Source organism: Globicephala melas, chromosome 13 (assembly GCF_963455315.2).
Source record: "Globicephala melas chromosome 13, mGloMel1.2, whole genome shotgun sequence".
Lineage (NCBI taxonomy): Eukaryota > Metazoa > Chordata > Mammalia > Artiodactyla > Delphinidae > Globicephala > Globicephala melas.
The window spans coordinates 61,894,562-62,471,277 of NC_083326.1; the positions used below are offsets into that span (position 1 = coordinate 61,894,562).

Genomic DNA, 576,716 nt, shown 5'->3' on the forward strand with positions numbered 1-576,716 from the left:
ATGGAAATCATCTCGCTTCACATAGGGAAACTCATGTGCTTAGGACACCTTATAATCTTCAGGAAGAAATGTGAAGGGTTAGAAAAACGTTAGTGTGCTGTCCAACACTGAAATTTAAATTTTACTTAAAATTAAATGAAATGACAAAGATTCTCTCCTTGACCAAACTCTACTCAGGATCCTCTGAGCTCTTTTTCAGCTAAGTCTCAACTTTTGGGCTGCCCTGTTTCTCTCTGCATTGTCGAATTTTAGCAAGAATCCTGGTAAGTCAGTTAACCAGAATCCCCCATTCTCAGTATCTGGTTACTCTTAATTTTTCTTTTCTTTTTTTCTCTTTTTGGCCACACCTCACGGCATGCAGAACTTCCGTGGATCAGGAATCGAACCTGCACGCCCTGTAGTGAAAGCATGGCGTCTTAACCCCTGGACCACCAGGGAAGTCTGTGATCACTCTTGATATTTAACCAGGTTCTGCATCTTCTGCCGTCCCCCGGGGTGACATCTGATATCCGTGGCCTGCCTTCAGCTAGAATCCTATTAGGCTTACCCAGAACCCCCCGTGCTTCCTCTGTTAAAAACAAGACTATAGGTCTTCCCTGGTGGCGCAGTGGTTGAGAGTCCGCCTGCCGATGCAGGGGACGCGGGTTCGTGCCCTGGTCTGGGAGGATCCCACGTGCCGCAGAGCGCCTGGGCCCATGAGCCGTGGCCGCTGGGCCTGCGCGTCCGGAGCCTGTGCTCCGCGGCGGGAGAGGCCACAGCAGTGAGAGGCCCGCGTACCGCAAATAAAACAAAAACAAAAAAAAAGACTACAGGCCCAAAATGAAGTCGCTTGGGAAGCCCCGTGTCACCAAACCTAAACTTGATGGTAGTTTCAGCTCTCACAGAAATGGAACTTAAAGGAGTAAATCAAGAATCACTAATCACCACTGGTTAGGTGATCTGCCTGATAGACCCCTGCCCTTGACCCTGCAGTAACCAGTTCACTTCTCTGCCTGGGATAACTCCCTTGTTCCAACTCCCTACTGCCTGTAAGTCTTTAGTTTTGTGTAGCTTCTTGGAGCTCCTGTCCATCTGCCCAATACATGAATCGTTTAATAAAGCCAATAAGATCTTTAAATTTTACTCAGTTGAATTTCATTTTTTAACACCTCTTAGTAATTTTCCATCCACTGACACCCCCCCCCCTTCCCCCAGCTTGGCTATAAATTCCCACTTCCCATTCTGAATTTGGAGTTGAGCCCAATCTCTCCCCCACTACAAGACCCATTGCCATTGTCCCTATACCTGTCACAGTAGTCGCCCCACACACACCTGAATAAAGTCTTCCTTACCTCATCATCTTCTATAAGTGTCAGGAATAATTTTTTTCTTTAACAGAAATTGAGAATTCAGTTCCACAGTTGAATTAGCCACATTTCAAATGCTCAATAGCCACATGAGCTAGTGGCTAAAGTATTGCAGAGCATACAAATCATCGAAGTTCTGTGGAACAGAGCTACATGAGGGGTTTAAAATACTTGGGGAAAAAAAAGTGTCCTTACATAAAATAATGAAAACACTGATCAGAAAAAACCAGTAAGCTGTGGGAGCAAGAAGAAACTGTAATAAAGAAAATTAAGCAGCCAATCAGCCTTTCTACTTACAGAGTATAATTGAGGAATATATAAGATCTCCCTCCAGAAGTGCCCCACAATCTAATTGTCCTGGTTTCTGAAGTTCTGTCCTTGAAACTGATTATTTAGATTAAAGGCATGGTATCTCCTGGGATACCCCATGATTCTTAGCATCAATCACCTCATCAAATCTTGATCTCAAAGCAACAGTTCTTGTCACCAGATGCACACCATCCTTCAGGAACTCACTTGTCAACCCCCAGTTGGGGAAGCAGCGCTGGCCCTCTAACAGTTTGTCCTAGTTTGCTGCAAGCAGCTAGGATTCTAAGGCAGTGGTTCTCACCCCAGCAGCATCTGCATTGACTGCGAGCCATGAAATGAACAGAGATGAACTACATTCCCCACGTGGCACCGTCTACCTCATTCCATGGGGGAGATGAGTTGCCCTGGACCCTCCAGTCTCCCTAGAGAGGCTCAGCATGGCCTCCAGCGGTTGGTACTCCTGATGGTATCTTTCAGTTGTGAGACACATGGGAGGGGCAGAGAGCAGAGGAGGAAATGAATGGAGAGAGAAGCACGGTGGTGGGAGAATTACTGCTTCAGAGACAATGAGGAGGTATTTTTATGACCACAGGAAATTTGAGAAGAAGGAGCAATGTCTACAGAGGATTTCTGGGATGTTTCTGGGGTATATCCTGTGAAAACTCCTGAAACAAGACTTGAAGAAAACTGATAAGAAAGATCTAAAGTATTCTTCAAAGCTTGTGTAGTTGGATTTTTGTTTCTTTTGAGTGAAAGTTCATGCAGACAGGAGTCCAGGAGCCTGGCTTGTAGAGTCAAGTGGCATGAGGGTCCACAGACGTTAAATAATGCTGAAGCAATCTAGTAAAGCTCAAACTCAACTTATTCAAATCTGAACTCAAGACCTTATTGTTGAGACCTGCTTCTTTTTCTGCACTCTCTCTCCCATCACCCATTTACCCAAGCTAGAAACCTGGACGATATCCTCACCGTCTCCCCATCCGTTCTCTTCTGTGTCTAACAGGTCACTTGGTTCTGTTAATTCTTCCTTCTAAGGACTCTCTCTCTCTGCTCCACTCTGTCCCCCACTGCTGCTCCCTTAGTTGAGGTTTCATCATCTTCCTGCCTTGTCTCCTGTCCCATCTAACTGTATGATGTTCCATTTGGGAATCCCACGTCCAGCATAGTGCCTGGAATACAGTAGATGAAAAACAAATGTGACTGAATGGATCTCTGTTGGACATTTCGATTGTTTCCAATTTTCCTGCCATATAAAAATGCTGCAGGGCTGCCCTGGTGGCGCAGTGGTTGAGAATCTGCCTGCCAATGCAGGGGACATAGGTTCGAGCCCTGGTCTGGGAAGATCCCACATGCCGCGGAGCAACTGGGCCTGTGAGCCACAATTACTGAGCCTGCGTGTGTGTCTGGAGCCTGTGCTCCGCAGCAAGAGAGGCGGCGGTAGTGAGAGGCCCGCACACGGCGATGAAGAGTGGCCCCCGCTTGCCACAACTAGAGAAGGCCCTCGTACAGAAACGAAGACCCAACACAGCCATAAATAAATTAATTAATTAATTTTTTAAAAAAATGCTGCAATATCCTTTTTGGATATAACTCCTCCCTCCTTTTTAAGGATTATTTCCTTTGGATAAATACCCAGAAGTGGAATTATTGGGCAAAAAGGTATCACTGTTATCTCCATTTAGATTTTCCCAGAAGCAAGCCCTGAGAAGGAGATTTGAGTGCAAGTATGTTATGTGGGAGGTGATGCCAGGAAACCCTGGTGAAAGAGTGTGGAAGGGAGGCAGGGACAGGGAGGAAGGAAGCCGTAAAGGGTTTGTTAACAACCCGTTACCGCTGTAGGCAACTGGACCTGGTTCCCCTGGAGAGCTCCAAGAGGAAGTCCAGAACTACTGCTGAGCTATCCAAACCGAAAGGCAAGGAAGCTGGGGTGTTACCACGAACTCCCCACTTGTTATGGTTTGAAGAAAGCTTCTAGAGGCTCTTGGTGCTCTGGCACTCCAGCTTGCCCTGGTGTAAGCTGAGCGTGTTCCTGCTGTGGATGCGTGTCTACTTCTCCCCCTGATTCACATGTTGAAATGGAGGGGACCTTTGGGAAGCAATTTCGTCACAACGGCGGAGCCTCATTAAAAGAAACCTCAGCGAGTTCTATTGCTCCTTTACTGCTGCACAGGGGGAAAAGGCGAGAAGAAAAAAAGACGGCTATCCATGAGCCAGAAAGCTGGCTCTCATTAGACACTACATCTACTGGCATTTGATCTTGGACTTCCCAGCCTCCAGAACTGTGAGAAATAAATGCTTGAGCCAGCACATCTATGGGATTTTGATTATAGCAGCCCAAATGGACAGTTCCCATGGCCAGAACATCTTTAAGCAGAAAATAACCTCTAAGAGTACAGGTGGCTGTTGAGGGGATATGGGCAGGGCACTTAGAGAATCTACTAAAGATATTTTTGTAGCTTTTGAAATGCAATACTAATTTGCTTTATGAAGGAAGAAAACCAATGTATACTACAGGTAGACATCTAAAACTATATGAGTTTACCCACATCCCTAGTAACATTAGCAATTATCATTATTCTTAAGAAACTTAGCATATTTGAATGCACTGCATTTTTTTCCTTCTGCTTTTTGTTTATCTACAGCTGCTCCCCACTTCCTATTATTTTATGCTTGTGTGTAAATTGGGCTGCAATTTACACTTGAATTACAACTAAGTTAATATAAAAACACAAAGGAATTGTTGTTGCAAAAAGCTTTTTCTGCCAGGTGGAACAGAGGCTCTACACAGTTTTAATTAATATTTTTTTATTAAAAATTGTTTATGAAGTATGTTTTTGCTATGGAAAACACATTCAAATCCCCAGATCTTAATCAGGTGCACTCAGCGTCATAGCAGTATGAATTCTGTCTTTGAGCACCTCTCCCTTCTTGCCCTGGGGTTTCTCTGATGCTGACGCATGGCACACCCTAAAGAACCCACTGTTCCCCCAAACACGCCTAACTCAGAAGGTCAGGGAAGTTAGCACGGGTGGAGTCACCCTTGACCAATAATGATTTCTTCTTTTACCCCCAGGCACATGGTCCTGAGATACATTTCTTAAGGTTTCTTGTGGGGCCCCAGTGGCAATGAGCACCATTTGTCCCTAGTGGTGGCCAACATGATAAGGCATCCTACCGTCAGCATTGTCTCCTTACCTGTTCCACACCCCAATCCTATACCATTGCCCCCTAGAAGCACTTTCCCAGATTCCTGCACATGAGCCTTTGTCTCAGACTCTGCTTTCAGGGATTCCAGCTAAGATATTTAGTCTCAGAAGTGGTCCTAGAAACAGACTTTCCAGATGGGATTTTGGAGCCGTGGCACACAGCAATCCGGAACACATTGCTGGAGGTGAGTGGCTGGTGGTAACATCACAATTGCTAAGCATCTCACCTGCGGTGCTTGGGATGAGGTGCAGCTGGGAGGATGAAACATGGGACTGCATGGTGGCTCTAGCACCTAAATGGATAAAGATACTGGAGGTGGCTGGACTTGTCAAATGCTTTGGAAGACTTGAACAAGGTAAAAGACAGGTTTTGATCGCCATCTATCAACTCGAGTCAAGTCGTGGAGGCAGCGGAGCCCCTATGACCATGTTCAAGGAGACAGCTCCTTAGTTCCAAGAGTGCTGGATGAAAATCAGGCACCAAACCTGTTGTAATGAAAACAGAGATGCAAAGGGGAATAAATGCATGGCCATAAAAGTTCTCATCATCAAAATCAGAGACACAAGAAATATTTGGGTGCATGACCCTGAGAATCTTGCAACTCCAGATCTTTTGGACCCTCCAGGCACACCCCTCATTCTGGCTAGATTTGCCTGAAGAGGTGTCCCAAAATGGTGCTTCTACTTCTCCAGATTTACCCTGCACCATGTGTTGCCTCTTAACTGATAATCAGGGTCCACTCTCAGTGCAGCTTGAGTTGGGAAAAACAGTTCATACTTCAGGAAGAAAGCTTATACAATCAAAAGAATTGAAAGGCCTGGCTCATATGCACCAATAGAAAGGAGAAGAAAATGGGCAATTGTAAATTTTAAGGTGTTGAATGGAGAAGGAGGGAAGTATGAGGATGAGTAGAGGACAATTTATTGATACAGGAACACTTTGGTGATTTGGGAGTCCTTGTGATGACACCTGCATCCACTCCTAAATCACTGCTAGAATAGCTTCTCAAAGCGCAGACAGGATGATGATCCACAGTGAATGAGGTGAAGTTTGAACTTCGTTGGCAGAGTACTAGAAAAGCTCAGGAAGCTTATGTTAGAATGGCTCCACTCTGTGGGAGCAGAGACCCTACCGCCTGGCTGTGTTCCTTGGAGACTTGAGAGGAGTTCCCTTCCTAAAGCACAAGGAGTACACTGGTGAGGGAGGCACGGTCATCTCTGAGAGGCTGGCGGGACACGTCCTTTGTGGGCCAGAGCTGACCAGTGGAACGTGCTGCCGACGGGGTCCTGGAATATGCACCAGATGAATGGCCAGAGTAAAAGTTCCTGGACCTGTGAAGTTGTGCCCTGGTGACCAATAGATCCAGGGGCTCTGCTCTGGGGGTGAGAGACAGCAGCTGGCCAACTAGGGTCCAAGTGTTGGAAAGCTGAAGTTTGAAATTAGCCACAGCAATGGAAAGTCACAATCTCTCATTCACTGTCCAAAGCCAAATCAAATCACAGACCTGAAAGCACAATGATTGAAGGGAAGGCTGCCAAGGCTTCCCCTTGATGAAGGACGCTGCAACACCACTACAATGGTAAAAATGATAAACATGACCCACCCCTTCCCCAGAGGAACCTACAGCCACATGTCAGGATAATGGTGCCCAAGCAAATGGGTAGAGAATCTGGGTTGAACTGAAATACTGTTATGTTCCTGCAGTTAGAGTTGGGCTTATGAAGGCAGGTGAGGATTGGAGTTCCGATCCAAGAACACCCTGGGCGGGTCCACTGGGTCCACTGGGGACCTGCCTGGGGTTATTTCCCAGTTCCACATATATAGTTGGGATGATACATAGTAGTTCGCAGAATCCTTACAAGGATTTCCTGACATGTAGAATAAGAGCCATGGGGAGAAGTCACTGAAACTGCCCCCAACCCATCAAGATAAAAGTTAGGAGCAATCCTAGGAGGAATTGCTGAGAGTAATAACCAGAAGGGACGTCAGGATGGAGGATGGTGGTCTTCATCAAAAGCCAGAAGGATCGTGGAAGGTAAGGGTGAATGCGTGTAAACTGAACTAAGTAGTAACCCAATCATAGGTGCCTGGCCCAACGCAGTGCTAACTGAGCAATCAGTGGTTTCCAGCACTTATTACATGGCTGTTTTCCTCAACATCCATCAATAAAGGGGGTCAGGGCTTCCCTGGTGGCGCAGTGGTTGAGAGTCTGCCTGCCGATGCAGGGGACATGGGTTCGTGCCCTGGTCCGGGAAGATCCCACATGCCACAGAGTGGCTGGGCCCGTGAGCCATGGCCGCTGAGCCTGCGCGTCCGGAGCCTGTGCTCTGCAACAGGAGAGGCCACAACAGTGAGAGGCCCGCGTACCGCAAATAAATAAATAAATAATAAAGGGGGTCAGAAGCAAGCTCTCACTATCTTTCCCAGGACTTTGACTTCCTGTCATAGTGTGGTCCTCTGGGATCGCGATCTTCTTGGCATCTGCACTGGTTCACTATTTGAGCTGCTCATCCCAGGTGAATCTACTTTTGATTCTCTTTGTGGATCCTCCTCATTGGCATAGATGGCTGACTTCGGAAAATACACATATGTATTTTCTTGAGGCCCCACTTGAAATTAAGACTTCTGTATCACTTTTTAAATTGGTAATATTTTATTTTTAAAACTTATATTAAGTAAAATATGACATGATGTTCATATTTGTTCATTCCAGGTGGTAGCTACATGGATATTTGTCTTATTATTGTGTTGTTTTGTTTTGTTTTTGGTATCTTTTTTAATGTGGTAAAATACAACACAAAATTTACCTTTTTAATGTGTATAATTCAGTGATGTAAAGTACATTCACCACGTCTGTCACCACCACCATTTCTAGACTTTTTCATCACCCTGGACGAAATCCCCATACCTTAAATTATTTTTATAAATAAACAAATTATAAAGGTTAATAAATAATTTTTAATTTATTTTTATGTTTTTTTATTGACATAGTTGGATTGCAGTGCTGTGTCAATTACTGCTGTACAGCAAAGTGATTCAGTTATACATTCTTTTTCATTTCTTTTCTGTTATGGTTTATCACAGGATATTGAATATAGTTCCCTGTGCTATACAGTAGGACCTTGTTGTTAAATAATTTTTTAAAATATTTATTTATTTATTTAGGCTGCCGGGTCTTAGTTGCGGCACAGGGGATCTTTGTTTCGACATGCGGCATGAGGGATCTAGCTCCCCCACCAGGGATCAAACTGGCCCCCTGCATTGGGAGCGGGAATCTTACCCACTGGACCACCAGGGAAGTCCCCTTAAATAATTTTTTTTTTTTTCGGTACGCGGGCCTCTCAATGTTGTGTGGCCTCTCCCATTGCGGAGCACAGGCTCCAGATGCGCAGGCTCAGCGGCCATGGCTCACGGACCGAGCCGCTCTGTGGCATGTGGGATCTTTCCGGACCGGGGCACGAACCCGTGTCCCCTGCATCGGCAGGCGGACTCTCAACCACTGTGCCACCAGGGAAGACCCCCTTAAATAATTTTTAAGAACGGAAACCGGAGCAGAGTTTTTCTTGGAGGATGTCAACCGTCGGCTCAGCAGGGAGTGGGGTGGGGCGCATAGGCCACAGTGTGGTACCCAGAGGCCTTCACCATCTGAGTCACACTGAGACCAGAGCCCCGTGAGCTCCGTCGTCCCATCACCTGCTGCTCCCTCCCTTTCAGGTCTCCTCGTTTCTCTGGGAAGTCGGTCCTGTGCTTTCAGAGTGAGCGGTACGTCCCTCCTGTGCTGTGAGCGGCCCCAGCGATGCCACCTGGCACCTGTTACAATTTCCTGCTGGTCTCGCCTCTCAGGTGGCAGCTCCTCGGGGACGCGGCTGCAGGACTCCATCCTCCTGCTGCCACCAGCACCGGCCCAGCTCTGAGAATGCTCCTCCTTCCCTTGTTCCCATGCAATCGCAGGGACGCAGCCCTGAGCTGGCATCTCTGCGGGCAGATGGCAGGGTGGACACCTGCGGACGCCAGAAGGAAACTTTCACACGACTACCTACTGGAAATCATGTTGCCTTATGCTGAGTCTCATGAAAAGAAAGTAAATTCCCTTAATTTAAATTTAGAAATACAACAGCTGACCTTCAGGCTTCAGTTTAATTTTCATAGTTCCATCGAAATGTCTCACTACAATTTGTTGAATCAATCCTCTACTTTTGGGCATTTAGGTTGTTTCCAACTTTTCACTATTATAAATAACAGTAAAATAATGCGTGTTGCCACAGTTCCCTCTAGAGACGCCATCCTAATTCCCTTCCCCTGTGTGACCAAAGCCCGGGAGCCTGGAAATACGAATTGGCTGTGAAAATCCAGGATGTGAGGTGCCCTAGACAAATGGATACAACTTGTCTTAAAACAAATGTATGCACAGCTCGTTTTAAGAATATATTACAGGGGTCTTCCGTGGTGGTCCAGTGGTAAAGAGTCTGCCTTCCAATGCAGGGGACGCAGGTTCCATCCCTGGTCAACGAACTAAGATCCCACATGCTGCGGGGCAACTTAGCCCACGGGCCACAACTACTGAGCTCTTCGCCTCAACTAGAGCCCACATGCTGCAAACTACAGAGACCATGCGCCACAGCTGGAGAGAAGCCAGCCGGTGCATAACGAAAGATCCCGCCTGCAGCAACTAAGAACAATACAGCCATAAATAAATATATAAATGATAAATAAATCTTTTCCAAAAAATGAATGTATTACAAAATTCATACATAGGTCTGTGTGATGTAAATGGATTTATTGATAAAGATTTAAAATAGCGGCCAGAGAAGAGACACGTCCACACCTGTTTGCTGTCCATCAGGGCCTGTGAAGGTTCTCTGTGGTGTCCTGGCTTCCATTTGAGAGAAAGCAGCCACGTGGTGGCTGCTTGCAGTGCGTGGCCCTGGCACCTGTCAGTGCTGCCCAGTGGGGACCGTCCTGCCACTGTGCACCATCGCCTCAGGGGCTGCAGCATGGGGTCTGCACGCGGGGGTCTGTGCCCTGGCTTCCATGGGGCCCCTGCGCTCCACCGCCGTGCCCCCCGCCACGGTTACCCAGAGTGAGCAGGAGCATGCAGGCGAAAGTTCGTTTTCTGGGGGTGAAGGTACTGTTTGGAATCTTATGGCACAAAGTAGAACAACCTCCCAACCACGTCTTTTCTTGTCCTCTTTAAGCTATAATCACCACACTCTTAGAATGTGATCCCCTCCAGGATCGACTCCACCCTGGCTTCCCCACCTACCACCAGCTGGGGGGGCTTGGTGTCGATAAGGAGAGGTTCATCCTGAAGGACTTGAGACTGACCAGGTAAAGCAAGACATCATCACAGTGATCGGAGGCAAGAGGCCATCAGTGGAGGTCCTGCCTGGATTGGAGAGCAGAGGTCATGCAGGCCCCCAGAGGTAGGTGTGTTGTGGCCACTTTGGGTGTCAGCCCTCTGCCCTCAGGGGCTGTGGCCAAAGCAGCATCCAACCCAGATAGGCCACGTGGAGCCGCACACATGGACCAAAGTGATGGAGAGTCGCCCAAACCTGTGTGTTAGCACTGCTGTGGACCCCATCTCTCAAGCCTCTCTGGGAAAGAAACATTGTACCAGCAAGGGGTTGTGGTCCCCTTGCCGCCGCCCCCCCGAATTACCCCACCAACAGAGTCCTGGGTCCCTCCCTCCTCCCCTCTACCCCTGCCAGCTCGTTGGGACTAGAGCAGAGAGTCCATGTGTGCCCTGAAGGACAGGGCTGGGCTGTGAGATTCTGAGTGACCTGGCCTGGGACTAGTGTGCCCACCCAGGTGGCCCCGCCTCAGGGGGAGGCAGAAGATGTTGAGAAATGCAGGACGCAGGGAGCTTCTGGCTCCAGATCCCCCATCTAAAGGCATAGCCCAGGCTACCACCCACAGCAGTAACTGAATGATGGCTTTTGCAGTATATTCACTGAGAGGGAGGATTATTTTTATTGCCACTGTCAATGGTGAGTCTAATACCAGCCAAGCAAATGTGGAAAGTCTCATGCCCTCCAGTCAGGGGCACCCCCGTGCTCTGTTTAGCCAGATTGTTGGAAAATGTACAGGAATAGCTTATAAAGGAAGGGAGGCAAGTATGGGGACACATAGTTCTTATCAACTAAAGATAACTTCTCATGCCGATTTTTTAGTATTCCTCTTCCAGCTACAAGTCTGCTTCATAGGCTATTGGATCCCTTACTCTCTTTAGCTAGGCTTCCAGACTAACTTTTGTTAAAGTGTCATTGCAAGGAAGCCTAATGTTTTCACAGAGCCTGCCAAAATAGATAGGAATGACTTTAAAAAAAAAAAAAAAACAGTTCCAGGAAACAAGTAATAACCTTTTTAAAACAAAGATTCAGAGTCTGGATTTGTGAAAAATGCTGTATCAACTCTCCTTTTAATATTCTGGGGATTATTTTAAAGCAAAAGTAAGGGTTTAATTAACAAAAATATGTGGCTTAAAAGACTGTGGGAGTTTGGGGAATTTTTTTAAACTAATTTTTAATCTTTTATGGGCTGGTAAGAACCTTCCTTGTATTGTGAGAGTGAATAATTTTTTCTTCATTGCATAGATTTTAAACTTGGTGAAACTTTTAGTCTTTAACCATCCTGCATTCTCTAGGATGTCGCATTAGCTTTCAAATGAAAAATTTACATAAGTAGTTCTGCCTTTTTGATTCTCTTCCAGGGAAGAAAGAAAAGAAGAAAGGGAGGGAGGGAGACAGGAAGGAGAGGAAAGAAGTGGGGGGAAAGAGAGGAAGAGAGAGAGAGAGAAAAGGAAGGAAGGAAGGGAGGGAGGGAGGAAGAAAGGGAGGGAGGGAGAAAGAGAGAGAGAGAAGATAGAAACTTCTGGGTTCACAGTTAATGGGCCATCCATCTAATGACATCCATTTGTGTCTATGTTTGAAGGTCATTACCAGCAGACAGTCCCTTCCCCCTGAATTCTCAGTAGTGCCCCCTTGCAAAGCCAACCTGTTGTATTTATCTCTGGTCTACATGACTAGGTTGTTTGGGGGCAGGGGTTGATTAGAATCGTTTTGGAAAACTGACTTCTCTCATTCAGATATAGCTTTTCCGGAGCAGAGTATTTTCAGAACACTTACTGGCAGCATAACATAGATGATATCACAGAAGTAATTCCCGCACTGCTGAGCTGCTCAATTCCCCAGTTAAACACTGCTCTGATGTCACCAGCCTCCCGCCAGGAGGGCTGCCAAAGTCGTGTACACTTAAAACGCCTTCTCACCACCCCAGGAAAGCTGCTATTCACTAATATTAATTGCAAATAGCAATTTTTTCAAAAAATAAATTTATTCATTTATTTTTTTATTTTTGGCTGCATTGGGTCTTCGTTGCTGTGCATGGGCTTTCTCTAGTTGTGGCGAGCGGGGGGCTACTCTTCATTGTACTGTGAGGGCTTCTCATTGCGGTGGCTTCTCTTATTCCAGAGCAGGGGCTCTAGGCACACAGGCTTCAGTAGTTGTGGCACGCGAGCTCAGTAGCTGTGGCTCCCAGGCTCCAGAGCACAGGCTCAGTAGTTGGGGCGCATGGGCTTTGTTGCTCCGCGGCATGTGGGATCTTCCCAGACCAGGGCTCAAACCCATGTCCCCTGCATTGGCAGGCGGATTCTTAACCACTGTGTCACCAGGGAAGTCCATAATTCTTTTACCTAATCGATACTTTGTGTATTTTAAGTATACAGATTTAGACATACTTAATTTGTTGTAGAGATATGCAAATTTTAACCAAAAATTTAAAATTTCAAGTGATTGAGTCTGATCCTCACAGTACACCAGCATCACAGAGTCAGGGATATGAAAAGATATGAAGTTGCAGTTTCTATATATTTGCTACACCTTTGTCCCAGGCAATAGGTGGCATAAAAATACAGAAAAACCAGGAACATTGGCATGGTGCAGGAATGCATAGTCCCTGCTCACAGAAAGACGTCTACAAAAGATGTCTAATCCTCTTGTGTTCCTGGTCCCAAGTTTGGACGCCTGCAGGATGTAAAATGGCGTTTGCATGATGACCTCTCTGCCCTTTGTAGCTCTGTTATTCTAGGAACCCATTGATGCACCAATGCGGAGAATTCCTGCTTCTGCGAAGGAGGGAGGTGAGCAGCCAGGGAAAGCCTCACGCCCTCACAGTCCGGCTCCTGTCCTGCTGTCGCCCCTCAGAGATGTGTGAGGCCGCAGGGGCTCTGTGGTCACCGGGTTGAAGAGGACTGGCACCGGCTCAGTTAACCAACCCCAACAAGCGTTATAGTCATATCCCCACAAATCACAAAGCAGAGGGCACCATGGCTGGGATCCCAAAGAGGTCCCCCAGGGATGCTGAGGGCCCAAGACTCATAATAGCAGGAAGCTAAGTTGCCCGAGCCTGTGTGTGTCGGGCTGGCCCCCGCCCTGGCCCCAGCCCTGGCCCCAGCTCAGATCACACTGCCCACCAGGGGAGCCAGGCCACCAGCTCACCTAAGCCAGCCAGACATTCCTTCTCAAGAAATGGGACTTTGCAGACAGAGACCAAGCCAGTCATACAGAGGGAGACCCTACAGCTCTAAGACCCTGGGGAGCTGCAACCAGTTGAAGGCAGAAGCCCAGCGCATCACGGAGGAATCTGGTCTGGAGAGAGGAGGGTCCATACAGAGCCGTGGAAAGTGAAGACCTCGTGGCCCCAGAAACACAGAGAGAGGCGGCCTCTCGGATGGCTTTGAATCCCCAGTGTGGCCCAGATGCATTCTTTCCAGTCCTTAGTCATCAGGGACTTAGGGCACTTACACCCGCTTAAAGAGACCAAAAGTTTCCTGAGACACCACTAAACATTCAGCTAGTTTGGGAAGCCTGCAACATGTTTCATTTTATGAGTTAAACCAAGCATAGCTTATTTATAAATTCCCCATTGTTTCCAATATTTTGCATTAGAAGCATCCTTGTAGTTGAATCTCTGAATACATCCACATTTTTTTTCTAGAGCTGAATTCCAAGAAGTGTAATTGCTGGACTGTGTGGATATTTTAATGTGTATTGCGTATTGCCTTCAACTAACTTGTATTTGGACGAGCAGTGTATGGCAGCCCCTGTTTAAATCCATCCCCCCAAAACTTACTATTTTTTGTCATTCTTATTTTTTTTGTCCATGCCAATATGTTAGGTTGAAAATAAGTCCTTCATTTAAAATTTTCATTTTATTGATTGAACTTTTTCTCAGATATTGATGGGCACTAATATTTGTGTGTGTGCATGTGTATGTGTGTATGCACGCACCTTGAGTTCATGACCTTTGCTTATTTTCCGTTGCTGTGGTCAACATTTTCTTATTGATCTGTAAGAGATTTTCAAGTTAACCCATTATCTGTCACCATGGCTTAAATTTTTTCTGGTTTATTGTTTGATTTTAAAATTTTGTTTGTGCTTTTTTTTTTGCAGTATGCGGGCCTCTCACTGTTGTGGCCTCTCCCATTGCGGAGCACTGGCTCCGGACGCGCAGGCTCCGCGGCCATGGTTCACGGGCCCAGCCGCTTCACGGCATGTGGGATCTTCCCGGACCGGGGCACGAACCCGTGTCCCTGGCATCAGCAGGCGGACTCTCAACCACTGTGCCACCAGGGAAGCCCTATTCTGTTGTTTTAATATAACTTCTACACATATAATTACTGTTCTCATTTTTTAAAAATTATTAATTATATAAAATTATAATTAGACTGTGATGGTCTAAGATAAAAAGAAGTGAGAGGTGTCAAATATGGCATGAATTTCTGTGGTGCTGCACTCTTAAAACTTTTATCTTGGAGTCAGCATCTTCATCATTATGTGTCATTTTACTACAGTTTGAGACAGGGAGGTGTGATGTTGTCTGAAGGTGGCTTCTGAATCCATGAGTTTATGAATGTTTTATTTGATTCTCGAAAAACGTTAATTAATTTTTCAGTGTAGTGTGAATAATATCTCAAAAGAACATTATATGGACTACTGCCCTGCCCCGAAAGTATTTCCCTTTACCTTTTTTTTTTTTTTTTTGTGGTACGCAAGCCTCTCACCGTTGTGGCCTCTCCCGTTGCAGAGCACAGGCTCTAGACGCGCAGGCCCAGTGGCCATGGCCCACGGGCCCAGCCGCTCTGCGGCATGTGGGACCTTCCTGGACCGTGGCACGAACCCGTATCCCCTGCATCGGCAGGCGGACTCTCAACCACTGCGCCACCAGAGAAGCCCCTCCCTCTACTTTTAAAGTCTATGTTAAGCTGTACGAAGGCTTTATTTCAAGCTGTCTCATAAACTTTACCCTTCTCATTAAAAAAAAAAAAAAAATTTTCCGTGCTCAACTTGAATTAACTCTGTCAGTACCCAGGTAGAAATTAGGTTACTATCCAAAACAGAAAATAACAATGGTTGGTGAGGATGCGGAGAAATTCAAACACTTTTTCACTGTTGGCGGAATGTAAAATGGTGTAGCCACTGTGGAAAACACTATGGAGGTTCCTCAAAAATTTAAAAATAGAATTCCACTTCTGGGTACATAACCAAAAGAATTAAAAGCTGGGTCTTGAATAGACATTTGTACACCCATGTTCATGGCAGCATTTTCACAATACTAAAACATGGATGCAACCCAAGTGTCCATTGACTGATGAACGGATAAACAACATGTGGAATATTCATACAACTGAATATTATTCCATCTTAAAAAGGAAGGAAGTTCTGCAATATGTTACAACATGGACAAATCTTGAGGACTTAAGTGAAATAAGCCAGTCACAAAAAAGACAAACACTATATGATTCCACTTTTATGAAATACTCAAGTAGTCAAAATCAAAGACAGAAGGTATTACAGTGGTTGCCAGGGGCTTAGGGGAGGAGATAATGGGGAATTAATGCTTAATAGGTATAGAGTTTCAGATTTATAAGGTAAAAAGAGTTATGGGAATGGGTGGCAGTGATGGCTGCACAACAATATGAATACCACTGAACTGCACACTTAGAAATGGTTAAGGTGGTAAACTTTGTTATGTGCATTTTAATACAATACAAAAATTAGAATTAAAAAATTTTTAAAGATTTAGAATCTACCAGTCATTTAAGTTATTTTACTTTATATAGATACATAGGAAAGGTTGATCTTACTGAATTAAGGCAGGTCCTTCTGTGTAGATAGAAAGCCTGAATGTAGCCAATGGTATTTCCAATCCACCTCTGTTGAGAATAACTTAATAGCCTTCAGTTTAGTATATGCTTGTAAAGTTTGTTAAATTTAGATAAAGAAATTTAACTCTTTGGTTTTGGAAATTCATACACACACACTACTAATGTAGAGAAAGGGGCAATGATCTATGATAATATAAAATGTTACCGTAAAGAACCATTCTTTTATAAATTTAATGGCTTTTAGTAAAAGCGCCTGAGATCACCCTGACTCCATAATGAAAGAGGTGATGTGTCCCTCATGCCCATTTGTGAGCTTTGTGCCAAACTAAATTTTAACAAGAGCCATAGAGAAAAGTCTTGCTGCCAAACCACAAACTACGCTCAAAAAACACAAAACAGCAAAGAAATAAGAAGTTAAACAAAAACAAACAAGTGTAGGGCTTTGTGAGGCCAGAATAAACCACATGTCATAGAAAAGTCATCATAGACAGGGAATGTCAAGGGATGGGGAGTCTTGGGTCTCAGTCTCAGGGGATGCCATCCCCCTGACATCTCTCACGGCACCCAGAGTCTCCCTGCAGCTGCGGTGGCCTCTGCATCGTCAACGAAGATCATCCAAGTAACCGACTGCTCAAGCAACTTCGCCAAATCATGTTTATGGGGCACTTGATACATAAAGGTTTATTATTTTCCAACTGGATAGCACTGATTAGGAAAGGAGGAAAAGACTCCATTTCAACATCAAGCTGCCTCTTTTAGAAAAGTCTTTTAAACATTTTAACAGCAAATAGCCTGGTATTTACCTAAAAGCTCTTGTAAGCATGTGAAATGTCACATTTTAGCTGCTTAAGAAAAAGATTCTTACCTAAGGGACACTTTGTGAACCATAAATATTTTGTTTTAATGGCTGTTTTTCATCATTCAGGGGAATGAAGTTTAGCATTAAACAGTTCAGGATCAGATTTTTTAAATCCATACTTAAATAAATTCTACTCATGAAAAACATGATGTCAATAAGCTTAGTAAAGAGGGGGACTTTCCTGGTGGTCCAGTGGTTAAGAATCTGCCTTCCAAAGCAGGGGACGCAAGTTAGATCCCTGGTCAGGGAACTAGATCCCGCATGCTGCGGGGCAACAAAGCCGGTATGCTGCAACTACTGAGCCCCCATGCTCTAGAGCCTGCATGCCACGACTAGAGAGCCCTTGTGCAGCAACTAGAGAGCCTGCGTGCGGCAACTACTGAGCCCATGCACCACAACTAGAGAAGCCTGTGTGCCACAATAAAGATCCCGTGTGCCGCAACTAAGACCCGACACAGCCAAATAATAATAATATTAATAATAATAATAAGCTTAGTAAAGAAGTGTGCATTGAAAAAGTACTCAAGAAAGTTGGGCTGTTCTGTGCAAACCCACTGTTCAGGGCAGGGAAGTAACACAGGTAATTCCAGCTGTGCACCAACGGGTCAATACTGTCTTATTTACATGTGAGCGCAGTATTGTCATTGAAAGATCGCTGAATTGCTAGCATTCTACCAAATTGTTCCAGCTTTGGCCCTGGGAGCTCTTCCAATTGGCTCCTGTGTCCTTTGAGGATGATACTAGAAACCAAGATCTGCCTCAGGTCCTGCTCAGCTGACAGAGCAAGGAAACGTGTGCTTACTAATATCTAGAAATATTTCAAAACGTAAAAATCTGTATCTGTATTAAGCAATAGTGGAGTTCATACTGACGTTTCCAACTCTACTTCATTACCATAAAAATCATTCTAACCTTGCCCCTTTTCTTTCTGTCTTTTTTTTTTTTTAATTTATTTATTTGGCTGTGCTGGGTCTTAGTTGTGGCACGCGGGATCTTCGTTGTGGCATACAGGATCTTTAGTTGTGGCATGCAAACTCAGTTGCAGCATGAGGGATCTATTTCCCTGACCAGGGATTGAACCCGTGCCCCCTACATTGCGTGCGCAGAGTCTTAGCCACTGGACCACCAGGGAAGTACCACTCCACGCCTTTTCTTATCTGTGACCTCCTATTTCAACATTGAGGAACGTGGTTCCCACCAAATATCTTCCATTTACTAAATTGTTCAATATATGTGTAGCAGTTTCACAATTGTTGACCTGAATCCCTTAAAAGGAATTTTGAGGCAGGGTAGAGCAACTAGAGAAAAAAGAGGTTGGAGAGGAGCCAGAGGGGCCAACAATCCAATGGGACTGGGGAGTAAAGGGGCCAGGAGAACGTTTCTGGTGACAGAGTTCCAGACTTACAAGAACAAAGAGGTCTCCAGCAAATGTGGAGAGATGTACTTCCTCACTTAGAAGGCGAGAAATGCAGAGTTAAGCAGTAAGGCCACTGTTATTTATCACGCAAGGAAAAATGGAAAAGCACAATGATACCCCAGGACTTCCAGAGGGTATGGGGATGTTGCTGGTGAGGCTATGACCGAGGCGACATTGCAAAGGGTCCATCCAGTCAGAGCTCACAGTGCACCTGCTCTGTGACCCAGTGGCTTCACCAGGATGCTCATTATGCGCTGTGTGTAAAGCAACAAACTGGACCCAAGTGTCCACCAGTGGGAGACTGGTCACAATGCCTGGCACATATAAATGCTCACTAAATGTTTATTGAATGAATGAATGCATATGTACATGCATAAAATGAAACATTTAGAGCATGTTAAATATATATATATACATATATATATATATATGCACATACACCTATACCTAAAAGAGGGCCAAGATATAATGTTGAGTGAAAAAAGCAAATCACAAAGTAATCTTATTTATAATAGGATCCAATTTTTGAAAAAATGTATGTGCGTAATAAATTTCTGGAAGAATACATTTTAAAAAACATAATTCTGGTTATTTCTGGAAAGCAGAAAAGGAAGAAGGGAGAAAGTGCTAAAGGGGTATTTATCTTTCCCTTTGTTTTTTGAATTTTAAAATCATGACCGTTTAATACTTTTATATAATAAAAAGAGTAAACAATCTCATTTCCACATGACTTCCTTTGTGTTTATATAGCTTTTTGTCTGTGTTGCTATTTAGAGTAAATTGTTTATACAAAGGTTAAACAAAATCAAAGGACAAATATGTCTGGTATTCAATTTTAAATGGTATTTATGTGATGTATATGTCCTCCATAACCCCAACCCTTCACTGAACTTTGCCAGTGACTTAGATATTTTGTGTGAATTTATTTTAGGGAACTTAATCAACACAGCAAAGGAACCCGGGTGCGACAGAGGTTGAGGATTCATGGCAGCCGAATTTGGAAACAAGGTGACTGGGAGGAACGTCAAGCCCCAGTGAACAGCGTAGGACTTTTGAGGGGGGGTCCAGGGTAGCTGTGTCAGCCGTCCTATAGGGATCTTAGTTTGAGCCATATTTCATTTACCTTTGAAAGAAAGGCTGACCCACTGAGACTTAGGTTGCAAGTTAAAGACCACAGGCTGTGAACCACGGCTTCTGGGAGCACAGAGGAGAGAGTGGCTGTCATCTGTGTCCATGTAGCTGGGAAACTTCACAAAGGACAGGATGCTTATGCTGCACTATGAAGTGAATAGGAAAGTTTGCTAGGAGGAGGGGTGGCAGAGGAGCACTTCAGGAATAGGACAAACTATCCTCCTGGCAGCCTTGTAGTTAGCCAGTGACCAGTTCTGTCTGTCGAGGAAAAATTCATCAATAGTCAATCTAAGAAAGAAATGGAGAAATTTATTCAGCCAACCTGAGGATTATAATCTGGGAGACAGTCTTTCAGAAAGCTCCGAGGACTGTTCTGCCCATTAGAAGTCAAAGCACAGTTATACACATTTTTGAGGCAAAGGGTTATACATCAAATGACGTATTGACAATTTACCTAGTCCAGTTCTGCACAAACAAAGTGAGTAGTGAGTCATTGTGATACCTTAAAGCATTAGGAAGGAATGTTATCTCCTAAGGAGGTCTGGTTAATGCAGGTGCACAACACACACTAAAGGGGAGGAAGGAGGCACAAACAGGCAGAGAAAATTTTTATGTTTAAATTTTTCTTGTCTTGCCATAAAATATGTATTTTACTTTATCACGTCCAATGGGTCATGAAAGAAAGTGATGCATGTCAGTTGCAGATTGAGGCAATGAGATGTCCTTCCAGCCCTCGAGCTCTCCCTGAACCTCCCTGAGACAGCCTGGGAGCTGCAGGAGGTAAGTGGACTGACGCCCCGAGTCCCTACGTGGACAGGAGCTGTCCCAGGGAGCACTGGCCTGAGGACCATTGAGGAAGCAAGAAACGTATCCTGATCAATTGACACATGCTATCTTCTTGGTAACACGCAGCTGCCTTGTGTGCACCAAACCGTTCCTATGGCCTCAGCTTTGCTACAGTTTCTGCTGCCTCCAAAACTCCAGGTCCCGCCTATTTTCCAGGTTGGATCGTCTAGCCTCCTGTCGGTTCTGTGGACCCCAATATCTCTCCATAAATGCTGCTTATGTTTAAGGTGGCAACCAAGAAACCCAATGGATATACACTAAATGCGGTAAAAAACCAAATTAACTTTATACCAAATGCCATTTACAGTAAACAGTACAATATTTCAGTTCCAGCATAATTATAAAAGTACAGATTTTGAATCAGTTTGCTCATTTTCTGATATACCAAATTCCAATTCAGCCCATAAGTGGTTTAATAAAATGAGATCCTATCACTTGACATGCAACGCAGCACAGGAATTTGGACGGCTTCTGGGAGATCATGAATTTCCCACATGAACAAAGATGCACGATGGTGGCGACAGTTGAGGCGCACAAGTCTGGGCGCAGCAAGTAGGTCAGCCGAGCAGGACACAAAGAAACTGCAGAAACACAGGGGTCAAGACGAATGGACAGGAGCTGTCTACTGCAGGGCTCAGGACATCATGGGGAGGAGGGAGAGCCCCGACTGTACTGAGGGGAGAACAGGTACAGCAGGAACATGATGCATTACAAAATGCTGTTGTCTAAATAACCTGTATTGAATCTTCAAAGAACCCTCTAAGGGGGGGTATTACCCCATTTTGAAAATGGGGAAACCAAGCCTCAATCAAAGGAATCCATTTTTGCCTGGAAGGCCCAGAAGGCAGAGCCTGGGGCAAAGGGTCAAGTGCTCCATTTTTCAGGGGTGCAGCTGCAGGGAGCAGAGGTCAAGGCCGAGGAACCAAGCCAGAAGGAAGAAGAGCTGGCTGGAGACAGCGGTTTGGAGACAGCGGCTTGGAGTCAGCACTGCTGAGTGCAGGCGACCATCCCTGGGACAGTCCTGCAAGCAGCTGAATAACTGGACCTCAGAACAGCCGCCAGCTCCAGCATCCTGGGCAGAAGATCACCTCACACGGAGTTAACGCCCACATAGCACATGGGCACTGAGGGTGAGTCCACTCATCCCATGCCTCCTTGTCAACTGAGAGCCTGGGCAGGAGGCCAGAGGGACAGACGGAAGCCAAGTGCCGTGAGATGGCACCTGCCTGAGGTCAGTGGGAAGCAGAGACAAGCACTTGGAGAAGACCAGAGGTATCTGGCGGCTGTTGGTCTGGACTTGGAATTTGTTCCAGGCCTTCTGTTACAGTGAGTGAGTGAGCGGAGGTAAGTGAAGGTGGGACTTAAGTTACATTCCAAGTTGTAGACAGTCCGAGACCCTAGGGGCTTATTTAGTTTATGAGAATCCCAGGAATATATTTAGTATGATGTAGGACTTTCTGTTAGTCTTATAGGCAGAAACAGCGTAAATTGTTCATGGATATGAGTATGATTTAAAATTTTAGCATGAAAGAATATATGGAGCTGATTTTCATTTGTTTACAATTTGAACAAATACATTTGCGCCTGCCAATGTATTAATCATTCATTCCAGGTGGACAAACTATGATCTAGGTATAGCGAGTAATGAAATACCTTGGCAGTCAGTGCTCCTTGTTTCCCAGAGATGGGAAAATTGTTTCTAGGTGAGAGTTCCTTATTCCAAATCTCTCACCTGGAAGTAAACTTCTATGGATATAAAATTTCCCATCTCACTCCTGTCTTCCAGCCGTAGTATAAATAAGGCTCCCCCATTAAAAAACACTGTGGATGTGATGTGAGAAACGGAATCAATATAATGATGGATGAATCACAAACATTTATGTAGACTGAGGTTTGTTTTTGAATTGGATTTCATTGTTACTTCAGATTATTCAACGGATACTGAGTTATTACTAGCAAGTTCTATTAGTTGCCTGGAAAGCATCCGTCACCAGGTGGTGCAGCCCTGACCAACGGGAATAGATGCAGAAGAACCATGACGTCGTCCTCCAGCATCTGCAGAGGAAATGTCCATCTGCTAATTCACTGAGAAGGTCTGCGCTCAACAAGGACTTTATAAATAGCAATGTCAGCATATCCATTCATCAAATACAGTGGCTAATATGTGTTTTTCATGCAGCTTTCTAAGAATTAGCATTTACTCAGATAGAAAACTGTCGTTTACTCTTGTTGAAGTTCTCATCTATAATCATAAAAATCAATAATTTCATTTGAATTTGCTTGCTTTTCTTACCATCATGTAAATCATTATTAAATGAAACCAAATGATAAGCTTTTACTCTCTAAGTGGAAGTGCACAGGCAGTTTATTTTAAAACATTTTGCAAAGCAACATCACTTTCCGAAGACAGTAATTGCCTGGCAAGTTATTCTCTGATGGCCCAGTGCTATTCTTGTCACATTCAGGAGCTTCTTGATGCAGGAAAGCCTCAGGGGACAGAATAAGCAACGTCCTTGCTGCTCTAAAGATGGGTCAAAGGGAAAGAGGCCCAGACTCCTTACTCTCTCCAAACTGAGGGGTTAAGTGAGCTCAGGTCCTGGCTCTCTGAGCACATGTGTGGCACAGACACAGAAATGAGAGGCTGATGGCAGCAGGAGCCCAGGTACAGGTATGGCTCTGCCTGCAAAGCCTGTGCTGAGCTTGACCCTCCCTGGTCCCCCTTGAGAGCTGCTTGTACTTCTGCATCCCCAGGCCCAGAGGAGGCATGAGAAATGTGGAAGAGCCAGGATGGACGCCCATCCGCAGGCTGAATGGGGGCTTCCCAGTGAACCGTCTGCCCTGCTCGAACTCCCGCCCTCCTCTGGCCCCTTGATGTTTCCAGGTACAAAAGAGTAGGCAGAACATTCCAGGAGATGTGGCCTTGGGAAGGAGATGTGGGAGCTGTGTTCCAAACCAGGGTAGGAATGTTATCGAACCCAAGTCCATGTGCCTGATGCACTGAACGTTGGAGCTTGGAACAGAGAAAGGTTTATTGCAAGGTCAAGCAGGGAGAATGGGCAGCTTGTGCGCAAAAGACCTGAACTCCCTGATGGTTTCTGGGGAAGAGTTTTTTTGTTTTTTTTAAAATAAATTTATTTATTTATTTATTTTCGGCTGCTTTGGGTCTTCGCTGCTACTCGTGGGCTTTCTCTAGTTGTGGCAAGCGGGGGCTACTTTTCATTGTAGAGGGGGCTACCCTTCGTTGCAGTGTGTGGGCTTCTCATTGTAGTGGCTTCCCTTGTTGCAGAGCACAGGTTCTAGGCATGCGGGCTCAGTAGTTGTGGCACGCGGGCTTCAGTAGTTGTGGCTCACGGGCTTCAGTAGTTGTGGCTCGCAGGTTCTAGAGCACAGGCTCAGTAGTTGTGGTGCACAGGCTTAGTTGCTCTGCGGCATGTGGGATCTTCCCGGACCAGGGCTTGAACCCGTGGCGATTCTTAACCACTGTGCCAAGAGGGAAGCCCCTGGGGAAGAGTTTTTATAGGCAAAATCCGGGGGGAGGTCTGCAGGGTGTGTGGCCTTCCTCTGATTGGTTGATGGGGAGGTATTGAGTGATGTTCCAGGAATCTCAATCATCAGCCTTCTGGTTCCAACCAGTCTAGGGTCCACATGCTTGTGCTTGGCTTGAAGTGACCATCCTCCACCTGGGTGTGGGCCTTAGTTGCTATAGAAAGTCTCAGAGATCTATATCAGATGGTTACATGCATCCCTTAAGGGGGAACCAGGACCCTGCCCCATCCTGCTCTATGTCTGTGAGTGCTCCTCCTTTGTTTCTGCCTCCCCTCACTTCCCTAATTGGTAACTGAATCTGCCCCTTGGAACTCAGGGAAGGTCTAGGAGGCTGAAGCTTTTTTCCCACAAGTGAGAAACAGAGGACTTGGAAAGGCTTTTGTACCGGGGAGGCCCCACAGGGTCCTCTCGGTTTCAACCCCCCTTTTGAAACTCCTCAGTCTTGAGGGGAACAGGTGTTGGAATCATAAATTCAGCAGAGGAACTCAGTTTTAGGGAGACTGGGTTTCAGGAGGAGCCTCACGGAAAACAGCAGGAAAAAGGTGAAATGCCAAGAAAGGGGAATAAAAAAGGAACAGGGACACACACAGGCACCTGCTGGTGGGACAGCCATCAGGGACTCCTTGGATCCCGCCTGGGTCCTGCCAGGTAGTGGGACAGTGGCCGGGCAGTAAGGGCGCTGGGCTTCCAGGGACCATCAGGAGCATTCAGAGGGCATAGGCCCCTCAGGACGTCCAAACGGTCTCCCTGTGCCTGACATGCCCTCTTCCATGAGCAAGTTTTAGTGGCAGCTGCATGTCCCAGGAGGATTCAGGAGTTCTGGGACCCGCATGTCCAGCCAGGGGTACAGGGGGCGGAGGCCACGTTATTTCCTCCTCTGTGTCACCTTCTTGGTGTGGAAAAGTCTCTGTGTCCTTTGCTTTTAGAGAAATCTATGCCTTTTTATTTTGTTTGCATCTTTTTATTAATTCCTGCCTGTTTTGACACCAACATACATCCTCACACATTCGCAGGAAGATTCCAGAATGAGAATGGTAACCTGCATGCACTTCTGGCCACACGTCACATCTTCTCTACCATTTCCCACTTCCTCCCAGACAGAGCTCCTGTGAGGAGTGAGGCCCTCTCCTGCCCCCTCTCCAGGCAGAGCTCTTGGCAAAGTTTAGGGTGACACGTTTGTGGCACAAGGAGCTTTTCATCACCTGGATATGTCCTCTTGCTTTATTCCCCTAGTTCATCCCAGAAAAGGAGGAGCACAGCTAAGGGAAAACTACAGTGGTTTGGTGATTAGTGAGGCTCCCCCTTGGATGGTGGTCCTGGCTGGAAGCCAACCTCCATGAGTCTGCTTAGAGGGCAGCAGCATGGGACCATGGCTTCTGGACATGCTGACTCCTTGAACGAAGGGTGGTGTCATGCCTGCCAATCAAATATGGTCCGGGGGTCAGTGTCACCATCACCTGCGAGTTTATCAGAAATAAAGAACCTGGTCCCACCCAGGCCCCCTGAGCCAGAATCTGCAGTTCTCAGACCTCTAGGCGACATACCTTAGAGTTTGGGAAACCCTGGTAAAGGGGGCAAGGCCCTGGGCTTGGAACTGGAAAACCCGAGCTCTGGTGCCAGGTCTGAGTTTTACCAGCTGCGTGACCTCCGAGTCCAGCTCCTTGTGTGCAGCTGCAGACAGCATGCCATTCCTTTCCATCCCTTCCACAAGAGTATCGCAGTCAGTTAACCTAACATAAAAACAAAAGAGCATTCTCTAAAGTGTGCACACTGACTAAAGCTGCTTCGTCTGTGTGTCAAGGCTCACGCAGTGCGGGGTAGACACGAGCCTTGGTCGTGAGATTGACCTGGTTCAGCTCTATGAATCGTTGACATGCACAGTGCCACCTTCAGTCTTGGAATTTTGCATTTAGAAAAAACCTGCAAAGCCAGACTCTGTGTGACTGTCAGCCGCTGCCGCCTCCTTTCCTGTCCACTGTCAATTGGAGAATCTGATGCACAGGTGTTTGGAAACCAAATACGCAGTGGAGACATTATTTTCAAGGATTTCCTTATGTATCTAAAGCGTTATAACCGTCCCCTCCTCCCTCACCAGGCTTTCACGCAGGGTGAATATTGGTGACCTGGAAATTTTGCCTAAGATTCTGCGTAAATATGAGAAATTCTGATCTGAAGCCCTGACACTGTCCCGAGAGCCAGTTAGCACCAAGGGTTCTGCATTCGATTGCCTTTAATTATTGCCACACTCTTCCTAGTGCTATTATTAACTCCATTGTAGTGGTGAGAAGAGGAGGTACAGAGCTATTAATTGACTGGTAAAGTAATTAAACACGGAGGCCGACAGACTGGATGGCTGCAATGCCTTGGCAGCCCACATGAGCAAACCCACACCAAAGCCAGAGTCAGGGCATCGAATCCCAGAGGACGAAGCATCAGAACAACCACAGACAGTTCAACTCTCCCAAATAGAGCCCCGGCGTAAGCTGCAGCCAAGCAAATAATTCCCTCGCTTTGTTTCTGCGTCTTCTCTATAAAAACCTGACCTCGCTCCGGCTGTGGAGGGCTCCTAACCACATTCCAACTCATGCACTCAAATAAACTCTTGAAATGTTTAATGTGCCTCATTTTATCATTTAACAGGATTCGCCGAAGTTGACGAGGCAGGCTGGGGTCGAAGCCACGTCAACACCAGGCCTTCTGACTCCAAGTCCTGCCCCATGGACGCTGATCTCGTCCTCCAGAAAACAAAGGAAACAAGCACCAAGTGAGTGGTCTCAACCTTGGCATCACCTGGGCATCGTAGGGAGATTAAAAAGTAATAATGTCACATAGACCTGGGGGGGAGGGGTGTAAATATCCCCAGGTCATTTGTCTGAAAAAAGCATTGCATCCAGAATATATAAGGACTTCTCACAAAAGAACAAAAAGACAAATAATCCAGTGTTTAAAAATAGACAAAAGACTTGAACAGATGCTTCACAAAAGTAGACTCTTGAATAGCCAATAAGCACATGAAAAGGGGCTCAACACCAACAGCAACAAAAGGACTGAAAACCAAAGGACAATGAGTGTCCTTTCACACCCACTGGGGCGGGGTGGGGGTGGGGGTGGGGGCTAACAGCAGAGTGACAGCACCAAACGTTGAGCAAGGATGTGGAGCAACCTGGTACATCACTGTTGGGTGTGTAAGTAGCCCAGTAACATTGGACAATGTTAGCAGATTCATATAAAGTCACAAACCCATCTAATCTTCAATGTAGCAATTCCACCCCGACATACTTAATGGAGAGAAATGAATGACTAGGTTCCCAAAAGAGACTTTTCCAAGCCTTGTTCCAGTAATCCAGTGTGACTGAAAAACCACCCCCAAAGCCAGCAGCGTATAACCACCATTGCTCATGCTCATGGATTCCATGGTCAGGAGTTGAGAGGGATACAGCTCCCCCACCACCCCCCACCCATGGCCAGGCCTGGCAGAGCCACCCACATGGCTCCTCGCTCTCTCCTGGCCCTGAAGCAGGGCTGGCTGAAGTCTGGGCTCAGCCATTGTCCACGGTAGCCTTTCAGGCAGGGTGGGCACAGCATAGCCAGACTGCTTCCATGGCAGCCTGGGCTCAGAGGCAAGTGTTCCCCGAGAAATGTCCCAGCTTTGCAAAGCTGTGTGGCCTCTCATTTATAGCCTCAGAAGTAACGTAATGTCTGTGATAGTCTGCTCAGACCGCCAGAACAAAATACTGCAGGCTGGATGGCTTAAACAACAGACATTTATTTTCTCACAGTTCTGAAAGCTGGAAAGTCCAAGATCAAAGACTGGTGTTCAGTGAGGGCTCTCTTCCTGGCTTGCAGATGACCACCTTCTCACCATGTCCTCATGAAGCCTTTCTTCTGTACACAGAGAGAGAGAACTCTGGTCTCTCTTCCTCTTTTTATAAGAACACCAGACCTATCAGATCAGGGTCCCTCCTCACAACCTCATTTAACCTTAATTACTCCCTATAGGCCCTATCTCCAAATACAGTCACATGGAGGGGGGGAGGTTAGGGCTTCAACATATGAACTTGGGAACACAACTCAGTCTAGAACAATCTCACTTCCACTGTCTTTATTAGTCGAAGTAGCTCCAGCAGGAGGGGATGTGAGGACCACTTTGTGACCATCCTTTAAAATCACTATGTAATTGTTCATAATAACCCCAAACCGTAAACAATCCAAAAATCCATCAACATCAAAATGGATAAATTGCAAATATTCATATAATCAAATACTATTTAGCAATAAAAATGAATGTACAACCACATAGATGAATCTCAAAAACATTGTTTTGAAAAAAAGAAGCCACACCACCAAAAAATACACACTGTGTGATTCCACTTATATGAAGTCCAAGAACAGGCAAAACTCACTATGGTGATATGGTGATAAACGTCAGAAAGTGGTTGCCTCGGCGTGGGGAGTGGTCAGAATTCACTACAGAGGGGTGATCTCACTTTCTGTTGTGATGGGAATTTTCTGTATCTTGTCTTGGGTGGTGGATACATGGGTGTGTACAATTGTGAAAATGCTTTGAGCTGAACACTTAAGATATGGACATTTTGTTGTCATGCGGACTATTTCTCTATTTAAAGAAAAAAGTGATGCTGCTGCTGCCTGGGTGCTGGTACTGCCAGAGATTGTGGCTCAGTTAATCTGGGGCTTCAAAAGTTCCCCATGTGATTCCAGCATAAAGCAAAGATGGGGGCATCTGCACCAGGCCTGAGTCTGTCCTTGAGGGGAGGGAAAGGCTTGTGTAATTCCCTTCGATAGAACCCAGTGCTTGCGCTGTGTGTGTTTCCTACGGCTGCTGTAGCAAATTACCATAAATTTTGTAGCTTAAAACAACCCAAACTTATCCTCTTACAGTTCTGGAGGCCAGTAGTTCAAAATGAGTCTTAAGGGGCTAAAACCAAGGGCTTGTTCCTTCTGGAGGGTCCAGGAGAGCATCTGCTTCCAGAGGCGCCCACATTCCCTGGCTCTCAGTCACTTCACACTAGACTCTGCCCCTCATCACATAACCTTTTCCTTTGATGTTGACCCTCCTGCATCCCCTTTAGAAGGACTATATTGATTTCATCAGGCCCTCCTGGATAATCCAGGGTAATCTCCCCATCTCAAGACCCTTAACTTAATCACATCTGCCCAGTTCCTTTACCATGTAAGGCAACCTCTTCACAGGCCCTGGGGATTAGGACACAGACCTGAGGGACCTTTAACCGGCTACTCAAAATGCAGTTTTTCAGATGTCGGAGGGAGACCTGACCCCTCATCTGGAATCTTGGAATGCAAAGGGCTTGGGAATTTTCCACAACCATCTCCAACGATTCTGAAAAGTGACCTGCAAAAGACTTCCCCATCTCCCTAGTCTCCTCAGCATTGCGCATCAGCATCCCAAGTAACCAGCTGGGCAGTGATAGCATGAACAGAAAACTCCACTTTCTTTCTCAGGTCCCAGGACAAGCCCCATGATGACATGAGAACTTGAAGACAGGACCTGCCCTGTGTTCCAAGCGGAGAGAAGTTACAACGTTACTCGAAAGAGGGGGAGAGATAGAGAGAGACGGGGGACACAGAAGAAGCTCAGCCCCGCCTCTCCCTCGGCCTGAGGACTGAGTGGAGACCAGCTGCTTCTTAGAGTAGCGTGTGCCAGGACCCGTTGTGAGGTGCCCCCTCCCACTCTCTTTCCTCCTCACTCTCACCCTCTCCCTCTCTCATTTTGTTGCCTAAATTCCTGACAAGGAACATCAGAGAGTATCCTTCCTTCACATCCCAGTTGAGGACTCCGAGGCCGCCGGGTCCCGTCCACACTGGCTCCATCCTCTGGTCACCCCTCCACCTCCCACCCGGCCACGCCCAGCCACACCAACCTCCTTTCGCCCAAACTCCCCAGACCCGTCTGTTCTGCTTGATCCCTGTCAAATGACAAACATCCTAAGGGTCAGATGTGTCTGCTGGCAGAGGGCTGGGCCCCTGGAGCCCAGCCATGGACACCAGTTAGCAAACTACTGGTCTGGGCCCTCTCTGAGGTCCTTTCCACCAGTAGAAGTCCATTATCCTGTAATTTTACTCCTACTGTGTCCTTTTAATATGTAATACAAATTAGAGTGGGAAGAACAGCTCCTGGGGGTGTGCTTTCCTTACACCGAGCAACGCAGCCACCCTGGTCCTGAAGCACAGAGCCTTCTTGGCAGTTCAGTCCAAAGCTGCCCTCTGAACCCTGTGCAGGAAGGAGGCTGCGTCCTTCATCCCAGCCCCAAATGCTGTTGCTTCTACACCAAGAGGGAGGCTCAAATGGCAAGGGTTTCCCTCTGAAACCTGGCCGGTGTTCTGGAAACAGGCTCTGTTCTCACCGTACCTTAGCTGGGCCCTCCAGGCTTATCTCCCTCTGCCCTGCTCAGCACGGCTGTTGCTCTGCTCTCCTTCTGCCCCAACCGAAAGGAAAGCTCGCCCTGGGCTCTCTGCCCCTGGATTAGCTGGGCTCCCCTTTCCCAGGGTCAGGGGCTAGAGAAGCAGAGGACACCCGCCTGCAGGACCGCTTTCTCCCTAAGGTGCTGCAGAGAGATGGAGGGAGGAGGCCACCTCTCAGATGCTCAGGAGGGGACACATAGAAGGCCACACCCAGCCAGCATCTCTCCCCAGATGGCAGCCTTTGGCCCCGAGGACTGAGGATGTCGTGCTTGGAAGCCACCTGTGAGTCCAGAGGTGCCCCTCTTTCTCCTTCACCCAGCCTCCCACGGGTGACGCCATCTCTCGCCCCCACGCCCCTCCTGTCGGAGCTGATTTTCCATGGGTCTTACTTTTCTGTGTGTCTTGCAAGCAAGACACTGGCTTCCCTTTGTTTTGCTTTATTTTTTTGAGAACATTTGTACAGCGAGCAGCCTTTCTTCAGAGAAAAGGCAGTGTGCCCACACCCTTGGAAGGTAGAGAATAAGCAGACTCCCTGCTCGTCAGCAGATATCCAGGGTCCCCGGGCTCAGAGATTCTTCTGAATCGGGACTCCCGGTGCTCCTGTGACCCCTGGCCGGGTGGTGTCAGGGCTCCGGGAGGTGGTGCAGGAGGATGCAGGTGCTCTCGCTGCTGTTATTGTTGTGGGTGATAACAGGTTCCTCCCGGCAGGAGACCCAGGGCCACTGAACCCAAGAGCCTGCAGGACCCTTCCCAGTCGTGGCCCCCTCCCTGGGGCTGGCCTCAGGGCAGCTGTGCCCCGGCCTCTGAATCCTGAGCTCTTCAAGTGTATTCAGTCAACGAGCACTGAATTTAGAAACAGGAAGATTTCATTTCCAGTTTGGTTATATGCTGTCTGCTCTATTATAAACCATGGAACATTTCAGACGTTGCCAACAGCTAGGAATCTGCACCGTTGCCATGCATTTCAAAGTTCTGCATGAGGTGTTTTAGTGCCACCTACAGGTCACTGTCTCAGGAGGCGCTGCAGACGGACAGGTGGTGTACCCCACAGCCCACCCAATGCAGTGGGGGACCATGCAGAGCAGCGGTGAAGCTCACCAATATAATGCAGAGAGAAAGAAGCTAGATGAAAAAAGTACATATTGTACAATTTACAAAACTACAAAACCAGGTGGAACTAATTGTATTAGAGTTTTACAGAGAAATAGAACCAATAGAATATATATTACTTAAATCCCCTTTATATAAAATAATATATAATAATTTATATAAAATAAGTCCCTATATGTAGGCATGGAGAACACCAATATATATTTTTATATAATTTATATTTAAAGGGATTTATTTAAAGGAATCAGCTCACGTGACTGTGGGAGCTGGCAAGTCTGACGTCTATAGGACTGGCTGTCAGGCTGGAGACCCAGGCAGGATTTCTGTGCTACAGTCTTGAGGCAGAATTCCTTCTTCCTTGGGAAACCTCCATCTTTGCTCTTAAGGCTTACAACGGTATGGATGAGGCCCATCTGCGTTCTCTAGCATCTGCCTCGCATGATACAACGAACAACCTGGGAACAGGGATACAACAAACATCCTGGGAACAACCGAAAAACGCACTGACTCTTTCTCCAGGAGAGGATGCAAAGTCCTGGAGTGATGTTTACTCCTCTTGATGTCTCATAATTCTATGATGTAAATTAATATTGTACTCTTATGTCATATAATAAGGGAATAAGAGGGGAAGAAGACAAAGCTATTTACCAGATAGATCTATCTATCTATATCTATATCTATATATCTTTATTTGTAACCAAATAAGGAAGAAATATTCATGTAACCACTACATGTAACCACCACATCCTCAATTCCGCAACTGATCACTGGTGGTTGTAACACACCTTCCCCCACTACCCATCCTGTATTCCCTTTGCCCTTAGTAAGCACCTTAGCCGGTCATGGTTCTTTCCTTGGTGGTGTGACATAAACCTTCATTCCTGCCATTAGTAGTCCTGCCTGGATTGGGTTGTGGTCCTCCCCTGGTTTTAATCACAGGGCATGGTAATTCTAAGAGACAGCTTAAGGGCTCTCCTGTATTCCAGACATACTCTTCCTTAGCTCCACGGAGGAGGAGCAGCCCAATCTCGCCTTGGGAATCAGGCCCAGTCACCCCAGACAGCACAGTAACTCCTTCTTTGCCTGCTGATTCACAAGAATGAGGAACCTGAAGTGGATGAGAAGCAGTCTTAACTTCCAATTCAATGGACTCATTGTTGTGTCTCCTGATGGAATTAGGACCTTCAGGCCAGCAGAGCAGAGGCAGAGCAGGAACAGGAAGCAAAAATGTCGCTGTGGGTCACTAGGGGCAATGGTGAGTGGTGGTCCTCCCATTTCTACCCCTTGATTCCTGACTTTGAGAAAAACAGCACCATATATTGGAGAACCCTGCCCCAGCCCTGCAAGGGACTGCCACCTAGCTGTCACTGTAACAGAGTCTTTCAAAAGGCCATTCCACCATTCTATCACGACTGCTGCTTCAGGACCGTGGGGAACAGAGTAAGACCAGTGAATTCCATGGGCAGGGGCCCACTGCCATACTTCATTTGCTGTGATGAGAGTTCCTTGATCAGAAGCAATGCTGTGTGGACTCCATGATGGCAATCTGTAAGTCCATGGATGGGAGTTTTGGAAGAAGCACTGCATGAGGGAAGGTAAGTCCATACCCAGAGTAAATGTGTCTTCCAGGAAGGACAGAATACTGCCCCTTCCATGATGGAAGTGGTCCAACGTAATCAACCTGCCACCAGGTAGCTGGCTGGTCACCTGGGGAATGATGCCATACTGGGGACTCAGTGCTGGTGTCTGCTGCTTCAGACTGGGCACTCAGTGGTGGCCATAGCCAGGTGAGCCTTGGGTGAGTGGAAATCCATGTGTAACCCCCACCCCTGCCCCTGTAGCCACGTTCATGAGCCCACTGGGTGATGACAGAGGTGGCTGGGCGGTGTCCATACAACGGGTCATCCTATCCACTTGAATATTGAAATCCTCCTCTGCTGAGGTCACTCTTTGGTGAGCATTCACATGGGACACACATATCTTCATGTTTTTTGCCCATTCAGGGAGGTCTATACACATATCTCTCCCCAAATTTCCTTGTCACCAACTTTCCAGTCATGTTCCTTCCAAGTCCTTGACCATCAAGTCACAGCCCAGGGCTCGGTGTACAGTTGTACTTCTGACCATTTCTCTTTTGAGGAACAACCAGGTGTACTGCTGGAAGTTCTGCCCACCAGGAGGGCTTCTGCTCACCGCTGTCCTTTGAGGGTGTCCCAGAGATGGGCGGCAGTGCTGCAGCTGGTGCCTGCAGGCCAGGCAGAACCATCTGTCTATCTGGCCTGAGTTTTCTCTTCCTCAGTCAACTGATTGAGGGCAATGCCCCATGAGGCCACAGGCAGGGACTGAAACAGAGAAGATAGTGTGGTCGGGGGGCAAGGACTCCACTCACAACTAGCAGTTTTCTGGGTCACTTGGTAAATGGGCTGGAGTAGCACTCAAGTGAGGAATATGTTGCCTTCAAAGTCCAAAGAGGCCACCAGGCATTGTGCCTCTTTTTTGGTTGCAGGAGGGGCCTTGGAAGGGCTATCTTGACATGCCCCACACCACTGGAGCCCTAGAAATTCCACTGAGGCAGACGGCCCATGAATTTTTGTCAGATTTATTTCCCACCCTCTGACACACAATGTTTTGCCAGTAAGTTTGGCATAGGTGCTACTTCTCGCTGACTAGATCCAATCAGCATAATGGGCTGATTATGGAATAATGGGCGAGTGTGGTATCTTGTGGAAGAGTAAGGCAATCAGGACCCCTGTGAACTAAATTATGACACAGGGCTGGAGAGCTGATACACCCCTGAGGTAGGTCAGTGAAGGTACAGTGCTGGCCTTGCCAGATGAAAGCAAACTGCTTCTAGTGGTCTTTACTGACAGGTACGGCGAGAAAGGCATTTGTCAGGTCAATAGCTGTATACTAGGTGCCAGGGGATGTGTAAGTTGCTCAAGCAATGAAGCCACATCTGGTACAGCAGCCGCAATTGGAGACACCACCACAGTGGGCGTTAGGGCTTCAACAGATGAATTTGGGGACCCAGCATGACTGTATTTGGAGATAGGGCCTGTAGGGAGGGAGGGAGGTTAAATAAGGTCAAAGGGTGGGACCTAATCTGGTAAGACTGGTGTCCTTGTAAAAAGAGGAAGAGATGTCAGAGATCTCTCTCCTGCACACAGAGGAGAGGCTGTGTGGGGACACAGTGAGAAGGTGGGGATGTCTGCCAGCCAGGAAGAGTGCTCCCACCTGAAATGAAATCTGCCGACACCTCGATCCAGGACTTCCAACCTCCAGGACTGTGAGAGAATACATTTCTGTTGTTTAAGCCACTCAGTCTGCAGTATTTTATTGTGGCAGCCCAAGCTGACCAAGACAACTGTGAAAGTGCATGGCTGGCCAAGGTTGCTGAAAGCAAACTGTTTCTGGTGGAAATGGTAATTAGCAAGTATTGAGGAAAAAGCATTTGTCAGACCAACAGCTGCAAACCAGCTCCCACGGGATGTGTTCATTTGCTTGAGCAATGAAACTGCATCTGTAACAGCAACTGCAATTGCAGTGACTGTCTGGATAAATATACGATAACCCACTGTCAATTCTCCAGGATCCACCTGTTTTCTGCACAGGCCAAGTAGGTGAGCTGAATTGGGATGTGATGGGAATCACCATTCCTGCATCCTTCAAGCGTTTGTTGGTGGCACTAATCTCTGTAGTATTGCTTTTGGTTTACTACTTTCCTCAGTAGAGGCAGTTCTAGTGGCTTCCACTTGGCCTTTCCCAAAAAATAGCCCTCCCTCCACAGGTCAGGGAACCAACGTGAGGATTCTGCCAGCTGCCTACCTCAACCACATCCCAGAACTGGGGAAATAACCACAGCATTGGCTTGGGGACCCGAGACACATGAGCTAAAACTCCTCTGGTCAGCTGACCTCCACAAGGCCTACTCTGACTGGTGGACCACAATGATGCTCTGGGTCATCTTGAATTAGGGTCAGTTCGGAGCTAGTGTTCAGTAATTCTTGAAAAGTCTAATTATTTCCTTTTCCTCAGAGCATAATCACTGTGGTAAAAGGCCCCAGACCCCGAGGGAAGGCTGGGAGGAAGATTCAGTGTCTGTTTTTGCCAGCACAGCAGGGTCTTTCCTCAAGGGGATCTGGCCTCCCCTTTATTCAAGTGTTTTTGGGTCTGTAAACTGGGTCAAGTCTGACGTTGACTGTAAGGCCGTATGACACAAGTTTGTGCACTTGACCTAGAACTCTTCCTGTGACACAGAACAAGTAAGAATTTAGTAGACTGCCCACCTCTTTTCTTCTAGGGACACCATGATCAAACTGGTCAGTGCCATAGGTCTCTGCCAATAAGACTATGCTAATTACTGCTTTGAATCTGCTGTCCATTACGGTACCTGGCTCCACCTTGTTTTTGGCAATTATCCTGCTCTCCTTGGATCCAATTATTCCCATTTAAGAATCCCAGTTTGGTGGCAGTTCCCACTGTAATTCTGTGCCTACAGGAAGGAGTGACCACAGGAGTTCTTCAAGGATGCTCGGGCTCCCTCACAAATGTATTTCTCACAGTCATGGTGCAAGGTGTGTCCTCCGGGCCCTCCTGGAGTGGGTGAGCAGGTCCTACATGATAAATCCACTCTCACACTCCAACCTTCCTAGGCCTTTTGGGTGTATCCTCATGATAGACCAAGGCAGGTCTGGCATGTCTTCATTTAGTGTGGGTTACCTTTTGGTCAGTGTCTCACCTCCCCAAACGAGCCCTTTCTAACCCCGTGAGTTACAACACTATATCCAGAATCTCTGCTTAGTGGGTTCATATCAGTAAATTCAGCCTGATCCTACTTTATTTACTTTCCACCATTATCCCACACTCTTTACTTATTTGACTGTGGCGGGTCTTAGTTGCAGCATGTGGGATCTAGTTCCCTGACCAGGGATTGAACCCTGGCCCCCTGCATTCAGACCGTGGAGTCTTAACTACTGGACCACCAGGGAAGTCCCCTATCCCACACTCTTAATATCCATTCCCACAGATATTCCCCAGAATTATGTCTGCATAAGTTAGAAAAGTAACACTTCTTTTGGAGCATAGTACACCTCCTCATGGGTCAAACTTTGTGCCTCACCCTTTGGGCTTACTGGGACATGTTTTGCTATGGGTCTGGAAGTAAAGAGGGGTGCCCTTGGCCAGTCTTGAGGATGATCAGCAGTATCTTTCAAGGCAACTGCCGCAGAAGAGGTTATTACAGGCTCCTCAGGCAAAGCAGGATCACTGTCCTCAGATGGAATGGAAGGGTTGCTTCTACTGGCACTCACAGAATTTAGGCCTCAGCGTCCCCAACTTCATCAGGACCTGCCCCTATGTCCCCATTCCAACTGTTTCTTTTCCCAATCCATGCCCTTTAATAGCAGAGGTTGCCTGTGAGGCTGGGTTTCAATCTGTGCTGTAATGCAACCACTTGTAGGATGCCATAAGCTGGGATGCCGCTGTTGCAGCAGGGGCTCCAGGAACCTCGGTTGTGCAGAGCTTGTATCCCTTGCTCCTTTGGCTGTGGCTACTGCTGGACACTGGCAGGGTCATCCGGGGTGCTGGCTCCCAGCTTCCTGCCAGTTGGTGGTGAACATTCCAGCACCAGCAGCCCGAGGGTCAGTAATGCCAGGCCCTATTTTCCCTTTCACTCTTCCTGCCCTGGTAGGGGGACTGTTTCCTGCAGTTATTAATCTCTGGGTAACCTCACATGTTCCCTTTATGCTCTTAATTTTTGCTTCCAACATATTTATAATAATAATTATAATTTCCTGTGTTAAATTCCCTGTTTCAAATACTTGTAGTGGATACTGTTTTTGTGATCGAATGCTGACTGATAGAAAATATCTGTAACTCATTATTAGCAGCTCGTATGATTTTTAACCCAAGAGAGTCAATGTAGAAGCTAAGTGAATTGAGTCCATTAAGGGAACAGACATAAAATAAATATAGAAACATAGCTTTCTTACAAACAATATAGAAAAACAGCCCTTCACAATAGTATTAAGAACTATTAAAACTTTTAATAAACCTAATACATGTAAAATTGTATGAAGAAAACCTTTAGAACTATAAAAAAGCACATATAATAAAACCTATATGAATAAAGAAATAAAGCATGCCTATGGTGATCTTTACAGGTTAGTACATTAGCAGGAGAATGGTTAATAAACCACAATTGGTCCGTATTCGGGAATGTATATGTTAAAAAGAGCGAAAGAGGGCTTCCCTGGTGGCACAGTGGTTAAGAATCCGCCTGCCAATGCAGGGGACATGGGTTCGAGCCCTGGTCCGGGAAGATCCCACATGTCACGGAGCAACTAAGCCCGTGCGCCACAACTACTGAGCCTGCGCTCTAGAGCCCGCGAACCACAACTACTGAAGCCCATGCGCCACAACTACTGAAGCCCGCGCGCCTAGAGCCTGTGCTCTGCAACGAGAAGCCACCACAATGAGAAGTCTGAGCCCCACAACAAAGAGTAGCCCCTGCTCACTGCAACTAGAGAAAGCCCACGTGCAGCAGCAAAGATCCAATGCAGCCAAAAATTAAATAAATGAATAAATATTTTTTTTTAAAAAGTGAAAGAATGAACTAGACCCATGTGGAAAGGTGTCTAAGACATACGAGACACTTTTTAAAAAGCAAAAGCTAGTAAATTTACTTTAAAAAATCCAAACAAACTTTCTGATACTAGGTACACATGTATGCTTTGTATTCTATAATCCCACAGAAAATGTGTGGAGGCATACACAGCAACAATCATATTCTTTAGGCAGGGAGATTAGATTGTGGGGTGAATGGGGACTTTAACTTTTTCCTTTGTATGTTCCTGTACTGTAAGACATTTCTTACAGTAAACAGCCTAATAATTATGTAATTTTAAGAAATGGTCAAGAGGAGAAGACACATCACAGACTGGGAGAAAATATTTGCGAAAAACAACAACAAAAAACTTCTGATAAAGGACTGTTATCCAATATATACAAAGAACGCTTAAAACACAACAGTAAGAAAATAAAACCACCTGATTTAAAAATGTGCCAAAGACCTTAACAGATACCAAAGAAGATATACAGATGGCAAATAAGCATATAAAAAGATGTTCTATATCATGACATGAGGGAGATGAAAATTAAAACAAACAACTATGAGATACCACTACATGTCTCTTAGAATGGCCAAAATCTGGAACACTGATAACACCAAATGCTGGTGAGGAACTCTCATTCATTGCTGGTGGGAATGTAAAATGATTCAGCCACTATGGAAGACAGTCTGGAGGGTTTTTACAAAACTAAACATATACTTGCCATATGAGGAGGCTATCATGGTCCTTGGTATCTACCCAAAGGAGTTGAAAATTTATCTCCACACAAAAACCTGCAAATGGATGTTTGTATCAGCTTTATTCTTAATTGCCAAAACTTGGAAGCAAACAATGGGTCCTTCAGACGTTGAATGGATAAACTTTGATACATCCAGTCAATGGAACATTAATCAGGGTGAAAAAGAAATGAGCTATCAAGCCGTGAAAAGACATGGAAGAACTTTAAACGCATATTACTCAGTGAAAGTCACCAATCTGAAAAGGTTACATACTGTTTGATTCCAACTATATAGCACATTCTGGAAAAGGCAAAACTATGGAGACAGTGAAAAGATCAGTGTTTGCCCAAGACTGAGGGATGGGGGTAGGGGAGGATGACTAGGTGGAGCACAGAGGATTTTTAGAGCAGTGAACCCATTCCGTACAATCCTACCACGGTGAATTCATGTCCCTATGCATTTGTCAAAATGCACGGAATGTACAACACTGAGAGCAAACCCCAAGGTAAACTATGGACTTTGGGTGATAGTAATATGCTATGTAACAAATGTACGACTGCGCTGCTAATACTGAGTGGGGAGGGTAGTTGCCTATATGAGACCTCTATGTATTTTCTGATCAGCTTTTGCAATGAACTTAAAATTTCTCTAAAAAAATGAAGTCTCTTAAAAAAAAAAATCCCTCCTATTCAACCTCTCACCCGGATAATCTCTGGCAACAACCGCTGTGTTTACTGTCTCTAAACTTCACTTATACGAAGTTTTTTAAGGTTTGGAGCTTTTATAAATCTATCAAACCTTCACAGATAGTGAGTACTTTCTCTGGAAATGAGTGTCTTTGACCTCAGAGCAGTTACAGTAGTTCTTAGTTATCATACCTGCAGCTCACAGATTTGGGAGTTTGCCTCTGAAAGTACCAATAAAATCTTACTATTTTTAGTGGGGGGCGCGGGGGGGAAGGCAAATGAAGGAACTAACAGCAAGGCTAAGCCATTTCCGCACCTCCCGGGGTTGGTGTGGGGGGCGGGAAACGGCCGGGCCCACCCGCTACGTCTGGGAGCCTGCGCTCCGGCCGCCCGGAACAGCTCCGGACACACGCCCCGTCCGCACTGCCCACTCTCCGCGCCCACTCCCGCCCGGCCCGGCCCGGCCCGTCTCCCGGGGACACACGCCCAAACACGGACGAGACTGACTCAGGGCCGAGGCCCGCAGACGACAGTCTTAACCTTCGCATTCTCCCCAATTTCCACACTTGGTCAGAGAGTCCTCTAACTCTCCCCAGGGTACAGGCAGCGCCGCATCCAAGAGACTGACCGGCGTCCCAAGAAGTCCAGTAGCCACGGCCGCGCGGGGTATGACGGGGCGGGGGCGGGGTCCCGCAGGGTATGATGGGCCGGGGGGCGGGGCGCGGCGCAGCCGGGGCGCGCGAGCGGCCCGCGGGAAGCACAGCGGTGCGCGACCCGGAGCCAGGTCCGGGTGGGCTGTGGTCCGCGCGCCGCCGCGCCGTCCTGTTGGAGGAGGGAGGGGCTGGCGCAGCCATGTTCGTGGCGCGCAGCATCGCGGCGGACCACAAAGATCTCATCCACGATGTGTCTTTCGACTTCCACGGACGGCGGATGGCCACCTGCTCCAGTGACCAGAGCGTCAAGGTGCGCGCGGGGCCGAGCCCGGAAGGAGGCGGGAGCGTGCGCGGCCCGCTGTCCGAGCGGAGGGGCGCGTGGAGAGTGGACTCTTCCCGACTTGAGGCGCGCTGCGGACACGAGGTCCGGAGCCCAGGCCGATTGGCGGGCGCCCTCCTCCTAGTTACTGTGGAGTCAACGCCGCCTGGGCCGCCTCCGCGCCGCTGCGGGGGCGTGCGTGCGTCACGGGGGCGTGCGTGCGTCATGACGGCGTGCGCGCTCCTGTCGCGGGGGAGGCCGAACGCGCGGGGCAGGTCGACTCGCCAGGGCCGCCCGGCTGGGCCCCAGGCGCCATGGCATTGCTCCTCGTTGGTCAGGCTGGGACCCGGGTCGCGGGGGCGCCGGCACAGTGGGTGGGGTGAGCCGGCCCCCGCGCACCGCGGCCCCTCCATCCGGAGCGGGGTCCCGGGACCCCTCCCCGCCGTCCGCCGGCTCCTCACAGAAGTGCCGGGGCGGGGGGAGCCGCACGGCCGGTCTGCTCCGTACGCGACGTCCTCGCGGGCGGGTCGGAATCCACTTCCCGGGCTGCAAGTGTTGCGAGGCCCAGGTTTTCTCACCCACCCCTCCGCCCGCCCCGCCGTGGGAGTGTCGCAATAATTAGCGTCCGTTAACCGAGTGGGTTTCCTTATCCGAGTAGAACTCAGCCTCCAAGTCACTAGGACCTAGTGGGTCGTCCGGTACGGAGCTTTTGTCTGTCGTGGTGTTGCAGTGAAAATCTTCGTTAACCCAGCTTTTTATGTTTTCTGGATGATTTCCTTAGGCTCATTACAGTAGAGAAATTAGTGAATATTTTAAAAGTTTTTGAGAGTAATTGGCAAATTAGCCTTTTGCGGGTTTGTACTATGTTACAATACTGCTGGTGAAGAGTATCAGTGTGATAGTTGTCCGTGTCGGGCATTATCATTGCAGTTTTTTTTCTTTAATTATTTTTTATTGTGGTAAGGTACACGTAACAGAATTTATTACCTTAACCATTTTTAAGCGTACAGCTCAGGGGTATTAAGTATGTTCATATCTTTGCCTCCATCTCCAGAACCTTCTCATTTCTTACTGTCCCCGTTAAACATAACTAGCCGGTCCCTCCGGCCCCCGCCCCTGGCAGCCACCCTTGTACTTTCTGTCTCTGAATGTGGCTATTCTAGCGGCCTCATTTAAGTGGGATCTTACAGGATTTGTCTTTTTTGTGACTGGCTGATTTCACTTAGGATAATGTTTTGAAGTTCATACATGTAGCATATGTCATAATTTCCTTTGTGAAAAAGGGAATGTTTAAACTTAAAAACTTTTTTAAAAGGCTAAAAATATATATTGCATATACCGCATTTTACTTATCACTCATCTGTCAGTGAAGTTGGGTTTCTTCTACATTTTAGTTGTGAATAATGCTGGTATAAATGTGGGTGAACAAATATCTCCTTGAGGCCCTGCTTTCAACTCTTTGGGGTGCAGACCCAGAAGTGGAATTGCTGGATCACATGGCAATTCTATTTTTATTCGAAGTTTTTTGAGGAGCCACCATACTGTTTATCATTACACTTTTTTAACACAGGTTAAAATGTCTTATTGTAATCTGTATTTTTTGTTGGTAGTAATGTTGAATGTTTTGTTTTTGTTTGTTATATATACAATTGATCCTCATTATTTGCAAATATTGTATTTGTGAATTTGCTTATTCTTTAAAATTTATTTGTAACCCCAAAATCAATGCTTATGGTTGTTTGTTGACATGAGCTGGGTGGCAAAAAATATTATAGAGTTGTCGGATGTGCATTCCCAGCTGAGGTTGGACAGGTGACACTCTGCCTTATGATTCAGGCTTTCATAATGTAAACAAGCATCCTTCTCATTGTCTATTTAGTGTCACATTTTTCACATTTTTGTTCTTTTTTTGGTGATTTCCACTGTCTGAAGTGGTCCCCAAGTGTAGTGCTGCATAGAGTTCCCACAAGCAAGAAGGCTGTGATGTGCCCAATGGAGAAAGTGTGTGTTAGGGAAACTTCATTCAGACGTGAGTTATGCTACTGTTGGCAGTGAGTTCAGTGTTACTGAATCAATAATGTATACCAAATACGGTGTTTTTAAACATACACACATAAAACAAGGTTATGTATCGATTGGTTGACAAATATATTGTGACCAGATGCTCCTGTGAATCTCACCTATCAGTATTTTCCTCAGGAGGAGTGGTTTGGTATTCGCCAATTTACTGCTTACAGTGACATTCTAGGACATAACTAGGACATAATGGCTATAAGTAACCAGACTGGACTGTAACTGATATTGTCTCCATTAACTAGTAGAGCAAAGGTTCCTTGACCCCAGTGCTCAGCACAGTGCCTGACGTATCCAAGTTTCTCAATAAATATTTTGTTGAATGAGTGAATGTTTACTTACTGATTGTTTTCTTTTGTGAATTTATGTTCCCCTCCTTTGCCCTCATAGTGACTAATGTTTATGTTTTTCATATTAATTTGTAGGAATTCTTGGTATAAAATATCTTTTTTCTTACAGGTCTGGGATAAAAGTGAAAGTGGGGATTGGCATTGCACTGCTAGCTGGAAGGTTAGTATTTATTTTTACAGTGATTTGAAAGAATTGAAACATTTACTATTTAGTAGCATTAGTGACTTGCTGTTCAGCTTTGAGAGAATTGTAAAATTTATATCTTTTACTTACATTTTTTTCACTATTAAAGTAACAAATACACTTCAGAATATTTAAGAATAAGAAATTTGAAATTCTGTATCATTCTAACCTAATTATTTTTTGCATCTCAGTATTTCTTACCTTTTTCCTTTATATATTTTTTAATAGTTGTGATGTTTTGTACATAGTTTTATTTCTTGTATTTTAGAAGTAATAGCTTTACCCAGGTACATTTTTATGTATCTTGAGAATCATCAATTTTAAATGTACAGTTCAACGAGTATTAGTAAATTTACACGGTTATGCAACCATAACCATAATCTAATTTTAGAACACTTCCATCAACCCTGAAGTTTCCCTTGTGCCTTTTGGGGTCAATCCTCGTTCCCTCGTACTCCCCAAGTAACCACTGAACTATTTGTATAGTTTTACTTTTTCTAGACATTTCATATAAATGGAATTCTACAGTATGTAGTTCTTTGTTTCTGCCTACTTTCCTTAGCATGTTTTTGAGGTTCATTGATGTTGTGGCATGTGTCAGTGGTTCCATCCTTTGTAATGCTGAGTAGTATTCCCTTGTATAGATGAAGCCACATTTTATTTATTCATTCACTATTTGATGGACAATTTGATTGTTTTTAGTTTTTGGCACTTATGAATAATGCTGTTATGAACATGCCATACAAGTCTTTGTGTGGACAAACGTTTTCAATTCTCTTAGATATGTAGGAATAGAATTGCTGGGCTGTGTATGTTTTAACTTTCTTGAAAACTGCCAGACTCTTTTCCAGAGTGCCTGCACCATTTTATATTCCACCATCAATGTATGAGGGTTCCAGTCTGTCTTTTTGATTATAGCCATCTTAGTGGGTGTGAAGTGGTGTCTCACTGGGTTTCAATTTGTATGCCCTTAATGATTAATTATGTTGATAGTGTTTTCATGTGCGTATTTGCCATTCATTTATCTTCTTTGGTGAAGTGTCTATTCAAATCTTTTGTCCTCTCCCCTTTTTTTAAATTGAGGTGAGAGTCACACAACGTAAAATTAGCCATTTCAAGTAAACAAATAAATGTGAATGCATTTATTACATTCACAATGTTGTACAATTACTACCTCTGTCTAGTTCCAAAACTTATTTTTATCACTCCAAAAGGAGACTCGTATTTCTTGCTTTTTAGTTTAACAGCATGTTTCATAAGTACTTTGGTTTGTTTTTAAACATAACTATAGCAACAAAACAAATATAACAACAAATATACCCTATTTTGTTTAGCTGATGGATATTTAAGTTGTTTCCTTTTTATTGTTATGAACACCTTTGTGCAATCCTTATTCTTTAGTTAGATTGTGCTTTACTGGGAATCTAACATTTAGCAGAATCTCAGTGCCCTAGTGCATCTTTTACTTAATAGCCTGTAAAAATAAGAAAGGTGAAATGAAAAAGACTGGACAGAACAAAGGATAAAAAATAAGGGTGCAGGGGCTTCCCTGGTGGTTGGGAGTCTGCCTGCCGATGCAGGGGACGCGGGTTCGTGCCCTGGTCCGGGAGGGTCCCACGTGCCGCGGAGTGTCTGGGCCCATGAGCCGTGGCCGCTGGGCCGGTGCATCTGGAGCCTGTGCTCCGCGGCGGGAGAGGCCACAATGGTGAGAGGCCCACGTACCGCAAAAAAAATAAAATAAGGGTGCAGGGACTTCCCTGGTGGTCCAGTGGTTAAGACTCTGTGCTTCCACTGCAGGGGGCATGGGTTAATCCCTGGTCGGGGAACAAAGATCCTGCATGCCGCATGGCACGGCCAAAAAAAAAAGGGGGGCGGTGCAAAGTTTACCATTGGATGATGACACTGTTACCATGTAGAAATTATTGGATTATGAAAGTGTTCTGAGATTATTGAGTATAAAAGTGTTAGATTGAAACAGATTTTGTAAGCATCATTGGTGGACTGGTGCTTGTTGTCATACATTATTTTTACTGGAAAGCACAAATGAATTCTGTTGATGTGAAATGCTTTAAGACTTTTCTGCCTTTTTTTTTGTCAACAAAAAGTTGGATAATAGAAATTTGAACTAATTTGACATTTTTCATCTATAAAGAAATGCTATTGAACTTTAAATTATTTCCTCAGAATACAAGGATTTGGACTTCTCTATATTTGTTCTCATTGCCTCTTTTCCTAGAATAGTCCATTGTCTAGCCAGACATCAGAATCATTTAAGCATTTTGTTGCTATGGTTTCTTATACTGTCAGGCTTTTGGAGCATATAATTTTTTTATTTTATTTATTTATTTATTTTGCGGTACGCAGGCCTCTCACTGTTGTGGCCTCTCCCGTTGCGGAGCACAGGCTCCGGGACGCACAGGCTCAGCGGCTATGGCGTACGGGCCCAGCCACTCCGCAGCATGTGGGATCTTCCTGGACCGGGGCACAAACCCGTGTCCCCTGCATCAGCAGGCGGACTTTCAACCACTGCACCACCAGGGAAGCCCTGAAGCATATAATTTTGATTACTCTTATTTATCAGGTGGATGTTTCCTATAGAGGAAATTTGCAAGTAAAAAAAAAAAACAGTGGACTGATAGAATCTCTGTTTAAAAGCTTTGTTAGGCTAAACTCTGAACCAAGTCTCCAACTATCATTAGCACGGAAAGAGGTCAACTTTATCCAGCTGGATTTTTCTTTATTAGTAAAACGTTAGAAGAATTTGACTCTAGAAGGGCTGCAATCTTAAGTACAGAGTATCTTCTAAACGTTAAAAGTGCTAGAATTGAACTTTTTTTTGGCTGCGCTGCACAGCATGCAGGCTCTTAGTTCCCCGGCCAGGGATCAAACCCATGCCCCCTGAAGTGGAAGAGTGGAGTCCTAACCACTGGACCACCAGGGAATTCCCTAGAATTTAACTTTTTAAATGTTAAATTGAATAGCTTTCTCCTTTTGTTGAAGTAAAAATACCTGTATTCTGTTTCTTCAAGTGACTAAACTCAGCTTTTTTCATTTTTTGCTTTTTTAATTCCTCAGACACATAGTGGATCTGTGTGGCGTGTGACATGGGCCCATCCTGAATTTGGACAGGTTTTGGCTTCCTGTTCTTTTGACCGAACAGCTGCTGTCTGGGAAGAAATAGTAGGAGAATCAAATGATAAACTGCGTGGACAGAGCCATTGGGTGAGACATTTGTTAGTGGTGGGTTGGTGGGTGGGGAACATGAGCACCCGAGGAGCAGTGGTCTTTCCAAGAACACTTCGGGGTGGTAAGATTTTCAGTCCCACCCACCCTGACCTCCAGGGAGGAGAGAGGCGCTGGGGATTGATGTAGTCACCAATGGCCAATGAGGTAGTCATTCACGCCTGTGTAATGATGTCTCCATAAAACCCCTATAGCAGCTGTCCTCAACCTTTTTGGCACCAGGGACCCGTTTCGTGGAAGATGGTTTTTCCACGGAGAGGGCAAAGGGGGATGGTTTTGGGATGATTCAAGCACGTTACATTTGTTGTGCACTTTATTTCTATTACTATTACATTGTAATAATAAAATAATGAAATAATTATACAACTCAGCGTAATGCTGACAGGAGGCGGAGCTCAGGTGGTAATGTGAGCAACAGAGAGCGGTTGTAAATACAGACGAAACTTCACTCGCTTGCCTGCCGCTCACCTCCTGCTGTGCGCCCCGGTTCCTAACAGGCCACAGACCGGGACTGGTCCATGGCCCAGGGGTTGGGGACCCCTTCCCTAGAGGACAGGGTTCGGAGGCTTCTGGACTGGTGAACACCTGGAGATTTGGGGAGAGTGGTGCCTGGAGGGGGCGTGGAAGCTCCACACCTGTCCCCAGCCTTGGGTACCTGTCCCCAGCCTGTGCGTCTCTTCCATGTGACTGTCCCTGAGTTACACCAGTCAGTCAGAAGCACAGATAACAACCTGGGTTTTCGACTGGCATCTGAAGAAGGGTGGTCTTGTGGGACTGAACTCTGAGCTCGTGGAATCTGACGCTATCTCCGGGTAGTTAGTGTCAAAATTGAGTTGAATTCTCCTTGGACACCCTGCTGGTGTCAGAATTATGTGGGGAACAGCCTCTACTCCCCACCCCCACCGGAATTGGAATTTTTACCAGAAACTTTTACTTCTTTAGGGAAATGTCTCTTCAAGTCCTTTGCACATTTTTTTTTTTGTTGAGTTGTAGGTAGGGGTTCTTTAAGTATTCTGGATATTAATTCCTTAAGAGATATATGATTTCCAAATATTTCCTCCCATTCTGTGATTTGCCTTTTCACTCTCTTGATAGTGTCCGTAGGTGCACAAAATTTTCATGAAGTCCAGTTTATTTTTTTCTTTTGTTTCCTTGTGTTTCTGGTATCATAAATCATAGACAAATTCATTGTAATGGAGACTTTTCCCCAAAGTTTTCTTTTAAGAGTGTTGTAATTTTAGTTCTCATGTTTAGGTCTTTGATTCATATTGAGTTAATGTTTGTACACGGTATAAGGTAAGTATCTAACTTCATTCTTTTACATGTCAATATCCAGTTTTCTAACACCTTTTATTGAAAAGATTGCCTTTTCCCCATTGAATGATTTTGACATCCTTGTTGAAAATCAAGTGACCATATATGGAGAGTTTATTTCTGGACTCTATTCCATTGGTGTCTGTCTATTCTTAGGCCATAACAAATTGTTTTAATTACTGTAGGTTTGTAGCTTGCATACTATTCATATTGTTTGACATTTTTTTTTTCAAATGATGGGAGGGGTTGGCCTCATTGCCTTTGCACCGGGGCCTTCCTCAGGCAAACAGTTGCTTAAGGGCAGGGGAGCAGAGACATTTCTTGAATAGAAAGGATTTTTCTAGCAGTCAGTCTGAGATGGATCAGTTAGCATCCTATAGGTTGGGTTTAGGAGTGGTGGCATAGAAAGGATTTTTCTTCGAACTTAATTATTTGTCTTTAGTTAAATCCACTGTCATTAATACATTTAATATTTCAGCACTCGTGTTATTAATTATTCAGTGGTGTTTTTAGACAAACGTTTGCAAAGATGCTCTGCTATCTTTGAAGTTTGATATTCTTTTGATATTCAGACACCTTAAGATGTATTTTAGTAACCATAGACAGTAAACTCTTGATTTCTAAATTTTATTGACATTTTCAGTCAAAAATCATCTCATCTAGGTGCCAGACAGTAACTGGTACATGCTATGCTGGGATTCTCTAATTACCAGAATGCCAGCTTCGTACCATTCGCTTGGTCTCTACTACATGCCTTCTTTTAAAAGTGGATGGTAGCGGTCTGAGTAGGACTAACACTTACATTTGATGGAAGAAGTTTCACACCTTCCATTCTGCTGTTAAAGAATCTTAATTCTTTTACTTTGCGGCCTGCTTTGTATGACAAAACTGCTCATATGAAAATTCTAACATTTTCTGGTTTACTGACCTATCTGCTTAAGAAGAGAGTACTTAACCTAATTTAATAAAGTTAGACTTCGTAAGGCCTTCTTTCTTCTGCCATAGAGGGAGTAATTGATTATAGGTCACTGGTTTGTTACTGATTGCTAGCTGTGTATGTGGTACTTTGTTAAGTGCTTTGGAGGAAATTGAGGCCCACACAGGTTTTGAATACCTTATTCAAGGTTATATACCTAGTAAGTGGCAGAGGAGCTCTGTGTGATTTCAGAGCCTGTGTTCCTTCCACTCTGCCATCCTTTTTTTTTGTATTTATTTATTTTAAGATGTAATTTATTTTTTTTTAATTTTTGGCTGTGTTGGGTCTTTGTTGCTGCGCGAGGGCTTTCTCTAGTTGTGGCGAGCAGGGCTACTCTTCCTTGTGGTGTGCAGGCTTAGTTGCTCCGCGGCATGTGGGATCTTCCCAGACTAGGGATCGAACCCGTATCCCCTGCATTGGCAGGTGTGTTCTTATCCACTGCGCCACCAGGGAAGTCCCTGTATTTAATTTAAATTGTCAATTTTTTTTCAGGTCAAGAGGACAACACTAGTGGACAGCAGAACATCTGTTACCGATGTGAAATTTGCTCCTAAGCATATGGGTCTTATGTTAGCAACCTGCTCAGCAGATGGTATAGTCAGAATCTACGAGGCACCAGACGTCATGAATCTCAGCCAGTGGTCTCTGCAACATGAGATCTCATGCAAGCTAAGCTGTAGTTGTATTTCTTGGAACCCTTCAAGGTATGCTTACACAGCAATCCTCTGGTGATATAAGCCTAGTAATTATTACACTTAGCATCAGATGGTTTATTTTTTTGAAAATGCTTTTCTTAAGTAGTCTTGTTCATTATTTTTTAAAATGTATATTATGTAGAATAAAAATTCTCCTTTCTCCACCCTGTCATGTGTCTTATACCCCTATTTCTACTCCACAGAAGAAGCCAACCACTGTAAATATTCTGGTGCGCCTTCTGGACTTTTTCCATGTATATAAAATAAATATTTAATAACAAATATTTAATTTGTGTGTTTATAAACAGACAAATATATGCAAATACAGGTATATGCTATCATGTACAAGTGGACACAAAACACACAGACATGTTTAGACATAACATTTTCCTTTCATGCAATTTGCCTTTTTCACTTACAGATACATCATGAGCATTTTCCCATGTGTTAGTATAACTAGTTCTTCCTTACTCCTTTAACTGCTGTATAGAGTATGATTCTAAGACTGTATCATAGTTGATTTTTATTAAACTTTTTAAAATTAAAAGAGTAATGAGTCACCTGATAAAAAAATTCAAATAATCTAGAAGAGTACAAAATGAGAGGTAAAAGTTCCCTTACTCCCTAAAAACAAATGCTGTTAGTAGTTTTGTTTTTAGATTTTAATTCTGGTAGTCACTATTTTATTTTTAAATGATTTATTTATAGCTTTGGTTCTTGCTGTGTTATCTTTAGACAGTATTTATACTCATTTTGTGAAAGATGACTTCAGCACATTTACAAAGCTTTCCACTTGTGAAGGTATGACAAGGTATTTTATTTGTGGAAGTGTTAATAGTTGTTTAGTTGTATTGGTAATTATCTTAATTTTAAATATTTATTTCTCTAGTGATTTATCAATTTTTAGACTATATATTGACTCACCTCTCTTTTAAAAAAGGGGAAATCAGCTTTTTTTTGCTTCTACCACACATTCACCCTCCCATTTCCTAATATTTTGTTATATTGCTTATACAGTGACAAGATTTACAATGTTTGTATTTATGTTTTGTAAACATTTAATAATATTAAGTTATATGTGTTAAGTACACATATAAGTACTTTATCTTTTGACTACAAGTTGATTCTAAATATTAAGTAACAACCAAATTTATAAGACTAGATTATGTAAATATTCATTACAGACATAAATGTAATCTGTTTCATGAAAACTTTCGTTCACACAGAATAATATGGCATTAACTCCTGATGGGTGCTCTTTTCTCTTTACTGATTCCTTTACTTTTGGGTTATACTTGGCTGTCACAATTTTCGTATCACGAGTTGCCTTTGGATTTTTTGTTTTCATTTTGGTCACATACCTCTTAAAGTAACTTTTTTTCCTATATGGGATGGATGGCAAGCTTTCTGAATTCTGGCATACCCAGAAATGTCTTAATTTTTCTCCATGCTTAATTATAGTTTGACTAGTTTTAGAACTTCGGCCAAGTTCCAAATGTAAGAGTTTCGGCCAAGTTTCAAATTACTATTCTTGAATCTTTTAAACTTTAGGTGGTGAGATGTCTGAGGTCAGTCTGATACTGGATCTTTTGTAGGAAGACTAGTCTTTCTGGAAGATTTTAGGATTTTGCATTACTACTTTGAGTTGCAAGTATATTCTCCGAGTTTGTGGTTTGTCATTTTGACACTATCATGACTTTTGATAGTCTGCAGAAAGTTCTGAATTTTAATATAGCCACACTTAACAGTCTTTCTATATTTGTTATAGTGCTTTTTGTTTTTTTATTTGAAAAATTCCCCACCTTGATGTTGTCAAGTGTATTCTGAAAGGTTTTTGGTTTTGCCTTTCACACTTGGGTCATTAAAACTCCTGGAATTGCTTTGTATGGTTTAAGGTAGTAGAATTCTAAAATTTATATACCAGGATGTTTCCAGGTGTTTTTTCTTTTAAAACATTTTTCTGTTAGGGAAGATTTCAAATATACTAAAAGTATATAATAGGCAGAGCCTCAAATATCCATCACCCAGCTACAGTAATTCAAAGCTACTCTTGTTTAATCTGTATATGCCTCCCCACCTTCACAAACAAAACAAAACAAAAAAAACTGGATTATTTTTAAGTAAATCCAGACATACACTATTAGATGTTGGTCTATTTTGAATTCATCCTGCTTGATGCTTAGTGGTCCCTTTTAAGGTGAAGGTCCTTGTCTCAGATTGGGGATATTTTAGGATTCTTTGATAATTTATCCTTCTGTTTTCTCGATTCTGTCCTTCTGGAATTCATCTTTGATTATTCTTGGATTTACTCTCTATTTCTTTAAAATTGTTTGGAGATTTACTACTCTGTCTTCCAGATCTCCAACTTGTTCTTCAGGTGTACATTTTATACCATCCAGTGATGTTGGGGGTTGAGGGGAGTGGCAATCATTTTTAATTGTTAAGTCTTTCTTTTTCTCTGATAACTCCTTTTTTATGCCTGTCAGTTTTTGTTACATGGATACAACATTTCTCTGAGGATCCTAATTAAAATTTTTATGTTTTTTGATTTACAGTCAAGTCTCCTTTTTTGCAGTAGTTATGTTCTATCAAGTTGCTGCAACACTGAATTAGCTAATACTGAGCCACCCCTCCCAGGGGAAATACAGGATTAGGTGCTCCCAGCCTCTGATCACATTTTTGTTAACTGATCAGTACTTAACCTTGTTTTATGTGTCTTTCTGTCTAAAGCCACCTTATTTAGCATATATTCATTAACATTGAACTCAGCCAACAACACTAACTCACACCTGAATGCAGCTTTTATCTAACACAGGTATTTTCTCCATAAGGAACATCATGAACTTCTTGCTAAACTTAGGAACACAAGGCAGCACGTCAGCACTGCGCATGGGGGCCATTTTTTTTTTTGCGGTACACGGGCCTCTCACCGCTGTGGCCTCTCCAGTTGCGGAGCACAGGCTCCAGACGCGCAGGCCCAGCGGCCACGGCCCGTGGGCCCAGCTGTTCCACGGCACGTGGGATCCCCCCAGACCGGGGCATGAACCTGTGCCCCCTGCATCGGCAGGCGGACTCCCAACCACTGCGCCAGCAGGGAAGCTTGGGGGTCATTTTAAACAGTGAAATCATCAACACAAAGAACAAAAATGCAGAAAACATGATGGTAAATAGAGTGCAAAGCAGGCACTGGTTTTTCAGCATAAAGCTGAAACAGGAAGGCCCATGAATGCCCTAAGTATTGGATTTTTGGTTTTGCAAATAAATTTTAGCAAGTAGGTCAGTTTACAAATGTAGAATCTGCATATGATGTGGACTGTAGGCTGTTTTATATTTTCTCAAAGATCTATTTCCTCAAAGAACTGTTTGTATGCCTTGGTCTTTAACTGTCACACTCCTTCTTTTTCTCAAGTGCATGTTAGTCTTTGCTCATGTATTTGTGAACAGGAGACTGTGATGGCTGCTAGAGAGAACTGGTGTTGGTATTTTTCTCCTGTTAGATGCTGTTTTCTTAACAGCTCATTCTCTTACTTAGGGGGTTGGCTGAGTTTTGACTAAGTAGGTGGAGTGGTTTGGCAGGGTTTCCTTGTAGGGCGACCAAGAGGGAGCTGGCAGGTGGGCATTACCCCCAAATTGCCAAAGTCAGGAGGTTTTGACTTGGGGGATAGAGCACTTTAATGTATTTTCTTCTTTCTTGTCCCTCTCCCTGCCGGCTTTGCAGTGCTACTTTATTTCAAGTTCATATCTCTCCTCATAAGTTCTAATCATCTCACTAAGATCCTTCTCAGATTTTATTTAGCCTAGAGCAGAGTCAGCTGCCAGCCATGGGGGTCTTCTGATTGCAGATTATTAAATGAATCAATTCATGATTGCCCCATTACTCATTACTATTGGTTGATTGATTGATTCGTTATTTACTTATTGATTAGAGGTTGGAGCTGCTAGAATTTCCTCCTTAATGATAGTTGTTGAGCTCTTTTTCCCTTAGCATTTTAACTGTCTGATCTCCTTTTGCTTCCTGGAATCCTCCAGATTTCATGATTTCTGATGGCACATTCTGATTTCTGCACTGTTACAGTGTTATTTTTTCATCATTTCCATGGAGGCGTAGGAAGGAGATGCAGGTGATCAGTCTCCTGTATTCAGTCAGAGTTGGATGGTTTTGCTCACTGTTTAATTATGAGTCATATTTGGAAAATGGTTTAAATGTGATCATCTTATTTATGGATATACAAATGAGATAATCCTTAATTCAGGTTGTTATCTGGATGTTTCACAATTTAATTTTTAGAATATTTTAAAAATTTATATTTTCAGTAATTTTAGAATATATTACTATAAATGTACTTGTCCTTGATCAAATAAATACATTTGTGGAACATTGAAAGAAGAAATTTTGTGAGATATAGAAATTACTATAATTTACATCCCTTTGAATAGCCAAGAATTATAATAAGTAACTTGTAATTTTATTTTATTACTATAGGACTTTGTAGTTTACCTGGTATTTTTCTTTTTTTTTTTTAATTAAAAAAAATGTTTGTTTATTTGTGGCCGTGTCGGGTCTTAGTTGCAGCACTTGGGCTTCTCTATAATTGTGGCGTGCAGGCTCCAGAGCACGTGGGCTAGTTGCCCCAAGGCATGTGGGATCTTAGTTCCCCAACCAGGGATCGAACCTGTGTCCCCTGCATTGGAAGGTGGATTCTTAACCACTGGACCGCCAGGGAAGTCCCTACCTGGTTTTTTCCTTATATTAGGTGATGTCGTTATCAGATGCTTTAGTAATAAACACCTAAACGTTTTTTTTTAATTATCGCATTTTGTTTTCAGCTTTATGAAATTGGAAGATCACAATATCTAGATCAAAGGTTAAACAATACCTCTATGTCATGTTCATAGAGGTATTACTTAATCTGGATGGGGGAGGCAAAGGAAATCAATATCTAGGACATTAGACATAGAAATGAAAAAAAAAGATTCAACCTAGAGTCAACGTCAGTGGAGTTCACTCTCTTATTGCTTATCTTTTGCCTTTGTCAAAACGCAGTTGACCACAAATGAGTCTGGAGACTAGAGAATGACAGGCATGCCTTCCTGAGGGTGGTCTTTTTCTACTTTTCCTTCTCCGTCGGGGTGGGGTTCTTTTTGTACGAAGTATGTAAAAATCTTTTTGCCATGAATTTGGTCACCGTAAAATTACTTTTCATTCTATAGTTAATGACCAGATCTTTTAGAAAGAAAAATTCTAACGCCTCTTAAGTGTCTTTAAAAAAAAAATCTATTGACTGCTTGAAGCCTTTTGTTTTGGGAAAAGGACTACTTTCTAAGCCATAAGAAAATGTGGTTAAAAACAAGGTGAAAGCCCAGTGTCCTCAGTCCCCAGGCTGAGAACTCAGGGGTACCCCTCCTGGGTGTGTGGTGCCGGGCGTGGCAGGGGTCTAGTCCGCAGTGACACGCTGACTGGTGGGTTGCATGGCTGCTGAACGCATTTTTAATTCTCTGAACTAAATGTGCATTAACTTTACAATTATGTAAAATATCTTTTACTTTTCCTTTCTAGCTCTCGTGCTCATTCCCCCATGATCGCTGTAGGAAGTGATGACAGCAGCCCAAACGCAATGGCCAAGGTTCAGATTTTCGAATATAATGAAAACACCAGGTCAGTACTGCTTTGGTTAAGTTATTGTTCTGAATTGCATTTAATTTTTTAAAATGTTATTTCTTTATTCATTAACTCAGTTACGCATTATTTGTCACATATTTACTGATTTCCTATGATACGCTAAGTTCTCTGCTCTGGTAATATAAAATTGAGTGGTGTAGAGGAAAAGGTAATTGATCTCCCAGTATGTACCGTCATGAAGGGAAAACAAACAAACAAAAAAAAGGTGAAAAATGGTGATGAATTTTATAAACTGGGAGAATCAGGATGTTCAGAGATTATGCCTAGGGGGAGGGGGCCAGGAAGATTCATTCAAAAGGAGACCCATAGGGCTTCCCTGGTGGCACAGTAGTTGAGAGTCCGCCTGCTGATGCAGGGGACATGGGTTCGTGCCCCGGTCCGGGAGGATCCCACATGCCGTGGAGCGGCTAAGCCCATGAACCATGGCCGCCGAGCCTGCGTGTCTGGAGCCTGTGCTCCGCAACAGGAGAGGCCACAACAGTGAGAGGCCCGCGTATCGCAAAAAAAAAAAAAAAAAAAAAAAATGGAGACCCATAGAATGAGTAGAAATTAGCCAGACAAAGAGGGCAAAACATTCCAGATGGAGAAAACTGCATGTGTTGAGAGAGAGCCAATATATTTTCGCTGTGTTTGGAACATAATAGGTAAAAGGGAGTGTGATGAGAAATCTGGAAGGCTTATACCTGCAAGACCTACTGTTCAACGTTTAATTTTTATCTTAAGGGTAATGTGAAGCCATTGAAAGACTTCTCAGTTGGAGAATAACAGGATCAGATGGTAGTTTAACACTCCCGAGGTGTGGAAATAGACTTTGTTGTAGCTTCCTTTATCATCACTTAAAAAACTCAATTCTTGCTGTTGTCAGCTTAACTTTTTTCTTTACACTCAAATTTTAGGGAATTCAGGTACCCTTTTTCTTAAAAAAGATGTTAATGGCTAACAAATCAAGATCTCATTCTAATTAAGTTTTAGTTACTCTGTTTTAAGCTAAACTTAAAAAAAAAATTAAAGGAAGAAACCTGGGAGGTTATATTACATTCCTAGGGCTGTCAAAGCAAATTACTACAAACTGGTGGCTTAAAAGAGATGTTTCTTTTCAGAGTTCTGGAGGCCAGAAATCTGAAATCAACGTGTTGTCAGGGCTGTGCTGCTTTCAGACTCTTTCCTTGTCTCTTCCAGCTTCTGGAGGCTCCAGGAGTTCCGTGGCTGAGCTGCATCACTCCAATCTCTGCCTGTGTCTTCACATGGCTTCTTCTCTAATGTCTGTTTCTCTCTCATCCTGAGATCCTTAATTGTATCTGCAAAGGCCCTTTCCGATAGGTCACATTCACAGTTTCTGGGGATTGGGGCTGGACATATTATATATTGCAGAGATAAACGCTACTTCATTGTGAGCAAGATGGAGAAAATGGAGATACCTAGACATGTGGATTTTTAAAATTTTCATTTCTGATAATTCTAACGTAAATTGTTTTTTCATTTAGGAAATATGCAAAAGCTGAAACCCTCCTGACAGTCACGGATCCTGTCCACGATATCGCCTTTGCTCCAAACTTGGGACGGTCTTTCCACATTCTTGCCATAGCAACCAAAGACGTGAGAATTTTTACATTAAAGCCTGTGAGGTGAGTTTTTGAAACAATTACTAATTTGAAAGTTCTCTTACCTCTTGCTTATTTTCATTTGTGGAGGAGAGTGTAGAGGCAACAGTGATCTGAAGAATGGATTCTTTTTTTTTGGCGGTTCGCAGGCCTCTCACTGCTGTGGCCTCTCCCGTTGCGGAGCACAGGCTCCAGACGCGCAGGCTCAGCGGCCATGGCTCACGGGCCCAGCCGCTCCGCGGTATGTGGGATCTTCCCGGACCGGGGCACGAACCCATGTTCCCTGCATCGGCAGGCGGACTCTGAACCACTGTGCCACCAGGGAAGCCCAAGAGAGGAGATTTATGTTTTCTTAGTTGTGTTTTATTTAGGCAGATACTAAAATGAATTGGATCCTCTGAATATAATTGCACTCTATAAATGTTTGAAGGAATGAGAGGTGGCAGTCTACTTAGGGAAAATTAAATTAGAACTGAGACATTCTTGTGAATAATCTATTTAGCTTTAACTTTGGAATTGTGAGTTTCTGTTCTTTTTCTTTTCTTTTTTCCTTCTTCTCTCCTCCTATTCTTCCCTTCCTACTACTTTTTCTTTTGAAATTAATCATTGTCATCTCTTTCATTCCTCAACTTTTTGGGGGGAATAAAATCCTCTTTAGTCACTTAATATCTTTTATGTGGTAGGATCATGCCAGGTACTGGGGAATCAAGTGAAAGTGACATGGCCCATCTCTCAGTAAGCTATGGAGGTTGGGGGGCAGGTATGGATATGACATTGATATGGCGTGTATGTGAGACCATTTGTATTTTTTAATTTAGAACGGTGAGTGTGTGTGTGTGTGTGTGTGTGTGTGTGTACACTCAGAATTCCTCAGGAAAATTTTTTCATTAACAGGAAAGAACTTACTTCCTCTGGTGGGCCAACAAAATTTGAAATCCATATAGTGGCTCAGTTTGATAATCATAATTCTCAGGTCTGGCGAGTGAGTTGGAATATAACAGGGACAGTGCTGGCATCTTCAGGAGATGATGGCTGTGTCAGGTTGTGGAAAGGTAAGATTTCATTGGAGGAATTGTTGCTTTATGATGCTATTTTAGAATTTTCACTTAGAAATGTAAACTCTGAAGTATTTTGAAAAAAATTATCTTTCTACAGTTACTTTTAAATTAATGTCTCATATTGTGTTGAATCTTTATTATTCTACCTAGTTCATAGCAGTAATTGACTAATTGAATTGTTTACGTTTCCATGTGGAACGAAGTAAAACTAACTGTAACAGAATATACACTACCTCCAAAGATACCATTTGCTATGTGTGTAACTTGTGGGACTTCTCTACAAACCCAGGATATAGTCATCTCTTATTTGATTAAACAATTGCTTTAGCCAACAAGCCCTTAAGAGAAGAAAAATCCAGTATCTTCCCCACTTCTTCTCTACAGCTCCCAAAAGTTAGAGAATCTTGAGGCCACTGATTCTAAAAGTTTCTTACAAATGCCAAGCAGAGGAAGTGGTCTGGACAGTCGACACAGACTGTGGGTGCTGTGGCGTGGTCTGCACTTCTCCACGGATGTTTATCCACTGGCTCTGTGTACCACTCTAGTCGGTGGCGTCCCATCTTTAGGATTCGAAGTTACAGCTTCGTTCATTTCCCCTGAGGAGTTACTGTTCCCAAACTGCAGTTTGGCTGAGTCTCCTGTGGTCAGCTTTAGGCTGTGGTAGAACCAGCCCAGGTGTCCCTTTCCTCAGGGTCTTTGCTGCCCCGTCCTGCCTAACTTGGATTTCCTGAGCTCAGTGTCTGCAGTGACCAGTTTTGCATCCAAACAATTAGGCCAAGTTGGATAAGCCACTCAAACCCCAGAGGTTCTGTTACCTACATCCATGAGGACTTGACTTGTACTCGCTGAACTGAGAAGGTGACTCCGTTACCCACACATCAGAACTGAAATTCATTATAATGAAGACAGAATTTTATTTTGATATTAACTTAATGTAATAATGTGGTAGCTTAGAGAATTGTCTCTGTTAATATTTATCTAGTAAGGAAAGGAAATGGGTGGTGAGAGCTTTGTTTTTAAATTAGTATTTCTTTAAAAACTTCAAAAAATAATTGTTAAAATTGAGATATATGTGTTTCATTTAAAAAAATGTCTTTACCATTTATCCTGAGAGATATGTAGCCTGTAGGTCTCTTTTATTTCTTTAATTGTAGATTTGTGCCCTGGAACATAGGTATTAGTCATGTTAATGAGTTTGACCATTTTCCTTTCAGCTAATTATATGGACAACTGGAAGTGTACTGGTATTCTGAAAGGTAATGGGAGCCCTGTCAATGGGAGCTCTCAGCAGGGAAACTCAAATCCTTCTCTAGGTTCAAATATACCAAATCTTCAGAATTCATTAAATGGATCTTCTGCTGGCAGGTAGGCTGTTTTGTGAGAAAACTAGAAATTATCTTCTTTTTAAATCATTCTGGTAGCCATACTGAAGGTGTGTTATTTCATGGATTTTAAGATTGAATCAAGAAATTCACACGTAACTGTGGCACTAGAAGAGAAGGAGGCACTTTGGTAGCTCTGTATTTGGCTTATTACTTGGTCATAATATTTACAGGTAGGTTCTGAGGCCGTTAAACAAACTCAATTATATGCTGAAATTTAGTGGTCTTCCAGAAACATATATAACTTTGAAGTAATGAGATGAAGAGGAAGTTTGGGACAGTACTGAGGATCGTAGTCCCAGATGAGCATTAGTGTTGCTAGTGCTGGTAGGGTGGCCTTTGAGTCAGGTTAAGCTGAAATTTTAAATAAAACACACAAACTAAAGCTTTGTAAAAGTGAGTAAATTAAATGTTTTTTGTGTGTGTGTTTAAAATTTTCATGGAGATTGTAAGAGGATATGGTAAATTCTGAGTTCCTGATTTTTAGAATTTTTAGTATATTTTAGATTCTCAAAGAATGTTTAATGTTATCTAAAGAGTTGTCCTTTTGTTTTCATATTCAAATTTCAATTTGTAAGGTAAAATTATTTTAATATGCCTTTGTGAATAATTTGGAATACTATTTAGGAAACTTCAAAGCACAGCCTTAACAAACTGTCACGTGGTTGTCCTGTTGTCAACTTAAATGAAAGAAGAGAATTGTATTTTAAATTTCCTCAACTATTTTTTTTTTTGCGATATGCGGGCCTCTCACTGTGGTGGCCTTTCCCGTTGCGGAGCACAGGCTCCGGACGCACAGGCTCAGCGGCCATGGCTCACGGGCCCAGCTGCTCCGCGGCATGTGGGATCTTCCTGGACCGGGGCATGAACCCGTGTCCCCTGCATCAGCAGGCGGACTCTCAACCACTGCGCCACCAGGGAAGCCCTCCTCAACTATTTTTGTATTGTTATATTTTTATAAAGGAGTCCTGCTTTTTGATTTTTAAGTATTTGCATGAAAACAACTTCAGGTCACCATAGAAGATATCAGATTATAAAGATTATTCCATGAAGCAAAGATACTAGTGTTAATTTTTTTTAAAAAAATCTGGTTTTTGGTTGCTGCCTGTACTGCACATTTTCTTTTGTAAAGAGCTTTGAAGTCTTGATGTATTCTTATTGTGCCAATAACCATGTGTGTTAGATCTGTGATGCATTTTCCCTTCTCCATTTGTATTATGTCCTTTAACAGAAAGCACAGCTGAGTACCAGCTAACTGGAGTAACTTTGCTGTTTTGCTGCTTGTTGCATGCACACAGGAATGGGAAGCAAGCTCCTTTTCCCCTTCCCCAGCGCCGTTTGACCTCTCCCAAGATACACCAACAGCCTGCTTACTACTAAACGCAGTCCAAAAGGCCTTTAAAAATACAGTGTATATCATTTTTTTTTGTGCTAGCCAGTTTATTGACATTATTTGAAACTTTTGAAATATAAATGGAGAGGCTTTTTGTTGAGACATTGTCACCAAAACAATTTTTTGAAATGTTTCTGAAATGAACATGGGTTTTAAAATTAAAGGATTGTTACCATCCTCATTGCTAGTTGGGAGGAGGGAAAATATCACTCTATTCCATCTGGAGACTATATATAGACTTATGTCTTTTATTTTCTAAAACAGTAAGCTAAAATGAATTTTTATAATTTTAATTTGAAGATTGAATATTTTTCATAAAGATTGTTTTGAGTGCTAATTTGTTTACCTTTTGTAGAATTGGTTTATACATGATATTATTCAGTACAACTCTGTTATTTCTTTGTAATGTTTAAAAAGTATTAGTGAAGGAGTGAGAGAAGTAGTAGTGAAAGTAACTTGACTGTACAGTTTGTAGCCGAACAACATTTGGTATTGCTTCATTTATAATTTAGAAGTAAAATGAAAACATCTTTGTAAGTTTTCAGTTCATATTCACTAAAGAGATAAATGTTTCTAATATGTGCTTGTATATTTTTATGGTGTGATTTCATGGCTTAAGTTTCCTTCAAGTCAAAATTTGGAAACATAGTATAAGAAGCAGATAAAACTCTGCTAAAATTGTGCATGCATGTTAACCTCCACATTCCATGTCCCAGGATTTTCTTAATTTTGTTGGCTGCTTCATTTAGTTCATATCCTCTGATAACAAAGCTATAAATCTTTTTTTGAGAAAATGCTAAAGTATTACGGGTAAGTTTTAAAATGGCAGAAGAATAACAATAGGACATATTTTTGAGCCCTTTTACTTATCAAAATTTTGTACTAGTCTTTTCGCAGAAAAACATCTAAGTACATTCAAAGATTGTGTTTCTTCAAAAGTATGTTGCAATAGCTGGCCATACTATGTGAAAGTCTATCTGAATTGGTCCTCAGTATCATGTATGCACTAAAAAATGTGCTGCTGCTACAAGTGAAGTGTTGCTTAAAGAAAAAGCTTATTTGATTTGTAAATTACAGGAGAGCATCAATATGTTTCTGAGAGACTAGAAAATGTTTTAAATTATAAAATTAATGTCTTTTTTGTAACATTCATACTGATAATTTTTTTTAACATTTTAAGTTTAACAGATTGTATTTCTTTTTTCAAGTTTCTATACTTGCTTAAATGAGCCTGATTTGAGTAAGGGTCTTGATTTTGCTATTATGTTCCGTTAGTTTTGGCATGAATATAGTAAAGCTTTTTTTTCTAGCATGTGTTTTTTCCTCTTTGGTTCTCTTTGTATTTACTACTTTTCTCTTTTTCTTCTGTTTTTTCTTTTTTTTTTTCTGTTGTTTTTGTTTTGTTTTGGTGTTTTGTTCCTGTCTTCATTGTTTCAGGTATTTCTTTCCCCCTCTGGATTCCCCACGGGCTGGATCGAGATGGTCCAGTTATGCCCAGCTCCTTCCTCCTCCTCCTCCTCCTCCTCCTCTGATAGAGCACTCTTGCGATGCTGACACTGCCAGCCTCCAGTATCCTCACCCTCGCAGACGATCTCTCTCTCGGCCTCTTAATCCCTTACCTGAGAATGAAGGGGTTTAAAAAACACTGATTTAACACTTAAAGGCCTTATTCAAGTGCTTGTAAATGCTTTCATTCCTGGCTTTTTGTTTTTCTTCATTTTCTTTCAGAAGATTTTTCTAATTTAGGGTCTGTCTTGCATGTATTACAACCAGAACATGGTGTTTGGAACCTAAATGTGTTTGTGCTTCTGCATCAAAGGAATATTTGCTTCATTGGTTGATAACCTTTGATGAAATATGAGATGTGTACACATAACATTAACTGTGAGAGTTACACACAATAGCTGACTTCAAAGTGCCTGTTCTGTACATTTTATTTTGAACTGTTATGGCGTTAAGTTTCTTATGGTTTGTCATACTGGTTAATGTGAAAGCATATCGTTATAGAGTTAACTTTGCCTTTGAGACATGATAAAAAATGTTTTTGATTTTTACAGGCTAATGTTGCAACTGACTAGTTTGTAAAATAAATCATTCCTGTGTATAAAGCAGCAAAACATATTATGGACTGTTTGGTCTTTTTTTTTTTTTCTTTTAAAGGAAACTGCCTTTCACTACTTGGAATTATTGTTTAAAGCTTTTGTAATTATTCTCCAAGTAGATTATTTAATAAAATATATTTTTAAAGATATCAATCTGTTGCCATATAAAAATAGAATGTAGTTTATTTGATGGTTGGTAAAGCTTATTTATATCTCCTTAAAATATCATATTGCTAAAAAAAGATCCAAACAATCAGAGATTAGGGGATGATCATGGCATTTATTTAGAAGGTAGAAAGTTAGTATGCAGACTAACATCTAGAATCAACAAATGTCTAGTTGACATTTGAACTGCTATTTGAACAGCATTTCGTGTGTCTATCAGCTGATCACACAGATGGTATAGTCGTTATAAATATATATTATAACTTATAATCTAATTTTCAAAGACACTCTCCTATCAATAGACACTTTCCTGTCAAACCCCTAGAGCTTCTTAACATGCAAAGGATAAAGAGCTTATAAAGTATATTGTATTTTAATTTAAGGCAAGGTCTTCCTTCTGTTAAAGGACTTGTTTTAGACCGGTAGACTAGTCGAGTTTCAAAGCAAGAGGTCTCACTTTAAGTCTGGATCTAGCTCAGAATTAAGAATTCAGGTCTTTTAGATTTCAATCATTATCAAGGTACGTGGGGTAGGATGGGGTAATGAATTGAGACAGGCCCTCCCATTTAGTGAACATTGGACATCTTCTATATGCAAGATACTGTGCTAAACACTTTGGGATATGTAAAAAAAAAAACAGGTAGTCGGCACACATTCATTCTAGTGGGAGAAGGCATTTACAGAATTTACAAAGGGTAGTGAGGATTCAGCCTCATAAAAAAGGTTGAACGGTACAGGAGGCATTAAAGAAAGTGATTTATATGTCAGCAGGATTTGGAAGGGATGTGGGATTGTGACATGTTGGAGTACTTAAAGTGGAAGAGGGCGGAGTCCAGGGTGATGGCCCAAATGTAGAAGAGAACAGGGCGTGTGCAGGCAGAGGATTAAGTTTTAGTCCAATGAAAGAACAAGGTTCATTTGGGGAGCTAGTGGGAGATTAACCTGGACGCATACCTTGTGGTCACACTGTAGAAGGTGCTGGATATTGGAGGTTGAGGTGTTACCACTCAGAGCAGTTGGTAAAGGGAAGCCATGTGAGACGTCCGCCTTTCCTAACTGGACGGGTGTCTCTTCTAATTCCCCGGAAGGTACCCTTGGCCATGGGGCCACTTCACGCTCTTCCTGGAATTGGAGATTTGGAATTCACTACTTCTTCCTTTTCAGTTGGTCAGATAATAGCTAATGTTGCTGAGTGCCTCCACGTGCCAGTGCTCTTCTAGATGCAAGTTAACTGACTTCATCCTCACAGCAAACTCTGAGGCAAGTGCTCTGATTATCCCCGTTTTACAGATGAGGACACCTGCAGGTTTAAGCTCTTTGTGCGAGGCTGCACAGTTAGGAAGTGAGAGCATTGAGATTTGGGCAGTCTGGCATCTCAGTGAAGGCTCTTTTCCTGCAAATACTTTGGAGTGTAGATCCCTGTCACTGTCAGGTTGCTGGGTGCCATGGGGAGACCTCCAGTCACTTGATCTTTATGAAGGAAGGACAGTGAGTTGGGTTCAAGGGATTCAGGGTGAGTGACAGTCTGGAACAGTGGACACATTCCAGCAGTTCACTGCCAGCGTGTGGCCATGGTGTAGGCGGAGCGTTGCTCATTACACTCAAATAGCATCCTTTCAGCTCTAGAGCTAAGGATTTGATTTGTTTTTCAAGATTCAGAAAATATTGAGATTTTCGCCATTTAATCTGTGTTCATTGAGTTTGGACACAGGTAGAACAGGCGTGGTTAAATGCCAAGGCTGGAAGGTTTCAAGAAGAGATGTCAAGATAACTGCGGAGACATCACTGAGTTTGATGGGAGGCCAGTCCTGATAAACTAAAACAAGTGTGGAAGTAGTACTCAGGGCCAAGCCAGAAACAGAATGAGTGACAATGAGGTGTGAAAGGAGGCAGTTAAGGATAGGAGAGACAGAGTGGTCTTTGTGTGATAAAATGGAATCAAGGAAGGGTGCGTGTCTTATTCATTTTTAAAAAAATTTATTTGTTTTATTTATTTATTTTTGGCTGCATTGGGTCTTTGTTGCTACGCGTGGGCTTTTCTCTAGTTGCAGAGAGCATAGGCTACTCTTCGTTGCGGTGTGCAGGCTTCTCATTGCGGTGGCTTCTCGTTGCAGAGCACGGGCTCTAGGCGCGCGGGCTTCAGTAGTTGTGGCTCGTGGGCTCTAGAGCGCAGGCTCAATAGTTGTGGCGCATGGGCATAGTTGCTCCGCGGCATGTGGGATCTTCCTGGACCAGGGCTCGAACCCTTGTCCGCTGCATTGGCAGGCAGATTCTTAACCACTGAGCCACCAGGGAAGCCAGGGTGTTTTATTTTTTGCAGAGAGATGCAGAGTTTCCAAAGGCAGAAAGGAAGAGAGTGAAGAGGGCATCCAGGAATGATTGTTGAGCAATATTTTGGAGGAGGTAGAAAGTTGTGATAAGCAGATGTCTTTTCCTACCAGGCTAAAATGAGGAGTAGGGACTGCTGAAGTCCCAAGTGTGCATCGTCAACATTCAACAGCTATTCTATGGATGCAGTTAAAGAGTTAACTTTGTTAAAGAGGAACTGTAGGGAAGAAATTCTGAGATCAAGAAAAGTGAAAGGTGTGGTTTCAGTAAAGCAGTAGTTAGGACCTCGTGGTGGGCAGGCGTTGGTGATGGGACTCGTGGCCTAAGGAGAACGGGAAATAGAGGAAGATAATTAGGGACGTACCGTCTCATCTCCTCGCCCCTCTTCACCCGGAACCAACCTTACTGCGCCCCATGGGCGACTTGGTGTAGCGCGGACCCCGGGGATGACTTCCTAACCGCAGCACTGTCAGTGTAAACGTGCGGCAGGTGACCACACGTCAGCATCCGCTCCCGTAGGGACAGTGCCAACACTTCCGAACTCGGGGTGTGTCAGATGCCTGGTCCACCCGAAGTAGTTCTCTGTGCTCTAGGCGAGTGCCGCTGCTCTGCAGCACCAGGTAAGAGAGGCGTGGCGTCCTCCAGTGGGCGAGGCGCCAGGCGCGGCGCCTCCGGGCCGGGCGCGGCTTCCCGCTTCAAATCCGGGATGCCCGCCCTCGTCCAATCAGCGGGCTCGTCCCTTCGCGCCGTCCAATCCAAAGCTGGCTTGGAGTCCCCGCCCCTCGGTCCGTGTAGCGAACCGACGTAAACCCCAGGGACGCACCGTACGGCCGGCCGCCTTTTGGGGACGCGCGCACGCGCACTGGCAGAGGCGCTGGACGCCGGACCTCTCTTTCGCGGACTTTCTGCCGGCTGGGCGCTCGCGGCCGGCGTCGCGGGCTCGGTGAGGGGTCGCCGGGGGGCGGGGCGGGCGAGTCGGGCTGCCGTGAGAGCGGGGCCTCCGGGACTCGGGTCTTTTGTCCGGGTCCTGGTCCCTGTCTCCCCAACGCGGCGCTCCCCGCTCGCGGGCCGGGCCAGGCGGGGGTGACGCGCTGCTGACCGGCGGATGCGGCCGCGTCACCGTGGCTCCCGGCCTCTTGCGGGTCGTTTCACGGAAAAACGGGAAAGGTGACAGTGTTTGAGGTCGCTTTGCTTTTGTTTTTTCCCGAGGGCAGACTTTGTTCGCTGAAGCATGAGGTCCCTTTCGAGGCCGTCGCCTGGAGGACAGCTGTTTTCATGACAGTGTTTTCACTCGCTGTTATCATTTTGAGGTCATTCGACTGGAGTTTTTACTGCTCCAAGGTCAACTTTTTCTCCGGATTCCAGTTTTTAGGGCAGTTTACGGTAAGCTTTGAAAACTGTTATGCTAGATGCCTACCTAATGGTAAAGCGTATCTTAGAACGTTGGGGAAGTTTGACTTTGGCTTTTTCCCACAGCTCATACTTTTAAGTGTGTTCAGTTGTACACGTAGGCTTCCAGTCGACAACTACAGCAGATGATATTTTATGTATCCAGGCATGAAATTAAAGCAATTAAATATCAGTAAACTCGAGCAGGATGTTTTGAAGTTACTGCTTTAAGGACATACCAAGAGGAATCCCAAAGCTGGCTGCTTAGTTCAAGTGCAGTAAAAGGAAAGATAATATTGTATTGTCCTCGTTTTAGATGAGGAGGAGGGCTGGGTAATGCAATAGGGACGGAAGTTAGGGCATCTTCCCTTCTAGGAAAACTTTAGGAATGTGGCATGTCCATAGATGGCTTAGAACAAGTGTAGTCCTTTCTGGAAAAGAGAGACTGGGCGGTAGATTACATCTGGAGGAATCTTCCCCTGGATTGTGTTACTGTTGCACCCACAGCAAAACTCTATTCCTGCACTTAGTACTGTATCATAGTGGGTAGGGATTGTCAGCTTTCTGAGGGGAGCCACCTTATTTATTGTTGCTTCACACAGCCAGGCAGAGTGTCTTTCACCATTTGTTTTTGATAATGATTGTTGCATGAATGATCTTTGCTTGATATCTGGATTTTCTTAGATGTGATTCTTTCTAAGTGGAGATAACCCTTAAAGAGATGGTATACATTTTGATGTGGTATTATATATTTTTAAGTGAATGAGTAACTTAGTAACTACAAGACTAGATGTGGGGAGGCTACTTGGAAGACTTGTGTAGGAATTTATTTTATTTTTTTATTAATTTATTGTTTTTGCTGTGTTGGGTCTTCATTTCTGTGCGTGGGCTTTCACTAGTTGTGGCAAGCAGGGGCCACTCTTCATCACGGTGCACGGGCCTCTCACTATCGCAGCCTCTCTTGTTGCGGAGCACAAGCTCCAGATACGCCGGCTTAGTAGTTGTGGCTTACGGGCCTAGTTGTTCCGCGGCATGTGGGATCTTCCCAGACCAGGGCTCGAACCTGTGTCCCCTGCATTGGCAGGCAGATTCTCAACCACTGCACCACCGGGGAAGCCCTATTTCATTTTTAAAAAATATTTATTTATTTATATATTTAGCTTCACCGGGTCATAGTTGCAGCATGCGGGATCTAGTTCCCTGACCAGGGATCAAACCCGGGCCTCCTGCATTTAGAGTGCAGAGTCTTAGCCACTGGACCACCAGGGAAGTCCCCTGTGCAGGAGTTTAAAGATTGATGGAAAGATAGGCAAAGTTTCTGCTCTTAGGGAGAAATCTTTTTAGTGGAAGAAGACAGACAAATACAAAAACAGACAGTGATCAGTGCTGGCAGAAATAAAAATGACCATAGACTCTAGGGTACATTTGACTTCACGATAAGGGATCAACTCTCTTAGAAGGTGAGCTTTGAATTGAGGTGAATGTCAGGAAGGAGCTAGCTGTACAGACATCTAGAATAGTATTCTAGGCCCCGAGGTGGGGATGGGCTTCAGTATTATAGGAACAGAAAAGCCGTTATGTGGTGAGTGAGGCTGGGGTGTGCAGATGAGGTGGCTCACTGAAGTTTTCAGGAAGAGTATGGTACTTGGCTTATGGTTTACGATCCCTTTGATTGCCATGTGGAGAATTAATTGTAGAGTGGCAAGAATTGGACTGTGAAGACTGGTTAGGAGGTTTTTCAGTAGGGTAGGATGGTAGTAGAGTCAGAAAGATGTAGAATGACTCAGGGATTGTTTTAGACAAGGCCTGTTTTGCCTTTAGGAATAGACTCCACTGATGTGTTTTGATTGGCAACAGTGTTTTTACTGTGTTTAGATGGGTTCAGGTGGAGTCTGTATTTTCCTGTTGTCTGACGGTGCGTGTTCCTGAAGGCATTTGAGTTTGAGATTTGTCTGTATAAGATGTGCACTGCGTGACGGAGCTGAGGTCAGGATCCTGGGTGTCTCTAACATGGAAGGGGAGGCTGTCAGGTGAGATGCTTGGCTGTGAAAAGGAGGTGAGAAGGTGGTGCAGGGGTGCAAAGGAAGGGTGGGGATAGGTTTTCCACCTCCTGTGTCCTGGTGTGAGAGAGTTTGAAAGTGTTTGTAGAAATCGAGAAGAGGAAATGTAGATAGTTAGACATGTCAAAGAGAGGAAAACACTGGGCTGTGGTCTGAGAGGATGGTGCTTACGTGATAGCTGGTGATAAGTTTGCTGGGTTTGACCCAGTTTGAAAATCTTCATTCATTCAGCAAATTTATTGAGGGTCTACTCTGTGCAAGGCACTGCTCTAGATTCACTGGTAAAACAGGTCAAGTCCCTGCCCTCATGGCACTTAAATTCTAACGTGGTGTGGGGAATATAGTTAAACTGGTGAACTATATAGCACTACAGAAAAAAGGAAGCAGGGCAAGGAGATTGGCATGCCGAGCCTGACTGTACACGCTGGTGGGAAAGTGGACATTTACACAAAGACCTGAAAGAATTGAAGGCACAGGAGCCTCCGTGGGTTCCAGGGACGGCAGCAAGGTCAGAGTGGCTGGGGTGGAAGGCGCAAAGGAGAGGAGCAGGAGGTCCCAGGTCAGAGTTACTCAGTCCCCCGTTGCCAGCAAGACTGACTTTCTCAGTGCGATGGGAAGCCAGTGGAGTGTTCTGAGCTAAGCAGTGAGTGTTTGGCGTGTTTGACTGGGTAACCTGAGTGTGTGGAGGGTAGTCTGGGGAGGAAGATAGAGGGTCTTGCAGGGAGGGTCCCGGTCGGAGAGGGTGTGTCTTGACCATGGCGGTAGCAACCAGGAGTCGTGAGAAATGGCAGGTTCTGGTTATATGGTTGTGGTGTAGCCATTGGGATTTGCTGAGGGATTGCACACTGATGGTTTGATCTGAGCAACTAGAGAATGGACTTGTCGTTTTCTCTGTGGGGAAGATTGAAGAGCAGGCTTTTCTTGAGGGGGTTGCAGTGAGTTGGAATCAAGATTGATGTTTTAGGTGCTTGTTAGATACCTAAGTGAAAATGTCAGGTAGGTAGTTGAACATCTGAGGTTCAGGGGAGAGACCCAGGCTGGAATACAAGTTTCATATGGGATTTAAAACTTTCAAACTGAGGGCACTCATCCAGAGAGGCTGGGTAGATGGAGGAGACCCAGGAGCCAGCCCTGGAGCCCTCGCTGTGTGGAGGTCCAGGAGAGAAGGAGGAGGAAGAGCCGACAGCGGTGCTTTGAAAACCAGGTGAAGAAAGTACTTCTGTGAGGGAGGAGTATGAATTCGATTCTGTTAGGTCCAAGACAAGGAGGACTGAAAATTGACCGTGGGGTTATGGGTTTGGCAACAGGGAGATCAGTGGTGATGTTGACAAGCCCTTGGTGGGGCGGTGGGACGGAAGCCAGCTGGGAGTGGGCTTGGATGAGGGGTGGAGCTGGGTGGCCAGTAGTGACTCGTATTGGAGGTCTGGGTGGTAGAGGTAGTGCGGATATAGGTGGCGGTAGCTGTGGGGGGTTTGCAGGGCTGAGGTCAAGGAAGGCTTCTTGTGCTCATGGGGAGGACTGCCCCGAGAGATGCAGCAGTGTCGAGGAGGCGAGGTGGGTGTTGGAACGGGAGGGCTTGGCTTCTACCAGCAGTGTGGATCCTTCATCTGTGATCAGGTAAGTTTAGTAGGTTTCTAGTGGTCTTAAGGCTTTTCCTACTTTGTAGAGTAAATTAGCCCATAATGTCTGAACTCACACGTCAGTGATTTGCCACTGACCCCAGCACAGTCCTGCATTGTTGTCCGTCTCATCAGTAGTGGCAGCTCTTAGAATATCTGTCCAGGCGCTAAGCCCTCTCCCTTCTTCTGCTTTCAGCTGATGGGATCAGGCCAGACTTCCTAATACACCATTTAAGGCTTGTAGGATCTGGCTCTGTGGTTTTACTCACCCGTTGCCCGAATATGGTGGAGCACCTGCTATGGCCACCACACCCTCAGCACTTAGAGCAGAGTTTGGAGTCATACCTGGGCGCGAATCTTACTAATTGCACAAACTTGGGTCAGTTTAGCTAGTTTAGTCTCTGAGTTTGTTTCTTCTTTTGTAAAATGAGGATAAGTGAGTTAAGGTAGTAGGTATGCAATAAATTTTAATTTTCCACCATTGCTTATGTTTATTTGTCACCTTTAAAAGCCCTCTTATCTCATACTTTGCCTGAAATGTCCTGCTCATTCTTCAAGGTATAGGGCCAATATCCTCTCATTTCTTGAGTCTTTCCTGATTTAATTATTTTCTTCACTGAATTCCACACAGCCCTTACATGATAAGCACTCTGAAATATTTTTAAAATTGAGTAATGTGTCCTGAGTTCTGAGATCAGGGTCCATTGAATGAGTGGCCAGCATGCACTGTAGGTTCTCTATTAGTAGTACAGACTGTGCCAGTGTTTTCCAGACTTAGCCTTTGTGCTCCACTTCTACCATTTTTGCCTTGTCCATATGCCAAATATACCTTATTTTTATCTTTATTTATTTATTTTTGGCTGCGTTGGGTCTTCTTTGCTACGTGTGGGCTTTCTCTAGTTGCGCAGGCGGGGGCTACTCTTCATCGTGGTGGCTTGTCTCCTTGTGGAGCACTGGCTCTAGGTGCGTGGGGTTTAGTAGTTGTGGCATGCAGGCTCAGTAGTTGTGGTACATGGGCTTAGTTGCTCCACGGCATGTGGGATCTTCCCAGACCAGGATTGAACCCTTGTCCCCTGTGTTGGCAGGCGGATTCTTAACTACTGTGCCACCAGTGAAGTCCCCAAATATACTTTATGTAACTTAAATTTTTTCTTTGAACAGACTCACTTTTTTTTTGGTGGTGTTGGCTGCACCACACAGCTTGTGAGATCTTAGTTCCCTGGCCAGGGATTGAACCCGGGCCCTTGGCAGTGAAAGCACCGAGTCCTAACCACTGGACCACCAGGGAATGCTGTAGACTCACTTTATTTATTTGTTTGTTGAATTTTTTGGCTGCGTCAGGTTTTCGTTGCTGCGTGCAGGCTTTCTCTAGTTTCGGCGAGCAGGGGCTACTCTTCGTTGTGGTGCAGGGCTTCTCATTGCAGTGGCTTCTCTTGTTGTGTAGCATGGGCTCAGCAGTTGCAGCACTCGGGCTCAGTAGTTGTGGCATGTGGGCTTAGTTGCTTCAAGGCATGTGGGATCTTCCCCGGCCAGAGATTGAACTCATGTCCCATGCATTGACAGCCGGATTCTTAACAACTGCGCCATCAGGGAAGTCCCTAGATTCACTTTTTAAACCATTTACTCATCCTTAATCTTTGAAATCAGGGACTAGATTTTGCTAGTTCTATTTATTCTATTCCCTGTTAGAATGTGTGCCCAGCTTGTATGACGTCCAGAAATTGTCTGTATATGCCATTAGTGTTGTGCCTTCTTCGATTCTTTATTCGATAAATTCAGAATCCGAGAGTAAATTAAGCTGTTGTTTCATTATTATGTTAATTATAAGAAGATAGTTTGATGTTTATATTCTCAGCTATAGTATCCCCTCTTAGAGCTGTTCCAAAAAAAGGATTTTATCAATTTTCTAAGATTTATGGGACTTGTACTCTTAATCGTTTGAAAAAGTTTTATGGTAATATATGATTTATAAGAATACTTTTATTGTTGCAGTGAGATGGAAGATTTTCGAGGTATAACTGATGAGTCATTTCCAAGCTTTTTAACCAATTCATTACTTGGTGGTAATAGTGAGATTTTGGAAAATGTCACTCTTTCTTCCAATCTTGGCTTGCCTGTTGCTGTTTCAACGCTTGCTAGAAATAGATCCAGCACTGATAACAGGTAAGAATTGTTTGAACAGATGATTTTTTTTAGATTCTTAAAGCCTACTATATACTGATACTTCTGTGAAATTTTTCAGCCAAGCTTGAGCTTTAGCTTTATCTGAGGCAGATGACCATTTATATAAAATCAGCATAGAAGATAAAACCGTCTCTTTCCTGTTCAGTCGCTTATCAGTGGTGGGTGGGTAGGTTTGGGATTGAACGCCAGTGACCTTTTGGCTTACCAATGGTCTTTCTGTCCGTGGTATATTGGCTTTTATTAGTTCAGACTCCTGGTGGCTGGTGATTTGAGCTACACCCCCAAATGTGATGTGTATAGTTCACTCATCTTGTGTAACTTGTAAAGTTTACCTATGCCTGAATATCTAACCACTTTCCCGTCCTCCTAACCTAAACATTCTGTATGGAGCACCATCTTTACCTTTGGAATGAAGGGGTTGGATTAACTCTTTAAAAACTTTTGGCTTTAAGATTTCCACAACTCTCTTGTTTAATACACACATTCTGCTGCTGCACAGGTTTTCAGTGCTTTGCACATAAGGTGATGGTTTTGAACATTGGGGATCCTATTTGTTTTTACCCCCTGGTGGTTGGTTTTACAGTCATACAGTCCTATGTCATGGTGAATTTTAAATGTGTATAATTTAGTTATTAACAATTAAAACAAAATTTTTGTGTGTAGGAATTCTGATGTCCAGGCGTCTTATTTAGTGGAAGGGAAGTTTTCAATTCCATCAGAGTCGTCTCCCAGTAGCCAGAGTGAAGCTGAACCAAGAGAGAGGTTACAGCTTGTCTTCCCGGATGATGAGTGAGTTCTTACTTCATCTTGCTTTCACTGTGTTAAGAGCGAGTCTCACGTAGTCTTGTGGAAAATGAACACGTGATTGTGTCTCTGATCGTTTATAAGAATTTTAACAGTTTTCTTTGTATGATATTAATCGCAAACAGTTTTAGTCTTTCAAAATCTTTTTCTGATTCCAAGAGTAATACATGCTCATTGAAAAAATTATAAAATACAAGCAATTATAAGGCAGACAACAAAGCCCTGTCATCCCAGTAAGACATTGATTATCTTTTTATTTAGTCTGCTAGACTATTTTCTATGCACATGTACATATGTATTAATTTTTTAACAATAATAGGATTAAACTGTACATACTGTTTATAACTTTTAAAAATTAATGATTGTGTCATCTTTCCATTACAATTAATGTAGGTATGTATCATAATGTTAACGGCTGCACCATGTTAGGCACTTAGATGATTGGAATTTTACTATTATAAATTTAGTGAACTTCCTTATTTATACATACATTTTGCATCTAGTAGGTTATTTTATTCAGATAAAATCCTAGGATCAAAATAGCTGAGTTAAGAATATTTAATTTTAAACACCACTGCGGATTACCACATTGCTCTTTGGAAGGTTTGTACCAGTTTGCATTCCCGTTAGAAGATGTGCATGAGAATGCCTGCTTCTCTGAGCCCTCCCTGACATTTGGTGGTGTTATTTTGTATCCTCAATTTTTAATTAATTAATTAATTAATTTCTTCCTTTTCTTTCTTTCTTCCTTTCTTCCTCCTTCCCTCCCTCCCTCCCTCCCTCTCTCCCTCCTTCCTTCATTGGGTCCTTGTTGCTGGGCTTTCTTTAGTTTCAGCGAGTGGGGGCTACTCTTCTTTGTGGTGCATGGGCTTCTCATTGTGGTGGCTTCTCTTGTTGCGGAGCATGGGCTCTAGGTGCACGGACTTCAGTAGTTGTGGTTCGCGGGCTCTAAAGCACAGCCTCAGTAGTTGTGGCACACGGACTTAGTTGCTCTGCGGCATGTGGGATCTTCCCCAACCAGGGCTCAAGCCCATGTCTCTTGCATCAACAGGCAGATTCTTAACCACTATGCCACCAGGGAAGCCCCTGATCCTCAATTTTAGAAGTAAAAGAATTTATACACATGCCTAAGTGAATAGAAGAAAGTCTGGAAGGCTTTACACCAAAATGTAAATGGTGGTTATGTCTCGATGGCGGTACTACAGGCAGTCTTAAAGTATTCTGTTTGAATTCATAATCGAGGATTTATGGGATCGAACATAATTTAATGTTTATTCATTCCTTATATTTTTGTTGTGAATTACCTCTTGATGACGTTTAGATATAAGCACTTTCTGTATGTTAAAGTTGTTAACTCTGTGTATTCATTTTCTCAACGTGTGTTTTTTGTTTTCGTTTTATTTATTTTTAACATCTTTATTGGAGTATAATTGCTTTACAGTGTTGTGTTAGTTTCTGCTGTATAACAAAATGAATCAGCTATATGCATATGTATATCCCCATATCCCCTCCCTCTTGCATCTCCCTCCCACCCCTCTAGGTGGTCGTGAAGTACCAAGCTGATCTCCTTGAGCCATGCAGCTGCTTCCTACTAGCTATCTATTTTACATTTGGTAGTGTATATATGTCAGTGCTACTCTCTCACTTCGTCCCAGCTTACCCTTCCCTCTCCCCATGTCCTCAAGTCCAGTCTCTACATCTGTGTCTTTATTCCTGTCCTGCCCCTAGGTTCATTAGAACCATTTTTTTTTTTTAGATTCCGTATATATGTGTTTGCATACGGTATTTGTTTTTCTCTTTCTGACTTACTTCACTCTGTATGACAGACTCTAGGTCCATCCACCTCACTACAAGTAACTCAGTTTTGTTTCTTTTTATGACTGAGTAATATTCCATTGTGTATATGTGCCACATCTTCTTTATCCATTCGTCTGTCGATGGACACTTAGGTTGTTTCCATGTCCTGGCTATTGTAGATAGAGCTGCAGTGAACGTTGTGGTACATGACTCTTTTTGAATTATGGTTTTCTCAGGGTATATGCCCAGTAATGGGATTTCTGGGTCATATGGTAGTTTTATTTTTAGTTTTTTAAGGAACCTCCATACTGTTCTTCATAATGGCTGTATCAATTTACATTCCCACCAACAGTGCAAGAGGGTTCACACCCTCTCCAGCATTTATTGTTTGTAGATTTTTTGATGATGGCCATTTTGACTGGTGTGAGGTAATACCTCATTGTAGTTTCGATTTGCATTTGTCTAATGATTAGTGATGTTGAGCATCCTTTCATGTGTTTGTTGGCAATCTGTATATCTTCATTGGAGAAATGTCTGTTTAGGTCTTCTGTCCATTTTTGGATTGGGTTGTTGGTTTTTTTTGATATTGAGCTGCATGTATATTTTGGAGATTAACCTTTTGTCAGTTGCTTCATTTGCCAATATTTTCTCCCATTCTGAGGGCTGTCTTTTTGTCTTGCTTATGGTCTCCTTTGCTTTAGGTCTTTAATCCATTTGGAGTTTATTTTTGTGTATGGTGTTAGGGAGTGTTCTAATTTCATTCTTTTACATGTAGCTGTCCAGTTTTCCCAGCACCACTTATTGAGGGGGCTGTCTTTTCTCCATTGTCTATTCTTGCCTCCTTTATCAAAGATAAGGTGACCATAGGTGCGTGGGTTTATCTCTGGGCTTTCTGTCCTGTTCCATTGATCTTTATTTCTTTTTTTGTGCCAGTACCATACTGTCTTGATTACTGTAGCTTTGTAGTATAGTCTGAAGTCCGGGAGCCTGATTCCTCCAGTTCTGTTTTTCTTTCTCAAGATTGTTTTGGCTATTCGGGGTCTTTGTGTTTCCATGCAAATTGTGCAATTTTTTGTTCTAGTTCTGTGAAAAATGCCATTGGTGGTTTGATAGGGATTGCATTGAATCTGTAGATTGTTTTGGGTAGTATAGTCATTTTCACAATGTTGATTCTTCCAATCCAAGGGCATAGTATAACTCTCCATCTGTTTTATCATCTTTAATTTCTTTCATCAGTGTCTTTTAGTTTTCTGCATACAGGTCTTTTGTCTCCTTAGGTAGGTTTATTCCTAGGTGTTTTATTCTTTTTGTTGCAATGGTAAATGGGAGTGTTTCCTTAATTTCACTTTCAGATTTTTCATCATTAGTGTGTAAGAATGCAGGAGATTTCTGTGCATTAATTTTGCATCCTGCTACTCTACCAAATTAATTGATCAGTAGTTTTCTGGTAGCATCTGTAGGGTTCTTTGTGTATAGTATTACATCATCTGCAGTGACAGTTTTACTTCTTCTTTTCCAATTTGTATTCCTTGTTTTTCTTTTTCTTCTCTGATTGCTGTGGCTAAAACTTCCAAAACTATGTTGAATTACAGTGGTGAGAGTGGCAACCTTGTCTTGTTCCTGATCTTAGAGGAAATGGTTTTAGTTTTTCACCATTGAGAATGATGTTGGCTATGGGTTTGTCATATATGACCCTTATTATGTTGAGGTAGGTTCCCTCTATGCCTAATTTCTGGAAAGTTTTTATCATAAATGGGTATTGAATTTTGTCAAAAGCTCTTTCCTGATCTGTTGAGATCATCATATGGTTTTTATCCTTCAATTTGTTAATATGGTGTATCACATTGATTGACTTGCATATATTGAAGAATCCTTGCATTCCTGGGATAAACCCCACTTGATCATGGTGTATGATCCTTTTAATGTGCTGTTGGATTCTGTTTGCTAGTATTTTGTTCAGGACTTTTGCATCTATGTTCATCAGCGATATTGGCCTGTAGTTTTCTTTTTTGTGAGATCTTCATCTGGTTTTGGTATCAGGGTGATGGTGGCCTCGTATAATGAGTTTGGGAGTGTTCCTCCCTTTGCTGTATTTTGGAAGAGTTTGGGAAGCATAGGTGTTAGCTTTTCTCTAAAAGTTTGATAGAATTCGCCTGTGGAGCCATCTGGTCCTGGGCTTTTGTTTGTTAGACGATTGTTAATCACAGTTTCAATTTCAGTCAACATGTGTTTTTGACTGAGTGCCTGCTGTGTGCCAGCTACCTCTCCAAGGGCTTGGGAAATAGCAGTGGACAAAACAGACATTACACAAAAAGACACCAAAATACACCAGTTTTACAGTATATTAGAAGAGAAAAAGTGATAGGAAAAAACAGAACATGATAAGGAGGGAAGTTAGGAGGGATGAAAGGTGTTGTCATTGTGAGTCTCCTTGAGGAGGTGTGAGTTCAGAGCAGAGACTTGAAGGAGATAGTCAGCCCAGTTGGCCTCAGGAGGAGGAGGGTGCAGCAGCGGGAGGGCACTGAGTGAGAGCATCCCTGGTGTGTCCATGAGCAGGAAGGAGCATGGGGTGGGCAAAGCTTCTGACTCCGGGTGAGGTGGGAAACCCACCAAGGGTTCCATCTCAACTCTGATATGATTAGCCCCCTCTGGCTACCAGTGAAGAATAGACTGCTGGGAAGCAAGACTGTAAGCATGATGACCACTTGGGAAGGCGGGTTCTCAAGGGGCCGGTAGGTGGAGGAGAGGAGGGGAGAGGAGAGGAGAGGAGAGGAGTGGAGGAACAGAGATCAGAGGTGGGGAGCACACAGCCTGGCGGGCAGGCTGGGGTCTTTGGTAAGTGCCAGGTGTTCAGTGTGGTGTTCTTGGCCACTCCACTCTGCACAGGCGTTTCTTAGGGCTTAATCTGGAGAAGAGCCTTCTTCCTGGGTGCACAGGGTCGTGTTGGCACTGCTGATGTACGTGGGTGGGTTGGGGAGCAGAAGTGGAGGGCTGTCTGGGATGGTTGCCTGAAAGACTTTTGCTTAAGATTTAATTTGAAAAATGTTGATGGGCCAGTAAAAACAATGATAGCTGTAGGTTTGAGGAAGTCGAGTTTTGAGGGGGAGTGATGGTGGTGGTTAATTTAGAGTGCCCTCAACTGTCTCTGTTGTCCTAAAGTTTTAATGGTCACACTACATGTCTTTCGAGGGGTGGGGAGTGGCAGGGGGAGGTTTAAGATATGAAAATTAACTAAATGTCCTGACTTCTTTATTTCATTTTACCATCTTGCTTCCCCTACCACCACCCCTTTTCTTAAAAATATGTTACATAGAGACCTTTATTGTCTTTTTGTTTCCTCATATTCTCATTTTATTTATTTATTTGCGATATAATTGACATGTAACATTATATTAGTTTTAGGTGTACAGCTTAATTTGATGTTGGTATACATTTGGGAAATGTCACCACCATATGTCTCGTTAACATGTCACCTTACGGAGTTACAAAAAAATTTTTTTTCTTGTGAGGAGAGCTTTTAAGATCTACTCTCTTAGCAACTTTCAAATGTACAATACAGTATTAACTACAGTCACCATGCTGTACATTACATCCTTCAGGACTTATTTTATAACTGGAAGTTTATACCTTTTTTCCCCCTTTACCCATTTCTCCCTCCACCCCTGCCTCTGGGAACCACCAGTTTGCTCTCTGTATCTATGAGCTTGGTTTTTTTGTTTGTGTGTTTTTAGATTCTACTTATAAACAAGATCGTACAGTATCTATCTTTCTCTGTCTGACTTACTTCACTAAGCTTAATACCCTCTAGATTCATCTGTTGTGAATGACAAGATTTCATTTTTTTTATGGCCAAGTGCTATTCCATTGTGTGTGTGTACACACACACACACACACACACACACACTACATTTTCCTTGTTCATCTGTTGATGGGCACTTAGGTTGCTTCCATATCTTGGCAATTGTAAATAGTGCTCCAGTGAACATAGAGGTGCATGTATCTTTTCCAGTTAGTGTTTTCATTTTTGGATAAATACCCAGGAGTGGAATTGCTGTATCATATAGTAGTTCTATTTTTAATTTTTTGAGGAACCTTCTTGCTGTTTTCTATAGCGGCTGCACCAATTTACATTCCCACAACAGTGTAGGAGGGTTCTCTTTTCTCCACATCCTCATCAACACTTGCTGTTTGTTGTCTTTTTGATGATAGCCATTCTGACAGGTGTGAGGTGATACTCATTGTGGTTTTATTTATTTATTTATTTTTAATTATTTATCTATTGGCTGCGTCGGGTCTTCTTTGCTGTGCACGAGCTTCTTCTCTAGTTGCGGCGAGCGGGGGCTACTCTTCGTTGTGGCGCGCGGGCTTCTTATTTTGGTGACTTCTCTTGTTGCAGAGCACGGGCTCTAGAGTGCAGGCTCAGTAGTTGTGGCTCACAGGCTTAGTTGCTCCGCAGCATGTGGGATCTTCCCAGACCAGGGCTCGAACTCGTGTCCCCTGCATTGGCAGGCAGATTCTTAACCATTGTGCCACCAGGGTAGTCCGTCATTGTGGTTTTGATTTGCATTTCCCTGGTGATTAGCAGTGTTGAGCATCTTTTCATGTACCTGTTGGCCAGCTCCATGTCTTTGGAAAAATGTCTATTCAGGTCTTTAGCACATTTTTTAATCAGGTTGTTTGTGTTTTTGCTATTGAGTTGTATGAGTTCTTTGTATATTTTGGAAGTTAGTCCCTTATTAGGTATATGACTGACAGATATCTTCTCCCATTCAGTAGGCTGCCTTTTCATCCTGTCGTTTCCTTTGCTGTGTACCACCCCACCACACCTCTTTTTCTGTTTCCTCTACCACGTGACTTTGTATCCATTTATAGCCTTTCCACCCGCCCCTGGCTTTTGTCTTTTGTTTTTTTTAAAAAATTAATTTATTTATTTTATTTTTGGATGCGTTGGGTCTTCAGTTGCTTTGCGCGGGCTTCCTCTAGTTGTGGCGAGCAGGGGCTACTCTTCATTGCGGTGCGCGGGCTTCTCATTGCAGTGGCTTTTCTTATTGCGGAGCATGGGCTGTAGGCGCACGGGCTCAGTAGTTGTGGCTCGCAGGTGCTATAGCACAGGCTCAGTAGTTGTGGCACATGGATTCAGTAGTTGTGGCTCACGCACTCTAGAGCACAGGCTCAGTAGTTGTGGCACACGGGCTTAGTTATTGTGCGGCATGTGGCATCTTCCTGGGCCTGGGCTTGAACCTGTGTCCCCTGCATTGGCAGGCGGATTCTTAACCACTGCGCCACCAGGGAAGTCCCCTCTGCCCTCTGTTTTACTTACTTCTGTTTGATTGGGGTGAAGCTTTCCTATACCTGCCTGCATATGCACCTTTGGATTAAGTGATTGACTCTCTGTGTATTACAGCCGCAATAAAGAGGTGGAGAAACTGGGAGGAAAGTTAGAGTTTGCCTCAGGGGCAGAGGGTTAGGACTTGGAGTCTGTGTAAGAGCCATTTTCATTTAATTCATCCTGGCCAGATTGAAGTCTGGCCCTGGGTTTGTCACATGATGAATTTGTTGCATTTAGCAGCTTTTTCCTGAAGTTCCATCTGCTGGTGAAATGGCTGTGGTGAGCGGGGACAGACTCAAGAGCTTTTGCAGTAGGTTGGGTGGAAAGTTGCCTTTAAGGAAGAACCTTTCCATCCATAGAAACAACAGAGGCAAATGGAAGATGATGATAGAACAGTGGCAGGGGCTAAAGTACAGCTTCAAAGCGTTTGTAGTTCCGAGCAGTAGCTATTTGGCAAATATACAGTAGTATCCTTTAAGTCTGTCTTGTTTTTTGAAAAGCCGAGGTTTTCTCTAGATGTGGTAGATTCACAGATACTTACTTGGGAAAGAAGAAAACTCTGCCTCTTATCACTTGAGAGGCAGAGTAGCAATATATTTGACTTCGGTAGATGTACATCACTGGACCCAAAATGATGGTATTGTTCGCAGGACGCCTGGCTGGTCCCAGAAATGTTTCTTTTCACTCTATCCATTTTTTCTTTTTAAGAAATAACTGATTAAAGGATATTTTATAGATACACCTAAGATAACTAATATTTCATTATTATTCTGTTTCCTAATTTAAAAGTTCTATCTCTAAGAAAAAGAATCAGACAGAAGGTCGACATTTGTCAGGTGCTGTCCTCAAAGAGTCAGCTTTTCAAAGTGATAGAGGAAGAACGGAAGAGGAGCATGTTAGAGCTGCAAAACCTTTTCAGAGCCAAGATCCTTCTGCTGGGATTTCACCACTGGAGCAGGAGCGAGGTACTAAACTATTAGAAATCATTCCTTATTGTATATATTTTAATTTCCTTTTTAAAAATCTTTTTATAATTGAAGTATAGTTGATGTACAAAATTACAGAAGTTACAGGTGTGTAGTATGGTGATTCACAATTTTTAAAGGTTATACTCCATTTATTATAAAATATTATAAATATTGGCTATATTCCCCATGTTGTACAATATATTTTTGTAGCTTATTTTATACCTAATAGTTTGTTCCTCTTAATCCCCTACTCCTGTAATGCCCCTCCCCTTCCTCTCTCCCCACCGGTAACCACTAGTTTTTTTCTCTTTGTCTGTGAGTCTGCTTCTTTTTTGTTATATTCATTAGTTTGTTGTAATTTTTAGATTCCACATATAAGTGATATCGTACAGTTTTAATCTCCTTTCTTATTTTTTGGTCTTTGGACCAGTGTTTATCTTAAACTATGATACTATAAACTGAAAATGCTTTGGTTTGGCACTTACCTATTAATACCATGTTTATAATACTTTTATAGGAAAGGATCTCTTAATCAATCTCTTAATTATCCATACTGATTAAGCTGAAATCTCCTTTCCTGTGGAAACCATGCTGTCTGATGGTCACAGCACACTTCACGTTCAAGACAAGGAGGCTGTTTCTAATACACCTGTCATATTTCCCCTACCAATTACTTTGTATTCTTGTCAGCAGTCATTTTTGTTCCTAAGTTAAAATTTTTACGGGATGTTTGTATTTCTCTTGATGAAAAATGTATATGTATGAAAGTAGACTAGATTAACTCCTCACACAAGAAATGAAAGAAAGTAAGACAAATTGGGCTTATTCAAAATTGAAAACTTCTGTGCTTCAAAAGACACTTTTGAGACAGTGAAAAGACAACCCAAAGATGGGAGAATATGTTTGCAAATCATATGTATATGATCAGGGAGCAGCATCCAGAATATGTACAGAAGTGTTATAGCTCAATAAAAAGACAAATAACCCAGTACTGTAAATGGCAGAGGCTGTTCAGTAGACATTTCTATAAAGAAGTTGTACAGATGGCCAATAGACACATGAGAAGATGCCCAACAGCTGTAATCATCAGGGAAATTCAAAACCAGGAGAGATCAATTCACACCCACTGGAATTACTAGAATCAAGGAGATGGGAAATAGCAAGTATTGGTTGGAAACTGTGACGCTCATCCATTGCTCGTCGGGATGTAAAATGGTGCTGCTGCTGTGGAAGATAGTTTGACGGTTCCTCAAAACATTAAACGTAGCATTACCCTATGACTCAGCAAGTCCTAGGCATACACCTAAGAGAAATGAAAACGTGTGTCAACACTAAAACTTGTGTACATGAATGTTCATAGCAGCATTAGTCAGAGTAGCCAGAAAGTGGAGACAACTCAGATCGCCATCAGCTGATATATGGATAAATAAAATGCAGTATGTCCATACAGTGGAGTGTTGTTCAGCCATAAAAAGGAGTGAAGTACTGATACCTGTTGTAATAGGATGACCCTTGAAAGCATGCTGAGTGAAAGAAGACAGACTCAGAAAGCCACATTTATCTGAAGGTGAATCTGTAGGTACAGAACAGGCAAGTCCACTGAGACAAAGTAGATTAGTGGTGCTAGGGCCTGGGGGGCAGGGAGAATGGGGAGTAACTGTTTATGGGTACAGGATTTCTTTCTGGTATGATGAAAATATTGTGGAATTAGTGATAATGGTTGAACAGCTTTGTAAATATACTAAAACCCACTGAATTGTATACTTTAAAAGGGTGATTTTATGGTATGTAAGTTTTATATCAGTTAAAAAAAAACTTCCCCATATACCTCTCTCACAGTTTCAGTTAGTATAAGATTTGTCACACTTGCTTAATCTCTTCTGTTTTTCTATTACCTTTTTTCCTGATATTAAAAAATTCCAGACATCATTTTATTCCTACATATTTTAGCTTGCAAATATGGGCATTTGCCCGTAAAAATACGGGCATTTTCCTACATAACCATAGTGATGTTAATACTGTTAACCAACAATTCTGTTATTATCATATAGTACTCTGGCCCATATTCAGTTTACTAATTATCTTGGTTGGTTTGCTTGGATTGGGGTCCAAGGAGGGTTCCATTGTATTTTGCTCCATCTGTCGTGGTGTCTCTTAGGTCTGTCATTCTGGAGCTGTCCTGCTGTTTGGCATTGTCTGTTTGATCACTCATGGTGTCATTTTTCTTCTCTCTTCCCCACATCCTCTGTAAAGCAGAAGTTAGCTTTAAAGCCTTGTCAGATTCCTATTCAGGTGTTTTTGGCATATGTATAATTTTTTAAGCTTCCCCACCCTAACAGGTTTTTAATTTAACTGACCAGTGATGGGCTCCTATACCATCATTTAAAAGTGCTCTATTCTATTAAAAGGGAAAAAATGTATAGTTCATTAATTTGCTATTTTTGAGTGTTATTGGGTATTTAGTTGATAAAATATTAATAATTTGGTCTTAGTTTTTGTTTTTGTTTACTTTAACAGACTCGCCTATTGATTTTTGTTCACGATCCTGGATGAATAAGGAGAACAAGGTAATCTTTTATATGTTATCAATTTCTAGTATTAGGAGAGTGAAAGTACCTACTTCACAAATATGAATGAAGTAGTATTAATATTACCTAGAAGTCTTCTATTTGTAAATAGGAGAAATCCACCTTACTGCTATGAGTAACCGGGAAGCTGACAGTAGGGCTGGTCTGGGGCTTCCTGTGTCTCCAGGGCTGTCTGCACCTCTGCTCTGCTTCACTCCACGCCGACTCCTCTGGAATGTTGGTTCCGTGGAGTGAGGGTTTCTCTTTGTTTCGTGTGTTGCATCCTGAGTGTCCAGCACATAGCTGGCACTTGATAATCTGTTGAATGATAGGGAAGCTGAATTCATTTGTAGGCAACCCAAGTGTTGTGATCAAAAAAACAAGAACATGAAAAAAAAAAAAGCACAATTCTAATGCGCACACTTGGGTCCATCCTCCCCTCTGTAAATCACTGTGCCAACGGATGGGTTGGGATAAAACTCTTGATTTATGAGGCTGGACCTTACGTCCACTTCTGTGTGTGTGTGCATGCGTGTGCATCAGTGCATATATGTGCATAGATAGAGGGATGTGACTGAAACCACCCACACCCCACCCCCCGGACCACATGACGTGAAAAGAGAAGGGCTCCTCAGAGGACAGGCACTGAGCAGATAAGCAGTTTGTGTTCAACATAAACCGTCTCGTGAGAGTTGTTTATAAAGTATGAACCAAGTATTGATACTTTTAAACTTAAAAAAAGGAAATGCAATTTTTATTTTATTTTACTTTCGTAAGAATTTTTAACATTATTTTGTAAAATGATTAAAAGAGGTCTAAAGTAAGAGTTGTTTCCGTGTGCCAGGGGTTGGCACACTCTAGCTCATTGCCCACATCCAACCTGCTGCCTGTTTTTGTGAAGTTTTATCGGAAAGTAGCCGTGTCCATTTGTTTCTTTATTGTTTATGGCTGCTTTTGTGCCACAACAGCTGAGTTGAGAAGTTGTGACAGAGACTGCATGGCTAGCAGACCCTGAAATGTTTACTGTCTGGCCCTTTGCAGAGAACGTTTATTGACCCCTGCTCTGTACACTTGCTTCCTCTATGTAACCACTAGTAACTTACATATGTGAGTGATGCTTTTTGGAGGAACTTCAGGTGTAGTCAACTTGAAATTCAGTCAGAAGGCTTGATTTCTTGAACACTGAGAAAAATGGTTTCTAAGAGAGAGATCATAACTTTTTCTGTGATACGTAATTTTATTTCCCTAGGATGGTTGAAGAATTAACTTCCTAAAAGTATTAGAAATCATTGATAACAAAGAGAAGGACCATAAAACTAGAAAGCAGGAAGACAAGTATAGACACATGAGATACTTGATACAAAAGGTGAAGAAGTAAGAGCAGGGGGAAAATAAATACACTAGATAACCTAGACCAGTGGGGCCACCACTGCATTGGCCTTGGGTTTAGCATGAGCTGTCCTGGCAGCCATGGCAGCGATTGTCCAAACTGAGTGCATAACTCAGCACTGTGCTCTACAAGTGTGTAAATGGGTTGAGAGCCCGTGTTTTTTCCCAAAATGTTAGTGCGCATTTTGCAGTCTAATTCTTGAGATGGTATTATTTGATATATATTTAATATGATGGTGAAATAAGATTGACACTTGAGGAACTTCACATTTTATTCTGGGCCTTGAAGTGTTCTAGCAAACTGCCATGTGCCTTGTGGCCCCTAGTTGGAGCAGGGACGTCCACTGCCCAGGGTGGGCTGCAGAGTCCAGCTTTGCTGTTACCTGCACCTCCTGTCTAGGCCTTGAGCTGCCCCAGTTCATTTGTGTGTTAGTACACGAACTATATTACCAGGTCCTTTGAGCGTGTGCACACAGTGTGAAACCTTGAACTTTAAGGATGTCTCATTGGGTGGGTCAAGGGAGGGGGGTGACATGGGGGCAGGAAGAAAGTTATTAATATGTGTAAAACAGCTAGCCCTTCATTGCCTGAACTGTGAACCACAGACCTTGAGCACATTGATGGGCCTTTCTGCAGCCTGTGCTGTGGTCTTCACAGTAGTGAGTGTGCTGCTCTCATTGCAGTTTTATTTCTTATAGGTTGTTGTTCCTGATGCTGGAAAACATTTTGAAGAGAAGAATCCAAACAATGACTTAAGCCATACTAGTTTCCTAGAAAATGAGAAACTGATGTCACTTGCCAGCTTGGAAGATTCTTCTGGTAGCATCACAAAGCTCAACTGGTGTTTTCCTTGTCCTGACCTTGCCACTCCACGTATCTCTGCTGCTTTGTTGCCGTAGTTATTATGCACCTTTTTGTTTCTCTGCCTTCTCCTTTACCTCTTACTTACGAGCACTCAAGTGGCCACTTGTGTTAAGTAATGGGATTTTAGACTTATTTCTCTATAGCAATCCTGATAGGATTATGCTTATCCCTCAGTTGAGTATCATTAAGGTATAAAGTATAAAGCACTGTGTTAATAAATTAGGGGACAGTGAACTATTTAGCCCCTGCTCTCTGAAAGGACTGCATGTGGCAAGAGAGATGCATAGTTGACCTCCGATTGTGAGAAGTGTGTCTCAACGGTACAAGTTGTGTGGGAGTCATAGGAGGGTGACAAGTTAATTCTGACTGAGGAAGGTATCTGTGAGGCTTTATTGAAAGAGGATACAATTCTTCCTTCTTGAAAAGGAGGCCCATGATAGGCCCTAATGTAGATACCAGAAGAGAAGTACATTCAAAAAGCAGGAACAGCTTCAGCAAAGACACTAAGGTGGGGCATATAGACCATGTTTGGAGAATAGCCAGTGCTTTTGTGCGGCAGGTTTATAGCACCTGTAGGACTATGAATTGGGGAATAAACCCAGAAAATAGGCAGAGACCAAATTATACATGGCTTTGAAGGCCAGGCTGGTGAGCCAAGTGGGATAGATAGAAGCTATAAAATCAGGGCAGGTTTTGCTGCTAGTTTTTAGGTATTTTTAGATTATGGAATTGTTGATGAGGAATTGTTGACCTGAATTTATGCAGATCCTTGTTTTAGTAGGCTAGATTCTCAGAGATGATTGGAAAATTATCCTCTTGAAAAGGCTTACAATACCGTTATAAGTGATTGAGTGTTCTAATTTTGTCCTCCCTTGCCCGGCTGGGTGTTAGAACAATGAAAAGCACTGCCATTATTGTTTTATTTGTCTATTTGCAACTTTTTGGTTTTAGTGGAGGTGGAAAAAATTTTTATCATATCTGTGAGTATTCAGCTTTGTTATATCTTTCTTTGTTTCTTCATTTTCAAGATCAGATACTGTTTGAGGTTTCATTTTACAATTAATTATTAATTCACCTGGAATTTGGTTTTACTTCTATGGCAGGCTTATCTTTTCTTTTTTGACTCACTTGCCACAGTACTTTCTGAATAATCTGCCCTTTTCCATTGCCACACTTACTATATTCTAACTTTTGATGTATGCCAGGACTTGCTTCTGTGCTGTCTTCTCAATGAAGGTTAAATATTAGTTTATATTAGAATGCTCATGATGACTTATAGACTGAAATTACAATGGTTTTTTTCATGTCAAATGTTAAGGCAAAATCATGTAGACTATTGACCCATGTGTTTTATCAACCTTTTTGATTATATATTATTTACAGTTCAGTCACTACTTTAAAGCCTGTCCTATTTTCTCCTCCATTTTACCAATTAGATGATGATATCGATGATGAAGAGTTTTATGATGATCATTTGGAGGCTTATTTTGAGCAACTGGCAATTCCCGGAATGATGTATGAAGGCCTAGAAGGACAGGAATCTTCAGAAAATTATTTTAAGTTACCTGCAAGTGATCCTAGTCAGGTATATTCCAAACTTTTTGGTTTTTCAGAAATTTGACATTAGAAAATCATTACTGGACTCAATGGATATTAATAAAACTTAAGCTTTTGGTTTTCTTTGGATTCTGTTTTCCCCAGATACAAACTGATGAGAAATACCTTTCCTGTCCTTTCCTGCTACTGCTTACCTTTCCCTCACCTATAGAAAAATTAAAAGAATGGTGCACTGAACATCTGTATACCCTTGTCCAGATTAGCCAGTTGTGAACATTTTTTTTGCCATCTTTGTGTTTTCTTTGTCCCTCCATAAGTACTTTTTTACTGAGTCATTTAAAAGTAAGTTGCAGGGCTTCCCTAGTGGCACAGTGGTTGGGAGTCCTCCTGCCAATACAGGGGACATGGGTTCGAGCCCTGGTCCGGGAAGATCCCACATGCCGCGGAGCAACTGGGCCTGTGTGCCACAGCTGCTGAGCCTGCGCCCTAGAGCCCGTGTGCCACAACGGCTGAAGCCCGCGCGCCTGGAGCACGTGCTCCACAACGGGAGAGGGCACCACGGTGAGAAGCCTGGGCGCCGCAGCAGGAAGTGGGCCCCGCTTGCCACGGCTGTGGAAAGCCCACGCACAGCAACAAGGACCCAACACAGCCAAAACTAAATAAATAAAATAAATTTATTTTTTAAAGTAAGTTGCAGATATTATGACATTTCACCCTAATACATCTGCATTTACCTCCTGTGAATAAGGACTTTTTCCTACATAATCACAATTCTCTTATCTAACTTTGATATTGTGATTTAAATTAATATACAGTTCATATTCAAATTTATCCACTTGTCTCCAAATGTCCTTTACTTTTGTTGTTTTTGATCCAGGCTTTAATCAGGGATTACACTTGTATTTGGTTGCCATGACTTGGAGTTCTTTCATGTCATTAAACTTTTTGTAAAATCTAGGCCTGTTGTTTTATAAAATGACCCATATGGTAGATATAGCTGACTGCTTTCCTCCTCCTGATTAGATTGAACATTTTCCCCTTGAACAGATTGACTCTAAACATAAGCATTGTTGTATACTCTGTGTCCCATTGGGAGGCCTGTCAGCCCACTTGTCTCCTGTTGGTGATGCTGTTGGACCATCTTGATGAATATGGTGTTGGCCAGATGCCTCCTTGACCCCCTTTGTTATCAGGAAGTAGTCTGTGGGATTTCAGTTACTTTCATTGCCTCCTCCTGAAACCCCACCTCCTAAGAGACCTTTGGATTGCTTTTATTTTTCCCCTTCTCCTCACATTTCCTAACTCTCAAGTTTTGCTGAGTTACACTGTCCAAGTGTAGACAGAGACCTATTTTTATTTTTTTTTATTTATTTATTTGGGTGTGCCGGGTCTTTGTTGTTGTTGCGTGTGGGATCTTCCTTGCAGCATGTGGGATCTCTAGTTGTGGCACTTGGGATCTTTAGTTGCAGCATGGGAACTCTTAGTTGCAGCATGTGGAATGTAGTTCTCTGACCAGGGATCGAACCTGGGCCCTCTGCATTGGGAGCGCGGAGTTCTAGCCACTGGACCACCAGGGAAGTCCCAACAGAGACCTATTTTGTGTTGAGGTTTCAAAACTATCAGAGCAGCTGTATACCCCCGACTCGCCCCCCTCCGCTTTTTTTTGGACAAACCCTTGTGACTTTCAATAGCAGCGAGGGAGCTGCTCTGCTCCGTAGGAAACCCTTACCTGGAATTGGTCACCAACCAGTGGCTTCACTTCAGGTTTCCTCTGCCTCCACCTGGGAGGGTTGTCGCATGGCCATGGTCAGTCACAGTCCCACAGGTGGTAGCTTCGCCCTGTTGGCCTGCAGAGCACATGGATTGTCTGCATTCTTTATTCAGTGTTTTCAGGTGCTTTGCAGAGGAGAGAGCTGGTTTCCTATGTTCTGGTTCTTTTTAGTCTTTGTTAGTATCCTATGTGAAAAATAGTTGTCTAATTTAAATGTCAGTTCTTTGTCTCCTTTGTCTTTTTTTCTATTGGGATATTCATATTTTAACTCTTGTTTTTACAAGCTTTCTGTGTTAAGGAGATATTTTGATCTTTATTTTTTTATTTTGATTTTTGGCTCGGACAGGAGACATATATCTCCTCACAGTTCTGGAGGCTGGGAGTCCGGATCTAGGTGTGGGCAGGGCTGGTTCCTCCTGAGGCTTCTCTCCTTGGCCTGGAGACGGCAGCTTCTCCCTGCGTCCTCACAGGGTCTCCCTTTCCTGGTCCTCATGTATTTCAGGCTTTAGTGTTTTTGTTAGTTTCCTAGGCCTGCCAGAACAAATTACCAGAATTTTGCTAGCTTAAAACAACAGAAATTTATTTTCTCACAATTCTTGAGGCCAGAGTCTGAAAACAAGGTGTTGAAAGGGCTAAGCTCCCACCAGAGGCTCCTTCCTGCCTCTTGCAGCCTCTGGGGCTCTGGTGTTCCTTAGTTCAGGGCAGCGTCACTCCAGTATCCACCTCCATTTTCATGTGGCCTGTCCCTCTCTCTCTGTGTCCCTCTGAGGTCTTCCTCATGGGGTTTAAGGCCTGCCCCAAATCCAAGATGATCTCAAGATCTTTAACTTAATTGCATCTGCAAAGACCCTGTTTCTGAATAAGGTCACAATTTGCAGGTATCACCTGGGGGTAAGACTTGGACACATCTTTTTTGGGAGATTCAGTTTAACCCACAGAAATTTTATACTACGAAGATATTATTCACTGAAGAATATAAAACTATCCAGCTGTATTTCCTCCTAGTACTTTTACATGTAAATCTTTAAGTCATCTGGAGTTTTATTTTGAGATAAGGTAGAGATTGTTTATTTTTTGTATAACGTTGTTGCAAAATCACCCGGTTAATAAATGGTGGCACTGGAATTTAAATGTATGATCTTATTTCAAAGTCTGTGTCTTGTTTTTTATATAGAACTACCTCCTTTTAGTATCCTAACTTTGAAAAACCTTGCCTATGAGGCTGTTTTTGTTGTTAATACATCTTATAGCAGAAAAGACTGCTGTTTTAAGGCTTCATTGGCACTTGAGATAGTGGTGGCTGAGTGTCTGAGAAGAGGGTTGTGGGCATGCAAGTCCCTTTCAGCAGTTGTTATTTTAGGAAAGAGTGAGCAGTGCCCTTTGGGAAGGTATGTTGGAGAGCGTGGTTTTGAGGCACTGGCTTAATCTGCCGTGTTTGAGGCAGTTGTTCTTGAACTCCTCAGGGTTGTTTGTAGTATTTGCTGTTTTACTCCTATTAAAAGTTATTAAGGGACTTACCTGGTGGTCCAGTGGTTACGACTTCATGGTCCCAATGCAGTGGGCCCGGGTGCGATCCCCGGTCAGGGAACTAAGATCCCACATACCACAGCTAAGCCCGCGTGCTGCAACTAGAGAAACCTATGCACCACAACGAAGAGCCTGCGCAGCCAAAAATGAATGAATGAATAAATAAAATAAAAATAACTTAAAGTTATTAATATTTGTGTTTTCAGAGTCTGTTAATAATATTAATTTTATGAGTCTGGCCACACTGATGGGCTTCCCATCATTTTAGAGACTTTCAGTGATAATTACAAAAGTTAAACTGACATTTCTAACATCCTGTGCCGTAGTGAGCATATTGGCCCCACTTTTGGTATCTGAATCTGTTGGTGTGTGTTTGCCATGACCACATTTTGAATTTTGGTTTTGGTAAGTTCCTTACGATTGGTCCACATATAGTCTGGAAGAATATTGTGTAGTCTGTTCCTTTCTAGAATAAATATATTATGTCAACTGTATAACTTTTTTGGTTGTTTTGGAACGAGTTATGAAAAACAAAACTTATTTCTGGTCTGTTATTTAATTTTTAAAGGAAAGCAGAAGAGAAGAAGTTCTGGCGAAGACTCTCAGGGCTGCTAATGCGAAACTTAACCCGGTTTACTTTCACGACACAAATGCCAGTAAAGGTGATTTTGGATTGATAGACCCTTTAAAGCTGGATGCAGGATCTCCTCATCAAAATAAGCATTTGGCGTCAGACTCAGAAACAGTTTTGCCTGTGGATAGATTTTTAGACACTGAGATGCCTCAAGTGTCCATTCAAAAAAATGTGGATGTAGCATCTTTGAAGTCTGTTAGTGACAATGCATTTAATTCCGCTGACGCTCTGTGGTCACCCACTAGTGAAAGGCAAACGTGTGAATGTTATGAATCCGTTGGAAAGAGCAAGGACCGTAAGTGGGCCTTTTTTTTTTCCAAAATAAAAGTAAGAAATATGTAAAAATGCTTATACACATTTTGAATAGGATATATTTCCAAGTGAAACTTCCTAATCTTTCATATTAAAATATTTAAGTGTTCTGTGGATTAAAAAATGGTGTCTTTACTCACAGATCTGGTGGAAATGTGCCTTTCTAACTATTAGTCATCTTTTCCTTCCTCCCTCTCCTCCATGATGGACTTTTACTGTGATTAAGGCTGGATTTTTCACCATCAGAGAGATACTTTTCTTTTGGGGAAATGGATTTTCCTTTAATTAGTTTTGGGCAGATTTCAGTTGATAACTAAGATAAGTCAACTAAATAAAATTAAGAATATTGTATCATTTTATTTGTTGCATGTGTCATTGGATGTCTCTGGAATTTTATTTTCTAGAAACGGATCTATCACAGAGTGTGGTCTATCAGAATGAGGAGGGCAGATGGGTCACTGATCTTGCCTATTACACAGCTTTTGATAAAGAACAAGATGTAAATGTGTCTCTAAGTGATGAGATGAATGAAGACTTCAGATCTGGCTGTAAGTGTATTGATAGCCTCTGCTCTGAACCATTTTCATTTTCTGACGGTGTTCTGAGATTACCATGTACATCTTGGTCGGCCACATCAAATCCCTTCTGGATACGTACTTAGCACTTCACTTGTTCCTCTAGGAACAGAGGCTTGAGTCAGTCATTGCTAATCACTGGACTGAGCCGAGCCTTTCCCTAAGTAAGGACAGTGAGTCACTTTAGAGCATGTGTGTTGCAGTTAGTAGCACCTTAGGCTTTACTTTCTCACTTTATAAATTGTCTTGAACAAAAGAACTATTCTGATAAATGAGCAGTAACAAAAGCCAATCCATTTTAGAGTAAAAGCTCAGTAATGAAGAAATGGGAGAAAAGTGTCGAGAAAGATAAATGAAATCTCAGAGGATGAGAGCATTAGGAACCTCAGTTAGATTTGTTAATTAGCAGAATCTCTGACCGTGAAAGGAAAACGCTGCAGAACGCACAGCATTGTGAGCCTTGGCCTGTGGACATTTGCTGTGCCACTGAGGCCTCTAGGGCCTGAGCGCCTCTAAACCTGGAATGAGGAAAGACAACAAGGAGCCTGTCAAGCCCAGTCGTACTTTTTTTTTTTGCGGTACGTGGGCCTCTCACTGTTGTGGCCTCTCCCGTTGTGGAGCACAGGCTCTGGACGCGCAGGCTCAGCGGCCATGGCTCACGGGCCCAGCCGCTCCGTGGCATGTGGGATCTTCCCAGACCAGAGCACGAACCCGTGTCCCTTGCATCGGCAGGCGGACTCTCAACCACTGCACCACCAGGGAAGCCCCCCTCAGTCTTATTTTTAATAGGCTCAGAAGGTGCCAGAGGAAGAAGTTACTCTAACAGCTGCTTGTACTAAGCTGTTCCTAATGTCCATTGATGTGGAAGTACAGAGATCAGTCGATAAGGCATGTTTCCAGCCCTTAGGAAACTGTCCATCAGCTAAGAGGGATAAGATGAGAATACAGAACAACAGCATCGTTTGGAGTTGAGAGGAGGAATAACTTTTGCATGAGTGGGTAGCAGAGGATTTTATATAGGAAGTGGATTTTGAGGTAGAGTTTCAACAGGTAAATATTTTGGGCATGAGAAGTTCCAAGTGGATAGAAAACCCAAAGAAAGAGGATGAGATGAGGAAGCATGGGCGTGTCTTGAGAATGGTAAATAACCCAGCGTGGCTGGCATTTACGGCAAGACATGGGAAGGGGAGAGTAACGCGACATGGTGAGATGAAGCCAGAGTGGTAAGCCTGGGCCAGGGATCGGGTGGGGCTGGACTGCATGCTGAGCCGTGCCTGGTGGGCACTTGGGAGCCTCTGAAGATGCTTGTCCAGCTTGCTTTGTGAGTCTCCCTCTGGCCTCGATGGTCGGTTAAATGGTAGGTTCCTTAGGGTGTTGTAGAAATCGGGGTGTCACAGTGAGAATGAGAAGAAAATAGCTCATGAGGGACGTGGAGATAAAATTGCTAGGATTTGGTGACTGGATTTCAGCGGATAGTAGAGAGGTAAGTAAAGATGGGGGTTTGGGGTCTAAGTTATTTTGAGAAAATGGCAGTACCATTAACTGAGATGGGAAAAATCAGAAGACATGGTAAAATTTTGGATGATTGTGGTTTGAGGTGGGGATATTCAGTAGTTGGAAATATGAGTCAGAAATTGGAGGTTAAGTTATAGTTGTCAGTGATATCTTGATTTACAAAGGACAGTAGGCACAGGCTGGACACTGGTTAGGGACCCTGTCACTTGAAAAGTCATCAGTTGTGGAATTTTCATGTGTTGCTGGTGAGAGTGTGAATTGATAAAACCATTTGGAACTTGTTTGGCAGTATCTTATGAAGGTGAACTTTACGAACTTCATAGTTTATGACCCAATAATTCTACACCCAAGTATATACCCAGTGTTCAGGGTGTATATATTCACCAAAAGACATACACTAAAATGTTTGTAGCAGCACTATGTGTATTAGTCTCAAACTAGAAACTCCCAAATTCCCATTGACCTTGGAATGGATTGTGTTTATACCTACTTTGGAATGCTGTGTAGCAACGGGAATGAAGGATGTGTAGCTACTTGCGGCAGCGTGATGAATTTCACAAACATGTTGAATGAGATAAGGCTGACTATCAATATATGCCGTGTATGTAGCCAGCTCTGTGGAGTAAGAAGCAAGGATAGTGGCTACCCTCGGGTTGGCATGCCATGACAGGAGGCAAGCTCAGGGGGCGTTTTGGGTGCTGGCATGTTTTCTTTCTTGATCTGGGGTGTTGATCTGGCAACACAGATGTGTTCGGATTGTGAGAATTCATTGAGTTGCACACTTATGTACACTTTTTAATGTATATTATACTTTGGTAAAAAGTTTTTAAAAGTTAGTGATGAAGCTGAGAAAAAAATTTGCAATTCATATTACAGAGTGAGGGCCCATTTCCCAAATATGTAAATTGTGCTAATAAACAAGAAAAAGACCAACTACTCAGTGTAGAACTGGGCAAAGGGTGTAAACAGCTTATAGAAAAGGAAATTAAAAGTCAGTTCCCCTGGGAACTATTCTTCAGCTACACCTGCACAGATATATAGGATGTGTGTGTACATTGTTCATCATCACAGAAGGTTGGAAGCAACGTGGATGTACAAAACAGGGACTAATTAGATAAGGTACATCCATACGAGGGGGTACCCTGTGGCCGTAATAAAAGGAAACGGAGCTCTTTAGGTACTGGTAAGGGAAAGATCACCAAAATAAATTATTTAAAATCTTATTCCAACATTTGCATAAAGAGGTGGAAGAAGGAAAGACATACATATTTGTAAATACATACAGTGGAAAGATTAAAAAAAAGAAACTAATTACAGGGCTCCCTAGCTACTTGTAGAACTCAAAGGTCAGTAGGTTCTCAACTAGTGAGGGGTTTCACGGGGTGCTGCATATGTTGGTTGCTTCTGGAGGTGTGGGAAGTGGGGCCAGTGATGAGGGAGACTTGCAGTATTGTATTCTGTTACGTCTTTTGGTTAATTTCTAAGAACTCTTTTTTTTTGCGGTACGTGGGCCTCTCTTGTGGCCTCTCCCATTGCGGAGCCCAGGCTCTGGACGCGCAGGCTCAGTGGCCATGGCTCATAGGCCCAGCCACTCCATGGCATGTGGGATCTTCCCGGACCGGGGCATGAACCCGCGTCCCCTGCATCGGTAGGCAGACTCTCAACAGCTTTGCCACCAGGGAAGCCCTAAGAACTCTTTATTGAAGCAGAATGTACCTATGCCTTCTGCATTTAGAACTATGTGGGCATGTTACTATTAAAGGAGAAATATGATAAAATAGATAGTGGAGGAATTTCATGAAACCATCTGTGTGGTTAGGGAATGAACAGAAGCTGAGTAGGAAAGGATGACTAGCACTGGTGGTGAGGAAATGGAGAAGATGATTGTTGAAAACTATGGAAAAGTTTGATGGGAGGAACAAAGGATGAAGTAGTCAAGGGGAATTGGGCTGGGGGAGCGTGAATGGAATGGGAGACTTTATACGACGGGAAAAGAAATGTTGAAAATGTAAGAGGAGATACTCAGAAGAGGAAGCTTGGACCAAGGGCATAATTTTATAATAACAAGGCAGTTTTATTTATTTATAAATGAATAATTTAATTTTTTTGGCTGTGCCGTGCAGCTTGTGGGTTTTAGTTCCCTGACCAGGGATCGAGCCCATGCCCCCTGCAGTGGAAGCACGGAGTCCTAACCACTGGACCTCCAGGGAAGTCCTCAAAGTAGTTTTGAATGAAACTTAAAACTTCCCCATTCCCACTTCCCCATTTCTGCCTCCCCCTCTCTGACAGCTCAGCCATGTGAGCTGCCACTTCTGCTTGTGGCCTAGGATTTAAACATCGGGCAGGGGATGGGGAACGGTATTGCTGCTTCAGAATTTAACAACAAAAGCGTTCAGGTGGCACTGGAGAGGACTGTGGTTGCAGATTTGGCAAAAAATTGGGCAGAGATTCTTGTAAGAAATGAAGTTCTGCTTTTTTATAATCTGTGAGTGATTTCTGATGAGCATACATGGTAACAATGTCACTGTAGACTTTTCTTTAATTGAAGAGTCTTAAAGTCCAGAGAAAAAGTACTCAGGAGTATAATAAAATAGCATTTGGAGCTGTTTACTTAATGATTTTAAAAATACAATATTTTAACTCATTGAAGTAAATTAAGTTTTTCTGGGTTACCTTCTTACGATCTGATTTCCTATTTACCCTCTCCTGGCTTTTAGATTTGGTTGGTTGATACTTTTCACACTTTAGAGCAGTGGTTTTTAACACTTTGAGTCATGGACCCCACAGAGAATCTTCATAGAAAAATATTTCCTGTGGAAGAAGGAAATATTGTGACTTCTGGAGCTTCCTGGCTCTTCCGATGCTCGTTCATAGACTTGTAGGCTCAGAACGTGTTTATGTGGGAGGTGGTGGGATCGCAAAGTAAGGAACCAGCACTGCCCTGACAAGTCAGAATCCTGAGCTACTTCTGGTGGGTGTTCTCCTCTCCCTGCTGGAAACAGCCTCCTGTGTCTGTTCTCATTTTGTCTCTCAAGGTGTTAGTGTTGGGCCCTCAGGGCTTCCAGAAGGGTAGTTTGGATTGGGTTAGCCCCTGATGGACTGATGAGAGTAGGGACATCTATCTTGTTTGGGCCACGAGTGGACTGTCCCTTCTGGGTTGCTGTTCACTCCTCCCCTTCCAGCCACTGTCTGGAAGCACCAGGCAGAGGCAGAATGGGTAGCAGATGGGAAGTCCAGAGTCTAACCTGCAGACTTTTCTGATTCAGCCAACATGTTTAAAATCCTTTTAAATTCTAATGCCTTGAGCAGGATCATTTGCTGTTCAGCCTGCCTCTGTCCTCTCTCCCCATTGTGTTACACCTGGCCCTCTGCTCACTTACCACAGCCTTGTGGCCTTGGCCTAGAGATGGAGGGCTGCGTGCCCATTGGTTTCCCTAAGGTGAACTGAGTTGCTCATTCGGAACTTTGAGGGCAGACACTGGGTGAACACTTGTTCCTGTTTGCCTAGGCTATGGGGTTTGCTGGGATGTGGGATATTTCCTTTCAAAAACTAGGACAGGGGCTTCCCTGGTGGCACAGTGGTTGAGAGTCCGCCTGCCGATGCAGGGGACACGGGTTCATGCCCCGGTCCGGGAAGATCCCACATGCCGCGGAGTGGCTGGGCCCGTGAGCCATGGCCGCTGAGCCTGCGCGTCCGGAGCCTGTGCTCCGCAACGGGAGAGGCCACAACAGTGAGAGGCCCGCATACCGCAAAAAACAAAAACAAAAACTAGGACAGTCCTGGGTGTTGGGACAAACAGGTAGTTGGCACCCCAGCAGACATCTTCATGACAAATTTACATAGTGGCTTGTCCATCTGATGTTCCAGATGAAATTCCATGGGTATTCATGGGCAGGTACCTTAACTCATGTGTGCCAAACTGCAAGGCTGAAGTTAATGTGAATCTTTTATAAAAAGCTTACATTATAAAGCCCCATTAGTAAGTTAGGACAAGTTAGTACCTGATGAAATCAATCACAGTAGGGTGTTTATTACCAAAAGTTTCAGAACCACATGCTCTTATTGTGCTTAATACAGATGCATCAGTTCTGTGATGGAAGCTTTCACATACTTCTTTCAGTTTTATTTCTTTAATATTTCATTTTCCTAACTATGTTATATTTATATGCTAGTATTTAATTAGGCATCAGTGCAATATAATTATAAAACTTATTCTTTTTTTAAGCTGATGCATTGGATTTGATTGCACAAGATGAAGAAGAATTTAATAAAGAGCATCAGTTTATGCAGGTTTGTATTTTATTGACATTAACCAAAGTTTAGAGTTTTTCTTGTATTTAAATGTAGGCAAAATGTTCATTTCTTTCTGAAAAGATACATAGTGAGTATAGAATTATATCTTGATTTTTCTCATGTTTAGACAATTTCTGCCTTTTCCTTCAGACTCTAAATTATTAATTGAGAAAAAGCTGGCATACTGAAATAGTGTTTATTAGTTCACTTAAAATTGCCTTAATAGGCTTCAAAGATATTGTTTTTTACCATGTTTTAAAATGAGGGAATTTAGTGCTATTCGTTTTTATTTGAAGATGTACTCCTTTCTAAAGATTTGTATTAATGACAATCAGTCTTTGACTTAAGCAATATGTTAAAACAATGCATATCATAACTCAGGTATTAAAAAATTTCTCTTTTTCTGGACTTTATTACCTTTATTAGCTGCTTAAGCTTGAATTTGTCCACATTTTAAAAAATTTTAAATATTTAAATTTCCTTAGTGAAATTTGTATTTTTATATATTAGAAAAACAGAAGGCTTGCTGGAGAAATGAAATGAAATGATGACTTTCTTCCTAGGAAGAAAATATAGATGCCCAGAACACTTCAGTTGCCCTAGGGGATACATCATGGGGAACTTCAGTCAATTATGGTCTGTTGAGGAGATCACTTAGCACATCAGATTTGGACAAAGACGATGCCACTTATTTACGTCTGTCTTTAGGAGAGTTCTTTGCTCAAAGGTCTGAAGCTCTCGGTTGCCTTGGTGGTGGTTACAATGTGAAAAGAGTAAGTACCATGTGTTCTAGAAGTGGTTAAATTCACTTGCCCTTATGTTTTGAAGGTTATGATGGTGTAGCTAGATCAGAGTATCTTTAAAGCAGAGACAGGATAGGGACTGCATGGTGGAATAGTGGTAAAGAGCTTCAGTTTTTTAGTGGCTGTACCCTGACTGCAGTTCTAGCTCTGTCCTTTAACTAGTTCTGTGGCATGGAACAATGTATTTAACTCCTCTGTGCCTTGATTTTCCAATTTCTAGAATGGAATACTGCCTTATAGAGTTTTGGGGGGGATACTGTGATAGTGCGCGTACAGTGTTTAGCACGGCCTCAAGTGCATTAAGTACTCCATCCCTGTTAGTTGCTGTTTCATTGGTTGCTGATGTTATATCATTGGTTGTGGGAAGAATTCAAAGATTCATTTTTTAAACCTCTGGTCTAAAAACATGTTTTGAAATATAGGAGTGTTTTGGTTTTTTAAAATGTACATGTAAAAAGTTTCAAATGCAAGTGATAGTGGTAGATTGTATGAAGGAGTGAGGAGAAGCTGTGTCGCCTGTGAGGGTCAGAGTGGTGTCTGAGGAGGGGCACTGGGGTGGTGCCCGAATGGTGGGGAGGAGGCAGCGTGTTCCCAGAAAAGTCTTGGAGGTGGGAGCTGGAGGGTATATCGGAGAAGCAGAGAGTAGGCCCACAGCTCGTGTGAGTGGGCTTCGGGTCGGTGGTCTGATGGCAGAAGTAGACAAGGGCCAGGTCATGAGGGGCCCTTGCAGGGCTCGGGTTCATCTCAAGGAAACTTGCTTGGAGGCAGGGTGCCCGGCCCATCTCCAGGTGTGACAGGAGCCGGGTGGAGGAGGTTCCTGAGCCTCAGAGGAGGAGAAGCAGGCAGAGGCTTAGCACGTGGCGGAGATGCCATGAAGGCCGAGGCCTAGGATGGCAGTACGGAAACAAAAGTTCTAGGGTTCAGGATTTCCTCTGGAGGTAGAGTCGAAGGACCTGTTGGTGAATTTCATGGAGGGACATAGTGCTGTCGGAGGGAGTGTGTATTAAAGTAGGATTTCACTAAGAGTATAATTTTAAACAGCTAGGGTGTTAGAAGTTGACTTACAGGAAAATTTGAAACTGAACTGTGGGTCCTGTCTATGCAGTGAATTAAAGAATGAGAGTAAATACTTAGGCAGATTTTTCTGCCTGGATGGATTGGTTTTGACATTATAAGAGAAGTTGAAGCATAACTGAATTCCTTTCTGAACAGCTGGACAAAACACCATACAGTGGAAAGATGGATCTGTCATTTTGTATTAGTTATGAAATGTTACTTGGTTCAAGTTGCTGGATCAAGGGAGGAAATCCTCGAGTGAAGATTGATCAAAAATTGAGTGCATTAGTGAATTTGCTTTTCAGGTCTATCATGAGAGCTCTGGAAGGAAGCCAGGTGGGAATTCCCTGCCCTTGAGCAAGGTCCGTGAATGTGACCTTCTGAACGCTCATCTAGGGCAGTAGGAATGTATCTCATCTTAATACAGATTTTCAAGGACATATTTATTGTGTAAAATAAAATACACTTGTAAGTACTGTAAGTTCCAGGAAGGCAGGAAGTTTTATATCTTTTTTCTCACTGACATGTCACTGATGATTATTACCAGTGCCTGACACATAGCAGGTGCTCAGTAACAATTACTGGAGGAACAAAGTATCATTTCTGGGTTGTTTTAATTTGGATTTCTTAGTAAGGGCAAATTATTTGATAATATTCATTCTGATGATTAAAGATAGCTAGCAGTAAGGAAATAAAAGGTCCTGTCTGGACTTGTAAAGTTCATTTCTAGTAATTTATGTTATTTTGTGTTTTTTTGTTTGTTTGTTTTTGGCTGCGTCGGGTCTTGACTGCAGCGCGCGGGCTTCTCTCTAGTTGCGGCATGTGGGCTCAGTAGTTGTGGTGTGGGGTCTTAGTTGCCCCATGGCATGTGAGATCTTAGTTCCCTGACCAGGGATCGAACCCGTGTCCCCTGCATTGGAAGGTGGATTCTTAACCACTGGACCACCAGAGAAGTCCCAACATACGTTTAAATGGAAAAATCAGAATCATTTTGTTGAAATCAATTTTAGCTAGGTTACCACTATTAGGATAAAATAGTCTAGAATTTCTCAAAGCAGTTGAAAACTAAGGAAATAATTGGCATGTTTATTTTGTAGCCATCATTTGGTTATTTTATTAGATCACCAGAGAAGAGAGAACCTATTGCTCTAATAAGAAAATCAGATGTATCAAGAAGTAATTTGGAGAAAGAAATGGCTCATCTTAACCATGGTCTATTTTCAGGTAATGGATTAAATGAAGTTTTTTTTTAACCTGTAAGTTAGTGGTTGTGTGATCATGTTCTTTATGTGGAAGAAAGTAATGTATATACCACTTTGAATTTTTTGAGTATTAGTTACAGATTTGATTTTTATATAACTTCACATTGCCTTTTCAATCTAAAGTAGAAACAAGTCAGCCAAAATTCACCTAAATCCTTTTGTAAAAACAAAAGTAAATGAAATACAATCTGTTCAAGTGGTTGGGTTAACTTTGGCCTATTAAACTGCTGAGTTAATGAATTTTAGCTATTATATTTATTATTTAGGTGGACTTTTAAAGAGAAGTTCTCAGATTTGGACTGTGATAGTATAAATATGATAAATATTGTGATGAATATTTAAAATCAGACTTTCTTGGTTAACATAACAATTATCAAGCAGCTACTTTTTGCTAGTATAATGCCTCGTGCATTGTATCGTGAAATTGTATAAAATGTGCTTTAGTCCTTAAAGAGCCTATATTCCAGTGGGGGGCGGGGGGGTTGGGATATTTAGTGGTCCTTATCCCACGGATTGTTTCTGTGAGATAGTATATAGATGTAAGTTGAATATTACATATTTTCTACAGGAGATTTAAAGGCACAGCTAAGTGAAGGATCAGTTACACTTCAGGCTGAAGAACTGGAGAGTATTTCACAAGTGGATGAAAATGATGTGACATTAACTGCCAATAAAGGGAAAACAGAGGTATTTTAAGCCTTTCATGAAGGAAAGCTAAAACCTCGCTGTCATAATTCTCATACAAGATCAAGATAAAGTCACATGTAAAAAATGCATAACATTTTTCTTACTCAATTTTATTACAAGTATCCTTTAAATATTATCAGTGTACAATAAATGTACGAAGAGTTTATAAAACAAACTTACAGTCAGTGAGTTATCACAGCTTATACACCCATGTACACCCCAGGTCAGGAAAGAGAGCATTGCCCACAGCCCAGGAGCCATTTTTTTGTTCCTCCTGAACACTACTTCCTCCTGTCTGACCTATGACACTGTATCAGTTTCACCCGTTTGTGAACTTTATATACAAGAAATCATGTAGTAGCATATATATATATTTTTTAAATATAAATTTATTTATTTGTTTATTTTTGGCTGCGTTGGGTCTTTGTTGCTGCGTGCGGGCTTTTCTGTAGTTGCAGCGAGTGGGGGCCACTCTTCGTTGTGGTGAGCGGGGGCTACTCTTTGTTGCGGTGCGTGGGCTCCTTATTGCATTGTGGTGGCTTCTCTTGTTGTGGAGCACAGATTCTAGGCACGTGGGCTTCAGTAGTTGTGGCTTGTGGGCTCTAGAGCGCAGGCTCAGTAGTTGTGGCACACAGGCTTAGTTGCTCCGGGGCATGTGGGATCTTCCCAGACCAGGGATTGAACCTGTGTCCCCTGCATTGGCAGGCAGATTCTTAATCACTGTGCCACCAGGGAAGTCCCAGTAGCATATATTTGTCTTCGTTTTTTTCCACTTAGGTTTGCAAGATGCAACTGTGATAAGTATAATAGTTAATTTTCATTGCTGTATTGTATTCTATTACGAATATTCTGTCATTGATATATTCACCCTACTGTTGATGGATATTTGGGATCTGTCTTATGTCAATATGACACTGTTAAAATAGTGTAGTTTTATAGTAGGTCTTGATATCTAGCAGAATAAGTCTTCCCCTCTTATTTTTCTTTAAAAGTATCTTGGCTGTTCTTGTTCTTTACATTCCCATATATATTTTGAAGTCAGATTGTCACCTTTCACAACCAACTAGCAACCCTGCTGAGCTTTAAGTTGGGATTGTGTTTAATCTGTAGAACGGTGAAACTGACATCTTTGTAATATTGAATCTTCTAATCCAAGAAGATTACAGGTCCCTCCATTTAAGTTCTAATTCCTCTCTGTATTTTTTTTTTTTTTTTTTTTTTTTTGAGGTACGCGGGCCTCTCACTGTTGTGGCCTCTCCCGTTGCGGAGCACAGGCTCCGGACACGCAGGCTCAGCAGCCATGGCTCACTGGCCTAGCCGCTCCGTGGCATGTGAGATCTTCCTGGACCGGGGCACGAACCCGTGTCCCCTGCATCGGCAGGCGGACTCTCAGCCACTGCGCCACCAGGGAAGCCCTCCTCTCAGTATTTTATGGGGCTTTTTTTGTGCAGAGATTTTAACACATCATTTGTTAGATTTCTTTCTGAATTGTTTGAAGTGGTGTTTTAATATTATCTTTCTGAACTTAATTTTCCCTTTGTTGTGGCTAAACAGAAATACATGTTTTTTAATATACTTACCTTATATCCAGCAAGCGTGCTAAATTCATTTTTATTTATGGATTCTTTGGATTTTTCTGTATATGCACTTACATTATCTGAGAATACCAACAGTTTTGTTCCTTTCTAATTTTTATACCTTCATTTCTTTGTCTGGCCTTACTTGACTGCATCTTAGAACAGTGAATAGAAGTGGTGATGTTGGGTTTCCCTGACTCAGAGGGAAAATTTTCAATAGTATTTTGTCTTTAAATTTGATGGATGCTCTAGGTTTTTATTTATCATCAGGTTTTTTAAATTCCCTTCTAATATTTGTTTGCTAGTTTTATTTTAATTGATAAGGAGGTTGAATTTTGTCCAGTGCTGTTTTGCATCTATCTAGGTGAACATGAGTTTTCTTTTGGTGATGTGGTGAGTTACATGACATGGTTTTGAATATTAAAGCTGCTCTTCTCCACTTGGGTCATGATACATTATCATTTTTATAGATGGTTGGATTCAGTTTGATAATAATTTATTTAGAATTTTGCATATGTGTTTACAAGTGGGTTGATGCTCTTTCTTACCATGTCCTTGTTTGGTTTTGGTACCAAGGTTTTGCTGGTCTCATTTTTCTTATTTTCTGGAAGGTTTTTGTAAGACATACTATTTTTTTTTAATTAATTAATTATTTTTGGCTGTGTTGGTTCTTCGTTGCTGCACGCTGGCTTTCTCTGGTTGCGTTGAGCAGGGACTACTCTTTGTTGTGTGCGGGCTTCTCCTTGTGGTGGCTTCTCTTGTTGCAGAGCATGGGCTCTAAGCACGCGGGCTTCAGTAGTTGTGACACGTGGGCTCAGTAGTTGTGGCTCGGGGGCTCTAGAGCATGGGCTCTAGAGTGTAGGCTCAGTACTTGTGGCGCATGGGCTTAGTTGCTCCGCAGCATGTGGGATCTTCCCAGACCAGGGCTCTAACCCGTGTTCCCTGCATTGGCAGATGGATTCTTAACCACTGTGCCACCAGGGAACCCCCTGTCCATTGGATTCTTAATTTTTCATTGTATTTTTTAATTATAGAATTTACATTTAGTTCTTTCTTGATAATTTCTAGTCTTCCGTTGAGTTCTTAATGTTGTTTTTAATTCCTTAAGTATGTTTTAGATTTAGATGTGTTTTAGACTCTGATAATCCACTGTCTGCAAGCCCCACAGTTGTGTTTTTCTGTGATGTGGGCCACATTACCTTGGAACATTGTGTGTCATTCCTTGATAGAGGAGTGGACTTTTACAGGAAAAGTTGCTGAAATATTTGAGGCCATGGGAGATCTTCCAGGCAGGATTTTTGGCTGCTTCTGAGCGAGGAACAGTAGCAGTCTCAGGTTGCTTTAATTCAGTTATTGGGATTGAGCTGATTGGAGCTTGGCCTCCAGTCCCCCTGAGGGCCACCTTTACTCCTAGGGAGTAGCCCTCTGTGGTCTCGTCCTAAAGCATGGATGTTTACCATGGTCACCGCCTTCCCCTCATCACTGGCAAACTCTGAACCTGATTTTTGTACCCTTACTCCCATAGAGCAGCTTTTCTTAGCTTCTTTTTAAAAAATTATCGTTTCAAAAAAGATTTTCTTAGCTTCTTAAGCTTCCTGATGTCTTAGCAGTAGCCTCTTCCTAAAGCAGCTACCCTGGGGTGGAGCATCGCTGGGACTGGGCTCACCTCTATGGGATGCTCTCTTCTCTTGGATTTTGGCCCCATAGTTTTTTATTCCTTTTTTGGCTCTCCAGCGCCTTCTAAGAGATGTTTTAGGATATGCTGTCTAATTGCTGTCAGCAAGAGTTGGTTTGCATCACTTAGTCTGCTATTACTAGAGGCAGAAGTCTTAATTTGCATTTTTTAATATTGCTTTGCTGTTGGTTCCATTTCATTATTTTACCCCTGGTTTCTATTTATGTCTTGCTTATAAATCTAACAATTGAATGAGATTACCAATAATCATAATTGCAGTCACTGTGGCTCAATGGCTTCTCAATTTCAGTATTTCAATTTTTTGGTTTTAAATTATTTTCTGATTCAGTTTTAGCATTTCTTTAACTCCTGAAGGGTTTTTTTTGAACAACTGATGAACCGACTTTGTAAGTGACCGAGTACTCTACAAATCAAGTTGATAGCAGCTGTCTTTTTTCATTAGGAGGTTTAACTGGTATACCATTAATTTCTTGTTGCCGTCAGATCTTATGTAGCACTTACAAATAAAGCTTAAACTAATATGTGCTTGTCCATGGAACTGATGTGAACTTTCTCATTTCTAGGACACTTTCCTCATCAACAGCAAACCCCAGAGACGCACAGGCGAACTGCCTAGCGGTGGTGATTCTGTGCTGAGGATAAGCACCATTGCTTCTGCCATCGCAGATGCATCAGTGAACGCTGACCCCTCCCAGCTCGCTGCCATGATCAAGGCACTTTCAAATAAAACCCGAGAGAAGACTTCTCAGGACGATGGTAAACAAAAGCACTGTTCGGCTGTGTCTCATTTCTTACCTAATGAGCTGGAAAAAAGTAATGGATCCAACGCATTTGATATGGAGAAATACCTTAAAAAAACAGAAATTAGTAGATATGAAAGTGGAATGGACAACTTTTCAAGAGCTGATGTGTCTGATGCTTGGGATTTATCTTTGTCCAAAGAACGGACTACACATGACATCCATGCAGTGGACCTGGGTGCTACTAGCGTAAGTGTAAGGGAGCCAGAAGAAGACACAGCAGCTGGTTTTTATGGTGAAAGTGGAGAGAGCGTGGACCAGGCATCACTGAGAACGATAAACTCTTCAAATTCAGTTCTTACAAATATGGGAGAGAGAGAGGGTGCAGGGGTTGATGTGAAGACACATTCCATTGACCATAAATCACCAGATTCTGGTGATGGTGAAAAAGCTGCCTCCGTATCCATTCCAGCCCTTGATAGCTCATTAGTCAGGAACCCCAGGGTAGTATCCCTCTGGCTGTCAGAAGAGCATGAAGACACACAGAATAGTAGAAAATATCAGAGGCAAAATGAGTATGTTAGTGAGACAAGTAACAGTGAAAAGCATGTGACTTTTGAAAACCATTCCATAATCTCACCTAAAAGTGTTGGTAAGTGTCAGAGTAATTGGTCACATTCAAAAAATTACACAGAGTGTTTTTTTTTTCTGTTCTCATTGGAAAATACACCTTTCTGGTAGATTTGAAAAATCCCTCTCCTGAGTGTGGTGGACGTGGCTCGGAGGATGACCAGGATAGCTTCCGACCTTCCACTTCTCCACTGAGTCATTCTTCTCCTAGTGAGATTTCTGGAAATAGTTTATCAGGGTAGGTGCTTAACCTTTTTTTTTTTTTTTTAAGTAATAAAATACATGCTCAGTGTAGGAAAATTGGAACAAAGTGTAAAGAAAATTAGTTATCTATAGCTTCGTCTCTCAGAAGTAACTGTTATAAATATTTTGTGAACTTCTTTCAAGATATTTTTCTTTGCAAATTTTCATACCCTGCTTTTTTCACTTATTAAAATAATTCCTACATTTAAAAGAAAATTAATGTTATAGACTGCATAATGAATCTGTCACATTTTATTTGGTGCTTCTGGTCGATACTGGTGATACTATATTTTACCTTTTTTGTTTGTTTGCCATTTTAATGATACTGAGATGAACAACTTTGCTTATAAAATTTTTCCTGTGTTTTAACTGATTTCCTCAGAAGTGAAATTACCAAATCAGGGATAAGAATATTTTCAGGCTCTCTGGATTAGCAAACTATTTTCTAAAAGAGTCTTAAAGACTTGCACTCTTACCATCTGTGTTTGTTGAAGGTGTGCATTCTGCTGTTTTCTTATCAGCATTTTAAATAACTTTTAATTTTGGATTTTTTTTTATCTTACAGTATTATTTGTGTTTTTAATACTAATGAGATTGATAAGTGCTTTTTCAAAGGTTAGGATAAGAATCCTAATATTTTACATGTTTTAGCACAACCTGTAGGGTAACTTAAGCTTCAAGTTATAAGATCTTTTTAATTTTTCAAAAATGCCTTAAGTCAACATTGTTTCAAAAGTTTACACATATACAGGTATATGTGTGTGTCCATAGAACTTTGAACAGTGTGAATGTAATGCTTCATCAGATGTGTTTGTGTATTTGTGTATAAATGTGCACGTGTGTGTGTTTCCCTCCATTAAGCTCATTGTCTGCCTCGTTCTCCAGTCCTCTAACCAGGAGCTGCTATTGCTGGTTTCTTAGGTTTCCTTCTGGTCTTTGTGCACATACACAGATATGAGTGTATATTCTTATTTTCATCCCTCTTTATAGTCAATAGAGGGTCCTTTACACACTTCTTATGTTTTGCTACACAAGGTTACTTATCCCAGCCTTATCTGTATTACTTTGCACGCATGCAGATGTATTACAGGATAAATTCTTGGAAATGAGATTGTTGGGTCGAAGAGTATATGCATTCACGTTCCTATTTAAATTAGTACAACCCTCTGTAGAGGTTGTGTTAGTTTAATTTTCCACCAACAGTTTAGGAAAGAGCTTGTTTCCCACAACCTCACCAACAGAATGTTTATCAAACTTTTTGTTGACAGTCTGATAGGTGAAAAAAAACTATTTCAGTATAACTTTAAATCATGAGTGATGATGAGCATCTTTTCCTTTATATTTCCTTTTGTATCATATATCTATTCATGTTTGTTGCCCATTTTTCTCATGAACTGTTAGTCTCTTTTGTCTCCATTTCTCGGAGCCCTTGACGTATTAGGGAAAGTGGGTAGCCCTTTGTTTGTGACATGAGTTATACAGTTCCTAGTCTTTAGAAGGTTTTTTCCTTTCTTGTATGTTTTGCTCTCCCGGATACTTAGCTCTAGCTTACCCACACCATTTCTGATGAATATGCAAAATCCAGGAGCATCTTGGGAAACACATAATAGGTAACTTGGATATCAAATATAATTTCAATTTGTTTCAAACTATTGAACATTTATGATAATTTCACTGCTTAGGTAAAATTTTCTGCTTATTAAAATCTTTCCATAGAGGAACATATAAAAGATCTTTTATAAAGCCATAAAAGAAAAAATCCATAGATTTAATAAAATAAACTTTCTGTATGGCAACAGTTTTTGCCTCAGAATTGACTTGATCTTTTTGTAAGCTTTATGCCAAAGATGCTTTCAAGTCTAATAAGATCTTTCAAGTCTAGTAATCTTGTTAGGCTATGTCTCTATGTTGACCTCATGGCCACCTTGCCCTGTCACACAGCACCCTTTCAGTATGTGGAGTCAAGCATTCTTTTATTTAGGAAAGGTTTTTTTTTTAAATTACTTATTAAGATATTGGTCCTGACCCCAGGAACTCTAGTCTTGCATATGTGGGATCTGCATTTATTTTGTTTGTAATCCTTTCTTTAAGAACTTATTTTAGAATAATTGTAGATCCACGGGAAGTTGCAAAGATAGTATAGAGAGACCCCATGTCCCTCCCCAGCTCCCCCAGATGCTGCACAGAATCACCACTTGTGCAATCACTTGTCCTGGGCAGGGCAAGTGGGTAGAATTGTGTCATTTTATCACAGGTGTGAATGTGTGTAACCACCTCCACAATCAGAGACATAGAACTTTGCCATCACCACAGTGACCTGCCTCTTTCTTACTTTTTCATTTTGTTTGCATTTCACATTTCTGATTTCTAGATTCCTTGTAGTAGTTTCTTTTTTGTTTCTTAACCCCCGTGTACTTTCCAGTTTCATCTTGTTTTCTATGATCTTGACATTTTAAAAAATTGTATATGAAGGCATTTAATAACAACTGTAAGTGCTCTATAAAGACATATTGTTATGATTTTTTTTCCTTCACCTGCCCTTTACTGCATGATCAGAGACAGAATGCTGGGCTGGATGGTCTCAGTTTTGGACCCACCTGTTTTTTCTTTTGCCCCTAAGAAAATACACTTATTCATTAAGTGTAGGAAACATATCTTAGGGGGATACTGAACTTTCTCATGAACTTGGTCAGATATTTTGAATGAGAGCGTCACGTTGACCTTTCTAAAGTGACTGTTGGTGGGCTTCCTTCTTCCTACGGGTCAGCCACCTGCACCCACACCCCCACCTCTCAGCCACGGCCAGACTGCAGCCTTAGGGGGAAAGAAACTGGACACCAGCAGATTCTGAGGTTCGTTCTCCTGTCCCTTCTCCTGCTGCATGATAGGCGTTCCTGCCGAGGCCGAGCATCCAGCTCCATTTTATCTTCCTGCTTTCGCTCATCTCCTTTTTTTCTCATCAGCTTAAATGAACATGCTGGTGTCTTGTGGCTGATTTTCCTGCGCACAGTTCTCTCTTCCACTGAGGAGACTTTGTTTCCTGTTGCCTGTGACTCCCTCCTCCTCCTGCACCCAGCAGCTGGTACTGCCTCTCTGGGCATCCATGCCTGTTTTCTTTTTCCTCATCTTTGTGCTTTTTTTTTTTTTTTTTTGGTCTGTTTGTTTAAATTTTTTTATTATTTTATTTTCTGGCTGAGTTGGGTCTTCGTTGCGGCACGCAGGATCTTTTGTTTTACCGTGCAGGCTCTTTGTTGCGGCGTACGGGCTTCTCTCTAGTTGTGGCGGGCAGCTTTTCTCACTCTAGTTGTCTCGCGCGGGCTCGCATGGGCTCTGTAGTTTGCGGCACATGGGCTGTCTGGTTGAGGCACACAGGCTCAATAGTTGTGGCGCACAGGCTTAGTTGCCCCGAGGCATGTGAAATCTTGGTTCCCCGACCAGGGATCGAACCCACATCCCCTGCATTGGAAGGCGGATTCTTTACCACTGGACCACCAGGGAAGTCCCTCATCTTCGTTTCTTTATGTGTTCTCCCTGTGTTGTGGGGTAGCCGAGCTGTTCAAGTGTTTATCCTTTATATCACTGATTTTCTGTAGCATCAGCTATGCTTTCATGGCTTCCAATGTGGACATTCATTTTGTATTCATTTCTTTTTATTGAAATCCTTCTTGTACTTTTGTATTATGGTAAAATGAGTTTCATGGGTTTTTTTCAGGTTTTTCCAGTTCATTAAGTTTTTTATGTAATTTTTCAAAATATTTATTTATTTATTTGATTCTGCCGGGTCTTAGTTGCGGCAGGTGGGCTCCTTAGTTGTGACATGCGAGCTCTTACTTGCAGCATGTGGGATGTAGTTCCCTGACCAGGGATCGAACCTGGGCCCCCTGCATTGGGAGTGTGGAGTCTTAACGACTGTGCCACCAGGGAAGTCCCATACTCATTAAGTTTCTTAATATTCACGGTGAAATGTTGGTCAGAATGTTGATCTGTTGAGTGGCCACATCTTTCTGGTGAGAGCCCTTTATCTACTGAGTTTGCTGCTCACCAGTTTTCCTGCTGGCTGGTCTTCCAGCGTCCAGCCAGCTTCCAGCAGGTCCGTAGTGCTGATTTAGAGCTTCTAATTCCAGAATTGCCTTGAGGTTCTGTGTGGCTGGCACCTTGGCAGTTTTTGGCTTCATTTGGAGTCTGACATCCGGACTGAAATTTCTCTTCTTTTGTTTGTGTGTTCTTACAGTTCACTTCTCATTGCTTGAAGTAATACAACCTAAATGCATTCGTTCATTTCGACCAAAGGAGCTAGACTCAGCACGTACCCCAGTACCCAGAACTCTTTTCCTGCTGCCCCATGGTGTCTGTGTGAGTATGTGTGTGCATGTGTGTGTGCGCATGTGCATACAGAACCCACGCAGGTGCATGTTATTCAGTGACTAAAGAGGACCTGAAGCAATTTGGTTAATATTTTGTCTCCATTGGTTAGAGATTCACTAACTAGTATTGTGTCAGGGCTGTCTTGATTTGGTCCTTTTAAAAATCCAGAATTCAAAATAGGATTTTCTCTCTGTGTCCGCTGGCCACCTGAGTATTCTGAACTTTGTGCACAAAAATGATGGGTAAAATTCAGTCAGATTAAGGGCTGACTTGAAACTAAATGGCAGAGTATTCAGGGGATGCGGCAGCTGTTTCCAGAGGCGGCTGTGACGGTGTTTCCCACCCAGTGTGATTTTGCACTCTGCCTTGAGGGGCAGCTTGGCCCTCTCCTCTGTTGGGCTGGCCTGGCCCTGTGCTGGGGACTACCTGACAGAATATGGCACATGTATTAAATAGATGCAGGAGCTTATTATTTATTGCTTTATAACTTTTTTTTTACTTAATATATTCTGAACATCTTTCTGAGTCAATGGTTAGTAGTCAACAGCATGATTTAAAACAGCTACATAGTGTTTTATTGTGTGTCTGTGCCATAATTTCAATAGCCTCCTTTCTCCTGCATGACGTTTAAGATTGCCTACGTTTTATTGGTAGTGATATATGATGTATCCTTTCAGCGAATCTTTATAATTAGCACTAATTTTTTTCTTAGGATTAATCTCTAGATGTATAACACCTGAGTCAAGGGGCTTTTGCTATGCATGCTTGATAGCTCAGCCGAGAGTTGCACTGCTACTATTCCTGCCCGTGGTGTGGCTCTTCCCATCTCTTTGATTGTTTTCATCTTTGCTCTTTTTTTTTTTTTTTAACAATCTGTATCAAAGATCTTTATTTATTTTTGCGGTACATGGGCCTCTCACTGTTGTGGCCTCTCCTGTTGTGGAGCACAGGCTCCAGATGCACAGGCTCAGCGGCCATGGCTCACGGGCCTAGCCGCTCTGTGGCATGTGGGATCTTCCCGGACCGGGGCACGAACCCGTGTCCCCTGCATCGGCAGGTGGACCCTCAGCCACTGCGCCACCAGGGAAGCCCCATCTTTGCTCTTTGAGGGCAGGAATTGGCGAGTGCTCTGCTCATTGCTCTATATCAGGTATTCAGTAAACTTTTGCTGAATGAACAGCTAACAATGTTATGTGACTGTATATGAAATTTATTAATGAAACTGCCACAACATTTTTCTTTTTCAGTAGCTTACCAGATACTTCATTCAGTAGGACTATGATTTACAGTTTTAGATAATTAAGGGTGAAAAGAATTGAGTCTAGGGTTGAGTTGTATATGGCAGCTGGGACAGACGGTAGTGCAGGTTGACAGGGTTGTAGGCAAGCAGGAAGGGCTTTCTGCCAGTGTAGACGATGTTAAGTGAAGGGATGGACAAGTCCAGGCACAGGTGTTCTCTCTTCCAGGTGTGCCCTGGAGTCTTTCAGTTCAGCAGCTCACCTGCAAAAGCACCCCTGTGAGAGGGAGTCATCCCAGCTGACGAGTCCACAGGCCAGCATCAGCAGGCTGACTTACATGTCTGAACGAGAGAGCACCTGTCCCGCCACGGCCTCAGATCGTGGCCTTAAGGACCACCAGGTGGGAGCACTTTTGTTATTTCTTTACTCAGGCTTCTGGAGCTGAAGTCTTACTGATGTAGGACTCAGACTTGAGTTCAGGCCTAATTTCTGTTGCTCTTTTAACTTTAAAATAAGTGTGTGTGTGTGTTTTGCTCGTGCTGGGTAGGCACTACAAGTACAAATATTTTAGCATCTGCCATCAAAAAGCTCTCAGTCTGGTGGAGGCCGTGCAAGACATGCCGTGTAGTGAAATGCACTGTGAGAGATTCAGGAGGCGACTGATAATCTGACCAGGTGGCGAGTCCAGTGAAGCTTGGTGGGAGGACTGTCTGGAATCAGGCATGGGGGAGGCAGGGAATTGCAAAACACGCTGCATTTGAGAGCCCCCAAGAAGTTTGGAATGGCTTCGGTGAATCATCTACATGGAGGAGGGGAGGCCAGACCACGACATCGTGGATGTAACATTTGGGAGTTTGAAGGCTCTTAAGTAGGACACAGACCTGCTCTGTGTTGTTTTGAAAGCTCCTTGCAGTGGAGGAGGCACTGAGGGGTGAGGTTAGAACCAGGAGGATTTGACACCAGACGGCCGGAGTTGTCAGGCGAGGGGCAGCACAGGCTCAGGCCAGGGTCATGGCCATGGGGGTGGGAGGGAAGCAGAGAGGTCTGAGAGATTTGTGTGGGAGAAGCTAGAATTTTACTACCTAGGTGTGTTTCGTGAACGTGACAGTGTTCAGTTTGTAATGAGCTGCGTATGACTTGCGGTGTGCAGTGCAGGCCTCCTCCGCTAAGCTGTGCCTAAACCTACCCACTAAGTTACTAAACAAAACCACTCGTTTCTTGTCCTGTAAATTAGGAAGAACAATGAATGCAGATTTTCTAACTTTTAATCCTGCATTTCACAGCCACTGAAGTACTTTGTATAAGCCGTCCTTTTTTCAGAGAGGTAACATCATGTAGATCTCTATTCTTTGAGAGTATATCAGCATGGTTTGCATTTGTAGTACTCACTTTATCTGTGGATAATTTCTAAACATTTTTTGTCACACAGAGTGATGTCCCCAGTACGTTGAGCACCACAATTATTCAGGCCAGTCCAGTTCCATCTCAGGAGCAGGCTCCGGATAAGTTGAGAGAAAAAAGTCCATTTCAAAGTAGAGGAAAAGGAGCGTTACCGTATATTATCCAGAAGAACTTGGACACAGAAAAAGAAACTGAAACTGCTTCTCTGAGTAGTGAACTTGAAGATGTAAAACCGAACTTTAGATCGAGAAGAGAGCTTTCCTCCAAAAGCGAAGATCTGTCAGAAACCACTGTGGCAGGTGTGACCTCAAATCCCAGTGAACTGGACCAGGTCAGCCTGGCTCTGCCAAGGGAGTTGGGCCTTGGCCAGTGGGCCCTGCCAGCCACGCCGCGCCTCCCCGTGTCCCGCCAGGGGCCTGTGCCCGACAGTGGACGTGTGACTCCTGTAGACACGTCTGCTGCCGACAGTGCGTTCGTTGGCCAGGGCCCTCCCCAGACCTTCCCCAGCACCGAGGACTGCGGCCCTGCTCCCTCAAGGCAGCACGTGCTCACCTCGGGCCCCGCGCTCTCAGCACGCCGTCCCCTCCCAATGGCTCCCTGTGCCCAGCTGAGCTCAGGAGCACTGCCTCGGTGCCAGGCCGGCGGCGCCACAGCCTGTGGGCTCCCGGGAAACTGTCATCCTGCTGTCGTCACAGCAGAGCACGTCCAGAACTCTGTGGCCATGGGCTTTTGTCTTGGACAGAACATCAGCTCGGAGTTGTTGGCTGCCTCTTCCCTTTGTAACCCGTATTCTAACGCCTTCAATCAGAGTCTTCTAAGTACAGCCAAACCTTTTACTGTGCAGTCTCTTGGTCCAAACTGTGGAATTGATCCATGGGATTCAGGAGTGATGTCAGGATTTGGTAAGATGCTTTCTTCTCTGCTACTGCTTGTTGATTGCTGCTATTTAAAAACTGAATTTTCTCAATTGGGACCATAAAACTAGTTTGTTTTAAGGAGATACTGATTAGCCTGAATTTCTTGTAAACTTTTCTCTTTATCCTGAATTTGGAACACAGACCATAACGTATTTCTGTGCAAGGGTCCCTGAGTGGCCTTAGAAAAACATAAAAACTTAACGCGGGTAAAACTCCCACTGCCTTTGTCTTTCTGTTTCTCTCTTGTGCTCCAAACTTGGAATTCTATTGTTGGTTCAACTAGGAAACGTCTAGTATAGAATCACCCCCCTGAAGGAGGGAGTCTCCTGCCAGTTTTTAAGTCTTCAGGGGTGACTCGTGTGGGAGTGAGAGGCAGCACCCTTCCGCTCCCGCCTGTAGTGGCTGAGCTGCCTGTGCTCGTGCTGATGGTCACTCTTGGGAGCAGAGCTTGGTGCTGTGCTTTCCTGACACGGTGCTCATGGCCACTGCAGCACGATCAGTTTTGCCTTCTTTTTCTTCTGAAGGAAATTCCACAGTCACCCCATAAGAATGGTGAAAAGCTTGGTCATCATGTTAAAAGTCAGTTAGAGCCTCCATCATTTCTCATTAGGTTAGGCAGTGGCTTATATTTATAGGAGAAAAAGGGAAGAGATTACTGATAGCAATAACATCTAAGAGTTGATTAGCTGTAAATTTTTTAGTTTGATCAATTTTGATTGTTTTTCCTCATGGGCTGGTTGCCTCAGGAGAAAATTAGTGACCAGTCTCTGCTGAGGCGTATGCAGTGTTGGGGACTCCTATTTAGATCTGGGGCACTTTATAAAACCATAGCTCTCGGTGTCAACAGGTCATCTTCTGTAAAAATTTCCATTTAACCAGTTGTGCTTTTGATGGGGTGTTGGGTATGCATTTTGACTCTGCTTTAACTCTACCCAGGGAAAGTAAGAGTGCCTGAGGAATTGAAGTTTCCTCATGCTTGCTGTATTGGCATCGCGTCACAAACCTACCTTAGTGTCCTGAATCCCGCCGACCGCTGGCTGCAGGTCAGCATCGGGGTCCTCAGTGTTAGTGTCAACGGTGAAAAGGTGAGCTTTCTGTGTCTTTCTCCTCTGACTTAGCGATTGCAGTACAATTAATGCTGAAGCTCTCCTTTGCCTAGTATTAGTACTTCCTTTTATACCAGGGAGCATGTCCACCACCATATACTTTGCACAGAATCGTTGGAATCGTATCTTTTTCTTGGTTCCCCTTTTGTTGCAGTACTTCCAGTGAAAGTGAAATCTGAATGTGTTTCTCAGATTTCATCAGGTGTTACTATTTATTTATTAACCGTTATGTTTCATTGTTACTTGTTTATAAAATCATGTAAATGTGCTTTTTGTGCTGTCGGCTTAAACCACTGACTGGAGCTCCAAGTTTCTGGTCTCTATTCGTTGTTTTTGTTAAATGTGATTGAGTATAAGTTATTGTCGTTTATTCCAAAGGAAAAAAAAAAAGAAACAAGTTACTCTTGCAACCTGTGCCTTCATTTAGTAAGTTAATTTATCTGATCATGTTCTTACATGATCTTTTGAAATACCTGGAAACACAGTTTTAACATTAGAGCAGGGGTCTCTCGCATGATCAGTTAAAGCTGCTGAGGTTCTAGACTCTAGACCCTGTGGGCCTTGGTGAGTAGGGAGAGTGGGAAAGAAGGTCAGCAGCTTCTTGCAGACAAACATTGGTGGACGGGTTTACTCTCCCCTCTTACGTCCTAGTGATAACCTTGATTTACTTGATAAAATAAGACTGTCTTCTCTCCCTCTCCCTTTCCCCAGCTTTTCCCCTCTGATCCTGAGGGTAGAGGAAAGGCAGGTGGTTGGAGGAAAGGGTTGAGGGTGAAAGGTGGTGAGATTGGAGGCCTTTTTAGGAGCATGTAGGAAGTAATGATGTCTCTGGAAGTGGGAGTAGAAAAGAAGATCCCTGTTCACAGTGAGGAGGGAGAGATTGGAGTGAGTCAGAATCGTAGACTTGGAGGCCTGACAGTGAACCTTGGAGATCAGTCTAACCCCCTACGTTACACAGCTGCAGAGACCAGGTCCCAGGTGATGTCCAGGGTGGGAGACAGGTCCCAGGGTGATGTCCAAGGCTGGAGGTGCTGCCATTTTCAGCACCCTTTTCAAAAAAAGTGAAGGTAAAAATAACGTATCTTCAAAAGTCCTTATGGGAGTTCCCTCGTGGTCCAGTGGCTAGGACTTGGTGCTTTCACTGCTGTGGTCCAGGTTCAGTCCCTGGTTGGGAACTAAGATCCCACAAGCTGTGTGGCATGGCCCAAAAAAAAAATTCCTTATAATTTTGACTAACTGTATTTTCCAGGTAATGAGTTATGAGGCCTGGGTATTTTTCAAGAGCTAACATATCTAGATTTGGTAGTTTGAGTGACTATGAAAAGGGATCTTAAACTAGTTGGTTCTTCTTCCTGATTTTCATTGTGAAGTTATTTCTTAACGGACCATGTGGCTCTTCTTTTAAGGTGGATCTTTCAGCTTATCCTTGTTTAGTTTTCAAGAATAAAGTCATCATAAGACCTCATGCCACAGAAGAGATAAAAGTGCTCTTCATACCGTCTGATCCTGGGATTTTCCGATGTATATTCAGCATTGCTTCTTGGCCGTTTTCAGCTGATGCAGAGACAGTGGCACAGGCAGAAGCACTGGCAAGCAGGGTTGTCCTCACCGCCATTGCCGAGACCCCCGTGATCGAGGTGACTGTTTGTAAGCAGGTCTTTGTCATACCTGACATTTTAATGAGGCTGTTCAACCTTAGAAGTAAAATTTGGGTAAAATGAATTTGTGGATGAATGTGCCAAAAGTTATAATTGAGCTAAACATTACTCTTAATATTTTCTTATTCCAAAATTTAAAATTATTTCTGGAATTCCCTGGCGGTCCAGTGGTTAGGACTCTGCGCTTATACTGCCGAGGGTGCAGGTTCAGTCCCTGGTCAGGGAACTAAGATCTGGCAAGCCGCACAGCGAGGCCAAAAAAATTAAGATTATTTCTTTTGTTTTATAGAAGCACAGATATGCTCGCTAAGATGTTTGTAAGCAAAGTATAACGTTAAACCCTATTTTCCAGCTGGTTTCCATCATATAGTTTGATGTGTGTGGAGGAAAACACCACATTCAGATTATCCTCTTTTCTGTACCTGAAGACTGCTCACTGAAAAATTTCCTCTTGTACAGTTGCTCGTTTTCTGGAAGTGAAAGAAATTGAGTCTAGCCAGGTTGGGGCAACAAAATGCTTGTGGGATTGCAGGCCTCTTTAGGACACTGGCTGTCAGCCCTGGCTGCACATCGGAATAACTGGGGTTTGTTTTTTAAAAAAATTTTAATTAATTAATTTATTTTTTGGCTGCATTGGGTCTTTGTTGCTGTGCGCAGGCTTTCCCTAGTTGCAGTGAGCGGGGGCTACTCTTCGTTGTGGTGTGTGGGCTTCTCATTGTGATGGGTTCTCTTGTTGCGGAGCACGGGCTCTAGGCGTGCAGGATTCAGAAGTTGTGGCACAACAGGCTCAGTAGTTGTGGCTCTCGGGCTCTAGAGCACAGGCTCAGTAGTTGTGGCACATGGGCTTAGTTGCTCCGAGGCATGTGGCATCTTCCCGGACCAGGGCTCGAACCCGTGTCCCTTGCATTGGCAGGCGGATTCTTAACCGCTGCGCCACCAGCGAAGTCCCTAGATATTATTGTAAACATTTTCAGTGTTGTCAGAGTTTGGACTAAATCCAAAAATGCCCACATATGTTTTGGAGGGAATTGAGAAGTCGGTAGTATAACAGTAGAGCTAGTGGAAGGGAGGCTGTGTGTTTTGTAAAGTTGTCAGTTTGTCTTCTCACAGTAACGCAGCTAAGCTGTTGCTTTGTTCTGTAGTGTATTTGGGTACGTGGACTACCTCAGAAAAATAATTTACTTGTGTTGAAAATAGGAATTGTAAAATAGCCCCAGGAGTCTTAGGTAAGTTTACCTGTAATGTTGACTATTTGTGGCTGGAAGGGGCAGTGATGTGAACATAAGCTGTGATATTTATTAATATATTGTTTTTATAAATCCCTTTTTTCCCATAATTTAGGTAGAAACAGAAAAGAAAGATGTTCTTGATTTTGGTGACTTGACTTATGGAAGCTGGAAAGCTCTGCCTTTAAAGCTGGTAAACAAGACGCACGCCAACATCCCAATTAGACTCATTATTAATGCTGTAAGTACTGTGCTCGGGGAGGAAACCTTTACAGAGCACACTGACTTAGAGTTGTAGATGCAGCTAGTAGAATCCTTGGCTAACTTCTCTTAGGAAAGTAGATATTTTTGTTAAGGATCTTTGAACAAATTTAGCATCACACCAACATGACACCATTGGCTCTACTGAAGCGGCTTCTCCTGTTTCTGACAGAATGCCATAGCCTGGCGCTGCTTCACCTTTTCCAAGGAACCCATCCACACAGCTCTGAAAGCTGTTCCTTATGCCCATGCGATTGCTCAGCTGGCCGCCCCCTCGGTGATCAACCATCTGATGCCTGCCAGCGATGACGGACAGGTGAGCTGGGGGATTGAAGGACTGATTTAGAATTAAGGAGGAAGTTAAGTTTCCAACTACTTTCTTTCACTGTGTATGAAAATATTTTTTTATTTTACAGGATCCAGAATTTCTGATAATTTGGGTTCTTTTCCATAGTCCAAAGAAACAGATGACTTCTTCAGGTATCATGTTTACGTTTTATGGGATTTTCTTTACTCCGTAGCTAAATAAACTACAAAGTTGAGGCTTATTTCTCCTGTCAGTAAATTGTCAAATATTTATTGTAATTTGTCAGATATTTTATGTTGTTTTCAAGCTGGGCAGAGAGCATGCTGTTTTGGGTCAAACCCATCCAATTCTGGATAATCCAAGCAAGTACCACTGAAAACGTTTTGGGGTCTTTTCTGTTAATTGATGTTACCTCCTCTACCAATTAGATGTTTTCTTCCTTTTTCTCCTCCACTCATTTCTGTTCCTCTCTGAGTTCTTTAAACAGTCATTTTAAGATTTTTTTTGTGCCCCCTGATGGCATAGTGTTGGGCCATGTGTGGCATTTAGAATTAAATAACTCTGGTGTCTGAACTAAAAGAATGACCTTTTACAGAGATTCTAGACTCAGCAGAAGAATTCTTGGCAAGAGTTGATATAGAAGTTGATAGTCCAAACCCTACACCAGTCATTAAAAGTATCAATCTTCGAGCAAGAACAGGAATAGCCAGGATACACGCTCCGAGAGACCTACAGGTACCCTAAACTCCTCACTTTGCTGTTACTTTATGTTCAGGTTGATTTCATTCCAAGTGTGACATTTTTAAAACATGCCTGTTTTACCCCATCCTCTAGACTATGCACTTGTTTGCCAGTGTGGCTTCCTCAACAAGGCAGTACTTACCTTTGAAAAATGCTGGGAATATTGATGTCCACTTGGACATCAAGGTAAGAATTTGTGTCTGAGGCTGTAACTTATTTCCTCGGGCTGAGACTGTGAGTGTCTCCTTGGGTTCTGAAGGTTGCTCTGCTGTTGACCTTGTTCAAGGGCTGGGGGCATTGGCAGGGGTGGTCAGACAGAAGAATCTGAGCCCGGGCTTTCAGAGCTGGTGTTACACGAGCATAAAACAGATGGTTAGGAAGTTCAGCTGGGATGTCTAATGTAATAGGTACAAGAACCAAGCTCTAGATTAGTTCCTGAAGACTGAGTCATCCTGTGGCTGGGTGGAGGAGAGGGAGCCACATGTGTAGACATCATTTCTGAGTTGTGTGGCTGAGTGAGGGGGTGTTGGTGGCCAGGAATTAGGGATGGGGCAGGGGATAGTTTGTTATGGAAGAGAAGAAAGATGTATCCTTTCCAAGAAAGTAAGATGGCGGGGCATTGCTGGGCAGGGAGGGAGTAGAATACCCAGTTGTGGTCAGTGAGAGAGACAAGGCACGTGAGTGTGTGAAAGCCATGTCTGCAGGTCAGCGTTGACTTATAATTATGTAAATACTTAGATCCCAGATCAAGGAAGTCACTTTTCAGTGGATCCAGAGAAACTATTCCTTAAACCTGGAGAAGAGCACGAAGTTATAGTTTCATTTTCTCCAAAGGATCCCAAAGCCTGTGAGGAAAGGTAACGTAGGACTGTTGATCATGGCGAATTTGTGTTTATTTAGGTGTGCTCCGGTCCACAGCCTGAGGGACAGAGTACACACTTCACCTCGCCTATACAGCACCGCTTCACCTCTTTCCTTTAGCCTCAGATCTTTCTGCTTACTGAAAATCTCCTTTTAAACCAGCTAGCTGACTAGAAAGTAAGAAATCACTATTTTCAAGTATATTCTGACAAAAGTAAATAATAACACGTCAATCTTGATGTTTCTCACTAACTTCTTCTCTCTCACCAAGGAAATCTTCAGTTGACCTTGTCAGTTGTTAAAGATACAACTGACAGTTGTATCTTTTCCAGGCCAGTGACTTTTTGGCACCCAAATCATAAGTGAATATCACTTTACAGTGGTCGGAGCACCCTTGTCACCAGCTTTTGAACTTGCTTGATAAATGTAGCTTAGCCCGCTGTCCTCAGACGCACGTGGCCCATCCCCTGCCTGATTGCCGAGCCCCCTGCCTGATTGCCGAGCCCCCTGACTGGTTCCTGAGCCCCCGAGTGCCTCACTGTCCTCCGCCTGATTGGCCCTGGGTGCAGAGGTGCTGGCTGCTCGGACGCGAACACTTGTGCCGGGAGGACTCGCCTGCACCTGCCCACCGGGGTAGCACCCCCACCCAGGAGGCTTTCCTCATCCCTTCCCAGATCCCTCCCTGTCTCCCGTGACCCATACACTTCTCTCCCGCTGTGCTCATGGCATGGGCCTGTGGCATGTACCCGTCTCCTTCTCTGTCTGTTTTCTCCTCTGGAATGTAAGCTGTGAGGGTGAGAATGCAGTGTAGCCTCAGCACCGACCAGCTCAGTCTCTTGGACGAAGGAAGCACATAGGACAATAGTTGTCAAAAGAATTGAATTCTGAATATTGAACTTAGATGGTTTTCTTTGTTAGGATCTTGAAAATATTTGTGCAGTCGTTTGGCCCTCAGTATGAAGTGATGTTAAAAGGTGAAGTAGTTTCTTCAGGAAACAAGCCTCTGATGCCTGCATCTTGCTGCTCAGATATTCCTTTGATTTTATCCAACAAGCAGTTTCTGGCGTGGGGAGGTGTCCCCCTGGGCAGGACACAGTGAGTATACACTGTAGCTGTTATCACATAATGCTAGTCTTCCCTGTGTTGATGATGACCATGTTAATGTTTTTAGAATTGAAATAAAACTATCATATTCATTATTCATCCTATCATGAATACAAATTTTTTAGTAAATTTTTAACCTATTTTTAAAATACAAGCCAAAAAAATTAGGTTTCAGTTTTCTTAAGCTCTGGTGAATTCTGTGCTAATGACCAAACTTAGGCAATTAAGTGTGTCTTGGTTCCTTCTCTGGAAAGCCCTGGAGACTGGTGGGAAGAAGAAATAATCAGAGACGTTGCATCTATTTAAGGAGTTAGAGTCTAGTTGATGAAGGGGCACGTGTTCTTTACGCAGCTCTCAGTGAAGACCCCTCTCAGCTAGGCTCCTGAAATGTCCTGCATGGCCGTGAGTTTGAGGAACTGTGCCCTCCTCAGTAGCTCCTATGCCCGTGCAGTCAATCCATCTTTAAACATTGTACTTGGTTTTAATTGGCTTTGTTTTTATGAAAAAAATATTTTTCAGAAAGTCTTTCCCAACCATTGTACTCAGGTGTGCTGATAACCAAAGGTCTTTGATTTTATTCTGAGGTTAAACTCAGCAACCTTTCCCTTTTAACACAAATGCACAAGGCATAGACCACAGCTTAAATAATTTAACTGCCAGTCTTCAAAATTTGAGTAAACTGGAGATTTATTCATGTATTCTGTATTCTCTAATGAAGAGAGGATTCATATATTTTCAAAGACTGAAGGATTTTCATCCTGTGAGCCAGTTGCTATTCATACATCCATTCTACTTGCACTGTAAGTTTTTTTAAAGTAAGGTTAGTTCAGTATGCTGTTTAAAAGACTACTTTGTGCAAATGAGTCTCTTAAAGTAAAAAATCTGAGCAATGTGCTTAGGACCCTTGTTTCCACGAAAGATAGGTTTTGGAGCTGAGGATGGTATTGACTTTAATGACTTAATGAATTTGGTAATCTGAATTTTCATTGATTACTATTTTATAAGACAGATAATTCCTATACATAGAGAATGAATAATAAGGGCAGCTAAGGAGCTATAACAGGAGAGAGACTAAACCCAAAATCTTCTCTGATAAGGTGAGTCTTGAGCATACGTTCTCACAAATGTAGAGTTCTGGGACTGTGGAGGCACTTCCAGGCTGCTCAAGGGGCCTGTGCAGTCAGTCCATCTCCAAACACTGCAGTCAGTTTTAATTGGCTTTGTTTTTATGATTGTAGCAATATCCATGGAGGAAAACCACATTTAAGTTGTGTCATTGTTTCTAGGCTTCAGAAACTAGCTTTAAGAAATAATTCCACATCTTCAGCCCAACATTTACGACTGCTCATTAGAGGACAAGACCAGGACTGCTTTCAGGTTTGTGGAGTGCATGGCTCTGTTCTGTCTCACGTTCTCTCTAGATCCAGGACACTTAACACTTAACATCTAGATACATGACACTTAATGTAGGCCATCTTGTGTTCTTAATCTTCGAGGAGTTCATGTTAATGGTATGTTTTATTTGTGCTGCTGCTCTGTTTAATGCAGAGATTTTTTTTTTAATTGTAGTTTCAGCACACTTTTGGTTCAGAAGAGCGATTGACCAGTAACTGTGAGATCAGGATTCGTCCAAAAGAAGACATTTACATCTCTGTGTTGTTTGCACCTACTCGATTATCTTGTATGTTGGCCAAACTAGAAATTAAACAACTTGGAATTCGATCACAACCAGGCTTTAAGTTCACGGTAAGATAATTTTATAGCTTTTTTTTCCCTCCCATGGAGTTTATGACATGTTGTAACTATTGATTAAATATTGGTAAATTACATATACTCTGCTTTTTATAAGTCAAAATATGTGATTACCTAGATTTACAAACAAGTTAGGGAGTAATTATATACCTTGTAGGATTACCCTATTTTAAAAGCAGCCACCAGAGTATTCCTGTAAGTAATGGTCTTGGCTAATGCTTGTAAGTTTCATTTCGGTTTGAAAATTTTGAAATGTACTCAACTTTTCAGAAATCCATTTTTTGGTAAATCCAGATGGAAATGTTTAAGATGTTGACTTTCCAAGTAAATTTTATTCTTTCAATTCAGCAAAGTATCTATTGACATCATTTGTTAGACTCTGTTCCGTACACCAGGGATACAAAGACAAGAGCTTTTCTATTTTGTTTCTTCCCAGCATAATTTCAAAAGATTTCAAGTCATTTCTTTAGCTAGATTCAGGGCACTAAGAGAGAAAAATGATGAATCCTGGAGGAGAGGAAAGAAGGACAGGGTAGTCGGATGAAGCCTGAGCTCCCTGAAAGTAGCTAACATCCAAGCAATTAGTTGGCAGTGGGGCTGGGACTACGATGTTGGTCGTTTCCTAGTGTCAGAGTGGATGTGTGATAAATTACAAGATTAACAACACCTAGAAGTTTTTTTAAAAAAGGATGGATATTTATGGCAAATTTACCTTTATTTGATGCTGGAGCGGGACACACTCTCTATGGAGCTCTTCACATGGCCCCATGAGCTTTGGTGGGGAGAGGTGTTAAAAGGTGTAAATGGCCATTTTCAGAATGAGGCCTGCAGAGCAGCGGTTCTCAACCAGAGACTGTTTCACCATCCAGGGGATACTTGGTAATTTCTGGAGACATTTGTGGTTGTCACACTGGAAGTGGGAAAAGATACAACTGGCACCTGGTGAGTAGAGGCCAGGGGTGCAGCCAGACACCCACAGTGCACAGGGCTCCCCATGTCTAATGGCGCAGCCCAAGGGCCATTGTGCCGAGGCTGAGAACCCTGCTCTAGATGGATTTTATTTTATTTTATTTATTTTTATTATTTTATTTTATTTATGTTACGTTACGAGGCTTGCGGGATCTTAGTTCCCAGACCAGGGATTGAACCCGGGCCCCCGGCAGTGTAAGTGCAGAGTCCTAACCACTGGACCACCAGGGAAGTCCCTGAGAAGCCTGCTCTAGAGCAGCAGTTTCTCTGGTTGAAACTTTGGGTCAGTGGGCATTAGTCAAATTTCATTTTATTTAATCATTCTTTTTTTTTTTTTTTTTGCGGCACATGGGCCTCTCATTGCTGCGGCCTCTCCCGTTGCGGAGCACAGGCTCCGGACGCGGAGGCTCAGTGGCCATGGCTCACGGGCCCAGCCGCTCCGCGACATGTGGGATCTTCCCGGACCGGGGCACGAACACTTGTCCCCTGCATTGGCAGGCGGACTCTCAACCACTGCGCCACCAGGGAAGCCCTAATCATTCTTTTTCTTAACCTTTTAGTCAGTAATTATTTGTGACTCCCTTAGACTTTTTTTTTTTTAATTTATTTATTTGTTTGTTTTTATTTTTGGCTGTGTTGGGTTGTCGTTGCTGTGCGCGGGGCTTTCTCTAGTTGTGGCAAGGGGGTGCTGCTCTTGTTGTGGAGCACAGGCTCTAGGCGCACAGGTTTCAGTAGTCGTGGCACGTGGGCTCAGTAGTTGTGGCTTGCGGGCTCTTTAGGGCAGGCTCGGTACTTGTGGCACACGGGCTTAGTTGCTTCGCAGCATGTGGGATCTTCCCGGCCTAGGGATCGAACCCATGTCCCCTGCATTGGCAGGCAGATTCTTAACAACTGCGCCAACAGGGAAGCCCCCTCCTTAGACTTTGAAAATATAGGAAGAATACTGATTTTGAGTTTTTTCAAAAGCTGACTTTCCCTGTTACTTTCTATTTTCTTGCCTAAGATTTACTTGCAAATCTCTGTGGGAAAGGAAAAATTAGAAACACTTTTGGCTCTTGGAACTAGCAGAGCTCACCCTGAATGAGGTGGGATTTGCAGGAACTTCACATCTGAAGCCCTTTAAAAATGCTGTTAATTTGTACTAAGGGGCAAGCAATACTGATTTTTGATCAGCCTGAATTTAATTTTTCAAAATGTTACTTAGTACATAACAACTTGAAATAAGCTACTGATGTTTTTAAGTTTGCAAAGGATTCTTTGGAACTTATTTCAATAATTAGGAATGAAAGCTCATTTTTAAGGGAATGCATGTCAAAGGGTATGAAACGTTTGTTTCCTAGCAGGGTACCTATTTCTTACATTCCTATTCATAGAGTTTGTTCTGTGAATCCTTGTTTCCTGGTAGTGCTGAGCCCCCTGGGAGCCTTGTAGCTCAAGGGTGGCCCTGGTCAGCACTGGAGCCTCCACTCTGCCCCTCGCTACCGGGTTGGCTGTGCTCTGAGGCTTGTTTGAGTTCTGGGCTTCTCTTTGGTCCCTTTGGTACAGTCCTCTGACTCTGCTAGACCGGAAGTTAACAGGATTATATGCTCATAGATTTTTCTGCCCCCCAAACTTTTCATATTGAAAATTCACAATTATTGGGTATTTGAAAGAATTACATGGTGAACACTTGCATGCCCTACCACTTAGATTCTACAGTTAACATTGTGCTATATTTCTTTTATCACATATTTAACCGTCTATCAATTTATCTTATTTTATGCATTTCAGAGTAAATTATAAATACCAGTGTCTTTCATGCTGAACACTGCTTAAGCAAACATATCAATATTAATCTTTTTATTGTTCTTTTATCATCTAAGCTTGGCATATTGGAAGGTAAATAATTTTGTAGCTCATTGATTTGAGGACTATGTTTTCCCTTAAAACATAGTCCTTACTATAAGGCTAGAGATTGACTGTGGGGAAGCTACTAGCCAAAGTACACAAAGCTTAATAATTTTAATTGTAGTAAATCTGTTTTTATTGTCTTCTCTGACCGTAATTTAATCTTCTATTTTCTGCTTACATAAAGATAATTTTGGATGTATGTGTTCTGTATTTTTAGATACCTTTGTCTGGATATGGAGGCACAAGTAACCTGATTTTGGAAGATGTTAAAAAGTTATCTGACAGTTACCTGGTAACAGTGAATGATTTAGTGCCTGGCAAAGAAAGTAGAATTGTTTTTTCTGTTCGTAACACTGGCTCTCGAGCAGCTTTTGTTAAAGCTGTAGGTTTTAAGGATTCTCAGAAAAAAGTTTTGCTGAATCCTCGAGTATTAAGGATTTTTCCAGACAAATTTGTGCTCAAGGAAAGAACACAAGAAGTAAGTCTGAAAGTCTCTGCACTAAAAATATGAGCTTATTTTTAGGTTAAAGTAATAATTATGTATTTTATGGTGGAGAGCTAAAATCATATTTGAAAGGAACGTATGAGTGGAAGGACTTATCTGATCTTGGAAATACTCTTCATGTGCATCTTTGTCTATAGTGACTGTTTGTGCTCCTGTGACAGTTTATTCAGAGTGAAATGACTTACTCAGAAATATTTAATATTCACTCCTGATTTTTTTCTTGGCATCAGGATGTTACTATAATATATAATCCATCAGACAGAGAAAACAATTGTAAAAACACCACAGAACTGTCAACTATATACTTTTTTGGTGGAGATGAAATTTCAAGACAGCAGTACCGAAGGTGGGTCACTTACCTTACATGATGGTGGGGACCATTCAGTGGAAATAAAGAGGCTGTGACAGTGGTTTGGGATTTGGAATTTATAGAAGATGTTTCACTACTTTTAGTGAACTGGCAGATGAAAAATCTTGGTAAAATTTGTGTGACCGATAAGCTACCTGTAGGAGAAATACAGGTAGAAATACCTGTAGGAAACTCGTCTGCAGGTTTCCTTGCAGTATCCTTTTCTGGACGTATATAGGGGCCTCTGCTCCTTTGCTCAGAGAGGACCTTGGACTTCATCGTAGGACGGTCTTTGTAATGATGGCAGATCAGTTTCAGAAAAGATTTAAGAACTACTGAAAAGAGTATATTGTGTAAACGCACCTGACTTGGAACATTTCTGGGAGTGTTGAGAATCATTTCAGAGGATTAAGCCATATTTTAGACATGTGTAGGGTGTCTAACTCTAGCTACTTCAGCTTGTACTTGTAAAAAATTTGGTACATCTGATCTAAATGTAGTTTAATATGCTGGAATGTTGTCAACTTTATATTTAGGTCTAGGTGTGATTTAGACATTCTGTGTGTTGAATTCAGAGTTCTTGTGTCACAAAATCTTGTTTCCTAGCCTAAAGCTGAGTATGAGGTAAGTGAAGCTCCTGCCAGTTCATGGTTCGCAGGAAGTCATTGCCTCCCGGGAGGGCGGGCGTGTGCGTGGGCCAGTCTTTCCTTCTTCCAGTCCTTTGTGCTCTGCTGTGTTTTATTCTGATACACAGTTCAGGAAACTGTTTTATTTTTAATCTGTGAAAGACTGTTAGAATGTTTAAGAAGAGTTTAGTGATGAGTTGCTACATGATGATAGCACAGACCTGAAGTGAAGAGCTCAACTTTGAATGTGGTTTTTTCTCTCAGTTGAGTATTTTAGAAATAGAAACTGGCATTTAGAGAAATTAGATCACAAGTTTTTTGGTTTTTTTCCTTTCTCTCTACTGGGATATAGAAATCAGCGTACTCCTTTATAACTCCTCTTTGCCATTAATTTATAGTAATGAGATTTCGTTTGTTTGTGAACATCTGTGTTTTATAGAGAAATTTACTTTTTAGTTCTCTCACCTCAAAATTCTCTAGAAGAGGTCAAAGTAACAGAATTACATGGTAATTTAAATATTCCCTTCTGATGTTTTATTTGTATCATTTTCTTGGCTTATTTTTTCTGAGACAAATTTCTAACTGACCAAATTTTCACAAATAATGAAAATGTATGACCCGAAAAGAATCTAATTTTATCTTTTTTCTACTCTTCTGTTAGGAAGTGGTTGATTTGATGTGTTTAACTGAAACTGATGATTGTACTACCATGTATAACTTTTAAGGGAATTTCCAAAACAAGGGTTTTTTTTTTCAATTACTTATATTGGGATTTAGGACATAATATCTATGAAGTAATGTATCATGTTAGTGGGATTTTCCAGATGCATGAATAAAATCTAATTAAGGTTATTTTGTATATATAAACGACTTCTGAATAAAATCTCTACTGGCAGAGCCATGCTGCACACACCAGGGGTGAGGAAGCAGTTCCTTCCCACCCAGAGCATGCTGCAGAACATCGACTTCGCGGAAGCATTTCAGGACGAGCTGCTCGTAACTGAAGGTAGGAATTTCAGCGTATTTTAAATCTTCTGAGTCCAGTGTGTGAGGAGGAAGAGTGTTAGCTTAGATGTGGTATCAGGCTGAATTTGAGTCACAGCTTTACTCTATGACTTTGGACAGATTACATCACTGAAATTCAGTTTCCTTAGCTGTAAGATGAGAGGAATAATGTCTGTGTTCTCTACACAGAGTTCTTGTGAAGATCAGATGAGAGGGCTTTGCCTTGTAAATGTTAGATGTTATTAATATGTTATTGCACCTAGTCTTTGGGTGGACTTGTGAATAGAGGAGGAGAACGGTTATGATTAAACTCAAGTTATTACGTTTAAGATTTCATGATTGCAAACTTACACTCATTTTGAGATTTCTCTGCTCTTGTGACTGCTGTGCAGTTTATGGAGGATGTGATAGTGGTAGTGTGACTCTAATCTAGATGTTTAGCCCTATTTGAACTGAGCTGAGCAATTCAGATATTTAATGGTATCTATGACTCATACAAAATATAAGAATGGAAACATGCAAATTGTGTAAAAGTATGTGTACAGATTTTCACCACAGTATTGTTTATAATAGGAAGAAATTAGAAGTAACCTAAACGCCCAAGAGTAGGGGATCGTTTAATTATGCAATAGAATATCTTCAAGGCATTCAGACAATATGATTCTATATCAAGTGACATGGAAAGCTCCTCAATTTATTAAGAAAAGAATTATTTTAAAATTTTGCATATAAGATCATGTGTCTCTCCCTTGGCCTGTGAGCCCCTAGAGGCAAGGGCTGCACCTTCTACCCCTGTGACTCATGCCCTGCACTCCCCACCAGCTCATTTGGTAAAACTAATTTAATGTCTTATTTATAGTTACCTAGGTAAAATTGCAGGAGTATACACACCAAAATATTAACAGTGGTTATATTCTGGTGGTAGAATTTCAGGTGGTAGTGTCTTTTCCCCCCATTTTTATTTTCTAGTTTTTTAATGATGAAATACACACTCCTGAAGTGGGAAATGATAAAGGAAAAGGATATTTATGCCTATGTAGAGGTGATATAGAATAGTTTATGATCTTTTCAGCAAATTGGGAGTCTATATCATCTGCTTCAAGGGTGGGTTAGTTAAAAATAATGAAAAGATTTGAAATGGTTGGAAAGAACGTTGGATTTGGAGCTGAACCTCAGTTCATAGCCCATCTCTGCTACCTCAGCTCCTCCGAGCTTCACCTTCCATATCCCTTCCTCAGAGGAAGGATCCACGTGAAAGAGTTAACCTGAACTGTGCCATGGAGATGGACCCAGACACATAGCAGCAGCAGTGAAGTCTAATGAGAACTAGGCAGCATGAGTGTGCAGCCCTCGCAGCTTCACGACTCTATGGCTGAGTGGACTTGGTGGGGAGTGCAGGGCACGAGTCACAGGGGAAGAAGGTGCCGCCCTTGCCTCTAGGGGCTTACAGGCCAAGGGGGAGACAGGTGATCGAAGTATAGCATGAAAGTGCTGTGACAGAACTGTCCTTAGGGACCTGGGGGCCGTGGAGAAGTGGCACTCTGCTGAGAAAGCGGGGAGGGGGTTGACAAGGAGGAGAAGGTGTGGACCAGGGTGGGGGAGGGTATTCAGGCAGAGGGAGCTGCCTGTGCAAACATTCAGGAAGTGGGTGTGTTAAGGGTTATGTTGACAAACCTGACCAAGCACTCAGGTGACCTGCTGAGACCCCCCTGTGATGGGGTTGAGTGGGGGCTTCAGGTGGGTCCTTGGGGCCAGGTTGCACATCAGGGAGTATTGGGCTCCTGGAGGTGGTGTGCATGCTGTCCAGGTGAGGGGAGGAAGCAGCCCCACTTGGTCTTCTGCTGGTTGGTGTAATGGATCCCTATAAGAATGTTGCGGTTGAACTTTTTACATGATTATTTTGAAAAACATTTGAGCGTATTACTATTAAGCATTCATAGCGATCTTACTTTTGTAAAATGTGTAATTACTGTGGCAAATAATTTCACAATTAAACTTTTATAGTCAGATGTATTTAATATAAATTTTAATTTACACTTCCTGTGTTCTTTCTGAGTTTCCATCTTAAAAATACTTAATTCTTAATATCTAATTTATATGTAGAATACAAGCATGTTCTCTAAAATTTCTTGTATATATAAATTCAGGTAGGTTTATCTTTGGATAAACCTCGAGCACTGTCTGATCAATCTAAATACATGTAGTTATACTAATACTGCCTGTTTCTGGATTTACTTAAGTTTTTATGAGACTGCCGCTTATGAAGTGTGTGCTCTCAGCCTCTGTGTTTTGGCCCCTCATTTGGGGTGGAGGTGATGATGCCTCGGAGAGCTGTGGAAACTGACCAGGTTGGTTTATGTTGGGGGTCAGAACAGTGCCCACAGCCCTGAGAGAGGTTGTTACTCGTACTTCCCGTGAGGAGACTGAGGCTCGCACTGGTGAAGGAAGCTGCCAGAGGTCCCAGGCTGAGCGTTGGCGTGGCTGTAATCCAAATCCAGGGCCAGAGCCTGAGCTGCCAGTCATTGATGCTAATCCGTAGTGTTAAAAATCCAAATGTCACCTACCCCCAACTAAGAAGATACAAGAACATATGTAAATATATGAGTGCCTCTGTTACTTGGTGGTGTGATTATGTGAAGATTCATGTATTTCAAACATTATTTTCTATTTCAGTATATGACCTTCCCCAGCGGCCCAATGACGTCCAGCTCTTTTATGGAAACATGCGTAAAATTATACTTTCAGTAATTGGAGAATTTAGAGATTCTGTTTCTAACAGAGAGTTTCTTCCACCTTCTTCCAGACCTAGCTTGGAATCTAAAAGGTAAAACTAACAAAACATCTTTTATCTGAGTTGAAGATTATTTGATTCACACTGGAGCTGATCTTTTACCTTGTGCTTTGTTGGGTTTTTGTCTCAAACTGTTTATTTCATCTTTATTTTTAAGTTGAAAGAATTCCAAATTTACAGAAAAGTTTAAAAACAATACAGAGGGACTTCCCTGGTGGCGCAGTGGTTAAGAATCCTCCTGCCAATGCAGGGGACAAGGGTTCGATCCCTGGTCTGGGAAGTTCCCACGTGTTGCAGAACAACTAAGCCTGTGCCACAACTACTGAGCCTGCACTCTAGAGCCTGCGTGCCACAACTACTGAGCCCATGTGCCACAACTGCTGAAGCTTGCGTGCCTAGAGCCCATGCTACACAGCAAGAGAAGCCACTGCAATGAGAAGCCCGTGCACGGCAATGAAGAGTAGCCCCCACTCGCTGCAACTAGAGAAAAGCCCATGTGCAGCAATGAAGACCCGACGCAGCCAGAAACAAATTAATTAAGTTACTTTTATAGAGAACTCCCATACGCTATCTGCACCGAGATTTCGCAGTTGGTAACGTTTTACCACATCTGCCTTATGGTCTTTCATGTATATACAGGTTTTTCTGAACCATTTAGGAGTGACTTGCAGACATGATGACCAGTAGCCCTGAACTGGCTGTAGATGCTCCCCCTCATAGGCACGGCAAGCCCGTCAAGGTTAGGACACTGATGCGGCGATACAGGACCACCATCTGGTCCACGGAGTCTCCCGGTGGTGTCCTGTATAGTTAAGGCAAACAGCAAACAAGAAACTGCCTCTTTCCACTTCCTCTTTGGTCCAGAATCTAATCTGAGATCACACGTGCGTTTGGTTGGCTTGTCCATTTACTCTCTTTCAATGAAGAGAGTTCCTCAGTCTTTCACAACAGAGAAAACACACAAGGTTTGCTTATCAAGTACGATCCACAGAATCAAAGGTATTTTCCAGAATGAAGCTTCAGTACTAATTTGGGGTGAAACACAGAGAAACCTGGGGTTGCCCATGGTACTTTCTAGATCTACTTTGTAACATCAGCACTCCCCTCTGGCTTAGATTTAACACAAGGTCCATAAGTTGTGGGTGTGTTGTGTCACACAAGAGACTATTTTGATCATGAAAGGTATTTTATGCTTTGATAACTATGTAACTTATGTGATGCTTTTCAAACAGCTGTGCCACATAAATTCGTAAGTTTCAGATTTCTTTACCACAAGCAATGTGAGACAGACCAGGTGCTGCCTGTTTTAAGGACCCCAGTGCATTTGCTGTGGTATCCGGCATTTGCAAGATTACAAGGTGATTTAACCAACCCATCTTTCTTTTTTTTCTCTGGTCGTTTCTGGTAAAAAGGGAAAAGTAGGCTGCAGGCCAGCTGCTAACTCTTTCTTACCAGGTACCTTGATGTTTTTATACAATACAGGCCAGTTACTTTGTAAAATATTCTCGATTTCAGTTCACAGCTTCAGGACCTGCAGAATGATGCTGTTGGTTTCTCAGTGAAGCTTCCTCAGTGGTGAACAGTGCTGATTTGTCCTGTTACTAGCAGTATTTTTATCACTTTGTTTAAGTGGTGTTTGCCAGGTTTCTCTGCTGTAAAGTTAATAAATATCTTGAAGGGATATTATAATACACAACTTGGAGACAATGAATGATCTTGTTTCTCGTGAGACTTTGAGCACCCAGTGAGGATTGCTTCCTGAATCATATTATGTCTGTCTTGGTTACTAAATGGTGATTTTCTTATCCCATCTTTCTGCATTTATTAGTTATCTTTCTACTTTGAGGAAGGAATTTCCTTTTTCTTCTTATTCACATATATTAGGACCGACTCGTGGATTCAAGATTAATCCTTGTTGTCATTATTTAGTCCCCTGACCTGCTCCTTGGTCCGTTGCCTGTGCCCACACCACCTCTGGGCACCTCCTTATTCACAGGTACAGCAGGATGGTCGAGGCTCGTCCTTCACTTGCCTGTCCAGCCTGGAAACGAGGACATGGGCAGCAACGTGCTCATTGCTATTGAGGTGTCCTTGCTTCTAGGCCCGCTCAGTGGACAGAGCTAGGAAATATATGAGTTTATATACAAATCCACGTGCAATTTATATCTACTTCTGTTTATAAATGTGTTAAAATCTTGAGTTTACACTGATACCTCCAATTCTAATCTAACATAACACATGGATTCCTTTCCTCCTTCCCATAATTGTACCTTTTTTCTCCAGTACTGAGAAGCCTGGCCCCATTATTTTCAATATGTTTACGTTTTACTCAGTCTTCCTGTTTTCAGCCAATCTTGTCTTCACATGGTCTGTCTCCCTGGGCCCAGTGTGGCCAACTCACACCAGCAAGTCTTAGTGGCACCACTTGAGGGCTGACTCCCCCCATCCCCATCACCCTAGTGCCTCTGACTCACGCCAACTTGGTTTCTTTAATCCTTATGCTGTTCGTGTTAATTTTTTTTCTAAGATAGTCAAAGATAGTATTAACATGTATTAAAAATTACCTTGAGGGCTTCCCTGGTGGCGCAGTGGTTGAGAGTCCTCCTGCCGATGCAGGGGACACCGGTTTGAGCCCCGGTCCGGGAGGATCCCACATGCCGCGGAGCGTCTGGGCCCGTGAGCCGTGGCCGCTGAGCCTGTGCGTCCGGAGCCTGTGTTCCGCAACGGGAGAGGCCACAACAGTGAGAGGCCTGCGTACCGCAAAAAAAAAAATTACCTTGACAGTTACTTCAGTTGTGAGGAACTTGTTCTTAGGAAGCTAAACAAACAGTAATCAACTTTGTTTTTTAAATTGTTTTCTGATGTTTGGCTGGTGCCCCCTTTGTTTCTCTGGGGCGGTATAGGTCTGATTGGAAAGGGGGGTGGTCAGAGGGCAGTGAATTAGGGGTGAAGAGAGGGATTTCTCTCTGTCCGCCAAGTGTTGACTGGAGTCCAGGTGTAGCCCTGCTGTGTGGTAGGTGAACTTGGTCACCGCACCAGTGAACTTCAGTTGTCATGTGTTCACGTGATTACGAAATTTAGTTGAATTACAATTTTTTAGTAATCTAAGGCTTATTAGAAAACCCAATTTCAACACTTAGTAAAAAAACTTCCTAAACTTTATTAGCATTTCTTAACTGTAGTTTTTTGCCAAGAAGATTTTGTTTTAAAGTTTTTTGGTGTTAGCGTTGTAAAGCCAGTTATCATTATTCAGTTATAGATACTTGAAGAGTTTTGTTGTTTTTCTTAAATTCTTAATATTGGGTAGGTTATTTTTGTTTATTTTTAAGGAAGGAAATTCTTTTTATTTATTTTTTGTCTGTGTTGGGTCTTTGTTGCTGCGCGCGGGCTTTTCTCTAGTTGCGGCGAGCAGGGGCTACTGTTTGTTGCGGTGCGCGGGCTTCTCATTTGCAGTGGCTTCTCTTGTTGCAGAGCACAGGCTCTAGGCGCGCGGGCTTCAGTAGTTGTGGCACGTGGGCTCAGTAGTTGTGGCTCACGGGCTCTAAAGCCCAGGCTCACTAGTTGTGGCGCATGGGCTTAGTTGCTCCGAGGCATGTGGGATCTTCCCGGACCAGGACTCGAACCTGTGTCCCCTGCATTAGCAAGTGGATCCTTAACGACTGTGCCACCAGGGAAGCCCTGGGTAGTTTTCTAGTAAATCTTTTTTAAAAAACATTTATTTATTTGGCTGTGCTGTGTCTTAGTTACGGCACGCAGGATCTTTAGTTGTGGCATGAGGGATCTAGTTCCCTGACCAGGGATCGAACCCGGGCCCCCTGCACTGGGAGCACGGAGTCTTAGCCACTGGACCACCAGGGAAGTCCCTCTAGTAAATCTTTTAAGAGACCTCAGATGGCAGCAGAAGTCAAGGCAGGAAACAAATCATTGCAGATTCTAATTAAAGATTAGTAACATTTAACCTATACTGTACTTTACTTTTTATACACTTCTTTAAGAAAACCCCAATGTGAAGGATTCTTATTCACTGAAAAATATATAATGCACTTTTATTTTTATGTTTTCAGATTTATGAATAATTAATATAAAAATGTGACACAGTCTGCTTTATCATTTTAAATTTCTTTTCTCTCTCTCTCTCTAGTGAATCTGGCAGTTGTGGGACACATGGTGGTAACATTTCTTTGGATGTTTTACCAGTGAAAGGTCCTCAGGGGTCTCCACTTCTTTCACAAGCTGTTCGCCCACCTCAAGATAAATCGGCCTCGGAAGAAGTGTGGGCTGTCCAACCTGAACACTTGATTTTAGTCGCCCCTTCTTGTGAGTATGCCCCCAACGACAGGACAGAAAGTCCCTCTGGGGCCCGGGCTGTACTTGCTCTGTCCTCAGGGCTCTTGTAGGACAGACCTGGGCTCCATGCAGATGTGGCTGGTGGCTTGCCCAGGCCTCCCCTGCCTGCTACAGACCCAGCCAGAGTGTCATCCTGACACGAGGCCTTGGACCCCAGGCCAAGCTCCTGTGTGGCAGAGCTGCCCATCCGGGGGTCTTGATTCCTGCCCCCCACGCCCCCATCCCCCACTGAGAATGCATTTGGCACTTGGCCTCTTTTACCCTTAACGTTGATACCCTTGGTCCAGAGTACGAACAAATCTAGTACCTATGTCTGTGCCCAAGACAGGGAGTAACAATTACCAGATTTCCTTTTTCTTCTTTGTTCACTACTAAACTTTGTTCAGTGTCATTGTAGTTTCCAAGAGTAAATGAAGGTCTTGCTTTACCAGGAATTTGAAATTTCTGTAATTGGGCAGTTGGGAAAACAAAATGAGTTAGTATGGTAGTGTTTTTATTTAGGATTTATTTTTACTGTTTATTACCCTTCGTCTTTTTCACAAATGCTAAATGTAAGTAACATTTTATTTATCTGCTGTCATAGGTGATATGGCAAAAACTGGACGTTTCCAGATTTTAAACAATTCTGTTAGGTTACTGAAATTTGAGCTGTACTGGCCAGCACACTGTCTTACAGTGACACCACAACATGGGTTTATCGCACCAAAGTAAGTATGACCTCCCTTTCCCCTGGGTGTTATTTAGATGCTTTAGCATGGTGACTTTTTAAGGATCAAATAATAGGCCATTTTAATTTATTCAGTAGAATTTTGCAGTGTGCTGACTCTGTAAAGAGCACCATGCATGGTTCTGTGGGACCACAGTGAGTTCAAGACTCATGCTTCTTAGCGGGTGGAGACCATGTCCACAGCCAGTTTACGGTATCAGCCTAACAGGGTGGAGAGACGTGTGAGGCGGGGGAGAGTTGCTGATGTAGCTCTGCCTACAGAATTACAGCACAGGGATGTGGCTGTGCACGTGATGAGGGTAGTCATCTCCAAAGCTCCGGTGGTCTTGCCTTTGTCACCTTGGGTCTAGCAGCTTATTCTGCTGGTTTTCTCTAAGGACATTTTACAGACACAGATTCCTGGCTTCTGATATGTCTGAGCCATAATCTAGTTTGCCGTTTTCTACAAAGGATATTTTAAGGTAAAAAGAAGTCTTTGGGGGCCAGATGGTGATGAGCAACTGCCCTCTCTGTGCAGCTTAATTATTGGGATATAGCCTCAGCTCTGCAGCTTCTCAGGGACTGTGTCTGGGTTGGCACAGAATACGCACATCTGAAAGTTGCTTCACATTTGGGAATAGCAACTTTGCACAAGAGCAACATGAAGTTTATTTGCTTTTGCAAAATGATGGCGTATGCGTTTCAGGAGAGTTGATTTGACCAAGACCGGGTTAAGGTATGGTTGGGGACACTCCAGAGAAAGGTTCCTAGGACCAAAGCAGTCAATTAAATGTTTGTCTGTTAATGGGTGAAAAGCTGGGAGACGACTGGACAGGTTATTCAGAGACTTGTCCATCACCCTGTACGTTGAGCTTTTAGCAGTGGGAGGTCATCTTGGCCATTTTGGACGTGGGTACTGACCTCTCTTTATAACTGGTGGTTTCTCTTAAGTCACAAATCCAGTTACATCGTCCACATTTACGTCTTTGACATCCCATAGCTCTTGAAGAGAACAGTGAGCACAGAAAACCTGACCGACCCCCTTTCCCACCCTCTCTTCCCTTCCAGTTACGCTGTGTGACCGTGATGGCTCGTTCTTTATCATTGGCGGCTCAGAGCCTTTGTGTTACTGGTCTTTTGCTCCAGAAATGTTTAACTTGAATTGCTGTTTAGATGGCATTTCAGTGATGTGGTCCATTTTCACATGAGCTTTGCCCTTAGGTTCTTGGGTTCACACCACTCAGCTTTTTGTCAGCCACTGGGTTGGGGTTGAGGCCAAATCAGATGCGCCTGGTAGCTTACCTCTGTTATCTGCTCTTTCTGAGCAGTGAGGAAATAGTTGGTGACTGACAGGACAGTGTTTGTAACTCTTGTGGTTACTGCTGTTCCAGTACAGGGTATTCTTGGTTCTCAGTGTTCAATTCTTCTTTCAAGGAGCAACCTACAAATTCTTGTGAGTCCTAATTCCTCCTTATCCACAAAACATTCAATGTTCCCATGGAGTGGCTTGATCTATATACACTGTGACAATGGACAGAAGGTAATTTTTTAAACCTTTTTTTGGTCAACATTTCTCTTTTTTTGCAGTTTAAGTTTTGTAATCCTCACTGATAGCACTTAACATTTCAGAAATCGAATTGAGGTGTCCTTTCAGCCCAAATAGACTTAATTAAATAGAGTAGTTAGTGCAGAGTTTTTCCACTAGTGAGCTGAACAAGTGTCCTGGGTGGGCAGCAGTGGAGAGTGGGGCCTGGAAGCCATCATTAACTTGAAGATTTTGCTTTGGAAAAAAGAGGGGAGTTGGGAGAAAGGATAAAGTCGAAGAGCTACTTTGGGATCTGAATGGACTTTAAATTCACCAGTGTTTCATTCGTTTGGCATTACTTTTCTCTACCATAATTTAAAAATAGGAATTTTTTTTAAAAAAAACAACAGCTTCACTTGCATCTTATCCTTTTGTTTGGCTCATTTCAGAAAATTGTGAAGGTTCAAATTCGAGAAGACTTGACCCAAGAAGAACTTTTCACTTGTTTGACCTCCAGCCCATTTAGAATCCTTTCCCCAGAAACAGAGCCTTCAGTTAATCATCTGGTAAAACCAGTGACAAAACCACCTTCCACAAGAGTTGAGATAAGAAATAAGACTGTTACTTTTCCTACAACAGAACCTGGCGAGACTTCAGGTATTGTATCACAAGGTTACGTAATTCAGACTTCTGCTAGTACGTTGGATCTAACGCTCTTAGTTAACTGTAGTTTGTGATAGGTGCAGATCTCCCGCTACTTCAAGAGAAAATCAGTCACTGGAAATCTTTTCAGTTATGAGCTGGATTTGCAGATGCTTAAAAATTGTACCGTGTTGAATTTAGGCCTTTAATAACTCTCTGTTCCAGGAGGCTTAGATTTTCTTATCAGAACCATCCCTCCCCGACTCTTACTAGGTCTTTGACCAGAGTTGCTACTAAGTTAGTGGCTGAAGAGGAGAGGAAGGTGGGTGGAGCCTGGCTCTGTCAGTTACTCTTTGACTACAGGCTCCAAACTTGCCCAGCCTCCCCAGCTGTGATTAACACCCACCACCCAGGGCCTGGGGATGGTGACGTGGTGTGTGAAGCACCTCTGAGCTTCCTTGGGCCGGAGTAGTGCTTTCTGCCCTGTGGGCGCTCTCCCTGCGGCCTCGGGGTCTAGGATTGCACATGGACAACTTAGATAGGGTCTGGGGCCACCTGTTGCCTGGCCCCCCAGCTCCTCAACTCTCGCGGTCTGTCTTCCACTGCAGCTCAGTCTCCTGCCCTCAGGGTCCCTCCTGGATCTCGTCGGCACCAGGATCTGTACCGTGTTTTCACTCAGTTTTAAGCCTGTCACTTCTGCCCATCACCCCCTCTGGCTCTTCCCAGCTCACTTACTCCAGGGGTCAGCAGTTGCCTGACCACATTCAGACCTCCAGGCCTTTCCCCTGCCCATCGCCCCACCCACAACGCACTTCTCCCCTATCCCTCCTCGACTTCTGTGCTCTGTCCCTGTAACCCCTCACAAACACGCGTGACTGCCTTGTGCCCCTCACCCTCTGCATTCCCGTCTGGCAGAATCCCAGCCCTGGTTAAACCTGACTGTCTCCCCGGCCCTGTCTCTGCCCCTGAGTGCTGCGCAACTTGGGCCCCTAGACGCCCTGAGCACAGGCTTCCCCAGCGGCCCTTGCAACCCTCCTCCCCGCTTGCCCCCGCCCCCAGCAGCTGAGGCTTCTCTGCCGCAGCCCCCGCTGCCCCCTCCTCCCTGCTCCTGCTCTTTCCGGCTCTTGCCTTTGCCTCACACATGGTTGAAAATCTAGAGATCATCCCAGGTGACTCTTGCGCTGGGAACCTGGGCCCACCTGCTCTTGCCATCTCAGGCAGGGCTTCCTCGGGCCCTCCTACCCCCTTGTCAGCATTTCTTCCTCTTTGCCAAAGCGTCTCCGTCAGGAGGCAGCATGCCTGCCGTCACTCATGGACAGGGTGCCCTCGGCCCCTCGCCTTGCTGCGGCTGCCCTCCTCCCTGGCCCCTTCCTGCCAGGGTTGTGCTCCCACCCTCGCTTCTGCTGCCACCAACCAGGCCCTGAACTTGCTCCCATCAAGGTCACTAGAAAGCTTGATTTTGCCAAATCCAGGGCATCTTTTGTGTGTCTGTGTCAGTTTGACCTTAGCACTGGCAGCCACTCCTTCCCCCTTGGAGCAGCTCTCGGGGCTCACCTTGCCTCAGGGCCCCTCCTGAGCCTGTGCTGCTCCCTCCTCCTCCTCCGGCTCCTAACGCCTGCATCCCGCTCCTTCTCTCTGCTTGCCCTGAGCCCCAGATGTGCACCCCACACATCCACGAAACCTGCTTCTCCAGCCTTTCCCATGTTAGCAGTGGCACCACTGCTTGTGCACTTGGTTGAGCCAAATCCCTACAGTTGATGTCTCTTCCCTTCTGTTCACCTGTCCCGTCTGTCAGCACGTCCTTTGCAGTCTGTCTTCAGAATAAACCCCACATCTGCCGGCTGACTTTCCTCCCTTGGCCATCAGCAGGCCTGGTGCATGCAGGTCACCCTGTGCGGCATCTCGGCCGAGGGCCACAGTGACATGGGCCAGGCTCTGCCCGCACTCTGACCCCGTGCAGCCTCTTAACCTGTGCAGCACCAGGGGTTCACGCATGGTGAAGACCCTGCTGTAGTTCTTCAGTAGCTTTTTGCATTGCACTTCCATTAAATACAAGATAGGGCATCTGTCTGACAGGACTTCGTTAGAAAATAATGTTATTCCTGTTGGACTCCAAGGGATCTAAGTGTATTTTTTCCCTGTGATGAGGTCAACACAGTATTTTCCACAAATTATCCCACGAATCTGCTTGTTTATTTACCCCTCAAAGAGTTTGAGTTGTTAAATGTGTTCCTTTTAGGAAGTTACCTGGAACTTGAGAATCACGGTGACACAGAAGTGAGGTGGCACCTGTCATCCTTAGCCCCACCTTACGTCAAGGTCAGTAATAATTGCCTCAGATATACTCATTTTAATGTTTAACTTTATGCAGGATGTTTCAAAATCTGAATTATGAGCATATGTTGAGATTACTGGTTTTTGTTCCCCTGCATCATTTACTTCATTATCTTTGTAAGTGGGGCTAACCTGCCCAGTCGTGTTCACAAGGTGGTTTTGAGAGTCAAGTTAGAGAATGTATGTGAAAATACGTGCTTGCTCTGTTTCATGCTCTCTCCTGCAACTCTGCTTTTTATCTGAAATAACTATTTTGAAAAATATATAAAAGTTTTATACCAGGGCATTGTGTGTGTGCTTTTCTATCCTGAGTTCCAAGTGCTGCTGTGTGTTTTCACCTAGTGGGAGCGAGTGCAGAGACGGGATTGAACCTTCCTTGCCAGTGAGTCTTAGCCTGTGTGCCCTGCAAGTGGTGTCCGCCACTGGGCACCACCCGAGCCAAGTGTGTGGTCACGTGTGATGTGGCCGCTCTGCCCTTTTCTTGGTTTGACCATCATGGTTATGAGCCATAATGTTAACAAGACGTGTGTAAAAGATAGTGCTGGGGGCTTCCCTGGTGGTGCGTGGTTGAGAGTCCGCCTGCCGATGCAGGGGACGCAGGTTCGTACCCCGGTCTGGGAGGATCCCACATGCTGCGGAGCGGCTGGACCCGTGAGCCATGGCCGCTGGGCCTGCGCATCTGGAGGCTGTGCTCCGCAACGGGAGATGCCACAGCAGTGAGAGGCCCACGTACCGCAAAAAAAAAAAAAGATAGTGCTGGGCCCACTGACAAAAAATGAAGCACAGCTATCGTATGGAGTGTTGAAACACATGCTCAGCAGGGTCTTCAGGGTCTTTGAGGAAATGGCAGTCCTCCGATGTGGGAGCAGCCTCCTCTCCTACAGAGCACTGCCGCCAGTGGTGGGATGAGGGTCTGCGTCAGGTGAGGCCTGGTGTGAGCCAAGCCCAGGGTGCTCCTGGCCCACCATGAAACAGGCTGGTTTGACCTCAATGACCGTGAAGGCAATGGTGTCACTGGAATAGATCCGCTTACTTTTTTGTTTTTTTATTTGATTGTTTAAACGGTGTCTTTGTAGGGAGTTGATGAAAGTGGAGATGTTTTTAGAGCTACCTATGCAGCATTCAGATGTTCTCCTATTTCTGGTGTACTGGAAAGCCATGGAGTCCAGAAGGTGAGTTCTGACACCTTTTCACAGCCGTCTGGTAAGAACACAGTGTTGGCTGGCCAGGAGTGCCTCATTGTTTCCACCCAGAAGAGTTCACTCCACCTGGACCAGTGCTGCTCACAGCCAGGCTGCTGCAGGAGCAGCTGCAGCACAGGTCAGCGCTCTGCTTCTTCAGCGGGACATCTTGTGTGAAACAAAACACCGTGCTTGGTGGTGCGGTTGGTTTACATTCTGGTGTAAGCACTTCAAGTGGCCTCAGGTTGCCAGTGCTTAGAACACGCTTCTGGTAGCGTTGATCTAGACAGTGGTTTTGTTCACCAGCTGTAGTCAGAAAACTCTACCAGTGTTGCAGACCACTCAGTGTTCATGTGGGGTCAACAGTGTGTCTTCAGGGGCAAGTGTGACAGGTCCCTTTAGTACCACTGCCCTGGTAAGTTCTGGTTTGTTTGTAGCCCTGACCTGGCCCCTTCATGTATCTCGCAGGGATGCTAGTTGTTCACGTGGCCTCAGTAATACACTTTTCCTTTTTCATTCTAATAGCCAAAACTCATTTAAACTATAGCATTTACTTGATATGGGTCCAGTTCCTCAGAGATTCAAACTTGTAATAAGTTTTATTAGAACATAGTTGTGAGCTTGCAACTGACCATGAGAGAATTTTTGAGCAATGACAGAGTCACAAACTCTGTGTGCTTCACTGGATCTGTGTAACAGGTTTCCAGAGGGTTTCTGACTTTCTTGTAAAGACACAGAGTTCTACCAGCGTAGTTTATTTCACTTCCCAGACTACAAGCAGCTGAGCAGGGAGCACACGTTGCTCAGCAGAAGTTCTGCATCTGAAAGGAAGGTGCAGAGAAGCCCCAGCAGGAAAGTCGTGAGCTGTGCGTGGATCAGAAGACCTGATGGTATTAAAACAGCAGTGCTCCCTAAACTCATCTACAGGTCCCAATGAAAATCCCAGCTTGTTTTTAAGAGATTGACAGGCTGGTCCTAAAATTCATGTGGGTGTGCAAGGGACCCAGAATAACCAAAACAGTCTTGGAAAAGGATAAAGTTGGAGGTTTCACACTTCCCATTTTCAAAACCTACAAAGCTACGGTAATCAAAACAGTGTGGTATTGACATAAAGATAGACCTATAAAATATGTGATGTAGATGTGAAAGTCCCAAAATAAATCCTCATATTTATGGTCAGCTGATTTTTCAATAAGGGACAATTCAACAGGGAAAGAATGTTTTTCAACAGTGGTGCTGGGACAGCTGGATATCCATGTGCAAAAGAATTAAATTCAACCCTTATCTCACACTATATATAAAAATTAACTTGAAGTGGACCATAGACCTACGTGTAAGAGCTAAAGCTGTAAAACTGCTAGAAGGTAACTGTTGATCTTCACCACTTTGGGTTAAGCATCGGTTTGTTAGATGTAACACCAATAAAGCTCAAGTAACAAAAGGAAAAATAGATGAATTATCAAAGTGTAAAACTTTATGCATCAAAGGACACGATTAAGAGTGTGAAAAGAAAACCCAGAGTATGGGAGAAAACATTTACAAATCATGTATTTGACAAAGTACTTGTATCCAGAGTGCATCAAGTGTATCCAGAGTGCATCAAAGTACTTGTATCCAGAGTGCAACAACTCAATAATATAAAGACAAATACCCAGTTTAAAAAATGGGCAGAAACTCTGAATAGACATTTTTCCAAAGAAGATATACCAGTGGCCAGTAAAGACATGAAAAGATGCTTAGAATCACTAGTCATTGGGGAAATGCAAATCAAAACCACAGTGAGATCACTTCATACTCACTAGGATGACTGTGATTTTAAAATAATAATAATAGTAATATCAAGTGTTGACAAGGATGTGGGGAAATTGGAACCCTCATACACTGCTGGTGGGAATGGAAAAGGGTGCAGCCACAGTGAAACCAGTTTGACAGTTCCTCAGTAAGTTAAAGGTAGAGTTACCATATGGTCCAACAATCACACTTCTGGATAAATACTCAAAAAAATTCAAAACCAGTGTTCAAACTTGTACACAAATGTTCATAGCAGCCTTGTTTACAATAGCTCAAAAAGGTAGAAATAACCCAAGTGTCTATCGACTGATAAGCAAAATGTGGTGTGTCCATACAATGAAATTTTATTTGGCAATAAAAGGAATGAAGTACTAATAACATGCTATCACGTGGATGAACATGCCAAGTGAAACCACAAAACGCCAGATATTGTAAGGTTCAATTTATGGGAAATATCTAAAATGGTAAATCTGTAGAGGCAGAAAGTAGATTAGTGGTTGCTGGGGCTGGGAGTGAGGGTGGAGAATGGTGGGCAACTGCTCGTGGCATGGGATTTCTTTTGGGATTGTTGTGAGTATTTTAAATTAGATTGTGGGCATGGTTGCACAGTTCTGGAGATACACTAAAAACCACTGACTACACCTAAAATGGGTGAATTATGTGGTATGTGAACAAAGCTGTAAAAAAAAAAAAAAGAAAAATGAGGAATAGATTGTCTCCCAGGAATTTCTCGTCTTATAATAGTTGACATGGAAATGTAACCTCCGTGAGGTCTCTGGTTTTTGTTTTGTGCGTCACTGTGTATCCTGGACTGAAGTCGCTGCTCACCACATTGTCAGATCACATCTCTCAAATGCACTCTAGGTCTGGATACTTAATTTATGTGCACAGCACATCACTCTGGGACCCTTTAGGGAAGTATTACCAAAGAGCACAACTGTGGTTGTATAGAGTGCTGATCCAGAAGGAAAAAACAATTAGTTCGTTATGACTGAGACACCATAATTGTGTGAAACGTTGGTCAGTGTGAGATGAGACTAAATGAGCCTAAGGCATGTTAGGGCTTGTTGTAGAACATGCAGTAGTGGTTTTCCCTCCTCTGTTTTTTATTCATTGGTGTTAGAGGAAGTGTAAGTGGGGTTTGTAGGAGGTGTGGTGCTGTGGTTCCAGTGGCTCCAGATGGTTGTGTGCTTGCACCATTCAGGGCATGGTTGTATCCATCCTTTCTGAATCCTCCCATTGCCCTGTCATCCATGTCCCCCACCCCGGTAGCTCCTGCCTCTGTGCTCCCAGCCTGCAGGCCCAGTTGTTTCTTAGATTCCATGTCCACAGAAATTAGGTCAATGAAGCATTTTAATGTTAAGTCCAGACTCAAAGATACTGATTTATTGTTATCCTAACTAGGAATCAGTATTTTTAACACTAAACATTTAATTAAAAAGCTCTTAACGCTGGTAAAATTTATAAAATACTGTTTTAAAATACTTCAACTTCCTCACTGTTGACCTTTGACATGCTGCACACACAGATTTTGTGTGTTTGACTTGGAGCTGTGTGGTCGGGGTGATGTTCTGAAGTGAGTTAGGGTAAGAGCTGCTCTGGTGGGCACAGCATCCTGGCTCCTCTGCCTCTGCTCCCACACCCACCCCTTCCTTCCTGTGGACCCTCTCGTCCCCTGCAGTCAGTGAGGTGTGAGGCCTTAGTCCTTCACCACTTGGCCAGCAGTGGGTCCCATAAGCATTTCCATGGAAGTCTGCATTGTATTTTGGGGGGTGTCAGACCTTCCTCATTTAGGTCTTGTACTCTAGAATTTTTTAATAACTTTTTTTTAAGAGTTTGCATTATTTTAACATTTTATTTCTATTTTTTGAAATATTGTTGTACAATAGCATATGTTACAGGTGTACAATATAATGATTCACAATTTTTAAAGGTTATACTCCATTTGTTATTGTGCAATATTGGCTATATTCCCCATGTTGTACAATATATCCTTGTAGCTTATTTATACCTAAAGAGTTAGTACCTCTTAATCCACTACCCCTATGTTGCCCCTCCCCGCTTCCTTTTCCCCACTGGTAACCACTAGTTTGTTGCCTACATCTGTGAGTCTGCTTATTTTTTATTTGTTGCATTTTTTAGATTCCATAGATAAGTGATATCATACAGTATTTGTCTTTCTTTCTCTGACTTTTTTCACTTAGTACAATGCCTTCCAAATCCATGCAAATGGCATGCAAATGGCATGATTTTATTCTTTTTCATGGATGAGTAATATTCCATTGTGTGTATATGTATGTGTGTGTATATATATATACATATATATACACACACATACACACACACATATATATTACTACATCTTCTCTATCCATTCGTCTATTCATGGACACTTACGTTCCTTCCATGTCTTGGCAATTGTAAGTAGTGCTTCTGTGAACATTGGGGTGCATGTATCTTTTCAAATTAGTGTTTTTAGTTTTTAATTTTTTGGGTAAATACTCAGGAGTGGAATCACTGCATCATATGACAGTTCTATTTTTAGTTTTTTGAGAAACCTCCATACTTTTCTCCATAGTGGCTGCACTAGTTTACATTTCCACCAACAGTGTACTAGGGTTTCCTTTTCTCTACATTCTCGCCAATATTTGTTATTTGTGTTCTTTTTTTGATGATAGCCATTCTAACAGGTGTGAGGTGATATCTCATTGTGGTTTTGATTTGCATTTCCCTGGTGATTAGTGATGTTGAGCATCTTTTCATGTGCCTGTTGGCCATCTGCATTTCCTCTTTGAATAAATGTCTATTCAGTTCTTCTGCCCATTTTTTAATCAGTTGTTTGATTTTTTTGATGTTGAGTTGTGTGAGGTTTTTATATATGTTGGATATTAACTCCTTACTGGTCATATCATTTGCAAATATTTTCTCCCTTTAGTAGGTTGTCTTTTCATTTTGTTGATGGTTTCCTTTGCTGTGCAAAAGCTTTTAAGTTTAATTAGGTCCTATTTGTTTATTTTTGCTTTTATTTCCTTTACCTTAGGAGACAGATCCAAAAAAAGTACTGCTATGATTAATGTCAAAGAGTGTTCTGCCTTTGTTTTCCTGTAGCAGTTTTATGGTTTCTGGTCTTTAATCCATCTTGAGTTTATTTTTGTATATGGTGTTAAAGAATGTTCCAATTTCATTCTCTTACATGTAGCTGTGCAGTTTTCCCAGAACCACTTACTGAGGAGACTGTCCTTTCTCCATTTTATACTCTTACCTCCTTTGTTGTAGATAATTGACCATAGATGGGTGGTTTTATTTCTGAGCTTTTTGTCCTGTTCCATAGATCTATGTGTCTGTTTTGGAGCCAGTACCATGCTGTTTTTGATTACTGTAGCTTTGTGGTATAGTGAATTCTACCAAACATTTAGAGAAGAGTTAACACCTCTCCTTCTCAAACTATTCCAAAAAATTGCAGAGGAAAGAACACTTTGTAATTCATTCTATGAGGCCATCATCACCCTGTTATCAAAACCAGGCAAAGATATCACACAAAGAAGAAAATTACAGACTAATATCACTGGTGAACATGGATGCAAAAATCCTCAAAAAAGTACTAGCAAACTGAATCCAACAATACATTAAAAGGATCATACACCATGATCAAGTGGGATTTATCCCAGGGATGCAAGGATTTTTCAATATCTGTAAATCAGTCAGTGTGATACACCACATCAACACATTGAAGAATAAAAACCATATGATCAGGGACTTCCCTGGCAGCGCAGTGGTTAAGAATCCGCCTGCCATTGCAGGGGACACGGGTTTGATCCCGGGTCTGGGAAGATCCCACATGCCGTGGAGCAACTAACTAAGCCTGTGCGCCACAACTACTGAAGCCCACGTGCCTAGAGCCTGTGCTCCGCAACAAGAGAAGCAACCGCAATGAGAAGCCCGTGCACCACAACAAAGAGTAGCCCCTGCTCGCCGCAACTAGAGAAAGCCTGCGCACAGCAACGAAGACCCAAAGCAGCCAAAATAATGAATTGATCAATCAATTAATTAAAAACAAAAAATATATATGATCATCTCAATAGATGTAGAAAAAGCTTTTGATAAAATTCAACATCCGTTTATGATTTAAAACTCTTCAGAAAGTGGGAACATACCTCAACATTATAAATGCCGTATTTGACAAACCCACAGGTAACATCATACTCAACGGTGAAAAGTTGAAAGCATTCCCTCTTAGGTCAGAAACAAGACAAGAATGTCCACTCTCGCTACTATTATTCAACATAGTTTTGGAAGTCCTAGCCACGGTAATCAGAGAAGAAGAGAGATAAAATGGATCCAAATTGGAAAAGAAGTAAAACTCACTGTTTCCATATGATACGATACTATGCTTAGAAAATCCTGAAGATTTTCTATACCAGAAAACTAGAACTTATTATGAATTTGCTAAAGTTGCAGGATACAAAATTAACATACAGAAATCTGTTACATCTCTGTACGGTAACAACAAACTATCAGAAAGGGAAAAGGAAACAATCCCATTTACCATTGCATCAAGAAGAATAAAATACTTAGGAATAAACCTACCTAAGGAGGCAAAAGACCTGTACTCAGAAAACTGTAAGACACTGATGAAAGAAATTAAAGATGACAACAGATGTACTGTGTTCTTGGATTGGAAGAATTAATATTATTAAAATGACCATACTACCCAAGGCAATCTATAGATTCAGTGCAATCCCTATCAAAATAACAATGGCATTTTTCACAGAACTAGTACAAAAAATTTTTAAATTTGATTGGAAACACAAAAGACCCCAGATAGCCAAAGCAGTCTTGAGAAAGAAAGATGGAGCTGGAGCAGTCAGGCTTCCTGACTTTAGACTGTACTACAGAGCTACAGTAATTAATAACTTTTTTTAAATTAAAAAATTTACATTTTGAGGAATATGTTACTTAAAGCCTTAAAGAAAAGTATACTTGGATCTGATTAGTGGCAGAATTAGCCAAAGCAAAGACATTTTTCCCTTCAAGTTTTTCATACCACACTTTGAATTGGTAATCTAACTGCATGTGTGTAAGGTTCCGTGTCTGAATTTCTCTCCTGGATGTGTTGTTTGTAGGTCTCCATCACGTTTTTGCCCAGAGATAGAGGAGACTATGCCCAGTTTTGGGACGTTGAGTGTCACCCTCTTAAAGAGCCTCACCTGAAGCACACCTTGAGATTCCAGCTCTCTGGACACGTGAGTGTTACACTGAATTTAAGTAAATTATTGGGTGTGTTTTTTTAAAGACACCAAGGGAAACTGGCATGAAAAACTGGCCTGTTGTTTTTGGTATTATTGTTATCCCATTAATTCTGTTATAGATTCTTACCATCTTAGTTTTCTTACGTGTCTTTATTGATTGGCTCTATGAAATTTGTTTGCCTTAATTAGGTAAGATTGTGTGTTTGTGTGTGTGTGTGAGAAAGAGAGAGAGAAAGAAACAGTGCAAGATAAAGCATTTTGTGATTAAAGGAATTTAGAAATCTTAAATCTCCTTTTTAAAAATTAGGAAGGAAGTAATAGAATTCAAATAGGTAAGTGTCCACATGTTTATTTCTCCTCCTCCACCCTGTGTTTTTTTTATACAGAGTGTCAAAGCAGAACGTGAGCTTGAAAATTCACGCATTTCCACAAATAGCCTCATTAAAATAGATAATTTACTTAAGCCCCGAAGACAACTTGTATCAGAGGCGTCTGCTCTCATACCTGGGTATGTTGTTTCTGTCATTCTCATGAATTTTTCCCAGGGCTTTATTGAGGTATAATTACATTCGGTAAAATGCCCAGTGGCTTACCTGTGATTGACGTACGTCACCCCCACTGCAGCCAGGTAGAGACCGTTTCTCTCTCCTGGAGCGTCCTCACATGCATGCCTCTCTGCAGCCACCCACACCCTCACCCAGGATTTGTTCTGTTCCTGTGTGTTGCCATAGTTTTGGGGAATTTCATGCACATGTGCACTCAAGTTGTGTCTGGCTTTCACTTAACGTAGTGATTTCGGGATCATCCGTGTTGGTGAGTGTACCTATGGTTTGTTCCTTTCGTTGTTGAGTTCTCGTTCCCCATCATAGGAGCACATCACGATTGTTTCATTTTCCTTTTAGCATTTGGTGGCTTCTGACTTGGAGCCCTTGTGAATGAAGGTGCAGTGAATATTATTATATGTGTATTTCTGTGGACATATTTTTTCATTTCTTTTGGGTAAAAATATCTAAGAGTAGAATTGCTGGGTCATACGGTAGAAATTTATTTAACCTTAAACTGCCAAAGAATGTTCCCAAAGTAGCTGTTCCAATTTACATTCCAAAACACAGTGTATGAAAGTAGATTCTTAAAAACTTCGAAAAATGTATGTTATACCAGCAGCTTACAAAGCTTTAATGGTAGTATGTAAATGTTTTACCTAATGAAAAAAAAAATTTTTTTTTCAGGGATATGTTTTTTTTTTAACTTTTTTTAAATTGAAGTATAGTTGATTTACAGTGTTGTATTAATTCCTGCTGCACAGCAAAGCAATTCAGTTATACATATATATACATTCTTTTTTTAATATTCTTCTCCATTATGGTTTATTACAGGATATTGAATATAGTTCCCTGTGCTATACAGTAGGACCTTGTTGTTTATCCATTCTCTGTATAAAAGCTTACATCTGCTAACCCCAACCTCCCACTCCATCTTCCCCCACCCCCCTCCCTCTTGGCAACCTCCAGTCTGTTCTCTATGTCCATGAGTCTGTTTCTGTTTCTTAGATATGATCATGTGTGTCGTATTTTAGATTCCACATATAAGTGATATCATATGGTATTTGTCTTTTTCTTTCTGACTTACATGAAAATGTTTCTTATAATCTTTAGTTAACTAACATTTAGGTCTAACTTAGTTGTGGAGGAAGCTGCTTGTAAGGAAAATATGTTAAGTTCCTCTCAGGGAGGAGGAAGCGCTGCTGCTGTCTCAGCTGCTTCCCCGCACCCCTGGACACTTCCTGCCGCCAGCAGTTTGTCTTAACACACATTAGTCAGTCGCCTTTACAGAGCTACTTTAACTGAGTTGCGGGAGAAAACAAAGCCACACTTCATAATGTAATATATACAAATAGTTTAAGTTACTATGGATTTTAAATAGTTAACCTTCAGACCTATCTCCATAGCAGGCAGCTTGACCTCACCCACCGTGGAGTTTATGCCCCAGAAGATGTGTATCGGTTTCTGCCAACGAGAGTTGGGGAGTCAAGGACGTTGAAAGTCAATTTGCGAAATAATTCTTTTATTACACACTTGGTAAGTTGGAAATCTTGCTGTGGGTTTTGGAAAAGTAAGTGTATTCTACTATTTGATAAACATTTTCCTGATAATTAGAAGCTTGTTTTATAGATTAAGTTATAATAGTTAAGTTTTAAAATGCCTTAATACCGTTATTTGAAAAGAAACTCAAGTGAATTTCATGATCCTTTACCTGCAAATTATTTAGTATTTGTTTTCATATTTTCATTTTTTAATTTTTCCTCTTGTTTTCTTCTGTACTATCACACCAACATATTTCTGGGTAACATTTACTCCAGTTAGAACTAGAATAAACTCATTAAACTTCCCCTAAGTGTTTTCATGAGCATTTATCGTTTCACCTCATTTTGTGGCTATACGGTATGTTGATTTAAGTATGCACAAATATCTAACTTGTATAACTTCATAAAATGTTTCATATTAAATTCCAGCTCAAGTTTTTAAGTCCCAGAGAACCTTTCTACGTCAAACATTCAAAATATTCTTTGAGGTGAGTTTATCATAAATCAAAATGTTCTCACCCTAGTGCAGGTCTTTGTGTTCAGGAGCCTGAGATTGCTCTTGGGGGTTAGGACTGTGAGGTCTGTCTCTGTTGCAACCCCTCATCCTCCTCACCAACACCACAGAGCACCAAGCACGTGGTGAAGGAGACAAGGAACCTGCTAGGGAAACAGTCCGTGACCTGTGGGTACGTGTGGCGAGTAGCAACTCAAACTTGCGCAGTGTTTGGACTTAGTGCGTGACTCCTGTTTCCCAGTATTTTGACAGCCATATACTTACATAGAACCTTAATTATCTTGTGATTAACTTTAGAGTGATTTCTGCGTCACATGTTATTTTCACTACACTGAGAATCAGGGATTTAAATTTTAACTAATTAGGACAAAAACCTTCCCAGATTAATTGGGAAAATTTTATTATCCTATTTTCCAGTTGTCATTCTTCAAATAACCCTGTATTGTTCTTAAATCAGGGCTACATTTTCTTGTCATCCTTGCTTATTTTCTTTTTTTAAAAATGTGTTTGTTTTTATTTATTTTTAAGGTGTATGTATGTATATATATTCTTTCAGTTTTATTGACATAATTGGCATACAGCACTGTGTAAGTTTGAGGTATACAGCATAATGATTTGACTTACATACATGATGAAATGATTATCACAATAAGTTTTGTGAACACCATCATCTCATATAGATACAAAATTAAAGACATAGAAAAAATTTTTTTTCCTGCGATGTGAACTGTTAGGATTTATTCTCTTAACAACTTTCATATATAATGTACAACATGTTCAGTATATTTATCGTGTTGTACATCACATCCCTGGTACGTACTTAACCTTACAACTGGAAGTTTGTACTTTTTGACTGTCTCATCATCCAGTTCTCCCTCCCCCAACCCCCTGCCTCTGGTAACCACAAATCTGATCTTTTCTATGCATTTGTTTTTGAAGTATAATTGACCTACAACACTGTTAATTCCTGTATTTCTATATGTTTTTATTTCTATACGTTTGAAACTGATTACCACACTAAATCTAGGATGATACATTACCACACAAAGATATTACATAGTTATTGACTATATTCCCCACTCTGTACATTTCATACATGTGATTCATTTATTTTGGAACTGTGGACATTTGTATCTCTTAATCTCCCTCACCTATTTCTTTCTTCCTCCTACCCCCATCCCCTCTGGCAACCACCTGTTTTGTCTTTGTATCTATGACTCTATTTCTGTTTTGTTATGTTTGTTCATTTGTTTTGTTTTTTAGATTCCACATGGAAGTGAAATCATACAGTATTTGTCTCTCTCTGACTTATTTCACTTAGCATAATATCCTCCAGGTCCATTCATGTTATTGCAAATGGCAAGATTTCACTCTTCTTTATGGCTGAGTAGTATTCCACTGTGTATCTACACCACATCTTTATCCGTTCATCTGTTGATGGGCACTTGGGTTGCTTCCATATAATACCTTTTTCCATCCTCTCACTGTCAGTCTATGAGTGTCTTTAGATCTTAAGTGACTTTTGTAGCAGCATATATACGGGCCTTGTTTTTGTATCCATTCAGCTGCTCTTTTGACTGGAGCATTGAATCCATTTACATGTAAAGTAATTATTGATAGGTATGTACTTACTGCCATTTTGTTAATTGTTTTAGGGTCTTGCTAATTTTCTTTTTCCATATGATGTACATAAAGGCTGAAATCTCAAACTGGGTTGTCACTGTTATTTAGAATTTTAACAGTAGAGTTCTGTTGCACTTAATACTGAAAAATAATTTTATCTTCATCTTTGAATCTTTAATTAAACAATTTAGTTATTATAAGATCTTTCATTTTAGCATCAAGAGGCTGTCCCAGAAACATGTTATATTTTGTGAAAACTTGGCCCACTTGCAGGCGTTCAAGGGCTGTCTCTGAGTTACTAGCCCAGCAGCACTGACTCAGAAGCTTACACTTACCTCCAGATACTGGAAGATGAGTCGTGGGGACCGTTCTCTCCACCTCTCGTCCTTTCTTCCCCTTCTCGTCCCCCCTCCCCCATCCCATGTGCTATGAAACCTGCCTCTCAGGAGCCCAACCTAAAGGCACGAGTTGTGCAGAGTCAGCAATGAATATACCTAGAAAGCTACCATGGACTTAACTTCTCTGAGCCTCAGTTTCCTAATTTGTGAAATGGAGATGAAAAGCCACTGGCAGCCTGGACTCGTTACAGGAGTATGTGAGAGGTGGTCCTGGGGAGCCCCAGCAGGACCCACAATGTCGATAGAGCATCACGGTTTCTGTCGGTGCTTTCCCAGCCGGTCCCTTCAGTGAGAACATGGATGAGGGGGGCCTGGGTTTACAGCACTCCTAAGGCTGAGCTTTCCCGCTTTTCTGCCCTGAGCTCTTGTCTGTGGGTCCCTCCCATGACGGCCTGAGACTGGCGACATTCCACAGTCAGTAGAGTAGGTTGGCTCTGCTGAACTGAGGCAGAGCTGCAGAAACAATTCACCTATTTAAAAATAGGTTGTTTAAATTCCCAATTGTGACACTTTTTAGTAACAGAGTACAAATTGATACTGAGTAAGTGATCTGTCCTGAACACCGTTATTATCTGAATTTGAACTTTATCATAACGGCCTCATTAACTCTGCTTCCCGTTTACTCTGTGTCTCGTTCACATCCCTGAGCTTGGTCAGCGTTTTGCAGGTGTGTGTCTTTAAACGTGAAGCAGAGGGGGTGGAATACTTATGTGTAAACCAGTGTATACCTGTCACAGCTTACTGGACGGGCTTCAGATTTTTGTTTCAAGGAGCTTTTATCTTTAAAAAAGTCTTTTTAAAAAAAGTTCAAGAAACCTTCAGATTTAAAAAAAATTCCCTTGAAGAGCCTAGCAGCTTTTTAAAAAACACTGTTTGCATTCAGCTCATCTACAGTTTTGGTAAGGACTCATTACTTACAATAACTTGTTAAATTACTTGGCTTTATGTCACTTGCCCATTTTATGGCTGAAGGATGATGCAGTCAACTTACCTGGAGATAAACATTCCTTTTTCAGCTTTCATCATTAAATACACTGTAGTTTCAAATTCTCTTCTGATGTTATGTTCTTTGCTTAATTTGCTTTCACAGATTTTTAAAAATTGAATTATATTTTAGCTGAAATTTGTAAATCAGCTCCTTCTTGATCCTTTGTAGAAAAAGAACCTGTTTGTGTTCGATCCCAATAGCATTACATGCGGCAGCCTCTGGCCTAGCAGGGCTGTAGGGACCAGCCAGCTGAGTGAGGCCCACAGGCAGTTTGTGGTCACCAGTGAGCTGCTAGACCTTCACAGGAGACCACACGACCTAAATTGAAATGTAATTTTGGCAGTTAACATGTCAGAGTATTTTCATAATTGCCACCTTCAGTTTCCTTCTCCTACCCCTGTGACCAGCGGGTAGTGTCCTCCTTCCTCATGCGCCTGGGTGCCCATCTTGTGTCCCAGCAGCACTTCCTCCTCCTCGTCACGCACAGCTCCCTGCAGTGCTGTTGACATGACAGGCGTGATGCTTAAAGCATTCCTAACAAGGAACCTTTATAAATGAGATGGCGTTTTGCTTAGTTTCAACTTGTCTAAAAACCAATTTTAAAATATAAAATGTGTTCATTCTAGTAATCTAAAAGTAGACATTTTTATAGAGTTGAACTTGGTGACTTGCCATTCCAGTGCTAGAACATTTTAAGCTGTCCTGAATTAGACACTCAGTGCTTTTCTCTGCAGCCTAGGTCATGTCACAACATCTAAGAGAACTTAGAAACATGAGAAACTATTTTGTAATTAAGCAAAATTCGGGCAGTTTACATAAGCTAGCATTTAAAATAGCATCACAAGATACATTTTGTTTGCTTATACTCTTCAAACATATTATTTTAAAATGTTTTTAACTTTTTATACTTTGAAAAGAAATTTAAATAAGGTAATTTTATACTTTATTGGTGGCAGGTAAAGTTATTCTGATGCATTTCATTATGGAACTTAGGATAAATATATAATGTTACAGATTCCAGCATCAACTTTAATAATTAGCAACTCAGTGTAAACTTGATGAAATATGAATAAGAAAACCATGCGTGCAAAGCAGTAACTTTGATCTGTTCAACAAGGTGAAGTAAACTCTAAGTCGTAGAAAAGTCTTCTCGCATGACATGTCCGTAGGCTTAAGTCTTAAGTCTTACGTAAAGGAAGGTGGGAAAGCTGGTTTTTTCATATGTAAGAATGACTTCTTTCTATTTCAGAGAAGTAGCGGTTTGTCAGCTCTCTTCAGTGTCCACTCTCCTAAAGTGGAGCTCACCTGAGAATTCTTCCGCAAACTGAGGCAGGGGCTGCTGTCAGTGCAGGCGCGGAGGGCTTTGTACCTGTCCCGAGAACGAGACTGTTGGACCCTGGACGGGCTCATGAGCTGTAGGGGGCCGGTATGGCGAGGCTGGCCTCGGCGGGTAGACAGTCTGTGGCGGGTAGACAGTCTGTGCCGAGGCTCCTGGGGAGCCCCTCCCTGTCCCCTGTGGTCACGTTCTCTTCCTCAGGGGCCGCTTGCCCTGGGACCCGTGAACCCCACTCCCCAAGTAGTAGCGCGGCTTCCGTCACCTCGGGTACGCCCTCCCAGGAGGCCCCTCTCCCGGGCTGTCCTCGTGCGGTGGGGACTGTCAGCTGACTGCAGATCAGTAGGCGGGAGCCCCGCACGTCCTGGGGGTTTTGCCTTAGGCGGAGGTGCTGGGGGAGGGCGTGTGTTGGGCAGGTTTATGTCATCCACGGAAAGCGGTAGATTGTGAAGGAGCTAATGGAAAAGGAGCATTAATGAGCAGTTTTTTGGTAAAGGTTCTGTCTTGGGCTGTAGGTGATCATCTCTTTCTCATGTCTTTTTAAGAAGAATTTGTTGTGTTTCCACTTACCCCCGAAAGCATCCTCTGTTAACTTTGTTCAAGTCTAATCTCTGCTGAGACATTGCAGCTAAGGCCCCGTCTGCTGGGCTCACAGCAGCGCATGCAGGTCCTGGTGAGCCAGCCCCTGCGGCTGAGCGGCCAGGCCCTGCTGTGTCCTTCAGAGGGAAGCCAGGGAGCAGCAAAGTGCTCATTTTAAGTTAAAGAAAAAGAAAAATTACGGTTGCTGTAATTTGTAGGTTCATGGGCATGAGGGGTGAGGGGGTTCCGGGCACCCCGCCGGCCCTGCCTGTGTACCTCCTGCTGCTTGCTCTGGGGCCTCTGCTGCAAAATTCGTCATTGGATGGTAGGAGGTTTTGAACTAGATCTCTGTGTTGTGTCTATGTGCTTTCCTATTACGTGTTCCCGTGTGTGTGTGTGTGTGTGTGTGTGCAGTGTGTTTATATGTGTGTGGTGTGTGTATGTGAGTGTGCGTGTGTATATGTGTGTGTGAGTGTGCATGTGTGTGGGGTGTGAGTGTGTGCTGTGGGGGGGTGGGAGTGTGCATGTGTGTGGAGAGAGCGTAAAGCCCTCTTGGTAACAGCACAGTCACTGCTTCGCCGCACTGCTGGTGCTGGAGTTGTGTGAATCCGTGGTTCTTTTTAAGTTGCACCCCCCATTTATTCAGTGTCTGTAAATCTAAAGCAGGGGATACATGTTTGTCATAATATGTTTTTCAAAACCCTTCCTCAGTTAAATATGGGTTTCTTTATTCCATGTTAATAATGAGATCCTCTAGAGATTTACTTGGGGTATTTTAATGCTTTTAGTAATTCATAAGTTAAAAAAGCCTCTTAGGTTGGCAGATTGTACTACGTCATTCTGAGGATTGAGATGCTAACATGAAAGAGAAAATTGTCCTTTGTCAGTGCTGTCGAAAGGTACCAGTTTTTTTAAAGGCACCTTAACTTTGATGTGGGGAAATGAGGTAAATGCATTGGGGGAAAATGACCCAGACTTTAAATATGTATATTCTGCATTATCAGTTACATGCAGGAAAAGGGCTTTGAAATACTTAGACTGTTTTCTGAATTTCTAGCCCACTGTGCTGGGTTCATCAGGAAACATGCTGGAAACAAAAGCACAGGTCAGATCCAATGGCTGATCCTGAACACGTGTGGTTGAGATCAAGGGCGGGGCCCCTGCCCTCTGAGGAGAGTCTGAAAGCTGTAAAGTTTCACTCAAAAATGATTAAGACAGAAAGTTGGTGACATCACACAGGTGTGGGAAAGTGCCTTTGTCTCATTCCCTGGGAATAAAGGTGTATTTTTGAAGCTTTTGGGACCTCGTTTTATGAGCAAAAACAACCCCCCGCCCATGTACTACTTTTAAGCACAGGGCATTCATTACCTGCCTCGATAGAATCTGAAAATAAATTTTCAAGAAGACTTTTGGAAGGTTTCATATGAAATTTGGAGCAAAACCCACCAGCCCTGTAAATGTTGGTCCTGCTGCCCCGGGGGCGGTTGGTGGCACGTGCTCCCTGACCTTTCGGGGGCCGGTGGCCTCCTGCTTCTACAGATGCAGCACCAGGCCCTGGGCCTCTTGGCTCCTGCTTCCTTGACCGTGTTTGCTCTCCGCCAGGCATCGTGAGGCTGGAGGGGCTCCGTGTGCCGTGGCCTTGGTGTTGACACCCCTTTCTCTCTGCAGAGCCCAGCACTACATCAACATGCCTGTGCAGTTCAAGCCCAGGTCTGTGGGCAAGTTTGAAGCTTTGCTCGTTGTTCAAACCGACGAAGGCAAGAGTGTCGCCGTTCGACTCATTGGTGAAGCTCTTGGGAAAAGTTAACTAGAGTCCACTTTGTGTAAAGTAAATGACATAAGTTATATTTTGGTAACTTCATTTTTTTCTATACTACAGTTACGCCTTTGTATATATTTTGTATGATAAATTGGATGTCTATAACTATAGATTTGTTCTTTTGAGAAGCTAATACTGAAGACCTGACTAAAATAATCATGTAACTATCCTACAGTATTGTATTTAACTTTTACAGAGGAGAAGAGAGTTCTATTTTTGCATTGATTATGATATTCTGAATAAATATGGCGTATATTTTAGTTGGTATATCCAGAAATAAACTTAATTTCCATTGAATTTGGTGGTTTTTTATATGCTGTCATGTAGACATTAGAATATCACTTTATTCTGCTAATTATTTCCAAGCGCCTTGGTCTGTTCTGTGATTTTTCTCCTCCATTACAGTTCTGTTTCCCTTAAGAAATTCCTTCTTGGTTCCTTTGTCTTTTAGCTAATTGCCCAGAGTAGAAAGGAAAGCTTCCTTTCAAAGAAATTGTCTTTCTCCGGAGTGGGGCAGGCTCCACGTTCTGTGCAGACACATTGGAGAGGTTGATGGTATATTTTAAGAGAGCGTTTATTGAAATTAAAGCTGGATGGGACAACTCCAGAATCCGGTGTAGAAGGGCACTGCCATCAGGTACCAGAGGGACCCGGGGCACAGGGAGTGAGGGCAGTGAGCCGCCCGAGGGGACGGAGTGCTCTCCTGCTGTGATGTTCCCTGGTTCTACCAGGAGAGACGTGAGTATTAATTGCTCTGTGGCCATTGCTGGTGAGTGGTTGTGCAGCAGCGTGGGGGTCGCAGCCAGGTATTATCGATGGAGCAGAAGGACCTCGGAGGGTGTGCAGAGCTGCCAGGAGGGCTCTAACCCCCAGCATTTACAACCGCGACAGAGAAACACTCTCTTTCCTGAGCACAGATTTAAGACAGTCTTATACGTCTGCCACATGGGTCAGTAATCACAGGTGAAGGGTAGAGGCAGTCCCACAACTGTTGATCCCTCTGTGATTAAAACTGCTCTCCTTCAGTGTCAGCTCTCTTCAATGTCCACACTCCTAAAGTGGACACTTCCCTGTTTTGTTTCCTCTTTAGATTTTTCATTTCATGCCCAGGGAAAGATCTGGGACAGGGGATCCTGTAAGTCTTTAACTACGCCCTGAGCCCACTGAGCACTGGGCCGTGTTCCCATCTCTGACGCCCGTGGACGCTCGTGCAGACGGGAGGGGTGCGGCGCGGACGCCCCGCAGGGGCAGGCACGACCTCGGAGCAGCATGGGCTGTGACACGAGGTGAGGAGAGGCCGGTGGTGAGAGTGTGGCTGGAAACGCAATCCTCCCAGGGGTGTTATAACCATTACTTCTCCTGCGCCCGGTGCTGACCCCAGAAGATGCACGGACACATGTGGAGGTGATTGTGTGTTTGCTCCATGAGCAAGGCTGACCCAGGCCCAGGGCCACTGTTGTGCTGACCTGCCCTCAGGTCGGTGGGAAGCCCCACGCTGTTCGCTTGAGGAGGTCCTCCCTGCGTTTGGGATGACCCACAAAATGGCTGTTCTGTGGGGTCGGCCTGAGGAAATGCCACGTTGTGGACTTGGCTGCATGTGAGACTTGCTCCCTGAGAGCTGTGAGGCCAGCAGGCACAACGCAGACCCCGCCACGCCAGATGCCAGGGTGCCACCCACAGCCGCCACCATTGCCCTTGTGCTTTCGGGCACAAGGGCAACTCTGCGTCAGCTTCTCTGGAGCCATCTTCCTAAACTCAGGGGAGACCCGTGTGCCACCAGAGCCGGGCCAGCTCGGATCCTCCTCCTTGGCCTGGTCCCCCCTCCCTTGTGCTTCCACAGGCCTGTCCTTCTTGGTAGGGGGAGGGGCACCTCCCAGCACTGCCCCTCCATGGGGCACCTTCCCTACCTGCCTTCCAGGTGCTCGGGGAAGGTGCCCAGCCGACTGATGAGCACCTATGCCGAAGGCGGTTCACCTCTGAAGCCTCAGTGGGTAAAGTATGGGGGTGTGGGGGAGAGGGTTCATGCTTTGAACAAGTGGATGCATCCACTGAGCTTCTGTGTCTAAGTATTTCCATGGAAATATCAAGAGCATATGGATAATATTACTGTCTTACAAATGGATGACAGGTTGCTTCACACAATAATGTTTTTATATCTCAAGTCAAAAGCAGGTTGTGCGAATGGAGAAACGCTGGAAGGGCTGGTCAGGAGCAGGCCGGGACTGCTCAGCCCACTGCTGTATGAGGCATGGCCCTGGGGGCTGCCCAGCGGCCAGTGAGATAGACAGGGAGGAGGCGAAATGCACAGGACAGTGATGTAATTGTCGACCTGGGATTCCAAGAGGGTTTCCTTTAAAGATCATAAAAAGAATTCGGTAATGTGACTGGATTACATGACTGATACACAAAAATCAACAGTTTTTCTATATAAGAAAATAGTAATGGAAAAAATAAAACCCCTATGAATAAACGTATAAAGAAATGTAAAATTTACGTGAAGAAAACTTTAAAATCTCACTGGAGGTTACAGCAGGTTTGGGCAGGGGGTAATGTGTCCACATTGCTGCCGGGTGCTCCTCTGTAGCACGAATACCCCTTGAGATCTTACTAACGACAGGACTGCAAGTAGCTGGGTGAGACTAGCATGTGCAGGATGAATCCGAAAGCCCCAAATACGTACAGAAATTCAGTGCAAGGTAAAAGTGGCACCTCAGTAGGGAAAAGATGGGTTATCCCAGATTAGCTTCCGGGTGAATCATAGGTTAACAATGAAAGTATAAAAGTCCCAGGAGAAAATATGGAAAACAATATCAGTTATTAATTTCTAATTTTGGAATAAAAACTGACAGTCACATAAGAAAGAGATCAACTCAACGACATACAAATTAAAATTTTCTGGGTGGAAAAAGCATAACCAAAATCAAAAGATAAATGACAAACTGGGAGTCTTAATGGACACATTGGCCATTTCAGTCTTTCTGCTGCAAACAGTGACACAGACTCTCCATCTGCAGCTGTCACTTCATGTATTTCCAAGGACACCTGTCGGGTAAAGCACTGAAGCATGGACAGCGGGTGGAAGGCAGGGCAGGGGCAGTATAATTTGAGTGGACATTGCTGACTTGTCTCCTGCCTGTTTTTCTACATCCTTGCCAAAACAATGTTAGCAAACTAACTTTTCCTACTCTAGTAAGTGAGTAATTGCGTCTGGTCTGATGTGCGCTGGCTCTGACTCTGTGGGCAGAGCCCACCTAGGCAGGTGCAACGGGTGGCTGCCAGGAGCCACCCTTCCCCTGCTTCTTTTGGGAGCCTCCAGCAAAGAGGGTGGACCTGCTCAAGGCCACTTTCTTGGGGTCCCCTGCAGCTGAGCCCTGAGGAGACCCCTGTGGAGGGGACCCACCTTCCTGTGGACACCAAATGTGCACGGCAGATGGCTCTGGGAGTGGCAGGCAGAGGGTGACGCCCGGCCCCCCCTGGGCTCTGTCCTCACAACCCTGCCCTGAGGCGGGAGGAGGCCTGCCTTCCACTGGCCTGTCTCCACTTCCCACCAGGTTCAACTATTAACTATTTTTGTAATAAAAAATGTTTTAAAGAGGTAAATGTAACAAAGGAATTGTTTTAATAAGAGATTTAAAAATCCAAACATCACTTTTTCTGCCAATATTCAGTAAACTTAATGGAATATCACTTATTAATTAGGGTATTGACAGTAGTCTTTCTCAGAAGGTTTTGAAATGACACCTCACAGTAAAGTTCTACCTTTCCTTCTGAAGAAGCTCAGGCGTGGAGACCCTCGAGGTCCTTACAGGTGTCGCGGCCTCTCAGCAGATGCTCCCCCTCGGCTTTGCTGTGACGTGTGTTTCAGTTTGGTGTCCAGGAAGCAGGGCCGGTCCCCCAGGGGGCCTTTGTGGAGTAGGTGCCAGCGGGTCTGAGGTCTGAAGGTTTCCTGTCAGCCTCACCTGTAGGGCTGCCGCCCGCACCTGCCCTGCCTCTGGGAGGAGGAGGGTTAACCAATCCTGTGCCTTCTGTTCACTTGGGATCACTCGGTCCCACTACAAGTTTGCTTTCCCCTTTGTTATTTAATGTCGATGTTAAAGCCACTAAGAGGGTTGCCTGTTTCTACGCCGAAGTCACTGGACATGAAGAGAGCCCATTTTTATATTTTATATAAAATATATAACGTAAATTTGTATTTCTGTATTTTATAGGTTTAAGTATATTTTTAAATTTCTATATATACACGTACATATCAGGATAAAGCAAATAGATTGAGGTTGTTAGCAACCAAGGTTTTTAGTAGAAGACAAATGTGATGTTATAATTCAAAGATAAGTCAAGATATTAAGTCCCTTTGAAGTTAAATTTAAATCAGAAATATTAGCTTGCACTCATGATTTTTTAAAAATCCATATTTCCATCCTTCTCCACTGAAAATGCCCAAAGCAGTCTTAGCTCATTGACAGTAGCGCCCCTGGAAAGAGACATGGGACACGTGTGCCGTGGCCACACGCCTACAGTTGTATTATTTTAATTCTAATCTTGTTCTGTTAAACTATGAAATGAAGAAAATTAAAACATGAGGTTAATATTCAAGAGTGATTATGTTGTATATACAATATAAAAATTGATCTGTTGTAAGTTAGTGAAAGTAAATAATCCAAGACTCAACACTCATTTTTTATCATTCATACTGATTAATTGGCAAAATTCAACTTCATTTTGGTTACGTAAGTGCAGACTTTAAGGAAAATACTCTTCATCATCTGTTTAGAAGAGTGCAAGTTAATTATCTAAAGGATAACTTCACTGGGCATGATTTAATTTATGTATGTATGTGTTTGTTTATTTCCCTAAGAAGAGTGATTAGAAGTCCTATCAATTATAGAAATCTCATAGTCTGCTCAGAGAAAATAACTTGTTGACTTTGGTAGAAAAACAGCAATTTCTAGTTATTACATAAAAATAAAGCCAGAAAATAGATGTAGTAATGGAAATAAAGAGAAATATCAAAATGGTATAATTGACAAACAGCTGGAATACCACTACCTCATACCATATGTACAAGTAAATTCCAGATGGATTGAAAATTTTAATGTAAAACCTATAAGATTAAACTGTATTAGATTTTATATGTCTGTAACTTTGGATGGGAGTGAACTTCCTAAGCAGGAAAGGAAACCCAGAAGTTATAAGGGAAAGTCAGATAAATTTCTTTTAATTGTTGTAAAATATGCACAACATAAAATTTACCATCTTACCGTTTTTAAGTGTACAATTCAGTGGCATTAAGCACATTCACATTGTCGTGCAGCCATCACCACCATCCATCTCCAGGGCTTTTCCATCTTCCCAACAGATGTATTTTAACACACAAGTTTAACATATTGAACAGCAAAAAGACACCATAAATAAAGACAAGAGACAAACCATATGTTGGGCAAAGACGTTTAACAACACTTTATTTCTAGCACCCCGAGTGCTAGAAATCCTATAAATTGGTAGGGAAAGGCAATCCAATAGAAATGTGGATAAAAGAACATAAATAGACATTTCACAGAATGATAATTTTAGATGGCTAGTAGACATCTGAAAATTGGTTGAGAAAATGCAAATGAAAGCAAGAATGAAATACTTTTTTTTTTAATCCATGAGATTGAAAATTAAAATGTGTCATGCATCCCTACATTGCTGGTGAGTGAATTGCTGGAAATTGGTATGGGAAATGCTAATTATAGTAATAAATACCATTTTTTTAAACTCATCAAATTGACAAAAATTAAAACGAATAAGAAATATCCTTTGCTGGTAGGAATGCAACTGCTAAAACTTTTGGGGGATGTAATCTACAAATACCTACTAAAAATTAAAATCCTTTCACCCAGCAATCAACCTTTGGGAGTCTATTTTATAAAAATGAAAGCACCATTACATATAGCTATACGTATGTATACATATACATATATGTATGTACGTTAATACCACGTAAGAGATGCAAATACAGTATCCTGAAAACATCCTACTGTGAGAAGCTGTGGAGGTTAAGAGCCCTGTCGGGGGAGAGAGGCCACAGGCCCTGCAGTGCCAACAGGTGAGCAAGAAACTGTCTTGCACCTGGGTCATCCTGGCTGAGTGCTCCCCAGATTCCTGGCCCACGCAAATGTGCACAAAATAATGTTTTAGGGTACTTTGTTATGCAGCAATCTTGGTTTCTATAAGGAAAAAGTCTCTTTCTGCTATTCCCTCACATCATTTAGTTCCTTTTTATAGAACATGTGAAGGTACTTTTTTTTAACCAAAAATCTCTCTCTATTTACTAATGGAGTCAAATAAGCAATTTACATTAGGAAACAAAGGAAAAAGTTATTAAGTTTTATGTAAAAAGTATTATAGTGTTGATATTTGGGGGAAAAAACTCATAACCAGAGGCAACAATCTTCTTTTTGCAAAATAAGCTACATGGCCTATTTGGTAGGCAGTACATTGTAATTGCTTTGTTTTTATTATCCCTTTACATGTTTTAAAACTTTGCCAGTAAAGCTTTTCTAATAGTGCTGAAGAGACGTTTTTCCTGCTTACTTGGCAAAGTTTGCTCTCTGAATAAAATAAAAAGCAAAAGTTGTGTTGATTCTCCTCCTCTCTCCTCTTGCTCCTCACTCTTCCTCTTTCTTTTTCCCTCCTTACCTCTCTGCTTTCCCCAGAATCAATCAACCAGAGTTCTCATTTGCCAGCAACAGGACTCCACGCCGCACTCAACACAGCGGGGATTTGTTGGTGCATGTTCTCGATGGCGGAGCCAGAACTAGGCTTGGACACAGACAGGGGGCCTGGGCACAGGGAACACAGCTGGGGCCCAGCAGACCTGCCCCTTCTGTGATGAACTGGACATCCAGTTGTGTCCACTTCCTTAAACCCGCATGTAAGCCCCATGGGAGCATCTGATTTGCCTCACCTGGGGTAAGTGTCGCCCCCATGGTGAATGGGGTGGGAAGGGAAGATCTCCAGCAGCAGGCATGATGAAAGAATATCCAAAAAGGAGATGGGGCTGCCGGTAGGAAGGCACACAGATGGCCACTAAAAACGTAATTTCATCAAGGTTCTGCTTAGAAAAAAGCAACCAAAAATTGAAGATGAACATAACTTAAGACCCAGAAATCCCATTCTAAATGTCTATATACTGCGTGTCTAAACACTAAGAAGTCTCCCACCTGTGTGCAAAGAGACATTAACAAGGATGTTGATTGTAGTAATGGAGTAAGAGTGGAAAAAAATGGCAACTCTTAAATGTCATCAAGAAGAATGTGATCTATTCACGTAGTGAAATACTATTACCAGTTAAATGAACTAAAACGATGTGTCAACTTGAATTTTTTTTTTTTTTGCGTACATGGGCCTCTCACTGTTGTGGCCTCTCCCAGACGCATAGGCTCAGGGGCCATGGCTCACGGGCCTAGCCGCTCCGCGGCATGTGGGATCTTCCCGGACCAGGGCACGAACCCATGTCCCCTGCATCGGCAGGCGGACTCTCAACCACTGCGCCACCAGGGAAGCCCAACTTGAATAAATTTTGACGCGTAAATGAGTGAAAAGGTCAAATGTACACTATGATAGCATTTATATAAAGTTTAGAAACATACAAAGCCATATAAGCATGTATATAGTTTCAGAATATGTTTATATGCAGCATAGGTATAAAAACCTGGATGGAGAGGAATGGACCGATGTCCAGAGACAGTTCTCTGACTTTCTACATGTCAGCACATCTTGCAGGCGAGGCCCTGCCTGCCTTGTGTTCTGCACTATCTTTAGAAGGATGTTCATGTAGGTAACAGACTTGCCAGACAGAGATGTGTCTCCTTCAGCTCCTCTCCTGTAACACAGCCCACTGTGCTGGCAGGTGCCATCTGGCCCTCTTGGCATGGCCCTGTGAGAATTGGGGCTCAGAATATCGGTGCAAAAATGCTAATACTGCTATTGCTGTGGGCAATGAATGGTCCCTTGTCTCTGACCCTGGAGTCGCATGCCTTCTGCCAGCATCCAAGAAACTGTAACAGGCGATAGTATCAGCTTACAAATGGGGTAAAATTTCAGATTCTTCATAACTGTTGACAATTACCTTCAGGCTAAGAGTTGTCTCTAGGAAGGGAGGAAGGGGCCTGGAATAAGAGGGGTCAAAGGGAGGTTGTACATTTCATTTCTCAAGAAAAAGCTCTGAAACAAACATGGCCATGTGATAGTATATATGCCCTTATTATATTCTCTATATTTTTTGGTATGTCTGAAATATTAAATTAAAAAGTGAACTTACATTTTAAAAATCCCAGAGAAATGAGTTTTTTTAAACAATAATGAGTTTTCTTTCTTAAACCTGTAATCTATAGATTGGATCTCCTTTCTTTTTTCCTTCGTATTACTTTTCATCATGTTCATCTCTGTGTTTTTTCTCTACTTTCTAAAAATTTTGCTTCAATTTTCTTGTTGAGATGAAATTTACATAAGATTAGCCATTTTAAAGGGAACAATTTAGTGGCATTTGGCACATTCACAATGTTGTGCAACCATTACCTCTATCTAGTTCCAAACTATTTTCATCTTTCCAGAAGAAAACACTACTTACTAAGCAGTTACTCTTCTCCCCTTCCCTCAGCTCCTGGAAACTACCAATATGCTTTCTGTTTCCATGAATTTAACTACTTTGGATACGTTTTAAAACAGCATCATGCAATATGTGACCTTTTGTGTCAGGCTTTTTCCATTTAACATAATGTTTTCAAGGTTTAGTCACGTTGTGGGTTTGAATTTCTGTCTGGGGTCATTTGCTTTTAGTCTGAAGAAATTCTTTTATTATTTCTTGTAAGGTGGGTCAGCTGCAACAAATTCTCTCAGTTTTTGTTTATCTGGAAATGTCCTATTTCATCATCAGTTCTGAAGGATAGCTTTGCTGGACATAGAATTCTTGGTTGACAGTTTTCCTTTTGAGCCCTTTGACTATGTTATCTCACTCCCTCTGGCCTCCATTGTTTCTGCTGATAAGTTAGCTGTCGATCTCATTGGGGCTCCCTTGTAAGTGAAGAGTCGCTTTTCTCTGGCTGCTTTCAATATTTTCTCCTTGTTTTTGACTTTCAGCATTCTTGCTATAATGTGTCAGTTTGTGGATCTCTTTGAGCTTATCCTACTTGGAGTTTGTTGAGTTTCCTGGGTGTTCAGTGTTTTTTTTTTAATACATTTGGAAATTTTCAGCTCTTTATTTCTTCACATATTTTCCACTCTTTCTGATACTCCCATTATGCATAAGTGGTTTGCTTAATGCTGTCCCATATTCTTCTTAGGCTCTGTTCATTTTTCCTCATTTTTTTTCCTCTCCATTCTTCAGATTACTAATCTCTATCAACCTACTTTCAAGTTTGCTAATTCTCTGTTTTACCAGCTCAAATCTACTGTTAAGCCCCTCCAGTGAAAGTTTCATCTCAGTTATTGTACTTTTCAACTCTAGAATTTCCATTTGTTTGCTTTTTTTAATATATAATTTCTATCTGTTTATTGGTATTTTCTATTTGATATGACAATGGCATCATACCCTTCTTTACTTCTTTTTTTAATTAATTTATTTACTTTTGGTTGTGTTGGGTCTTCGTTGCTGTACACGGCCTTTCTCTAGTTGCGGCGAGTGGGGCTACTCTTTGTTGCAGTGCATGGGCTTCTCATTGTGGTAGCTTCTCTTGTTGCGGAGCATGGGGTCTAGGCACGCGGGCTTCAGGAGCTGTGGCACGCGGGCTCAGTAGTTGTGGTTCACAGGCTCTAGAGCACAGGCTCAGTAGTTGTGACACATGGGCTTAGTTGCTCCGCAGCATGTGGGATCTTCCCGGACCAGGGCTTGAACCCGTGTCCCCTGCATCGGCAGGCGGACTCTCAACCACTGTGCCACCAGGGAAGCCCCTGCTTTCATTTTTAATCTCTTTCCACATCCAGTGCAACACGTCCTCAGGACCGTGTGAGGGAACATCTTTATGGTCCTACTGTGCTGACTCTTCTAGAAGCCCCCAAATGTCAATGCCCCCATTAGGCTGCCCGGGGGCCTCATCCTCCTTTTGCATCACTCTCCAGATCCCATCCTGCTGCCCTACACGAAGTTGTTGTGGACACATCAAGGCTTTGAATTGGTTTCTGTCAAAAAGGCTTGCCCGCAGAGTTCAGAGAAATGAAATCTTCACTTTGTTAAAGGCCACTGGGTCTCCTGGGCCAGCAGCTCGAGCCCCTCGCCCTCCTCTAAGCTGAGCAGCTTTGGGGCTGCACTCTGGATGCGGGGGGAGCGGCGGTGAGGTCCCAGCATCGCCCTGGGGCTCCTCTCACGCCCTACATCCGATCAGAAGGACCTTGGAGTGGCATAGTGAGTCCTCGGGCATCCGTTGTAGCTCGTGCTTCCCGCCCAGTGTCCACCAGCTGTGTCTGAGCTCCAGCCTCCCTGCCTGGGCCTCTCACAGTGACCTGGCCCGGCTATTTGTCGGCCCCTCTCCTGGTGGCTCTCAAACACTCGGCCGCATTCCCCGGGCCCCGGCCCCGGCCCCGCCCAGCAGCCTTAGCCCGGACGGTGCCGGTTCCTGGGCACCTGGGTCAGCTGACAGCAAACCAACCTCTGTGTTGGGATGAGTGTGTGAAGAGTACAACACAAGGCGGGTGAGGACAGGGGTGAGGGTGCCAGGGGAACAGGAGAGGGGACTGGGCAAGAGCAGCCTGGCTCCGGAGCCAGAGACCAGAGTGCCGGGCTGGGGGCAGGATTTTGGGTTGGGTCCCAGGAGATGGGAGCCCCCGGAGCTCCTGGTATGGCCTGGTCAGGCTGCCCATGGGGACTGAGCACAGAGAGGAGGGGGGAGGTTCGGGGCTGCTGGTGGGAGAGTTGGTGGCTTGGACGAGGGAGATGGGGGTTGCTGCTGAGGAGCACTCGGATTCTGGATGTAGCCACCTGAGTTTCCATCCAAACTAAGTCCACAATCCAGCCAGGGGAAACTTTTAAAACTCAGAAAAATAAAACCTGAATCATTGCACATCACTCCCTCGTTTAAAACTGGGCAGGAGACTGGGGTGTGGGGAACCCCACCCACAGGGCAGCAGCAGTCAGCTCTGGCCCTGCCGCCGCTGGGAATGAAAGGTTGAGGAGCTAGGTCTTCGCATTTCTCCGGAGAAGCAGAAATTTGAAATCTTTAGGTGAAATCTTCCTACTTTTACCCTTTAAAATAATGGAGGTCAAATGACCATGTTTTGAGGATTTGACTTCTGCTCATAGGAGGTAGTCACGAAGTTTGCTGGATGGAAAAACTGATACTCCTACAGCTTAGGTATCTTTATTATTATTGTTGGTCTTCAGACTTTCCCCCTTGACACAGCGGAGGGAAAATATATGGCAGTGGTGGTGGTTATGAGGGGAGGGGTGACGGGGAGGGAGGTGGGGACGACCCCAGGGTGGGGGATGCTTCAGATCCTCTGCCATGGGCTCCTTGCTCCGTCTGCAGTCGCCGGGCCCTGTCCATGCCTGACTCTAGGAGGTGAGGATGGGGAAGGGGTGGTGGTGAGGGCAAATGACTCTGGAGGGACTGGACTTGCAGCCCGGGCTCTAAAATGATGGGCTCAGAAGATGTTCCTGCTCCTGGCCCCGATCTGGAATCAGACACTGCTCGTTGTGAATGACCAATACTGAAGCATCCACAGTGGTTTCAGCAGCAAGTTATTTTATTGGTTTTAACTGCTTTTTCTTCCAATAACATTATGCTACGTGTGTGTGTGAGGGGAAAGTGATACCCCAGCGTTGGAGACGCCAGGATGGGCAGCCACTATGGACGGCTGTCTTCCAGCCGTGGTGTGGCAGAAGGACCGGGGCCCAGCTCCCCGGACATGGTGGTCATGTGATTTGACACATCATTTAATATACGTGAGATCCAAGGTTTGCTTTAAGGATGAAATAAGTATGTAACTTCTGGTCGGGGTGCCTCTGTGCTCAACAGAGGGCATCGGCACAGAATTATTTTAACATAATGGACCTATTTCTTCCTCTTGTACAACAAAGACTCTTACCAGAATTCCCAAATTCTACTTTGATTTCGCACTGATACTTTGATATACTGTAAATAATATGCTGTCAGCCATTGAAATATGAACCTCTCAGCCTACAATTCACCCTGTCCTGAGTATTTATAGGACTAAGATGAATTTTAGGACTGCTTCAGAAGGGCAGCTGCTCATGCCCAGTGATTACGGGAACGTGAGGAAGTTTGCCGAAGAACCTTTCCAATCAGTTTACTGACACCTGAAAGGTCAGAAGGAGAGATTAATTTATTTTTGTTTCCTGTTAATCAGTCTCCTTGGATTAAACTTTGCAGTCATTTAAAACCTTTCATTATGGTTTTAATTTACATTTCCCTAATGAGAGAGTACCTTTTCACGTGTTTACTGGCTATTTCATACCTTCTTTTGTAAAGTACCTTTCAAATAGTTTGACTGTTTTGGGGGGACACCTTTCCTTAAAGAAGCTAGATTGGGGGTTATGTTCTCCACAAACAGTTGATCTCTGGCTGAGACGGGGAGATACCCTGGCCCACGATTCTGTGTCGGTCAGGGTTGGATCACAAAAGCAGAACATTTGTAAGTGACACGGAGTCGGTACTTACTACAGGCAGTAGTGGTAGTGAGCAGCGCACGGAAGGGCACTGAATCAGGGCCTGGCAGGACTGGCGGGTGGGCAGGAAAACTGGCTGTGAAGGGGGGGCAGGGATAGACGGGCACTCACAGCACCACTTGGGCCCACAGAGCAAACAAACCCTGTCTGTCTTTTGTCCCTCCAGCCTAAAGGACACAGGCGACTGGCAGAAGGTGCTGGCGTCCTTCACCACGAGCTGTGAACGCACCCCTGACCCAAGACAAGGGGACGAGGGGACACAGGGAGAGCAGGTCAGGGGTGTGCGGGCTGCTTGGTGCCTGGCGCCCTGCGTTCCTGGCAGGTCCTGGCCACTGCTCGACCCCTCCTTCCGCATCGCCCACAACTTTCTCTATGGCATCCCTAACCTGCCTTAGAAAAAGACTAAAGAGGACAATTCAGGTAATACAAACTTTAATGTTTTATGAAGTGGACCTTTTAAATTGCAAAATGGGGCAGAAGGCAAGAAGCTCTCACAGGATAAAGAATAGAGAACGAAGAAGAGACAAAGAGGAAGCACGCAATCAGTGGGGGCTGCAGAGCCCGCCTTGTTTGGGGTGAGGAGGCCCAGAGCTAGTAGTGCATCTGGGGACGGCTGGCTGGATGCCCTGCATTTCTGGTCAAACGAGTGCTTGTAGGACATGAAAGTCATCTACGTTTCGGTGTGCTGACAGGTCACCCCAGGCATGAGTGTCTCCATCTTCGGCCTAGAAATTTATTTCAACACTTGCAACCCCAAGGAAGGGAATTCCGGGGAGCACGGACCCCTGTGGCTAAGTTGACCCAGTACAAAGTCACCGGAGAGCCTGTCCTTGCTGGCAAGGATGAGAAAGGGTGAAGGAAGCTGATAGTTACTGAGGACATTTTGGGCCAGGTTCTGTGCTGAACACTGAACTCACTGACCATTTGTACCCCGCTGACTGACCGTGTGTCAGAAAGCAGTGTGCTAGGGTGGGGGCTGCAGCAGCCACCTTCTACCCAGCTGCTGGTCACTGCAACGGAGAGCAGGCCCCAAACTCAGCAAGGGACCAGCCAGCCCTGAGGGGCTCTGCTGGACATGGGGGAAGTGGACGGGGGTCACCACGGCACCAGAGGAGGCAGAAGCTGTGAACTGTTGTGGCTTTAACAGACCAAGGAAACTTCACTACACTTTACTATCTGCAGGTGGTTTGAAAATAACGTTCATCGCTCAGGAGTTGTTCCATCATTTTTGATAACTGATGCGTAGCAGCCACACCTAAGTGCATCTGGATGGACAGTCTTTGAGGTGATTGTTTACATCTTTTACTTGCCGTATTCTTCCTTTTCCTATACCCGCTCCCCTTCAAAGAGAGAGAACAGATGTTTTTTGTTTGGCCCAAGGAGAGTATTGCAGCAAGGCTGAAAGCAGAAGTCGCCTGCAAAATATTTTCCTTTCTGTCTTTGGTGATTTAAAATCTACACTCATAGAGGGGGGAGTGAGGTTTGTGGGTCCTGGAGCAGTGGGGGCAGCCAGATCCCAGAGCGGGTATTTGCATGGAGATGCGGACATGGCCAACCTCACAGCAGATCAGGTGAGGAGGGAATTGTTATCTACAGTTTACAGATTGGACACTGAGACAGTTTGATGGTGCAGACAGCACAACAAAATGTGCCCGTGACACGGCTGAGACACACGGGACAGAGGCCTCCCTCCTGGAGCTGAGCTCATCCGTGTCCCGTCCCGTGTATTTATCTGGATGGGGTTTCGCTTCCCCAGCAGAATTATCCTCAATGCAGGCATCTCTCACTCCTTCTCCATTTCTTATTAATTTAAAAGGTACAGCGAGTAGGGTGGATCTTTTTTGGATAGCTTGAGTCCCATCCAAATGTTATACATGAGATCCAAATAACCGAATTATATTCTCCGATTCACATTTATCTTGCGGTTGGTTGGGGCCCTCAGAATCTTTTTTCAACATTTGCTCATGGTTACCCTTGTATTTTTGTCTCCTTGGATGACTGACCTTCTTCTGTAGACTAAGTACAGTCGGGATTTAATGGACACCAGGTAAACTGCAGTGGATTTATACTGAGAAAGAATGTTTCTCACATCCCACTCCTTGAAACCATTTTCAGTTGATTTCCACCCAGTTTAGTGATATTTTACCTCAATATTATTTCTTGTCCATCACAATACGAGGCTCCATTCATTTCCCCGATCTCTCTGGGGCCCTTCCTAAGCAGCAGGTGCAGTTCTGGCCGCCACGGACACATGTGCTCCACTCTTCGGAGCAGAAGCAAGTGCTGCTCTCCTGGTCTCTGCCTGGGCCCTTAGCATGAACACAAGAGGTTACTAACGGTCAGGTGAGCTGGCGGATTTTACAGAGAGCAAACGTGCATCCAGACGCCTCTGGCTCTGCCACTGCTGTGGCGAGTGTGTGTGTGTGTGCAGGGCTGTGGGAGGGGGCAGCTGAAATGCAGAACAAATATGAGGACAGCGTTCCTCCCATAGCTGTTTTCCAGAAATAGAAACAGAGACCTGCACTTTCTAGTTATAAATTAGGGAAGACAGCAAGAAATGGGAATGCAGAATGAATTAAGATTCATCATAAATGGTAAAGCTGAGGCTAAGATGTAAAATTCGGGTCTCAATTTAAGAGGGTTAAATCGTACGCAAGGAAATGATGCCCAAGTGAAATAGAAGAACGAATTGTTTCCTGTTCTTGGAAAAAACATTTTCTCCACTGTCCATGGGCAGTTTCAGGTTTAGAAGGAAAACGCCATTTCTCTGTTGACCTCAAGAGGGCAAGAAAACAGTTTCTCCAACCCCATAGCTGCTGTTAGTTGGCACATTAAATATAGGCTAGCAAGTAGATGCTTGTCAAGATTCAGATTACCTGTATTAAGCACTGATTAGCTCACTTCTCATTTAAAGAAGTTTTCCGTGGAGGCCAGATTCAAAGCTGTCCCACTGCTGTAGACACTCCTCATTTGCCTGGGGCCTGGGACTCCCTGGGAGCTGGGCTGAGCTGAGCAGGAGGGATGTCAGCGCGGCTGTAGGTGGCAGTATGGTTCAGCTCCCGCACTGTGCATAGCCAGTTCGGGATTTTGTGGTCTGGAGACAAGTTAATCTTTCACAGCCTCAACTTTCTCATCTGTGTAATGGGGAAGACTAGCTGCCACAGTTGTCCTGAGGATTGAATTAGATAATCTCCGTAAAATTCCTAGCACAGGGCCTGGCACAATAAATGGTAGTTAATATTGTATCACCTATGAGCACTGATCAAATCCTACACAGCAGTTACCATCATAGCTGAGGACAGCTGAGGACTGTTTAAAGGAAGTTGAATTAAGCTAACATTTCACTAACTAAAATGTTACTGATAAGTTAATGTAGATTTCGAAAGATTCTTTTCTCTGATATTATGGAAGCATGAGCTGGTCAACTTTTGGCGGGGAGGTGGAGACATTGAAAATTAGCTGCTTTAATTAGCTGCCCTTCTGTTATACCAGGCCTGAAACCCCAGACTGGTATATTTTGATATGTCTGCTGGGGGGTTAATTTTGGCAATTAATTTGTCTAATTTTGGTGGCTGTAATAAAGCTGGGTTAAAATGCCCGTATGCTGTGGCAGTAACCAAACCCCTATCAAACACAGTCAGGTTGGCCAGTGTGAATGCTAGTACTTCTGGAAGACAACATGTATACTGTCCGCACTCAAGTGGAGTTTAAGTCCCAAAGGCCTTCCTAGGAGAGATGTAGGTCCTCCAAGGAGAAAGGGTCGCAGTGGTAAGAATCCACCTGAACTCCCCATCTGGGAAGGGGCTGACTAGGTGGGGATAGAAGGATTCATCCGTCCCACTAAAGGCCCTGCAGCCCTACTGTGCATCTCAGCTAGTGCCAGAAGGCCGGCTGCCCGCGGCGCAACCCCCCCGCCCCCGCCGCCGTCGTCTCCCGGCTCCGGGATGGAGTTCCCCGTCCGGCCGGCGGTGGGCGCACGCCCAGCGAGGCCGAGCCGAGCCGCGTGCGCAGCCGGGGGTCCCGCGGCCCGGGCGCCCGCTCGCCCAGCTCGGTGCCCGCGGCCCGCGGAGGTAAGCGCGGCCCGCGCGGGGTCCGGCCAGCCCACTCCGCCCCCGCCCGGCCGCCGCCGGTCCAGCTTGGAGGGGGATGGGGAGAGCGGAGAGGCCGGCGGACAGCGAGGCAGACGGCGCGGAGGCGGAGGCGGCACCCGCGGCACCGTCTCCCGCTTCCCTGCTCGGCGCAGCGGGCCGGCCGGCCGGCCGGGCCGGGAATCTCCTGCGAACCGGGGAGGAGCTGCCGCCGCCAGGCCGGCTGAGCGTCCGGGGAGCGTGGAAGGGGGCGGGGAACGCGGGGAGCCGGGGCCGATCCCGGCCCTTAAAGCAGCCCCCCCGCGCCCCGCGCGCCGGCAGCCTCACTACAGAGCCGCGGCCGCAGGTGAGTGCCGACCCAGAGCTCCGGCGTCCGGCCAAGTTCGGTGCCGCGCGGACCGGGGGCGCGAGCGGCAGGACTGGGCGCCGGAACTGGACGTCCGCGAGCCAAGCCGTCGGCGGGCCGCCCCCCACCCCCGCGAGTCCCGGCGGCGTCGCGGTGGGCACGGCGGCGCCCGGGGCGCTCCCGGGGGCGGGCGCAGGAGGGCGGTCCCCACCGCACAGTCTGCTTCCCGGTGCCCCGCACGGTTGTGCGCCACCGCGGCGGGGGACGGCGTCTGCGGGCAGGTTGTGCGGGCATTGCCAGAGTTTGCGGGGAGGGAGGCGCAGAGCGGCGGGACCCTGGACCCCGCGTCCCGGGCACCCCGCGTCCCGGGCACCCCGCGCGCTGAGCAGGGCGCGGGCCGCAGGGGCTCCAGCGGCGGCTGGGAAGCAGCTTGTCCCGGCGCCGCTGGCCCTCAGGCTGAGCCCCGAGCCCGCAGGAAGCGGGCGTGGGCAGAATTTCTGTGACCCTCACGGCGGAATAAACAGGAAGCGACGAGCACCCAGCCCAGCCGCCCTGCCTTTGTTGTGCGGTCTGCGGGGCGCAGCGCAGAGGACGCCTCCCGGGACCCCCGCCGGCCCCCCGGGGGCTAGGCGCGCCCCGTAAGTGCGTCGCCCGAGACCTGGGCTCGGTGCTGGGCAGCTCGCCGCGCTGGCCCCGAGGGCAAATCCTTGGTTTTAAACTTTTTTTTTTTTTTTAACTGGTAAAGGAGGAGGCTTCCGATTAGGCGGAGGTTTCTGGAGGACGACGGGGACCGCGGCGGGGTGGGTGGCACCTGGAGAAGGCGGGTAGGTCGGGCCGCTTCCCGGGTGAGCGCGGGCGGGTTGGCACAGCGGGAAACTCGTAGCGAGCTGGGACCCAGACGCAGGAGTGATTACTGAGTGCTGGTGGACACATAAACTAGCGTAATTTTTGTTTTCCCCAGAGACTCTTTTAATTAACTAAAATTGGATAATCCTGATTTGCTTCTTTTCTCTTTCTCTGTGTTCCATCTACTCCCTTCTCCTTCTCCTTTCTAATTTTTTTTTGGCAACTTCGCATTCCTGGACCCTTCGCTTGTAGTTCAGTGCTGCTTTCTAAATGTTAGTTATGATGGTGGTAATATTTTTGGATGACCTACTGTGTGTAGGTGTTGTGGGATGAGGTGAGGTAAGCTGCACCGTGTTGATTCCAGAGCTGCTGTTAGTAGGCTTCTTGCAGTGGAGGTGGGTGGCGATGGTGAGCCACCCTGGCTCTTGGAAATATGTGGTCCTGTGGCTGGCATGGAGGTTGGTGCAGCCCTGGGGGCTAGACCAGGAAGATTCCTTTTAAAATGGTCCTTCCGCCTGTTTGGCTAGCTAAGAGGGTGTTCTCCTAGTCTGTCTCCCCTGAAGCTGCAGGACAGTGTGAGTTACAGGACAGGTCCTGGAGGATCTGCATTGAGAAACTGCCATTGCATCCAGTCAGGTCTGCATTTGCATAGGAGTGTTTAGTCTTACCAGGACTTATATTGCTTCTACTGTCACCTGTACATTTGCCCTTGTACTCTGCACTGTTCTCTTGAACATGTTCTTTATGTTCAGTGAAGGGTCATGTCAAATTTGAGTCATTGTACAAAGATCTGATTATTATCCATGTACATGTATTGAATTATAATAGTTGGTTTCCTATCCTGGGATGCTCTTTGATGGCTCTTGCAAAGAAGTGCTTTTTAAAACATGGGGGTATATTCCTCATTATCTTTGAGAGCTTAATTCTTTTAAGAGCTTCACTTTGCTATTGACATTGAGCACACTGTTAGGAATTAGGGCTGAGACTGTAAGTGCCAGTAAGGGATTTGCTGCAATGGACTTGTAGCTGCCTTCCTCCCTTATTTTAAAAGCCCCCTCTAATTTCTTAACATTCTGCTGTTACCCTCGAAAGAGTCTTGGCTGTGGTTCTAGTTTGTGGAGGCTTGTATTTACGATGGAGAAGGCTTTTCCCAGCAGGTATTAGGGCTGTCTCTAGAATCCTCTCTGGGGCCCTTTGCATGACCACAGTCCTGCAGAGGAACCCAGCCAGTGCCAGCTGCTTATTAAGGGATTTTGTGCCCATTTGTTGGCGTATTGTTTGAGTCAAAGTCTCCTGCCCCCACTTGCCAGAGTATATAGACAAATATTTATTCCCCCCCCCCCCCCCCAATGCTGACAGTGCTCTAAGAATAGTTTTCTTGCCTGGCGCTGGGAGCAGGACCCGCCCGCCTGCAGAGGTGTTTACAGTTTGGGCCTGGGCTGCAGTGTGGGTTGACTTAGCAGCCTGGCATAGCGGCCCGCATCTCCTGGGACGTGCTTGGCTTTTCCTCAGGGCTGTTGGAGGGTTGCCTCCCAGCCTGACAGGAGCATAGGGAGGTGACGGTGACTTAGTGCCCTGGGTGCGGTTCCCGGCCTGTGGTCCAGCAGAAACCCCTAAGCTTGTCCAGATCCCTGTGCAGTCACCCCCATGGTCTGGGCAGGAGGTCATGGCTTTTTGTCATCACGTAATACCAACCACTCAGCGCTCAGGGCAGGGACACTGGCAACTGTGACTGTTCAGATCTTCCTGGCGGCCCTTTGCAAGTTTATTCCTATCTTTCTTCTGTGTCTGGGCTTATGGCGTCTCTGTGATGTGTCTGTTCTTTTGGGTGAGAGTTAATAGAGAAGGAAGAAAGAAATGAAAAGATCATTCCATGTTAACCTGGAAAATTTTTAGAAACGTTTGACGTACTTCATATAGATTTGTGGCTATTCAATGTAAACGGTGTGGAATGCTACGGGGTCCCCAGTGCCCTCTCTCCCTGCTTCCACCCCCTCCTTTTTTAGGTCACAGAACACTCTCCTGGAAGCCAGTATTTTCTCATGTCAAAGTGACTTTCTGCCTACATGGGATTTGTTAGCTTAGAGTTACACCGTGACCTATACCATGGGTGTGATGGAAAGTGAATCTTCAGTTTTTAAATAGCAATGTATAGCTTCTGACTCCATCTGAAAATTTAGGCCACAAGACCTGCCATGTATTAGGGAGATTTTTTGGTGGCGTTATTAGCTTTATTTTTAGGCAGCTAGGGGACACAGGTGAGCACCTGTACTATTAATTGCTGTAGAAATATTGGGTTCGTATTTCCCATTAATACTGTTTTTCTCTCTATCATAGGAGGACTTGAAAATAATGTTTGTGTTGTCTCCTATCCATGTGATTTGAGTATGGATTGCTTTTCTTTGAATTTCCACTAAAAATGGTACTTTGGCCTTTTAAGCTGTTTTTGTAAGGACTTTTCTTTCCACCAGGCTTGTTTTCCAGATAGGTCTTGGAAATTACGAAGAACATAGCTATAATTTCTCCCTTGATTGGCAGCAGAGCGCTTTCCCGGACAAAAATAAGGCTGCTCTGTGCCAAATGGTTGACTTTTCTAGAATAAAAACTCTAAAGGGTTTGCAAAGAGTCCTCTGGTTAATATATTGGCATTCCCAGAACCCACTAAAACCCCGGCAGCCTGCCAGACACCACTTAATGAGGACGCAGAGTGTCTGGCTCAAATCCCCACGAGCAGAAGCGGGTGGAGGCTGCTGTCCACACCCTTTATTAATTTTTAATGACCGTACTTTTGTTTTGCAGATTTTGCTCTGCACCCCCTCAAGACCAACAGACACGGGTGCCACCCCTCCCCCACTCATTTACTCATTTCCTTGGCATTGGAAAAGTGTTGAGACTTTCAAGGTTTAGAATCCTGCTGAGGGATCATTTCTGTTTGCATGAGTTCTTTTGTGGTTGGCTTTCTTTTTTTCCCATTCTTTCTCTCCCAGCCCTGCCCCCACCCGCCTTTATTTTGGAAGAGGAAGAGAGAAAAGGAACAGAAAAGGAGATAACTTTTTTTCTTATGATGCTTTATTGTCTGCTGGAAAAAAGAAGCACTTATGAAACTTTAAGTTTGTCAGACAGTTTATATGACAGTGCAAGTTGGTGCTTGCCAAGCTTCAGACAGATTGCTAACGTTACATGACGGGGATAAATAAATTACCGCTGTGAGCGGTGGGCAGGGCCTTGGGCACCCAGGAGCATGCAGGATGTGCAGTACGTGGGTGTGTGGAAGGTCTCTGCGCGCTGCCTGGAATTCTGTGACTTGCTTTGGAAGCGAAAAGGGTGTGTCTCTTGCTTTTATTTTCGCCAGGGCTGCAGGCGGCAGAATCCAGGGAGCAGCTCTGTATTTTTCCCGGCCTGGTGGCCCTGCCTCTCGATGGCCCCTTACCCCCATGTCTCCCCTCCTCTGCATCAGGGGACATGGCACCTCGTCTTCCATCCAGGGTCCAGCTTCCGATGAAACTAAACTTTGGCTGCTGTTCTTTCTGCAGGTGCAGGCATTGAGAACAAATTGTCTGACATAAGTGTGTGAGCTGCCTGGGAGGGGGCTGGGTGACACTCCTTGGGCACAGTGTACTTTCATCCCTGGCGTGTGGATAGTCAGCTGGCAGAGTGACAGGTGTAATGAACTTAATGGTCTTGCTCTAGTTGCTGGCGGACACACTGCTTGTATTACAAAGCCACCTCCTAAGTTGGGCCCTGGCCAAATGACTCGCAGGATCTTCTCTGTGCAGACAGGATTCAGAGCCTGGACTGGCTAGGAATTGGGTGGGTGTGAGCGACATGGTCCCTAAATGGACCTAGAATTTCTCTTTAAAGTAAGCCTGGGGGCTTACCTGCTGGCGCAGTGGTTGAGAAGTCCGCCTGCCGATGCAGGGGACGCGGGCTCGTGCCCCGGTCTGGGAAGATCCCACATGCCGCAGAGCGGCTGGGCCCGTGAGCCATGGCCACTGAGCCTGCGCGTACCGAGCCTGCGCGTCCGGAGCCTGTGCTCCGCGACGGGAGAGGCCACGACAGTGAGAGGCCCGCGTAACGCAAACAAACAAAAAAGAAGTAAGCCTGCTCTGTCCAATTTGCAAAAAGGCCCCATCCCATCCTACCCCCCAACCCTGCTATCCAGCCATATTGTGGGGTGTGGCAAGGTGCCCCCCCATCCCTGGGGTTGTGGATTGCAGGCTCCCAGTGCTGCCTCCTTGGTTCCCCAGAAGTGGACTGGGCCTCTGGTGGCTGGTCCATGGCCCTGGGACCAGCAGCCTCTGCACAGAGTTGGGAGGGAATTTCGAGAGTGAAATCCCACTGTTCGAAAGGCGGAAGGCCAGGCCGTGCTCGGGAGGGCTCCCCCGGGCAGTGGTCAGAGCGACAGCAGCACCGCCCCTGTGCCAGGCTGTCCTTAGCGTTATATTAGCTGATTGAAGCCCCCCAGCAGCCCTGGGACGTGGGCACCGCCACCATGCCATTGGCACACAGGCAGCAAGAAGCCTGAAATGCCGGAGTGAAGAATCGCTGTCTCGTGAGCAAAGGTGGAGGTGGCCACGTCACGCTGGGGCCTGGGCTGTGACCCTGGGGCTGGCCCTTCCTCAGGGACCACTCACGGCGGGCGGAGGGAGACCAAGTCTCTCCTCGTCCCAAGCAGGGCCCAGGGCTCCTCCTTCTTTCCTACCTTTGTCCATGGCTCTGATTTACACCCCACCTCCCGGCCCCACCCCCATTTCTAAACCCTGCTCCTGTGCCTGTCCTGCCTGTGCTCACAGCCTTGGTTTCAAGAATTGGGCCATTGGTGGCTCTGTTTTGTCCATGTTGAACCTCGTCATCCCAGGAGGAATCAGCCAGAGAGTTGATGCCTGTGGTCCTGGGCTCTGTGGAACCACCTCCGCTGGTCTTCTCTGGGTGAGGTTTGTCGGATGTCGGTCCTGTCTTCCGAGGGGTACCCGAGGCCTGCGGGGCTGGACTGAGGTAGCCCAGGCCCTCCCGGCTCAGCAGGATCCAGCAAGTCCCTGAAAGTGGGGTGAAATGAAAAGATGATACATCTCTCAGATTCTCTGTCTCACTCTGAGGGGGCGTGGATTAATCAACCACATGTATCTGCGTGCAGTTCTTGTGTTCATCCCAGACAGACCTAAGTGTCTGAGGTTATGGGGCCTGAAGTGAGGCCCCAGGAGGTGCGGATGTCCAGGGTCCTGCAAGACGGCTCCCCAGCCCTTTGCAAACCTTCCCACGGCAGCAGGTGGGACCTGGCCTCTTCACACCCCTGAGTGGCTGCGTGATGCCGTCCCCTCTGAGGGGATTGTGGTGGCCACACACTGTGGGGCCTGGTGGGCCTCTGTCTAATTTGGTCCCTGGGGTGAGGTTGGACGGGTGCTCTTTTGCGTTGGGGGCTGCACTGGCCTGGGAGAGTTCCTGTCTGGTCCCCCTGTCAGGCATATAGGGGCCCGGGTTGGCCCTAGACCGGGTTCCACCCTCTATTTGAACCTGACTTTATTCCAGAGATTCTTTCAGGCCTGGCTGAAACCAGTGTCATGGATCTAGTCTCTGAAATCCTTTTTTTTCCTGATTATATACTTATTGAAGATAATTAGGAAACTATGAAACGAAGAGGAAAAAAAAAAAGAAACAAGAAGAAAATAAAAATGACTACAATTACCTATAATTCCACTACCTTTAGAGATGACCTCTATTTACAGTTTTGTAGATTCTTTCCAGACTTAATTATAAAATCATGCATCAAACTTGTATACTTTTTATAAACTTAACGTTCCATCCTGAACATATTTTCATGTAATTTAAATATTCTCCAAAAATACCACTGCTGATGACTATTAAATTCTACTCTGTGGTTATATTGTTTTTTTTTTTTCTAAGCCCGTTTTGGGACGCTGAGGCTGTTAGCAGTTTTCCCTATTATAAATAATTCTGCACTGGACATTCTGATTACGTCCTTTGGATAGCTTCCTCAAGGAGGAGGTGGTGGGTATAACTTTTAGAGGCTCCTCCAGAAGTATTACCAGTTGCTTCTCAGAAAGGCTGGGACACTGCACACGGACACGGGGGTGACTGTAGTCTTGCCAGTGCTGAATATTGTTATGAAAAAAATCTTTTCAAGTTTGGCAATGAAATGGTATGTTTAAATTTTTCTTCCCATTCTTCTGTTGTGAAAATCAGGGCGTGGCATCTGGGGATACACAGGTGAAGAGAGTTTTGCTGTTGCTAGAGCTTTGCTGTGGGCAGATGCAGTGATTTTAGTGGATGCTTCCAGCATGGAGATAAGACCTTTGTGCTGTTTTAAATTCGAATTAAATGTACTCAAGAACTTTGTGCTATTTTAAATTGGAATTAAACCTGCTCAGGTAGGTTAAGGGCACGAAACAGTCTAATAATACATTTTAAAATAAAATTACGGGATTTTATGGCCAAAGACTATGCTTGGTCTTTCCCCAACATCCTCACCCTAACCGGCTGGGTAACGTGGGCCCCGGGTGGAGGGATGAGGTGGGGGAGGGGTGGCTCGGCAGCAGCTGCTTGAGGAGCTGTGTGACACTTCCCTCAGTCCTTCCTCTCCCTTCTCAGCGATCGCTTTTTGAGATCAAACTCTTCCCTGGCCTTTTGCCCAAGGATACCAACATAAAATTCATTTTCTTACTGTTTCACTCGATGGCTGACGGGAGACACCTGGCCTGGATGCCCTCTGCTGGGAGCCTCTCCCTTGGTCCCCTCTATGCTTTCGCAGACTTCTGTTTCTAGCCTGAGGGTGTTGGCGCCCACACTGGCTGCTCTGGAAGCTCCAGAGAAGGAAAACCATCTCAGTATCTTCAGTACATTGCAGTTAACTAAAGTTGGTTTTGTTTTCCTCGAAAGGCAGCCTTTTTGGCTGAAAGGTTGGGAACAGCTGGAGGGAGCAAGACATGACACCTGCATCTTGAGGTAATTGAGCCCCAATTAGCTTGTTCTGGTCACACACACCTTCGTGCGTCGGTGCTGGGGCAGGTGTGGGTGCTTACCACGCCCCGGGGTGCATGCTGGGAGCGCCCGGCACTGTCGGGCGTGGCCTGGTGAGCAGAGAGTATGGTCCGAGGGGCCCAGGTGGGCGCTGGTGCTTGGGTGAGTGACCCCGGCCCTCCAGGCACAGCCTGTGGGGAGCACCCTGGCCGTTGTCTTGTCTGCTTGGTCCCCCTGCTGGCCATGTGGGCAGCCACACCACGCTTTCCAGGTGCAAACACCCTGCACGTGGCTAGCAGGGCAGACGGGGCCAAAGCCCTGGAGGTGGAGCGAGCAGAGGAGTTCCCAGGGAGTTGGTCATGGAATAGATGTCATGGAATAGGTTGCTGACACCCCTTGTGTCCCTCCGCGTTGTTTGCTGCTGGCTCGTGTGTGCGCGGCTCACACACTTGGGTTTAATCCAACCTGGTGTGCTCCTTCAGCAGGATGATAGAATGCTGGAATCTTCCAGTTGGAACAGAGGGCCTTTCTGGACATAATGCAGCATGATTTCAAGGTTGGGTAATGTTTACAGCTGGATGGCTTGGTTGAACTATTATATTTCTATTACTTTGTCTATTAAGATAAATATTGCCCCCTTCAGAACTTAGCTTTCATCCTACTGGTATTTAAATATAAGAGTCACAATTTTTTACTTCCAAACTAGAGGTAGGTCCTGGGATTGAACTTTTTTTTTAATCTGAAGAGTAATGTAAAAATAATAAATATATATACACAGTCATAACTATATAACTTATGTAGTAAATTTAGTCCAGAGAAAACATAGTGTTTATTTCTGATAAAAGAAGTTGGCTGTTCCGTGGATTGGAGATTTTGTTATTTGATGGACCTCTGTACTGAGTGCTTCGTGTGAATGTTCACGCTTTTATTGTTATAACGTGGTTCATACAATGGATTTTAGGAATTGGGGCACATTTATGTGCCTGAGGGAACGGCTCCCGTTGTGTCCTTGGCCACCCAAAGAAGCAGCATCAGGGCCGTAGTGTGGGCCTGAGCCGCCCAAGGGGATTTGTTGTTCATAGCGCGCATACGCATCACCTCCTGGTTTTGAGGAAAGTTTTGCTGTAGGGGGTTGCTTTTGTCTGTGGCTCACAGCCCCCCTGCCCAGCCAAGCCCCTGGAAGGCTTGTGACCTTGGGGAGGTCAGTTTGCCCTTCCCTAAAACAGCCATTTTCCTGCCTCTTAGGTTTGCAGGGGATCAAACGAGATAAGGCTCATGTAGACCAGCAGGGAGGGGCCCAGCGCTGCCTCAGTGAGAGCTCGGTAAAGTGTGCCTGCCTCCAGTCAAAGGAGCATTCGGGAAGCACCCACCCAGCCTGTGAGGCGGGGACCCCGCTCCTTCCCCCAGGACTCAAGGAGCAAGTAGTCTGGCACAGGAAGCAGCCAGCAGTGAGGACAGGCACTTGTAGCCAAGCCCTGGGTTTAAGAGCGGGAAATGCCATCTGAGCCGTTCGTTCATCGGGAAAGATTGTGTACCTGGGGGAGGGGGGACAAAGGCCGCTGGGCCTATGAGCTCTGACGGCCTCACGCGCCCTCCCTCCCCTCCTCCTCTGCTCCACGGGGCCCCGCGATGTCCGAGCACACGGTCCGCTCTGGGCAACCTAGGAGACTTCAGGGAGAGGCTGGCTTTGGGCTGAGAGGTGGCCAGAGACCGGTTTGCGGGGCGGACAGCAGGGAGAGGGTTCCCCTGTCCAGGGCTCTCAGAGCTGTGCACGCTGGGGTCTAGAAGGCACAGACAAGGGCGTAAACCTCAGTACAGTGTGTGCGGGGCCCTGCTTCCGTCCTCACGTGTGTAGTTTATAATCAAGTACGCATGACCCGTGTGTGCTGCCCACACTTCTTTGCTCATAGGAGGACGTGTGTGAACAGTTGGGGCCACTGTTGGCAGCGGGACCGCGTGTTCAGGACCTGCCGCGAGGGAGCAGCTGTGGTGGGGAGGGCTGGCACCGCGGGTCCACAGTGACCATGTGGCTCCTGTGTTTAGGGCTCTAACGCACCCCTGCGGGAGGGCGCAGGGAACCCTATGCGGTGGTTCGTGTGTAAGGGCTGGCGACACAAACTCCATGGCCCCTCCCCCAACTTTGCAGCCCTGGCTCCTGTGTGTGGCCCCTTTTCCTGAGTCTCCAGGCGATGGGAGCCGGGCGGATTTTGACGCGATTTGGTAATGTGCAGTGCCGGCAGGACAGATTTGTCGAGAGCTGACCGTCCAGAAGGTGAGATGATTTACTCAGTGGAGCAGGTCAGTGAGTACATTGGGTTGTAAGGCCGAGAAATGCTGGTTCTCGTCCTGCCCAAGCAGAACGTGGGTTGTGGCTGGAGCTTTGCTGGTGAGACCCCATCTGGACAGGCGGCGGGAGTGGGTTTGGGCTGATGTGGCGGTAGAGGGGGCTTTCGGGGGAGGGGCACAGGTGGTGGGAAGAAGTGGCACTTGACCCGTGACCGTGACCTGCGTGGTGGAGGGTGGAGAGGCAGGAAGAGGGCTTGCGGATGAGCATGAGCAGAGATGGGACTCGGAGGCGTGTGCGGCGAGGCGCCGTCACTGTCACCAGTGGGGACAGTCGTGGTGCTGCGGAGAGGTTGGCAGACTGAGTCTCTTGCAAAGTTTCTGCCCATCTTTGCTGAAAACCGAATCAACCAGCCATGTCGGTGAAGAGAAATGGGTCCCTCGGGACACCTGATTGTTTGCCCTGGGGGCCCTGTCCTGGCCTCAGCTCTCCAGTACTGGGTACTTGTTCACATTTCACAAAATGCGAAAATGTTCGTGCTCCACGCAGCTCACACCAGGGGGCCAGGCTTGTCACTTTCATATGGTGACAGTAGTGGCTTCTATTTGCAAAACACTAACTTTTTAAAGCTCTTCACAGACAGCATCTAATTTCATGATCCTTGGCTTTAAGGAACAAACAAATAATGAAGCGCATGTGGAAGTGTAATTGATCTCTAATGCGGCTGTTTGCTGAATGTGGGATTCAAATCAGAGTGTATCTTAATGTGCAAAACCTCCTGGGAAGAGGTGGCTGGCAGTCGTTCAGGCCGCACGGCGGGTGGTTTTTTGAAGGGACAAGGCTTTGCAGCTTGCTGGATGGGCAGGAACCTGGGCAGCATGATTTTGAGAGGTTAGGGCAAAACACTAGTCAGACTCAGAAGTACAAGGCCATTTGAGGGCTGTGCTGAGCAGTCGTTTCCCCGTGGTTGTGCAGAAAAAGACATGGGGTGAGGCGAGGTGCGTGGGGCAGCCGCTCTCACCTCTGTTCTTAGAGGAAGGTGTGCTGGTGGCCCTTTGTGGCACTTAAACTACAGCAGGTCCTGGCAAACCTGGAGTGTCGCCCGGCGGTCGCAGTGGAGCCGACGTCCAGCAGTGTGTCCAGTGTCCTTCAGCCCTGGCTTCTTTTCCCTAACATGGCGTGGCTGCTGTCCTGGTGTCCGTCTGTTCAGCTGTGGATGCAAGTTACTGCCGGTTCTGTCTCTCCGCTTCTAGCAGAGTAGTTTTCATGCTGCGTTGGGGCCCTTTTCAGGTGCCATAAGGCAGCCCCAGCCCTCACGGTGCCCGGCCTCCCCTGTGCCTCGGCCTCCGGCAGTTCTTCTCCACTCAGTTCTCCTCTTCTATGGGCACCATGCGTCCTGTCCCCTTCTTGGACCCCAGGCGGAAGCCACGCTTGCTCTGCAGTCTTCTGCTCTCTCGTCTGCAGTCCCCAGAGGTGCCATGTTTCTCCCCGAGTCCAAGTGTGTCCCAAGCTGGTGATGGAGGCAGAGGCTGCAGGGTCTCCTGCTTGGACACCCACTAAACCACTAATGAGGGGTAGGTGTCGCTCAAAGGTTTAGGCAGGAAGGAAGTGCTTTCCGCCCTCCTTGGGGTACTGAGTCTGTGGGATCAGTAACTACTGCAGAGGGTCAGCAGCCCACGGGGCATTCGGGGGACGGCCCGACCCTGAAGGATGGTGCGGGCAAGATGGCCCCTCCTTGCTGAGCCAGGCGCTTGTCTCCTGTGTTGTTTGGATGTTCTCTGCTGTTGGGTGGAGTGGTGACTGTGGAGAGAAGGGGGCAGGCGGTTGGCGGGCATGACGGGGACAGTGAGCAGAGCCTGGCGAGCCGGCGGGGGGACCGAGTGCCCCTTATCTGAGCCCTCCTTTCTTTGACTCTGCCACTGACTCTGGCGTGGTTTTATTAACAACTGCCTTGTGACAAGACGTGGTTGGGTGCTTGGTGATGTGGCCAGGAGTTGGGGTTGGTGTCAGAGTGGCCCTCAGTGCGGTCTCCCCCTCATCTGTCAGTGGGGAAGCTTTCTGATCCCAGAACCTCCCACCCACGCCTGGAAAGCTTAGAATTCTGTTGTGTGGATTGAAGTGGGCTCTGTATTATGTGGAGGCTCTTGCCCCAGACTCTGACTTCACACTCATGCCCGACTGCCCAGTGGGGATCTCCAAGCCTGTGTCTAGAGCCATGTACTTGCCCCTCCCCACCCAGTGATTAACACACACATCTTGGAGCCCTCCTGGGCTCCCCCAAATCTGGTCACTTGTCACCGTCGCTAGTAGCTCAGTGTGTCCCTTCCATGGCCTCATGCGGGGCCTCCCGACTGGCCACTCGCCTCCCCGCCACACAGTCTGCTTTCAGCCCAGCGGCCGTGTGAACCGGGCCAGGGAACCTGGGATTCGGCTGCTCCGCCTGGCCCGGGGGTCTGGCCGCCATCCCCTGAGGCTCCTCACCATCCAGCTTCACCCACAGGGCCTTGTGGTTGCTGCTGAAACCCACCCGCCAGGGCTGTGTGTCTGTCTCTCACTTCATTCAGGCGTCTGTTGGGCATCCTGCCCATACGCTGTCCTGGTTTCCTCTGTTTGTGCAGGGGGAGGTGCCCAGGACCGTGATGCAGGACTGGGGAGCGCGTGCTGGACGCGGCAGGACGGCAACTCCTGGGAGCCAGTGTGGGCACCGGGGGTCCCACCACAGTCGTCAGGGGTCAGGCCGGGCCTCCCTGCAAACACACGGTCCTGCCGGAAAGGCTGAAGCAGAGCTGCAGGCTGGGGGGTTGAGTGGGGTCTGGCACAGCTCAGCATCCACATTGTCCCCCTCCCCTCGCCCCTCAGGTGTTTCCTCACCTACATTAACTTTTATTTTACCATTTTCCCCCAAAGTGACCTACCCGAGAGAGAAGCGATTGTTTGCCTGACCTGATCTCGCTCCCCTACCCGCCCTCCCCGCCAGTTTAACCTGCTGGCCAGATAAACTGCAGATGAATGAAATATTATCTATTTGTTTCAAGCAAATTAATCAAACTATAAAAGATCATCAGACTTGTTAACTTTATTAAGATCATCATAGGTAGAGATTTTCCCTTTAGACAAAGTGTCTTTATTATTTTCTTGGTTCTCCTTAGCTGTCTTCTTCTGTTCTTGGGATCCGGAAAAGTTCAAAGTAGAGAAAATTATCATCTGTGCGTTGTTTTTCCATCTTTTCAAAGAAGACTAAGTTCTTGACAGGTACTTGGGAGCCTGACTCATCCTCCAGACACCTGACTGTGCTTTTATTCTGGTGTTAGATACGTCTTCTTGAGTTGTGTTTTGTTGCCTTGGATTTAAAATCCACAAGGATGTGAAAACTAAGTATTTAGTGGAACAAGGAAAAAATCCTGAATAAGACAAATTCCAGTTAGTGGCAAGTAACACTGTGGTTCATTTCCGCTGATGGATTTCAGCCCGTGTGATGTGTCACCACACACTAGCTGTGCCTATGGTGAGGTGGGGGTCTCCCCACGTCCAGGGGACACATCTGCGGTCCTGCCCCGACCAGCGGGGGTGGGTTGTCTCGAGTACCGATCTCCACTTTCTGCCTCCATCAGGAATCTGGTTGGACTGATGCGGGCACACGTGCCTTCCTCTGGAAAACAGGCTGCAGGGAGATGCACCAGGACCTTAAAAATGGATGTCTCCATTGTAGCCTCGAGGGAGATTTTGAAATCCCATCTTTTTACCTTTTCCGTATTTGCTACAATGATCTTTTTTATAGCAAGAAAATCACCAGTGAACTTGATTTCTTCAGGCCATGGAACAAAAAGTCAGTTTCTGAAAAACTGTGGAAAACAATGTGATGTGTGTCTTTTTAAGCATCTTGGAAGCATGGAGGGAGTTGCTATGGGGACGGTGAGGTTTACTCTAACGGAGAGCGGCTCCATCTGGCACCACACGTGCCCCCAGCGCCCTACGTACAGCGGACTTTCTCCTTGATGTGAAAACAATTACATGCAGAATCATGATTCCATCTTTTCCCCTCAAATCACCATTTGGCTTTGATCTAAGAGCAGCCTTTCCCTGCTCTGTGCCTGGGGTCAACTGGGGTCACCTGCGAGACCGCCCTGCCTGCCGTCTGAGACTCCATCTTCGCTGCTGGAGCGTCCTGACTGGGTGCCCAGCGTCCGGTGTGGGTAGAATTAGCTGCTGCTTCTGCCCCCGTGCTGGCATCTGCACCCCTCCCGCAGCTGCTCGGAACCAACATGGTCCCACCTTGATCTAGAGAAATGGTTGTAAGTGTCTGTCCTGGGTCACGGTGGGGACGTCGTGACTCGAGCAGTAAAGTTGTTTCCTGTTTGAGGGAGAGCAAGGCAGAGCGACACAGAGAAGGGGGAGGGGCGTCCACAGCTGCCCCAGAGGAAGAGGCTAATGAGCAGGTTGGAGGCGGGGGTCCTAGAGCCCCGGTGGGGGACTCCCTGCCCCCCTGTGTTGGGGCTGTGCTTGCTGTCCATGTGGGGTGTGGTCTTAGGTCCGGCTGAGTTCCGGTTCCCCCTCCTGGAAGCTGGGGTGATCGTGACCCTCAGGCGTCTGCTTCAGGGACTGGGGACTGGGCTTGTGGGAGGCGCCTTGCCCCATGTCCTGCCATCGACTTGTCCTGTGCTTCCGCAGTGTCCTCCCCATGCAGATGCCCTGGTGGCACCCACTCCTCTCGTCTAGACGCCATCTACAAAGGAAGGCCGTGGTGACCGACGGGCTGGGGCAGGGACTGGCCAGCATGCCCTGTCCTCCTGCCTTGGAGACGCCGTGGTAACTTCCTTTGGAGCCGCAGGGTCTGGTGGAACGAGGGTGATTCTGCTTTAATGGGAAAAGCAACTGGAAGACATTCAGGAAATGTGGCTTCTTGTTCCCAGCCCCTTCCTTCAGCGGACACTATTGCTCGACCACCCTGGGTCAGGCACCAGTCACTCAAGACCTCTGGCCTCAGTTTCCCCACTGAGAGCCCCGTGCCAGCCTCCCCCCAGCACTCCCCACACAGGATTTCTCTTGATGGATTTTGTTCATTTGTGGGGCTGCGTTGTGTGACGATCATTCGCATTTTACAGATGAGGGCACTGAGGCCCAGAGAACGTTAGCAACTTGTCGAAGGTCACATGTTGTTAAGATCTGTCTCCAAAATGAGCGGCTGCCGTGGAGTCTGGTGCTCCCCGGGGAGCCTGCTTCCTCAGAGCCCCGGTTCCTGGGCTGTTTATGTAGGAAAAACGGGTGTCGGGGCGGAGCTGCTCGTGCTCCATCCTTGCCCGTGCAGCACGTGCTCTGGAAACCCACCCAAACCCCAGGAACTGCTGGGAGGTGCAGACATGACAAGGCTCCCAGTATCTGCCTTTCCCGAGTTGGAGGGGCTTCTGGTCACGTTTACACTCAAGCACGGGACGGATCCAGGGTTTCTGTCATTATCTGGGGCAGAGACCAGAGGCAGAACTCTGAGGACGCCTGCTGAGTTCACAGAGAGGCAGAGACTCCGCTGTCTGGCTCATCCCCAAATGTGTCACGTCCTGTTGGTACCTCCTTTGCTCACCTGGGAGGACACTGGAGTTGCCTTGCCTGCAGTCCTGGATGTCCGTCTCTGAAGCTCCTTTGGATGGAACCGAGTTCTTTATTTGGGCGGCAGATTTTCACACAAAAGGAAGACTTCTGTATCTTTGCTGAGTTTCCGTGATAAACTGGGTTGTTTCAGAGTTGTTGGTTAGTCAAGAGCAAAGGTGAGTGAGAGAGACCTTGAACCAACGGGCAGTGCGAGGGGGCGGCGCGGGGCCCACCGACCAGGTTCCCGTCTGTGGAAATGCATACCCAAGGTGCGGTACTTTAAGGGTCCTGCAGAGACCGAACAAGAAGACCTCTGGGGTGGGGCTGAGACCGAGCCTGTACTAGGAGTGTGGACCCAGCGCTGCCCAGCACAGCTCCTGAGTGTGGATGAAAGGTGTGTGTCCTCGACTGGCTGGCTGGCGGGGGGGGGGGGGGGGGGGGGGCCTGGGGGAGGGGAGCAGGGACTGGAAATGTTGACGCAGCTAATCCAGTGAGAACAGCCTCCTGGGCTATGGGATTTGAGGGAATAAAGAGTATTGATGGGACCACTTAGAAGTTTAAACAGACTCAGTTCTCCTTTTCCCCCATGTTTTGTGTAAGGATTTTGGTGGCTTCTAAATGAGCTGCCCTGAATGGCATTGACGCCCTTGTAAATTCTAATTAGCTGGTGAATTACTTAGTATGAATTTTGATTAGTTAGGATGAATTATAGCTATTAATGAGCAAATGAAAGTTCTGGTGTCCAGGGGGCTTTGAATAGTCTCAGAAAGGCTGTGCTCTCTTTGCACACTGCGTTCTTTACCCTTAGAACCCAGTGTGGGGTGGGGATGCCTCGCTCTCCTCGCTGGTTTGCGGGGCTCCAGAGCCCTGTGTGCCCCCCGCCCCCCAGTGTGCCGCGTTGGGGGGCTGCTTCTAGTAGGCTGGTGAGGAGAGCTCAGAGGGTATCAATCTTCCTTCGGCCTCACCATGTTCCAGACAGCCTTGCCCTGTGTTTAAAGAGGAGTGGTTTGAAAGACCCGAGCCAGACCCATTTCAGTGATGGAGACGGGTCCCATGCGTGGCCAAGGAAGGTGTTCTAGGAGGTCACAGGTTCATTTACACGCAGAGCAGCTGGGGCGGCCTTGTGTGGTCCAGTTGCAGGTGCTGGGGGTGCAGGCTCCTTGGCCCGGCCCCTCCCACGTGCCCTCTGCAGGCTCTCACTCCCCCCCACCGCCCCGCCTTCCTTTGCGTTCTCTGGGAGGTGCTGCCTCCCCGCCCCTTCCCATGAGGTGCCCCATGTCAGCATCCCAGGCCGGCATGTCCCTGCCCTCCCCTGTGCTCAGAGTTTGACCACAGTGTGTGTGTGCACGCCTGCTCACACTGTTGTTTCCCACTTGACTGTTCTCATACCTGCCTTCCGCACAGACCACGACCTCTGAGCCCTCTTCTATATTCCAAGTACCCGACGCAGGGCCTGGCGCGTAGTGTGTTTGCAGAGATGCTGGAGAACAGATGGAGGAGACACGGCCAGCGCTGGGGATCAAGGCAAATGGTGGTTTTCTCGTGATTTCTGCCAAAGAAAGCATCAGCCTTGCTTCAGGCAGACCTGGTCCGCGCTCCTTCCTTCGTAACCCTGTTCACACCTCACATGTGTAGCGACCCGAGGACAGTAAAGTTCCATGGGGGCCACAGCGGGTCCTGTGTAATTTCCCGCCGTCTGTGGTTGGCGAGCTCATCCTGAGTGCTCCTCAGGGGTGAGTCCCAGCAGGTGTCACATCCAGCATCAACCTGACGAAGAGGTTCTGATACTTAGAGAATTCACATGGGGCAGAGATCCCACCCAGGGATGGAGGTGGCAAAACCTTGGCAAAATTGACTTCCTTGTGGTCAGACGGTGTCTCAGGAGCAGAGCAAGCAGCCGGTGGATTCAGGCCCTGAGGCCTTCCTGCCAAAAGGCTGCTGTCTCTGGGTCTTGATGGTCAGCCAGCCTTGCAGCTTCTCACCCCAACCGACTGGTGGGCAGGTGCAGGGGCGACCCTCGGAACCTTGGGGTCCCTTCGAAGTCAGTGCCAGCAGGGGCAGTTCCTTCAGATGCCTTGCTCCATCCTGGCCCCCGTTCCCCTCACACCGGGCCTCCAGAGGCTGGTATCCTGGGACCTTACTGAGCACTCTCACTGGGGGCCCAGGTTACAGAGATGATCACCTGCTGTCTGCTGTGTCTCCGTATTTTACTGTCATTTAACATGAATGTTGCAGGGGTCATGGTTCAGACTCTCATGTCCACAGAGGTAGGCTGGGCTCTGGGGACATGGATGGGTATACACGTCCCGTCCGCTACCTGCAGGAGACAGATGTCCGGAAAGGCTCCCGTGGCCTGCCGCCCTCTGATGTGGGCATAGGGCTCAGACCCTGTAGTCTAGCTGGGGAGTAGCTCGTGTCGTGTCTCTAGAGGATGCATTGCGGAGGTCTTGGCCTGTCCCTCTTGCACTGGTGGCATTCTGTTGATTTCCTTGTGCACGCCCAGCTTCTGCTAGGAGTGATTTAAAGATAGCTACAAAAATACGCATAAACTTAAAATCGTAACAAAAGATGGAAGGTTTTAGGGAAGAGAAAATATGAGTTTGAATAAGCAAAGTACTTCAGACATGTTGACTTGCAGGAACCCTTTATTTATGACTGTCTGGGAAAGTCCATTGAAACAATTCTGTTTAGGATTTTGGTATTTCAAGTTTTACTCAAGAGAAGGAAATGTCAGGTCACCGCAGCACCAGTTCACATTTCTTCTACAGTTTAGGAATTGAGGTTTGAGATGCAGAGGCCGTTTAATTCCTTCTGGTGTTGTGGTTTCAGGCCTGGAACTGTTTGGGTGATTAGTGATGTCTGATCATGATGGGTGGGGGCACAGAGAGGCAGGCAGGAGCTTCATAACTTTATTCAGATGCAGAAGCACCTTCAAGCACTTCCTAATGATTTTCATTGAGAAATGGATCTTTCAGAACAATGATACAGAGATTGTTAGTATTTTACCTTTAAAATATGATAGTTGTGGCAGAGATGTCTTTTATGTGGTAGGTAGAAGAAGTGTTTTACTTGACTCTAATAAAAGCAGCTTTCCAAGTCGTTTAGTTCAGTCTCTGGCCTTTCACTTGGCTTGATATCCGGTCGGAGCCCCGGTCGCCCCCCTTTGCTCAGGGAGCAGCAGCCCCAGCCCCCATCCCCGAGTGAGGCCTCGTCTGCTGTCTGGCGGCCCCTCTTCCGAACCCTTCACCTTTGTGTCTTTGTCCCCACACCCCTTGTTCTGAAGCCCCTCTTTGAGTGGCTTGGAGCTGCCCTTTACATCTGAGCACTTTGTGTCTGATCCCAGCAGCTCATAATTTCCCAACCACTTTACACCTGGACTTTCTAAGGGGCGTGGCCGCCTTGCTGAGGGCCAACTGTCCTGGCTTCTGCCACCTTCCGGCTCTTAACCTTGGGTGCACTACTAACTGTCCACTGGGCATAAAACCATCTCTCAGACAGTGTGGAGGAACAATGAGACAAAATATGGGCACAGCCCTTGACACTATGTCAGCATCCATTCATCCAGTCCACCCACTTAGCTAGCTATCGCTTATTAAACTTAACTGCCATAAATTAAATTGATGTTATGGTAAAGGCCCCAGTTTTCTCTATTACCTGCCCATTCTCCTCTTTTTGTTATTATAGTTACTAATTAACCTTTGAAATCTTTAAAAATTATTTATTGGTCCACATGGAGTGTATTGTGGTTAATACAATCACTTTTACACCTTCAGGAGTTGCCATCAAAAGCTTAGGGGTGTCTTCCTGATACACACGTACACACACATGCAGACGCATACATTCATGTATATGTTTAGATTCACACACACATACACACACAGTTGCGCACACGCACAGCAAGCCTTATGTGTGAGTGCTCCTGTGTGGAGTTTGTACTTCTTGCAGAGCTCACGGGTGGACCCTGTGGTTGGGATTCTGTAGAACTGGTTGGAGTGTTCATTTAAGGTTACATTTAATAAGTTTTTAGAAAGCATGTATCATATGCCTCACTAGCAATTTTGTTAGGCATCCTGGGGAAACAAAAGAATGAAAGCTCATGAATTATCCGTGTCCCCTGGACCTTCTCATTTTGGGGGCTTTCCTCTCATGCACACGAGGTGCTGGGGTGGTGCTGTTGCTGGCTCACCTCCATGGACCGCCCCCCCACTTTATTGGGTGGACTCTGGGGGTCCCGTAAGTGGAGCTGTGCCCGAGTCAGGGCCTCAGGGGAGGTGTGGGTAAGGGTGTTGGGCGTTTACTTCCCTGCCCAGGAAGAGCCCTGTGTTGTACCCGCCCCCCTGCAGTTCCACACCCTGCAGGGCTGACTGTACTATGGCCCCACCACGGGAGGGGGCCAGCCTGATTCTACCCAGCCCACCCCTGGTGGGTCCTCGGTCAGTGCCAGTCTCTGTGGGAGGTTTCAGGTAAGACAGGCCAGTGAGGGAGACAGGCCCACGCGTTGGATTTAAGCCATGTCAGTTTTGGGGCCACCTGAGTTTTTTGCTGAGTTTCTTCTGGCAGGAAGTACTACTACCCCTAATTAACATTCACACGGGCCTTGGCCAAATGCTTACTGCACGGGTAGCAAGTGTCGTTATCCTTGCTTCCAAATGAGGAAACTGAGGCTCAGGCTGAGTGCCTGCCCCATCTGCCCTGCCTGCCTCCCGAGGAGGGATGTTCAGCAGAGTTCCTGCAGGTGGGATGGGAGCCAGGCTCCCACAGGGGCTGAGGGACCGAGCCCTGACAGCTCTGCCCAGGGTGCGTGGGGCTGGCTGGGAGGACCGGGAAGGGGCCCAGAACCCAGGAGCTGTGGCTATTCTGCCACAGAGTAGTTCTGCCTGGATTACGAGGTAGGTGCCTGCAGTTGTATAAGTAGATGCTCAAGAGCGAATTAAAAATGCGTTGTTGAAAATGGGTTCAAGTGTGAACAAAGATGGGCATGAAGGTTGGTCCCTGTATTTTTAGAGGCTAATTAAAGTGCGTGAACGATAAATCCAGATAACCCATATCGTCTAAAATCACCGTTAAGCATTCACTGAAGAACTCACTGCATAGGACACTGTGTGGTGATCCGCAGAGAGTCCTGAGGTCGTGGCCGTCATGGCCATCAAGCCCTGCGTGCTTTTGCCCATGCTGAGAGCAGACTGTGTCCAACAGCTGGCCCCGGGGATCTTCGCTTCCCACACTCGTGCATTTCTGCAGCCCTGTGTTGGGACACGTGTGGGCTCTCCCATGGCCGTGTCTGAACCACTTGCAGAAATCTGTGGTCAGGTGTCTGTAAGGTGTTCCCTTCAGTCCCCCACATAATGCAAAACACAAATGCCTCAGCCCCCGCTGGACAGCTGGCCGCTGCTGACTGGCTGGCTTAGGCGTAAGAGCGGGCTGGGTTCTGTAAAGAAACGTGATCCACAGTGACAGAATCCCCGTTTTTGTCAGTGACTTGGAAAATTGGCCTCTGGAGCTGAGCCGTGGAGGGAGCTGTGTTAGGGACTGTCGTCTCCTAGTGCAGTGTTTGGCCAGTTTGTTCGGAGGCCCAGGTGCACTCCTGATGTTCTGTTAGTCACACTTAGAAATGAAAACATTTGCACTTAACCCTCAGGGTTAAACAGTCCTGCAGGTAGATCACAAGTGATGTCGAGATTTTAAAAACTAGGTTAGCTTTGTTCCTGAAAGTCTGTGATGCCTTTTTATCCACAAGCTCTTAAAAATTTTTCCTAACAGCAACTGCTTATTCATTGCAGGCAGGTACAGTGATGACAAACTCAGGATGAAAAAGGCCCAGGGAAACGCAAGGTCTCCAAACATCGTAACTGGAAACACATCCATTCTCACCACACAGACTTTCAGATTCCAACCTGGGCAGCTTTTTTTTTAAGATTTTTTTTTTTTTGATGTGGACCATTTTTAAAGTCTTAATTGAATTTGTTACAATATTGCTTCTGTTTTATGTTTTGGTTTTTTGGCCAGGAGGCATGTGGGATCTTAGCTCCCTGACCAGAGATGGAACCCACACCCCCTGCGTTGGAAGGTGAAGCCTTAACTACTGGACCACCAGGGAAGTCCCCAACCTGGGCAGCCTTTTAGGTGCCAGGAGGTAGTAGGAATTATGGGTTATGTTTTCAGGATGGCTGCAGGGTTTTAAAAGCCACATCCCTTCCCTTTCTACCATTACGCCTCTGCTTTTTTTTTTTTTTAAAGCTTTCTATCAATGACTTTGCAGTAATTGTATATTTACAGAGGAGTTGCGAAGGCGATGCAGAGTTCCTCTGTACCCTTCACCCAGCTCCCCTCAATGTTGGCGCCTGATACCACATCAGGCCATGGTGATTGCGTCACAAGGCACAAAGCGGCACAGGCTTACTTGGGTCTTAACCACTTCTTCTACTAAACCCTCTCTGTTCCCAGACTCAGTCCCATATGTGTGTGGCATTCAGCCACTGCTGTTTTTCATTCTTCCAACTGCCTTATTTTCAACTTCTTACTACGGTAAAATTTCAAACTGAATGTAGAGAAGAGCAGTGAGTCCGAGTTGGTCCCCTTTCTCAACTGCGATCGGCATGTGGTTTATCTCACTTCTGTCCCCATCAGTAATCATGTCCTGCTGGACGAGCTGGCCTCAAGCGAGTGACTGTGACCTCAGGGGTGCCCTTCCCGTGTGTGCGCAGGAGGCCTGTGGAGTCTGTGCCTGGCCGCATGCTCCTCGTGTGTCATCACGGGGCCCCTTCCTGATGCTCTGCAGTTGCTCCTGAAACACCTTGAAGTGAGAACCGGGTCGGATCCTTCCCTGCTTTCAGCTAGTTTCCAGGAAGAATGCTCTGAATGGGAGGGACGAGCAGCACGGTTTGCGGGCAGACACCCTCACTCCAGAGCCTTTGCCACGTTCAGTTTACGTTTGTTGTTCGGCGTGAGCACCCCCAGCTCCACGTCACTCCACTGTCTCAAGTTGTGTGATTGTAGGCGCCAGACCTCAGCTCAGAGAGGAGAGGTTCTCTCTTTAACGGGAGAACCGTGGCCTGGCTTCTGTGCCCACCTTCCCCAGGTGCCGGGGATCCCTAAGTCACCCTGATGCCCTTGCTCCGATGTGCTCCTTTTTTCTTGTGCTTTTCCCCAGTTATTGGCTGGTGCCTGACACAGACATCTCCCGCATTAGCATTATCTGGTAATTGTTTGTTGAGTGAATGAATGAACTATCAGCCTATCAGTAAATAGGTCTATAGGTTTAACTGCTAAGCTACTTCACACCAAGGTGGTAATAGCGATAGTGTTATCAATGTTGATCCCTTGGGGTTATTTACATTTTAAGGAGATGTAACAGTTCCTTTACCCAGTTGTGGAATTCCAGACCTTGTGCCCAGTGCCTGGAGGAGGCCAGACGCTTTTCTTACTGGTCTTTAAGGCAAGTTAGTGTTTGTATGAAAACTCAGCCCTGGTGACCAAAGAAGGCAAATTGAAAAGAATGCTTTTCTTGTGGATCCATAGAAATCGGATAGTCTGAAGGGGACTTGGGTCTTCCAGCAGGGAACAGTGCGTGTTGATGGAGTAATAGGTCTGCTGTTGTGAATGAAGTTTGACGAAAAGCTGATGTCATTGCTGAAGCTCATCTGCAGATGTGCGTTCGTCCCTGCTGTGGTCACTTACTGTGCTGGGGACCTGGGCAGCACCCCAGCCCTGTGCTGACTGGGGGACTGGCCTCGGGGGCCTTGGATGCCCACCGTGCGCTTTTGCAGGCCCTGCTGATGTTGCAACTGTGGGTGGAAACCCAACCTGGTGGGTCCTAGTGCATCAGGAAGGGGGCGACAAGGCCCGGCGTCTACACTTAATCATCTGAAGTGTCAGGAGTTCCTTATGGGTAGATGCTGAAGCATCTGTCACATAAGTGTGGGTCACACTGTCCTCATGGGACCGGGTCCACACCCCACAGGGTGGAGCCTTGGACGATCATGAGGCGTGTGGCAACCACTGAACTACATGGGGCAAGGAACTGCGATGCCATGGGCTGGTGTGTGAGTCAGGCGGGGTTGGGGGGGGCCCTGCATGGGGGGTGGGGGTCTGCAGGGGGGTCTGTGGAGGGTCTGTCCTTGCTCCTGGCATTGTGTCGTGTAGTCCTGTCAGGCTTTTCTTCTGTTTATTTTGTGTCTTGGCATTTTGCTCATTTTCCAAACCTCTGCCTGGGCCTCGAGGCCTCAGGGCACAGATGGTGTAAGACCAATGTGCACCCGGGGGTCCAGGGCCCAGGGTCCTGGCCTGCACGCTCCTGGCCACCGCCTCTTCTGGCCTGGGCCCCATCCCAGAGGGGCACCGCCTGGATGCACTGTCGGTGCCATAGGAGAAGGACGGAAGGAAGGAAGAAGCGATGGGCATTGCAGCCTCGTGGACTCAGGGAGCTGCCATCCTGGGGAAGTGGCCTCCCCTGACCGGAGGCAGCCTCTGTGGGGGAGGCAGACAGCCTCCTGTGTCTTCTGCCATCTCAGCAGGAACACGCTCAGGTCTTCACTGACAGTGTCATTTCCTCCATTTCTTTTTAGAGACTAATGTGGATCTAGAAAGAGGGATATTTAAAGCCCTTTCTTTCTTCTCCTTTTCCCCACTCTGTGAAGGAATTCCCAAGCCTGCAGGGTAAACTGGCATCAGGGTGTCTGAGACATCTTTCTTGTGACTGATTTGTTTTCAGCAGGCAGATTCCTCTGGGTTGATTATGACTGGTAAGGGGAGGTGTGGTGTGTTGCCCTGTAAATCCTGCAGGCAGGAAGGAAAGAGGAATGGATTCAGCGAAAACAGAACACCCTGGAATTCAGAATAGTCTTTCTAATATTCTCCTAAAGCCCTGCTGATCAGAATCTATCACGTTTTCATTTTCTGTAGGAATGAGCACACTTTCTTGACTGGGCACAGGGCTGTACCTGTCCCTTTACGCTCTGTGAGCTCAGCCTGCCTCAGAGCTGGCCGTCAGGTGGGGGGGCGTGGTGACCAGGCAGTACTGTGAGTAAAGGTGGACCTGCCCCTTGGGAGAGCCGGGAGGGCATGAACATGGGAGGGGTCCCCTGGTTCCCTGGGAGGGATGTGCAGTGGGGGAGAGCTGCCTGGGTGCCGGGCTGGCTAAGGGTTTCCCCTCCTGAGACTGTGCAGTGGATGATGAACTGTTTTCTCTTGGCCGCAGTGGGGAGACTGGCAGGGGGTGTGGGGAGGCTCTCCCGGGCACAGAAGAGGGAGGCCGGGTGCAGACAGGGCCGGGCTGCTTGGGGGCCGCTCGGCTGCCTGGGGCAGAGCCGGGCCTAGAACTCCAGCCGTGGAGTTTGTTCTCGCAGCCACGTCCAAAATTGTCTTTCCATTCGTGGCTGGGATGGAACAGGATGTGCGCTACTCTAGCCAGAGTGACCTGAACCAGCAAACATGCTCACAGGTAATGAGATGAGAACAGAACATTTAGAAGAAAACCCCCTGATTCTTTTAACTTCAAAACCTCTACTGTTAAACATAAGGTGGGTTTCCATGGCTGGGGGTCAGGGCAGGCCTCCTCAGTGAGGCGGCATTTGAGCAGGGACCCCTGAGCGGCCCAGATGGCATTTGGGAAGATCCTAGGCCGAGGGAGCTCTGTGCAAAGGCCTGGAGGCCAAAGCTTGTCTGAGTGTTGCAAGTTGTGCTACGGGAGAGGAGCTGGGAGGGCGCCCAGGTGCGTGTGTGCAGGCATGTGTGTGTGCATGTTTGTACGTGTGCACTTGTGCATGCATAGTCCTGGATGGCCCCCAGGGCTCTGTGGAAGGAGCCGGTCCAGGCTTTGGGACAGCAGTGTCTTGTCTTAGGACTCACGGGGCCTCTGGGTGATGTCGGGACAAGGGAGAGGAGGCTGTCACAGTCTCAAGTCCAGGAAAAGGGCGCCATGTTCCCACACAGCTCCAGAGCCCTGCGTGCTGTTGGAATTAGAGCAGTGGTTATGTGTCAATGGGACAGAGATCCGGGAAGTGCCCCGAACAGCAGCGGGAGGCTGGGTGGATCTAAGTCTGCTTCCTTCCTTTGGAACCTCCTTCTCTATTTGAGGTGAGGCCTCTCTGTGTTGGGAGTAGAAATCGCTCCTCTTAAATTCAGGCCCCTTTCCTTCCTCTGTTATCTGAGTCACTGATTAGAAATGCACATTGGTCCCCACCCCTACCCACGGTCAGAATCTACCTCCTAACAGGGTCCCGGGGACTGGAGGGGCTGAGTGAGGCAAGTCCTGCTATCTCCCCAGGGATCCAGGCTTAAATCCCCTGGATGCCAGCGGGTCGTAGGGCTGCTGTGAGCAGGGACCCCCACGGCATCTCTGGTGGCCTGGCAGCCACAGATGCTTTGAGCCTGGTGAGCCGGAATGGGTGTTGGCACGCTGGAGGGAGCCCTCTCTCTTCTACGGAAAGGGTCAGGAGGGGGACTGCCCAGGGGGAGCCCAGGTGTTGGCACCTGTGTCGCAGCTGCACCTGCTGGGGTGAGAGGAAATTGCTGAAATGCAATAGCTGTTTGACGAGTGTTGGTGCGCTTATTTGGAAAACCTTGCCCATAGATCTCAGAACTGTTTGTTGCGCTTTCCTTAAACGTTTCTCTTGTCAGAATGATGAGAAAATTGCCTGTGTGGGAGCTCAGAAGTGCAAATTTGTTAATACCTCCTTTGACAGTGGTTTGTGTTCAGAGCTGTTTATGAGCTGTCACAAATCATTTCTAGTTAAAGGTGCTTCTGCTAAGTGCAGGAGCAGCGGGGAGCTGTGGGTGGGGTGCGGGTGACCTGCCGGCCAGGGGCCGGGCCCCAGGCCTCGAGGCCTAGTGAATTGAATGGTAAAGAGTGAAGAGGCCTGGCTCCTGTGGAAAAGGACTGTTTTGAAAATCTCCCTTTTAGCGGTCCCCAGAAGCCCGGTGTGAAGGCATGCATTTGAGATGCAGCCCTTCTTCTGATGGCCAGAGAGGAATCCCACGCCTGCCTTTGTTCCTTTATGGCCGCGTGTGTTAGACTGGCCTTTGGTAGAAGGTGCCACTCATGGTGGTGGATTTGCCCTGACCCACCCACCTGTTCATGGCAGGCATCTGCAAGATAACGTCCTGGGGTCCAGAGTGCAGCCTGGGGCCTCGAATGGTGAGAAACTAAGCATCATGAGGGGTGCTTTTTGTGGCTCTGGAGGCTTTATAACACAGATCCTACTGGAGGCGATTTTGCCTCCCCGTGTCAGGAGGACATCTTTGGTTGTCGTAACTGGTAGTCGGGACGTGTTCCTGGCATCTGGTGGGTAGAGACCAGGGAGCCTGCAAACGTCCTACAGTGCACAGGACACACCCACAACAAGGAATTATCCAGCCCCAGATGTTAGTACTGCCGAGGCTGGGAAACCCTGCTCCAGTGCTGGTGGCAGTTTTGACAGATGATAGCGAGTAAAAGTTAGCACACACTGGGCTTCCCTGGTGGCGCAGTGGTTGAGAGTCCGCCTGCCGATGCAGGGGACACGGGTTTGTGCCCCGGTCTGAGAAGATCCCACATGCTGCAGAGCGACTGGGCCCGTGAGCCATGGCCGCTGAGCCTGCGCGTCCGGAGCCTGTGCTCTGCAACGGGAGAGGCCACAGCGGTGAGAGGCCCACGTACCGCAAAAAAAAAAAAAAAAAAAAAAAAAGTTAGCACACATACATTGGCCAGGTAGCAGCTGAAAAGATGTGAGAGCTCCAGTGTCTGCTTCTATTCCTTGTTGTTTACTTAATATTCAGAAAAGAAATTCCATTGTCCGAAACCCATCTTTCTTTTTAATTTTAAAAATTTTTATACAATTTTTAAAGGTTACACTCCATTTACAGTTATTATAAAAATAATTAGCTATATTCCCGGTGTTGTACAATACATCCTTGTAGCCTGTCTTATACCCAATAGTTTGTACCTCCCACTTCCCCACCCCTGTGTTGCCCCACTCCCAAGCTGGTAACCAGTCACTAGTCTGTTCTCTATATCTGGGAGCCTGCTTCTTTTTTTGTCATATGCACTAGTTTGTTGTATTTTTTTACATTCCACATATAAGTGAGATCATATAGTATTTGTCTTCCTCTGTCTGACTTTACACAAATGTTTAAACATGACTAGAGGGAAGTTCAGGGTATGGACTCTGTCACGGGCGCCCTCAAGGTTAAATTCTTTCTCACAATTGCCTTTCCGTTCTTTTACCAGGTCCCTTAAAAGCTTTTGTGATCTGATTACACCTCATAGAAGTTTGCAGTTGATAAATTTGTTGTTCATCAATTCAGTATTTAGGCCAATAATATTTCTTTCTAGCCTGTTACTAAGGCCGTGGTTTGGTCTGTCCAGAGGCGTATTTCCTCTTTCCTTAGCTGGATACGATAGTGTTCAAAGGAGGCAGAGAAAGGATTGGGTCAGAACCACTGGCCTTTTAACCTCTGTAAAACAAGGTCCCAGAAAATGCTCTCTGAAGGAGACTCACAATTTTGTGCAGAAAGGGCAGGTCTGCCGCTGTTCACCCCTAGACACAGACAAGTGACCCCTGGGGCAGGGGGGTTGCAGTTTGTCATATTATCCTCAGATCAGGATGACCGTGTGTTCCTGAAATGTACTCTGGTTTTGGAGGCTGTTGTTTTCCTGGAGTGCTTATATAATCCCATAACACCTCCTTCAATGAAAGGTGAATTTGCATAGTTTGTGGGTACTTCCTAATTTCTAATTGACTTTTGGGTAAAATGAACCTTAATACTGAAACGTCCCACAGTTGTAGCTCTTAGAGGGGCACTAAGTGAAAGGAACCACAAGCCTTAGAATGTTCTGTTAAGTGTGTCCTATGTTGTTATACACTTTTGATTCATTTTCTTCCAGTTGTTTCTTTAGCTTGTTTTCTGATTTTATATCTGAGTCATCTTTATCATCTATTTATATCCACCTTCTGTCTGTTTATCTATCAATCATCTCTATCATCTTTATCTGTTATTTATATCTATTTCTGTCTACTTATCCTGCCTGTCTGTCTGTGCTGTTCACACAACTCAAGGGGTACTCATTCCATCTTCCCCTCTAAGAGAAAAGGCTATACTTTATTTTTGAATAACCTCTTGAGAGCACATGCTGATTTTTATTGAAGGTCATTGCTTGGCCATTGAGCGGCCCCTGTACTACAGCCGGTAGACGTGTCTTTGCTGCCTCAGCTTCTTTTTTTTTTTTTTTTTTTAATAAGGCTTTTGTGTGTGTGTGTGTGGCTGCTTTGGGTTTTTGTTGCTGCGTGCGGACTTTCTCTAGTTGCAGCGAGCGGGCTACTCTTTGTTGCGGTGCGCAGTGACGCGGTGGCTTCTCCTGTTGCGGAGCACGGGCTCTAGGTGCGTGGGTTTCAGTAGTTGTGGCACGCAAGCTCAGCAGTTGTGGCGCACAGGCTTGGTTGCTCTGCGGCATGTAGTTTCTTCCCAGACCAGGGCTCGAACCCGTGTCCCTTGCGTTGGCAGGCAGATTCTTAACCACTGCGCCACTAGGGAAGCCCCTCAGCTTCTTTTGAGCACAACAGCTAACGTTTTCTCCTGGCTGACGCCCCTGGATGTCTGTGAACAGGGCACGCCCCCAGCTCTTCTTTGCCCAGGACCCTGGCTTGGTCATAAATGCTAACATGGATTAGAGCACTTGGCAAATCTTTCTCAAATTTGCTTGACGAATGGCTGAGTAGTAGTGGTTTTACACAAACTTGTTACACAAACACAAATTTGCACATGACAATAGTGGCAAATGGCGAGATGCTCCGTGTAGCATCTTGGACTTGGCCGATTATTTGTTGCTGCTCTTCTTTCTCCCACGATTTCCTTCCCTCTGCAAAGATGTCTTTCTCTCCAGGACTTGCCTTGTCTTTTTTGACCTTCTGCCTCATGGACAGGAGTCGTCACCTGCACCATCAGTGTGACGTCCCTCTGTCCTGTCACTTGACTAAAAGGAGCCCTCCAGCCATGGCTGGAACCTCCCTGCCGATGGGGAGCTCATCACCTCAAACACCGCCCCTTCAAGGCCAGTGCAGATGGGTTGAAACGTGCCTGTGATTCAGAGCAGGTTGGCTTTCCTTCCACGTGGGTCCCACAGCCGTTTGCAGGCACCACTGAGGCCCCAGTGAGCCTCCTCTTCTGGGCTGGGTGGCTTGCCCTCCCCGTTCCTTCTCTGGCTTCCTGACGGCCCTGCGAGCTCTCTTCGTGGATGGCTGCGCTCACAGATAGTGGGCCTCCAGCCAGGCGTACTGCGGCTCAGCATGGCGGGCACAGTGAGGAGGAGGCAGGCCTTATGGTCCTGCTGGTCCCAGCTAAGCCACCGAGGGAAGGATGCGGCCTGGAGACTGGATGGCTTCCCAGCTCCCTGGAGTCACATCCTCAGAGTGGGCCTTGCTCCTCTTCAAAAAGAGAATATTCAGAACATTAGACACACCCAGATTTAATGATAAGTGTAAAATCATTTTATAAAGCCAGAAATGAATGATTTTTGAAGTATTTGCCATTGTTCAGTTACACAGTGTCCTTCATGAGTGTAGCTAATTAAGAATGGACGTTTTTTATACATATCCTGAGCCCAATAACTTGGGTAAATGACATTCTTGGGCAGAGAAGCCTTTAACATGTGTTTTGTATTAGACAATGTGCTGTTTCCTTTCTATTCAGAATTAGGGTGAGTGTCAAGCATTGTTTCCTACTTTTCTCTGCAAGTGGCTACACTTGGATTGTGTGAAGTTCTGTAGCCTTTCTCTTCTTCCAAGACTGAATCTGGATTGATTTCTGTTTATGAAGCTTCTCGAGATCCTTGCTGGAGAATGTAGCTGGAGAAGACACCTGAGTGCGTGTCACACCTGTGCTGTTGTATAAAAGCATTTAAAGTACAATCTTCCTGAATCTGGAGGATCCCAAGGTGGCTTGTAACAGACTTGAGTATTTCAAAGTTGAGGCAGACGTTGGCAGGACTTGTCTGTGCAATGACATAAAAGCTTTCTTTTCTTTGGCCTGACCTAAAGCTGGGTACCCTAGCCAGGCTCTGCCCCCTCCTCCCTGCACGTCTAGTCTATCTCCGTGTCACCAAGTCCTGTGGTTTTACTTCTGAGTATTTTTTCACCTGACCATTTCCATTCTTACTCGTTACTGCCTTCGAGTCCCAGTGTTTCTTGCTTGGACTTCCGCAACAGCCTCGGGACAGACCACTGTGCCTTTTTTTTTTTTTTAAATTAATTAATTAATTTTTGGCTGCGTTGGGTCATTGTCGCTGTGCGCGGGCTTTCTCTAGTTGTGGCGAGCGGGGGCTATTCTTCGTTGCGGTGCGCGGGCTTCTCACTGCGGTGGCTTCTCTTGTTGGGAGCACGGGCTCTAGGCACGTGGGCTTCAGTAGTTGTGGCTCACGGGCTCTAGAGCGCAGGCTCAGTTGTTGTGGCGCATGGGCTTAGTTGCTCCACGGCATGTGGGATCTTCCCAGACCAGGGCTTGAACCTGTGTCCCCTGTATTGGCAGGCAGATTCTTAACCACTACGCCACCAGGGAGGTTCCAAGACCGCTGTGCCTTTGACCTCTAGTTTTTCTCTCCCCTCCTTGAGTGTCTTTTATGTGCTTTAGCAGAGGATCTCAGATTTCAGTGTGTGTCAGAATCACCTGGAGGGCTCCTTAAAATGCAGTTTCTGAATTGGCAGGTGGCGAGTGGAGCTTGAGACTTTGTTCTCATGTGTTTCCCAGGGAAGCTGATGCTCCTGGTCTGGGACCCCCAGAGCGACACTCAGCTGACCATGCGGTCACAGTGGCCTGGCTTGGGGCTCTTTCTCTGGGCCCCGCTCCCTCTGCAGCCTGTGGCACCCTGTTTCTCTAGCGCCACCCAACGGACCACACCCTTCCTGGCCCCTCTGTCTGGAGGCCACCCTCCTTGGCTGTGCAGCCGCATGTCGCCTGGAGAGGAGCGTGCTCCTCTAGGCTCATCTTCAGCGGCTGGAATGAGCTACTCCAGACACTCAGGGCAGGGCAGGCCTCTTCTCTGTTTTTCCAGAGCAGTTACATCACCAGGAAAGGTAAGAGGGCCTCCCTCAGTCATTTGGGGATGGAGTGTGTACCCAGGATGTGAACTCCCCCCTCCCCAGTGGCTTCCTCGGTCTTTTGTGGGTCCTGGGGTCACCCAGGCGGGGTGGCTCGGTGTCAGTCCTCACTCAGCTGCCCCGAGCCCCGCATCTCCTCCCACCTCTGACTGCTAAGCTGCCTGCCTCCCTCCCTCCCTCAGGTCAGTTTAATTTGGGTTTAGACCTCTGTTTTCCACATGTCGGTATGTTGATGAATTATTTGGTGAGCTTGTTGAAATTCAGATTCCTAGAGATTCTGACTCAGGGGAGCTGAGACAGTGCCCAGGAGGTGGGGTCCGGGCCGGAGGGAGTAGCACTTGCCCAGACCCCACCCCCTTCTGGGTCCCTTTGGACCCAGAAGCATAAAAGGCCATTTTGCTACAAAGTGTTAAATCTTCCTGCTACTGGCTGGAGGCTGGAGACTCCCAAGCAGATGGTGGGCTCCCTGAGGGCAGGACATTTGCTTTATTCTTCTGCTCAGATAGTCTGGGCAGTGCATGCCACAGACTGAGGAAGGCCACACACTGGGGCTTTCGCCTTTTCTTTTCTTTCCTGCGTGATGGTGCTGTGTCCAGAGGCCGGAAGAATTATGAGGGTCTGCGGTGGCTGCCGACTCCAGGTCTGGGCTTCTGCTGGGCGTGGCTGAGAATGAGATGTTTTTAAATTGCCAAACAGTGGTCTTAGATCAAAGGAAAGCTGCCGAAGTGATGTTCACATTGAGATGGTAGCTGGCGACAGCTTGTACATGGAAAGCAGGGAGCTGCTTTAAAGTACACTCAGCCGGGAGGTCCTGCAGGGCTCCTGGCCCCTCCCTTCTTGGGGTTGCCTTCCGGCATTATCTACAGTTTCATCCCAACCCCAATGGGTGGGAGTCACTGACTTGGTTGTAGAATTGACATGAACGTAATTCTGAGTAAGAGCAAATCTGACTGCAATTGTTCTGTTTCAGTGAGATTGAAAATCTTCTGTGCTTACTGCCCAATAAATCCTCTTGCACATGGAATAACCTCATCTCCTGAGTCCTGGCCGAGGTCTTGGCCGCAGTCAGCAGGGTGCCTGTGGCAAGCGGGAGGCTAGTAGAAGCTCCTCGGACTGCAAGTCTGAGTTACAGAGATGACTTCTGAAATTGAGTCACGGTCTTCAGTTATACCTGTATTTGCAAAAAGACCCCAATAATTAAGTGTATTTGAAACAGCTTCTGCATGTGATCATGTAGAGTCATGCACTTTTAAATTATCAAAGAAATGTTTGTTACTTTTGGAAACTGTACTTGCAGCCCCTGGAGGCGTGTGCGCACACACAGGCCTGCAGCACAACAGTCACCAGAAGGTGGTCTGTCTCGCTTGTTTGGAAGCAGCAGCACCAGTCCCCCTTCACACGTGGTGGGATTTGAGCAGAACAAGGACAGTTTTCTCAGGAATTGTGGAGGTTTCCAGGGGCAGCCTACGCATGATAATTCACTTTCTAAAAACAACCTGTGCAGCTCACATGCCTGGGATGCTTCCCTGCGCTCAGACCTGGCTCCTGTTGCCTTGTAGCTTGAGACCAGCCACCCTCCCTTCAGACGTGGGTGCCCCTCAGCCTCGTCCCCGTTCATCCTCGTTGTCTGTCAGCTCTCGGGAGGTTGGGGCCACCCCTGTGCGAGCAGCAGCGTCCAGCGGCAGTGCTGGGGCCCAGGTAGTGGCTTGCTTTGGATTGTGAGTCACTAACTGTTGGTTTTTTGTTTTGTGTTTTTTCATTAAAGTATAGGTGACTTACAATATTGTGTTAGTTTCAGATGTACAGCACAGTACTTCGGTTTTGTTTTTGTGGTGTTTTTGTAGGTTATATTCCATTATAGGTTATTACAAGACGGTGGCTACAATTCCCTGTGCTAATACAGTAAATCCTTGTTGCTTACCTATTTTATGTATGGCAGATTGTAACAAATTTATGGATGTCAAAGGGAAGAGGGAGGTGGCGAAGTATGGGATTAATGGATGTAAACTAACTGTCCTTTCTGAGTTTGGGTTTAAGTCTCGTGCAGACCAGGGCATTCTTTCACCAGACTTTTTATTCTCGTGCTTTTCAAGCTGAGCCCCCAGCGTCACGATGATTTCTGTGATCTTCGTCAGTGGCAGAATACTTTGTGCCTCTGGGGATGGGTGCAGACAGGGCTGACTCCTGGCCTTTCCCCTCAGTCTGTTCCTCTCCCTATGCCTCAGTTTTCTCCAAATGGGGGCATCTGGTCCCTTTCCTGTGGCTTTCTGCTCTTGGCTTGGCCCTCCCTTCCTCTCCCCTCTCGCTCCTGGTCCTGGCAGCCACTGTAACTGGGAAGTTGGCCAGTCGTTTTGTGTGTTAAGGTCTTGTGGTTGTAATGATTTTCCTTCTCACAAAAATTCCAATTATTTGAATTTCTCAGCTGTTTGGGTTCTGGCTAAGTGGATTTAATTTCATCTGAGGATCTGAAAACTTGGTGCTTATCTGAGTTTACTGTTGAAGACGCTGAGGAAGGGAGATTTTTGATAAGTCAGTGGATGCAAAATGTTATGCTTTCAAAACTACTCTTCCTTCTGGTACTTCGCAGCTGAAGCATCCCGCACACATCGCATCCTGCCCTTGGCTTGATTCTCTGTAACTAGCGTTGCTGTGCTAAAGTCACTTCCTGCTTTCCCTATCTCCCCTCCCCTCACCTATGTCATTAATCTTAGCTTGTACTGCTTTGTTAAAGGCTAAAGTAATGCACAGATTAAAACTCTAAAACGTTTAGAAGCTATGCAGTATTATATTGTAAACCTGTATAAATTCTTAACAAAGTTAGTGGTTTGGAAGGATTTTCAGGAGAACTCCTTTAGCTAAAAGGTAGTAAATTCCTTAAAATAACTGAACTTTGGCTTATAACAAGGTCATTGTTTGGCAGTGTTCATGTTTTTAAAGCTTTCCAGAACTCAGAGGAGGAAATGATCTGAGACAATGTAGTGATTAAAATAATAAAGGTAATAAATTAACATTTGCATTATTTGCCAACGATTGATTTCCTTTCTTCCAACTTTTTACCCCACATTCTGAATAAATTGGACCATGTGAAGAACTAGAAGATTAGCTTTACTTTTTTTTCTGGTTGAAATCGGTTTTGCAGAAGTGGAAATTTGGCAGCAAGTATGGAAACTAGCAAATCAGTTTACAGTGTCCTGTGCTTAGTTTAATGAAACCCGCAAGAACGATGAGAGACTCCATGGCCTCAAATAAGAGAAGGCTGAATTGTGTAGGTTTTCTGGAATTTTATTTTTATCCTTATTAATTCAGTAGCATGTAGAACAGTATGTCCAGGCTCTAGTTCGTTAATAGTTGCTTCCAAGTGGGTAGAATTTCAACTTCAGTAGTTATTTTTTGATGATCTCATGGAGAAAATGTTGGGAAATATTTTCTAAGAATAGTCTAAAATGAAGAGGAGTGTGGTAATTTTTTAAGAAAAAACTGTGACCTAATGGAATATAAGCAATTGGCTGATGACCAACCAGTCTTTACCACCAGACGTTGACCTCTAACGAACTTGACCTCTAATGAGGTAGTAGAACCATGTATCTATTTTCAATTAAAATGATTGATTAACATGGGAGTATTGGGAGCATCTGTATTTCTTTCACATAAAATGGGGTAGATGGACGTTTCTTTGAACAATGGTTTCATCATCAGCATACGTTTTCCAGCTGCTGCAGCTCTCGCGAGCCCATCTGATGGAACGTGGCTCACGTGTAGTGTATCCGAGTTGTTGTGTCTGAGTTACTTACAAACAGATGTCTCTTTTCATTCTTGGGCGGTTTATAGGTTTCTGCACTGGGCCTGGCCCTGCATTCTTTCACTCCTTCACCTGGGTGCTGACCTCCACTCTGGCCAGGTGGCCCTTCCATCACCGTCAGTGGTGCTCCCGTCACCTGAAGCCAACATGAACATGCTGTGGGTGTCACCTGAATACCTGCCTTCAAGCAGGTGCTCTCTGCTGAGGGGTCCGCTGTGCAATGAACACATATTATTAGGGGGCTAAGGGGGGGATCTTGACCTGACAACGACCAGGGCTGTCTAGTGCTTTGTTACTGGGTCACCGCAGTGGGACCCCTGGGAGCTTGTAAGAAATACAGACTCTTGGGGCTCACTGCAGACCAACTGAGTGTGAATCTGTCCTGTTCTAGGGTACAAAGTAGTGCCCATGCTGGGCCTATTTTAATGACCATTTACAAGTTTATCGAAGCATTGAAAGCCAAAGGCAAAGATCCTTTAGCAGTAGAATGTGTTTTCATTAAGTTATTTCAGGATACTGGATCCCAGACTTTATGTGAAGAGCTTATGCACAGATTATGCAGATGGGTGACTTCTGTTTGGCTCCTTTTTGCTTTCTGGTTAGTCTGCAGGGCTGTGCTGTGAGGGATGGTTCTTCAGGATACCCTGAAGTTTTCCTGGTAGACTGGAGTTTGCTCTTCTCTGTGGGTTGGGAGGGTAGGGGGGACAGGAGGGGACAGCTGATGTTGTGATGAACATGGGGTTATTAATTCATTAATAGTCATTAATTAAGTGCCTTAGTTATTTAAGTGCCCAACCAGGGTTTGAGAACTACCTCCCAACTAATTGGCAGGTCATGAACTCATTAGTTCACAACCAGCAATTAAAAAAAGTGACTTGCAGTGGAAGGTGGAATGTAGGTCACATAGTAAGGCTGAGTAGTTTCAGAAACTTTTAAGCTATACATGTGATAAGTGTATATAAATATTTACTATCACATATATATGCATGTGTATTTATATATTATGCATGTGTATATAGGTGTGTATGCATATACATGCACACATATATTGCATTAAAAATGAAAGTACAACGTGACTAATATTATGGAGGGGTTATGGAGGAAGTATTACAAGATATAGTCTATGTAGTTTAATGAAGGAGAAAGACCAAGCATAGATGTTTATTATTGGCTCAATTTACCAAAATGACAAATTCGTATCTAGATAGCAGTGAACAGTAAACATTTTTTTGCTGTTCAGAAATGTTGGGAAATAGGATGTTATGATTTTCAAACCTTTGTAGTTAATATAGAACTGGCATAACTACCGTTGATAGACTTAAATATTTAGAATTCAGTTAGGTATAGTCAAGACTAAAATGATCTTGAACTTAATTTGCTTCATGCTGGTTTGGACACCTTTAGGACCTCCTGTATCTCTGGTTGCGGTGAAGGCTCAGCATCTGTATGAGTAAAGGGTGGAGAGGAGCCAACAGGATGCTGGCTCCCAGGCCCCCACTACTCAGCCCACTGAATAGAGACCGTAGCCGCCACTAAGGGTGGAAGAGCCTGATTTTGCCTCTTCCCGTGGCCTCAGCCATCTGGCCCAGGGCCCGGTTGTTGAGGTGTGGAAGCCCTTGTGGAATGACGGCTCCTCCTTCCTCTCCAGTCAAAGCCAGTCCCTACGACTGCATACGAGCCCCGGGCCCACGGCCTCTCCGACTTCATCTCCGGTACCTTCGTCTGCGTTCAGTCTGATCAGCACCTGTCCTTGTTCTGGAACCTCGTCCCAAGACCCCCCGTCAACCTCTGGCCTCCTTCCAGCCTTGCGGGGATGCGCCCGCTCACCCCGCCTGCACGGGCGCCTCCACAGTCTGGCCACCTCCACCCCCAGGTGCCCGGGGGTGGGAGTGAGGCTGAGTCGCATCTGGCACTCGTGCACCTGCCTGCCTGATGCTGGTCCAGGGTTTCGGGTGGGTTTGGACGCGCTCGGGTTGCTGCTTCCCGCCTCCCGTCTCTTCCTGGTGTTGAGCATCCGCTCCCTCCCAGGACCAGGGACCTGGCTCATAGGAACAGCTCTCTACCAAGAACTGGGTTTGTTTTGGATGTTAACTATTAACAGAGGTCGGTAAAAAGTGGAGGACAGTTTTTATCTCTGGCTTATGAAAACCGGTCTTGACATTTTATTCTGACAGCACAGGCTTGCTTGTGTCTGTCCTGCTTCCCGTTACATTTTGGGTTATCAGGGGAATGACAACCTAGGTTTTCCTTATTTTCTGAGAGCACGTTGCAGGAAGTTTGGGACATAAGAGGTCTTCAAAATGCCGCTGCTTCTCCAGCCTGGGTTGAGCCTGCTGTGGCCCCAACCCCACCCAGCCTTTGGGGGTCAGGACTCTGGCCCACCCACGTGGTCCACAGCATCTGCATTTGGATGTGTGCAAGGCCTCTTGTACAGAGGACAGCTGGACGAGAGGTCCTTCCAGGAGGCCCGGACACAAGACAGCACGGCTCCAGATCAGAGAAGGACCTTGACGTCCTGCGGTCCTCGTCACACTTTCGTTCAAGTGCTTGGTGATCTTTTGTGGAGGCGTCGGGCTTTGCCTTTCTTCTTCCCTTGAGTTTGGAAATCAAGCTTCTGGGGTTGGGGCGCCAACCCGCGAACTACCCCCGAAACAAAGGGATGGACGGGTAACGGCCCAAGGGCAGGAAGATGAACAGTTTGAGTGGAATCAGGACTCGGACCCTCCTCCTTTTGATTCCTCACGCTGTGACCTCTACTCCAACACAGATTTTCCCCCACACTTAGTGACCTTAAAGATCTGTAAAGAGGAAGCTGGAAAAAAACCCCGCATTTGAGGGGACCTGCCGCTCAAACCCCTGTTGTTCAAGGGTCAGTTGTAAGCAGGAAGCTAACCCCCTTGGACCAGAACATCACTTAAAGGAAACCAGCATCTTTTTTGATGTTTCCTTAAGGTGCTCTTTCTGGCTTTGCTGAAAACTTTTGTTCTTCTGGCTTCGGAACGTTTACGTATGGCTTTTGGGATCTGGAAGGCTCCGCCCTAAGGGCTTTTAAGACCCTGCTGCGTGTGCGCAAATGCGTGCGCGCCCCCGTGTGCGCGCTCCCCTGGGGGCGTGCGTGTGCTTGCGTGCTTGCGCACGCCTCAGAAGCGCCGCACGGCTGCCATGTCGGCCATGGTGTGGCTTCGCAGTGCAGCGTTTCCCTGGTGGCCATGGCCTGGTTGCCTAACGGGTGGTTCTGGCCTGTGTAAGGTTGGGCAATGGAGCTTCTGAACAGCTCAAGGCAGTCGGTCCGGAGCGGAACGGAGACAGAACACCATCCTGTGCAGTTTCGCCTCAGGTGACCGGCTGTTTGCTCTGAGAAGGCCCGACATTTCTCTGGAGGCAGCTCCGGCTGTGGGCCCGGCCTGTGCAGGGGCTGCCCTGGGCTCGGCTTGGCTCCCAGGAGGCCGGCACCACCTCGGTCCATTTGCTCTGGAACAGCTTGGCCCCAGGGAGAAAACGACCCTTGCGTGGTCAGAGGACCGGATGCGGCCTGCGCCTGGTCCTGCGTCCGTTCGGGCCGTGCCACTGGCCGCCTCTGCCTTCCGCGACAGTTTAGGTAGGAGAGGCCTTCTGTTTCCCTCATCTCTCCGTAACTGAAGTCCACATCTACGGCTTCGTGCTCGTCCCCGTCCCACAGACCGGCCGCCCATGGCGGAGACCCTGCCCTTGTCCCCGGGGACGTCATGTTCTCAGGGGCCCCTCGTCCTGGGGCCCAGGATCCGCGGCCGGGCTTCTCTCCCAACCTCAGTATTCTGTTACCTTAGAGAAAGCGAGGAGGTTGTGAGGGTTAAGAAGGATCGTGCCTCACTTCCCCCGTGAGTTCAGCCTTCTGCCCCTCGTGTGGGCCCCTCCCGTGCGAGGGGCTCTGTCCGCGTGCTCCTCAGCAGGGATACCAGCGCCCCGCCGCTTCTCGCCCTGCTTCTTACCGGCTCCCCAGCTGTAGCCACTGACTGCTGGAAACGGGTCAGGAGGTGGCTTTCAGGAGGCGGTTTGGGGCTGGTGATATCCTCAGCCCCGCAGGACCACATGCAGGTGATCGGAGCACGGGGCATGGTACAGGAGGACCGCCGCCAGCTCCTTGTATGAGCGCCTGTGCTTACTAATTCTCTTGAGTGAACCACTCTCGCAAAGGCTTAGTTTCCTGGGTGTGGGCGTAATATTCTTGCGCAGTTTTCTTTCTCTGAAGCATTGGGCTTTGTGTGGAGCTGTGCTTTGTGAGATGATGGAAAAGGCCTGCACTTAACTAGAGATGAGTGTGGAGGGAACTGGGTGGGTTCTGTCCTCTGGGCCTGTTTCTTCCTCTGCCTGGGGAGGGGTTGCTCAGTGACCCCTCCTGTTCCCTGCTGTGGGTCATTGGCTATTTTCACACATAGAGATGGGCCCAAGAGAGTTAAAATTATGCCGAGAAGTGGTGAGTTTATTGAAATTCTCTGCCTCATATGTCATGGAACTGGTGTTTTTAGTTTTTCTTGGCTTGAGTGTGAGCATTCTGCTGCCTGAGAGGCTGAGCACCAAGGGGTAAACGTTGGAGATAATGTTCAGGTTTATTGAGTGATTTATGAGGGAGTAGGAATATATAATAAGATTTCTTTTTTATAATAAGATCTTGAATATAGATTTTAAAAGAGTATGATGTGCTTCTGTAATGAATGGAGTTTTTATTTTGTACTCCCTTCAGTAATTTAACTGATTTGAATATTTTAAAATCTCTCTTTTATTATACTAGTTCTTTTGACATCTAAAATAGACACAACTTGAGTTGCAATATTCTTTGTAATTAAAAAACCAATAATTTATCTCTCGAGGATAGCAGAAACTGGATGATTTATGCATTCAACTTTTATTTTAAGCAGAGCTTAAATAAAATCTTGCTTAAAAGAATTACAAATCAGCAGTTTAAAAATAAAAAATCTTAAAGAACCTTTGAAATAGGTTGTCATGAAGTTGACGTTAGCATTTTGTTTCAGAATTAGAGTCAGGGGATTTGACCTACACAGGTTTTTCCGTTGTGGTTGGGAATGAATTATCAATACAAATGGAAAATTAAGAGTGATTCACATGGGCTTCCCTGGGGGCGCAGAGGTTAAGAATCCGCCTGCCATTGCAGGGGATACGGGTTCAGGCCCTGGTCCGGGAAGATCCCACATGCCGCGGCGCAACTAAGCCCGTGCGCCACAACTACTGAGCCTGCACTCAAGACCCCGCAAGCCACAACTGCTGAAGCCCGTACGCCACAACTGCTGAAGCCCGCACGCCACAACTGCTGAAACCCACGCTCCACAACTACTGAAGCCCGTGCTCTGCAACAAGAGAAGCCACCGCAGTGAGAAAAGCCCGCGCACCGCAACGAGGAGCAGCCCCCGCTCGCCGCAACTAGAGAAAGCCAGCGCGCAGCAACGAAAACCAATGTAGCCAAAAATAAATAAATAAAAATAAATTTATTTTTTAAAAAAGAGTGATTCACACATTTTTACTTCGGAAATTTTCTTAGGGAATTTTTTTGTTTTTAACCTTCAGCTGATAGCTAAATGCCCAAGAAGGGGCAAGGATATTTGGCTAACGTGGTAACTGCAGAGCAAAATTTCTAAGCAGTGACTCAGGTTCACAGGTAAAATGACATAACCAGTCCCGGAGAAATTGTCCATTCATCATTTGGGGGTAGAATATGAGGCTTAGTATCTTCCACCTATTTTGACATTAATTTTGTGGCTCTGAGCTCTGCTTTGAAGGATTGCACAAATTCTATTGTTTTGGCCTTATTGCAGTAATGAGAGATTGACAAATCATAACTCTTTTTTTTTTTTTTTTTTTTTGCGGTATGCGGGCCTCTCACTGCTGTGGCCTCTCCCGTTGCGGAGCACAGGCTCCGGACGCGCAGGCTCAGCGGCCATGGCTCACGGGCCCAGCCGCTCCGCGGCATGTGGGATCTTTCCAGACCGGGGCACGAACCCGTGTCCCCTGCATCAGCAGGCGGACTCTCAACCACTGCGCCACCAGGGAAGCCCCATAACTCTTTTAATTTGGCTTATTTAAAAAAATATATTAAGGGCATCCCACGTGCCACATACTCTTCACAGTCTTGGTGATGCCAGGGTCATGGTGATGTTGGTTCTTGCCCACGGAGAGCTCATAGTCAAGTAGGAGAAATGAGTTTTTGCTTATGGAGGGATGAGGCAGGTAGGGAGGGCTGTTTTGATGTGTTAGTTATGTGTGCATTTAATATATACATATGTGTTTTATATACTCCTATATTTAATTAATTGCCAAATTAAATTTATTTGCCTTTGCTGCAAAACAAATGACCAAAAACTTAATAGCTTAAACCAATACTCACATATTATCTTAACAGTTTCCATGGGTTGGGAGTGCGGGAATGGCTTAGTTGGTTCTCTGCTCAGGATTTCAGAAGGCTGCAGACAAGCTCTCAGCCTGGTTGTGTTCTCTTCTGGAGGTGTGAGTGTGGTAAGAATCCACTTCTAAGCTCATTTAAGTGGGTAGAATTCAGTTCCTTGTAGCTGTAGGTCTGATGTCCCTGTTTCCTTGCTGCTGTCAGCTGGGGACTGTTCTTGGCTCCTAGAGGCCCTTGCACTTCCTTGCCATGTGGCCTCCAGGCCCTTCAGACATGGTCGCTCACTTCTTTAAAGCCAGAAAGGGAGTCCCTCACTTTCTAGTAGGCTGACGTGGAGTCTTACATAGCGTAACCTGATCAAGGGGATGGCATCCCATTACTTTTGTCATGTTCTTTTGGTTCATCCCTTTACTTTTGTCATGTTCTTTTGGTTCTGCCTGCACTCAACAGGAGGGAATTATGCAAAGGTGTGGCCCCACTGGGGGTCACCTTAGAATTCTATCGACTACATACATTTCTGGTTATTCCACTGACTTCTGTTCCCTCAAAATCAGCATTTGAATCTCAGGAAGACTGATGAGAGTAGTCCCAGTTGAATAATAAAACTATCATCCGGAAAGTCAGAAGTGGGTTGTTTTCTTCTCTCAGTATAGGTAAAAGTCAGGAGGACAAAGTAATGTCTGTAGGTTCACCACTTTGGTAGGAAGGAGTTATATAAAAACAGTGGGGTGTCTGGCTCATATGTTTGGGGTGGATGTCCACAGGAATTTCACAGGGGTCCTCTGGCTAGACGCAGTCATTTTTTATCTGAATGTCTTAGCATTGGCTGATCACTCAGGAGTGACATATGGCAGGAACATGCTTCGGGGGGGCAAGTCTCCTGGAGAGTACATTGCAGCACACAAACTAGACAGATGGTGGCTTATTCACCCTTGGACCAGAGTGTAATCCTGCACATTGGCCAGCTGGGTGCTGAGAGGTGCTTGTGCCGTCTGAGGCAGAGCCAACTGAGTTTACCTGGAACTGCTTTGTCAGGCATGAGGCGGTCACCTGACATGACCTGGAGTGGCGAGAAGGACAGTGTACTCATCAGGCTGAGAGGAGGATGCTGGTGACAGGTTGTGTGAACTGGAACCAAACAGAGTCGGGAGGACGTCCTGCCAACAGGGTGGAGGGCAGGGGTTAAGATAGCCTAGCAGACACAATCACGGAAGTTGTCACCTTAGCTAGGTCTTCACTAAGCAGGGGTCACTGTTGCTCCCACAAAATTAAACATGTGTTTCAGGGGAGGAAAAAGTGCTGCTGGGCCTGCCTCCCTGTATAGTTAAGGATCAGTGGATCCATGTGGTCGACAAGATACTTTGGGTTCTTAAGACAGCCATATTTAGGATGTCTATAATTTAAAAAATCCCTAATCCAATAAAGACATTGTCAATTACATGTTCATGACCCCTCGTTGAAGAAAAAGCGTGTGACTTTGAAGGAACAAATGTGTGTCCTTTGATTGGAAGCTGAGAACCTGTGGCCCTGTGGCTGCTGGAGAATTTATCCCCAGTTCAGTCATACCCCGTACCCAGATTGTGTGCTGGGGGTCTTCTCTCTTCTGTTTATTATATGATGCTTATTTTATTCATTTTGGTATCTGTGCCTTTTATTGTGACAGTCCTCAAGTATTTTTCAGAACTTGGAGAAGGAGATGGTACCCTTAAAGAAACCAAGAAATGGTTCACTGGAATTCTTTATTTTTCCTTTCAGCAGTTCAAGCTCTATATCTGTAACATCAAAGTGCCGTCTCCTGATTGGACCGTTTTCAGGAACTCGCATCAGTTTTCATAACAGCTTAAAAGGTGAGTAGAGCTTGAGACTCTTCTCTTTGATAATGTTTGTGAAGCAGAGCTTGTCACAGCACTGACTGTTCTGAGATTGTGTCCCTCTCAAGAAAGTGGTCCCAACTCCAAGGTGCAAAAACTATCTTCCCAATGTAACTTTTTCTGATTGGAGGAAAGTTGCATGATATCAGATTAAATGTGACTTTTCTTTTTTGTTTAATACCCAAGTGTATTCATAGTGGGCTGTGAATGTATATAAAATACATATTTCTAGATTTACTAGAATATCTGAAGGAAAATAATCTTACTATTCAATTTCTATTTATTGCTGAGCCTGAGCATTTAATACCCAGATGTTTAAAAACATTTAAGATTGGTGAGAAACGGGATTCTTTCTTTCTCATTCTAAATTTTTTGTTCTGCTTGGTTTCCAACTTCATAAAATGGGAATAATCACGGGATTGCCGTGGGACGTGATGAGCCACCATGCTTCATACAGCACCTGGCATGTAGTGCACACTGAACGGATGTCAGCTTCTCTCTCTCCTGGCTGTTGTAACAGCAAGTGAGCAGGTTTTCCTCTCTGTGTGTTGGTAGCACACGTGATCTGTACTGTAGGGGGGCGTTGACCTCCTAATTTGCTGTGTTTGTGTTCCTGTGTGTTTCTTCTTGAAGGGTGGGGAGTAAGTGGCCTGGGGTATAAATTTCAGGGTATCTGGAAGTAGAAGCTTAGATGACACACATGTTTTGGTCACCTCTGCGCATCCTCAGACCCAAAGCCCAATTCAGAGCCAGCCCCAGTTGGGGACAGTTAGTGAAGGTGCCTGGCGGGGGGTGGTACCAGGAGCATCCTACCTGCCTCAGCTTACCTGCCCAGCTTTACCCTTTAGCATGTCTCTTCACCTCTCTTTGCTTCTATTTTGTCAACTCTTAAGTATTTTAGTGATTCCTGTCCTGCCTAATTGCCAGGCTGTGGAGAACATCAAATGAAGAAATATATGAGAGTCTTCAGCAAAGTAAAAACATTCTATACAACATAAGGTTCTTTTCCCCTAAATTTTTAAAAAATTTATTTATTTTCTTTATTATTTTTGGCTGTGTTGGGTCTTCGTTGCTGTGCGCGGCTTTCTCTAGTTGTGGAGAGTGGGGGCTACTTCTTGTTGTGGTGTGCTGACTTCTCATTGCGGTGGCTTATCTTGTTGCGGAGCACGGGCTCTAGGTGCGCGGGCTTCAGTAGTTGCGGCACGCGGACTCAGTAGCTGTGGGTTGCGGGCTCTAGAGCGCAGGCTCAGTAGCTGTGGCATACGGACTTAATTGCTACAGGGCATGTGGGATCTTCCCAGGCCAGGGCTCGACCCATGTCCCCTGCATTGGCAGAGGGGTTCTTAACCACTGCACCACCAGGGAAGTCCCTTCCCTAAATTTTTAATGTGCCAGGCATGACTCATTGTTTATGCCATATTCCTTACTAGAATGTAAGCTTTATAAGGGCAAGAATGTCCCTCCCTCCCACTTGTTTTTTCCTCCAGGGCTTGAAACAGTGCCTGCTAACTAGGAGGAGTTCAATGAGACTTTTGTCAGAGGAAATGATTGATGGAGATCCCCCGGAGGCTTTCAGAGCTTACCCAAGCCTTTTTATTCATGGTGATTGTTGGAAATAGATGAGGCAGTTGGAGAATCACGAGGGATTTAATGTGCTTCCTCACTAAGGCACACAGACCCTTGAACTTATGTGGACTTTTCACAGGTTGGAAGCTTCCTGAAATTGTAGGTGCTCAGAACCATGCTGTACTTAACAGACTCCCTGAGTCACTGTTGGGTGCAGTTCCTACGTAGTTCTTTCCTGAGTGGATTTCACAGTCAGGGATATGCAAATGTGGAGCCCATTCAGTAGGGTCTCACAGGCTCGGTGGTAAGCTTCTGTGGGGGGCACTCAGGCCGCACGCCTCGCCAGTGGTCAGTGACTGATGGAACACTTTTCGTTCACGTGGTTCTTCATTACCTGACAGGACAGTGTGATGTTTGAGAATCCCTTACCTTCCCAGACATGGTATTGCTGAGGTGCGCCATTTTTCTTCCATAAATTGGCATACCCACCACCAGCTTGAAGCAGGAGGTGGCAGCTTGTCTACACCAGAGCCAGAGAGAGTGTGGGCACAGCGTGGTTTCTCATCATCATCTCAGATGTAGTCCTCTTTGACTTTGCCCACCACAAACTAGAACTGTCTTCATGTAGAATTCTACTGGGTAACTGAACACACCACTGATTCTGCCCCTAAGGACTATGCAGCTTGATTTGCAGAATTTTGACAGAAGTAGAAATCTTGCAAATTACATAACTACCCTATTCTCTCCCGTATATGGAGTTACCTCATTCTGTCAGCTATTTTAAGCAACTTTCAGAATTGGTAATGGAAAACTTTTTCTTGACTACATTACTGTATATGGATTTTAAATTAAAAGTAAAGTGCATTGCTCCTTCTGAACATAACAGTGGTTAAGAACAGATTCCTTTCTGCAGAACTGCATGTCACCTGGTACAGTACAGGTCATTTCCAGGTACATACTTGGGTTCAGAGGTGTTGTAAGAGCTTTCGCACCTCTAAGATAGGTTCTTACAGCTGATTGTCCTGGAATTTATATTTGTTCCGTTACTTGTAAAATTCTGTCCCTTAAAGCTCACAGCTGGACCGGGAGACATTCCTACATGCTGATAGGACAGACTGGAGGCATTACCACTCTGCTCTGTCTGCTGGGATGGGAAGGCCCAAGGAATTCTGGGCTTTTTGTTAACTGCAGAATGTGCCTGTCTTACTGTACAGTGGATTTTTTTGGACTTGGTTTTAAAATCGGGTTGGGTCCCCATGTCTAGGTTGTTATTAAGTGTATTTCAAAAATTTGACCTCCTTGATAAATATGAAGACAGGTCCCTCTTTGCCGTATCATATCTGTAAGGTATATTTGGAAACATGGCCTTTGGCCCGAATTCTGTGCTTTTACTCACTTTGTTACTCTGGCAAGTCCTAACCTCCTCTGAGTCTCAGGTTTTCTCATCTTTAAGTAGGATAGTAATTGTTTTGTGGAATTGTTGTGAAGATGCCTAACTTAGCATTCAGTGCGTAGTAGGAGCTTGATGAAATGTCAGTTATTGTTTTCCATCGAAATGCCAGCTCTTACCCAAGGACCATGGCTGGCTGGATCCGAGGAAGAGAGCAGGGGCGGAGCTTTCTGTCCTCTTGCAGGACTAAGGAGGTTTGCTGAGTAATTTCATGGGGCATCTTGCTGGAGTCAGGTGGGTGGAGTGCCTGTGCCCTGGCCAAGCACAAAGGCGGCTGGGATGGAGGTAAACAAACCATTAATTCGAGCTTTTTGCACCTTTTCCTGTCCTCTTTGTGAGACTTAGACCCGGTTGGCTCTCAGCACAGATGTGAAAGGTTCAGATGGGGAAAGTCCCATCTCTTTTTTTGGTTTCCTTCAATGTCCTTAAGGGATCTGAAGTGGATGGTGAGGACCAGGGAGCCAAGTGGGAGTCCCGCATTGTGAGACCTGTGGTCCCAGTGGGGAGATGCTCTAGCAGTCAAAAAATAACCGTAGATACAGGTGATGCAACCTGACCTGAACTTCTGTCTTTGTGTTAAATTTAAACTTTCAAGGTACATCACAGAGGATCAGTAGTGTTGCGAGAAGCATAACCTCTGAGTGTAGGTCTCTGCTGTCTACACTGTCTACAGGAATGCTTATTTTCTCCAAATGTATTTTTGCCAGTGTCCAGTAAAGTCGATTAAACCATGAAAGGTTTGTGTTGGGAGTTCCCTAACTTGAAGGAGGATTTAAACTCTGCCTCACAGTTAGGTTGGGGTCATTCAGAGGCTGCACCAAGACATACTGGCTGTGTGAGAAGCTGGGCAGTGGTGGGTTGGTGCCTCTCTGGCCTTCCAGGTTGTCATCAAGGAAGTCAAGGTGAGCACATTGAAACCAAGGTGACACCAAGGTTTCCAGTGGGAGGGGTCCTGGGACAGATCCCAGGTAGACTAGTTCCAGGGTCCCTCTTGGCTTGTGATAGAGTTTCTGGGTTCTCTAGGCCTCATTCAGGCCCTTCCACCTCCTGCTTCCTCTCTCTTCTCCTCCTCCTCCCTTCCTCCTGCCCACCCCATGTCTGTGCAGCGTCAGGGGATTCAGATCTGAGCCCCATCTCACTGCTTTTCCCTCATTCTTCCACTTTAAGGTTAAGAGTGGCACTGAGAAAAATTGGAACTCAGCAAGGGCATCAGGGATGCCATGTGCTGTGTTTGAGTTAGGAAAACCCAGCAATGCAAAGAGGAAGGCCAGCAGGCAGGACACCACTTAGAGGCTGGGAAGAGAACCTCGTTACCTCTGCTGTTTCTGCCTGTGGCCTGGGAACTTGGGAATTTTCTCTGCCTGTGTGTTGGACGCTGTCCTTCTATTGTTAGACTATATTATTTTGTTATTAAGTAGACATTCAGAGTTGTATTAGAGAAACACCTTTATGTTTCGCTTTAAACTGAAACACAGCAACTTCATCAGTCAGTGCCTAGCACAGCGTTAAACTGCTAAAAAGCTAGCAAATTTTCCACCTAAAAATTTTGTCGGGGAGGTAAAGGTGGGGGGCATGGGGGAGAGTATAAAAATAAATCTTTCAGAGATCCTGGGTTGCTTGGTGGCGTGTGTATTTTTCCATGGTGCAGGAGGTTAGAAATAGCATTGCTTTTTATGGGATTCTCAGCAGCAGCTCAAAAATGTGGCTTCGTGGGCTCAATCTGTGTGTGTGGGTGAGACGGCTCCTGCAGCCCGTGGGGTGGGGGCAGCGCCTATCTGTCTTCCTGCCCGTCCGCCCCGGCGGGTGTCACCCGGGTGAATGGCGCTCACGTGTGAATGTGCTCGCCAAGGTCAGGCTCTTGTGAGGATGTGCCTGTGGCAGCGGATGCCAGCTGTAGCAGACGGAGCCTCAGTGATCCCCACAAAGTCACACTGGTGCACGTGCGAGGGCAGGTGCCAGGCACAGGGGTCGTGATCTGGGAGGGCGTCCTCCAAGGCTTCTGAGTGTCTGACTGGCTGGGCCTCCTGAATCTCTGTGAGATGGCCTCCCCTTCGAGCCTTAATACCAGCGGGTTTGGTGGGCCACCCCTTCAAAAGGAGTCCTGAAGGATTCTTGACATTTGTTAGAGTTACATAATTCTTACAGATGGAGGTCGGTTGCCCAGTGTTTCTCAGATTCAATGCAGGAAGGAAATGGAAGGAGGCAACCACTGGGCAGAGGCTTTTAACCCCCATGGGACCCAGGACATATGTGAATTCCTGGAAATTGTGCCTGTTCCTGCAGAGAAGGCCAGGGCTTTGATGGGATTCTCGGTAAGATTTTGACCTCCAGAAAGGTTAAGAGCTTTTGCAATAGAGCATAAGGTAAAGTTCATTTAACTCGGGAAAATCATTTTGGAAGCATAGTGAGTGTCGGGAGAGGGAGGTGTTGGCAGGATTGAAGAGGACGGGCAGAGGAGGAGAGGGGTCCGCTTAGTAAATTGTGTGACAACACAATTGGGGGTTTTCTTTGTGGGCTTTCTTCTTGAACTTCCTGTAATATTGTGTTGGGGATGGTTCCTGCCGAAGGCCGCTTGCCAGTGCTTGGTTACCTTCGCAAGCTTGGTGCTTGGAAGGGGGGCCGGCTGCTCGCAGGTCATCTGGGGTCTGTGTGGATTCAGCCCAGCATTTAATCAGCAGTTTCCCCCTCTTTCCCTGGATCTGCCGTGCCTTGTTCTCTAGTTTTTCTGGCGACTTGCTTGGGGGTGATTATGATAGGCCAGCAGCTGTCCAGAGGACAGTGGAGGAAACCTCAGGCAACGAGTGCTTCACCTCCTCATCCACAGCTCGCCGTGGCTTTGGTGCTACTCAGTGGTGCCCACTTCAGTGCCTTCTGTCTGAGTGGCCAGTCGCCTTTGGGGGACAGGATCGCTGGATAAGTGTGCAGATCACTTGCAAACACAAAGCGTTACAGCTGCCCGAAGACCGTGTGGGCGAGAGTGCCTCAGCCAGGTCAGGGGTGGTGCCCCTGCTGCCTGGGCCTCACGGTCCACCAGGGGCAGAAATGTTTCTCTTGAGTCCTCGGGTGGAGCCGGAGGAGCCGGGAAGGTTACCCAGGCACCTCTCTTTCGGAGCAGGATGTCAGGGGTGCCCTGGAGCCAGAGCAAATTAGAGCAGGGAGGACTCGTCCCAAACACGACCTGTGTCTACTTTTGCTTTTTAAAAGTTCCAAAGTTGCTACCTGATATGCAGGTTCTGTTCTGTTGTAATATTTCACCTATGCAGTTATATTCCAAGAATAATGATGCTTTTGGCTTTCTTTATTTCTCTGCTTGGATTGATCCATGTTTGCCCAGTGCAATGACTGGGCAGGGAGTTCTGCTTCCTGTGGTGCTGGTCTGGCAGCTGCCACATGTCCTGTCACCTCAGTCCCTATCTCTCGGTACCCCTGTTGACTTCATAAAAATAAGAGAATGTGCTGAGATTCTTCAGTCATTTGAGAAAATTTGTTTTACAGGTTCAGGTGGGTTTGTGAAGTATTTTTTAGTACTTTGCAAGATATAAGGATGCTTTTGAGTCATCATTAAAAGAACTTTTTACCACTTAGTATTGTGGTATTTAAATCAGTTGTCTATTATTTGATCTTTAATTGGTTCTCAAACATCCTGCTGCTCCCCTTTTTCAAAAAGTGTGGTGGAAAATATATAACAGAGAATTTGGAACCCTGTTGGTGGTTATGAAAGGTAGTGTTGCTGTGGAAAACAGTATGTTTTAACCATTTTAAAGTGTACAGTTTAGTGGCATTAAGTACATTCACATTGTTGTGCAATCATCACCTCCATCCATCCCCAGAACTATTTTCATCTTGAAAAACTTGAACTCTATTCCCATTAAACACTAATGCCCATTCCCCCCACTCCCAGCCCCTGGCAACCACTTCTACTTTCTGTCTCCAGGAACTTGACTGCTCAAGACCTGATACAAGTGGGATCATAGAGTATTTGTCCTTTTGTGACTGGCTCACTTTACTTAGCATAGTGTCCTCAAGGCTCATCCATGTTATTGCAAGTGTCAGAATTTCCTTCCTTTTTAAGACTGAATAATATTCCATGGTCTATATAGACCACATTTCGTTTATCCATTTGTCCGTCAGTGGACACTTGGGTAGCTTCCACCTTTTGGCTGTTGTGCTAAACATGGGTGTCCAAATATCTCTTCAAGTCCTTGCTTTCAGTTCTTTGGGTATCCTCATTTTAAAAAAATACTCCCCAAACTTATTTTTAAAAGCAAACTCTCGATTAGACACCATTAGGAATCCAAAAGAAAGATATGCTGAAGTATGGAGGTGATCTTAAAATTACAAGATTTGAAAATGTGAACTAATTAAAGGGAAGTGAAAGAATAGAATTGAGAACTATCCTTTCCTATAGAGGTAATAAATATTATTCGGGCCAGCAGGCCTCTTGTACATGTTCTGAGTGAAGCATTATTCCCTACACAAGACTCCAGGTAGGGCCAACTTCCAGGAACAACGCACTCGGCCTGCATGTTGCTCTTGTGTTGTCAGGGGTGCTGATGGGGAGACAGACAGGAAATGTGAAAAAAAAGGAAAAACGGGAGAATTTCTGGTCAGACTCTTGTTTTTCCTGAGAATTGGAAAAATTTTAAATTGTGACCTTTTATGGATAACAGTACATTATTTGTGATAAGAATTCCACAAGACTTTTACTGGAATGACTTCTAGAATCCTGTGCAGTGGGAAGGTTTTCTACAGTGTTAGCGCCGTCTGTGTGCATGGTGGGAGCCTCACCCTCCCTCCTGCGCCTCCATTGTCTTTAGAGCATGAATTGCCTGGTCAAATCAAGAAAGAAAGCTAACAGGTGAGAGGATAGGGAAGTTCGTCTCAATCTGGGCAAACCTTGGCTTTCAAAAGTGTGGGAAGACAGAGAAGCTGTTATTGGAAGAGGAGCAGTGGGACAATGAGCAGGGTCACCACCAGCTGTTGGTGATAAAGTTTATCTTTAACCCACATCAGAGCTCCAGCTGTGTGCTGGCCCTCTGGGGGGCTTGAGCACAAAGATGACTGGGAAACAGGCCCTGCCTCACAGAGGGACTCGTGATCTGATGGAGGAGACCCACAACATGTCCCTGGTCACAGTCCACAGTGACTTGCGCTCAACACGTGGTGCCGAAGGGGCCCAGGGCAGAGAGGGCCGTGTGCACCCTACTGGGAAGGTTTGTGGATACACTCACGGAGGTGGTGACGTGTGAAGTGGGTCTTAAAGCACCCATTGTAGTCTGCAGGTGGGCAGATTAAACATTTCTGGGTGTGTCTGTGAGAGTGTTTCCAGATGAGTCAGACTCAGTAGATGGCCTCCCCAGTGTGGGTGGACATCGTCCAGTCCGTTGAAGGCCTGCATAGAACAGAAGGCAGAGAAAAGGGGAATTTGGCCCTCTTGCTTCCTGCCTGCCTGCTTCAGGTGTGACATCCTGCCCTCGGACTGGGGTTTACACCGTCGGCTCGCCTGTTCTCAGGCCTTTGACACCACTGGCTTCCCTGGATCTGCAGCTTGCAGACGGCAGATCGAGGGACTTCTCAGGCACCATAATTGTGTGAGCCAGCTCCTCATGATAAATCTCTCTCTCTCCTCTCTCTGTGTGTGTGTGTGTGTGTGTGTGTGTGTGTGTGTGTGTGTGTGTGTGTGTGTGTGTGTGTGTGTGTGTGTGTGTGTGTGTGTGTGTGTGTCCGTCCTTTTGGTCCTGTTTCTCTGGAGAATTTTCAGCAGCTTCTTCATTAATCTGATTATGTTTATATTCTAAGTCTTCTCCTACTATCTCAACATCTACTTCTTCGCATATCTAACTTATTTTGGATAAAATAATCCTGAAGTCATTAGAATACTATCCAAACTTTGCTTGGCTAGAATTGATAACTAATAAAGATTCTATTTATTTGCTTTCTACAGTTTTATCATTTTCTTTATTTATTCTCCAGGCAAGTATTCTTAAAAAAAAAAGAAAAGGGTTTGTTTTAGGCATCTTTTTATGCCTTATTTCTGTATGACTGTGTGTGTATTTTCTTTTTTGATAAGAAGCAAAAATCACAGTATCTTGAAAGAGTTCTGTTGTCTACCATCAGATGTGTGACCTACTGCTTATTCGTGGGCAGCAGCAAAGCACTTAGTGAGATATAAAACTAAGTAAAAGTCAAATGCTGTGTATATTCTAAGAAGTTACAGTATACCACACAAATGAAAAAGTCTCTTATTCCTAAATTTAAACCGTAGCTGATTTATACCAAACCTTTGCCTCTAAGGTAGGCCTGTAAGAATATAAGAGGGTACAGTCACTGGCATAAGGACTGTCACTGCCAGCATCAGTGGGCAAATCGGAGGCCTCGCTCTGCACTGCGGCCCCCTGAGAAAGTCAGCCCACGCAGGGGCCACATCTGGACCTGTTGTGACACACAGGGATTTTAATTTCCTGAGGCTAACTAAATTCTGAAGTATTTTCTCAGTTTCCAGGCAGTAAGAACCTAAACAAAACTGAAAGGGACCGTGTATCAAGCCTGGATGGAGTTTGGGCCCCTCCAGGGAGTATGTGTGAGCAGGTGCGTGAACACCCTGCTCCTCCTCCTACCCCAGCCAGTCTGTGTTCACAGAAGTCCTCACACCTCGCAACTCAGGCTCAGCCTCTTGTGCTCCAGCAAACAGAATGATGAACAGTATAATCGGCAGCAGAGCACCTCTGCCACCAGGAAAGGCATCTGAAGGCAAAATCGGCTGTTAGTTTTTTCATTCTTTTTATATGTTCACTCATGCATTCACTCAGCAAATAATTACTGCGTACTTGATTGAAACCATACAGTATTAGTCCTGGCAAAGGCCTTTTACAAATGGAATGAAGTGGTTAGAGAGGCTGTGGCTCCGGCAGGTGCAGCGATTTGCTCGCGGCCACAGCGCCCTCGAATGGAGCTGCAGGGACCTGGCTCAGGTCTCTGGGGCCCTCGGGCATCTTTTGCCTCACCTCAGGCTCAGCCCTTCTTTCTCCCACAGAAGACCCTGTAGACTGGCCTGGTCTGAATCGCAGCTGCTCTGTTCCAAACCTTAGCCACTAAGATCTTAGGATTCTTGGGAACAGTGAGCATCACATTCAATGTAAATGTGGTTTATCTTTAAGAATTACTGAATTTTGACAAAGCAGTGTTTCTGAGGAATAGAAATGTGTCATCTCATGGCCAGTGTAATTTTCTCTTCCATTTCTCTTACAATTCTGTTTTTGAAAATCGTGCTTTTTATGCTTGAGGTGGACAGGGTGTCGCCAAGTAGAGGCCACAGCATAGGGCATTTCCTGTTTACCAGGGAAATATTGCCCCAAGATCTGTTGGTCTAGCTGATTATGGTACTTTTGAGCCAATCAGATGAAATTTTGGAAAATATCCAGTAAAATAAAACTTTCCCTTCTAGGGTACCAAAAAGAAATGCTCAGCGTTGGGTGTTTTAGTTTAGTCAGTCCTCATGCACTAGTTGTGTGCCATCAAGGGCTCAGCAGGTGATAAGGAAGTGCGGTGGGGTTCAGAAGTTTCCTGGCCTCAGGGAGCTATTTGGCTGCTGTTTGGCTGGATGGTAGAGTGGATAGAGAGAGTAATGCAGCATTTCTGAAGGCCTGATGTTTTCCTTGGCTCATTGTCTTAGGTGTTTCAAAAGCAGATGGCAAACAGTAACAACAGTGTTGGGTGCGAACATAGGTGATCCGTGAGTAGGCTGCTGACATTATTCCTGGGTGTGTTCTGTGTGTATTTGTGATTCTGTGACCCATACTCTATTCCTATTGTTTTCGCCAGCCACTTCAGGTGATCATATGGCTTGAGATGAGTATAGATGATGGAAACTTGAGTTATAAAACATTTTTAGCATCTAGAAATGTCCTTAGACATTTGACTTAGGATCAACAGTCTTGATCTAAGATTTTTTCTTTGCTACCCCTTTGCTTGTTCCCTGATCATTCCGGGGTACAAAGACCACTGGAGAGAGATCTGGGATCTTTCCAATTCAGGGGCCACTTGGGAATGGGATGACAGTGGAGGCAGTGTGGACTCTAGGAGGTCAATTCTGGGCATTGGTGGGGTGGCTCCTGAGGCAGATGCTTTGGTTCCTGGGCATTGGTGAGGTGGCTCCTGAGGCAGATGCCATATGTGCTTTGGTTCTGGGGCTTGGACACCCCATCAAAGGAATACTGTGAACCTTCATTGCTGACTTCTTTTAAGGTAGACACATAATGAAAATGTGAACCTGAAATCACTGGTTTAGGTCTTGGCAAAGTTACGTATTTTTTGACAAGTTGGCATGGGTTGGCATTTCTTGTAATTCAATTTTACATCCTTTCTATGGTCTCTGTAGAAGTAATCAGTTTTCCAGTTCTGGAAACCTGGTCTTTTTGTGGACAGAGTAATTTGGTGGAGAGAAGACATTATTTCTAGGTTGCTGCTGGGAAGCTGTTGCCATGTAGACTACAAACTGTAGCTGATCCTATGTGTTGGTGTATGTGTGTGTGCATTTTCTCTAAGTCGGCAGTAGTTTGTGGCATTTTACAGATATAGAAATTATTTAATTAAATTTAGATGCATGGGGACTTCCATGGTGGTCCGGGGGTAAGAATCCGTGCTCCCAATGCAGGGAACCTGGGTTCGATCCCTGGTCGGGGAACTAGATCTCACATGCATGCTGCAACTAAGAGTCCGCATGCTGCAACGAAGACCCAGTGCAGCCTAAATAAATAAATATCTTAAAAAATACTTTAAAAAATTTAGATGCATGACGAGAATACCTACTCATGCAGAAGTTATGCAAATACATGCAAATCCTGTACAAATGAGCTGGCTTGGCTGGACTGGAATATTGTTTCACACCAGTCCTTCATTGTATCACAGAAGAAGAAATATGGGAGTACAGTTATCTTATGGTTCACTTTTGGATTAAATCATAACTTTAGGATACTTTTTCTTTTAAAAAGTGACTGCCTAACTAAGTAAGAAGTCTTAGATGGATGTCACCTTCCTTCTTCATTTTTTTCACATTGCATGTGAATTTTCAGGTGTCAGTATTATCTCGTTAGTCATTGTCATCTCTCCTGATCACCTTTGAAGCTACTTTTAAAATTTCCTTTTAAGCATTTTTAAAAATTGCATTTTACCTTGCTTTCAGTCCCAGAAAATCACATGTAAATTGTTGGAAGCTTGCTTCCACGTGCACTGTTGGAAGCTTGTCCCATCCTTCTTAGGGATCTTGGAGGAGTCAGGCTCACAGGCTGGGGGCTGGAGGAGTCCTTTAGAACAAGTTCAGTGCTAGCTCTTTCTCAGTTTACACTAAATGATTTCTGAGGTTGGAATGACAGATTTGTCCTAGTGGCTCTACTTTTAACCTCTGGCTATTTAATTCTATGAAGTAAGCTGAGGAATATACATGTTAAACACTAGTTTCTGCCCATGCTGAAAGGGCTGATGATGGTCAAGGTGACTGTCACTTTGAGGCTCTAGGCTGGGAGCACATCAGAAGGATTGGACCAGAAATGGCTTAAATAGGAGATAATTATGACAAATGGTCTCTTAAAAAGTCTTAATAACTCAATCTAAATACATAGCAAGAGATTTTTCTCATCAGAAGGATGAGGTCTGTGGTATTATTATTAACTGGAAAGGAAGTTATGTCTTTTTCTTTAGAGGGAGAGAGACCACAGCTATCATATGTATTCAGAAACTTCATTTACAAGTAAGGAAGTGGAAGTCAGAGACCTTAAGTGACTTGCCTAAGGTCAGACCCTTAGTAAGTGGTGGAGTAAGCCTTGACGTGAGAGGCTTCATTGCAGCCTCTGCCCTTGTAGACCCCATCCTACACTGGAGGATATGGATGGAGGATGTTGTAAGGCCAGCTGAAAATGGTTTTTTTTTTTTTTTTTTTTTTTTTTTGGCTTCGCGGGCCTCTCACTGCTGTGGCCTCTCCCGTTGCGGAGCACGGGCTCTGGACGCGCAGGCTCAGCGGCCATGGCTCACGGGCCCAGCCGCTCTGCGGCATGTGGGATCCTCCCGGATCGGGGCACGAACCCGTGTCCCCTGCATTGGCAGGCAGACTCTCAGCCACTGCGCCACCAGGGAAGCCCTGAAAATGGTATTTTTAATGGTTGCTAGGAAAATTCTGGTTACACTCTTTTTTACATTGTAATTGACGTTAGAACAGCCTACCTACTTGTCTGCGTGCCAGCCCATTGTTTAGAGTAGTCAAAAATGTGTATCTTTTTAGTTTGGTCTTACATGGAATAGCTGTGAGATTGTCAGTACTCTCAAGGGATATAAAAGTGAATTCTGTCAGATTTGTTCATTAGTTATTAGAAAATGCTTAGGAGCAAAGAGCATTTTGGTAACTGGCTGGTCAGATTTGGGACATGCATAAAAATATAGTAATCAAGCACAGTGAAAATCAAGCATTTGATTTGTAGGTAAACCTTCCTTCCCTTAAAGAAATGAGCTGTGCAATCTTTGTTTGCAACTGAGGAGTTAAACACCAACGCTTTTCTAAGGGAAGTGGCTTCGACAGAAGCATCAGCAGTAGTGAAGCCCCTGTTGGCATCTGGACTTTGTAGAAGCTCGAGACATTTACTCTCTCGCTTGGAATTTTCCCTCATACAGGGGACCTTCCCTCAGCACCTGTGACCTTGCGTAATGTGCCCAACATCCTGGGGAGCTGTGATGAACCTGGTGACTGGGGAAACCTAGAAGTTGACCCTTCTGTAGACTCATCCCCCCGGAGGTGCCCGAGCCCTACCCAGGAAAAACCAGCGGCTCCTGCCTCTGGAGTCCAAGTGTGGGCACAGGGCAGCCTGTAGCTGGGATTTCACTCAACATGAAACATAGGTCCAGATGGCTTGTATGTGAACTTAGACCTGTAGAAGTAGAATGAATTTTAAAGGATCAGCTGACACCTTGAAGTGGTCAGCACTGTATACTTAGTACACTGTGGAGGGGTGGGGGTCTGCTGGCTTCTAAGTGGGTAGAGAATCTTTATACTGTTGTTTCGGGTGATACCTGTTTTTGAATATCTGGAACAAAGGGCATAGCCACTGTTGTTTAATATACATATTCTTATGAGGCTCTAAGACTTCCCCAGTAAAAGTGAACTCTAATGTATATTTTGGTGTGTGTGCTTTTAATGATTGTACAAAAAGAGTTTAATTTGTGTTTGTGTGGAAGATTGAGCACTGCACACACTGACAAAGGCAGACATTATAAAATTAAAGTTTCAGAACTTGAAGTAACTGTGAAGGTCACCGATTCCATCTTTTGCATTGTACAAAGAAGAAAACCTGAAGCCTGGAGAGGCTGAGTGAGAACTCCATCTGATCAACACATTTCCACGGCTGAACACCTCTTCTAATCAGAGATGGATGTGGCAAGGAACAAAGTGTGGTGGACTGGCAGCTGGCCACTAGTTTGAGCTCTGAGACCAGCCAGTAATTATCTGCATGGCTTTGAGCCGCTCACCCCTCAGAGTCTCAGAATCCTCAGCCGTGAGTGCCTGGAGGCCCGTTTGTCTTCTCCATTTTTGTGTCCTCAGCAGCCACTGTGTGCCTGGCTGGAATGGGTGCTCAGCAGATGTTTGCTCGGCAGTGAAGGTGGCTGGAGAGCGTGTGGCACTCAGAGGAGTACTGGTCTCAGGAGGTGGCAAAGAGAAAAGATTTCTAGTCCATCAAGTTTATAAAAGTTGCCTGTTAGATCTCCTTCCTGGAGATTCTTAACGTACCTTTAGCATATTAGAGGCTCGGAGAAGTTTGACGGAAAAGAAAGCTGTAGTGTTGTTTAACCCAGAATCTCCTAAATTTCTCTCTCTCTCTCTCTCTCTCTTTTTTTTTTTTTTTTTGCTGCACTGCGTGGCATGTGGGATCTTAGTTCCCCAACCAGGGATGGAACCTGCGCCCCCTGCATTGGAAGTGCAGAGTCTTAACCACTGAACCGCCAGGGAAGTCCCTCTCCTAAACATTTTTGACCCAAGAACACTCTTCCTATGGCTTTGTTAAACCTGGGGGAACTTTTGCTGGAAGAGATGAGCTTGAAGGAGACTTCCTGCTGGAACATTCTGAAATTTGAGAGCCGGGGTGGGAGGATGGGACATATTTAGAGGCATAAGGAGGTGGCAGTAGGTTTGGGGCAGGGGTGGGGCGCGGTGGGTTGGTCTCTAAACAGGGCTCAGACTCCAAATTCTGCAGTTAAACCTGTAGGCTCTGCATCCATAGCACAAATAGGAATCTGGGGTGAGGTGTTCATCCCTTGAGTTGCACTCACACAGGGAGAGGTGTGCATCTTGTCCTTAGGGAACCGAGGGCAGTGGCATGAAATGACCATGTTTCTGTTGTGCTCTTGCACTTTCTCCTGTTTTTCTCTTTAGCAGATTGTTTCTTGAAAGCAGGACTCTAATCTAAATTCTGTAAAACTCGCTAGGCACCATTGCTGCTCATCCACCTACCACTCGGAGTAAGTGCTGAAAGTGCTGAGACACTTTGTCGAGATATGGTTACCTTTGCCCCCCTCCTTTCTCCATATGGTCTGAGATGGGCTCCACTGAGAGAGCAAGCAGGAGGGTCCCTCTCTGTCAGCCACACTGTTGGTGGGTTTGGTGATGCCGGTAGACGTGCCTAATCACGGCTGGTCAGCTCTCCCCTGGCCCCCACTGCTGTCTCTGGGGACCCATGCCCCAGCCCCCAAGGTTTGTCTCCACCTACTCCCCCTCCCAGATAAGTACATATAAATGTGATTATGTTTAGAAGCTGAAGCATTTGAATAAATCAGATGCTTTTGCCCAGCCCTAGAATAAAGGCTGTAGTTATTTTAACAACAACAACAGCAAAAATCCTGCAGTCTTCAGCTATTTCTGGAAGTAGACTGGTAATTAGCATGCCATTTGTAATTCATTGCTGTCTCCCTGCTGTTTGTTTCCTTGTTCCAATGCAGCCCAGTTTGGGAGACTGGGTTTATTTCATTTGGAAATGCGATTTTGTTGAGACCTCCAAATGCCATAACGAGATTAATGGTTTTCTGGAGCCGAAGTTTGCCAAACCTGGTGTTGGCAGCTTGGGGACTCGTTTCCAGCAGCTCTGCGGAGGGGAGTAACAGCTTGCTTGGGTGGTATTGACTTTCCAAGAAAACTGTTAGAAGCAACTGCTTCAGGATGGTTTGATGCTACCTGAGGAGAGTGATTCTTGAGGAGGAGAACAGGTAATTTGGGGGTAGGGTAAAGAGGCTTACATTGTTTTATTTGCTGCACTGTTATTCCTGGGAGATGTTTCACATTTGTAGTTTATATATTTACTGATGTTCGTGGAGGCCAAATGCAGATGAGTGCCTTTTGGGATTTTGTTCTCTGGAGTGAAAGGAAAATGTTTGCAGTGGTTCCTTGGAAAGGGGCAGGCGGGCAAGAGGCTCCTGCGGGGCCCCTGTGGCCTCTCCCTCCGGACTTCATGCTAGCCCTCCAGCTGCAGAGGGAAAAGAGGAAAATATGAAGTGACCATTTCTATTTTGGAGTGCTGGGATCTGACTATAAGAGAACTCAGCCATGGTCCCAAAGGAAAGCTTTTGGTTCCTTCTTTTTAGAAGATTTGTTGGGGTAGTCTTTAATGAATAAAGGTGTTCTCTGGATTTCTCCAGGGTGTGTGCTGTCTTACTCTGCCTGCTCTGTTGACCCCAGATTTGCCAACAGGACAGGCGGGCGGGAGTAGAGCACAGAGCGAGCATGCCTTAGGCCCAGCTGTCTTGGGGGTTCCCATTTGTCTTCTCCTTTCCACTGAGAGGGAAATAAAGTAACTTTGCCCTCTGAGGACTTAATTCCTTTTTTCATTCATCAAAAGCTATTTTATGCATGAGCTAAATCTTTCTAAACTGACCCTCCTGCCGTTACTCTCCCCGACTCTACAAAAGAGGGAGTAAGTTAAAAAACAAACAAAACTCTCTTGTGAAAGGGATGCATATGTATTGTTCTGTGCAGCTCTTGATAAAACGGTTTAGATGTATGGGCGCTAGGTTCTAATAGTAAAAGAATTAAAATGGTCCTAGTTGTTCTGTAGGATACGATGATAAGAAGGAGCTAGCTTAGATTGTACAGAGGCCATAGGCAAAAACTATGGCCTGAAGTGTTGTTAGACAGTGCAGTTTGCCAGCAGGGAGAGTAGTTTCTGGGTTTTTAAGTAAAGGTGAATAGTTGGAAAGGTTTGAGTGCAGTTCTGTGGTGTGGGGGAAGATGTAGGCACCTGCGTCCTGGTGGTCGTCGTGGACCCCAGTGCAGAGGCTCTCCCACTAGGGGTGTGGACGGCTTCCAGGTTTCTGTGCTCAGCCCCAGTCTTGGTTGACATTGTTCAAGGCATTGGACCTTACATGTCCCTGAAGGTCAGCACGGTGCAGGCTGTGGGTTAGAGCTCCTGGAAAAGTTCTGGGTAGGATGGGTGTCTCTCAGACTCACTCAGTGTAAGGAGATCAGCCAGCTGCTCTCACGATTAACCCAAGAGGGTTCAGCTCTTTCAGGTTTACCTGGTGCAGGCTTAGGAAAAGGGATTCCTTCTGTTTTAGTTTCAAATTATGATATTCAAGAATAATTTATGTTTTCTGAAAATCCTTGTCATAGAAACAGACTTGAGGATAGAGGACTGGCAAACCAAGTACTGTGAAAGGATGTTAAGGGTCCCCTGCGGATGGGGGGCTGTAAACAATGTGGGAGACAGAGGGTCGTCTGAGGAAGGTGGACTCAGTCGTTTGAGCCGCAGCTTGCTGATGTGGAGTCTGGGTTGAAAGACAGCTATCATGTCATGTGTAAAAAACTATTATTATTATTTTATTTTCAATTAGGCAATATCATCTCATGGTTCAAAAATAAAATCAGTTGTCAAAAGGTATTGATTTGGGACTTCCCTGGTGGTCCAGTGGTTAAGACTTCGCCTTCCAATGTGGGGGGTACGGGTTCGATCCCTGGTCAGGGAGCTAAGATCCCACATGCCTCACGGCCAAAAAACCAAAACATAAAAAAAAAAAAAAGCCAGGAGCAATATTGTAACAAATTCAATAAAGACTTAAAAAAAAAAAGTATTGATTCAAAGGTCTACTCTGTCCACTCTGTGCCTGTCCTGTCCCACAATCACTGTCATTAGTTTCTTACGTATCTTTCTAGAATCATTTTAATCATTCATGACAGACTTGAAAGTGTGTTGACCATCACCACCTCTGTTTATCTAGAACGTGTCACACCCATTTTCCTGCACCGCTTTTTATACTTAACATGGTTTGGAGACCCTTCACATCAGCACATAGAAAGCTTCCTTCCTCTCCTCTCTCCTCCTTTCCCCTCCCCTCCCTTTCCCCCTATTTACAGCTGTCTGGTGTCCCATTTAATAGATGCACCATAATTTATTGAACCAGTTCTTTATTGATGAACGTTTGACTTATTTCCAAATTGCTTATACAAACAAAATACAGTAAATATTTTATTTTGCTTAATTTCATTGTACTTAATTATGTGCAAGTGTACCTTTAGGATAAGTTACCAGAACTGGAATTGTCAAGTCGAAGAGCAGGTGCATTTGTGGTTTTGGTTGACATTGCCAGTCAAGCTCCCTGAGGTGGCACTAGCACACCCCATCAGTCAGCAGTGGATGAGGGTGCCTGTTTTACCACATCCTCAGGAATAGAGCATGTTACCACGGTTTTGGAGTTTACCAACCCGATAGGTGGAAAATGTGATCTAAATGTACTTTTAACTTACATTTCTGTTTTTATGAGTGAGTGTGCATCTTTCATATGAGTTTTAGAGCCGTTTGTATTTGTGGGTTGTTGTACTTTTTTTTCTCTCTTGGATTTCTAGGAGCGTTTTATATGTCAGAGAAGTAGATTTTGTGATGAAATTTGCAAATACTGTTTCCAAGTTTTTGTCATTTGTCTTTTAACTTTGATTTTTACCAGGCTGAAGTTTTTGATGTTTATGTGGTTATATTATCAATCTTTTGTGGCTTCTGGATTTTGAGTTATCGTTAGGAAGGAATTTCCAATATGGCTGCAGAACCACCCTGTTGTTTAGGATTAGCTGGTTTTAGATATTTTGTTGGTTTCCCCAAAATAACACAGGTTATTCAAGTTATATTTGCTTTTTGTTTCCTGTATACTTTGCTTTTGTCCTCTCTGCTAGACTTTATCTAATATAATAAGATATCTTTGCTGCATTTTTCCATTCCCCATAACTGGAAAGAGATTGTAGTTGCCACCCAGAGTAGAAACGCTGTCAGTCTGGTGGATTAGACTTGTTGGTGTACGTGGCCAGGAGGCCTGTGAGTGACTCGCCCTGCCCTCCATGTGCCCCCTGGCGTGGACAGTGCAGTGTCACTGGAGAGACCTTCAGCTCTGCTGGGGAGTAGGCTCTGAATGTGGCTCTTGAGGCCTCAGAATGCTGGTAACAAATACCTAACAAGTGGCTTTGGGAATTGATAAGTTGGATGAGGATGATTTGCCAATGAAAATCTAATTCCAGGTAGGTTGTTCTCTGTGCAGTCTGGTTCCAGTTTCTCTTGCAAGTAATTATTAGATGTGCCAGCCTGTTATGTTTATTACTTATAATTTTACTTTTCTCTCTGTGAGTTAACTGAGGACTTGGGAGTTGCTTTGTGGGGATGAGTCTCATAGGACATAGCACCCCACCTCCAGCAGGCTCTCAGCACTCTTAATACTATGTATTAAAGATGTTAAGGACCTTAAAAAACAAATTAACATCAGTCGGAAAACTGTTTAGATCTTGACCACTTAAAATAAGATCTTATGTAGGATCTGTCTCTGTGGAGTAAGCATTTTCTGCGACTTGGAATGTTGGATGAGAGTTGGGTCTCAGGGACACAGGGAGGGATGTGGGAGAGATGGGAGAGATGGACTTTGGGATGATTGTATTTAAGACTTGAAAAACACTGGGTGGTCCCGTGCCTGCCTTTTTGAAGAATGATCTGTTGAGGACTCAGCTTGTCCTTGCTGGGGCTCCTGTCAGCCTGTCCTGGGCACTGTTGTGTCACCTGTAGTGAGGTTCTCTTGCTGTGCTTGTCTGTTAGCAGGCGGCCCTTTTAACTGTATATCATTTAACCAAATACAATGACAAAGCAACAGAAGGTTGTTTCTCAGTGTTAGGCTTTGAATTCCTACCACAGGACAGCCAGAACTAAATTTGTACACGGTTGAATGTCAGCCGTGTGGTGCAGTTACACGGGTGTAGTTGAGCAAGCCTCTGGTCCATCCTCTCCTGCTTCCTCCTTCTCTCACTCCCTTCTTCCTGCTGTCCAGGTAGCATTTCTCCACTGGTGAGCAAATTTAGGTAAAGTCAGTAAAATTCAGCAAGGACGATTTTGCTGAGGACAGCACTCCAGGCAGCAGCAAATTTTAGGGGCTCGGTGGAGGAAAGATGCTGGTGAGGGTGTCAGAGACGCGGATGATCAGAGGGAGGCGACGTGGAGTCCTGGTGACTGTGGAGGGCCGGGCAGGTGCTGTCAGCGCATGAGGTGCTTCTGAGAGGCACAGGCGACGGGGACCTGATGAGGCTTTTTGGGTTTGGAGCTTAGGAGGGTGCCAGAGAGCTTTGCCAGAGCACTTCCAGAAGCCTGGCTGTGGGATGAAGGCTGAACATCCTGCTCAGTTTCATGATTTCCTGCCTCACAGACACTGTTGAAAGGAAAGGCTGACCCGTGGAGGCCATCGTTCATTCAAGAGTGTCCGTGCCTGCGAACTACTCCGTCAGTGCTCACAAAGTTGTCATTGGGTCTGCTGGTGGAATGTACAATTCCCATGTGATTTACCTCCAACCAACTGCCAAACATGGAGTTTAAAAAAATAGCTTCTATTTGAGATTTATGAGGACACCCAGGAGTGAATTTGGGTGGATTATTGCCCTTTGTCATGGCCTTCACTCTACAGGATGTATATTCTCCAGAGAAGCCCATCACTGAACTTTAAACCATTGATAGAATGATGACAGGTCACTGAATGATGCATCAGGACACGTCACAGAGCTAGATAAATGGCCAAGATGATAGTGTTTGTGGTCTTCAGACTGACATTACCCACTTCTTTACTATCAGAATGGAGAGAGGAGCTGAGGGTAGGCCCACTTGGGCTTGCGGTCAGGGCAGAGGGAAGAGCAGGACTGTGTTTGCTCTAATAACCAAAAGAAAGCATAACCCTTTCAGTTGCCAGTGAGCACTTCAGTTCTTTCTTGCTTTTACTTTATTCGATTTGCTTACAGAGTTCACCATTCATTTATTCATTTGCTAATTCTAATCCAACTGTTTTTGAACCTTTGTGATATGTACAGTGTGGTGATAGATCTTGTCAGAAAAAATATATAGGTAGAAGACACAGTTCTTACCCTCAGAGATTTTACAGTCTGATTTGATCAGAGAGGCCATGGGCACTGGTGTGGACCGATCAGTAAATTCTCCCTCAGGGAGGGTGGGTGGAGGCAGCCTTAGCCATGCTCCTTTCTCATCCCCTAGATTCTTCCTCTTCATTCGCCCAGACCTGAGTTCTTCCTCACTGGGCCTGAGGTTTCCAGGCTTCAGTTGCTGTTCCATCTGGAATAACAGCTTCCAGATGGGCCTTTTTTTTTTTTTTTTTTTTTTTTTGCGGTACGCAGGCCTCTCACTATTGTGGCCTCTCCCGTTGCGGAGCACAGGCTCCGGACGCGCAGGCTCAGCGACCATGGCTCACGGGCCCAACCGCTCCGCGGCACGTGGGATCTTCCCGGACCGGGGCACGAACCCGTGTCCCCTGCATCGGCAGGCGGACTCTCAACCACTGCGCCACCAGGGAAGCCCCTGGTTTATATTATTTACAGTGGACAGTATGAGAAATATTTTTTAATTCTGAAATTAACATATTTACTTTGCTTATTCTTTTGTTTTACTTGGGAAACTTTGCAGAGTCATACTTTCATTAAGACGATTTGGTATATTGGAAAGGTGCAGGTTTTGGAACTAGAGAGATATAAATTCACATTTGTGTTCTACCCCGTAGCATTACTGTGGCCTTAGACAAATTATTTAACTCACTGAGCCTCAGTCCCCTACTCCACAAAATGGGGAGAGCAGTGCCTACCAGGAGGGCTATTGTTAAGATCGGAACAAATTAAAAGCTATGACTATATTTTCGGGGAAGGCAGAGGGTCCACATGACCTTTCCTGTTTTACATTTCAAATCCATTCATTCATCTATCCATTTTACTGTTGAGTCAGAGTTTATGGGGAGCTTCCTATATGCCAGGATCTGTGATGGGTGGGACACAAACACAAATGAAATTCTGTCCCACTGACAAAGAGATACTCAGGGGACTGACTTCAGTCTTGTCAGCGTGGGTCAGTGGAGTCCCCTCCGGGCCCTGAGACACTCTCTACCTGTAGAACCGTCCTTCATGGGGGAGGGTCCTTGTGTGTCCTGGTGACAACACCAGGCAGGGTGGCGGCGGCGAGACGCTCTGATGTCCATCAATTCTCGTTATTCTTCCCGGTCGTAGGTGGCACTCCTTTCATTGGCCAGCGGAGGTGACTTTTACTCCAGTGTCATCCTCAGGAATGCAAACCACTGAATGGAATGCTGTTTTCAGTTGGTTATTACAGTGTTCTCAGGGGAGATTTCAGAATAACCTTTATGGAGGTCTTCAAAAGCTGACTGTGTTGGCGCAGTGACAACTGGCTGTGTGTCTGGTTTCCTTGTCACACTCTGTAGGGAAGGTGGTGGATTAGCCTGGTGGTGGAGGAAGTGCTCACAGGCCTGTCCAGAGGGAGTCCTGCATGGTCAGGTTGCTGTGAAAAAATCCTCCTAGTCGTTCAGGCTGCCTGGGCTAACCTGAAAATAAAAGTCCATAGGAATAGCTGTGTACTTAAAGGAGCTATAGGAGAGCATCATTTAAAAAAATTAGTTCAGGGGCTTCCCTGGTGGTGCAGTGGTTAAGAACCTGCCTGCCAATGCAGGGGACACGGGTTCGAGCCCTGGTCCGGGAAGATCCCGCATGCTGCGGAGCAACTAAGCCCGTGTGCCACAACTACTGAGCCTGGGCTCTAGAGCCTGCGAGCCACAACTACTGAAGCCCAGGTGCCTAGAGCCTGTGCTCTGCAACAAGAGAAGCCACCACAATGAGAAGCCCGTGCACCACAACGAAGAGTAGCCCCTGCTCGCCGCAACTAGAGAAAGCCCGCGTGCAGCAATGAAGACCCAACGCAGCCCAAAATAAATAATAAATAAATTTTTAAAAATGAGTTCAGGGTTAAAGATAACACTGCATAATTTTCCCATTACATTTATATGAATGAGATATCTTAAATAATCATAATTATAAAACCACTGGGGAAAACTCTAAGCCTCAGTTGCATTATATGTGTCTTATAAGACATTTTTTTCCTGCGGTACGCGGGCCTCTCACTGTTGTGGCCTCTCCCGTTGTGAAGCACAGACTCCGGACGCGCAGGCCCAGCGGCCATTGCTCACGGGCCCAGCCGCTCCGTGGCATGTGGGATCTTCCCATACTGGGGCACGAACCTGTGTCCCCTGCATCGGCAGGCGGACTCCCAACCACTGCACCACCAGGGAAGCCCACAAGACATTTTTTGACTGTTTAAGCCTAGAGCTTGAAAAAGATGGTAATAAAATAACACAAAGTTCTGTTTGTGTTTTTCATTTTTGTTTTTTACCTATGATCTTTTTACTGACTTGGTTAACAGTGGTGGGGGTTGGTCTGCTTTGCATTCAGCTGCAGGGCTTGGTCTACACAGGGAAGGATTTTTGAAGGCTAAGTGCTAAAGAGGGCCACGTGCCTCATAGAATTTTGGGGCCACTGGAAGGGATCTGTTACTGCGTTCATTTTACACCACCTCTAGTCTCTGGAGAGAAGGACAAGCTTGCAAAGCTTTTTGTGTCCTTATTTGCACAGAGACTGAGTGAGTCAGCGTGTGGTGTCCGGCCTTTCTGTTTGGGTTAGGACGCTTGCCTTGCTAGCCTGGCAGCAGAGACTGGAGTCAGTTATTCCAGATTCTTACTGTGCCATAAACAGCCAGCTAGCAGGCAGCTTACTGAGTCCCCCGGGCCTCAGCTGTGCAGTGAAAAGGAGGTGGATGTGGGCTGCAAGTACCATTCAGACGTGGCGTTGAGCCGTTTTCTTCCTGTGTCAAGAGTGCAAATTTGGGGTGTTTCCATATCTGGGTGACCCTGATTTCCCCGAGGTAAACAGCTGTTTAAAGGACTGCCTTCTTCCCTGTCGGGGAGCATGAACTTAGTTTCCTTGGCACTCTTGTGTGCATTTCATTTGAACAAGAACATTTTGCACCTGTTGATGTACTGCTTTTTAATTGTTCACAGCTGTTTTCTTTGAATTTTTTTCCTCTCCTAAACCACAAGGACTTTGAGGACAGTGACGGTTTGTGACGGTTTCATGCCAGTCTGCATGGCTGTGTTCTTAACCCAGCTGCGTGCTGGGGTGGCCCGCTCCTCTCCTCCCTGCATATTTCAGTGCTTGGGTTCAGGAGAGTTGTTTCTTTTTCCAGTTTTTATGTCTGAGAAATCAGAAAGGGAGGAAAGCAGGAGAAATCATAATTGTTTTACTGTGAACTAAATGCAACCAAAAAATGTCTTTCCACTGCTCTCTATCCATGCTTTAGTAATGTGGCCTGAAGAGATTCAGCCCAAAGTCAGTATTTAAATGTCTGTTATCAGGTGAAGAAGCAACACCTTCAGGTCTTCTCTGTAATGATTTTGGGAATCAGTGGGGCTGAACGGGAAATATCTTGGTGCGATTTATGGTGGTTTTGTTGCATTTCCTAATGGCTTGGGATTTCTCAGTCACCAGTGGTTTGTCCCAAGGGACACTTTAAAAGAGACTGTTTTGACCTGACTCAGTGGAATGTTTTATGAATTAGAGGTAGCAAAGAGCTGTGAGTTGTTTTCTGGAAAAGTTCTAAGTAATTGTTTTTATATTGTTCAACCATGCCAAATAATTTATTTTAAAAGTGCTCTCTTAATTTTAACACTTCTATGACATGGCTGTTACTCTTATAATAATATATATGTATGTGTGAGGAATAAAAATGACTTAACTGTATTTTTTTAAATTTAATTTTGTTTTTATACAGCAGGTTCTTATTATTTTATACATATTAGTGTATATATGTCAATCCAAATCTCCCAATTCATCCCACCACCCCCACCCCCACCCCCACCCATCCCCCCACTGCTTTCCCCTCTTGGTGTCCATACGTTTGTTCTCTACATCTGTGTCTCTATTTCTGCCTTGAAAACCAGTTCATCTGTACCATTTTTCTAGATTCCACATATATGCGTTAATATACGATATTTGTTTTTCTCTTTCTGACTTACTTCACTCTGTATGACAGGCTCGGGTCCATCCACGTCTCTACAAATGACCCAGTTTTGTTCCTTTTTATGGCTGAGTAATATTCCATTGTATATATGTACCACATCTTCTTTATCCATTCATCTGTTGATGTGCATTTAGGTTGCTTCCACTATTGTAAATAGTGCTGCAATGAACATTGGGGTGCATGTGTCTTTTTGAATTATGGTTTTCTCTGGGTATAATATGCCCAGTAGTGGGATTGCTCAGTCATATAGTAGTTCTATTTTTAGTTTTTTACGGAACCTCCATATTGCTCTCCATAGTGGCTGTATCAATTTACATTCCCACCAACCGTGCAAGAGGGTTCCCTTTTCTCCACACCCTCTCTAGCATTTGTTGTTTGTAGATTTTCTGATGATGCCCATTCTAACCAGTGTGAGGTGATAGCTCATTGTAGTTTTGATTTACATTTCTCTAATAATTAGAGATGTTGAGTAGCTTTTCATGTGCCTCTTGGCCATCTGTATGTCATCTGTATGTCTTCTTTGGAGAGATGTCTATTTAGGTCTTCTGCCCATTTTTTGGGGTTTTTTTTTTTTCATATTGAGCTGCATGAGCTGTTTATATATTTTGGAGATGAATCCTTTGTCCATTGATTCTTTTGCAAATATTTTCTCCCATTCTGAGGTTGTTTTTTCGTCTTGTGTATAGTTTCCTTTGCTGTGCAAAAGCTTTTAAGTTTCATTAGGTCCCATTTGTTTATTTTTGTTTTTATTTCCATTACTTTAGGAGGTGGGTCAAAAAAGATCTTACTGTGATTATGTCAAAGAGTGTCCTTCCTATGTTTTCCTCTAAGAGTTTTATAGTGTCCAGTCTTGCATTTAGGTCTTTAATCCATTTTGTGTTTACTTTTGTGTATGGATGTAGGGAGGGTTCTAATTTCATTCTTTTACATGTAACTGTCCAGTTTTCCCAGCACCACTTATTGAAGAGACTGTCTTTTCTCCATTGTATATTTTTGTGCCGGTACCATATTTTCTTGATTACTGTAGCTTTGTAGTATAGTCTGAAGTCAGGGAGTCTGATTCCTCCAGGTCTGTTTTTTCCCTTCAAGATTGCTTTGGCTCTTCGGGGTCTTTTGTATCTCCATTACAAAATTTAAGATTTTTTTGTTCTACTTCTGTAAAAATTGCCATTGGTAGTTTGATAGGGATTGCATTGAATCTGTAGATTGCTTTGGGTAGTAGAGTCATTTTCACAATATTGATTATTCCAATCCAAGAACATGGTATATCTCTACATCTGTTTGTGTCATCTTTGATTTCTTTCATTAGTGTCTTATAGTTTTCTGAGTACAGGTCTTTTACCTCCTTAGGTAGATTTATTCCTAGGTATTTTATTCTTTTTGTTGCAGTGGTGAATGAGATCGTTTCCTTAATTTATCTTTCTGATCTTTTGTTGTTAGTGTATAGGAATGCAAGAGATTTCTGTGCATTAACTCTGTATCCTGCAACTTTACCACATTCATTGATTAGCTCTAGTAGTTTTCTGGTGGCATCTTTAGGATTCTCTATGTATAGTATCATGTCATCTGCAAACAGTGACAGTTTTACTTCTTCTTTTCCAATTTGTATTTCTTTTTCTTCTCTGATTCCCGTGGCTAGGACTTCCAAAACTATGTTGAATAATAGTGGTGAGAGTGGACATCCTTGTCTTGTTCCTGATCTTAGAGGAAATGCTTTCAGTTTTCACCATTGAGAATGATGTTTGCTGTGGGTTTGTTGTATATGGCGTTTATTTTGTTGAGGTAGGTTCCCTCTGTGACCACTTTCTGGAGAGTTTTTATCATAAATCGGTGTTGAATTTTGTCAAAAGCCTTTTCTGCATCTATTTAGATGATCATATGGTTTTTATTCTTCAGTTTGTTAATATGGTGTATCACATTGATTGATTTGCGTATATTGAAGAATCCTTGCATCCCTGGGATAATCCCACTTGATCATGGTGTATGATCCTTTTACTGTATTGTTGGATTCTGTTTGCTAGTATTTTGTTGAGGATTTTTGCATCTATATTCATCAGTGATAGTGGTCAGTAATATTCTTTTTCTTGTAGTATCTTTGTCTGGTTTTGGTATCAGGGTGATGGTGGCCTCTTAGAATGAGTTTGGGAGTGTTCCTTCCTCTGCTGTTTTTTGGAAGATTTTGAGAAGGATGGGTGTTAGCTGTTCTCTAAATGTTTGATAGAATTCACCTGTGAAGCCACCTGGTCCTGGGCTTCTGTTTGTTGCAAGATTTTTAATCACAGTTTCAGTTTCATTACTTGTGATTGGTCTGTTCATATTTTCTGTTTTGTCCTGGTTCAGTCTTGGAAGGTTATACCTTTCTAAGAATCTGTCCATTTCTTCCAGGTTGTCCATTTTATTGGCATAGAGTTGCTTGTAGTAGTCTCTTAGGATGCTTTGTATTTGTGCGGTGTCCATTGTAACTTCTCCTTTTTCCTTTCTAATTTTATTGATTTGAGTTCTCTGCCTCTTTTTCTTGATGAGTCTGGCTAAAGGTTTATCAATTTTGTTTATCTTCTCAAAGAGCCAGCTTTTAGTTTTATTGATCTTTGCTCTTGTTTTCTTTGTTTCTTATTTCATTTATTTCTGCTCTGATCTTTATGATTTCTTTCCTTCTACTAACTTTGGGTTCTGTTTGTTCTTCTTTCTCTAGTTCCTTTAGGTATAAGGTTAGATTGTTATTTGAGATTTTTCTTGTTTCTTGAGGTAGGATTGTATTGCTATAAACTTCCCACTTAGAACTACTTTTGCTGCATCCCATAGGTTTTGGATCATCATGTTTTCATTGGCATTTGTCTCTAGGTATTTTTTTTGTCTAGGTATTTTTTGATTTCCTCTTTGACTTCTTTAATGATCTCTTGGTTATTTAGTAACGTATTGTTTAGCCTCCATGTGTTTGTGTTTTTTACGATTTTTTCCCTGTAATTGATTTCTAATCTCATCGCATTGTGGTCAGAAAAGTTGCTTGATACGATTTCAATTTTCTTAAATTTACTGAGGCTTGATTTGAGACCCAAGATGTGATCTGTCCTGGAGAATGTTCCATGTGTACTTGAGAAGAAAGTGTAATCTGCTGTTTTCGGATGGAATGTCCTGTAAATATCAATTAAATTTATCTGATCTGTTGTGTCATTTAAAGCTTGTGTTTCCTTATTAATTTTCTCTCTGGATGATCTGTCCATTGGTGTAAGTGAGGTGTTAAAGTCCCCCACTGTTATTGTGTTACTGTCAATTTCCTCTTTTATAGCTGTTAGCATTTGCCTTATGTATTGAGGTGCTCTTATGTTGGGTGCATATATATTTTTAATTGTTATATCTTCTTCTTGGATTGATCGCTTGATCATTATGTAGTGTCCTTCCTTGTCTCTTGTAACATTCTTTATTTTAAAGTCTATTTTATCTGATATGAATATTGCTACTTCAGCCTTCTTTTGATTTCCATTTGCATGGAATATCTTTTTCCATCCTCTCACTTTCAGTCTGTATGTGTCCCTAGATCTGAAGTGGATCTCTTGTAGACAGCATATATATGGGTCTTGTTTTTGTATCCATTCAGTGAGCCTGTGTCTTTTGGTTGGAGCATTCAGTCCATTCACATTTAAGGTAATAATCGAGATGTATATTTCTATTACCATTTTCTTAATTGTTTTGTTTTGTTTTGTTTTGTTTTGTGGTACGTGGGCCTCTCACTGTTGTGGCCTCTCCCGCTGCAGAGCACAGGCTCCGGACACGCAGGCTCAGCGGCCATGGCTCATGGGCCCAGCCGCTCTGTGGCATGTGGGATCTTCCCGGACCGGGTCACAGACCCATGTCCCCTGCATTGGCAGGCAGACTCTCAACCACTGCGCCACCAGGGAAGCCCTCTTAATTGATTTGGGTTTGTTTTTCTAGGTCCTTTTTTTTTTTTATGTTTCCCACTTAGAGAAGTTCCTTTAGCATTTCTTGTAGAGCTGGTTTGTTGGTTCTGAATTCTCTTAGCTTTTGCTTGTCTGTAAAGCTTTTGATTTCTCCCTCAAATCTGAATGAGATCCTTGACGGCTAGAGTAATCTCGGTTGTAGGTTCTTCCCTTTCGTCACTTTAAGTATATCATGCCACTCCCTTTTGGCTTGTAGAGTTTCTGCTGAGAAATCAGCTGTTAACCTTATGGGAGTGCCTCTGTATGTTATTTGTCATTTTTCTCTTGTTGCTTTTAATAATTTTTCTTTGTCTTTAATTTTTGTCAGTTTGATTACTGTGTGTCTCAGCATGTTTCTCCTTGAGTTTATCCTGCCTGGGACTCTCTGCGCTTCCTGGACTTGAGGGGCTGTTTCCTTTCCCATGTTAGGGAAGTTGTCAACTATAATCTCTTCATATAGTTTCTTGGGTCCTTTCTCTTTCTGTTATCCTTCTGGGACCCCTATAATGTGAGTGTTGGTGCATTTAATGTTGTTCCAGAGGTCTCTTAGGCTGTCTTCATTTCTTTTCGTTCTTGTTTGTTTATTTTGTTTCGCAGCAGTGAATTCTGCCATTCTGTCTTCCAGGTCACTTATCCGTTCTTCTGCCTCAGTTATTCTGCTATTGATTCCTTCTAGTGTATTTTTCATTTAGTTATTGTATTGTTCATCTCTGTTTGTTTGTTCTTTAATTCTTCTAAGTCTTTGTTACGTATTTCTTGCATCTTGATCTTTGCCTGCATTCTGTTTCTGAGGTCCTGGATCATCTTCACTGTCATCATTCTGAATTCTTTTTCTGGAAGGTTGCCTATCTGCACTTAATTTAGTTGTTTTTCTGGGGTTTTATTTTGTTCCTTCATCTGGTACATAGTGCTCTGCCTTTCCATTTTGTCTGTCTTTCTGTGAATGTGGTTTTCCTTCCACAGGGTGCAGGATTGTAGTTCTCCTTGCTTCTGCTGTCTGCCCTCTGGGGGATAAGGCTATCTAAGCGGCTTGTGCAAGTTTCCTGAAGGGAGAGAGTGGTGGTGGGTAGAGCTGGGTGTTGCTCTGGTGGGTGGAGCTCAGTAAAACTTTAATCCTCTTGTCTTCTGATGGGTGGGGCTGAGTTCCCTCCCTCTTGGTTGTTTGGCCTGAGGCGACCCAGCACTGGAGGCTACAGGCTCTTTGGTGGGGCTAATGGCAGACTTCGGGAGGGCTCATGCCAAGGAGCACTTCCCAGAACTTCTGTTGCCAGTGTCCTTGTCCCTGCAGTGAGCCACAGCCACCCCCAACCTCTGCAGGAGACCCTCCAACACTAGCAAGTAGGGCTGGTTCAGTCTCCTGTGGGGTCACTGCTCCTTCCTCCTGGGTCCTGATGCACACACTACTTTGTGTATGCCCTCCAAGAGTGGAGTCTCTGTTTCCCCCTGTCCTGTTGAGGTCCTGCAGTCAAATTCCACTAGCGTTCAAAGTCTAATTCTCTGGGAATTTCTCCTAGTGTTGCCAGACCCCCCAGTTTGGGAAGCCTGACAGGGGGCTCAGAACCTTCACTCCAGTGGGTGGACTTTTGTGGTATAAGTGTTCTCCAGTTTGTGAGTCACCCACCCAGCGGTTATGGGATTTGATTTTATTGTGATTGTGTCCCCCCCACCATCTTATTGTGGCTTCTCCTTTGTCTTTGGATGTGAGATATCATTTTTGGTGAGTTGCAGTGTCTTCTTGTCAGTGATTGTTCAGCAGTTAGTTGTGATTCCGGTGCTCTCGCAAGAGGGAGTCTTAACTACATTTTAAAAATTAACATAGGACTTCCCTAGTGGCGCAGTGGTTAAGAACCCGCCTGCCAATGCAGGGGACATGGGTTCGAGCCCTGGTCCGGGAAGATCCCACATGCCGTGGAGCAACTAAGCCCATGCGCTGCAACTACTGAGCCTGTGCTCTAGAGCCCACGAGCCACGATTACTGAACTCAAGTCCTGCAACTACTGAAGACTGCACGCCTAGAGCCTGTGCTCTGCAAGAAGAGAAGCCACCACAGTGAGAAGCCCGCGCAGTGCAGCGAAGAGTAGCCCCTGTTCGCTGCAACTAGAGAAAGCCTGCATGCAGCAACAAAGACCCAATGCAGCCAAAAATAAATAAATAAATAAATAAATAAACAAACATAAAACCCCATATATTTGATGGAAAAGTGTCATGAACTGTCGGCCCAGTGCACTTTAGAGCTGCTTGAATGGTAGCTCATCGTGTTGGGTGCACGTCACAGAGATGACCATGAAACCAGCTGTTCAACTTCCCATCAGAACGTTGTGCCCTCTGCGTCTAGGCAGCAGAACTTTGCTAAGTGGGCCACAGACTGGCTCTGTGTGACCCAGCAGAGCTGCTCACCTTCCTGGAGGATCTCACAGCGTCTTAGCTCACTGGCTTGAATAAAGCAAGCTTCACCGATTTTTTCTTGTGTATTTCCTTCAGGCCATAAGAGTTACTAATGAGGCACCAAGCCTTCAAAATACGAGTCTGCTGACTCCCAAAGTCCCATAGAACTCCTGTTTCTGTGATGTGTAAGGCAGGCTTTGTAGCCAAGTGTGTGCACTAGTGTATGTGTAGCACAGTGGGTTCACTAGCAGAGGGAATGGTGCTTGGAGCAATGGACCACAGGCTTGTGTGCCTTGGAGTCCATGGGGAAGAAGAGACCTGCTTGAGGGGTGTAAACAGGTCACTGCTGCTCCCCACCCCTCCCAACATTGAATTCATAGGAACATGTTCTCTGAGGCTTCTAGGTGGGTAGCCAGAGTCTGGAGTCGTGCGAAGTGTCCACAGCCTCCATCAAGGGGAGGCTGTGGACCCTTTAGCTCCCAAGCTCTGAGACATTTCTCTTGCCAGGAGCTTTTTCACCTGGCCAGAAGGGAGTTGGATTCATATTCAGTTTTAGTTCCTTCCCTTTCCAGTGTTCCACGTGTGAATGTGGACCAGGAAATGCATTAAAAAATTCTCACTGTTGTCTTATGTCTCAGGGCTCCCCCAAATGTTCCCTTGGGATTCCTTCTCCTTCGCTTTTTCAACAACTTCAGAACTGGGGCCATATCTGCCTTCCCTGGCAGGTGGTGGTTAAACTTTGAAGACCTTCTTCCTTCCCTCGTCTTTGGGGTTGATGTTAATTTAATGGTACGGCTGTTAGGAGGCTCTGAATGACTTTCAGAAGGTGTTTTCCTATTTGTCCAGTCAGCTCAGACTTTAGCCATTTGGGCCTTAAAATAATCCAGTGGCTGTCGTCTTCCAGATATCTTCCTGCATTTTGACCCTATCTATAGGTAATTTTTGTTTTTCCTTTGGAATCCTCTCAGTACACACATCTCTTAGGCGGAGGGTTGTCGATTCACTTACCACATAGATGGTGACCTTGGGTACTAAGGGTGTCAGGGAAGCAGTTGTGTCCACTGATTTATAGAAAGTAAACATTGTCAAGTCCTTAGGAATAATGTCCTCAGAAACATTTCATAGATAAAGAGGCAGCGATGTGCTCAAAGTGATAAGACCAGTGACAACTGCTCAGCACAACTTGGTGATTAGAAAGACCCCTTCTTGGGTCAGAATTCAGAGGAGCGTCTTACCTTTGAGTAAATCTTTTCAGCCTATGGCTGACCTACCAGTGCTATTGTGTTGGGAAGTGAAATAGGTCGTATCGCAGTGTATTGTCTGTCACGAGCCTTTCTTGTCAAATTTGGATTGTGGTCTTTGGAGAAATAGGAATGTGTTTTCTCTTATTTTACCCAAACCTCAATCCACAGTACCTAGTAAAATAATGATATACTGATTCTGTTTTTAAAGGTGTTTAAATTGATTGCAGAGCGAAGTCAAGACAAACAAATCCCCAATTTTGTGATAGCGTGGCCTCGTGCATGTTATACAATAAGTACCTTCAAGTATGCACACCTTACCAACAAGGGATTTCTGTGCACACAGAGGAGAACCTTCATGTGTCAGACTGAGATGCAGATTGTGATTACCTTTGCTTAATTTCAGATTAGTGAGGGGCACCAGCCTTACCACAGAAAAAGGGGGAGAGAAGTCCTGGGCATAGTTGGCAAAAGGTCGGTTCCAGGAACGTACGCAAATAAGACCCTCAGAGAGCTTATTTTATTCTCCTTCCCTTCACCTCTACCTGTATATATAGCAGCCTGGAAGGACTCTCACTTGAGAATCACCCTTGCTTAAAGGATCCTGTGACCCTGTGATCCACCTATATAGACCTCAGGCTGTGGTTGTAGCCTTCTCAGTGCAGCCAGCATGACGAAGTGGCCTGCACATTTGCCAGCAGCGGCAGCCTGCTCCTTGCACCCTGGGGAGGTGACACCATGTCACAGCAACTCTGAGGAGTTCCTCTGACAAAGGCCCTTGTCCCCAGACAACTTTGTGACATTGAGGACCTAAAGCCAACTTGAATCCTTGGGCTTTAGGGATGAAAGTCAGTCCATCAAGTTATTCCCATATGTGTAAATGAGGATTTCTGCCGTGGTGGAGGACAGAATCGTGCTCAAACGACTGCTGACTCCCTTAAGTTCAGCTTCCTGAGCAGTTTATGAGAAGACCCTCAGGTGTGGGATACACTGAAAAAGTCCAGTCTTGAAAAACAAAGAAAATAAGGATTAAATTTCTCCATTTATTAGAAAATGGCATAGTCTGCCTGTTAGATATAAATGGGAAAAATTTGGCAAACCTTAGAACACAGTTGCTATGTAATATATGGGTTAAAATATTTTTGTATGTTAAATATTACTGGTGCTAAAATCAGTGTTATTTAATAAGCATCAACTGTGTAGTATATTACGCAAAATATGAAAGCACATATTTTCTAGGCTCAAAAATGCCTTCATTCTTAAGACAAAAGTATAAATATATTTGTTTTTATATTATATATGGTAGGGGGAAAATACAAGATTATTTTTATCTGGCTCTGGAATGCTCATGTTTTTTTGGAGGGGAAAATGTAGTGACTTTTTCAGTTTATAGTTAATGTTAAAATTAATTTGTGTTTCTTTTTATACCCCAGTTGTTAGAGTCTTTCATTTTCTTGGTGAATGGCAGCCAGAGGGAAAAAACACACATTATCTTAAAGAGGCTATTATAAGACTGACAGCTGACATTTCAGAAAAAATCAGAAGACAATGAAATGATTAATCTTTTAAAAATTTGATGTATATTTGACTTAAAATATATTAGTTTCAGATGTAAAACAGTGATTTGATATTTTTATAGATTATTCACTGTACAAAGTTATTATAATATTATGACTGTATTCCCTTTGCTGTGCATTACATCCCTATGACTTATTTTTTTAATAACCGGTAGTTGGGACCTGTTAATCCCCTTCACCTATTTCACTCATTTCTCTTCCACTCACCCCTCTGGAGACCATTGATTTGTTCTCTGTATCTTTGAATCTGTTTCTGTTTTGTTTACTCATTTGTTTTGTTTTTTTAAGATTCAACATATAAATGAAAACACACAGCATTTGTCTTTCTCTGGCTTAGTTTAGTTAGCATAATACTCTCTAGGTCTGTCCATGTTATTGCAAATGACAAGATTTCATTCTTTTTATGATTGAGTAATATTCCATTGTATGTGTATATATATATATATATATGTATATATATACCACATCTTCTTTAGCCGTTTATCTATTGGTGAGCACTTGGGTTGCTTCCATATCTTGGCTATTGTAAATGATGCTGCAGTGAACATAGGGATGTATGTATCTTTTCTAGTTAGTGTTTTTGTTTTCTTCTGATAAATGCCCAGGAGTGGAATTGCTTGGTCATATGGTAATTCTGTGTTTAGTTTTTTGAGGAACCTCCATACTATTTTCTATAGTAGCTGCACCAATTTACATTCCCACCAAAAGTGCATGAGGGTTCCCATTTCTCCACGTTCTTGCCAACTCTTGTTATTTCTTGTCTTTTTGATAATAACCATTCTGAGAGGTGTGAGGTAATATCTCACTGTGTTTTTTATTTGCATTTCTCTGATGATTAGTGATGTTGAGCATCTTCTCATGATGTGTCTGTTGACCATCTGTATGTCTTCTTTGGAAAAATGTGTAGTCAGGTCCTCTGCCCATTTTTTAATTGGGTTGTTTGTTTTTTGATACTGAGTTGTGTGAGTTCTTTATATATTTTCAGTATTAACCCTTTATTGCATATATTGCTTGTAAACATCTTCTCCCATTCAGTAGGTGGCCTTTTCATTTTGTTGATAGGTTCCTTTGCTGTGCCAAAGCTTTTTAATTTGATGTGGTCCCATTTGTTTATTTTTGCTTTTTGTTGCCCTTGCCTGAGGAGATAGACCCGAAAACAATATTGCTAAGACTGATGTCAAAGAGCATACTTCCTAAGTTTTGTTCTAGGAGTTTTATGATTTCAGGTCCTACGTTTAGGGCTTTAATACATTTTGAGTTTATTTTCGTATATGGTCTGAGAGAGTAGTCCAGTTTGATTCTTTCGCGGGTAGCTGTCCAGTTTTCCCAACGCCATTTGTTGAAGAGGCTATCTTTTCCCCATTGTATATTCTTGCCTCCTTTGTTGTAGATTAACTGACTATATAAGTGTGGGTTCATTTTTGGGCTTACTGTTCTGTTCCATTGATCTATGTGTCTGTTTTTGTGCCATACTGTTTGTGCCATACTGTTTTGATGACCATAGCTATGTAGAATGGTCTGAAGTCAAGAAGCGTGATTCTTCCAGCTCTGCTCTTCTTTCTCAAGATTGTTTTAGGGTATTCAGGGTCTTTTGTGTTTCCATATAAATTGTAGAATTATTTGTTCTAGTTCTGTGAAAAATGCCACTGGTGGTTTTTGTTTTTGTTTTTGTTTTTGTTTTTTGTGGTACGTGGGTCTCTCACTGCAGTGGCCTCTCCCGCTGTGGAGCACAGGCTCTGGACACGCAGGCCCAGCGGCCACGGCTCACGGGCCCAGCTGCTCCACAGCATGTGGGATCTTCCCGGACCGGGGCACGATCCCGCGCCCCCTGAATCGGCAGGCAGACTCCCAACCACTGCACCACCAGGGAAGCCTGCCACTGGTGTTTTGATAGAGATTGCATTGAATCTGTAGATTGCCTTAGGTAGTATGGTCATTTTAATGGTATTAATTCCTCCAGTCCAAGAACATGGTATCTCTTCCCACCTGTTTGTATTCCTTCAATTTGTTTCATCAGTGTCTTATAGTTTTCTGAGTACTGGTCTTTTACCTCCTTAGGCAAGTTTATTCCTAGGTATTTTATTCTTTTTGATGTGATGGTAAATAGGATTGTTTCCTTAATTTCTCTTTCTGATAGTTCATCATGAAAAAGAACACAAATAACAAATGTTGGCAAGGATGTGGAGAAATGGAAACCCTCGTACACTGTTGGTGGGAATGTAAATCGGTGCAGCTACTGTGGAAAACAGTATGGAGGTTTCTCAAAAAACTAAAAACAGAACTACTATATGACCCAGCAATTCCACTCCTGGGTATATATCCTGAAAAAATGAAAACACTAACTTGAAGTGATACATGCACCTCAGTGTTCACAGCAGAATTATTTACAATTGCCAGGATATGGAAGCAAGCAAGTGTCCATCAACAGATGAATGGATAAAGAAGATGACACACACATGTATACAATGGAATACTACTCAGCCATAAAAAGAAAGAGATTTTGCCACTTGCAACATGGATGGACTTGGAGGGTATTATGCTAAGTGAAATAAGTTAGATAGAGAAAGACAAAGACTGTATGGTAACACTTATTTGTGAAATCTAAAAAATACAACAAACTAGTGAATGTAACAAAAAAGAAACAGACTTACAGATAAAGAGAACAAACTAGTGGTTACCAGTGGGGAGAGGGGATGGGCGAGGGGTGGGAGAGGAGGTGGGAAAGGGGGTGGGAGAGAGGGTGGGAGAGGGATGAGAGAGGGATGAGAGGGGATGGGAGAGCGGGTGCGAGAGGGGCTGGGAGAGGAGTGGGAGAGTGGGTGGGAGAGGGGACATATAGGGGTAGTAGATTCAGAGGCGCAAACTGTTACATATAAAAGAAGCTACCAGGATACATTATACAGCACAGGGAATATAGTGAATATTTTATAATAACTGTAAATGGAGTATAACCTTTAAAAATTGTGAATCACTGTATTGTACACCTGTAACTTTTATAATATTGTACATCAACTACAAAAAAATTTTTTTTTAAATCAGATAACAACCTTATGGAGTTTACCTTGTATGTGACTGTTTGTTTTTCTCTTACTGCCTTTAAAATTCTATTTCTGTGTTTCACTTTTGCCATTTTAATTATGATTTGTCTTGTATCTCGTTGGTTCATCTTGTTTGGGATTTTTTGTGTTTTCTGGACCTGGAAATCTGTTTCCTTCCCCAGGTTAGGGAACTTTTCAGCCATTATTTCCTCAGATATGTTTTCTGCCCCCTTTTCTCTCTCTTCTCCTTCTGGGATCCCTGTAACGTGAATGTTAGTATTCTTGGTGTTGTCTGAGAGGTCCCTTAAGGTAATTTAAAAAATTCTTTTCTATTTTTGGTGTTTTGATTGGGTGATTTCCACTATTCCGTCTTCCATATTGCTTATGCATTATTCTGTATCACTTAGTCTGCTGTTGACTCCCTCTGGTGTACTTTTCTAATTTCAGTTATTGTATTCTTCACCTCTGATTGGTTCTTTTTTGTGTTTTCTAATTCTTTGTTGAAGTTCTCACTAGTGTTCCTGTGTTCTCCTGAGTTCATTGAACATTTTTTTAATTTGTATTTTTATTGACATATAGTTGATTTACAGTGTTTCAAGTGTACAGCAAAGTGATTCAGTTACACATACATACATATATACATATGCATATACATATGTACACACACACTTTTTCAGATTCTTTTCCATTGCAGGTTATTACAAGATATTGAATATAGTTCCCTGTGGTATACAGTAGGTCCTTGTTGTTTATTTAGTTTATATATATATATGTAGTGTCTTTTTTTTTGGCTGCATTGGGTCTTTGTTGCTGTGCATGGGCTTTTCTCTAGTTGAGGCAAGTGGGAGCTACTCTTCATTGTGGTGCACAGGCTTCTTATTGTGGTGACTTCTCTTGTTGCAGCGTGTGGGCTTCAGTAGTTGCAGTATGTGGGCTCAGTAGTTGCAGCACATGGGCCCTAGAGCACGCGGACTTAAGTAGTTGCAGTGTGTGGGCTCAGTAGTTGTGGTGCACAAGCTGTAGGGCACGCGGGCTTCAGTAGTTGTGGCACACAGGCTCTAGAGAGCAGGCTTATCAGTTTTGGTGCACAGGCTTAGTTGCTCCGCGGCATGTGAGATCTTCCCGGACCAGGGATCGAACCCATATCCCCTGCATTGGCAGGCAGATTCTTTAACCACTGTGCCACCAGGGAAGTCCTTATGTATAGTATCTTTTAATCCCAAATTCCTAACTTATCTCCCCCCTACCCCTTTGGTAACCATAAGTTTGTTTTCTGTGTTGGTGAGTCTCTTTCTGTTTTGTAAATAAGTTCATTTGTATCACTTTTTTAATGATAAGTGATATAATATTTGTCCTTTGTCTGACTTACTTCACTTAGTATGATAATCTCTTGGTCCATCTGTGTTGCTGCAAATGGCATAATTCCATTCTTTTTTATGGCTGAGTAATATTCCATTTTATATATATATATATATATATATATATATATATATATATATATATATATGTACCATATCTGCTTTATCCATTCATCTGTAGATGGACATTTAGGTTGCTTCCATGTCTTGGCTATTGTAAATAGTGCTGCAGTGAACATTGGGGTGCATGTATCTTTTTGAATTAGAGTTTTCATCTTTTCTGGATATATGATATGACCAGGAGTGGGATTGCTGGATCATATGGTAACTCTAGTTTTAGTTTTTAAGGGATCTCCATACTCTTCTCCTTAGTGGCTGCACCAATTTACATTTCCACCAACAGTGTAGGGGAGTTTACTTTTTGTTTGTTTGTTTGTTTTTTTGCGGTACGCAGGCCTCTCACTGTTGTGGCCTCTCCCGTTGTGGAACACAGGCTCCGGACGCGCAGGCTCAGTGGCCATGGCTCACGGTCCTAGCCGCTGTGCAGCATGTGGGATCTTTCCGGACCGGGGCACGAACCTGTGTCCCCTGCATCGGCAGGCAGACTCTCAACCACTGCGCCACCAGGGAAGCCCGAGAGTTCACTTTTTGATGAGCATTTTTATGCCTGTTGCTTTGAACTCTTTATTAGGTAAACTATCTCAGTTTCATTAGGGTTCCCCTGCCCCCCGTAGGTGTTTTTTTTTTTGAGGTATAGTTGATTTACGATATAAGTTTCAGGTGTACAACAGAGTGATTCACAATTTTTAAAGGTTATACACTCCATTTATAATTATTATAAAATTGGCTATATTCCTTGGGCTACACCGTATATTCTTGTAGATTATTTTATCCTAATAGTTTGTACCTCTTAATCCCCTACCTACTTTCCTTGTTCTTTCATTTCAAACACATTCTTCTGAAATGATTAACCTTTAAAGTGATGAAGAAAGTGTCAACTTGGAATTCACTTCCTTCTGAAAATATCTTTAAAAAATGAAGGCAGGACTTCGCTTGTGGTCCAGTGGTTAAGAATCTGTCTTGCAATGCAAGGGATGCTGGTTCGATCCCTGGTTGGGGAACTAAGATCCCACATGCCGCAAGGCAACTAAGCCCGTGTACCGCCACGACTACAGAGCCCACGTGGTCTGGAATCCACTCACCACAACTAGAGAGAAGCCTGTGCCCATGCACCACAACTAGAGAGAAGCCCGCGCACTGTCATGCAACTAAGAAAGACCTGATGCAGATGAAAATAAATAATTAATTTAAAAAATAAATAAAAATAAAAAATGAAGGCAACTGAAGGCCATTTTCATACAAAGAAAGGCAGAGAGAATTTTCAGAAGACCTGTAGGAAAAGACATACTAAAGAAAATTCTTCAGGCAGAGGGAAAAATGGTCCTAAATGGATGATTGAAATGAAGGAAGAAATGAACAGTAACACAAACAATAAATATGTGGATAATTCTGCATGAATATTGAACATAGAACAACAACTGCTATAATGTCTTGTGGGGGTGTAATATGTATGTAGACTTAAAATACTTGATAATAGCATAAAAGATGAGAGTGGAGTTGAAGGCACTTCCATTGTTAAGAGAAGTTGTTAATGTTGTAATCTCCATCGTAATCACTGTGATAATCATGTATAATTAAGGTAGTAATAGAAGGGAAATTGAAATGGTAGGAAGTACTTAATCAATTCAAAGAAAGTAAGAAAGGAAAGATAGAGAAACAAACAGTGTGACTGAACAGAAAACAAATAGCAGCATGGTCGATTTTCACTCAGACATGAAATGCATTTAGACTAGATACTTTGTTTACTTGACAAAGATTGTAGATCTGGGTATTTAAACAAACAATTGTTGTTTAGTATAGGTATACCTTAAATAAAAGGTATTTGACACAGAAGGATTTGACAGTAAAAGGATGGAAAAAGATACACTATGCCAGTACACCAGCCAAAACAATGTTATAGCTGTACACTAATGCCAGATGAGGTAGACTTTAAGGCAGTGAACATTGCTAAAGATAGAGACGTTTTATAATGAGGGAAGGTGAATTCCCAAGGAAGATAATTTAACCTAAAGGCAGGATCTGTAGCCACAAAGGGATAGTCCTTAAATTTCTCCCAGATATACCCAGCTCTTAGGGACAGTTTCAGTCAGTAAAGACTCCCAACTTCTTCAGCCTTAAGCATAATGCACACATCCCTAAAGGCAATTTGGATAGAAGAGACTTGCCTGCTCAGCTATTGAGATTATTTATTTATTTATTTTTAAAGGAGAAAGAGTGTTTCAAGTGTGTCTGAATTCATTTTGATGGATTTACAAACAGCATTTCTTCACTGGGAGGCATGTATCACTTAAAAAAAGTTAACAATTGAAATTGGTTATCCTCTATCTTTTTAATAAATTCACAACAATTAGAGATTGGTTGAGTAAACCTGTGTCTGTTCTGTGGCACCGCTAGAAAGACCTTACAGTATTGTTGATGTGTAATCTTTGAACATGGAAAATGTTAAAAGAAGCAAGTTACAACACAGTATGTACACTACGATCCCACTTGAGTTAAAAATGTGTCTGTTATATTCATATAGAAAAAAGTCTGGGAGAATGCACCAAAATAGAAATAATGTTTCTATCTGAATGAAAAGATTATGGGTGATTTTATCTTCCCTGTTTTCTGTACTTTTGTATTTTTTCCAACAAACATTTATTACTCAGGTGTTAAATATAAAAATTATTTGAGAAAAAAACACTTTATTATATGACACCAGCTATTTCTACCAGGAGAATCTGTCTTCTTTTAATCTTTATTAATGTACATAGTTAGATTTCACATTGTGTTAAATATTTTTCTGTTAATGTCATTTGGAAAAATAGAATATTTTGTATTATCACATAGTTGAATATCTGCTGTTTTGAATGAATTGACCCATTTGTACAATGTACCTGACCTCTCCTCATGTCCCTTGCTAAGCGGATTGTTCCTTTAGCTGTCAGTGTTAGGAGTTTTCTCTGACACAGGAGTGGAGCCCCTCAGAGGTGAGGCTATGCCCTTGTCTGTAGCTCCCAGTTTATAGCACCACTCCTGCCTTCCCTTCTGCCTGTGGCCATCTGCGTTTTGAGGCATGGAGCTTTAATTCTTGGTGGATCTTCAGTGTGTCCTCAAAAATTAGAATAAATGCCCATCAGTAAGGCTAAAAGTTCTTATTTTTTCTTCATCTGACTGTTAAATGGACCTGGATGAAAATGGGAAGCTTCGTGCTACTTTTTTTTTTTTTTTTTTTTTTTTTTTTTGCAGTACGCGGGCCTCTCACTGCTGTGGCCTCTCGCGTTGCGGAGGGCCTCTCACTGCTGTGGCCTCTCGCGTTGCGGAGCACAGGCTCCGAACGCACAGGCTCAGCGGCCATGGCCCATGGGCCCAGCCGCTCCACAGCATGTGGGATCCTCCCGGACCAGGGCACGAACCCACGTCCCCTGCATCGGCAGGCGGACTCCCAACCACTGCGCCACCAGGGAAGCCCCGTGCTACTTTTAATATGATGTTAGGTGTTCCAGTGATTCCAAACCAATGTGGTGATGTGGTGTCACAAAGGCCACAGACCCAAGGAGGATGCTGGGTCCTGAGTTGTTGCTGGAGTTGTTGTCAAGTGGACTCGTGGCTGAACGTGGGCAGTGCTATTGCCACCCAGGTTAGAAAAGCCCTCTTGCTTCGGACTAAATCAGGTTTCCTCTCCATCAAGGATAGTGGTCCCCTCTTTTCTCTGGATTCAGTGTCCCCTTTTATCTCTGGGGGGACATCAGAAGCTTGTTTTTCCTGGTTCTGGTTACTGGTTCTGAGTGCAGCTCCCCTGCAATCGCATCTCCTCTGGGCAGCTGGAGTTCCACACTTCCTCCCGAAGAGCTCAGTTTGTATGCAGAGAGTGATGGCTGAAGGAACGTCTCTTCATTTGAGCATTAACGGCTTTATTGATTCCTTAGCCTGGCCCTGGCCCTAACAGTCACCCATCTTGGCTTGGAGTTGGAGGAGGACTTGACTATTGCACAAAGTTCTCAGGGTCTAAATGAGGAAAGCCCAGAACTAATAGGGAAAAATGCTTGCAAGAATTGTTGGTGGACTCGGGTCCTACTGCATCTGTAACACATCAAGCTTATTAGTGTGTGAGGTCATTCACTGGTTGGATTTTTTAAAATGCTGTTGCTGCTCTTATTCTTCATAAAGCCCTTAATGTTGGTTAAATATTTTACATGTATCGATTAATCTGTTGCTGCTCCTCTCTGCAGCACCACCTTTTGTGTGTGTGGGCTTTATGGTTTATAAAAGCATGAATTGATCCTCACAATGAACAACAGCCCTGTGAAGTAGCGATGGGAGGTGTTATTAGTCCCAGTTCACTGACAGGAAACAGGTGTGCGGGGGTAGAATGGCTTGCCCAGGGTCCTACAGCCAGGAGTAGAGCCTGAGTTTTCTAGTTTTGGTCTGATGATACTTTGTTTGCAGATATCAAGCTGCTTCTGGACCCCCAGTGGATCGGGAAAGCTGGAGTTTTAGAGGTTGAAGAAAGCAGGAATTGAACGCTCTCCCTGCAGAGAAGCCAAGTTCATTACTCATTTGAGACACTTGTTAACATTCAGTTTAAGTGTTTCTTCCTAAAAGTTATTACTGGATTTTTTTTAATTAATTTATTTATTTTTGGCTGTGTTGGGTCTTCGTTTCTGTGCGAGGGCTTTCTCCAGTTGCGGCGAGCAGGGGCCACTCTTCATTGCAGTGCATGGGCCTCTCACTATCGCATCCTCTCGCTGCGGAGCACAGGCTCCAGATGAGCAGGCTCAGTAGTTGTGGTTCACGGGCCCAGTTGCTCCATGGCATGTGGGATCTTCCCAGACCAGGGCTCGAACCTGTGTCCCCTGCATCAGCAGGCAGACTGTCAACCACTGCGCCACCAGGGAAGCCCTACTGGATTATTTTTTTCATTGTTATCTGTTTTTAGATTTGCTTTTAATTTATGACTGGTGATACTGGATTTCTGTTTATGGTACTGATAGCTCCCTTTTTTTGGTATTGCAGCCAAGATCTTTAATAGAAACTAAATGAGGGAAATGTCTCCCTATGCGTACCCTGCCCTCCCCAGGATTAGTGGTTGGTGAGGATGGTTCTGAGCAGTCCTCAAGTCACAGGCAAACCCAGTGGTCACTGCTTCTCTGCTCCTGGCATAGGAAGTTCTTGGGGGTATGGTTGGAAGAGCTTGACTTCCTGTGTGGGCTCAAAGCTGTACTTTCCTAGGAGCTCAGGATGAGAAGTCCTGTCCTTGACATCCTTCTTGAAGCAGATGCAGCTGCTTCCGAAAGAGGTGTTCAGCCTTCACGGGTGCGTCTGTGCCCACTAGGGTGGGTAATTCACGCAGGGCTTGAGGCTGAAGCCAGTCAGCTACGGCACCACTAGCTCCGGGAACAAGAACTCTTCTTTTACATAATCTTATTTTCAGCCAGAAAGTGATTAGATTTATAGTAAATAGTACACTTGGTCTGTAGCTATTGTAGAAACAGAAAAGAGGGCACCCAAGTGACTGAAATTTTGGGAACCTTGAATGAAATGACCTCTCAGTGTGTGTATTTCAGGACGTGGTTGGTTTCTGGCTCTAAAACTGATGTGGTTTAATGCTCAGATCAGGAGGCATTACTCAGGATCACTATGTTGAATTGTTACTATTTTTTTAATGATAATTTTACAAATAAAAGAATTCTTGACTTATATTCCCCAGTGAAAGAGGGGATGAAGAAGAAAACAAGACCAAAAGAGCTGTATATGGCTAATTCATGGGCCATAAAAATATATATATATATATATATATATATATATATTTTAAATTTGGTCGCACTGCGTAGTTTGCGGGATCTTAGTTCCCTGACCAGGGATTGAACTTTCGCCCTTGGCAGTGAAAGCATGGAGTCCTGACCAGTGGACTGTTAGGGAATTCCTGAAATATTTTTGTTTTGACTTGAAACAGTGGTGTCCACATTGTTGCGGAATCAGTGTTACTTCTTATGCTGTCCTGGGATATCCTGTCAGTGACACGTGATTCTTACCCAAAGTCCTTAGTTTACATTACAGTCCACTCTTGGTTTTGTACATTCTGTGGGTTTTGATAAATGTATAATGACACGTGTCCACCATTATAGTACCATACAGAATAGTTTTACTACCCTAAAAATATTCTGTGCTCTGCCTATTCATTCATTCCTCTCACCAATCCTTGGTAACAACTGATTCTTTCATTGTCTCCATAGTTTTGTCTTTTCCAGAAAGTCATAATGTTAGAATCATACAATATGTAGTCTGTTCAGATTGGCTTCTTTCACTTAATAATACACATTTAAGGTTCTTCCATGTCTTTTCATGACTTTTTAGTGCTGAATAATATTCCATTGTACAGATGTACCACAGTTTATCCATTTATCTACTGAAGGACGTCTTGGTTGCTTTCAAATTTTGGTAATGTTGTATAAAGTGGCTGTAAGCATACATGTGCAGGTTTTTGTGTGGATATAACATTTCAACTCATTTGAGTATATACTAAAGAGTGCAATTGCTGGATCATATGGTAAGAGTATGTTTAATTTTGTAAGAAACTACCAAACTGTCTTCTAGAATATTGTACCATTTAGCATTCCCACCAGCAATAAATGAATGTTCCTATTTCTCTACATCCTCACCAGCAGTTGGTGTTGTCAGTGTTTTGGGTTTTGGCTATTCTAATAGATGTTTAGTGATATCTCATTGTTTTAATTTCTAATTCCCTAATGACATATGATGTCGAGCATCTTTTCATATGCTTATTTGCCATCTGTATATTTTCTTTGGTGAGGTATCTGCTCAGGTCTTTTGCCTATTTTTTAGTCAAGCTGTTCATTTCTTACTGTTAAATTTTAGGAGTTCGTTGTATATTTTGGATAATAGTCCTTTATTAGATATGTTTTTTACAAGTATTTCCTCCCAGTGTCTGGCTTGTCTTCTCATTCTTTTAACAGTGTCTTTCACAGAGAGAAGTTCTAAATTTTAGCAGAGTCTAGCTTCTCAATTATTTCTTTCATGGATCATGACTTTGGTGTTGTGTTAAAAACTCATCACCATACCCAATGTCATTTAGATTTTCTCCTATGTTATCTTCTAGGAGTTTTATGGTTTTGCATTTTACATTTAGCTCTATAGGCCAATTTGAGCTAGTTTTTGTGGAAGGTGTGAGGTCTGGATCTAGATTTATTTTTTGCATATGGGTGTTCAGTTGTTCCAGCATCATTTGTTGAAAAGAGTATTTTTTCCCCTCCATTGTATTGTGTTTGCTCCTTTGTTAAAGGCCAGCTAACTGTATTTATGTGGGTCTGTCTGGGCTGTTTATTCTGTCCTGTTGATCTGTCTGTTTATTCTTTAATCAGTATCACACTGTCTTGAGTACTATAGCTTTATAGTAAATCTTGAAGTCAGGTAGTGTCTATTCTCTGACTTTGTCCTTCTCCTTCAATATCATGTTGGTTATTCTAGTTCTTTTACCTCTCCATATAAACTTTAGAATCAGTTTGTTGATGTCCACAGAATAACTTGCTGTGATTTTGATTGAGCTTTAATTGACTCCTTAGACTGAGCTGGAAAGAACTGACATCTTGACAATACTGAGTCTTCCTTTCCAGGAGTATGGACTATCTCTCCATTTATCTAGTTTTTAAAAATTTCATTCATGAGAGTTTTATAGTTTTACTCAAATAGATTTTGTACATATTTTGTTAGATTTATTCCTAAGTTTTTTATTTTGGGGGTGCTAATCTAAATGATATTGTTTTTAATTTCAAATTCTACTTATTGCTGGCACTAGGCAAGTGATTGACTTTTATATATTAACCTTATGTCCTGCCACCTTGCTATAATTGCTTATCAGTTTTCAAGAGTTTTTCATCTTTTTTTTTTAAATTTTCTACATAGACAATTTTATTTCTTCTGTCCCAATCTGTTGACCTCCCCTCCCCCTTTTTTTTGGTCTTACTAAATTAGCTAGAACTTGCAGTACAATGTTGAAAAGGAGTGATGAGAGAGGACATCCTTGCCTTGTTCCTGATCTTAGCAGGAAAGCTAGTTTCTCACCATTAAGTATGATGTTAGCTGTAGGTTTCTTCTAGATGTTCTTTATTAAGTTGAGGAAGTTCCCCTCTATTCCTAGTTTGGTGAGAATGAGTTGAATTTTGCTTCATGGCCTCATCTGAAAAAATTTTAAATTGGTGAATTAAGTTTATTTACTTTGTATTTAAGTTCATTATTGATATGATAGGTATATTTGGTTTAAATTCTGTTCCATTATATGTTTTTATGGTTTTCTTTAAGTCATTTTCATGTGACCTATTTATTTATGCTTATATGTTTGGCCTGAGTTCTGTCATGCTATTTTATGTTTTCTGTTAAGAAAATTTTAAGTCTCTTGTTATGGGGTCTTTTTTAAATTTATGTTTTATTTTTTGATATTTACAGTTGTTTGTATCTTTTTCTAGTAGTAACTTTTTTGATTATAACTTAATTAAATGCCATTACTCCTCTCTTTTGTTGGAGAGAAACTCCTACTATGAGCAATGATGTTTAGCACCCGTCTTCCTCCTTCTTGTCCTATCTGTCCCCTTCTGTGCTTGATGTTAGTCAATTATATTATCTTATTAGTATTTATTTTCATATTGTTACCTATGCTTATCTATTACTTTTTTGTCAAATTTAAATATCTTTTGATTCTCAGCCACTAGGCAGTGGCATTACCGTGTCTCCTACCATCTTTCACTGCTCCCCTACACTGTCATAATTTTTGTTTGTTGTATCATTTTTACATTATCACACATTATAAAATTTACATTTGGCTTATCACTTTAATCTTTATATTTGTTTTAATCTTAGTTCTACAGTGAAGTGAATTCAGTTGCCGGTTCTTTTGTCTTTGCTTCCCCAGTTGTCTTTTGGGTTCAAGTGGACAATAGTTTCTGAGTTCCAATGTGTTCAAAACTATTAGTCTGTGGTCTTTATACTTGAAGGAATACCAGGCTGGATATGAAATCCTTGGCTCACACTTTATTTTCTTAAGTATCAATATTTTAAGAATTTTGAAGATTTATTCTACTGATATATGGCATTGTATATTACTGTGAAGAAGTATGAAGCCAGATTAATGCATTTACCTCTGATAGGTGACTTGATTTCTTTATTTTTGACCAGCTGCCCCAAGGAGTTGTTTCTTATTTTGGAAGTCCAAGCTTAATAAGTCCAATTTTACTAGAATATGTCTGGATCAGTTAAATTATTCTGGGTCAGTTTCCGTGTCACATGGGATGTCCTGTGTGCCCTTTCATTACATGGATTTAAGTCTCCTAGTTCCATTGAAAATGAAGTTTGAGGGCTTGCCTGGTGGCGCAGTGGTTGAGAGTCTGCCTGCTGATGCAGGGGACGTGGGTTTGTGCCCCGGTCCGGGAGGATCCCGCATGCCGCAGAGCGGCTGGGCCCGTGAGTCATGGCCGCTGGGCCTGCGCGTCCGGAGCCTGTGCTCCGCAACGGGAGAGGCCACAACAGTGAGAGGCCTGCATACCGCAAAAAAAAAAAAAAAAAGAAAGAAAATGGAGTTTGAAATTTCATACAACTTTTTTTCATTGTCTTTTTCATATTCAGACGAAATAGGAAACAGTTTTGTTTCTTTTATTCTGGATAAGGAAAGTAGTTTCACAAACATTAAGTAACTTGATCCTTTCAGCCAGCAAAAGGCAGAGTGAGGATTCAAAACTGAGTTTAAAAGCTTATGCTCTGTTACTGTACCATGGTGTTTCTTTAGGACTGGAAATATAGTCATAGAAGAGAGCAGTTATATGGTCAAAGGAACCTTAGTCTCATTGGATATTTGTCACAGAGGTAGATGCATCTAAGTAGCAAGTGATGGTCCTGGAACATTTTTGAAATTTCATTTAGTGGACCACTGAGAACTTCATGGTCTTCTATAGCTTCAAGTTTCCTCTCCTCTCACCACCCGCCCCCACCCCCACTTTCATTTTTTCGTTCCTTCTGTGTGACCCAAAAAGGAGACTATAGGTAGATAAAGCTCTTCATTCTCATCTTCTATTTTCTTTTGATTTTTCCTTTTTCAAACTGGACTCATTAATATGTGTTCTCCCTTTGATTTGTTAAAGGGGAACTCCAGTCAGACTTTCTGTGGAGCTGCGGGATGAGTGGGTAATATCAGATTTCTTTTCTTGTCTGGTTTCACAAGTTTAGAGTGGTTGAGCTTCCTGAAACAGAGAGATCTAAAAAGAGTAACTGCTGCTGTTGACTCTGACAGGCTTCTCAGTCCTGAACATTGCTGTGCCCTTCTTAAATACAGTGCTGGTGGATTTGTTTGTGAATGTTTCTGAGAGTATAAAGGTTACTCTCACACATATGTTTACTCTGTAAAGATAAGGTTCTGGTGAAAATAGAATTGGACTGTGCCATGTTCTCCATCTTAGTATTTCTGTGAAGAACAGTCTAGTTTTCAGAGACTATTGGTGGTTGTTACTCTATTTTAAGAAAAAAAGGCTTAATTGCTAACACTTAGGGTCATTGTAGGATCAGACTTAGTTGCTTGTACGTACGGGTCCTGTATACAAATTTTGGCTTGTGTTTTTTTTGTTGTTTTTAGCTGGGTAGATTTGTGAGAGACTCAGGTGGACAGTAGACAGAGAAGATGATGGTGTTTCAAAACCATGCTTTCCATTGACTTTGTTTCCTCTGAAGAGGACAGAGGTGAGTCTAGGGTATTATTATTTTTTGTGGGTATGAGTCTGTTTTGGGATTGGACGAGGGAAAAGACACAATTTTTAAGAATTCATAAAATAATTTAAAATTTTGTTTATGCTTAATTTATAATACTTATGACATAGCTGCATATATCGGTAGGTAAGAGGGAAACATTTGATAGTTTTATTTCCCATATATCAGGGACTACTTTCCATTGCAGCTGAGAATAACATTCACTGATGAAAATAATGGCTTTTTAAAAATTAATGCATTATATGGTGAGCATGCCATCTCTTTAAATCTGTTTTCCTTTTATATATCTATTTCTCAATTTTGTGCCCTTTTCGTATATAATGGTAAAAAGTTAGCATAAAAACATAAGTAAAGGGTTTCCCTGGTGGCGCAGTGGTTAAGAATCCACCTGCCAGTGCAGGGGACACAGGATTGAGCCCTGGTCTGGGAAGATCCCGCATACCACGGAGCAACTAAGCCTGTGTGCCACAACTACTGAGCCTGCTCTCTAGAGCCCGCGAGCCACAACTACTGAGCCCGCGTGCCACAGCTACTGAAGTCCGTGTGCCTAGAGACCATGCTCTGCAACAAGAGAAGCCACCGTAGTGAGAAACCCACACACCGCAACGAAGAGTAGCCCCCGCTCGCTCCAACTAGAGAAAGCCTGCGCGCAGCAATGAAGACCCATTGCGGCCAATAAATAAATTAAATAAATTAAAAAAAAATAAAACTACATATGGCTAGAAAAGATACAGTGCCAAAGTGTAATGCTGAAATTTTTTTTTTTTTTTTTTGCGGTACGTGGGCCTCTCACTGTTGTGGCCTCTCCCGTTGCGGAGCACAGGCTCCGGACACGCAGGCTCAGCGGCCATGGCTCACGGGCCTAGCCGCTCTGCAGCATGTGGGATCCTCCCAGACCGGGGCACAAACCCGTGTCCCCTGCATCGGCAGGCGGACTCTCAACTGCTCGCCACCAGGGAAGCCCTGAAATTGTTTTTTAAAAAGCAATGAAACAAAACAAACAAACAAACAAAAAATGAAGAAACAAACAAAGAAAAAAGCAATGAAACAAGAAGGTTTTTTCTTTTATTATTAAGATGATAATAAAAGATTATGAAAACATTTTGAAAATAGAGTAAACGATTTTAAAAAGGAAATAATCTTACTTCTTGGAGGTAACCATCAATGTTTTTTAAATTGTTAATTTTTTAACATTGTGATTAAATATACATAACAAAATTTACCATTTTAACTTATTTTATTTTTATTTTATTATTTATTTTTGCGGTACGCGGGCCTCTCACTGTTGTGGCCTCTCCCGTTGTGGAGCACAGGCTCCGGACGCGCAGGCTCAGCAGCCATGGCTCACGGGCCCAGCCGCTCCATGGCATGTGGGATCTTCCCGGACCGGGGCACGAACCTGTGTCTCCTGCATTGGCAGGCGGACTCTCAACCACTGCGCCACCAGGGAAGCCCCATTTTAGCTATTTTTTAAAATATTTAATTAATTAATTTATTTTCCTTATTATTTATTTTTTTGTTTGTGTGTTGGGTCTTATTGGTGGCACTCGGCACATGGATCTTTGTTGACGCATGTGGGATCTTTTTTTTAAAATTCTATTATGGTTCACGGTCTGCTCAGGTTTCTCTCTAGTTGTGGCGTGTGGGTTTTCTCTCTCAAGTTGTGGTGCGTGGGCTCCAGGGTGTGTGGGCTCTGTAGTTGTGGCGCATGGACTCCAGAGTGCATGGGCTCTGCAGTTTGTGGCACGTGGACTCTCTAGTTGTGGCTCATGGGCTTAGTTGCCCCGCAGCATGTGTGATCTTAGTTCCCAGACCAGGGATCTCACCCATGTCCCCTGTGTTGGAAGGTGGATTCTTTACCACTGGACCACCAGGGGAATCCCCCATTTTAACTATTTTTAATTGTATAGCTCCATGACATTTAAGTACATTCTCAGTGTTGTGCAAATACCACCACCATCCATCTCCAGGACTTTTTCTTCTTCCCAAACTGAAACACAGTTTCCATTAAACACTAAGTCCTCCTTTCCCCCTACACTAACCCCTTGGCAAACACCATTCTTCTTTGTCTCTATGAATTTGACTACTCCAGGGACCTCATCTGAGTGGAATCAGGTAGTATTTGTCCTTTTGTGTTTGGATGTTTTACTTAGCATACTGTCTTCAAGGTTCATCCATGTTGTACCAAATGTCAGAATTTCCTTCTTTTTCTAAGGGTGAATAATACTCCGTTGTATGTATATACTATGTTTTGTGTATCCATTCATACTTTGAAGGACACTTGAGTTGTTTCTACCTTTTGGTTACTGTGAATAATGCTGCTATGAACCTTGGTGTAGATATATCTGTTCAAGTTTCTGCTTTCAGTTCTTTTAGTTATATACCCAGAAGTCAAATTTCTGGAGCATATGGTAATTCTGTTTAATTTTTGTTTTTAATAGATTTTATTTATTTATTTATTTATTGGCTGCATTGGGTCTTCCGTTGCTGTGTGCAGTCTTTCTCTAGTTGCCACAAGTGGGGGCTACTCTTTGTTGTGGTGCGATGGCTTCTCATTGCAGTGGCTTCTCTTATTGTGGAGCACAGGCTCGAGGCACACAGGCTTCAGTACTTGTGGCATACGGGCTTCAGTAGTTGTGGCGCACAGGCTTAGTTGCTCCATGGCATGTGAGATCTTCCCAGACCAGGGCTCGAACCCGTGTCCCCTGCACTGGCAAGTGGATTCTTAACCACTGTGCCACCAAGGGAGCCCCTATTTAATTTTTTGAGGAATTGCCAGACTGTTTTCCACAGCTGTACCATTATTCATTCCTACCAGCAATGCACAAGTGTTCCTATTTCTCCATGTCCTTGTCCACACTTGTTACTTTCTGTTTCATTGTTTTCTCTTTTTTTTAACATCTTTATTGGAGTATAATTGCTTTACAATGGTGTGTTAGTTTCTGCTTTATAACAAAGTGAATCAGCTATACATATACATATATCCCCATATCTCCTCCCTCTTGTGTCTCCCTCCCATCCTCCCTATTCCACCCCTCTAGGTGGTCACAGAGCAACGTGCTGACCTCCCTGTACTATGCGGCTGCTTTCCACTAGCTATCTGTTTTACATTTGGTAGTGTATATCTGTCCATGCCACTCTCTCACTTCGTCCCAGCTTACCCTTCACCCTCCCCATGTCCTCAAGTCCATTCTCTACATCTGCATCTTTATTCCTGTCCTGCCCCTAGGTTCTTCAGAGCCATTATTTTTTTTTTTTAATTCCATATATATGTGTTAGCATACGGTATTTGTTTTTCTCTTTCTGACTAACTTCACTCTGTATGACAGACTCTAGGTCTATCCACCTCACTACAAATAACTCAGTTTCGTTTCTTTTTATGGCTGAGTAATAATCCATTGTGTATATGTGCCACATCTTCTTTATCCATTCATCTGTTGATGGACACTTAGGTTGCATCCATGTCCTGGCTATTGTAAATAGAGCTGCAATGAACATTGTGGTACATGACTTTTTGAATTACGGTTTTCTCAGGGTATATGTGCAGTAATGGAATTGCTGGGTCATATGGTAGTTCTATTTTTAGTTTTCTAAGCAACCTCCATACTGTTCTCCATAATGGCTGTATCAATTTACATTCCTACCGACACTGCAAGAGGGTTCCTTTTTCTCCATACCCTCTCCAGCATTTACTGTTTGTAGAGTTTTTGATGATGACCATTCTGACTGGTATGAGGTGATACCTCATTGTAGTTTTTTTTTTTTTTTTTTGTGGTACGCGGGCCTCTCACTGTTGTGGCCTCTCCCGTCGTGGAGCACAGGCTCCGGACACACAGCCTCAGCGGCCATGGCTCACAGGCCCAGCCGTTCCGCGTCATGTGGGAGCTTCCCAGACCAGGGCAGGACCCGTGTCCCCTGCATTGTCAGGCTGACTCTCAACCACTGCGCCACCAGGGAAGCCCCTCATTGTAGTTTTGATTTGCATTTGTCTAATGATTAGTGATGTTGAGCATCCTTTCATGTGTTTGTTGGCAGTCTGTATATCTTCTTTGGAGAAATGTCGATTTAGGTCTTCTGCCCATTTTTGGATTGGGTTGTTTGTTTTTCTGATATTGAGCTGCATGAGCTGCTTGTAAATTTTGGAGATTAATCCTTTGTCAGTTGCTTCATCTGCAAATATTTTCTCCCATTCTGAGGGTTATCTTTTCGTCTTGTTTATGTTTTCCTTTGCTGTGCAAAAGCTTTTAAGTTTCATTAGGTCCCATTTGTTTATTTTTGTTTTTATGTCCATTTCTGTAGGAGGTGGGTCAAAAAGGATATTGCTGTGATTTCTGTCATAGAGTGTTCTGCCTTTCTTTTCCTCTAAGAGTTTTATAGTGTCTGGCCTTACATTTAGGTTTTTAATCCATTTGGAGTTTATTTTTGTGTATGGTGTTACGGAGTGTTCTAATTTCATTCTTTTACATGTAGCTGTCCAGTTTTCCCAGCACCACTTATTGAAGAGGCTCTCTTTTCTCCATTGTATGTTTTTGCCTCCTTTATCAAAAATAAGGTGACCATATGTGCGTGGGTTTATCTCTGGGCTTTCTGTCCTGTTCCATTGATCTATATTTCTGTTTTTGTGCCACTACCATAGTGTCTTGATTACTGTAGCTTTGTAGTATAGTCTGAAGTCAGGGAGCCTGATTCCTCCAGCTCTGATTTTCTTTCTCAAGATTGCTTTGGCTATTCGGAGTCTTTTGTGTTTCCATACAAATTGTGAAATTTTTCTTTCTAGTTCTGTGAAAAATGCCATTGATAGTTTGATAGGGATTGCATTGAATCTGTAGATTGCTTTGGGTAGTAGAGTCATTTTCACAATGTTGATTCTTCCAATCCAAGAACATGGTATATCTCTCCATTTGTTTGTATCATCTTTAATTTCTTTCATCAGTGTCTTATAGTTTTCTGTGTACAGGTCTTTCGTCTTCTTAGGTAGGTTTATTCCTAGGTATTTTATTCTTTCTGTTGCAGTGGTAAAAGGGAGTGTTTCCTTAATTTCTTTTTCAGATTATTCATCATTAGTGTATAAGAATGTAAGAGACTTCTGTGCATTAATTTTATATCTTGCTACCTTACCAAATTCATTGACTAGCTCTAGTAGTTTTCTGGTAGCATCTTCAGGATTCTCTGTGCATAGTATTGTGTCATCTACAAACAGTGACGGCTTCACTTTTTCTTTTCCAGTTTGGATTCCTTTTATTTCTTTTTCTTCTCTGATTGCTGTGGCTAAAACTTCCGAAACAGTGTTGAATGATAGTGGTGAGAGTGGACAACCTTGTCTTGTTCCTGATCTTAGTGGAAATGCTTTCAGTTTTTCACCATTGAGAATGATGTTGGCTGTGGGTTTGTCATTTATGGCCTTTATTATGTTGAGGTAAGGTCCCTCTGTGCCTACTTTCTGGAAGGTTTTTATCATAAATGGGTGTTGAATTTTGTTGAAAGTTTTTTCTGCATCTATTGAGATGATCATGTGGTTTTTCTCCTTCAGTTTGTTTATATGGTTTATCACAGTGATTGATTTGCATATGTTGAAGAATCCTTGCATTCCTGGGATAAACCCCACTTGATCATGGTGTATGATCCGTTTAATGTGCTGTTGGATTCTGTTTGCTAGTATTTTGTTGAGGATTTTTGCATCTATATTCGTCAGTAATAGTGGTTGGTAGTTTTCTTTTTTTTTTGTAGTTTCTTTGTCTGGTTTTGGTATCAGGGTGATGGTGGCCTCATAGAATGAGTTTGGGAATGTTCCTCACTCTGCTATATTTTGGAAAAGTTTGAGAAGGATAGGTGTTAGCTCTTCTCTAAATGTTTGATAGAAGTCGCCTGTGAAGCCATCTAGTCCTGGGCTTTTGTTTGTTGGAAGATTTTTAGTCACAGTTTCAATTTCAGTGCTTGTGATTGGTCTGTTCATATTTTCTTTTTCTTCCCGATCCAGTCTTGGCAGATTGTGCCTTTCTAAGAATTTGTCCATTTCTTCCAGGTTGTCCATTTTATTGGCATAGAGTTGCTTGTAGTAATCTCTCATGATCTTTTGTATTTCTGCAGTGTCAGTTGTTACTTCTCCTTTTTCATGTCTAATTCTATTGATTTGAGTCTTCTCCCTTTTTTTCTTGATGAGTCTGGCTAATGGTTTATCAATTTTGTTTATCTTGTCAAAGAACCAGCTTTTAGTTTTATTGATGTTTGCTATCGTTTCCTTCATTTCTTTTTCATTTATTTCTGATCTGATTTTTATGATTTCTTTCCTTCTGCTAACTTTGGGGTTTTTTTCTTCTTCTTTCTCTAATTGCTTTAGGCCCAAGTTTAAGTTGTTTATTCGAGATGTTTCCTGTTTCTTAAGGTGGGCTTGTATTGCTATAAACTTCCCTCTTAGAACTGCTTTTGCTGCATCCCATAGCTTTTGGGTGGTCGTGTCTCCATTATCATTTGTTTCTAGGTATTTTTTTATTTCCTCTTTGATTTCTTCAGTGATCACTTCGTTATTAAGTAGTGTATTGTTTAGCCTCCATGTGTTTGTATTTTTTACAGATCTTTTCCTGTAATTGATATCTAGTCTCATAGCATTGTGGTTGGAAAAGATACTTGATACAATTTCAATTTTCTTAAAATTACCAAGGCTTGATTTGTGACCCAAGATATGATCTATCCTGGAGAATGTTCCATGAGCAGTTGAGAAAAATGTGTATTCTGTTGTTTTTGGATGGAGTGTCCTATAATTATCAATTAAATACATCTTGTTTAATGTATCATTTAAAGCTTGTGTTTCCTTATTTATTTTCATCTTGGATGATCTGTCCATTGGTGAAAGTGGGGGTGTTAAAGTCCCCTACTATGAATGTGTTACTGTCGATTTCCCCTTTTATGGCTGTTAGTATTTGCCTTATGTATTGAGGTGCTCCTATATTGGGTGCATAAATATTTACAATTGTTATATCTTCTTCTTGGATCGATCCCTTGATCATTATGTAGTGTCCTTCTTTGTCTCTTCTAATAGTCTTTATTTTAAAGTCGATTTTGTCTGATATGAGAATTGCTACTCCAGCTTTCTTTTGGTTTCCATTTGCGTGGAATATCTTTTTCCATCCCCTCACTTTCAGTCTATATGTGTCTCTAGGTCTGAAGTGAGTCCCTTGTAGACAGCATATATATGGGTCTTGTTTTTGTATCCATTCAGCCACTCCGTGTCTTTTGGTGGGAGCATTTAGTCCATTTACATTTAAGGTAATTATCGATACGTATGTTCCTATTCCCATTTTCTTAATTGTTTTGTTATTGTAGGTCTTTTCCTTCTCTTGTGTTTCTTGTCTAGAGAAGTTTCTTTAGCATTTGTTGTAAAGCTGGTTTGGTGGTGCTGAACTCTCTCAGCTTTGCTTGTCTGTAAAGGTTTTAATTTCTCCATCAAATCTGAATGAGATCCTTGCAGGGTAGAGTAATCTTGGTTGCAGGTTTTTCTCCTTCATCACTTTAAGTATGTCCTGCCAGTCCCTTCTGGCTTGCAGAGTTTCTGCTGAAAGATCAGCTGTTAACCTAATGGGGATTCCCTTGTGTGTTATTTGTTGTTTTTCCCTTGCTGCTTTTAATATGTTTTCTTTGTATTTAATTTTTGATAGTTTGATTATATGTGTCTTGGTGTGTTTCTCCTTGGATTTATCCTGTATGGGACTCTCTGTGCTTCCTGGACTTGATTAACTATTTCCTTTCCCATGTTAGGGAAGCTTTCAACTATAATCTCTTCAAATATTTTCTCAGTCCCTTTCTTTTTCTCTTCTTCTTCTGGGACCCCTATAATTCGAATGTTGGTGCGTTTAATGTTGTCCCAGAGGTCTCTGAGACTGTCCTCAATTCTTTTCATTCTTTTTTCTTTATTCTGCTCTGTGATAGTTATTTTCACTATTTTATCTTCCAGATCACTTATCTGTTCTTCTGCCTCAGTTATTCTGCTATTGATTCCTTCTAGAGAATTTTTTTTTTTTTTTTTTTGCAGTACGTGGGCCTCTCACTGTTGTGGCCTCTCCCGTTGCAGAGCACAGGCTCCGGACGCGCAGGCTCAGCGGCCATGGCTCTCAGGCCCAGCCGCTCCACAGCATGTGGGATCTTCCCGGACTGGGGCACGAACCCGTGTTCCCTGTATCGGCAGGCAGACTCTCAACCAGTGCACCACCAGAGAGGCCCCCTTCTAGAGAATTTTTAATTTCATTTATTGTGTTGTTCATCATAGTTTGTTTGCTCTTTAGTTCTCCTAGGTTCTTGTTAAACGTTTTTTGTATTTTCTCCATTCTATTTACCAGATTTTGGGTCATCTTTACTATCATTACTCTGAATTCTTTTTCCGGTAGACTGCCCATTTCCTCTTCATTTGTTTGGGCTGGTGGATTTTTGCCTTCCTCCTTCATCTGCTGTGTGTTTCTCTGTCTTCTCATTTTGTTTAACTTACTGTGTTTGAGGTCTCTTTTTCGCAGGCTGCATGTTTGTACTTCCCGTTGTTTTTGGTGTCTGCTCCCAGTGGCTAAGTTTGGTTTAGTGGGTTGTGTAGGCTTCCTGGTGGAGGAGACTGGTGCCTGTGTTCTGGTGGATGAGGCTGGATCTTGTCTTTCTGGTGGGCAGGACCGTGTCAGGTGGTGTGTTTTGGGGTGTCTGTGACCTTATTATGATTTTAGACAGCCTCTCTGCTAATGGGTGGGGTTGTGTTCCTGTCTTGATAGTTGTTTGGCATAGGGTGTCCAGCACTGTAGCTTGCTGGTCATTGAGTGGAGCTGGGTTTAACGTTGAGGTGGAGATCTCTGGGAGAAATTTTGCCATTTGATATCACGTGGGGCCAAGAGGTCTCTGGTGGACCAGTGTCCTGAACTCGGCTCTCCTACCTCAGAGGCACAGGCCTGACACCCGGTTGGAGCACGAAGACCCTGTCAGCCATATGTCGTAGAAGAAATAGGAGAAAAAAAGAAAGAATGAAAGAAAAAATAAAATAAAATTATTAAGATAAAAATTTTTTTAAATTATTAAAAATAAAAAGTTAAAACGTGATAGAAAAAAGAACGAGGATAGCAACCAAACCAAAGAACAAATCCACCAATGATAACAAGCTCTAAAAACTAAACTAAAAAAAAAAACAAAAAAAACCGGACAGGTAGCACCCTAGGACAAATGGTAAAAGCAAAGCTATACAGACAAAATCACACAAAGAAGGATACACATACACACTCACAAAAAGAGAAAAAGGAAGAAAAAATCTATATATAAAAAAAAAAGGAAGAGAGCTACCAAATCAATAAACAAATCTGCCGGTGATAATAAACTCTAAATAGTAAACTAAGATAAACATAAAACCAGAAACAAATTAGATGCAGAAAGCAAACCCCAAGTCTACAGTTGCTCCCAACGTCCACCACCTCAATTTTGGGATGATTTGTTGTCTGTTCAGGTATTCCAGAGATCCCGAGTGCATCAAATTGATCATGGAGGTTTAATCAGCTGCTCCTGAGAATGCTGGGAGAGAGTCCCCTTTCTCTTCTTTGTTCGCACAGCTCCTGGGTTTCAGCTTTGGATTTGGCCCTGCCTCTGCATGTAGTCGCCTGAGGGTGTCTGTTCTTTGCCCAGACAGGACGGGGTTAAAAGGAGCAGCTGACTGGGGGGCTCTGGCTCACTCAGGTCGGGGGGTGGGGGTTGGGGGAGGGTGGGGTATGGAATGTGGGGCGAGCCTGCGGCGGCAGAGGTGATGTTGCATTAGCCTCAGGCGCGCCGTGTATTCTCCTGAGGAAGTTGTCCCTGGATCACGGGATCCTGGCAGTGGCGGGCTGCACAGGCTCCCGGGAGGGGAGGTGTGGATAGTGACCTGTGCTTGCACACAGGCTTCTTGGTGACTGCCGCCGCAGCCTTAGCATTTCATGCCCGTCTCTGGTTTCCGTGCTGATAGCCGCGGCTCACGCCTGTTTCTGAAGCTCATTTAGGTGGTGCTCTGAATCCACTCTCCTCGCGCACCCTGAAACGATGGTCTCTTGCGTCTTAGGGAGGTCCAGAGTTTTTCCCGGACTCCCTCCCAGCTAGCCGTGGCACACTAGCCCCCTTCAGGCTGTGTTCACGCAGCCAACCCCAGTCCTCTACCTGGGATCTGACCTCCGATGCCCGAGCCTCAGCTCCCAGCCCCCACCCACCCCAGTGGGTGAGCAGACAAGCCTCTGAGGCTGGTGTGTGCTGGTCTGCACCAATCCTCTGTGCGGGAATCTCTCCGCTTTGCCCTCTGCACACCTGTTGCTGCGCTCTCCTCTATGGTTCTGAAGCTTTCCCCCTTCCACCCACAGTCTCTGCCAGTGAAGGGGCTTCCTAGTGTGTGGAAACTTTTCCTCCTTCACAGCTCCCTCTCAGAGGGGTAGGTCCTTTCCCTATTCTTTTGCCTCTGTTTTTTAGTTTTTCTTTTGCCCTACCCAGGTACGTGGGGAGTCTCTTGCCTTTTGGGAAGTCTGAGGTCTTCTCCCAGCATTCAGTAGGTGTTCTGTAGGAGGTGTTCCACATGTAGATGTATTTCTGATGTATTTGTAGGGAAGAAGGTGATGTCCACGTCTTACTCCTCCGCCATCTTGAAGGTCTCTTTTCTTTTTGATAATAACCAATCTGATGGGTGGTGAAGTGGTGTCTCGTGGTTTTTTGTTGTTGTTTTGGGTTTTTTTTTGTTTATTTGTTTTTTATGGGATCAAGCAAAGGCTATTTATTCAGAGCTTGCCATTACAAGTGAGTCAGCCACCCATCACTTGTGTTTGGCAGAGTCTCAAAAGCAGGCAGAGGAGAGGGAAAGCTTTATATAAAGTGAAGAAAGGTGTGCTGGAAGGAGGAAGTGTTGGCTTGGGGAAATTGTAGGTGGGCTAACTAGAAGCTGTGCATCATATGTGATTGGTTAGGAATATTTTGCTTTCCCAGTTGTTCCTCAGTTGATATCAGGGGCAAAAATTAGCAAAGCTGTCAGTTATTAATCAAGTCCTGGCCATTTTGTGTTGATTGCTATTGGGGTTGTTTGGCTTCCTGGACTGATTGCTGCAGACTGTAGATCGGAGTTGTATTTTTATTTTTGGTCTGGCTATTGTCTGTATATTCAATCTCTTGGTCCCTGCTTTTGACCATTCTCTCATTTCCTGGAGGTTGACGAATTCAGGGAAAGCCAAAGATCCAGATCTTCAGTGCTTGGAGTTTGCTCAGCTGTCTTCATGGTCAAATGTATTGCAAGATCTTCTTGCCCTTTTTGTTGTATCATCATGGAGATCATCTAGGATCTTTTCCACTTGCTCTATGGGTGGGTCAAAGTCCACTGGTTTACTGGTGCTCTCCTTTTAACCAGTCTAGAAGGATGTGCAGGTCCATGCATGCCTGTCCCGTGAATATAGGTAAATCCTCCCCTCCTTCTCCTCCTGAGGCAAGGCCCCTGCAGTGTACTGGTGGAAGCTGGATGCCACAGCCCCTCAGAACCCGGGAAGCCTTTGGGTGGCCCCTGAGCTTTTTTTGGCCCAGGGTTTGGGTCCGCTCCGGGGTGGCCCACCCCCACAGCCCAGTATTAGGCCAGACCCAGGCCCAGGTGGCTGGGATTTGTGGAGGGCGCACCTGCTGCCGGGCGGATGAACCCCGTGATGCTCACTGTGGTTTTGATTTGCACTTTCCTAATGATTTGTAATGTTAAACATCTTTGCATGTGCTTATTGGCCATTTGTATATCTTCTTTGGAGAAATGTCTATTCAAGTCTTTTGTTCATATTTTAATCAGGTGGTTTGCTTTTTTCTGAATTTTTGAGTTGTAGTGTTCTTTATATATTTTGAGTATTGTTAAAAAAGAGACAACAGGCCTAAAGTGGAGTCACTTGTGCTTAGTCCTCATCACCAAACCAAGACTTAATACCTAAGTTAATTACAGTTTCAGCCTCTCCCAGGAGTGGAATCTTAAACTAGCCAATTTTGAATTATCTGAGGTAATCTGACCAGTAGACCCCTGGCACCCCTAAAGTAAGGGAACCCCTGTACCACACTGTTTTAATTACTGTAGCTTTGTAGCTTGTTTGGAAATCAGGAAGTGTGATGAGATCTTCAACTTGGTTCTTCTTTTCCAAGATTGTTTGCCTATTTGGGGTCCCTTGATGTTTCATATGAATTTTAGAATAAATTTTTCTATTTCTGCAAAAACTGTCATTTAGAATTTAATACTGATTGCATTGAATCTGTGGGATCACTGGATTATATTGACATCTTGACAATAATAAGTCTTCTTGGGACTTCCCTGGTGGCGCAGTGGTTGAGAGTCCGCCTGCCGATGCAGGGGACATGGGTTCGTGCCCCGGTCCAGGAAGATCCCATATGCCGCAGAGCGGCTGGGCCCATGAGCCATGGTCGCTGAGCCTGTGCGTCTGGAGCCTGTGCTCTGCAACGGGAGAGGCCACAACAGGGAGAGGCCCGCATACCGCAAAAAAAAATGAATAATAATAATAAGTCTTCTTAAAAATATTAAGTCTTCTAATTTATGAACTTAGTATGTCTTTCCATTTATTGGTGTCTTTCATTTCTTTCAGCATTGTTTTTTAGTTTTCAGTGTACATCTACTTGGTTAAGTTTATTTCTAAGTATTTTACTATTTTTAATGCTATTGTAAATGGAATTTTTATCTTAATTTCCTTTTTGTGTTGTTCATTGTTAGTGTATAGATATGTAACTGATTTTTGTGTGTTGATTTTGTATCCTACAGCTTTGCTGTATTCATTTATTAGTTCCAGTAGTTTTTCTTTTTTGTCTTTATGTGGAATCTTTAGGATTTTCTACATGTTAGTATCATGTCATTTGTGAACAGAGATAATTTTACTTCTTTTCCAATTTGGATGTCTTTTATTTATTTTTCTTACCAAATTTCTTTGGCTAGGACTTCCAGTAGAAGTGGTGAAAGTAGGCATCCTTGTCTTGTTCCCAGTATTAGAGGAAAAGTTTTGTTTTCAGTCTTTCATCATTGAGTGTGATATTATCTGTGAGTGTTTCATAAATGGCCTTTATGATGTGTGGTATTTTCCTTCTGTTCCTAGGTTTGTTGAGTGGTTTTTTTGTTTGTTTGGTTTTGTTTTGTTTTTAAATCATGGATGGGTGTTGAATTTTGTTAAATCCTTTTTTTCTGCATCAGTTGAGATGATCATGTGGTTTTTTCCCTTCATTTTGTTAATGTGTTGTATCACATTGATGTTTATCAATTATGTGAATAATCTTTGCATTCAGAGAATAATCCTACTTTGTCACGTTGTATAATCTTTTTAATATGCCGTTGATTTTGGTTTGCTAGTATTTTCTTGAGGACTTTTGCATCAATGTTCATAAGGGGTATTAGTTTGTAGTTTCCTTTTTTTTTTTTTCTTATAGTGTCTTTGTCTGGCTTTGATATCAGTAATTCTGTTCTCATAGAATGAGTTAGGAAGTGTTCCTAACTTCATCTTCAATATTCTGGAAGAGTTTGAGAAAGATTGGTGTTAATTCTTTAAATGTTTGGTAGAACTCACCAGTGAAGACATCTAGTTTGGGACTTTTTATTTTAATGGGAGCTTTTTTGATTAATGATTCAGTTGTCTTACTTGTTATATGTCTGTTTAGATTTTTTATTTCTTCCATGATTCAGTCTTTGTTAGTTATGTGTTTCTAGGAGTTTGTGCATTTCTTCTGTGTATCCAATATGTGGCATATAATTGTTCATAGTACTCTTTTATGATCCTTCTTACTTTTGTAAAATTGGCAGTAATGTCTCCACTTTCCTCTTTTATTTTATTATTTTGAATCTTTTCTTTTCTTGGGTAGTCTAGCTAAAAGTTTGACAATCTTGGTGATCTTTTTGAAGAACCCATTTGGTTTCATTGATTTTTTTTTGTTTGTTTTTCTATTCTCTGTTTCATTTATCTCTAATCTTTATTGTTTCTATCCTTCTAGCTTTTGGGTTATTTTGTTCTTTTTTCCTAGTTCTTAAGGTGTAAAGGGAGGTTGTTGATTTGAGATCTTTTTAAATATAAGTATTTATAGCTATAAATTTCTCTCTTAACACTGCTTTGCTACATTTCACAAGTTTTGATACGTTTTTTTGTTTGTTTTGGTTTTTTTTTTGCGGTACACGGGCCTCTCACTGTCGTGGCCTCTCCCGTTGTGGAGCACAGGCTCCAGATGCGCAGGCTCAGCGGCCATGGCTCACGGGCCCAGCTGCTCCGCGGCATGTGGGATCTTCCCGGACTGGGGCACAAACCCGTGTCCCCTGCATCAGCAGGTGGACTCTCAACCACTGCGCCACCAGGGAAGCCCTTGATATGTGTTTTTATTTTCATTTGTCTCAAGTTATTTTCTAATTTCCCTTATGATTTCTTCTTTGACCTATTGGTTGTCTAATAGCATGTTATTTAGGTTCCTCAGGTTTGTGAATTTTCCACTTCTGGTATAGATTTCTAGTTTTTTCCCACTGTGAGCAGAAAGATATCTTGAGTGATTTCAGTCTTTTAAAATTCATTACCTTGTTTTCTGGCCCAACAAATGTTCTATCCTGAAGAATATTCCATGTGCATTTGGAAAAATGTGCATTCTGCTGTTATTGGGTGGAGTGTTTTGTACATGTCTGCTAGGGTACAGTTGGTCTGTAGTGTTGTTCAAGTCCTGTATTTCCCTATTGACTTCTTTGTATCTGTTATTGAAGGGGGGTATTGAAGTCTTCTGTTATTGTAGAGCTGTCTAATTCTTCTCTTCAATTCTGTCAATATAGATTCATATTTTTAAGCTTTGATGATTGGTCCATATATGTTTATAATTGTTATATCTTCTTATTTTATTTTATTTTTTAATATTTGTTTTATTTTTTATTGAAGTATAGTTGATTTATTTATTTATTTGGCCACACCTCGTGGCATGCAGGATCTTAGTTCCCTGACCAGGGATGGAACCGGTGTCCCCTGCATTGGGAGCTTGGAGTCTCAACCACTGGACTGCCAGGGAAGTCCCTCTTCTTAGTTTGTTGACCCTTTTATCATATGTAATGATGTTCTTTGTCTCTTGTAATTGTTTTTAACTTAATGTCTATTTTGTCGGATACAGCCACTCCTATTCTCTTTTCATTTGTATTTGCCTGCAATATCTTTTTCCATTCTTTCATTTTCACTCTGTTTCCTTATATCCAAAGTAAGTCTCCTACAGACCGAATATAGTTGGATCTTGTTTTTTTTTTCTTTTTTTATTCCAAACTTTGCCAATCTGTGTCTTTTGACTGGGGAGTTTAATCCATTTAAGGAAGGACTTATTTTTGTTTTTTTAAAATTTGTTTTCTGTATGTCTTACAGAATTTTTGTCCATTATTTCCCTTTGTGTATACTCTGTAGATTTTTTTTGTCAGTACCATGGTGATTACATAAAATATCCTCAAGTCATAACAATTTATTTTAAATGGACATGAATTTAACATCAATTGCATATAATTACTCTACTCGTTTGTATCTCTGCTCCCCACTTTGTTTTTTTTTTGTTTTTTTTTTTTAGGAGATGGAGCAGTCTGCTCTCTCTCTCTTTTAAAATTAATTAATCAATTTTATTTTTGGCTGTGTTGGACATTACTTGCAGCATGTCGGATCTTTCATTGCAGCACGGGCTCTTCGTTGTGGCATACAGACTTCTCTCTAGTTTTGGCGTGCAGATTTTCTCTCTCTAGTTGTGGCTCATGGGCTCTGTAGTTGTGGCACGGGGCTCTGTAGTTTGTGGCACCTGGGCTGTCTCATTGAGGCGCACAAGCTCAATAGTTGCCCTGCAGCATGTGGGATCTTAGTTCCTTGACCAGGGGTCGAACCCGCGTCCCCTGCATTGGAAGGCGGGTTCTTTACCACTGGACCACTAGGGAAGTCCCAAAAGTTTTATCTTTTTATTGTAAAATAAAACAGATAAAAAACATATAAAACAAACACATAGTTTAGTAAAATGTTCTCTGGTGATTATGCCTGTAACCACCACTGAAGTCAAGAATAGAACTTTGCCCCCCACCCCGAAGAAGCCCCTATAGGTGCCCCTTTCCCATCACATCCCATTCCTCCCCTCTTCTTTCCGAAAGTAGCCACTAGTGACTTTTATAATAATGACTTCCTGATACTTCTTTATGATTTTATCATCCAAGTTTAATCTTTCCCAATTAAAAAAAGTGCTATGTCTTTTAAGTTTCTTTTAATATACAGGTTCTCTCTCTATCCTTTTGTTTTCCTTGAAGATTATTTGTTAAAAATCTGGGGCCTGATGACCCATAGTTTTCTTCACTCAGTGTTGTGCTACCTGCACAGCCCTAGTGCAGTTGCACATGTTTCTTTTATCTGTAATTCTTGTAAATTGTAGCTGTATCCAGGAGCTTGATCAGAATTTGTTCACTTTGGCAAGATTAGAAGTTATGCTGTTTTTCTTTCATCAGGAGGCATGTAATGTCTTTGTGTCCATGTTTTTATGTTATGTTCCTTGCTCTGTTATTTATTGGACTATAAACTGGTCAAGTTGTAATTCCGTTATTTTGGTTTTTTATTAGCCGGAGCATTTTTGTAAGGAGATGCTTCCCCTCATTTACCCAATGGTATAGGTCATATAAATGCTTGATACTCGTTTTAGCTACCAAGTTTTCCTGTCATCCTCAAAAGATGACTGATTAGTTTTTAAAGTATAGTAATTCTGAACTTATGGATTTAAACAAATGGTTTCAATTCACTATAATTATTACTGTTATTAAAGTCCAAACAGTCCCATGCTTGACCAGTGTGAACCTCTTGCAGTTGTCTGCTGAGTTCTTTTGATGTGACCGCAGTGGACTTTGGTGGTTTCCTTGTTATCTGGTATGACAAGGTGTTCTAGGCTCATCTTGCACATTTTGCAAATTAGACTTGGAAACAGCCATTTTTTCCAAAAATCCCTGGTTTCTTTTAATGGAAAATTGCATTTCAAGAGCATATAGTTTGAGTACTAGGGATACTCACTATACTAGGTCATTGTTTTTAGGCCTTTCCAGTGGACAGAGCTGGGCATATATACATATCACAAGATGAAAGATCTTAGGAATTCATATTAATGTACTCAACTTAATTTAGGATTTCACGATTACTGGGTTTTTACCTAAGCTTTTCTGTATTACATTTATCTCCTTCCTTCTCCTATTATCAGTGGAGAAAAAATCGCATCTCAGAGCCACTTTGGAAACACGTTTATTTTAGGAATGAATATCCTGTAGAACTTCTTTGGTCAGAAAAATGTGTTTTCTGCCTTCAAGAAGGTTGTAATCTAATGAGGGATATAGGAAGGTAAATACAGGTGAGGAGATATACAGTATTACACTGTACCCAGCAAAGACAGGTACTGGCCTTTACCAGTGATGATCCTGTTGAGTTGTTGCTCTCTGTGCTATCGTGAGTTTCATTTGGTTGGGTCTTGGGCCTCTGTTACAGATATCAGCACTAAAATCAGTCAGTATGCCAAAAGATCTGTGAATTTTTAAGTCATGGAATTTCCAGGTTACACATACAAAATGATGGTAAATAGTCATGGAAAGGATATAAGTCAATATAACGTGCAATTTTCCTACCTTTAAATGTACTGGCCATCTAAAGTTATTTACAAAGATAATTTGACCCAAAAAGAAATGTCTAGTATCATGTTTCAAAAGGTGAAAAGGCCACTGAGAGGCAGGGCAGTTGGACAACTTCTCACACAAGGCCTCTCAGGAGTGGAAACTGAGCACAAGAAGAGATGGTAGTACAAGTGAGAGGGGTGTGGAGGTGTCCGTTCCTGGCCCTGGGGAGAACTGGTTATTGTTCTATGCCACCATTTCCGCCATTTTATCCCCACTAAATTTGGTCCCTTTTTCCCCAGAGGAGGAGGCAGATGGGTGGGAGATGAGGATAGCAACCCCACTGAATTTTGCATTAAGAGTTGCCTTTAAGGTTTGCAGCAGACATTTGGGTGTTGAATGCGTTGTAGATACTGGCTCGTAGAGTGTGGGGGAGGAGTAGGAGTGCAGGTGTACACTTCTGGGCAGCAAGCAACCCTGTGAAAGGAGCCCATTGCTCGTCAAGAAGATCTTCACTGAGGCCACAGACTTCCCTTCTGTAGTTCACTCAAAATGGGCCTCTGAATGTACATTCCCATTTCTTCCGTCGTTCTGGTGTGTGCTGCCTGCCAGCCTTCTTGGGGACACTTTCTACTAGGGGACCCTGGGTTTGAAGAGGTGCGTGCACTTGCTGGGGCACTTCCCTTTGGGGGGTGTCTCCATGGCTCTAAGGACAGGCCCCAGGCAGGACAGCCATGTCGCCATGGCCCCAAGCCTCATCCACTGGGAGATGAGGACGTCAGCTCTCTGGCCTGATCTCTCAGGCCGTCTGGATGCTCCTGTGCTGCCTCCCCATGTCAGGTGTGGTCGCGGTGATGAAGGCCACACGGTAGGGCTGTGGAGCCTTGGTGGTGGTCCGGTGGGTGAGGAGTCAGGAGGCACGTATTTCCCATTCAGGGCCTCTCTCTGCTGACGTGGTGTGAGCCGCACACCGTGCTGTCCTTCCTGGGCTTCGCCCCGTCAGTTGTGGTGGCAGCGGGTGTGTGTGTGTGTGTATGTTGTGGCAGAACCAGACCCCTGCCCCCATGCTGTGGCGGCAAGCTAATGGAGTAGGCTTGTGTTGACCACATATGGTCTAGTGGGCAAGCAAGGCGTAAACATGTGCTTGTTTGCCCACAGAGGTGTATTTGGACTACAGTGTGAGCAGAGGTGTGAGAGAAGAGAGGCCGCTTTGGGATTTGTTGTAGGTACTCTGCCTGATACACGAACTTGTGCTAAGGCTGCTTTTGGGCTGTGCTGATGTGTGTAGTGGGACCGTCAGGCAGCAGTTCTAGTCCGACATTCTCACGGCTTGTCAGGGAACATTTCTTGGGCTCTCAGCATGTGAATCACAATTTTACTTTCATACATTTGTGTCAGGTTAGTGTTCTAGTGACCTTATCATTCAGAGTCTTTTGCAGGCCCAGTAGACTTATGCTTGGAGCTTTGGGATGTGCCAATAACATCTGTGGGTAGAGAGACTGACACATATGAGATCAAGGTGCGATTTGGAGCTGCTGTTGAGGAATAACCCAGAGCCGACCTATTGTGGCCGTCTGGCTCTGAAGCCACTGTCCTGGCGGGACATGGCCCAGAGGACCTTTGGGCCTCTATCTGCTTGTGTCAGGTATGCTTCCTCATGTTTCCAGCTGGACCTTAGTAGAAATGTGAACACACCTTAGAAGACAAATTGAATAAAACAAGTAAAAAATTCAGAAGGTGAATATAGCAGAAAACAGCTTGACAGATCTAACTGTATGGAAACCAGTACAATATAAATGAAAAGGCGAACGCAAAGATGATAAATATAAATTATTCTTGAGTGATATTTAGTTTTTAATTGTGTTAAGGGCAGGAAGGTTCTTTCTGACTTCCATTATGAAAATTACATGAGAAGCTGGTGGATCACTGTGTTAGAGCTTGCTGGATATTTTATGCCTTCAGAGAAGAGCTTAATTGGAAAACTACTGTTTTTTTTTTCTTTGCTTGCACTACGAGAGACCAACTCATCTTTTGGGGAAAACTAATCATGTTTCTAACCAGTTCTATGTGCTGTAGTTATCAGGTTAACCATAAAAATGCCAACTGGCAGGGCTTCCCTGGTGGCGCAGTGGTTGAGAGTCCACCTGCCGATGCAGGGGACACGGGTTTGTGCCCCGGTCCGGGAAGATCCCACATGCCGCAGAGCGGCTGGGCCCATGAGCCATGGCTGCTGAGCCTGCGCGTCCGGAGCCTGTGCTCTGTAACAGGAGAGGCCACGACAGTGAGAGGCCTGTGTACCGCAAAAAAAAAAAAAAAAAAAAAGCCAACTGGCAGAAAGTCTTGAGAATAAGAATAGAGAATTGGGGTGGGTAGTGGACAGGCTGCAAGTTACTTCCCTTAATGAAATTCTTTAGGACTGAACCAGAGGAAGATGATAGTAGAAATTAAAATGCAGATTTCCCAAGTGTGTCTGTGTGGTTTAATTATTCCAGCATCAAAAAGAGCTTTGTTCAAACAGAGCAAAATCTGCTATGCATCATGTCAGAGGAGTCTAGGAGTCAGCTCTGAGGGCCGTTTTGCATTTTTTTTAAACATTTTTATTGAAATATAATTGCTTTACAGTGTCATGTTAGTTTCTGCTGTATAACAAAGTGAATCAGCTATACATATACATATATCCCCATATCCCCTCCCTCTTGCATCTCCCTCCCACCCTCCCTATCCCACCCCTCTAGGTGGTCACAAAGCACCGAGCTGATCTCCCTGTGCTATGCAACTGCTTCCCACTAGCTATCTATTTACATTTGGTAGTGTATATATGTCCATGCCACTCTCTCACTTTGTCCCAACTTACCCTTCCCCCTCCCCATGTCCTTGAGTCCATTCTCTACATCTGCGTCTTTATTCCTGTCCTGCCCCTAGGTTCTTTAGAACCATTTTTTTTTTTTTTTTAGATTCCATGTATATGTGTTAGCATACGGTATTTGTTTTTCTCTTTCTGACTTACTTCACTCCGTATGACAGACTCTAGGTCCATCCACCTCACTATGAATAACTTAATTTCATTTCTTTTTATGGCTGAGTAGTATTCCATTGTATATATGTGCCCATCTTTTTTATCCATTCATCTCTGTTTTGCATTTTTAACTATCGTGTTGCCTTCGACTTAGTGTTGACTTATGACCTTGGCTTTCAGGACGTGTTTTGGCAGCTGACAAAGATAATAGTAGTTCTCATTTCTATGATAAAATATGTAGTGTCAGGAGTAGTACTTTAATAAAAATAAAATAAATATTGGTTCTGGCCTCATAGATACCTTAAGTCTTTATAATTAAGTATCATTTTAAAAAATGTGAAACATTTTAATTGCCAAATTAACAGCACTGGAGTGCTCTTTTAAGTGGAGTCATTATACAGCTCTTTTAAGTGGAGTCATTATACAGCTCGACACTTCACTTTTTGCAGTGCCCGTCAGTGTTGAAGTTCTCTTAGTAGTCATGTACTGTGCCTGTTCTTTACCAAGGCCTGGTCTTGTTATCAGCAGTGAGTGAAGATCAGTTTTACTCTGAATTCTAAAAGTTTGTCCTCAGGACTTCCCTGGTGGCGCAGGGGTTAAGAATCCACCTGCCAATGCAGGGGACACTGGTTTGATCCCTGGTCCGGGAAGATCCCACATGCTACGGAGCAACTAAGCCCGTGTGCCACAACTACTGAGCCTGTGCTCTAGAGCCTGTGAGCCACAACTACTGAAGCCCACATGCTTTAGGGCCTGCGTGCCACAACTACTGAGCCTGCGTGCTGCACTACTGAAGTCTGCCGGCCTAGAGCCCGTGCTCTGCAACCAGAGAAGCCACTTCAATAAGCATGCGCACCGCAACGAAGAGTAGCCCCCGCTTGCCACAACTAGAGAAAGCCCACGTGCAGCAACGAAGACCCAACATAGCCAAAAAAAAAAATAAATAAATAAATAAAATAAATTACAAAAAAACAAAAAGATTGTCCTCAAATATACTGAGGTCATATAAATGTTCTGTTTCAAAGAATAATTAACGTAGAATGAGTTTAAATATATATTAAATGAAGACATTCTACAAGTCTATAATATGATACTACTTTTGTTAAAAGTATATATATTACACACATAGTTAACTGAAGGATACACGTCATGATACTAATACTGGTTAGCTTTGGTGATGGGATTATATGTATTCATTTTAAAATTTATCTGTTTTTTTCCATTGTTTTCTCCACTGAACATTATTGCTTTTTTAAAAAAAGTGTTCTTTAATGACAGGTATTATTTGATTTTTTGTGTTGGAGCACATGTTATACAAGTAGCAAGTCCATTTAAAAATTCTCAGCAGAGGCACTTTGTTCTGTTTCCTGCATTCCCACAGATAACGGTACTTTGAATAGTATTGTTTATGTAGGAGTCTCTCAGTAATTCCTCATCGGAGGAAGGTTGGGAGTCCGGCAAGCAGGCCTATGGAACTGTGTGCTTGAAGTGCTCACAGGGAGTGGCCGCAGAGCATGAATGAATGTGGCGCAGCTCTGCAGGTGGCGGCCGAAGGTGAGGGCATGGAGTTCCTGGGAGTCAGCTCAGTGTCCAGAAGTTCAGAGAGTTACTAGGGTGGAAAGTTTTATTAACCAGATCTGGGTGCTGCCTTTTTGTTGACCCAGGGAAGACGCTGTCCCCTCCTGCATCTTCACTGATGCCACCTGAGAGTGGATGTGGGGTTGTGGGAAGCAGACGGATCATTCCCACACAGTCATGCCGCTTTTCTGGAGTCACTGTGACAGAAATGAGCACTGTCAGGATTTGTCGTACTCTGTGGAGGGTGGTGAAGTTCATTATAAAGAACGCTTTTCGTTCTGGAGTCACTGTGACAGAAATGAGCACTGTCAGGATTTGTCGTACTCTGTGGAGGGTGGTGAAGTTCATTATAAAGAACGTTTTTCACCCTTCGCTTGTAAGAATTCAGCAGTGTCGCTTAGAAGACAGCCTGTGCATATGAATCCTTCCCACGGACAGTTTCCTCTTCTGAAAACACCCATTTGTATCTAGACATGGGGAAATATCATAAGAGTAAACTGATAGAACACTGAAATGTACTTATAGTAAAAGCCTGTTAGATTGAAGTCGCTTTGTTCGAAGGCTGTCTGTCTCAAAGTGACAGAGATTCCCTGGCTGGGTTTTATTATTTTTTTGACCATAAGGATACACTGATTACTTGAAATTCAAAGTAAAAATCTGTTCCTGTAAGTCCTGGACTCACAGTAAATTATGTGTTTATCTCAAAGCCAATGAGTTTTCTTTCTTTTTTTTTAATAGATCTTTATGGAGTATAATTGCTTCACAGTACTGTGTTAGTTTTCTGTTGTACACCAAAGTGAATCATCCATATGCATACATATGTCCCCATATCCCCTCCTTCTTGAGCCTCCCTCCCATCCTCCCTATCTCACCCCACTAGGTCATCGCAAAGCACCGAGCTGATCTCCTTGTGCTATGCTCCTGCTTCCCACTAGCTAACTATTTTACATTCGGTAGTGTATATATGTCGATGCTACTCTCACTTCGCCCCAGCTTCCCCCTCCCACTCTATGTCCTGAAGTCCATTCGCTATGTCTACATCTTTATTCCTGCCCTGCAACTATGTTCATCAGTACCATTTTTTTTTTTTTTTTAGATTCCATATGTATGCGTTAGGATACGGTATTTGTTCTTCTCTTTCTGGCTTACTTTATGACAGTCTCTTGGTCCATCCATCTCACTACAAATAATTCAATTTCGTTTCTTTTTATGGCTGAGTGATATTCCATTGTACATATGTGCCACATCTTTATCCGTTCATCTGTTGATGGACATTTAGGTTGGTTCCATGTCCTAGCTATTGTAAATAGTGCTGCACTGAGCATTGTGGTACATGTCTCTTTTTGAATTATGATTTTCTCAGGGTATATGCCCAGTAATGGGATTGCTGGGTCATATGGTAGTTCTATTTTTAGTTTTTTAAGGAACCTCCATACTGTTTTCCATAGTGGTTGTATCAATTTACATTCCCACCAACAATGCATGAGGGTTCCCTTTTCACCACACCCTTTCCAGCATTTAATGTTTCTAGATTTTTTGATAATAGCCAACCAGCATGAGGTGATACCTCACTGTCATTTTGATTTGCATTTGTCTAATAATTAGTGATGTTAAGCATCTTTTCATGTGCCTCTGGCCATCTGTATGTCTTCCTTGGTGAAATGCCTATTTAGGTCTTCCACCCATTTTTTAATTGGATTGTTTGGTGCTTTGATACTGAGCTCCATGAGCTGTTTGTATATTTTGGAGATTAACCCTTTGTCTGTTGTTTCATTTGCAAATATTTTCTCCCATTCTAAGGGTTGTCTTTTTATCTCGTTTATGTTTGCTGTGCAAAAGCTTTTAAGTTTAATTAAGTCCCATTTGTTTATTTTTGTTTTTATTTCCAGTTACTCTAGGAGGTGGGTCAAAAAACATCTTCCTGTGGTTTATGTCAGAGTGTTTTTCCTATGTTTTCCTCTAAGAGTTTTATAGTGTCTCGTATTACATTTAGGTCTTTAATCCATTTGGAGTTTATTTTTGTGTATGGTGTTAGGGAGTGTTCTAATTTCATTCTTTTACATGTAGCTGTCCAGTTTTCCCAGCACCACTTATTGAAGAGGCTCTCTTTTCTCCATTGTATGTTCTTGCCTCCTTTATCAAAAATGAGGTGACCATATATGCGTGGGTTTATCTCTGGGCATTCTATCCTGTACCATTGATCTATATTTCTGTTTCTGCGTCAGTACCATACTGTCTTGATTACTGAAGCTTTGTGGTATAGTTTGAAGTCTGGGAGCCAGATTCCTCCAACTCCATTTTTCTTTCTCAAGATTGCTTTGGCTATTTGGAGTCTTTAGTGTTTCCATACAAATTTTAAGACTTTTTCTTCTAGTTCTGTAAAAAATGCCATTGGTAATTTGATAGGGATTGTATTGAATCTGTAGATTGCTTTGGGTAGTATAGTCATTTTCACAATATTGATTCTTCTAATCCAAGAATGATATATCTCTCCATCTGTTGATGTCATCTTTGATTTTTTTCATCAGTGTTTTATAGTTTTCTGAGTATGAGTCTTTCACCTCATTAGGCAGGTTTATTCCTAGGTATTTTGTTCTTTTTGTTGCAATGGTAAATGTGATCATTTCCTTAATTTTTCTTTCTGATTTTCCGTTGTTGGTGTATAGGAATGCCAGATATTTCTGTGCATTAATTTTGTATCCTGCAACCTTACCAAATTCATTGACTAGTTCTAGTAGTTTTCTGGTGGCATCTTTAGGATTTTCTATGTATAGTATCATGTCATCCGTAAACAGTGACAGTTTTACTTCTTCTTTTCCAATTTGTATTCCTTATATTTCTTCTTCTTCTCTGATTGCTGTGGCTAGGACTTCCAAAACTATGTTGAATAATAGTGGTGAGAGTGGACATCCTTGTCTTGTTCCTGATCTTAGTGGAAATGCTTTCAGTTTTTCACCATTGAGTATGATGCTTGCTGTGGGTTTGTCATATACGGCCTTTATTATGTTGAAGTAGTTTCCCTCTATGCCCATTTTCTGGAGAGTTTTTTATCGTAAATGGGTATTGAATTTTGTCAGAAGCTTTTTCTGCATCTGTTGAGATGATCATATGGTTTTTATTCCTTAATTTGTTAATGTGGTGTATCACATGATTGATTTGTGTATATTGAAGAATCTTGCATCCCTGGGATAATCCCCCTTGATCATGGTGTATGATTAATATGTGTTGTTAGATTCTGTTTGCTAGTATTTTGTTGATGATTTTTGCGTCTATGTTCATCAGTAATATTGGTCTATAATTTTCTTTTTTTGTGATATCTTTTTCTGGTTTTGGTATCATGCTGATTGTGGCTCCATAGAATGAATTTGGGAGTGTGTCTCCCTCTGCAATTTTTTGGAAGAGTTTGAGAAGGATGGGTGTTAGCTGTTCTTTAAATGTTTGATAGAATTCACCTGTGAATCCATCTGGTCCTGGACTTTTGTTTGTTGGAAGATTTTTAATTATGGTTTCAATTTCATTACTTGTGATAGGTCTGTTTATATTTTCTAGTTCTTCCTGGTTCAGTCTTGGAAAATTGTACCTTTCCAAGAATTTGTCCATTTCTTTGTGGTTGTCCATTTTATTGGCATATAGTTGTTTATTGTAGTCTCTTGTAATCCTTTGTATTTCTGCAGTGTCAGTTGTGATTTCTCCCTTTTCATTTCTAATTTTATTGATTTGCATCCTCTCCCTTTATTTTCTTGATGAGTCTGGCTAAGGGTTTACCAATTTTGTTTATCTTCTCAAAGAACCAGTTTTTATTTTTATTGATCTTTGCTATTGTTTTCTTCATTTCTCTTTCATTTATTTCTGCTCTGATGTTTATGATTTCTTTCCTTCTGCTGACTTTGGGTTTTCTTCATTCCTCTTTCTCTAGCTGTTTTAAGTGTAGGGTTAGATTGTTTATTTGAGATTTTTCTTGTTTCTTGAGGTGAGATTGAATTGTTATAAACCTTCCCTATTAGAACTGCTTTTGCTGCGTCCCATAGGTTTTGGGTTGTCATTCGTGTTTTCATTGTCATTTGTTTCTATGTATTTTTTCATTTCTTTATTGATTTCTTCAGTGATCTCTTGGTTATTTAGTAGCGCACTGTTTAGCCTCCATGTGTTTGTGATTTTTACAGTTTTTTCCTGTAATGGATTTCCAATCTCATAGCACTGTGGTCAGAAAAGATACTTGATACGATTTCAATTTTTCTTAAATTTTCTGAGGTTTGATTTGTGACCCAAGATGTGATCTATCCTGGAGAATGTTGTGTGTGCACATGAGAAGAAAGTGTATTCTGCCATTTTTGGGTGGAATGTTCTATAAATATCTATTAAATCTATCTGGTCTGTTGTGTCATTTAAAGCTTGTGTTTCCTTATTTATTTTCTGTTTGGCTGATCTGTCCATTGGTATAAGTGATGTGTTAAAGTCCCCTACTATTATTGTATTACTGTTGATTTCTCCTTTCATGGTTGTTAGCATTTGCCTTATGTATTGAGGTGCTCCTATGTTGGGTGCATAAACATTTATAATTGTTATATCTTCTTGGATTGATCCTTTGATCATTATGTAGTGTCCCTCCTTATCTCTTGTAACAGTCTTTATTTTAAAGTCTATTTTATTTGATATGAGTATTGCTACTCCAGCTTTCTTTTGATTTCCATTTGTGTGGAATATCTCTTTCCATCCCTTCACCTTCAGTCTGTATATGCCCCTAGGTCTGAAGTGGGTCTCTTGTAGACAACATATATACGGGTCTTGTTTTTGTATCCATTCAGCCAGTTTATGTCTTTTGGTTGGGGCATTTAATCCATTTACGTTCAAAGTTATTATCTATATGTATGTTCCTATTACCATTTTCTTAATTGTTTTGGGTTTGTTTTTGTGGGTCTTTTTCTTCTCTTGTGTTTCCTGCCTAGAGAAGCTTCCTTAGTGTTTGTTGTAGAGCTGGTTTGGTGGTTCTGAATTCTCTTAGCTTTTGCTTGTCTGTAAAGCTTTTGATTTCTCTGTTGAATCTGAATGAGATCCTTTGCTGGGTAGAGTAATCTTGGTTGTAAGTTTTTCTCATTCATCACTTTAAGTATATCCTGCCACTCCCTTCTGGCCTGCAGAGTTTCTGCTGAAAAATCAGCTGATAACCTTATGGGGATTCCTTTGTATGTTATTTTTTGTTTTTCCCTTGCTGCTTTTAATAATTTTTCTTTGAATTTAATTTTTGTTAGTTTGATTAATATGTGTCATCTGTTTTTCCTAGGGTTTGTCCTGTATGGGACTCTCTGTGCTTCCTGGACTTGGGTGACTATTTCCTTTCCCTTCTTAGGGAAGTTTTCGACTATAATCTCTTCAAATATTTTCTCAGACCCTTTCTTTTTCTCTTCTTCTGGGACCCCTATAATTCAGATGGTGGTGAGTTTAGTGTTGTCCCAGAGGTCTCTGAGATTGTCTTCTTTTCATTCTTTTTTCTTTATTCTGCTCCTCAGCAGTTATTTCCACCATTTTTGTCTTCCGGCTCACTTATTTGTTCTTCTGCCTCAGTTATACTGTTATTGATTCCTTCTAGTGTATTTTTCATTTCAGTTATTGTGTTGTTCATCTCTCTTTGTTTGTTCTTTAGTTCTTCTAGATCTTTGTTAAACATTTCTTGTATTTTCTCAGTCCGTGCCTCCGTTCTGTTTCCAAGTTTCTGGATCATCTTCACTGTCATTACTCTGAATTCTTTTTCAGGTAAATTGCCTAGTTCCTCTTCATTTATTTGGTCTTGTAGGTTTTTACCTTGCTCCTTCATCTGTGACATATTTTTTTGCCATGTCATTTTTTTTTTTTATTTTTATGAGTCGGATTGTGTTCCTGTCTTACTGGGTGTTTGGCCTGAGGCTTCCAACACTGGAGTTTTTAGGCTGTTGGGTAGAACTGGGTCTTGGTGCTGAGATGTGGACCTCTGTGAGACCTCACTCCGATGAATATTCCCTGGGGTCTGAGGTTCTCTGTTAGTCCAGTGGTTCTGACGTGGAGCTCCCACCATAGGAGCTTTGGCCCGACCCCTGGCTCATGAACCAAGATCCTGCAAGCCAAGTAGGGTGGCCAAAAAAAAAAAAGAGAGAACAATAATAAAGCAAAAAATAAAATTAGACTAGGAAACTAACAATTATGTTAGGAAGAATATAAAAATAAAAATATAGATGAATCAATAACCAGAAGGTACAACAGTACCAAAATAGTAAAAAGAGGAGAAGGGAAAAGAAAAAAAAAGTGGGCGGGGAAAAGCCTTGGCTGTGGAGGGTGGGGTGTAAGCAAGGGTGAGGTTTGGGTGGTGGGCGGGGCCAATGCTTAGGACCCACAGGGCTGGAAAAGGCCCTGGGGGCTGTGGGGGGTGGGGCTTAGGCTCAAGGAACAAAAGGGGCCCAGGTGTGCCTCCTACCCCTGGTCTCAGAGGGCGGGGGACCTCACCTGGGAGCCCAGCAGGCTTCCTGGGCTTGCGTGGGTGGGGCAAACAGCCTCCATTCCTCCCCTCCTCCCTGGCTCCTCCTGGATGGCTCCTGATCCACTTCATTTATGCTATTTCTCTAGGCACTTTCTTGTACGTGTTTTGGGACCAGGTCGTTTAGGAGCACCTTAAGTTTTGGAAGGCCTGTTTGAACTTTATAGAGACTATTGATAAGTGCTTTAATTTGCGCTGTCCATGGATTTCTTCTTTCATGCATTTTGGGGTGGAAAGGACCTCTGACAGGCTTTCTAGTTCCACCTGGCCCTTTACCTGGGGGGACACTTGAAAATAGAGAAGTTGGCTTCATTGTCAAGGTCACGGGGAGGGTGGCAGGAGCCTAACCCTCAGTGACCCGTTGTCTGCACTCCTAACCTGACAAATGCCTTCTCCCTCTTGCTTGCCCCCTCTTTCACCTGAATTTGTTTGTCCAGCAAAGTGCTAGGACTTTCTTCCGTGGTTTTTTTTTTTTTTGTGCTGTTCATGCTGTCTGGACTACTTTAGTTGGAGAGTTAGAGGACAAACTGTATGTCTTTCTTGGTTTATTTCTCTTTATTCTTTGTTACTGTGGGTGTTTGGCCAGCTGCACAGCTTCTGCGTAGACATGGTCGCCAGGGGTGTGGAGTGCAGAGGCTGAGGGCCTGAGTCCCCCGGGCAGGGGAAGGGCTCTTATTCTTCTCTTTTGTGGTGGGGAGGTCATGAGGGTGCTGCAGCCTGGTCCTGCTTCTCTGGAGAAGCCACGCTGGTGTGGTCCAGAGGCTGGCTTTCCAGTGGGAAGAATCCTGTAAGTTGAATCTTGTGACAGTCTAACCTTGCAGCCTTCAGCTTTCTGACTCTGGTCTTACCTGTCTATAAAGGAGAGGTGGGTAAAATTACTTGACTGTGGGGAAAGACCAGCCATGTAATAGATGTGAAACAATATTACAGTGTAAAGAAATACATACAGATAATCAGGTATTATTTTGTTATTATTTGAAATGCCCATCAGAACTTAGAAATGACTCAGGGGTCTTCTTTAAGATGAGGTGTTTGACAGCTTGAAGTTCTGTGATTCAGGGAGTCTGTATGGGGAGCGTCTGGGGATAGGTGACTGGAGGGGGTCACCACAGAGGCGGGGACTGGGAAGGAGCGGAGCTTCTACTGAGCCCCACGGAGTGCATGTCCGCCTCACCCCGCACTTCCCTCCCCACCCTGGAGGCAGATGTGGCAGGAAGCTAGGTGGGGCACAGGGCAGGAAGCTCTGAGATGCCCTAGCGCTGCTGATCATGCTGCTGCTGGTGTGCAGAATGGTTTGTAGCTGAGTGCCATCCTGAACAACCCCCTCTCCCTTTCCTTTGTGAAAGCTGGCAGGGGTTAACAAGGGTTCCTAAGTGCTCTGAATCTCCATGGATAAGTGTGCTGCAGCAGGGAACATGGTGTCCAGGCTCTGACAAGTCACGCACTGGATTAGACACACTGAGTTTTCACCTGTGTTGGGGGTTTGTCAGTCCCAGCTATGGGGGCAGCTCCTGTTCCTTCTTGTCTTCTTGGGTAGTAATATCCCCTGTCCTTAGGAAGAAGCAGGCAGGATTTCCCCTGTGGGTTGGGACCGGGCCAGAAGGGTGGGCTTGGCCCATCATGGGCGAGAAGATAAGATTTACTCTCTTGCTTAAAAGTTCTCCTGTTTTAGAGACAAGGACCAGGAGCCAGGCTCTCCTGTCCTTTAATCGCACGCAGTCCTTCAAAAACAGGTCGGATTTGCCTTCCTGCCCATGGCCCACCCAGGTGAGTGAGTGGCATGGCTGAGCAGGTGTGATGAGTTTCCGCTTCCCCAGAATGTGGGCAGAGCAGGCTCGTCACGGGTGAGAGTGCCATTGGGAGCACGATGGCTGGGTGGAGTCATGTTGCGTTGTCCCCAGAAGCTTGCCAGATACAGGTTTGGGGTGTTTTTCAATAATGGCTTTGTCATTTGTAATGGCTGCTGTTTCTAATGTTTATTATAACTTCACAAGAGTCAGTTGTCTGTTGGATTTTGGGAATGAATTTGTCATCTTGTTGAGATGAACCTGGTATGTGTGACTGTTTCTCCCCAAGCCATGTATTAATTCATCATTATTATTATTTTAAATTTATTTTAGTTATTTTTTGTTGCTGCACGCGGGCTTTCTTTTTTCTAATTGTGGCGAGCGGGGGCTACTCTTCCTTGCAGTGCACAGGCCTCTCATTGCAGTGGCTTCTCTTGTTGCAGAGCACAGGCTCTAGGTGCGTGGGCTTCATTACTTGTGGCACGTGGGCTCAGTAGTTGTGGCTCACGGACTCTAGAGCGCAGGCTCAGTAGTTGTGGCGCACGGGCTTAGTTGCTCCATGGCATGTGGGATCTTCCCGGACCATGGCTCGAACCCGTGTCCCCTGCATTGGCAGGCGATTCTTAACCACTGTGCCACCAGGGAAGCCCAGTTCATCATTATTGATGGGTATGTTTTATCTCTGTCTCCACACACTCACATACTCACATAATGCTCTATGTATATAATACATAATGTACAATATATAACATGTATAATTTGTACATAATATACTGTCTTTATATGTCAGGAAGATGTGTTCACCTGTTCCCTGTAACAGTTCTTACCAGCTCAAGTCCGTATCTCTGAGATGTGTGTTGGCCTTAGGAGCTGTCTGTTCTCTTTTCTGGTCACCCCATTGGTGTGTGTTGTGACTTTCTCTCAAGGTGGGGCAGAGGGTCAGTGGAGAAGGAGGCCACAGTTCTTTCTGTGAGAGAGAGCTCAAGTCAGTGCATGTGTGTCCAACAGTGAGCTGGACATCAAGATGAAGAATGGAGACCAGCCTGGCCTTAGGCCAGTGGACATGAACTGGATGCTGAGGCCAGGCTCACACAGGCCGGGCACGTGTGGACTGAGGAATGGCAGCCGCTCACCCTCCTTCTCAGGGTTTCCATTTGTTTTTGTTTGTTTTTAACATCTTTATTGGAATATAGTTGCTTTACCATGGTGTGTTAGTTTCTGCTTTATAACTCAGGGTTTTCATTCTGCTCAGCATTACAGAGCACCTGTTATCACTGGAGCCCTGTGTTTGGTGCCGGGGACATAGGAATGATGTGTATTTCTCGCCTTCAAGGAGCTACCCTGCCTGGTGGAGACCGAAAAGTGGAAAGTGAAATGGGGTAGCAGTGCTATAAGAGAGGGCTGCGTGTGATGGGAGCCCTGCAGGGCAGAGGCCCAGGCTGACGGTGGCGTGGGGGCCAGGTCCAGGTGAGGGTATTGCTGGCAGGGGTGCCTCGTGGAGATGCTTAGGATTGGCTGGAGCGTGGGGGTCGCAGTGGGAGTGGAGGGAGATGAGAACCGGAAGGGAGGCAGCGGCTGGACTACAAAAGGCCGTGGATGCTCCCGAGGGTGAGCTACATCCTCAAGACAGCGGGGAGCAACTGAGGAACATTGAGCAGGGAAGCAGCCTGATGAAATTTGCATTTCAGAGAGCCACTTCTATGCCCCAGACCTTTGATAAGTGCTCTGGTTATCTCTTAATAAGTACTGGAAATGAACTTCATGTTCTGTAGATAAATAGCCTTTCCTTGAGTGTCTTTTCCACTGATGTCAGACTTCTAATAAACACTGAGTAGGCTTGTGCAGCCAGACTGCCTCATTTTCACATCAGGGGTAATTGTGAAGATTGTCCCTTTCAGCCCAGCTCTGCTGCCTAGGGGCAGGCTCAGCCTTGGAGCTCTGGAGGTTCTGGGGCATTTCTGAGCTCTTGTCACTACACTGTGTCCCCATTAGTCTGGAGTAGTTGGTGCATGGACATCTTTAATACTCAGCCAACACAGTCATCAAATTCCTGATTGTAAGTGACTGTTCACTCAGAGATCTGTGTTGATAACATAGTATTTATCAGTGAGAAATGAGTTTTATATCCTGACCAAGATTCACAGTAAGAAATAAATGTTATGTTGTGACCCAGTGCGCACATACCAGTCCCCACATACACACCACTGGATGGAAGTTCCTTCCTTCCTTCCTCCCTTCCTTCTTCCCTTCCTTCCTTTCTTCCTTCCTTCCCTCCCTCCCTCCCTCCCCCCTTCCTTCCTTCCTTCCTTCCCTCCTTCCTTCCTTCCTTCCTTCCTTCCTTCCTTCCTTCCTTCCTTCCTTCCTTCCTTCCTTCCTTCCTTCCCTCCCTCCCTCCCTCCCTCCCTCCCTCCCTCCCTCCCTCCCTTCTTTCCTCTGCATTGGGTCTTAGTTGCAGCATGCAGGATCTTTGTTGCTGCATGCGGAATCTTCATTTCAGCATACAGGATCTTTTAGTTGTGGCATGCGGGATCTAGTTCCCTGACCAAGGATTGAACCCGGGTCCCCTGCATTGGGAGCGTGGAGTCCTAGCCACTGGATCACCAGGGAAGTCCCCTGGATGGAAGTTTCTTGAAGCAGTCCTCACTCTTACTAAGATGTACTCTTTCCCTCTGTTAGAAAGTATTGGTTATGATCTACTTCGTTAATTTCAGAGCTCACTAATGGATCATAACCCAAAGCTGGAAAACATTGTCCTGTGGGACAAGGGTCCCCAACCCCTGGGCCATGGACCAGTACAGGTCTGTGGCCTGTTAGGAACCCGGCTGCACAGCAGGAGATGAGAGGCAGGCGAGTGAAGCTTCATCTGTATTTACAGCCACTCCCTGTCTCTCGTGTTACCGCCTGAGCTCTGCCTCCTGTCAGATCAGTGGCAGCATTAGATTCTCATAGGAGTGCGAACTCTACTGGGAACTGTGCATGAAAGGGATCTAGTTTGTGCGCCCCTTACGAGAATCTAATGCCTGATGATCTGAGGTAGAGTTGAGGTGGTGATGCTAGTGCTGGGGAGCGGCTGCAAATACAGATTATCATTAGCAGAGAGGTTTGACTGCACAGAGACCATAATTATTCAATTACTTGCAAACTCATATCAAAACCCTATCAGTGAGTGGCAAGTGAAAACAAGCTCAGGGCTCCCACTGATTCAGCATTATGGTGAGTTGTGTGATTATTTCATTATATACTACAATGTAATAATAATAGAAATAAAGTGCACAATAAACAATGCATTTGAATCATCGCAAAACCATCCCCCTGCCCAGGTCTGTGGAAAAATTGTCTTCCACGAGACCGGTCCGTGGTGCCAAACAGGTTGGGGACTGCTGCTGTAGGAACGTACAGTCCTGGGTACCGGACACTGCTGTGGCGTTTCCTTGTGAGTGTGGGCAGAGCGGAGGGTGCAGGGGGACATGTGCATCTGTGTTAGATATCACGGGGAGTCTGAGTTGGGGCTGAATGCAGTTGTCAGTGAGCCCACGTGAACACATTTGAAAACAAGTTTTCACTTTGCCTTTATTCACTTGAGTTGACCATGTAGACTGTCCTGGATGATTCCTGCTGTGCTGATGCTCAGTGTGATAATAATACTGCCGAGCGATTCCTGTCAGGCACTTAACGTAGACCCTACGTAGTTTAGTGTTTGCATCAGCCCTATAGGGCCACTTTTATATATTATTCATAATGAAAGTGCAAGAGGCGATGCTCTGTCCATTTTCTCTTCTGCCAGAGTGGCCAAGAGAAAGTGTAGAATGGTACATGGAGCTGTCTGCTTTCTGTGACATCAGGACTTGCCTCATTTTTAGATGTGGGCAATGTCTCCTTCATGGTTTTTGGTCCTTCTACCTTTTCTCATCAGAATATGCTACCAAGGTGTTCAGACTAAGCTAGTGGCACCAGGAAGGTTTTGCTCTCCTTGAGAAACCAGGTTTCAATGGAGGAAGTAGAGATGGCTGTTGGGGAGGCTTTCCTCTGGGGTTTGGATGGCTCCTGAATTGCTGCCTGTGTTCATCTCTCTCTGATGCTTATTGGGAACAGTCTACAGAGAAATGGATATTGAGGAGCCAGGTCTGTGAAATGCAGCTAAGACACGGGATGGTGTAGTGTGCACTAAGATCAGGGCCGTCCCCAGCGGCACAGCATTCCATCCCTGCTGCTGCTGGACCCCAAGCCACAACTTGATGTCATCTCCTATGCTTCACTGCGGACTGTCCTAATCCCCTGTGGAAACACTGCCTTCCAGTAGGCAGACCTAGTCTGTCAGAACCTAGATTCAAGGAACTGCTCAGTCAGGGAACAGACATCTTTTTACTAATGCATATGTTTTTATTTTGTTTTATTAAAAATTTTTTTATAAAGTATGAATTTTAAAATTTTTAATTAATTAATTAATTTATGGCTGTGTTGGGTCTTCATTGCTGTGTGCGGGCTTTCTCTAGTTGCAGTGAGCAGGGGCTACTCTTCTTTGTTGTGCGTGGGCTTCTGATTGGGGTGGCTTCTCTTGTTGTAGAGCACAGGCTCTAGGCTTGCGGGCTTCAGTAGCTGTGGCATGCGGGCTCAGTAGTTGTGGCTAGCGTGCTCCAGAGCACAGGCTTAGTAGTTGTGGCACACGGGCTTAGTTGTTCCATGGCATGTGGGATCTTCCCAGACCAGGGTTCGAACCCGTGTCCCCTACATTGGCAGGCGGATTCTTAACTACTGTGCCATCAGGGAAGTCCCTTAATTTTTAATTTAAAAAAATTTTAAAATTGAAGTATAGTTGATATACAATGTTATGTTAATTTCTGGTACACAGCAAAGTGATTCAGTTATACATATATATACATTCTTTTTTTAATATTCTTTTCCATTATGGTTTATCATGGATATTGAATATAGTTCTCCATGCTATACAGTAGGACCTTGTTATTTATCCGTTTTATATATACTAGTTTGCATCTGCTATTTCCAGCCTCCCACTCCATCCCTCCTCCAACCCCCTCCCCCTTGGCAACCACAAGTCTGTTCTCTATGTCCATGAATCTGTTTCTGTTTCATAGATAAGTTCATTTGTGTCATATTTTAGATTTCACATATAAGTGATATCATATGGTGTTTATCTTTCTCTTTCTGACTTGCTTCACTTAGTATGATAATCTCTAGTTGCATCCATGTTGCTGCAAGCATATGTTTTTATTTATGAGGGGAGATTCATTATAGGATTCCTTAAGACATCAGGAATTTCTATACAGGCATACCTTGGAGATATTGCAAGTTTGGTTCTAGGCGACCACAATTAAGTGAATATCACAATAAAGCAAGTTGCATGAATATTTTGGTTTTGCAGTGCATATAAAAGTTATGTTTACTCTAGACTGTAGTCTATTAAGTGTGTAGCAGCATTATGTCTAAAGAAACAAGGTATATAACTTAATTTAAAAATACTTTATTGCTAAAAAATGCTAATCATTATCTGAGCCTTCAGTGAGTCTTAATCTTTTTGCTGGTGGAGGGTCTTCCCTCAGTGTTGCTGGCTGCTGACTGATCAGGGCAGTGGTGTTCAAGGTTGGGGTGGCTGCGGCTATTTCTTAAAATAAGACAGCAATGAAGTTTGCTGCATTGATTGACTCTTCCTTTCAGGAACGATTTCCTTGTAGCATGCAGTGCTGTTTGACAGCATTTAACCCACAGTAGAATTTCTTTCAAAATTGGATTCAGTCCTCTCAAACCCTGCTGCTGCTATATCAACTAAGCTTATGGAGTTTTCTAAATCCTTTATTGTCATTTTGACAGTCTTCACAGCATCTTCACCAGGAGTAGATTATATTTCAAGAAACCACTTTCTTTGATTATCCATAAGAAGTAACTCCTCATCTGTTCAAGTTTTATCATGAGATTGAAGCAATTCAGTCACATTGTCAGGCTCCACTTCTAATTCTAGTTCTTTTGCTGTTTCTGCCACATCTGCAGTTATTTCCTCCGCTGAAGGTTTGAACCCCTCAAAGTCATCTATGAGGGTTGGAATCAACTTCTTCCAAACTCCTGTTAACATTGATATTTTGACCTCTTCCCATGAATCATGAGTGTTCTTAATGACATCTAGAATGGTGAATCCTTTCCAGAGGGTTTCAGTTGACTATGCCCAGATCCGTCAGAGGAATCACTGTCAATGGCAGCTATAGCCTTATGAACTGAATTTCTTTTTTTTTGATCATTTATATTTGATTTGATTTGATTTTGATTTAAAAAATTTTTTTAACATCTTTATTGGAGTATAATTGCTTTACAATGGTGTGTTACACAATGGTGTGTTAGTTTCTGCTTTATAACAAGGTGAATCAGCTATACATATACATACATCCCCATATCTCCTCCCTCTTGTGTCTCCCTCCCACCCTCCCTGAATTTCTTAAATAACAAGACTTGAAAGTCGAAATGACTCCTTGATCCATGGGCTGCAGAATGCATGTTGTGTTAGTAGCCATGAAAACATTAATCTCCTTGTCTGTCTCCATCAGAGCTCTTAGGTGACCAGGTGCATTGTCAATGAGCAGTAATATTTTGAAAGGAACCGCTTTTTCAACAACTGGCTTAAAATATTAGGTAAACCATGTTATAAACAGATTTGCTGTCATCCAGGCTTTGTTGTTCCATTTCTAGAGCATAGGCAGAGTAGATTTAGCATAATTCTTGAGCACCCTAGAATTTTCAGAATGGTAAATGAGCATTGGCTTTAACTTAAAGTCACCAGCTGCATTAGCCCCTAGCAAGAGTCAGCCTGTCTTTCGAAGCTTTGAAGCCAGGCAATGACTTTTCCTCTCTAGCTATGGAAGTCCTGGATGGTACCTTTTTCCAATAGAAGCCTGTTTCATCTACATTGAAAATCAGTTGTTTAGTGTAGCATCTTCATTAATGATCTTAGCTAGATCTCTGGATAGCTTGTGGCATCTTCTATATCAGCACTTGTTGCTTCACCTTGCACTTTTATGTCATGGGATGGCTTCTTTCCTTAAACCTCATGAACCAGCCTCTGCTGGCTTCAAATTTATCTTCTGCAGCTTCCCTACCTTTCAGCCTTCATAGAATTGAATAAAATTAGGGCCTTGTTCTGGATTAGGCTTTGGCTGAAGGAAATGTTGTGGCTGGTTTGGTCTTTTATCCAGACCCCTAAAAATTTCTCCATATCAATAGTAAGGCTGTTTTGCTTTCTTATCATTCCTGTGTTCCCTGGAGTAGCACTTCTCATTTCCTTTAGGAGTTTTACTTTTGCATTCATAGCTTGGCTGATTGTTTGGTGTAGGAGGCTAGCTAGCTTTTGGGCTCTCTTGGCTTTCGCCATGCCTCCCTCACTTAGCTTAATCATGTCTAGGTTTTTTTCTTTTGCAGTACGTGGGCCTCTCACTGTTGTGGCCTCTCCCCTTGCGGAGCACAGGCTCCGGACGTGCAGGCTCAGCAGCCATGGGTCATGGGCCCAGCCGCTCTGCGGCATGTGGGATCTTCCCGGACCGGGGCACAAACCCGTGTCCCCTGCATTGGCAGGCGAACTCTCAACCACTGCGCCACCAGGGAAGCCCATGTCTAGCTTTTGATTTAAAATGAGAGATGTGTGACTCTTCCTTTTACTTGAATGCTTAGTGGCCATTGTAGGGTTACTCATTTACCTAATTCTAATTCTGTTGTGTCTCAGGAATTAGACCTGAAGAGAGGGATGCGGGAACAGTGGAGCAGTCAGAACACACACAGCATTTACCAGTTAAGTTTGCCATCTTACATGGGTGTGGTTCATGGCGCCCCAAAGCAATTGTAATAGTAATATCAAAGATCACAGATCACTGCAACAAATATAATAATAATGAAAAAGAGTGAAATATTGCAAGAATTACCAAAATGTGACATAGACACGAAGTGAGCAGATGCTGTCGGAAAAATGGTGCCAATAGACTTGCTTGATGCAGGGTTACCACAAATCTTCCATTTGTAAAAAGTACAGTATCTGCGAAAGCACAATAAAGCAACACGCAATAAAACGAGATATGCCTGTGTTATGTTTAAAGGGCATTGGATTTAGCCCAATTTTATACTCTGTTCTAGACTCAGCTCTGCATGACTTGTGATATCTGAGCTGTAATTTCTATTTACATGGGACGATGAGTTGAACTGGATGATATCTTAGAGCATTTTCTCTTCCCAGATCCCACAGTTTTGTTCCAGTGTATGAAGTCAGATTAGTTCACCATGCAGTTCCCCCTCTACGTGTGTGTTGTTGAACTCAGGGGGTGTTTCCACGAGCAGTAGCCTCAGGGCCTTCACAGGGTAGACCTGCCATCATCCTCTGCCGCGGGTGCATGGAAGTCAACATAAAAGGTGGTGGTGGTTTTTTCTGTTTAGCCGTAGTTTTACCCACCCTTTGAGAAGAAGGGAGAATTTGTCAGCAGTATCTTTTGCTGAATATTAGGCTAAATTTGGAGGGAAAATGCAAATAAAAAAGCCTTGCCCTTGAGACTGTTAGAATCTGTGAAGGAGATGTGATAAATGAAGAGCACAGAACACGGCAGACCATCAGATGTCCATCAGTAGAGGCCGCGCAGGGCTGGGGTCCCAGGGAAGCGCGGGGACACTCGGGCTCCTGAGAGCCCAGGGGCTCCTGGGGCAACGGGAACCGGATCTGAGACAGATCCAGCAGCCTCCCCCACCCTCCCCGTACCTGAAGCTGTGATGAGGAAGTCGAATGAGACATTCCCCCCAAAGAGGCAGTGTGCCGTCAGAGGCCGTGGCCTGGCCGCTGCTTGTCTGACTGAAGTGAGTCTCCCTGTGACGCGTCGAGCTTGTGCTGTGTGGTCTGCACTGTGAAGACAGTGTTGGGTGTAGGGACAGAGACTGCGGGCCCTGCAGACCAGCTGCAGTCCGGCCATTCACAGGAAGTGTTGCTTCTTCACGTCAATAGGGAGTAAACTCACGGACCCAGTGAACACCACCGCGGATTCTCTGGCCAGTGTCTTGGACTCCCAGGGTTCAGGAAGCAGGGTGTGAGCATGTCTCTGCATTTATTCCCAGCTGTTCTTATCCTTTTTAATGGCGCACTTGATAGCCCACACCCCAGCGGTGTCCTCTACTGTGGCTGTGTCACCCGTGGTTTTGTGGGGGGGTGTTTATTGTCTTTTAAGCAAATGCAGAAATCCCTATTTCTGACTTCATTTTCTCATCACAGCACTTGTCACACTGGCTTCATGTGCTTTGGGAACTTTACTAAAAACAACTGAGTCTCGAAACTAACTCATGTTTATTTTAAAGTTTATGTGTGACATTATACATGCATGTATAAATAAATATATGTATATTTTTGCCTCATGGGAATGAAAATGTGTGTCACAGACTGTGTGTGTGAAGTTTTCTTTGGCGGCCCGCAGTTACAGGGCTGTGCAGACGCTGAGCTCTCTTTGTTGCTTGTGTGCTGACTAATCAAAGAACTGATTTTTTCCCTTTTACATGTTTAGAATTGGAAGATTACTTTTCAAGTAAGCTACAACATAATTCAGTGATTTATAGCTGGATTCTTTGTTCATATTTTAATTTTCAAAGATTGGTATATGTTATGCTTTTCTTTCTTGGCCACGCCGTGTGGCATGCAGAATCTTAGTTCCCCGACCAGGGATCAAACTTGTGCCCCCTGCACTGAGTGCAGAGTCTTAACCACTAGACCTCCAGGGAAGTCCCTATGTTATGCTTTTTGAAGAAAAAGATATAAAATGTATTAAATGAAACAAACTGAAAGCTCCCTTTTTATATATAAGCAAAATGGAGATTTCTTAAAATATTACAGAAAATCAGTAGCTTGCTTTTGAGTAACACACTGGCATTTTATGTGGTTTAAAACTATTTTGTGGGTTCAATATTGAAATAACTGTTACTTTTGATTACTCTGCATACTTTTAGCTGAAAAGTGCAGTCTGGCTTGTTTACTGTCTTTTTTTAGGATAGGGATTTTAAGGCTAGCTGAGCTACTTTATAATAATTGTACAGTTTTTCAAAATTTTCATTTCTTTTAAAATATGTGAACACTTCCATTCTTCTTTGATGATACATCTATATTTATAAATATTCTAACTATTTACACATTTTCCACCACTAGTGTAATCCTCAACTACGCAGAATTTGCTTTTACCTTTCTTCGAGGAATCAGATTTAGAGGAGGCAATCATGTTTTCCCTGATGATTGTACATAAATTTTGACTATTCTGTTACCTTCTTATCCACACAGGATTGTCTCTGGAGGCTGAGAAAACAGGCAGAGAGAGGGTAATATGAAGCATGGCTCAACTCCTCTGTAGGCCCTGACCCCAGAGCTGTTTGCCTTTGCGGCCCAGCCCAGTGTGGACTGATGGCTGAAGATGGGAATAGGCTGCCCCATGGGAATGGCTTGAGTCTTGGGTCTGTGAGAAGGTTCTAGAGCCAGACTCACTGGAGTCTAGATCCTGGCTACTCAGATGTGGCCCAAGGACCAGCAGTATCAGCATCCTCTGGGAGCTGGTTCGAAATGCAGACCTGCAGACCCAGAATCTGCATTTCACCAGGGTCCCCTCGGGTTGCATGACTGCCTCAAACTTCAGGAAGCTCAGGTCCAGATCATTGGTGTCCCAGACGGCTGAGTATCAGAATCACCTTTGGAGCTGGTTAAAAACTACAGAATCCTATTCCCAGCCCCCTGAGAGATTGATTCAATAGGTCTGGGGTGACCCAGCCAGATGTGGAACTGCTGGTCTGAAATGGATCACTCCTGGCTGGTGAGGGCCCTTTGAGAGAAAGGGTGAATCACCTTCTGAGTGTGCGTTGGGAGGGACCCACGTCTAGCCTGCTGTGAGCTTCCCTTTCTCTGGGCCTCCATCCCTGAGTGGACGTGTCACTCCTGAAGAGCCCTGGAGGCCTGCAGGCCACTGGACCAGCGTGCCAGCCACCATGTGCAGCTCACCTGATGGGAACACAGATTTACAGGCACTCCAGCTACCCAGCCTCCATCCCCTTCTCTTCTAGTTCCTATGGAAACAGATTGCAGGGAAACTGGGCACAGTGCTATCTTTACTCTGTTTTGGGGATCTGAGGTCTGTTTGTTACCATGGGAACCAGAAGGGAAAGGGATGATAGTGGAATAGCTAGACTGCTTTTCAGTCTCAACAGCAGCCTCGTCCTCACACACAACCCTCTTCTGCCCAAGTGTACCTCTGGGCTCAGGGCCTATGTGGTTGAGTGTGGCTGGGACTCACCCGGGGACGGTGGGTCAGGGAGGGGAAAGACAGGGCTCATAGAACACCCTTGAAGGTGCCAGTCGCTTCATTTTCTCCTAGGCCACCATTTCTAGGTGTTGGTTTAAGTTACTGAAGTGTCACCCTTAGCTATTATTTCTTGTATGGTTCTGTTGAACTTAACAACATGTTTTTATTCAGAGGAAGTGAAGAGATGAGTCATTTCAATAGTGGTGATTTCTCTGATGTGTGGAATCCCTACGGTTGGTGGATGAGCTGTGAATGTTGCCTGGCTCGTGTGTTGGGGTGGAGATGAGGGCCTCGTGGGGTGAACAGTAGGGCCAAGTCAGATGGAAGTCTTGACCTGTGGTAAGGAAAAAGAAGCGTACCTGATGGCGACCTATTTAAATAATTGTTTGAAGATGAGAATGTTAAATTTCAGTCTAGCACGCCCTAGATTTTAACTCTGAGTGGTCGTCCATGGAGTGGCATTCAGTGGACCCCACCCGCTTACAGCCCAGTCGACTGACCACACCATCTACACGGCTCCCAAGGGTCTGACATCCAGGGCAGTGTTGCCCCTGCCCTTCTTCCCTGCTCCCCGTTCCTCCCTTTGCTGTGTTTTGAGGGCCTGTTGGGTGTTCTGAGGCTGTGTCCATGCTGTTGTGTATTTTCTCAGCACCACTGCCTTACAGCTACATTAATGTCCCACTTGACAGATGAGGAGACTGAGGCTCAGAGAGGCTGTGTAGCCTGCCCGGGTAGGGTGGCAGGCTGCTCAGCAGAATGGTCATTCTGAGCCCCGTCTGTTTGACCCCAAAGCTGTGCTTGCTCCTCTGAGCACAGCACCTTTGTGGAGTGAGCGGCTGTGTCAGAGTTTGTCAGCCCCGACCCTCATTCTCTCTCTATCGTGGCCTCTGACCCCAGCCCAAATAAACAGGCAGCTCCTTGCTCTTTGACATTAGTCTTGTGTATTTACTTACGGTTATTTTCCTATTTCAAATGTATTTATCAATGGATTCAGTTTTTCAGTCAAAACAGGCAAAATTTAGTTTTGATGATTGCATGTTTCCTCTAGGGACATTAGGGGGAACACTGGCTTAGAGAGAGTGTTTGGGTTAAAAGCAGTAATAGCTTGCCGTTCTGTGAGGAGCACGATCACATCCTCCTCCTCGCTGTTAGAGGGCACAGTGGGGGCCAGGGGACGGGAGGTGCTGCTGTGATTGTGGTGAGGCCTCCTGTTGCCCCCCCCGACCTCCACCCCACCACTGCCGGAGGCTCCTGAGGGCCCACTGCAGAGCAGGAGGGAATGGGTCACTTCCTACTCATTGGCTCCAGAGGGGAAGGGAATAAATAAGGGCTGGTTTTAGAGGGAAAGGAAGAACTGAAAGAAGATGCTCTTTTCAATGGGAAGAAAGTTGCCGGTCATGCTGGCGGGGCCGCAGAGTACTTAGTCCTGCAACACCATCAGACACTGGCCAAGTATGGGGAGTGATGAGAACAGGAGCAGTGATGTCAGGCTCCAAACTTGGTGCTTAAAATTTCCTCCTGCAAGGGCTTCCCTGCTGGCGCAGTGGTTGAGTCTGCCTGCCGATGCAGGGGACACAGGTTCATGCCCCGGTCTGGGAAGATCCCACATGCCGCGGAGCGGCTGGGCCCGTGGGCCATGGCCGCTGAGCCTGTGCATCCGGAGCCTGTGCTCCGCAACGGGAGAGGCTGCAACAGTGAGAGGCCCGCGTACCGCAAGAAAAAAAAAAAAAAAAAATTTCCTCCTGCTGCCCAGAGCCCTGTGGTTTTCTTGGGTGGTTTCATAGGAACTCTCTTGTCCAGATCTGATGGTGGACACGTTAAACAAACAGCTTCACTCAGTGTCAGGAACACTGACATGGGCTTGGTGCACTGTTCAGGGTGGGGTGGTTTCTGTAGCGGTGGTACGTGCTCTGAAGCTGCAGAAACTCAGCGGACTGCAAACACACAGGCCTAGGTGCTGCGGGGCACCGTGTCAGGAGGGCCAGTCCTGTGTTACAGGAGGTACGTCTCCCCCACTGGGGACGCTTGGTGGGACACATGGTACCTGCGGTGGTGGCTCCCTCATGAATAACACCTGTTTGCTTCTGCTGTGACGAGCACACGCGTGGGCCTTTGTTACCAAGGCAGCGGAAACTGGTCTGATGAGCCCTGTCTGCTTGGCTGGAGGCCTCCAGACACACGGGGTTGGGTTGTGTAGTCCCATTACTCAAATACCACTCAAGCTCTCCCCTGAATTCTCTGCCCCTTCAGCAGCTGCTCTTCAGGACAGGTGCACTGTCATGGCCCTGCCCCATCCAGCCTTCCAGGAGGCCGGGAAACTCTCTCAGAGTTTCCCTAACGGCTGTGGAGTTGGGCACCGCTCGTCTGTGGCTTAGTGTGCTGGGGCCTTTCCCAGAGTGGGAGCTCACTCTTGTGCTCCACTGCCACCCAGAGCCCCTGTGTCACACTCTCGGGCCAGCTGCTGCAGTGACATCAGCTCCAGGGGCCAACCTCAGACTGTACCATTTTGTGTTGTATCCTTGGACGTCTGCTGAAATGTGTCCTTGGGCTTCTGTGATCAGACTGAGTTGTTCCACCAGTGCTGACTGGGCTAAATGAGTTCTGCTTCCAGAATTTGGCGTGGCTCCCGTGGTGGCTTTCTGGGTTGAATTCCACGTCGTCTTGGGAGGCTGGTCCAGAGATGATCTTTGAGTTCTCTGTGAACCTGTGGTCTGTCTGGGGCAGTCACAGGGTCTTCCTCCTCCTCGGATGGTGGATACGTGGCGTGTGCTGCTGCTTCTGCTTCCCTTAAACGAGAGAGGCAGCGGGGTGGTTAAGTGGAAGGAAGTGCAGGTCCTGAGAGGGTGCAGGTGGGTCCGCGTCCATGAGCTCTCTGCCCACCTCCTCTCTGCAGAGCTAAGCGGGCTCCTCCTCAGTTTCGTTGTCTCTCTGCCAGGGCACCGGTCACTAAGCAGCCCTGTGTGTGTGACCTTCAGTGCACCTGTGTTAAATTGGCCTCTGGTCGGAGCCTCGTGGGCCCCAGTGTGGGCAAGTGCCTATCAGGGCTCACAGCACGCATCTCCCTTCTCCCATGTCTGTCCCAGACCATGTGGACCTTTCTTTGGAAACATCTAAGAAGAATATTATTGGAGTGTTCAGTCCACTACCACCCACCTCAAACAGGTTATTGAATTGTAATATAATGTGGAAAGTTTTCTTTTTCCTAGAGAAATATATTTTTCAGAAAATGAATATGAGCATACAAGGCAAAGCTACTTGATGAACGTTTAGGTATCCACTGTGTGATTAGAAAGCAGATGTGGAGCTGGTCTGGGGCTTCGTGCACAAGGGACACTTAGGAAACGTTTGCTAACACGAGTGCCTGGCATTGTGCAGATGGTTCGTTTCTGTAGGAGCACCGGCTGTTTCATTGTTGGTCATTATATTAGCTTTTCAGGTGCCAGTGGCCCTGTTCCAACACTTCCTGTCATGCAGAGGGCACTTGGTGAGATGTCCTCTCTGTGCAGAATTTCATTCTTGAGGCCTTGGGAAAGCTTCAGAAATATACATAAAAGGACTTAAAAAGTCAGCACTTTACAAAGGTACAAACCAAACAGGGTGAAGGACAGAAGAAAGGCAGATTGGACCCTGCATGGTTATTTTCTAGTAAGGAGATGTAAAACCTGGGTCAACTTTATTTATTACCATCTATTGCTGTTTTTAAAATTTGATATTTCAGTATGTAAACATTTAGAAAAATTGAATATCGAGACTCTTTTTCCTTTTAAAGACGAGTTTCTTTTTTGTCATTTGTTTAACTAAATAATAATAACAAAAGGTTATTCTACCACATTTCATACCAAATACCTCACCTACACATTTTCTTTACTTTTGTATCCTTTCCCTTTTCTTCCTTTTATTAACTTTAGCTGACGTAGGGTGTTTGTGAGCTTTGTGAGCTTAGATTTTTATCTGTCAAGAACTTAAAAAATATCAAGACAAATCATGTGAGGAAATATGAGGTCGAACGCTTTGTCGTGTCCGGCTGGGTGAGATGGAGCTGGAGGAGGGAGGGTGGGCCATGCTCTCCAACCCTGCATCAGGCATCTGCCCAGGTGCACTGTTCTTTAACATTGATTGGAGACCAGTGTTTTGTACATGGCCCCTCATTAAATGCACAATAAATCTATGAGTGTCATTGTTGCTTCCACTCTACAGATGAGGAAGTTGAGGCTCAGAGTTAAGTAACTGCCAGAGTTGCATGTGGCCTAGAATGAGGTGCAAGCAAGGCGGTCTGCCTCAGAGTCTGGCCTTTTGTCCTCTGGCCTGTTTGCATGGAAAGCTCTCCTTCCAGTGTGTTTTAAGTGGTGGAGGGTTGGCCTTGCCTGTGCTCCAGACGCCCAGCCTGACCCTCCCACAAGGAGCACCCTCCCGGTGTATATGCCCTCTGGCCAGCAGCCTCCTTGGTCGCAGGCCCTTGGTGCTTCATGCAGCTGAGGCAGGGCAGAGAGAGTAGAGTGACAAGGGGGTGACCCAGCTGAAGCTCAGATGTGATTCAGTGCAGTATAACCAGCATTTATTGGGTACCTGCTGTATGCTAGTCCCCATGGACAGTGCTGTGGATGCAAAGATTAGCAAGAAAAGGTTTCCGTTAGAAATACCTCCATAGACAGAGATAGGAGAGTGCAGGCACCTCAAATAGTGCCGTGCTAGAGTAGTGACCCCACAAGCAGCTGAATGAGAAGATGCAGCTGTGTGGTATTCTTTAGGCCAGAGAGCAGGGAGGAGGTCACGGGCAAGGTACCGGGGTGCAGGCGCTGGCCCAGCAGCCCTGATGGGTGACAGGGGTGCCAGGAACATGTGCAGGGAGGGTGGAACTGTGGGCCCATGTTCCCTTCTGCTCTCAGCCCCCTTTCCTTGCTGTTCATACTCGTTACCCCTGCAGGCCCCCCTTTTCTTGGCCTGCCATGCCCATTGTAAGCTGTTTTTATCTGAAGAAAATTGGGGTGGAGGAGAGAGCTAAGTGCTAAGCAGAGCCGGTCTGCATCCCTCACACCAGGCTGGGAGGAGTGACCTCTGCTCAGCTGGCATCCACTGTCGAGGTGACTGTGACGTGCTCAGACTAGGTCAGGGGACCTCCGGTCAGTGCACGTCCGCCCAAGGACTCTGACTCTGCCCCTGCCCCAAGGCCCTGGCCCTTCTGCGCCTTCTCTTTGGGGTGTATTGGTGTCATGGGCATGGCCCGATCTGGGCCTGGGAAAGTGGGTATCGTTTCAGGATCCCCTGAGCCCCACAGGCAGGGGTCCATGTGTGCCCTGTGCCCCTTTCTCAGCTTCTTCCTTTGACCAGTTTGCATCTACGGGAGAGCCTGGAGCTTGGGCCCAGACTGACACCTGGTTCTGGTCCAGCTTTGCCCTCATCCTACAGTGTATTCCCTCTTCTCCCTGGGCCACCGTCTCCTCCTCCATGAAATGAACGGCGACCCCATGGCCTCCCCCTGCCCATAGGTAGTGTGAGGAGGTAGTGGTACCTGTACTGATTATTAGGGGCAGTTTTCCTACTTAATTATCTGGGGGAAATGTTCTCCAGCTTGGTTTGAGTAGAGCTCAGACTGTAGATTCTTCAGGTTTTATCAAGTGTCAGATTTTCGAGGTGACATTTTAAAGGATGGTCTAATAGAATTGCTACCTTCCCTGTTTGCATCTTGTGTGCATATTTGAAGAGGGTTTTAGATTTTGTACTTGCTTCCTGAAGTGGTGACCTGAGTACCTGGAGCCCATTGAGCTGCCCAGGGCTCGATGGCTTTGAGGTTGTGTTATAAAAGCTGCAATTGTCATACACCCCAAATCACAGAAATTAAGAGCAGTGAGAAGGATCTGTACTGCTGTGCAGATGGCCCTTTGTCTGAGTTGTTCTCAGACTTGGTTTCTGTGCAGATTTTCTGTGCTGGTTCACAGTGTCCTTTTCATGCACATCTGTCCTGTCTCCCTTGATTGGAGACATGAGCACTGGGGCCTGCTCAGATCAGAAGGGACCTCGAGTTCTCACCCCTCATGGTGCATGAGGATGTGGTAGCCTGGCTGAGCCTGGCCCAGGGCAGGGCAGAGCCAGTGGCTGCCATGAGGAATACCTAGACTGACCGGCACTTCCCAGGTCTGCGTGTCTATCCACAGGGCAGAGGGCTCCAAGCTTGGGCAGAAGCAGACCCTCAGGTTTCTTGTCCCACTTTTCCTCACCTCTGTCTCGCTCAGAATCCATTGCCACTTTGACCTTAGGTGAACAAGCCAGTAGTTGAGTTTTTTCCAGTAAGCAGTGTGGCACACTCTCAACCTATTTCTGTTTTCTGAGTTTTGCAACAGTGTCATGGTTTGTCGGGGTTGGGACCATCCCTTCACCTCTCCATGCTCCTTCTTCCGAGGGTGGAGCAGCGCCCGTCCTCAGACAGGTGGGACCTCTGCGGCCTGGAGCCTGCGGCTGCTCAGTCTGGCAATCACCCAGGTGGCTGTCACCTAGGTAACCAATGTACCAGCGAGGCAGTCTGTCCATGGTGCGAGGAAATCAGAAATGAAACTGCGGTATTGATTCTTTTTTTTTTTTTTTGCGGTACGCCGGCCTCTCACTGTTGTGGCCTCTCCCGTTGCGGAGCACAGGCTCCGGACGTGCAGGCTCAGCAGCCATGGCTCATGGGCCCAGCCGCTCCGCAGCACGTAGGATCTTCCTGGACCGGGACACGAACCCGTGTCCCCTGCATCGGCAGGCGGACTCTCAACCACTGCGCCACCAGGGAAGCCTACGATATTGATTCTTTATGCACTACACTTATACTAGTGTTACTAGATTTTGAGAAAAGGTTGTTTGACTTCTCTGTTGAGTTGACCTCTGTGCCCAGCGTGTGACCCTATGTTTCCTGAATCGCAAGTCTTTCCGCACTGAACTTTCACGATAGGTGTCATCTGTGGAATGCAGTTCTTTTCACTCCCCAGTGATTCTAGAGAAGCTGTGTGTCATATGAGTTTTTGTGAACAAGTGGTAAAGCAAACATATTCCTATACAACTTATTTGGTTAGGTTTCGTGGGCGTTCATGTTTTTAAGAACGTCCCTTGTTGTGGGGGTGTTTTTCCCTTTTGTGTGCTCTATTTCCTTAGTAACTGTTGCTCCATTATGGGAGGGACTTAACAACATGTTTCAAGTGCAATATTGAATTAATTTATTTCCTGGTTAGTCCTGCCCATCTTCCCAGTGTGAGTAGAACATGTGTGTGTGCGTGTGTGTGTGTCCATATGTCCATGACAGGATGGTGGTAGTGTGCTTGCTGTAGAGCGGCTCTTGAATGGGTTCAGGGTTACTCTGTGACCTTGCATCCTGGGTAAGTTGCCTCTTTCTCTCTTTATTTTTCCTCTTTTCCCCCCTAGATTTTCCTGATTTGAGCATTACCAGCGTTAAGGCACTTCGGTTTAGGAAACTACCTGAGATTCAGAAGTAGCATGGGAATAACAGTGGCTGGAGGGGCAAAAGACCAGGTGTTAGTCCCAGTTCCTGAGCGCTAGTTTGGGACTAAGTCATGTAACCTCTGTGGGGCTAGAGTTTTCTCTGTGGCTTGAGAGGATTTAGAGCAGTGACCTCCATGGTCCTGTGCTGGGTACTTTGCTGTGAAGTGTGAGTGCAGGGGAGTCACTGCTCGTTATCCTTGTCTCACCTTGACTAGTGGGGTGGTAGCAAAAGCTTTGCCAGTTCAGAGGCTCAGAGCCAGAGGTGTGAACAGCCTCTCAGCCCAGGGATGGCATCCATCAGCATGGCTCGGGGCAGTGGGTTGGTTTGCAGGGTCTGCCGAGCCTCTCTGTGTGCCTCGTCCAAACACCAGCAGCCTTGGTCCACCCATCCATCGTTCAGTAGACTCGTCCTACTGACGTCCACTGGGCACCAGGCAACGCCTTAGGTGCTCAAGGGAAACGTCCCCGTGGGGCTTACAGCTCAGCGGAGAGATGGTGCTGAGCGATCAGCACCCCTGCATGCAGCCACAGCTGCGGCCAGGGCCAGCGAGCCAGGTTACTGGGCTCTGCATTTAGTCCCAGGGGTGGGCGAGGTGCCACCTCTGAGACTAGAAGGTAAGCAGGGCCCTCGAAGGTGGGAGGCAGGCAGGACAGCGATGTGTTCAGCTTCTGCGCCTTTTTCCTGACTCTTGGTTGGCTGCCGAGCTGTGAAAGCCGACATGTGGTACCTCTGCCAACTCTAGGTCCCAATTACCCACCTGTTCTCCAGCCTGCTGGATCATCTGTACTTTCCTCCTGAGCATGGCTGCCTGGCCCCGTTCCCTTTGGTCAGTCCCTCGCTGAACAAAACAGACTCCAGGTTCTGGGGACTCGCTCCTCTTTTTTGTGTGTTTCTAGAAAGGGTATCTTATCTGTGTTGTTAGTGGTGAGAAAAAAACATTTTATGGCAGTTACAGGTTCACTTTCACTTGAAAATTGCATATTAACGAGACTCCAAATGTATGTAGGAATATGCACGTCATCAGTTAATGAAGATAATTAAAATAAATTTTGGCCCTTCAGCCTGTATTGGGAACCACACATGTCATGCTCTAAACATCCAGGCCAGGACCATGCCCAAGACCTCAGGGGGAGCTGTTACACACCTGTCGTCTTCCCTCTCTTTTAGAAGTAAAGTTAAGTATTGGTGAGTGTGACAGAGACAGTAAGAGAAAAAAAAGAAGAGTTTGTTGTTTCTTCTGTTTCTATCCACATCAGCCTCAATCTTTCCCATAGCCTTTTGAAATGTATAGCTTGGTTTTTTAAAAAATTGTGGGAGCATGCCTTTTGCAATGAAACAAGATAATTAAGCAAAACCCCTCAATAAAACAACAAAAACATCACCACACTTTAGTTTGTCTTTGAGTTCAGGAAAAGAGAACAAATACAGTCTAGTATTTCTGTGCGTTGAAAGCATCATAGAAAGAGTAAAGAGAATCAAGGTTTTAGGGCAGGTGGGCTTTCATTTTTAACTGGCAATTCCATTCCCTAAAGTAGATAACTACAGTGCACATGGTCCTTTACTCTGGATGTTGGTGTAGGACTTTGGGACATTGATAACTGTACTGGTCATTTGATACAGAATGTTTAAATTCAGAGAACAAACATTTTCTCACATTTTCAAGCACTTCAGAACCACCATTTACATAAATGATTTTTAATTAAATTTTTTACCTATTCATTAAACTTGAGGACTCCTACTGGGCTGCACTTTATTAACTGAGATTGTTACTGCAAGTACATGAAGGCAATGCAGTTGAATTTCTTTCTTAATGTAATTAAGGTGCTTCCTTAATCCAGTAGGGCTTCCTTCCAATTAGTCTGTATTAGTGATGTTTTACTTTATTACCTTATGTTTACAGCAAGAGGGCTTTAACAGAGGGTTCCTTTCTGTTATGTGCTGTTTTCTTAAATTTTTTTCTTTTCTCTAGTTTGATGGTGAAAAAGAGGAATAAAGTTACATTTTTAAAAAATTAGCTATAAATTGTTTAGGATGAAGTGATAATAATGGAAAAGGTTCCTTTTCTCTAATACCAGAAATTCATATTTGGGATTCTATTTTAAAAGTCTGGTCCTATGTAGAGAATGGACTTGAGGACACAGGGAGGGGGAAGGGTAAGCTGGGACGAAGTGAGAGAGTGGCATGGACATATATACACTACCAAATGTAAAACAGATAGATAGTGGAAAGCAGCCACATAGCACAGGGAGATCAGCTCGGTGCTTTGTGACCACCTAGAGGGGTGGGGTAGGGAGGGTGGGAGGGAGACGCAAGGGTGAGGAGATATGGTGACGTATGTATATGTATAGCTGATTCACTTTGTTATACAGCAGAAACTAACACACCATTGTAAAGCAATTATACTCCAATAAAGATGTTAAAAATAAATAAATAAATAAAAATAAAATTGAAAAAAACAAAAGCCTGGTCCTTGGGCTGGTGCAGTGGTTAAGAATCCGTCTGCCAATGCAGGGGACATGGGTTCAATCCCTGGTGCGGGAAGATCCCACATGCCACGGAGCAACTGAGCCTGTGTGCCACAACAACTGAGCCTGTGCTCTAGATCCCACAAGCCACAACTACTGAACCCACGTGCCACAACTACTGAACCCACGTGCCACAACTACTGAAGCCCATGCGCCTAGAGCCCATGCTCCACAACAAGAGAAGCCACTGCAATGAGAAGCCCGTGCACCACAATGAAGAGTAGCCCCCACTTGCTGCAGCTAGAGAAAGCCCGTGCACAGCAATGAAGACCCAACGCAGCCAAAAAAAAAAAAAAAGTCTGGTCCTTTGGACTTCTAACATTCTTGTAGTTAATGTTGCTAGTATAACAACATTAAAATATATGATAAGTATTTGTAAAATGCTTTTATTATTATGGGATATGTAATATATATGGAACAGTTTATATTGATAGATTAAATTTGCTTTTCCTTCCTATTCTTTTAAAAAAATTATCACTGACCTTTTCTTCCCACTTAAGTGTCACTTTAAAAAATTTATTTATTTATTTATTTATTTGGCTGCACCGGGGTCTTAGTTGGGGCATGCAAGATCTTTAGTTGCAGCATGTGGGATCTAGTTCCCTGACCAGGGATCGAACCCGGGCCCCCTGCATTGGGAGCCCGGAGTCTTAGTCACTGGACCACCAGGGAAGTCCCAAGAGTCACTTTGTGAAACAGCTCAACCCAAGTCCTTTCTGGCGTGCTGACAGCAGTGGGCATGAACCTCAGATCCCACTTGTAAGACCTCAGAAAACTGCTTAGGAAATGGATTTCTCCTTCAGGTGTCTGTGGCCTAGGGTAGCCTGGGGAGTACATTTGAATGCGTGTGACCTTTGTAACTGTTCCTAGAATGGCTCAGAGCAGCTGGCCCCATCTTGTTTTGGGTGCAGGAGTCCCCCCGGCCCCCCACCCCTTCTCGGGCAGCAGGAGAAGTGCTACACATGCCCCACTTCCCACACAGTGTGGTCATGGGCACAGCTCTGGGGGCTGCTGCTTTTTCTTTTTTGGCTTCTGTGGGTCTACTGAGTTTCATGTTCTACTGGTCATCAGGAAAATGATCTCTTTCTTTTTAATTTCAGCAAGGGGAGAGGCGAAGCATAGAGAGCTGCAGATCAGACCCTCCTGAACCCCCCGGAGCAAGTGAGACCCCTGGAGAATGCTGGCTTCCAGGCGGCTGAAGGAGTCCTTCCTCTGAGGTGGGTAGGCCGGTGTCCGTGGGACAGCTTCCTCGCTCCTGGGCCCACCATGGCCTCCACTCTCTGGCTAGACGGCTGATGTGACCGGTGCCCCAAGCGTGCACACTGCTGGACTGGGTGCCGTCCCAGCTACCACCTGCTCTCAGAGGCTGGGAGCAGGGCAGGTTGGTGTCCGATGCTACCAGAAACCAGACAGGCAGAGTGATGGCCTCCTGCAAGCTGAGATGGAGGTGACCTGAGGCCTCCTGGATGTTCCTGGTGACGGGACAGCTGACAAGTTGGAACACAGGCCTGCCGGGGAGCAGTATGCAGGAAGCTGGCTTTCAGGCCACAAATGCTTTCACAGGTGAGAATCCGCCACTTAACTGAAAACTTTATTTCATCTCTTAGTCGATAGGTAATAAGATACCAAACAACTCTATGAAATGAATATATGTCTACATTTAGGAACTGAAGCCCACACAACGTCAAGGGGCTCAGGCTGCCGTGGTGACTGATTTTGGCAAAACTTTGGCATGTTCTTCTTTTCTGTAGAGAGGAATTTGAAAGCGCATCAGACATTTTACGATTCTGCTTTGTTGAGTTGTAGGGCGCACATAGTATCTGGCGAGCCACCGTTCCTTGAAGAAAATCCATCCCTTGCAGAGCGGTGTGTTGGGGTGTCTTTCTGTCCAGAGTTGGGAAGACTTGGAGGGAATAGTTATGGCTGATGAGTAACCTTTCCCTCTGCGTCGTTAGTTTTCTTCCTGAGACTCGCTCGTGTGCAGACGGTAGTGGGGTGGCGACTCTGAGCACTGACCTTCTCCTGTAAAGGACTCGTGGAGAAGCCCCGTGTCACTCTTCCACGTGGATGTTCTCCCCCCAGGTCTGATTTGCTCCCTTCACAGGGAACCACTCAGTCTGGCTGGTGCCCAGAGCCAGGGCTTGAGCCACGGAGCTTTTGAATTTGGATCCTGGTTCTTTGTCTGATTCACTTAACATCCCAGGAAGCCACTAATGCTTCTGGGCCTCTGCCTCCTTATTTATAGAATGTGGGCCGTGAAGTTGAAGGACCTCGTGGAATCCAGGGAAAACAATTTTATGTAAAAAGAGTTTTGTTTTTTTTTTTAAAGGAAGGATGATAGGAAAATTACAAGAAGTGCCTGTATTCTCTGGCCCTGTGAGTCCTAAAAGTTGGCAGGTTTTCCAGTCGTGTGTAGCGGGCAGCTCGGGTTGCTGGGGAGAGAGCGTGGGGCTCTTCCTCCCTCCGGCTGGAGCTCTGCTGCTGATAGTCACGTGTTGTTCCTGCTCCCCTGGCTGGTTTGACAGTGAATGTGGTCACGTGCAGCTCTCACAGGAGAATGAGGGCTGGAGGAGCCGGGCATGTGTAACAGGGGACCCCCCTCCTGGGGGCCAGTTGGGGAAGGTCCCCCAGAGTGGTCAGGGCCCAGGAAGACGAGTGAGATGGCTGTTTCAGAAGAGTACGTGGAGCCCAGCTCTCTAGGCCCTCCTCAGCTGGCCAGCCCAACCGGAAACCCCCCCTCCGGTCCTCCCTAGGGGTCGTGCCTCAGCTGTCCATCCCAGGAGCTGCAGCCCTGGGACGCAGCTGCCGAGAGAGTTGCCTGTGAGGCCATGGAAGGCAGCTCGTAAAGCAGCTCCAAGAGGAAGAGGGAAGAAGAGAAGGAAGAGGGTGGGACAGAAAGAACCTGAGGAGGGGCACGCAGCTCACAGTCCAAAATGTAGACGAGCCTGTCCCCACACTCCTCAGCTGTGTTACTGCCCCCGCAGGGGTGAAGAGCGTGCCCCGCCTAGCTCCCGAGGCTCCCAGCTCACTGCCGGTTTCTCCTAAGTGGTCAGCTCTTCTGCCCCCTGGGAGGGGAAGCCCCCAGCCCGTCGGGGGGCCTTGGGATAGTAGGCGCTAAAGAATGGAAAGCAAGAATGGTTCAGCCTGGAGAACTGGGGGTAGTTAGGACAGTGCCTGCCCCGTTAGTTCAGGCCCAGGTACGTGGTTGCAGTTGTGACTGTTCCTGCCCCAGTTGTGGGCCATGCACACTGCCCTCTGTCAGCTCTCCACACACTTGCCCTGAGCCACCGTCTTGGAGCTCCTCCCCAGCTCTTATTTTCTTATCTGCTTTTAACTCATAGTTTTCCCAAGAACTCTGTTTCTTTACAAATTTGGCCTTGTCCCAGCTGTGTCAGCCTACCTGAATAATAATCATACTACTGGCAATAGTGAAACGATAACTGTGGCCGACCTAATGTTCTAGCTGTGTTGCCCCGCCCTTCTTCACCGCAGCTCTGAGGCCGGTGTTGGTGTGCCGGTGTCACTGCGCAGGGGGCACACTCAGAGTAGCCAGGAGTTAGATTGAGCCGGTGGCCTTTCCAAACCTCCTAGTGGTATGTGCGACCCTGGCTGCACACGGGGGTCACCTGGGGAGCCTTACCACTGACTGGGTCTCATTTTCAGAGATGGGAAGCTAACTGGTCTCTGCTCACTTAGTCCTGCTACGTTAGGGCTGCATCCTAACAAGAGCTCAGGTGCTTGGGGCACAGGAAAGTCTGGGAAGCACCGGGAGCATCGTGGGGCAGGTGTCAGAGTTGAGGGGCAGGTTCCAGAGTCAGTTCTTGATAAAAGAAACCGACTTGTCCTTATTCCTTCAACAGGAATGATTGAATTAACTATCGGCCCACCCTTCAGAAAGCTGTTGAGTGCTGACTGTTATTTATCAGAGCTGGGTACACCGGGGCAGTGGTTTTAGCTTCCCAGTATCTCTAGGAAGTAACAAGTGATAAAAGGAAGGAGACCTAAGTGATGGCCTTCTCTCGGGGTGGGTCCTTGGGGACTCAGCTTACGGATTTGTTCTCTGTCTGCTCTTCGTCAATCTTTGTCCGCATAGTTGGTAACAGTTACTTACGGTGGCGTAGGATGAAGGGGCTGAACCTGCATCCCTGCCCCGTGGGCGGGTTGAGCTGTGGTCTCAGATGGAGGTGAGCAGGGGGCTTCCCCTCCCCGCCTGATTTACTGTTCTTATGTTTTTTGACTTTAGTCTTTCTTATCCCAGGGCAACTGAAAACTATCATCTTAGCTTCTGGAATTGAAGATGCTAATGAAAAAAGTCTTGCCTTACGTATCTTAAATGATAAAGGGGTTAAGGCATTTTTCCTTGGCTTAAATCTTGTTTTTGCTAGACAAAAGTCACTATACAGTTAACCATACCTCCACTGAAAAAAATTTATCAGTTTGTATTTTATGTTCTGATTCTCTTGGAAGTAGGGGTGGGAGGGGCTCCAGATTTCTTAGGATGTAAGGAAGGGCTTAGCGGCTGCAGTCTGGCTGGGAGGGAGCCTGGGAGGCCTGTGTGAAGCTGTGTTTGCATGGCAAGTCCATGCTTGTTTGGAGCGTGTGAAATTACCTTGAAGGTGGTAGAAGCTGGGAAGTCCCCTCCCCCATGCACTGCTGGCTGCCTGCCCGCCCACGTGGTTAGAAGTCCCCTCTATGTCTTGCTCCCTGTGTGCATGCAGGTGTACCCACGTGGATACGTACTGTAAAGTCAGCTTTCTAATTATGATTTTCTTTGGCTAATCCTTGCATACAGGAATTTATACATTGTTTTAAATTTTCTCAGCACATGTAATTTAGAAATTATTTTAATCACTTAGATACTATTCTTTTTAACAAACTCAAGTTTTTCCTTTTACAAGTAATGCCTGCTCATTGTAAGAAAATTTGGAAAGCACAGAAAAGTTGAATGAAGACAAATACTTGGCCACACACAGTCCTGCCATATGAAGCTTTCCCATTGTTAACATTCTGGCTTGTGTCCTTTCAATCTTTCCTGTGCAAGTTTCTTCTTACAGAACTGTGTTCATAATATATATTCAATTTTGTAATCTGCTCAATCCCTTTTAACTTTACATTATGAGTATTTTCATTATAAGTTTGATTTTAAATTGTTGCATAATATTCTTTTATGTAAGTGTACTTGAGTTTCAAAATTGTGCTCTTATTGTTGGATATTGCAGTTTTGGACAGCTTTTATCCTTATAAATAATGCTTTGGTGAACACCTTTGTGCAAAAAGCTCTTCTGTATATTGGGCTATTTCCTTTGGATAAACTCCCAGAAAAAGAATTATTGGGTCAAAGATGTGAACTTTATTAAGGTGTGTGTTTGAATTTCTGAAGGGATTGGTTGGTCCCAGCTTCTGAGGCTGGCTGAGCTCAGTCCCCAGGTGCCCGTCCACGGCGGCTGCAGCCTGTCCTGAGAGTCACACATGTTGGTGACTCTGTAGCATGCCCCCCCCAGGAGGGTCTCCTGAGTATGGCAAGGCCCAACGACAGTGCTGCTATTTCATTCAGGCAGGTGAGAAGGCAGGTGACCTGGGGTCTCTACTTTGGTTCCTCCCACTGAGCTTTGGTTCACACAGGCAGTGATGTAAGTGGATAGACTCCTGTGACATCAAACCTGCAGCGCCTCTGGGCAGAGAGAAATGGAAATCCTTCCAGCGGGGTACAGCCAGCCCTCTGCTGAAGCGTCCCAGCCGTGGGAGATTTCCTCTGAGGTTCACTGTACTCTGGTGAGTGGAAAGCATCCTGCCTGGGTTGTCACCTAAAGCTGATGCGGGTTTGAGACCCTGCTCCTCCCTGCCCCCAGGGCCGCCCTTAGATGCTCAGTTAACCTTCTGAGGCTCTGAATCTTTCCATTCAATGCAGAAAGACGTTCAACCTTGGATAACTGGGTAGATGAACCAAATTTCTGCAGAGTTTACAAGTCTTTCTTGTGAAAAGGATAACCAGACCTAGTTGTTAAATAAATTAAGGTTGTTTTACTCATAAAGGAGAAAGATGAGAGTGGATATAAGTCTTCAGGCATCTGAAAGAGAGCCATTCTAGGATGCTGCTGACGAGGTTTTCTTAGCCTAATGAGCAGAATGCAAGAAGCACTTGAACTGAGCTGCTGGGATGCCTGTCCGCACCCCCACACAGTGGGATTTTTCTCACACCAGCAGGGGTGTGGGACCCTGCTGGTGGCCTGAACAGGTCTGTACTGTTCCAGGCGTGGAGCAGCCCTGTGGGATCCTGACCACCCGCTTCCCATCACCCTGACCTTCAGCTCATTACTCAGCCCTTCAAGGCTGCCGGGTTGGTTATTAGCCCATGCTTTCCAAAGCTGCCTGGAGGATGCTAGTTTTAGGAGATAGAGAGCTGTTTTTCAATAAAAGGGATTGATGGATTGATGGCCAAATTCTAGAAGAAAAATTGGTTTCTTTACTGCATAACTTTTTTCAGTTCTTTATTAGGAAAGAGACTACAGTATGAAAGTATGAAGGTTCCAAATGGGCAGCCAGTGGGCAATATTTCCCAAGTGACAAGACCTTGAAGGCTTTTTAGAAAGAAAACCATAGAGGGACAGCTCCCCACAGCATGTGCTTCTCTTTGTGTCTGTAGTTCAGGCGACCCTGTCCTGCTGGTGCTGGGCCGTAGGGGGGCTGCTTTTACCCAGGCCCGTTCAGGGAGCTCTTGCCAGACGTGTGTAGGTGCTGCCAGTAGGACCTAGGCAGCTTTACTGTCTCCATTCTCCCCTGTCTGAGTTCCGCCTATATTCTTGAAAGTGCAGCTTTAATTATACCTGCTCTTGCCCCCAAACTTTCCGTGGCTTCTTCTTGCTTCCTAAAGAGTCTAGACTCCTCAGCCCACAGTTCAAGGCCCCCTGGTGATGTCTTTCTTCGTTCTCTTGCTGTGACTGAAGTTCTGGACAAAGTGGACCCCTTGTCCATTCGCAGATGGTTTCTGCATTTTGAAATACCTTGATACTGTTAGTGATGCTTTCTCATCCCCCTAATGAAATCGGAGGGAAGGGGGCAGGGCACAACCTCTAAAAGAATGACATAGCCCTTGAGGGTGTGACATAAACTGGTTAGAACCAATTAGGTCCAAGATGGCGTAAGATTCAACTTGTAGTGGACCTTGAACTCACTGTAATACATCAACTGCATGACACACCCACCAGTGCCATGACAGTTCTGAGGCCAACCAGAAAAGGCCAAAAAGTGGGTGGTGGCCCAATTCCTGGAAATCCCCGTCCCTTCCCCGAAATAGTTGGAAGAATCCTCCCACTCGTTAGCCTATGAAATAACCCAGCCTGTAAAAACTAACCACCCCTTGGGCTTCCCTGGTGGCGCAGTGGTTGAGAGTCCGCCTACCGATGCAGGGGACATGGGTTCGTGCCCCGGTCCGGGAGGATCCCACATGCCGCAGAGCAACTGGGCCTGTGAGCTATGGCCACTGGGCCTGTGCATCCGGAGCCTGTGCTCCGCAACGGGAGAGGCCACAACAGTGAGAGGCCCGTGTACCGGAAAAAAAAAAAAAAAACCCAAAAGCCCTCCAAAACCCAAAACTAACCACCCCATGTTTTGGGATTTCTCGCCTTCTGAGATGGCCTACACTCTGTCTGTGGGGTATGTTTCTCCCGGGGCTGCTCTCACTTTCTAAGATGACCCCATACCCTAGGGCTGCTCTCACCTTTTGAGACAGACCACCTGTCTGTGGAAAGTGTTTCTCTCTAAATAAATCCACTTCTTACCTATCACTTTGCCTCTTGCTGAATTCTTTCTGTGATGAGAACCTGAGCTTCTGTGATAAAGAACCTGAGCTTCATTAAGTCCTGAGACCAGGTGTATGATCTCAATTAAAAGACAGTGGGTTCAAGTCCCAATCTGGGTTGTGCAGTTTCACTTAGACTCTGTCCTTCTGCCATCTTCCTCTCTGTCTCCAAGGTCTGTCTCAGGTCCATGGAATCTTTTGTGATGTGCATGGGAGAAGCCCAGGTGATCTTCTTCATTGTGGTTTAATAGATGTAAAAAGATAGATGACAATGGCATTCTGTAAAATCTCACATGCTCTGGCTTGAAGGAAGTGAGTTTACTGAGAGATGTCAGAGCACACTGGTGCGTGCCTGGTCTTAGGTCACCCCGTATAGGCTGGCATCTGGTCCTCGGTTACAAACCTGCCCCTTCCTTAATAACGTCGTTTCTTTGTGTAAGTAACATAATTTACAGTCCCAAACGCAGCCCTACTGTCTTCCTTGTAAATCATTCACCACTGTTCCCAGGGTTTTCCTGCTGTGGCAAGTGTGATTATCTTCTTTTCTAGAGGCATTATGGTATTACGGTAGCCTAATGTCTGAGGAGAGTGTGCATACCCATTTTAAATAAGGATAGGAAGAAATTGCAATGTTGCCTGAAATTGTATTCATTTTAAGGTTACTTAAATATGTACAACATAAAGATAATTATAAACTCCTTATTTTTATAGCTCTTAAATAGCTATAACATTAAAATAAATATTATAAGGATTACAAGGTCAAAAACATTCAAATTATTATTTAGTCTGACAGATGTTTTTGTTTTGCTGAAACCTTCCATTTTCTAGTTCTTTTTATTTATAACAGTAAATCCTAAAGGGCAACTCTAATCTAGCAACTCCTTGCTAGATTTTAGGATATATACACAAAAGTCAGGGCTTTTTACTATCAGTAAGTTAATCAGTGTTGGTTTAAGATGAATTCCTTGTCGTTGGATATCCAGGGTCAAAAATGACCTACAAATTTCACTGGGTTCTTGGAAAAATGTTGGCTTTTGTCCATCATATTTCTGAAACTTGGATGTCAAAGTTACCCCTGAAGGGAGCCATTTAGCTTGGGAGAAGTCAGAGACGTGTGCAGAAGGCAAGCGACTGCTTCACCGTGTGGCCTCCTGAATTTTTTTCTTGGGTCCTAGACTCTTGCTTTGTTGGTGCGCAGGTGTTTCTAGAGTCTTCACGTGGACTCTCCCGTGCTTACTGTTGCAGGATGAGCTCCGAGGCCAGAGAGGGCCTGGCTTCCAGCAGGAAGGTCCTGGGTAGTCCTCCCCCCAGTTCCTGCTCTATGACCTTGACAAAGTGGCTGACCTCTCAGAGGTTCACTTTTTACAACAGCCAAGTGGAAATAATAATAAGTACGAAGTAATGTTTTGAGAAGGATTGAATGAAGTGGCATGCAAAGTATCAAACATAGAGCCTGGCATATAGTTGTTGCTCAGTAAATGTTCTTTTTCTCCCCTCACCACCTTCAAGAGGTTAGTTACACATAAAGACCTTAGAAAAACTGGGGGCTCATTGAGCCAATGTTTGGTGGGAGCTCACGCCATACCTGTGGGGGGTTCACGACCAGCGCTCTGACGCCTCTCCCTGAGGTGCCCGCTCTGATGGCATCCTGAGCTATACCGTTACCTGGTGCAGTGTAGTCGTGTCACGTGCTGTCCTGGAGCTGGGAGCGTGGTCCAGAGGGCTGAGGAGTTTGCTCAGACCCCGGCCTCTGCTCCTGGAAATCTCCAGCGCATGGCTTCCTCTCTCATTCACTTATATTCCATGTGGTAGGGTTTCTGCCTTCACACTCGGGACCCTCGACCTGCCTGTGCTCAGGGATGGCCATTGGAGGATGGTTTCTCCTCCAGAGGCCTTGGGGGCAGTGACCCTATACAGGTGTCACACAGGCTGAGGGTGTCATGTGCCTCGTTGGGCCTAAGATGGGGTCACAGATCTCATCTGCTACTTTTTGGGACACCATATTCAAACGTGAAAACCCAGAAACGGGATGCAGAAATAAACACGTTTACCGTCTGGGTGGATGTTTTGTGGTTCCATTTTAAAATTTGAACCAACAGCAATGAATCTGGTAACAGAGAATAATCACTTTGGTATTATTCTAGAATGTTTCCAGAATAGCGTAAGGAAGGCACCTCTTGGCTCCAGATGCAGGAGGGCAGTGGATGGTCCACACCTGGTGGCAGTGTTTGGGCTCAGGCTCCTTCTGCCAGGAGTAAGACGGAAAACTGTCTAAACTTGTTTTCCTTGCCCTTTTGGAATTATGCTCTCATTGAGCTCAGATGTCATATTTCACAGGGCTGATGGGAGTGAACATTAATTGTCACGCCAGGTGCTTTCACACACGTGGTCTCATTCACCTCCCTTGTGACAGCCCTGGGAGATGTGCATAGCGACCCAGGTTTATCAATGAGGGAGCAGCACAGCCTGAAGCAGGCCTGCTTGAGGCCGCGTGGACCAGCAGCCGCAGCTCTGCCCGCGATGGAGCTGGATCCCGGTGTCTCCCACCTGCTGCCTCAGCTCCCCCGAGACTTGGGTCCTTCAGAATCCAGTGCAGAGTGGGGTGGTGTGGGGAGAGACAGGTGGTGACGCCCCACGCTGAGCTCACTGGTGAAGCGCTTGTCAGTGTTGTCTGTGTTCCATCTTGGAAAACACAGCCGCTTTGTGGCTGCCTCCTGATGTGGCCTTCCCAGGCCATGTCCTCCTGCTCCTGCAGTGCTGAGGGGTGGGAGCAAGTGTGGACCAGGGTGGTGGTGACTGCCCAGCCTGTGAACGTGCTTAGTCCACAGGGTGGTATATTCCTGAAAGTGGTGAAAATGGTACATTTTGTATTACGCATATCTTGCTACAATAAAAACAAAAAGTTATGAAAAAAGAATCAGTTCTGGCTAGTGCTGCCCCTGTCCTGGTGACTGAGGTGCTGGGACCCATAGGCAGACGGGGTGAGGGGCTTAGATATGGATGCATTTGACGGGCAGCTTTGTCTCTCTTAAATCCATCCAGAGTGGCTGATGGCCCCACAAAGGAGCGACTCTCCTCTGGCTCTGAGTATTGAGGAGTAGTGTCTCTCCTCTGGGCTCTCCTGGCCTGTCTTCACTCTGCCTCGTCAGCAACAGCCATGTGTGAAGATGGCTTTCTCAGAAATAAAGGTTTCTAGTCAGTGAAGCATTTGTAACTGGGAGGTCAACTCTCAGCAACGAGATACGGTGGGAGTGGTGCTGACCCACCATCGCAGCATCCGGGCCCCAGACCAGCTGTGGCGGTGAGAGTGGGGTCCACCCCTGTACCTCAGGGGTTTGTCAAAGTTCCCAGCAGAATGCCTTGCATAAGCACATGTGTGTGCAAGTAAATGTTAGTTGGAATTAAAGTTTGGTTTTTTTTAACGTTAAGAATTATAAGCCAGGGCTTCCCTGGTGGTGCAGTGGTTGAGAGTCCGCCTGCCGATGCAGGGGACACGGGTTCATGCCCTGGTCCGGGAAGATCCCACATGCCGTGGAGCGGCTGGACCCGTGAGCCATGGCCGCTGAGCCTGCGCATCCAGAGCCTGTGCTCTGCAACGGGAGAGGCCACAACAGTGAGAGGCCCGCGTACGGCAAAAAAAAAAAAAAGAATTATAAGCCAAACTATCCACTAGGTAAGTATGATGTTCCACTTTGACTGAACTGCTGAATTGGGTGCCTGGTCATGAGTAAGGGGAGAGGCAGCCGAGGGGAAGCGCCAAGGAGTTCATCACGAACCACAGAAACTGCTCAGTTTGTTTTTGCTTCATCAGCAGAGGCCTTGGTCTTGCTTCAGTGCCTAGTGCCACTGTTTGCTTGTTGCCGGCCTCTGTTGATCAGCTGTGCTTGGCCAGAGACGGAGGAGCAGTGAGGAGAGAGAACCAGCACAGTGGACAGAACAACTGCAACCTGAAGCAGAAGGTTCCGGGTGCGAGGCAATGCCCTGATGCGGCTCTGCAGGCTCCTGGGGGCTCAGGGAGGAGGAGGGGAGCCCAGAGCCCTGAGAGGGAGAGGCAGGCAGGAGCAGGGCAGGCACGTGGAGGCGGGCTCGGGGTTCATTCAGAGGCGAGTGAAGAGCCTTTGAAGATGTCAGGTGCAGTGACTGTCTCAGAGCTGCCGTGGCAGCCACGTCCCCAGAGGGCACAGGGATGGAGCCCGGGCAGGAGGGAGGAGGTGCTGCTCAGCTCGGGGGCATGTTTCTGTTCCCATTCACCTCTCCTCCACGTTCCTAGGCAAGGCTCAAAGCTGTGTCTCTCCATCTCAAAGGCACACACTTCTTCTGAGTGTAAAGAACCTGTTTTCCCTCTTGCTCAGAGCCAGAGCATGACTAAGATTGGTGAAGACCTGTCAGCATTCAGAGAGTGGTCAGGATGAAAAACAGTTAAGATACGTACATCATAAATATAATTTTTACCCCGAAGTAGAATAACCTGCAAATAATAAGTTGTATAAGTTTAGCTAATAGAATGGAACGCATTGTCTTAAAAGCACCTTTTATCTGGTTGTTCAGGTGGCTGTGAGATGGCGGACAACTCTGGGCGCTTCACTCAGCTCAGTGTTTTGGAAGAAGGAAGTGGGACGGTCAAAACCAAGTTGGGATTAATGTTCCTTTTTTTTTGCGGTACGCAGGCCTCTTACTGCTGCAGTCTCTCCCGTTGCGGAGCACAGGCTCCGGACACACAGGCTCAGCGGCCATGGGTCACGGGCCCAGCCGCTCCGCGGCACGTGGGATCCTCCCGGACCGGGGCACGAACCCGTGTCCCCTGCATTGGCAGGCGGACTCCCAACCACTGCGCCACCAGGGAAGCCCAATGTTCCTATTTTTTATTGGTAGACTTTGTGTATCTTCCTTAAAAAGAAAATTGCTCAACGAAGTTATCAAAATATTAGAGGCTCTCGCTGGAGAGAGAACTTTCATATTGAAGAGTATGTGCGTGGCCTCAGCTCATCCACGTTAAACGCCACTGGGAACGGTGGCTGCACGTAGGTAGCCTGGTGAGGAGGGGTGACCAGGCTCCCCTCTGCTGCAGGGGTGTGCAGGTGTGTAGGGTGTGAGAGAGGTTGAAGAGGGAGACTGCTCCCGTCCCCATCACCCTGTCCAGGCTGCGAGGCTTAGCTGGTAGGGTCAGCTGCACAGCATCAGGGCATCAGGGAACAGAGTTAAAGGTAGGCCTTGACCTAGTGAGGGAGTGGGTGGGGTAGGGGGATCCCGGGAGGAGCAGAGTTTGCAGGGAGGTAGGCTGTGAGCAGGGCCAGACCTTGCTGGCGCTGGGAAGAAGGGGTGTGAGCGAGAGACGACCAACTCTGGGGCAGGCGCTCATGCGCAGAGACTGCCTGGAGACGGCTACGAGGGAGAGGACGTGCCAAGGCTGGGGCGAGATGTCCAGCTGAGCTGCCTGGAGGACAGATGGGGGTCTCCTGAGCCAGGTGGGACGGGGAGGACAAAGTGTGGCAGGGACGCCTCGTATAGTCACGGTTGAATTGAATCGAGGTACTTCGGGACGTGTTGGTGGAAACGTTGGGCATGTGGTGGGGTGTGAACCTGCGTGTCTAGTTGTCATCAAGGCCGGGCGTGGGGTTTGGGATGGGCAGTGTGTGGCTGAGCACTGTGTGCACCGCAGAGGCCTGCTCGCCCCCCACCCCCCACCGCCTCGATGTCTCCCGCAGGCGAGCCTGGGGCTGCCCTCCAGCCGATGCCCATGCTGACCAGCCAGCCGTTCTCGCAGAGGTGAGGCCAGCGCTTTACCAATGACTGCAGGTAGCGGTTGGAGCTACAGAATAGGAGGAAAACATTTACAGTGCGCACTGAATACATCAAATAAGGAGATCTACAGACTTAGGCAGAAAAGCAGGTTGCAGGCTTCACAGGTGACCCTCTCACGGGCACAGCCTCCTCCTGCTGCCTCCTGTGTGGACGCAGCTCTGTCTCTACCTCTTCAGAGAGATGTCTGAGGCCTTCCCTGTAAAATGCCTTCCTCCCTTCCAGGAGACCCCGCTTCCTGCTTCCGTCACCCTGGGATCCACGCCCCCACCATCATGGAGCAGGACCCACGAACTCCACCGTCAAGTGGAGCCTTGCCGCCAGGTCCCTGTGGGTGGTGCCCCAGAGCATGTTCCCCCGTGGTCTCGGGGCCATGGGAGCTGACGCTGCGTCCCCATTTCTCCCGAGTCCTCGGCTCTCCTTGCAGCCATGTGCACATGTGCGCACACTCAACGTCTCCCGAGGACCCTGCATTTACCGCCCAGAGACCGTCAAGCCCATGGGCTCTGTTGCTGCCCATCATCACACACATGCTTCCAGACCTCGCCCAGAGCCCACTGGCATCTGAGAGGTGGAGCCTGCACTGGGCCTTTCTGAAAGAGACGTCCACTCCATGGGCCTCATCTTGGATAACACGCTTCATAAGCTTCATCTTATTTCTAGTGCTTCTGCATGGAAGCAACAGGGTACTTTTTATCGGGTAATCAGTGAGGGCAAGAGGGGATGAAGTTACAGAGCGATGGCTCAGAGCCAAGGAGAGAGGGGCTGGGGTGGAATGTGCCCCATGGAGGGTTCAGCAGGGCATGGGCTGTTCAGGGCAGCTGCCAGGATGCAGCCCAAGGGGACTGGGTGGATGTGGGGCTGGGCACTGAGGAAGCAGAGTCAGGGAGTGTGCACAATGCTGTCTCTTGAAGTTCAAAGCCGGAGGAAGGGCTGAGGGGGAGGGCTGGGTGAAGGAGGTACGGGGACCAGGCTGCCAGAAAGCACATGTTAGATTCAGACACACGGGGTCGTGGGTGCCCTCAGAGCAATTGGCGGCCAGATCGTTGCCTCTTCCCACCTTCGCAGAGGAGGCTCCACAGGGGAGCAGCATGGCTGTGAGGTGGAAATGAAGCCCTTCCCTAGGCCGGAGGGAGAGAAAAGACCAGATTCTGGGAGGGACTGAGACCCTCCTTCCCAGCGTTCACCTCACGTCCGGGAGCTCGTTGGCAGACAGGCAGGCCGTCTGGCCTGGAGCAGGAGAAGGAATTCCGTACCGGTGCCCCGTGTGTTATTCCAGCCCAGGCAATCCTTGGCTGCCTTTGAAGTTAGCAGAGAGTAGCCTTTGTTTCTGGGCCCCCCCATTCAACCCCTACAGCTGCCACAGCCTCCTCGCTCTCTTAGGAAAGGTCCGACCAACCGGACCTGACCGGACTCCTCAGGTCCACGCCTTGGTTCTGAATAGCTAAGGAGAGGTTCCGTGTGTGGCCACGTGTGCTGGAGACAACCCACCAACCCCTCCGGGTCTGGAGAGAGAGGTCCTGGGCCAGCTCTGCCCTTGCACCACCTCCTCACTGCCCGCCCCGCACTTCTCAGCCCCCAGTGACTCCAGCTGTGGTGGACAGAACCACTGTAGAGCCGATTCATGGGAATTCAGCAACATGACAACATGAGGTTGGCAGTCAGGCAGTGTGGGGTAGGGGGAGTTGTTTTTTCTTTGTTTAGTGTATTTTTTCCTGAAAGATTTGCATTATACTGGAAATATTTACAAATAGTGTTTATGGAAAGAAGGGCATGTGTGTATGTTGTCCAGTCAGTTGTTAGAATGTGTGGACTTCTGTCTCTTTCCCAGCACCCATTCCTCATGGGCGCTGTCCTTCTGGCCCTCTGCCTGGTTCTAGGGAGCTGTCAGCCACGGGCCCCGGAGACCAGCTACGCCAGAGCGGTCAAGAGCACAGACATGCAGGCCGGGAAGGCAGTTAGAACCAGACCATCTGATGGCAGCTCCTGCTGTACAGATCACCTCAGTGCCCGTGCCTGGCTCTTCAGCCACCAGACCATAAATCCACCTGGCCAGCTTGCTTGTTCTTTCTTTTTTTTCTCTTTTCTTTCTTCTGTCCTTTAGTTAGCAACTGAATTTGTTACTATTGCTTGTAGCTAAGGAATACTGATATCTGTATTATTAAGCTTCTTGTAATATTTTTCCTCATAATATTTTGAAAGTTTATGTACAGTTGGCTCCTTGGCCATGGCCTCTGGATACTGAATCAAAAGATACAGACTCCTGACTGTGGGACTTGAGCATCCGCAGGTTTTGGTGTCTGCTGGGGTCCTGGAACCAGTCCCACGAGGATATGGAGGGGCGACTGTATGTAGATCATTTAGCTACAAAGAGGACAGTGGGCTTAGCTTGGTGAACAGAAAAGCATTACTGTGTTTGCCAGAAGTAATGGTGAGAGGATAGGACATTGGGTTTTGTTCCTGTTGTCTTATACCAGAAACTGTCTCTTCCAGCACCAACCCCAAACCTAACCTAACCCTGATAAAATCTCTCCATTGGTATAACATTTTGGACTCTGAAATGAGGGAATTTAAGAAAAGACAAAGATTGATAAACAGTGAAAGGAATAGTTAGAGAGGAAAGAAGAGAGTGAAAATGAGAAGGAAAGTATGAATCAGTTATATCGAGGGCAGACTGCACCCACTAGAAGCGCGTGTCGGGTAAGGCTGTGTTAGCTTGGCCAAGGGGGACCGGCCCCTTTTCACCACAAGCCTGTAGTGGGAAATGGTATAAAATGTGTAGACAGTATATATATTAACTCTCTCTCCTCACTCTATGCATCCACATACAAACACACATACATACACACACCATATATATAATGTCTGGAAAGTCAGTTAACACATAACTGTCTTTATCCATTCATCCTTCAGTGGACACTTAGGTTGTCTCCATGCCTTGGCTATTGTAAATAATGCTGCAGTGAACATTGGGGTGCGTGTATCTTTTCAAATTAGTGTTTTCATTTTCTCTGGATGAATACCCAGGAGTGGAATTGCCGGGCCATATGGTAGTTCTATTTTTAATTTTTTGAGGAAACTCCATACTGTTTTCCACAGTGGCTGCAGCAATTTACTTTACCACAGCAGTGCACAACTGCTCCCTTTCTCCACATCCTTGCGAACACTTGTTATTTCTTTTTCATGATAGCCATTCTGACAGGTGTGAGGTGGTATCTCCTAGTTTTGGTTTGCATTTCCCTGATGATTAGTGATGTTGAGCATCTTTTCATGTGCCTGTTGACCATCTGTATGTCTTCTTTGGGGAAATGTCTGTTCAGATCTGCCCATTAAAAAAAATCTGATTGTTCTGTTTCTGTTGAGTTGTATGAGTTCTTTATATAGTTTAGGTATTAGCCCCTTATCAGATAAATGACTTACAAGTATTTTCTCCCATTCCGTAGGTTGCCTTTTCATTCTGTTGATGGTTTCCTTTGTCGTGCAGAAACTTTTTAGTTTGATGTAGTCCCACTTAATTTGTTTTTGCTTTTGCTGCTTTTGCTTTTGGTGTCAGATTCAAAAAATCATTAACAAGACTGATGTCAAGGAGCTTACTGCCTATATTTTCTTCTAGGAGTTTCATGGTTTCAGGTCTTGCATTCAAGTCTTTAATCCATTTTGAATTGATTTTTATGTATGGTGTAAGGTAGTGGTCCAGTTTCATTCTTTTGCATGTGGATATCCGATTTTCCTAACATCATTTATTGAAGAGATTATCATTTCCGCATTGTATATTCTCAGTTCCTTTGTTGTAAATTAATTGATCATGTATGTGTAGGTTTATGTCTGGGCTCTCTGTTCTGTTCCATTGATCTGTGTGTCTGTTTTTATGTCAATAAATACCACATTGTCTTAAGTAAATCTTTGTAATATAGTTTGAAACCAGGGAGCATGATGCCTCCAGCTTTGTTCTTAAGATTGCTTTGATTGTTTAGTGTTTCTTATCTGCCTATAAGATTGGTCATGCTAATTCTCACAAAACCAGGATGTAAAGCCCACCAGTGAGATGGTGGCTAGATTCTTGGCCGCCTTCTCAGGAGTCTCACTGGAAGAAGAAAGAGCTCTTTCTACCCACTCCCCAACCATAACATACACATATCTCATTTATGACCCTTTTCCACAAGGTATCTAAAACTTTGATATCTAAATCAGTGATATTCTAAGTAGTAGTCATCTTAAGTCATGCCATGTATGTGTGTGTGTGCGTATTTTATTTTTCTTTAGAGAGAGTTAGGACAGTAGTGTGCTTAAACATACGTGACCTCTTTTCCAGACTACCTGGATTCAAATCCTAGCTCTGCCATAGCAGCCTGTGTGGCATGGGGTGAGTAACTTAACCTCTCTGTGCCTCACTTTCCTCACATATAACATGAGAATAATGATAATATTCATTATCATTGTTGTTTGGAAAATGCATGAGTTTATGCAGGTAAACACAGACATATGGTAAATATGTGATAAATAGTTACTGTTATCTCAAGGATGCTGCTGTTACTCAACACCTGACTGTACGGCAACAGGCAGTTGTTAGCTGTAGACTCATCTCATTTACACGACTTGGTCTCCAAATGAATTTTGCTGCCTCTGAAAACCTCAACCCACTGTCAGTGGAGTTTGCCTGTGGGATCTGAGGACATTTCCAGAAGAGCTGTTCGAAAGGGTTTTGAATGATGGCGACGGTATTGAAATTTGTGGTGTGAATATACCATGTGAATATATGCCTTTCTAGTTCATTTGCTAAGCAAACCTCTGATCTTGGTTACTCCTTGTAAGTTGAACTTAATATTCTCACACAATTAATTGTCCTGAATGAGTTCTATGAAGATGGATTTCCCCCCACAGTGAGAACCTTTAGTACATATTTGTCATTTAAATACATTTTTGCTATAGTTTATAATAAAGCATAAATGTAATTTAAACATACATGCTGCTAAGCAGTTTAGATTCTATATCTTTCCTGTTACTATTCTTCCTGCTTGATGTGCAGAAGAACATTCCTGGGTTGGAGAGCCAGCCCATCAGCGCTAGTTCTCTCATTGATTTTTACTGAATTTCATGCAGGCACCAAGCTAGGCACTGGGACTATAATGGCGAAATGACTTACAAAACAGGACAACGTTTTATTTAATAAAAGCACTGTATAGTTTACTTGAACGCAGGCTTCTCCTGGGCAGCATGCCCATGTCATATACGTTTGTACAATTAAGTTATTCTTAACTGCGGAAAGAAAGAGAAAGAGAAGCATGCACGATCTGGTGATTTTATTTCTGCATTTTAAAAGAGCGCCATGAGGGTTTTTATGTACTTCCCTATGTCCCTTTAAGATCCTGGAGGCCTTTAGGAATTTCCGTTTGCAGCAGGAATTTGGGCTTGGGTCAAAGTCCAGAGGGGTGAATTTCGGGTTGCACCCCCAGGAAGCTGGTACTTGGTGTGGAGCCCAGACTTGCTGGCACCGGGCGAGTCCCTGTGTTTAAGTAGCATCGTTCACAGGTGAGCAGACAGGACTCTTAAGTGTTATAACAGGGAAGGAGACACTCCAAGAAAAGAGTTTTTACAATGGGAGCCCATGGCTGGAAATGAACCAGGTGCTAACAAACCCAGTTGTGTTCACCTGTATTTTTATAAGTTGATCAGGATTGAGACCGTGTGTGGGAGCAGATCTTTCTTCTCTCGTACGTTCTCTGAAAATGCTTTGACCAGGACAAAGCCCTACTTTGAGGGATGATGGAGGAATGGGCTGTGACTTACTTATGGGTCCACAGCATGAGGCTCACTCTTAGATTTATCTGTTTAACACATGTTTATTGAGCACTTGCTGTATATCAGGCACTGTAGTTGTACTGAGGATACAGGGGTGAACAAGACAGAGAAAGTCCCTGCATTCAAGGAATTTACCAGTTGACCAGGGAGACAGATAAATAAGCAAATCATGTGATTTCAGGTGGAAAATCAAGTGGGGAAGGAGATGAGAGATGGTGAGGAGTGACCATTACTGAAGGGGTGACCAGGGAAGGCCTCCCCAAGGAAAAGGGAGGGAAGGAGTTCTGGGCGGAGGGCTCGGGGCACTGTCCTCTTCAAATGCGGGTGAGAATCTGTGGATTTTGGCTAGCACTGTTTGCTATATGTTTAGTACATTTAAATTATGTCTCATTTTGAATCATTGCTGTTTAAATATTGTCCATCTCCCAAACACTGAGTTCACTAGAAGGACTTATATATTCGAAGTCAGTTCTTGGCCTTCAGTCTCTATTTTCTGGCACTTTCCAAGCACACTGCTCAGGCAGTGTTGGTACAAGTGTGAGATGAACAAGCGCATGTCGAGGCTCGGCAGTGTCTCTTCAGTCCCTGAGACATGGGCGTTAAGACGCTCGTGAGGGCTGGGCAGAGGCCCAGGGGCAAGAGGGCCGGAAAGACACTTTGATCAGGCCCAGAACCCCAACTTTGTCCCTCAGGGGCAGGGGCGTCATTTTGGACCAGATAGGTGGAGAACAGGATTTGTTTCCAACTCTGGTTCTCTTCCAAACCGGGCCCCTCAGCCAACACCAAGGCTGTCTCATTATGCCTCCTTGCAGATGCCACCCTGCTGGCAGGTAGCACCACCAGTTCACACTGGATGTGTTGCTCTTGGGCTGCTGGACTGACCTCACAGGCAGTTTCCAAGCGTAGTTTGTCCTTATCCGGGGAAACGACATCATAAAATAGTGATGGGAATCAGCACCAAGGGACTTTGCCAAATCCGTTTTTAATCTTGCCATACTTTGTCTCTTTTCAGTTAAAATGAGAACATCTGATGCACTTTTCATGATATTTTCAGGATTAAATACTGCCTTTTAAAGAGATATGAACCAAAAATATTCTTTGTCCTTCTCTTCCAGCTCTTCTCTCGAGGCTTTTGGCTCTTGGTTCCTTTTTGCCTTAACCATGTGAGTTTCTTTGTTTCTTTGAAGAAGTCGCTACAGCTTGTTGCCCTTTTTTCAAAAACAAAGCTGTAGCTCTGGTTACAGGACCTTGCTACTGTGGTCTGAATTCATGCTTTCATATAATCACCCATTTCCAGAAGCTCATGGCTTAGCAATGGTAGTTGCCCAATAGCTAAATCTTGAATTATAAGATTTTTATCTCTAGTAACTTGAACGATTTTAATAATCTAGATATGTTTCCAAAACAGTTTCTGGCATTGCAGGGATATTTTTTAATCAAAAAGACGTTTATGAAAAAATTTTTAAATCTCTTTGATTTTTAAGTGAAATACATTATAACTTTTGGAATGCCAAATCTGGGTGTATTTTTGTGATCAGGAGCCATAGAAATTCTCATTTATGTAAGTATTCCTGACACTTTGCAGACATTTTTATAGCTCCTATGTCAGTGCTCTTTATAGAGAGCAGTTAGTACATATAGTGAATGAATGAAACACCAGATACTTGTCATGATTGGGGAACTCTTGCATAGTTTGAATTCCTAACTGGTGATCCCAAAGCATGTCGATGAATGAATAGCATCAACCAGGCAGGGACTCTCTAATGGCTGCATCCCCATGCTTTCGTCAAGCACTTGGGCGAAGGTGATAAAAAACATGCTTATCAGATTTGCAGATGACAGGAGACTAAAAGGAATTGCTATCACTGGTGACAGAATTGAAATTTAGAAACATAGCAATATTAAAATATGATGAACCAGTCCCAGAATAGCACATGGTTAAATAATAATGGTACGTCCTTATGATGAAACTCCCTGCAGCTATTACAAAGGATGTTTGAGCAGAGTATCTCATGTCCTGGAGAAACACTTATATTTTTAAGCAAAAAAAGTAGGTCATAAAGCAATATGAAGAGGATGATCCTTTTATTTTTTTATACTCAAGGAACAAAGACGGTATAGATGGATGTGCACCAAAACATTACTAGTGGCTACCTCTGAGCGATAGCATTAGATGTGAGGTTTACTTTCTTAGACTTACTTATCCATATCCTCCAAATTTTTTTTTAAGTAAAAATAAAAATGCTTTACAAAAATAATGAGCCAGTAATAACTGTTCCTTTGTGGTTAAAAAAACAATCATTTGCATGTGCCTAGTATAGTTTAATATTATTGCTTTGTAATATTATTATTATTAAAAGAGTACGTCTGAGAACAGATACTAAAACCCTGGCTGTTTGCTTTGGGACCGGAGGACAGTGAGGGGTATGTTGGCAGTTCTTTTCTTACGTAGTTTTGTGAACTTGGGTGAGTTACCTAACTTCTCTGGACGTCAGTTTCTCTGTGAAATCAGGCATTAATATGATGGTGAACTGTGTGATTTGTATGATTCTGTACCACTGTGTCCCGACCTTCTGCAGTTGTCTTTCATTGGGGGATATCTTCCTGCTGTGCAGAAACCTCACGGCTGTGTCTTTATAGGACCCGGAGTATAAGCAGCAGAGCTTAGATTCTTCCTCATAGGTTTTATTTCTACAAGAAAGGCATGGGGAGTATGTGGCCCTAAAGTGGGTTTTGCCTGTTGTGTGTAAGCCCAGGATGACGGGAGAGTGGCAGGGCCCGGGAGGAGGACGAGGACGTCCGGGTACAATAGACTGGCCAGCCTTGGTGCTGAATGCAGGCTGGTGGCCAGGGCTCGGGTTTTTGTTGGTAAAGGAAAGAACTCTTCTGTTTTCCGTGTGTACACACAACACTCACACTTCTGGCCGCCACATGTGTGGGTGTTTCCCACACCAGGCAACTCTGCAACACAGCTGGCTGTCCTGCGACTTGTCAGTTCAGACCCTGTCTGCCCGGAGTGGCCCGGACCCCGCAGGTCCGGGGCTCGGCTCCACAGCACTGCCCCCTTCAGACTCCAGTCGCAAGTCCGGATTATCACCTGTGCTTCTGACCAACTGGCTATAAATTGGAGGCTCCTATGGCCCCTCCTCAGATTCGATAAATTTGCTGGAACAGCTCAGAGAACTCTGGAAAACAGTTTACTTACTAGATTACTGATTTATTTTAAAGGATGAAACTCAGGGAAAAACGAGGGCAAGGTAGTATAAGGAGAGGGTGCGGAACTTTATGCCCTCTCCAGGCACCACCCTCCTTAAATCTCCCCCCTTCCCCCCACCCCCCGTGTTCACCAACCCGGCAGCCCACCCACCCTGTCCTCGGGGGTTTTGTGGAGGCCTCATTACACTGGCAGGAATGGTGAGCTCACTGGCCATTCGCGACTGGCTCAGTCTGCAGCCCCTCTCCCTCCCCAGAGGCCTGGGGGTGGGACTGAAAGTGCCAACCCTCTCTGATCACAGGTGGTTCCCCTGGCAACCAGCCCCATCCTTAGGGGCTTCCGAAAAGTCACCTCATTAACCAGGGCCTTTTTATGAATAACGAAGGATACCTTTACGGCTCTTATCACTTAGGAAATTCCAAGAGTTTTAGGAGCTCTGTGCCAGAAACTGTGACTAAGACCAAATATATATTTCTTATTATAAATCTCAAGGTCACAGTCCCAGCCCTCACGCCCATGGTTAGTGTGGTCTGGGAAATGACTTTTACTTCCCCTTCTAAGTATATTTTACTAAGAAGCCAGAGATTTCAAATTCTGTTATTTCTTGATCAATGTCCTATAGGGTTGAGAGGTGCCTTGGAGACTGGAATCCGTTCTTGAACATTTTGGATGTGTGATTTTACATTGTGAATTGAACCCTCTAGTCAGAGGTGTGTTCTGTGTCTTAGGCAGCTTTGCTGTCACTTTGCTCCGTATCTGCGCTGTTTGCTGTGCCCCCTAAAGCCGTGTCCAGATGTCTGAGGGCATGGGGTGCGGTGACCTGTGCCCTCGACCTGGGCTCAGCATTGGCACCCTCCCTGGCCTGGCTTGTTCACGAGAGCGTCCACTGTGCCAGGCGTGGAGCTGGTCATGGTGTGAGTCAACGGACATGCTCACCTGTCAGAGCATGGTCCACGGGAACTGTTGTTTCGCAAGATTTTCTCCCAAAAATCTACGTTTAGTTGTTATTTTAAATTTACGGGGCTTCCCTGGTGGCGCAGTGGTTAAGAATCCGCCTGCCAATGTAGGGGACACAGATTCGAGCCCTGGTCCAGGACGATCCCACATGCCGCAGAGCAGCTAAGTCCGTGCGCCACAACTACTGAGCCTGCACTCTAGAGTCCGTGAGCCACAATTACTGAGCCCGCGTGCCACAACTACTGAAGCCCGTGTGCCTAGAGCCCGTGCCCTGCAACAAAGACAAGTCACCGCAATGAGAAGCCTGTGCACTGCAGCGAAGAGTAGCCCCTGCTCGCTGCAACTAGAGAAAGCCCGCGCGCAGCAACGAAGACTGAACATAGCCAAAAACCAATCAATCAATTAATTAAAACAAAAAAAAATTTACGTTTAGATTTTTTTAAAGTAATTATACAAATTCAGGAACTATTGAAATGTTCATTTCAGTTGTCTGTAATATTTTAGAAATGCATGCAAAGAACAGAAATCACTAATACATGGGTTATAAAAGTAATGAAAGAAAAATGTAGTGTGAGAGAAACCTAGTGAAGACATACTTTTATTTGATATAAAAGTAGATGTGGGCTTCCCTGGTGGCACAGTGGTTGAGGGTCCGCCTGCCGATGCAGGGGACACGGGTATGTTGGCAGTTCTTTCCTTACATAGTGCCCCAGTCCGGGAGGATCCCACATGCCACAGAGCGGCTGGGCCTGTGGGCCATGGCCACTGAGCCTGCGCGTCCGGAGCCTGTGCTCCACAGCGGGAGGGGCCACAACACTGAGAGGCCCGTGTACCACAACAACAACAACAAAAAAGTAGATGTGATGTAGCAGCCTTGTTCTTGAAGGATGGTACTGCCACTCCTGATGCAGAGGGAACCACTGGGGAAATTGCATGGATGTCTTAACTGTAGCTCCCAATTTGTTTTTTGAGGTGATGATAATGATAATATCAAATATGTTGTTATCTTCCATTTTATTGTACATGTGCCATGGGTCAGACACTGTACTGGGCACTGCATGTATAGTATTTTGTTTAATCTTCGCAGCAACCTTAATAAGTAGGTATTTCATTCACGAAAAAAACTGAGGCTTAAGGAGACAGTGCAGTGCAGCTTGTTGATGGCAGAGTTGGAATTTGTATGCAGACCCATAACCTTAACTAGTATATACGATGTTCTGAAAGAATGGAGGCTATAAACTCACAAGAGGGTGTCACCACCTCTTTAAAGACAACTCTGTCACAATAATTTGATCTCAGCCACAAGTCTTTTTCTCTATCTCATATGTCAGTACCATGGGCACAAAAGTTACTTTGAGTGAGAGAATGTTGGTGTGTGGGTTTGTGAGTGTTTCACCATTGACCTGTTTGGCCTTTGCCCACCTGGAAGGTGTGTTATGGTGCCAGGGTGGGCATGAGCACCCAGGTGCTCCTGGACCCTCTTCCGTTGACACTTCTTTTCTTTCCTCTAAAGCAGACGGTTTACTTCATTGTGAGAGATGATTCCTCCCTAAATCCTTTTCTTTGGACTGAGTGAAGGTTTTGTGATGATCCTTATGCAACTTTCAAAACACCAATTTCACGTGTCTTTATGGCAGCTGATAAAGTCGCCTCTGGTTGTACAGCACATTTCATGCTGTGGTCTGACTGGTACCCAGATAGACCCGTCTTCCTGACCGCTGACACCTGGCGAGTCCCCAGTCCCCAGGTGACCTCGAGACCCCAGCTGGTGAGGATCGAGTGTCTTGACTGGGAAATGGTCCTGAGGTTTTGTGGTTTTCTGAAATGACAGTGGCCTGTAAACCCATATTTATTAAGAGGTGACACGAGCAATGCCAGCGGGACATTTTCTTTGTTACAGGGACGACGGAAGGTCTAGCATTGTGCAAAACCCAGACAGCATGGTATGTTGAGAGAACACTGTTGTCCGTCCCACCCACGTTGGGGAGCACATGTAGACCTTGCTTTCTGGGGAGCGTGCTTTCCTGTAGTGCTGGACCTGCCCACCCTGGAGCCCCAGACGCGCTCAGTTGTCCTGCTGCCCCGAAGGGGAAACTTGCGTGGGGCTGGGGCAGAGCCAGCCACAGAGCCGCCACTCTCCGCAGTGACTCTCGCCTGCCCCTGCTTGCCCTGGGACCTCAGGTGCGGTCCCCACGTGCACTGGCGAGGGGACATGTGGGAGGTGGCTCACAGGGCCAAGTGCGTGTCCTCCAGGCCGTCGGTCTGTGAGGTGAGTTACGATTGTCGGGGTGCTAAGGATCAGGTGGTGCAGCGATTGAAGGTGGATTTGAGTCCTTGACCTTTGGAGCCCAGACACTGATTCAGCAATAACAGCAAGTGACTGTTTATTAATGGCAATTTCAGGCCAGGACTGTTGGCCTCTGCTCTTCCATGTGGCTCATAAATTTAACGTGGTCTGAAGCACTGCGGAGGATAATAAACAAAGCTCGTGGTGCTGTGGATTTTAAAGACTCTGACTGTTTTTCCTCTGAAGAGGTTGTTGGAGAATCTGAGAACAAGTGTGGGAGAGAGCTCTGTGGACGGCACCCAGGCTTGTTTTAAACGCATGTGTTACTGTGCATCACTGCTGTACATCACCTGCTTACCATGAAGGCCGACCTGAGTGTGGTTCCACAGCTGCTCTAGTTTCATTTTTATTAGAGACATACACGTAATCTAGCTTACAGGGAAATGCCACGGTCCCCCTTCTGGTAACAGTGGGTTTATTGAGGGTGGTGGGGTTGTCTTGGGTAGTTTTGACCCAGTTTCTGCAGCACTCCGGCAGTGCTGAGGCTTTGTGTTAACCCTGCGATGGGCTACACAGGTGTCTCCAGTCACCCTTCTCCATCCCCGGGAAGGGGCTATGCCAGCGTCTCTGTCCACGGTCACCCTCCTTTGGTGTAACTGGCCAGTCAGAGGTCAGAGGGCCGCTCTCGGGCCAAATGACAGGAATGCAGCTGGCCACCAAACCATTTTTTCTACTTTGGCATGATGGCCTAAACATATCTCTTTATTTGCAAATAATTTAATGATTTGAAATATTTCAAACCACACAAAATCATGCCCTCATTGCAGTTGCCTGGAGGTGTCAGGACTCCTTTTAGCTCAATTCATTTATTGTAGGTAATTTTTTGTGTGTTTCTTTTTATCTACCTTCTTTACTGTACGTTTTACAACATGCCAAATCCTGATGCCACTGGCCTGGTCTGTGTTGCTCGACCACACTCACCCACTGAGGAGGAGAGGCCTCGGAGATGAGAGGCCTTTGCAGACCTCAGCTCACCTCTGTTTAAGCATCGGTAGTCCTGGAGTTCTGGCTTCCCAGATGGTTAGGAGTCCTGTGTCCCCGCTGAGCCCTGGCACTCCTGCTGGTCACCCGAGACCCTCACAGTTTTGTCCCACCCCGTCTGTAGCCTCTTCCCTGTGAGTCTCTCCTCCGCCACCCAGCCCAGCCCTGGGGGTGCTCGTGGTGTGGGGGGCAGGCTCCGTGGTACTCTCCATTCCTGGCCACTGAGTCTGTGCTAGGACTGCAACCCTGCCTGGACACTCGCCTCCAGGGGCCAGCTCGGTTCCATCTTTATTGGTTCCAGGCACCTGGTTCCAGTGACTCACAGGCCCTGTGCTCCATCTGACTTGCCACATGGGACATGGAGGCTCACGCCATGGGACCTGGCCTGAGACAGGCCTCTTCCAGATCATTCTTTCTGCCTGAAGGGCCCTTAAAACTGTGTCTTCCATTGCTGCTCTGGATGTCTTCTCATATTTTCTCTGTCCCCAGCCTCATGTCTTATGGTTCTGGGTCTTTCGCTGCAGGCCCTTGTCCCTGTGGAGAGCCCTCAGGGCTAATGTGGTCAGCTTTAGAATAAGCTGAACTCCTGCACATTGCATGTTGAGGCCCCTAAGCCACCTTTGGTGTGCCAGGTTCAGAGTTTAACAGCGGCTGATGAACACGCATTTTGAGCATGGTTTGCCAGCATCCCCTGCCAGACAGCAGTTTGGTTTCAGAAGCATCTATTCGTGGGCCAGAGATGGTGTGCAAGCCAGTCACACGTGACTCCCACCTCGGGGCTCTCAGTCCAGCCCTGCCGCCTTCAGACTCTGTATGGGTCTCAAGACCAGAAAATAGAAATTTTGTATAAATGAAAGCAAAGATTATTGAATTCAGTAGTGACTTGATTGTATGACAGAAAAACTTCCTCATGTACTTTTGTTGCCAACAGTATAAACTTGCAATAAATGTTTCAGGTGGAATGTGTTTTATTAGCTTCATAAATTATCTTAGGGCTTTATTTATAGAATCATTGTCTAAAGGGGTCCCTTAAAATTTTCAGTTATACTTTGCTGCACTTTATTGGGGAAATAATATGCTATAGTGGTATTTGGGAATACACGTAAGTTGTGGGGCAAGGACCTCTGTATACAGACATGAGTAACATGGATATACGCTTTGATGTTCAGTCTTTGTGTCATTTTACCACGTTTGTGCATTATAAGTGATGATCCAAGTAGAAAAGCAGTTAGCCTGGAGGTCATTGAAAAATCAAAGTTTTGGATCATGGTTTGGCCCAAACTTCATTTCAAGTATAATATTGTGTATCTGGGGGGTCTTCTAAGTTCTTTACATGAATTATATAATTTTATCCTTAAAACATTCCTGTGAGGTAGAGACTGTGGTCTGTATTGTCCAGGCATGCAGACTGTGACCTAGAGAGGTGACCCAGCTTGCCCAAGCTTGCACAGGTGAGAAAGGTCGCTCCGGGGTTTGAGCCTGGCAGTTTGGTTCAGTTTCACCGTGTTCAGCTCCTCCCTTCTTTGGGCCTGAAAGTCCTCATGTCTGAAGTGAGGGAGTTGGGTTGCACAACTTCAGGGGCTCCTTCCAGCCCTGCTGTTGTGGTTCTCAGGGGAGGACGGGCCATTCCTTTATTCATCAAATATTCATCATTATCGAAAAACACCTCAGCGCCCTGGTCCCAAGGGGGTCTCACTGGTAGGGGAAGGGGAGAGCCACAGTTAGAAAGGGGCTTCTGGTTCTGATCTTCGGTGACCTCGGCATATGGCAGCTTGAAGCAGAGTTTCAATTCCTAGCCAGAGATTGAAGTCAGGCCGTGGCAGTGAGAGTGCTGAATCCTAGCCACTAGACCACCAGGGACAAGGCCCTGGCCCATCAGCTGAATAGAAATGAATTTCCACATAGAGGCAGAAACTACTGAAATAAGTAAAGTGTTTGTTAGGAGGAAAAAGAGTACATGTGGATAGACACATTGGGTGGGCTCAGAGAGAGAGTAGCGCCCTCGTGGTGGTCTGAATCACTTATGTGTGGCATTTCTTCCGGGTTTCCTTTGGCCAGTGATCTTGCTTTGCCTGGTTCTGAGTCTGTATTTGGTTTATCTCAGGTTCTTCCTCTGTGTGCGCACGTATGCACTTAAGTTACCTTCTAGTGTCTCTTGGCTCCTGGTTTGGACATGAAGTGCAGAGGAGGCGTGGATGCTAGTTTGTGTGATTACACAGCTCTGACCCCTCGGATTATCAAAGACAAATGGCCCTGCTGGTTCAGCCTGAAAGTTGTGGCGTGGGGCACATCCTGCTCTCTTGACACCCTTCTCTTTACCTGGTGTGTCTGTGTGGAAGGACAGATTTCAGGTGAAAGAAAGAAAACTGACCCCAAAGTGCATTTCTCTCTGCCCCGCCCCCCATGCTCTTGATTCAGTTAAGTCAAAGCAATTGTTAATTACCTACCGCGCTAGAGGTGAGGTACAATGATGTCATGTATTCTGGGCTCTGGAGGTCTTGCTGTGGGTGAGACAGACAAATAGAGAAATAATGACAGCCATGTGACAAACGCTGTACTGGACGGATGCACAGGTTGCCATGGGTGCACAGAGGCAGCCGTGTTTAATTGTGGATGGGGTGGGGAGGTTGGGGAAGGTGTCACAGACACGCCCCCCCCCTTTTTTTTTTGGCTGAAAGGTGGTCAGCATTTGTCAAGTGGGGGGAGTGAGTCACTCTAGGCAGGAGCAGTAGTGCGCACTAAGGCACTGTGACAGGAGCTGTATGTGCTGAAGATCGTCCTTGTGTTCTGGTGTGTCTGGCTTCCAGGGCATGTGTAGAGGAGCTGGAAAGTAAGGTTGGAAAGATGGTCAGGTCCATGTCAGGAGGAAGGCTCTTACGTGCCCAGCTAACACAAACTACGTGCTGAAGGTTTAAAGTAAAGGGATGACATGATATTTATGTTTTAGAAATAACAATTGATAGAATAAGCTTTCCTTCATCCACCAAAAATTTTTTTAAATGTATAATTAAAGTCTGTTTTTTTAAAAAAATATTTATTTTATTTTTGGCTGCGTTGGGTCTTCGTTGCTGCGCACGGGCTTTCTCTAGTTGCGGTGAGCGGGGGCTACCCTTCATTGCGGTGCGCAGGCTTCTCCTTGCGGTGGCTTCTCTTGTTGTGGAGCATGGGCTCTGGGTGCATAAGCTTCAGTAGTTGCAGCACACGGGCTCAGTAGTTGTGGCTTGCGGACTCTAGAGCGCAGGCTCAGTAGTTGTGGCACACGGGCTTATTTGCTCCGCAGCATGTGGGATCTTCCCGGACCAGGGCTCGAACCCGTGTCCCCTGCATTGGCAGGCAGATTCTTAACAACTGTGCCACCAAGGAAGTCCCACCAAATGTTTTTTGAGAAGCTGTTACATGCAGACGTTCTAGGCCTCAGGAGAGTAACAGTAAACAATAAATGCCCTATGTACATTGAGGTGAACTTATAGTTTAGTGAGGAGAGACAGTGAGCAAAACAGAATAATTATGGGATTTATTAAAAGGTGTTAAGTGCTACGGAAAAAGCAAAGAATGTAGATAGGGAGTCTTGGACACAGGTGATAAGGGGTACGTTTTTAATCAGGGTGCTTTGTTATACTTGAATATAAAGAAAAATTACTTTATTTTGTATTTTTTCAATGAATTTTTCAGTGTGTGTTTTAGAACTCAGATTCTACCCACATTTGTCTCTTTTTCACGTCCATTCTTCTTGCTGTTTTATAACCATGTTTACAGAAAAAGTATTGGGAAGACCTCCTCTACTGGCTGTAAAATAGAATTAGACCCTGACTCTGTGTCTACTTTGTGTGTTTGCTCCTTCCAGTGATGTGGACAGGATGACAGGTTGGAGTCTGGAGATAAGAAAGCGGAACTGTGTTCGAGGGAGGAGTTTTCGGTCTGGACAAGCTATTCTGTCTGCATTAAGGACAGAACAGGATGGAAAGGGCTTGCTTCAGTGGGAGTGTCGAGGCTGGAGTGAGGACAGACGTGTGTTGTCTACACAGGAGTGGGTGGTCATGCTTCCACACTTAGAGGGTCACTGTGAACTGCTCTGGTGACCAGTTCAGCTGATTGGGGCTCAGCCATAGCAGCAGTGAGTGGGTCCCTGGAGTTGGGCATAGAGGTATTTGAGGCCTGTCCTGTCACAAGGAGGCCAGCAGGGAAGCCGGGTGAAGGTGGAGCGTGGTGACAGCCTGGGATGGGACACAGATCCAAGAGGGCGGTCGGCGGGAGGAGATTTGAGACCAGATGACCAAGAGCAGCAGGATGCCCAGAGCTCTGGGTCCTGGGTGTCAAGTCACACCACCCATGGAACAGGACCCTGCTGGTGTGCCGTTGGGAGAGGTGAGCAGAAAGTCAGGTGGGCTGTTAATTTCAGAAGGTAAGAATGTTACCAGCACGTGCTCTCCACTGGGGAGGGCAGGTTTAAGACCCTGGTCCTGATTATTAGTCAGATTGTTCTGAAGTCTCCTACATCTTCTACCAGAAGCAGTCTCTCTGGTTACTGGGGAGACGGGCAGAGGGGTTCCAGAAATCCTAGATTGGCCCACGGTGCTGTAAAGAAAAGTTCTTTATGAAAGGCCTCAGATGAGCATGTTCAGGGCACAAAAGTCTTGTCCTTGTGAATGTGGGATTCTAACCTGGGCTAGATCATCAGACATAGACCGTTTTCTCCAGTAAAGCAGTGAGCATGGGGAGGGGGTGGTGGAGTGCAGGGCCAGAGGGAGCCTCTTCCCTCTAACGTGTGGCATTCAGGGAGTATAGCAATGGCTTCCCACCCACACTGATCCCTGACTTGGAGTTTGATTAGTTATGGAAACCAAAGGCCATTATTTTCAGTATTTGAAGGTCTCCCTTGGGGGACGAAGGGACAGCTCTGTCTACCAACATCCCTGAGGGCCGTGTGTGGTGGGGGAGCTTGGGGACTTGGCTGGGTGGGGCGCCATCAAGAACATGCAGCCGTCAGCGTCTCCTGGGGGACAGGAGGGCTGAATAAGGCCTGAAGTAGGAAGTTTATCTGAGGGGACAAAGAAGGGCTTCTAAGGAACCAGTAGGGGAAATAAGACAAAACGGGGCAGGGGAGTTCTCCTCGCAGTAGAGTGCCATGCTGTCCATCGGAAAGCACGAGGATACCACCGCACACCTTCAGGTGGCAGGGAACACAGGGGTTCATGCAGCACTTGGGCAGCCAGGTCTGATTCTGTGGAGTTCTCCAAAGGTGGACGTTTTCAAGAAGGGAAATTCGTAAAGGGTGAATTTGATGGCAGCTGGAGAACCCAAGGCAGACAGCCACAGGAGGCTCAAGGCAAGAAGGTGAGGCGGTTTTCACCCAAATAGTAAAAATAGCTAGGTGGGGTCACCTTGAGGACGACGCAGGGTCAGCAATGCTATGAATCCTAAACACCTGCCTTGCTCCCCGGCCCCCGAGCCTGTTTGTGGCAATTAAAAGTAAGACATGCGGTGGCGGGCCGGGGGGGGCGGGGGTCGGTGCCCACGCCCAACTCTCTCTCAGAATGCTGGCAGCTGTGTGTGAGGGGCTGCTGCTTCCTGGGTAGACAGGCCAGTGCTTCAGCCAGAACACATGGGTTGCCCTGAGAGGGAACTCTGTGATTTAGGAATTAAGCCAGAGGACAGGGAAGGGACAGATGGGAAAAAGCCTAAACGTTTATGACATTGACAACTAGAGAGAGATTGCTTCCATCAATGAAGACCACAGGTAATTAAAGATCTATTTTGGCTAATAATTTTAACTAACCCTTTGCTTTAAAAATTCTCGTGTAATTTGCTAATGATAGATTTGAATTTTATTTTCATCTTTTTGTCTTCTTTCTACCTCATTTTTCATATGTACACACATACACACACACACACACACACACACACACACACACACACACACACACACACACACACACACACACACACACACACACACACACACACACACACACACACACACACACACACCCTCCCTATTGAGGATATATGTGCAGAGAGAACTTTTCTCACTCAAAGGGATAGCGGTAGTAAATTGTGGTTCCTGGAAGAACTTCCTGACAAGCTTTTACTTTTGCTCATTGATTTATTTAACGAATACTTATTGAATGCTTACTGTATACCAGGCCCTGTTCAGACTCTGGGAATTCATCAGTAAAACCAGGCAGACAAAAATCCCTACCTGCCCTCATGTTCTAGTGGGAAAAAAAGGTAAGAAATGTTATGCATGTCATTAGATGTAATGTTAGATGGAAATAGAGAGCTGTGGAGAAAAATCCAGCAGGAAAGCAGGATAGGAAGGGCCAGGAGTAGGGGTGGGGTTTTGGGGAGGGGATCCAACTTTAAACAGAGTGGTCAGAGAAAAGCCCACAGAGATGTGACGTCTGAGCGTGGGCCTGACGGAAGTGAGGGAGTTATTAGCATAGCAGATTCCTCGGGAGAGAGTGTTCCAGGCAGAGGAACAGCGAGCCTGAGTGAGCCGGGTGTGTTCAAGGGACAGCGAGGAGGCCCGTGTGCCCAGGGCCAACTCGGGGACAGGAGAGGCCAGGGAGTGGATGGGGCCTGTTGATGGGAGGTTGTGTGGGGTTCATTGTAGGTACCCTGGTTTTCCCTCTGAGTGAAATAGAAGAAGCCATTTGAGAGTTTTGAGCAGAGTCGTCCTGGGTCCCCTTTCGGGACCAGACTCTGGTGGGAAGGATACGGGGAGCAGCTGGGGGGCTGGTCAGGAGACTGTTGGGGTCATCCAGGTGAGCGGTGATGGCCCTTAGACCAGGGTGACTGTAGTGAGATGGTGGGAAGGGGCCGGTTTCCAGACATATTTTGAAGGTGAAGCTAACAGAATTTCTTACTGGATTAGAGAAAGGAAAGAGTCGCAGGTGACTGCACTGTTGTTCCCTGAGCAGCTGGGAGGATGTGTTCTTGAGACATGCGGGGTTGTGAGCAGAGCCAGCTGGCACGGGAAATGGTGCTTTGGGCTAAGCTGTGGTGAGTTCAGGTGTGTTACACCACCTGGAGATGCCAACGGGTGACATGTGGTCATCGGCATGGAGAGGCTGGATGGCTTGAGACCACAGGGCCTGGGTGTATGGCAAAGAAAAGAGGGCAGCAAATCAGGGAGGGAGGGGGATTGGTGAGGGGGTAACATGTCCTTGGACGCACCAAGCACTTGGTTCCAGGCGGTAGGAGTGGCTGGCTGTCAAAGGCGGGTCTAGTGAGATGCGGCCTGCATGGCTGCACTGGAGTTAATGACATGGAGGTCATTTCGCGGCCTGGAGAAACAGTTTTGGCGCAGTGATGGGGGGTGTGCAGTGATGGGGCCAAAGCCTGCACAGCTACAGGCTTGAGCCTTGGGAGTGGAGACATGGAGAGTGGGGCCCAAAGCATTTTTATTTTAAAGATGGGGGAGGTTATAGCATGTTTCTAAAGCTGATGCGAAAGATCCCCTAGAGGTGGTATTGATACTCAGTGTGTAACCAAATGTCCAGAACTCAGAAACTTTGAAAGCACCTGTTATTTGGATAATCATTAGAATAATCAAGAGTGGGCAACAGAAGTGCCAAAGGGCTCAAGTAGAATTTCTTTCTTTAAAATTTCTTTCTTAAAATTCTGTTGAATCATGGATCCTAAGAACTGAAAGGACTTTTAGAATGTAAGGCAGTAGGTAGCTTTCAGATTTTTTAGCTGGGGGATGCTGTTTTCCAGTGCAATCTCACGGAAAGGTACCCTGCACACAGATTTAGCAATCCTGCAGGGACTCCTCACTGACCCTGCAACCCACCTCCTGCTGGAGACCCTGAGTCCTCAAGGGGTCCCTGGGGCTGTCAGGGAAAGATGCAGAACTACTGCTCTAATCCAGGTACCACATTTACCAGGAAGGAGTTTAGAGGTTAAGATTCTTATTCTTGCCTGAGGATAAACACAATATTTAGTTTAAGAGCTGGAGGAGAAGCCAGTTTCCTGAGTCTTAGGACAATGGACTGTCTATTCTGTCCTTGGCATCTGTGGCCATGCTCCTCGCTAGAGCAGTGGAGGACTCTTGAGTGAAAGAATGAATGAAAGAGTGGCTTGAGGGGAAGAGTCCCAAGGCTCAGCAGTTTCAGTACCTGAGAATCTATGCCACCCTTTCACCCCTGTGGTTCCCCCTTGGGGTCCAACTTTGTGCAGTAAACACCTGTACATCCATCTAGGTGGGTCCTGCAGTGTGGTCCTCACGGCCGTGCACCTCAAACGTGTATGTCACTGGACAGCTTAGAACTCTTGTTGCTGCTCCGTGGAGCTGTATTGAGCGGGGTGTGCAGGGTTAGTCTTTACAGGTGTGCATTAAATGCTCAGGGCTGTGCGGTTACATCCTGTTCAGAGGCCTTTACTTAAAGCCTGTGGATGGAGCACTGGGCCTGCTCCTCAGCAGGGTGTCCAGGGCGCTCCATGACCGCACATCTGGCCCTCGGCCTTACTTCCACATTGTGGGCTGCGGCTCTATGGGACTGGCCCCCCCACCCCCCAGAGCTCCCCCAGCAGGTCCTCAGGTGGGAACTGCCAGCTGGTGTGTGTGCTGTTACTGCTGCTCCGCCCGTGGGGGTGTCCCACATGTGCTTCGTGCTGAAATGTGACTGAGATAGTGGGGCTGGAGCTGTATGTCTGGATTTCTGTTTGGATGACGTCGTGGGGAGTTAGGTACTTCATTATGGTGGATTTAGAGTTCTACAAATATTTGGTTTTCACAGAGATTTCCCTCTTTAAAATAGGCTTTTTATTTTCCTGATTATAAAATCATACATAAAACTCACAAGGAACTACAAATTACTAATGATCCCAGCACCCAGAGGTATCATTGTTTGTATTTTGCTCAGCGTCTTTTCAAAGTATTTTCCCATGTGCGTTGCATATATTGATACACCTTTTTGTTCTGCAGAGTATTTTAAGGTGTTTCTTACCTGCTTCCAGTACTGTTCTAAAAAGCTAATTGAGAACCCCTCTTCGCATTTTATATACAGAAAAGCGCAGAAAAGAATTCATTCATTCAATGCCTTTAAACATAGAAAAGAAATAGTGCTATTTGCCAATTCAAGTCCTAGAGGACTTTTACTGACTTTTAAAATACTTGATCGTTCTTTGATGAAAGTTGGGTAAGTTTTTCAAGCTGCTCTAAAGGATAATTTTAAGACTGGAAGTCTAAAGCCAAAGTACCTTGGACTTTTAAAGGCACATTTTTCACTCATGGTTGTTAGAGAATTTTAGACACATTAAAAATGTTTTCAGCACCATCTTTCCAGCACCATAGTGAGAGCAATAAGCCACATCATAAAATGGATTGAGTTAAAAAAAATTTTATTACTACCTTTGATGGGAGATTCTTGTCTGTTAATCTTACTATATGGGCAAATGTCCTTTTATCATGTCACAGTCATCTTTCTGGAGGATAACTATGGTTTCAATAGCACCACTTAAGATACGACTTTTATTAAGTGCTTGTTAATTTAATTCATTACATAGAATGTAAACCTTCAAATTAAATTCTCCTTTGTTTCAAATTTATGACCGGCAAAGTCAGCACCGTCTTTGAGTGAGGGGAGCACGTTGTTAGTGATGCGCAGTCTTCATGTGTGGCCTTCGGTGTGCCGCTCAGGTCACCGTGTGATGCCAGGTGAGGCACCCACAGTGTCTCAGACGTCTTTCCTCAGACGTGCATGGAGATCAGTGTTGATGTTATGCGAGATACTGAGTCTCTTACGGGTTACTCAAAATGTATTCCTTGTGTTGAAAAATGTTGCAGAAGAACATGCATTTATCATCTATCTGCCTTTCACATGCTGTCAAAAGCTGACATTTGAGATGAATAGCCCTAAGGATTAACTTTTCATTTCTGAAGAGTCTCGAAGCTCTATCTTCATAATTTGCTAAATAGCTACTTTCTGGACCCTGTCATTCTGGCTCCTTCAATAGAAACCAGTCTAATATTCCAGCCTCACAGGAGGTCACACAGGAAAGAACAATCTGAGGAGCACTTTTCCCTTTTTGGACAAAGTTGGTGTCAAGATTACCTCCGTGTTGTTGTACAGCGCCCTGTAATAAGAAGAGTGATCCTCTCAGGTCTGAGAAGCAGGAGAAAGTCTGTTTCCGACTGACTGCAGCGCCTCCTGCTGTGGACCAGTGAGCGCTCGCCACCGGTCCTCTGGTCTCCACCGGTCCGCGGCAGCCCCTTTGCTTGGAGCTGGGTTTAGTGACTGGTCACTAGAGCTCTCTACGGTCACAGGTTTCCTCCGTCCCCTGCATTTCTAGGTTCGTGGTTTTTGTCTTTTACTCACTGTTTTCATTTCTGTGCAACTTTGCTTTTATGGTAGATAATCTTGTGCCTTGCAGGGGAGTAGGCAGTGTATGAATAAATCAATAAAAGTATTGTCATCGCGATAGTAGGAAACTTATATTGGTCGTGGTAAAATTATTTGTGCTAATTTTAGAACCTTATTAGTCCTTCACTTATAGGTCCCTAGCAGCTAAGTTTAGTCTCTGTTATCTACAATGTAAGTATATTAAGAAGGCCCCATTACTGAGAGCAAGTTCTAGATTTAACATCAGAAATGTTGGAGCCAGAATCATTCCCAGTTTTCTGGTGTGTGAGTGACGGACACGTGAGCTGAGTGAGCCCATGGTGCTGTATGAACTCTCACAGAAATAGCTGCCGTGGACCGCTTTGCCTGTTCACAAAAGAGGCTGATTCTATGGCTGTGATGCAGTGCTGCGTTACTTTGTGACTGAGGTCATATCTGAGAAAACTAAGGCTTTAAAAAGGGCATAGGAAAAATTGAGAATAACTTTTTTTGCCCTTTCCCCCAGCTTTATAGAGATGTGATTGACGCACAACATTGTGTAAGTTTAAGGTGGACAACGTGATTTGACACACGTGTATATTGCAAAATGAAGACCACAGTGGTTAGCTGACACCTGCATCATGTCACCTAATTACTATTTCTTTTTTTGTGGTAAGAACATTTAAGATTTATTCTTAGCAACTTTCAAGTACCTGTTTTTTGCCTTTTAACTAATAGAATGTTGACTCTACCAAGTGGATTAACTTTGGCTTCTGAGATGCAGATTTGTTCTCCTGCAAGTCAAGATTGAGTATTTACCCCTGTCCAAGTTTAGTTTTAGAATATTCAAATTGTTAAGCTACTGGTCCTTAAAAATTTTCTTTAATATAGTTTTTTTTTGTGTGTGTAAAAGTTTGGAATTCACAGACCACTCTAGGATATTCCATTTCTTTCCTGCTTTCAGGGCTCTTAAAATTGCTTGTTTTTTTCAACGGTAATAAAATTCAAAGTAACAAAGGAAATTCTCTTAATCATTCTTTTCCTTTCTCCTTTTTCACATGGTATACTCCAAATGGTTAGTACTAGTTTGTACCTAATAGGAATGACATTTAGGACAAAAAGTGTTTTTCCCCAAATTCGGTAGAAATTGTGGGTGTTAAGTTCCATTACAGGAGGTTTGTTCCCTGACTTTGGGTGAGTCAGGAATTCTCTCATCTGTGACCTGAGAGGGCGGTCCACTGTGTCTCTAGGGCCTTCTCAGCGCTAGAATTTTACGAATCTGTGACAATTCAAAGTCACTGAAATTCATCAGAAGCTTAATGTAGGAGTGTAGAGAAGCTAAAGAATTCTCCAAATTTGGAGAAAATTCTGTATTACTAAAAGCAAATAAAGTGATCCTAAAATCTATTGCTGATTCTAGATTTTTAAAAATAAATCAAATAGAGAATTATGGCAGAAGGGAATGCCATTTTCTTTACCTAAAAAACCCTGACTTTAAAGAAGAGGAATTATTTAAATATTACAAATTTTAAAATTAAATATATAGCTCTTGCAGGAAAAGCTGGTTCCTGGTTGTTGATTCTATATTCTGTTCCAATATTATACATCTGAAATCACCATGAATTTGTAACCAAAATGTTTCTGATGTTAACAGTCTTTGCTTTCCTTCAACTTCTTGCTTAGCAGGAATACTCAACAAGCTCCACAAATAATGGACAAAATAAAAGAAAACATTTGGAAAAATTCTTCTGTCTTTTTTCTCTGACTTGTTTTATTTCATTGAGGATGACTCCTGGCTCTATAGTGTGTCAAAATGTAGTTTGCGGGTCATACTTGTAGTCCCAAAGTTTCTGAAACATCCCATTGACAGTACAAAGTTATAGCAACCAGGCCCTATATCCTGGAGTCGTCAAAATACCTGCCCATTTTAAGATATTAGGTGTTTTTTTTTTAAAGTAAATTAGCAAATACCAACTAAACATTCCAATACTAGCTACACAGTACTATTAGCTAGAGTGAGGGCTTCATATGAATGAGTTCTCTGCTTCTTACGAGGCAGTGGCTTTTCTTGGCTGCCCATCAGAATCAGTCTAAGGATCCCTAGGAACCACCCACTATCCAGGCCACACTTCACGCCAGGGAGCACAGTGGTCCAGGCTGGTGTTGAAAGATCAGCCCAGGGATTCCATAGGCGGCCATGGTTAGAGCCTCTCATTTGGGGTTCTTAGTTTGTTTGAACTATCACAATAACCTAGTTACTAGGGACCACCCCTAATGTCTGAACACACTGGGCTTTGGGGTAGAAAGTGTGGTAGAGATGATCTTGCAGGGTGAGTCAGGACTGAGTTGGAAGCCTGCCTTGATCAATACAACTAGGTTACCTTGGACAGGCGTTTGACTCTGGTCTGCAGTTTCATTCCAGCTTTAGCATTAATCTTTAACACTTAATAACATTATAGCAGATTTCTAGATATATCAAGAAGCTGAAGTTGGTACAAAATTTCAATTCAGTTGTTTTGATTCAAGTGGCCATGAGATGGAGAGATTTTTTAGTTTGATATTCAGCTAATGACTCACCACTGAGAAGATTTAGATATTATGAAATTGAAATTCAGTGGGTTGATGGTATTTCCATTATCTAAGAACTAAAAGCTTTCTAAGCACATCAGTAGCACAGGCCTTTTTAATGCATTCTGAGTAATGTTAAGCCTACTTAAGATAAACTGTTTTGAGAACTTTGTTACATACATGTCATCCTCATTACAAATGAATTTTGCACATTCATGAAAACAGATTTGGAAACTGAGAGGCAGCAATTAGAGAGCCTAAGACCAGAGGTGGTGGATCTGGACACACGTCTGCATTTTCCCATTTATTCGCAGTTTAATTATGGGCAGGTCACTTAATCTGAGTCTTAATTTCCTCATCTGTAAAATGGGAATAATAGTATCTACCCTAATAATTTCACAGGGTTCTTATGAGGCTCAGATGAGGTCATATGTTTATTCAACAAACAGGTGACTCACCAAGGGCCCGTTCCTCGCTGGGCAGCTGTCTCACTGTGAGGGACACAAAGAAGGAAAATGGGTCCTCGGAAGGAGTGAGCACATGTGTTAGTTGCTGCTCACATTTACAAAAGTTCGTGTTGTAGTCCTTTGAAGAGGGCTTGCTCTTTCATCTCTGTGTTTCTGTGTCTCTGGGCCTGGCAGTGAACACAGAAGGAGCTAAAATACTGGTTGTATGAATAACTGAATCACATAATTCATTTCCTTGAAAATATTTTGTAACTCTAGACAGGGTCTCCTTTAAACAAGCTGAGATCAGAGTGAAGTGTGGATGTGGTTTCGTTTCTGCGCTCGTTTAAAGTTCCACACGAACTTGAACGTGGGAGTTTAACCTGGGATCCTTTCAAACCGCAGCGGTGCTTAACTTTTTACTTGGAGTTCGATTCAGTTTAGGTTAGTGTTCCCTTCTTTCCAATCACTGTTTCAACAACATCAGGAGTACTGTTTTTGGCTACTGTCCTTTTCATGTTGGGTAGTAATCCAAACTCCAATATTTCTTTTGGAAAGGAAGATAAATTCTTTCCTTGACATCCATTTTCTCCATTAAGTTAAAAAAAAAGAAAGTCACTTCATCAATGTAATTTCAAGCAGCTGGATTTGAGTCTGTGCCACTTATGGCAGCAGAGTTGGGCTTCAGCAGAGCTCCTGACATGTGGCCTGGTTCACAGTCAGCACATGGAATTTTCACCTGGACGTTGCAGCCAGTCACCAGCTGTGGATGTGCATTTGGGGGGTGTTTACGTGTGGGTCTGAACTAGGTTAGGGCTTTGGTTGTTGTCTCTTTCTAGACTCTGTTAGGAAGATGTGAACACAGAGAATTGTGATGGCATTTTCATACTGGGTTGCAGAAATACTGAGGATTTAACTTGTCTCTTTACTGCAGATAAGGGGTTCTCTTTGCAGCCCCTCTGTGTCCTTAGCATAGTGGGTGGAGGTCTTGTGTGCTGATGTCTAGCTTTTTATTATTTATTTGAATAATGGAATTTTAGAGTGGAAAGGACCTGCCACCCATGTTCTAGACAGACAAAACCAAGGAGAAATGAAGAGGCTGTGATGGTCAGTGTCAGTGGGGGTCCTGGTCTCTTTCTGTGGGGTTTTTTCTACTGGCTGCTCACTGAGTGGGATGTCCTGTGTGAATCCCACCAGCTTCTGTGGGTGCTCCTAGGGAAAAGCTCTCGGTCAGAATTAGGGTGATAGTCGATGTAAGATATACATAGATGTTTATGCGCCCATGTGTATGTAATTGCCTTTATCCTTAATTGCTTAAATTTATAGTAATGTGTTAAGTTTGCAAATTTATTTTGTCTTATAAAAGTAAATTCTATTTTCAAATACTGATTTGCACAGGTTGCAGACATCCCATGCTCAGTGAAGCCTACAGGCATTGGGTTGGGCTCCATCCTGTTCTTTAAGTCACTTACGGGGCCCTTGGTACGGATGCTTCTCAGCAGAGGGCACATGTTGTGTTCCCATGTTTTATGTTATAAAGTCAGTGCTGCCCCTGCCTGGTAATAAACCTGGTTCTTCTTAGTCATGAGATGAACGAACACCAGTGAGGTTAAATGTTTTGCCCAGAGCCTCACAACATCCAGTGACAAGTTGGAAATAAAATGTATGAGCCTCCTTTTGTCCAGCCTGAGCTCCTGAGTCCTGATGCCGCCCGGGCTGCTGCTGCACTAGCTCCCTCATCCTTGGTGGCGGGGAAAACCGCCAAGGATTTTTTCAAGCAAAGGAAGAGTCCCATAGTCATGATTTGCTGGGCACATCATGTTACTATTTTGTGGGTCAGAAGCGTGGGGTGAGTGAGGTATGGCAGGCCCCGAGTGCCCCTGAGCTCTTAACGGAAAGAGTCCGTGTCTGCGTTCTGTTCCCTGGACTCTCCAGGTAGACTGAGTGCCCAGACCATCACGGCACACAGATAGGGAAGGAGAAGTAGCAGCTGAAGAGCATCAGGCTGGCATTGACAACTGCATGCTTTATATTGTGCTTTTTCAGAGTGCAAATTCACCTGCACCAGCGGGCAATGCTTGTATCTTGGTTCACTGGTCTGTAACCAACAGAACGACTGTGGGGACAACAGTGATGAAGAAAACTGTCTCCTGGTGACTGAACATCCACCTCCGGGCATCTTCAGCTGTAAGTCCCTCCCGCTCACCTTGGTATCATTCAGTTGGTTGTGTTTGGGGATGGTTAGGAGGCAACGACCTGGGGAAGTGGGAAGGATGTTGTTTTTTGGTTAAGAGAAGAGGTTTGTGTTTTCACAAAGGGAATGTTTTCTTTTAGGATAGAAATATGGTGTGTCTGAGAGTCAGAAGTTTCTTCCACTTTGAGCGGCCTGTGTTTTGGTAGAGGCTTTCTACTGCTTATCTTAGAAGCAGTGACTGATCCCAAGAAATAATATATTGACTTAGTGTTCTTCCTACTGGTTTTGTAGAATTTTTTAGAGTAATTTTAAACAGTAATTTAAAAATAATTTTAAATAAGCAAAGAAAGGTACATAGAGGGTCCACAATTAAACTTGTAATTAAAATAAGAAAATAGAAAAAGTTTATATGGGACTTTTAAAAAAGGTTGCGATGATGTGTTTTTCTATTTGGTATTGGATGGAAAGCAACCCTGAGTGAGATGTTTCCCTGTGTGAATTCCCAGACTGAGGCTGTGAGCATTTCTTGAACTGGAAGAAGGTGAAATCCGAGTACAAAGTTCATTCATTTTTGATCTCATGGCTTTTATGAAGCGGAAGGAGCAAGAAGGTGGTTTGGAAACACTGCCGAACTTCTCTTAGGGAAAACTTCTCGTAGGGAAGTGGCTTGTTGCCTCCTGTGTTTCCTGGGCTGAGGGAAGCGGGTTGCGGTCACGGATGTTTTACAGCACTGACCCTCGTCAGGGGTCTTCCCACTGAGATCATCTCAGGAAATATGTGACTTCTCTCCCCACTTTTACTGACATTATTGTGAGAAGTTATATTTGTTTTTATTTACAGATTCTAAAATTTTTGTTCTAGAGATCAGACTATGTAATACTGATCCTATAATGTGAAATGGGAGGGGATTTTAAAAGAGAAGCAGTTTTCTCTATTCCCACTGTGTTTTTATGTTGGGGGAAAGCTGTGAGTTTTAAGCCTGCTACTTATTCCTGCTAAATCGGGAGTCTAATTGTGCTGTCGTTTCTGTTGTGTCAGTTTGCATTTTCTTGTATTGAGCCTTCTTACAGAGTCCCATCTTGATACTTTGAGAAGACAGTTTAAGGTGAGCTGTGTGCTTCCTTGGTGTTTAGTCCATATGCTTCCTCTGGCGATGTTTTCTGCAGTAGCCTTTGTGGTCGTCAACACTGTAATTTGCTCAGTATGCCTGCCTAGACCCAGGGGAGGAAGGGACCCCTCAGTGGCCCCGTCTGGCAGCTCTGAGCCTCATCTGCATGGAGGGTGTGAGGATTAAGTGGGATGGTCCACAGGAAGCACTTAGAGTCTGGTTGGTACCGAGCACTTGATACAGGCCAGTCAGCCTCAGGCCGGGGTCTTAGAAGGAGAAGAGCAGAGTGGAGGCAACATCTCACTTGTGTTCTCTAGACTTGAGTAACGTACACACTTACACAGCAAATGGTGGGTAGGACATGAGGACCCTGCGTGGGGTCTCGCCTGGTCGGAGCTCCTGTGAAAAGCAGGCAGGACGCACCTCTGGCCTCTGCCCAGGGGCACTTCCCGGAGGTGTTTCCCCTTCACGTAGGTCGTGCCACTGCTGCAGTCCTGCGGTGTCCCTTCCTCCCAGCCTCTTCCCCTTTCTCATCAGTATTTCCTGGTTTAAAAAGCGGATTTCCAGATCTCTTTTCCATTCATTTTTTAAAATGTGAACATTTTAATTTTGCTTAGAAGCCAGGTGAAGCCGTTACATCTGTAAATGGCTCAGCGTTGCCCAGGGAGCTCTGAGAGTCTGTATAGTTGATTTACAATGTTGTGTTAATTTCTGCTGTACAGTAAAGTGATTCAGTTGTACATATATATATTCTTTTCCATTATGGTTTCTCGTTTCTCACAGGATATTGAATATAGTTCCCTGTGCTGTACAGTAGGACCTTGTTGTTTATTTTTTTTATATATAGTAGTTTGTATCCTAATAGAGGAATCTTAAGATCCTGTTGGCAAACTATTGGTCCCTAGTGTTCAGATGTAACTAGGCTTGTGCCCTTGTAGCCAAAATGGGAGGCTGTTTACAATATGCTGTCTTTTAAGAAGATTGGAAAGTCAGGAGACACAATGACAAAGGGCAGGATGAGGGCTGTGGCTTCAGGTTAACCTGGGTTCTAGTTCTAGCTTAAGGAAGCACCTGAACCCCTTTAAGGCTTAGTTTCTCTGTCTGCAAAATGAGAATAATTTCTGCCATATAAGGTTGCTATGAGGATTTACATGAAATAACACACATGAAGAGTGCGGTCTGCATCATCGTCTCATTGCTGTCTTCGTCCCTGCTTGCCGTTTGGGACGTCTTGGGGAGGGGACCTCCGTGACTGCTGCCGTCTGTCTGCACGGCAGAGCTCCTTCAGGTGGAGCATGGGTTCCAGGCATCCACAGGCGAGTTCATCCTCAGAAGTTCTGGGCATTTCCCACTTCCTCTGCCCCTGCAGAAGGCCTGCTGGGGAGCCGCCAGCTGAAGGGGGTTTGCTGGGCCTGGCCCACAGTCCTCGCTCCCCTGCTGGCTCAGGGGCCTTTCATCACATATGGGTTTGCTGTGGCTGCTCTGTCCTCTGTGCTGCTGGAGGGTGATTGGGTACCGAATGACTGTACTCTCCTTCCCTTGGTCTGCCAGGCAAGAGCACAGAGCAATGGCTGTTCTACTCCTCCTCAGCTGCCCGGCAGGGCTTGGATGCTCTCCACTTGGGAGGGGGTCTGCAGGGCCCACCAGCCTGCGGCTGCAGCAGGCGTACCTCTGTTGGGGGCGCCACTTCCTCCCTGCCTTGGGAACTTGGAATATTACAGGACTTCTTGTCTACAGACTGATGCATTCTAAGAAAACAAAGAGTGCTTTCTCCTTATTCCTGTCTAAGAACAAGAGTCATTTACTTGATCTGCTTTGTACCCAAGTAAGGGAAACACTCAGTGTTCTATTCTTTGATCGCACTTAGGTTCAAGCAGGGTGGAATCAGTTTTCTGCCTGTGTTGTTGGCTGTGGGCATGCGCCCTGGCTCAGGTGTCTTGGTCCTCTCTCTCATTTCATATTTGCTAAAATTTAGAATGAATTAAGGTTAGAAAGAAAATGTCACTGTCATTTGTGAAGGCAGCAGTGCTAATGATAATAGAAGCCCTTATAGTAGCTGTAAGAAACTTTTCCTTCCTGAGCGGTCTCACTGCTTCTCCGCCTTGCTGATCCGTGGCCTGAGGTGAGGCCCTGGTTCAGTGGGCCCCGAGGCCCTGCACAGATGTGGGGACGGGGCTGTGCCGAGTGTTTCACGGGGAAGGCGTCTTGCTGGTTCATCTTTTTACAGAAGAGGGGAATGCTGTGGCCAGCTTTTCCCATGTCTTTTCTGTTCCTCCATCAAAACATTGTACTTCTGAGGGACTTCCCTGGTGTCACGTACAGTGTACAGAGACATCCGCACAGCGAGTCACTGAACATCAATGCAGGGGGCATGGGTTCGAGCCCTGGTCCGGGAAGATCCCCCATGCCGCGGAGCAACTAAGCCCGTGCGCCACAACTGCTGAGCCTGTGCTCTAGAGCCCGCGAGCCACAACTACTGAAGCCCACGCACCCAGAGCCCATGCTGTGCAACAAGAGAAGCCACCTCAATGAGAAGCAGTGTCTTTTGGGGAACTGAAAGACACTCGTACAAAGACGACTCAACATGAACACAGGCTGCCAAGCCGAGTGGTCCCAGCAGTTCGTGGTCCAGGAGTCCACAGAGGACCGTTCTGCTGGGACGTGGTCACGGTGGCTTCGCAGAGGAGGTGTGCTGGGTGTCAGGGCCAAGGACGGTGGAGTGTGGGTGAGCGAGGCCTTGGCGGGTGGCTGGAGGCAGAGAGTGAGCCAGTCACGCCACACCTCCTGCCCTTGTCACTGAAGGGACGGACCTCGGGTCCCCAGCTGCACAGCCTGCCTGTCGCCTGTGATGCTGGCCCTCCTCACTGGGCTTTGGCTCCGCAAATCCACTACTCTTTGAAGCCCCTGTGCCACATCTTGGTGGCGGGAGCAGTTTCTCTGACTTCTGAGAAGCAGGCATTGAGCAGCCTTGAAGGAACCATGTGCTTTGAAGGCATTGGCAAGAGCAGGCCTTCCTCAGTCACTGCTCAGGAGTCATGCCCTGGAGCTGGTGAGCACAGCGGGGTCCCTGTGACAGCTTCACCTCCAGTGAATGAGGGGGTCCGACATGGGGCGGGCGGTGGGAGGAGAGGGTGGCACTCTCACCGTTACTGGTGGTTCTTTGCTTCTTTCTTCATTGGTGGCCTAGTAAACCTAATCTCAAAGTCAGATGAGCAGATGCTAATAAAGTTCCCCGATTCAGCCAGGATTTTAACTTCAGGACTTTTCAGAAGGAAACTGTTTTTTTGCCCAGGGCTGTTAGGGTAATAACTACCAAATAAGATAAACTCAGCACATTAAAATCTGAGCTGAGTGTCTTTCTTCCCAAACCAGCTCTCCAGCTCTTCCCACCTTCGTCAGTTTTTTCCAAAGGGACTGGCACTCTCCTTGTCACCGAGCTGTGCTCCCCTGTGCCCCATGTCTGGCTGTCTGCTCCCCGCCTCCCCAGGACTTTATTCCTTCACCCACTCACTCAGCTTTGTCAAGATAGAGTCGACACACAGCACTGTGAGTTCAAGGTGTCAGCGTGACATCTTGAGTCGCGTGCAGTGTACAGAGACACCCACACAGTGAGTCACTGAACATCAGCACTGTGTATTTGGGACCATGTTCGTAACCATGTAGAAACCTATTCACAACCAGGCTTCACAGAGACCGGACCTTTATTTTTTCTGTTTATTTCATTAACGATAATTCTCTAATAACATTCATATTCCTCCAGCTGTCTTATAAATTGTTTTGTTATGTTTACAGTTTGTTTGAAGCAGGATCCAAAGGGGCCCTAAGCGTTGTTCCAGGATGCTGTGCTGTCCCCTGAGGAGTGTTTCCTATCTGGGCCACGCGCGCGTGCACACACACACACACACACACACACCCCCCAGCCACCGCCTTGATCTGGGTGGAAGGTCTGGACTGTCTAGTGGCAGTGTCTCACGCTCCAGATTGTGCCCCGCTTCCCCAGGACGTGTGCTCACCACCTCTCAGGCTTCCTGTCTGTCAATGGTCGGGTCTCCAAGTTTGGGGAGGCTCAGGTGTGAATGAAGGCACTCTGAGGTCCTGCTGTCCACTTCGGGGGGCTCGTTCTGTTATGTGATTATCGTCAGTCATTGGGGGGTTGCAAAGCAGTCATGACCTAATTCTGCCCTTTTTTCTCCATTTACTAGTGGGGATACTTCTATAAAGAGAAACTCCCATTTGCTATGTGATTACCAGGAAGTAGATCTCATATTGCATCAGTTTTCTTAATAACGAGAAGGTTCCCTCTAGCGCTTCAGAGGTGATCAGTGTCATTCTGAACGGATGAATTAAAATGTCTAGTTGTGTACATGGAACCTTTTTAGGAACAACCTCTGCTGCACTTGGGTGTGACCAGCTCCCAGGTTTTGTCACCGAGTCCGAGCTCGCTCTGCTCACCACATGACAGGCCAGTAAATTGGGAGACGAGGTGTTGAGGCAAGGAATACGACTTTATTCGGACAGCCGGCAGACAGAGAAGATGACAGACTAGTGTGTCCGAAAACCCATCTTATCGGGGTTTGGATGCCTGTTTCTTTCATAGAACAGAGAGGGGGAGGAGATGAGGAAGTAAAGTAAAAAGGCCGTAAGTTTTGCAAATATCTCCTGGAATGGCCAGCCTTGGGGAGGGGATGTGTTAATTTCTTCTTCCTTGCAGCCATCCACAGGTGGACAGGGTCCGAATGCTTCGCTGAATAAAGGCACTTTGGTTTAACATTCAGGCAGAGGGACAGGGTTCCCTGAGGCAGGCCACTGTGTATAGACAGTATCCTTTTTTTTTTTTAACATCTTTATTGGAGTATAATTGCTTTACAATGATGTGTTAGTTTCTGCTTTATAACAAAGTGAATCAGCTATACATATATCCCCCCATATCTCTTCCCTCTTGCATCTCCCTCCCTCCCACCCTCCCTATCCCACCCCTCTAGGTGGTCACAAAGCACCGAGCTGATCTCCCTGTGCTATGCAGCTGCTTCCCACTAGCTATCTATTTTACGTTTGGTAGTATATATATGTCCATGCCACTCTCTCACTTTGTCCCAGCTTACCCTTCCCACTCCCTACGTCCTCAAGTCCGTTCTCTAGTAGGTCTGCTAGACAGTATCCTTTTAGTGAACAAAAGCAGCGGGCAGCAAAGGTTAAAGTAAAAGAAACAGATCCAAGATGGAGTCAGGATTGGCTCCTCCCTGTTACAATTTTATCTAGGATTCTGTGATTCTCAGTGGCCTGTTTAACTTCAAGGAAGTGAGACTCCAGGAGTGCAGAGTCCTGTTCCCCAGCACTAGGGGTCTCACCAGCCGCTCTGTCACCTCCCCTGGCTGATCCTTCCTTCTCCTCCAGGCCCCTCACCTTCACCTTCCTCCCTCTGACTTCCCCAAGTGCCTTCTGACCGCCCTGTGCCTCTGAGCCCACTGCCCGCTGCTGCATCAGCCTCGCAGACCCAAGGGCAGCGTGGCCTCTGTTAGGGAGGGCCCGAGCAGCCCTCAGGTCCTTGCCATTCCTGGGTGGAGCCCTCCCCTGCCCTCCCCTGCGCTTGCCCTGGCTGGGCCTGCCCTGTCCCTTTCCCTCCCGGAGCAGCTCAGCTCGCCCCGACCCGCCCTCTCCAGCCCCTTCTTACTCACCACTGCTCTCCCCTGGCTGCTTTTGCTGGGTTGCTTGTTCACGGCCAGATCCCATGGATTTTTTTTTTTTTCTTCCCATTTCTTCTCTTTCTGGCCTTTTCTCCATAGTCGGTAAGGTTTATCATCCCCTCTTTGAGATTCTCCGTTCCCTTAGGGTCCAGGTCTCCCTGGACACCTCCAGCTGCTCCTTCTCTGTGGCGGCTCCTCTGTCCACCAGGTTCCAGCCTGGTCCTTGCCCTTGTCTGTGGGATTCTAGACACCACTTGCCATCAAAGCCACGCCCGTGTTCTTATCTCCAGCTCAGACGAAGTATCCAACTCTGCTCGTAAGGCTTCTCCCAAACCTCTCCAACTCCTGAGCATTCAAAGCTGAAGCAGTTATTTCTTCCTCCACCCCCAGACCAGACCGTCCTTTTGGTATTTTCTGTCTCTTAGTGTTTTGCCAGTTACATCAGGTTGGTCACTTTCCTGATTGGTCACTAACCCTTACCAGAAATAATTTCTCCTGCTTGGAACCCTACAACATCTTGTGTCCCTCTTAAGGTGTTGACTGTTCTGCTTCATCATCACATGTGGACAAGAATGATTTCAAGTGTTAAGCTCTTTGAAGACAGGGGCTGTGCTCACATCTTTGGAAGCCCTGACACTCCTAACGAAGCATGGACTGTACATGTCGGCACTTGAAAAGGATCTGTTGAATTGAATTGAAAACCATTTATCCTTCCTTTGTTACTTCCCAGCAAGCTGTCAGCATGGCCCTTAGTTGAACAGTGACTACAAGGGTTTCAGCTGTAGCCTTAGTGCCTCCCATAGTGCGTGGCATATATAGTATACGTTGCATGGCATATATAGTATACAGTGTGTGGTGTATACAATATTCAGTGAGTGGCCCTGTAAATACGTGCTGAGTGAATGGATGAATGTGATTTTTTTTTTTTTACTTTATGTTTTTCAGTTGGCTATATATCTATCTTTAAACAGCTTTTGTGGAATAATTGACACACAGGAAAGTGCACATATTTAGCAATTACAATTTGGTAAGTTTTACATAGGAATATACCCATGAAACCATCACAAGTTAACCATGGTGTGTCCATCTGCCCAACATGTTTGTCACTCTCCTGTGGTCCCTTCCTGTCTTAGCTCCCTGTCTGCACCCCAGGCGACCACTGATGGATTGGTGTCTTTATAGATTGGCTTGTATTTTCTAGAGTTTATATAACTGGAATCATAATGTGCACACTCTTCTGTTTGGCTTCTTTCATCCAGCATAATTATTTTGATTTTCCTCTGTGTTATATGCATCAATAGTTTAGAGATTATGTAGAATTGCTATTATTTCTTCTTCAAATATTTTATAAAATACACCATTGAAGCCATCTGGGCTTAGGGTTTTCTTTGTACAAATGCTTTTAACTACAAATTTAATTTCTATATTAGCTATAGGGCTCTGTTCCTATTTGATAAGCTTTTTAAAAATTAAAGAAATTTTTTTATGCAAGTATAGTTGGTTTACAATATTGTGTTAGTTTCAGGTGTACAGCATAGTGAATCAGTATTTTTGCAGATTATTGAATGTGATTATTTTTGAAAACTCAAGTCGGACCGGAGGATGAAAAAAAACTTGCGTTTTGCGTGGCCTAGTGCCCTGCAAGTAGACCTGGAGGGTGAGAATACTTATTCAGCCCTGGAAGCCTGCGTGATAGGACACAGAGAGAGGGGACATAAGGTCTGTTCCCCAAATTGTCTGTCGTTACGGTGTATATTGGTTACTGCCAACACCCAAACTCACTGGAGTATGTCCCTACTCTAGTTGGGGTTCATTCTGTGGCCAGCAGTGTGGCAGGATGCCCTGTGCTCTACTGGGGTCTCGGTTTCCCAGTGCAGAGCCCCTGGGAGACAAGCCCTCCTGGGGCACAGGAAGGGCTGGTTTGTGCGGGGCCCAGAGGTGACTTGACTAGATTAGGTGCGCGTGTGCTGGCACGTGTGGGTGTGCTGCTTGTCGCATCAGTGACCTGGTCAGTCTCCCAGCGCAGGTCCCGCTTCCTGCCAGTGTGTCCCTGGGACCGGCTTTGTACTGCTGCTGGCTGTGCTGTAAACAGCCCTGCAAACGGTGCTGGGCCTGCAGTTTGTTCCAACTAGAAAATCCAAGATGAGGCCCTGAGTTACAGTCTGCAGTCCCCACTCACTGATTGTGGCTTTAGGCAAGTTGCTTAACCTCCTTATACCTTGATTTTTCTCCTGTGTGAAACAAAGACAATAATAGTATTGGTATTTCCCTCAAAGGATTGTTCTAAGGATTTAGTAAAATAGTTTAGGTAAAGCAGTTAGAATAATGCCTTGCACGTAGTAAGTTGCAGGCACCATGTCTCTTCACCCAAAAATACTTAAATGTGTATTTCCTAAGAAAAAGACATTCTCTTCCATAACCATAGTATAGTTACCAAAGCCCAGAAAATGTAACGTTGACACAGTACTACTTTCTGACAGACAGTCCACATTAAACTCTTGCTGTTGCCCTCAATCTTGTCTTTCGAAGTAGTTCGTGTTTCTCAGCAAAGGCCCCGTGGAAGAGTAGCCCGAATGCTGCTGCGGAGGGCGCTGTGCTGGGCCAGCCCTCCACTCCCTCCTCATCTTATATGTTGACAGCCGGGTGCCAGGACGCACCAGCCGGGGCTTCACCCGCTGCTGCTTCCCACTCATCTCATCACCACTTACCAAAAGCAAAGCAGCAACATAGCTGTACTTCTCTGATGATTAGCGGTGCAAGGAGTTTATCTGAAGGCCTGTGGCTTCTTAGGATGGGGATGAGGTGGGCAGAGAGCTGCCATTTGCTGAGTGCCGGCTGTTTACATGCATCATGTAATTTATCTCAAAACCTAGAAATCTAGCCTAGGGAACAGTGCTCAGAGAGGTTAAGTAATTTATTCAGGGTCACCCAGCTAGAACATGTTGAAGCGAGGAACTAAATTCAGGCTGTGGTTTTTGTTTTTGCTTCTAGGTGTTTGTTTTTTGTTTTTTCATGATTTTTTTTAGTAGGATAAGGATTTACGCATCAGTTTTTAAAGGTTTGTAGGGTGGAGATCAAACAAACAATGTATTATTATGAAGGCCCATAGAAGTGAGGGCTCCAAGAGCAATTGTTTATATGGCAGTTTTTAATTGATATATAGACGATGGTAATCTTCGTTTCATCCTGGATTTTCAAGTAGATTCCAAAATATTAACCCAGGATCCCTACTGTATCAGGGATCATTGGTTTTGTTGAGTTCCTTCAGGTTTCCTCTACAGATTGTTGGAGTAATTAATCCCTTCTTCAGTTCCGCCCGGCTGTGTCCTATATATATATGACCTGCAGGAAGTCAGTTCCCCTTTCCGTTTTCCTTTCTGATCAGGAGGGTGGAAATGTGAACACGGGAGCTGGTGGGATCCAGTGAACAGGGTGCCTCCATTTCTGCCACTGCTTACTCCCCTTCACCTGCTGTGAGCACAGAGCCCCCCCTTGGTCAGACGTGGACTGTTAGCCCTGTACCCCTGATGCACCGCTGGGTCTTGTGAGCTCTGTGGCCCCTCCAGATGCCCTCAGTGGATCACACTCTGATGTGGCCTCCACAGGGAGGGTGGGATGGTCTCCCAGTGCGTTGTGTTGCCCCAGGGCAGGGATGTTGGGGTGGCTCCTGCCTTGGTCAAGGTCAGTAGTAGAGGCCGCTCGGCTTGAACCAAGCTGTTCTGCACAGCAGTGTGTGTTCTTTTGACAGGGCTGCCCACCCCTTTTTCAACTTAAAAAAGGAATCCATGGCAAAACAATTACTGGCTTGTGTGTAAATGACCCAGGATGGCATTTAAACAAGGTCAGGGTGCAGCAGCTACCCCACCGCCCACAGAGGGGCAGGCTCACCCTCCTCCTTCATGCCAGAAGGGCCCCTCCCCGCCCGCCCCTTTGGTTTGTGCCTCTGTTTCTCCAAGACGGTTTTCTGTCAATTAAAATCTTGTAAGAACTTGGAAGGCAACTCTGCCTTTTCAAATAAACAAAGGCAGAGAACAAATGGGAGGGACTTTCAGTAAACCCTAGGCTTCCTTTCCTCCTGCTGTGACACTAAATTTACTGGATAAAAACTACCTCTTAGATTTACATTTTGATTCTGTTACTGCTTTCATGTGTACGGGGCTGTCCCACTTCAGATGAAATTTATCCACTTCTTTAAATATTTAGTAGTCTAGCGTGGATGTTAATGAAAGTCTGGCAGTGCTATTTTGAGAACTGCAACAATGATAGTAATTTTCAGTGTCAGATTCCTGCTTTGCAAAGGGAGAGCGGGTGGGAGGCGCGGCTTCAGTTCTAATAGAGTTTGCCGTCCGCAGGCCTGCCAGACAGATGGGTCATGAATACTGTCTAGACGGCCCTGCCTGAGCGGAGCCCGGTCTCTGAGGACACGCACTGAGACGCCGGCTTAAGTAACGGGAAAGTCAGGGCAGGCCCTCGTGTAATCAGACAGAAATCAATGCGAGTCTGCTTCCTGGGGGAGGGGGATGCAGTGTCGGGGGAGAGAAGAGGCCCTCTCTTTCGGATCAGTTTTCGTACAAACTCAACTAATATCAGGCATTAGAGAGAGCGTGAAGGGAGAGGTGTAAGTGGATGGTGCTGTTGATTTAGACTGCGCTCCGCCGCTGCAGGATGCCGAGTGATCTCACCCAGACACGCCCTGCCCTGAACGGTGGGACGCAGACGAGGGACCGGATCAGTCGTGTGTATTGCTGAGCCTGGTGCTGCTCTGGTTGACACCGTGTGTCCTGACTGTTCATTTCCAGGGTTTAGCTTCTTAATTAGGGAGGGTTTTAGAGACTCACCTGGCATGCTTTCTTTTCTGATGAATCTCTGAGAACGTTCCAGAGCTGGCTCTTTTGACCGGCCACTCTGCTAATGGTGCTGGAGGCAGAGAGGTGGAGCCCTCACGAGCACCCACTCGGCTGCACCCTGGGACACGGCACCTTCCGATGGTCGCTTTGCTCAGTGTTTCCCCAGTGCTAGGAGTGGGATTTATGTGACATAAGTAGTGACTTTATACCCATGAAAACTCACAGTCTGAATGGGGTGGGGGCGGGGTGGGTCTGTGCTCTCAGGATGAAGTTATGGGGGGAGGGGCACTGACAGGCGGAGCAGATGCAGCTCAGCTGGGAGGGGCCTTGTTGTTGGACTCCATGTCCTTAGTCATGTATTTGCCTCAGAAAAATTACCCAAAAGGGTCTGCAGTAAAGCTTGGAAGGGACCCTCTTTGAGGAACTGCAGAAATAGAACTGAGATTCAGTCATCACAGCATGTGTCCTGTCCTGCAGAAGGTACCCCCCACCCCCCCGCCCCGGAGGCCCAACCACGGAATCAGCCACCTGGCTTGGAGCTCTTTTAGTTACGTCTCAGAGCAGACGCCAACATAGGCTTTTGGTGTGGAAAAAACTCCCAGCAACCTAAGTTTAGCAATAATCATTTTTTCACTCCTTCATCCATTCTTGTCATGTCCCAAGAGCTAACAGCAGCGGGAAAGCTAGGTGGTCTTTGCTTCATCCTGCCTGGAAAGAAAAAGGAAATCAAAGGTGAAAACTAATCATGAAGCACACGATCCCTGGAAAAGAAGGAATGAGCTCTTGTGTTCGGGAGCTGGAGCCACAGGCAGCAAGCGAGCCGACCTCCCAGAGTGGCTCTTAGAAGTGTCTTCTGGGTCGTCCCGAAGGCATAGCCATCTCTCAGAGATGCTTCGCCCTTCCCTGAATCTCTTGCCTGCCATCCCCTCAGCTACATGTAGGGCATAAATTCTCCCCGTTTTGGACAAGCTGCAAGGAGCGCTCATCGTGGCATCTGGGTGCCATGCGGGGTGTGATGCCAGCTGACAACAGCCTGGGTGTCTGGAGAGTGAACCGCAACACCTCTTGGTTCTGTTCACGTCATCAGAGGAGCAGAACGTTGTCTGCCCGTGTTGGGGGCCCCCGAGATTTCCTGGGGGGACTTGGCTGGAACAATGAGGTGTGGTTCCCCTCTTTGGGAAGAGGCCCCACCCTCACATTGGCAGAACCTGTTTCCGAAGGGATGCCTGGGCGTGTTGCCTCCTTATCTTTATCCCTTCATCTTCACTGGGGCTTCTGGGCTTCCTTTATTCACTTATTCTAAAAAATGGGAGAAAAAGGAACTTGAACTAACCTCTGACCCTTTTCTCCTTAGATCTCTGGGGGAACCCAGGTGTTGTTCCTGGGAACGTGCTCAGACCGGCAGTCTCTCCAGCCATCAGGGTTGGAAGCAGGCTGCTCTCCCTGTCTTGGGAGGTGCGGGCGGCTGAGCCAGGCAAGGACAGTGATATACCTTCTGCGACTTGATTCAGGTCTATGTCTGTGACTTGATATAGTTTCTACAGAAGGACAACCAAGAAAGTGCAGCCCCTTCCTGTTATGTGTGCTTGGAAGATAGAAATTCCGAGTGTCGTCTGCTTCTTGCGGAGGGAACTTGCATGAATCCAAGTTCTTAAAGGCCAGTCTGACCTTAAAAAATGGAGAGGGTTTTAAAGATGTCCCAGGGCACCTGCAACCCCACAAGGCCGCAGGAGCAATGGCTGCTGCCTCCTCAGTCCCTTGTGGCTCTGCATTCGTTCTCGTGTCAGGACATTTAACCTGGAGTAACAGGGACTGATGGACAGTGCAGGTAGCTTCTCCCAGAAAAACCAGGTGCCAGGACTAATTTTCAGAACAGGACAGGGGGCTGGAGAGTGCTCTAGAGAAAATGTGTTTGGGGTGGTTACTCATAGAAAATGGTACCCTAAGTAGTAGCAACACATCCTTTTGGGGGGTATATTTCGTGGAGAGTATTTTTGTGAGTGTTGAGCATGTGATGGGCACAGGATGCAGAGTATGGGGGGGTGCCGGGGTACAGGATGTGGTCTCCATCTAGTGGTAAACTGGTGCCCTTGAGAAGATCCATAGAGGTTTGGGGCAATTTCTCCAGTGCCAAGTGTGGGACAGCACTGGTGCGTGGGTGCACAAGGCAGACCCATCGTGGGTGGGGGCCTTGGAGAACTCTCTTTCCTGAGCAGCCTGGCATGTGGGGGAATGGTCACAAAAAGCCAACTTGCTTGGAGGTCAGGGCTGATTTTAAGGAGCATTACTAGAAAGGTAGATTGGGGCCAGATTACAGAAAGCCAGGATGTCGGGCCAAGTAGTTTTTATTCTCTATTCTGAAGGAAGTCATTGAAGGGTTTTGAGTAGGAGAGTGAGGCTGTGAGACAAGGCAGTTATACCCATGCAGGTCCTGAGAGAGCACGTAGCTCTGAGCCCCACCTTATAGGCAAGGGAAACTTATAGACGGAGAACAGAGGGGGAGCCCCTGGAAGGACCCTGCCTTGTCCACAGAGCAGGTGGCCTTCAGGTGAACTCGAAGTTGCCATCTGAGACACGACAGGGAAGGTAAAGGGGGGAGGGGTCTGGCTTTTCAACAGGTTTTGAGAAGAGTCTTATTGCTGTGATATGATTATGTAAAAAAAGAAAAAAAAAGAGTTTGAAGGAATGGGTGTGAAATCACATCAGGAGTTGAATAGATATATAGTCAGAGCTGCACCAGCTAGGAGGGGTCCCCCCGCAGCCCGCCCCCATTCGGGGGTCTCACTGCTGGGGAGTGAGGGAGGGGAGTGTGGTTATTTCAGGGCGGAGGCTGTGGAGTGGAGTCACTGGAGGGTGATCCAGCCTCCGAGGGGAGAGGCCTGATCCCGGGAGACTCGGGCAGACGCTTAGCTCATGGGCTGGGGGACGAGCGGAGCCACCAGGGAGCTTGGGTCTGGGGTCTGCGGTTATCAGTCAGCCAGGGCTGGGAGTTGAAGAAACACAGTCAGAACAGTCAAAAGTCATGGTTGTACTTTGCAGCTTGCTTTAAATTTTTTAAAACATCAGCCTTATTGAGGTATAGTTGACAAAATTGTAAGATGTTTAATGTGTACATTGTGGTGATTTAATATATGTACACATTGTGAAAGGATTCCCGCCACCTAGTAAATTACCACATCTATCACCTCACATATTTACCGCTTTTGTCCCTTTTTTTTTTTTGGTGAGAATATTTAAGTTCTACTCTTAGCAAAAGTTTCATTTGTACAACAGTGTTGCCACCTGTAGTCACCGTGTTGTACGGTAGGTCCTCAGACCTTGTTCATCTTACAGCCGGATGTCTGTTTCCTTTACCAGTTAGTTCCTCCCTGTTCCCCTCCTAACTCCTGTGGTGTGTGTGTGCACACGCATGTGTGTGAGCACGCATGTGTGTGAGAGTGTGTCACAGGGTTTTATTGTGTGTGAATGTTAACATTTGAATAACAGCAGGGGCTGTATTTGAGGAAAGATACACGGTCCAGTTCTTTTCCCTTTGGAAACAAGTGATGGACTTTGTTTCGCTGCTGCCGTGTGTTCAAGTGCCCACATTGTAGAGGTAAGGAGGCCTGGGAGTTGTTGCAGTGTGACATGGTATCATGGTGTTACTTGGGAACTTTGGGTGTGACGTTTGCAAGGGGAAGGACCCTTAACGATATTTTTTTGGAGGCCCAGCACTGAAACTTGTTTTTATCGTGGATGACAATAGATTTGTGCATTGCTCCTGTCACACGAGTGGCTTAGAATCAGAGTCAGAGGCTCTGTCTGCTACTCTGGGCAGTGATCTTGGTTCGTTACCGCCTTGGGCCTGGGTTTTCTCCACCTGGGCAGGGAAAACGATTGTGATCCCTGGAATCCCCGTGGCTCAAAAAAGCACCTGAATCAGTGACTTTATGTCTGTTATTAACTTGAATGAGATAAATATTGGACACAACATTTATCCAGAAGAGGTGTTTCTTTGTAAATCATGTGATTATTTTCAGGTGTTTGCTGGAAGTCACCAGGCAGACAGCATTTCCTGGTGTCACACAAGTGCCTCCCTGTGCCCCTCACTCCGGCCGTCGTCACCGGGTCTGCCTTTCCCACTGTGACCCCTTTCATCACTTGCCAGCCCCTGCCCGCAGTGTTCTTGTGTAATCTGTTCACGGGGGACAGTCAGGATGCAGTGTGTGAATCCAGTCTGGCACCTAGCTGCACACTGGCGGAGATGGAAATCTGTGATCGCAGCAGTGAAATACGCTCAAGCCGCGGGGGCTCGGGGCTGCTGTGGCTCGAATGGGGCCGAGCAGGAGGGCGCCACTCCCGCCCCACGTTGGGTGGTGGGTTCTGTTTACGTGGTGGTGGTCTCTGAAAGGGACCGCCCAGCTCCTTGATGAGCTGTGCTGCCTTTCTGGAACTACGGAGACAGAAGAGCCTCTTAGTACGACTGTTGGGGCTGAAGGCAGTTGACGGGGAGGAGAGATGTTTGCAGTGGCGACAGGAGGTGGCCTTTTGACCAAATAGATCAGTTTCTGTCCTGTTCGTGGTTGATGTTTCTCTAGATGACATGTTGATCTGAGTTATAGAAAGAGGTTCTAAATGTGTCACTTAAATGCGCAAAAGAATTCCAGTATACCAAGTTTAAAGGGATGATTTAAATGCCGTACAGTAAATTAAATATATAGAATTTTGAATTTCTGCCTTGCAGTTTTGTCCTGGCTCATATTAACCAATGACTCCATTCTGTTCATAATCTTGAACACCAAGATGCACCCTCCCCTATTTGCTTGCTTTCACTTTGCAGTAGTCAGTCAGGTGAAAGACACCCGAGTGAGTGGGCGACAGCCAGGGCTTGTCTGCTGAGATCGCTGGGTCTGTCGAAATTGGAGGATGGCTGTTTCTGCGGGGAGGGTGCAGGAGCCCACCTGGCCCTCCCCAGAGCTCACCTGAGCCTCAGGGCCTGGCACCTGACAGAAGTGAGGTGGGCAGGGTGCCGCGTGCATGGCATTTAGGGCTCGGGCATACCTGCTGGGGAGTGAGGAAGCCCTGCTTTCGTACAGCAGCCCTGAGGCCACAGCTACAGTCACGATCACCTGTGGGTCACTGATCCATTCATCAGGTATTCCTCTTGGTGCACGTTGCTGGGTCCCCAAGGCACGCATAGGGCATGGAAACTCGCAGGTATCCCGTCAGTGTTCAGTGAGTGGGTTCGTGTGCACCCGTCACTGTGCTGGGCGATCCAGGTTCTGTTAGACTTGGTGGTCCTCACCTGCAGAGGATAGAAAGTAGAGTGATGCTGGGTTACCTGTACACACACACACACACACACACACACACACACACACACACACACACACACACACACACACACACACACACACACACACACACACACACACACACACACACACACACACACACACACACACACACACACACACACACACACACACACACACACACACACACACACACACACACACACACACACACACACACCCGGAGCCGGGCGGAGGACCCTTCAGCTGCTGTGCGTCCTGGCTCCAGGACCCGGGTTTCTATCCGAACAGGATGCAGGCAGAGAGCCTGGAGTCTCCCACCTTTTCGAGGGCCCATGCAAATATCGGAAACAGGGAAAAAATGATACTGCCCCACGAGAGGAGAAGAAAGCTGCAAAATGGAAATGAACACATGTAACGAAAGGTCACAGGACTCAACAGCACATCAACTAGTCAACCCCAGCCATCGTCTCCCATGGGATGTGGTGTGGCCCCCGAAAGTGCTGGCGTGGCCCTGGGCAGCCTGCAGTGCCACCTGCTCCCTAGGGAGGAGCTGCCCAGCCCCTCTGGGCGGGCATCCAGGCTTCTGCACAGCTCCACCTGCCCAGGAAGGTGTCCTGGGTCCCAGCACCCAGCCCGGCCCAGGCACACATCAGGGGGTGGGAGAGGGTGCCCCTTCACCTGAAGAGCAGGGACAGAAAGGGGCCGCTGCCAGCCTGGGTCTGTGCTGGGAGCCAGCTCTTCTGGAGCATCTCTCTACAGAGAGCCCCACCTGGAGTCAAGTCACTACTGTAGTTGAGGAAACTTTTTATAGGGCTCTACTGTGTGTGGGAAACTCATCGTGGATCCTGGTCAGAGCCCAGGCACCCCTTCTCCAGGCTCTCCTCACACATCTTCCCAGTGTTTTGGGAGGAGGTTTTGCTACAACACGTCTAGTTTTCTGCTTCCTACCTTCCTGCACCAGAGTTAAACTTCGAAACACACATATATTCCCTCATCTTTTTCCTCTTCCCTCTCTCCCATCTGACTCTCCCCTCCACTTCTCTCTCTCCTTCTTTTCCTTCTTTTTTTCTTAAATGGGATAGTGATATCTGCCATCTGCACTTTGGGCTGTTTCAAACGAAATGTGTAAGGAGGGCTTCAGCAGAGGCGTCAGGGCACAGGGGTAAGGGGAGATGCCCAGAGGGTGTGCGGCCCTGTATCAGTGCTCCTCAACCTCCAGGGAAGGAAGTCGGCCCCAGGAAGCCCTGCGCCCAGCCTGCCCTGTCCATGGCCTCTGTCCTTTTAGGATCTTCTCAGACACTGTCAGTCAATAAATACTGAGAAGTGAGGTGTGGTCTGAGATGAACATGGCCGCAAAGCACAGCAGGGAGGTGGTCCAGGAGGCCAGGCAGACTGGGTACTGGTGGCTTTTCAGGGGCGGAGCGGAGACAGTAAGGATGTGGCCAGAAGTACAGAGACCCCAAGCAAAGCCCCATCCAGGAACTCCTGTCCATTGAAGGAGCCAGAGGGCTCAGACCTTTTGGTGAACAGTTCGCTGCCAAGACTGGAGGAGGGCAAAGGTGCTCTCTGGGGGGAGATCCTGGGGGATCTGTGTGGAGGTGGGCTGCCCTGAGGGCCTCCCTGGTTCTTGGGGGGCAGCTGACAGGCAAGTGCAGCCCTTTGGCGGCAGCCCGAGGGTGACTTGCTGCCCTCAGGCCCGTCGCCTTTCAGAATCTCTGAAGTGATTGATGGTTCCCTGCAGACAGCAGTTTCCAGATTCAGTGCCGTGTGTGCTTGTTGGGGAGGGCTGACCTCTTCCTGGACCTGCATGGGCAGGACAGACTCTCGGGCCCTCCTTTCCCCAGGCCTCTATTTGGTCTCCGAAGAGAACGCCTTTCTCTTCCTTCATCTATGGAAGGGCACAGCCTGCCAGGCCCCGCCGTCCAGTTGTTGGCACCATCCCCCAGCCTGGGTCTGGAAGAGCCAGGCAGCCAGCGGCCGCGGGACTGAGGACGAACAGGATGTACTCCCTTTCTTGCCTGTGAACAAGCAGCTCTGTTCTGTTGTTTTATTTTATATTCAAACAGGCTTAAAAACACTTCTTGACACTCATCTCCCAAACTGTCATTTTTTTTGAGATAGTTGACGAGCATACATACCCCGTGTCTTCCAGAGACTCTGATTTACACCCTGTGGTGGGCACTCCCAGCACAACTCTGACGCTTGATCCTGACTCGGCACGGTTCCCTGACACTCCTGACGACCACTGGCAGGGTGCTAGGTTTCAGACCATCCTGACAACTGCCCCTCCATCCTGGCGAAACACAGCAGCTAAGGAAAATGTGCTGCAGAATAAGAGAAAAGGACGCATGATCTCTTCTTTTAAAAATGTGTTTCTCAGCATGTTCTCTGGCATAATTTCTGCACTTGTGGATAGTGCCTCTCAGCCTTTCATGAAATTTCTGCCTCTTACAGATGTGGAAAAAGTAGAGGCTACTTTAAATTATAAAGACAAGCTTTAATCTAGTCCAAGAAGCTGGGGGAAATAGACTGCTTTTCTTGCTTTCAGCCCCATTTCCCTCCCTAATGTTAAATACGGGTTTTTCTCCCATTTTAGAGGGTTTTCTTTGTAGAATATGAATGAGTTATTTACTGGGTAACAAAAAAACAAGCCTTTTAAGTACAAATGGAGCTTTGGAGATCTCTCAGTTTGAAAGACTGATCTCTGCATAAACACAACTGTTTCTCCATATTGCTGGGAACTCTGCATCCAGTTGTTGGGCCACAATTTTCTATTACGATTTTTATAATATGAAACACTGGCTAATAGCTCAGCAGAGAAGTGTTTGGGCACAGTAGCAATAGGGAAGTGTTTACATTGCCTTATCTGTGTTGATGAGCAAAGAATAGTAATTTTCTACAGAGTTGCTCTAATCTGATTAATAAAATTAGGCATTGCATATTTTCATTCACCTACATTTTTTTGAGCTCATGTCAACCAGTAGCCTCATTTCAGTGCTTCAGTTTTCCTTATTAAATGTCTGGTTGTACTTGTTGCCTTTTAAAGCGCAAAATCTTAACAGCAAGTCTTTCTTTTCTCTGTGTGTAAATGAACGACGTAACCAAGACTGTCTGCCACGGGGATAGTTTGGAGGTCACTGTGCACCTAGGGCCTTCCACTCGGAGTGACCGGCTGTGGAAGGATGGAGCCATTACCTACAGAAGTACCCTTTGGGGCCTTCAGAGCCGGACTGCTTGAGGTGTACATCCCTGTAGATGGGGCGTGTGAAACCCTCCTTCCCTTCAGCCCCACCCCACCCCAGGGTTTTAAGACAAAGCTGGATTAGTGAATTCATGGCCTGACGGGCTACACTTCACATCCCCGCGTGCACCTGTCCCTGGCGTCGGCCTGGCCACGGGGCTGGGAAGTGCAGTTTCCCGTTGCTCATGGCCCATCCTGCCTGCTGTGATGGGAGAGAGGAGAGTGAGCTGGAAGAGGCTGAAAGAAACATTGCTCAGATGCAAAGTCAGATGATTGTCTTCTCTAGGAAGCTCCCTATTAAAAATCTACATGGCTATTGAGAAGTATGCTGCTGTTTTGTAATTGAAGTTAGGCCATGTTTAACCTGTATAATATCTGCTTAAAAACCCTGGATATATTTTCTGTCTATTTCTGTGATTCACTTAATTGGCACTCCGTTGCAGCTTCCATGTTAAAATCAGTGTATCAAACAGCATGCCTGCTCTTCATTCTCATGCTATATTTTTCATTTATTCTGAAGGTCAGATGAATATGTTCAAATTCTGTTAGCATGTTGGAGTCAGAAATGAAAAGATGACTTAACTTTTTATAACTTCTAAAAGAATCATTCAGTGTCAGGAAACTAGCCTGTGGGAGTTACGGACAAATGCACAGTCCTGAATATTTTCAGCTATTAAAAATAAGTAAAAGGGATGACAATTAGAAGGGTGGGTTATGATTTTGGAGACCTACTCTTTTATCATTTGATGGATTCTGCATCCTTGTTCTGGTTGTGGAGGGCAGTATTTTGTGCCATTTATGCCCTCACTGGCTCACAACACACAAAACCCACATTATATTTGACATCAGGCTCAGTACCTGTTGGTGGAGGACATGGAGCCAAAAGGAAACGGGATTTCCTAATAAGGCTTTTGGCTTGGCAGGGGATTTTTGTGGGAAAGACACTACATTTGTTGAGGCAATTTCTTCCTCTTCACTAAGAGCGTTTTTCTCTATTTCTCAAGCAGTGCTGAGTTATGGACATGTTTGTAAACTGTAATGTTGCAAGTTAGATAGCCCTCTCTATCTAAAATCTCAACCTCGTCATGCTCTCTGCCCCCTTTGCTGCTTTATATTCTTTCCTTATCACTTGTACTAATTAACATACTCTGTATTTTACTTATCTTTCTTATTTTGTCCCCTCTCCCAGATGTTACTCCAGGAGGGTAGATATGTATGTTTAATTTACTGGTGTGAACTACAGTCAGTACTTAGAACAGTGCCAGAGTGTACAGTTAACATGTGTTGAATGAAATAATGATGCTCAGAGCATAGTTTTTATATAGTAATACATCTTTTGAAATTAATTATCTTTTTAAGAAATAATGAAATTGTAGTTCAACATAAAGAAGTCAACCAGTGTAATACACCACATTTTAAAAAATGAAGGAAAAAAACACGCTTATCTCAATAAACAACAAAAAAGGCATTTGACAAAATCCAGCATCCTTTCATAATATAAACACTTAAAAAACAGGTGCAGAAGGGAACTTCCTCAACAAAATAAAGGACGTTTATTAAAACCCACAGCTAACACCATACTCAATGGTGAAAGACTGAAAGCTTTCCCCCTAAGATAAGGAACAAGACAAGGATGCCAGTTTCACCACTACTATTCAGTATTGTACTGGAAATTCTAGTCAGAGCACTTAGATAAGAAAAAGAAATAATAATCATTCGAATAACAAAGAATGAACTAAAACGATCCCGATTTGCAGATGACACGATCCTGTTGCAGAAAATCCCAAAGAATCCACACAAAAGGTACTAGAGCTAATACACAAATTCAGCAAAGTTGCAGGGAAGAAGATTAACACAGAGGAACCCATTGTTTCTATACGTGTGCAGTGAACAATCTGAAAGGAAATTAAGAAAGTAATTTTATTTAAAATAGCATCTAAAAGAAGAAAATAACTAGAAATAAATTCAACCAAGGAGGAAAGACTTGTACAGTGAAACCTATGAAACACTGCAGACAGAAATTTAAAGAAGCCTTAATTAAATGGAAAGCCATCATCACATATTCATGGGCAGGAAGACAATATTGCTAAGATGTCAGTACTACCCAAAACGATCCACAAATTCAGTGTAACCCCTACCAGAATTCCAGCAGCCTTTTTTTCCCACAGAAATGCAAAAGCTGATCCTCAAATTTGTACAGAATTGTAAGGGGTCCTAAATAACCAAAATAATCTTGAAAAGGAACAAAGTCAGAGGACTCACACTTCCCAATTTCAAAATTTATAAAGCTACAGTAATCAAAACAGTGTGGTACTGGTATAAGGATAGACATAAATTCTATTCTCAGTGGAATAGCATTGAGAGTCTGGAAATGTATACCCATACATCTATGGCCAACTGATTTTTGACAAGGTTTCAAGTCCATTCAATGGGGAAAGAATAGTCTTTTTAACAAATGGTGCTGGGACAACTGAATTTCCACATGCCAGAGAATGAACTTGGAACCCTACCTCACGCCAGATGCAAAAATTATCCTAATAAGAGTTAAAACCACAAAACTCTTAAATGAAAAGATAGAGGGAAATCTTCATGATCTCGGATTTGGCAGTGAATTCTTAGATATGATACCAAAAGCATGAGCAGCAAAAGAAAAAATAAATTGGTCTTCATCAAAATTAAAAACTCTTGTGCATCTAAAGATATTATCAAGAAAGTGAAAAGACATCCTACAGAATGGGAGAAAATATTTGTAACTCATATATCTGATAAGGGCTTACTATCCAGAATATATAGAGAACTACTAAAACTTAACAAAAAGACAACCCAATTTAAAAATGGGCATAGGACAGCAAAGAAATGATAAATAAAATGAAAAGACAACGTACTGAATGGGAAAAAATATTTGCTAATGGTATATCTGATAAGGGGTTAATATCCAAATGTCCAATATAAAGAACTCATATAATTCAGTAGCAAAAAACCCAAATAATCCCATTTTAAAATGGGCAAATGACCTGAATAGACATTTTTTCAAAGAAGATATACAAATGGCCAACAAGTACATGAAAAGATGCTCAGCATCACTAATCATAAAGGAAATGCAAATCCAAACCACAGTATCACCTCACAGCTGTCAGAATGGCTATCATCAAAAAGACAAGAGATAACAAGTGCTGACGAAGATGTGGAGAAAAGGAAACCCTTGTGCCCTGTCGGTGGGAATGTAAGTTGGTCCAGTTTCTATGGAAAACAGTATGGAGATTCCTCGAACAATGGGAAATAGAACTACCATATGATCCAACAATTCCACTTCTGGGAATATATCTGAAGGAAATGAAAACACTGTGTCAAGGAGATATCTGTACCCCATGTTTATTGGCATGATTTACAGTAGTCAAGACATGGAAACGGGCTTCCCTGGTGGTGCAGTGGTTGAGAACCCACCTGCCAATGCAGGGGACACGGGTTCAAGCCCTGGCCCGGGAAGATCCCACATGCTGCGGAGCAACTAAGCCCGCGTGCCACAACTACTGAGCCCACGTGCCTAGAGCCCGTGCTCCTCAGCAGTAGAAGCCACTGCAGTGAGAAGCCCACGCACTGCAACGAAGAGCAGCCCCCCACTCTCCACAACTAGAGAGAGCCCGCGCGCAGCGACGAAGACCCAACACAGCCCAAAAAAAAAGTCATGGAAACAACCTAAGTGTCTATCAACGGATGAATGGATAAAGATAATGGGTGTGTGTGTGTGAGTGTGTGTGGGTGTCTGGAATATTATTCAGCCACAAAAAGAAGGAAATCCTGCTATTTGCAAAATGATGGATGGATCTTGAGGGCATTATGCTAAGTGAAATAAGTCAGACAGAGAAAGACAAATACTGTATGATTTCACTTATATGTGGAATCTAAAAAAGAAAGAAAGAAAAAACCCTCAACATAGAAACAGAGATCAGACTTGTGGTTACCAGAAGCGGAGGGTGGGTGGGTGAATGAGAGGGAGGTGGTCAAAAGGTGCAAACTTCCAGTTATCAGATAAATAAGAACAAGGAATGTAATGTACAACACGACTGTACTTAACACTGCTCTATGGTTTATATGAGAGTCGTTAGGAGTGTAGATCCTAAGAGTTCTCATCACAAGGAGAAAAACCATTTTCTTTTTCTGTTTTTGTCTGTGTAAGATGACAGATGTTGGGCTTCCCTGGTGGCGCAGTGGTTGAGAGTCCGCCTGCCGATGCAGGGGACACGGGTTTGTGCCCCGGTCCGGGAAGATCCCACATGCCGCGGAGCGGCTGGGCCCGTGAGCCATGGCCGCTGAGCCTGCGCGTCCGGAGCCTGTGCTCCGCAACGGGAGAGGCCACAACAGTGAGAGGCCCGCGTACCGCAAAAAAAAAAAAAGTGCAGTTGCTGTGGAAAAGTTTGACAGCTCCTCAAAAGCTAAATGTAGAACTACCATATAACCCAGGACTTCTACTCCTAGTTATAGACCCCAAAGAGTTGAAAACAGGAACGTGAACACATATTTGTATACCAGTGTTCATTGTAGCATGATTCACAACAGCCAAAAGCTGGAAACATTCCAAGTGTCTATCAACTGATGAATGGATAAATAAAATGGGGTATAAACTGGAATATTACTCAGCCATAGAAAGGAATGACATTCTGATACAGGCTACAATATGGATAATTCTTGAAAAACTTCATGCTAAGTGAAATAAGCCAGGCACAAAAAGACAATTATTGTGTAATTCTACTTATATGAGATACCTAGAATAGGCAAATTCATAGAGACAGAAAGTAGATTAGAGGTTACCAGGAGCTGGGAGAGGGGAGAGTGGGAACTTACTTGGTTGCAGAGTTTCTGTTTGGGATGCTGGAAAAGATTTGGAAACACATAGTGGTGATAGTGGGACAATAGTGTGAATGTAATTAATACCACTGAATGTATACTTAAAATGGTTAAAATGGCAAAATTTGTTATATATATTTTATCACAAAAGATTAAAAAAAGAATGGAATTATTTGGAATGGAAATAATAACATTGAGTTTTATTTCTCCTTCTCCAGTCTGTCTCACAGATCTGGGGATCGAAAGAGATTGAATAATAAACTCCTTCTGCTGTGACTGTATTTGACAAGAAAGTAATATTCTGTAGACCCTCGACATCTGAAGGGATGTACCTGAAGACTTTTGCAGATCTCCGAATAGGAGGCTGCAGAAATGTTTGTAGAGTCTCCTTCTGTCCAGAATTTTCAGAGAAATAAGTGTTTCCTGTGTATTTTCTCACCCTCAAGTTTAACGGTCATGTTTCATGAAGAAGAAACATTTTCAGCATTTTGCAAGTGTGTGTAAGGATGGTTAGAGAGTAAAATCGTCAGGTTGAAATGCAGGTCCCAGCCCTCCAGCCACTCCCTCGCCAGCCTGGGGTTTGAGCACAACCCTCACAGCTCACGACTCGGATTCAAGCTGGAGCAAAATGCCTTCAGCATTTTGCCTTCAGCTTCCATCTCTCCCCAAGGTGCTGGGAGGCCAGCAAGCCCACTGCGACCCCTCCCGGGACACGTGCCCCTTCCTCTTGCTGCTGACGCTGCAGCCATGCTCAGTGCTGCCCGCTCCCTGCCCCCTGCCAGGCTGACAGGCGGAGAAGCTTGTCTGCACGCCCTCCTCCGGGGTGCTTTCCTGAAGGTGCAGAGCTTTGTGGGAAGTCCTCTGGATCACTGACAGTGGCATCATGGGTATGCAGCCCTTAGTGTGTTCCAGCGACGGGTGCTGGTCTCCCTGTGGGCTGATCTGTGGCCTTTCAGTGGGTCCTATGCCTGTGTCTTACCACCAGTGTCTGCCGCAGACTGAAGGCTGCCTTTTGTAGCCTCAGAGGGGCCCAGCATAAATGGGCATCTCTAAGACTCAGGCTCACGACCTTGGTCTGGTTGAGACCAGGTGCAGTCATCATAGAACGTGGATCAGGATCCCACCGTAACAGTCTGTCGCTGCATGAGTGCCGCACGCATGAGGGTGTGAAGCACTTAGCAGGCTCCCCCACAGAAGGCGGCGGCGTCACCATCAGGAAGAAGCCAAGCACTGCTTTTCTATTTTAAGGGGGAGAAAGAGGGAGGAAAGGGCTGAGGCATTTTGGAAAAAGGTTCTCCAATTTTCCATGCATCAGCTGACTCCATCCTCTGAGATTCGGAAGACCTGGGATGTTCTGAGCGTTTGTGTTTCTTACGAGTCTGCAGATGCTGCTGCTGCCGCCACCGCCATGTTGCAGGGACCACGCTCGACAGACTACTCGGCAGAAGGGCAGAAGCACGAGGGAGCTGGGGAGGCAGCAGAAGAGGGGGTGCCCGACGTGTGGCTTCCGTTCTGCCCTGTGAGACACACTGGAGTCTGAACAAAGCAGCGGCGCCATGGAAGCTGCAGGAGCCTGACCTGCGGAGGCTGGAGACGAACCTGAGGGTGTGGGCGCCCCCGGCTGACGCACAGCCCCCGAGATGAGACGGGCTCCTCCTCTGTTCCCGTCCTCACTGGCTTCTTACCTAACATGCACCTGCCTAGCGTGCCGGACCTGAATGTTGGCAGGAAGGGGATGGAGAGGGAAGCCCATGTCTACCTGTTTTTAAAAAATATTTGGGGAAAAAAAAAATATTTGGGGGCTTCCCTGGTGGCACAGTGGTTAAGAATCTGCCTGCCAATGCAAGGGACACAGGTTCGAGCCCTGGTCCGGGAAGATCCCACGTGCCGCGGAGCAACTAATCCCATGCACCACAACTACTGAGCCTGTGCTCTAGAGCCCGCGAGCCACAACTACTGAGCTTGCATGCCACAACTACTGAAGCCCTCACACCTAGAGCCTGTGCTCCGCAACAAGAGAAGCCACTGCAATGAGAAGCCCGCACACCACAATGAAGAGTAGACCCCGCTCAGTGTAACTAGAGAAAGCCTGCACACAGCAACGAAGACCCAACGCAACCAAAAATAAATAAATTAAAAAAAATTTTTTTAATAAATAAAAATGTTCAAAGATAATGTTTTTAATTTACTCATAATCTTAGCATGTCATTAACGTTCTCTGAACAGCATTTGTTTGTAGAAATCAACATTAATTAAGCTTCCCAACTGAAATGAAAATACTTTACAGGAGTATAGCAAATGCCCCACCCCACCCCATCCCCGCCCCAGGGCATCAGATGGATTTAAACACTTGAAGGCAGAATATAGTTAATGAAAACCCAAAACTAATTATAGCTTAATGATCATATGACAGGTGAGTTGTCATCTTGCCTCACTTGCAGCCCTGGGTGGGAAGGGACGCGCATGCTGCCTGAGTGCTTCCTGCCCTGTGCCCTCTGCCCTCTCTGCCTTCTCTAGTTTTGTTGTAGGCACTTGTCCATCGTCGGGGGTTTCTGAATGAATGCAGCATCCCAGACAAATTCAAACACTTTCAGGGTTTTGGCATCCATAGGTCAGGCGGGATGTGTCTGACTCAGCATATGCTCTGGCGGTTCTGAGGACTCAGGCTGATCTAGGAAATGGGTGACCGGGGACTCCGGGTGTGGGGTTGGCTCAGGATTCCAGTTGAGTCTATTAATTGGCAAGAGTATGGGTCCTGTTTGGTCTGGGGTTAAGGGGTTCATGGTCTTTGGGCAACCGCAGTTTTGGGGCCTGAGTTTGCCCTGGGTCTGCCATGGTGCCTTCTGGTTTCTGGAAAGTCCCTAACGTTTAGACCAGTCAAGCGCTCACCTGTCTCCAAAGGGAAATAGGGCAGGTGGGCGAATCCAGGGGCGTGGACGTGGTGCTGTTTTCAGTTCTGTGCTTTGCACTGTTAACCAGACCTTTTTCACATGGGCTGGACAACTCTGCCTCCCACTTGAGGGAGTGCCAGGTTAGCTGTGGCTGATCTCTTCTGGGTTAATTAACGTCGTGTGTTTTGGGACTCATGTCCCAGAGGCCTTCATGTCATAGGGTGCATGTGGATCCTTGTTACCCTCTTAAAAAACATGAGACCTTACGAATGGCCATCTAGACCTCGCCCCACCACCCAGAGCTCACAGCTTTGTCAGGAAAGAATGAATCCACGTGAAACGTCCCAGTGGATCTGATGAGAAAAGGTCTGTTTACCGAGGCGTCATGGAAAACTGTGTGATGGTACCTCACGACTGGAGGTGGGGAGAGACCACTTCTGGGAACAAAACAGTATGTGGGGAGGAACAGAGTTGGAAAGGAGGACGGCGTGTTGGTGGTGGTGAAAGGCTGGTTTCACCAGAATGGAGTTTGTGGGGGAATAGGCACCATAAATTGGATTAATCCGGGGCTCAGACAGTGAAGATCTTCCAGCGCATGACAGCATTAACCCTTGATGTGGCCACTGGACGTGGCTTCTGAGGATGGGGTCGCTTTGTTGTGAGAGGCTGCACACTGGCCTCGGGCCACTTCGGATCCAGACACGTGTTTGGTTTACTGTATATGCTGTTGTCTCTGAGGGTTTTAAAAATTATGAATAAACTGTCAACATTGAAAAAATTAGGAGATTTAACTTTAATCTGGTCAAATTTCTCTTTTGAAAAATGGGCAGATGTAGTAGCCGTTGGGCCAGCATTGTTGGTGGTCCTGGGTGGGGGTTGAGGAGCAGCCGGTTCTCCTCCACGTGAACGACAGAAGCTAAGGGTGGGTGTCATGGGGAACATGTCCTCCTGTTCCCTCCCACCCAGCGCACCTCACTCGCTGAATCGCGGGCCGGACAACTGGCAGTGAGTGCATCTGGCCCTGCATGTGTTTGCCTGGCCTAATATTTCAAAATAAGAGAATGAAGTGATGTGGATAGTATTTGTTAGATTAGATCATGCCTTATATGAGAAAGGTTCTCTACTGACTAACTTTTTTTGTCTTATCCTTTTGGACGTATCAAGTAAAGTTGCTTATGCAAAACACATGAAGGGGGTCAAAATAAATAAGCCCTTGGATGTAACACACAGCATGGTGACTGCAGTTAACAAAACTGTATTGTGTACTTGGAAGTTGCTAGGAGAGTAGATCTTAAAAGGTCCCATCATGAGAAAAAAAATTGTTGACTGTGTGTGGGGATGGATGTTAACTAGACTCACTGTAGTGATCACTTCACAATAAATACAAATATAGAATCACTGTATTACACGCCTGAAACTAATGTTACGTGTCAACTGTGTATCAATCTTTAAAAAAGGTTATTACTTAAATCAATTTTTACAGACATGTTTGAACTTAACCCCACAATTGGACTAAGCTTTTTAGGAGACTAAATTTATATTAATGCTTTAATAATTTGGTGGAGTTTTTCTGAGGTAAAGAATAAAAGAAGGAACACCAGGAGTGAGAAACCCTGATTGTGCCCTGATTTTCCCCAAGAGGGGAACCCATTTTGCCTTCCAGCAAGATGGCTATGGTGTTAGATTTCCTTTCCTCGGTCTGGGTGAAGCAGGGGCTCTGATGTTCCCAGGAAGAGGTGTTTGTGGATGGGAAACAGGCCTGCCTGGGAAAGTAGCACCGCAGCTCCTCCCCACCCACCCATCCACCCTTAGAACCAGTGCGGAAGCAGGAATGCTTCTGGGGAGAGTAGTTTGTGCACCACCTGGAGGCTGAGAGCTGTGAAGCCGACTGAGCAGGCAGAGCAGCCTATGGGAGGGTGCTTAGGGCAGGGGGGGGGCTTTCGAAAGCTTTAGGACTATGGACAGAAGACTGGAGGCATTTTCTAGTCCAGCCCCCCTTTTTTCATAGCTGAGAAAAGCTGTGGTCTGGAAGCGAGGTGGTGAGCCCGGGGGCTGTTCAGGTACAGATGTGATACCACTGTTCTGACCATCAGGTCATCATTCCTCTTGGTGAGCTTATGCGCACATTTAGGAGGGAGAAAGGCACACGCCCTCCATGATGGGCAAGCTAGGGCATCCTTCACATCAGTGCAGGCACCGTGGTTGGGGGGACGGCAGCGGCTTTTCCTTGGTCCCTGGCTCTGATGCCCCGTCTCAGGCCAGCCAGGGGCACCAAAGGCGCGTTCCCTTCATCCACTGTTCACAGACCCCCTGGGCTCCCTCTGTCCTGCTCTGGACCCACTTCTAAGAATCGGGTGCAGGGGAACAGCATAGGGACAAGGCAGTGTCCCCTCCTCCCTGACTGCCTGGGCTCGGACTGTGCGCTCTCTCCCCGAGGCCTGGTGGCTCTGTGTCATCTGAGAACCTTGTTAGGAGCCCGGAACCCTGGGCCCCCCCCTCAGACCCACAGCATCCCACTCCTCCCTTGAACATGGGCCCCGGTGGTGAGCATGCACATCCAGGCTGAGATATGCCACCCTGGGTGAGCCCCCAACTCCTGTTTTCCTTCCATCCCCTCTGACCATCAGCCAGGGTTCTGGTTGGAAAACAGTCCAGCTGTGCCAGTTCCTCGCCTGGAATCCTCACCAGGCTCCGTGTTGCTTACCACACATGAGCCCCTTGGCAGTGGCCCCCACCTGACTCCCCGGCACCCCTCATCCCTCTGTGATCTCCTGAGTCCCTTGCACTGATTGGCTTATGGAGGACTCCCCTCCCCCCACCCCTCAGCTCAGCACCCATCCTGCTTCGAGGCTTTGCTCAGACTTCACCCTCTGGAGCGCCATGCCCTCGTGGGCTCTGTGCCTGCTGTCCACGTGGCCCTCGGGCTGCTGTGATGCCAGCATGTATGTGCTTTCTGCAGGGTCACAGGCTGCTCTGAGGGTGTGGTGACAGCCCCCATAGCCGAGTGGGCTGTTTCAAAAGAGCCACAGCAGTGGATTATTAGACCCCAAGTTCAGCATCAGGTTTTCCGCGAGAAAAGCTTGAGAGTCACTAGTGTTGTGCATCCCTCTGCCTGGAGAGCTGCCTGGGCCTTTCAGAGGTTTCTGGATGAGGATCTTCTGCAGTGGCGCTGGGTGGCCTGGCCTGCCTTCATGATGCTGGTTTGAGTGGCGACCAAGATAAACCAAGCCCCTGAGCTCGGAGATTCTGGGAAGTTCTTTGTAAATGTCTCACCTCCTAACAAGGTCTAAACCAATATCCTCTGATTTTGCCTTTTTAAAAATAGAAACTTGGGTGCCCAGACCTCAGGAGGAAGGAAAGAACTGTTCCCAGAGCTTTGAAGGCTGTGGTTGGAGTGGAGTCTGATGTGGCTGCGGGTTTGGGGTCGTCCGGGGACTGAGGAAGGAAAGGGAGAGAGGCTGGGCCTCGGAGGGGCAGCTCTGTGTCATCATCCCTGATGCTGAGTGTTCGGGGAGCACAGAGGCCCGCGTGGAGGGGACGCGTGCAGACAGGAGCTGCGGACTCACAGGAAGCACAGTAGACGGATAGGTGTCAAGGTGAATGACTTAAAGAGTGGACTTCATCATATAGTACTTTTCAGGATTTAAAAAACTAAAGATTTGTTCTAACAAGCAGGGTTAGGTGCTTTTTTGGCTTCTTTATTTTAGGGAAAATAATCTCTCATGATGAGATTATATGGCTTCCTTGCCTTGAAAGTTACTTGGGGTAAGACACTGTCAAACCACGCAGGCACTCACTTCGGCTCTCATGGCTGGGTCTTCTGGGTCCAGCCAACTGTCCCAGGCACATGTATCACCTCACGCGGGGGCTCCGGCCATTTCTGCCCCTGGGGCTAGAATGCCATGTGCAGTGTTGTTGCTGTGGTTATTGATTTCTATTTCAAATGAGTCTGACATATAACTATGTAATTGTAATTTGGAAAATCAAATTAGGTTTCTTATTCTCATTGGGGAAGTATTTGATTACTTTGGCAAAGGAGGGAATCATAGAGTAACTTATACCAAAATAAAATTACTAAAAATATTGTGTAAATATTTACTATCATGTAAAAGTTCAGTATTTTCAAATTTTTCCTTTTTTTTTTTTTCAAATTTTTCCTCTTAATTAACAACATCCTGAATAGAGCTTCATAATGTAGAATAATTTTTTTTAAGTTAGATTTGGGCCATGACATGTGATGACACGTGTCAGAAACAAAGGACCTGAAGTAGAACATAGAAAGTCACTTCAGCTGCATACACACCCACATCCCCTATGTCCAGGCTGTCGCCACGTCAGCCAGAGGGGCGCGGCCAGCATCAGCATCCAAGGAAGAACACACAGCGATCACCTGAGCAGAAATCCAGCATTTGGTGAAGCCCTGTCAGCCTTCCCAGGAGATCTGACCTGGACGCAGTGAGTGCGGGTCTTAGGGCCAGAGGCAGATGTGTCGTGCCGGCGGGGAACTGGCTTCAGTCCTGAGCATGTCCAGCTGTCCCCCGACTCCTTCCACAGCTGTCCTGAGCTGGGTGGGCTCACTGCCTCCGGGGAAGAGGGCGTCTGGCTGAGGAAGCGTGGACGAGGAGACCCTAACCCATGACTGCTCGCTGGACAGATGAGGTGATTTGCACGCAGCCCTGAGGAGCAAGGTCTCTGCAGATGGAGGCTGAGGTTGGACTCCGGCTGTGCTCCCGCAGTGGCCTGACTTCTTAGGTTAACCCTGGGGTTAACCTGGCCCAGCACGCCTGGGTGCCCTGCCCGCTCACTGGGTTCTCACTGCTGACAGGCTTAGGTGCTTCAGTGCTAGAAATGTAATAATTTTCCCCATACGTCAGAGTACTGTGTGATATAATTTTTATATTAAGGACCCAGGATAAATAATATCACCACAAAAAAGAACAGGAATCATCAATTGTGATTGAAAATACAAAAAGATAAAGTCTTATTAATTGCTTTAAAGGGAGCCTTTTCCCTTCTTTTCTCCTGGCTTAGTGTTGTAGTAATCCAGAAGCTGCCTCTGCTGAAGTAGCTGTTGATAATTACCCAGGGTCTGGAATGTGCCAGCCACTTGGAAAGATCAAGAACTAAGAAGTAATCCTGGAAACTGAATTTTAACCTCACTATCTGCTCTCCAAATACTAACCAGATGGAGCTTTGGAGACCATCTAATGAGGAATTAGTTACCAAATACACACCGTTATTTCCCCAGGCACCCTGAGCACTGTTAGCATGGCCAGTGCCAGGTATGAAAGCTCTTGCATGTTGCTGACGTAGTTCCTGGGGATATGTGACATTATAGGTGATTTTCACATACAAAATAATTTTGCTACACATTTATTTTGGTTATTATTACTTTTTTATGAGCTGTCCCTGAACTGAATGAAGCAGTTTGCTTTCTCCAAAGAATTGGAAGTGTACTTGCAGCTGACTGAAAACAAAAGCCGTGTGGAAAAGGTTGCAGATGGGTTTTGTCACATGCACAGAAAACCCATAAATTGTTCAGGAGAAGGGATATGATGTAACCAAAAGTGACCAAAGCTTGTTCTGCCAGGGAGAGTGAAGAAAGGACAGAGAGATGGCAAAAGAAGAAGTACCGCATGTGCCTTGTCCCCGTCTGCAGTAGGCATTCTCCAAGGGCTGGAAGCAAGGAAAGAGCCCTCATTCCCATTATGTCTCTCTGTTTTTAAATTTTTTATTAAATTAGTGTATACATTAGAAAAGTGCATATATCAAACCCTGTATTTTTTATACATTGAATACCTGTACTAAATGCCACTGAAATGTTCACTTTAAAGTGGTTAATTTTATATTAATGTGAATTTCACCCCCCAAAAAAAAGCAGTAGCAGAACTGGACCAGCCACCTATGGAGCTCCCTCGAACTGGGTTTTTCTGGGAATATGGGAGCAGAATTGCGGGGGCCAAGTGGTGTCGGCGTCCCCTGGGGCGGCAGACGCAAGCCGGGTGTCCTCAGGCCTCATCCTTCAGCCGCTAGTGGGGGCGGCAGTGGTGTTACACTGAGGCTTCATTCTGCATTTCCTAGATGACTTAGTGACTATTTCCTATGTTTATTAGTCATTTTAATTTTTGTAATTCTGTTTTAAATAAAGACCTTTTTTTCCTTTGTAAAATTTCTACGAGGGCAGTCATTTTTCTTCCATTTCCCAGCCAGACTCCAGCTCAGCAAACTTACAGACTTTGGTCCCCATCTCCAGGAAGCATGGCACCGGCCTCCATGGTGGCCTGGCGCCCATCCAGCCTGGTCGGCCGTTCACCCCTCTTACCTGCAGGATGCCTGCAGGTGGGCGTTTGGCTGCAGGCATCCCTCAGGCTTTGCTGCTTGGTTGGAGCTCAGGAACGTGGGGGAGAAACACGGAGATTCACCTTCTGAACGAACACCTGGGTCTCCGAGAGTCACCCCCACCATTGAAGGAACATAAACATGACCTTTTCCTGGCCAGATTTGGCCTGTGGGGCCGCGAACCTTACAGAATGACGAACTGCATGTCTGAGTCCTCCCTGGATGCCTGTCCACCTGTATTCACTCTGCTGTGGACTGACAGTGAATCGGGGTCAGAACTATGCAGCAACGTCAGTGATCTCTATTGTGTTGTTATATGCATAAAAGATAGTATGCGGTGCTTGATACAGCCAGTCAAACCACTGGCCATCCACAAACTGGTGGTGGAAACACCTCTTTTTCTCCGTCAGTGACTAATGCAAGCCCCTTTGTCCTGCACAGCCAGTGACCCAAGAGCACCAATGTGCTCATCAGCTTTGGCTGAGAAGGCACAGACCTTCACACTGTCCCCTAATACTGGACTGAGAAAGAGGAGATCCATTTTCTTGCCCTTTAGTTCTAGATCCTATTCCTTGTCTGTAAAATGGGTATAAAACTCAACCTTTGGGCCCTGTGACATTAACTTTATTACTGCCTATATACAAACCTCGGTACACTCCAGCACTGCTTCTGCTGTAAAATCAAAGGTTAGCATCTTAACCACAGGTTACTATATTACACTTTCCACACTACTGATCTTTAAAGGAAACAGACACAAATTAGGTTCTTTTGTTTTTTTTAAATAAATTTATTTATTTTTTAAATTTTTGGCTGCGTTGGGTCTTTGTTGCTGTGCACAGGCTTTCTCTAGTTGCGGTGAGCAGGGGCTGCTCTTCGTTATGGTGCGTGGACTTCTCATTGCAGTGGCTTCTCTTGTTGCAGAGCATGGGCTCTAGGCGCACAGGCTTTAGTAGTTGTGGCACACGGGCTCAGTAGTTGTGGCTCGCGGGCTCTAGAGCGCAGGCTCAGTAGTTGCTCTACGGCATGTGGGATCTTCCCGGACGTGGGCTTGAACCCATGACCCCTGTATTTGGCAGGCGGATTCTTAACCACTGCGCCACCAGGGAAGTACACGAATTAGATTCAGTGGTTTTCAAACATATAAAGTACTGATTCAGCTTTAAATGTGTCTGTCTTAGGGCATCTGACCAAAGCCTCTGTCTTCAAGCTGGACACACACACATGCTTGTAAGTGAACATGATGGATGCATTCTATGAGAGTCAGTGACCACCAGCCACCAGGCTTGGGTCCCAGAAAAAATAATTCTTGAAATTTTAAAATTATCCCAGGTGCCTTCCAGGTAGACATTTGTAACAAAACAGTCTCGTATCAACACAGCACATCTCGACCCTTCATCGTTAACGTCCCTACATGGTGTGCAGCAGGCTGGACAGGGTCTCTGCCTTTTCCATTGTGGGAGGGGGGCCCCACAGGGAATGAGGGACGCGCCATCTGTGAAGCACAGGGAAATGAGTCCTGAGTCCTGAAGACTGTCAGGAATTAGAGGAGATTGTTAAGATCGTGGGAAAACAACCACCTTAAAGTCGGGCGGCCTCCCTACCCAGAATGAGTGTAGTGGGGTCTTTGTGTGGAGGTCGGGGTGACCCAGGTGCCCCCCATCCTCACTCTCAATTCTAGTAAAAGATTTTCATGGGCTGAGGTTTCACAGTCAGTAGTACAGCCTCATGCTTCACAAGTCTTTTGTTGACCTTTCCATCTGACCTGAATCTTTCCTGTGGAAGTTAAGCCATGTTTCCAGTGGAGATAAAGAATCTAGGAGATAGAAATTCAGCTTTAATGTGTCCAGTTAAATTGGGGTTGTTTAGAGTTAGGGGACTCGAGTCCACACTGAACTGGGTCCCATCATGTGATGGTCTCAGAGAGAAAGACATCACACGAGTTTGACTCTTGGTTTTGGTGTTCGAGTCGAGGTCTCCGTGTTGAGGTCAGTAAAGGAATTGGGAGTTCGGGGGAGAGTGTGATTTCAAGGTTTGTGGTGGTTACGGCCACGCTGCTGTGTTCCATTGGCCCGGGCTGAAGCCAGCGTGTAGAAGGTCAGGTGCACAGCCACCTGCTCCAGCACGTCTGGAGGCGGCCAGGCCTGCAGCACCGCCGGGACATGGTCACCAGGCAGCACGGGATCCAGCCTCTTCATTAATAATCTTAGGACTGTGTTTTTATTAGTTTAAAAAAACATTAAAAATGTGCATATGTTCAGGAAACGCAGTTAAGTAGGATGAAACGATGAGTTTTAAAGCTCTAATGTTCAATTAATCAGTAATTTCCATCCAGCCTGTCGCCGCCTCATACTGGGTGTTCTCCGGTCTAAGTAAAGTTTAGGCTCTCAGCTCCTGGGAACTTCCTATCGCTTCTCTTCATCACTGCTTTAAAAAGGGGTCTTTTAGCATTTTTAAAAGGGTGAATGCTGTACACTTTCAACCTTTCTTGTCATAACATGAGATCAAAACACATTTGGGGAGCCTTAATTTTCTTTCATGTGGCAAAAGTCCCCCTCTGGGGAAGAAAGGAGGATGACTTCTAAAAACCAAAGCTATGATGAGAAGTATTTTGTCAGCTAGGGGGTTGGAGGTGGGGGCAGGAGAGGTCCTTTCAGCTGTCAGGATAGAGGAAGCCCTGGTGAGGGGGCCATTGAAGAGACCCTTCTGCCCACGTGCCTTCCCAGCCATGGGGACCCTCCTGGGCCCTTCCTCTTTCATTCTCAGCTCTCTTTCCAATGTTCTTCTTGGGACGAGCAGCCAGCTCTCTGTTCTGCCAGTGACGCAGTCGTCCCCTTTCATCCACAGGTTTGCTCTCTGTGTTTTCAGTTACTGTGGTCAACCGTGGTCCAAAAATATTACATGGAAAATAACAATCTATGAGCTTTAAGTTGCGCACCGTTGGAGTAGCTTGACAAAACCGTGTGCTCTCCTTCCCAGGATGTGAATCACCCTCTGTGCCCCTGTCCTGCCTGTTAGTCACTTAATAACCATCTCAATCAGATGGGCTGTCATGGTATCCAAGTGCTTGTATTCAAGTAACTCTTATTTTACTTAATAATGGCCCCAAGACACATGAGTAGTGATGCTGGTAATTCGGATATTCTCTTACTGTGCCTAGTTATAAGTTAAACCTTATCACAGGTAAGTATATATAGGAAAACACAGAGTATTTAGGGTTCGGTGCTATCTGCGGTTTCAGGAATCCACTGGGGTCTTGGAACATATCCCACTCGGATAAGGGGGGATGATGTGAAAGACAGCACCTTAGTCCCGTTGCTTCCCACCTCCAGTTCCTGTTCCCGTTGACAATGGATTACCTTCCATTACTTTCCTGATTCATAGGGAAGTTTGGTTTCCCACTCAGAGGCACACCTCTGGTGTATAGACATGTTGTCCAAGACTCTGAAATTTGGACAAGTTAGGAATGACTTGAGACTCTTTCTGTATGGAGGATGTTTTGCTCTTTTAAAAAACATTCAGGAACCACTGTGCACGTGGTCTTAGCAGCTGGCTGGGCTGGGCAGCCCTGACCAAGACCCTTGGCACATGTGGGGAGTGGGCTCCTGGCTCCCTCTCCCCATGCGGCAATGTAGGCATGTCAGAGTGCAGACGCAGATGGAGGGTTTCGGGCCTCAGGTGTTTGTTCCTGCAGTTCACACACAAATTGCCCTCAGTGCCTTTAGGGGAAGATTTTGCCTCGATATCACACTTTCTTGCCCCTTCCTGGAATAATACCTGTGGGAGGGGAACATTATTCCCCACTCTCTGGTGAGTGGAGGTGAGACTGGTGAAGGCTTTGACTGTGCCTTGTAGTGGGTCCTTCGTGAACTTGTGTGAAGATGGGCACTTAGGTGCTGACTCCCAGAGCAGAAGTCCTGTCTTTTTAACTGAACTAAGGCTGATGTCAGAGGCCTCATCCAGTAACAACAGGGAACGTTTAAATTAAAGAAGCCTTGAGCATTTCTGTCAATGCTTCTTCTCTAAGCTGATCTGCTACAGCAGAAATGTGCATTGTTGACGGTAACCGCAGAGATGGACCATCAAGGGAGGCCCGTGGGTCCCCGCACTGTGGTGCTGTAACTTGTGAGGCCATAAAGCAGGTTGTCAAAAATGGATGGTGGAGCAGATTTAGATTGTTTTCTGGACAGGAGAAGAAACTTGGCAATCTACTGTGTTTCCAGATATTACAACTATCAAGGCAGCTTGAAGTAGGTTTCAAGACCCTCTCCCATTCTCACCGAGAGGATGAAATGGAGGAAACCCCAGCAGTTTCCAGATTTATAGCCACTAGGACAGGCAGTTGCAGGCAGGGGGAGAGGGGTCTGTGTGCGACCCAGGGTGTGTGAAAGGGATTGCAGGAGGCCAGAGTTGCCTCCCTCATCGTTCAGGGAGACTGGAGGGTGGGGAGTGGGGCGGGAGGCTGACTCTTTTCCTCCCATACCTGCTAACGTGGTTTCAGCAAAACCCTGACTTTCCCATCTTCAGTCTTAAACAGGTACAGTGGTTAAGTATTAATATTAATGAGCATAATAACAATAATAAAACTGGCAGCAGCATCGAATGAATGTGGTCTCCTGTGGTAGAAATATTTACCCAATGTGTCCTGCCAGTTAGAGAGATTTTGGCATTAAACCTAGACATTACCTCATCCTCCTGGGCAGACAGCCGATTGCGATGCTAAGCAAGTCTGCAGAAGTGAAGAGCTGCGTGTACCTGCCTGATTGGCTACATAGCCCAGACCCTGGTGGGAAGCTATTTCTTTGAGCGTCTCTGTCTGTCTGTCTGGGTCTTACCCTTAGTTCCTTTCTTTCTCCCTCCAGCCCTCCTTAGGGTTGTCATTGTCTGTTTTCAAATTGCTGATTTTTTTTTTTTTTTAATCTTGAAGGGCACATTTTTTTAATCTTGAAGGGTACATTGTGAAAAGATCTGCCAGCCAGGTGGGCAGGTATTAATACACATAGAGAGCTGAAAGATCAGAATTAATGGGAGGAAAGTGAAGTACCTGTGTGTGTGTGTGTGTGTGTATGTGCATGTGTGCTTGTATGTGTGTGTGCAGACGTCCCCACACTCAGGCACATATGCTTCTCTCACTTTGTAAGAATCAGAGACAGGTTAATGAAACAGGTTTCTTGTTTTGTTTTGGTTTGTTTTAATTCATGATAAATACATGGGGCATTCCACAATGAAGGAGGTTTAATTTCAAGATAATTAGCAACTAAAATAATATTTTGAAACATTTGTAATTATGCTAAAATGTGTTTTTGATACTTCTAAGAAAACATAACAGTTAAAATAATTTATTCCACTGGCCTCAAACCTCTCTGAAATTAGTACTGTATACTGTATAGAAGTTCTAGGTAAGCACAGTAGGCAAATCTGAGCTAGAAAGTAAAATCTTTGGGTAATATTGAAAATATTGAGAAGCCTTTGAACTGTCACTAAAGTACCAAATATTTTGTAAATTTTCCAAAAAGGTTATGGAAAAACATGCTTCTGCTCCTAGGACCAGCTTGCCTTTTGTTTTCTTTAGATCTTGACTCAAACTTTCACATCACATAGGTTTTGTGCTATTACTACTAAGTGACTTAGTTTTATCAGTTGGTGTCACATCTTCTAAAATTCCTAAATCGCCTCCGTGTTGGCCCTGATTATTAACCAGCTCTTAGGACTGTATTGAGGTGCATTTTGTGAAAATTTTTTATAAAATGCTCTTATTTGAGTTTAAGTTGTACTAATTTCTTTACACACCCACAAGTGAAGACTAATTATTGGCCTGAGTATTACCAAATTTTTGTGTATGACGTTCATTCCGGCCACTAAATCATTAAAAAAAATGTTAGTAATGTAAGTACTAAGCTCATAGATATACAAGATGGCCATCTAGTAAATTCTTATCTTATCTTTTCTTTCTTTTTTTTTTTTTTACTAAGTCTTAGTGCATGTGAAGGTACATATGTTTATACAGATCCATTCACTGACGGTATTACTTTTTAAAAAATTTATTTATTTATTTTATTTTTGGCTGTGTTGGGTCTTCGTTGTGGTGCATAGGCTTCTCATTGTGGTGGCTTATATTGTTGCATAGCATGGTCTCTAGGCATGTGGGCTTCAGCAGTTATGGCGCGCAGGCTCAGTAGTTATGGCTCATGGGCTCTAGAGCACAGGCTCAGTAGTTGTGGTGCACGGGCTTAGTTGCTCCGCGGCATGTGGGATCTTCCCGGACCAGGGCTTGAACCCGTGTCCCCTGCATTGGCAGGCAGATTCTTAACCACTGCGCCACCAGGGAAGCCCATAAATTCTTAATTCTTAATCACTCTTTACAGAAGACAGATATATCTTGGCGAAAAGATGAAGTCACTTCCTGCTGTTGGCAGAGTGGGCCCAGCTCTGGAGCTTGCTTCTCACGTGTTCTCGGCCATCTTGGGAGGGACTGCCCGCGGGGAGGGTTGCCAGGCCCAGCCTGTGGAGGTGATCTGCTTAAGGAACAGGTCTTCCCGATGCTTCGGGCGGATTCCGACTTCCCCAGGGGCCTCCGAGAGCTAGCTCAGCTGTAGGACATCGTCCCTGGAACGGGTGGTCGTCCCTGGAGCGGCCCCAGGTCCACAGGCTGAGCCCCAACCTCCTCAGACGGCTCCCCAAGGCCCCATGGGGTGGGTCCTTTCTGTCCTGCAGGGACTTCATGTCCAGATGGTGGTTGTCGGTCAGTGGACACAGCAAGCGTCTGCTGTTGTAGAAAGAATTTGGAGGAAATGTGTGAGAATGAAGGGCAACAGCAGAGTTTGGTGTATGAGTCAGGGTTATTTGCTTGTATTGACACGAGTGTGAGTGCTGAGGGTGTTATGTGGAGCTTTAAATTTTGGCTGTGTGTGAATTCTGTTTCTGCGTTTATCTGTGGCCACTATCAACTGATGATGTGTGATAAGAATGTTTACAATTTATATACTGGAAAGGACACTAAGAGGGTTTTTGTTTAAGTTGCTTTACTCCATGGTTTTTCCCCTCAGTTACATGGAACATGGTGCAGCATACTGTTATAAATGGTGTTGTTGAAGAACACTGAACCTTGTGCTCCGGCACTATTCCTGTTCTGTGCAACCTTTGGAAACCCTTTTCTGCAGACGGTTGGCAACGTGCATCCCATCACCAGGTACCAGAACACGAGCCGACACGTGTGAGGTTCCCTCTCTAAGTAAAAATGTCTTAAAGACTCTAAATGGGAATTGAGACTTTTTAATATCTTCTGCATTTTTCTTCTTTAAGTATCAGATAAGGGAAACAGATATGAAAAGGAAAGAGGAAGAAAGATCAGAAGGGGCTTTCTTGCTGCAAAGGAGACTGTGGGTTCAGTTTAAAGCAGCTCCACATAAACAGAAGGATCGAAGGTGGGGGGAATCCATGTGGGCTGGAGGGACCAGACAGCAGAGCCTGGGCTGAAGGGGATTTTGTTTCATTCTGGGAGAGCATTGTAGACTATGTCAGCAGAAGATGACAAAGGAAAGGCCATGCTTTAAAGCAGAGTATCCGTCGTCTTTAAGTGAGCAGCTGCGTACTCAGAGGTAAGGAAACTGTGTAGAAGACAGATTTTTTCCTTCTGTGAGAGGCAGGAGTGTGAGACCTGGCCTGGCTATGGGTTAATAATCCGGTGGTGATGTTCCCATGAAGATGCCCCGTTCCTTGCCATTGCTGTTTGTGATGGATTCTGATTTGGGAATATCCATGCTTCCTGCCAGAGGATTGGGCTGGCTGTGGGCGGGTGGGCAGAGAGGATGGCTTGGAGTCTGGAGAACTGGCTTTGGATTCCAGCTCCACCATGTGGCTTGGACAAGTCTCCGAGTCCCTGTCTCACACGGACACGGTGAGACCCGGACATGGTGGGGACTCCAAGGTATGGTGGTTTCTTCTGAGTAAAGAAATGGAACAGTGTCTCTCTGTTGCCTTAGGCAGTAGAAGCAGGTCACTCCTAACTTCTGTCTTGGCTTCTGCAGTTGTCCCCGACCCCTTCTCTGTGACGCCAGGCTACCTTGGCGGGTCCCTCTGGCTGCCCGTCTCCCCGGCCCCCGCAGCTGTTTCTTCTGTGCCTCCGTTTATGGTGGAGTCACATCTCACTTCAGGCATGGTCACTTCCATTTGCTTTTATCTTAGTGGCCGGTTCTCTCTTCTGATTACCCATCTCTGGGGAGCGTCTTGTGTGTCCCTGGGAGGCGGGCACAGCAGCTACCGCTCGGCTGTTTGGGTGTCGCGGCGGCTCCCAGAAGTGCTGTGACTGGTCCCGGTCATCCTCCTCATCGGCTGATCACACAGCGACCTGTGGGCCCAGGAGCTGGCTGTCCGCTGGTGCTTCCTGCAGGTACAGTTACACACCCTGACGGCTGCAATCTGAACCCTGTTGCTAGGCATGGTGTTATTTAACTAAACTGTGGTCACTGAAGTTTCTTCACATCTGAACTGTGTAAAGCAAGGGCAGCCTTTCGGTGTCCGTGTGCAAGAGAGTCACTCGTGTACCTGCCATGAATGATGTTGCTGGGATGCGGGGATAGACAGTTGTGAAGTGTTTTCCAAAGGGCCTGTGCCAGTTTACACTCACCAGTGGTGAGTTCCTTCTGTGCCTCGCCAGCACCGTGAGACTCTGATTTTGTCAGGCTGTCGAGGGTGAAAGAATGACTCACTGCAGCTCTAATTGGCATCTACCTGCTATGTTTATTGGTTCTGGTTTTTCTTATGTGAAATGCCTCTTCAGGGCTTTTTGCCCATTTTCTTGTGGGTTGTTTGGGTCAAGATCTGTGAAGAGTCTGAGTTCTACTGTAGTCACCAGTTTTAGGGATGCTGGCAGAAGACCCCAGACTCCTGGGTTAGAGACTTTATTGCTCATAGAACAAAGAGCATGAACCTCGGCAGATTCTCAAGTTTTCCTCATCTGGGACCCCCGGGGGTGACCACTGTTCACTAAGTTCAGGGACAAATTTTGTTCCACTTTTTCTAGTTGGATGACTCCCCTTGTAGGATCCATGTAAATAACATACCGGTTACTCCTCCAAGAAGTCCCCTGTGTAACCCAGGGAAGCTTCATCTTGGAGAGAACCTGCAGGGACCTGAGGGTTACAGGATCTACTGCTGGTGTTTCCTTAGACATTCTGAGGTCTCCTACGGCCACCTCTAAGGGGCAAGTGACAGTTTTGGAGAGGGTGGCAAGAAGCATAGTCCTGGAGGCACATGAGGGGCCCCTGGAAAGAAAGTGGTGTTTACAGTTGTTGGGCAGTTTTTCTCTCCAGCTGTTTTTAAGGTCTTCATATATGATACTCTGTTCTCCCTATAATACATCTGCATAGATTCCTTTTCCTCAACCTCCTCCTCTTCCTCCACTCCTGCCTTCCCCAGCACCCCCCCACACACCTTCACCTTCTTTTCCTCCATGTTTTGTGAGATTCCCAAATCTGTGGACTGATATCTTTCAACAGTTCTGGAAAATCCTCAGCTTCTGCCTCCCCACGTACTGTCCCTGCCTTGTTCTTTCTTGTTTCCTGTGATTTGCTGTTATTCCTTCTGACTCTGTCCTCCATGGCTCATCCTCTTCTGTGTTTTTCATTTTTGTTTTTCTGTGCTTCATTCTGGATAATGTCTTCTAGTCACTCCTGAGCTGTGTCAATATATTACTAAATCCATCCAATAAAGTTTTGTTTAATTTATTATATTTTTCATTTTAGAAGTTTTTTTGGGTACTTTTTCAAATTGGATTCGTCATTTTTAAAAATTATGTCTTGCTCCTTATACAGAGTTTCCAAATCCCTTCTTTTTAACATACTAATTTTACCTTCTGGATCTGATACTTTTCATTTCTGAAGTCTTTGTGGGTCTTATTCAACTTTATGCTTCTGCTGGCTATCATTCATAGAGCTTTGTTTCTTGTTTGTTATGCAATTTTTTTTTTTAATGTGAGCTTATATTTCTTAGAACTGTATCTGTGGGAATTCCTGAGGCCTAGGCTGAAGGTGGGTTCTTCCAGGGGCTACATGCATCTGCATCCTCCAGATACTTCGGTGCACCCTCACTCAGCTTTGGATCGTACTGTTTTTTCATTATCATGAGCTCCAAGTTGTTGTAAGGGTATTTTATAACCAAGTATTCTTGTGCAAAGTAGATATCTGGAATCTACTAGGTAAAATGAAACGTGCTAGCAACAGGTGATGAATACATGGGAACAGAGTAGGAAGGGTGTATGAGTTTGAAAACAAAGAATAGTCCTTAACTGTAAGTATCCTCTAAAGGCCCTATAGTTTACCAGTTCTTTCTGAAAATACACTTATTAGGAGCTTGGGCAATGAAGTAAGCTACTAATAATCCCTCAGAGGAATTCAAGAGGATGAGTCCAGGTTTCTTAACCGTTAAGTTGGAGGCAGCTTTCCAAGTCTGCTAAGTACTGTCTTCCAGTGTCAGTGGAAAGCGGCCCAGTTGGGTTTCTCTGGTGATGAGAAGCATGAGCTGGACTAGTGGTGGAGACAGAGTGGCAGTCAGCACCTCAGTAGTTCCTGTCTGGGTTTTCCTGAGCTGTGTCCCACCAGCCTTTAGCGCTGTTTGCTGACGTGTTAATAGGTTTCTCCTGACAAAGGAGTGCCATATTCACACAAGGTGGGGACAGTGGGAATGCACCCAGCTGCTCAGGAATGCCACCTGGGAAATGCTTAGGGGTGGCTATTCTTGTTTTTGTATAAGCATATTTATCTTTTTTCATAAATGATACACTATATATAGTGTTCTACAGCTTTTTAAAAATTGAGGCATAGTTGAGTTAAATATTATATGTTTCAGGTGTACAATATAGTGATTCACAATTTTTAAAGGTTGTACTCCATTTATTATAAAATATTGGCTGTATTTCCTGTGCTGTACAATATATCCTTGTAGCTTATTTTATACTTAGTATAAAATATGGGGTGACTTAATCTAGGAGTGCCTTTTCTTTAGGACAGCAACTGAAAAATGCACTCACATAGAGCTTTACATGAGACTAAGAAGACAGTAATTTGGCAAAAAACAGAGAGGATGTTGCTGATGGGGAATACGCACTCCCCTCGGCCCCGTCCCAGCCCTGCCTGCTGGTGGCGCGTGTATACAGGGTCTCACTGGAGCCAGACTTGGGACGAGCGTCCTGCACTTGTGCCCTCCCCTCCCGGCATCCTTTTTTTACTCCCTTCATGTGCCTGTGATGGATCTGGATCCATGCTCTCCACGCAGGACTGACCCTTATCCTCAGGTTCTGCTTTTGTATCAATAGATTCCAGTGTTTCTGTGGTAACGAGATAGCGAGAGAGAGAGAGAGAGAGAGAGAGAGAGAGAGAGAGAGTGTGTGTGTGTGTGTGTGTGTGTGTGTGTGTGTGTGTGTGTGTGTGTGTGTGTATTCTCTGAACCTCCTCAACGGAGCTGTTCTGTGTCTTAACTATGAATCCTTGTTTGGGAGATGGGTTGGGAAGATGGATTCTCGTCTTGTGAAACACACTGACACCAGTGGGAGACGTTCCGCAGCCTTGAGGGCTTTGGCTCCTGCTCTCGTCAGAGGTGGGAGGCGCTAAACCAGACCAGGAGATGGCAGGTGCCCGCTAGTGCCTCTGTCCACCTCCTCCATGAGTCCTGTGCTGGGCCTCCTGCCAGGGGCATGAACGGGGTGGTGGGAGCAGAGTCACCAGGACACAGTCACCCTTGGTCACTGCTCTGGTGTATGGTGAGTGGGCGGGGGGCAGGGGGGGCCTCTGGTCTGGGGCCGTCCTTGCCCCGGGGTCCACAGCAGTGAACATACCACCAGGAGTCATATGCGTTACCTCAGCCCTGTTGCTTACTTGCTCTGTGTTTTGGACTTTTGAAAATACCTTAAATTTGGGAGATAACTTAGGACAAGAATGAGAACTGTGGAAAAATTAAATTATAAAATAGTAACAGTCATTCCTGGAGCTGTAATTTGAAATTGCGTAGCCATCCTGCTTTCTCTAAGGCTGGCAAGGAAACCTCTCTGACCCGGGGCTTCGTTTCTACGGACCATGCCCGGGCCTCCTGTCCCTCCTTCATGGGGTCACAGGCAGTGGCTCCCCTGAAGCCCTGCTTGCTCCTGGCTCTTTCAACACACCAGCAAATGTTACCTGTTGATTATGTTGGCTTATGTCATTTTTACCTAAAGCAGGGGAAAAAAGAAGATATTTCTGATCCGGTTCTTTTGTTTGAAGTAAGAAATGCTTCCATTTTCCTGTCTAATCTACTCTTTAGCACTGGTGGCACCAGGCTGAGTTCTTGCTCCCTGGATAAGCTTGTCTGATGGCCGTGCTGTGACACAGAACAAACGGGCCTCTGATGCCACTGCCCAGGGAGCCCCTTGAGATGGAACATTATCCACAAATGGGTCTAGACAATCTTCTACAACAGACTAGTTTTTTATATTTGTGTAGATGATACTGCACTTAACAGCATGTGTGTACACATCCTATTTTCCAAGATACTTGGAGGGCCAGTCCTCATGTCTGCACTGGGTGGTACTGAGGGCTGAATTCCAGTTAAGAAATTACTGTGCAGATGAGATGTGTGTTCTGAGGCGTTGGGGAGCAGGGCACCTGCTGGAAATACTCACCGGTCCTTGTCGACGTTGTTCAGGTGGAAGCTTGCCCACAGCAGAAAGGAGCCAGTGATGCGACGTCAGCCACAAAGCCATATCCTGTATGTTTAGACCCGTCTTCTTTATCTGGGCCAGAGGTAGCTTTACTTCTTTGAATGAGCCCAAGTTCATAAAAACCCAGCAGTGAATTCTAGGGTGCTTTTCTTTGGGGGGGGGGGATACGCGGGCCTCTCACCGCTGCGGCCTCTCTCTTTGCAGAGCACAGCCTCCGGACGCGCAGGCTCAGCAGCCATGGCTCACGGGCCCAGCCGCTCCGCGGCACGTGGGATCTTCCCGGACTGGGGCACGAACCCGTGTCCCCTGCATCAGCAGGCAGACTCTCAACCACTGCGCCACCAGGGAAGCCCTCTAGGGTGCTTTTGATTTTAGTTTTGGTTTTGGAATTTTAGTAAGAAACTCATTACCAACCTTTTTTGTAAATAATATTTTACAATATTATCTTAAATATATAAGGTATAGAACTATGTGTTTAATACATTTATTAGGTGTTTAAAGTTCAGAAGCATAAAGAAGAAAACTAAACGTCTTCTAAACCCACTGCTTGGGTGCAGGATTGGACTCAGATCTTCATCTGGTTTCTCCACCTTCCTGCTTAGGTGGAGCATCCCCTGCCTCTTCATTTTCAGGCAGTAAACAGGACCTTGGTCAGTCACAACCAGTGGTTGAAGGCTATACCCATCCCCTGCCCCGCCAACCCCCCCCAGCTGGTGTGTGTGTGTGTGTGTGTGTGTGTGTGTGTGTGTGTGTGTGTGAGTTGGGGGCGGTGGAGGGAGCATCTATCCTTCCACCCCCTGCCCACGTCCTGAGCACATGGTGGGGGGGGCGGGGGCAGAAATGCCCTTCTTGCCTGGCGAGGCCCTGGGATGGTTTGCAAGTTGCACTCTTTGGGTCTCTGTGTGTTTATAGCTGACTCTTTTGTGTGCTTTCATGGTATGTGAGGCAGATTTCTGAGATGGTCCCCAACATTCCTGCCTCTCCCCTGAGTGTGGGGTGGGGGCTGAGACCGTGACAGGATTGTCACTCCCGTGATTGGGTTATAGTAGTTGGCAGATGTGAGGAAGGTCCTGTCTGAGCCTGGTCTCATCAGATGAGTCCTTAAAAGAGACAAGAAGCAACTTGAAGAAGTGAGATGAGTGAGGACCTTAGTCCTGTGACAGCTGGGAGCCAGCTTTTGCCACTAGTGTGGAGGAGTATGGAAGGGAGTCCTGAGTTCCAGCCGAGAGGCGGCCTCAGAGACCCTGAGCAGAGGGCTGGCCTGCAGCACCGTGATTTGAGAGCTAAGCACCGTGTTTTGGAGACTGGTTGTGCAGCAGTGGGAAGTCGCCCCGCTGCTTCTGCAGGCCCCACTGGGAGCCTTCTCCTGCCCTTCCTTGGTGTGGCCACACCCCCGCTGTTTGGATGACCCCCCTGCAAGTGGACCCTTTCTATCGGGATCCCGTTGCTTTTCCGGTTGGACTGTTTGGGGAGCATTTAATCCCTCGTGACCCTCGTCTTTTGCTTTGACAGATTGGGAAACCCTCTGCCCCACCCCAGGCAGCAGGAGCAGCTGTTTTCCTTCCCTGCCTCCAAAGCAGCCAGTCAGCCCGGTTCTCTGTCTCTAGATTTCTCAGGTGGGAACCAGGCAGCAGTCCACTGAGCCTCCCTGGCCTGTTGGAAACTTTCTGGATGGTCCCATGAGCCTGTGCCCTGGCAGGGGTCCTAGTGAGGCGCACGGCACACGTTCTCCAGAGGAATTTCTCTTCTCGGAGTTCTTCCAGAGTCAGGGCCCCTGGATTAGTCTGGACCCGGCGCCCCCTCCTCTTCCCCTTCGAGCGCCAGAGAAGCCTTCCCAGTCGATGCTGTTGGCCCTTCCGTGCTTTGGTGCAGGTGGGCGTTGAAGGCTTTTGCAGCTGTCTGGTGCTGATTGTTTATTTTTAATTTATGCTTTCCTTTGAAAATATGCACTTGATCTGTACCCTCCCTTTGACATATTATTGCATCTTGATGCTTCATTCAAAACTTCCAATTTCACATCCTGTCATACTTGTTTAATTTTTTTTCTAAAGAAAACTAATATAAGTTTCTTGATGTTTCTAAAAAATGAAGCCAGTTAAATAGAGGCATATCTTCTGATTCGTATTTTAGCAGAGTGGTTACTCCTGTTTGGCAGTAGAGTCTGAAGAAGGCTGGCCCTGACTTGCTGAGTCGTCTTAGTGCTGGAAAGGGAAGCTTCTGTCTTCCAGCATCAGCATCACTTAGCTGGTACCTCAGTGATACCACGTAGCAAACCACTCCAGAAACCCTGGGGCCGGGGCTCATAAAAAAAAGATCATTTACTATCACTCAGTCACCACCCCACCCACTCCCCCCCCCCGTCTTCATTGCAAGTCCTGCTCATTCCAGCAGGAGCGGTGGCGTTGGATCTGGGGAGAGGACTGTGTAGCACCTCACCGGGGGCTGCTGATCGATGCAGGACCTCTGTGGTTGAAGCCCTTCACTCTTTAAGTCACAACTAAGCCCACGATTTTATGCTCAGCTTCTGAAGCTTTAAGTGTGACTTGATCTTCTTGATGTTAAAGAGAATTAAAATGACAGTTAAGTTGGCTTGTGTCGCTCTCCACCCTGCCCCAGTTCTAAATTAAGGCTGCCCTAGTTACAGCTGCTTTTCCTCCCGTGACTGAGTATCGGTTTGAGAGGATGAGTGTGCCTGGTTTGCATGGGTGCATGCTCGTGGCAAGCATGGACACACTGGTGCTCAGGTGCACTGAGCTGTGTTCCTCTGGAAAACAGTGTATGGTGGTGGAGAGAGAGTGCTTTGGGAGTTGGCAGACCTGACTTCTTATTTTTGTCCCTTTCAGCAAGTGACTTAACATCCAAGAGTGTTCGTGTCCCTGTCTGTAAAATGGAGACACGAACATCAACGTTGTGTTTTGCTGGATGATGAAGAGTGTAGTGTTCAGTCAGCCCTTGGAATCTCCCATTGAAGTCTCAAAATTTAAACACTTTAGAAGGTCTGCCTTTGACATCATCCCAGTAATCCTGGACAGCTGGAACACTAGCCAGTCAGGGTCCCCAGGCAAACATATTCCCATAAACTCGACTGGTCGCAGAGAAATGTTACCAACACCATTGGAAGTTAACGGGCTAAAGAAGCATGAAAGGGGTAGGTGGATGGCATTGGAGTAAGGACATTTGTCCAAGGAATTAAACAGTCAGGCAACCAGATGACCTTGATAACTAGTCTGATCTCACCCCCAGATTTTGATGCTTATTGCCTCGAATGTGGTTTTATGTTCGTGGAGAAGACTCAGCCGCTGGCAGACTTGGCAGAAGCAGAAGAGAGGTGTGTTCATCAGTGTAACATCTTTAATAGCAGGAGTGCTTATAAAACATTTTGGATTCCTAGCCCCTAGGGCATAGCCCTCTTTGTGCCTGGGTTCCTACCACGCAGTGGCACACTCGGCCCTGGGCCCCAAAGCCAGGGCCAGTGGGTCCCATCCTGGGCGGGGGCGGTAGCAGGAGCCCTTGGTCAGGAGCTCAGAGTCCCCCTGTCAGATCTGCTGGCTGGAAAGCAAAACAAAACAGTGAAATAGAAGTGAGCTTCACTTGACCAAAATAGTATGCATCGTGTTTTTCTTGGTTTTGGTTAATAACAGCTATTAATTCATCCATTGTTTCCATTAATTCATCCATCATGTTTTCTGAGCAACTACTGTGTGTCAAGGATTAAGGGATAAGCTGGTGAACAAGGGCCCCTCTAACGCTCTTTGTTCTAGTTATGGGCTCAGGTTTAGTATCAGCCAGAGGAGCCTCTGTCTGAATGAACTTGTGTACATTAATCTGCATAGAGGGATATTTTTTTTTTTACCAAAATTGATTTGTCAGAGTGATAATCCATTCATTTTGATACATTTTTGGTCCCCAACTGTTGTCAAACATTTGATTGCTTAGCTCTCCATGATTTCTTTGAAAGAGTAAGGAAGGAAGGGAAGATAAAATAACATTGAAATTAGTAGATTTGGGGATTGTGGAACATCTCAAGGAGAAAAGGCTTAATGGGAAAGAAAGTAGAAACAGAATTAAATATTTACATTTAGCTTATGATCTCAATTTTTCACATTTTTTGCACAAACTAGAGCATTTCCCCACTATGCCTAGCAAGTTTTTAAATATCTGGCTTTAATTTGAATATTAATTTTATTTATGGGTGGTACCCCCAGTTGCCCATGACCATTGATAATTTGGAAGGGATTGTGCTCTGATCCTTACCATCAAGTAGTATTCCATGTATCTGAATTTATATAATAGAGGCTTAAAAATGTCTATGTCTATAGCTGGAAGGAGGGAGGGAGGGAGGGATGGGTAGGCTTTTTTTCAATTGAGTTTAAAGACTTGCCTCAATGATGTTCTATATTGGGGATTAAAGGGACTTCTCAGTTTCTCTCTTGAACATAATGTGTCTTTCCCTGAACTGAGGGAAGTCTAAGGAAACTTGCACAGCTCTCTTACTTGACAAGAGGCAAAATGGAATGATGCTGTAAAAACTGTATGAAACACAGTAATTTAAAATGCAGTTTTAAGGTGCATTTAGTTTGAGTGGTCCGTGAAGCTGTTGGGTTCCTGTTTGTGTTTGTGTTTAGTTCCCTGGAGTAACTTCAGGTGTGTCTCCTGGATGTCCAGCTGCCTTCCTCCTTGTAGTTCCTGTGGATTGTTAGGACCAGCCATTACCTTCTGGTTTCTGCCACTGAAACTCCCGGCGTTTTTATACTTTGCTGCCTTCTTTAGTTTTTATAGATGATTATTTCAAGGCAGTTCTTACCTGCACTTCCCTGTAACTCTCTTTCTCTTTAATGTAGCATCTGCATGAATATATCAACACTTTTTAAAATCAAAGGGTAGTTGGCTCACTGCAAGTCTGGGTATGTTTGCTATTTGGGCTTCCTGGTGATGCTCCACGTGTCAAATTTATTTTCAGAAACCTGATTAAATTTTTAATGGGACCCATAGTTAAATTACCCTGTAAACAGAAACTGTTTATATTTTTTGTAAAGAGGAATGTCATTTTTTAGCCTAAATAAATGAGAAGGTTTGCTTATATTCCTTTGCAGTTTGAAGGAAAATACCCTGAAATAGGGAAGACTTCAAGAAAGAGGACTAGAAAGTTTTATGATCTCTCTTGAAGAGCAGCAGAAATGCTCCAGCAACACCTCTGATGGTTGAGGCTGGAGTCGATCCCTGTCTCTGCTTGGCTGCTCCACACGGGTCCAGTCGAGCCGAGGGGGAAGTGGGGCAGCTGGAGGCATGGCTCGCTCTCTCCGTGAAGGCGTCAGGCCTGCTGGATCCTCATCTCTTTTAGTTACATGTTAGTTGGCTCCTTTAAAGGAAGGAAGGGTAGGCAGAGAGACAGACATAAAAGCCTCTGGTTAGCGTTGAGAAGCCACCCTGTCCACTGAACACTCCGGAGACCCCCAGAGGGTTACTTCCTTTGCTCTTGACCGTGGAGACTGTCACTGACTGAACAGATGGGTTTTTAACCACAGTGGTCACTGGGCCAGTCAACACATACGTGTTTATGTTTGCTCTCTGCCTTTGTACTCACTTCCTCCCCTGGCCCCAGGCCACTTCTGATCTGCTGTCTGTCACTCTCTTTTTTCCTTTTGTAGAATATAATATAAATAGAAGCATACATTATGTCATCCTTCTAGTTTTACTGCTTTCATTTAGTATGACATTTTGAGATTCATCCATGTGATGGTATGTATCAATGTTTTTTCTGTTTTATTGCTGAGTAGTGTTCCATGGTACGGCTATGCTGTAATTTGTTTATCCCTTCATCAGTTGATGGATATTTGAATTGTTTCCAGTTTGGGGCGATTATGAATAACGCTTCTATAAATATATGTTTTGTGTGGACATATATTTTCATTTCTTTTTGGTAAATACCCAAGAGTTGACTGGCCAGGTCCTATGGTAAGTGTATGTTTAAGTATATGTTTTTAAAAAAAGGTAATGCCATACTGGTTTTCAAAATGGCTATACCATTTTGCATCCCAACCAGCAATGAGGGAGAGTTCCAGTTGCTCCACATTCTAACACTTGACATGGTTAGTCTTTTTACTGTTAGTCATTTTGGTGGTTGTGTAATACATCAAGCTGTTTTGGAACACATTTCCCTGATTGAGCATTTCTGATGTTGAGCATCTCTTCATGAGTTTATTGGTTATTTCTGTATTTAGTTTTGTGACGTGTCTGTTAAAATCTTTTGCTCATTTTTATTTGGGTTGTTTGCTTTTTTATTGATTTGTAAGACACCTGTATATGCTCTGTATATAAGCTTTTGTCAAAAATATATTTTGCAAATAGTCTCTCCTAGGCTGTGGCTTGGCTTTTTGTTTTCTTAGCTGTGTTTCAAAGAGCAGAGTTTAATTTTTATGAAGTCTATTTTATAATTTTTAAAATACAGGTTGTAGTTTTTGTGGCTTATGTAAGAAATATTTGCCTAACCTAACGTCACAAAGGTTCTCTTCTATATTTTCTTCTATAAGTTTAATAGTCTTGGCTCTTGTGTTTAGTTCCATGATCCCTACTGAGTTAATCTGTGTGTGTGGTGTAAGAGTCAAATTCACTTTTATCCATACATTTCCATTTGAAGAGTCTGTCTTTGCCCCATTGAAAAACCATGGCACCTTTATTGAAGCTCAGTAGGCCATATAAGGATGGGTCTTTTTTTGGACACGCTATTCTGTTCCATTGATCTGTATATCTATTCTGACACTAAATACACTTTCTTGACTACTGCAGCTTTATAAGGCCTCTTGAAATTAGGTAGTACAAGTCCTCCAACCTTACCCTTTTTCACGATGCTTTTGGCTTTAGGTCCTTTTCCTTTCCATATAAATTTTCAACTGAGTTTGTCAATCTGTTCGAAAAAGCATGCTAGGATTTTAATTGTAATTGACTGAATTTAAATATTAATTGGGGAAGAATCGCTATCTTAATAATATTGAATCTTCCAGTCTGTTAGCATTGTATATCTCTCCATAATATGAGGTCTACTTTGATTTTCCTATGTAAAGTTTTCAGCATACAGGTCATTCATTAAATTTACTCCTAGGAATATTTTATGCTATTGTAAATGGAATTGTTTTAAAATTTTCATTTCTAAAGTCAGTATTGCTAGTTTAAAGAAATACAATAGATTTTTGTACATTAACCTTATACCCTGGGACTTGGTAAATTCATTTGTTTGTTCTAGCATCACTTTGGTGGATTCTGTAGAGTTTTCTCTGTACAAAGTTATATCATGTGCTCAGAGAGGCTATTTTACTTCTTTCTTTCCAACCTATATGCTTCCCATTCTTTCTCTTGCCTTATCACACTGGCCAGATCTTCAGTACAATGATGAATGACAGTGGTTAAAATAAAAAAAGGACATCCTTACCTTATTCCAAATCTTAGGTAGAAAGCACTGAACCTTTCACAACTGAATATAAAATATTAGCTGTATGTTTTTTCTAGACACTTTTAATCAGGTTGAGGAAATTCCCTTCTATTTCTACTTTGCTGGGAGTTTATTTTGTTTTTTAATCATGTATGGATGTTGAAATATGTCACATACTTTTTCTGCATCTATTGAAATGGTCATACGGTTTAAAAAATGTTATTCTATAAATGTGATTAATTACATTGATTTTCAGATGTTAAATCAACCTCCCATTCTTGGGATAAACCCCGTTTGGCACTTTGTTATAAAGCAGAAACTAACACACCATTATAAAGCAATTATACTCCAATAAAGATGTAAAAAAAAAAAAAAACCATTTCGGCAGGTGTAGTATTCTTTTTATATATTGTTGGATTCTATTTGCTAATATTTTGTCAGGGATTTTTGCATCTGGGTTCATGAGAAAAATTGACCTATCATTTTCCTTTTTTTGTGATGTCTTTATCAGGTTTTGTATTACACTAATATTGGCCTCATAAAATGATATGAGAAATGATCCCTCCTCTTTTTTCTGCAATAATTTGTGTGCGGTTGGTATTGTTTCTTCTTTAAATATTTGATAGAATTCATCAGAGAAGCCATCTGGGGCCTGGAGAGGGAGGGCGGGATGAGGGAAGGGGGGAAGGGAGGGAAGGAGGGAAGGGGAGAGAGAGAAAAGGAGAGAGAGAGGGAGGGAGGGAGGGAGGGAGGGAGGAAGGGAGAAAGATATTTAATTACATATTCAAATTATTTAATTGATGTAGGGCTCTTCGTTTTTTCTGTTCTTTCTTGCATTCATGTGTCATTCAAGAAATTTGTCCCTTTTCATCTACATTGTCAAATTTATTGGCACAGAATTGTTCATAGTGTTTCATATTATCCTTTCAATATTTGTAAGATCTGTTAGTGGTATTTCCTCTTTAATTCCAAATATTGGTAATTTGTGTCTTCTGTCTTCTTGACCAGTCTAGCTAAAGGTTTATCAGTTTTATTGAACTTGGGACTTCCCTGGTGGCGCATGGTTAAGAATCCGCCTGCCAATGCAGGGGACACGGGTTCAAGCCCTGGTCCGGGAAGATCCCACATGCCGCGGAGCAACTAAGCCCGTGTGCCACAACTACTGAGCCTGCGCTCCAGAGCCTGCGAGCCACAACTACTGAAACCTGCGTGCCTAGAGTCCATGCTCCACAACAAGAGAAGCCCGCACACCGCAACAAAGAGTAGCCCCTGCTCGCCACAACTAGAGAAAAACCCGCATGCAGCAATGAAGATCCAACGCAGCCATAAATAAATAAATAATTTTATTGAACTTGTCAAATAACCAGCTTTTCTCTTCATAATTTTCTGTTTTTTATTTCATTGATTCACTTCTTATCTTTATTATTTCCTTCCATTTACTTACTTTGGATTTAGTTTGTTCTTTTTCTGATTTTTTAAGTGTGAACTCAGATTATTATTTTTATATCTTCTTTTTTTTCCATTTTTTTAAACATCTTTATTGGGGTATGATTGCTTTATAATTGTATGCTAGTTTCTGCTTTATAACAAAGTGAATCAGTTATACATATACATATGTTCCCATATCTCTTCCCTCTTGCGTCTCCCTCCCTCCCACCCTCCCTATCCCACCCCTCCAGGCGGTCACAAAGCACCGAGCTGATCTCCCTGTGCTATACGGCTGCTTCCCACTAGCTATCTACCTTACGTTTGGTAGTGTATATATGTTCATGCCTCTCTCTTGCTTTGTCACCGTTTACCCTTCCCCCTCCCCATATCCTCAAGTCCATTCTCTAGTAGGTCTGTGTCCTTATTCCTGTCTTACCCCTAGGTTCTTCATGACATTCTTTTTTTCTTAAATTCCATATATATGTGTTAGCATACGGTATTTGTCTTTCTCTTTCTGACTTACTTCACTCTGTATGACAGACTCCAGGTCCATCCACCTCATTACAAACAGCTCAATTTCGTTTCTTTTTATGGCTGAGTAATATTCCATTGTATATATGTGCCACATGTTCTTTATCCATTCATCCGAAGATGGGCACTTAGGTTGTTTCCATCTCTGGGCTATTGTAAATAGAGCTGCAATGAACATTTTGGTACATGACTCTTTTTGAATTATGGTTTTCTCAGGGTATATGCACAGTAGTGGGATTGCTGGGTCATATGGTAGTTCTTTTTGTAGTTTTTTAAGGAACCTCCATACTGTTCTCCATGGTGGCTGTACCAATTCACATTCCCACCAGCAGTGCAAGAGTGTTCCCTTTTCTCCACACTGTCTCCAGCATTTACTGTTTCTAGATTTTTTGATGATGGCCATTCTGACTGGTGTGAGATGATATCTCATTGTAGTTTTGATTTGCATTTCTCTAATGATTAATGATGTTGAGCATTCTTTCATGTGCTTGTTGGCAGTCTGTATATCTTCTTTGGAGAAATGTCTATTTAGGTCTTCTGCCCATTTTTGGATTGGGTTGTTTGTTTTTTTGTTATTGAGCTGCATGAGCTGCTTGTAAATTTTGGAAATTAATCCTTTGTCAGTTGCTTCATTTGCAAATATTTTCTCCCATTCTGAGGGTTGTCTTTTGGTCTTGTTTATGGTTTCCTTTGCTGTGCAAAAGCTTTGAAGTTTCATTAGGTCCCATTTGTTTATTTTTGTTTTTATTTCCATTTCTCTAGGAGGTGGGTCAAAAAGGATCTTGCTGTGATTTATGTCATAGAGTGTTCTGCCTATGTTTTCCTCTAAGAGTTTGATAGTTTCTGGCCTTACATTTAGGTCTTTAATCCATTTTGAGCTTATTTTTGTGTATGGTGTTAGGGAGTGATCTAATCTCATACTTTTACATGTAGCTGTCCAGTTTTCCCAGCACCACTTATTGAAGAGGCTGTCCTTTCTCCACTGTACATTCCTGCCTCCTTTATCAAAGATAAGGTGACCATAAGTGCGTGGGGTTATCGCTGGGCTGTCTATCCTGTTCCATTGATCTTTCTGTTTTTGTGCCAGTACCATACTGTCTTGATTACTGTAGCTTTGTAGTATAGTCTGAAGTCAGGGAGCCTGATTCCTCCAGCTCCGTTTTTCGTTCTCAAGATTGCTTTGGCTATTTGGGGTCTTTGTGTTTCCATACAAATTGTGAATTTTTTTTGTTCTAGTTCTGTGAAAAATGCCAGTGGTAATTTGATAGGGATTGCATTGAATCTGTAGATTGTATTGGGTAGTAGAGTCATTTTCACAATGTTGATTCTTCCAATCCAAGAACATGGTATATCTCTCCATTTGTTTGTATCATCTTTAATTTCTTTCATCAGTGTCTTATAGTTTTCTGCATACAGGTCTTTTGTCTCCTTAGGTAGGTTTATTCCTAGATATTTTATTCTTTTTGTTGCAATGGTAAATGGGAGTGTTTTCTTGATTTCACTTTCAGATTTTTCATCATTAGTGTATAGGAATGCCAGAGATTTCTGTGCATTAATTTTGTATCCTGCAACTTTACCAGATTCATTGATTAGCTATAGTAGTTTTCTTGTAGCATCTTTAGGCTTTTCTGTGTATAGTATCATGTCATCTGCAAACAGTGACAGCTTTACTTCTTCTTTTCCGATTTGGATTCCTTTTATTTCCTTTTCTTCTCTGATTGCTGTGGCTAAAACTTCCAAAACTATGTTGAATAAGAATGGTGAGAGTGGGCAACCTTGTCTTGTTCCTGATCTTAGTGGAAATGCTTTCAGTTTTTCACCATTGAGGATGATGTTGGCTGTGGGTTTGTCATATATGGCCTTCATTATGTTGAGGAAAGTTCCCTCTATGCCTACTTTCTGCAGCGTTTTTATCATAAATGGGTGTTGAATTTTGTCAAGAGCTTTCACTGCATCTATTGAGATGATCATATGGTTTTTCTCCTTCAATTTGTTAATATGGTTTATCACATTCATTGATTTGCGTCTGTTGAAGAATCCTTGCATTCCTGGAATAAACCCCAGTTGATCATGGTGTATGATCCTTTTAATGTGCTGTTGGATTCTGTTTGCTAGTATTTTGTTGAGGATTTTTGCATCTATGTTCATCAGTGATATTGGCCTTTAGTTTTCTTTCTTTGTGACATCCTTGTCTGGTTTTGGTATCAAGGTGATGGTGGCCTCATAGAATGAATTTGGGAGTGTTACTCCCTCTGCTGTATTTTGGAAGAGTTTGAGAAAGATAGGTGTTAGCTCCTCTCTAAATGTTTGATAGAATTCGCCTGTGAAGCCATCTAGTCCTGGGCTTTTGTTTGTTGGAAGATTTTTAATCACAGCTTCAATTTCAGTGCTTGTGATTGGTCTGTTCATATTTTCTTTTTCTTCCCGATTCAGTCTTTGCAGGTTGTGTATTTCTAAGAATTTGTCCATTTCTTCCAGGTTGTCCATTTTATTGGCATAGAGTTGCTTGTAGTAATCTCTCATGATCTTTTGTATTTCTGCAGTGTCAGTTGTTACTTCTCCTTTTTCATTTCTAATTCTATTGATTTGAGTCTTCTCCCTTTTTTTCTTGATGAGTCTGGCTAATGGTTTATCTATTTTGTTTATCTTGTCAAAGAACCAGCTTTTAGTTTTATTGATGTTTGCTATCGTTTCCTTCATTTCTTTTTCATTTATTTCTGATCTGATTTTTATGATTTCTTTCCTTCTGCTAACTTTGGGGTTTTTTTATTCTTCTTTCTCTAATTGCTTTAGGCCCAAGTTTAAGTTGTTTATTCGAGATGTTTCCTGTTTCTTAAGGTGGGCTTGTATTGCTATAAACTTCCCTCTTAGAACTGCTTTTGCTGCATCCCATAGGTTTTGGGTCGTCGTGTCTCCATTGTCATTTGTTTCTAGGTATTTTTTTATTTCCTCTTTGATTTCTTCAGTGATCACTTCGTTATTAAGTAGTGTATTGTTTAGCCTCCATGTGTTTGTATTTTTTACAGATCTTTTCCTGTAATTGATATCTAGTCTCATAGCTATGGTCAGAAAAGATACTTGATACGATTTCAATTTTCTTAAATTTACCAAGGCTTGATTTGTGACCCAAGATATGATCTATCCTGGAGAATGTTCCATGAGCAGTTGAGAAAAATGTGTATTCTGTTGTTCTTGGATGGAATGTCCTATAAATATCAATTAAGTCTATCTCGTTTAATGTATCATTTAAAGCTTGTGTCTCCTTATTTATTTTCATTTTGGATGATCTGTCCATTGGTGAAAGTGGGGTGTTAAAGTCCCCTACTATGAATGTGTTACTGTCAGTTTCCCCTTTATGGCTGTTAGTATTTGCCTTATGTATTGAGGTGATCCTATGTTGGGTGCATAAATATTTACAATTGTTATATCTTCTTCTTGGATCGATCCCTTGATCATTATGTAGTGTCCTTCTTTGTCTCTTCTAATAGTCTTTATTTTAAAGTCTATTTTTTCTGATATGAGAATTGCTACTCCAGCTTTCTTTTGGTTTCCATTTGCATGGAATATCTTTTTCCATCCCCTTACTTTCTGTCTGTATGTGTCTCTAGGTCTGAAGTGAGTCTCTTGTAGACAGCATATATATGGGTCTTGTTTCTGTATCCATTCAGCCGATCTGTGTCTTTTGGTGGGAGCATTTAGTCCATTTACATTTAAGGTAGTTATCAATACATATGTTCCTATTCCCATTTTCTTAATTGTTTTGTGTTCGTTATTGTAGGTGTTTTCCTTCTCTTGTGTTTCTTGCCTACAGAAGTTTCTTTAGCATTTGTTGTAAAGCTGGTTTGGTGGTGCTGAACTCTCTCAGCTTTTGCTTGTCTGTAAAGGTTTTAATTTCTCCATCAAATCTGAATGAGATCCTTGCTGGGTAGAGTAATCTTGGTTGCAGGTTTTTCTCCTTCAACACTTTCAATATGTCCTGCCACTCCCTTCTGGCTTGCAGAGTTTCTGCTGAAAGATCAGCTGTTAACCTTATGGGGATTCCCTTGTGTGTTATTTGTTGTTTTTCCCTTGCTGCTTTTAATATGCTTTCTTTGTATTTAATTTTTGACAGTTTGATTAATATGTGTCTTGGCGTGTTTCTCCTTGGATTTATCCTGTATGGGACTCTCTGTGCTTCCTGGACTTGATTAACTATTTCCTGTCCCATATTAGGGAAGTCTTCAACTATAATCTCTTCAAATATTTTCCCAGTCCCTTTCTTTTTCTCTTCTTCTTCTGGAACCCCTATAATTCGAATGTTGGTGTGTTTAATGTTGTCCCAGAGGTCTCTGAGACTGTCCTCTGTTCTTTTCATTCTTTTTCCTTTATTCTGCTCTGCAGTAGTTATTTCCATTATTTTATCTTCCAGATCACTTATCCGTTCTTCTGCCTCAGTTATTCTGCTATTGATCCCATCTAGAGTATTTTTCATTTCATTTATTGTGTTGTCCATCGTTGTTTGTTTCATCTTTAGTTCTCCTAGGTCCTTGTTAAATGTTTCTTGCATTTTGTCTATTCTATTTCCAAGATTTTGGATCATCTTTACTATCATTATTCTGAATTCTTTTTCAGGTAGACTGCCTATTTCCTCTTCATTTGTTAGGTCTGGTGGGTTTTTATCTTGCTCCTTCATCTGCTGTGTGTTTTTCTGTCTTTTCATTTTGCTTATCTTACTGTGTTTGGGGTCTTCTTTTTGCAGCCTGCAGGTTTGTTGTTCCCATTGTTTTTGGTGTCTCTGTGTCCAGTGGCTAAGGTTGGTTCAGTGGGTTTTGTAGTCTTCCTGGTGGAGGGGACTGGTGCCTGTGTTCTGGTGGATGAGGCTGGATCTTGTCTCTCTGGTGGGCAGGTCCACGTCTCGTGGTGTGTTTTGGGGTGTCTGTGGACTTATGATTTTAGGCAGCCTCTCTGCTAATGGGTGGGGTTGTGTTCCTGTTTTGCTAGTTGTTTGGCATAGGGTGTCCAGCACTGTAGCTTGCTGGTCGTTGAGTGAAGCTGGGTGCTGGCATTGAGATGGAGATCTCTGGGAGATTTTCGCCGTTTGATATTATGTGGAGCAGGGCGTTCTCTTGTTGACCAGTGTCCTGAAGTTGGCTCTCCCACCTCAGAGGCACAGCAGTGACTCTTGGCTGAAGCACCAGGAGCCTTTCATCCACAGAGCTCAGACCAGGTACGTGGGGAGTTTCTTGCCTTTTGGGAGGTCTGAGGTCTTCTGCCAGCATTCAGTAGGTGTTCTGTAGAAGTTGTTCCACGTGTAGATGTAATTCTGGTGTATCTGTGGGGAGGAAGGTGATCTCCGCGTCTTACTCTTCCGCCATCTTCCCGGAAGCCCTATATCTTCTTTTCTAATATAAGCATTTAAAGCTATAGATACGCCTGTAAGTACTGCTTTAGCTGTATCCCACAAATTTTGAAATGTTTTATTTTTATTATTATTCATTTCAGAATATCTTCTAATTTCCCTCATGATCTCTTCTTTGACCCATGGATTACTTAGAAATAAATTGTTCAATTTCCGAGTATTTGGGGCTTTCCTAGTATCTTAATGTTGTTAACTTCAAATTTAATTCCATTGTGTTCAGACAGTGTATTTTGTATGACTTTGGTGTTTAAAATTAATTGCTACTTGTTTTTAGGCCTAGCATATGGTCTTTCCACATATACTTGAAAAGAATGTCTATTATGCAGTTTTAATGTCTTTAAAAGTCCTGGCGGGGGCTTCCCTGGTGGCGCAGTGGTTGAGAGTCTGCCTGCCAATGAAGGGGACACGGGTTCGTGCCCCGGTCTGGGAAGATCCCACATGCCGCGGAGCGACTGGGCCCGTGAGCCGTGGCCGCTGAGCCTGCGCATCCGGAGCACGTGCTCCGCAATGGGAGAGGCCCGCATACCGCAAAAAAAAAAAAAAAAAAAAAAAAATCCTGGTAGCTGATAGTGTTTTTCAGATCTTTTATGTATTTGCAATTTTCTTCTTCTTCTTCTCCTTCGTCTTCTCATTTTTAGTATTAGTATTAGTTTAGGAGTAAGAAAACTACAGGGCTACATGTATCCTGCTGCCTATTTTTATAAATAAAGTTTTATTGGAATACAGCTACACTCATTTTTTTATATATCATCTCTGGCTGCTTTTGCACTACCAAAGCTGAGTTAAATAGTGACAGAGACTGTATGGCCCAGAAAGCCTATGATATTTACTGTCTGGTCCTTTATAGAAAAAGTTTGCTGGTCTCCAAGTTGTCCCAGTGACTGGTGAGAGGAAGGATTAAAACCTTATTTTAATGATAGTTGGAATCATCTCTCTCTCCCTTTGATTCTGTTTTTGCTTTGTGTGTTTTGTTTTTCTTTTTTGAGCTGCATACACATTTATGATTGCTGTGTTCTCCTGATGAATTGACCTTTTATCATAGTGAAATTTCCCTTTTTATCTCTGATGATACTTTTTGTCATGGAGTCCATGTATTTGATATTAACATTGTCCTTCCAGCCTTCTCACTATTTGTGTTGTATATCTTTTCAGTCGATTTACTTGAAGCTGTTGTTTATTTGTGATATTTGGTTAAAGAATTAGATGGGGTATGGAGAAAAGTGAAAAGTGTCTTATGGGAATGGAGACTGAGAAACTGCCTGGAAACTGAGGGAAGTGAGAACCGGCATTTTGGTCAGGGTTTTCTTTTTTTCTTTTTCTTTTTTAAAATAACTTTATTTATTTATTTTTATTTGTTTATTTTTGGCTGCACTGGGTCTCTGTTGCTGTGAGCGGGCTTTCTCTAGTCATGGCGAGCAGGGGCTACTCTTCATTGCAGTGCGCGGGCTTCTCATTGAGGTGTCTTCTTTTGTTGCGGAGCACGGGCTCTGGGCACGCGGGCTCAGTAGTTGTGGCTCACGGGCTCTAGAGTGCAGGCTCAGTAGTTGTGACACACGGGCTTAGTTGCTCCGCAGCATGTGGGATCTGCCCGGTCCAGGACTCGAACCTGTGTCCCCTGTATTGGCAGGCAGATTCTTAACCACTGTGCCACCAGGGAAGCCCACGTCAGGGTTTTCTGGACCAAGTTCATCAGGCATCCTGGTTGCTGCAATCCAGGATAAATATAGTATGTGTAATCTTGCTCATACTCTTGATCCTTGATTTCTTCACCTGTGAAGTGAGGATAAGAATACATTTGTATTTATCTCAAACCAAATTCATGTATGTGGGTAGTTGTGCAGATTACCAAGCACCATTAAAGAATTATTTTAAAGAGTGGGACAGTATAGTGTAAATGGGAGCAAAAGACAGCTTTCCATTCATAGATTTTTTTTTATGTGAAGGGTGTCATTTAAATTTCTGATTTCTTTCTTTGACTCTTGTTGTGACCGTGAAAAGCTTTCTTTAGGGAAATTTGGCTCTGGTTAGTGTTCAGGGCCGTAGAGTTTATCCACTTAATGAAGCCTTTGAAGGCGTGATGACTCATCTTTTCCTTATTTGTCCCTAAAAGGTACATTGAGGTTCTTAATGAGAAATTCAGTTTCCTTTGGTGTAACTTTGCTTTGGTTTTAATTCTCCTCCCCTGATCACAAAGGGGAAAAAAAAGCTCAAGTGGTTCCTGCCACATTTTTTCCTCAAGGTAGATTACTCTTACAGGTCTGTTGGAGTAGTGAAAGCCTTCGTAATGCCTTCCTAGCAGCACTTTATTTTGAGGCCTCTGGAGGGATTTGGGGTCCTGAGTGCATGTGGAGACCACACCATGAGCAGCTGGGGGCCTGTCTGAGGAATGAGGAGCTGAAGGAGGAAGTTTAGTAGAGTAGTTTTTCAGTCACTAAATGCAGTTCAATTTCATCTTGTTTTATTGGCATAGAAATAGAGCTACTCAAGGGAGGGACCAGAGCTTGAAGAAGCTTGAGTTTTGCCAACAGGAAACGCAGACTCGAGCTCTTCTGACTCAGCGTCCTTCACTGTAGAAAGCTCTGTGTGTGCTGCAGATAAACAGAGATTATTTTCCACCCCGGTTCACCTCTTTAAAGACAATCTATACTACCTCTCCCACCTCCACCTATTTCAGTATTCATCACTGTTAGAGTATTTGCATTTTCTTTTTTGCCCAAATAGGAATAACACATGAATTAGATATTGTGATCGCTGTGTCTTGTTGGAGGAAAGAAGTTACATCAGAGATTTATGGGACTAACATCAGGATTAATATTTGCGTGTTTGCTTAGTCATGTCCTGGATTTAAGTGCATGCAACAGGTAAAGAGTCCACACTCTAAATATAATTCTTATTTCAAAAAGACAATCTCAGGTGCGTGAAAAGGAAGTATAATCAGTGTCCTACTGGAGAGGAAGAATAGGTGCTGAGATGGTAGACAGATGTCCTGATATGAGGGCAGGCGGCTGTGCCCTGGGCTTAGCTGTGGCCTACTGGGCCCTTGAAAACCACGGCCAGGCCCACTGGGACAGCTCTGGAGGCCCTGACATCCCTGAGGGGTGTGGGAAGACCGAATGGCAGGCATCAACATGCTAGGGTTCTTTCTGGCCCAAGAACAAGGAAATAAGAAAAACACAATTGAAAATTACACGACCAGCTACCAGTGGAGGTTACGTAAAACAGGGTTGGTTTTTTGGTTTGGTTTGGTTTGGTTTGATTTTTTGGTTTTTGCACCAGATCTTTCTGATTTATCTGTATTTATTTTTTGTTAAAAGATATAAGTTAAAGAAAAACTGGTAAGAGCCCTGGGCCAAGAAACTGAGAACTCCATAATTCTTTGTTTAATCTCTAAGGTAAAGCAGATCTGTATCTAAAATTAAGTGGACATTGAATAAACTTAGTGTGTGTAAGGGCACTCATGCTTGCAGATGTCTGCATCTGTTAAGGGCAGGGTAAGGGGAACTGGGACTTGTATTTTTTCTGGAAGAAATCGGCATTCCAGATGTGTCCCATAGAGTCTTTTTTCCTTCATGTATGTTCCTAAGTAACAGTTTCTGAAAGAGATTCAGTCCTGGTTGGGGGCTGGAGATGTGTTTATGCTGTGGGTTGTTAAATATATTTACAGCTTTCTGAAAGTTCAGTGGGGCTTCTACAGCTGGGCTTCAACAGCTGCTGGCTGGAACTAAACCAGTATGATTCTTGGGAACATTGTAAATCGCTTCAGACTGTAAGGAGCAGTAGGAAAGGTAATTTGAAGGAAACTGCACATGTTGTTAGTGTTCTTAGTTACAGTGTGTCAGGAGAAGGATCTAAGATGGGAGTCTCTGTCTGTGTCTCAGCACGGTGTTTGCTCTTACTCCGGGGCTGCCGGGAGATTTGCCCACTCTGGTTCCGTCAAGTCTGTTGACGCTCCCACCTGGGGACGGGGCAGAGGCAGTGCCGGCTCCTGTTCGTGGGCGCTGCCGCCGCCTGTGCATGGGGTGGAAGGCGCCTGTGCATGGGGTGGAAGGCGTGAGATGCACGGGGTCTTCACTGTCCACTCTCTGTGACGGGCTTGCCCCTTGGGGTCCCCCTCCAAAGGCAGGGAGCCGAGGTCTCTCCCTCACCTGCAGGACCAACCTGACCCAACAGGCATTCCCACCAGGGTATAAACTGGGGCTGCCATTTTTGAAGATTTGGGGAAAGGTGTAGCAAAATGTAAAATATGCAGTTTAGACCAGTGCAAAAAGATAAATATTTAATGGTGCTTGTTATAACAGTTTAAAATGGTTCCCTTTAAATTACTGAGAACTCATATTCACACACCAGTGCCAACAATGGGGACTTGGTTTAGGAAATTACAGAAAGAGATTCAGCACAGATTGTTGAGTGGAAAAAAAAAAAAAGGCAGCAAGAGCCCTTTGATCTCTTATGTAAAAGTGTGTGTGCACACAAGTGTGCACAGAGATGTGAGGAAGAATAACCACCAAACGTGGGTGGTGGCTTTTTCAGGTGGTGGGAGTGCCTGGCTTCCTCTGAGATATGAGCTCACGGAGACCTGCACTGATGTTTCCCACTGGAAGTGCCCAGTGGCCAGCGTGTTTCCAATGGACACTGGGCGCTGCTGCAGCTGAGGTGTCTCGGGACACTCTCCCACCAGCACAGTGCCTGGAAATGCTCTCAGTCTGTAAAGTGTGCGCTACCTTTGGACCTCGTCTGCTTTGAGAAGTTTAGCATATGCAATATAATGTGAAAAAATAATTTATCTCAAATCCTACCTCCAACAGTAGTGAGGCTCTACTCACAGAACTGATGTTGTGTGGTTTACATTGGGGATTCAGTTAGTGGTTTAAAAAGTTGTTTGATTCAGAACGTGAGCCAGTGTATTTCGTGGAGAAGTTCTTTAACAGCCACTTTGGACCAGGCCTTGCCATCCACAGCACCACCTCCCTTGCTCCCTCTTGTCCACTTGCTTCCCAGGCGCCTCCCCTCCACCCCATGCACCTCTTTCCCCCAATGGGATCGGGTCCCGTCCTTGGCAACACTGTCCCTGACCCTGCAGGCAGAACCGGCTGGTTCCTCCTCGGTCTCCACGGTGTCTAGGACGATCCTGGCACCGTCTCCCTCCAGACCTGTGCTCTCCGTGGCAGCCTCAGGAACAGCTGGGGTGGGGGTGAGGGTAGGCGTTCTGCTCCAGAAACACAAAACCCCTTCCATCCTCCTTCTCGTGTTGCTCTTTCTTGTGAGTCCTTGGTGTTTTTAAACAAAACCTCTCCCTGGAGTTTTCCTTTGGCCAGTGAGGCTGGTTCGAGCACAGATCTGCTGGTTCTCTGTGTTTGCAAAGAGAGAGGCCTCTCGTGCGTCCAAGCTCCAAGGCATAGAAGGTGCCTCCCTTTTCTTTGCCCGTACCCCCTCTGAGGCCCTCCTGATGTTGTTCCCCTTTCCATTTAGCCTGGTTGCCCAGGTGTTAAGGGAGAATCACTTCTCTGGATGGATCAGGACCGTTACCTGGATGATAGGGCACCCCTGCTGTGCTGGGGGGGTGCTCATGGAGGCAGGTCAGGGATCATGCGTTTGTTCCTTGCAGGTTTATTGAGTGTGGCTCTTCCTATTCAGTCCTACCAGTTAAATCTCAGTCCCCCCTTGGAAGCTGTCGGATGAGGGTACAAGTGTGCAGGCGAGCAGCAGATTCCTGTGTCCTGGTGCCCTCCCGAGACAAGCACAGGTCTGAGCCAGGCTGGAGCTGAAGGCCTTGGGCACCTGCTCTTAAAATACCTCCACCTGCCTCTGCAGCCTTCTCCTGTTAGGCACACTCCCAGCAGCTGGGAGCCTTCTGGGTGCGGAGCCATGTGAATTCCAAGATCATCTGGCTCTTTCCTTAGGGTTTTATCCATTTGCTCCTGAGCCCCTGGACCGACCATGTGCAGCAGTGCTTTTGTTTACTGAATGTGGGCGGATGGGGCCAGGGGCCAGGGACGTGGGTGGTTAAAGGTCTAAAAGGTCTGAGGACCTTGAAGGAGGCTTAACAGACTGAAGAAAGAGACCTTTTTCAACTGGAGAGAATTTGCACTTTTGCATTATTGTTAAACTTAGTGTCCCATCCCTTGATGAGCATTTATAAGCTGCCTTTGTGCCTTGACCCTCTTGGTCTGTGTTACATCAGGTCTCAGAGCTGGATTGGTGGAGTCACCTGGAATTTGTTGGTGAGTGAGAGGCAGCCTGTGGGGTCAGCCAGACCCTGGTTCAAATCCAAACGCGACCCTTTATCATCAGCTTTGCACCCTTAGGGAAGTCAGTTAACATTTCTGAGCCACAGTTTCTTCAACAACCTAACGACTACCTCCAGCAGGGCTGCTGGGACGGTAGTTAAGGAAACGTCTGTGAGGGGAACCAGCGCAGCCCTGACATGGGGTGGGTGCCCAGGGAGGCGAGGACGAGGCCGGCCGAAGACGCTGGCCCACGTGCGCGCGCGCTGGGAGTCGCCATGGGACCAAGCCCAGCCCCGCGCACCCTCAGTCCTGGCCCAGAGTCTAAATTGCTGGGCCTGGACGGAGCCACGCTGCTCCTCAGAAGTAAAAGTTGGGGAGGGGCTTGGTGAACTTTGGTGAAAATGCAATCCATTGTTTATTTGAGTAGCATCCATTTAGAACACATGGTTCTTTATACCTTAAAGTTGGAATTACATATTCCGGTCTTTGAAAACTACAACTATCTGAAAAATTAACTTTCTGCAGAAGCTACTCGAGCATGAGAACAGTTTTAAACTTGTTGGAAAATCCATCAATGTCTAGCAGTTAGTCTGTGATAAGTCCTAGATGGCATCGTGGAGGGAGTACTGCATGCTCCCCTTTCTTCTTCCCCAGTTGGGGCTCTCGTAAGCATTTCCAGTCTTAAAGCAACTTCCTGAATTTCCCCCAAAGCAAGCAGCCGCCTAGTTGAATTTCACTGTCGTTGTAAAGTGGTGCTGAGGCAGTCACATTTGGGGGGTGCCTGGATGGGAGAGCACGGTGGTGCCTCAGAGAAGCTGAGTCTAGATAAGAAACATTTGCATCAAGGCACAGAGGGAGGCACCATGCAAGCCTCTAATTCGCTAAGGTCCCTGCTGGCAGTTTTTAATGCCCTGTTGATTTTATTAAACATTTATAATAAGAAGTTGGAGTTTTGTTTAGGCTAAAACCATAATGATAACAGCTGTCTTCATCTCTCAGAAGCAGTGAAAGTCACATGGTGGAGGAATCAGCACTGGATGGGGAGCCGGCACAGGCTGAGATGCAGCTCCTGGGAGGTGCTGGGGGTATGTCTGGCGCCAAAGGGCAGGGGATTTTGTGAGTAAAATTCAAAAAGACCAGTGGTTCTGTTGAATTTATTTTACTCACAGAGAGGTATTTAAACTGAGGAACAAATACATAATTGTGTTTTTACGCATCTAAGCAAAGGGAACTGAGTCTGAGTATTTGGGCTGGAAGAGTGACACGTTCAAAGGCTGTGGCCGCGAGGCTCTGTGAAGCCCCGGGGGACAAACTTAGGAGGACGAGGGCGTCCAGGTCAGCCGGGGTGCGGGTGCTGACAGTGCCCTGGTCAGGCAGGGCTGTCATGGGTTAGCCTGTGGCCTTTCACAGCTCCCAGCTTTTCTAGTTCTTGCTTTTTGGGTTTTTCCAGTGGAGCCATCAGCAGGGTGGTCAAGAAGGCAATTTTGCTATCAAGCAAAACTAAGTTCAAATTTGGGCCCTGCCCTTGAGAAGCCAGAGAACGTGGGCAAGTTTCTTAATTTCTCTGGGCTGTGTTTACCCTGTAGGATGGAGATGCTATGACCTGCCTCGTGGGTAGTTCTGAACTGTTGCCGTCATCCAACCAGCACCTCTTCATTATTCAGACCTTCCCTTGGGACTGTTGGCCATGTCCACAAAGAGAAATCAGACACCATTGCTGCCTTCAGAGGGCTTATTATCTACTTAATGTAAGACTTGAGAACAGTTTACATCAGAAAGTGAGAAAGACCACATAAAAGGTTCCAACAGAATGTTGTGCTGGTTCTGTGGAGAGTAAAGCATGGCTTTGCGAGGAGCTAAAAACACAGCCCTGAGCAGAGACTCTGCTCATTAACAGGGGATGACTTCAGCCACAGAATTGTTTAATTTCTGTAAGAAAGCAAAAGCCAGCAAAAGAAAAGCTTCACCTGATTTGTGTTATGCAAATTTTGATGGATAGAAACGAAGATCTGGAACCTGTAATGGATCTGTGGAGGGATTTGATGCTGGCATAAGTCAAAGCTGGTGGTATTGCCCTGTGGGTTTTCTTTCCCTGAATTTATTTCTCTCTTGTTAAGAAAAAGTAAGAGTTTGCTGTGCCAAAAGGACATGGAGTTAGGTTGAAACTAACCATAATCATTTTATTTGTTTCATTTACTTTATTATGTGGATTAGTTGAGAATTCACCCATTCTTAAAATATTCTTAAGAAAGGATTGAAAAATGATAAAAGGTTGGTATTTTGTTATTTTATATTTTTAGTAAGTGTGGTGTTCTAGTTAAGTCTAAGACTTGGAACAGTGTTGAAATTGTTTATGAGTGGGAAATAGATGGAAGTAAATAAAAAAGACTTATAGTTAGTGATTTGTTCAGTATCACTTAGCAACATCAATATTTTTGTCCACAAATAAAGGTCCCTTGTTTTGTGCATGTTGAAAATATTTGTACACTGAAGTGTTTATGACCTTGTGTACACACTATATAAGGCACTAGGACATTTTGGTCATTGCTGGGTTTGCAGTACTTAATTTGGGTGTCTAGACTCTGGTTATAGTGACAGAAAACCGTCTGAAAATATGAGACAGGATTTTAAAGAATGACACTCTTAAAATATGTCTGCAAACTGCCTCTTAACACAGAAGTAAATTAAATTACAGACCTAGAAATATCTTAAATTAAAAGGATTTGTGTCTTCGAAAATAATTATTTGCATGGTTTGAACATCACTTTTTCCTCTTCTGAAGCTGAAACATTATGTTCCGTGAGCTGAACCAAGAACAGGGGCAATTACTATTAAAAACATGGAAATTGATTAATCTTCAGTTCTCTGGTACCTTGATTATCTGGATCCTGACCAGCTCAGACACAGTGGCTCTACTCCATTTCTCCTGCTGACAGCAGTGTCCTTCAACATAAAACCACAGCCTGGGTGTCAAGACAGGTGGCAGTCCTGGCTGCTCTCATGATGTGGTCTTGACCTGGGAGCAGGTCAGGTTAGCTGATCTGTCCCTTTTGTAAGTCTATCTGGTATTTGTTCACTGAAATTGCCATTCATACGGCAAATTACTGAGTAAGTCTCACCGTCCAAGGCTCTGTCTGGATGTCTCTGCCTAGCCCATTTTCACCCCCAGGATGTTTTATTTCTTCTAATTATTCTAGTCACATGGCTGGAATTTAATCCCATTATCCCACTTGTTGTCTGTCTTGTGCTTGAATAGATCATAGAATTGCCTTATTTTTCTCTGCTTCCCTGAGCCTGGTGCACAGTGGGCGCTCATACACGAATGATTATTAAGCCAATAGACTGATGGACGGGTCAGAGACCGTGCAGGCATTACATACATTCTGTATTCCAGCTGTTAGCTCAACATCAGGTGTTTGAACTTAAAAACATAATTCCCGTGTAAAAATATTACAAATTATGGCCAAAATTGAAAATTAGACCATGGTAATGTATATAACTGAGAATGTAACAGATTAGTTGTTTATGTGTTTTTCTAAGTCAGGAAGCCCATGTATGTTCAATAAAATAGTTGTACATTTTTAGTGCTATTTCAAGCATTTAGTTTCAAACATGGCTTTAAACGGGGCCTCTTCTGTTGATAGTTCACCTTCAAGTCTGATTTGGAAAGGGAGTGTGTGGGCTGTCTGGACACCAAAGGCTCAGGGGCCAAGGACACCTGCAAATGAGCTATTTAATTTTTGCTACAGTGAACTATTGCCCTTTAATATTATTATTTCCTTTAGGGAAAACTGATGTTCAGGAACATGATAACAATTTAAATTTTGGTACCTTGACCACTAAAAATAATATTTTAATGAGTAACTTGCACATATTTGCAAAAGGTAATCAGTAATTTATGTAAATGTTGCATCCCCAAGGATGGAGCCTAACTCCTTACTCCTTAGGGAGGGGCTATACGTACTGCCTGCCTTCCAAGTGTGTGGCACACGAAGGGGGAAGAGGAACTTCACGGTGGAGAGACCTGACAGCCACAAGCTCGGCCAGGGCAGGATGGCAGTGATGAGGCATGTTGAGAGCACTGGCTTTTGATATGACATGACAGAGATGACTCTGGGCTTTTATGGTCTTCCTCCACAAGACCCAAACATGCATTCTAATCACACAGGGGAAAAAAATCAGACAAATCCCAGTCAAGGGGAATTCAACAAAATACCTGACCAGCCCTGCTCAGAACCGCCGAGGTCATCAAAAACAAGGGAAGTCTGAGAAACTTGTCACAGCCAGGGGAGCCTAAGGAGATGTGGTGACATAATGTAACATGGTGTCCCGGACGGGGTCCTGGAACAGAAAAAGGACATTATGTAAAAAAGGAAATATAAATACACTGTGGACTTCAGTTGATTTTTCTTTGAATTGTGATCCATAAGAGGAAGGCTGGCATCCAGTTGAGTCCTGCTGCCTTTCTGAGCTAGTTCGGGACGCAGCATCCAGAATGGTTGCGATAAGATCCGTCGTGGCCCGCCTCCTCCCACCTCCTCCTCATCTCTTTCTCTCCTCTTCCTTTTTTAAGAAATTATTCTGCTAGATTACTTCTGGTGAAATGTCTTGATGTTCTCTTACCTGTGGGATGCAATATTAGATAAACTGCTGATTTTCAGGTTACTATTTTCATTTGAAATGGGCTAGAAGATAGTAGACTCTAAGTGTCTAAATTTTGTTGTGTGGCTCAGTAAGATGGAAAGCAGTTGTTACCTTAGGGCACAAAGAAATGTAGATGAGCTGGGTTTTGAGTTGAAAAATTCCTTGGTCTGTCCTAATAAACAAGCCAGGCATGCCTCAGAGAAACTCACTGTTTTCAGACAAAGACTCAGAATTATAAGTTGAGAGAGAAGCTTATAGGGTATATAGTTGAATTATCTTACTTCATAGGTGGAGTAAATCCAGAGTTAGATGATAACGTAGAGCTTGTTTGGCAGTTGTATTATCTTCTGAGAAGGTGGGTAAGTAGTTTTTTGTGTATGGATTAGTCTCTTGCATCCTGTTTTAATAGCTTCATCAGAGTCTTCCTTGTGGCTTCATTATTATAGAGAGAGCGTGAGTCTGTGTTAAGCGTTAGACTTATTACCCATCTGGCCTGAGGCAGATGATGGTTTTGGAAAGCATTCCTGCCCTATCTGGTCAGTCACTGAGAGCGATAACTTGCATACTCATAAATTGGGTAAAAACACCCTATCTTCTTAAGCATCAGTGTATGTTGTTTTCTATAATTCGTCATGTCTGGAAACTTGATTTAAGTATGAGCTATTTATTTTCACTTTGAATTTCTGAAACTATTGGTTATCATTTCAATCAGGGAACATTTTTCGTGAGCAGAGCTTTCCTTCTTGTGATGGGGTCATCATCCTTTCTTCATGTTGTCAGGAGGTCACAGGGCCTCACTGGAATGAGTACGTTTGAATTGGCAGAAATTAGATAGGTATAAACCCTGCTTTCAAGAACTTTGCAGTCCAAAGAAGCACATGATTACTTGTAATATATGTCTCCTGAAGCGTGTGAAATACATAGGTGAAGAGTAACGAGGATGCTTTGGGAGAGGTGGGCTTGGCTCTGCCTGAATCAGATAAGGTTTTCATAAGAGGAGGAGTTATGGGCCTAGATCAGATGGCCACATAGGGACTTCTTTCTGAGAGCAAGGATGGCTCTGTGGAGCCGGTGGCCTGGAGGCTGGGTCTTCAGTGTCAGTAGGTTTCCAGAGGTGCAGGATGCCTTTGGAGAGAAAGGAATTTCAGCTGTTAAAGAAAGACATACCACTGGGGAAAGTTGAAATATATTTGGAAAATTCCATGATGGGGGATTGGCTGTTGCTGAACCTCCTAGTCTTCGTACATCAGATCAAGGGTGATATTGCCAATGTGATTTATGACTGTGGATGCTGGCCCTCAACCTGGTTGAGGTCGTGTTTGTCAGCTCGCTTCACTGTAAAGTTACTGTCTTCCCCTTATCCAAAGGGAGCCACCCTTTAAGGGGTGGTTAATGCTCTATAAAACATAGGTATTATCAACATATTGTGATGAAAATCATGGATATTCCAGACCAGTTATCAGGCCTAAGAAAATAGTAAACAAACACTAAACTTTACGTACACTTTGAAAAAGATCCTCATCTAAACTTGACCTTCTCAAAAACTAGTACCTAAAGGTAGTTTCCTTTAGGCAAGGTTTGTTATAGGGAGACCAGAAGTTGTTAAAGAAATGAGTTAAGAAATGACACTTGTCTTAGCGACTGGTGTGGACTCATTACTGTGTAAAATGTCAGGCTTCATTTCCAACATCACCTTTATCATCATCATCATCCTCGCTCTCATTGAATAGCTGAAGCTCCCAGATACTGGACACCAGCATACCCAAATTCTTGATAACTAATCTCATTATTTCCACTTTGAATTTGAATTTTTAAAAAAGTTTTTAAACAAAAACAAAATCTAATCATTTTTCAAGGTATAAGGAATTTCATATGTTGAAGCCATTCATATAATGAATGGTTTTTGCAAACTTTGGCACTTTAAAAGGTGTTGGTATAGGCCACTCTGGGAGATTGCCTGTTGATTGCACTGTTAATCAGTTCCTAACCAACCACTGCCAGATTTATCTGCACATCATACAACTTGTATGTTATCCAAGCTGGTTGAAATTTTTACCCTTGTACAAATATAGACCAGGGAGAATGGAGCAGGACTGCACTCAAGCATACCTTCCAGGAGGCGTGTCTCTGGAAGAAGAAAACAAGAAGCAATGAGTTCTCACGAGGAGGAACACTCCCTGGGAGACCACCCCAGGATGGGCACTGCTGTGGCCCTGCTTCTCAGTCCTCACCCGGCTTCTCTGGCCAGTGGGGCAGCTGCTGAAGTGCTGGGGAGAGACGCTGCTCCTGGGGAATGCGGTTGCCTCTGCTGTCGGCAAGGCCGCCGTGAGCTCTGTAGCCGAAAGGAACCCACGAGTCTAGACGGTAAATCACCAATCGTTAGTGGCTCTGAAGGTCTCTTGAAAAAAAGAGCGAATCCCTACTTTGATTTTTCCTCAATAAATAATTGTTGACTAATTACTAACGAAGGGTTCCTCCAGAGCCCAGTGGTGATTAGAACAACAGCAGCTTCACGACAGGGCTCTGAGGCGTTGCCAGCTTCTTGTGGGAGTCACCCCTGGCCTGGGAAGGGATGAAGGAACAGCAGGGACCTGGGAATGGCACCTGCCTTAAAACAGCATTCATGGAAAATGTCTAGATGCTTCAGCCAAGTTATTTTTATAAATTGTTAATTGCATATGAAGCCCAGTCCACTAAAAACTGCAACAGGAGTATTAGCCTCTATTTGTCTAGAATTGGAATTTCTAAATATATATATGTGTGTGTGCATATACATGTTTGTATGTATATATGCACATATGGATAAACACATGTCTGTATATATGTGTGTGTGTGTGTGCATATATGTACATATAATCTACATATTACTTCCTCGAAGTCTGGATACCAAGGTCACACTGCTTGAGCATCAGGAAACTGAGTTCTCATAGCAGCTCCACAAATTACTTTTTCAATGATCTTGGCTAAATCATGCCTTTTCCTGGCCTCAGATTCCTCGTCTCAGGAGCTGATAGAGATCAGTGAGGCCTCTTCTAGTTCCAAGATCACATGGTTTTTGAGATTACTCCTGTATCTGGGCAGCGCCCTAATGCCCTCTAACCAGGGCAGGGTGTCAGTCTCTGCCTGTGAAATGTCCAGTTTGCCATTCGGAATCTACCGGGTTGGGTGTTGAAACCTGCAGCAAGGATCCCTTGACCAGTCCTTCCGTCTGATAGTGTTCTCATCTGCTTGGCACTTTCTAGCTTTTAGGTTAAGTGTTAGCAGAAAGGGTAGAACTCCTCAGTTCCTGGTTTGGTTTTATTTTTTCTTTCCAAAATTATGTTGTTCAAAACAAATAGAGGAACCAGGGAATTATCTTCAGGGATTTGAAGCCCTCAGTAGGTGAGGTGATTGCACGAGTGTCCCTTTGCTTTTGTGTCTGTTGGCAGGTGCCAGCCACGTCCCCAGATACTGTAGGCCAGGCGGCTACAGCAAGAACCCCAAATCACTAAGAGTCTGTTTGGCTGCTGGCTTTTCCTCTGTGGCTTCTGAGCAGGTTTTCGGAAGTGATAGGTAACTCGGCACAATCTCAGAACCAAAGGGAATCTGGTTCTTACTTCCTGGGCCGTGATTCTGTCTTTGCCAGCCCCCAAAGAGCCTGCATCTTAAGTACTGTCTCTGGACTGGCAGGAAGAAGTGGGGCTCGCTCCTCTTCCAGGGGACCCCTGAGGACGTGCATTTCACATGACCCAGCAGGACTAAGTGGGTCATTAAAGTGACAGGATTTTGAAAACAAAAATTTTTTTTCCTCTTCCATGAGTTTTGAATTTAATCTTTTTTCCCAAGACAAGAAATCAGACAGTTTATCTTCTTAGCTTGTCTGTGAAAGGGTCTTAATGAGATCAAGCCTCCTTTTTCAATCTTGACCTTTTATTTTGAGAATAATATTTAAAGAAGACTCCAACCTCAGCATTGATGTGCAGGAAGCAGCAGCTCCTATTGATGTGGTTGATGAGATGTGGGGCCTAGAACGTGGAGCTGGGGTTGAAGTTACCCGTCAGAGTCTGCGGGTGAGCAGTGAGCTGGTTGGTGCTGTAACTGTGGTCTCTTGACACAAAGCTGTCAAGTATGTGTGGAATAAAGGAAGACCATGAATCTCATCCTGTGTTTCCACATGACCTGTATGACCGTAGGAGAGTCCAGAGAGCTCTGTTTTCTCACTTGTAAAATGGCTTCTGATTGTGTCCTGTGCCTCGGGGGTGTGTAAAACACCCCAGTTTGCAGGTCTTACCGTCTCAGGGGACGTCCCAAGTAGGTATTAGGGGCCCTGCTATTCTTTAGGTTCTGTGTTTGAAGGGCTGAAAGACTTTAGGGTTTTTAACTGGACATGAACTGGTAAAGTTATTTAGGGGACAATAAGTAGATAATTTGTTTTGTTTGTCCTTTTGAAATGGGCCTCTTAGTGTACCTGTTGCACTTTACCCTTTCCTTAGGGCGCCACCCACTTATGTTTCCTCAGGTCATAGAATGTGGAATTCTGAAAATTTCTCAATGAGAAATAGATGCACACTTACAGCTCCTTAAGATCTTGTGCTTGTAATTAAATTTTTGAGCACCATTTTTATATTGGAGTAGATGAGATAATTAAGATTTTTCAGGAAGAAGTATATGAGAGGATAAGCGGTTTCTGCCATGTGATTAAACAGTGCGGCTGAGATACTTGATGAGCAGAGGAGGTGTTTTTGGAAGTGCACTTCACCACCATCCCAAGGGCTGTCCTAATGGTAGTTCAGGACAGCTGTCCAGAGACCTAGAGTGTGGTGACGCCCATTTACGAGCACATGCCGTGAAACTTACCTTTATTTGATGGAGGATTTACACTGATGGTCCTTGGGCCTTGTGGGAGATCAGGCATGAAAATGTGCATGGTTTACTCTAGTGATCCAGCATATTAGGAGGATACACTATGAACCTAAAGGTTCTTCTGACTGTCAAATCCTCGTGTAATTATAAATAATTATTGTTTTATATACTAGAAAAAACTTTAAAACCGAGGATGTACAACAGCGAATAATAGTAAGAAAGAAAAAGTAGAAAGTCTAAAATATCTAGTGAGCGTTATATACATCCTTAATTTCACTCAGCTGTCTGGCATCACCTCTGGGATGGCAGAGTGATTGAAAACCTTGGGGTTAAGGAGATTCAGGCCCCAGATTCATGACTTTGTGTGCCCTCAGGCAAGTTGTTTGGTACCTGTACACTTCTGTTTCTTCATCTGTGAAAGGTGACAGCATGCCTGCTTTATAGGTAGACCGTGGGCATCGATGATGATGAGCCCTGTGTTTGGTCGAGGGGCTGCCCTGGACGACATCATCCCTGGCCCCCAGACTGGCCACCTTGGGACTTTGAAACTGACGTAACTCAGTTCAATCTGAGCTCCTCTCATTTCTCCACCCTCTTAATTATGTCCTTTCCGTTTCAAATTTGTTTTCAATGAATTTCAATTAAAAAAAATTTCAGTAAAGGCCATTGACAGGATGTTGATGAACTTATGAGAGATGCAAATTCTGAGTTGGCGCCCCCCGCGCATGGAACCCCTGTTTCTCCCAGGCTGTGCCCTCGTGTGTGAGCTGAAGGCGGGAAGTGGTGCGCTGGCTTCTGGAAACGTTCAGCTGCCAGGTTTCCTGTGCTGCAGACTTAAAGTAGATGAGACTTGAACAGCTCTCCCCTCTAGGCTGAGACTGTTCCGCTTGCTCTAGTGTCCCTAGCACGGTCATTCCTTGGTTAGGAGTGGAGGAAGCTTAAACCCCAACTTCCCATTTCTGACTGTTTGGGCACAGACCTGATGGCTTACCCTGGGTACCTGAAGGGTTACTGTTTCTGGTCACTCTGTCTTTTTTTAAAATAAATAAATTTATTTATTTATTTTTGGCTAAGTTGGGTCTTTGTTGCTGCGCACAGGCTTTCTCTAGTTGCGGCGAGCGGGGGCTACTCTTTGTTGCAGTGCGCAGGATTCTCGTTGTGGTGGCTTCTCTTCATGCGGAACACGGACTCTAGGCGCGTGGGCTTCAGTAGTTGTGGCTCGCGGGCTCAAGAGCGCAGGCTCAGTAGTTGTGGTGCACGGGCTTAGTTACTCCATGACACATGAGATCTTCCCGGACCAGGGCTCGAACCCGTGTCCCCTGCATTGGCAGGCAGACTCCCAAACACTGCGCCACAAGGGAAGCCCCTACTGTCTTTTTTTTTTTTTAAACCATGATAACTTCTTTTTTATTGAGAAATAACTAATGTATAACATTTTATTAGATTCAGGTATACAAAATAATGATTAGCTATTTGTATATTCAGGCATACCTCAGAGATATTGCAGGTTCGATTCCTGACCACTGCACGAAAGCAAATATCACAATAAAGTGAGTCATGAATTTTTCAGTTTCCAGTGCATATAAAAGTTATTTTTACACAATACTGTAGTCTATTAAGTGTACAGTAGCATTATATCCAAAAAATACATAATTAATATACTTCATTGCTAAAACATGCTAACCATCATCTAAGCCTTCAACAAGTCACAGTTTTTTGCTGTTATAGGGTCTTGCCTCATTTTTGCTGGCTGCTGACTGATCAGGGAGGTGGTTGCTGAAGGTTGGGTGGCTCTGGCAGTTTCTTAAAACAGCCATGAAGTTTGCTGCATTGATGGACTCTTCCCTTCATGAACGATTTCTCTGTAGCATGCAATTCTGTTTGATAGCATTTTACCCACTGAGCTTCTTTCAGAATTGGAGTCAGTCCTCTCCAATCCTGCCCCTGCTTTGTCAACTAAGTTTAGGCAATATTCTAAGTCCTTCGTCGTCATTTCAACACTAGTCATAGTATCTTCACCAGGAGTAGGGTCCATCTCAAGAAACCACATTCTTTGCTCATCCTTAAGAAGGAACTCCTCATCTGTTCAAGTTTTGTCATTAGATTGCATCAATTCAGTCACATCTTCAGGCTTCATTTCTAATTCTAATTCTCTTGTTGTTTCTACCACATCTGCAGTTACTCCCTCCACTGAAGTCTTAAACCTCTCAAACTCATCCTTGAGAGTTGGAATCACCTTCTTCTAAACTCCTATTAATGTTATTTTGAACTCCTTTCATGAATCATGAATGTTCTTAATGGCATCTAGAATGTAAATCCTTTCCAGAAGGTTTTCAATTTACTGTGCCCAGATCCATCAGAGGAATCACCATGGCAGCTATAGTCTTAAGAAATGTATTTCTTAAATGATAAGCCTTGAAAGTCAAAACTTACTCCTTGATCCTTGGGCTGCAGAATGTTTGTTGTGTTAGCAGGCATGACAACAACAGTGCAGAGCTCAGCGGTCACCTGTGGCTGAGGCAGTGAGACGTGACGCATCCTGTAGTTGTCTGACGCACGCACACGTGGTTTTATTTGATCTTTTATGACACTCTTAGTGCATGTAGGGGTGAAGAGGAAGAAGGTTGTGTGACTCATGCAGGTCAGACTATCATCAATGTATTTATAGTACGTTTCCCATGAAGATGGAGTTTTGGGGAAGAAGCTGACTTACCTTGTTTAATTGGAAGAAATGAAATACTTGAATAGTCAGTTACTTTTTCAATGGGTACCTTTCAAACTTTTTTAACCCTGACCTACAGTGAGAAATACATCTCTTATCCCAACCCAGTTCAAACACAGATGCATACATGCAGAGCCCAAGCACACCTTCCACAGTGCTTATCCTCACTATTTGCTCTCTGATATTTTCCATTCTATTTTGTGTCTTGAAATGCACTATTGCACTGACTGCCTAGTGGATAGCGAGCCTGGGCTTAAAAATCACTGTTCGGTTTCCTTTCTCTCCACAGCCACGTGGGAAGATGTGCTTTGGGCCAAAGCATTAGTAGTATTTGGTAGAGTGTATAAGATGTATTGTCACTTGTATGCTTGATGGGCTTGGCACTGGGTGGTCAACTAGGCTTTTAACCCTTTTAAGGAAAATTCTTACACGATAAAGAGTGTAGGTATGATTTTTCCAAGGTGGGATGATGAACGGCGTGAGCCCTTCAGTTTTTAATGTTACATTTAACTCTTGGAAATCCAAGATGAGAAACAGGGCCACAAAAGATAAAATTTATAATCTACAAATAGTTTAGAAGGAATTTAGTTTCTTCTGGAAGTCATGGTTCCCAGTTGGAGTACAGAAGGAAACCAGAACTTGGTGAAGTGATCTAAGTTCGAGCTGTTTCTTATGAATTTATTATCTGACTCTTACAGTTTAAAACTTGGTTGTAGGAATGAGCATTTACATGTAGAGATATTTTTAAACTTATGAAGTGCTATTTGCAAAATAATAGTATTTTTTAAAATTTCTCTAATAGCTTGACATTTTTTGGGGGGGGCCTAATATTGTTTCCCCAGCAAGACTGTGAGGTTTTGTGAGCTCGCCTGGCCGTGGCAGTTCCTGTTCGTCCACATGCTGCACGGTGGTGGTTACAGACCCTGGGGGTCTGGCCTATAGGCAGAAATGGAGGAGGGTTGTGCAGGAGCACAGGGTGGGGGCATCAGCAGCCTTTCTACATTTTTCTTTTCCCTCCGAACTTCCCTATACCCTGATTTTCCATCACTGACCTCATTTAACCTTCGCCCATATCGTATGTGCACACCCGTCCCAGGGTCCCAGAGAGCCTGTATCTCCAGAGCGGTACTGGGGGGCCGCTCGCCCCTCCGAGGCAGCTCCTGGTTCCGTCCCTTGGTCCGTCTGCCACTCAGCTGACACTGCCAGCCACCACGGTGGATTCTGACCCTACTGGTTCAACTAGACCTTCCTCTAAGCAATGTTGTTTAATTTATACCCTTTGTGAACCACTGGTTAACAAAGAAACACTAATGTTGAAACACTAGTGAGGATGTTAAAAATCATAATCACTCTGCAGATTTCTTTCAGTGTGGTCTCAGGTCTCTGTGTTCCATGATACTGATAATGGAATATCAGAATAATGATACTATTCTGGTTTTTCTGGTTTCTGATTTTTCAAAATTTAATGTTAAAGAGGAAAAATATGTTGATAATTATATGCAGGTTAATTTTATATTTATTGAGAATAAAGATCATCCACAGCTTAGAAAGATGCTCGCAATCAATGGCACAAAACAGAAATATTACAAAAACAAGCCCATTGATTATTAAACCTGGAAATACAAAAATTGTAAACATCAATTAAAAGTGATTGTTAATTGTTAGTGTTTAAAGTAATTTCATTTCATAGTTCTTTTTTATTATACCAGCTTTATTGAGATATAATTCACATATGCCATACAATTCCCCCATTTAAAGTGTACAATTCAGTTGTTTTTAGTATAGTCACAGAATTGCACAACCATCACCATGGTCTAAATTTAGAACATTTCTGTCAGTCTAAAAAGAAACCTCCAGCCCATTACCAGTCATCTACCTTTTCTCCCAAGCTCCCAGCTCTAGCCAACCACTCATCTACTTTTTGTCTCTGTAAATTTGCCTATTTGGGACATTTCATATAAATGGTCTTTTGTGACAGGCTTCTTTCACTTAGCATGATATTTTCAGGGTTCACTCATGTGGTATCATGTATCAGTGCTTCATTTCTTTTGATGGCTGAACAATATTTCATTCTCTGGATATGTGACATTTGTTTATCCGTTCACCTGTGGATGGACATTTGAGTTGTTTCCACTTTTTGGCTGTTATGAGTATTACAGGATTTGTAAGGACATATGTGTTCATTTCTTTTGGGTGTATACCTAGAGTGGACTTGCTGGGTCGTGTAGTAACTGTCTGTCTAACTTGGTGAGGAGCTGCCAGACTGTTCTCCACAGCAGCTGCCCCGTTCGCACCCCACACATGATGCAGGAGGTTTCCAGTTCTCCATGTTCTCACCAACACTTGTTACTGTCTTTTGATTCTCATCATCCTGGTGGGTGTGAAGTGGAATCTCAATGTGGCATTGATTTGCATTTCCCTGATGAGTAATAATGCATCTTTCATGTGCTTGTTGACCACTTGTACAGATTCTTTGGAAAACTATCTATTTAGAACCTTTGCCCATTTTTAATTGCACCTTTTTATTATTGAGTTGTAAAAGTTTTTTATATATTCTTGATATAAGTCCCTTATCGGCTCTATGACTTGTAAAAAAATTTTCTCATTCTGTGGGCTGTCTTTTCCCTTTTCCTTGATGGTGTCCTTTGAAGCACAAAAGATTTTAATTTTGGTATAGTCCAATCTATTTTGCTTTTGTTGCTTATGCATTTTGTGGAATAACTAAGAAGGCTTTGCCCGATTACAGATCACAAAGATTTACTGGTGTGTTTCTTTCTAAGAGTTCTAGTTTTTTAGTTTTTCCATTTAGATCTGTGATCCTTTTTGTGTTTGGTGTGGGGAGGAGACTCAGCCTCCCTCTTCTGAGTGTGGACATCCGGTTTTCCCGGCACCATCTGTTGAAGAGACTCTCCTTCCCCAAAGACCAGTCATGGCACTTTTGTCAAAATGAACGAACTGCAAATGTGAGGGTTTATTTCTGGACTCTCAGTTCAATTCCATTGATAATGCTCAGCCTTATGCCAGTACGTCATCATTGGATTACTTGTTTTGGCTATTCTGGGTCCCTTGAATTTCCATATGAATTTTAGGATCAGCTTGTCAATTTCTGGGGGAAAAAAAAAAGCCAACTGGGGTTTTGATAGGGATTATGTTAAATTTCTAGATTAATATGTGAAGTATTGGCATCTTAGCAACATTAAGTCTTCCAATCCATAAGTATGGGGAATAATCCGTTTAATTGGGTCTTCCTCAGTTTCTTTCAATGATATTTTGCAATTGGAAGAGTATATGTTTTATACTTCTTTTGTTAAATTTCTTCCTGAGTATTTTCTTCTATTTGGTGCTATTGAAAGTGGAATTGTTCTCTTAATATCACTTGCAAGTTGTTTATTGCTAGTGAATAGAAATATGCTTGGCTTTTGTCTATTGAACTAATGTCCTGCAACCTTGATGGGCCTAGTAGTTTTAACAGTTTTTTAGTGGATTCCATAGGATTTTTCACGTACAAGATCATGTCATCTGTAAATACAGATAGCTTTACTTCTTCCTTCTTAATCTTGATAACTTTTATTTCTTTTTGCTGCTTACTTTCCCTGGCTGGAACCTCCATTAAAATGTTGAATAGAAGTGGTAAGAGTGGAGATCCTTGTCTTATTCCTGATCTAGTTAGAAAGCCAACTTTTCACCACTAAGTATGATATTAGCTATGAACTTTTTATAGATGCCCTTCTATTCCGGGTTTGTTGAGTGTTTTTATGATAAAAGGGTGTTGGAGTTTTGCCAAATATTTTCTCCATATCTTTTGAGATGATCATGTGGTTTTTGTCCTTTGTTTATTGATAGTAGTGTATCACTTTAATTGATGTTTGGGTGTTAAGCCAACCTTGCAGTCCTAGAATAAATCCCAGTGGGTCATGATGCATAATCCTTTTTATATATTGCTGGATTCAGTTTGCTAGTATTTTGTTGAACATTTTTTTTTTATAATAAGAAAAGCAATTTTATTTTTGTCTCCCACTGATACTTTTTTTTTTTTAAACATCTTTATGGGGTATAATTGCTTTACAATGGTGTGTTAGTTTCTGCTTTATAACAAAGTGAATCAGTTATACATATACATATGTTCCCATATCTCTTCCCTCTTGCGTCTCCCTCCCTCCCACCCTCCCTATCCCACCCCTCCAGGCGGTCACAAAGCACCGAGCTGATCTCCCTGTGCTATGCGGCTGCTTCCCACTAGCTATCTCCCTTATGTTTGGTAGTGTATATATGTTCATGCCTCTCTCTCGCTTTGTCACAGCTCACCCTTCCCCCTCCCCATATCCTCAAGTCCGTTCTCCAGTAAGTCTGTGTCTTTATTCCTGTCTTACCCCTAGGCTCTTCATGACATTTTTTTCCCTTAAATTCCATATATATGTGTTAGCATACGGTATTTGTCTTTCTCTTTCTGACTTACTTCACTCTGTATGACAGACTCTAGGCCTATCCACCTCATTACAAATAGCTCAATTTCGTTTCTTTTTATGGCTGAGTAATATTCCATTGTATATATGTGCCACATCTTCTTTATCCATTCATCCGATGATGGGCACTTAGGTTGTTTCCATCTCTGGGCTATTGTAAATAGAGCTGCAATAAACATTTTGGTACATGACTCTTTTTGAATTATGGTTTTCTCAGGGTATATGCCCAGTAGTGGGATTGCTGTGTCATATGGTAGTTCTATTTGTAGCTTTTTAAGGAACCTCCATACTGTTCTCCATAGTGGCTGTACCTTTGTTGAACATTTTTGCATCTAATTTGTGATTTTCTGTTCCTGTGATGTCTTTTTATGGTTTTGTTATCACGGTAATATTAATCTCATAGGATGAATTGAGAAGTGTTTTCTCCTTTTATATTTTTCAGAAAAATTTGTAAAGACTTAGTGTTAATTCTTCTTTAAATATTTGGTAAAATTCACCAATAAAGTCATTTAGCCTGGGCTTTTCTTTGTGGGAAGTTATGAAATTACTAATTTAATCTCTTTTTATAAGTCTATTCAGATTTTCTATTTCTTCTTGAGTCAGTTTTGGTAGTGCCTTTCTAGGAATTTTTCCGTTTTATCTGTTGTCTAATTTGTTGGCATACCGTTGTTTATGTATATTCCATTATAATCCTTTTTACATTTGTAAGATAGATACTTAATTTACTGGAGGGCAGGTCTAACTTAACAGGAAGGAAATGCTCACGGGTACAGTTCATTCTGCGTCTAGCACTGTCTCCCCTGAGGTGTGCAGACTCCCTTCTCCACTGCTGGAGGTCAAGGTTCTGTCTGTGCAACTCCAGCCCACTCAGGAGCCTGGGTCTCAGAGGGGTGATTCATTCCTTGAATCTTCTACACGGGGCTTGTATACCAGGGCCCTTCTAAAAATAGGATTTGGCTCAGGGGTCATCCTGGGACCTGCCATGAGCAGAGCCATTCTGACAATTGGTCAGGAGTAGATGCCAGGGGAGACTTCTGGTTCAGGTCCCGGCACGGCCACAGTCACTGTGTGACACCAGGCAGGTCACACGTTCTCTCTCTGTGAGACGGGCAGTCACGTGTCCTCGGTCTCCTGAGACACTCGTAGGGGTTCCCTGGCTTGATTAAACGAGTCGAGTGCATTGGAACACTGCCTGACACAAAGGAAGCACTGTGCCTGTCGTGCGGGGTTTATGTGGTTGTTTAGGTTAAGTGTCCTGCTTTGTGCTGCTCCCACGGGACCCTCACCCACCCGCCCACTCACCTGGACAAAGAAGAGGACAGCTGTGTCTCTCTTTGTACCCCTGTCCCCTCACACTGATTGGCACGTGGTCACTGCTCGGCTCTGGACTGACCTCCCGTTTTCAAAGGTGACTGAGACCGGAGAGCCGTGCTTCTTGTCTTGGAGTATCTGTGTGACTCGCGGGGCTGGAGGAGCCAAGGGTGAGAGCAGAGGGCAGGTGTCCAGTCTGGGGAGACTGAGGTTAACTCGGTATTTTGGCCTTTGATTTTTCCAGTGTTTGGCCTGTGCTCTAACACAGTAACTAAAACCCTGGAATGTGCCATGACTTTATCTCAACTTTTGAAGAAATTAATGCTTTTGCCAAAACCAGGAACCTAAAAGGTCTCAGAACTGTCTGGACACGTCCCAGAATTTATAAGCAAGATGAAGAGGAGCCCCAGAGACAATTGCGGGCACCTCTCTCCACATTCAGATCCTCCGAGAAAGGCTTGTGGTTGAGGAGTGACCACTGCCTTAGAATCTTCCAGAGTAGCGATCCCAGCGCTGCTCTGTAATTTAGCAACAACACACACCAAATGTGGACACGCGCGTGCCACAGCTGTGTGTGCAGAGTCACGGCACCCACGTGGAGTGCAGGCTAATGCAGTGGGTGCCGGCTCTCCAGGGACAGTCGGAGTTCAGTGGGAACTGGCATAGTTGTGTCTAGGATCTGAGTTACACCATAGTTATGGCCCGCCCAGACTTGTGAAGGTTTTTCAGCCTTCCAGCTTTTGGATGAAATTGAGAAATGTAATATATTTGAAAAGCAAAATAAAACATTTTTCTGAATAGCCACTTTGAATATTTTAAATATTAAAATATTCAGTGTGTTTTAAACTACGATACATATACCTTTCACCTGAAATGTGAAGTGGCAGAGCAGACCATTTCCACCACCTCTTGAAAGGGCCTCCCTTGACCCTGGTGTCAGTTTAGAGCCTCCCTTGACCCTGGTGTCAGTTTTGTGAGGGCACCACCACACAGCCCTGCTGGTGGAGAAGGCAGCTTGGGGGTGCCCTGAGCTGACCACTGGCAGAACGCATGCAGCAGACGTGGAAGCTGTTTCTGGAACTTTCCAGCCAGGACTCTACTTTCCTGGTGTCTGGCTTTCTCAGGCTGGGGAGGCTGGTGAGAGAGCTAGGCCGGTTCATAGGGGTGGACCGATGGCAGCTGCATAATTCTGTCTTTAGAAAGAGTCTACTTCTGGCAATTGAGTTTTTCCAGAGGCAAAATTAGAATTCTTCCTTCTTTCCTGAGGGACTTTTGGAGTTCTTATGAAGAGTGCTAAATATCCCAGAAATTGTATTCCGACACCATAGCCTCTGTTACCACAAGCTGGTTGGCTGTGCCGTTCTCGTGAGCCCTGACAGCACCGTCCGCCCAAAGGGTGTGATGGGTCAGCACGGTGGGAGGACAGCGGGAAACACCTGCCCTGTGGAACAGGGCTGCCCTCGCAGCATGCCCAGTTTACACGTGTGCACACAGACGTGTGCATGCTGAGCACCACTCTTGAAAATTGTGTTGAGTAGCAATCACTTGGGCCCTGATTCTGCCTCGTTTCCTCTGTGTGGTGTGCACAGGTCACAGATTCTCCAAACCCCAGTTTGCTAATTTAATCCAAATGAGGAGTTTGGATTGGTCCAAAGTTTCAGAAGCAACCTGGGGGTTTTGTTTAAACGCACGCTCTGGTTGAGCCAGGGTAGGGGTGGTGCCCGAGATCCTGCATTTCTAACCAGCTCCTTGGACCACACTTTGAGTACAAGGCTTAGATGGGTTGTTTTATTTCACCTTCCCAATGGCTGTTTGATGGAGGACTCTTAGTCTCATTTTACAGATGAGGAAACGGGCTTCACAGCTGATAGAGTCAGGTGGCAGGACTGGAACCCAGACTGGGGTCTAACTGCCCTGAATTTATCCACTATAAAGACTTCATACTGCTTTCCATTTTCTTCTGGGTTTGCAAGAGTAGCTGCTATTCTCACAGGAGTAAAAGCCACTTAGTAGGGAGTAGCTTAGCTGTTGTGAAAATCAATACTGCCATAAACGCAGAATAACAGTAATTTTTTTTCCCAATAGAGGGAAAAAGTACCATAGTAGCATCGACAGTGTGTAGGTAAACTCCATGGTCTGTTAATATAGGGGTATCGTTGCATGTTAGGAAACTATTTAGGGCTATTTAATTTAGACTGATTTATTTAATAAATGTTTAATCCGCCGTCAGCTTGCTAGCTCTGTCATGCTGCATGATATTTCTACAAAATGAGGGGCGTCAGGTGCTGTGGTCGGAGCACGTGTAGGGCATTCGCATTTCTATACAAGAACTTCTCTGTGTTGCAGTTTTTTAAGCACTAAGAATACATTAGTGAATTATTCCCTGCTATAGGCTGAAGTCCACAAATATCAAATAAACTATTACTGTGTTTTGAGTCTGCAGGAATATAAAGTTTGTGTTCTTTTAAAATCCTCATTCATGACTTTAAGTGTCGCAAACTTACTAAAATATACTGTTTTGTTTTTTAAAGGCCAAATTCCAGGGCTTAAGTTTTATGTGGAAAATTTCATCTCAGGGCAGAATTTTACAGCGTAGTCATAAACCTCAGAGAACGGGAATTTGTAATGGACAGAGGCATCGACTCTTACTGGAGTCGCGTTAACAGGCATACGAGACACGTAAGTGGCTCCAAGGGCCTCTGGCAACATGTAGAGATACAGAATCTTTAACATGGTTTTGCAAGTTAGTGCCTCAAAGGAATACAAGTAAGTCCACAGCGATCTGCTGACCTCCTCCGGTTAGTTTCAGGGCCCTTCGTTTGTGGTTGGGGAATTCTGAGCTCCCAGCCTGCCTCTCGGCAGCCCTTGAACCTTGGACAACATGCTCACCTCCCCGAGCCTCGCTCCTTCCCCTGTAAGGTGGGAATGAGGTGATGTGCCCTGCTTGAAAGTACCTAGAACTGAGCAGTGCCTCTTCCTGAAGGTTTACAGATGCTAATTTGCTATGCAGCCACGTAAAGACATTCCTAACTCTCCAAATGGTGTTTACCTGTGAAAGTCTCTGTGGGACACCCATGGGGTGTGGAACTTGGTGGGGACACAGGAGGCAGGGCCGAGACGCCCATGGTGAATAAATGGGAAGATTGGACCAGGCTGGACGCCGACCCAGGTTCTCTGTGACAGAGATTCCGGCCTAGCAGAGCAGCTCTTTGCCACCCGAGATTTTCTCTGAAGCTTATGAGCTCTGAGGTAAAATCCCTGCCCTGTGCTGCCTCGTTTGGCGATTCAGGTCACTCCGCTTGTCATGTTTGGATCTTGGCTGGAAGCCAATGCCTGGAGCTTATTCAGTTCCTTAGATCAGCAGTTGTCTGCAGACAGAACCCAGGACGAGTCCACCCGACAGCGACTGCCTGCCTGTCAGTCACGTTCAAGGTCCATACGTTTCCTCCTAAGGACTGTCCACGTGGTGTGTATGTGTCACACGGATCAATGAATGGAGGACCTTTGCAGAGGGAATCTTGGGGATGAAGGCAGAGGCTTTGGTCCTGATTGCCATCGCAGCCCCTCGTGAAAGTGTGTGTCTTAGGTGCCCCTTCCTGGCACCGTCTCCAGGGCCTCGCTGCACATAGGCAGCCTCAGGCAGCTCGGAGACGTTTTGTCACATCAGTGAAATCAGCCCATCAGAGCACTCATTTTAAAGATGTACATGTACAGTGAGGAGGGAGGAAAGAGTTCTTGGCCGCGTGTGGTTTTACACTTTCCTGCTTGTGTGTTTGTGTTCAGCTGAGCACTTTCCCCACACCCTTCTTGCATGGGTGCTGCTGTGTTCTCTGAGTGAAGGGAGAAGAAATCCTGGCACCTGTCAGCTAAAAACATGTTGTCAGGGTCAGCGGGAGTGAGTGACTGTTAGGGCCGGACTGCTGGATCAGGTCAGGCAGTCCTGCGTTCCTCCCGAAGCGTCCTCCTGAGGCCACTGCTTAAAAGGGCAGAGGAACAAAAGTGAGACCAGTTCCTGAGGCTTAGCCCTGCCAGTCTTCACTGAGGCCAAGGAGCAGGGCCAGGCCCGCATCAACCAGGCAGCGAGGCTCACAGGCCAGACCGGCCCTGCTGGGCTCCCCTCGGCCGGGCGCAGCCAGACAGCGTGCACCTGCTCTGGGGTGTGGGTGCCTGCCATCCATAAAGACAAGCCTGTTTAAGTGATTTTTAAACGATTAAACAAAATGCACAAGGAGCTTAATTTAGATAGACTCCCCTGCCTCCAAATGCCCCGTGGTGAGGAAGCTAGCCCAACAAGTGGGTGTGTAAAGGCAGAGGGGGCCCAGCAGCCACCAAAAATGAAAAAATGTTGATTGTTTTGATGCATGAAATATACATCTTAAATAATGTTAGGGCTTCCCTGGTGGCGCAGTGGTTGAGAGTCTGCCTGCCGATGCAGGTGACGCGGGTTCGTGCCCCGGAGGATCCCACATGCTGCGGAGCGGCTGGGCCCATGAGCCATGGCCGCTGAGCCTGCGTGTCCAGAGCCTGTGCTCCACAAAGGGAGAGGCCACAACAGTGAGAGGCCCGCGTACCTCAAAAAAAATAATAATAATAAAAATAAATAAATAATGTTAAACCCCAAAGTGGACTCTTTGCAGCCATTTCAACATGCAATTATGTCTCTCAGCAAAGGACAGGTTTTCAGGTCTCAAGTTGATGAAACCCCTACTTTTCAAGAACCAGTTCACTTGGGGTCTTATGAATGTCCCTGCCTGAGCTGACCAGAACTGCCGGCCAGGACCTCAGCTGCAGGGACGGGGAGGGTCCTCACCCAGCCTGTGACTGCGAAGAAATCAGGGAAAGTGTAACACAGGGAAGGGAGTTACGTTTTAGGATTTTTGCTCAAGAAAAGTCAGGCTGGGGCTTCCCTGGTGGCGCAGTTGTTGAGAGTCCTCCTGCCGATGCAGGGGATGTGGGTTCGTGCCCCGGTCCGGGAAGATCCCACATGCCGCAGAGTGGCTGGACCCGTGAGCCATGGCCGCCGCTGAGCCTGTGCTCCGCAACAGGAGAGGCCACAACAGTGAGAGAGGCCTGTGTACTGCAAAAAAAAAAAAAGAAAAGTCAGGCTGTGTTGAGTGGCACGTGCAAATGTGTACAACTGTTAATTTTCCTACTGAGATTCCCATTTCTTTTATCCACGTGAAATCTCTGAAAAATCTTCTAGATGATCCTTTTGTACCTTCCCTGCCTGTCCCCCAGTAGTTAGAACAGAGGGGTGGTGTCTCTGGCCGACCCGGGACCGGTGGACATCAAGCCCCTGACGGCTGACCACGGGGCGGGGCCGACTCACTGTCCTGTTTCTCTGCTGGTTGTTCCAAACGAGTTTAGTTTTGCTTTGACCACACGTCCTATGGCCCACGTGCCATCGCTATATACCCTAAATAAGGAAAACAGAGGTTCTTCTGGGCCCCGAGCAGTGCTTGTGGCGGCGTTACTGGGCGGGGGCTGGCCTGATGCCCTTTCCCCGCAGCCCCAGGGTAGCAGAACCACTGGAGGTATTTTCTGTGCATGAAACAAGCTGTCTAGACCCTGGGGAGAGGGAGAAGTCTCCTCCGGGGACAAGGTCTGCTCTTCTCATTACCTGTGGTTCTTGTAAAGTAACACTGGGTAGTAAGGAGAGTCCTCACTGTATCACTTCTCTGTGGTCTATTTGTGCTCCCCGAGGCGGGGGTGGGGGGTGGAGAAAGGGGAGAGAGAGAGAGACACACGCGTGGCGGGGGGAGGGAGGAGGGGGTGGTGGGAGGCAGCCAGTGAGGGTTCCCTGCTGCGGCCCTGACTTTGCCAGCTGGGCTGCGGCTGCCAGAGCTTAGCCGAAGGGGCCTTACAGCTGCTCTCAGCAGCGAGCGGCCCTGGGGCATGAGGAGCCGGTTGGCCAGGCTCTGGGCTGCGGGAGGGATGCCGTGCTCACGCAGCCAGGGGACCCAACCTGCCAAGGTTAGCGCTCCGTGGGCGCTCTCTCCACTTCTCCAACTCGGCGAGCTTCTAGCGGAGATCAAGGGCAGGAGTGTGGTATTTGACGGGCAGGTTCCCCCTTTTCTGCCTTGTCTGGCCCGAGGGAGGTCAGGCGGCTAGTGCAGGCGGGTCCTTGCTTTGTGTTGTCAGCCTGTCGCCGGGTGGTCAGCTGCCCCGGGGGGCGGGGCGCTCCGAGACCCTGTGACACCCTGCTTCCCGCCACAGTCCTGATTCCTGGGCGGCTGTTGATAATTGGTGGCCATGGCCTGTGGTTGGAGCCACAGCGCTTGAGTCTGGCACCCGGGCTGGGCGCCGATATGATGTGATGAGGTGAGGCGGGGACAGGCAGACAGCTCCCTCCCCGCCCGCCCGCCGGCTCCCACTGTAGCTCCGAGAGGCGAGCTGGCTCCCACTGTAGCTCCGAGAGTCAGAGTCGAGGAGGCGGCCTGGAGCCGAAGGGATGCTTTCAGCAGGGGGGTAGGGGGCTGCGTCAGGGCAGGACCCCCGGCAGAGGACTGATTATGTCCACTGAGCCCCTGGGCAATGGTACCCTGAAGGAAGCCCCATTTAAAAACCTGGTCTTGAAAAAAGGTACATTCCAGACCAGCCGGGGAGGCTGCTCTTGGGCTTGCGGTGGTTCTCAGAGTTTGGTCTGAGAACAGAGCTGAGAAGAGTAGAAACTCTTTCCCGAGAAGCTGGCGTCTGCCTGGAGGGTCTGTCGCCCTGGGAACCCTGCAGGGCTGGCCCTCCTGAGGAAGGTGTGCTCTAGGCTCTTTGGTTCCTATAGTGGGAGGAGCACAGTGCACACGGTTGTCAGTTTGGAGTTTTGTTTGTTCAGATGCTCTGTGCCTGAGGCTGAAACCTCCCCTGGAAATTCTGTCACTTGCTGCCACACGTGTGGGTACTGTTCTTTTCACCCTGACTCTTTGAAAACAGCATTTTAAAGGAAAGATGCATTTCTCAGGATGTGGGGGGTTATTGGGCAGTTTCTCAGGTCAGCAGTGCAGTAACAGCAGAGGTGAGGAAGGAGAACCGTGACCCTGACAGGGAGAGATGGACAGACAGATGGATGCCAGCTGGGAGCCCTCAGAGGCGACTGCTCTTAACCGTGAACAAGGCGGTGACTTGTGCAGCTGCGTTTCTTCCTGATACACTTTCCTAAATTAATGATGTGGGGGTGGAGGTGAGGGTGGATTTTAAGTGAACGCTGTGGAGGAAATTATGGTTTTATGTATGCATTTTCCCCTATTGATAGCAAAGGGATAGACGTTTAAAAGGTTTGTAATTGCTTAGTCCTCTTCTGTGTTTTCAGAAAATCCTGTCAATCATCTTTGATGGGAACATATTTAACTAAATTTCTTTCTGAAGAGATCATGAAGCTCTAGATTATAAAATGCATGAAGAGCTGTATTGGGTGCCTGCTTGGACCTCAGTAGATTAGAAAGATGCTCTTCTAGCTAGATGGACTCGCAGTGCAACTGTCACCGCCTGCCCGCTGGTGCGTCCACATCCCCCAGCCTTGGCCTGGAGTCAGCAGGTGTGGTGCGGGCACACCTGCCCCAGTGGCCCTGTGCCATCCCTGTGCTCGGCTCCCCTCTCTCCTCCCACAGACAGTAGGTGTCACCTCCCACTTCTATTATCAGGCAAGACATTTTAGGTAAACATATGAATAGAAACAGTAACTTTTATTAACCATGGGGTCCCGCGGAGTAGTAACAGCATAGCGGGATGGCGGGATGGTGGTTACAGGTGAGAGGCTTTAGCAGAACCTGAGCAGCACGGAATTTGTCAGCGAGGGTTTGGTGGAGTGCGGTTCTGTGCCAACACTGTCCAGAGCAGGTGGCATTTCTTCCTCGCTTTGTCTGTCACAAGCCCTGAGGTGTGCTGCCTGCCGGGGACCCTGCAACAGAGCGCAATGTGTCCCAGGGTCACTCCATGCTGCCGCTGGGCCGGGGCTGCAAGTCCGCTCTTAAGGGGCTGTGAGGGGGCGTCTGAAGGAAGCGGAAGCCAGGGTGGCACCGTAGCTGGGGTTTTGGGGGTGGCTCTTTGCCCCTTGTGTTGTTCTACTTGTCGTAGGATGGATGAGAATAGCCAGCCCACCCCAAGGAAAAGAAAATTCAAAGTATGGAATATAATCATCCTGATGATGGCTCTTAACTGTTTTGCCTTCTGAACTTCAAACTGTGAAGTTATTCATATAACACAGGCTGAATTTCCCTCCTTGACCACAGTGTATAATGAGTGTGAATTTTCATTCAGCTGCTAAAGTCTCCAAGAGTATTTTTATACTGAGTTCACAGACTTGAGGCAATTTTAGTCTGTAGACTCCACCCCCTGCTCCCACAGTCTTCCTGCCCCCCACTGCCCCATGTCTATAGGATCTGGGAAAGAATTCACTGGCCTTTAGGAACATCTAGCACTTTACAAGTGTCACAGAGCCGTAAGAGTAAGACACCCCAAGGCTGTCATCACCACACCCATGCCCAGGGGGACAGGGCACAGTTCCTGTGCCCCAGTGGACACGGGGGCCTGGGAGAAGCCACCTGGAGGGTAGCCCTGGGGTCTCCATGTCCCTGTAGGTTCCAGCACTTGGGGGAGCGATGGGGGTGCTGCCATGGGGGGTGGGGACAGCAACCCCAGGCCTTGTGACGTCACCATGTTTTGTGTGATGCCTCCTCTGAGTGAGGCCGAGGTGTCCGCCTGCCCCCCGCCCCATTATCAGGGCTGTAAGGGCATAAACTATACATCTGGGGCTTCAGAGTAGTTAAATGTTGAGAAGAGGGCGTGTGTGGAGGATGATGCGTTCATTGAGGGACAGGCCTCGTGGAATGGGGGGTCCACCCTCCCGAAAGCAGAAGCGAGTGTCGTGTTGGGAGCCTCAGGCAGCAGAGCCAGGCCCTGCGTTCTTTAAAAATAGCTCAGACACTCGTGCCTCTGGCAGAGTCAGCCCAGCTTCTCCCTGGACGATGTGCTTCTGCTGGAATTCTCCGTGCAGCCTGGAGTTTCTTGGAGATGTCTCCATAAAAATAGGGAGATGCCATCATCACCTTGTCCCTGTCACTGTGAGAGATGAAATCAGGGTCTGAGATGTCTTCCTGTGAACTTGAGACGCGATGCTGTAAAACCCCTGGTTGGGTGGCAGTGACTCATCACTACAGCATCATCAGCCTACAGCCCCTGGAAAGCAGGGGGCGTAAACATTTGACTTTGGTCTAAAAGTCTTCCCTTCATGGCCTGCTTTTTGGCGTGCTTCTGCTGACGTCGGTGGTTGTTGGAATCAAGAACTGTCCAGTGGGCTGTGTCCAGACTCCATTTTGAAAATTTGGAAACCCTGAGGGATCCTATTATTTTCTCAGAATGCTATGTTTCCTGTATACTTGTTTTAACAGTTCTTCCAGAATTCATTCTCTTCTTCCCCTGGCCTCCCCACCCTTCCTTTCCGTGTACCCCCATTGCACATCCCCTCCCCCGCCACATCCTGCGGGGCCGGGGCGCGGGCAGACAGGGCGGGAGAGGCAGCAGGGCCCCACCTGCCACACTTCTGTGTCACCCGGGCCCAGGGCTGGGTGCCCCCTTGGTTCTCGGGAAGCCGTGGTGAGCTCGAGTCTGTCCCATGGGTGCAGCTCTTCAGGGCCTGTTGGGAGTTCCCCGGGGGGCAGGTGACAGGCCTCACCGCACCTTCTGCAGCGCTGTGCCCAGCCGGCACCCTGGGCCTCCTGGGCTGGGGGGAAATTGGGGAGAAATGAATGCGGTGTGTGGTGGCGGGGGTGTGTGTGCGCCCGCGTGGGGAAACTGCTCCTGAGGAGGGCGGTGGTCTCAGAGGACGCGGGGAGCCCTGACTGCAGTCCAGGGAGTGGCTGGGCTTCGGGCCCCAGAAGCCCCACAACGTCTGTGGTTGAGACCAGAAGTGAGAAATCTGGAGACGGACACCGTGACGAACAGGTGTGCTGAATTTCATCTGATTCTTGCATTCAAAAGTGGGGAATGCAGGGCTTTGTTTTTGTTTTTTAATGGGAAGCTTCTTCTACTTGTTCTGTGGAAGTTATTTTCTTGAGAAGGTGTAAAATCAGGCCGTTGGCGACAGAGCCACATCTGGGGGGCTGGTAAACACTTTGGGGCTGAGTGCCTCTGAGCCGTCTCCACAGCGGGGTGGCGGGAGGGGGAGGGGGGCTCAGGAATCGTGAAGGAAGAGGGGACAGGAGTCACTCATCTGTCACTGTTACTACAGAATGTAGGCGGGGGTAGCAGCTGGCTTTGGGGGTCTCTGAGCCCCTTCCCACCTACCATCCCAGCTTCAGATGTCCTGCCATGTGTGGTCTTTACATAGTTCGCCTTTTATGAGGTGTTTTTAGTAGGATGTTCCTGCTTAAAGTGAAGGAGGCCGTGGAAGGACAGGGGTGCCCACACATCCCCTGCTAAGCTCGGAGGGGCTGTTGGTAGCACAGGACCTGGGTCTGGATGACACCGTGCTTCTCCCCAGGAACCGTCTCTATTTCCTCCAGTTTTCACTCTGGACCACTCTTGGGGGGGAGGGAGGGGGAGTATGTGTGGCCCCAAAGAGAGTAAAGCCTCGCACTTTCCAGTCGTTAGCGTTTGAAAAAGCAGTCTGTTTTCATGGACTGGTTCACCCAGAGTTCAAAGTGAAGGGCTTCTGTCACCCAGGGCTGCCGGCCTCAGCTAGTGGCACCCTGGGGGCCGGTTCCTGCCATCCTGTGCCCGGGCTCCCAGGAGCTGCTCTGAGCACATCTCGAGTCCCGGCGTTAGCATTTGTACTAGAGGGCCTGTCATCAGTCCGTATGGACCACCCGTCCTCCAACTGTGGCCACAGGACCCCCAGGAACCCCAAGACCCTCCCAGGGGTCAGTGAGGCAGGACCTCCTCCTTGTACCTCAGCCACATGTCCCGCCGGTGCAGGTGAAGCAGAGGGGAGGCCACTGGGAGTAAAGAGGTGAGCACTGTGTAAAGTGTGGCAACGGGAAGTTATTTTGTTACATGTGTTAACATGTGGTGAGTTTATTTTTTAATGAATAAATATTTAACATCTTCAAGTTTTAATTTCAAATATGGTAAAGACTGGTAGACGTCATCCACACAGAGCTCTTTGGGGTAATTGGTCATGTTGGGGTACAGAGCAGCCCTGGGACCAAAGCCCTTGAGGGCGGCTGATCTCAGAGCAGGAGGGAGGGCCTGGGGAGGAAGCTCTGCCAGTCTGGACACGTGGGGGCGGGGGGACACTTCTGGTGCTGGCGCCTCAGCAGGGACGCAGCAGGGCCCAGGGCACAGGGCACGCCGACCACAGCCTGAGAGCAGGTGGTTCCCTTTGAAAGAAAGGTGGGAGCTTCTATAACAGTTTCCCACAGCTGAAGTCTGTCTTACCCTTGTTTGTGCTGAACTTTTTAGTTTGATATTAGATCAGAAGATTCATGCCTATCAGACAACATAAAGGATTCTACATGCTGTCTCAGACCAGAAGAAATAAAATCCAGAGCAAGTAAAGATCTGAACAGAAAAATCTTGGAAGAAAAATATTTTTAGAATACTGGAGAGAAGACCTTCCTAATCAATGGGAAGCTTAGAAGCCATAAAGGAAAAATATTGCGACAATATTTGATGACATAAAAATTAAAAAAATTTATATCATCTACAGAGAAACTCACACCAAAGTTTAAAGAAGTGACAGACCAGGAGAAAATATTTGCAACGCATGTAGCAGATAAAGATTTATAGCCATAATATGTAAAGACTGTTTACAAATAAAATAAATGAGAAAACTACAAATAAACTAATATAAACTAATATTATGAAAAAGAAAAATACAAATTTACCAGTAATCATAGGGAAAGATCACAATCACTAGTAACCAGGGGAATACAAATTAAAACAAGATACGTGTTTTTGCCCATCAGATTAGTACACGTGGAAAGGACCGAGGGTCTGGGGCCATGAGGCAGGAGACGCCCTGCCCTCTCCTTGACAAGAGGAGCATTTACAAGGCTGTATCAGTTTTTGGAATTTTTTCATAGGGATGCTTACAAATGTGGGTCACACACAATCTTTTGGTCACGGTAGAAAAAAAAACAAAACCCAACCACCTAACACCCATCGCTTGGAGAATGCAAGTCCCAGTGTTCTGTGTTTAGGAACTGGCAGCACCACAGGGGAATGATGTTGGTTCACGTATTTTCTTGTTTAAAGGTGTCTGTGATGTATTGAGTGGAAAAAAGAACAATATATTTGTACAGTGATTCCATTCATTAAAAAGAAGAAAGCCCTTATTCAACAGGCAACACACATATACACACAACGGGTGAATTGTGCCCCGGACGGCGTGGGTGCGGGGGTCGCAGTGAGAGCTGCTGGCCTGTGCAGGGGAACTTACACATTATACACTATTTCCATCTATGTTCTTTGAATTTTAAAGAAGTCTTCATTATTTTTATAATAAAAATGCTTTTCAAGTGAAACACATATATACCCCCAAATGTGCATAGAATTATGAAAATGTAATTTGATTGTTTTGCTGCAAATGGTCATCTGCATAGCCTTCCATATTCAGGAAAAGATGACCTAGAATGACATCCTCCCAGTGAAGAATTAACACGCAAAGATGGGTGCGGGGCCCCTCGTCGTAATCATCATCCAAAAAGCAAAGCAGTTTTCTTAAGAAGAGGAAACATTTGTCAATTCCAGGGCACGATTTAACCTGAAAGGCAAGTTTTGAATACTCTGCTGTTCATTCACAAAATAAAAATAAAAGTTGGTAAAACAAAGCATTATTTTGGGTTCAGTCTTCATGCTGCATTAGTCGCCCTTGACTGCCTGCTTCCTATCTGCTTGTCCCTGGAACAGGGGTCCGTGGGTTGGTGGCTCACCCTCCATTCATCTCCTGAGATGCCCCCTTGTGCTTGGCAGCCAGGGTGGGCCTCACCCCTGCCTGCGGGAGCCGTCCTCTAGGTGGGCACCTGTGCAGTGGGCTCCAGAGCCTGTCCTCAGTCCACCTCTTCATGATGACGCTGGGCCCACCCATGCCTGATGCCAGGAACACAAGGTGATGGAGGCAGGTCCCTCATCGCTTACGCACACAGCCTCATCCTGTGTCGCCGATGACGAGGTTTGGGGTCCAGATGCGTGGACACCTTGTGACACAGGGTGTCCTGGACACGGGACAGTTGTCTGCAAAGGCAGGGGGTTGTGAAGACGTGTTTCTCCCTCACAGGTGTGTCACACACCCATAGCGCATGAGGATAAACGAGGTCACGCTGGTATCTGTACTCCAGCTGCAAAGTCCCAGCCTAGACCCTCCGACAGAGAGTGATTTCAGTTTCCAGGAGACTCCACCTTGAAGATTCTGATCGTCCCTGGGAGGCACTTGGGTGGCTCCCTGGGGGCTCCCTCCCCAGAGGAAGTACAAGCGCAATCTCCTGCCCATCAGTCACGAGGCCTCTGGGCGTCCAGAGCAGAAAACTATGGTGGGGAGCCCAACGTGTGGGCCCAGCGGCCCCGCCCCTCCTGCTGCTGGGGCCTTGCCTCCTGCACCTGCTCAGCCTCCAGCCAGGGGTGCGTCCAGCACACCCGCCTGGGCCCTGCTGCTCCCCACGGGGGGCTGTGGGGTCCTCAGGCCTCATACTCATCATCTGTTCTGCAGCGCACCCCCTCCCCTGCCTGGGGCCACTGGCCTTCCCGCCCGGTCCAGCAGGCATGTTTGTCAGTCTTTGTCCATCAGGTGTGTGGGGTGGAGGGCTGGGGTGGAGGATGGCTCCACAGGACAGGACACAGTGAGATCCAGGAAGACCCTCCCTCTACCCCAACAGGGTGGATGTGGGGCGGCACCCAGTCCCTGCCTGCATTGCGCAGGTGTGAGCCTGCACTTGAGAGCAGTGTACCCACTGGCCGGTGGCCTGAGCCCTGCTGCAGCAAGAGGGTGTGCCGTGCGTGCACGTGTGTGTGTACGTGTGTGCACATTCGTGTGCCCGTGTCCACACGTGTGTGCGTCCCAGGCAGCACCACCGCAGACAGGGCTGTCCCCCTCTTGCCCTTCCTGCACTGTGCCCACCCCCTGCACAGCCACTTCCGCTCCAAGTGTGAGGAGAACAGGGCAGCACTCGGCCCGGCGGGAGCGGGAAGTCTGGACTGACCTTGGCCCTGGGCTCTGCTTCCCCTGAGAAGCCGAGGGCTGGCACCCTCTCCTCGAACTGCCCGTGAAGGTGCCCAGTGGGGAGCACGTGGTAGCGGTTTAGACAGGCTTCTGTAACAGTGTGGTCAGAACCCAGTGGTGCCACAGGACTGGAGACCATGGGGATGCGTCTCCTCAATCACCTCCCCTGGTGGGGCCTTCTCAGAGCGGAGCTGGGGCTCTTTGTCAGCGTGTTTTCCCTCCAGTGTGCTACACGGCCCCTGCGTGGAGGTGCTTTGGGAATCATACTTTCCACCCCCCTGGGGGTTGGGGGATCTGGCAGGGATGGGGCCCCAGAGCTTCTTGTGTCCCAGGAGATGGCACCCAGGAGCTGCCTGCCCTGGGGAAGGTCCCTGTGTGGTGGCTCCCCATGCTGTGCACACGGGGCTGGACCTGGTGTCCTGTGTGATGCCGGCCCATCACAGCGCAGGCCTTCGGGAGGTCCCATGGGGCCAGTGGGACACGCTCGACCAGGCCCTTCTCAGGACAGAACCGCAAAGATGAGGTCTGTCTGTGCAGCTGGGCCTCCCTCCATCATCTGCTAGCCACACAGTGGGGCTCTCGGGCAGCAGGCCTGGGGGAAGTCGTTTCTGTCCCAGGATGGTCTGGGGAGCAGGGTGGCCCTGGGCCTGGCTGACGCATTCTCCTCTTCATCACAGCGGAGCTGGAGTTCGCCCAGGTGGTCGTCGTGGTGGTGGTGGTCACGGTGATGGTCGTGGTTGTCGTCTGCCTGCTGAACCACTACAGAGTCTCCACCCGGTCCTTTATCCACCACCCGGGGCAGGGCCGGAGGCAGGACCGGCCGCAGCCGGTAAGTGTGGGCTGAGCGGGGCCGGGAGCCTGGGTGCAGGACGGCCCTGGGCTCGGCGTGTGAATCCCACACACAGAAAGCCCAGTCCGGGGGCCCGACCATGAGGCCAGTCCCCCACCCCCACCCCCCAACACAGTCACCACTGCCTGGACGGCAGTCAGCACACTCATTTCTCCTGCTCTGAACTCTATGGACCGTGCAGTCCCTGCCCTTCCACATCTGGCTTCCTTCCCTCAGTGTCATACGTGTGAATTCCATCCATGCTGGGACATGGCCCAGGGTCAGCGACGCATCCTGCATCCCCACCTACGCCCATGAGACAGGGGCTCAGCGGGGCAGGACAGGGAGGGGGTTGGACCCTCTGGGGCACAAGGGTGGGCAGGTTGTGTGGGCCTCACAGAACAGCAAGGCTCTTCAGGTTGGTTTTTTTAAAAAAAAAATTCCTAGCTACTTCCTGCCCTGAATCACTACCCTCTTCTGGGAAATAAAACACTGATATTCAGCTAAACTGCTCTATGATCTAACGCAGGAGCCCAGGGGCCATGGAAGGTTCAGGTCCAAGCTGGCTTTGCTGTCTGTGGTTCCAGTGGCTGTCAGTGAGAGCTTGGGGACACTGAGTTTAAACAATTATATATTCTTGGCTTCTGTGGTGGATGGAGGAGGCTGAATCCCCAAGCATGTTGGGACCAGGGCTGCCTGGTGACTGGCCTAGGGAGGCTGCCCTGAGTGTGGGGGCAGCTGTCCTGGGGTGACCCCCTCACACTTCATCGGGGCCAGAATCGCTCGGCCAGCCTTCGGGTCTGCTGTCCCCATGGGTAGAGCTGAGGTTTGCCCAGTGTCCTGTGTCCATGGCAGGCAGAGCTGGGGGGAAGGGTGAGGCTGCTGTGTGCCGCCCCCAGACCCACAGGGACGAGATGGGTGCTGGGGGCTGCAGCTCAGCCCTGAGGAAGACGCTCTCTCCCTCTGGCTTCCCCTCATCCTCCGCCGTCCCCTCCCTGCTGTTTCCTCCGTGCGGCCCGGCCAGTGCAGGGCAGGTGTGTCCCGAGGCTTGGGTTTTCCTTCTGATAAAATGGGACTGTGGATACTGCTCACCAAAGTTTCACAAACTCATGATGTACTTTTACACGGTGACCAGAGACAGTTTAGGCGCAGGCCGGACCTCCATTTCATGTCTAGTCCAGAGGAGAAGCCTCACTCTCCTGGACAGGGACATAGATCCAGATCCCAGGAGCACTGGGGGTCACTGCCTGGGAACGTGCCCCCCACCGGGCTGGGCTTCTTGCCTCCTAAGTACCTCCTCCTCCCTCTCGATTTCTAAAAGATGCTGCTTCCCTTCATCATGCTCTGGGAGAGCAGTGTGATCCTTTCTTTCATACTCACTGTCCAGGGGACCTTCGGCGATGCGGGGAGATGTTTTTGGCTGTCATAGCTTGGGGACGGTGTTGCAGGGATGCTCTGAACGTCCTCAGCTTATGGGGCGGCCCTGCCCTCCTCCCCGGGGGCCCTTCAGCGTGAGACGGGGATGCTGTTAATACACGTGGATCTCATGGCAGGCTCAGGGGCGTCAGCAGAGTGAAGAGAGCCCTTGCTGACAGCTTGGTGGGGGTGGGAGGTGTCCACAGGGAACCTGCCCCATCAGACGGTTTTGGTCTGGGCTCTGTCTTCCTTTGCTCACTGTCAATCAGTGGATATGAGCCTGGCACCCACCAGACAAGGAAGAAATGATGCAGCGAGCCCCAGCCTCTCCCCATCAGCAGCGCCCACCTGGCTTGGTGGTATTTTCTCAATCTCAGGGGAGGCCAAGGGGTCTCCAGGGGCCATTTGTGTGGGGGGAGGGGTGTACATCAGGAGGCCGTAAACCGTAGAAGGGTGTGGGGTGGAGCAGCTTCAAGGTGCCCTTCTGGGTGGCCCCCTGCCCCGCTCCCAGCATCCAACCAGCCTCCTCCCGAGGGGCTTAGAGGGGCAGGCTGCCCGTGGCCTCGTGTGGTTTGTGCTCTCCTAGGGAGAAGGTGGCCGAGGCTGGAGGTGCCTGGGGTCGCCGTTGTCAAGGTGGTTCCATGTCTGCTGTCAGAGCATCCCAGGAGCTGCTGTGCCTGCTGTTTGGCAGCTGGTGGGTGTGGGGTGCCCCCTGCCGGCCTCACCGTGGATGAGCATCCATGGCTCTGAGCCTGTGCGTTGCTGGGACCCCCACGCTTCTGGGGGCCTTTTGGCCCGTTTGTTCCAGAACTGTGTGAGGTCTCCACGACCATGTCAGTAAAAAGTGTGTTTATTTTAAACTGCTGTGAGAAGGGCTGGGCATCTAATTTGTCAGCTTCTAGGTGATCTGGCTTAACACTATTGGTTAAGGTTACTTTTATGTATTTCCTATGGAAGACTTAATAGTCAAGATGGAAAAATACAGGACAGTAATTGGGATTTTTTTTTTTTTTTTTTTTGGCTGTGTCAGGTCTCAGTTGCAGCACACAGGGATCTTCGTTGCGGCACGCGGGCTTCTCTAGTTGTGACACGTGGGCTCTAGAGTACGCGGGCTCTATAGTTGTAGCGCACTGGCTTAGTTGCCCCACAGCATGTGGGATCTTAGTTCCCCGTCCAGGGATCGAACCCATGTTCCCTGTGTTGGAAGGCGGATTCTTAACCACTGGACCACCAGGGAAGTCCCTGGCCTTTGTTCTTGAGAAAGAGGCTGAACATGTAGATGTTCTGATGTGGTTGAGGAAACATGACTCCCTCTCTGCACTAATGGGCTTTCCCTGGTTCCCAGGGAGAGTCCTCTGGAAAAAGGTGGGTTGGACCAGTTGCCCCTTTGGGCCCAGCTTGCTCTGATTCGGGGGGTTTGCTTTGTGCAGTCACAGCCCCTTCCTCACGTGGCCCCTTGCCACCTCCATTGCCTGTGGGCGGACACACTTCTGTGCCAAGGGAGGGACGGATGGAGTCTGTGTTGGCCGAGGCCAGTCGGCCTGCATCACCACAGCGTCCCTGAGATGCCATTCCAGGGGAGCAGGATGATGGGATGGACCGGCCCTGAATTTGGTGGAAGCAGCCACTTCTGGATGAAAATGAAAAAGAGTGATCCGCTTCAGTTAAGTTACGACAAAAGTAAATGCTTAAATAGTGGCAGCAGCAGTGAGTGGGTTTGTGATAAAAAGCCGTACGTGTTCTTTCTGAGGGAGCCTTGCCTTAGTGTTTAGAGCCTGGCTTATGTGAGTTCGGCACTTTGAGACTGTCTAGGTTTCTTTTCATCATCTTAGACCGCCAAGTAATAGGAAAACAATAAAAGGGCATAAATATTCCAGACACAGCCCTGAGAGATGTTCACACACGTCGCTGGAGCCTTTCTTTCCCGAGCCAGGGGAGGCCCGCATGGCCTTTTCTGACAGCCTTGCCTGTAGGCCACCCCGCAGGGCCCACCAACCTGCCTGGACGGCAGGCAAGGCGGAGGTGGCCGCCCATCTACTAGGAACAGCAGAAGGATGGGAACGTTTTACTTAGTTTGAATCATATAAAATTGTGGGTGTTCAGCCATTTTGACCTATAAAAGCAGCAATTTCAATTTTAAAAATCAACAAAAGGAGTCACATCAGGCATTTTTCTTCATGACCAAATGCTACAGGAATTAAATCAATTGTAAAAGTGCGGTGCCCGGTGCCCGGCCTCCCTGGAGCCAGAGCAGCGCCTGGCGGGCAGTGGGTGCACCAGCCCCGCGGGGAGGGACGGGTCTGTGGTGCAGAAACTCAGGTGTTGGGGAAGTCCAGGCCCAAAGACCCTCCCTGCAGATGGCCAGACCTGGGCGAGGGTGTGGCCAGTGTGTGTGTGGTTCCCCCCGCAGGGTGTTTTGACAAAACTTGATCCAACTTGAAAAAACTGGGAGATTTCACGTAAAAATAGAAATTTACATCTTTCCTTGAAAAGTGAGCATATCAGCCACACTGGCCTGTATTCCCGCTTGGCTCCCCCAGGCCAGGGCTGCCAAGCAGCCTGTGCTCACCTTCCGCTGTGGTCCCAGCCCCTGCACGGGCCTCAGAGGTGGGCCGGTTTGCACAGAGGTGATTGTTTTTGGAGCAAACATTCTTCTGCATTCATGCCTCTACCACAAAGGTGAAAACAGATGGACCAAGGGGGCCACTGGCTTCCGAAAAATGGGGAAACTTCTTTGTGGAAGTAAAGATCATTCCTATGAGATGAGTGGTTCGGCCAGGTGAGGTGAGTCTGGGTCACAGGACAGTGTGTCCCGGGCCTGCTGACCAGTCCCGCGCTCGGAGCAGGGCCCTCCTCTCTGACGGGGTCTGGGCTCCTCTCCACTGGCCCGGACGCCTTGCGAACCAGGGCCGGCAGTTCCGTGCAGGTGTGTCCTGGGGCCCCACACAGCTCACTCCCACTGTGGCTGAGAGCCCGGCAACTGCGCACCTGCCTAGTCTCATTTCTACCTACTTCAGCCTGTGTTAGGAAAGCATTTCTAAAACGATAGGAAGGAACCATTTTCAGGAAGGCGCAAAAAATGAGCTGAGGGCCTGCCTGATAATGCAGGTGGAGCAGGCGAGTCTGTGACAGTCTGAGTGTAGCATCGGCTGGTCCAGGGCGCAGGCTCCCTGCGAGCAGGTGGATTCTTGCTGCACTGTGAGACTGGGGGGGTTGCTGCCCACCTTGTTTCATGAGCATTTCCAAGTGTCCAGAGGCCACGGGCAGCAGGTCAGGCCTCCTTTAAGCATCAAGCATGGGATCCTACTGTCTACCTCCTGTTTGTCTCAGCAGGAGCAGGGCGTTTGCAGACTGGCCATTTAAAAGGTTTTACCCTTGAAGCATTAGAAGATAAACAATTTTAACAGCTTGAAATGAGAATGTCTCCTTCAAGTAAGAGAAAGGAGGCCAAGTTGCTGGCGAAAATTGGATAAGGATCCTGGGCCATAGCTGTTACACAGCAGAATCTCTGAGATCTTTAAAGCTAGTAACTTAGATCATCCTTCTGCTGTTGATGGTGCTCAGAAGAGTTTTTAAATTACCTTCAAAGCTTACAGGTCATTTTTAGTAAAATTTTCAAGAGACATTTTAAAAAAATTCTCAATGTTGGCAAGCCTTCCTTTTTTTACTTTGTTCTCTGAGGCTGGGTTTGATTTTTGGTACCAGCCAAAATCCATTTAGATGTAGCTCATCAAGTTACTGATACAATTTTGGTGCAAAGTCAAGTGTGACCATTAGTAAGGCTGATGTTGTTTACGCTGCAAGCTGATGGTGCAGAGAAAGGCCAGGAAGGACCCAAGAAGGGGGAGGTGGACAGAGGGCCTGGTCTGTGTTGTTAAGGCTCTTGTGATGAGGATATATTCATGCATTACTTTTGCAATTAAAAGACACACTATGCTCACATAAACTGATGCTGAAGACAGTTTCAATAACATTCTGAGCATCTGTAATCTGTAGACTCCCAAGGTAACGCATTTGAACACAGCTGGTATTGTGACAAAGGTATGCTAAAATCAGATTTTTAAATAAAATTGATAAAAAATTTCATAAACAATTTTTAGTAACCTTCTAAATAGGCATTAGCATTAATAATCTAATGGTAAAGTTTGTTTTGTTTTTACTTAGTCCTTAAAAACTGGTGTGGTTTGTTCTGGGGGGGAAAAAATGGCTCTCTAAATTACCCTAATTCTGAGAGGCCCTTGCTGGGGAGGTGTACAGGGCCGTCAGAGACTGCATGGGAGGAAGCTGGGATCCGGCTCTGTTACTCCCCTACCAACTCCGAGACCGGGGGGAAGGCACTTGGCTTGTGCCCCTCACGCGTGAAAGGAGGCTCACAGTGTGTGGTTCCACGTTGCCCAGAGCTTTCTGATTCCAGGCTGCTTTCTCTTGAAGCCTGATTGCTCACTCTCCCCCACCACCAACCCCCGGAGGCATCACATTCCTCCTTTTCTGCTTGCTCTTAGGGGCCTGTGGGCCTCCCTGAGCTATTGATTGATTGTTGTGGAAATATAAAGGATTCCCTTTCTTTTCTTCCCAGCAGAACTTCCTTCTTGATTTGTCTTTCTCTTAAGGGACGTGCCCTAGATTGAGTAGAGTTGGGAGGGAAATAGTCTTGAGAAGTCTGATGATGGAATCCCAAGGAGGATAAAGGGGAAATGCTGGAGAGAAGAGTCATTGGCATCTAAGCTGTTACTGCTGTCAAGGGTGGAAAAGTGAGAACTACTAAAGCATCTGGATGGTGGAGAGGTTGCCTGGGAAAAGGGAACAAACAAGAGAAAAGTGATTTTATCAGAAGGCAAAGATGTTGCTGAATATCCAAACATCATTTTTACCTATGCTTTGAAATTCACCCTGGGAAAGGGAGTAAAATCGATTTTCAAATATTTGAGGCCATATGATATGTTCATTCGCTGGGAGGAACCCTTGGGTAGAAGCCAGAATATCCAGCAATGGCCTTGCTTTACACAAACTGACCATGTCACCTCCAGTGAGTCGTACACCCTCCTTGGGCTTCAGTTTCCTTCCATCCAAAATGAGGGAGAACTGGCTTAGATCAGAGACCTTTCAGATTGTTTCTGACCCCTCTGACCAAATGTGTAGGAAACACATTTTACATCACAATCCACAATATTCACATGCAACTGAGGCAGAACTTTCACCAAACAGTACTTAAAATGTACTCAAGATGTTTTCTGTCTGTTTTATCTCTGGAATGCTGGCTGTGACCCACCTAAATTGATTTTCCAGCTCTCTAAGAGGCTGCAGCTCACAGTTTGAAAAACACTATATTGGGTCTTTCCACTCCCCAAATCTGATGATCCCTGCGGTCCTTTGTGTGTGGAAAGGAGAGTTTAGCAGCTAAGAGCTAAACCAAGAAAGTTCAGAGCATGGGGTGCTCTCACATGTGGTGCCCAAGGACCCAAGGCAGCAAGCAGGCTTCAGCCGCAGCTCACAGCAGAAGCCCGTGAGTCATGGTCACAGATGACTCTCTTTCAACGCTCTAAGCATTGTATCCTTTGGGTGGAAAAAGATCTAAGAGATACAGAAATAAAGATTATAAGAGTACTATGAGCAATTGTATATCAACAAATTGAATAACCCAGATGAAATGGAAAGATTCCTAGAAACACACACTACTAAGACCAACTCATGAAGAAATAGAAAATATGAATAGATCTGTAACTAGTAAGGAGATTGAATCAATAATCAAAAACCTCCCAACAAAGAAAATTCCTAGACTAGATGGCTTCACTGGTGAATTCTACAAAACATTTAAAGAACTGACACCAGTCCTTTTCAGATTTTTCCCCAAAATTGAAAAGGATGGAACACCTTCTAACTCATTTTATGAGGCCAGCATTACTCCAATACCAAAGCCCCAGACAAAGACATAACAGGAAAAGAAAAACCAAAGACCAATATCCCATATGAATACTGATGCAAAAATCCTCAACAAAATACTAGTAAACTGAATTCAGCAGCATAATAAAAGGATTATACACCATGACCAAGTGGGGTTTATTCCTGGAATACAAGGATGGTTCCACATTATGAAATCAATCAATGTAATGCACCTCATTAACAGAATGAAAGGAAAAAAACTACATGATCATCTCATCGATGCAGAAAAAGTATCTGACAGAATTCAACATGCTTTCATAATAAAAAATTCAACAAACTAAGATAAAAAGAAACTACCTCAACATAATAAAGGTCATCTATGAAAAGCCCACAGCGAACATCATACTCAATGGTGAAAGACTGAAAGCTTTCCCTCTCAGATCAGGAAAAAGGCAAGGATGCAGGCATGCTTTCACCACTTCTGTCTAACATAGTATTTATTATAAGTTTTAGCTAGAGCAACAAGGCAAGAAAAGGTATTCAGTTAGAAAGGAAAAAAAGTAAAATTATCTCTCTTTGTAGATGACATGATCTTCTGTGTACAAAATCCTAAACATTCCAATTAACTAATAAACACACAAAAAGCTCCACTAGAACTAATAAATTCAGCAAAGTTGCAGGACACAAAGTCAGCCCCCTAAAATCAGTTGCATTTCTTTACACTTACAATGATCAATCCAAAAAGAAATTAAGAAAACAGTTCAATTTACAATAGTATCAAATAGAATAAAATACTCAGGAGTAAACTTAACCAAGGATATGAAGGGTTTGTACACTGACAACTATACAGCGTTGCTGAAAGAAATTAGACACAAATAAATGGAAGACATCTTGTGTTCATGGACCTGAAGACTTGATCCTGTTAAGATGTCAGTACTACCCAAAGCAATCTACAAAATCAGTGTAATCCCTGTCAAAATCCCAGTGATGTTTTTCTGCAGAAATAGAAAAGCCCATCCTAAAATTCATGTGCTATCACAAGGAACCCCCATCCCCACCTACAGCCAAAATAATATTGAAAAAGAATAACAAAGTTGGATGTTTCACACGTCTTGATTTCAAAATTTACTACAAAGCTACAATAACAAAACAGTGTGGTGCCAGCATAAAGACAAACATTTAGACCAACAGGATAGAATAGAGAGCCCAGAAATAAACTCTCCGATGTATGGTCAAATGATTTTCAACAAGGGTGCCAAGACCATTCAAGGAAAAAGGACAATCTTTTAAAAAATGGTGTTGGGAAAACTGGATATTCACTACAAAATGATGACATTGAACCCTTATCTGCTACAATATGCAAAAAATTAATTCAAAATGTATCAAAACCTAAATGTAAGAACTAAAACTATTAAACTCTTAAACAATAGAGCAAAAGATTCATGACATTGGATTTGGCAATGATATCTTGGATCTGACACTAAAAGCACAAGCAACCAAAGAAAAAAAATAGGTAAACTGGACTTCAAAAATTAAAAACTTAAATTTGTCAAAGGACACTATCAAGAGAGTGAAAAGGCAACTCATAGAATGGGAGAAAATATTTGCAAATCAGGTATCTGATAAGGGATTAATATCCAAAAAATATAAAGAACATTTACAACTCAGCAACAAAATAAGTGAACCTAATTTTAAAATAGGCAAAGGACCTGAGTAGGTATTTCTCCAAGGAAGATATACAGATGGCCAATAAGCACATGAGAAGAGCTCAGATCACTAATTGTGATGGTTAATTTTATGTGTCAACTTGACTGAGCTAAGCAATGTGTCTATGGGAGTAATTCCGGAAGAGATTACCATTTGACTCAGTAGACGGAGTGAAGAAAATCTGCCCTCACCAATGTGGGTGAGCATGATCCAACCCCTTGAGGGCCTGAGTTAAAAAAAAAAAAAAAAAAAAAATGGAGGAAGGGCAAGTTCTTTCTTTCTCTCTTTTCTTGAGCTGGGATGTCGATTTTCTCCTGCCTTTGGACATCAGAGCTCCTGGTTTTTGGGTCTTCAGAGTCCAAGACATACCAGTGGACACCCCCCCCCCCACAGTTCTCAGCCCTTCGTATTTGGACTGAATTATACCACTGGCTTTTCTGGGTCTCCATCTTGCGCAGAGCAGATTGTGGGACTTCTCTGCCTCCAGAAACAGGCAGCCAATTCCTATAATCAATCAATCAATCTCCTATTGGTTCTGTTTCTCTGGAGAACCCTGACTTAATACACTAATCATACACAAATCAAAACCATAGTGAGAGGGGCTTCCCTGGTGGCACTGTGGTTAAGAATCCACCTGCCAATGCAGGGGACACGAGTTCGAGCCCTGGGCCGGGAAGATCCCACATGCCGTGGAGCAACTAAGCCCGTCCACCACAACTACTCAGCCTGCACTCTGGAGCCCGTGAGCCACAACTACTGAAGCCCACGTGCTTAGAGCCCATGCTTCGCAACAAGAGAAGCCACCACAGTGAGAAGCCCACAAACCGCAACGAAGAGTAGCCCCCGCCCGCCACAACTAGAGAAAGCCCGCGCTTAGCAACAAAGACCCAACTCAGCCAAAAATTAATTATTTAAAAAAACCATAGTGAGATGCCACATCACACCCACTGGAGTGACTATTAGCAAAAAACCAGAAAATAACCAGTGTTGGCAAGGATGTGATGAAATTAGAACCGAAATGGTACCACTGCTATGGAAAACAGTAGTGGTTCCCCCCAACCCCAAATTAAACATAGAATTACCGTATGATCCAGAAATTCTACTTCTGGGTGTATCCTCAAAAGAATGAAAAGCAGAGATTCAAAGAGATATTTATACACCCCTGTTCATAGCAGCATTATTCATGACAGCCAAAAAGGGGAAACCACCAAGATATCTATGAATAACAAAATATGGTATGTATCTGAAATGGAGTATATTAGCCTTAAAAAGGAATGAGATGCTGCCACAGGCTGCAACATGGATGAATCTTAAAGACATTATGCTCAGTGAAATAAGGACAGTATTGTATGATTCCACTTAGACAAGGTTCCTAGAATAGTCAGATTCATAGAGACAGAAGGTAGAATGGTGGTCACCAGGGGATGAGGGGAGGAAGGAATGGGGTGTTAGTGTTCAGTGAGTACAGCGTTTTCAGTTTGGGAAGAAGACAAATTCTGGAGATGGATGGGGGTGATGGGTGCGTGGCAACGAGGATATACTTAATGCCACGGAACTGTATGCTTTCAAATGATTAAAATAGTAAATGTTATGTATAATTTACCACAACTTTAGAAAAGACAATTTTGATTTTCCACTCACCACCCAGCCCACAGAAAGTGCCAAACAGATTTAAAAGGAAAAACTCCAGTCATTGTATTCCAGGTCTGCAGACGACACATCTGGATCGTTGGGATCATAAAGACAAGCACTTGGAAGAGCACGTGATTTTTTTATCTTCAATGCAGACGTTTTAGTGTCAGGCAGATTCAACTTATGGGAAAATTTTCTGGCCACGTGGCTGTTTACCATTCAGAAGGGGGAAAATACAATGCAGATTCCTTGAGGGTAAAGGAACCTGAAAATGCACATCTTCAAGCCTGTGAGATCCGGAGTTGTCCTGTGTCCCTTTTTCAGAAGATGCAGATTCACTAGAGCCCCTCAGGGTGGCCCAAGGCTTTCGTGGGCCTGGATCTTGGTGGCCATGCTCCCCGGGGCACCCACAGGGGTGTCTTCAGGGCCACCAGGAACGCAAGGGCGCCGGAGGTGCTCTGTGGACGCAATGCGGCATGAGGGAACAGTTCTCACAAGCAAACAGCTACGAAAGACGCAGTGTGTATGGGCCCGCAATAGCGATACTAGCAAGATTTTGTTCCTGTTGCTCAAAACTCTGTGAGCTGCTATCTTATTTCCCAGCTTATTCCGTCGTGGTCAGAGGACCCGGCTTCCTGCGAAGGGTGGTGGGGTGGCTGGGCCCTGGTCTCGCCGGGCTGTTTCTGGTGCACCAGAAGAGGCCAACCTCATGGCCTCCCCTGCGAAGCCTGAGCTCAAGGCAGCCGCCAGCGAGCAGCTGAGTGAGCAGTAGGGGCAGCGGCCGAGGAGCGGGTGCGTGCCCTGCGGAGGCTGTGGTGGTGCAGACCCGTCCCGTGACGATGGCCCCTGAAGAGGAGGGGGTCCCTGCAGAACCACAACATTCCACCTGTGCAAGGCTTGGTGTGGATCTCTTTTAGGCACTTTTCCAGTTTTGCTAATTTCTGGGAAAATAAAGCCATTGAGAATAGTTATTGCCGTTTTCAGAAAACGTGCTACTACCCGTCTTCTGGATCCCTTCCTGCCCACTTCATTTGGTGCTGTGATATCTGATTGTCAGGCTGCGCCCTGTGCTTTAATCTGCTGTTGCCAAGGGTGGAATTCTTAGGAACAGTGGAGGATGCTCTGTGCTGTTCTCAACGCGGGAGTGACATCGCCCTTGACGCAAAGGAGCACTGCCTAGGGCTCGGACACCTGGTTAGAGCCACTCTGTTGCCGTTACATAGTTGTGTAGTCAGATCTAGGGATGCCACCTGCTCACGGCGAGGGGGGCCGTGGTGGATGCCTGCCTGCAAGGAGCAGGGGAGGTCGCTTTCACTTCTTAAGACCTGGGGCTGTTTGACCTCCCAAGTCCACCGGTGGGCACTTTCAGGTCACAGGAGGCCATGATGGCAGGAGGTCGTATGTGCACATTCCTGGGAATCCAAAAATACAGGCACTTCTCTACCCACCACCCCGTTCTTCTCTTAGTAGTCACAAAAGCCCCGCAGACCCTGCTATAGCCTACAATGGGGGTTCAAAAGGGATACCACACTGAAATGCTCTGTAGACAAGTTTATGGTGTTAGAAGTGATCCTTAATCATGCCTACTGTTTGCTCATCACCTTGCTGGTCTGGCTTTTTTTTTTTTTTTTTTTTTGGTTGCGCTGGGCCTTAGTTGTGGCTCGTCAGCTCCTTAGCTGCGGCATGCGAACTCTTAGCTGTGGCATGCGTGTGGGATCTAGTTCCCTGACCAGGCATTGAACCCAGGCCCCCTGCAATGGGAGCATGGAGTCTTAACCACTGCACCGCCAGCAAAGTCCCTGGCCAAACATTTTTGAAAGATTACTAAGCAACTAGATGTCAGGTTCCACACTCCTCGTGAGCATTTGTACTGAGGAATCAATTCATAAGAAGAGGCACAGAGGGCTCTTAGGTTTGGGAAACTCAGTCTGAAAGCCAGCGGTGTAGATGGGCACGCCATTCAAGGCTACTGTGGGGAGACCTGAACTGTTTGGCTTTCCTGTGGCCACGACTCCTCTGGGGGTGCAGGTAACAAAAGGCTGGGGCTTTGTGGTTCCGGGTGTTAAACAGCCTGCGCTCAGCTGAGTGTGATCCCTTGGCTTTGGGTGCTGCTGCATGAAACTAATGATCTTCCTGTGATGTCCCCCACCCCCCAACCAGGAAGGGCGCCTGTGGCCTTCAGACAGATCTGGACCTCGGCCCACCTCGGAGGTAAGGGGTTGGACACAGGTGGGGTGTGGGTGGCAGGAGATGCATAGAGGGGGATGAACAAAATTGGTGGAAGGGTTGAACGTGTCAGCACAGATGAAGATCAAGGCCTGTGCCTGTAACTTGGTTTAAGAGGTGCGGGAGGGGTCTTCCCTAGACTCTCCCAAGGATTCTTTGTGCCTGGCCAGAGCTCCTTCCGGAAAACAGGTCGAGAATCCAGGATCTTCACTTGATGCCTTAGGCTGCTGATAATGAGGTGGTGGCTGTCGGTGTAGCTTATAAACATCACCGCTTGATTCACCCCATCTCCCAGTTTAACAGCATGATTGTAAAAATAACATTTTTTGCCTTTAAGTGAGAGAAGTTGACAGATGGATGTATATCTTTATATACATATGTCCTTCCTCTAGAAGAAAGTGAGATGGTGGAATAGATGAGAAGCTATGCAAGAGAGTACCTGGATTCTTTTGGGGGGAAAAAAGTATAATTATACTTACTTTGGAATGTAAAATAGTTTTCATGTCAGTTGCTAAAAATAACTACAGGAAACTTTTATCCAGAAAGAAAGTCACTTGTTTCATATTTTTAAGTAATTGATAGGGCAACAGCTCCTATAAATAACTCATAAATTGACCCAATGTCTTGTACCTGCTCCAAGTACCATCCTGTGAAGTTACAACTTACATTTACAATGAAAATTCTTCACCCTCTATACTCCTCTGAATCACAGGAGCGGGGCCCAGAGAAGGTCACATGGTGGGCAGGCCGGGGTGGGGGTGGGGGGGCTCCTGTGTTCTCCTTGACCAGTGGGAAATGTACACAATAACTCCATTAAACCTACATTTTCAGGTAACCGCAATTATCCGTTGCTGAACCGTCCTGGGTTTGGCAAGGTGAGTGATGTAAAGTCATTAGGAACGAAAAACCTGTTTTTCTGGAATAGCCTTTACATGTGTTTTGGGGGGAAAAGTTTTCAGATGGGTGAGAACAGACGTGAATTTCCTTGCTGCCATCACGTCCGTGGTCATCACTGTGCCAAGAACATCTCCCAGGTGTTGCTCTTTTCCCTGCAGATCATGTACGCACCGCGGTCCAGGAATGGGGGAACTGCCCCAACCTTTCTCCAGAGGGATCGGTTCAGCCGCTTCCAGCCCACCTACCCCTACGTGCAGCACGAGATCGACCTTCCCCCCACCATCTCCCTGTCGGACGGGGAGGAGCCGCCTCCTTACCAGGGGCCCTGCACCCTGCAGCTCCGGGACCCCGAACAGCAGATGGAACTCAACCGAGAGTCTGTGAGGGCCCCACCCAACCGAACCATATTTGACAGCGATTTGATAGACGTGTCCGTCTACAGCGGGGGCCCACGCCCACCCAGCAGCAATTCAGGCATAAGTGCCAGCACCTGCAGCAGTAACAGGAGGATGGAGGGGCCACCCCCGGCCTACAGCGAGGTGATGGGCCACTGCCTGGGTGCCACTCTCTTCCACCCCCAGCACAGCACGCACAGGGGGAGCAGACTGCCACTCCAGCGGGACGGCCCTGGGGGGCACCAAGCTGCCCGTTCAGGGCAAGGACAGGAAGCCCGGGAACCTCATCTGACCTGCGTGCATACCTGACTTAAGAAAGGAGGAGGGAGGCGGTGGCACTGCTCCTCCGTCCCCAGCACAGAAAGTTCAGTAAAACAATGATTCCTTCCACAGGAGCCGCACGCAGGCTGAAATAGTACAAACCTCCTCCAGTCTGGCCGCAAACGGTGTTCATCTGGGGCAGTGATTGATAGGAAAGGGCAGGTTTTGGCAAAGGGTGGGCATGAGAACACAAAGGGGTGCTTTGAAGACATTATGAAATAAAACCCACAGAGGCATCTGACTTGACTATGAAAGCAGACGCAGCAGGGGAAGAGGCCAGAATGGCCTGTTTTACAATTAACTGAATACAGAGGAAAATGTTGTTATACATTATGGGGAAGAATCGCCAGTTTGCTTCCCACCCCTAAACTGTGGAACTTTTTTATTTTAAAAATATGATTCTAAATTCCTGTTTTGTGTGCCAAGATATAAAGTGGAGAAGTCAGATGAATGCAAGGGGTTAATCAGTGTTGTGATGCTGTGTTTTAAAAGTTGCACTATCTTCATGTTTAAAATAATGAGGAAGCTTTACTCGAAGTTCTGTATGTTGTCTTTTCACCTGTGGATTAAAATTAGGCCCCATAATCATCTCCCCCATAATCATGCAGGAAAGGGTGTTAGGGGAGGTAGCCTAACGTACACCACTTACTTACATTCACCAAGAAAGTCACCACACAGCAGTGAATGCGTCACTGAGGCACCTGGAGACTCTGGATGGAGCAGAGGAAACTCCTGCATCCCTGGTGTGTTGAGTCCCTCCAGCCTCAGGCTGCGTGTTTTACACCTGCATTTACACACCATGCAGTGCTGCCCTGGCCCTCCAGCAGTGCAGTTTCTGTGGTAATTTAGATTTTTTTCACTGTAGCATGAAATATACTCAGATAATACACTATTTTATGCAATAAATTGTTTAAAATGCAAGGTGGCTATTTTTATACTGTTGAAACACATGACTTCAGTGTGTTCCTGCGGTCTCTCCTTCCCTGGATAGTGGAGTTCAGGCCTGGATGGCTGGTCAACAAGACTCAGCAGTCGCTTCTGTGCAGCCCACCGCCCTGTTATGTGCGTGACACTGGCTGCAGATACTGTGTAGAAGCCCCTGGGACTGAGGAAGGGACCCATGTGGCCAAGTATGCGGACCAGCACCCGGGAGGAATGCAGTGCTCAGAACCAGATGCGCTCCCAGGGGTCACTAAGCCTCTGCAGTGGAGGCCAGAACTGGGCGGGGAGCAACTCAGAGCACAGCGTAAAAAGCACAACTTGCAGCTAAAATCAACTAGAAAACTAACCTTAATTATTGTAACATTCATTCTCACCTAAAGTAACTTCCTTCACAGAAGCACCTGCCTTTGCTGCACCCAGATGGGGTGCTTCTGTGCAGCCCCTGCCTGCTCTCACAGGGACCGAGGGCTGGAGGGATGACTTGGGACCCTGACCTGCAGTTCCGGGTGTCTGCTGTTGTGGTCTCGGAGGTGGCTGCCCGGTGAGGTGCCCTCGTGCTGCTGGCAGAAAGCTCTCAAACTGCTTTCTGCTGCTCCTTTCCAAGGCTCCTCTTGGTTGGTAGGTCCCTGGGTTTTGTTTGGAGAACTGGAATCTTCATCCATTTCACACAGTAACATCCACACAAGTAGTCAATCTCTTAAAAGAAGATGGTGGTCAACAATTGTCACTCATGCTTCAGACCCTGTTGAGCAGTGTGCACGCTGAGGGCCATGGCAGGAGCTCTGGGACGGGCAGAGTCCTGGGGGCCTGACCAGAGGACACCCACCCACCCACCGTTATCAGATGGCCTCGACCTCAAGCCTGTGCTTAAAGGAGGCTGGGACTCTGCGTGGCGTGAGGTTTCCCCTTGTGTTGCTGGTGAAGGTGGGAAACTGCCTGTCCTCCCCATCTTCGGGCAGATTATCGGTCAGGCATTCCCCCTTAGGTGCAGAATGAGGAGGTTGGCTGATGGTGTCATCATTCCAAACCTCACCTGCACTTCTGGTAGAGTGGGTGAACACACCCAGTAGTTCTAGCTCAAAATGGTGAGTTATGCTTAGAAACTTATAAATTCCTTAGTCACTTTGCAAGCACCTGAACATTTTGCAGATGTTCACAGTACTGGTAAAACAATTATTTAATTCAAATAACTTTAATTGTTCTTCAAAACCGAGACTGCTCCCTTTTGGCCACCCTATTAGATAATTGCCTCTAATGTAAATAGTTATTTAATGATGCAGACATATCAAACCATGACCTGAATGGTCTCTGAGGCTGGGGCTCTGTAATGAATTAGTTTAAAAGCCAAGGTCATAAATTGAATTAATAGTCAATTTCCCTTCAACACAGGAAAAAGGTAATTTAGACCTCTGCTTTTTCGAAGGTTGTGGCTGACATGGTGTGGAAAGAGGCGTGACTGTGAAGCTGCAGCTTGATCAGTGGGGCCTGAGGGTCCAGGTTAGAAACCAGAGGGTTAGGGGATCAGTGAGCAGTGGGTGGGGAGCTGGGCTCCATCGTCTTAGCGACTCCCTGGATATGAACCCCAGGCACCTTGAGTCCCACTTATAGGAACACTCATGTGTCTGTTGGCTTTTTCAGCAAGCCTAGTGTTCCTCAGACACTAAGGTTGTCCTTTACTACAAAAGAGATTTTGCTGAAGAAATTGTGCATTTATTGCGCTGGCCAAAAAGTTCGTTCAGGTTTTTCCATGTTACAGAAAAACCTGAACGAACTTTTTGGCCAACCCAACACGACGTTCTATCTGGGACCAAAATTCAGTGTTAAAAAAGCTTGACAAGCATATACCCTCTGTCCTCCGTACCACAAATACACGTGGACACACAGCTCAGACAGCAGAGGAAAATGTGCAAAACTTGGGAAGGTTTGTCATGAGGATGACACTTAAGTCCACTAATTGCAGCTGGGAGAGGAGGACACAGGGGCCAGCAGGAAGCGGGGGGCCTTCTACCCCAGCATAGGGACCTGTACTCAGATAAGCGTGTCTCTAGCTTCAAATTATCCCCCTCTTCACCTGTATTTTATCATCATAAGAATGAGAAGGGCTCAAAGGCAAGCACTTTTCGAAAGCAGCTCAGATCTGGGAGAATCCATTCAAATCCCCGCCCTCCTCAGAACCAGTGGCTGCATCCTGACAGTTGGGCCTGGATCTTACCTCCACCTGCTCTTCTGTCCAGAGAGTCCTTGCAGAGACTGTCCAGGTCCACGAGCCCCTCCAAAGCAGCTTCCATTTGCTGCTGGCCACCAGGCTCCCACACTGGCCTGGCTGCGAGGCAGCGGCTAGGGGCTGTTCCCCAAGCCTTGTGTTTGCTGTGCCAAGGCTGCTGCTTGAGGTCTGCTGCTTAGAACAGCAACATGTTAGTGTACGGTTCATTTTTCTTAAAATTTCCAGAGCTGAGCAGTGTCTGTGAAGGAAAAACTAGGAAAGATAGTTGTGCTGGGCGCGGGGCCTTGCGGTGACAGCCCCCCACCCCCACCCCGCACCTTGGTGGAGAAGCAGGGACCAGGCTCCCCTTCTGCACGGTCACCTTGGCCTTGGCGAAATGGAGATGCATTGGCAAGTCCCCCCCAGTGTAAGGACGCTGTGTCTAAAGGGGCCCAACAAAAGCAGATGAAAGACCTGCTCTCACCCCGACCACAAGTGGGTCCCAGTAGCTCACCTGAATTGTGCGAATTCCGCAGGAATCAGGATTTCAGCTTTAGCTTATTTTACTCCCCAAGTGCTGCATCTTGCACAGTTCAAGTTTATGTTCACGGCCAGGGTTAGACGGCCACTTGCTGCTCCTGCCTTCAGGCTGGTGTGCAGGGAGGGACACCTTGTGAGCAGCGCTGTCTTCAGTGTGTGTGAGGTGCTGGGGTGAGAGCTGTACAGAGATGCAGATGGTGAAGATCCACGTCCTTTCATAGAGCTCAGCGTGGCAGTAGTTTTTAAGCAGCCAAGGTGTTTCATGTTCTAACTTCTGCAGATGCAGGAACCCAGCCCCCTTTGTTGTGCCTCACTCACAATGGTGCTTTCAGTGTCTGTCAGGCGTTCATTTGTAAGGTGCTGTATATAACTTGACTATATTACGCACATAATCCTACCCAATGGGTAGAACAAAACTTTGTTAATACTGCAATATAAGGTATAGATACCAATTTTAAGAGAAATGGCATAGAATTTGTGAATGCCTATGTGCTTTGTCCTCTTTTATAAGGAAATGTGCGAATGGATGCATACAGATAAAAGTCTATGTAGTTTATTAATAAATATCAGTATTATAACACAAGGGAAACAAGTCTGAACAGGCAAGCACAGCCTATGAACAACATATGTACAGCAATCAGAGTTGCATCTTTGCTGTGAAAACACTTAAGAAATAATTTTTTAAAATACCACAGCCTTTTGGAGCCACCAGATGCTTATTTTAATCCCTTCGATAATGTTCAGTTGGACCAGTATTAGCTATAATCAGAAAAAAATGTGGATCTTTCAACTTGCTTTATGAAAAAATATTCTGTTTCATGTTGTAGAATGAAGAGGGCAAACCCAGTGAAGAGTGCACTTTTCACTGAAATTGCAAAACTTAGGTCAGAGTGAGCACATTAGCGTGCAGCAGAGGACTGTGCAGTCCAGACGCATTTGTGACCATCTGTCTTTCTGTGCCTTTTTGACAAACGGAAGCTGTGGAACCAATGAATGAACAGTAGCATTTGCAGGAAAAATAACTTAGGACAAACCAGTCCACTTGAGAAGACCCCAGTCTCAGAAAGATTTGTTATGGGTTATAATTAGCAGATTGGCAATCAGCCAGCCGAGTGAATTCTTATGTCCTGTCCCTTCCTTTTGGTGTCTCCTGGTGATTACGACCCCAGAAACAAACTAGGCTTTGCCACTGACCAGGGACCATGTCACACCCCCTGACTCAGCATCTGCTTACAGCTCTGTCTTTAGTGTCTGACGGTGACCTCTGCATTTATCTTCAAATATTCTAATATTGAAAATAGAAAAATGAAGAGCCTATGACAATGTTCATTAAAACCATGGATGAGGGGCTTCCCTGGTGGTGCAGTGGTTGAGGGTCCACCTGCCGATGCAGGGGACACGGGTTCATGCCCCGGTCCGGGAAGATCCCACATGCCACAGAGCAGCTGGGCCTGTGAGCCATGGCCGCTGAGCCTGCGCGTCCACAGCCTGTGCTCCGCAACGGGAGAGGCCACAACAGTGAGAGAGGCCCGCGAACCCCCCCAAAAAAAACACAAAACCGTGGATGAAATCGTGGGTGTGGGCATCCTTCCCAGTGCCATCCAGTTTCGTGAAATTCTGCCCACCTGATCCCTATTTCCAGTTTATTCTGTCATCAGAGGATGTAAATTCTAATAATTCCTTGTTTTTTATTTGTTCCTTGGTGTATGTTTTGATTTTGAGAATCACGACGGAGTCATACTCTTGTCCTTCACAAAACAATTACTGATTATCCTTAAACTGAAAACACCTCTGCAACTCTTGATGCTAATGGACCAGAGGTCAGCCCTTCTTTGACTGTGCTTTGCAAGGCCACAAGAAGATGGGGATCTGTGTTTTCTGTACCCACTGCCCCCGCTGTCTGCTCACTGCCAATGGCAGTGGCCCTGGTGGTTCAGGTCAAGGGTGGAGGCTCCTCCCTGTTAGAAAAACTCCCCCAGGCTTCATCTCTTGGGAGGACTGCTAAGCAGGAGTGTCATCTGAGGACGTTCTGGACTCAAAGGCACTAAATTTGTTACCACGTCATGGCTTTTCTACAGGACTAATAGAGGCTTAAACTTTACTGTTAATTATACTGGTTCATCTTAATGTGCTTGCTGGTATATTGCTATTCTTCATTTCATAGCTTTCAAAAATCACTTTCTGGTGTAAAAGCTATTTTTAAATATGTACAATACTATTCATAGCATTTAATTCACTTAATTTTCACTAGGCTGCTTTATAATGAAAAAGTACAACTTTATCTGAACTTTTCAACAGTTGTTCACGTGATCTATAATAATCTGAAGTTGTTAAAGTCTTTTTTTTAAACAGACATTTGTGCTTACTGTTCAACATAATTCCCACTTATACACAGAGAAAGATTTCCAGCTGTCATGTATCTGCCTCTTTAACTGAGCGAGGGGATGTAGTTCTTAGACCCAAGGTCTGTAACCGCAATCCGGACTTTTAAAGGAAGATGTTGCTCTAAGTGCTGTGTGTTATGAAATCAGCCTCTTCTGCTTGTTCTTAATGCTGTGTTCGAACCACAGCTCAAAATCATTAAAAAAGATCACTGATACACATGTCTCCTGTTTTTTTAAAAAAATATTTCACAGACAAAGCATATGTTGGGGGGTGGGGGGGAAACTACTTGCATTTAAAAACCCGTCTCAGAAACGGTTCTTACGGTTCCCCAGGTAACCGTCCCATTCAGTTCTTACTCACTCTGACTTTTCAGAAATCATTATATTTGCTATAAACCCTGGCAGATCACATCATACAGTTCTGGGTTCTACACAGAACACTCAGGGATCATCACCTGAGTTGAGGTGTCACCTTCAGGCTTCTGGAAGCCGTCACAGACAAACTGAGTCAACTCAGCCCAAAACGTGAGCAAGACTTCTAAAGAGAATTGTTCAGCAGACACCCTCAGAGGCTAATAAGGTCATTGGCATCAGAGGTTTTCAGTTTGTGATGATGGAGCAAAAGGAATCTAAGTTTCCTTCACTGAGAGATTAGAATGATATCTCTAAGCTCTAAGTAAGTATATGGATTCACAGATTACATAACTGTGAATGTATAAAACTTCATACAGGGCTTCCCTGGTGGCGCAGTGGTTGGGGGGTCCGCCTGCCGATGCAGGGGACGCAGGTTCGTGCCCCGGTCCGGGAGGATCCCGTGTGCCGCGGAGCGGCTGGGCCCGTGGGCCGTGGCTGCTGAGCCTGCACGTCCGGAGCCTGTGCTCCGTGGCGGGAGAGGCCACAGCAGTGAGAGGCCCGCGTACCGCAAAAAAAAACCCAAAACAAACAAACAAAAAAACACTTCATACAACCTACCAAACTACTAGAATAAGTGAGTTTAGCTTGGTTACAGGAAATACAAATAAAATATTTTTGCATTTCTATATGTTACTAATGAACTGTGGAAACAAATGAACTTTGGAAACTGAAATCTTAAAATACCATTTAAATAACTGTATGGGCCCCAAACTCTAGTTATAAAACGTTTTTTTTTTTTTTTTGGCCACACCGTGCAGCTTGTGGGATCTTAGTTCCCTGACCAGGGATTGAACCTGGGCCACGGCAGTGAAAGCGCCAAGTCCTAACCACTGGACCGCCAAGGAGCTCCCATAAAACCCATTTTAGATTCTGAATTAATTTTTTAAGACAATTTTGGAAAGGGGATTAGAAAGCTATAAGGAGGAAAACAGCTGTAAGAAAAGGATTTCTTTCTATTAAAACAGCAAATAGTCACTGATAAACCACATTATGCTCTTGAATAAATTCTATAATCTCTTATTCAGCAGATATTTGAGAAATTTTAAAGAATATTCCCCAAACTTATATCCCTCAGTGAAGGTAAGACCAGTATAAACTTTCGTCACAGAAGGAGAGGAGATTCCAGGCTTGATTCCTATTGGATTGGGTTCAGTAAACCCATTTCTATATGAGGTCGCCTGGTTGGCTGGGTCTGGGTGCAGGGAGGTTACTTGGAGCTGCTCTGAAGGAGGCAGGAGATGGTCAGGGTGGGCCCACTGGTGTCCATCTGGGCAGCGGGGCTCAGTGTGGCGCTGAGAAACCAGAGACTGCACTCTTGCAGGACAGGAGGCGGGACACTGATCTCCACTGTCGGGGGCCTGTGGGAGCCCTTCCCACAGCCCTGGCTGTGCACTGAGAAGGCTCTGAAGACTTCAGAAGAAGCCCCAGGCCAAAAACAGACAACAGGCCTGGAGGCTGCCCGTGACCCAGGAGCTGTCCATCAGGCTGGAGCTGAAGTGCCAAAGGCCAAGGAGCCCCTGTGGGCCCTCGAAAGCCGAGGCACCGCCAGCCAGGGAGAGAGACGCCAAGGTCTGGACCCACTGTTTTCTGCTCAGGCTACACTCAGCACAGGACATAACAGAGGCCAACACCTCCCTCCCTGGCGATAGGTTCCCTGCTGACCCACCTGGTACATGGGGAGCCCCCACTGCACTTCAGGGCCTGCACCGGATCCCATACCCCACCAGTCTTTGGCTTTCTTGGACCAACTTCTGTTCATTGGATCGTTTGTGAAACAGCAGAGCTGCGAACAGCTAAGATGGACTAGCAACTCAGGCAGCCCTCTCCCTGCACCCTCGAGGACATCTAGAAAAGCAGTGTGCTCGAAAGAAACCTCCAGAATCCTTCAGAGAGCCACTCACAGTGGCCTTGGAACAAACACTTATTTCTGACTCTCCATGATGACACTTGCACAAAACAGTTTATAACGAGCCTGTTACTTAAAACATCATAATTTCTCTCGTTACACTGTTTTGACGTTTTGCTTTGAATGGATTCTAATTAAAATACATGTTTTAAAAATAACAGCCAAAAAGGTAAAAGTTGTGCATTTGTAAATTTCATTGTTTTGATGGCATGTGTCTGTCCAGACTTTGGGCTTTTGTGCTAATAATGTAAACCTCATTCACCTTACTTTAAAAAAATCAAAAGCTACAGTCTTAGTCATTTGAACACAGCATGGTGTTAACTGCAATACAGACTTTCAAAAGGCTTTACCAGGAAGCAGTATATATACATTTACACACACTTGTGTATAGTATACTGCTCCTATATGACTTAACCTGTTTACAAAGCCATTTGCATTTATAGAGTTTACTGTGGTACTACCACCAGAATCTGGAAGCACAAAATATTCTAGCAGTCTACACTAGCAGACAGAGTAAGCATGCCTTCAAATCAAAGTGCTGACTTTGGCCTCTCCCACGTGGCAGGCCAGGGACCCATCCCCTTGGCCCCACCTGAGCCAGGCTGTGTCTGCCACCCTGGCTTCGGTGGGGGACCCTGAAGTCCTGCTTGAGATTTCCTGCTTACAGTTCAAGGGCAGCACAGGCTTTGGAGCCTACAGACCTGGTGGCCTCAAGTATTAGCTCTGTCTCAGGTTAATGTCTTCAAATGTCACGCATACAACAGGGTCACCTGTGCGAAGACTGGAGGAGAGGGTGTGCTTGCCACATGCGGCCCCCACAGAGGGAGCTGTGCTGCTCAGCTTTCACTTTCCAGGTTCACCCAATTCCTACAGACTTGTAAATAGCACTCTGCCTTGGCATGCTCTCTACGCTAACACTGCAGCTTAAAATGCCAGTGACGGAAACGGGCCAAGTTAGTGCCAAGGGGGTTGGAGCACCTGTGTCAAGGCAGAGACTGAACCACCAGGACCCAAACCTCCTCGCCATGGTTTTAAGTAAAATACATCTGTTTCTTTTCTCATTACTCTAGATGTGGACAGTATTTTTGGTTAAAAAACCATGTTGTGTGTGTGTCGGGGAGTGTTCTTACAACCTTAGCAATAAAATGTGAAAATCTGAAGGGAGAATAGTTTTAAAAAAATAACTTCCCACCTTGCCCCCATTTTTTCCTTCTCTGGCTTCCTTTCTGTGAGGGGTGGGGGAGCTAACACTGATCTGAGCGCTGTCACAGCCTCAAGGAAACCGCAAGGACCCCAGGCTCCTGGTGCCGGGATCCTGTACCACGTATGCATCCTCTTCACCAATGCTGGCACACTCCCTTCCTTCCAGAACCATCCACGAGCACATGGTTTTGCCTCACTGTCAACCTCCCGTAAACCTCCCGCACACACATTCTCCACTCCCAGAGAGGCCAGCCTAACAGTTCTTAGTCGGGGATACACTGAACTTCCCAGTGAGAAAAGTAACCACAAAAGCCAGCTCCTGATGCTTCAGATGTTCCATCGATTGACCCCAAGGAAAAGGAAAATTCCAATCTGAGCTGTTCCAAGTGTCGCAAATGCAGGCTCAGGTGCTGTGACCACCACCATGACCCTCCACACAAGTTCAGTAGGAAAAGCAAACTCACTTTCTTACCACGGGAGGATGGGGTATTTTCTGAGGCTGAATCCTCTTTGGATAATGAAATATCACTCTAAAGAAAGAATTAAAGAAAATTATGATGCCACGGAGCAACTAAGCCCGTGCACCACAACTACTGAGCCTACGCTCTAGAGCCCGTGAGCCACAGCTACTAAGCCCACAAGCCACAACTAGTGAAGCCCGCACACCTAGAGCTCGTGCTCCGCAGCAAGAGAAGCCACTGCAATGAGAAGCCCAAGCACCACAACAGAGTAGCCCCTGCTCACAGCAACTAGATAAAGCCCGTGTGCAGCAACGAAGACCCAACGCAGCCAATACAAACAAACAAATAAAAATTTATTTAAAAAAAGAAAATTATGAAGTTAAAAGGGAAAAGATGATAGAAGTCACCAGAAGAGGACAGAGGATTAGGAATATTCATAAATTGGCTTCAGCTCCAAAAATACAAAGAATTTTACAAGTTCCAAAGCAGGTACTTACTTTACCTTTCTTAGTTCCTGGATTTGAACGTCTGACCCGGCTCTCCTGTGCCTTTCTTCAACTACAGCTACTGGCCTCAACATTCTGAAGTGACCCACTAGAGGGAAAATTGGGTTTATGACTGAGAAAACTTCTATTAATCTAAAATGCTTCCAAAATAATGCAGTTACAAAATGATCTAGATTTCTCAACAGAAGTTGCATTAGGTTTTGTGGACAAGTGTTTTACTGATAATAATATTTTCAACTTTTTTTGGAAAGTAAAACTTGTCCCTTATTTCCAAACCAAAAGAAGTGAGGAATGCAATTACAACCTACCAGTATCTTCCATCTTCTTCAGGAGGGGAATAACAAGCACATGGTGATGGAGCACGATGGCAACCAAGCCCTGTAACTCTACCTCCAGACCAAGGTGAATGGCAGGGCAGTCAGTGTTTGAGGACTGGACAAACTGTGCCTTTGGGACCCTTGCAAAGAGAGAACCCAAACAGCCACTATTCTTAGAGAAGTAAAGCAACAGCCATAATTAAGTCGCAAGATTGTATCCAAAGAAAATACTGACTCAAACTCAATAAAATACAAATTAGTCAAAATGCGCTTCAAATCATTACAGAATCTCAAATCTCATACTTAGAGGTGCATACAAAATAACAGCTTAATATTTGTGTATATAGAGGAAATGCTGTATGTTCTTTTTTTAAAAACAAACAAACCCTCAATTAGTGTTAAGGAGCTGAAACATCTCATTGTTTTACCCTATTTAGATTATATTAGGTAGATTTCATGTAGATTATATTAGATATATTTCATATATGGTACACTTAAAAGTAATCTTACGAAATTACCCAAATGGAGTAAAAGGCTGACTTTCAGCAGGTACCTGATTAGAAAGTCAGGAAACACCTGCAAGCTTTCTGTCCCGCTCTTACTAAGGAGTGGGCCATAGCGCCTGCCCACCAGAGGGAGGGAGAACCACATACCGGCTACCGCAGGACAACCAGGCACGCTTGCATGCAAACTTGCCTTTTTCTTTTTCACTTCAAAGAGAGTTTTCTACCATTTAAAATGGTCAAAATTCAAAGCAGAAAAAGCTGGACATAGGGAGGGAGGGAGAGGTGAGGAAAGAAGGAAGAAAGGTTCTATGCATACCTCACAGCCAGGAAGAATGAGAATATATTGTGGCTACACGTGGAACATCTCTGACCTGTCCTACAACTTCTGCTCTTATGGACCATGCTGTCCCAGAGAAAACACAACGTGAAAGTGCTTTCTGTTCGTCTCAGGCTCCATGAGCCCTCTTACTTGTAGAGAGAAAACACAAGTGCTGAGGAGGACTTTGGGGCTGCCTGTGCACTTCCCACGAGCACTATCCAAGTCAGTGGAATAATGTCATACTCTGCCTTGAAGGCTTCTGAAGTCAAGCCACATTCTCTCTGCTGAGAGAATCATTCTTATCAAAATAGCCAGATAACTGCCACAAGATAATTATGATCTGTCATCATTACTGTTGGTGGCTGCCAGCGATTTACGGGGAAGAATACAGCTTGATTTTCAAAGCCTAACCCCGAAGAAGCAAGACAACCAAAAACTTGTTTTAATGAGTTAAAATGAACCAGCTTGACATGGAAGTCACAAAGGAAAAAAATCTCAGAGGGAAAACTATACCCAATCGGCACAAACTTAGCATTTCTCAAATGTAAGTTACAAGCTCAAAATGCAGGACAAATATCTTTCAAAAATCAGAAAGCCAGGCCAAAATTCACGGCTGAAGACAAATTCTGGCCAAGTCTCTAAGAGAAGGAGAATTCTTGCCTCTATTGTTCCTTTGGGTCAAGGAGGCAGAATCTTTTGGGTACTCCGTAATATACAGATGGACCAGGAGAGACCAAACAAAGCTCCTATTTGCGGAGTGAATAATTAAAAGCACCCACCTCTGGTTCTGCAGATTTCTGGTTCAGGTGCTTAAATTCCAAGGCAGTAGAGAGGCCCATACTTTTTATGAACACTCCTGTGCAACTCCGGCCTCTAGGCCAATGTGACTGGACGCACCGTAGACCATGGCTTGGGAAAAGCCCACTGAGTAAGCATCTAATACCAAAAACCACTTCAAACCAATGTTGGTAACACTTAATCTAAATGTATTTTACTTTCTTCTAAACTAACTCCATATCTTCCCTATGGAGATTCAATTTTGAAAATCTGAAATAAATGAAGGTCCCCATTTTAAAAAGTAAGATGTAGCCAACAGAAGAAATATGTCTATATTACCATGAAAGCAAGTATTTTTCAGACAGAATCCTTTAATAATTCAGAAATGTATATCTCACCAATGCATTTTATAAAAATGGTATCATCTCAAAGGTATCAGGAAAGATGCACGTACTCTTTCTGACTCATTTGCTAAAACATTTTCTGTCCATTTCATTACCATCACCATACTCTACAATCTTCTACAGTGGCTTTGTTCAGAACATCTGAATTTGGATAAGAAATCCTGAAGATGAACCAAGTGGAAAGAACACAAGAAAGAGCTAGATATGTCTAACGTACAACTTGCTTCTTTTCTTCAAACACCTCTTCTGCCCAAACTGTTAAGATGTTTATAAAATTCCTGGAATTACCTTCTGAGGTCACTGAAATAAGACAGCCAATAGCTCCACTGCTTCCTAGAGCATAAAGGACTACAGTAACGTCTTCCATCTGTAAATAAATGGAAGGCAGATTCTATAACAAATAAGCTGAAGATTATATTTGAAGGCATAGTTTTATTATTTTTACTAGTGGCAGGAAGGTGACCTTAATACATGAACTCTTTCTCCTTTGTTGGAATCTGCAAATAGCACCCTACTGTATGCAAAATGTTGGTTCAGTAAGAGACATTTTTGTGGTACTTTAAAAGGTTGGTTTTGCTATTTTTCTTGAATAAACTAAGTCTTTTTTTACCTAATCTATTTTTCATTTCAATTGTTAATTTGCTGAGCAAACACTTTTTATCTATTTTATAGGTGTTAAATTAAATCTCAGCCATGGCTCCGTCTTTACCCTGTCAAAAATCCTACTTAAATACAGATGTGCACACCAGACACAGCAAGTATAAGGCTTATTGTAAATGAAATGGTTATGATATTTACCACACACACACACACGGATAATTTAACTCAATGCCCACTATGTGCTGCTGGCCTGCTATGAATACTCTACACGCATATTCCAGGGGTCCCCCTTTCGGCTCTTTGTAGCTTCCCTTAAGGACTAGGTTAGCAAGATGAGAGCAGCAGCATTTGACAAGATCAGATATTCCTGATACCAAATAATGACAAAAGAACTTCTTACACCTTCAGAGAATGTTTTACTAGAGAATTTCAAAGCACTCCCTATTATCTCACTTTCTGTAACTGGACAAACACAACACAATTATGAAACTGGACGGCAACAAATCTCAAACAGGCTGAACCAAAGGTGGAAACTCAGGGTTATTAGTGCTTCTAAGACCCACAATTTATCCTCATTGGAAAACACGCCCTATGCAATGTGAAAAGTAAAAAGAAAGTTTCACATAACACATGATTTTAAACCGAGCAGTCTCAGTGGTTAAAAATAAACAAACAAGAAATTTGTTAATATCCATCTTAGCATTTAATATATGCAAAAATGTGAATTATTTAATAAACAAGCTAAAACATGTTCACTGTTTTTGAATTTGAAAATGTGCTGTCAATTTGAAATCACACGTTTGATCTGTATCAGGAGACAAACCATCCTGCCTGATCGGGCCTGCATGTGGCAGAGTGAGCCCTGCCCCCTCACCACTCTACCCACCCCCACAAAGAAGAGTCCAAGCACAGCACAGCCAATATAATGATGAGACATATCAAATGCAAACATTTTTTTCCCTTTAAAGTATTCTCTAAATTTGGCCAAACTCAGTATTTAATACGGAAACCCTGCCTCACAGCAGTGATGCCTGCGGCCTTATCAGATCACTCACAACAAAGACAATCTAGAAAGAGGCCGTTCCCTCTTTCAACTCAAAGGTTAGAACTGAAGTAAAGGCAGTTAGAGCAAAAGGAAACATACAAACACATCCTCAAACACACCCACACAAATTGTGGCAACTTTCACATCTGAAAACAACTGAATTTCATTCCAAGCAGGTTTTAATGACAGTTTGCTATTTAAAAAATTCAAGTAAAATGCTCAAGTATGTTTCAATGCAAGAGGAAAACAGCAGCCTACAATCTTATAATTTTACTGCATAATGGAATCAAGACCGACTCTGGCTGGTGGAGACCAGGTGGCAGGGACAGGCAGGTCCCATCCTCCCAAACCTGCACTGCCGAGAACCACAGCTGCAGGCACTGCTAAGCGTATCTGATCTCCACCATAAACTTAAGGTGTGATGATTTTCCCTTTTCCTCTGAGAGATCAGTTGGAGAAGACATGATGCAGGAATAACAGTTTTACATTCTAGGTGAGAAAGTGCTATGACCGCACAGATTTGCTTAAAAAATTTGATTATGGCAAGCTTCAGGTAAAAATCATTTTTAAAGGGTCAATTTTTCATTTACATATAACCAATACATCTTATTTACATATATATGACCCAATTTTCATTCAGCTTTCTTTATATGAAGTCTACATTTTAACTGGTATGTAACCGTTATATACTATCTTTAGAGAAAGACTAAATATCCTCTTATTCACAGGCAGTTCTGATGATAACAGTTTGTCTCCACATTGAGAAGTGAATATCGTTAAAACCTCAAATAACAAAAAAGATGAAGACCTAGTGTTAAATCTGTGTAGGGCCGCACCAGCTATTCAAGGAGTCAGCAGCTATCTAAACACAAAGCAAGGATGACTGAAGACATGGACCACTGCTTAACGCTGCTACTGACATGAAATTCTTATACTGGGTTCATTTTTTCTTTTCAAAAAACACTGATTTTTCTAGTGATGTTCAACTTTAAAAAGTTATCTTAGTTCTTTAACCCTCAGAGAACTGCTATATTTAGGCTGCTAACCAAAAATATAATCAAGAGCATGTACCTTTGTCCAGTCCCCAAGGGTTAAAGTGCAGGAACTGTCTATAACCTGGTATATAAGGCACCCTATTCCACTTTTTTCTTAAAAGAAACCTTTCCTTTGGTTTCTTGCAGTTTTTCAGTAAGTCTGTCCTTTGTCTCCTCCATTTTCTCTGTGAGGAGCTCCTTTGTCTCCTCCATCCTGTCCTGCAGATACTCCTTCACAGGGGGTGGTGTCGACATATAGCCACGGCTGCGCAGATACTTCACAGTGAAGGAGGTCCCCCCCAGGGTCACAGTGTACCGCGCGGGCGTTGCAATCTGTGGGAAAATGAAATGGACAGATCAGTACTGATTACAACTGTTGTCTAAAGCAAAAACAGTGTGACGTTAAAATTCTTGTTAATAACCAAACTATCAATTACTTTATTGCTTCATAAGGCTGTTACATCCTATATGGTTTTCCCTCCTACCATTCCGTATTTGTCACCTAGACACTGACCCAGGATTAGAGAACATTCACAGGGGCAGCACCAAAGTTCTGTATCCATGTGCTAGTGAACCTGGGGGGCAGACTCACTGAGAACCAGAGGGAGGGCTCAGGACCCTCCCTATAACAAAGGCACATGCGTTTCCACTCCCCAGAAACCCTGCCGACCTGCACACACTATTCATCTAAACAGGAACCAAACTGAGGGGCAAGCACGGGCCAAATGTTTATTCTTCACTGAGTTTAGTTTAGTTTCACTTCCAAATCTCTTTTCTTTGGCTTTTCCAGGCTTTATGCTACTTTCTCATTACAGTCCATGCTGGGCTTGGCATCCCAACCAGGAACTTCCATGAGGCCAAAAAGTGGTAAAATGGCACACATATAGGAGACATGTACACATGTCAACTGACCAGAGGTTTAAGGTCCCAAACTAACTAGTAGATGAACTGGTACAAAGGGAGAACTGTAAGAGCACAGGCTGCATCACATTCTGAGGCAAGAAACCTCAGTGTCTGCTGCTCTACCTGAGAAACCAGGTTACAGAAACCAAACACCCAGGTGGACCCTCCACACCTCTTTCCTTGCACAGGAACATGAGCAGAGCCCCTGCTGACGCCAGCCCACCTGCGTGCCAACCGTGTGTTTCAATTCCAAGCAGGCCAACAGGCACTGAGCACTGATGTGCCTCCAGAGCACAGCACAGGCACAGTGGAAATACAAAGAAAGAAGACATAACTCTAAATTCCTAGGAGCTCATGATCAAAGACAACAGACATTAAAAAAAGACTTAACACACAGACTGTGAAATGAGAGCATGGGATAAGGAACAGTTATAATTAGGGAAATGGTTTCAACCATCATGACAGTTGGATTAAGGTTAAATTATATACACTGTAACTAAAAACTTGATAATTTATTAATTTAATAAGTTTTAATGTTGAAAAACTCAGCAATTAAGCTTTAGCCCTCTAGTCAAAATTATCATATAAGAAATCTCCCAATATTTCAGAGGATTTTAATGAGGATGACAGAACAAAACAACATTATTTTTGAATACTACTATAAACCCATAATTCTAAGTATTTTCATAACAGTAGTAAAATAACATCTAGTTTCCCAATCTCTTCTACCGGTTTTCTTAGGATAAAGCTACATAGAACCTAATTTTTTGTCAGTTGAGAAAAATTAGATTAATATAGCTAAATTCCACAATTTACAATATGAGTCTTCTCTTCCAAAATAAAGACCCATAACTGTAAAAACTATCTATTTACAAAGATGTCATTCTCTGAATCCAGACAACAACTGTAAAGACAATGAACTCCAAAATGAAACATACATTACATCAACAACTAAGTCTAAGGTTTATCACATAAAACAATTTGATTAAACTTTACTATTTTACTGTTTAGAAAGATAAACTATTATAAACAGTAAAATAAATGCTAAATTTCACTAACATGTCAGGTGGCATGTGGATCTCTGAATAAGGAAAATTAATGTACTATCAATAGGAGAAATGTCACAGAGACAACCTGTTCATTAGAAATTCAGAAGTCTCACTTTGTCTCATCACAGCAGGTTATGAAAAACCTACCTATTCTTAAGGCAATTCTTCCTAAACCACCATTTTATTTACCCTTAAAAATTTTAGTTTACTTTTAATCATTAGACATGTAAGAGATGAAACACGGTATTTTAAGTTACAAACGTAACCCTGGGAGCAAGCACGGAGTGTTACAGAGGTTCAGTGTGAGGAGCCATCTACCCACAGCAGTACCTACCTTAAACAGGGCATATGCTGTCAGTGCATTTCCACTCTGGGAATTTTTCAGAATGTTTACTACGCTGTCAGGTAACCCAATAAGTTCTAGAAAAGGAACGACATTCACTCCTCTAAGAAAGAAACAGAAAGTAATTTATATATACATATAGATAAACTTTTAGGGATAAATATTTTCAAAAGATTATCTGAAAACATCAAAACCAAATTCTGTTTAAAAGTCAATCCTGCACCACCAAGCACTCTAATTTCACTCTAAAGGAACAACATGTGCATGAACACCAGCGTCCTGCTGTGTCTCACTGTTCACAGCTTCTGTTCATGGACATCCCTAATTAGCACACTGAGAAAAATAGAATCATTTATCAGAGAAAAATTAATAGCATTAAGTAACCTAAGAGAAATGATCAGAAATGATTCTAATCATTCTCCTGATCTTATAATCTTTAGTTCCTTAGAATGATCCAACTCAAAGTTTAAGACCTAAGATTTTTTACCTCTAAAATTACATGTCAAACTATACTATTATCATAAAAACAAGTGATATTATAACACCACTTATTGTATTATGCAAAAAATAAATGATTCTATGGGTTTCATGAAAACTTCAATTATTCTAAAAAGATGCTTCTATTCTATTATCAGACTTAAAAGGCAGGTAAAGAAGCAATTACCATGAATTGCAACAAATTTTTGGAGGGAGGGAAAGAAGGCAGAAAAAGTCTCTAATCCAACTGGTAAACCCTAATTTCTTTTTAGTTTCCCTGAGTGTCAAGTTTGCCACGCCGGAACACTCGTGCTCTCCCACTCTCTCCCTCACTGCCTGTAGTTTTGCAGACATTGTGAGCCTTCACCTCAAATCACAAGGTTCTTGTTCTGTGCTTCTCCTTCATAAACATAATATAATCATCACAGCCAGGAAACTTAACATGTAGGACAGTATATAGTTAATACAAAAGTACGTTATTTAATGTTAAAATTCCCTGAATTGGGGCTTCCCTGGTGGCGCAGTGGATGAGAGTCCGCCTGCGGATGTAGGGGACATGGGTTCGTGCCCCGGTCCGGGAGGATCCCACGTGCCGTGGAGCGGCTGGGCCCGTGAGCCATGGCCGCTGAGCCTGCGTGTCCGGAGCCTGTGCTCCACAACGGGAGAGGCCCGCGTACCGCAAAAAAAAAAAAAAAAATTCCCTGAATTGTCCGGTGAGTCCCTTGTCACTATCTTGTCATGTCTTCCAGTTCTTCTCCAGAAGCGCTGCTCAGCACTTTCTGTTGAGGAGGAAGGCAGGACCTCTTTTTTGATGCTGAGATTTTTGAAACTCCCAGGCCAGCTTTGTGGTAGAACAGCCTTTCATTTGGATTTGTCTGATTGTTTCATGATTAAATTTGAGGTAAATGTTTTCAGACAGGAAAGCTGCAGAATTGATTCTATGTCCATCTCAGAGCATCACAACAGGAGCCACACACTCAGTCTGTCCTGTGAGTTTGACCTGGTGTTTGACTTGTGTGAGTTTGACTTGTGGTTAAGGTCGGGTCCACAGGTTGCTCCTCTGTACAAGTACTCTTTCTCTTTGTAATTAAGAAAGGGAACAGCCTGGATCCATTATTATTACAGTAGTAGTAATCTCCTAGTTTATTTTTAATAGTAAAAAATAATTTGCTTAACTGGGGAAAAGCTGTCCCTCTCTGATTTCACTATAATACTAGGAGATCAGAGACTAATCTCAATAGATACGGATGATCATCACCAGGAATTACTGGCCATCTATACAAGAGGAAACCAGATAACTGAAGGAAACTTTAAAGAGTTAGATTTAAAAATCAACTACAAGTCCAATCCAGTTTCTTTTATCTCCACCCTCATTTCCTTTTCAAATCTCTTAAACAACAGAACCCCACTGAAGCAAGACTTAGTACTACAAAGATTTAGCGATTCTGTGGATCTAATCAAGTCACTAGGTACAATAACATCCTACCATAACATGCTAATCATCTCTTCTGGTACCCATACAATTACCAAATTATTTCATTAATCATTTCTTAGTTCAGACTAAGCCCTGTATGTAAAATCTACATATTTAACGGCAATCATGCAGGGGGGAAAAAAGACAACATGTGGCTAAATATAAGACCAAACCGAGTGATTTAAAAACACAAAAAAACAACTGGGACTTCCCTGGTGGTCCAGTGGTAAAGAATCTGCCTTACAATGCAGGGGATGCGGGTTCGATCCCTGGTCAGGGAACTAGGATCCCACATGCCACGGGGCAACTAAGCCCATGTGCCACAACTACTCAGTTTGTGCGCCTCAACGTGTAGCCCACGTGTCACAAACTACAGAGCCCACACGTTCTGGAACCCGTGTGCCACAAACTACAGAGCCCACGTGCCCTGGAACCCACACGCCACACCTAAAGAGAAAACCCGCAGGCCACAACTAGAGAGAAGCCCGCACACCACAACGAAGAGCACTCGCACCGCAATGAAAGATTCCACATGCCTCAACAAAGATCCCATGTGCTGCAACTAAGACCCAACACAGCCAAAAATAAATAAATAAATGAATAATAAATCTAAAAAAAAAACGATCATAGGGCTTCCTTGGTGGCGCAGTGGTTGAGAGTCCGCCTGCCGATGCAGGGGACACGGGTTCGTGCCCCAGTCCAGGAAGATCCCACATGCCGCAGAGCGGCTGGGCCCATGAGCCATGGCTGCTAAGCCTGCGCATCCGGAGCCTGTGCTCCGCAACGGGAGAGGCCACAACAGTGAGAGGCCCATGTACCGCAAAAAAAAAAAAAAAAAAGAACTATCATAAAAACAAATAATAATGACCAAGATATCTTGCACAAGTATCCTGTGTAAAATAAAGAAGCAACCACCTGGTCCCACTTTTTTCTAAACTATTGATTTGATGACTTAACTTTTAAAAAATAACTTTCATTTCCTTTGGAATTACTAAACATGAAGCATTAATGAGGGTCTGATCCAAATAGTAATATCCACTCTTGTCACAAAAGTTCCCTCAGCCTGACAGAAACCTGTGCTTCACAAACCACCAGCTTTATGGATGTTCCAAATGATGCAAAAGTATATCCACAGTCTGGATGAAGTGCAGTGAAAACCAGTCAGGACTGTGCCTCAAAATGGATCTGTAACTTTAGAAATTTGAGGCCCAAATACAAGGCATCTAAACGTAGAGACAAAACCATCCTCAAAGAGCTTCATTTGACCAAACAGAGAACTTCTTGTTAGAAGATGAAAGATCTCTGCAACTTTTCCAGAGAGAAGCAACAAGAAAGCTTAGTTTAACATAAAATGTATGGACTTCCCTGGTGGTGCAGTGGTTAAGAATCCGCCTGCCAATGCAGGGGACACGGGTTCGAGCCCTGGCCTGGGAAGATCCCACATGCTGCGGACCAACCAAAACTAAGCCCGTGAGCCACAACTACTGAGTCTGCGTTCTAGAGCCCACAAGCCACAACTACTGAGCTCACACGCCACAACTACTGAAGCCCGTGCGCCTAGAGCCCGTGCTCCGCAACAAGAGAAGCCCCCGCAATGAGAAGCCCGCTCACCGCAAGAAGAGTAGCCCCCGCTCGCCGCAACTAGAGAAAGCCTGTGCGCAGCGACAAAGACCCAATGCCGCCAAAAATATAAATTAATTAAAAAATAAATAAATAAATAAAATCTATGAAGACGCACAATTTAGATCTCCCTGAAATAAAATGTTTCAAAAGCCTGAGATCTTCATCACTGTGTTACCTAAATACAGAATGGCATTTTGCTCTGTGGTGCTGAGAGGCAGTAATGCTAGTTGTCCCTCAAGTTACAAACTATGTTTTCCCTTTTCTTTTAATAGTAAGTAGGCAACAAGCAAATAACAGAGAACTTTTTTCAGCTAAAACCAAATAAAATAAACCCAGCCTCTAGTCAGTTGAATTGAAAACCTGTATTTAACACAATCAACTCCAACATCACAATAAAATCATCTCACAGTGAAAGATACAGTGCCATACAAGCATAAACTAATATTTTCTAAGTATCACTTCCCTTAGAACAAATCAACTTTCAATTTCTCAAGCATTAAGGACTTAACAAAACATTAGGGACTGTTCTGGAAAGCAACACATCCTACCTAATATAACTTAGCTATGTGATGCTGTAACAGAACTGGACCAGTGGTCACGGTGGGGCAGTAGAGCTGGGTCTGGGAACCAAATTTCCATGCTGACAAAGAGCCAAAGTCAGGCGGTGATGGATGAGGTATACGACTTTAAAGTGGACAGTCCCACCACATTTACACACAGGCATTCACAGAAAAAAGAGGGGGAAGGAAAAAACCAAGAAAGGTGGACTCCACAGGGGACAGCAGAACGTCACCACAACTGCATCAGTGCAGACACCACCGAAAGCGTCCTAAGTCTAATTAATATTACTAGGTTATTTGAAGGTCTGTTTTTTTGGTTATAGAACTCTTTTACTGAAGGCAAGGAAAAGTAAAAGGAACAAAAGTACTCTTTTTAATAGTCCAAACAAGAATCTCATATTCAATTATTAAAAACTTAGATTTCTCCCCCTGAGGCCAGGAGGCTGAATGCTTATTAAAGGCAACCTAGCAAAGGCAAAAGAAACATGGAAGAAACTCATCATCATCCACAACACCAAATCAGAAAAATCCTAAATGGCTCAAAAAAGAAAATTCAATATGTAGAAAACTATTCATTAAATAGAAGAACTGAATGCCTATGAAATTTTTATTCAAAATGGTACACGATTTTAGGCTCTGTTAAAAAACTAAAGGCAGTTCTGAAGATTTCTATAAATATTTTTATACATGTCCAGAAAATGTCATTAATAAAAAGATAATTCCATAAAATGCACATATAAGAATCTCTGCAAAGAAAGGAATTCTTAAAGAAGATAATGATACATAATGAAGAAGGAAATAACTGAATAACAAGAACTAAATAGAAAGATATGAAAAGAAACAGAACAGCATCAATTATACAAGGTTAAAAAAAAAATCCTTTTATTCAACAGAACTTTTGTAAAGAAACATTTCTAATCCCATGTTTCCCAAGAATAAGAATAGTCTCCATTCCATCATCTTTTAATTTAATAAATGATAAGCTTTTTCCAATGAGTGAGCTTTACATTAAAATATTTAATACCTTACTGTCAAACCATTAAATATAACCCAAAACTGACAATCAGTGGACTTTTGGAAAGTATAAAATAATTCTAAACCCATTAGAGGAGTTTACAAAAACATCAAAGTGGTCTTCACTGTGCATCTCATTGCCTGCAGGATGGTGAGCATACTGTTCATAGGTCACACCCAGGCCACAGCAAGAAAAGCCACACAGCACTCGGGACAGGCACACGCTGGCACACTCAGTTCTGCTGGTGGCAGAAAGAAACTGGAAATCATTGATAATCTGTTTCTACGTGTACTCCTGCTCCTAAAACAGTGTGAATGATACAACTCACTTTAAAAGAAAGGAACAGTAATTAACAAGAAAGGTGCATTTAGAAATTCAACGTTTTATATACCTGGAGGCTAGGACCACTAAATTAACTTTTTAAAAAACATTTACTTTATTGTAGTAAAAAATACCTAACACGAGATATACCCTCTTAAGATTTTAAGCAGACAACAAATCAACTTCTGATCAGAACAAAAGACCTTACCTTGACATTCATCAGATGTAACATTAAAGCATAAGTCTGCAATTTGTTCATTTTTGTGTCTACAACAGATACAAGCCAGGCTTTGCAAAATCTTACTAATTTCCAACCAAAACCATACACATGGCAAAATAAGTTATCTTTTCACATTGATAAGCACTGTAAGAAACATATAAGTACAGAACTAACTCACGGTGCTGCCAAATCTCTGGAAACTGTCATTTTATTCCTATGCTATCCTATATGTTGATGGGACACAAGCATAGTGATTAAGGCTTGAAATCAGACTCCGCGTTATTTTGGGAAAAACTAAGTTATTTTGACTTATTCCTGCTTAATCTGTTTTCTCATTAATAAACTGGGAATAATTGCATTACCTGCTTCATATGGTTGCTGTGAGAATTAAATGAGATGATACAGTTATAAAAATTTTAGCATAATACCTGCTGTACACAGTAAGCGAATGTTAGCTACTGTTATTAAAATGTGGAAAACTGCTATGAAAAAATAGTCATCCTCTATCAACTGAAGACATTAAAGCATTTAAAAAACTACTTAAAGGCTTTCATTAGTACAATTAAGATTAACATTCTGATAAAACGGGGAAAGGCGCTCAATCAAGCAAAAACTTACTTTATGGCTGCATAATAAAACGTTCCAAACCAAACACCAGAAGTTATTAGATGCACTGGAATCAAAACTTTTCCATATTGTCTAAATGTTTTCTTAAATCGTTGATAAAGACTAATTGATCTGTCTTGTAAAGGATCAGGTTCTTCCTTTTTTTCAGAGGGAGTTCCTGGGGATGTAGCACTGGATGACAGAACCCTCTTGGATAAGATATCCTGCTCCCACTGTTTATGAAGGATCCCTGGTTGGGGTGGGTGAGCAATGAATGGCTTCCTTTCCTTTGCAACACACTGGGCAGCAGGTAAGTGCAGCCATCGTTTCTGAGGGCCCTGTACCCAAACCACTCTGGATTCTGAGGTATACAAAAGTAATGGTCCCTTCATGTTTTGACAGTGTCCCAAAAGACCAGCTTTATCTGGTTCCATGCATGTCCTATGTGCCAGTCGGAATACAGTCTTTGGTACGTTCCATTGCATTCTGAAGAACGGAGCTTGATGGATTTCAGCTTCTATAGAGACTAGATTAAAAAAAATTAGATTATACATAGATTTCCATTATAAACCTATCTACTTCAACATATATCATTAACTATTAAGAAGTAAAAGGATAGACATTGTTACCAAATCCACAGAAATTAATGTTAAGGTATATAGTTCTACCATACCAAATTTTAGAATTTCATTAAAACACATCATTTAAATATGATATAGTAAACCAGTCCAACAGACATCATGGACAGTAAGATTTCCAGGCTATTTTATTGCCACAAAAGGCATATTTGTAGGGCTTCTGTCATTCTACAAAGAAGCAGTATAGTATAACAGAAAAATCAGATCTGGAAGCTAAAGAGCTGGGCCCTAATGTTTTGGGGTCATAATTCTATGCAACTGTCTTTTAGATTTGAAGCCTAAACCCACTAGTAAAACAAGGATTACTTCATAGGTTTTTACAGGAATTATATGAAATGTATGATGAAAAGAAGTGCTTCTGTAAACTAACAAGCATCATATAAGTGTTAGTTATTAAAATATTAAGGTCTGATGAACAGTTGACATCAATACCATTTATTCTATAATGCTTTTAGACTAAATTATATAAAATTGTAAATTACATATGTTATTAACTGGTGAGAACAGAATTTTCCAGATAGCTACAACTTTGTTAAAAGACAGGATAGAAGGGCTTCCCTGGTGGCGCAGTGGTTGAGAGTCCGCCTGCCAATGCAGGGGACACGGGTTCGTGCCCCGGTCCGGGAAGATCCCACATGCCGTGGAGCGGCTAGGCCCGTGAGCCATGGCCGCTGAGCCTGCACGTCCAGAGCCTGTGCTCTGCAATAGGAGAGGCCACAACAGTGAGAGGCCCGCATACCACAAAAAAAAAAAAAAAGACAGGCTAGTATAATTTTAAAAAAACATGGACTTTGAAATAAGATGGGCCCAATTGAGTTAATAGTGGTATTATTTTGAGCAAATTACTTAGCATCTCTAGACACAAAGTTTCCCCACTGGTAAAATAGAATTATTGTATGCATTATTATATAGCAAATCAGTTCCCTTCCCTCAACATCAGGCAGTGCCACCTAACCCCTAATCTTCACCCGCACCTTGCAACAGCTACCTCTCCAATTCTAATACATTGAGAATAGATGATCTTATTTTTTATAAACTGTGTACTTAATAAGAATCACAAGTTTTGAGTTAGCACCTCAGTAAATTAAGCACTCCAACAAATACAGATACACCATCTTACATGAATGTTTGTTACCTGGGATACAAAGCTGTCATTTTAAAACAACTACTAACAAACTGTCTCCTTATAAAATTAATCCCAGACTCATCCCTTCCTAATTAATAATTAACTTAGCTTCTATCAGGCTCTCACAGATGATCCAACAACACAAGGCAAATGGGCTGTGAAATGAAACTGCAAATCTTGCAAAACAAACAGGCTCCCAGGAAGCCTTTAAAGGTGATACTGGAGATGGCTGAATCAAAGCAAAGCCAGTGAAAAGTGACAGAAGACTCAGACCAGTTAATAACCAAAGAGAAAAGCTACAGGGTAATGACATGTGCTTCAAATAAAGAATGATTTAAACACTAAATGACTAAGGCCATTCAGAGAAATGATTAAGTCTGCAATTATTTTTACAAAACTGACTATTTTTTTGTTGTGAGTCAGACAGTAAGTAAAGGATATCTTACTGTGCTCGCCTACCACCCCTATTTTATCTATAAATCCATGCCATGCCTATGCCAAGGGGAAAAAACACCAACTGGTTATTTATTCTAAGAATTAGCTCAGTTGGAATTATAACCTAAAATCTGTCAAATATAAAAATTCATTTAGAAACTTTTACTATGAATTTTTTGGTCTCTATTTTAGATGAATTTATTTTGAGGCTTTTCTCCAGCACCATTCATTACCTTTGAATGATTCCGGTCCCTGGTGTTAGTACAGGTGTTTTCTGAACTCAAAAGGCTTTCTTTTTCTCTTTTAAACTTATTTCCTTTACAGGGCAGTTTCCCAGGAGGTGAAGTTCCCAGAAGTCTAACTTTCAGATAACTGGATTATTATGTGTTTGTGTTAGTGAATAAAAAGAAAAAGGATTTTTTAAAAAGGCTCTTTCCAAGCTTCCAGTTTGCATCCTTTCCCCCGGTTTCAACTATTCCCCTCCCATTTTTAAAAACATCTTTATTGATATAATTCACATAATATACAAGTCACTTATTCAAGGTGTAAAATTCACTGATTTTTAGTATATTCACAGTTGTGCAACCATCGCCACAATCTAAATTTAGAACATTTTCATCACCCCCAAAAGAAACTCCAAATCTATTGCAGTCACTGCCCATTCCCTCACCCTCCCAGTCCCAGGCAACCACTAGTGTACTTTCTGTCTCTACACTTGTCTATTCTGGACACTTCGTATAAATGGAATCACACTATGTTATCTTTTGTTCCGAATCATGGGGAGCTGGGGATGTTGTGGGGGAGTGGAGGTGGTTTGAAAATAGATTCCTGGACTCTCTTAGACCTAATAAATCAGAATGTCCTGCAGTCAAGTCACACCTGACAATATGAACTTAAGAACCATTTCTCTAAGCCCATCAAATGGCTTCAGTGCCAGATGCAGCATGGCAGCAAAAATATCATCCATCATCACCATCATCATCATAATGGTAAGATGTTTTTGATTTTGAGCCCTTAGTATGTGGTTGGTGCTTTACAAACATTTTACACGTATTAACTCGTTTTATTTTTGTAACAACCCTATGACAGAGGGACTACTGTCATCACTTTACATTTGAGGACACTGAACCAATAGCTTGCCCAATGTCACTCAACTGCTGAGTGGAGGAGCTGGGATTCAAACCCAGTTTAATCCCAGGCCCATACATACTGGGTCACTAAGCTAACATGGCCACTTCTAGAAGGAAGAGACAGTGCCAATTTTCAGCAAACCAAGTCATATAAGACACATGGTCAAAGCTCTCTAAGGAAACACAGGGCCCAAAAAATGAGTCAAATTTTACATTAAAAACTAAAATTAAATCAATTTAAATTTAAATGGGTGGGTGATGGCTAGACTCCCAAAGGTATCCAATCACAATACTGGTGACATACACATTAAGACTCATGCGATTTCAAGGAACAAACCTACTTCAGATGAGTGCAAATAAAAGTAGAGGGCAGGGGCTTCCCTGGTGGCGCAGTGGTTGAGAGTCCGCCTGCCAATGCAGGGGACACGGGTTTGTGCCCCGGTCCAGGAAGATCCCACATCCACAGAGCAGCTGGGCCCGTGAGCCATGGCCGCTGAGCCTGCACGTCCGGAGCCTGTGCTCTGCAACAGGAGAGGCCACAACAGTGAGAGGCCCGCGTACCGCAAAAAAAAAAAAAAAAAAAAAAAAAGTAGAGGGCAGGCAGAGACTGAGTAGTATATTCAATATTCTGGAGTGAACAGGCTTCAGGAACATAAAATGACAAAGTAGAAATTTTCTTGTCTCACAGTCAGCACCTGTGTGTAATGGCCTCAGCTCACTGGCAGCTTCCATTTCTTGATTTTACTAGTCTGCTCATATTTTCAATTAAAGATAAAAGTTTCTGGTTACTGGCCAATAACGGAGGCGCCATTCCTCTTAAGCCCTACCCAGATCAAGTCAGCTATATCTGGACAGGTGAATGAGTGGGCCTGAAGAAATTGTGAACTAACAGGCACCTAAAGTATTTCTGATACACAGGGAGAATCTGGAGAACTTAATTTTGAATTTCTTCCAGTGAAATACAGTAATTCCAGTAATAAATATTTAAATCATGAGACTTAGCTTATTTCCTACAGAACGGTGACACGTTATTTTCCTGCTCCAGCAGCATGAAACTTTCATGTCTAGAGATGAGGGCACTGTTCTGAATTGCTTAGAATAATTTCTAAGTAAAGCCTGGTTCTTTTAATGACCTACTTAATTTTAGTAAGCAGGCTATAGCATCTAACTTAAAATGGAAAGCTTGGAATCTGAGAGGTCAGACTGCCTGGGTTCAAATTCTGAAAACCTTATTTATAAACTATGTAACCTTTGGACAAGTTTATCAGCCTCCCTATGCCTCGGTTTCCAATTTGTAAAATGGAGTTAATAATAGAACCTACTTCATAGGGTTGTTGTAAGGATAAAATGAATGAATACATGTAAAAGGTTTAGAAAATACTTAGCATGCAGCAAGTGCTCAGGAAATGTTACAAGTTATTATTATAAGTAAGCAAAATAGCCTATTGCCCTTATTTGCAGTGGTAAAGCCTGAGGATCAGTGCTTGAGCCAAAAGGAGGTTCTATAGGATAAACAGTTGCTTAGGATGGGTCTGGCCCAAAATTTAAAATTTATATGAAACTGTAACTAATCAATTCCCTAATACCTAACCTTTCAGAGACAGGGCTCAGGACCAGGCATGAGGAAGCAGTAACACACATGTCTGAAAGTCAGGAGCCTCTCATGTAGTCCTGAGGCAGAGCAAAGTAGAGTGAAGACACAGTGGTCAAGAGTAAAGGCATAGGGGCTTCCCTGGTGGCACAGTGGTTAAGAACCTGCCTGCCAATGCGGGGGACATGAGTTCGAGCCCTGGTCCAGGAAGATCCCACGTGCCGCGGAGCAACTAAGCCCGTGCACCAAAACTACTGAGCCTGCGCTCTACAGCCTGCGAACCACAGCTACCGAGCCTGCGTGCCGTAACTACTGAAGCCCATGCACCTAGAGCCCGTGCTCTGCAAAAAGAGAAGCCACCACAATGAGAAGCCCACGCAACAAAGAGTAGCCCCTACTCGCCGCAACTAGAGAGAGCCCGCATGCAGCAACGAAGACCCAACACAGCCAAAAATAAATAAATTTTTTTAAAAAAGAAGAAAGGCATAAGGAAGCAGTGGGAACCATGAGGGAGAGGGAGAGGGAGAGGGATGGGGAAAGGGAGAGGGGAGCTGAATTAAAGGAATGAAGGGGAGGGTAGATGGACTGGAAACAAATGCCAGTGAGAAAGCACAAATATTAGAGTGCTGTTGGGATTCTAGGGCCACTATATCCTGAAATTGCAGTTCCATAAGGCCAAATGAGTTAGTTTATGAGACTCCTTTCCTCCCTCTATATCCTTACCATACCCATACTGCTCAAGGTTATATGAGCATGTTTCTGTTCCTCACACCTGGAAGCCTAAAACATTCAAGCAGCACTAGAAATACAATAGCTGCAAAAATTAACTAATTTATACTCTGTTCTTACATAAGAAATAAAAAAAACAATGACTAAAAAGTTAGAGTTGAAGCAACAAATTTCAATAGCAGAACCTGGTTGTCTATTATGTGAATTCAAAGTAACTCTTTCGTCAAACAAATTCTTATTTGTAAGTCCAACAAAGGAAATAACTAGAAGCAAAGTTGCTCAGATTAAAGCAGGAGTGAGAGGAATGGAGCCTCTGGTTTGCCTCCACCTCCTCCAGCTCACAGGGCACAGCCACAGAAGCCCTAACAGTGAAAACAAAATCTCTGTGAATGTTGGTCCTACTTTGCCTAATTGCCAGTTTCCCACCAGTCACAACATAGGCACTTATTCCTACTGAAGCTCCTGAGCTCCACAGGCTAGATAAGAAACTCCAAGGAAAATTGAACAGATATTGGAATTTTCTTGGGGCCTGCCCACTAGCAGGACAACACAAGCTTTGCGACACCCCAGACTCCATACCCAACCGTGTCAGGAACCAGCCCCATCCACCAGCTATCTGACACTAGCTCTGAGACCCCTGGGCCCTGCAACCAGATTCCAGGACCTGGCTCTGTCTGCCAATAGGCTGGCACTAACCCCAGGACCTACCTTCACCCACTAGTGGGTGAGCAGCAGCCCCAGAGTCTCCTGGACCCTGACTCTGCTCACCAGTGAGCCAGCCCTAGCCCCAGGGCCCCCTGGGTTCTGCCGTCAGCCACCTTGTGACCTGGTCCTGCCAACCAGTGGCCAGCAGCCTCCACACAAGGCAGGGCCTGGCAACCAACCAGACCAGGGGCCAACCAAGCCCACCAGACTGCCCACATAGCCCACTACAACAGAAGGACCCATGCAGCCCTCATAGGGGGAAGCCCTAGAAAGCTAGGGTGATGAAAGGGAAGTGCACTGCTGGGACACATAGGATGACTCCTACAAAAGGCCACTTCTCCAAGGTCAGGAATGTAACTAACTTATCAGTTATGTTACAACAAAAACAGCAACTTAGGCAAAATGAGGCAAGAGAGGAACACATACCAAATGAAGGAACAAGATAAAACCCCAGAAGAAGAACTAAAAGTGGAGACAGGTAATCTACTTGATAAAGAGTTAGGACAGACAGACTTCCGGGAAGATGGCGGAAGAGTAAGACTCAAAGATCACCTTCCTCCCCACAGATACACCAGAAATACATCTACGCGTGGAACAACTCCTACGGAGCACCTACTGAACGCTGGCAGAAGACCTCAGACCTCCCAAAAGGCAAGGAACCCCCCACGTACCTGGTTAGGGCAAAAGAAAAAAATAAACAGAGACAAAAGGATAGGGACGGGTCCTGCACCAGCGGGAGGGAGCTGTGAAGGAGGAAATGTGTCCACACACTAGGAAGCCCCTTCGCGGGCGGAGGCTGCGGGTGGCGGACTGGGGGAGCTTCGGAGACGCGGAGGAGAACACAGCAACAGGGGTGCGGAGGGCAAAGCGGAGAGATTCCAGCGCAGAGGATCGGGGCCGACCGGCACTCACCGGCATTCACCAGAGGCTTGTCTGCTCGCCGGACGGGGCGGGCGGGGCTGGGAGCTGAGGCTCCGGCTTCTGTCGGAGCGCCGGGAGAGGACTGAGGTTGGCGGCGTGAACACAGCCTGCAGGGCGTTAGTGCACCGCGGCTAGCCGGGAGGCAGTCTGGGGAAAGGTCTGGACCTGCCGAAGAGGCAAGAGACTTTTTCTTCCCTCTTTGTTTCCTGGTGCACGAGGAGAGGGGATTAAGAACGCTGCTTAAGAGAGGTCCAGAGACCGGCGCGAGCCGCGGCTAAAAGTGCGGAGCCCAGAGACAGACATGAGACGCTAAGGCCGCTGCTGCCGCCACCAAGAAGCCTGTGTGCGAACACAGGTCACTATCCACACCCCCTTCCGGGGAGCCTGTGCAGCCCGCCACTGCCAGGGTCCGGGGATCCAGGGACAACTCCCCCGGGAGAACGCACGGCGCGCCTCAGGCTAGCAACGTCATGCCGGCCTCTGCCGCCGCAGGCCCGCCCCGCACTCCGAGACCCTCCCTACCCACCCCCCACCGCCTGAGTGAGCCAGACCCTCCGAATCAGCGGGCTCCTTTAACCCCGTCCTGTCTGAGCAAAGAACAGACGCCCTCCGGCAACCTACACGCACAGGCGGGGCCAAATCCAAAGCTGAGCCCCTGGGAGCTGTGAGAACAGAGAAGAGAAAGGGAAATCTCTCCCAGCAGCCTCAGAAGCAGCGGATTAAAGCTCCACAATCAACTTGATGTACCCTGCATCTGTGGAATACATGAATAGACAACGAATCATCCCAAATTAAGGAGCGGTGTGGATGAAAAGCTCTTGGTGCTGCAGCCAGGAGTTAGTGCTATGCCTCTGAGGTGGGAGAGCCAACTTCAGGACACTGGTCCACAAGAGGCCTCCCAGCTGCACATAATATCAAACAGCGAAAATCTCCCAGAGATCTCCATCTCAACGCCAGCACCCAGCTTCACTCAACGACCAGCAAGCTACAGTGCTGGACATCCTATGCCAAACAACTAGCAAAACAGGAACACAACCCCACCCATTAGCAGAGAGGCTGCCCAAAATCATAACAAGTCTACAGACACCCCAAAACACACCACGAGACGTGGACCTGCCCACCAGAAAGACAAGATCCAGCCTCATCCACCAGAACACAGGCACTAGTACCCTCCACCAGGAAGCCTACACACCCACTGAACCAACCTTAGCCACTGAGGACAGACACAAAAAACAACAGAAACTACGAACCTTCAGCCTGCAAAAAGAAGACCCCAAACACAGTAAGATAAGCAAAATGAAAAGACAGAAAAACACACAGCAGATGAAGGAGCAAGATAAAAACCCACCAGACCTAACAAATGAAGAGGAAATAGGCAGTCTACCTGAAAAAGAATTCAGAATAATGATAGTAAAGATGATCCAAAATCTTGGAAATAGAATAGACAAAATGCAAGAATCAGTTAACAAGGACCTAGAAGAACTAAAGATGAAACAAACAATGATGAACAACACAATAAATGAAATGAAAAATACTCTAGATGGGATCAATAGCAGAATAACTGAGGCAGAAGAACGGATAAGTGACCTGGAAGATAAAATAGTGGAAATAACTACTGCAGAGCAGAATAAAGAAAAAAGAATGAAAAGAACTGAGGACAGTCTCAGAGACCTCTGGGACAACATTAAATGCACCAACATTCGAATTATAGGGGTTCCAAAAGAAGAAGAGAAAAAGAAAGGGACTGAGAAAATATTTGAAGAGATTATAGTTGAAAACTTCCCTAATATGGGAAAGGAAATAGTTAATCAAGTCCAGGAAGCACAGAGAGTCCCATACAGGATAAATCCAAGGAGAAACACGCCAAGACACATATTAATCAAACTGTGAAAAATTAAATACAAAGAAAACATATTAAAAGCAGCAAGGGAAAAACAACAAATAACACACAAGGGAATCCCCATAAGGTTAACAGCTGATCTTTCAGCAGAAACTCTGCAAGCCAGAAGGGAGTGGCAGGACATATTGAAAGTGTTGAAGGAGAAAAACCTGCAACCAAGATTACTCTACCCAGCAAGGATCTCATTCAGATTTAATGGAGAAATTAAAACCTTTACAGACAAGCAAAAGCTGAGAGAGTTCAGCACCACCAAACCAGCTTTACAACAACTGCTAAAGGAACTTCTCTAGGCAAGAAACACAAAAGAAGGAAAAGACCTACAATAACGAACCCAAAACAGTTAAGAAAATGGGAATGGGAACACACATATTGATAATTACCTTAAATGTAAATGGACTAAATGCTCCCATCAAAAGACACAGATTGGCTGAATGGATACAAAAACAAGACGCACATATTTGCTGTCTACAAGAGACCCACTTCAGACCTAGAGACACATACAGACTGAAAGTAAGGGGATGGAAAAAGGTATTTCATGCAAATGGAAACCAAAAGAAAGCTGGAGTAGCAATTCTCATATCAGAAAAAATAGACTTTAAAACAAAGACTATTAGAAGAGACAAAGAAGGACACTACATAATGATCAAGGGATCGATCCAAGAAGAAGATATAACAATTGTAAATATTTATGCACCCAACATAGGAGCACCTCAATACATAAGGCAAATACTGACAGCCATAAAAGGGGAAATCGACAGTAACACATTCATAGTAGGAGACTTTAACACCCCACTTTCACCAATGGACAGATCATCCAAAATGAAAATAAATAAGGAGACACAAGCTTTAAATGATACATTAAACGAGATAGACTTAATTGATATTTATAGGACATTCCATCCAAGAACAACAGAATACACATTTTTCTCAACTGCTCATGGAACATTCTCCAGGATAGATCATATCTTGGGTCACAAATCAAGCCTTGGTAAATTTAAGAAAATTGAAATTGTATCAAGTATCTTTTCCGACCACAACGCTATGAGACTAGATATCAATTACAGGAAAAGATCTGTAAAAAATACAAACACATGGAGGCTAAACAATACACTACTTAATAACGAAGTGATCACTGAAGAAATCAAAGAGGAAATCAAAAAATACCTAGAAACAAATGACAATGGAGACACGACGACTCAAAATCTATGGGATGCAGCAAAAGCAGTTCTAAGAGGGAAGTTTATAGCAATACAATCCTACCTTAAGAAACAGGAAACATCTCGAATAAAAAACCTAACCTTGCACCTAAAGCAATTAGAGAAAGAAGAACAAAAAAACCCAAAAGTTAGCAGAAGGAAAGAAATCATAAAAATCAGATCAGAAATAAATGAAAAAGAAATGAAGGAAACGATAGCAAAGATCAATAAAACTAAAAGCTGGTTCTTTGAAAGGATAAACAAAATTGATAAACCATTAGCCAGACTCTTCAAGAAAAAAAGGGAGAAGACTCAAATCAATAGAATTAGAAATGAAAAAGGAAAAGTAACAACTGACACTGCAGAAATACAAAAGATCATGAGAGATTACTACAAGCAACTCTATGCCAATAAAATGGACAACCTGGAAGAAATGGACAAATTCTTAGAAAGGCACAACCTGCCAAGACTGAATCAGGAAGAAATAGAAAATATGAACAGACCAATCACAAGCACTGAAATGGAAGCTGTCATTAAAAATCTTCCAACAAACAAAAGCCCAGGACCAGATGGCTTCACAGGTGTATTCTATCAAACATTTAGAGAAGAGCTATCACCTAACCTTCTCAAACTCTTCCAAAATATAGCAGAGGGAGGAACACTCCCCAACTCATTCTACGAGGCCACCATCACCCTGACACCAAAACCAGACAAAGATGTCACAAAGAAAACTACAGGGCAATATCACTGATGAACATAGATGCAAAAATCCTCAACAAAATAGTAGCAAACAGAATCCAACAGCACATTAAACGGATCATACACCATGATCAAGTGGGGTTTATTCCAGGAATGCAAGGATTCTTCAATATACGCAAATCAATCAACGTGATACACCATATTAACAAATTGAAGGAGAAAAACCATATGATCATCTCAATAGATGCAGAGAAAGCTCTTGACAAAATTCAACACCCATTTATGATAAAAACCCTGCAGAAAGTAGGCATAGAGGGAACTTTCCTCAACATAATAAAGGCCATATATGACAAACCCACAGCCAACATCATCCTCAATGGTGAAAAACTGAAAGCATTTCCACTAAGATCAGGAACAAGACAAGGTTGCCCACTCTCACCACTCTTATTCAACATAGTTTTGGAAGTTTTAGCCACAGCAATCAGAGAAGAAAAGGAAATAAAAGGAATCCAAATCAGAAAAGAAGTAAAGCTGTCACTCTTTGCAGATGACATGATACTATACATAGAGAATCCTAAAGATGCTACCAGAAAACTACTAGAGCTAATCAATGAATTTGGTAAAGTAGCAGGATACAAAATTAATGCACAGAAATCTCTGGCATTCCTATACACTAATGATGAAAAATCTGAAAGTGAAATCAAGAAAACACTCCCATTTACCATTGCAACAAAAAGAATAAAATATCTAGGAATAAACCTACCTAAGGAGCAAAAGACCTGTGTGCAGAAAATTATAAGACACTGATGAAAGAAATTAAAGATGATACAAATAGATGGAGAGATATACCATGTTCTTGGATTGGAAGAATCAACATTGTGAAAATGACTCTACTACCCAAAGCAATCTACAGATTCAATGCAATCCCTATCAAACTACCACTGGCATTTTTCACAGAACTAGAACAAAAAATTTCACAATTTGTATGGAAACACAAAAGACCCCGAATAGCCAAAGCAATCTTGAGAACGAAAAACGGAGCTGGAGGAATCAGGCTCCCTGACTTCAGACCATACTACAAAGCTACAGTAATCAAGACAGTATGGTACTGGCACAAAAACAGAAATATAGATCAATGGAACAGGATAGAAAGCCCAGAGATAACCCCACGCACATATGGTCACCTTATCTTTGATAAAGGAGGCAGGAATGTACAGTGGAGAAAGGACAGCCTCTTCAATAAGTGGTGCTGGGAAAACTGGATAGCTACATGTAAAAGTATGAGATTAGATCACTCCCTAACACCATACACAAAAATAAGCTCAAAATGGATTAAAGACCTAAATGTAAGGCCAGAAACTATCAAACTCTTAGAGGAAAACATAGGCAGGACACTCTATGACATAAATCACAGCAAGGTCCTTTTTGACCCACCTCCTAGAGAAATGGAAATAAAAACAAAAATAAACAAATGGGACCTAATGAAACTTCAAAGCTTTTGTACAGCAAAGGAAACCATAAAGAAGACCAAAAGACAACCCTCAGAATGAGAGAAAATATTTGCAAATGAAGCAACTGACAAAGGATTAATCTCCAAAATTTATAAGCAGCTCATGCAGCTTAATAACAAAAAAAACAAACAACCCAATCCAAAAATGGGCAGAAGACCTAAATAGACATTTCTCCAAAGAAGATATACAGATTGCCAACAAACACATGAAAGAATGCTCAACATCACTAATCATTAGAGAAATGCAAATCAAAACTACAATGAGATATCATCTCACACCAGTCAGAATGGCCATCATCAAAAAATCTAGAAACAATAAATGCTGGAGAGGGTGTGGAGAAAAGGGAACACTCTTACACTGTTGGTGGGAATGTAAATTGATACAGCCACTGTGGAGAACAGTATGGAGGTTCCTTAAAAAACTACAAAAAGAACTACCATATGACCCAGCAATCCCACTACTGGGCATATACCCTGAGAAAACCATAATTCAAAAAGAGTCATGTACCAAAATGTTCATTGCAGCTCTATTTACAGTAGCCCAGAGATGGAAACAACCTAAGTGTCCATCATCGGATGAATGGATAAAGAAGATGTGGCACATATATACAATGGAATATTACTCAGCCATAAAGAGAAATGAAATTGAGCTATTTGTAATGAGGTGGATAGACCTAGAGTCTGTCATACAGAGTGAAGTAAGTCAGAAAGAGAGAGACAAATACCGTATGCTAACACATATATATGGAATTTAAGAAAAAAAAATGTCATGAAAAACCTAGGGGTGAAACAGGAATAAAGACACAGACTTACTAGAGAATGGACTTGAGGCTATGGGGAGGGGGAAGGGTAAACGGTGACAAAGCGAGAGAGAGGCATGGACATATATACACTACCAAACATAAGGTAGAAAGCTAGTGGGAAGCAGCCGCATAGCACAGGGAGATCAGCTTGGTGCTTTGTGACCGCCTGGAGGGGCGGGATAGGGAGGGTGGGAGGGAGGGAGATGCAAGCGGGAAGAGATATGGGAACATATGTATATATATAACTGATTCATTTTGTTGTGAAGCTGAAACTAACATACCATTGTAAAGCAATTATACTCCAATAAAGATGTTAAAATGAAAAAAAAAAAGTTAGGACAGTTATCATAAAGATGATCAAATAACTCAGGAGAAGAATGGATGCACAGAGAGATAAGTTAGAAGCTTTAAAAAAGAATTAGAAAATATAAAGAACAACCAAACAGAAATGAAGAATACAATAACTGAAATGAAAAATACGCTAGAAGGAATCAACAGTATACTTAGTGATACAGAGGCATAGATCAGCGAGCTGGAAGACAGAGTAGTGGAAATCACTGTTCTGAACAGGAAATAGAAAAAACAATGAAAAGAAATGAGAGCAGTTTAAGAGACCTCTGGGACAACATCAAGTGGACTAATATTCACATTATTGGGGTCCCAGAAGGAGAAGACAGAGAGAAAGGGGATGAGAACATACCTAAGGAGGTGAAAGACCTGTACTTGAACACTGATGAAAGAAACTGAAGATGACACAAATGGAAAGATATACCATGTTCATAGATTGGAAAAATATTTTTAAAATGACCATACTACCCAAGGCGATCTTCAGATTCAATGCAATCTCTATCAAAATACCAAGGGCATTTTTCACAGAAATAGAAAAAATAATTTCAATATTTGTATGGAAACACAAAAGACCCCCAAATAGCCAAAACAATCTTGAGAAAGAACAGAGCTGGAGGAATCAGTCCCTGACTTCAGACTACAATAATCAATCAGTATGGTACTGGCACAAAAAGAGACACAGATCAGTGGAACAAAATAGAGAGCCCAGAAATAAACCCCTGCACTTATGGTCAATTAATCTACAACAAAGAAGGCAAGAATATACAATGGAAAAAAGAGTCTCTTTAGTAAGTGGTGCTGGAAAACTGGACAGCTACATGTAAAAAAATTAGAACATTCTCTAACACCATATACAAAAATAAACTCAAAATGCATTAAATACCCAAATGTAAGACCAGATAGTATAAAACTCTTAGAGGAAAACACAGGCAGAACACTCTTTGACATAAATTGCAGCATTATTTTTTTGGCCCCATCTCCTAAAGCACAGGAAATAAAAGCAAAATAAACAAATGGGACCTAATTAAACTTAAAGCTTTTGCACAGCGAAGGAAACCATCGGTAAAATGAACAAGACAACCTCCTGAATGGGAGAAAATATTTGCAAATGACGTGACCGATAAGGAGTTATATCCAAAATATATAAATAGCTCATAAAACTCAATATCAAACAACAACAAAAACTACCACAACCCAATTACAAAATGGGCACAAGACCTGAATAGACATTTTTCCAAAGACATACAGATGGCCAACAGGCACATGAAAAGATGCTCAACACTGTTAATCATCAGAGAAATGCACAAAGGTTGGCGAGGATATGGAGAAAAGGGAACCCTTGTACGCTGCTGATGGAAATGTAAATTGGTGCAGCCAATTTGGTGCAGTGGAAAACAGTATAGGAGGTTTCTCAAAAGAACTAAAATTGAACTACCATATGACCCAGCAATTCCACTCCTAAGTATATATCTGAAAAAATGAAAACATGAAAAATATTGAAAAAATTCAAAAAGATACATGCACCCCAACATTCACTGCAGCATTATTTACAATTGCTAAGATATGGAAGCAACCTAAATGTCTATCAACAGATGAATGGATAAAGAAGATGTGGTATATATAAATGGAATACTACTCAGCCATAAAAAAACAAAATTTTTTCATATGCAACAACATGGATGGACTTGCAGGATATCAGGTTAAGTGAAATAAGTCACAGAAAGACAAATACTGTATGGTATCACTTATATGTGGAATCTAAAAAGAACAAACTAGTGAATATGACAAAAAAGAAACACAGAGAACAAACTAGTGGTTACTAGTTGGGAGAGGGAAGGGAGGAGGGGAAAAATAGGGGTAGAGGATTAAGAGGTACAAACTACAATGGATAAAATAAACTACAAGGATATCCTGTACAACACAGGGAATATAGCAAATATTTTATAACTATAAATGGAATATAACCTTAAAAATTGTGAATCACTATGTTGTACACCTAAAACTTACACACTACATCAACTATACCTGAATTTAAAAAAAAAAAAAGAAGGAAATCTTCCCATTTGCAACAACATGGATAAACCTTGAGGGCTTTATGTTAAACAAAGTAAGTCAGAAAGGAAAAGAAAAATATTGTATGATCTCACTTATATGTGGAATCTTAAAAACAACAACAAAGACCCAAACTCAAATTTGTACATACAGAGAATGGAGTGGTGGTTGCTGAGGAGGGCAGGGGGGTGAGGGAAGAAGGCCTGGTGAAATGGATGAAGGTGTTCAAAAGGTACAAGCTTCCAGTTATAAAATACGTAAGTAGTCATGAGGATGCAATGCACAGCATGGTGACTATAATTAATATTGCATTGTATATTTGAAAGTTACTAGGAAAGTAGATCTTAAAAGTTCTTATCACAAGAAAAAAATTCTGTAACTATGTGAGATGATGGATATTAACTAGACTGTGGTGATCATTTTGCAATATATACAAATATCTGAATCATTATGTTATACAGCTGAAACTAACACAATGTTACATATCAATTATATCTCAATTGAAAAAAAGATGTTCATGCTCATCAGCATGTCTCTAGAGAATTGCAAATTAAAACAAGATACCACTACACATCTATTAGAATGACTAATATCCAAAACACTGACAACAAATGCTGCGGAGGTTGTGGAACAACAGCAACGGTCATTCATTGCTGGTGGGAATGCAAAATGGTACAGTCACTTTGGAAGACAGTTTGGCAGTTTCGTATAAGCTAAACGTAGGCTTACAATGAGTCAGCAATAGCACTCCTAGGTACTTAACCAAAATGAGCTGAAAATTTACATCCACACAAAAACCTGCACACAAATGTTTACAGCAGCTTAATTCATAATTGCCAAAAACTGGACATAACCAAGAAGTCCTTGAATAGATGAGTGGATAAACAAACTGATATACTGTATGATTCCAACATTCTGGAAGAGGTGTGACATTCTGGAAGAGGTGAAACTATAGAGATCAGTGGTAAAAAGATCAGTGGTTTCCAGGGTGGGGGAGGGAAGGGATGAATAGAAGGAGCACAGGACATTTTTAGGGGAGTGAAACATTCTGTATGATACTGTAATGGTGGATAAATGTCATTATGCAATTGCTAAAACCCACAAAAATAAATATACAACACAAAGAGTGAGCCCTAATGTGAACTATGAACTTTAGTTAATAATGTATTGATATTGTTCATCAATTCTAAAAAACGTACCACACTAATACAAGATGTCAATAATAGGGGAAACAGTGTGTGGGTGGGTGGGGTGGATAAGGGGGGAATTCTCTGTACTATCTCTGCGCCATGTTTCTATAAACCTAAACTTCGCTAAAATAGTCCATTCATTAATTTCTTTAAAGACAGTACACTGTGGCCTTACCCAATACAACTGATACATAGTATAACTTTAACTTGAAGTACAGGTATGAGAACAGGATAAACGTAGAACTCATCAGGTTGAAACATAATAAAAAGGATAAATGAAGGAAAGAACTGCCTCTACTTATACAAAGTCCTCAATTACCATCAAACAGGAGGAAATTCGAATTTTCTCCTTTCAACAGATTAATATTCTAATTTATTCATTTTGATCTCTCTCTTAATCACACCTTGACTGCTGTTTCAAATCAAATTGAGTTTGCTGTTTAGAAAAAGTAACAGGATGCAAATTTATTTGCAGCACTTTCTGGGCTGTTACTTTCCTGCTCCGTAAGGCACTGGATGGCTTCAACTTAATTTCTATTATATAATCCATCTTCTTCAATCTATTCTGCTTTTAAGCTTTCTATTACCAAAATTGAGCCACTAAAGCTGTGGCAATGATGAAGCCATTGTTAAATTTCTAATCTTCAGAAAAGGTTAAATTATGCCCCCTAGTGAATTCCCAAGGAATTTCATTAATGACTCATTGATTTCCCCAGCTTGTAAAGAAAATCAAATTTTCCAAAATTACTACACAAATATCTTAATTTACACAAAATGTTTCTCTTTTTTTATCTCTTTTCAGAGGCTCTAAGTTCAACAAGGCAAGTCAGGGTGATCTGTTATGGTAACACTGGTCCAGAATCCACGTGGTTCCAGACTTCCACCCACTTCCCTTTTGGGCTGTGGCAGGTGTTATCCCATTGCAATGGGAAGAATGCAAGCTTTACAGTCAGAAAGACTAGTTCCGACCTTTTCTGGAATTACTTTACTTAGCTCTTTTCCTCATTCCTAAAATGGAGTTAAATACACTTTTATCATATTGCATTTATATGATTAAATGAGATAAAGTATAGTATCTAGCACTTAATATGCTGGATCAATAATTAATTCTAGCTTTCTTTCTTCGTCGTCTCATCTACTGACCTGGTCAAACCAAGCTCACAGTCTTCCTTCATCTAAACTTCTGCCATTATTCCATTTGTTTGACCCATGCAAAATCCCAGCCTCTCTAGCAATACACTCCACTGGTCATACCTTTGTCACTGAAATAATCTGTTACTGACCCACAACTGAAATCCTCAAACTATACTATCCCACTCTCTTCAGCCTCTTCTTCTTCCAGCTTCCACTCCTTTACTCTCTCTGGACTCTAGTTCCAGGACCTTGTCCCACTCTACCCTCCTTTTCCTTCAAATCCAACAGCTGCTCCTGGTTTCACTCTTAAGTCTTTATCCAGCCTGGATTCTACAGTGCATTACTTGAATCACTACTTTGTCCTTCTGCAACACCAGACCACAAAATCTAATCCAGAGCCAGTCCAACCATCTGTTTTTCCCACAACTACATCCCACAATCATAGCTGAGCACTAACAAAAGCCACATAACTGAGTAAATTAGTACCAGCATACATTGATGGTACATCATTCTATCTCAGAAAGGCTCTGAGTGCTGTGACAACCGATGATGGTTTCTGATCAGATGAGCTTCCTCCACCATTCCTCACTTTTCCCAATCTCTTCAAGCCTCATACTTCACTTTCAGATGGTAAAATATAAAGTATACATCAGATCATGTCTCTCCTCTGTTTAAAGCTCCCCAATTTCTCCCAAGGTAAGTCCTTACAACTGCCTACAATGCCTTACACCAGCAGTCCCCAACCCTTTTGGCACCAGGGACCAGTTTTGTGGAAGACAATTTTTCCATGGACTGGGGGCGGGGCATCGGGGGTGGGGATAGGTGCAGGTGGTAATGCAAGCGATGGGGAGTGGCAGATGAAGGTTTTCACCACTGCTCACCTCCTGCTGTGTGGCCCAGTTCCTAACAGGCCGTGAACCGGTAATGGTCCGAGGCCAGGGAGTTGGGGACCCCTGCCTTATACAACCTTCTACCTTTCCCTCACTGAATACATCACCTACTCTCAGTCTGTGCCTTGCTCACTCTCCTCCAGCCACACTAGCCCCCCTACAGCTCTTCGAACATGCTAAAAAGGCCCCTGCTTTAAGAACTCTGCATTAACTGTTCCCTCTGCTTGGAAGAGTCTTTCTCCAGATATCTGCATGACTAACTCCTTCACTTCCTACAAGTCTTTGTTCAAATGGTACCTGCTCCATGGGGTCACTGCTCCCAATCCTTTCTCTTCCAGCCCTGTCATCCCAATATTGCTTATCTTGCTCTATTTGTTTCTTTTTCCATAGCACTTATTGTCTAACACCCTACATGATTCACTTATTTATTATTGTTTTAGGATAATTATTATTCACTTATTATTATCATTTAAGTCCATTTAAGGACTGACAAGGACAGAATTTTTTTTCCCCTGTTTTGTTCACTACTGCATCTCAGGTGCCGACAACAAAGGTTGGCTGGCACATAGGAGGCACCTAATATTTGTTAAATGAATAATTAGATAAAGCTATCTTCCACTTCCCCTTAAAAATGAACCAAAATTATTAGGGGATGAATTTTCTCAACTTCAGCCTTCTCCCTTCCAGTTACCTGCATCCAAACCCATCTCAGCGTTAGTTAACTGCCTCCTCAGAAAATGAACTAGCCCTCCATTCAAAGCCCATTCCTCCATCTGTGTTCTAGATCTAAACTCTTCCTGTGTCTTCCAAGAATTCTGCTCAACCAAGTTTTCCTTGTATTTTTCTACTGCTATTCTTTTTCCTGTACTCCAACTGCCCTCTCCTCTGGCTTCTTTCCTTCAGCATATACATATGCAATTAAGAAAATATGTCTCTCTATAGTATCTGCCCAATTTCCAATTACCTTCACTTCATTTAAGGATCCCCAGTTTAGTGGCAGCAAAGTCACTGTAATTTCTGACCCACAGAGAAGAGCAATCATAGAGTTCTTCATGGATGCTGGGGCTCCCCTCACAAATTTAATTCTCCCAGTCATGGTGAAAAGTTTCTCTTCTGGACTCCCCCAGAGTGGGTGAGCTGCTCTTATGTGTTAAATCCACTCTACCATTCCAGTGTCCCTAAACCTTTGGACCCCTTCCTCTTTAGTGTACCAAGGCAGGTCTGGCATTTCAACTTCATTTAGCGTGGGTTACCTTTTGGTCCATGCTTCAGCCAACCAAACTGTTGAGAGCCCTTTCTAACCCCTCAAGCAATAAAAGTGAATCAAGAATCTCTGCTTAGTGGGCCTATATCAGTAAATTTAGCCCGGCCCAACTTTATGTTCCTTCCACCATTATCCCACATCCTTAATATCCATTCCTAAACATATCCCCCAGATTTCCATGTGTATAAACAAATAAACATTCCTGCCATTTTTTAAGAGTATGGCACACCCCCTCAGGTCACACTTTGTAGCTGACCCTTGAGGGCTTGTTAGGGTGGGAATCTACTTATAGGTCTAGAAGCAAAGAAGTGTGGTAGAGGTAGTTCTTGAGGAGAATCAATCAGCAATGTCTAGTCTTCAGGGAAGGTCATTACAGGTTAACTTCCTCAAACAGGAGTGGAAAGACTGCTTCTACCGCCAAAGAAGACTAATGAAAACTTAGGGGTTCAATACTCCATTCCAAATTTGAGGATCTCAACCTTCCCCAGTCAATGCTCTCATTTTAACAGCAGACACCCTGTTAGAATGGGAATTCATTTTGCATTGTAATCCAGCCACTCTGCAGGATAAGAGTTTGGTTTTCAGCAATCTCAGCTCTGCATCTATGTGAGAAGGGCAGACATAGAAACTTTCTGGTCATTTATACAGAGCTTGAGCTGGGAATTTCAAGACCTGAGCTCATCACTCTCCACCTCCCACCCCCCTTTCTCCGAAAACAGAGCAACCAGTCAGTCTCATTACACTTGTTCATCATCTGGGAAAAATGTTTTAAATCTTCAAATACATGATCACCCAGAACCTGGTCTTTCATTAAGTATCTGAGTAGTAGTATCCAATGGTGGTATTTTGCATATCTCTATTGTCATATCACATCGTGGGCTACAGTGCCTGCCTTCTTTACCACTGAAAATAGTCAAGGGTGCCTTTAAATCTAATCAGATTAGAGAACCAATTTCAGGAATGCCATAACCAATCCAGAAAATTCATCCTTAAGATTCTGTTCCTCTAGAACCACTCTCAGTACCAAAATCTGAATCAGACAGGGTTCTCCAGAGATACAGAACCAACAGGAAAAAACATATACATATATCTATATCTACCTATTGGGAATCTATTATTAGATTGTTTATTTAAATAGATATATTTATTTTAAGGAACTGGCTCACACAATTGTGAGGGCTACACATCTGAAATGTGTAGAGCGGATTTGCAGGCTGGAAACTCATACAAAAGTTGACGCCACATGCAGTGGTTGAGAATCCGCCTGCCAGTGCAGGGGACACGGGTTCCATCCCTGGTCCGGGAAGATCCCACATGCCGCGGAGCAACTAAGCCCGTGCGCCACAACTACTGAGCCTGTGCTCTAGAGCCCACGAGCCACACCTACTGAGCCTGATTGCTACAACTACTGAAGCCCGTGCGCCTAGAGCCCATGCTCCACAACAAGAGAAGCCACCACAGTAAGAAGCCGTGCACCACAACGAAGAGTAGCCCCAGCTCGCCGCAACTAGAGAAAGCCCGCGTGCAGCAATGAACACCCAACACAGTGAAAAATAAATAAATTAAATAAATAAATTTTTAAAAAAAAGAATTGATGCCACAGCCTTGGGATTTTTTTCTTCTTGAGGCACCTCAGTTTGAAATTTAGGTTTTCAATTGATTGAATGAGGCTCACCTGTATTATGAAGGGTAATCTCCTTAAAGTCAATTGATTACAGATGTTGACACATTTTCAAAATACCATCACAGTATCACTTAATAGGTACTATAGCCATGTCTAGTTAACATATAAAACTAATCATCACACATATAAACTTACAGATTTCTAAAGGAAATCTTTACTTTCTATTACAGGAAAAACCTTTTAAACAATAATATCTTATGTGTTCAAAAAAGGCAATAAAATTTCAGTAGGGACACTTCGGCTGAGCGGACTGAAGGAATGAACAGTTCTTCCAAAACTATTTGGAGAAACACAGCTTCTACAACCACCTCTCTTTCCTACCTCCAAGAACACTATCATTCCTAGGAAGCTATAATATTGTATCTACATTTTAAAAACAATTTTTATGTTTCAAAAATGTGATCTTCAACTCCACAACAGAAATGACACCTTAAAATTACCCACCTCTGAGTGCTCTCACTTTAAGGGATGGTATCTATTGAAACTGTTGCTTGCCTTTAGTCTGACCAGAAAACTTACAAATTACTACTTCATTTTCTCTCACTGACAAAAGTATAACATCTTATGGAAAAACCCAAACAAACTTTTTGGCCAACCCAATACAAACCAGGAGAAATCCAAACCAGTCTGGGTGAATAATGGACCAAATAATCAAAACAGCACATAAAGAAATCTTATAAATAGGCTGAAATAAATCCTGTATGTCCTTTCAAAAAAAAAATGGGATTTTTAAAAACCTCTCTAGGCTATTCATTCATCCATTACCACCCCACTATGTGCCAGGCACTGTTCAAGGCACCAGGGTTAAAACACTGAACAAAATGATGATCCCTGTCTTGCTAGAGTTCATACGCTAGCAAGACAACATCCTTATCCAGCTATTTTCTCTCTGAACATAATAACCCAAGCATTAAGAAGTATCAAAACATTTTCTGAAAATCTACTATGTTTCAGTCAACTTCCAGTTCTGAGTCTGGCCTTAAACTGGCACTGTTTCATCATTAGCATAGAGTCTGATTTCTGGAGTCAGGCTGCCTGGATCCAAAACCTAGCCCACCACTACTTCCCAGTTGCATAACGTTGGACAAGTTACTTACCCCTCACCTATAAAACAAAAATAATCATAACAACTATCCCACTGAAAATGTAAGAGTTAAATGACTTCAAATGTATAAAGCACTTAATTTGGCACACAGAAGGTACTAAACTATCAGCTATTATTATTTTAATTCAACTTCCAGAAAACCATTTATTACTCAGGCAATGGTGGGAAACATAACACCAATGGTAACTTTTAAAATATTCTTATCTAGCCCATTTACTCTCTCCATCACTACTACCTTCAAGAGTTCATACTCTATTCTTGAAACCAGTGGGTAATCATTAAATCCATTTCACCTGTAACCTGCCTTACACCCTTTTCCAATCACCTTTCCCCACACTCCCACCTCAGACAGCCCTACTTCTTTATTCTTTATCCCATAAATACCCAGAGCCCTTCGCTTTAGGATAGATAGACTAGTTTTCCTGTCTCCTCACTTGCTTGCCTTGTGAATAAACCCTCTCTTTGCTGCGAACCTCAGCATCTCAGTGTTTGGCTTGCTGGGAGTTGGGCAAAACGAACCTGGTTCAGAAATATTCTCAACGGAATCTACTTGACTTCTAGTTAACTTTAATAAAAACTACAAAATGTGATCTCTATATATCTCATTCACAACATCAATTCACGGTAGAGTTTGTATAAACATATAGTTAGGAGGCTTTTAATCTAATGAGAAAATTTCTTAAAAAGTCAAAATTAGATTCCTTTTCCATAAAATTACAACAGCAACTATCATAAGAAACTTTAGCATTGGAACCAGCATATATGGATATGTAATTAGCCAGTTCTAAATGCATGAATACGCAATAACACATTCAATCTCTAGGATAACCTTTGCAGTTGTCAATAATAATGAACTCAGGTGGAGAGCAAAACAACCTACTATAAAAATAAACAACAAAGAGAAAAGTAAAAATATGCCATGTAGAAAAATATATTTTCCCAATACGCTGTGAAAAGTAACAAGTACTACTAAATCACACTGAGGAAGAGACATTTCGTCATAGTGATTTTCTACACGTCAGCTGTGGCAGGCCACTAATTTATGTTTAGAGAAATAAATAAGGATACATTTAACTGAATTTTTAGGTTTGATGCTTAAACTTTCTTGGAAGGATCACTGGCTATTTTGTATGCATAAAGAGTATTTACAGACACATACTCAAGTAATCTTACTTGTGTTATGAGGGCGGTAAGTATCAAAGGTGCATGCATCACTATGGTAAAAAAAAAAAAAAATCAACCTCGAAAAAAAAAATAATGAACTGGTTAATTCTCAACTTAGCTCACTGCATATAATAAAAAAAAATACAAGTACAGTCATCTGAAATGGATGGTTCATCCTCATTCATTAAAAACAGACTTCATTCTTGGTCCAAAGTTTATAAGTGGTCAACAACCTCAGAAAGGTTAGTGCCCACAATTTAGAATTTTGACTCGATTGTAAAGTACATGCTGCGAATGTTGCTTTCCCCCAGGCGAAGTCTAGTGGCTAATATAACTGCGTCTACTGACAAGTATGCAGGCTAGTGAACCTATTTCCAAAGCTGCTTTTAAACGGATCAATTTTGGTGAAGAATAATGGAAAACGTATTTCTGATCCCGTTTTACACCCTTCAGGTGGGAGGTGCTGAGGCACAAAGCATCAACAATTTTAGGTCCACAGGCACAGTTTTGACCCTAGTCTGGGGTGGTAAGCAGGTACCTGCGACTCTCCAGTAGATATTTAAGGGAAAGGACAAACAAAGCGTGTTGACTCCCCAACCATCCCATACCAAAATCCAGAAAACACAGATACTACCAGGAAGGTGTTTCTCCTAAACAGGTGTGGGCTGCCCCTTCCTTCAGAGTCTGACAGATGAGAACGGCCCTCTCGAGAGAAGTCTGGCTGAACCTCCCGAATGCGGCGGTAGGGAGCGACACGCGGTCCCCGGGGAGAAGCAGGGCGCCGCGCGTTTCCGAATCAAGTCCGAGCGCGGGGGCTCTCAGGCCCCTCCCGGCCGGCGTCCAAGTAAAGGCAGAGCAAAGGGTGAAGGTGGCAGAGCGGAGGCTGGAAAACCGCTCCACAGACAGGGTTTGCAGGACACCGGCGCACAGCGAAGGGCGGGGTGACCTCTGTCCGCCCCGGGGGGCGCTCACCGCCGCGTACCACGTTGAGGAGGCCCAGCCGACTGCCCGGCCCCGCCCCCAGAGGCCTCGACCCAGGATACCTCAGGACGTGAGGCCGCCGCCGCCGCTCCCCGCCGTGCGGCCGCTTGAAGCCCCCGCCGTGTCCCTCCGCAGAGCCACCAGCCGAGCGTGGGTCAGGGCGCCGAAAGCCGCGTGCTCAGGCGACCCAGCCTCCGGCCCGCCCGCCCAACACACCGGCCCCACCAACCACTGGCTCGCACCGCTCTTGCCGGCGCCCTCAGCACGGCGCGCGCGGCACGCCGGGACTCGGGGTTCCGGGACGCATGACCCGCGGTCTCCGGAAGTGGCGTCACAGCGTGCGCGTGGCGCGGAGCCGCTTCCGCAAACAGAGTCGCGGATGGCTGGACGGTGAGTGTTTGGTTGCAACGCTGGGTTTCGTACTCTTTGTGTGTAGCCGCGCCCGACCCGGTGGAAGAGGCCCTCAGACCGCTGGCAGTGCCGGGTCCGTGGGCGCTGACGCCCCTCCGCGCAGAGCCGGCCCGGGTTCGGGAGGCCCTAGAGCGGCTTCAGGCCCGCCGGGCTGCCGGAGCCGGAGCGGCCGGCCGCCTGGCCTGCGTAGTAGACTGGAACCTGAGCCGGGCGGCGCCGGGGCAGCTCAGTGAGTCCTCGGGCTCGAGGAGACCCGGCCCGCCGGCGGGTTGGGCGTGGAGCTCACCTGCTTGAGCTCGAGTCCCCAGGCCGGCGGTTCCCGTGAAACCTCGGGTGTGACTGCCGCGCAGGTCACCGAGATGCAGGTGTGGTCGTTCATGCGCATCTGTGTATCTGTCGACTCTGTACCTGAGTTCTTCCTCGAGGGTTCCGAAGGACAGCCCTCTTGGGTCTGGACCTTACTCTTTGTTCACCTTAGACGCTCGGCCTCAGGCTTATCCATCTCTGGGTTCGTTTGGAAATCCGTGTCGTTTATTCTGACCGAATTGTCTTTAGACCATCTCATCTGTGGAAATATCACAGATAAATATAAATAAAATTAACTTTTATTCCCAACAGTGAATTTAGATATTACATTTACAGCTAAAATTATTTATAGCTAAGGATAAGTTACATTGGTTTATTTGAAATTAAAACCAGTTTCTATTTCCTTATTAAGAAATAAATGGGAGGAGAGGATAGGGACTTGATAATTTGGTGGATAGTTTTACTAGATAATCATTTTAAGTAGTATTCATAAAATTACATTTCTGGGTAATTTTTTTCTCTGTGAGTCATTTCCTCCTGTTTTGGCACGTTTTGGTATTTTGTTACCTCAAACCTTGGGTAGTGAAAGTTAATATCCCTTGAAACCCTTCCCGGTTTAGAGTGACTTGTTTTTACCCATTCCATTAAGCGACTTTATTTCTTATTCTGTTTCTTTACAGGGAACACCCCCTGCTTCATAATTTTCAGGTTCTGAATTTGCTGAATCTCACTGATTTTTGGACTTTTGCTTTTTCTTTTACATTTGGATTGAATAATACAGCCTAACATTTTAATAGTATATCAGCTGTAAACTTCTTGAAGACTAATTCACATAGTGTCTTATTGAGCTTCTCTGTAGTAGGCGTTCACTCAACTTGTTGAATGACTTAATAAATTCCTGTCCAATAAATAGCTCACTTATTTTTCTCCCCCTCCCATTTCACACATAGGCTTAAGAACATTTGAAAGAGACTAATGGTCATTAAGTTGCAGGCTGGGTCTTGAAACTTCTTGTCCACCCATTTCTACTTTCTTCACTTTCTACCTAATTCTGACACCCATTACGAAGTAAGGATTTTAGAAGTCAACTGTAGGTTCCCAGACTTCTCCTGTTCTTGGCTTTCAGTGTCCCTAGGCCAAAAGAAATACCTAGCAGTTTCCCTTACTAAATAGTTTAGTCCAAACAATTTAATAAGCGTGTCCTAACAACTTTGTATTTAAAAATAATGCATGGATTGAAAAAAAATTGTGTTTAATTCTTAGCAAACCACGAATGCATACTAGTGGAATATGTACATCTGTTGAGTACTGGATATCTTCTCAAGCCTTGAGATAGGATTTGACATCAACTTCGTTTCCTGTTTTACACTGATTTTCTGTGGTACCACCAGTCTCAGCTTCACAAGGTTCTGGTGTCACATAATTTTAATAACTTAAGAATGTTCTTTTTTTTAATTTAATTTTTATTTTATATTGGAGTATAGTTGATTTACAATGTTGTGTTAGTTTCAGGTATACAGCAAAATGATTCAGTTATACATATACATATATCCATTCTTTTTCAGATTCTTTTCCCATATAGGTTATTACAGAATATTGAGTAGAGTTCCCTGTGCTGTACAGTAGGTCCTTGTTGATTGTCTATTTTATATATAGTAGTATACATAAGAAATGTAGTGCAATCTACTCAGTTAAAACTATGCTCTATTTGAAGCTGTATCTGTGATATTTTCCAGATGTCAGATGTCACTACCTTTGCCTTAAATTTTGAAATATTCTCCCGTGCCCATATCAGTTTGTTATAGTGTCCATCGCACATTTGGGGAACCAAGGCTGTAGGGTAAGGATCAGGATAGAAATGGAACTGACTTCATTTACCACGACTTCGTCAGTTTTAATGCCAATGGTAACTTTTATGGACAAGATTGTAGAAGTGTTCCGGGATTATAATTAGTACTTCCACATTAGCATTTTCAGAAATTCATATGCAATATATATCAATATTGTTTTCAATATTCTTTAATGAGGTTTTTTAAACTCTTAGTTGATCGCTGAAATTAAATGACTAGTTTCTGGTTTAAATTGTTTTTAAAGTCTTAGCATTACGTTTACAAGTAATATGAAATTTTTGCCATTCCAGTGTTAGTTCATGAAGTTTTACCATCTATTTAAGTAATCAAAAATGGAAAATTCTGCAAAAGCAGAGGAATGTGAAAAGATCTCTCGTGAAGAGGCAAAAACATCAATAGATTCAGAAACAGAGTCTTCATGCATTGTTAATGAAAACGCAACCTCTCCTGGGACTGGGCTTTCTGAAAAGGCTCCTAATTGTGGGCAAGTAGACACTCCAAAAAAGAGAAAAATGGAGTTTGAAGATGATCTTGTAAAGGAAAGTTCTAGTTGTGGGGAAGACACTCCATCCAAGAAAAGAAAACTTGATGCTGAAATTGCCCCAGAGGAAAAAGGTTCTGGTGGTGATGAAGGCATTTCAAGGAAAAGAAGAATGGAAACTGATGGTTTTCCAGAAGATGAACCTACTGGAGATGGCACTCAGAAAAGGAGAAAAATAGAACTTGAAGATGTTCCTGAAAAGCAAAAGGTATTTTGAGTGTATTTTCTTTTATTCATAATGGAATATGTCAGATTGAAATCTGGAGCAGTTGTGAAATAATACCTTTTTTTTACATAATTTTAATAACTTAAGAATGTTCTTTTTTTAATTTAATTTTTATTTTATATTGGAGTATAGTTGATTTACAATGTTGTGTTAGTTTCAGGTATACAGCAAAATGATTCAGTTATACATATACATATATCCATTCTTTTTCAGATTCTCTTCCCATATAGGTTATTACAGAATATTGAGTAGAGTTCCCTGTGCTGTACAGTAGGTCCTTGTTGATTGTCTATTTTATATATAGTAGTGTGTATATGTTAATCCCAAACTCCTAATTTATCCCTCCCTCCCACCTTACCCCTTCAGTAACCATAAATTTGTTTTCCAAGTTTGTGAGTCTGTTTCTGTGTTGTAAATAAGTTCATTTGTATCATTTTTTAGATTCCACATATAAGTGATATCATGATATTTGTCTTTCTCTGACTGACTTCACTTAGTATGATAATCTCTAGGTCCATCTATGTTGCTGCAAGTGGCGTTATTTCATTTTTTTTATGGCTGAGTAATTTTCCACCGTATATGTGTACCACATCTTCTTTATCCATTCCTCTGTCATGGACATTTAGGTTGCTTCCATGTCTTGGCTATTGTAAATAGTGCTGCAGTGAACATTAGGGTGCATGTATCTTTTCGAATTCTGGTTTTCTTTGGATACATGCCCAGCAGTGGGATTGCTGGATCATATGGTAGTTCTATCTTTAGTTTTTTAAGGAACCTCCATAGTGGTTGTACAGTTTGTACCAGTTTACATTCCCACCAACAGTGTATGAGGATTCCCTTTTCTCCACACCTTTTCCAGCATTTATTGTTTGTAGACTTCTTGATGATGGCCATTCCAACCCGTGTAAGGTGATACCTCACTGTAATTTTGATTTGCATTTCTCTAATAATTAGTGATGTTGAGCATCTTTTCATGTGCTTTTTGACCATCTGTAGGAATGTTCTATTTTTAATAGACATCATCTTAAGATAGAGTAGGGTTTTAACTCTTGTAATTTAGTTATTTTCTATGTAGGTACAACTTCTACTAATGAGATAATTTTTATCTTATTTCGGAAATCTTATTTAACTAGAAACTTGAAAGGTAGTTTTTATAGTTTGCTTTTTCTTAGTACTTTCAAAAACACAACAGTGTAAGGTCCAGATGATTTAATTAGGTGTTCCTAATTAATTTTTAAATTTTGTTTCCCTTTCAACTAGGTGTTCATTTTTTTCCCTTTTTAATTAGGTGTTCATCTCTTATTTTTTCTTTTAATTAGGTGTTCATCCTTTTTTTTCCTTCGTAATTAGGTGTTCATCTCTTTTGTGTCTGAAGTATTTGAGATTATCACTTGCAATGATAAATATCAAGATGATACCCAGCTTTACATTTTTTTCTTAATGTAATTCCTTAAACTATGGTGTTTCCACTTCTTATTAGGGTAGTTACATACAATTTTAGCTAAGCCTGGTATTTAGCAAGAATATTATAAAGCAAGGGATAGCAAGTCATTTTCATCTGGAAATACTATATTGTGGCGGGATCTGAGTTGGAATCTGGATTACTCAATGAATGAGTAAAATTCTGCCATCACTCCTCAGGAAGAAAGTAGCAGATAAGCCACATGTTTGTCATTGGTGGAATGCAAATCTTTGTAACAGAGAGGAGCTTGTATCATAAATGTAGTTTTTAAACTTTTACTAGCAGTGGAACCCTTTTTTCAAGTGAAAATCGTAAACCTTTTACCTATTTTACATGTCAGATGAAACACTTTGGTTGAGCAGGGGAGTGGGGGGATCTGAAGCCCTTTACCTTCCTGGCATTTTTGCAGAATGCTTAGGGTCTTAGATAGAGAGCACAAATTGAAACTTGAATTAGGTTAATAGCAAATAATAGAAATCACTGACACTGAACATAGCCTGTTGAGTTCCCATCTCTTTGTGTATATTATCTCACTTAATGCCCACAACAATTTTATAGTAATATAATAAATGTATTATTTCTATTTTATATTCTTGTAGGAACTTCATCCACTGACTGACATTTACTGAATTGAATAAATCAGAACTCTGGAAGAGTACTGGTTTTATTAATACATTAACACCAAAATTCTATAGATGAAAATCAAGATGAAAATTTTTTAAATTAGGAGATGTTTTTAAAAATAGGGAACAGGGGAAAATCTTCCTTGTGATTATAATTAGGATTTCTGTGGTTATGCCATTGCTTAATGAAGTTTACCATTTTCAGTAGTATTTTATCCGTATATAGGTCAGATGCTCTTTTAGACTAATTTTTTTCATGTTCAGCTTCTTAATTTTATTCAATTCTTTTATTTTCAGAACTTGGAAGAAGGACACAGCTCAGCAGTGGCCGCTCACTACAATGAACTCCAGGAAGTTGGTTTGGAGAAGCGTAGCCAAAGTAGAATTTTTTACCTAAGAAACTTTAATAATTGGATGAAAAGTGTCCTCATTGGTATGTTTGTTTTTTGATTTATAGTTTTGAATTTTTAATTTCAGCTTATGTCTCATTTTTACTCCCCAAATGGTTAATCATACACAAAGCTACTAGGTCTTTAGTTACCATTCATTTAATCATCAAAGCTTGGCTTTATAAGACTGGAGCCAAAACTGAAACTAAGCCTTTTAGGTAAATTTTTTTCATATTTACTTATGATTGACTACATAAGATAGCAATGAGTGTTTAATTAATTTTAAGTTGATGAGTTAATCAGGCTTTCAGAAGGCAGCGTGCTTTTACATTTAGAATCAAGCTAACCTAGTGCTATTAAATAATCTATTTTACTCTAATAGTTTTGGAGCAATGATATATTGTTGAATTAAACATTTGGGTTCCATTAGGTCAAGAAAATGGACAGTGCCATGATCTTTTATCTCTAGGCCTTTAATGAGTTGGTAAAGGTCATCATGTGTATTGATTGTCCATTGAACTTGTTTTTTCTTCTGGGGAGAAATAAAGTTTACTTTGAGGATTGATGAAGACATTCAGCTTTTTAGACAGCATTTTATGTATGGAAACTCACCTTTGATATTAAAATGGAAGTCAGTGGAGGAAATATGATTCAGAATATATTTATTGCTTTGTGTATCAAGTATATTAAATAGTCACTTACCTGAGATTAGAGAATTTTTAAAAGCCAGTAGATTTTGGAGTTTTTCACAAAAAGGTTTTTTTTAAATTTTGGTTTCTGTTTTTGTTTTCTAAAAAGCCAACCTCAGAAAAAGTGAGAATGCTTTCATATTTACACTGAAAAGAATAAAGTGCTAATTATGGCTACTTTCTACTAGTTTTAACAATAATTTAGTAATTTTAAAAGATAAATTATCCGTTCTGAGAAGTGTCAGGAGTGGGAACTAGACTCATTATTTCGAACACATTTTAATATTTTTCTTTGTTTTATTATAAAAATAAGACTTATTTGACTCTGCTACTTGTCAGCCAGGGTAAATGAATAAACGAACTTCTTTTTATTTATTTATTTTTTTTTAGGTTACTTATTATGGCATTTTTGCTCTATACTCGTAATCTTTGGGTGCTGTTCCTAATTTCTTTTCAGTTTTTCTCTTCCTTTCCTCATCATCCTCAGTAATGCAGATAAGTTATCATTGAGTATTTTTCCTAATGTGTTGTTTATTTATGTATTTATTCATTGAGTAAATATTTTTAAGTTCACTATTTTTCACATTGTTAGTTGTATTATTTTTATAAACAGGGAAATGGGTAGTTTTTAAAAACACGTATGTCAGACTTGGCAAAAATTTATCTCTCTGCATATTTATGGTATTATTTCTTCTTCAGCTGTTCCAGCAACTCTCTCAATGGGTGCTTTGCTATCTGCACCTGTCTTTCTGGTCCCGCTGTAATCAGTGTGGCCTGTGCCAAATTCCCTTGCTGCCTTTTTTCTTTTTCTTCTCAACACCCATTCTTTGTCATTCATTTTCGCTTCCTTGTTGCTACTTATAGCTAGTGATAGTTGAGTATGATGCTTGAATGTGATAAAGATATCTTTGAATAATGTTTCATGAAGATTTCCCCTCTCATTAATCTTATGTGGAAATAAAGAGATTTTATAATTCTTATTTTCACTCTTTCCGTATTATATTTTATGCTGTTTTTTTTTTAAGATTCATAGCAGAAAGTTGAATATGGAACACTTGTACTTCTGTGACAGAGAAAGGCAGAAGTACTTATACAGAATATTCTAGCAGTCAAAATAGTACACATAAGAAATAGAAAACATTAAACTCAGAATGATAGACAGGAAGAGTAGATCTAGGATTCAGTATTTTATCCAATTTTAGAATTGCTGAATATTTCATTGTCTAAGAATATTAATATGCGTTTAACTTATGTTTGAACCATTTGGCTATTGATGTAAGGGACATGCTAATGTTATTCGTTGGATCTTAATGTGATTTGGTAGATTGGGATAAAAGACTCCATTTTTATTTCAGAGTTTTAAGAATTCTGATGATAGTAAAATTAAGAGGTATGTATAGTTTTTTGACTAGTTTAGAGGTAAGCTTGACATCTTTTATCAAAACCAAGGTCTCTTGTGATCCCATAATTGTTACATGTATAGTAAGCTAAACACTTAGCTTTGGAAAGAGAACTACAAAAAATTATGAATAATTTTTTTCTTATCATGAGCAAGTGTTGGGTATTCTTGTATTAATTAGAATTTAAAATGTTTGCTATTGACCCACCAAGGTCATGTGGCTTCTTTGTACTATTAAACTTCTTTTTAATAAAATGAGAGAGAAAAAATAAAATGTTTGCCATTTAATGTTGAATCAAATTCTGAAAATAACCTTCAAAAACCTGTCTTAGCTTCTAAAATACCAGACACATACTCTTTCATCTTTAATGCTGAAGGATCAAGTTAATTAACTCTTAGTCAAATTTTGAAATATTTTCTAGAAGTTATGAATTAATTACATAAATGAATGTGTTTATATTACACTAAGTCCCCTACACAAGAACGAGTTTTGTTCTGAGAGCATGTACATAAGTCCAATTTGTTTGTAAGGCCGACAAAGTTAGCCTGGGTACCCAACTAACACAATTGCTTTATAGTACTATACTGTAATAGGTTATCATAACTTCTCACACATATAATACATAAAAAACAAACATAAAATATTTTTAAACTTATAGTACAGTTCCTTGAAAAGTACAGTAGTACATTACAACAACCCGCCCTTCTTAGCAGTACCAGCTACATCACCACTGCTTTTGCAATAGCTTCTGGACCTTCGGGGCTTGAAATAATACTGTACTACTGTACTCTGTACAGTACTTTACCGTAAAATACACAAAAGCACAATCACTTGTAGAGCATGCATGTGACAATGTACGCCAGAAACATGAACTAACTTACGTAATTGGACATAACGAACACACATTCACATCTTTGAAAGTTCTCTAGTTTGAATGTAGGGGACTTACTGTACGTGTCAGGCAGAAGTTAGTAGGTTATTAGGAGTAACAGTTTATGCTTTAGTAAAAATGGAGAAGAAATCATTTATTATGACTTAATTTTCTCTTTTAGGAGAATTTTTAGAAAAGGTGCGACTGAAAAAAAAACGTGATATCACTGTTTTGGACCTGGGATGTGGTAAAGGTGGAGATTTGCTCAAGTGGAAAAAGGGAAGAATTGACAAGCTCGTTTGTACTGGTAAGACAGATAATGGCATGGGAAAGAATAATTTGTGGTCTGTCAGGTAAATGTAAATAAGAAAGACCTCATTATGGACATAATACCAAAATACCTTACCAGAAGATGTCTGGGGGCTAGGCATGAGATGGGTGTTTTCTAAAATGAGTAATGAGACTTTACTGATGGTGTTAAAAACAAGGATGATTGGAGTCATGTTGGACTCCATGTTTGAAGCATAAACTTGGAAAGGCTTTCACTGGTCAAAGATAGGATAGTTTCTTCATTAAAAAAGAGAGTGATTACAAGGAACTTCCCTGGTGGCACAGTGGTTAAGAATCCGCCTGCCAATGCAGGGGACACGGGTTCGAGCCCTGGTCTGGGAAGATCCCACATGCTGCGGACCAACTAAAACTAAGCCCGTGCGCCACAACTACTAAGCCCGTGTGCCTAGAGCCCGTGCTCCACAACAAGAGAAGCCACCTCAATGACAATCCTGTGTACTGCAACAAAGAGTAGCCCCCACTCGCCGCAACTAGAGAAAGCCCGCGCACAGCAACAAAGATCCAACGCAGCCAAGATTAATTAACTAATTAATTAATTAATTATTTTAAAAAGACAGTGATTACAGTGGATTGAAACATGAAATAAAGGGGAAAAATCTCGTTCACACTTGGAGGGAGCAAGGAAACTTACTCATTCTGAAATTCATAAACTAAGGGAGGAAATGGCGAGTATTTATCTTCTCTAACCCTGTATAAACCATATTTCAACGTAACCAAATGGTTGAAAAGAAAAATACCTCTATTGAAAAATCATGATGAATAAATTTTTCCACTCTTGGTAAAATAATAGATCTAAGCTATTAGGTGAAAAGTTGATAGGAACTTAACTGGATGAATCAAGTGCCTGAATCTGCTGGTCAGTCTTAACCCTGAAGAGGGACAAGATGATGTCATGTTCCTTGCTGTGGGAAGTGCCCAGCACCACCTGTGGAGTAGTATTGCCTAAATCGACACTTGTCAGAGTTTTTGGTTTTATGACCACAGTACATTCTTAAAAATGATTGAGGACCCCAGAAAACTTTTGCATATGTGGTTATATCTGCTGATTATAGAAATTAAAACCAAGAATTTAAAAAATATTTATTACAGATAAAATGTAGTGAGAAGACTGGCATTTTAAAAGTACTTTTGCAAATTCCTTTAGAGTCTGGAATAATAGAAAACAACTGGATTCTCACACCTGTTTCTGCATCAATATGTTTTGATGTGTTATTTTATTTGATGAGTAGTTGTGAAATGGAGTATTTTAATAGCCTTTTCAGATAATTGAGGATATTCATCTTTGATACTACATCAAAATTCGGCAAGTGGTAGTTCCTTTAAAGGTTAGTTACAGTGTGGAATCTGAAACCATATTGGTGAACTTTTTGTGTTCTGTTATATTTAAATCCATTGGTCTATCTTGCACTTCGCCCTGCAAGATTTTGTAATATTTGGAAAACAGTGTTCACTAAAGTTATGCAAATCTTCTAAATGTTGACATCAGGAAATCACATTTGTTTAATATTACCATCGGTCAGAAAAGTCTCAAGTATTGGGAAGATGCCCAGCCGGTGGTGGTAGATAAAAGTTGATCAGAGTTGGAACTTTCACTTGAAAGCTCAAATTTATCATTGGTAACAAATACAGTCTGTAGTTTTCATGAAATGACAGGCTCATTTTTTTCACTATGAAGAAAAGGTCTGCCAAATTCCGAAGTCTGAATAACCAGTTTGTCTGTCAGTGGTTCTTTAAGTGAAACAATTTTGTGTGAAAAAAGTGGGCAGTACAGCTTACAGTGCAGTCACACCAGTCCTGTTCAGGCAGACTTTGTTATGTAGCAGAAATGTTTTGAAGATTTCATAAAATTAATTTTTACTGCTTATCAAGGACATTCTTAAATGAAATTGGATTTTTTTCCCCCTTTTTTCTTTCTGTGCTGGCTTATAGCAGTGAAGAATATATCAAGTATTACCAGTACCTTTGGTGCCCCTACCTTGTATTCATGACAAAGTACCCACCGTTGCTTTTGTACCTGCAGTGCAAATGTCAACACTGGGAAAAGGCAAATAACATTTTATTAAGAAACTATAAAGAGCTGGGCGTATAGTGTTAGGTTTTATAATCCAAATTGGAATTTAAACTTTCTGCTTTTAACTTTGAATAAGCATTTAAAAATCATGGTAGAACTTTTCTGTTGTCACTACCTATTGAGAAAGTGGTTAATTCCTTTTGAAAAATAAGAGGGCATTTCCATTGGAACAAAAGACTTTCTTCTCTTTTGTTTTGAAGGAAATAGAACGTTTTTTGCTTTTCTAAGGCTAGATTCGCTGCCAAAGTTTAAAAGTTGAGATGAAGTCTAGATTTGTGCCATTTTTGCATTTCCGTTTTAACTCTGTGGGCCTTTGTTGACATTACTAATACCCGTCCGCCTTCCAGATATTGCTGATGTTTCTGTCAAACAGTGTCAGCAACGGTACGAGGACATGAAAAATCGTTGTCGTGATAATGAATATATTTTCAGTGCAGAATTTATAACTGCTGATTGTTCAAAGGTATGTATTTTTTTTATTTGTTTTTATATTTTAGTATGAGTAAATGGTTTGCTTTAAAAATCAGCTCATTTTTAAAAAATTTGCTTTGAAACATTAAAAATCTTTAGGACATGGATTTTGAGTTTCAACTAGAAATTCCATTAATGATAAATTTCCTTAAATGACCCAGTGAATACTTCTGGGAATTTTTAGCTTTTAATACTTTTACTTTGGAAATCATTTGTTGCTTCTCTGTTTGGACACGATTTATTTTCTAGTATTTTGAAATAGATCTGTACTTCATTTTGTTTACCTTGTAATTTGTTTGGGTGGTTTCCCAACATATCACAGTCTGGTGACACCTGTTTCCAAATCTCTTTAACAGCTGAAGTTCAAGACTATAGAGGCACTCGAAATGCTGGAAGTCCCCCCCTTGAACATTTCTTTTCTGACTCCTTAGCTCATTGAACTATTATAGATACCTGTAACCCTACACATTTTGTTTGCAGTTGTGAAAGTGGAAGGAAAAGTGCTAGAAAGTTGGAAACCTTTAAAAACACTTTTGCGTTTTAAAAAGATGTCCCAGGGAGTTCCCTGGTGGTCCAGTGGTTAGGACTCAGTACTTTCACTGCCGTAGCCTGGATTCAGTCCCTGGTTGGGGAACTAAAGATCCCGCAAGCTGCATGGCGCAGCCTAAAAAGTAAAAAATGTCCCAAAGACCAGCTTTGTGTTTTTTTTTAAACCCAAGTTACTGTTCAACATCATTTTATTTAGTTTTCAAGTAAAGCCAGTTAAAGGTTCAACTCCTTTAAATGTCATGTTTGATATATTTTTTAGCATTATTTCAGAATCCCTAGTTTTTAAAATTACTGTGAAAATGGGAATCAAATTCTGTTGAATCAGAAAGAAAGAACGTTTTTATTATGATCTTTATGATATGTAATGAGAAAGAGTAGGTTGGTGGGAGGTCATGTCTACTTTTAAGGATCCTAATTCTAGAAATTAATTCACTAAATTTTTATGTCGCAGCCAACTTCAAAGTCTTGACCCATTTTAATTTGTTTCAGGAACTTTTGATTGATAAGTTTCATGACCCAGAAATGTGCTTTGACATCTGCAGTTGTCAGTTTGTCTGCCATTACTCATTCGAGTCCTATGAGCAGGCTGACATCATGCTCAGAAATGCATGTGAGAGACTGAGCCCTGGAGGCTATTTTATTGGTACCACTCCCAATAGCTTTGAATTGATGTAAGTACTTTTATATGTTGTGGTTTATAAAATACTCAAAATTAAGCTTATTTTAGAGTAGCAAGTGTTTATTAGGAATAAAGTTTACAGAACATGCCGTGTTGATCTTATAAGGGCTGAGCACTTTGATAATGTATTTGAGTAGATACTCAAATTTTAAGTTAAAAAGTTAGATTTGCAGATGAACCTTTAAAACATCTTTCTGTGTAAGTTGGAGATTGATGTTACTTCCAGCCAAAAAGCCAGAGGTGGTATTGCTAGACAAACTCCAGATCAGATGTGAGGCATTGGGACTTAACCAGCTGTCATGATAGTGAAACCTACTTCCAGCATAATTTTATTAGTGAGATTGTTAATGATCTTTTAGTGTATCGCTTCTTAAAAGTAGCTCAAATCCAATTAAAAGCTAATCTTTATAAAATTGCATCATGTGTGTGTCCCCCTCCCATATTTAATCTGATCAAAATAAATTTGACCTAATAACAAATTTAATCTTTTTGTTTTGGTTTGGGGATAACTTTTATAGAAGACGCCTTGAAGCTTCAGAAACAGAATCATTCGGAAATGAAATATATACTGTGAAATTTCAGAAGAAAGGAGCTTATCCTTTATTTGGCTGCAAATATGACTTCAACTTGGAAGGTGTTGTGGATGTCCCTGAATTCTTGGTCTATTTTCCATTGCTAAATGAGTAAGAATGTCATTAATCTGTTAACTATTCTCTTTTTGCGTAAGAGAGAAAGAAAAGGAAAAAAAAATCAGTATTTATGTTTGTTTCTTATTTTAAGTGGAATCCTAAGAAGAAGTATAGCCTTATTTAAAAAAAATAATAATAACTTCAAATCCAGGGTTGGTGGCATAGGTCTCTTGCAGCCTTACTCATTTAGTTTCTTTTATTCCTGGAATTATTTCATCCTGTAGGCAAGAAAGGGAGCCTGTTGCCTGCAAGTTGTGGAAGAAAATAACTGACACTATAAATAGCAAAAGACTTGTTTTTAGGTAACTGCTGGTACTTTGGTAACATAAAATGAGTCTTCCCAAAGTAGAGATCCTCCTTTTGACAGGGATAGGTATTAAAAGTTGTTTTATATTTCGCTATAGCTTATGAAATGGCCTCTGTCTCACGGGCAATGGCAAGAATAAATTGATTATTCAGGAATGAGTAATCAGGAATTCCTGATTCAGGAATGTATTCACTCATGCACCTGAATTCCTAGGAGTCCTGGCAAACCACAGGCACAGGGAAAGCTGGGGTTTCAGGTAAGGCCCCAAGGCCTTTTCTTGGTCTTGGGGATCTCCCTGATAGGGAACGTGGAAGAGTCCAGTTAAATGCAGGCCATGTCACAGCTGACCAAACTGCATTTCCTTCTTTTTAAAACAAAGCCTTTATTAACTGAGGAAGAGGAAGAGCTTTACTTTTTTTACTTATATTTGGCTGCTGATTATTTGAATTGTGTCTCAGGCAGCTTGTAAAATTATGGGTGTAGGATTTTCAGGAGTTCTACAATATATAAAAATTATATACAATAATATGAGAAAATGAAGTAGCATGTGACTAAACATGGAAAATACTATGCACAATTTATAAATATGAACTATAAAATTAAAAAATTTATATCACATTTTCCTTATAATTAGCAAACTTTGGGGAAATGTTATGCTCTTCAACTTTATGAAAGAAAAATATTAAACATTTTTAGTATGTTGTTTTATATGTTTGGTATGTTAGCTTGGTGTTTGGGGTTGACAAAGTTGGTGATTTAAGTATACGCCAAAATATAAAGAATAAAATGAAAGTTTTTTTTTAAAAAATGCTAGGCATACACTAACAATTTTTTTTGCTTATATTGCCTAATGATTATAAACATATAAAGTCATAAAGTATCACTTTAATATTTTAAATTTTTTTAAATTATTTAAGACAGGTATTCATTCAGGGAGACAATCAGAAAATGCATAGGGATTTTGAGATACCCTTCTGCCATTTCGTTAATTAGCTTTTACATGGCAAACCTATTCAGATTGGTCAAATTGAGTCTCAGTTCTTTGTAATTATGGTATTTCTTAGGGTTAAAGCTTGGTTTCATTTGTAAAGTCTCATTTTGGATATTTATGATAGAAAATGAACTACCTGGAATAGAAGAGGCTTTTATATTTACTCATGTTGTCTTTCCAAGGAGGGTTAATGCTAATTACAGGGACTCCTGCCTTACGTATGCCTCTTACATGCAAATCCAAGTGGCCCGCAAATGTTTCCTTCACTCTGTCCCCTCATCTGTCACCTCACAAGTCCCCTTTCAGACTTTTTCCCTTTCTTCCTCTCCTCCTTTTGTGCTACCTGAAATCATCCTCAGGTTCCCTTTTGTTGTCTACAGCTACATAGTAATCAACTTCAGCAAATGCACTCGGAAAAAATAACACATGCAAAGCATAACGGGAGACCTAATGTCATTGAGGATTTAAGGAAGCCACCTTGGAAAAAGTGATGTTTAAGTCAACATCTAAAGGCTGTCTAGTTGGCCAGTTGGAGACTGGAAGGGAGAGTGTTCCAGGCGTAAGGGACCCCGAAGTGGGATGGACAGAGCTTGGCTAGTTCAAGGAGCTGAAGGAAAACCATTGTGACTGGGCCTTAAGGAATCAGGGCCCAGCTGGCTCAAGATGAGGCAGCACTCCTGTATAAATGAGTGCCTTAGAGGCCATGTTAAAGGCTTTTGAATTGTGCCCTAAGTGTGCTGGAGAGCCAGTGAAGGGTGTGAAGGAGGGACGTGACCTGTGCACTGCTAAAAGCATAATCTGGCTGCAGTTGGAAAATTGGTTGAGGGAGGGTAAGAATAGTAGCGAAACGAGCGAAGTGGTACAGCTGTGTGGTGATGGTGTTGGAGCAGGATGGTGGCGAGTGACGGGGTCAGAAGTGGGCCTGTTTGAAGTGTGTTGTATAGGTAAATGGAGAGGACATAGTGGTGTGCTGAACACTGGGCATAGAGAGGGGGAGACGTGGATCGTTAGATAGATTTACTGAAATAGCAAAGACTGGCAGAAGAACAGGCTAGTGGGATTCAGCCCTGGAGGTGGAGAGTTAGAGCACACCTGTGACAGTCCTGGTGGAGATTTCTAGGGAGCAGTGCAGTGACAGAGGCCAGGACTGAGCTACCATAGCTGTTGGCAAGCTGTATACATCAGGGAGTGACAGTGAGCAAGGTTCTGGGCCACACTTTTCAGAACCATGACCTTTGGAAGTTGGGAAAACAAACTGTGAAGAAGCAGTTCAAGATGTAGGATAAAAATTAATAGTGTGTCTTGCCAGGGAATCCAGTAGATGAAAGAGACTATTTTAAGAAGGAAGTTGGCCACTATTTTCAATGCCACTGTGAGGGATCGAGTCAAATGAAATGGAGTTGGTAGAAAAGTGTTCCTTACAGCCTGTGGTCCCCATCTCACAGCCTTTCATTTCATTTCCTGGCCTGTTATGTTACTGGAGTTCCCTGTGACCCAGTGAGATTTAATTGCACATTTCCTTCAGGTCAGTGGTGTGTTGCCCTTCACTCATTTTCCATGGTCCTCTTGTGAATTTGTAAAGGTTTTTAGTTAAGCCCAGAAGGTGTTACTGTTGTGTGTGGAATTACAAATATTTTGGAAGCCTTTTCATTAAATAATCTTTTTTGGACAGAATGGCGAAGAAGTACAATATGAAACTAGTCTACAAAAAAACATTTCTGGAATTCTATGAGGAAAAGATTAAGAACAATGAAAATAAAATGCTGTTAAAACGAATGCAGGCCCTGGAGGTGAGTATTTAGAAAAGGTGTAAAAATTCCAGGTGGTAATAAACTTGTTTGGCTGTCTCTGAGATTTCTTTCAAGGCCATGTACACACTCAGTATTTATATAAGTTACACAGCTTATTGGTGCCAACTCTAGACTCTTCAGCACCTAGGACAGAGCTTTTTTTTTTTTTTTTTTTTTTTTGTTTGGCGGTACGTGGGCCTCTCACTGTTACGGCCTCTCCCGTTTCGGAGCACAGGCTCCGGACGCGCAGGCTCAGCGGCCATGGCTCACGGGCACGTGGGATCTTCCCGGACCAGGGCACGAACCTGTGTCCCCTGCATCGGCAGGTGGACTCTCAACCACTGCGCCACCAGGGAAGCCCTAGGACAGAGCTTTAACATAAGAGTTCTCAACGTCAGGACTGTTGGCATTTGGGGCTGCTCTGTGCCCTGTAGGATGTTCAGCAGCACCCTGGCCTCTCCCCACTATGGAAGTCCAAAAAACTAAATACTTTTTAAACAGCAAACACATAGCTAAATTTCTAATGTCTGATTTTACTGTAGGATACTTATAAAGGGGAAAAAGAAGATAGCAAGGTAAACATTCCTGGATCAGTTTCTTAAAAATTCTTCAGGAAGATGTACATCTAAAGTGGTTCCTTGCTAGCTAGTTTGTTGTAACAGGGCAAAGAAAGGAATTAAAAGAGTATATAACCTTTACAGAGCAGATGGTTGCTACATGAGTGTGTAATTCATTGTTTTTATTTACATGCATTACAAAGCACTTTGTAGTATAAAGAGATGTTAAAATGGATTAAAAATAGTGCTCAAAGTAATTTGAATAAACATTTGTCCAGCATACCTTTTAGAACAGCATTGTTTTGAGGCCCTTCTTCAGATTTTATGTAAATATGGAGACGACCTGTATTGGAGGCTGGATATTTTCCTTCTCTTCTGGAACTCCCAAGGTTCTGTTGACTGAGCATTTCATTTGTATTATTTCCAGTTGCTGTTCATACTTCCATGGCTGCTAAGTCACCATAATGTTCAAATGAATGTTTAGCCCTTCTGATAACTTCCTTCAGCTTAGAGTCATAACAGAAAAAGCCTTTGACCAGGAGTCAGGTAGGTAAAGGTGTTTGCAGCCAGTGGTCCTTGGTGGCAATTCAGGATGCTATTCAGTCCCTGTGTAGACTCTGTGATTGTAGATACTCTGATCATGCTCAGTGTTGACCATGGCAGCTGCTTTGTTCAGAGAGGATTCCCTTCACTCCTTTTTTTTTATATTTCAAAAGCATATGTAGTTTGTATTCCTGAAGTAATACTTAAAGATTACTGTCTTAATTATTTTATTTCAGTGATTGTGTGTTTAATTCTGAATTGTAAATTTCAGTGTAATGTCTCAACTAGGAGTTTCACTTGCTTCCCTAGCCATATCCTGCAAACGAGAATTCCAAACTTGCATCTGAGAAGGCGGATGACTATGAACATGCAGCAAAGTACATGAAGAACAGTCAAGTGAGGTTGCCATTGGTAAGTTTTTATTTTTTAACATGCTTTATAGAAAAATGGAAACTTAGGAAATTATTTCACTGATTTATAATACTTGAGTTCACTGAGTTGCAAATCAGATATACAGTAGTCTGTTTCCCCTAAGTTGTGATAACTTTTTATAACTGTAGAATATAGAATAAAATGTACTTTAACGAACTGAGAATGGAGGAAATAAGGATGGGAGAAAAGTTATAGGCTTGGCTTGAGAGTTTTCTTGCTATACCATTGTATCTTTACCTGGACATTACTGACTCGTGGCGTTCCATAGATAAAATTCAGGGGCTTATGAACTTAGGTGGGGAAAAATTACATCTTCATTTTCTCTGACTTCTATGTGGAAGTTCACATTTTCCTTAATTATGAATGCTACTTAATTATCACTTCTTGAAAATTATATTAGTCACTAAACTTGCCACTGTATATCTTGTTACTCAGTGCCTTTGCAAAGTAGCAAGTACATCACTAAATACAATTTATTTCCTTTGTATGATACATACTTTATTTTGTGATTTCCTTTGTAAAAACACAAAAATCTTATTCCCTCCTGCAGTATTATTTGATGTTTCAAGATAGGCCTCTTTTTTTTTTTTTTCCATTTTCCAAGTTAAAAATGTAAGCTAGATAATTTTTCCAGTTACACACGAATACCCTCTTTATGCAGATTCACCCTTTGGTTGAGAATCAGTGGTTTAGAGAATTGGCAGGAGCGCAAAAGTGGTGAGAAGATGGCATTAAAGGTTAATCTCATTGATTTATTTTATATTCAGATCACAATAATATTAACAGTAAATTGTATGTGTATTTATAATGAAGTTAGGGTTTTGGAGACCTCTGTCCATTATTGAAAAATAAGTATATATGTACTTGCATATTCAATCTGAAATTTTCTTTTTTTTAAATTTTAGGGAACCTTAAGTAAATCAGAATGGGAAGCTACAAGTGAGTATATCATCAGTGTAGATTTACTGACATTTTCAAAAATTGCTTCAAAGTGATTGTTAAAATCTGAAAACTTTAGAATTTTTCTGACATATATTAATTTGTATGAGGGGGTGATTGTGTTATGCACAAAATTCCTATAAATGTCTAATTCCCCATCTTGCACGGCTATTTAGTGCCAAGAGAAAATATATGCAGGATGTTCCTTAACGTAAACTTTGACGAGCATTCTTAAACATTTTCATTGTCTACTTGTTACTGTGAAGCCATCTGTATTTGACGTCTTTACCTTACATTTCTGCTGGAAATTTTGGCTTATGGAGCAGTTCCGTGTATTTTATTTGATTCTGGCCTCTCTGGCGTTGACAGTGAGGTCATAATAAATACTAGAACATTTAGTGAAGCAGCACTGAGCAGGATGTTTTAGAGGGTGTGTGGTTGGGAACAGCCATGATGTAGAGACATTCTGAAGTGAGGCACCTGTCTTTGGAGGAGAGGTCAGAGGCCTGGCCAGTCTGTGAAGTCCCAGAGCCTCCCTGCCAGGATGGTGATACCCTTATATGGTTGCCCTGATGACTTAAAAGGTAGTTCCCACTCTTTGGTTAAATATTTGTTGATTATGTTGAAGGAAAAATCAAAGGTAATCAGAGATAACCCATTTGATAAACATTTTGAATATTAACTTACATAAAGATCTATGAAAGGGCTTTGGACGATAAAAAAAATAAATGTTACCTCTCTGCCTTCCAGAAGTGTACTATCCAGTAGAAGAAACAGACATAAATAAGTGACTTTTGGGCACACTGTTTTACATGCTGAAGTTCCTGTAATGGGGAAAACAGATGAAGGAGAGCTTAATAAAAACTAGTGAAATCTGGAAAATAATAATAGTTCGTATTACTGAGTGTTTAGCTTGGGCCCAGTCACTGTTCAAAACTTTTCCTGTGTTATGCCTCGTTTAATCCTCACAGCTTTGTCAGTAGACTACTATTAATTCTGTCTTCTTTTCACAGATAGGAAAGCAGGCAAATAGCTTGGCTGAGGTCAGAGAGCTAGCCCAGGTGCTCCACACTCGCAGCCATGGCCTCATGGACACCCACGGAAAGGAAAATTCTTAGAACTTGCTGAATTGGAGAGAGAGGAAAAGGGAAGAAGGCACACTTTGATCCAGTTTCAGAATATTGGTGACCTCGGTAGAAATGGGATTGGAAGATATTAGAGACGTAATCTCTGACAAACGTAGAAATATGTGCAGAAACCGACACATTTCTTTGGTTTCCCTGGAGTGGAGATATGCCAACTACCTTAGATGTCCCACCAATTCCAAAGTGCCGTGTAACAGAACGACCTAGGTCAAAGGTCGTGATGGTGGTGCTGGCTGCAGATGAGCACTGTATTTTTATATTAAACATGGACTTTAGCAGTAATATACAAGTGAAGAATTAGATGCTCCCAGACAGTTGAAGAAGAGGTGGGTTAGAGAGGAGAAAAGCAATAGGAAAGGAACAATGGCCAAAGGGCAACCAGGGTCAGTGTGTCAGGGTCCATCTGCCCTGTGATGAATTACATTTTTCTAACCTGGAGGGCTTTGTGGGCTGGTGCCACAGTCTAAGAAGCTATATTTTAGACTCCTACTGGTCTAATCATTTAGCTCGTATTACCAGAGCCTGCTGCTCCTCTAGAAGATGCTTTAAATGTGGAAGAAAAGAGAATTGTTGCTGATCTGCTTTTAGAAGTGGTTTAAGTTTCTTTTGTTTAAATCCCAGTTGAAATGCTGGCACAGAAGGTGTTTTATATAATTAGTGAGACTTCCAGAATTTTTGAGTAAGAAAGGAGAGAAAGTTATTCATTGCTGATCTGAAATTAAGCGCTGGTTTTATATGACCCTAGATCCAGGCAGGTCAGGACTGCCAGGTTATCTGCAGTGGGTATAGATGTGTTTGGGGTGGGTTTGGCAGCGTTTGCTGCAGAAAGAGCACTTGGAGTGCACGGCAAGCTCAGCAATGCCGGCCTGTCCTGAGCCTCAGGACTTGCCAGTGAGTGCTTTAGGCTGCTCTGCTTCCTTCCCCTCAAGAAGAATCCACAGTGTTGATGATCACCCTGCCTATTTTCTCCCCATCTGTCTATTCTGCTGCCAGCCATATTTATTTCTCCTAAAAGACTCAGGAGCTAGAGAATGAGTAAAGAATAGCATGACCAGAATGATGTTAGGGGAGACTGCCGTGGTGCTCCTGTGCAGGCTGGGTTGGAGAGGCCGAGGACTCGAGGATTGGGAGGCCCTTATGTGGTCTGCTGTCCTTCATCCGTCCCTTGTTCTACAGTTGACCCAAGGGGCGAGGCCTCCTCATCACGTGGCTTCTTATCTCGACTTGCTGGGTGAATGTTCTAGTGAACACCCTGAACATTTTTGTGATGTTTTGAGGATTTGTCTTCTCAGTCGTTTTCATAATCATAAAATCTATCAGTATCTTAAAAGAAGATATAATAAGTTTGAACTTCAGTGTGGTTCAGAATGGGGAACCATAGATGCATTTAGATGTCTTTGAGTGAACACATCAAAGCCGGAAACCTTATTTAAGGGAGAGTGCTCTTGGGGCTGGGACTGTCGATTGTCATGTGGCTTTTGGCTCACTTTCCTTACCAGGCCCTACGACACAACCACTGGATAACTGGATGAATTTTAACATGCACGTTATATGTGTTCCTTACCATTTTTATTAGGGTTTTTTTCCCCTCCTGAGTAGCAAACTTAGATTACCCCTGCACTCATAGTAGTGCAGTTATTCCAGGTAAAAAGAATTAAATCATAAGGTTTTCCAGTTTTCATTTTCTTTGCTTTTATACTTTTTTTTTTTCCTCAAACGGTCAGTAGAGATTTTTAGAGCTGTTAAATTGGTTTTCTCCAGGGCTGTGATGTGGAGTAAGTGGATATTTGTGTTCAAGTAAGCAGATATGATCCCATATCTGCCTAAGTATGATTCAAAAGTATTGAAGAACTCCTAGAAATAATGGAACTTTTCCTTTTCAAAAGCTGCTTGAGAATTTTCACCAAATTATGAACAAGACCAAGATTGTTGCCCTGAGGATGTGAGAAACCAAGCTCTAACTTTTATTGGTTTTCTTTTCAGGTATTTACTTGGTTTTTGCATTTGAGAAGCAGCAGTGAGCACATCACATATGCAGTAGCACCAGAACAGCTGTGTTCTTTCTTGTACAGATTTGAATGGTCCATCTTCCATAGATCTGACATCCTTGTTTAATTTAATTATTCTCAACGTGCAGGATGCTGCTGGAAACTACAGTGTATAAATTCAACATTTGCTGTCTGTGACAGATGAACTTTATGTGTGTATATAAGAGTGAGTCGGGACCTTTGTCTTTAAAAATCTATTTTTAAGTAATGTTGTAAGAATTCCATTTGCCTCCACTCTCTTAGCTCATAAAAATTATAAAATGACTTGTTAAAACCTCTGAGTTCTTTCGCCAGTGCTCTGCTTTGTCCAGTGTTTATTTACAGTATTAAATTTATTGCAGTTGTAGAACTGGTGAGAGAGTGTACTGATTCGGAGGTGTGTGTACTTATTTCCTTAGTTTTGTTAGTGTTTTTCAAGATTAAATGAATTGCGTTCTGTACAATTGAATGTAAGTGTTCAATATGTATTGCTAAAATTATAAGTTTAAAACTAAATTTTAGATGGTCATAAAAATTACCTAGAATTTTAACCAGTTATTAAATTTCATTATAAATAATAACTACTTCATTTGCTAATATGATGCAGTTTTAGAACTAGATAGAACATTTCAAATTCCAGCATAAAATTGTTTTGGATTTGGGGAGCTTTCTCTTAAGAGTTTCTTACAATAGCAATGAATGTTTCTAATTATCAAGGATGTAATTCATATCTTTACTGAACCAAAATGCCGTAGGTGCTTTTCTCAACGTTTGGTGAACCTCTCCCATGTGAACCTGTTTGCACATTTTCTTCAGCTTTATATATGGAACTGCAGTTGGGGTGGCGGGGTGGGGAGCAGGCGGCAGCGTGGTGGTAAAGGAAGCTGACTGAGAGACTTCGTAGGAATTCACCCTGATGATGGGTCTGGGTTACGAGTGCTGCATGCTGTAGATCCGTTACCCCCTTTGGCCCAGAAACAACCAGTACCTGCTCCTCTGTCACCACGTTGTACTTGGCACAGTGGGTCTGGCGTCTCGTCCCCATTCACAATTTGCATGTGCCATTTCAGAACCCTTAAGAGTTATCAGCCCTGGCTTCTTGTGTGACTCTTCGGAAACTGACACCAGTGTGAATTGTTTTTCTTAATTTATCACTGTTTAGAAAACTTGCCAGTTTTTTATATGTAGTGAAAAATTTAAAGAGCAAAGCAGAGCAATTTATACATGCTCCTTTAAAAATCACTTATTTCATGCATGGTTTTTAAAGACATTTCTTTCTGTAATTATCCAGAGAACTTGTTAAAAAACTGTAGTCTCTTAATTTGTTTATGTGTGTTGATTGTTCACGGTGTTAGAGTAGCAGACCTTCTAGCAGGACAACACAGGTTACCTAACTTCCATTCCTTCCACAATCTGTCCATCTCCAGACTGTTACCATTTCTGACAGAGATGGTCATTTGCCTTAGTGGTGGTTCACCATAAGTCATTGGGGAAAATAAATAGTAGCAGTTCTTTCTGGTGGCTGCCATTCACCAGCTACAGTTTGGTGCTGGTGCTGGGGAGGTAGGGGTGGTGAGCTCTTGGTGTTACATGCCCAGGTTCATTTCAGTTCTGGGGGAGGTGCCAGAAAGTATTGTGATAGTTTGGGTAGAGTATGAAAAACTTCTCTGTTATTTCCTACCACTGTCCTCATGTAATGGTCTTAGTTTATTCTAAGCAAGTCATAAGGCATATTTTTAACCTTCTTCTGCTCTCTCCTACTCCATGGGTAATTTGGGAGAGAGAAGAATCCCCAAAGGATGGAGTAATTTGTGATGGCAAAACCAAGAGGAAAGGAAGGTGGGGTCCCCAGGCCTTTAGTGGATAGAAAGGTGCACAGAGAGCTGGAGTGGGCTCTCGGTCTGAGCGGTCTGGCATGTGTGGAGGGGTGTGTGGAGCCTCGCCAGAGGGTGCGGCATCCCAGCCATTGCCCTTCGAGCTTTGGTGGCCTTGTTGCCTTCTCTGCTCTTCCTTCCTGACATCTCCTGCTGCAGTTAGGTGTCTGGGCAGTGATTGACGAAGAACTGCCATCACCAGGGTAAAAGCTTGTGGGACGATTCCACACACATCTGCAGTCTAAATATTTGGTGATTTTCTATCCAAGACTAGTGGAAACTGTTAGGAGTGGTAGGATGGCTTTTCATTGTCAAGCCAGTGATGTAAGCTGCTCTTGGAAGTGGCTCAAGGGCATTTTCAGACCTGCCATTCAGTTTGTCCTCTGCGGATGAAAGTAGAAGTGAGAATCAGCTACAGCATTTGTGGAAAGAAATCGTGAGGAATGGGCTGGGAAACTGGCTGGTTGTGGTGTAACTGAGAGCATACAAATGGAACTCTTTGGGCCTGGAATCCAATAAAGCAAGGGCCCCACGTAGCCAGTGTTCACGGAGAGAACCTGGCCGTTTCCCACTGCATTCTAAGGGGGTTGTCGTAACCTGCGGGTGGTGACTGTGCACTTGGGCCACCAAGCCTCCACTCCAGTGTGACTCCCCAGAGAAATTTGCCTTCAGAGAGAGAAGGATTGATTAGAGACTGTGACTTAAATTAACTAATCTTTGTGATGACTCTGAAAGGTAGATTATCAGTATAGGGTTTCCTAGCCTACCCCTCCCCAAACTTGGAAATTGAGGAAGTATGATTGCTGCCTGAATTCACGTTAATAGTATTTATAGGGCATCAGAGCAGAGTGGTGGGGTACAAGTGAGATGGGCTTGTAGGTGGGAGTGATGTGCATCAGCAGAGGAGAGACCACAGAAGCATTGTCAGCTGTCAGCTGTCTAGATCTGCAGTCCCTTTAGCTCTTCTGGGTATTTATTCAGCCTGTCTTAGTTTATTGCATTATGTTATTTTGGTAAGTCTTCAAGTATCCTAATGAGGATTTGGCTTCTTGTGCAAATCTGCCTGTGGGGAAGTACTGCCAGTGTAAATATTCTAGCTACTGAACATGATTAATAGGAAGTGACTTTTTGTTGTCTACCTCAGGTTTTCAAAGTAGAGGCCAGACCCAGGGACCACGGCCCTGTAGTAACAGTTGTACCGTAATGCCCATGGCCGTTTGGTCAAACAGGAAGCATGGATGTATGATATCACCACCTCCCTGGTCGATGTTACATCAAATGCTACACACCTGATAGGAAGTTTCTTCATTTCTCAACCTCTGACAACAGCATTTCATTGAAGGCAGTCAATAACAGTGGCTGATGCATGCATTTATTTAATGATAGACTTATTTAGTAGATATACGTGGGGCTGGGGGACAGCCAGCTCTTCTCCACCTCATGTCCTTCCCAGTTCCTCCTCCGTTCCCATTTAGCCCTGGAGCATGTGTGCCTGCTTCTCACTGCACTACCTAACAAATATAGGGCACACAGGAGTACTCTCCTGGGTTTGCCTGGCGAGACTTGGGTGAGCTCCAAAGCCCTCTGCTACCTAGACTTACCCTAGGCCATGTGTTCTTGGGGACAGTGTACCCTGGGTAAAGCCATGTTGACAGCTAACATTTACTAAGTTCCTCCCTTATGTCAGTCACTTTTCTAAATGTATTATATGTGATCCTTACAACAACTGTGTGAGGTAAGCACCATTATCCCTGTTTTAATGATGAGGAAATCGAGAGACAGAGAGGACACACAGTTGCCCACGGCAAAGCCAAGATTTGAACACCCCATAACCCCCAGGTCGGGCCTGCACTGCAGTTGCACATTACATGCCTCTAGGGCGTTAGGCCTAAAGGACTCCTTGCTCATCTGCTACCTGCAACTGGAAACATTAACTATTGGAGCTCCATCCTTTGGGTGCAAAACTGATACTTACTTAAATGTTCCCTGAGAGGAGCATTTACTCCTGAGTAAGGATTTGGGGCAGAGAGAGCAGGAGGGCCCTTGAGTGTACTAGGGAGGAGGGTAAAAAGTGAATAATTCATAGGCAGGAAGGCAGAGGTTTAAACTAGGATTTCACATTTTGGTAGGCCTATTCCTTTAGCAGCCAGACCTAGAGCAAGTCTAGTTTGTTAGGGGCTGACACCATTTGGGAGTGGCAGTTAGGAGTTGAGAGGATGGCCGAGAGGAATCATCTCTTCAGTCTGAGCTGATTATCCAGGCAGAGGCACATTATTTTGTTTTAACTTTTTATTGAAGAGTAACATATATATATATAAGTTGGTGTTTTTCGCAAACGGAAAACATGCATATGGTCAGCACCCATATCAAACAATACAGAAGCCCCTCCTGCTCCCTTCCAGTAGCTGCCTCCCAAGGGTAACCGCTATCTCAACTTCTAAGAGCATAGGTTACTTTTGTCTGTTTTTGGATGTTATATGAAAAGAATCAAACAGTATATATTCTTTTGTACTGGCTTATTTGGTCTACAGTGTGTGAGATTTTTGTTGCATGTATTTGTACATGGTTCTTTTTCGTGGCTGTATAGTATTCCATTGCGTGAATAAACCACGTTATTTATCCAATGGATGTTTGGTTCATTCCCAGTTTGGGAAATACTATTAATAGCACTGCTTCAAATATTCTAGTCCGTGAACTTTGGGGCACAGGTACTCCTCTCTGCCTAGGAGTAGAATTGCAGGGTCATAGTACAGACATCATGCTAAGCTTTATTGGACTCTACCCAACAGGTTTTCCAAGTTCCAGTTGTCCCACTTTTCACCAACACTCAGTAGTGTCACATAGTGGTATCTCATTGTGGCTTTAGTTTTCATTTTACTGATTCTTAATGACATTGAGCACTTTTCATATGCTTATTGGCCTTTGTCCTTTGTGAAATATCTGTTCAAGTTTTGCCCATTTTTATATTGGGTAGACTATCTTTTTTGTGTTGACTTGTTGGTTTTTAAAATATGTTTATTCTGGATATGAATCCTTTGTGGAATGTATCATATTGTGAGGATATATTTGGTGAAAAGAAGCTCTTAATTTTAATATACAATTTACCAATGTTCTCCTTTATAGTTGGCATATTTTGTTTAAGAAGTCTTTGCGTATTCCAACCAAGATCATGAAGATGTTCTTCTGTGTTTTCTTCTAAAATCTTTTTTGTTTTACCTTTCACTTTTAAATCAGAAATCTTACTGAATTTATTTTTGTTAATAGGATTTAAGGTAGAAGTTTTCTCTTATGGATTTCCAGTTGTCCCAGCATTATTTATTGAGAAAAACCATCCTTCTCTTACGATACCAGTTTTCCACCTTTGTCATGTAAAAGGTGATCATATATGTGTGAATTTGTTTCTGGACTCTATTCTGTTTCACTGATCAGTTTGTTTTTCCTTGTACCAGTACCACACCATTTTAATTGTATCTTTATAATGGATCTTATCGATAACAGAATACAAGGATAGCTTTAGCTTGCTAATTGAGTTAATTGAGCAAAGTGGAGAGTGGTACATGATGAATGCATAGAGATAGGTAGGAGTGGGAGAAATCTGTTATTCTAAAGTCAGTAGAAAGCCACAAGAGGATTATATGAATGAGGTCATTTATTCTGTTTTTAAAAGATAACCCTGATCCAGCAAGGATACAGAAGACCTGGAACAACCCTATCAACCAACTTAAACTAAATGTCATCTATAGAACACTTCGCCCAACAACAGCAAAATGTACATTCTTCTTAGGTGTACATGAAATATTCTCCAGAATAGACCATAGAACTAATATCAATACAATTAAAAGGATTAAAACCATACAAAGTATTTTTACTACCACAGTAGAATTTAATTAGAAGTCAACAGCAGAAGAAAATTTGGGAAATCCACAAATATTTGGAAATTAAACCAAAAAAGATTTTAATAACTTGTAGGTCAAAGAAGAAATCACAAGGAAGATCGGAAAATATTTTGCACTGAATGAAAATCAGAACACATCAGGATGTATGGGATGAAGCCAAAGCATTGCTTAGAGGAATATTTTTGGCTGTGAACACCTATATTGGGAAGGAAAACAAAGATCTCAAGTCAATAACCTAAGATTCCACTTAAATAATGAGGGGGTGGGAGAACTAAACGCAAAGTAAGAAGGATGGAAATAAAGATTAGAGGGGAAAATAAATGAAATAGAAAACAGAGAAACAATAGAGAATATCAGTGAAATAAATCCTTTATAAACATCAACAAAATTGACACACTTGACCAAGAAAAAAAGAAAAGACAAGTTACCAAAATGAGGAATGAAAGGAATTTACTATCAAATTTACAATATATACATGGATTATAAGGGAATAATATGAACAATTTTATGTCAACAAATCAGACAAATGAAATGGACCAATTCCTACAAAGACAAAAGGACCCCAAATACTGAAACACTCAAGAAGAATTAGAGAATCTGAATAGTAAAGAAATTGAATTAATACTTAAAAATCTTCCACAAAGAAAAACTCAGGCCCAGATGACTTCACTGGTGATTTCTATCAAATATATAAAGAAGAAATAATGCCAGTCCTTCACAAACTCTTACAGAACACAAAGGAGGGACTACCCTGGTGGTCCAGTGATTAAAACTCTGAGCTCACAATGCAGGGGGCCTGGGTTCGATACCTGGTCAGGGAACTAGATCCCACATGCTGCAACGAAGATCTGGTGCAGCCAAATAAATAAATATTTTTTATAAAAAGAACACAGAGGAGGAGGGAATACTTCCCAGCTCATTCTTTGAGGCCAGTATTTCCCTGATACCACCCAAAGCCAGGAAAAGACATCACAAGAAAAGAAAACTACAGACCAATATCTCTTATGAATATAGAGATTAAAATCCTCAACAAAATACTAGTAGACAGAATCTAGCAGCATATAAAAAGGATTATACACCATGATTAAGTAGGATTTATTCCAGTAATGCAAGGAAGGTTTAATATCTGAAAATCAATATAACACTATTAATAGAATAAAGGAGAAAACAGCGTGAACATTTCGATAAAGTATTTTAAATCCAACATCCCTTCATGATAAAACTCTCAACAAACTTGGGATAGAAGGGAAACTTCACTGTGATCAAAAAGGCATCTACAAAAACCTACAGCTAACATTATGCTTGTTGAAAGAATATTGAGAATAAGGCACTGATGTTCACTCTTGCTACTTAGGTTCTAGCCAGTGTAATCATGCAAGAAAAAGAAATAAAAGGCGTTCAGATTGGAAAAGAATAAGTGAAACTGTCTTACTTGCAGATAACTATATATAGAAAATTCTAAAAACTCCATCAAAAAACTATGAGTTCAGCGAAGTTACATAATACATGATCAATGTACAAAAAACAGTTATATTTCTGTGTGCTAGTACTGAACAATTCAAAAATGATCTTAAGAAAAAAAATAATAAAATGCCTAGGAATAAATCTAACAAAAAAGTATAGGTTTTGTACACTATAAAATATTGCTGAGGGAAATTAAAGATCTAAGTAGGGCTTCCCTGGTGGTGCAGTGGTTGAGAGTCCGCCTGCTGATGCAGGGGACACGGGTTCGTGCCCTGGTCTGGGAAGATCCCACATGCCACGGAGCGGCTGGGCCCGTGAGCCATGGCCGCTGAGCCTGCACGTCCGGAGCCTGTGCTCCGCAACGGGAGAGGCCACAACAGTGAGAGGCCCGTGTACCGAAAAAAACAAACAAACAAAAAAAAACAAATAGTACACATGGAGCTGGGATTTGAACTCAATGACGTGAATTTTGAATCGTTCTCTTACCTCTCATGACTGTGCTTTTCTATCTGTAAAAGGAAGTTCTTGCCACTTTTAGACATATTCTATGAATTTACTTGATCAACATTTTAGCTTTATTGGTATTGGGACAATTTTCAATGTGTCCAACACTCTTGGGTTGGATATCATCAAAGAATCAGGAGAAAGGGAGCAGGAGAAAAGTTTCAGCGCTCTTCAGCAAGGGCTGTAAGGGGTCCTGCTTAAAGTCTGTATGACATCACAGTCTTGTTCAACAAACCCCAGACTGCTAGAACCTGTAGAAAATTGAAAAGGATTAAGTAGGGACAGATAAAATGAAGACTTTTAACAGATTTTAAGCTCATGGGATTTGTTATCTCAGATATAGTACAGCTTCTACTGACATAAAACTTTCTTAAAAAAATTAAATTAGGTACATTTATTAATATCCTAATGGAAACAAGGGACACTCACTGTTCTGAAGGGTATTCTTAATCTTTTGTGGGTCCTCCTGCCCTCTGCCCTCCTTATTTTCAGAGTTCTGAGGAACATGGTCGAAGTCTGACCTGAGACATTAGGGGATGTGACAAAAGATGTGCTTTCTCTGCACGAGGGTATATAGGTATTTAGGGGCTCTTAACATACTATCAAAAATTTTAATTGTAATACAGACTACACTTATGTGGATAAAGAAACATGTATGTAGGGCTTCCCTGGTGGCGCAGTGGTTAAGAATCCACCTGCCAACGCAGAGGACAGGGGTTCGAGCCCTGGTCCGGAAAGATCCCACATTCCGCGGAGCAACTAAGCCCGCGAGCCACGGCTACCGAGCCTGCGCTCTAGAGCCAGCAAGCCGCAACTACTCCGCGCACCCGGAGCCCGTGCTCCGCAACAAGAGAAGCCACCACAATGAGAAGCCCACGCACTGCAAAGAAGAGTAGCCCCCACTCGCTGCAACTAGAGAAAGCCCACGTGCAGCAACAAAGACCCAACACAGCCAAAAATACATAAAAATAAAATTTTTTAAAAAAGAAACATATGTAGATTTGCAAAGAGGAGTTAACTGGATTCTTTTTTCAGCAATACTTTGCAAATAATAGATCTTAAATATACAACACATGTTGGCAAAATAAATAACAGTTGTTTGCTGTTTCTTCAATGATCATATTGTAATGTCAATGGGAGGTTGTCACCCTGAGTGTGAGAATTTCTAGCTACAAACTGTTGCATGTGTAGCAAATAGGGATCTGCACAAAATAGATTTTAAAAATCACTAAATATACGTAAAGGAGTAGCCAACTAAATATTCCATGTATAATTTCTTCTCCTTTATTTTAAAGGGAATATTTATGGAACCCACATATCTGTTTATTTTTTTGGCCGCAGTGCACAGCTTGCAGGATCTTACTTCCCAGACCGGGGATCGAACCTAGGCCCTGGCAGGGAAAGCCCTGAGCGCTAACCACTAGACAGCCAGGGAATTCCCTCAAAACCACATATCTTGAATCTGTATTTTTTGGTACTGTTCTCATTTTTCATAAAATTCACTAGAGGTCATTCATGAAATATAAATTAAATTATATCATTATAGGTAATTTCAAATATGTAAAAGTATAATTCACAATAAGTTGTTTGTCAAACAGTATATTTTAGCTTTGTAAATATGACCATGGTTGGTATACTACATATCAATCTTCATTTGAAGTTTGCAAAGATAGCCCAACTGTTAAAAATCTATTGTGATATATATACCACCTTAAGAAATTAAAGGAGGAAAAACTGATCATCTGATAGATGCTGAAAAAGCATTAAATAAAATTCAACATTGATTAGTGATTAAAAATTACTGTTAAGAAACTAGGCAGAAAAAGAACATTATTAACTTGATGAAAGGTAATTTTCAAAAAGTAAACTTATTGGTGAAATTTTTAAAAGCATTTCTATTAAAGTGAAGAAAAGCGTAAGGAATCCCTCAATCTTTGCTTCTTTTTGCCTTTGTCCTGGAGGTTCTGCCAGAGAAATAAGAGGAGAAAAAGGGTATCATCATTCATTTGGTGAGAGGGAAGGACCAAAGAAGGATTTCTAGAGAATGGAGGACCAGAAGACACACTGTGTGTTTCACCTTCAAGCTGTGTCACAGGCTTTCTGGACACCTGCCCACAGCTGCCTTCCCTTTAACTCTGTGCTTTCTCTTCTGCTTCTTAAGCCCCTGTCCCTCCCCACACCTAATATCCAACCCATCACCCAGCCAGCAGTCCTGCTTGTGGCTTGCTTCTCCTTTCAGCAGCTCAGGGAAAACTCCGAGGGCCAAGAACTGCCTCATCCCGAGACGCCGTCCCTCACTGTGGATCCTGAGCATTTCAGCTCCATGCACCTGCAGACCTCGCCTCTTTCTCTCTTCCATCTCAGCAAGGACTTAGGATCAGAATTTGCTTCCTCTTTAAGCTTTATCTTTAGCTATTAAAAACATATGAACTTGCAATTTATGCTTCCTTTACCCTACTTGGGATGTTGCTTTTCGATATCTGGCATCTTTCCTGTGGATGATGGTAGGATGAAGTTCTCCAGTGATGTTATCTGCCTCTCAGACTCATCTGTGGAATGAGTTTAAGTGTTTTTCATCACTCTCTGGCTTGGGTCTCAATAATAGCACTGTCTTGAAGTATGTTTTGGTCTTGGTTTCCCCCATAGTCCAAAAACATGGTGAACACACACACTCTTGACTTAGTCCACAAAATGCATATTGGGGCTTGGGACGTCTTTTCATTTACTTCTGTGTTTGGACAGATACACAAGGATTGATTATATCTTCTACAAACTTCACAATTTTCCTCTGACCTTTATTTATTCCTACATAGGAACCAAATGGATTAAATTTTTACTTCCTCCTTTGAAATTTATTTTCCTAAAGCTTGAGGAGTTTTAACCAGGAAAATACTTTAAGGCCAGTGGGATACTGAGTTAGCAAAGAAGACTAACGGAGAAGGTTTCTTTATTATTGGAAACTCAACACTGGTTATTTGACGTTTATAATGTGCATCCTGCCTGCCTCCAGAAAGATCTGAGATGGCATACAAGAAAGCAGGCAGGCAGAAGGGAAAGCAGGCGAGCAGGGATTCTGTGTGGCAGTCGGGGACAGGCAAATTCAGCTACAGCAACTTAATGGCACCTTGGCTTACAAAGGCCCTGTAGTTTATACACTGAGTACTTGTCCTAGTACTTTGGAAAGGCCACCCCAGTGATAGGCTAGCTAGATATATATAGAAGAACAACTTCTTCCTCAGCCCAGAGTTCTCATATGTGTATTGCTGTATGTGCTTTGTATCTTGTCCTTCTTTTTAGTAAATATTTTGTCTCTCTAGCTATAGAAGTTGTACCTACAGCAAGGCTGTGCACAAGGAACTGAGCTATTACAACACAAGTCAGTGAGATTCTCCTCGTGTGCTTTAGGGAAGGAAAGAACAGTTGGAGCATTAGTATTGTTGGTATGTCACGTTACTCTGTCCCTTGACAGTATTTCCCCATGGCTCCTAAAATCAGGGACCAATAATTCTACTGGTACCTGTTGCAGAAGGTCATCTTTTTGAATGCGTCCCTGAGCTCTGGGCTCCGGAAAGCATATATGAAGGGGTCAATGACGGCGTTACACATAATCAACACACCGTTCACCTGGAAGAGGGACATGTAGCAGGCACAGTAGGGGTCAGCTGGGCAAAATGTCATCAAGAGGACATGAAGGACAAAGGGCGCCCAACAGAAAATGAAGACCCCGAGCAGAACAGTCAGTGTGACAGCCCCTCTCATGTTGGCTCTGGGAAGCGTGGAGGTCCTCCTGGCGTGGGAGCGGGCCAGCAGGAACATGTGCAGGTAGAGGCACAGGATGAAGGCCAGCATCAGCGGGAACAATGCTGTGAAGGCGATCACCGTGGGGACATGATGGGAAAAGGTCACGATGGTGATGCCGCAGCCCATGCAGCACGTCCAGATGACCATCAGGACGACAAGGGCACGGCGCGGGGTCACGATGCGGTGGTACCTCAGAGCGTGGAAGATTGTGATGTAGCGGTCAGCGGCGATCACAGACAGGCTGCAAATTGAGCCAAGGAGGGAGAGGATGAACAGGGAGTCCACCACGTCGTCTGCTGTGGTTTCAAAACTGCCTTGAGGCTCGAGGTAACCCATGTTTCTGAACATGATCAGGATGTTTTCCAAGATCTTGTACAGGCTGCCCAGCATATCGGAAATAGCCAAGCTGCAGATGAAAAAGTACATGGGTGACTGAAGATTCTTATTCTTGATCACAGTCAGAAGGACCATCAGATTCTCCAAAACCCCAACAATGGATATCGTGAAAAATATCTCTTCTGGCAAAACCACAGGAGGACAGTCTGAATTATTTCTTGCTGTACTGTTGATGCTTTCATACAGGTTGATAATGTGTTTCATCTCTCCTGCACGTGGTTAAGACAGGGATGTTACTGGGACTTGACAGAAAATTTGATTGATTCTTCAGAATCTTTTCTTCTCTGTAGTTCTTGCTGAAGACCTGAGGTGAAAACCACACAGTCACCTAAAAAAGTGTATGTAGGAATATCAGTTGTAAAATAGATCACAAAATAAAAACAAGCCATGTTAGCTTTGAGGAAGCTCTATTGCCTCTGCAAAATATAATGGTGGAATATTTAAATAAAACAATTTACTGGACCCTCATCTTTTTAAAAATCTTTCCTAAATATATTTTTATTTTTAATTGAAGTATAGTTGATTTACAATGTTTTGTTAGTTTCAGGTGTACAGCAAAATGATTCAGTTATATATATGTGTGTATATATATATTATTTTTCATACTCTTTTGTTTATTTTCTATATAGTAACGTATACCTGTTAATCCCAAACTCCTTTTATTCCTCCCCACTTTCCCCCTTGGTCACCGTAAGTTTCTTTTCTATGTCTGTGAGCCTGTTTCTGTTTTGTAAGTTCATTTATATCATGTTTTTAGATTCCACATATAAATGATATCATATTTGTCTTCCTCTGTCTGACTTACTTCACTTTGTATGATAATCTCTAGTTCCATCCACATTGCCGCAAATGACATTATTTCATTCTTTTTTATGGCTGAGTAATATTCCATTGTATATATATACCACATCTTTTTTAACCATTCATCTGTTGATGGACACTTAGGTTGCTTCCATGTCTTGGCTATTATAAATAGTGCTGCTATGAATATTGGGGTGCATGTATCTTTTTGAATGAGAGCTTTCATCTTTTCCAGATATATGTGCAGGAGTGGGACTGCTGGATCATATGGCAACTCTATTTTTAGTTTTTTAAGGAACCTCCATACTGTTCTCCATAGTGGCTGCACCAATTCCCACCAACAGTGTAGGAGGGTTCCCTTTCCTCCACACCCTCTCCAGCATTTATTATTTGTAGACTTTTTAATGATGGCCATTCTGACTGGTGTGAGGTGACACCTCATTGTACTTTGGTTTGCATTTCTCTAATAATTAGTGACGATGAACACTTTTTCATGTGCGTGTCAGCCATCTGTATGTCTCCTTTGGAGAAATATCTATTTAGGCCTTCTGCCTATTTTTTGATTCAGTTGTTTGGGGGTTTTTTTGCTATTTAGTTGTATGAACTGTTCGGTTTTTTTTTTTTTTGGCTGCATTAGGTCTTCGTTGCTGCACATGGGCTTTCTCTAGTTGTGGCGAGCGGGGGCTACTCTTCGCTGTGGTGCGCAGGCTTCTCATTGCAGTGGCTTCTCTTGTTACAGAGCACGGGCTCTAGGGCACGAGGGCTTCAGTAGTTGTGGTGCACGGGCTTAGGTGCTCCGCGGCATGTGGGATCTTCCCAGACCAGGGCTTAAACCTGTGTCTCCTTCATTGGCAGGTGGATTCTTAACCACTGCGCCACCAGGGAAGCCCTGTTCGTATGTTTTTGAAATTAAGCCCTTGTTGGTCATATTGTTTGCAAGTATTTTCTCCCATTCTCTAGGTTGTCTTTTCATTTCGTTTATGGTTTCCTTTGCTGTGCAAAAGCTTGTAAGTTTAATTAGGTCCCATTTGTTTATTTTTGCTTTTATTTCTTTTGCCTTAGGAGACTGATCTAAGAAAGCATTGCTACAATTTATGTCAGACAATGTTTTGCCTATGTTCTCTTCTAGGAGTTTTATGGTGTCATGTCTTATATTTAAGTCTTTAAGCCTTTTTGAGTTTATTTTAGTGTATGGTGTGAAGGTGTGTTCTAACTTCATTGATTTACATGCATCTGTCCAGTTTTTCCAACACCACTTGCTAAATAGACTGTCTTTTCTCCACTGTTTTCTCCTTTGTCAAAGATTAATTGACTGTAGGTGTGTGAGTTTATTTCTAGGCTCTCTATTCTGTTCCATGGATTCATATACCTGTTTTTGTGCCAATACCACATTTTTTATTACTGTAGCTTTATAGCATTGTCTGAAGTCTGGGAGTGTTATGCTGTAAGCTTTGTTCTTTTTCCTCAGGATTGCTTTGGCAATTCTGGGTCTTTTGGGGTTCCATATAAATTTTAGGAATATTTCTCTAGTTCAGTGAAAAATGTCATGGGTAATTTGATAGGGATTGCATTAAATCTGTACATTGCTTTGGGTAGTATGACCATTTTAACAATACTAATTCTTCCAATTCAGGAGCATGGGATATCTTTCTATTTCTTTGAGTCATCTTTAGTTTCCTTTATCAATGTTTTATAGTTCTCAGCTTGTAAGTCTTTCACCTCCTTGGTCAGGTTTAGTCCTAGGTATTTTATTTTATTTTATTTTATTTTGGACACATATTTAAAAGGGATTTTTTAAAAGTTTCTCTTTCTGATATTTCATTGTTAGTGTAAAGAAATGCAACAGATTTCTGTTTGTTAATCTTGTATCCTGCTACCTTTCTGAATTCACTTATCAGTTCTAATAGTTTTTGTGTGGAGTATTTAGGTTTTCTTTACAGAGTGTCCTGTCATCTGCATATAATGACAATTTTACCTCTTCCCTTCCAATTTGGATATTTTTAATTTCTTTTTCTTGTCTAATTGTTGTGGCTAGGATTTCCAATACTATGTTGAATAGGAGTGCTGAGAGAGAGCATCTTTGTCTTGTTCCATAATTTGGTGGGAAGGCTTTCAGCTTTTCACCATTGAGTATTATGTTGGCTGTGGGTTTGTCATAAATAGCTTTTATTATGTTGAGGTATGTACCCTCTGCACCCACTTTGGCAAGAGTTTTTCTCATGAATGGATGATGAATTTTATCAAATGCCTTTTCTGCATCTATTGAGATGATCATGTGGTTTTTGTCTTTTGTTGATGTGGTGTATCACATTAATTGATTTGTGTGTGTTGAGCCATCCTTGTGACCCTTGGGATGAATCCAGCTTGATTGTGGTGTATGATCCTTTTTATGTGTTGTTGGATTCAGTTTGCTAATATTTTGTTGAAGATTTTTGTGTCTGTATTCATCAAAGATATTGGCTTGTAATTTTCTTTTTTAGTAGTCTCTTTGTCTGGTTTTGGTATCAGGGTGATGGTGGCTTCATAGAATGACTTTGGGAGGGTGCCCTCCTCTTCAGTCTTTTGGAAGAGTTTGACAAGGATCAGTATAAGTTCTTCTTTGTTTGTTTGGTAGGCTTCCCCAGTGAAGCCATCTGGTTCTGGACTTTTGTTTACATGGAGGTTTCTTTTTTTGCGTTATGCGGACCTCTCACTGTTGTGGCCTCCCCCACTGCGGAGCACAGGCTCCGGACACGCAGGCTCAGCGGCCATGGCTCACAGGCCCAGCCGCTCCACAGCATGTGGGATCTTCCCAGACCGGGGCACGAACCTGTGTCCCCTGCATCAGCAGGCGGACTCTCAACCACTGTGCCACCAGGGAAGCCCTACAGGGAGTTTTTTTTTTTTTAATTACAGATTTTATTTCACTTCTAGTTATTGGTCTGTTCAAATTATCTATTTCTTGATTCAGTTTTGGTGGGCTGTATGTTTCTAGAAACTTGTCCATTTCTTCTAGGTTGTCCAATTTGTTGGCATATAACTCTTCACAGTATTCTTTTTTGTTTTTTTGTATTTCTGCCATATTTGTTGTTATTTCTCCTCTTTCATTTGTTATCTTGTTTATTTGGGTCCACTATTTTCTTCTTGGTGAGCCTGGCCAGAGGCTTGTCAATTTTGTTTATCTTTTCAAAAAACCACCTCTTGGTTTTATTGATCTTTTCTGTTGTTTTGATCTCTTATTTATTTCCTCTCCAATATTTATTATTTCATTTCTTCTGCTGACTTTGGGTTTTGTTTGTTCTTCTTTTTCTAATTCTTTTAGGTGGTCATTTAAGTTGTTTATTTTAGATTTTTATTGTTTTTTGAGGAAGGCCTGTATTGCTATGAGCTTCCCTCTTAGGACGGCTTTTGCTGCATCCCATAGATTTGGTATGGTTGTGTTTCCATTATCATTTGTCTCAAGGTATTTCTTTATTTCCTCTTTGATTTCATCATTGACCCATTGGTTTTTTGGTAGCATGTTGTTTAGTCTCCATGTAATTTTTTTTCCTCATTTCTCTTTCTGTGGTTGATTTCTTGTTTCATGCTGGTGTGGTCAGAAAAGACGCTTGAAACAATTTCTAGCCTCTTAAATTTGTTGAGGCTTTTTTGTGTCCTAGTATGTCATCTATCCTAGAGAATGTTCCATGTGGACTTGAAAAGAATGTGTATTATGGTTGTTTTTTGTTTTTGTTTTTATTTTTTGGATGTAGTGTCCTGAAGATGTCAATTAAGTCTAACTGTTCTGTTGTATCCTTTAGGATCTCTGTTGCCTTACTGATTTTCTGACTGGAAGATCTGTCCATTGATGTCAGTGGGGTGTTAAAGTCTCCTACTATTATTGTATTCCCATCAGTTCCTCCCTTTGTCTGTTAGTATTTTATGTATTTAAGTGCTTCTATATTGAGTGCATATATGTTAATGAGTGTAATATCCTCTTCTTGTATTGATCGTTTTATTATTATATAGTTGGACCTTCATCTTAACTGCTCTGTGAAAACATATTTAGTGGAATTTTGAGCCTAGAGATAAAGATTATCCTGTGCTTCTCCCCTTTCGCTCCTTATCTTTCTCCTGAATCCAATTGCATGTAAAGTGGGTTAGAACAAGTAACGAAGTAAATATTCAGAACAGGAAAGCACACGGTCACCCTTCCTCAACTTGGAGGTGGTGGTGGGTTCCATGAATTGACAGGATGTTTAGGTCCTTTCTTTCCACTGCTTGCCTTTCTGGGTCACTGCCTGACCCTACAGCTTATGGAAAAGGCAAAGATGTTGATGTACTATTCCCATAGTTGATGGTGCAATATGTGTTTCACTTCTGTTTCAAAGGGAGAACTCACAGATTTCATTTCCATATTTTAGGGTAAAAATATATTTGATTTGGTAATACTGTTTATAAATTTGTTTTCTAATTTGGTGGAGACATAGACTACTATGGATGCTCAAATACTATTAAGAAACTACCCCAGGGCTTCCCTGGTGGCACAGTGGTTAAGAATCCACCTGCAGACAAATCTTCATGGCGGCGGTGGCGCCTGTTTGGGTGCGGCGCTGGAGTGACTGAGCTGCTAGCTTGGCGGCCAAGCGTCGAGCTCCAGCCCGGTCTCCGTGTGCCCCCCGGGCTCCGCACCCCTGATGTTGCGCGGGCACTGAGCCCGCCCGGCCTGGACAATGGTGAAGTATTTCCTGGGCCAGAGCGTGCTCCGGAGTTCCTGGGACCAAGTGTTCGCTGCCTTGTGGCAGCGGTACCCGAATCCCTATAGCAAACATGTCTTGACGGAAGACATAGTGCACTGGGAGGTGACCCCTGACCAGAAGCTCCTGTCCCGGCGACTCCTGACCAAGACGAACAGGGTGCCCCGCTGGGCTGAGCGACTATTTCCTGCCAATGTTGCTCACTCAGTGTACATCCTGGAGGATTCTATTGTGGACCCACAGAACCAGACCATGATCACCTTCACCTGGAACATCAACCATGCCCGGCTGATGGTGGTAGAGGAACGATGTGTTTACCGTGTGAACTCTGATAACAGCGGCTGGACCGAAATCTGCCCGGAAGCCTGGGTCTCCTCTAGCTTGTTCGGCGTCTCCAGAGCTGTCCAGGAATTTGGTCTCGCCCGGTTCAAAAGCAACGTGACCAAGACTATGAAGGGTTTTGAATACATCTTGGCCAAGCTGCAAGGTGAGGCCCCTCCCAAAACCCTTGTTGAAACAGCCAAGGAAGCCAAGGAGAAGGCCAAGGAAACGGCACTGGCAGCTACAGAGAAGGCCAAGGACCTTGCCAGCAAGGCAACCACCAAGAAGCAGCAGCAGCAGCAGCAGTTTGTGTAGCCAGCCCAGGCCCTAGGGCCGCAGCACAGCAGACCACTTGCTCCAGTCCCTGTGCTCTTTCCTCCTTGTACTTTATTATTAAAAGTCAGCTTCCAGTCCTGTCTACTGTCTGGGTGGTGGGCTGGGGGTGGGTGTGTTGTTTGGCCTCTCCAGCACACCAAGCCGTTACCCATGTCTGAGCTGGGCCTGCTTATTCCTGCATCAGGTGGCTGAAGATAGAGGTACAGTGACTTGCGCAGGGTCACGTCCAGGTGAAGTGGTCATAAACACTAGACTGTAAGCTCCATGAGGGCAGGGACCTTTGTTTTATTTTCTGATGTGTCCCAAGTACCTGAAACAAAATCTTGCACATAACAGGCACTCAATAAATACTTGTTGAATTCAAAAAAAAAAAAAAAAAGAATCCACCTGCCAACGCAGGGGACACGGGTTTGAGCCCTGGTCCAGGCAGATCCCACATGCCACGGAGGAACTAAGCCCGTGCACCACAACTACTGAAGCCTGCGTGCCATGCTCCGCAATAAGAGAAGCCACTGCAATGAGAAGCCCACACACCGCAAGGAAGACCCAACGCAGCCAAAAATAAAACTAAATAAAATAAATTAAAAAAAAAAAGAAACTACCCCAGTTTAACATTCAATATAAGAGGTAAAGTTAAATTATTCTTCATAATAGGAGAATATAATGGGTGTTTTAAAAGTTTTGGCTATTTCTTTAAAAAAAGGAATGTGTCTGGTAAACATTAGAAGCAAAACAACATTAACTATTTATAAGATCTTTAGTAGAAAATGAAAACAATCCAGTTTGTGCTCTTTATCACCTAACAAAATATTATAACTTCATTTTTCAGATTCTATGGGAAAAAAGTACCAAATGGGCGATTCTTTTCCAAATTAATAGTGGAACTCTTACATTCCTTGAGACAGCAACCATCTTTACTTTTCCCACTTGTCTCTGAAAATGCCTTTTAGACCATGGAGGTCTGGACTTCAGTGAGCGCTGAATCATGGCTTCAATGCCACTGCCAGGGAGGGTGGTGCTCCCCAGAGTGCTTTCAGTTGGTGAAAACAATTGCTAAAATGATGGCCAAAAAAGCATTTTAGAAAATGACACCAAAAATTATTATCCTGCAATAAAGAGAGAATCAATGTATTCTTAAACCAGCAGGTGTTTTGGTTTTGATTGTGTTTTTTTTAATTTTTCTTTTTGCTTCCTGCTGATTCTGGCCTTGCTATGAGTGTGAGGTTGTCAACTGATTAGCTCTTGTGCACACCCCCAAGGAGGTCACACTCAGTGTGGAGCTTGACGGTGGCCAAGTCTTGGTTTGTAGAGTGATCTTTTACATTTCAATCCTTCTTACATTATTTTTCACCTCCAGGATTAATTCCTTGTCTGAAGACCAAACTCTTTGATCTTGAGCGTCAGTAACCAGGGTCTAGAAGTCTCCATCTCTGTCTATGGTGTTGCCCTGGGAGTCATTGAGGGGGAAGGGGCATAATGGAGGACGACCAGAATCTGACCCAGCAACAACTTTTGTTCACTCATTTGGCTTGAGGCGTAGGTTTTGGGCACAAAGAAGAGAATTGGGAGCAACAATAATCACATAAGGACCACAAAAAGCAAAACTGACTTCTGGTTTTGGGCTGGGTCTTGAGGAACACAAGTCACCAGAGTTAATGGCATCACGGGGCAAATGAATGTGGCTCCAACAACTGTTATGCGGCATAACTGGGCCGATGTTGTTTGCAAAAGCAAAGGGAGCACAGGCAACTGTAAAATGAGATTTTTATACTGATTATTGTCTTTGACCAGAAAATGTAAAAAATCTAATTTTCATATTTTTGCAGGGCTCTAAGAGAAAGGAGAAGGCTTTATTATTTGTTATTAAATTCCTGTTATGTGCCAACCGGTACAATGCCACGTGCTGTGCATGGCATCTTATTTTAATCCTCTTGTCAACAGTATAAGGTAGTCTTATTTTCCCCAATTTGCATCTGAGGAATTGAGGCAGAAAGGCCAAGATACTGGCTTGAAGTTCCATAAGCTATAAGAGGCAGAGTTGGAATTTAAATCAAGGTCTGTTTGGCTCCAGAGATGAGTATCTGCTAAAAGAAATCACTTAATCTTAGTGCTTCTATAAATATTTATCAGATAAGGAATTTTTATTGGCTTTAGTAGAAATGAAAATAAAATAACTTTAAAACCTTAAACCTGTACATATGACCAAGTCAGGATTGTTTTTCCAATTCTCTCTCAAAGATTATTAAAGAAATTCAGAGAAGAGCAAGGCCCCGCAATCCCCTCCTTTAGTTGAGAAGGGAGAGTGATGGCGCGAGGCCTTGAGTAGAAGGGCTGCAGGCATCATGGAGATGGCGGGCAGTTTGAAGGGCTCCCCTGAACCTTTCTGGAGACAAGTCAGCAACACTGTGCCCGTGTTCTCTGTGCTCCTGGGGGTTGTTGTATGGCTCTTTGGGAGAACAGCTGGGAAGGAGGGTAACATGGCTTATTTTTCTGTTGAGTGGATAAGTGGTTTTTGTTATAGGGCTTCCAGGCTTTTCCAGCTGATGGAGTTTTAGAACCTAGGCTTCAGAGAGAGCCAGTGAGGAACTGAGGTCTGGGTTCCCAGGAAAGATTTTTCCCAGAAACTTTGCAAACCCCCTCCTCTTGGGTTTTTAGGGAGGCTTCATTACACAGGCACAGTTGATTGAATCACTGGCCATTGGTGATTGACTCAACCTCCAGCCCCTCAGGGGTGGAGTTGGGTTCCCTGGCAACTAGCCCCCATCCTTAGGTTACCAGCTTTCTAAAAGTCACCTCATTAACATAACAGAAGACAACTTGATTGTTCTCCCCACTTAGAGAATTCCAGCTGTCTTATGAGCTCTGTGCCAGAAAAGAGGAGGAAGACCAAATGCATGTCTCTTATTATAAATCACAATGCCACAGGGCTGCTGTCTGCATCCCAGGTCTGTGCTGCCCTCTGTTTTCACTAGATGCATGTAACATTTTTATTACATTCTTGAATATGTACTGCAGTCATATATATTTATATACGTATATTTGTGTATGTGTAGATATGCATAAATAGTAAAAAGTCTCCCTCCCAACCCTCTATCCTGTGTGCCATTACCACTCCTCAAAGAGGTGATCGATCTTCTGGAGTTTCTTTATGCCCATAAAAGAAAATAGGAGTATGTGCATCTTCTCCCAGGTATTAGTTAGGGTGAAGGGGAGAGGCAACAAGAGCAACAGGGGAGCCTTCAGGCTGTGAGGCAGGTCTGACTCCTGGGGGCAAATAAGAGGAAGAAAGGGGGAGTCTCAGACCACAGCACAGATCTGGGAAGTTTTGACCTGGCCAGTGGGGAGTCCTTGAGCCAGCTGCCAATTAGAGGAATCCTAGCTCCAACAGAAATAGACTGTGCCCAGTCATGGAATGGGGGCAGCCTGGAGGAAATAGGACCTCAGTAGGAACATGGTGGGATCCAGACACAGAGCGCTGGGCACCAGTCAGCCCTACTTCCCACAGCAGATCTGAGAGGCCCATTTCCATGGCCAGCATGATCCCCTGCCCTTTGTGTTCAACAGTCAGTGTATTGTACATAGTGTTTTGTACCTTGTTTCATCTTGGAGACTTTCCACAAAGTAGATGGATCACTTTCTCATTCTTTCTCCTCCTCCTCCTTCTTCCTTTTTTAAAAAACCACTACATGGTATTCCATTGGGTGGATATGTCCTAAGTTATTTAATCTGTGTGTATTGATAGTCACTTGGGTTGTTTCAGACCTTTTGCTGTATAAAGAATGCTGTAATGAGTAATCATGTAAGTATATGATTTCTCATGTGCATAATGAATCGGATAAGTTCACAGAAAAGGAATTGTTGAGTGAAAGTGTATATGCATCACTGGTCTTCATAGATATTGTCGAACTGCCTTCCAGAGGGGTTGTGTCAATTTACATCCTCACCAGCAGAGCACTTCCCCCCCATAGCCTCCTCAATACAGGGTTATCAAACTTTTTGATCATTGCCAACAAAACACCTGGTAGGTTTTCGTCTACATACTTGCCATGCATGTTGTTACCTCCCTCTGTGTTACTCTGATATCCCATCTCGGGCAGACTCTCCACTGCTCTTGTGCTCTCAGGGCATTTGAGACTTTCTGATCTTACTTCCTACCTCTGTCTCAGTGCCGACAAACACAGCAGACCCATCCTCCCTCGACATGTGGCTGAAAGAGCCACCCAGAATTTCCTGTTTGGGTACAAACTGTCCTTATAACTGATTTCTATTTCTTGGTCTTAAATTCAAAAACAGAAGAAAAAGAGTGGAAAAAATGAGTAGTGAAATAAGCTAAAGATGATCCAGTAAAAAAAGAAAAGATGAAAAATAGGGGGGGAGGGGGAAGGGTAAGCTGGGACAAAGTGAGAGAGTGGCATGGACATATATACACTACCAAATGTAAAATAGATAGCTAGTGGGAAGCAGCCACATAGCACGGGGAGATCAGCTTGGTGCTTTGTGACCACCTAGAAGGGTGGGATAGGGAGGGTGGGAGGGAGGGAGACACAAGAGGGAAGAGATATGGGGATAAATGAATATATATAGCTGATTCACTTTGTTATAAAGCAGAAACTAACACACCATTGTAAAGCAATTGTACTCCAATAAGATGTTAAATTAAAAAAAAAAAGAAAGAAAGAAAAATAGGAAAAACAGTAAAATCTTAAAAACCAACATGCAGGAACAGGTTAGGTTTTACATAAATTTAAAGTAGCTGAATGGTAGACTTTGTCTTGAATGGACCAGTTTACCTTAGTGTCGGGTTGTGGGGGGGTCAGTGTCCTCTGGCATGTTCTAAGTATTTTGAATATTACTCTGATTGCATGTTAAGATGAAGCCCACTGAAATGTTGGAAGCCACTCTTCCGAAAGGGAAGAGTTATTTGGATTTTCACCAGAGCTTAGTGGCTCTGGCTGAAACTTAAACCATGGAGGGTGAAGCACAGGAATGGGGCAGGGTGGAGGATGTGGGTTGGTCCGGGAGCTTCCTGCTTCCCCTCGAGCAGACTCCCCAACCTCCCTGCTGCCCAGCACCCAACTCCACTCAGCACTGGCACTCCTGGCAGGAGTCTGTGTGATGGTTGGAATATGTGTAACCTATCAGCTATCTTGCCAAGGCACTTGCCCGCTTGCCCCAAGGAGCTGAGCACCTGCCAGTCCACACCTTCAATCCCAGGTGTTTGACTTGAATAGGGCAAAACACTTTGAAGGACTTCTCATAAAAGTAATTGAACTAGTGAACAAATTGAAAAGATTCTGCTTTTTGTGAGGGACCTTGTAAGTGATGGGAATCTTCAGTCTGTGTGGTGGGTACCCCTTTCCCCTGGCACCTTTCTACTTCAGTGACTGTGCCTTTTATCTTCATTTGCATTGTATAATGTAACTGGAGAAAAATCAATACTCAATTAATTAGTTGTGTGTATAAAACTCAAAATCTCCTATTTTGTTAGTAATTCAATTGAGTTTTCCCTGGCCAGCGAGACAACACGTTTATATCAAACTCCAAAGTACATAAAAATGGTAAGGACAGCCAAGTGACAGTTGAGACTAGGTGAGATTACTGTTACCTTAAAGGGGAGGAGGGGGAAGCAAAAGCTATGATAATTAATATAAAGCCCCCTTTTTTTCAACTGATGGGAAAGACAAGCAAAAAATATCTCTTAGTGAAAACATTCTCAGCAGCATACCTGACAAGCTTAGGTGTCTCCAAGGCCCTTCTGCTTCAGCAACTCAATTCTGCTGCTCATTGTAAATAATGATAGGGCTCTAAAGTAAAGTTAGCAAATCAAGGAGCTTCAACATGGAAGTTCTCTACGCTTCAGGTGATTCTAAGGGAAGAAAATGCACACTGGGAAAGAATCACTTCTCTGACTTTTAGTAACAGTCCTAGCATTCTTCAGATTCCTCACTACCCCACACACCTGCAGTGTAACATGCATCACTTTGGGCCATCTGTCAATCATACAAATAAATTAATTCCAGAAGGCGGCAAAGAATTAAACCAAGTAATAAATCAGGCTAAGCCTTCACAAACCACTCCACAGCAATCAACAGTCTTCGTGTCTAAAAAGCATCAGCTCAGTGTCAGTGGAAAGGCTGAATCACTGAAGTGGAGGGGCTGAGTTTGTAGGATATTTAGATCTGCCACCTTGTTTAACTATATTCCAGAGAAATGGTGCACTTTTCTGGCAAGAGAGCTAGATATGTTCATAAGAATACAGTTGAAGACGCTCACCAGAGAAATAATCATCGAAATCAAGAAAAAGCATCAAAGAAATAGATATCCTTGAGCCTTGTCATATTCAGCTCCCCCACATGCACATGGGGACAAGACTACTTAGTTCAGAGCTCTTGCGTTACGTTTGGGTTATATATGACACTACATGTAAATTACCCAGCCCAGAGCCAGGCATGCAGTGTGGGCTCCATAAAGGAGTTCTCACTGTCTACAGAATAAAATCCCATTTTTAAGGCACTTGGCATTTACGGCTGTCTACAATCTGTCCCAGGCTAACGTTTTCTTGCCATGTTTTCCGGTATTCTATGTAGAACCCACCTTCCAGCCCAGTTTTCTTATCATCTCCAGGAAGCTTAGCACATTTTTACTTCGACATTTTTACTACTGTCTTCCCTCTAGAATTCTGCAATCTCTCCTCTAAATCTTACTTTTGTTTTAGCCCCAAGTCAAGACCAAACGTCTAGAGTGTCTCTGCCTACCACTCAACCCAGGTGGCCTTTCTGCTCTCATGTCCTGAAGCGTGTTTTGTTCTTGCCTTGTATTTGTCATGTGGCACCCTGTGCCCGTTTGAAAGGTCAGCTTCCGGTGTTTGTGTTGTGTCTCCTGAGCAGCAGGTAACCCCCTGGGTCGGGGGCTGGTAGGTTCTCCCTCCTCCTCTGTGATCCACTTCAGTAACTCACTGAAGTGCCCAGTAACTATTTTTGATGTGTTAGAATGTGAACATCATCAATTGAATAATCAACAGTTTGTGTTTCTAGAAAGATATGTTTGGGGGAGGTATATAAAATGTGCAAGAAACAGAGTTAGTGGTTTTATTTTTTCATTGGCAGACCAAATTTCAGTTCGAATTTTGTGGGAAAATGAATGCTTCTGCTAGAGATTAATTTTTTGGTTTCCTCTTATTTGAAGTAGCGCCTGTAAAATGAACAGCCTCACTCTCCTCGTAGAAAGGGTGAGGGACCAGCTTCCTAGAGTCCAGGAAAACAGCTTTATCTGCAGGAGCACGTGCCTGGCCAAAGTTCTCTCTGGGCAGTAAAAACAGAAAATAATGAGACTTTTTGTGCAGGAGAGAAAGGAAGAGGGTTTTAGAAGGGGCAAGTGACTAGCCTTTGTCAGTAGAAAGGAGTTGAGATCAGATGTCTTACTTGTTGAAAGAAAAATTGCCCGGCCTCTGGGAATGTTTACTCAGGAAGAGAAAGAGACATTGGACAGTCCTTCTCTAGGAAGAGAGAGGTGAATGTCAAATCAGTTTTGTCCCAGAGCTCCGGGGTGGCTAGTACTCCGGGGCTGCTGTGATGGGGTTGAAGTGCTGAGGACCTCGGGCGGTGGTCTGACAGTCCTGGGAAGCAGGCTCCGCCCTGGTTGTCCTGGGAACCACGCCCACCAGGACCAGCACC

The 576,716-nt window shown here is 44.3% G+C and overlaps 6 protein-coding genes, 1 non-coding gene and 1 pseudogene across 17 annotated transcripts; 5 read left to right on the plus strand and 3 right to left on the minus strand.

Moving 5' to 3' along the window:
* Positions 1-40,136: 40,136 nt before the first annotated feature.
* SEH1L (SEH1 like nucleoporin) lies at positions 40,137-62,452 on the plus strand. Of its 2 annotated transcripts, none has more exons than XM_060310113.1 (9): positions 40,137-40,373; positions 42,915-42,965; positions 46,065-46,211; positions 49,015-49,226; positions 54,775-54,873; positions 56,382-56,522; positions 57,393-57,550; positions 58,771-58,921; positions 61,769-62,452. In XM_060310113.1, exons 1-9 carry the CDS (start codon positions 40,263-40,265, stop codon positions 61,968-61,970), a joined length of 1,272 nt encoding a protein of 423 aa, XP_060166096.1. In that variant the 5' UTR covers positions 40,137-40,262; the 3' UTR covers positions 61,971-62,452. The 2 variants fall into 2 exon arrangements, with proteins under 2 accessions (XP_060166096.1, XP_030692382.1); XM_030836522.2 differs by lacking the exon at positions 61,769-62,452 and adding an exon at positions 60,170-61,717.
* A 3,350-nt stretch (positions 62,453-65,802) lies between these two features.
* On the plus strand, positions 65,803-159,256 carry CEP192 (centrosomal protein 192). 6 transcript variants are annotated; one of them, XM_030836517.2, is made up of 44 exons: positions 65,803-65,869; positions 66,141-66,309; positions 71,987-72,157; positions 72,842-72,967; positions 80,898-81,073; positions 83,594-83,643; positions 85,731-85,851; positions 87,333-87,481; positions 91,320-91,680; positions 92,102-92,245; positions 98,014-98,078; positions 98,645-98,854; positions 101,038-101,164; positions 101,771-101,889; positions 105,726-106,554; positions 106,644-106,770; positions 112,607-112,778; positions 113,808-114,681; positions 115,633-115,781; positions 117,209-117,439; positions 118,802-118,927; positions 119,120-119,263; positions 119,364-119,427; positions 119,850-119,989; positions 120,089-120,181; positions 120,734-120,852; positions 121,775-121,951; positions 123,247-123,337; positions 123,530-123,706; positions 126,789-127,049; positions 127,307-127,422; positions 128,948-129,057; positions 131,730-131,880; positions 135,989-136,164; positions 136,778-136,901; positions 138,335-138,440; positions 138,875-139,082; positions 141,307-141,386; positions 142,478-142,573; positions 149,497-149,616; positions 150,009-150,130; positions 151,571-151,700; positions 152,135-152,193; positions 158,809-159,256. In XM_030836517.2, the coding sequence occupies exons 3-44, from the start codon at positions 71,991-71,993 to the stop codon at positions 158,945-158,947; spliced, it is 7,326 nt and encodes a 2,441-aa protein (XP_030692377.2). In that variant the 5' UTR covers positions 65,803-65,869; positions 66,141-66,309; positions 71,987-71,990; the 3' UTR covers positions 158,948-159,256. The 6 variants fall into 6 exon arrangements, with proteins under 6 accessions (XP_030692377.2, XP_030692378.2, XP_060166091.1 ...); XM_030836518.2 differs by having other exon boundaries at positions 151,574-151,700; XM_060310108.1 differs by lacking the exon at positions 152,135-152,193.
* TRNAV-UAC (transfer RNA valine (anticodon UAC)) lies at positions 124,840-124,912 on the minus strand. The gene has a single exon. It is a non-coding gene; the product is annotated as a tRNA-Val (tRNA).
* Positions 159,257-175,712: 16,456 nt separating the features above from the next.
* LDLRAD4 (low density lipoprotein receptor class A domain containing 4) lies at positions 175,713-480,200 on the plus strand. The gene is given in 8 exon segments (XM_030836490.2): positions 175,713-176,057; positions 219,758-219,849; positions 322,574-323,036; positions 363,754-363,894; positions 464,654-464,805; positions 477,601-477,651; positions 478,722-479,189; positions 479,191-480,200. Coding segments are annotated over 6 exon segments (969 nt in total). The 5' UTR covers positions 175,713-176,057; positions 219,758-219,849; positions 322,574-322,939; the 3' UTR covers positions 479,251-480,200.
* Positions 480,201-492,228: 12,028 nt separating this feature from the next.
* On the minus strand, positions 492,229-528,896 carry FAM210A (family with sequence similarity 210 member A). 4 transcript variants are annotated; one of them, XM_060310805.2, is made up of 5 exons: positions 528,280-528,896; positions 507,102-507,281; positions 503,444-503,957; positions 497,127-497,238; positions 492,229-495,173 (listed from the first exon to the last, which is right to left on the minus strand). In XM_060310805.2, exons 3-5 carry the CDS (start codon positions 503,914-503,916, stop codon positions 494,940-494,942), a joined length of 819 nt encoding a protein of 272 aa, XP_060166788.1. In that variant the 5' UTR covers positions 503,917-503,957; positions 507,102-507,281; positions 528,280-528,896; the 3' UTR covers positions 492,229-494,939. The 4 variants fall into 4 exon arrangements, with proteins under 4 accessions (XP_060166788.1, XP_060166786.1, XP_030692372.1 ...); XM_060310803.2 differs by having other exon boundaries at positions 507,098-507,281; XM_030836512.3 differs by lacking the exon at positions 507,102-507,281 and having other exon boundaries at positions 528,689-528,896.
* Positions 528,897-528,955: 59 nt separating this feature from the next.
* Positions 528,956-555,777, plus strand: RNMT (RNA guanine-7 methyltransferase). 2 transcript variants are annotated; one of them, XM_030836488.3, is made up of 11 exons: positions 528,956-529,016; positions 531,484-531,942; positions 534,343-534,478; positions 537,576-537,701; positions 540,164-540,279; positions 541,326-541,507; positions 542,034-542,198; positions 545,175-545,292; positions 546,702-546,803; positions 547,730-547,763; positions 550,892-555,777. In XM_030836488.3, exons 2-11 carry the CDS (start codon positions 531,526-531,528, stop codon positions 550,927-550,929), a joined length of 1,434 nt encoding a protein of 477 aa, XP_030692348.1. In that variant the 5' UTR covers positions 528,956-529,016; positions 531,484-531,525; the 3' UTR covers positions 550,930-555,777. The 2 variants fall into 2 exon arrangements, with proteins under 2 accessions (XP_030692348.1, XP_060166371.1); XM_060310388.2 differs by lacking the exon at positions 528,956-529,016 and adding an exon at positions 529,527-529,545.
* A 6,403-nt stretch (positions 555,778-562,180) lies between these two features.
* Positions 562,181-563,074, minus strand: MC2R (melanocortin 2 receptor). The gene has a single exon (XM_030836486.2). It carries the CDS (start codon positions 563,072-563,074, stop codon positions 562,181-562,183), a length of 894 nt encoding a protein of 297 aa, XP_030692346.1.
* Positions 563,075-566,614: 3,540 nt separating this feature from the next.
* On the plus strand, positions 566,615-569,407 carry LOC115841992 (PRELI domain-containing protein 1, mitochondrial pseudogene; annotated as a pseudogene).
* Positions 569,408-576,716: the final 7,309 nt, after the last annotated feature.

Coding starts and splice junctions, on each gene's coding strand:
- SEH1L (XM_060310113.1), top strand. CDS start 40,263: ATGTTCGTGGCGCGCAGCATCGCGGCGGACCACAAAGATCTCATCCAC. Junction 56,523..57,392: donor TTTACATTAAAGCCTGTGAG/GTGAGTTTTTGA, acceptor TTTCATTAACAG/GAAAGAACTTACTTCCTCTG. Junction 57,551..58,770: donor CTGTGTCAGGTTGTGGAAAG/GTAAGATTTCAT, acceptor TTTTCCTTTCAG/CTAATTATATGGACAACTGG.
- RNMT (XM_030836488.3), top strand. CDS start 531,526: ATGGAAAATTCTGCAAAAGCAGAGGAATGTGAAAAGATCTCTCGTGAA. Junction 537,702..540,163: donor TGACAAGCTCGTTTGTACTG/GTAAGACAGATA, acceptor TCCGCCTTCCAG/ATATTGCTGATGTTTCTGTC. Junction 546,804..547,729: donor GTCAAGTGAGGTTGCCATTG/GTAAGTTTTTAT, acceptor TTTAAATTTTAG/GGAACCTTAAGTAAATCAGA.
- MC2R (XM_030836486.2), bottom strand. CDS start 563,074: ATGAAACACATTATCAACCTGTATGAAAGCATCAACAGTACAGCAAGA.
- CEP192 (XM_030836517.2), top strand. CDS start 71,991: ATGGAAGATTTTCGAGGTATAACTGATGAGTCATTTCCAAGCTTTTTA. Junction 112,779..113,807: donor GTGGCCTTAAGGACCACCAG/GTGGGAGCACTT, acceptor TTTGTCACACAG/AGTGATGTCCCCAGTACGTT. Junction 127,050..127,306: donor TCAAGGAAAGAACACAAGAA/GTAAGTCTGAAA, acceptor TCTTGGCATCAG/GATGTTACTATAATATATAA.
- FAM210A (XM_060310803.2), bottom strand. CDS start 507,248: ATGGCTCACGGGCCCAGCTGCTCTGTGGATGTGGGATCTTCCTGGACC. Junction 497,239..503,443: donor TTTTATTATGCAGCCATAAA/GTAAGTTTTTGC, acceptor TTTCTTTCTTAG/AGGAGTGAATGTCGTTCCTT. Junction 495,174..497,126: donor CAGCATATGCCCTGTTTAAG/GTAGGTACTGCT, acceptor ATTTTCCCACAG/ATTGCAACGCCCGCGCGGTA.